General features: G+C 41.0%; 32 protein-coding genes, 4 long non-coding RNA genes, 2 other non-coding genes and 1 pseudogene across 44 annotated transcripts; 20 read left to right on the top strand and 19 right to left on the bottom strand.

Moving 5' to 3' along the window:
- Nucleotides 1-2,454: 2,454 nt before the first annotated feature.
- Nucleotides 2,455-5,841, bottom strand: LOC119734701 (monocarboxylate transporter 12-like). Its single transcript, XM_038208239.1, has 4 exons — nucleotides 5,362-5,841; nucleotides 4,703-4,846; nucleotides 3,203-4,042; nucleotides 2,455-2,843 (listed from the first exon to the last, which is right to left on the bottom strand). The coding sequence occupies exons 1-4, from the start codon at nucleotides 5,564-5,566 to the stop codon at nucleotides 2,614-2,616; spliced, it is 1,419 nt and encodes a 472-aa protein (XP_038064167.1). The 5' UTR covers nucleotides 5,567-5,841; the 3' UTR covers nucleotides 2,455-2,613.
- Nucleotides 5,842-6,727: 886 nt separating this feature from the next.
- Nucleotides 6,728-12,053, bottom strand: LOC119734682 (monocarboxylate transporter 12-like). Its single transcript, XM_038208210.1, has 4 exons — nucleotides 11,232-12,053; nucleotides 8,757-8,900; nucleotides 7,597-8,436; nucleotides 6,728-7,237 (listed from the first exon to the last, which is right to left on the bottom strand). The coding sequence occupies exons 1-4, from the start codon at nucleotides 11,431-11,433 to the stop codon at nucleotides 7,008-7,010; spliced, it is 1,416 nt and encodes a 471-aa protein (XP_038064138.1). The 5' UTR covers nucleotides 11,434-12,053; the 3' UTR covers nucleotides 6,728-7,007.
- A 1,135-nt stretch (nucleotides 12,054-13,188) lies between these two features.
- Nucleotides 13,189-40,018, top strand: LOC119734907. Its single transcript, XR_005272130.1, has 5 exons — nucleotides 13,189-13,886; nucleotides 31,567-31,687; nucleotides 37,312-37,366; nucleotides 38,010-38,161; nucleotides 39,257-40,018. It is a non-coding gene; the product is annotated as an uncharacterized LOC119734907 (long non-coding RNA).
- Nucleotides 15,234-36,522, bottom strand: LOC119734905 (ATP-binding cassette sub-family A member 10-like). Its single transcript, XM_038208536.1, has 33 exons — nucleotides 36,271-36,522; nucleotides 35,099-35,220; nucleotides 34,137-34,560; nucleotides 33,754-33,875; nucleotides 32,764-32,987; nucleotides 32,106-32,248; nucleotides 31,573-31,763; nucleotides 30,722-30,863; nucleotides 30,237-30,399; nucleotides 29,860-29,924; nucleotides 29,462-29,748; nucleotides 29,243-29,362; nucleotides 28,536-28,674; nucleotides 26,162-26,252; nucleotides 25,390-25,529; nucleotides 25,071-25,235; nucleotides 24,689-24,882; nucleotides 24,145-24,349; nucleotides 23,745-23,875; nucleotides 23,300-23,566; nucleotides 22,303-22,599; nucleotides 21,496-21,654; nucleotides 20,528-20,623; nucleotides 20,152-20,243; nucleotides 19,734-19,851; nucleotides 19,174-19,389; nucleotides 18,603-18,775; nucleotides 18,159-18,234; nucleotides 17,532-17,626; nucleotides 17,033-17,149; nucleotides 16,268-16,542; nucleotides 15,969-16,024; nucleotides 15,234-15,873 (listed from the first exon to the last, which is right to left on the bottom strand). The coding sequence occupies exons 2-33, from the start codon at nucleotides 35,180-35,182 to the stop codon at nucleotides 15,763-15,765; spliced, it is 5,178 nt and encodes a 1,725-aa protein (XP_038064464.1). The 5' UTR covers nucleotides 35,183-35,220; nucleotides 36,271-36,522; the 3' UTR covers nucleotides 15,234-15,762.
- A 6-nt stretch (nucleotides 40,019-40,024) lies between the features above and the next one.
- On the top strand, nucleotides 40,025-43,103 carry LOC119735073. The gene is made up of 4 exons (XM_038208765.1): nucleotides 40,025-40,336; nucleotides 41,324-41,533; nucleotides 42,072-42,314; nucleotides 42,979-43,103. The coding sequence occupies exons 1-4, from the start codon at nucleotides 40,264-40,266 to the stop codon at nucleotides 43,101-43,103; spliced, it is 651 nt and encodes a 216-aa protein (XP_038064693.1). The 5' UTR covers nucleotides 40,025-40,263.
- A 6,137-nt stretch (nucleotides 43,104-49,240) lies between these two features.
- LOC119734904 (neuropilin-1-like) lies at nucleotides 49,241-54,737 on the top strand. Of its 2 annotated transcripts, none has more exons than XM_038208535.1 (9): nucleotides 49,241-49,709; nucleotides 50,263-50,472; nucleotides 51,551-51,664; nucleotides 51,812-52,005; nucleotides 52,129-52,264; nucleotides 52,466-52,570; nucleotides 52,695-52,891; nucleotides 53,084-53,219; nucleotides 53,347-54,737. In XM_038208535.1, the coding sequence occupies exons 1-9, from the start codon at nucleotides 49,637-49,639 to the stop codon at nucleotides 53,352-53,354; spliced, it is 1,173 nt and encodes a 390-aa protein (XP_038064463.1). In that variant the 5' UTR covers nucleotides 49,241-49,636; the 3' UTR covers nucleotides 53,355-54,737. The 2 variants fall into 2 exon arrangements, with proteins under 2 accessions (XP_038064463.1, XP_038064462.1); XM_038208534.1 differs by having other exon boundaries at nucleotides 52,460-52,570.
- A 3,704-nt stretch (nucleotides 54,738-58,441) lies between these two features.
- Nucleotides 58,442-60,134, top strand: LOC119735072 (retinoschisin-like). The gene is made up of 5 exons (XM_038208764.1): nucleotides 58,442-58,702; nucleotides 58,929-59,042; nucleotides 59,188-59,381; nucleotides 59,500-59,635; nucleotides 60,103-60,134. The coding sequence occupies exons 1-5, from the start codon at nucleotides 58,489-58,491 to the stop codon at nucleotides 60,132-60,134; spliced, it is 690 nt and encodes a 229-aa protein (XP_038064692.1). The 5' UTR covers nucleotides 58,442-58,488.
- A 2,824-nt stretch (nucleotides 60,135-62,958) lies between these two features.
- Nucleotides 62,959-70,374, top strand: LOC119734913 (serine/threonine-protein phosphatase CPPED1-like). 2 transcript variants are annotated; one of them, XM_038208548.1, is made up of 6 exons: nucleotides 62,959-63,170; nucleotides 65,428-65,634; nucleotides 66,305-66,586; nucleotides 67,745-67,885; nucleotides 68,661-68,791; nucleotides 68,897-70,374. In XM_038208548.1, the coding sequence occupies exons 1-6, from the start codon at nucleotides 62,984-62,986 to the stop codon at nucleotides 68,954-68,956; spliced, it is 1,008 nt and encodes a 335-aa protein (XP_038064476.1). In that variant the 5' UTR covers nucleotides 62,959-62,983; the 3' UTR covers nucleotides 68,957-70,374. The 2 variants fall into 2 exon arrangements, with proteins under 2 accessions (XP_038064476.1, XP_038064475.1); XM_038208547.1 differs by having other exon boundaries at nucleotides 68,661-70,374.
- Nucleotides 70,375-71,815: 1,441 nt separating this feature from the next.
- On the top strand, nucleotides 71,816-88,136 carry LOC119734992 (enoyl-CoA delta isomerase 1, mitochondrial-like). The gene is made up of 8 exons (XM_038208661.1): nucleotides 71,816-71,955; nucleotides 72,467-72,607; nucleotides 74,620-74,747; nucleotides 84,069-84,215; nucleotides 84,748-84,846; nucleotides 86,129-86,210; nucleotides 86,931-87,047; nucleotides 87,961-88,136. The coding sequence occupies exons 1-8, from the start codon at nucleotides 71,922-71,924 to the stop codon at nucleotides 88,119-88,121; spliced, it is 909 nt and encodes a 302-aa protein (XP_038064589.1). The 5' UTR covers nucleotides 71,816-71,921; the 3' UTR covers nucleotides 88,122-88,136.
- Nucleotides 74,954-75,727, bottom strand: LOC119734993. The gene is made up of 2 exons (XR_005272137.1): nucleotides 75,400-75,727; nucleotides 74,954-75,148 (listed from the first exon to the last, which is right to left on the bottom strand). It is a non-coding gene; the product is annotated as an uncharacterized LOC119734993 (long non-coding RNA).
- Nucleotides 88,137-91,524: 3,388 nt separating the features above from the next.
- Nucleotides 91,525-100,366, top strand: LOC119734991 (enoyl-CoA delta isomerase 1, mitochondrial-like). Its single transcript, XM_038208659.1, has 8 exons — nucleotides 91,525-91,903; nucleotides 93,049-93,093; nucleotides 93,969-94,096; nucleotides 95,401-95,547; nucleotides 96,828-96,926; nucleotides 97,730-97,811; nucleotides 98,266-98,382; nucleotides 98,814-100,366. The coding sequence occupies exons 1-8, from the start codon at nucleotides 91,873-91,875 to the stop codon at nucleotides 98,969-98,971; spliced, it is 807 nt and encodes a 268-aa protein (XP_038064587.1). The 5' UTR covers nucleotides 91,525-91,872; the 3' UTR covers nucleotides 98,972-100,366.
- On the bottom strand, nucleotides 96,976-97,049 carry Trnaa-agc. The gene has a single exon. It is a non-coding gene; the product is annotated as a tRNA-Ala (tRNA).
- A 1,177-nt stretch (nucleotides 100,367-101,543) lies between the features above and the next one.
- LOC119735071 lies at nucleotides 101,544-118,165 on the top strand. Its single transcript, XM_038208763.1, has 16 exons — nucleotides 101,544-102,180; nucleotides 104,687-104,821; nucleotides 105,387-105,514; nucleotides 107,140-107,286; nucleotides 107,473-107,571; nucleotides 108,413-108,494; nucleotides 109,646-109,762; nucleotides 110,188-110,384; nucleotides 111,695-111,737; nucleotides 112,691-112,831; nucleotides 113,931-114,055; nucleotides 114,703-114,849; nucleotides 115,368-115,466; nucleotides 115,956-116,037; nucleotides 116,551-116,667; nucleotides 117,828-118,165. The coding sequence occupies exons 1-16, from the start codon at nucleotides 102,147-102,149 to the stop codon at nucleotides 118,001-118,003; spliced, it is 1,869 nt and encodes a 622-aa protein (XP_038064691.1). The 5' UTR covers nucleotides 101,544-102,146; the 3' UTR covers nucleotides 118,004-118,165.
- A 2,483-nt stretch (nucleotides 118,166-120,648) lies between these two features.
- Nucleotides 120,649-128,272, top strand: LOC119734990 (enoyl-CoA delta isomerase 1, mitochondrial-like). Its single transcript, XM_038208658.1, has 8 exons — nucleotides 120,649-121,362; nucleotides 122,285-122,353; nucleotides 123,310-123,437; nucleotides 124,062-124,208; nucleotides 126,014-126,112; nucleotides 126,638-126,719; nucleotides 126,937-127,053; nucleotides 127,825-128,272. The coding sequence occupies exons 1-8, from the start codon at nucleotides 121,350-121,352 to the stop codon at nucleotides 128,001-128,003; spliced, it is 834 nt and encodes a 277-aa protein (XP_038064586.1). The 5' UTR covers nucleotides 120,649-121,349; the 3' UTR covers nucleotides 128,004-128,272.
- Nucleotides 128,273-129,307: 1,035 nt separating this feature from the next.
- On the bottom strand, nucleotides 129,308-140,721 carry LOC119734822 (annexin A7-like). Its single transcript, XM_038208396.1, has 2 exons — nucleotides 140,328-140,721; nucleotides 129,308-131,143 (listed from the first exon to the last, which is right to left on the bottom strand). The coding sequence occupies exons 1-2, from the start codon at nucleotides 140,536-140,538 to the stop codon at nucleotides 130,863-130,865; spliced, it is 492 nt and encodes a 163-aa protein (XP_038064324.1). The 5' UTR covers nucleotides 140,539-140,721; the 3' UTR covers nucleotides 129,308-130,862.
- Nucleotides 140,722-145,986: 5,265 nt separating this feature from the next.
- LOC119734823 (WD repeat-containing protein 90-like) lies at nucleotides 145,987-175,252 on the top strand. Its single transcript, XM_038208398.1, has 37 exons — nucleotides 145,987-146,136; nucleotides 150,635-150,726; nucleotides 151,618-151,933; nucleotides 152,980-153,274; nucleotides 154,095-154,218; nucleotides 154,458-154,517; nucleotides 155,043-155,201; nucleotides 155,952-156,023; nucleotides 156,364-156,432; nucleotides 156,870-157,126; nucleotides 157,848-157,905; nucleotides 158,020-158,138; nucleotides 158,912-159,070; nucleotides 159,846-159,967; nucleotides 160,426-160,542; nucleotides 161,061-161,296; nucleotides 162,024-162,163; nucleotides 162,527-162,788; nucleotides 162,898-163,068; nucleotides 163,592-163,720; nucleotides 164,391-164,518; nucleotides 164,852-164,892; nucleotides 165,461-165,774; nucleotides 166,445-166,636; nucleotides 166,989-167,166; nucleotides 167,857-168,060; nucleotides 168,495-168,736; nucleotides 169,539-169,683; nucleotides 170,144-170,264; nucleotides 170,720-170,897; nucleotides 171,030-171,149; nucleotides 171,656-171,866; nucleotides 172,188-172,318; nucleotides 173,153-173,332; nucleotides 173,818-173,940; nucleotides 174,133-174,217; nucleotides 174,861-175,252. The coding sequence occupies exons 1-37, from the start codon at nucleotides 146,127-146,129 to the stop codon at nucleotides 175,013-175,015; spliced, it is 5,715 nt and encodes a 1,904-aa protein (XP_038064326.1). The 5' UTR covers nucleotides 145,987-146,126; the 3' UTR covers nucleotides 175,016-175,252.
- Nucleotides 150,020-150,212, top strand: LOC119735113. Its single transcript, XR_005272141.1, has one exon. It is a non-coding gene; the product is annotated as a U2 spliceosomal RNA (small nuclear RNA).
- A 5,511-nt stretch (nucleotides 175,253-180,763) lies between the features above and the next one.
- LOC119734878 (RNA polymerase I-specific transcription initiation factor RRN3-like) lies at nucleotides 180,764-199,928 on the bottom strand. Its single transcript, XM_038208486.1, has 17 exons — nucleotides 199,776-199,928; nucleotides 193,645-193,843; nucleotides 192,746-192,802; nucleotides 192,402-192,491; nucleotides 190,971-191,115; nucleotides 190,564-190,675; nucleotides 190,032-190,101; nucleotides 189,802-189,900; nucleotides 189,341-189,433; nucleotides 188,179-188,323; nucleotides 187,206-187,336; nucleotides 186,736-186,866; nucleotides 185,822-185,945; nucleotides 184,338-184,501; nucleotides 183,181-183,336; nucleotides 182,261-182,333; nucleotides 180,764-182,142 (listed from the first exon to the last, which is right to left on the bottom strand). The coding sequence occupies exons 2-17, from the start codon at nucleotides 193,780-193,782 to the stop codon at nucleotides 182,032-182,034; spliced, it is 1,839 nt and encodes a 612-aa protein (XP_038064414.1). The 5' UTR covers nucleotides 193,783-193,843; nucleotides 199,776-199,928; the 3' UTR covers nucleotides 180,764-182,031.
- Nucleotides 196,009-197,310, bottom strand: LOC119735070. The gene has a single exon (XM_038208762.1). The coding sequence runs from the start codon at nucleotides 197,308-197,310 to the stop codon at nucleotides 196,009-196,011; it is 1,302 nt and encodes a 433-aa protein (XP_038064690.1).
- Nucleotides 199,929-200,146: 218 nt separating the features above from the next.
- On the top strand, nucleotides 200,147-204,648 carry LOC119734938 (centromere protein M-like). Its single transcript, XM_038208579.1, has 5 exons — nucleotides 200,147-200,349; nucleotides 200,983-201,062; nucleotides 201,476-201,574; nucleotides 202,035-202,206; nucleotides 203,037-204,648. Exons 1-5 carry the CDS (start codon nucleotides 200,296-200,298, stop codon nucleotides 203,169-203,171), a joined length of 540 nt encoding a protein of 179 aa, XP_038064507.1. The 5' UTR covers nucleotides 200,147-200,295; the 3' UTR covers nucleotides 203,172-204,648.
- Nucleotides 204,649-204,674: 26 nt separating this feature from the next.
- Nucleotides 204,675-211,737, bottom strand: LOC119734939. Its single transcript, XM_038208580.1, has 11 exons — nucleotides 211,616-211,737; nucleotides 210,524-210,661; nucleotides 209,777-209,903; nucleotides 209,155-209,218; nucleotides 208,310-208,393; nucleotides 207,847-208,001; nucleotides 207,152-207,301; nucleotides 206,913-206,952; nucleotides 205,844-205,912; nucleotides 205,386-205,507; nucleotides 204,675-204,905 (listed from the first exon to the last, which is right to left on the bottom strand). The coding sequence occupies exons 1-11, from the start codon at nucleotides 211,713-211,715 to the stop codon at nucleotides 204,860-204,862; spliced, it is 1,095 nt and encodes a 364-aa protein (XP_038064508.1). The 5' UTR covers nucleotides 211,716-211,737; the 3' UTR covers nucleotides 204,675-204,859.
- A 222-nt stretch (nucleotides 211,738-211,959) lies between these two features.
- LOC119734700 (rRNA methyltransferase 2, mitochondrial-like) lies at nucleotides 211,960-214,024 on the top strand. The gene is made up of 3 exons (XM_038208238.1): nucleotides 211,960-212,341; nucleotides 212,949-213,102; nucleotides 213,300-214,024. The coding sequence occupies exons 1-3, from the start codon at nucleotides 212,186-212,188 to the stop codon at nucleotides 213,764-213,766; spliced, it is 777 nt and encodes a 258-aa protein (XP_038064166.1). The 5' UTR covers nucleotides 211,960-212,185; the 3' UTR covers nucleotides 213,767-214,024.
- A 1,806-nt stretch (nucleotides 214,025-215,830) lies between these two features.
- LOC119734844 (regulatory-associated protein of mTOR-like) lies at nucleotides 215,831-248,454 on the bottom strand. Its single transcript, XM_038208425.1, has 32 exons — nucleotides 248,124-248,454; nucleotides 244,710-244,812; nucleotides 244,414-244,496; nucleotides 243,977-244,135; nucleotides 238,135-238,281; nucleotides 237,110-237,288; nucleotides 236,594-236,653; nucleotides 235,757-235,857; nucleotides 234,867-235,011; nucleotides 233,703-233,877; nucleotides 232,963-233,046; nucleotides 232,254-232,364; nucleotides 231,563-231,637; nucleotides 231,200-231,265; nucleotides 230,413-230,604; nucleotides 229,692-229,832; nucleotides 228,830-229,001; nucleotides 226,308-226,445; nucleotides 223,553-223,827; nucleotides 222,711-222,823; nucleotides 221,991-222,171; nucleotides 221,388-221,492; nucleotides 221,093-221,201; nucleotides 220,555-220,669; nucleotides 219,905-220,029; nucleotides 219,356-219,463; nucleotides 218,874-218,980; nucleotides 218,340-218,470; nucleotides 217,643-217,732; nucleotides 217,205-217,324; nucleotides 216,603-216,732; nucleotides 215,831-216,158 (listed from the first exon to the last, which is right to left on the bottom strand). The coding sequence occupies exons 1-32, from the start codon at nucleotides 248,289-248,291 to the stop codon at nucleotides 216,090-216,092; spliced, it is 4,077 nt and encodes a 1,358-aa protein (XP_038064353.1). The 5' UTR covers nucleotides 248,292-248,454; the 3' UTR covers nucleotides 215,831-216,089.
- An 831-nt stretch (nucleotides 248,455-249,285) lies between these two features.
- Nucleotides 249,286-252,725, bottom strand: LOC119734747 (centromere protein X-like). Its single transcript, XM_038208291.1, has 5 exons — nucleotides 252,617-252,725; nucleotides 251,628-251,679; nucleotides 251,461-251,514; nucleotides 250,928-251,016; nucleotides 249,286-250,368 (listed from the first exon to the last, which is right to left on the bottom strand). Exons 1-5 carry the CDS (start codon nucleotides 252,650-252,652, stop codon nucleotides 250,354-250,356), a joined length of 246 nt encoding a protein of 81 aa, XP_038064219.1. The 5' UTR covers nucleotides 252,653-252,725; the 3' UTR covers nucleotides 249,286-250,353.
- A 145-nt stretch (nucleotides 252,726-252,870) lies between these two features.
- Nucleotides 252,871-266,195, top strand: LOC119734745 (ethanolamine-phosphate cytidylyltransferase-like). 3 transcript variants are annotated; one of them, XM_038208287.1, is made up of 14 exons: nucleotides 252,871-253,057; nucleotides 253,796-253,968; nucleotides 255,221-255,309; nucleotides 255,597-255,758; nucleotides 255,885-255,951; nucleotides 256,605-256,652; nucleotides 257,160-257,235; nucleotides 258,620-258,688; nucleotides 259,612-259,750; nucleotides 259,889-259,965; nucleotides 261,049-261,126; nucleotides 262,028-262,159; nucleotides 262,643-262,731; nucleotides 263,580-266,185. In XM_038208287.1, exons 2-14 carry the CDS (start codon nucleotides 253,856-253,858, stop codon nucleotides 263,755-263,757), a joined length of 1,317 nt encoding a protein of 438 aa, XP_038064215.1. In that variant the 5' UTR covers nucleotides 252,871-253,057; nucleotides 253,796-253,855; the 3' UTR covers nucleotides 263,758-266,185. The 3 variants fall into 3 exon arrangements, with proteins under 3 accessions (XP_038064215.1, XP_038064218.1, XP_038064216.1); XM_038208290.1 differs by lacking the exon at nucleotides 253,796-253,968 and having other exon boundaries at nucleotides 263,580-266,195; XM_038208288.1 differs by lacking the exon at nucleotides 258,620-258,688.
- Nucleotides 266,196-274,215: 8,020 nt separating this feature from the next.
- Nucleotides 274,216-288,860, bottom strand: LOC119734744 (adhesion G protein-coupled receptor L1-like). Its single transcript, XM_038208286.1, has 13 exons — nucleotides 287,680-288,860; nucleotides 285,428-285,616; nucleotides 284,077-284,308; nucleotides 283,697-283,813; nucleotides 281,897-282,036; nucleotides 280,715-280,861; nucleotides 279,562-279,934; nucleotides 278,432-278,610; nucleotides 277,501-277,668; nucleotides 276,790-276,905; nucleotides 276,252-276,505; nucleotides 275,574-275,643; nucleotides 274,216-275,298 (listed from the first exon to the last, which is right to left on the bottom strand). The coding sequence occupies exons 1-13, from the start codon at nucleotides 287,782-287,784 to the stop codon at nucleotides 274,566-274,568; spliced, it is 2,823 nt and encodes a 940-aa protein (XP_038064214.1). The 5' UTR covers nucleotides 287,785-288,860; the 3' UTR covers nucleotides 274,216-274,565.
- A 5,507-nt stretch (nucleotides 288,861-294,367) lies between these two features.
- Nucleotides 294,368-350,480, bottom strand: LOC119735031 (serine/threonine-protein kinase SMG1-like). The gene is made up of 72 exons (XM_038208720.1): nucleotides 350,082-350,480; nucleotides 349,549-349,682; nucleotides 348,750-348,808; nucleotides 348,517-348,594; nucleotides 347,520-347,601; nucleotides 347,121-347,214; nucleotides 346,925-347,001; nucleotides 344,046-344,118; nucleotides 343,202-343,299; nucleotides 342,604-342,719; nucleotides 342,001-342,085; nucleotides 341,081-341,326; nucleotides 340,808-340,909; nucleotides 340,131-340,207; nucleotides 339,413-339,611; nucleotides 338,824-338,954; nucleotides 338,024-338,167; nucleotides 337,221-337,336; nucleotides 336,557-336,650; nucleotides 335,990-336,091; nucleotides 335,091-335,294; nucleotides 334,442-334,532; nucleotides 333,713-333,833; nucleotides 333,556-333,624; nucleotides 333,036-333,163; nucleotides 331,376-331,540; nucleotides 330,577-330,731; nucleotides 329,470-329,704; nucleotides 328,162-328,298; nucleotides 327,365-327,619; nucleotides 326,279-326,435; nucleotides 325,708-325,837; nucleotides 324,940-325,575; nucleotides 324,007-324,160; nucleotides 323,101-323,266; nucleotides 322,684-322,872; nucleotides 321,872-322,097; nucleotides 321,198-321,365; nucleotides 320,438-320,762; nucleotides 319,655-319,766; nucleotides 319,216-319,386; nucleotides 318,810-318,944; nucleotides 317,691-317,884; nucleotides 316,516-316,669; nucleotides 316,266-316,352; nucleotides 315,594-315,694; nucleotides 314,777-314,930; nucleotides 313,935-314,054; nucleotides 313,535-313,809; nucleotides 312,693-312,866; nucleotides 311,535-311,707; nucleotides 311,015-311,082; nucleotides 310,407-310,511; nucleotides 309,755-309,840; nucleotides 308,868-309,085; nucleotides 308,666-308,764; nucleotides 307,910-308,028; nucleotides 307,223-307,486; nucleotides 306,375-306,632; nucleotides 305,349-305,466; nucleotides 304,532-304,632; nucleotides 303,863-304,113; nucleotides 303,046-303,189; nucleotides 302,426-302,633; nucleotides 301,360-301,484; nucleotides 300,416-300,620; nucleotides 299,601-299,826; nucleotides 297,961-298,045; nucleotides 297,326-297,396; nucleotides 296,434-296,571; nucleotides 295,456-295,622; nucleotides 294,368-294,676 (listed from the first exon to the last, which is right to left on the bottom strand). Exons 1-72 carry the CDS (start codon nucleotides 350,314-350,316, stop codon nucleotides 294,599-294,601), a joined length of 11,037 nt encoding a protein of 3,678 aa, XP_038064648.1. The 5' UTR covers nucleotides 350,317-350,480; the 3' UTR covers nucleotides 294,368-294,598.
- Nucleotides 350,481-350,704: 224 nt separating this feature from the next.
- Nucleotides 350,705-356,153, top strand: LOC119735030 (ATP synthase subunit f, mitochondrial-like). The gene is made up of 4 exons (XM_038208719.1): nucleotides 350,705-350,812; nucleotides 352,696-352,800; nucleotides 354,318-354,434; nucleotides 355,218-356,153. Exons 1-4 carry the CDS (start codon nucleotides 350,797-350,799, stop codon nucleotides 355,247-355,249), a joined length of 270 nt encoding a protein of 89 aa, XP_038064647.1. The 5' UTR covers nucleotides 350,705-350,796; the 3' UTR covers nucleotides 355,250-356,153.
- Nucleotides 356,154-357,142: 989 nt separating this feature from the next.
- LOC119734798 (AP-4 complex accessory subunit Tepsin-like) lies at nucleotides 357,143-366,465 on the bottom strand. The gene is made up of 12 exons (XM_038208359.1): nucleotides 366,327-366,465; nucleotides 365,496-365,568; nucleotides 364,505-364,596; nucleotides 364,030-364,123; nucleotides 363,698-363,765; nucleotides 362,990-363,143; nucleotides 361,913-362,218; nucleotides 361,340-361,454; nucleotides 361,013-361,132; nucleotides 360,505-360,583; nucleotides 359,514-359,651; nucleotides 357,143-358,341 (listed from the first exon to the last, which is right to left on the bottom strand). Exons 1-12 carry the CDS (start codon nucleotides 366,381-366,383, stop codon nucleotides 357,244-357,246), a joined length of 2,394 nt encoding a protein of 797 aa, XP_038064287.1. The 5' UTR covers nucleotides 366,384-366,465; the 3' UTR covers nucleotides 357,143-357,243.
- Nucleotides 366,466-366,515: 50 nt separating this feature from the next.
- LOC119734797 (N-sulphoglucosamine sulphohydrolase-like) lies at nucleotides 366,516-373,085 on the top strand. Of its 2 annotated transcripts, none has more exons than XM_038208358.1 (5): nucleotides 366,516-366,840; nucleotides 367,326-367,592; nucleotides 368,847-368,997; nucleotides 369,941-370,170; nucleotides 370,917-373,085. In XM_038208358.1, exons 1-5 carry the CDS (start codon nucleotides 366,618-366,620, stop codon nucleotides 371,705-371,707), a joined length of 1,662 nt encoding a protein of 553 aa, XP_038064286.1. In that variant the 5' UTR covers nucleotides 366,516-366,617; the 3' UTR covers nucleotides 371,708-373,085. The 2 variants fall into 2 exon arrangements, with proteins under 2 accessions (XP_038064286.1, XP_038064285.1); XM_038208357.1 differs by lacking the exon at nucleotides 369,941-370,170 and adding an exon at nucleotides 370,226-370,467 and having other exon boundaries at nucleotides 366,518-366,840.
- A 1,601-nt stretch (nucleotides 373,086-374,686) lies between these two features.
- Nucleotides 374,687-388,881, top strand: LOC119734796. 2 transcript variants are annotated; one of them, XM_038208356.1, is made up of 23 exons: nucleotides 374,687-375,031; nucleotides 375,701-375,758; nucleotides 375,899-376,123; nucleotides 376,801-376,980; nucleotides 377,401-377,570; nucleotides 377,912-377,963; nucleotides 378,116-378,292; nucleotides 378,759-378,932; nucleotides 379,131-379,328; nucleotides 379,698-379,847; nucleotides 380,314-380,484; nucleotides 381,032-381,223; nucleotides 381,693-381,863; nucleotides 382,369-382,619; nucleotides 383,006-383,195; nucleotides 383,716-383,841; nucleotides 384,246-384,490; nucleotides 384,745-385,045; nucleotides 385,493-385,641; nucleotides 385,870-386,011; nucleotides 386,362-386,479; nucleotides 386,991-387,848; nucleotides 387,903-388,881. In XM_038208356.1, the coding sequence occupies exons 1-23, from the start codon at nucleotides 375,029-375,031 to the stop codon at nucleotides 388,636-388,638; spliced, it is 5,037 nt and encodes a 1,678-aa protein (XP_038064284.1). In that variant the 5' UTR covers nucleotides 374,687-375,028; the 3' UTR covers nucleotides 388,639-388,881. The 2 variants fall into 2 exon arrangements, with proteins under 2 accessions (XP_038064284.1, XP_038064282.1); XM_038208354.1 differs by having other exon boundaries at nucleotides 386,991-388,881.
- A 3,223-nt stretch (nucleotides 388,882-392,104) lies between these two features.
- Nucleotides 392,105-400,030, top strand: LOC119734799 (forkhead box protein J1-B-like). The gene is made up of 3 exons (XM_038208360.1): nucleotides 392,105-392,482; nucleotides 393,281-393,872; nucleotides 397,362-400,030. Exons 2-3 carry the CDS (start codon nucleotides 393,318-393,320, stop codon nucleotides 398,178-398,180), a joined length of 1,374 nt encoding a protein of 457 aa, XP_038064288.1. The 5' UTR covers nucleotides 392,105-392,482; nucleotides 393,281-393,317; the 3' UTR covers nucleotides 398,181-400,030.
- A 7,458-nt stretch (nucleotides 400,031-407,488) lies between these two features.
- On the bottom strand, nucleotides 407,489-419,616 carry LOC119734891 (WW domain-binding protein 11-like). The gene is made up of 10 exons (XM_038208515.1): nucleotides 419,459-419,616; nucleotides 417,018-417,049; nucleotides 415,564-415,657; nucleotides 414,801-414,898; nucleotides 413,866-413,953; nucleotides 413,352-413,414; nucleotides 412,457-412,541; nucleotides 411,289-411,491; nucleotides 410,658-410,819; nucleotides 407,489-409,413 (listed from the first exon to the last, which is right to left on the bottom strand). The coding sequence occupies exons 1-10, from the start codon at nucleotides 419,520-419,522 to the stop codon at nucleotides 408,473-408,475; spliced, it is 1,830 nt and encodes a 609-aa protein (XP_038064443.1). The 5' UTR covers nucleotides 419,523-419,616; the 3' UTR covers nucleotides 407,489-408,472.
- An 11,783-nt stretch (nucleotides 419,617-431,399) lies between these two features.
- LOC119734735 lies at nucleotides 431,400-435,179 on the top strand. Its single transcript, XR_005272109.1, has 2 exons — nucleotides 431,400-431,467; nucleotides 432,690-435,179. It is a non-coding gene; the product is annotated as an uncharacterized LOC119734735 (long non-coding RNA).
- Nucleotides 435,180-435,868: 689 nt separating this feature from the next.
- Nucleotides 435,869-438,654, bottom strand: LOC119735069 (annotated as a pseudogene).
- A 1,452-nt stretch (nucleotides 438,655-440,106) lies between these two features.
- On the top strand, nucleotides 440,107-443,885 carry LOC119734736. Its single transcript, XR_005272110.1, has 2 exons — nucleotides 440,107-440,174; nucleotides 441,396-443,885. It is a non-coding gene; the product is annotated as an uncharacterized LOC119734736 (long non-coding RNA).
- A 689-nt stretch (nucleotides 443,886-444,574) lies between these two features.
- LOC119735068 lies at nucleotides 444,575-449,341 on the bottom strand. The gene is made up of 6 exons (XM_038208760.1): nucleotides 449,205-449,341; nucleotides 448,139-448,882; nucleotides 447,498-447,773; nucleotides 447,173-447,337; nucleotides 446,633-446,899; nucleotides 444,575-446,095 (listed from the first exon to the last, which is right to left on the bottom strand). Exons 1-6 carry the CDS (start codon nucleotides 449,339-449,341, stop codon nucleotides 445,735-445,737), a joined length of 1,950 nt encoding a protein of 649 aa, XP_038064688.1. The 3' UTR covers nucleotides 444,575-445,734.
- Nucleotides 449,342-455,294: 5,953 nt separating this feature from the next.
- Nucleotides 455,295-471,407, bottom strand: LOC119734871 (phosphatidylinositol phosphatase PTPRQ-like). The gene is made up of 15 exons (XM_038208477.1): nucleotides 471,257-471,407; nucleotides 468,914-469,237; nucleotides 468,403-468,470; nucleotides 466,827-467,061; nucleotides 465,080-465,397; nucleotides 464,262-464,558; nucleotides 462,087-462,398; nucleotides 460,554-460,853; nucleotides 459,626-459,732; nucleotides 459,048-459,261; nucleotides 458,619-458,715; nucleotides 457,664-457,913; nucleotides 456,786-456,825; nucleotides 456,412-456,598; nucleotides 455,295-455,940 (listed from the first exon to the last, which is right to left on the bottom strand). The coding sequence occupies exons 1-15, from the start codon at nucleotides 471,309-471,311 to the stop codon at nucleotides 455,871-455,873; spliced, it is 2,874 nt and encodes a 957-aa protein (XP_038064405.1). The 5' UTR covers nucleotides 471,312-471,407; the 3' UTR covers nucleotides 455,295-455,870.
- Nucleotides 471,408-484,117: 12,710 nt separating this feature from the next.
- Nucleotides 484,118-485,970, bottom strand: LOC119734919. The gene is made up of 2 exons (XM_038208555.1): nucleotides 485,334-485,970; nucleotides 484,118-484,545 (listed from the first exon to the last, which is right to left on the bottom strand). The coding sequence occupies exons 1-2, from the start codon at nucleotides 485,566-485,568 to the stop codon at nucleotides 484,223-484,225; spliced, it is 558 nt and encodes a 185-aa protein (XP_038064483.1). The 5' UTR covers nucleotides 485,569-485,970; the 3' UTR covers nucleotides 484,118-484,222.
- Nucleotides 485,971-486,708: the final 738 nt, after the last annotated feature.

Below are 486,708 nucleotides of genomic sequence, written 5' to 3'. Positions count from 1 at the left end.
AGTTGTCAATGCTCTACTTTTTATGAAACGTTTTGTCAATTCTCCGGTGTTGATTTTTTTTACCAAAAAAGGTATTTATGAATGGGAATAAATATGTGGTTTGTCGTTATTAAACACCATGTTTAAGATAATTATCAGCGTCCAGACTTCAACCCCATGGTTCAAAATAACGGCAAACCACATTAATAAAGGTATTTTTTCATGTCTGTTTTGACACAGCACATCACACTTATTAATATTATTTTAACCCTGCTCTACATAACCCTTCAAGTTTTGCAATACTACCTGTACCATAGAGTTAGCACCCACACTTCAAATTACGATTTGAAGTTTTATTTCCAGATAATGTATAGAGAATATTGTAACAACCAAAAAGCCAAACCTGTAGCTCTCGATTTTCACTGAAGAATTGGAGTTGTGCATTCTAAAAAAAATAAGTCCAGTTTGTTTATACACACATTCCTTTGTGTGATGATATAAATAAATGTATTTCGGTAGAAAGGGGTATTATATTATTCTATTATGTATATGACAGCATTGTACCTACCTCGGGACTCGAAGGGCGATTGTTCAACAACGAGATTATAAATCGTGTACAATAAATTCATGTCAGTTTATGTATCTTTTAGCTTACAAGTTTCTAATGTTGTAGTACCTATAGGTCAGTCCGAACCGCCGGTGTGAGACAGTCTTGTTAAAGGCCGTTTCATACATGGTATGATATTAGTTGCAGATGTAGGGGAACGCAAAACCGACTAAATTTATGATACTAGTAAATTGGGGCAAAATGAATGGAATGTTCCTGAATTTATCCTTAACTTGCCTTGGATGGAATGCACTACGAAAGCATCGTAGATTTCAAAATGTTTCGGGGAGCATGCCCCCAAACCCGTGATTTTAACAAAAAACGTTCACTCAACCTCAAACCCCCTCATCCCCTTCCCCATATCAACCCCACCCCGCCCCTACTGTTTCATGAGAGCTAGATCCACCACTGGATATGTGAGATAAGATATTGTGATAGCGCCAAGGGCGAATGGGGGGGGGGGGGACGGGGCCATGCCCCCCCCGCCCCCCCCCCCCCATTGATTTTTTTTTTGTGTGTTCTGGTTCCGCCCTTGGATGATTTTTTTTTGTAACATCGCGGTTCACTGCACTTATATTTTGACCACCACCACTGATCAAGGTTTACAATTTTTCTAACGTCAGGGTTTCCTTTTTTTTAATGCCGCAGTTCACTTTTTAGGCGTTTTGGAAATTATAATAATCACTACGGAAATGTGTCCTTTTTAGAACATCATTATGCGCGCTGTAAAAATACGCGTAGAACGTTCGTATTATACGCGGCCATCTTCGTGAGACCGGGGGCGAATTGGTCAATATGCAAAGTCTACTGTGTGAATGGTGTATGGACAGCCTCGACTCCATGGGCGCGTGCGCGTTCCTTCACTAACCCCTGGCCGTGATGTACACGTAAACGATGCTGACTGGCTATTCAGAGCGTACTGCGCGGGCACTTCGAAGATTGCACGCCGGGCGCGGCCATAATGCGCTCGATCGCGTGCTTTGCACGTCACGTCGCGTACGAATATTCACAATTGCGCGATGCCTGTACGATATGGATTATGGCAGCCGGCCTCGCTAAACACCCTGTATCTGCGGTTGTAAAGGGAAGAAAGGGGTACGTACCTTTAATACAAATCTTAAATAACGCAACGTCCAAACCTTATGTTTGAAAGAATTTGATTCTTCAAAAAACTGACAACTTTCAACATTTTAAAGATGGCGTCGGCGCGTAAAACAGATAAACTACAGCCTAATTATAATGTGCCACATTTAAATTACACAATTCCAGGGGTTGAGATTGCGCAAGGCATATGGGAAACAACATGGCGCAGCAGCCATGGGAACAAGGTTGGTGTATGGATATCCGCTATCCAGTCTTTATATAGAGATCAGTGGGCTGTATGGGCCTTTATTGAAAGTTACCAGTTCATACCATAAATAGTTCAAGAGAAAACCCGCGGAGAATTATCGTCAAGAAAAAAAATAAAGATTAATTTGTACAATTTCAAAACAGTGAAAAAAAAATGATGTTCTTGTAGGCTGGTTCCTTGATCCTACTTCAGACGAAACGGAGCGGGTATCGGGGAATTGTCAGGTCAGGGAACCAGACTAGCTGACTTGCACCCGTACAGTATGGATGTGTAATCGATTGCAAACAAAATGTGGACTAACTAAATTCCCACGATGCTTTAAACTATATACACTTATACTATAGCCAAGTACGGTTTTCCTTATACTTTACGGTAGTTCGGGTTCCGATATTTGCAAATGTTGCATACAGCCTTAAGACCAAAGAAATATTTGATATCAGTGTAAGAAGAAAACCAAGCCACCCTAAAACGGAAAATAGTAAACATTACAAGTTTTAATATATGGTAGCTTACAGGTTTTTTCTAAAGTAGGCTACAAATTTATGTTGTGTAACATCTGAACATTAGTGCATGCGTACATAAACATGAGTGTGCATTGTCCTGGTGTCATCCCAAAAGTTTAATTCTTTAACTCCAACTGGACTACAATTTAACTTTAAGGATTTAAACTATATAATCATTGTCTTGAATTTGTATTCAGTTGAATCGGCATTCTTTCGAAGCCTGTACTTGAGTCTCTCTTAAAGAGTGAAGGCATTAGAACCATAAGCCCACGTTTCTTGGAAGATCCGGTAGTGGCAATGATGCGAATGACATCTACAAGAAGACACAGTAATATCGCTGCCATGGCAGTACTGTAAAAGAAGAATGCTGCGTGCAAACTCCCAGTCGCATCAGAAAGCCAACCTGACAAGGAATAACACAAAACCGAAAATGTCATATCTTTAAGAAACTGCATCCAATCTTTCCATAATTCTTGTATTACTTGTACAAATGAAGGGTAGTCTACTCGTAATTGTGATAGAATACTCCAATTTGACTCCAGAGCTGATTTTCAAGATTGCGCCGCACGAAGAAGGTCTTTGATTACAGTCCAGACGTCTTGTAATTCATCTGGCTTTGGGATACACAGAATGAGTTGTCTATGTACATACCATTGATTTCAACGATGTGAGAAGGTAATGTGTTTGATGACAATTTGCGCAAAGTTTCAAGTGCATTTCATTGCATGGACGGACTTCACTCAAACGATTGAAATGACTTACCTGATAGAGTATCTCCAATGGAAGAAGCTACTCCACTCAGAAATGTTTGCCAGCCAAACACACTGAAAAGTTTGTCGTCACCAAAAGGTAGACACCTCGTCATGACAAGTATCCCCTCGATAGCGCCACCCATTCCAGCTCCCACGATGAACGTAGTGAGAATCTGACCCACGAATGGAGAGACGAAGGGTTCCAGGGCTAATCCTACTGCGGCTACGCCTGCAGCTATTCCTTCAGCGCTACGGACCGAAACCAATTTAACATGCAAAGCCAAAGCCGACAGAACCAGTCCAGCCAGGTTCCCAACCCCCCACGCTGTAGGCAGGAATGATGCCTCTCTGGTGCTCAGACCAAGCGCCAGGCCATTAGGTACTATGTAGACAACCATACCACCGTATGCAATACTGTACATCATTCGTACAGTTGCTACAATCATGAATTCAGCACTCACGAAGACATTGAGAAACAGCGCTGAGACAACTGAATTCCATAGGTTGGATATCTTGGACTTAGTTGGTTTGACTTCCTCCGTAGATTTACCAGGACAGTCAGTACTGTCTATTGCGAGTTGCTCCTCGCGGTCGGGGACTTCTTGATACAAAGCTGCCGGCCTACGTACCAACATGCCTCCTACAACAAGATGGAAACCAAACCCTCCTAGCAGAAGCATTGCCCCTCGCCATCCATACGTGTCCACGAGAACTTGGGTTATTGGGCCGAACAACATCATACCAACAGGAGCCCCGGTAAGCGCGATGAAACCTGCTAAAGGATACTTCTCACGGAAGTAAAAAGCAAGTTCGGCAAGGGTCATCTCCTCCGTAGTCGCTGCCCCTGCCCCTGTTGTGTATAAAAAAAAAACCCGATAAGGCCCAAAAAGTAATGTCGGTCTCTGGTCAGCGCGCGCGTCGATTTTAATCATGCGCGTCAATCTTTTTTTTCCAAAAATGTTCCGCAGTAGCTCCAACAGCGACCTCTATTGCCGCACCTCCTCAATTTTTTTTTTACCAAAGAGCACCAAGGAATGAGAAATTGCACCACGGCAAATGATCGAGAGCACCAAGGCAAATTATGAAGGCCACCAATGTACATATGGACACCAAAAAAGCAAAATAGTAACCCACCTTGTCTGTACAAACCAAGCTTGAAGGGGAAAAAAAGGGGGGGAAAAAGCCGCGTCGCCGCGTCAATTCCGGAACTTTGGTTTGACCAGAGACCAAATATTTTTTTTCGCCTAAATACAGTAATATGTTTTAAGACACCTTAAGCTACAGAAGGAGGGTAGGCTCAATTAAAGCCAATAGGCCAAACTTCCTTCTAGAAGAGCTTCGAAATCCCTCCCATGAAAAACGAATCTTGGCAAATTGTTTTGGGACTGACATGGCTACTGCAACGAACCTACTTTTCATCGCCATTTTCTGCTGTCGGACTTCTCATTCTTGATAGTTGATTGATATGCTTTTTAATATTGTTTAAGTGTTTTAATTGTACCAGTCTTACCAGCGATAACCACAAGTGCAAGAGCCATGATGGTGACACTGTGTGTCAAAGCAGACACCACCAGACCAACTCCGTAGAGTGCACCGCCAACAAGAATCAAGGAGCGAACGCTAAAGTGGCGTGCCAGAGCAGCAGCAAAAGGTGCTGGATGCAAAACAGGGAAACAAAAAGGAACATGATATTAATGTACGTCTACAAAATTATGCATCGGAAGATTAAACTGATACCTGCAATGATATGGTATCAAATTCACAAGCATAAAGGCATTTTTAATGAGTTCAATTTCTTTATAAGTACTCTTTTAAACGCATGTATAGTAAGATATTTACTATAGTCTTTACCAAACGTAATTATTACTGAAACAAATTTTTTTTTATCAACGTTCGATCATTGTTAGTCAGTGTTCATGTTTGTGCATGTATTTTTAATCTTCAACCGGTGACTGGCTGTTATGGCATAAACCCTCCGTACCACAGAAGTTTTTAAATTATCAATGTCATATCCCACATCAAAGCAGTCAAAGTGTGTCAATATAGACGGAAGAAGAATTTCCCTGTCAAATTATAAACCACGACATGTCTGACCTCCTTAAACTAATGCTCTAAATTCTGTAACAAAAAGTACTTTCAACAGAAGGAAATTATGCAAAGTTGCCTTACACAGGGTGTACTGTGCTGCATAATGTAGCGAGACTATGGAGCCGACGACCCACAACTCCGTACCGAAATCCTCCTTCATAGAAGTGATTAGAACTCCCAGAGCTTTCAAATTGGCGTAGACGATGAACTCAGTCACGAAGCAGGCCAGAACGACCGCCCAGCCCCAACCTCCTTCCCGGTAACCCGGACTAGCCGTCGCCATCATTTCCCACTCAGTGATGATACACAGGACGCAAACATTAGGGATGGCTGCTACGCCTATTGGAAAGATCGCTCAGTGTCACAGATCGCTCAGTGTCCCGCCTGGTCTCGCTGTCTTCATGTAGCCATGCGTAACAGTTATTTCTGGCTGTGTTCGAGCAGTCCGTAAAATCGCATTTTATTCCGTTTTGTAGCAGTATTTTTTCAACCATTATAACACAATACAGACCTTACTACACAACGGACGCAAAAAGACTGAAAGACATTCAAGGAAAGCCGGCTGTAGGCCTACTTGGATTAATTCGAGTTATTCATGAGCGAAATTTTTCATGAGCGCACAAACTCGTGTAAAACTCAAGTGTAAAACTTGCGGGTAACCTTAACCGGGTATGCACATTCAACAGGGTATTCGTAATGGCGAAACCGTTTCAGCGACAGTGCTGCCCCCATCTATACACTCAAAGTGACATTAAGCGTGTCACGCTCGAACGCACCCATTCTGCAGTTCCGAAAAGTTGTGAAATATGTTGAAAACTCGGTATTATTGTGGTACAATGCGTGCATTAAAATGAATCACCTTATGGATTTATTGTATACAGCTCGCGTCATTGTAGGCCTGACACGGGCTGTAGATCGTGGAGAAAGGAAATAAAACGCCTGGGATTATGTCCTATTTGGGTCTTCGTTCTTCTTTAGTGTTCGTGTTTGGTTTGGGTTTTTTTCTTCTGGACAATAATTCTGTGAGGCTTTTTTTTTCTCGAACGAAACAACGCATGAACTGCAGAATTGGTACGAACATCAACCCTGAGACAAAGGTGTGCATACAAGAGTGACGTCATAATGACGTCATCGGGTAGCAAATTACGAGCGATTTTAGTTCAAAAAGTGACCGTTTTGTTTCAATAGGGAGGTTTCGCAAGCGAACGGATACGCTTACACTTACGTTTAGCTATCCGTATCCGTTTTTTACTTACGTGTAGCGAGCGAGATATGCGTGTCGTCTGCACGTATGACGTCATACGCCACTCACTATCCGCTAAACGTGCAGACGACACGCATATCTCGCTCGCTACACGTAAGTAAAAAACGGATACGGATAGCTAAGCGTAAGTGTAAGCGTATCCGTTCGCTTGCGAAACCTCCCTAATAATAGCTCATGAACGAAACGTAGAATCATGTTCATATACTTGGTGATCTGATAGACTATGCCTTTAATAGACCCAATCACCCAACAAACCATGCACCCTAAAACAGATACAAAAATATAGTAACATCACAAGTTTTAAAAGATGGTAGCTAACAGTTTTTTAAATAGTTGATTAAATATTTGTATTGATGCAAACATCTAAAATTAGTGTGCATTTTCTATAGTGTATCCTCAAAAGTGTAATTGTGTAACGCTAACTGGACTATACAATTTAACTTTTAGGATTATAATTGTGTAATCATTGTGCTGAATTAGTATTCGGTTGAATCGGCATTCTTTCGAAGCCTCTACTTGAGTCTCTCTTAAAGAGTGAAGGCATTAGAACCATAAGCCCACGTTGCTTGGAAGATCCGGTAGTGGCAATGATGCGAATGACATCTACAAGAAGACACAGTAATATCGCTGCCATGGCAGTACTGTATAAGAAGAATGTTGCGTGGAAACTCCCAGTCGCATCAGAAAGCCAACCTGACAAGGAATCAGACAAAACCGAAAATGTCATATCTTTAAGAAACTGCATCCAATCTTTCCATAATTCTTGTATTACTTGTACAAATGAAGGGTAGTCTACTCGTAATTGTGATAGAATACTCCAATTTGACTCCAGAGCTAATTTGCAAGATTGCGCCGCACGAAGAATGTCTTTGATTACAGTCCAGACGTCTTGTAATTCATCTGGCTTTGGGGTACGCAGAATGAGTTGTCTATGTACATACCATTGATTTCAACGATGTGAGAAGGTAATGTGTTTGATGACAATTTGCGCAAAGTTTCAAGTGCATTTCATTGCATGGACGGACTTCACTCAAACGATTGAAATGGCTTACCTGATAGAGTATCTCCAATGGAAGAAGCTACTCCACTCAGAAATGTTTGCCAGCCAAACACACTGAAAAGTTTGTCGTCACCAAAAGGTAGACACCTCGTCATGACAAGTATCCCCTCGATAGCGCCACCCATTCCAGCTCCCACGATGAACGTAGTGAGAATCTGACCCACGAATGGAGAGACGAAGGGTTCCAGGGCTAATCCTACTGCGGCTACGCCTGCAGCTATTCCTTCAGCGCTACGGACCGAAACCAATTTAACATGCAAAGCCAAAGCCGACAGAACCAGTCCAGCCAGGTTCCCAACCCCCCACGCTGTAGGCAGGAATGATGCCTCTCTGGTGCTCAGACCAAGCGCCAGGCTATTAGGTACTATGTAGACAACTATACCACCGTATGCAATACTGTACATCATTCGTACAGTTGCTACAATCATGAATTCAGCACTCACGAAGACATTGAGAAACAGCGCTGAGACAACTGAATTCCATAGGTTGGATATCTTGGACTTAGTTGGTTTGACTTCCTCCGTAGATTTACCAGGACAGTCGGTGCCGTCAATTGCGAGTTGCTCGTCGCGGTCGGGGACTTCTTGGTACAAAGCTGCCGGCCTACGTACCAACATGCCTCCTACAACAAGATGGAAACCAAACCCTCCTAGCAGAAGCATTGCCCCTCGCCATCCATACGTGTCCACGAGAACTTGGGTTATTGGGCCGAACAACATCATACCGAATGGAGCCCCGGTAAGCGCGATGAAACATGCTAAAGGATACTTCTCACGGAAGTAAAAAGCAAGTTCGGCGAAGGTCGTCTCCTCCGCAGACGCTCCCCCTGCTCCTGTTGTGTATAAAAAAAAAACTCAGATAATACAGTAATACGTTTTAAGACACGCTGAGCTCCAGATGAAGGCTAGGCTAAAGCCTATAGGGACTACTGAACTTCCTTTCTAGAAAAGTTGCTGGATGGAATCCGAAGCTTCGAAATCCCTCCCATGAAAAACGAATCTTGGCGAGAGATATGTAATTCTTTTGGGACTGACATGCCTACTGCAACGAACCTACTCTTTATCGCTTCTGGTGTCGGACTTCTCATTCTGGATAGTTAATTGATATGCTTTTTTAATTTTGTTTTAAGTGTTTTAATTGTACCAGTCTTACCAGCGATAACCACAAGAGCAAGAGCCATGATGGTGACACTGTGCGTCAAAGCAGACACCACCAGACCAACTCCGTAGAGTGCACCGCCAACAAGAATCAAGGAGCGAACGCCAAATATGCGTGCCAGAGCAGCCGCAAGGGGTGCTGGATGCAAAACAGGGAAACAAAAGGGAACATGATATTAATGTACACGTCTAAATGATGGTACAACGGAAGATATTAAACTGATACCTGCAGTGATATGTATCAACGTCACAGGTTAGATACATATCGTTTTATCTACTTGTTTAAATACATGTATAATAAGATACCAACCAAAGTCTTTACCGAAGTTAATTATTACTCTAGACAGAAAGGCTAACCAACGTTTGATCCTTGTAAGTCAGCATTCAAGTATGTGCAGTTCTCTAATCTTCAACCGGTGATTGGCTGTGGCGTCGCCTACCAGAACTTGAAAGGCAGTGTTGTAGAACGTGTCACATGTTACAAATATCTGGGTGTCGTAATTGACAATGAATTGAGTTGGCATGAACATGTGGACTGATTTTATTGTGAAAAAAATTAATTATCGCATGTTTTGCCTCAGGAAACTAGATTCGTTCTATGTTGATCGTAGAATTCTGGCAACTTTTTACGGACACTGTGGTTGCTAGTGTTTGGGGCTACTGTCTGATATGTTGGGTGAAATGTTGGGAAATGTGAAAAAGACCGCATAGATAGAATTATAAAACAAGCAGGAAGGATTCTTGGGGAGTCGCGGCCGTTAGTGGACACAGCATATGAGGATCTGGTGATCGGCAAGCTCACTATGTTACTGAATGAAAAAAATCACCCACTTCACGGACAGGCTTCACGGTGAACAGCTGATCCCAAGGTCTGGTCGTATGCGGGTGCCATATGCTGCGACAAACCGACATCCATCCTCCTTCATTCCTCGTGCAATAAAACATCACAATCTTATGTTCCAGCGTTAATGATATTATATAAGGACATTTTTATCATTTGTTCGTTTTTATTGTTCGTGCAATTGTATATGTAACTGTGTTTTATAATGTGTCGATGTTGTTATTGTATGCGAGCATTTTAAATTACCCCAGTGGGATATAATAAAGATTATTTTGATTTGATTTTGAAACCCTCCGTACCACAGACGTTTGTAATATGCAAACGATATTGCCCAGGCGTGCTACGCGCCCCTTAGGGGTTATTATTAACGTCATATCCCACGCAGTCTCCGAATCCGGTCCATGCACCGGTGAAAAAATGGTTTTAGTCGCCAAACGAAAAAACATATAAACCGGGGTCGCCCGGCATTCCAATCTCTATATATTTTCCTACGAAATTCCAAAATTTCACTCGAATAGAGCATTCAATGTCGTTGGACCAGCTTTCTAAAAACGCTTTTACGAGAGACCAGAGCGCCCTTTTTCACTGTAATCACACGCAGTTTTACCCTCACGCATCAGCTGGGGCAAGCAGTAACTCGGCAAGCGGCAATGCATTACGCAATGACAGCGGTTTTTCTCTGCGTTAGTTACCTCCCTATATCATATGTAAAACTCGTTTTGATTGGCTAAGAAATGTCGTCGGAATGAAAGAAGACTTGAAGCCCATCGTTCTGCTATCCAATTGTATTCGTCGTGACCTAGCGCTGGGATTAGCATAACATTCGCGTGACGTCATGTCCACTGACTAGCTTCTAGCTAGCCGCGCGGTGGATGTGACTGGATTTGCTGTATTTTATGCTCTCTGAACGGAAAAAATATGTAATGTATGAAATGAAATTGGCACTTACTATGTTTTTGCCACATGCAGTGTTCATCCTACATGAACTTATACGGTTTTTCCACAGGAAATTGAAGGAATTCGTCGAAGAAGTTAAGTGCAGTGAAGGTGGTCCGTACCATTACTATATAGGGAATACCATTCGGCACGCGCGCAGCGTGGTCAATTCAAGTGCATGATTGCAAGCCCAGCAGTGTCCGTAATTTATTGGGGATTTTCGTATGGCTAAAATTCATGTGAGATCTTCTTTCAGGTTGCTTTATTTTCTTTGTTGTGTTTTTCACTATGTCCTGTATTTTGCCATAGAGAAAGATGATGTTTCCAATGTGTAGGCCTGTGTAAACACCTGTTGTTTATTGGAGTTACGCGTTGCGGTTTACCCATTTGTCACAATGGACTCTTCGGTACTGGCCACACGCATACTTGCTACACATAGGAGATATGCATGATTGGGCATTGACCCATTCAGTACACACGCGGCGTGTCCCGAAGGTCACATAAACACACAACTGATTTGTTGAGACTTTTAACCATGAAACTTTTCCATATGAGCATTCAACAGTTGTTATATAAATATAGACGGAAGAAGAATTACACCTGTCAGGCGCCACTGTACGACATATGTCTGACCTCCTTAAAATGCTCTAAATTCTAGTTTCAAGAGAAGAATATTATGAAAAGTTTCCTTACACAGGGTAAACTGTACTGCATAATGTAGCGAGACTATGGTGCCGACGACCCACAACTCCGTGCCGAAATCCTCCTTCATAGAAGTGATTAGAACTCCCAGAGCTTTCAAATTGGCGTAGACGATGAACTCAGTCACGAAGCAGGCCAGAACGACCGCCCAGCCCCAACCTCCTTCCCGGTAACCTGGACTAGCCGTCGCCATTATTTCCCACTCAGTGGTGATACACAGGACGCAAACATTTCAGGAAGGAAACTGCCTCTGGTGATGTTAAGACCTCATGCGTAGCGGCCATATTAGAGGGACCGTTTTGTATATTTTAATTGAGTAACAATCAATATACAAATGGTTCATTCAAACGTACCACAGCAAAACAAAGTCATTGCCCTCAAAAATGGTTGCTACGCATACTGGAGAGAATCTTCACAGATCGCCCGGTGTCCCGCCTCGGGTCGTTGATGTTCTCATGTGGCCATACGTAACAGTTGAACATTATTTCTGGCTGTGTTCGAGCAGTCCGTAAAATCGTATTTGAGTCCGTTTTTGCAGTATTTTTTAACCATTATAAGGTCAACTGTATAAGCTCGCGGGTAACCTCATTGACCTCCATAACTAACTCCATTCATAATGGCGAAACCGCTTCAGCTACAGTATATGTTACGCCCACACCTTTCTACCTTACGCCCACCGTCACCTTCCTACACTCAAAGTTACAAGCGTGTCCCGCTCGAACGCACCCATTCTGCCCAATCTGCAGGTCCAAAAAATTGCGAAATATATTGAAAACTCGGCATTATTGTGGTACAATGTGTGTATTAAAATGAATCAACTAATGGATTATTTTGAATATGTCGGGTCATTGTAGGCCTGAGTAGTATAGAATGTGGGGGTTCTGGACCAAAATGGAAAAAATCTGTTGCAAGCCTGGGCACGCCGCTCTCGTTTCTAAAAATAGTTAGGAAAAAATAAAGGGCAATACCCAGCGCCAAATTGCTAGAAAATCTGACGTCAACAACGCGACCTTGAAACACAATAGATATCTGGAGTCAAAAACGCGACCTTGAAACGCGGGGATAAAAAAAATAGCTTCTCTCACTCTGAAAAGGTAGAGAAGCTATTTTTATAACAAAATGGAGAGAAATATAATCAGACCGATGACTACTTGAAAAATATTAAAAACAATATCATTTTTTATTAAAAATACAAATGAATCCTTTACAGAGTAAATACCTCGAGGCATTCGGTCGCGGGGGGGGGGGGGGGGGGGCGGGGAAGGAAAAGGGTTAGCCGCGCATAATAATGATGTACACGCTCTTGTGCTGTCTGCACACAGTCCGCTTGCACGAGGTGCAAAGTATGCGGACGTGGTTGTAACAGGTGTTAACATCGATGTTTTTGTCCAGAATCTGGTATGCATGTCGAATTGATCGGCCCATTAACCTCAATTATTGTGTGATAAGATGCGGGCTTTTTATTGTTCGTAAGTTGTTTATTTTTTATGGCGAAGTGCTATTACAGTCGGGGATTAAATGCCATATTTTTTGAACCGGCCAGCCGATGAAGGATCATCGCTTAATCCTCGGGGCCCGAATCCTCTAAAATATTTCCTTTGTATTGTACGCATAGTGTGACTGACAGCTTACACTACCAACATGCATTGCGCGCGTTAGCGTCCATGTTGGAATTCAATTAGTTACACTCATGGGCATCGCCAGGATTTTTTCTAGAGGGGGGCAAAAAAAATTTTTGGCAAAAAAATGCTTGTATTTCTCAACACATTCTCAATTTATCAGTTTTAGAGGGGGGAAGGGACATTCCCCCCCCCCCCCACACATTAAATTTACACCACTTTGTCTTCGCGCCTCTTTTTTTTTTTTTTTTTTTCTTCCTTTTTTTTTTTTTTTTTTTTGCTTTTTCCGGGGGGGGGGGGCAAGTGCCCCCCTTGCCCCCCCCCCCTCGCGACGCCCATGGTTACACTCACACGTGTACAACAGCGATCTTCACAAATAACATGAAAAGTGGACGTCTGAGGGACTGCCTATGTGCTTTCATTGCAAGTATTTAAGAAGGTGAGTTTTCTCACAAAACGTAAATACACTAGCAGCAAATCCTGTCACTCCGGATCATGCCATTATGGTCGTTATTTACGGAGGTAGTCCAGTAAATTGGCCACATGGGGCGGTGTGGCCATTCTACCCACTATTTGGTTCTTCGCAAGGCATGTTCGTGCAAGCCTTGGACCGTTCAGCTCACCAACACCCCAGCATAAATTAAGTGCGGATACGACACAAAGGTGTGCGCGGATCATCCGGGATGTTTCGACATGTGGCTTACAGCTCCCACCAGACCTATGTTCTTGCAACTCAATGGTTCTTGAGTCTGGAGTGCTGAATGGTAACACATACCAACCGATGAAAACTGGTGTGCAAATGAATAGAAGTTTTCATCGGACGACGTCAGCTCGCCCCCACCTATCCGTGCAAACACCTCTTCGCGAACCCCTGCTGTTGCTCCAGTCAGCCAGCAACCTCCCTCGTTGGACCGGTCCTCGGGATCCCACGCTGCGGTGTATGTAGGACACGATGCCATAGGCTAGGGCTACGAGCAACCCGGGCTCCTCTCTCCTTAGTTCACCGGGCATTCATTCATGAAGTGAGGTAAGAATCGGCAGATTTCTTAATTTATCATTGTATACAATTCGTATTATATTCATTTACTTGCTTATTACTCTCAGTCTCGCTCTGATTTTGAAAGACTTGCTGTTTGGTCTCTCAATGTTATTTTGTTTTTGCCGTCTGTGACATTAAGTTTTTAGTTGGGTGTGTCCATACGTAACACGTATTTACTTCTTAGAACTAAACTGAAATTAGAACACTGAGTATTGTGTACAACTTCCCGTGCGCCGTCATAGCACAACTCGGCCCTGGGCTAGAATTTATTTCGGAGAAAAATCCATGAGGTGATTTCTCCCTTGTAAAGTGGTTGCAATAAGGTGCCAACAAATTCTGAGTTTCGACCGTTTGTGTCACTTTTACGCTTAAGATGTGAAACCACTGTTTCTACGTTCTCATACAATATTTTTTGAACATTTCTTCGACATTAATATACCGTGAATGAAGTACATAGCGATACAATAATTATGCAGCAGCTCCCAAATGGTTTAAAATGGCTGAAACGTACGTGAACAGTACCCTGAAAAAAAATATAGATTTAGGGTTTGCTTGTTCTCATTTTACCATCAGCTGCTTCAACGCGAAGTACCCCTACAAAACAGGGCTTCTGCATGCCTTTAACAAAGATTAAACCAATTCAATCTGCAATTTTATTACAGCTGAGCTGATCTTTATAAGCAAATCATGGATTTCGGGGACATGTATCTTAGAATTCGCTCGCAACAATGTTTTTACATTCCTATAGCTCAAGCTGTTTCGACTGATTAAATCGCAAATGTAAGGAATGTCAGAATGAGAATTTCCCAACAAACGTAATATTCAATTGCTGGATAGCTATAGAAACAACACGCAACAAATTACAAGTTTGGAGACCAAACAGTTTTACAGAAGGACATTTATATTTTATTAGCAAAACCATATACTACGTCATTTGCCGCGTCTCAATATTATGTTAGTAAAGGCGATCGCGTGCCTAATGTAAATACCAATACTGCATAATCATACCCAATAAAAAAACCCAATGAATTTCATTTTTTCCTCCAATGTTGCATGAAATACCCTCCCCGCCCCCTCCCAACCCCCCCCCCAAACAATAACAATGTAGTACATATTGTATTAATTTTTCCAAGCGCGTTATTATAGTCTTAAAAGGCCTTTGCCCGGCCAGATACAATATAAACACACGTCATGTATCAACAGTGTTTACAAGCCCATGGACAAACATGACTTGGTAGATCTAGATACCCTTGCTAAAGGCCCTTTAGACCATTATCATGTTGCAGTAATTTGATTTTTTCCCATTCAAATCAATGTAACCAAAGCGAGGCTGGAGGGAAAGATAGTCTGGTTCCTTTTTGCACAAAATATTATCATTCGGTACTGTTATTGGACACAGGGAACATGACTGCAATGATGGAAGCATGATATAGGTCTATTACATCCAGTATAACGAACATCGTAACCACAGTGTTTTAGTTTACATCTTTGAGCTTCAACACGAACTGCTTCTGCCGTTGCTGTGAAACTCTCATCAGTCTTGAGGTGTTTTTGTGTGGTTAATCTGCTTGAAAGTCATTTTATTTCCCGATCTATGAATTTGTTTTTAAATCAGACGATCAATGATACCTGCTGTACTGTTATTCATGTTTAATATGCATGATTAGTGCTGGGCAAGTAACCCAAGTACTTGCGAGTACTTGCTACTCGCTGTTCTACTCGTAACTTTTTACGCCATTGCTCCAACCCCACTCCTTATATAGTCGGATTCGAACGGAGAGCACATGAGTCGATTGAAAGATGGATCGGGAAGCCTTATCCAACACCTAATCCTGTGCGTAGCAGCAGTGACGTCATATTCAGCCTAGACCTCCTCGTTAATGACAGACAGGTTTACTCTGGAGGGGCAATGGTCGGAAGTCTTGCTAGATTCATCCTCTTCTTTACGCTGCATGCTGGCAAACTCCAGAAACACCTGAGGAAGAGACAAACCCATCTGAATGAAATTGGCGAACTCCGAAACTATCATTTCCAGTAAAAAATACAAGTAGTATGAGTGTGGTTTCATACCTGTTCTAGGGTGGGTTGACTGAAGCTGTATTCCTCAATGTGAAGAGTCTCTTTACCTGAAACAATAATATATTGCGTATAGCACAGATTGTGAAATCAAATATAAACTGAATCAATTCAACACTGATGCTTTGCAAAAGATCATACAGGAAAACACCGACAGCAAAGACTGTCGGCAAATACTTCATGAAAATAAAATTTCCAATTTCCAATTCTCATCTAAAACTATTCACTCCTGCATAATTATCTCTTGATCGATTTCGGTTTATGAGTACATAGCAGAAACAGCCCCTACAAACCTTCTTCAAGTGAAGCAAAGACTGTCGATAAAGACCTCACATCCTCGCTGGGAACCTTGTACACGACGCGCTCCCCAAACTTCTCTGCAACCTCTGCGCTAGGGAAGACCTCTTTGATTCTAGTATCTAAAGCAGCCATGAGTCCCTCCAGTAGCTGGACGGCCTGGCCGCTGGTGTGGTCCATGGAGTAGTAAGCTGGGCCCGGGTTGAGCTTGACTTCCAGGCTGTAGCCACGGCCGTACTTGCCCTTCAGATGTTGGGTCGTTCCAAGACACCTGGCGAGAGGACGAAGATGGTTGTAAGATGAGGCTTACGGTTGCGCCAGATAACTTTTCTCTTTTGAGGGTTTGTGAGGTTCTGTAAGGAACCTGGAAACTCTGATGGTTGCTGGGTCAAAATACTGCCACAATGTAGCGGAGGCACCATGAGGTTCCCGTCTGTATTCCAATGGCGTTTGACGACCACCATCTTTGCTGTTGTTTCATTGTTTTGTTTTTATACCTAATTTCACCCATGCACCTGTGTTTTCTTGGACAATTTAGAAATATAGACTAAATCTGTGTGGTAAATGAAGTTCAATCGTGGTGCGAATGCGACGTAATACTGCAGCCTAACCACACATCCTCACGCTATGATTTGATGTGGACGACGCCATCTTTATTAAGACACGTGATCAATCTTTATACACAAATATTACAGTCCCGCAATCCTCGCGCACAAAATGAACCCTGTATCCCTGTACGATCTCAAGAAAATGAGACTTACATCAACTTTCCCGACACCATGATTCCAACACGAGAGCACACCGCGTCTGCCTCCTCCATGGAATGCGTGGTCAAGACAGCTCCCCGGTCACCCCGGAAACTAGAGATGATTGTGTTCCTACAAAAGAAAACAAATCCAGTGACAACATCTTTCAGGACGTATCTTTAAATATGCTTTAATTGGGGAGTGTGCAAGCCCAGCTGCTGGCCATATATTGTGTCCTTGGGCAAGCCACTTCACTTCCTATCTCCACCCAGGAGTATATGGATACCGGCATAAGCTGGGAGTAGCCTGTGATGGACTGGCATCCCATCCGAGGGGAAATAGAAATACTCTCAGTCGTTTCATGCCAAAGAAACCAGAGATAAACGCCAGCCTGATTTGCCACCTTGGTTCGTGAAAGACTTTACTTACTTTCTACTCGAAATATGTTTTATTGCTTCATTGCGAGCGTAAAAATATGTGAAACAACTTCAGTGTTAAACTTTAAGTGACTTACCAGAGGAACCTCTTGGAGGTTGGATCCATACCAGTTGATGGTTCGTCCAAAAACACAATTTTGGGTTTTCCTATCATGCTTATAGCAAAGCAGAGCTGTTGAAGAGAAAGACAAAGAACAAGAGTATGCAACTACAACAATATGCTCACTAACACAACATGGAAAATATATAGGACAACATATCTCATGCGTAGCGGCCATTTTAGAGGGCACCTCCTATGATTTTAGTTGTAAACTTGTGAAGCAATATTTAATCGTATTCAGTTTTAAACATGGTCCCATGCGTAATCCTCTATGGGCAGCGTGCACCGATGAAAGAGGGCGCCCTTTTACCTAGCAACGACGTCCCATGGGCGGGACATTTCGCTGGTTGACGCGCACTGTTTCTTGTGTGTGACGCCAGTACACCAGGGGATTTGTACTATGTACACGCAGTGGCCGCGCTTCGCAGCAAATGAATTGCAGTCAGGGGCACGTTTTGGCGCAGTGACCGTAAACATGTTTCGAGTTCGCGGCCGTTTTGGCGCTTCGGTCACACTGCAGGCAAGATGGCGTCGGTCGGTCACCCCCAACTGTACTCTCTTTGCTGGTGAGGGGGTACGGAGCGGATAGTCTGACTATACGCACCTTTCTCTTAGTTCCTCCCGACAGTTGCTGTGCCTTTTTGTTGGCATGCTCACTGATGTTGAGGACACTCATGAAACTAAACCAGAATGTTTACCATTAAAACGAATGATCTATTGATACAGACTGATGTTTCATAATAGCCACAATTCCCTCAAGGAAGTCCAGTTAACAAAAATGAAAGATGTTAGGTAATCACACCAGTAATAATGTTATCTGTCTATTCTCTTCACCAAGAGTCGGATGATCTCACCCAAACATATATTGATACAAACCCCAAGCCCACTTCCAATGGAGTGTTTTTTCTTCCAATCGCAATATCAGCCGAATCGGTGCACAGAAACAAACGAATTACATGCACGCGTACACGGGCGTATTTAAAACCGTCAAGAAATTTACCAATAAAGTAGAGGCACAACAGTTCAGGAGAAACATCTGTATACTCACTGTTGGGCAATTGTCTTGGCGTCATCCGGGTGAACGCCGTTGATCTTCCCGTACGCCTCAAGATGCTCCCGCATCGTCAGGTTGGCATACAGTGGGTTGTTCTGAGGGCAGTAACCCATGACACAGAACGCGTCGCTCCGAGATGACGTGATGTTATAGCCAGCAACTTGTACCTGTGATCAATATAATGGCATGAGTACAGATTTAACACCCATGCCGAACATAAGACCGAACATGCCGAACATAAGACCTCCGGTGGTGACCTAATCTGAACTACGAAGCCTTCACTTTCCAACTGCACTATTTTGTTGTCAACTTTCCCTGTGTTGCGTTTTCATTCTCAGGATGCCATCTTCAAGGGCTTTACGACCTGTATAAGTCCATTGTCATTTTGGAAGCAACGCTAACGAACCTTGGAAATGACAAAGATAGCTTCAAGATAAATTACTGCGTTCATTTTTGTACAAACATCATGACCTAAGCCAAAACGATAGAGTTAGGTTACCATGCTCTCTAATGATAACATCACCAAGTCTTTTTTAAAAGGGGACTTTTGTTTTCTTATACCCACCTGTCCTCTGGCAGGCTTTGTCTCGGCCGTCATGACGTTCATGGAGGTCGTTTTGCCGGCTCCGTTGGGTCCGAGTAGGCCGAACACTTCCCCTTCATTCACGCTGAGCGACAGGTTGCGAACTGCTGCTTTGTACTTCTTCTTACGGCAACAGTAGCAACACCAACTCGTTTCATTGTATACTTTCCGTATGCCGGAGGCAGCCATGATACACTTCTTATTAGTGCACGGAAGATAAAGTTGAAATGAAAGTTAACTTTGGGATTGCCATTTCCACATGTCTCTTCGACATATCCCATACCGGTGACATTATAAGTAGTGTGTTGGGTTATAATCAGATAGTTTATGCAAATTTTATACGAGACTCTCAACTTAATTAGCATAGTGCCATTTCAAAACTCAAAACACGCCTACAGGCTTGAAATGGGCAACTTCAATGAAGAAAAAACAGCTCTGTTAAAAGCATGACTTATCAAACTGTGATTTGCAGGTCTCAAAGATTACACATGACGATAAAAGGACACGAAATCGCAAATTTCAGCTGGGTGAAATCTACAAACCTCATCATGGCGACTGCCTTTACGTAACACGGCTTCCACTTTCTGTCGCTCCAGACGCACGTCACTATCTTCATCCTCAATTATGTCATCGTTTGGGAGAGCTGGATTGGTCCTTTTCCTTTGAAATAAAGTCAAAATACTAATCTATCTCGTAACACGTTACTATTTGTCCACTGAGCTTCGGTAGGTCGCTTCCATAAAGATAATTGAAGCGGTAACTGAAATTGAAGAGTTTTGATAAATTCCTGGCGTCAAAAGTTTACAACTTCGAAGCTGTGCACGTCGTTAAACATTGATGCAGATCAAGCTAGGTTGCGGCCATCACCCGGCCATGGTTTTCAATCTGTAATCAGTGGGCTAAGTCGTTTTAAAGGTAGTTGGACTTGCCTAAGATTAAGTGAGCATTCTTTCGTGTTACCTCAACCTGAACACATCCCGCAGATTGCCTCCAGAAGAAAAGGTATCCAAGAAGTACAATAAGAACACCACCACCACAAGTGATAGTAGGACCTGTCGCATAAGTAAAACAAAACACACTTTAAACAAGAAAACAAAGACCAATATGGTGGAATATATGAAATAATGCGTCATGTATAATTAATTCTGTTTTATGCCTATATTTTCTCGAGATGGATACGTTATTCAAGTCAAAACAATTACAGCATATTGAGATGATTACATAAATTATTAATGACGTGTCACATTTGAAAGTGACTGTCTACAATATAAGAGTCTTGTATTCGATAACGACATGTAAATATCAGATACTTGTGTTGGTGGTCCTATATACTTACACATATGATGATTGGTAGCATTAATGCGTCGAACGTCATGTACGCTTGGAATGTAAGCGTGTCCAATTGTTCAAATCGGTATAATTGTTGATAGAACTGAAACGATACATAGAAAGATATATAACAAAGTAGGCCCGCGTTTAGAGCCTGATGTACTTACATGTTATTAGTAATCTGTATACCAAGCTTAGGGTATAAGTAGAGTTGTAGGGTAGGCAGGCGCGGTTCTACGAGGGGGCTAGGGGGGCTTTAGCCCCCCCAAAATTGTGTCCAGGCCCCCCCCCCCCAAAATCAATTCCGTAAAAAGAAATTGCATTAGCAAAAAGAAGGATTGTGATGTACATGTACTTGCGAACGGTCTCCCCCTAAAGAAATAGTCGTGACAAGGGTGCATTTGTATAGTTAATATAGTGTGAATGATTTTAGGATTTTATTGGCGCTCCGAAAATATGGCATGACCCCCCCCCCCCCCCCCCCCGCCCCACCTATTGATTTTCGGAGGCCTAAGTGTCTGGAGAAAATAACCGGTCTACATTTCAGCACGCCTCCCTGAAAAAAAATCTGGATGCACCCTGCTAGCGCCCCCCCCCCCCCCCCAATATTGGTTCTAGAACCGCGCCTGAGGGTAGGGTCAAGCCCATCATACCCGACGTGATATATGACTCGGATCCAGGACTCGGACCCGAGACCTCGAGTGGCAATTTCGGTGATTTGGACTCACATCGGCAAAACACTCGGACTCGGGTTCGGACTAGGACCAAAATGACTCAAGATTCGGACTCGACGCCAGAGTCAAGTGCCTCGAGACTCGGTCTCGACTCTACTGGACTACCAGCATTGCCATTTTCCCGGCGTCGCGTATGTGATTTGCAAAAGAAGCCTTTGGGTCTATGCAGCCTTTGGGTCTATGTTCTGGCTACATCGACCCCCCCCCCCCTCACCGTTCTCACCTCCAGATTGTGACTTACCGATTCGATATGGTACAGCATCATGAAGACAGAGAATGGAGGATAGAGAAAGCTAAAGACCAGACCAAGATCGCGGGTCAGTTCCAATAACATCGGCATTAATGCCCCGAGTACATAATGATGAAGAACAATGGTCATCACTGCAATGAAGACAGGCAGCTGCAATAGACACATTGGAGAAAAAAGAAGAAAAGGTTAACCTAGGGGTTACAAAACTCAATATATTCTTTCTAATTGACGGGGTGTAATACACCTCAGACCCATGAGTGTTCCTTCTCCTGTAGGGGGCGCGCTCACTGATCCACGTGACACTGCCTAAGGGGTTTTTCGAAACCTTTGCTTCGGCTTCGGCTTCGGCTTCGGCTTCGCCTCCTACTTCTGAATCACTGAGAGGCAAACTAAACGAAAGTATTCCAACTTTTGTCTTCATATCAACCGATTGAATGTTCCTGAAGCATAACAGGCACCAAAATGTGGCTGGAGTCCCCGAAGTCGGGGCCTAAAATGTCATTAAGCCGAAGACGAAGCCAAAGCCAGTCGTTTCGAAAGCGCTCTAAGTCTGGGTGCATGGGAATCAGTGTCGCCATTGTAGTAGGCAAAAAATCAGTAGCGCCAAGCACATTGGCATTAGGCTGTAGCCTTCAAAGCTGTGAATGATGGCAAAAAATGAGGGGAAAAAAGCACTGGGCCAACACTCAGTGCTGGGTCGGCATGATTATGACAACCATACACGGCACAGGTAGTGACCATTGATAAAACGTGATAAAGAAAGAAATCTGATTTGCTATTATCCCTATGGACACTCACATATATGTATAACAACTGAGCGACCCACAGACTCATCTTGTACTCTCTGAGGAGGAAACTCAGGCAGTAGGAGAACAAAACGGACAACGGTGTGAAGATGATCATAAAGACGGCAAAAACGAACATCCCTCCTGCCGTAGTCAGCGACGTCCCATGGATGGAGAATCCAGAAGCCAAGCTGAGGATGACAGCGACGATGACAATCAAGAACATCTGAGCGGCGTCTATCAGGAAATGCGACACCCAGTAATTGGCCATTGAGACCCCTGATACTCGCAGCTGGGCGAGCACTTGATCCTGTGATTGTCCGATTAAAGAAAAGATCAGTTATTATAGCAAATTTGTAATAGTGATTCTGAGTGATGGAGGGGACTAGTGGAAAGAACATCAACCAAATAAACCGATGACAGCCAGAAGAAGCCAATTTTCTTAGTTTTCTGTCACTTGTGTCAATGGGGAATCAGGTTGGCCTTATAGCGGTACTTTCCTCGCCTTCCACGGCTTTGACCCAGGTTCAAATCCCGATGTAGATTGGGTTTTAAACCTCTTCCTGATCCCATGGGTGCTCCCCAGAATATTCATCTAGGCTTTTCCTCCCACCTCTAAAACTGTAACTTCTTCTCACTGTCTTCTATCCACAGGTTTCCTCAGGCTTGCGAGCTACAGTGCCTAGGGCGCTTTTGAGCAATCCCTTGGATTCATTGCCAGAAAGACCAAATTAAATAATGAACATTGAAAATGATCCGATGCCTGTGATCGAATCTCATTATCTGTGTTAATGGACTGATCCAGTATAGTAAGCACCGCCCCATGGTATTCTGACCAATCACAGCCGTGATTTATGTCTGACGTGCGTGCACTAAAGTCCGACATGCGTGCACGTGCGTATGATGCGCGCGAAAGGAAAATGCACCGTGGCATTGGAGAGGAGCACGTGTTAATTTGACCACGTGCGCACTGGGCGGAGCTTTCTGGATCGGTCCATTGCTCGACCAACCTGTCGTTCCTTGACAACGTTGATCATGAAGCCCATGGGTGGGATGACCATAGCCAGTCCGATGCCAACCATCATGAAAATCCCAGGATTCGCCTCACGAAAGGTAGAGATTTGCACCTGGAACGGGTGGCTGGCGATGGTCATGTCCAAGACTCTCTTATCTCTGGTCTGAAGAGGCAGGAAGGCGTTGCTGAGAATGTTGAGTGTGATCGGAAGAGAGTGGACCGCCGAGCAGTTGTACATTGCCACGGCCTTCGGAGTCTCGTTCTAAAGGTATGGGAAGCAAACGTGAATGTGGTCGGTTCAACGGTGCACCAAAGTCCGTTTTTGTTTGAACACTTTATACCGCGTCACTGGTATTTTGACCTGAAAGTCCGCACAGTACAAGTAATTGTTACTTCCTTGTGGTCTCCCATATTGTCTGCTAATGATCTGATCGACTTACGGTTCCTTCACCCAAACTGTCGGCGACTATGGCCAGATTGTGTGGGGCAACTGACATCACTTGGCTCACGTCGTCAATGCCTCTGTTGACCAGCCCCATGCGATGAAACTGGTCGGTCAGCAACTTGATGTCTGCGGTAATTCACAATACACCAGCACCGAATGAGATGTGATAACCACTAACAACAAATTAATGGACTCAAAGTATGTACTGTCTCAAAGACTTTTTTGCCATTCATAATGCTCATATGCTCTAGATCAAGATACAACTGAATGGTCAAGTTTACATTAAATTCATTTGACATATAATAACGACATAAAAGCACCAGTGTGTTTGCTGCCACCAATTGCCCAAGAGTCTCCCACTCCGACTTCAGCGTGCCGATATCTCTAGTACTTACCCTGCTCACCCATTGTGAGGTTGTTTTCGTACAGGAGAGGCGTCTGTAGTCTCGAGCTATGAGAAGTGGTCTCCACGTACATCTTAGGGTCAAGGATCAGGGGACCTTCGTCAAGGCCATAAGTGGTGTCCAGTGTGACGGTTGCCGTCAAGATGGCGGCCAGAACCATGATCAAGCATGGGAATACGAGTCGGAAGAAATACGTCTATTGTGGAAAGACAAATAGTTGGTCATTCTTCAATTTGTACCCTTTTGACACCACTACAAAATGTGCTTCAATATGTTTATAAACCAAAGACATTTCTAGAATCATAAAAATGTCCGTTTGATTGTCAAATGGATTGTCCTTCCTCTCGCTAATGGATACCTGAAAACAAATATAGACAAACTTCAAAATGCCTAGCTGTGAGGGCTAGCTCTCAGCTGGCCCTGCGACGGTATTTAGACATTGGGATTTGGGAACAAGCTTCTTCTTTTCTGGATTTCATCACCTCGACGACTCAGTTCAGATTCTAAGTTTTATAATTAACTTTTGTCAAATCACCTTGGGACTGCGTAGGATCTGTTGCAGCTGGGCTTTGCAGAGCGTCCTTATCTGGTACTTGCCCGGCCGAAGAGGTTGTGTGATGTAATGCTCAACATCCAACGACATGGGATCAGCATCAACGAGAGTGTTCTCACGAGAATCTTCTCTCGCCTGAAGGAGTGGCGTTGTCTCAGAATCGTCTGTGGGGAGTACTATGCGGAAAAATTAATAAGACAACAAAGTGAACTTTCTTGGAGTTTTGAAATCATGATTTTACCATAAACATAATGTGACTGCATGGGTTCTCAGTGGCATTTTGTTTTCCATAATAAGTTTGTTATACACTTTAATTGTAGCCAACTTGAGCTCATCCATCCTAGCTTTGGTTGCAGTAAAATACCCGATGAATTCTTCTGCAAATCTTGCTCATCTGCTTCCTCTTCTTCGCTGAGTTTCAGGAAGACTTCCTCCAGCGTTGTCATGGAGACACCATACGACTGGATCCCAAGTTGCTTGGCAACCGTTTGACCGCTCTCAGTGGTTTCCTCCAAAGCTTGAAACAGACCTTTTAAGGTGCAAATATGTGATTTTTTTAAAATTAACATTTAACGAATACATTTTGATTACATTTTACATCGGTGCATGCCGAGAAAATACGTTCATTAAATTTAATCTTTTTTTTTAAATGAGGTCTACCAAACTGCAATGTAAAATTTTACCTGGGAATTTGTCCGATTCCTGAAGTGGTAGTGTATAAGACAATTCCATGCCGTGACTTCGAGAGACCTTACCCTCAGGAATATGTCTTGTCACCAGTTGGTTGATTTGTTGAACATTTACATCCTGCTCCACAACCATGCTAAAAAAATAAAAGACATGCCAACATTTCTGATTACAGAATTGAGCTTACATGTAGTTTATAAATTGAGAGTGATGACTGATGTTTATTATACAACACCTGAATGAATCCTGCCATCTGATTGGTGGGTCCTTGATAACATGTAATTGAATTATTCGTCCAGGCCACGGCCCGACTGCGCCGCAAAAATGGAAGTTCTACTCCACGGCAAATAGAATTTCCATTGCACGGTCACACTGGTGGCTCTGACCAATCAGATGACGAGGATTTAGTCAGGTGTTGTATACCATAAATAATGAGCTACATGCGTGCAATTGAAAAAAATAAAACAATTTCATTCGGTGACAGATGGAATTGCATGCTTCGCCTCATGGAATGGAACATCCATTTGTCTTCCCATGAAATTATTCTTACCATTGCACTCATAAACTTTCATTATTTGTATACTTAATGTATTAAGGATAGGCTTTACCAGTATTCCTTTCTCAGCATGTCCATGGTAAAACTTGGTTTTCTGAAGCAATATCAGGAATTTTATTTTAAATATAGCACAGTTCGGTAAGGCGCAATGCAGTTAGGCCTTCTTCATAAAACTATCCAATATTTTTATCTTAATAACACACTTTTCTTACCCAAGATGGTATCCAATGCCGAATCGATTCTTCAAAAAGAGGGAGGAACCATAGCAACGGAGACTTCCTCTTGACATCACAGCTTTACGATCTACAAATAAGTATATCACCCTTACTTTCAGTATTTAAGCTGTACATTAAAGGGCTTATGCGAAAGAAATCTCTATTGATTATGTTTCTTATGTGTCTAATGCAGAGTTAATTTTCATATTTGGTAGCGACTGCGTTATTATGTGAATACAAATTTCCATATTTATTAGCAAAAAAAGAGTAATGTCATCTGAACACAGCTTCAATGTAAAAGCTGGTTCAGCATCAAAAAAATACCAGAAATGTTGGGTTTTCTGCGGACAAAAATTTTGGTATTACTTTGTCTTGGTACAATAAAGTTCGTTCATTAGCTAACTCAGCTACGTGTACAGAAAATTCCGGAGCTGAAGAGCATGTGCCATAATAACACTCTAAGTTGACAACCATATAGGCATTGGCCACGTACATTGTATAAACTGTGAGAAAAAGTGCTAAGAATGCTTTTGTTCGTACACGTCCGCAGGTTGCGAACCACTGCACTGTGCGGTTAGATCACAACTAGCACTGAACAGCTGGATTTTTCGTGACCCCCGAAATTCGTCATGGTCCTCGCAAGAGTAAAACAAAACGCCCAGCCTTTAAGGGGATGGTTCTGTGGACGTTGATGTATAAAAGCTCTTTCTCTTAAATATCATATTTTGTTTAAAACGCGTTTTGCAGCCCCATTGGGCTCATTCCAAGCCGTAATGGACCGATCCAGTAAGCACCGCCCCATGGTGTTCTGACCAATCACAGCCGTGATTTATGTCCGACGTGCGTGCACAAAAGTCTGACATGTGCACGCGCGTATGATGCGCGCGGAAGAAAAAATGCAGCGTGGCATTGGAGAGGAGCACGTGTTAATTTGCCCACGTGCACACTGGGCGGAGCTTACTGGATCGGTCCATTCCCTTTAATTTCGCCTTTACTTTGTTGCGCAGCAACGAGAAGTTGGACAGGTTCACTTTCGTATGCCCGCACCTGTATGGAAAGTAGTTCTAGCCACTTTCACAATCATCATTTGATTGAGACACATTGAGTTGGGATTCCTGTCTAGCATTGCTTCGTAAATTATCGTGAATCTTTTGGATAGTGATTTATTAATGATACGAGCAATAATTGTATGATAATTGTATTTTTACCGCGCACCAATACCCAACCTAGTTTACCGTGTTATTTGGTTCCGAGGGGGCGCTATTATATCCATGGCTGCATCCCTCTCATGCGGAACTCACACACAATTCGGATGGGAAACACATCAGAAAACCTTGGGTTCTGTGGCTCAAGCGTGGTTCTGTTCACCACTAGGAGTGTCCACCCACCCCTTGGTGTCCGAGTGAGTATGTTTTTAGAGTGTTTGTTTTATCCTTGCAACGATATTCTGCATTTTTCGACGCTGAAGTTGTTTGTAAATTTTCTATGCACGTAACACTGTCTGTGTGCACGCTGTACGGTACACTTGGTACAGTGGCGCCTATAAAAGTAATAACCCTATATGATTGCGAGGATACTCGCTAAATACGCCCTCGCTGAACACTCGCACGTTCACTGGATATACACGTGCGATGCTGGCGCGTGGTTAATGAGGTTCTTATTACATAAAATTATGATTATTGCATAAAATGAAGTATGCATGTAAATAATTAGGATTCATGTTTTTATATGGATTTGTCAATTCAGTCCTTACTTACGGAGGCCCAGGCCCGCCCCACAGCCGGCGTGCAAGCACTTCCGCTACATTAATAGCAGCTTAGAGGTATTAAACCATGAGAAGAATTGACAGAGTTTCCATGGCTTCCATTTGCTAGCTTCCACAGGCTGGCATCTGATATTTGCGATCGCAAAATAATAATGTTTGGTGTTTATAGCAGTATCAAATCGCTTCGCAATAATTATCCCTGTTCGTCAGGCAATGAGACCATTTTCTGTAGCTGCTGCACATCTGCGCAATATGGCCTCTACCTATCTCTTCCCAGATACCAATTCATTATCCTTGGTGGAGTTGTTGTAAAGCGTCTTTTTCAAGAACACAAGCACCATGTTCCCTGTGGGGTTCGAACTCGTGTACCATGTATCACAGTACATGAGTCCAACAATTAAACCATTGGACCACAACACCTTTAACCCTAACAGTCCCGAATCCTCCAATTTCAGTATGATTTTACACACCCCGTAGGGAGTTAAGGCTACAAATACTTCCGAGACTCTCATAAATTCTATTCAGCGATAGGCTTTAATTGCTGGACAACATCTCTCATGAAATGTTGGCAATTGTGTGGGAACAAAATACCACATGACCTCTGACCTGCCAAGATGTCAGCTTCCTCCATGAAGTGAGTAGTGAGCACCATGATCCGTCCCTGTCGCTGGTTCTTCAGGAGTGACCACATCTGCCGGCGAGAGTACGGGTCCATGCCGCTACTCGGCTCATCGAGAAACAGAACCTGCGAGAGGGCAAACATCAGATGCTTCACATCTTGTGGAAACAATAGACAGGTCGATTAACCACAATTTTAGCAGGATGAACAAGTCAATGTCTACATGATTTAGCTGCAAGGTCTATAGTTTGAAAAGGGACACAAATGGTTACGAAGTTGACAATGCTGCAGCACCTGGCGATAAGAGGTGGTAAAATATAACGGTGGCCACCATTCAGCAAGTCGCAACAACTTATTGGTAGTTGACTGGTCACCGTAATTGACAGATGACCATCAATCACGACGGCCTCTACCGAGCTCTACGTCAGACCGCAGACCTTTCCTGTCCAGAAGGCAGGCCACAAGCTCCGATCGGTGTGCCACATCTACATCTTTCCTGAGGGTGTCAATAAAGGTGGAACGAACAGGGGTGGTCACGACCTCTATCGCCGTGTGTCGTCTCGCGATGTCTGAATCATGGCCAGCCACTACCAAACATATTGATGTCAAATGGAAACACAAGGAGGAATAACATGGGGGACAAGATGGACAAACAGTCACAGCATGGACTGGCGCTCGTAAGCTGAATTGTTACCTTTGGGTCTCCGATCAGAGCAATTCCGACGCACAGTTTGCGTTTCTGCCCACCACTAAGGTTCTTAGACTTGGTGTTGGCCGAATCTATTAGCTGGATTTGCCTCAACATCTTCTCCACCTGTCAGTAGGTGTAGAAAGATCAGAGGGACTTTAGTTACAGGGAGACGAAGAGGTTATTGATTACAGGAATTGAGACTTCGCAAAATGTGTCACCTACCTCTGAATTGGTTTCACTTGAAGGTACCCCTTTCAGTCCGGCGTACACCTTGAGGTGTTCCCGAGGCGACAGGGTGTCAAAGAGCGTGTCCTCCTGAGGACACACCCCCATCATGGACCGAATCTTCTGCATCTGTATGGGATCCCGGATGCTGTAGCCACATATGGTGGCCTGGCCGCTGTCGGCTGTTATCAGGCCAGTCAGGGTGTTGATCAGAGTGGTCTTACCGGCCCCGTTGTGACCCAGGAGGCAGGTGATCTGGCCCTCGTAGACGTCCAGTGTCATATCTTTTCAAGCAGAAACATGAAAGCAGGTCAGACAACAGATTTGAAAGCCTACGATTTTGACGCTGCTATGTTTGCGGTTAATTTTTTTTTGTTCCCACGTATTTGTCTTACCTTTCACAGCAAGAACATCTGGTTCACCCCAACCTCCCTTAAACGTCTTGGACAAATTACAAATCCTACGAGAAGAAAACGGTATTTTTCTTATTTAAATATTTAAGATTAGAGTTCGTTAAATAAAATGTTTTAGTCCGATCCTTATACCAACACCGAAAAGTTTGTTTATTTATGGTGCTTTGGGAAAGAATTTGAAGAGATATCTACACTGAACTAAAACCAAAAAAATGCAAAATCCTTCCAATACCTGAATTTTTGTAGTCAGATCCTTATACCAACACCGAAAAGTTTGTTTATTTATGGTGCTTTGGGGAAGAGTTTGAAGAGATATCTATACTGAACTTTAAAAAAAAAATGCAAAATCCTTCCAATACCTGATACCAGTAGTGGCTCTCATTTCCGGGGATACCTTCTCCACATCTTTCCTTGCATCAAATCTGTCAAAATCCAGAGGGCTGCTGACACCAGTGTTTGAACCTTTGCGCCAGTACGAAGGCATGAAGCAGAACCACGGCGGCTTGTGCTGACCGTAGTTCCCTGTATATGAACAGTTTTGGAAAAGCCAAAGTTGTATATCATGTTGTTTAACACACGTACACAACCGCGGTGTTTTTTTTTAATGGAAACCGTAAGAGGCATTGCAAATATCGTGCTTAATGACCTTTTAAAACAGGGGTAAGTAGCTCTTGGTAGCAGGTTGGAAAAGGCATTAATCTTAATATTAGCCAGTCAAGGAGCTAATTGCTCTTGCCAGGTGATCTAATGTTTCAAATTCTAGCATTATATTAAATATTCCCAAGTGCTGCGTACTTTCACACACTATAAACCATATTATCGGTATTATCTGTATAGGTCTCACCAGGTATGACGTTGTCAAAATATACGGCAAGTAGGAAGTACAGCGCGGTGTCGATAGCCAGCATGGCCACGTACGGCGGGTAACCATCCAGCCCGATGTTGTCAAAATGGATCCCAGGTCCAAGCGTCTCATACAGCAAGGCCTGAACCAATAGAGGACCACATTTTAAATTCAGGCAAAGCAAAGTCAGTTCGGCAAGGCTCAGGCTATAATTTAACTCACTAATTTGGTGTATTTCCTTTGTAGGCATATACGATCATTTGCATTCCCCCCCCCCCAAAGTTATCCAAGCGAATTATTAATAATATACAAATGCGGACTTGGACTAAAGATCGTACTTCTGTAATGCTCCGCTGATTTCCAGCGATCAGTCACTTAACATAATTTTGTAGAGAAAAATAACAGTGTTATAGATGAAATTGTGTTTCGTGATCAAAGGTTGTACACGGTGTGTTTTACAGTTTTCTCGAAAGTGTAGTATCCACTGAGCTGAAACTTCAACAGGTTAGGTTTGGAATATTCTACTATGGCTTCTGAGTGGTGTCATTATTGGAAACAAACAAAATACATGAAGAGCAACGGATCCAATGTCCCATCAATTTATCGAAATGAAACTTTAGGGCGACACGCACATCACGTCAAAAATATCGTGTTTCCAATATGTATTGTCTGTTCGCAAATTCTATGATCCCAACTGAACAATGTGTCATTCTTGGTGACAGACTGATATTCCACTAGTATCCTCCCCCTTTCGTGGACACGTACCATGTCAAGCAACAATGGCGACGTCCTCGTTTCAAATCAAGTCCACCCACATGTGTTTGTTTTGTCTTTGTATATGATAGGCATACCTGGTCCATGGCTAGACCGGCAGCTGTTGGTGAAAAGAAAGACAGCAGCCACTTGATGGAAATGTCGACGCCAGAACTTAAAGTGATGGCCACGTACACCACGGTCAGAATCAAGGTAAGCACCGTCGCAAACACCCCAGCGGCCACGGCCTTGTTGAAAAACGGCGTCAGCATAAACGCAAGACTGATAACTGAGAACAACAAGAAATAAAAGACGCATTCAGGAATCACACGATTTCTTAGTTTGCTGACCTGAACATTACCTATCTGCTGGACGCCGACGGTTCCTTCCCTGCGCAATGAACTCAAAGGTCGTCCTGGGGCTGCCCTTAGTTTTCAAATGACACCGAGCAAAATCACATATCAGGCATCTGTTGGTCGATAAACTGCATTTATTAGTCTACGGTCTTTTGTTCTTGTATATCAGAGTGATCGACTTCACTCAATTCTGCGGAATAGGCCCAACATGTGAAGTTTAGTGACATTCCAAACTACACTGTATTCAACTATAAAAAACAAAAACATTGACTTACGTGACATTCCGTAGAGGAAGAGAATTAGGAAGACAAGGAAGAAATCTCCCGTCGCTGTGGTATTGATGGCGTATTTACTCAGCAGTGTAATGATCAGAGAAACCACTATGAGCACGATCCCATAGACCATGAACCAGGCAAGCCTGCGTATTTCAAGGACCGAACAAAAAGTACTTGTTAAATTATCATATTGTCACTATAGTCTTATAACCAGACAAATAGGGTCCAATTTGCCCGATTTGCACAAGTGTTTGCGTCTATACTTTATACTGTAAGGCCGAGTCGTACTTCGCGCGAAGGCAAATACGAAGCGATTCAATGCAGCATTCGCTTCGACATTCGCCGGATTTGAAACAATACGCTCAATTTTTTTGGTGAATTCGCAGCTATAAACTTGCCGTGATGTCACAAACTAGCATAGAGATAAAGAAACTACGGTCCAAATACAATCGAATATCGCTGATCGCGGTATCCGCCGATGTGCCAAATAGCACCGGTCATGTATCCCAGTTATTTCTGTGGCCAAGGCTTTTAGCCCAGCCCAAGGAATTTTTTTATAGGTTATTTCTTACATGCTTTCAGGAAACACAAGGGCACAATATGCTCGCAAGCAATTCGCTTGTGAGGGACAAACCCTTATAGTTATGAATGTTCTCACCAGAAGGCTGCGTTGGACATTCCCATCATCAGCATGTTCTCCTTGATCTTCTTCTCTTTCTCATACACGAGATTGGTCAGCAGTATGCTGACGAAAAAGCCGTACATTAGAACGTAGGCCACAACACATAAGAGTAATGACTGCTGGTATGAACCGAAGTATTCTCCCAAAGGAAACATCCGAACCCACATGTCAGGCACTGGAATAGATTGTCCCGTTACTACCTGCAAGGAGCCAAAACATTATACAGGCAGAGTAAAAAAAAAAGAAACCAAACTGTCGTGACTATTGTTTTAGTAATTAAGTTCTACAAGTAGCACTTTCAAAATCTAGGATATGAAAGCCCAATTCATAAGCTTTCTTTTAACGCAAAAATAATTCAAATCTCTTTTGTACTTTTTAAGTTGGCGGAGTTAGAAACACAACCACTGTTTAAAAGTTCTGTCCACGGATTACAAAAAAAAAAGGTGTGTGTACTTTCAGCAAAACGAAAACAATTCACACACATCTCTATGTGATTTGTTTTCTGGCGTTTTGATGAAAGAACACTTACCTTCTCGTGATCCGGGGACAGAACTTTAAAACGGTGGTTGCGTTTTAAATTCCGTATCTTGAAAAGCACATGAGTGATTTAAATGATTCTTGTACTGAAAGAAAACTTATGAATTCGGCTTTCATATCCTAGATTTTGAGAGTGCTACATGCAGAACTCCACTAAAACAATGGTCCCGACACTTGGGTTTCGTTTACTTTGACTCACCCTGTACGTCACAACTTTACAGCGTGATACCACTGTGTCAATCCACATAACCAAGAAAAGCAGCAAATGGAATGGCCATTTTAATGCATCGATCGTTTTAATCGGGCGGATGAGCAGAAACCATTGTTGAATTAATGTTGAATCAATTAAAAATGATTCCGCAAGCAGCAAAATCTCCGTGCTACTTTAATGCAGTAGCCTTGGCCACAGGCCCTTTGAATGATACCAACCTTTGCAACAGCATTTTGCAAGACGACTTGAAGAGCGGCGAAACCAGAGTACAGATACGAGTTGGCATCAGAAGAGACAAGACCGGGCGAACCGTCGGACGAATCAAAACTGAAACAAAGTTCTGTTAACAAACAAGACATGAGAAAGTGAATGTTAACCGTCATAATTATGTTACAAGACTTCAATAGCCTACTTCACTTAAAAACCGAATGTACAGCGGATGGCAACAATAACTGGATTGCACGTCAGAATAATGATGTTCTCAAAGATAGGTTTTCAAGTTCGATCAATATAACCATTTGTAGGTAGGCAGAGCTTTTGGAAAGGAACGTTATACTTTGCGACACACAATCGACCTCAATCGTCTTAGCCAGTACGTTACCTGAGTCCGGGAATGGTCCTAGTGCTTTGCTGGCTACACTCCCGTACGGCATGCGTATGACAAGTGTCAGATCGTCCGGGAAGTTGTGGCTGAAGACAACCCCGATGTCGATCTCGCTGAAGTGCGAGCGGTTGAACGCCGCCACCATGTCGGCCTCGCTGCTGAAAGGGAGCATCTCCGGCGGTGCGTGGTCCCCGAAGGTCGCCTGGACCTCGCCCATGACACGGCTGGTGTCGGTGGTGTTGGGGGTGTAGGCCCAGGGTTTGCTGGCGTCGGGGAAGAACGAGCGGTGGGTCGTGGCATTAGATTCCAGCAGCTGGTAGTCGTGGAAGGTATCGTACTTTTCAGGATCGAATGTTAAAGTTGCTGTCATGCTCTGGATGACCGCAAGGGCGGCAATAAATAAGCAGGGGACCACCAATTCCTGCAAGGGAAGTTGCACAATTGTTGGAAACATACGGGGTGTGCCCCTCCCAAATAGGATAATGTGACCAAACTTTACTATGACCATTATTATAAAACAGTCTTTTTCATAAAGTCTGGTGTAGTGAGCATTCTTTTGTAATGAGTCTGGCCATGTATCACTACGCTCCATTGTCACGACAGATTATCCGAACGATGCTTTTTGACACGATAAATTGGCTGGAAGTTACTTTTGATGGGATACATTATCCTAACCACTATGGCAAAGTATATTTATGATAATTGTGGTATTAGCCAAATGCAAAAGATCAGGAGATTGTTCGTTCCATCAAAAAAGTTCAGAATGTTCATCGTTATACTACTGGTTAAAAAGTTAGTGATAAATGAAGAAAATGTCGGCAATCTTGACCCAAAAACTAAGCTCAAAAAACGGAAGGGTGTCCTCGATCTTCTTATTGTTAATGAAACAAGATATGCCGTTTTTCTATTGGTCTTCAGGTTTTCTATGAAAGAAAAGTGGGTGTCACTTGAATTCTTACCAACAGAAGTTGTTTGATGTTTCGTCTCTTCAGCAACAGGTTGCGGCGAAACAAACAATACGTCTGACGCCAGAATGACGTCATGATGACGGCTTGGTGAGACGGATGAAGAGTAAACTTTGCTGAGGAAAATGGATGAATATCGCATAAAATGTGGCTGAAACTATGCCGGGAATTATAGATGAAGTTAATATTAATGTGCCTCCAACTCACCGGCCTTCTAAAGAGTGAAACAAACAAGTTGTGACATTGACATTAACACTAGACCTAACAATGTTTAAGCCAAACACAAATAGTTCTGCTTCCGATTATATTTCATTCGAAAATAGGGTAGATAGGTAGGGATTCTTTGCCAATTTGTGTGTGTACGATTATAATGGAGGCTTCTGCGTTTAGTCAAGGGTAAAAGGTAAAACTTGATGGTTTTGGGTGTTGTTTTCTCATTTTTCCAATAAAAACAATTAGGGTAGGGGCTGTCAGAATAGGGTAGGTAGGGAAACCGGAAGCAGAACTATTTTATTTTGTGGCCTTAATATTTTTACTTTACTGCAATCAGACTCGAACCAGGCAGCCAGCTCCGGCAAGCTTGGCGGTCGAATGGTTAGTCGTCTGCAACTGGCAAAGCAGGAGGTCGCGGGTTCGAGTCCCACCTAGCTTGTGTGGAGTGGCCTAAATGGATCAGCGGTCTCGCCGCACTCCTCGTGGGTAGTACCCTAGCTATGTTATACTAATGATCTGCTAAGCTCCACACATTCACCTCCGGCTCTTCTTCCAAGATATTGCCCGTCTCTCTCCGAATCCTTCAACTCTGATGTTGAAGGCTTGTCCGTTCAACATTTGGGACGACAGCATTCGAGGAGAGAGACTAGACTTGTGAATTCTCGCGAGTCCTCTGACAACATTGAGTAAATAACATACGTCGTATCATAGGCTATGTCTAACAAAAGGATCATTTATGCCAAACAGTGTAGTAGCTTACAGAATGAAATGAAACAAAGATCTCTTAGTCTTAAAGTGAATGCGAAATAAAAGGGTGTTTTTTTAGTCAAGACCACGTAGAAGCATATTCCGAATATCACGGCTTACAGATATACGGAATGCTCTGTTGTCAGTTAATTTTGCTGACTGTTCGCTGATTGTTAAGTAAAATGGTACAACAGCCTAACACTCACCATCTACCGGACAGGATGAACTTAACCTCCCCCAGGCTCGTGAAATCTAAAATGTGCATTTGACAGCTCGCATCATCTTTATATAGGGCCTTGTATTTCACCGTGTTGTTAATGTAGCGGAAGAACCGGAGCATGTACCTTTTGTGTGTTGTGCGGTTCCCTGACGCATTTGAACTTCACTGCATGCACGCGACGGTTCAGTGTTTGTTTACAATGACATCAGTTTCACCAGGCCGCGAGACGACGCGCTGAGTTGACGACGTGACTATGAGACAACCAGTTACATTTATAGCAAATACGTCATCCCATTCAGGCGTTCCTAAACGTGTGATTGGCGGTTCCACAAAGCTTGATATGATATGAGCCTAAATTACCCCCTAAAAAAACCGGTTATATACGGGCATTGTATTTCGTTTATGAAACGTCCAGGCAATTTTCCGGGTTTTTTTTAACACACATTTTAAATAAATTCTAAAAAAATATACCACTGGAGATTAAAAAGTGTTTCTCTACCGTTGACAGGACTTTTGTTCTGTGTGATCTTGACCTTTTGTTTTACAAATTACGGCGAAACTTGAAAAGACTGTCAAAATCAGCTTGGGCCACTTTCTTACTGTTCGCAACACCTTCTTAGTTTGTGAATGTCTTTCATTTTTATAGATGCCTGATAATCTGCAAAGTAGCCCAACTTCAAGTGGAATTCAAGTCATTTCATTGAATTAGCTGCATCTGAGTCTAGACTGCGATGTCCAAGTAAGATTATACACCTTCAGACTGTATAAATACGTTAGCAGAATGAGAGTGCCAGCCTAGTATTTTTTTTCAATATTTATGGATGACTGCTACAATTTTATTGACACGCTGTTTTGGCTGAAGTTGCACACAATATAGGCCTATATTGTACGTGAATTGCATGGAGCGCCCTTTGTACCTAGCTCTGTTTACTCTCGAGGTCAAGGTTTATCCATTCGTAATTTCCACGTGCCGATGTCTCGCTAATAATAGTATAGTAAACCTAATCAATTGTGTTTATACTTTCAGGGTTCAATGTAAGTTCAACTTGATATCGAAGGCCATGCAAGAACGGATTGATTGTGTGAGTATATATATTTGCTGAATTCGATTATATTTTTTTATTTTTTTCTCTAGCTTATTGCACACCTTTTCAAGTTAGTGTACCTTGAGTGATATATGCTTAATATTCGCGTAGGCCTATACTCATGTTTTGTCCTTTTTTGATTGTGCATTTTAAAATGGTTACTATTTTTTTAACGTTGGTTCACATAGACTTGCCGGTAGAAGACGAATTCCTTGTTTTATTCGCACAGACAATAAAGATCATTGACGAATTCGGGAATATGGGCCTTTTCATGGGAATGTATGGAATTTGTTCTATTTCAAACTACACCATGTTTTTGGTATCAAAAGATGGGCAAGGCTCGAAGCTAAAAAGTCAGAACAGCTCGGGTCGCGGAAAAAAAATATTTTTCAAGGCTATCGCGGAAAAAGTTGAGGGGGGGGGAATCCCCCGGCCCCTTTAAGGTTTACTTATTTGAAAATATGTGTTATATTTTTTATAATTTAGATTAACATCTGGGTTTTCTTTCTTTTTTTCCGATGCACCCTGTATATAAGTTTAAATGTAAGATGTATAATATTCTCAACCGCTCTGAGGTACATTTCTGTGTTCAATTTTGGACGAATCTATCAATTATGTCTTCATGAACGTATCTTTACAGTCCAGCCCTGTTTCAATCTCCTGAGGATCCTTGCTTTGCAGAAAGGTGTCGTAATACTTCACGGTGAAGGGCGGCGAGACGTAAAGGATGTTCACTCCTCCAAGCTCAACTTTTGTACATCGGCAGGGATCCTCAATTGGGATCATCCAGCGGTAAGTGTCTTGTGATTCTGGGTCTGGTGCCTTACCACATTGGCAGACCATTGCTAAAGGAGAAATATGTCTTATATTTGTTCACAAGATATACCAATTCGATACCCCTTTCACGACGTGACACATCGCATAGCCCCGTGCTAATGTACTATCAGTTTGTTACGACAAAGACATTTCGAAATTAGCATATATGTTTTGTCATGTCGTAATAAGGGTGACGATTTTCCCCACGTTTTCCGTTTTTAAATTCGTTGATGGGACGGATGAAGATCACTGTGAAACACTCAAATACGGGGCGCAGATCGAGTGATATGAATTAAGGATGGCGTTTAGTGAAGGCTTCCGGAAAATGTTTGGACTGTACGATGGTTTCTCGTGCCTTCGAGGCAATTTGAAAAGAACTTCATAATGTTATGATCCTACAGTAAAACGTTGCCCTGGAAACGTTACCCAAATAGTCAAGCGTGTTTGCATTTTAATCAGTGTGTCTAAGGCATTGCCATAGTAACAGCTTCGATACACCGCTGCCGGTTTTATTAGTTCTTTTTATGGCCTTTGTTTCAAAGTGGTGAAATTGCAGCTATTTCTGGCAAATGCCAAATTGCATCTACATTTAGTGATGTCTGTTGTGCTGATTATGCAAAAACGACTACCAACAACCAACGTGGGATTCTCAAGGCTTTTGCAGCAAAATATCCAGTGTATAAACCTGTATAGGGTGTGTAAAAAAAACGAAACCCAAATGTCGGGACCATTGTTTTAGTGAAGTTCTGCATGTAGCACTTCCATAATCTAGGATATGAAATGTTGTATTATTCATTTATTTATTTTGTTTTATCTCGGCTGCGGCCTCCCAATGATGATGATAATGATGATGATGTTTGATTATAATGGTGTTATTCTTACTTCATTACTGTGAAAAAATCCCATTGGATATTATTTTAGTGCTTTGAAGTTAAGAACGGCTTATGCGAATGATGAATTTAGATCGCCAGGTTAATGCTGAAAAAAATGTGATGCTGGTAAAAAAAATCTTCAAAGACTCAACAGATTTTATTTTAGGCTTGAATTTTGAAATCAATATTCTGTATGCAGAAATGAAGAGATCGCAGAGTTTCACCATATCGACCATGCTGACGGATAATTGCTATTGCTGTTATGGACCGGAAAAGTCGCTCCAGTACGCATGGAAACGCGGTATTCAAAATAGCAACCAATACCATTGTACCAATATGCTATATTCTAACGGTGTATTTTCGGGCGAGACACCAAGCAGGCAGATTGAAGACCCACTCCACTCTGAAAGAGAGAGAAAAACTGAGAGAGGGTGAAATTTATAATCCAAGAAACCCATTTGCTAACGTTTTGATTGTGTTCCGTTTTATGTCATTGTTTTTGTTGATCTCCGAGGGTCAGCCTTTATAGTCCCCTGACTGAAGTTTGAACCTATCTCACTGACTCAGTGACTGACTGTCACTTTTCGAATTAGACTTGCTCAATCCTTATTTTGGCCAAAAATTAAGTTGACTTTACATAGACATCTAAGACCAAACTGGTTTGCGACCAGTTTTGCTAGGATTGTTTTACTTCAAGACTTTTCTAAGAGTGGGTTTAGAAAAAAAAAAGAAATACCAACAATTCTGATTTAAACCCCTTTTCTCGTACAATAAAAAAAAATGGAGTCTTCCATCCTGAAACGATTCCCATGACAACCAGGAAAAATACAGAACTACCAATATTGTAGGGGAGAAATTCTGAAGGTTACTGTTTGAAAGACGTGCTAACAAGCGCCGCAATTGGGCTACAGGCGTGAATTTCCAATCTCGAACTGTTTGTTACGGTTGGAAGAAGGCGCCAATTTGGGCAGCGGACGTTTAATGCGCATCGAGTTCGCGTCCTCCAATGCAGTTTTAGCATAGGCCAACTGTGATCCGAAGTCTGTATAGTTACAATCTTAACACGAAAAGGGAAAAAAACCACTTCGAAACACAAGTTTCAAGTTTTAGTCTTTGCACGTGCAAACTGCAGCTGGTCGTTAACGAAACTTGCAGTACATAACGCAGACTGTTCACGTTTGGCGTTGTTCTGAAAAACCAAGTACAATGTTCATGAGAAACATCAATGTCGGACTCCTGGTCGTATGCATTATGCTCGGAGCTACTGTAACAACCGCAGGTAAGATTTTTTTCTGTTTACTATATAAAAATAATAATGATAATATATTGAGTACGTAATAACTACTAAGTGGGCTATAAAAAAAAACAAGTGTTGAGACGTGAACATTGTATGATGTGCATTGCAATCCACGTGAATGTCATCTGGGTGGTTTTATAAACCGTATTTTTTTCTCGAGATATTGTGTGAATTGTTAAAATTCTTACTTGTTAGATATATTCCGAGATTATGAGAACCCTATTAAGAGCCCCACATAACACAGGGCGCATTTCCCTCCGCTGAGGGATTGTACTTAAAAATAAAGTCCGTTTTGCTTATTATTTTTTGTTGTTGAGTATTCCGACTTTTTTCTTTTAAAAAAGTTAATACATATTTCACAATGTGCTCCTTCAAACATAGCCAAATAACGTAGTGACTGCCTTTTTAGCCTGGGTTGAACTATTGACCCTGAAAAAACCACCCCCTCCGGACAAGAACCACATTTTGTGTTTGTAATAATCCCAGTGGGTCTATAGCCAGCTCGCCGCAGGGCTATACACTTACACTTAAGGTATGATGGGAATAGAATAGGCTTAAGCCTTTAAGACCCCATATCCTTTTTGGCTCGAGCCGGGAATCTAGCTTATTCTTGAATAGGTTGATTGACTTGGCATCCACTACATGTGCTGGGAGACTGTTCCACTCGTTGACTATTCGGAGAGAGAAAAAATTCTTCCTGCCGTTCAGTCCCTTCTTTAGTGCCGGCTTGAACAATTTGTGACTGTGACCCCTGAGCTGATTTGAATTCCTATGGAATAGCTTGCCTAGTCAACAAGCTCAAGTGACGGCTGCTTGCAGTCGTCTGACCAATAGGCCTATAACATCCCATATTAACAGAAAGCATACGGTAACGTAGATTGGGACCCTATTCAAATCACACCCTCCCCAAGCGAATGGATTTTAAGAGGCAACAATGAAGTACTGTGAATCCATTTCCCCTTTGTATAGCAATGGTCTGCTACTTTGGCCAGGCACCAGACCCGGAATCAAACGACGCTCTCCGCTGGATGATCCCAATTGAGGATCCCTGCCGATGTACGGAAGTCAAGCTCGGAGGAGTGAACACTCGCACATCTCGCCTCCCCTTCAAAGTGAAATATTACGACACCTTTCTGCGAAGCCGCAATTCGGATGAGATTCAAGCCTGGCTGAATTGTAGTAAGTGTATATGTTGTACCTTTTTTTAGACAAATTAACCATCATCAGTTCATTCGTTGAGATATTTTCTTCAAATAAAGGAATTATAAGACGGAATTTTTAAGACATCTGCACTAGAAAGCAGGAGGTCGTAGGTTCGAGTCTCACCCGAGTGATTTTTTTCCAACTTTCACTCGGGAGGTAACACACTTAGTATACAGTGTTTAAACGTCGGTGAAGGGCAGAACCAAATTTGATTCAAATAAAGTTGTAAAAGCAAAACCATTAACCTTTTAAAAAATACATTTTTTTAAATAGTGACTGATTTCTATACTTCGAGAAAACAGTGACAAACAAATCTAGTGGGTACGAATGCCAAAGCTGAGTTTCTTCTTGACTACATCCCATCTCACCGTAGATAGAAATTTTCATGACTTGAAAGATAGGAAATTACATCTTGTAAATTGTTTTTACTTCTTTCTAATTAAATTGTATTACTGTGAGTAATGCCAACGTTGGAACATATTCCCAATGATGGATTTTTCCACGGTCATTTCAGATGCAAGTTCTCCCAGGCCCGTGTTTTCAGACTGTCCTGCTGACGATATCAACGTTGCCGACCCATCCGTTACCTACACCACTCCGACTGCCAAGGACGCAGACACCGGTGTACCACTCACCGTGTCTTGCAGTCCGAGTCCAGCGATGAATGTCACTCAGAACCACACGATGGTCACTTGCCGGGCAAGCGATGCTGCTGGAAATGTGGCCACGCAAGAGTGTACTTTCAATGTAAAACTAGGTAAGAACATTCTCAACACGATTTGGAATATGTATTTCTTTAGCCAATCGAGAACTCATATAGGTGGATCACAAGACCATCACAAGTCATGCAATTTGGGTGAAGCTGAAGCTATTATAAATAATGAACTTTGACAGAAGCATTCCTTTGTCATTTTTCATCCACTCTTATAAGTGAGTGTGTTTACTTGATATTGAATAACCGGTTTTACGTTTTTATATGTGCTGGTGAGGAGTGTGGCCATGAGTGGTTAGAGTTCGTAGCTCATGATGAGAAGGTAACGGGTTCGAATCCAGCCCCTACCCATTATGTTGTGTTCTTGGGCAAGCCACTTCACCCCCACTTGCCTCTTGGCCCAGGAGTATAAATGGGTGCCGGCATTAGCTGAGGAGTAACCTGCGATGGACTAGCATCCCATCCAGGGGGAACAAAAATATTCCTAGTCGTATCTTGCTACTGGAAACGGAGATAAACGCCAGCTTGATGGGCCACATTGGCTCCGGGTGACAGATTTTACTTACTTTAAGTGTGCTGTGCTTTACCTGGGCTCATTATGAATGACACAACTTTGAATAGTGAAAATTGAATGCGGGAATCGTCAGTGGTGCGGGTATACATATTGTTAACATGCTCAAGCTTAGTCCTATTTTGTTAATCCCTTCAGCTTGCCGTGACCCGCTAGGGATGGAGAGCGGTGCCATACCAGATAGCAGTCTGTCGGTATCAGATGTTGGTCACGCTGGCTTTTCCGCCCGAAGATCTCGGCTCAATGTCAATGGTAACTTATAAAACGTTCGAAACTTAGAATTTTTTAAAAAGTTTGTTTGACATATTTGTGATATGTCTTCAATCACGGGCGTGCTATATACAATACAACATATTCATGATGATTTTTTTGCAGCGGCTTGGTGTCCGACCGTGCTTGACCAGAACCAATGGATTCGCGTCGATCTGCGTGCTCCGACTACGGTTACTGGCCTGATCACCCAAGGAAGACACGATAGTGACGTCTGGGTGACGTCATACAAAGTACAGTATAGCGACGATGCGACTAACTGGAGTGATGTGACTGGTACCAACGGGTCAGCAATTCTGGTTAGTGGACGTTTAGTTTAATGCATGTTATGTTATTCAAGTCTTATTTTCCGCTGGTAACAACTAACTTCCGTTTGCTTTAAAGAGGTTGTGGAATGCTCGACGACATTTACGTCATTTTTGGGGTATATGTAGCCTAAGGTGTGATGAAATGAAAACGACTATTGTGTCTGTCATGAAATGAGTACAAAAGGTACTTTTGAGAGCTGTTTTTCATGTCCTGTTTCGACCCGAACGTGCAATTTGTGTAAAAGTCGTCGTTGGGGGCAGCAAACAAAACATAGTAAATCGTGACGTAATTAACAGGACTCGTTTATACTACGCTGCATCGGGAGTCCGGTTTATTACGTCACGATTTACTATGTTTTGTTTGCTGCCCTCAACGACGACTTTTACACAAATTGCACGTTCGGGTCGAAACAGGACCTGAAAAACAGCTCTCAAAAGTACCTTTTGTACTCATTTCATGACAGACACAATAGTCGTTTTTATTTCATCACACCTTAGGCTACATATACCCGAAAAATGACGGAAATGTCTTCGAGCATTCCATTCCACAACCTCTTTAATGTACTCAGCAATGATTTCAAAGCTGTATCTATTTTTTACGCACTTATTTATTCTGCTATTTATGCTTTTAAACATTCAGTTCCAGGGTAACGTGGACAATGAAACCCCAGTGACCAACTACTTTCCCGCGGTCTTGAACACGCGTTTCATTGAAATACGACCTCTCACTTGGAAGAAACACGTCTGCCTGCGCTTTGAATTGCTGGGATGCAGAGGTAAATAAACGGAATTGACGGAGGCAAATAGGATCATTATTTGACTTTTCATGTATTTTGGTGTTTGCAATAATAACACCAGTAAACATCTAAAGAAGAATGTTCAAAACCTAGCATGCAAGCCCGACAGAATACATCAGGGAGGGGGTGTTTGGTACCAGACTAGAATATGATCTTGAATCCAAATAGGGTTTTGGGTAATAATTTCGTATGGGTTACTTTTAGGATCAAAGCAAAATGATTCCATATGCCTCTAAATATTTTGTTGGAAATAAATGCCAGCTGTAATTAGCATCTGATAAACACACTCTAAAAACTGTGTTTAGCAATTAAACACAATTTTGCTATCACTTTGTAAACATGTTTAGACGCTAAACATTACGTGTTCAAATTTCTAAACATTAATGTTCAATGGCTAAACACTATCCATCCTTACTCTAAACATGTTTAGTATTTAAACATGTTTACAAACTGATAGCAAGAAAGTGTTTAGAAAAGTGTTTAATTGCTAAACACAGTTTTTACAGTGCACCTTAAAGATATAGTTCATCATTTGTAGTTTGTGCATTTTGTTCGTTTGAAGCAACCAAAGTGTTCAAAATCTAATGAAGGATACTGAACAACTAACCTGATGAAGTGTCAGCTCAGCTTCAGCTGTATATTCCGAGAAAAACAGCATTCTAAGATCTCGATTTCAAATCAAAAGTTGCTGAATCATGTTTTGAATTGGAAAGGCCTTCTTTCGTTGATTACTTCAAAATGACAGCTTGCCAGAAAGAATAATTTCACAGGGAGTTTAGTCCACTTACTATCTTTCAACCAAGTATGTTTTTCAACAATAATTACGCCAGTACTTTTCGGATGGCTGCAAATGATTGACTATAGCTTTAAAGTAACCAATCTGTGTAGGGACTAAGCTGATCATTAAGTCAAATCTATTTTCCCTCTTATATCATAAACCGCTTGAGTTACTCACGTGAATTGTTGAAAACACTAATATATCGAAATATCCGGATAACCTTGAGCAACTATAACAAAAAGTACGAGTAATAACTGACGATAAAGAGAACAAATATGATAGGCCTATTAATATGTTTGCTGTAGATGGTATTGGTGATAGATAAACACTGTGTAATAATTATGCATACCGAGTTTAGATGCTTATAAAAGAAAAAGGAAACATATTCGAAAGGGTTTTATATTGATTAAGAAATTGCACATCATACTATGAAGTTTGGCACAAAATACCGATAACTTGTGTAGCTTCGAATTGTTGCACGCGAATTTGATATTTTGTCATTTTCGTATATGTTTGATTAGGCGAAGCGTTAACCTTTTCTATTCAATTTATGAAATATAAAGATTTTCTCTATTTGTCGTAGTTTAAAACTGTTATGAATATAAGGGGCATTGACTACTCCCGGTAGAGGGCGCTTTAGCCATCGCCTCTATTTTTGACTCGTTCCAAGGCACAAATAGTGATGTGCATTATATTCGTGATAAATTGAAGGATAAAAAGTATGACTATAGTGTTTTGACGCAATATGAACACATATATATGGGAATAGAAAAAAACGGTTTTAAAACAATTAAAGTGACTTAATACCTTTTGCTTTCGAGTGTACTCTCTTAATTCCAAAGAGTGCAATTAGGGACCAGACGTTTTAGAGTGAAAATCACTCTTATTTTCGATTGAAATAGTCTGAAAATAGAACCACCTCAGTTGAAGCTCGAGTGAAAACTCGATCTTTACGATTGAAGAAATTTTACTCCAAAACTTCCAGTGCCTGCTTTCCGACTGTGGGAGTGAATCTTCACTCGAATGGAGTGAATTTCAGAGAATTTAGAGAGTTGGCCTGTGGGTCCTAACATGTAACTTTTTTTTTAAATTCATCTTCCTAAAAAAAAGGTACTGATGAAAATTAGATACATGCACGTCACAAGAGGGCTGTTCGTTACACCGGCGTGAACGATGACAAGGACAAACAATATGACTCTTCGGTAGTTTTAGAATATGGTAATAAAATGATCTTGTTGAAGGAGACAGCAGGGAAAAAATGAAAAGAAAAAAATAGAAACCAAAAATAAAATACACTATTAAATTACATATTTAGGTACACTGTAAGCCGTTGCATGCACCATTATTTGTAAGAAAAGGTGAAAAACCACTAAAAACTGGAAAAATTTAACAGTAAAACGAATTGTGTGAATTCAATATTGAAAAAGTTTCAAGCTCGGTGTAAGATGGATTCAACAGACTATTCTACTACAAAACTAATGACATGTGAATGTTGAAGAAAGGTCATTGGACGGTTTAGGCCTAAGCATATAATATTTTCTTTAAATGAACGTCTGTAATTATCGGTTTTTATTAGCTGTTAGTGTAGTCGGTGAGTATAAACTGATATAATGGTGTTGTAATTGTTGTGAGAGAACGCTGTGTTATAGTAAGATGTTATTAGTGATTTTTCATACCAATTAGGCATTTATGATTCGGTATATTGGGCTTATTTATATTTTTTCCATTTTGTGGTTTAGTTAAAAAGTATGTATATTTAGTCAAAACTCGACCCTCATTCGCATGGACTTACTCTAAATGGACTTACTGTAAATAGGCCTACTCTAAATAGGTGTACATGTACTAGGTTTACCTAAATTATAAAAATTACTATTGTCAATATCTTATTCTGTAAATATTTATCGAACCATACAGAATAGAAACATTTCTCACGCTTAACAGCAAATGTTATTTTATGTATTTTGCAGTAGTTATATTTAATAAAACAGCGATGTTCTCGTCCTAAACAACACAGTGTGTGTGTGAAACTGGCTTTGCAGATTGATTGATTGATTTACGGCCGTAGCAAAACAATTCAATTTAAACCCTTTTCGCCAAACTGTGACAATCACAAGATGTGATTTACATTTTCCCTTAAAACTATTATGCATTACAATTTGGAAATGTATAAAATGCAAATTATGAAAAACCGCATCTCTGGACAAAATGAGCATTGGATGAGCATCATTCGGATGAATATTTATGATAATCTGCATGAATATTCATGATAATGTGCATGGAATTATTCTTGATAATGTGCATGAATATATTTGTGATAATGCGCGTAGCATTTTTTTTCGTAATTTCGGAAGTTGTATATGGGGAATCATTGTCGTTACCGTCCTCCTAAAATCGAGGAGAGGAACATGCTAAATAAAAAAAATATTATCTTTGTATATAATTTTTGTTGACAATGGCTTATATAGCGGTGAATGTAACAGTTGTTCTCATAATAATACAATGTTTGTATACACTACAGTTTGATATTGTTCATTTGCGGACATAACAAAAAGATGTATGGAGAAATTAATTACTGTAATTATTACTTTCGGCTAAAAAAAACACACCACTGTTTTTGTCAAAACTGAAAGAAGATATAGAAATTCATCTGTAACTTTTTTTATTTGGTATGATTGTGCAGAATTGGTATTAACATAAATCATCTGAATGCCTTTACTAAAATGATATTGAGACGCGGGCGACAGGAAATGTGGTTGACTGTCACTACGGCAACCAGATTTACAGATTATGGCGAAAATTAGTTTCCACGGTTACCAGAAAATAACAGCTATTGTCTACGCGATGGTTCCAAATGCAATTCGCTGCGTTGTCTGGTATTTTGTGTGCGCTTAGTGTGTGCGTTATTATACTTCATTATTTTGTAAATTTGTAAGTTTTTCCCCATTCAGATTAAACGACTCTCTTAGTTGTACTCAGTAGCCAGCACATGAGGGCGCTTTACTTTTCAAGCCATGCCCATGTAAAGAATTACCAAAAATTAGTTTGTGCACAAGTCTATAGTGTAGCACTTGTTTTGCTAGTTGCCACGCCCCCTTCCTTTTCGCCCCCTGAATCAAGCGTGTAGCATTAAATTTCGTTTGTGCACAAGTCTATAGTGTAGCACTTTTTTGCCCCTTTCCCTTTCGCCCTCTGAATCGGGTGTCGCATAATGTTGCACTTAGTTTGTGCACAAGTCAATGGCCTTCCTTTTCGCCCTCTGAATCAAGCGTGTATATAGCACTGTGTAGCATTTCGTTTGTAGTCTAGTACTTTTTCTGCTACTTAATTGCCACGCCTCCTTCATTTTCGCCCTCTGAATCGCATGGTTCATTGGCAACAAAGGGGTGCGCTTTCCCTGGTCTGGTTTTTTGACGTAACGACGGTCCTACCAATTCGTCAGCAATGCATGAACTTGGAGCCAGACTGCCGCCTTGCTGTTGGGTTTCGTGTATACCATCACTGTAGCGTGCTACTTGGCGCCAGTGATGAGTTCATTTGTCACATAATTGTTTACCAGAGCCATTACCAAATTCAGACATTTTAATATATTGCAAAAAAAAAAAACACTTAAACCGTACCGACGCCAATGCGTGGGCTATTGCTTCGGAGCAAGCGAGTATTTTGTGAAGTGGAGGAACTGCTCGAGTACGAGCGGAAACGCAGAAATTATCCAAAATATCGACCCGAGTAAACCACTGCGCTGTGTTCAAACGACGTGTTTTCAGAATGAGACACCATAGGCAGACCGAAGACCCACTCCACTCTGAAAAAAGGGAAATTAAATGAAAAAGGGTGAAATTTATGGAACCTTCTAAGAAGAAACAGTACTTTGCCTAAGTTTTGATTGTGTTCCGTTGCATGTCATTGTTTTTGCTGATCTCAAAGAGCCCACAGACCCCCGTTTGTACATATCTCACTGACTCATGACGCACTGACTGGCTGTCACTTCTGAATAAGACTTGCTTTATCCTCGTCTCGGCCATCAAGTTGACTCGGATGACTACATTGACACCTAATACCAAACTGGTTTGCGACCAGCTTTCCTCGGATGTTATTTTACTTCAAGAATCATCTAAGAGTGGTTTTATTTTTTTCTTTTCCTCTCTTAGACATACCAACAATTCGGAGTAAACCCCTTTCCTCCCACAATCAGAAAATGGAGTCGTCCATTATGAAACTATTCCCATGACAACCAGAAAATACAGAACGAGCGATATTGTGAGGGAGAAATTGTGAAGGTTACAAACTGAAAGACGTGATGTGCTACCATAACAAGCACCGCAATTAGGCGTGAATTTCTTATGTCCACCTATATTTTTTTTATTGGTTACGGTTGAAGCGAAGGCGCCCGCTTGGCAGCGAATCAGTATTAAGGCAGCCGCTGTTTATAGATTTTGCATCCTTGAGTTTTGGCATATTATGATTCGAAGAGTGTGTAGTTAAAAATATTACGAGAAAAGTGAAAATTCCCTTTGCAGCTCAGTTTTTGTCTGTGGTCTTTTGACGCGTTTGCGCTGCTGGTTTATTAACACAACTTGCACCGAGTTGCAGAACATATCGCTGACAAGGAGAAGTTTTGACGTTGTTCTGAAAAACCAAGCACAATGTTCATACGGAACATAAATGTCGGACTTGCTGTCGTATGCGTTGTGCTCGGAACTACTGTAACAACCGCAGGTAAGCATTTTCCTCTTTGTTTAAATTGTTTTTTTTGTAATGTGCGATGAGTGATTTCTGCATTAGGTGATCCATCTTGAAACCCAAAATCATATAGGATCATTGAGTTTTTCCCAAAAGTAACTAACCGAATTAAACTTTAAAAGTTTACTTGGATTAAAGATCGTACTGGTACTAAACGAACTGTGAAATTATTCCGTCTGGCTTGCTGTCATTTCGAAGAAATCAAGAAATGTACGTGATTTCCAATGATCAGTCAGCTGACTGATTTTTGGAAATAAAGAAAGCTATCGACGAAGTGGTGTTTCGTGACCAGAACGTTGTGCATGGTTTGTCACTGTTTTCTTGAAAAGTGTAATATCCACTGAGCTGAAACTTCAACAGGTTAGGATTTGAACAGTGTTCTTTGCATTTTGAGTGGCGTTATTATTTAGTAATATTATTTTAATAAACGAACAAAGTACATGAAAAGCAAATGTGATCCTGTATGCCTTTAACAGGTACCAATGATATGAAGTACTGTGAGTCCATTTCCGGTTTTTTTTCTTCGTAGAAACGGTCTGCTACTTCGGCCAGGCACCAGACCCGGAATCGAATGATTCCTACCGCTGGGTGATCCCAATTGAAGATCCCTGCCGATGTACGGAAGTCAAGCTCGGAGGAGTGAACACTTTCACATCTCGCCTCCCCTTCAAAGTGAAATATTACGACACCTTTCTGCAAAGCCGCAATTCGGATGAGATTCAAGCCTGGCTGAATTGTAGTAAGAGATATTGATTTTCTTATAGAAAGTAAAATCATAAAAAATAAACAGTTGTACTCGTCAAGACCTCACAAGTCGATCGATCATAAGACAATCGCGAGCAACAAGTACTTCATGTGCGGAACCGGGGGGGGGGAAGGGGGGGGGGCTGGGGGCACTTGCCCCCCACCCCCCACCCCCAATTCAGCACGGATGAGCCCCCCCCCCCCCCCCCCCCCAAAAAAATGCTAGATACGCTGCTGCACCGACGGAAGATGCCTTTTACTGGGCAAGTGCCCCTTTTTGGTAATGCCCCTTTTTGGTAATGCCCCCCTGTAAAATTGCTGGTCAAATTAAAGCCTAATAAAAATGGACTTCCACTGAAGCATTAATTCCTTTGTCATTGGTCATCCCCTCTCACACGTGACTTGACTGTATTTTACTTGATATTGATTAATGATCTGACTTGTGATTACGTGTCCTGGACTTTACCTAGGCGCTACACTACTAGTCAACCTGGGTAAACATTGACAGGTTCTTCTCCTCTAAAACTGAAAAGCTGCACATATTCCCTCTTCCCTTATTTGGCACCTAGACCCTAATCTGTAACCTATTTCGTTTCTTTGAAAAGGATTTATAGCCTCCTATAGTGTGCTGCCAAAAATTCCCTGTATATTGGGGGTAACACTTACTTTATTGGCAGGATATAGGAATCAAATGAAATTGATATTATTCACAAACCTGTACAAATATACCAATAATGATATGTATAACCTTTGAAGAACTGACATATTCTGTTTAGGAAAATAATGACTTTTATGTCATCAATTTTATCATAAAATCATTAAATCTGTAACCGTGCAGTATAGTGCAGTACGGGGTAAGGTTTCCGCCAAAGTAACCCCAGTTTACGGTACTTACGGTACTCGCTTCCAGTGTCGCTTCCCGTGAGTGTAAGCGCACATCGCGAATAACAAAACTTCCAAGACTAAACATTGAACGGGGGGAATCGTCTGTGTATGGAATATTCAGAGATTTATCCTATTGTAAATATTTATTTCTTAACAAACTGATTTGTGTATTCCTTTTGAAATTTCAGCTTGCCGTGACCCGCTAGGGATGGAGAGCGGTGCCATACCAGATAGCAGTCTGTCGGTATCAGATGTTGGTTACGCTGGCTTTTCCGCCGAAAAATCTCGGCTCAATGTCACAGGTAACTTTTAAAACGTTCCCAGCTTTGAGGTTTTTTTTTTTAATTTTGACATATTTTCAGGGTATGTATTGTGATGTCTTCAAACACAGTCGTGCTACAATATTATGTACGTCCACATATTCCAGATTTTTTTTTTCTATTTTGCAGCGGCTTGGTGTCCAGTCGCAGAAGATCAGAACCAATGGATTCGTGTCGACCTGCAATCTCCGACTACGGTTACTGGCCTGATCACCCAAGGAAGACACCGGAGTAACGTCTGGGTGACGTCATACAAAGTACAGCACAGCGACGATGGGACTAACTGGAGTGATGTTACTGGTACTGACGGGTTGCCAGTGAAGGTAATTTGACATACGCTTCAAAACGTTGACGGATTCGTTCAAATTCTTCTTTCGACTTCAAGTCTAATTCCCGTAAATTGATTCGTCCACTCAAATTTTCATTACCTAGTTTTTGCCTTTCAGTTTCAGGGAAACGTGGACAATGAAACCCCGGTAACCAACTACTTTCCCGCGGTGTTGAACACGCGTTTCATACAAATACGACCTCTCGCCTGGACGAGATACATCTGCCTGCGCTTTGAATTGCTGGGATGCAGACGTAAATAAATGCTAATATATTTGCCTATTATGTAAATGAACTTGATTTTAATTATTATTAACTTAAACTTAAGTTTTAACTATTATTGAATGAAATTATCACTTTCTTTTCTGCAAGAGCGATTTTTTTTTAGATTTAACCTTATTAAAGGATTTGTATTGAGAGTTTTGAATTGATGTTCTTTTTGCCTTTCAGTTTCAGCTTGCCGTGACCCGCTAGGGATGGAGAGTGGCATCATACCCGGTAGTAGTCTGTCAGCGTCATATGAAAACAATTCCCCCGGTAAATTTCGGCTCAATGCTCACGGTAAGTTTTACATGTTCCTACGGCAGATTTTTATTATAGTTTGTTGGTTTATATTTTCAGACATGTCTTCAGATACCGGCGTCCTAATTTGTTTAACATTATGATTTCATTGTTATTTCTGTAGAGGCATGGTGTGCGTTCGTCTATGACGAGGACCTATGGATTCGCGTAGATCTGGGAGCAGTGACTACCGTTACTGGTCTGATCACCCAGGGAGACATACAGAAATACGAGTGGTTATTCACGCCATTCAGGGTACAGTACAGCAACGATGAGACTAACTGGAGTGACGTCATCGGTGCCAACGGGTTAGCGATACAGGTAAAATGAACGTGTATAGGCCTGGATAGTTTAACTGAATATTGGAAAAATATTTCCAATCATATCAGTTTTCCCCATATGCTTGTAATGACTAACTCCCTTCCGATTTGTACTCACTACCAGCTTTTATTTACCCATCTTTACATGCTTGTGTTATTTGTATAACCTTATTATTCACGTTTTCTCGTTCAGTTTCAGGGCAACGTGGACGGCGTTACCCCAGTAACCAGCTACTTCCCCGCGGCTGTGAACACGCGTTTCATTCAAATACGACCTCTCGAGTCGTACATTTCCGTTTGCCTGCGCTTTGAATTGCTGGGATGCAGAGGTAAATAAAAGGAATCAAATAATGTGTTTGAAATCAATGTCACCTTTAAATTGCCTCTTTTAGACACCTCGAATTTAACCAATTGATGTAAAGTCAATCTACGTTTCCCCCTTTCTTATTTCCTAAGCTGCTTGAGTGGTTCGCGTGAATTGTTGAAATCTCTTGGAGCATCGGAACATCCCTGTGCATCTTTCTCAAGAAGTGCAAGATAATTAACAAATGAAGAAAAAAATCTGATATGCCTATGTTTACTGTTCGTGGTGTTGGTGATAGATAAGTACATAATGTTCAAAGTGGCGACGCTTTTGAAACTTTTTAGAAACGAATTAGAAATAGGGTTTATTAATAAAGACATTGCACACTGTAATAAGAAGTTTGGCTTAAAACACCTGTAACTTGTACCGTGCTTTATAGGCATGTGGGATCATGTGCATTTATGCTAATTTAAGTAACCTACCGAATTTTTATCAACTAGCATACTTGGATTACTAAACACCCTGTGAAATTATTCCGTCTGGCTTAAAGTGTCATTCAGAAGAAATTCAGTGATGATTTCCAACGATCAGTCCATTTACTGATTTTTAGAATAAAGAGCGCTATTGACGTAATCGTGTGCGGTGATCGAAAGGTTGTGCATGATTTCCACTGTTTTCTCGAAAAATGTAGTAACCACGAAGCTGAAACTTCAACGGTTAAGTTTTGAACATTCTTCTTTGGATTGTGAGTGTGGTCTTATGGAACCGAACAAAGTGCATGAAAGAAAAATGATCCAATATGCCTTTAATTTATGGCAATTTTGTGTGTTGCACCAGCTTCAACAGTTATGAATTTAAGAATTTTTGCCATCTCTGTACATATTTCGCTGTACAGTTTATGGGCCTTCGATAAAAATTGGTTTTCTCTTTGTAATGAATCAATTTTCGATGAAGTTAAGAGATGCGGAGTTCTCCCTCTAGAGGGCGCTCTAGCCATTTACCCGCTTTTTCAATTACACATAGACGTGTTGACAGGCAATAATAATAAACATATTCGCGTTTGATGGTGTTTGAACGTTTTTGAACACAAAGTGGGATAGAAATATGGTTTAAAATAATGAAAGTGCACTTAAAACCTTTTGCTTTCAAGTGAATGGTACATAACATGTATTGTTTTTCTATTCACCGTGTATTAGGACTTTGCTAGTGAATTATATTTACACAAACCACGCCACAAGATAGCTATTCAGTTGCACACCGACATGCTGGCAAAAAATAATGACTCTGTAGTTGATTTTAGTAGGTGGTAATAAAATGATCCGATTGAGAGAGACAGCATGAAAAAAAATATAAAACAACACAAATACAAAACAAATTGAAATACACTAAATTATCTTTTTTGATATGCTATAGCTAGTGCATAAAAAATATCTGTAAAAAAGCCTGGAAAATTGGAAGTTTAATATCAAAAAATATAAAAACGAAAAGTTTTAAGTTGGAGTAAGATAGATTAAACTATTCTGCGTAACCCTTATATGCTAAATTGAAGAAATCGAACAATTTCAGCATACATTTCTTGAAAGGTAATACTTCTATACTTTTATGTCTTTATTTACATTGTAGATTTAGTTGGTAAGTATGAACGGTGTTGGAATTGTTTTGAGAGAATGCTGTATCATAAGTCAGATGTTATTGGTAATTGCTCGTACTGCAGTCTAGAGATGTGTGCTTTTTATATTATGCCTAGTTATAGTTATTCCCTAAGTGGTTTAGGCCTATTTACAAATTATTTATAGTTTGGCCAAAACTCGACCCTCATTCGCATGGACGTACTCTAAATAGGCTTACTCTAAGTAGGTGTACCTGGCTGTAAATGGGTCACTGGTATAGACTATTATCAATATGTAGTTGATGTAAATACTTGTTATGGCAGAAAAATATATACAAAATAGAACATTTCTCACGCAAGTTAAAGATTATATTTCACATTATCTTTGTAATGTCTTGTATTTTGCATTAGTTATGGTTAATTAAACAGAGATGTTCTCGTTTTAAAAACCATAGTATGTGAAACTGACATTGCAGATTGATGTATCATTTTTTGTCAAAGCAAAACAATTGAGGAAATTAATGTCTATACATGAAATTTCTGATTTAGATCCCTTTTGCCAAACTGTCCGACGATTTAGAAACTCATCATGTTTTTATGATCTCAAACTATAGACCATTATCATGTTGCAGCCATCTTGATTTTTTTCCATTCAAATCAACGTAACCAAAGCGAAGCTGGAAGGAAAACTAGTCTGGTTCCTTTTTGCAGGAAAAACATTTTAATTCAGTACTGTTATTGGATACAGGGAATGTGACTGAAATGGTTGCAGCGTGATAAAGGTCTATTGTATTAACATAAAGCATGTGGCTGCAATATGCGCCGCAGCATCTTGTAAACCCCTTATAAAGATGCTACATAATGGGTCTCATATTTCTCATAAACTTCATTCACCTGTCTTTAAAAATAGACATAATTACCAGCACCTTGAGTAGTTGGTAGATACGTGCGCTAAGTCTCGGTATTATATTATATTATATGTGCATCAGCATTTCCTCTTATTTAGGCTAATAATATTGAGCTACGGCAGACAGGAAATGTGGTGGACAGTTACTACGGTAACCAGACGAACAACAAACTGCAGAAATCAATTTCTGTGGTAACCAGTAAATAACGACGTACTGAGTATAAGGCCAAACAAAAAAAGTCTCCGGTTTCTGGTATGCGCGCGCGTTGCCGAAGTCATGCACATCGGCAAAATGAAAAAGTGTTTTTTTTTTCAATGAAAGATGATGTCTCAAACCGCAAAACTCACTGGTTTGACTGGAATCCTGCTGCTGCACAATTTAAACGTGTTTTTAGATGGGGTTACGATCGAGAATAAGCTTTATGTGGCCTCTCTGGACTCCCATGTATTTGCAAGAAGTTTAGTCGGCACCATTTGCAGTCGTCAGCCGTAAAAAAAAAAAAGCCGCGTCGCCGCACCACTTTTTGAGCAAGCTCCATACCAGACACCGGAGAATTATTTTTTTGGCCTAAGGGATCCTATTTGAGATATGCTACGCTGACTGATAGAGCGTTATTAATTACAATAACGCTCTCGAAGAAATTAATATGTGACTTGTCACAACAAAGTGAGTGAAAAGTCGGATTTTTTTTTTTAAGAATTGAGATATTTATATACACGTAGGTCTATCTAAATTCTGCAGAACAAGAGCTTTCTAATGATATACAACATTTAGGGATACTGAGTTCAGTACAGGAAATACAGACCGGCAACTTACTTGAAGTGGTAAAACTGATTCGTTAGAAAAATTGCATTTTGAAATCCAGCAGTTGTGTTACAGTAAATGAACGACGATGTAATAACACGGGATGTGATAGGTTTTAAATATGTTCGACAGAACGATTAAAGTTGTGAAAAACTAATTAAAAACAGGACTTACAGAGAAACGTTCTCGTGACAGAAGGGAAAAAATTGGACCACCCCCATCAAATTTTGGGCTTTTCCCACTGTAATGCAAAATGGCAATTTGCATCATTATAAAAGCTCAATGTACTATTTATTTGCGGCTTTTCGTTTGTGTTTTTTTTTTTTGCCTGCAAAACTACACAAAAAAAATAAATAAATAAATAAAATTCATTGGCATTTTTTTCAAAATTGGGTATGATTGTGCGGTATTGGTATTTCCATAAAGCACGTGATCGCCTTTATTGAGACGCGGGCGGCAGGTAACGTGGTTGACTGTCACTACGGCAACCAGATTTACAGAAAATGGCGAAAATTTATTTCTATGGTAACCAGAAAACAACAGCTATTGTATACCACCGACGTAAGCTGCTGTGATCCAAAATGAAAGTCGCTGCGTTGTCTGATACTGGTGTTCGCTTATAGTGCGCGGTATTGAAAGCATATATATAGGCCCTACTTCATTATCTTGTACATTCGCAGCTTTTTTCCCTGGGCCATTCGAAGCAGAAAAACGACTCTCTCTCTAAAAAAAAAACCAACACCGCACCAAACAGCGCATCAAGTTTAGTACAACTCGGTATAGGATATTAGTTGTTCCCCCTATTAGTACGGCAGATAGGTGATGAAATTGCGCCTTTGATGATCCAAGCATGACATTTGGCACACAGTCAGGGTGTGCCATGAGAAAGATATTTGGCTATAGGGCCATCAAAGATTTGTCCTGAAGAAAAAAATATAGGTGGAATAACAAGCAATGGCAGCCATTTTGAACAATTTGAAAATTGCTTGTTAATCTACCTATTTTTTTTCAAAGGACAAATCTGCGATGGCCCTGTAGCCAAATATCTTTCTTAAGACATACTCTGTGTGCCAAATGCCAGGCTTGTATCATCAAAGGCACAATTCCCCCAAAATTATTATTTCCCCTATCTGCCCCACTATATCTCCAACGCTGAAGTTTGGCTTTATGTGGAATTTTACACTCTATACACTGGTGTTAGATCGCAAGAATCGGACATGCGTGACCGTATAGTAGGCGGGTGTGGTGTCTTGTGGATTGTGATTGGAATAGCTGCGGCAACCTCTGCTGGTAAGTTCGCTTTTTACCAAAAGTACAATAAGGGAAAGCTTTATTTTACAAAATAATTAAATAGAACGAATTCCTGTTCAATTAGGGCCTACAGCTACTTACTCACTGCATACAGAACATGGAGGATGCAGGCTCTAAATATATGTTGAACTGTAAGTTGACCAGTTTGCATTAGTGTTTGACCTAAAATCGTTCTCATAAAACGATTGTCTTGTCTCATCGTACACGACAGAATTAAAAGAATTGTGGTCCTGTTTTGCAAAGACAACACGATAGGATTTCAAGGTTTCAACGATGAAGAGTGCAATAAGATTATGTTGACGTCAGGAGACTCAACGACGGTCAGAGCACTGCATGCTTAGTGTGTGACCTCCCGAGTGAAAGTTGGAGAAAAAAATCACTCGGTCGGGACTTGAACCCACGACCTCCTGCTTTCTAGTGCAGACGCCTGCCACTCGACGATCGAGCTAACAGGCTGGTTCGAATATCTTTTGTGAGTTTGTGAGTCCCTGAAAAGAACTGGGGGAAACTACGATTCGGACTTTGTGTTTTTACGTGGGTGAAGGGAAAAACCTAATTTGATTTACATCACCCCGACGCAAAATTCCATGCGCAACTGTATAGACTTACCTTTATTAAACCAGGAATATACCTGTCATGTTCCCAAAACTTCTCCTTTAGCAATGGTTTGCTACATCGGCCAAGCACCAGACCCGGAATCGTATGATTCGTACCGCTGGGTGATCCCAATTGAGGATCCCTGCGGATGTACGGAGGTGAAGCTCGGAGGAGTTAACATCTTGACATCGCGCCGCCCGCCCATCAGAGTGAAGTATTACGACGTGTTTCTGCTGACCAAGGATCCAGAGGAGATTTGGACCTGGTTGAACTGTACCAGTAAGAACTGTTAATTTATTAGTAATACAAAAGACCTGTCTGTTCTCTTCTTGATTAAGCCAGTGTTGAAAAAGCGTGGTTTAAACGGAAGTGACGTCAGACTTACAAACCGGATATTCAGACGACTTTATCATATTAAATTTATAAACAGACTATTGAATAATGCTCCTATATGCTCTTTGGTATATTTTAGCAATTAAATCTGTTCTGTATTCATACCTTTCAGCTTGCCGTGACCCGCTAGGGATGGAGAGCGGTGCCATACCAGATAGCAGTCTGTCGGTATCAGATGTTGGTCACGCTGACTTTTCCGCCGGAAAATCTCGGCTCAATGTCGAAGGTAACTTTTAAAACGTTCCCAGCTTTGAGTTTTTTTTTTTAATTTTGACATATTTTCAGGGTATGTATTGTGATGTCTTCAAACACAGTCGTGCTACAATATTATGTACGTCCACATATTCATGATTTTTTTTTCTATTTTGCAGCGGCTTGGTGCCCAGTCGCAGAAGATCAGAACCAATGGATTCGTGTCGACCTGCAAGCTCCGACCACGGTAACTGGCCTGATCACCCAAGGAAGACACTATAGTGACGTCTGGGTGACGTCATACAAAGTACAGCACAGCGACGACGGGACTAACTGGAGTGATGTGACTGGTACTGACGGGATATCGATGCAGGTATTGAGCGATCGACCAAGGTTATAAAAAAAAGGTGGGGTGAATGGCTTTCAAAAGGATCGATGTCTTTAATACTAGAAACACACGTATAATATTCTTTTTGAAACTTGCCTTGCAGTTTCAGGGTAACGTGGACTATGATACACCAGTAACCAACTACTTTCCCGCGGTTTTGAACACGCGTTTCATACAAATACGACCTCTCGCCTGGACGAGATACATCTGCCTGCGCTTTGAATTGCTGGGATGTAGAGGTAAATACAAAAAATCAGGTGTTATTGAAAGTTGAAGTTTCATGTATTTTCTCGGCGGGCGTAATATCAAATGTTGTCAGTTAATGGTATAAACAGGATAAAACATGTAATTGATACGTGCATGAAGCTTTGGCATGTAAATGAAGCATGGGCATATTAATGTAACTGTAAGATTCGGTTATTGGTTTTTACAGTATAGGTACATGTATCATTGGCATTGAGCACAACATGCTCAAAATGTATATTCCTGATATAAATATGTGACTAATGAAACATGTGCACAAATTACAAGAATGTCCCTTTCTTGCATCAGCAATGGAAAACAATGGAGCTTTGAATTGTTTCAGCGAATATTTTTGAGATTTGTCGATTGCAAATTCTTTGCTTTGGCTAAACTGTGGTTCATTAATTTAAGGTTGAGTACTACTACTGAATGTGTATTTATTATTTTCTTTCTTTGTCTGCAGCTGGCTGGAGTCACCCTTTCGAATGGTTGTAGGCAATGAAGCATGGGGATATCCAGGGCATGTTTTCGCGGTCGTAACCAAAAACAGGCTCGATTGTTTCTCGGTGGTTTAGTAAATTCACTCGTTTTTACTTCACAACCAAGTTTTTAACCAACTATGTATCAACCAATACAACTGAACCAGTTTTTTATATGATCTCAAAAACATGCCCCTGGTACAACCTTAACTTGGAAGGACAATGGACCGATCCACTAAGCTCCGCCCCATGATGTTTAGACCAATCACAGCCTAGCCGTGTCCGACATGCGCGCATGTACATTATCATGACGAGCGCGTATAGAACATGCAAGGCATTGGATAGGTGCACCTGTTGTGTTGCCCACGTGTGTTGTGGGCGGGGCTTAATGGATGATCGGTCTGATATCATTGGATGAAGAAAACTTACCTTAATTTTAACTAATGTGGTCACGTCAACGTACGTGTTATATGGTAATGTATAAGTAAAGTTCGTGTTTCGTCGCTTTCGTCCATTTTGAATCGCTGAAAACAGTGAAACCTTTTTGGACATCCTTGTGCAACATTGTTTTAACCAGTTATGTGCGGCAATTAAAATTGAAAGTAGACAGCAGCTATATATCGCCTTAATTATTATAAATGTATAATTAATGATGTATTTGTGAAAATACAAATAATTAATACAACAGTACTCCAGTGTTTTGTCGCGTTTAAAAAAATTGTAATAATAACAGTTAGCTTAAAGTTATCAATTTTCGACTTTTTGAAATCTTGCACATTTGTGTTTTTAAAAATAGGTTCAATATGCACCAGGCTAGGCCCCTTGCCAGCATGGACTATTGTTTTCGCTTTTTAGTAACAGTTGAAGTTTGTTACGCAAAGTGTATGTTCAAATCAATCCACCTACCTTCTTGGTTTTGTTTATTCACGATTCAAGTATACATTTATTTCCATACTTTCAAGTTGTGATAATTACAACTTTTAATATTAAATTCAATTTATAAACAATTAGCAGTGAGCAAAAGTTATTTTTTATGCAAAAAAAAAACCCTCAAAATTAGAAAGCACGGGGGGCATCTTCAGGAAGCCGGAGTTTGTATAGAAATGCCTCAGTAAACATCGGGGAAACTACAAGGAAAGCCGATACTGGGTGAGAAACTTGCTGGTCAACACAAACATGACGGGAAAACAAACAGACGACAGCACAACAAAGAGACGGACACGAACGGACAGACAGTATAAGTATTGCGTAAAGAAAGAACAAAGTAAATTGTAATTTAATAAAAGATAATTAAATTATAGAAAGATCAGAGAAGCTCTATCACATAATGGGACATCAACGTTCTCTTATATAAAACGTGGTGGGGGGGTAATTTTTTTGGGGGGTCCCACGATTTGACCTTGGTGACATGTATGTGGCCTCTTTCCGAGTAGTATAAGAGGGGTGTAAGTGGCGCCACCAACGTCAAAATAGTCCGCCCCCCGAAAAAAAACACTTTTTTTTCTGCGGCCAAAAACTGTTTTTATATCAACCAAGCCCCATAGGAAAGCGCACAAAGTACCCCAGATAGTTGTGTAAAAAAAATATCGTAGCCCGTCCCGTTTTGAAAATACAGGATAATAGGATCCGCATTGTAGTTATTATGCTGAGTTTCTCCAAGTTTTCCGATTTTCATTTTTTTTGTTCCATTTTATTTTCAAAGGGAGACATACGAACATTTCCTCCCAAAAAAATCAGAGAATAGTCTCGCGAGGGGGAGCTGTTCTGTTTTTAGATCTCGCGCCGAAACGGTAAGACACACGAGGAAGGAAGGACTGGTGCTTGGTAATGTTGTGCCCATTCTTGAAAATCACGCATTCTCGAGAATGGGCAGGCACATTCTTGAGAATGTGCAACTGGATCCTTGCTCAATCTTGGCAAAAAAATAACTCTTCCAGATTGAGCGCACATTCTCGAGAATGCGCGACAAGATAACGGTCTTGTCGATGCCGAGCACCGGCTGCGCTTGGCAAGTCTAGCTGAATCCTCGTTCACGGATTCTCAATAATTATACTGTTGCAACGCAAGGCGCTGAAAAGTAGAGTGGATATGATAAGTAAAGGCGTATTAATATGGGGGGGGGGGACCGGGAAAATATAAGAGACATAATAATACTAGTGCAAAGAATTCTGATTTTTGGGACAATAAAAGCGGGGGGGGGGGGACGTAAGAATGAAGAATGTGAAGAATGAGAATGAATACTGCGACATCCCATAGTGCTAATGCTATTTCCCATTTAAATTGCCACCAATTTATTGTTCACATCCCACCATAACGTCGCAGAGCTGGATTCTATCTAGTCAAAAGAGCAATTTTGGCAGCTTCTGGACATCGTTTTTTTTCGTGGCACGCATATGATACATGCAGGGACTTGTAACTTGTCTAGCCTAAATAAAGCACTTCCCAGACAAGTTCACAGTCCTCCGTTATTACAAAACTTCCCATAGTGGGCAGAAAAAAAACAATAATAACAGGTTTAATTTGATTCAAATTATCGTAGTTATACGAGTACAGAAGCATAGCACATTTTCTTTCCTCTTTATATGAATTGTTTCCCTTTTAACCGCTATACAATTCATTTAACATAATTATGTCGTGCAATGTTTGTTAAGATTGGGCAAAATTCATAAATTGTGCACGTGATATTCCCACCCAATCTTAAGAATGAGCGCTCATTCTTAAGAACGCGTGCTCGTTCTTAAGAATGAGCGCTCATTCTTAAGAATGCGCGCCCATTCTCGAGAATGTGCATGCCCATTCTCGAGAATGCGTGATTTTCAAGAATGGGCACAACAGTAACAAGTCTAGTCTGGAAATAAATGGTCGATGACATCCTTCACAAAGCTAGTGCGGTTGAAATTTTGCATCAACTTTTCTACAAAATGGAGGTTTGCTAGCCGAGGTTCGCTGACTGAGGGAGTAGCCATCCGACAGTTAAGAATGGCGGGGAACAGTGGTGCTGAAAAGCTAAGAATTCGAGCCAGAAACCACCAGTATGAGGGTTTCGACAAAGGTAAGTTGTGTACGTCCGGTTTTCTGTTCGGAAACTCACTTGTGTTGCCTTTTTATCGCCTAGTTAACCTACTAAAAAGGATGCAGGGAAATAATGCTGCAACTTGACGCCACTTTTTTTCTTCATACATCATCTCAATAAAGGTCAGCCATTGAAAAAAAATATTGAAAAGACATGAATATAAAATCTGGGACTGAGAGTTTAGAAACATTTCCAGTTTTGTTAAAAATTGGGCAGTGGATATTTGGCCGGAGACGGCAAACCTAGTTTAGTAAACGTTAGTTTGCCGGATATGCACTGAACATGCGCAGTTACTGGGTTTTTTTTTTACTTAAACATTTTCCGGTGACAAATTTTAGTCTGGCTCCATGCAAATATAATCGTTGTAACTTCGTATTCACAACATGGGAATCAGACCATTTTATAATTTCGGACTTTATTTCCCTTTAAAAGAAAAACCCTCCAGAGATACAAATCTGAACAAAGAAATAGGGTCTACTCTGCAATAAAATGTTTGAGACAGGTTAAAATAATAAAAGAAGAATATTCTTATTTATTTGGGGATGGGAAAAAAACCTTTAGAAATGTGGCGGGGATCGGGATTGTTTACACATTTTTTTCGGCTTTAGTGAAACAAGAATAAGTTGATGTGGAATGAAATCATCATTGATGGTTCCCATTCAGTATTATACGCAATCATATTGGTCATGTGATCATGTCATGTGATGTGAGGCAAAGGTTGTCTTGAAACATCATCTGAAATATTTTCTAAATGATACCAGCATCAAAAACAAATTCCTCAATGTGGCAGTTTTAGGCCTATATTGTTTTATAGAGTGTGTTGGAATAGCAAGCATCGAAATCTAGCCAGATGTGACGACAGTTTGTTTTGTGTATAATTTAAAGGGGGCTATTTGCAGCTATCTCAAAAATAACCGACCAAATTATTGTTAAAAAGCGTACTTGATTTAAAGATTGCAATGACTCTAAATAAATGTCCTGTGAAATTATTCCTTCTGGCATGCTGTCATTTTGAAGAAAACAAGAAGGTCATTTCTAATTATGTGTCAAGTGACACATTTTTGGACATTTCTGTTTGTAGTTTGTTTGTAATTGGGCGAATCTGTGAATGGGTGCAAGTGTTGACAAGACGCACAGGCCAGGAGGCTGCTCTTATTCGTCGGTTCAGTGCGTGACATCACATAGACATCGGCAGAATGAGAACCATGTCCCCAATGCTGATTTCAGGATTGTGTCACAAGAGGGCGCAATTCACTCAGCAACTTTTGAACACATTGAATCGAGATCCAGATAATTGTGTTTTCTCAAAATATACAGCATTCACAGAGCTAAACCTCTTCAGGTTTAAGTTGTTAAGAACACGTCTGGAGATTTTGGGCACTTTTTTGTTCCTTAAAGAAAAATGCACAAATGACCATTAAGGTTCAAGGGTTAGCCCATTGTAAGTGCACACAGAAGTTGATGTGTTGAACAGTGTTCTGTGGAGAGATACATGTAGAGACACAACTCCTGTATGTATTCTGATAGGTTGATAACCTTTGCGTCAGTAATTTTGTTCAGTGCACAATGCATGGCTTGTGGAGTAAGCAAAAGTGTGGTGTTGGACGTACTCAATCCATCACTGACAGGCACTCACCAGTGCTGTCCCACCACATCTGTCAATGTCAGTCAAGGCATGGTACCCTCAGTTAACATACCTACCACAGCCTGTCAATTGTACCAATATGAGGCCAGTTTACAGAACTATTAAAACCTGTCACAGATTTTGACGTATAGGGTAACTCTCTCTAGATTGTCATTTAGAGAGGGAGGATTATAGGCATCATGTGCATTTATCCCAAATACCAAACTGTTAACAGAAAGCTTACTTGCAGTAAAGATCGTACCGGGACTAACCCCCACCTCCCCCCCCCCCCCCCCATTAAATTATTCCATATGGCTTGCTGTCATTTTGAAGAAATAAAAAAAGAAAATGTAGGCGCTTTCCAACGATCTGTCAGTCGACTGATTTTTGGAATACAGAGTGCTGTTGACAAAATGGTGTTTCGTGATCGATAGGTTGTGCATGGTTTGTCATCATTTTCTCGAAAAAGATCCACTGTGCTGAAAGTTCAACAGGTTAGGTTTTTGAACATTCTTCTTCGGATTTTGAGTGGTGTTATGAACAAAATGCATCAGAAGCAAACGATCCTGTATGCCGTAAAATAACAGTATTCTTCTGTTTGAATCCCTTCAGAGAACGAGGGCGCATGGCGCGGTCCGTTCACGTTCATCGCCTCGGCCGATACGCAGTACGGCATGTTTGCGTGCTGGGAAGACCCCTCTGCGCAGGACTGGCAAGAGGAGGTGGAGCTGACGCAGAGGGGGGTGGAGAGGATCAATAAGATGAAGCCACGCCCGAGATTTGTGGTCATCCTCGGGGATATGCTGGACGCCATGCCAGGTCGGTAGTGGGTAGTAGTGGATTATTTGTTGCCCTCCCTAATGCGACCGTCCCGACACCCTGCAAACCCAGTCAAATCACCCGTGCTTCAAATCAACTTTTGCAGCTCAACCCCATGCATTTCTCATACCTCGCTCGTGCTGTATTCAAGCTAATGGGTAGCCCTGAGGTATGTTCGGATGTTTCATGGCTCACTGTGCCAAAGTTCCCAAGATCTGATTTGATGCATCTGGTTGATATAGTGCCCTCTACCACTGCAGGGTCTACAGTATGTCTCTCCCCCCCCCCAAAAAAAATGTGTCTGTCTGACTGTTTTTGAAATAACTACAAAACCATGAGGTCAATTTTGAAAATGTTTGGTTCTGCAGATACTCCTAAGCCTTGGCCTCAACCCCTATGAGTTTCATTTAATTTCAGTCACGCATCACTACACAATTGTCCATTGATCACAATATTTTTGCTCTTCTTGTGGCACCTCCTATTGTGTGCTGGCTTGCAGTTGATCGAGCTGATGTCTTGATATATTTATTGATAGTTCAGCCCCCACCCCATCTGATTTCCGGATCCCAGAGTATACAGTGATATTTGGTTCAAATTTCCCTTGTCGCCCGGCTCAAACCTTCCAGTAAAAAGCTGTATTCCTTCATCGATTTGTTCTCTCATCTGACAGGCCGCCCGAGCCGTGAAGGCCAGAAGAATTCCTTCACGGAAGAATTCAACAAGCTGGACCCCGAAATCCCCCTTGTCTATTTACCGGGAAACCACGACATCGGGGACAGTCCGTCCATGGAGGACATCCAGCTGTACCACGATACTTTCGGTGATGATTTCTACTCGTTCTGGGTCGGAGGGGTGCGGTTCATCGTTCTCAACTCCCAGGTCTACGCCGATCCGAGTAAATGCCAGAAGGCAAGGGAGGAGCACGACGCATGGTTGAACAAGCAGCTAGAAGGTACATGGATTTCCCCTATAGCTATCTGTTAATGAAATCGCGGTAAAATCGCGTCAACGCAGCTTGTGAAATATTGTTCAATTACATGATATTCAAATTGGCGCAGAACGCGCAAAATCTGAGACAAACTAAAAACTGAACGTACAATATTCCATAGAGTTGTCTAAGGGTTGTCTGGTGTAACGCACTGGCAGGTACCAGACTATTCCTCATTTGCATACGTGTTCAGAATTTTTGCACATGCAAGTGATCCAATACCAGAGTGAGAGAGCAGGTAGTGGTGGGCACGTACTGCTGGACACCCTGGGCACAAGGTTGCCAAAAAGAGACGGCATACCACACAGACACAATAAGAAAAAAAACCGCACAGACACCCATGTTTACGTTACACACCTAGTGTGGACTTTCTTTTGTTTTCGTGTAGTTAAGAAAAACCTGTGAAAACTCTTTCAATCCAATTTGTTCCTATGATTCTCTTTATTTTTTTTTTAAATTTTGCCACTGATAAACCTTAAACCCAAAATGCCTCTAAACCTGTTTTCCAGAGAGGGGAAAACATTGTGTGGACGTGGCCCAAGTCCACACAACGTTGCTGCTACCTGGTTTATGTGGACATCTTTTGTTTGGAAGTCCACACAGTGAATGTAATGCTTGTGCAGGACAACATAATGCAGACACACACACACACAAATGCACCATAGGACACACGTGTATACTAAAATTGTATCCTTGTGGAGACATTTCTTTGTTCTCGTGTAGTAAAGTTTTCGAGTTTGAAAGCGAAGTTTCAAAAAGCTCTTATTTTAACCAGAATTAATTTCCTTGGCTGAAATTCGGACTTAATATTCCTTTTCTAAAACTCTTCCATTTGCGACGGATCAACCCACCTGGGAAATTCCTAGTTTTTGAGTAAAATCCATATATCTATTTTGTGAAAATCTTGTGGAGACGTATTCATCTATAGAAATTGCCCTGTGGAGACGTATACAATCTTTTGTTCCCTATTGTGTGCACGTCTCCAGAGAGGGCACGGTGTATCAGATCAACACTATGCAGAGCAGACACACAACAATAAAAAACACAGACAGAGCAAAACTAGGCAGACACCAATAAAAAATACCACTACTTAAATTTTATGATTTTCGTCTCTCTTGGCAGATGTCCAAGCTACAGAATGTAAACACGTCGTAGTTTTCCAGCACATACCGTGGTTCCTAAAAAGTCCCAATGAGGAGAATGATTATTTCAACACAGACATCAGGCTGAGGTTGCCAATGTTGGAGAAACTGCACAAAGCTGGTAATTATGCAAATATATACAACTTGAAATGGACTGTTCCATATTGTGTCATAAGCCCCGCCCACCTTTGGTTTGAGACCGAGCAAAAGTTGTGATCTTGTTGGTCAGCAATAAAGTTTTGATGGATTTAACGAAACTTGGCATAGCTGTGCAACATTTCAAATAATATAAATATCTTGGACGAGGATAATAACAGCATTTGCAACAGCTGTTTGTGTATGATTTTGTTCAATCACGAAACAGTCGTTAAATCAGCTCAGCCCGCTATTTTGATAATAATTGTGTCCAACTTTCTTCGGAATCATGCGGGAACTTGAACTCAAAAAGCGTCGTCACAAGTAAAATAGCAATTCCTTTACTTCCAACACAAAGCTGTGAGTGTCTTGTATCAACCTTGATAAGTTGTGCAATAACAGGCTCCACGACGATCACGATTTGCTGGTAAAATAAGTCATTTTCAGTCGCTATGCCAAATATGCCACCTAAAATGATTGCACAAGTTATGCCATTATTTGTTGCGCAAGTCGCAGACTTATGCACTATGCAACTTTCATGAAATTGTCATAACTGAAGTGTTGCGCAGCGTGAAGTGTTGCGCAACGTGTTGCGCAACTTGCGCAATAAATTGTGGCGCAGGTGGACTTATGCCATTGCGTAATTTTTTGTGACATTGGCTGCTGTAGTTTGAGATGAATTCAAAACTTAAACAAAGTTTGGAAAATGGCCCAGCTGTTGTTGCAATGAGTCATCTGGATTTAACCATTTCTCGCAACAGGGGTGCGCATCATTTTCTGCGGGCACTACCATCGCAATGCGGGGGGATTCTACAAGGGCATGGAGGAAGTGGTGACGTCAGCTTGGGGCAAGCCCCTAGGAGAGGACAAATCTGGCCTGCGCGTTGTCACGGTTACCGAGGATTCCATAACCCATCGTTTCTACAACGTCGACGACATACCTCTTGAATGATAATGGAGCATGCCAGAGGACAAATCTTGCCTGCGCGTTGTCAAGGTTACGGAGGATTCCATCACGCATTGGTTCTACAACGTCGACGACATACCTCTTGAATGATAATGGAACATGCCACACTCACTAATGGCACATGCCAGACGAACAACAGTGAAATTGTTTATCTGGGTTTCCCCAAAACACCTCATTTATGTATTTCATTAAATAATTTTCGTGCCAAATGTGACTTCAGTGGTTTTTTCTCTATCCTTTGAATCGAGGCTTTTATGTTGTAAATAAATACAAAGATTTAAAGCAATAATTATCTGTCATATATTATTGCAATTTGCAAAGTCTGGTTCTTTGCACAGTTCTCTTTGATGGCACCATCCACTGCGGATTTAGCCAGTTATTTTGTTGGGTGGCAGGATTGGTAGGATAAAATGAACATTTTACTTTCATTATAATTAGCTCAAGATGCGCGCCATCTTTAAACCATGTAGGATCATTTGCAATTGTCCCAAAAGTGACCTAGGGAATTATTTTCAAAAAGTTGGATCTTAAAATTAAAGATCGTACCAGTACTAAGAACCTTGTGAAATTATTCCGTCTGGGTTGCTGACATTTCAAAGAAATCAACCGATATAGGTGACTTCCAACGATCAGTCAATTGACAGATTTTTGGAAATAAAAGAGTGCTACTGACAAAATCGTGTTTCATGATCAAAAAGTGCATGGTTTTCTCGAGAAATCCCCGGATTTGAACATTCATCTTTGGATTTTGAGTGGTGTTTTTATTTGAAATGAACAAAATGCATACAATTTGAGCCAATGATTTATGTGCCTTTAAAAATTTTTTGTCTGGTACTCTCTCTATCACAGACAATTTATGGTGACTGACAGACTACTGACTTCCTCTTTTAAGTGAACACTCATTTTAAAACTGCCATTTATACTTGCTTGCTTGTATAGTTGCTTAGTGTATAATTCTCTATATAACCTGAAAGGTTGTATTTTTTTTTTTAATTTAATTTTTAGTGATTATTTGGTAATTTGAGCAGAATTTGAAGCGAATGAGAGAGGCTTTTAGCCGAAGTTTGTTTTTGAAAAGCACTTAACTGATACCACAGCCGGGTACATTAAGTTTGGTACGGATAATTTTATGCCTGTTTATTACCCAGAAAAAAAAGTGGATAACACTAATACATTTTATTTGTTTTGGTGAAGTTTAGTCAGTAAGCAAAATTATGAATCTGAAAATTCTGGAAAAAATTCAGAGGAAACATGTACATGTACTTCCTGGATAGGTTTAATTATTTAATTAATTCTTATCCATGGCCAAAAGATGTATTTATTTTTTTGAGAAAGCTGGTAAATAATAGTTTTTTGTAGAGCTTAAAAGTATAAATTTCAGTATGTCTAGTTTTGTAATCTTTGATTATGAATCGTTATTCTCACCGATAATGCCAACTACATTGAAGCAATGTCACTTCACAGAAACTGATAATTAAACTCTAAGCAAGATGAAAATTGAAAATCCATACCCTTTCTATTGACTGATTTATTTTTAGGTGCGTTGCGATGTATATTTCAGATAAAGTTCTTAATTCTTATATCATTTCCACTTTGGGAATTACAATAATGTAGTTTTATTTTCACCTTCATCAGATCGAACTTTGCGTCGGGATGATGTAAATGAATATTAGGTTTTGCCCTTCACCGACGTATAAACAATGTATACTCGGTGTGTTACCTCCCGAGTGAAAGTTGGAAAAAAATCACTCGGGTGAGACTCAAACCCACAACCTCCTGCTTTCTAGTGCAGATGTCTTTACCACTCGACCACCGAGCTAACGGGATCGGTTGTTTATTAGTTTTTGTGCCCACTGCCCGGTGCTGTATAGTTGTTTTGGTCATGCAGTCAAACAAAATTAATCTTTCTTCTGTGTTTTTTTTCGAGTTTCATCCCTTAAAAAAATTAACCTATGTTTGTTTAGCAATACAAAATTTGTGGAGTTTAATGTGACATCCAGCTTAATTCGCCAATAGTATAGTTCTTCAATAAATTATTTTCTCAGGAATTATCTGTGACCCGGCAATACCCTTATTTTTTAGGTGCAAAAAGAATACAATAGCCAACTTTTACAGGGGGTTACAGACACCTCCCCCCCCCCCCGAAAAAAACCGGATGACACAGTGATAATTTTATAGATATATCTTTTTGTTTAGTAAGACGGCCAGCACTGGGAGAAAGTTAAGGATGAAATTAATAAATGTATAAACATCGGCTTGAAACTAGTTCGTAATTGAAATGGGGAAGGGGGCATGGATTTCGAAAGTATTTTGCAAACATTAACAGTTTCTGCAAAATAACCCGAAAGGGGAACAATGATTACGAGTTGAATACAGTAGATGGTTTCTAGAAACTTGGTTTTTATTTTTATTTTGCCCAAAAAATTATAGAGGGCGTCCTAACTTTCGGCTTTCTGGCTCTAGCAGCTCTGGTCGACTTAGCCCCATAAATGTGGCCTATTTACTGGACTGCCTCCGTAAACATAGGCCACACATCCACATGTACAAAAATCGTGTCGACGGAGCGAAATTTTGATTTTCACATTTAGGCTTAGTTTGTAGGTTTTTTTTGCTTAAGAAGCATACTCACCCTCTTTACAGGCTAATCAGAAAGTGCTGCCTTTTTCAGATGTCTAATTTTTTGTGAAATTTCATGTTGAAATTTTGATACGCAAACGTGTAAAAATGAATCTGGAAATTTCACAAAAAAATATACATCTGAAAAAGGCAGCACTTTCTGATTAGCCTGTAAAGAGGGTGAGTATGCTTCTAAAGCAAAAAAACCCTACAAACTAAGCCTTAATGTGAAAATCAAAATTTGGCTCAGTCGACACGATTTTTGTACATGTGGATGTGTGGCCTATGTTTACGGAGGCAGTCCAGTAAATAGGCCACATTTATGGGGCTATGGTCGACTTTGCTCTGAGTTTGATCGGTGGGCTTAATAAAGTTTTATTTAGTGTTTGATTCGGCCTTTTTTTTACTCTGAATCTAGAGCTTCGCAGCAGGCACGACTATGGAAGTATTGCGGTTAATCGGAAAAAGTGGAGGTAAATCAGCCTTGATTGATGGCCCCTGTTCAAAGTTTGTTGTCCAGTTTCCGGACAGTGTTTGGTTTATTGCCATTGCCATTGCAACTTGCAAGGGCGGATCCAAAACACAATTTTTTTTGGGGGGGGGGATAAATCATTTTGGAAAAAATGTTGCAACCTGACGCCACTTTTTTTCTTCATATATCATCTCAATGAAGGTCATTCATTGCAAAAATGATGATAAATCATAAGACATGAATCATGGACTGAGAAACATTTCCAATTTTGTTACTTTTTTAAATGTTAGGAAATACTTTTCTTGACTCTCCTAAAGACTTAGTACACAATCACAGAAGTGGTGTCAGGTTGCGGGAAAAAAGTAGCATTCGGGGATCTGCCAAAGAGTGCACCAATCAGAGCTTAGACGTATAATTCCCTTTCTAATGCCTTAATAATGGAGAGTGCTCTAGGCACCAGTCTAACCTACATCAACAACAACATTAATATTGAAGTCTGTTCTGGCTTACAGCTTGCATTCTGTCACGAGCTCGCAGTGCATCAGCATGCAGAAGACAGACTGGTCCCACTCCACTGTCGCTATTGCAGCAGAAACGCCACTACGCCGAGTCAGGGAACCACATCATGGTGGAAAGAGACAGTAATAACGAAGGTATTAAAACCATTCTTTTGTTTTGCTAAGTAAAAGCTATACTTCTTCCTCAAGGTATTAACATTGGAGAGCACAATACACTTCTGTCATTCAAAGTTTCATTAAATGAACCATTTCCTTTAGAAAAGTTTTTTCATTTAATTTTTCCACTTTATGAGTGACAATTCATAAATACCTCAGACAGTTTAGCCATTCCTATTGGTCGAGAGCCCGTCACGTGGCCGGTCTTAAACGGATGATAAAGACATGGCTAGCTGGTCTTAAACACTTTTCCAGTGTCACATAAAAATGTGGACTCCTAAAAATCCAGTGCCTCTTACCGTTTCATTGGTTGAACGTTCACAATCCTCACGTAGGCATGCGCAACACTACCAGTGAGTCCGAATTTTATAGTTCTAAATTCAAAACGCAACGCCCCAGGTGCGTTCTGCGCGACATCGCGAAGAACGTGCTACGCGCGCGTCAATCTCCATAAAAGGGTTGTTTACATCTACCTCCCCAGCTGAACACTCCATTATTTTGCTAGAGGGATGTTTCAAAAAGCTGGAGTGAACTTGTTGATCAAAATCGGGATTTTTTGAACGAATTACTTGATTTTTTTTGTACCAAAAAGGTATTTATGAATGGGAATAAATGTGTGCTCGAGAGGTTTTAATCACTCTGTTTAAGACTGCTTAGAGTCTTGGTGCTGATAATTACCCGAGCCGGATTCCCTTAACCCTTACCCTACTTGACCCTCCAATGCATGCCAATTGTGCCTCAAGAAAATCTCCTATGTTTTTTGCATGGCCCTCCAATATCTGCCATGTCATTTCAAGGGTAACTGGACAGGCACTCCAATACATGCCACAGAGAACAATGAGAGTCCTCTGATAACAAAGTGAGTGCCCCCAGCTGGTCAGTATCAGGCACCCTCCAGGGCCTCCAACTCCTGCCAATTGGAGCCTTCACTGTTAAGACTTGTTATCTGCCAAATAACTGCAGCTGGAGGGCATTGGCATAACCAACTGACATGCAGTAAACTACCCTCAGAGAGTAAGGGTTAATAGATGATATTATTAAGATAGTGGATATTTTGCCGGAGGTAATGACGGCAAACTAACGATTACTAAAGGTTTGCCGGCGGCAATCCATATCAACAGAGGGCGCTGTACTCTTTAAAATAGGGCTGAATTATAAGATGTATTTAATTCCCACCAAAAGTTGTGTAGCACGTTTGGTGTAATGGTTAAGCAAAGGCTCTAGTAAGCGGGATGACTCGCGTTCGATTCCGACCGCACCACATTTTAAAGTTTTTTTTTTCTCATCCCCAAATAAATAAATAAGAATATTCTTCTTTTATTATTTTAACATGTCTCAAAAAAATTTTGCAGAGTATTACATTTTCTTTTTCAAATTTGTGGCTCTGGAGGATTTTTTTTAAAAGGGAAATAAAGTCCAACATTATAAGATGGTCTGAATCCCATCTTGTGAATACGAGGTAACAACGATAATTTTGGCATGGAGCCAGACTAAAACTTGTCACCGGAAAATGTTTAAGTACAAAAAAACAGTAACTGCGCATGTTCAGTGCATATCCGGCAAACTAACGTTTACTAAAGGTTTGCCGTCTCCGGCAAAATATACACTGCCTATTATTAAACGAAAAAAAAAAATTAATGCAAGATTTTGATTATTTAAATTTTTCTTAAAATCACTATGTTTTTTCATTTAAAATTTAAAGTTGACTAGAAATTGACTGGAGCAGGGCTTGAACCTGCGACCTCCGGATTGCCGTTCCGGCGCTCTCACAACTGAGCCGTCCAGCCCTATGTTGGTCAATGTCTTTGTTCAACTTCAAGGGGCGCTTGTCAGAAGCCCAAAACCGATGATGCCATGTAGCCAGGGAATATATTTAAGTATTGTTAGTTTTCCAAGTGAGTTGATGACACTGCAAACTGGCCATAATGTGGTTGTTTTTTGGTGATTTTAAAGGGAGTTTAACGGTGAATATTTTAATGTCCCATGTGTAGGCATTGCTGTTGTGAAGATGAACAAGAAGCCAGTCAATAGTCTGAGTAAAGACTTCATGATGGAGATGAACATCACGCTCGAAAAACTGGAGAATGACAGCAGCTGCCGGGGCGTTATCCTGACATCAGTACGTCAGCTTACATTTGTTCTATTCTGTTTTAACCCTATAACCGCCCTGAATCCTTCAAAATCCTCTTTGCCAAAGTGGAGGAATTTGGAGGATTGAGGTTACATGGCAAAAGTGCGTTAATGATTTCGTAGGATGCACTTTGTCAAGGTCTTGGGCTGGACCTTGTGTTGTTTTTGCTCAGCCAGGCATAAATGTAGGCCTGGTGTGGCTGCCTCGGGGCTCACTTGTGCCCAGAGGAGTTTCGGACTACTAGTTCTCAAACTTATGAGAAAAGGACTCCCAAGTGACTGGTATTCGCAATCAATCCAGGAACCACACACAAAACACAATGAAGCCACTTGACAACATGGTGGTGATTGCTGATTGTAGATTGAGTAGATTGAGATTGAGATAACAATCTGCAATTTAATAAAGCAGAAAAAACACTAATAAGAAAACTATAATAAATGTACATGGAAAAGTCTAATCTATTAAACATGGCAAGTTGAGTCCAAAAATGTGAAGTCTGATTTGTCAAATCTAAACACTATTTGCAGTTCAATCTGTTTTTGCTGAATGAATAATCAACTGTAAAATCTCAGAAAATCCACTGAATTCTGTCTCTAAACTTATTAAAAGTAACTCATAAATCAAGGAAAATGCTTCTTACCAAAATGGGGTCTTTCAAGGTCCACAAAGAGTGAATAAAGTGATGAAACTTGAAGAACTAAATCGCAATGAGTATGAAAACACTTGTCTCTGAAATCACATGGTCAGTAAATATGGCTGCCCATTGTTTATGTGGCAAGATTATGTGGTACTTGTACCCACACAGGGTCTCTGTATGCACATAGGAAGTGCACAAGGTCACTCTGGTGGTGGGAAGGAGGCTACTTAATGCAACACATAAGTAGGCTCTTTCACTTTTATGAGGTGAAAGTTAACTGTAGGCTCTTTCACTAAATATGAAGTAATACTCTAAAAATGGAATTCTAAATTTAAACTAAGAAAAACTTGTTAAGAAAATTAATAAACTTAAGACAAACTCACTGCACAGCTGCTGCAGTGACATGGCTCCTCTAACTGCATCTCGCAGTTAACAAACTAAAATCAAACCTGAACTTCAAAGATTAATGTCCATGAAAATGTTCCTTCATCTTGGTGGTCATCTTGTCTCGCACACCCTGCTCCTCAGATGCAGACTAGTGTTGGCTCGTTAAATTGGTATCTACCTACTAATGAGTAACAAGAACAGTTAAAATGTAAAGTTCATAAACTAAATAGATTGTCGTCAGCAGTGGGTCTCTTCTGGCAGGATCTTCAGTTTGGCTCTTCGGCGGGGACTTCTCTGGTCTCTTGAGCTTCAGGCTTCTCTGCGGGTACCAACAGGACAAGCTTGTGTACTGGTCTGTCAAGGAGTGATGGAGAGTGTTGCCGTCTGCCAAGGTTGTCTCGTGTGCCATCAGCCATCAAGAGCTTCACTGACCTGACTCTTCCGTCATTGCTCGGGTACGTCTCCACTACGCGTCCCAGTGGCCACTGGTTCCTGGTCTGCTCACCTTCCTTGGAGATCACGACATCACCTACTTGTAGATCTCTTACTGGATTGACCCACTTTTTGCGCTCTTGAAGACGGTGCAGAAACTCTTTTCTCCATCTCACCCAAAACTCATTGGTCAAGAACTGGACACGTCTCCACCATTTGCGGGCATAGACATCTTCCTTCTGGAACTTTCCAGGCGGAGGCAGAACCACATTGGGTTTCATGGTGAACAGATGATTGGGTGTCAATGGCTCTGGTGCGTCTGATGAGCAGAGATAGTCTGTCGTGAGAGGTCGTGAATTGATGATGCCTTCTACCTCAGTCATGAAGGTCCTGAAACATTCATCATCCAGTTGTGTCGTGGTTTTAAGAAGAAGACCCTCTAGTGCACGGCGTACTGTACCTATCTGTCTCTCCCACACGCCTCCCATGTGACTGGCATGCGGTGTGTTCAGCTTGAAGGGAATCCAGTCACAGTTGCTCTCTAACAGGTACTGGTGGACTCTGTCCTGCTCCATCTCAGCTAGCGCTTCTCTCAGCTCACTCCGAGCACCGATGAATGTTGTACCTTGGTCTGAACGCAGTTGACGTACAGGTCCTCTCCTGCTCTGGAATCTTGTAAGGGCATTGATGAAAGAACTTGCCGTTAGGGAATTTGCTGTCTCTAGATGAACACCTCTAGACGCCATACATGTGAACAGGACACCATAACGTTTCACTTGACTCCTACGCTCTTTCACCAAAAATGGACCGAAGTAGTCCACAGCGCAATAGGAAAATGGGGGCGCTGGCTCTAGTCGATCTACGGGTAGGTCAGACATCTTCTGTCGCTGCAGCGATCCACGCAGTTTGCGGCAGGTCACACATCTTGAGATGTAGTTGGACACAGCTGATGAACCACCAATTACCCAGTACCCTCTCTGACGTAGCTCGTTGTGTGTCATTCCTCTGCCCATGTGATTCACCTTCTCATGAATATGGCGAATCAACAACTGGGTGACATGACCTTTGTAAGGGAGAACGGCTGGATGTTTAGCTTCAATTGGAAGATCAGATCTGGCAATACGGCCACCCACTCGGATGATGCCATCGACATCTAGAAAGGGATCTAGCCGGTACAGACAACTCGTCTTCTTCAGGTAGTCATTTCTCACCCTTGCAGTCTTTCCATCGGTGACTTGCCCGATTACACCAAGTTCTTGTAGGGCCTGTAACTCGACACTGAAATGTTCATGCTGAACATTTTTGATGATTTCCATCTCTCCATTCTGTAGTTCTGCCACAGTGATTGCTTGCTTCGCAGGAGTGGAACAAACTTTCCCTTCACAAGGTTTCTTCACTACTCTGTTCCTCAACTTTGTCTTCAACCTCAGACAAAGAGCGACTGCCCTGCAAGCTCTATTCCAGGATGAAAAGCAATCAAGTCGGCTCACTTCGAAGTGATGATGTCGTGCGTTGTTCTCAGCTGTTGTCACGAAAGCTGAGACTCTTTTCACATCTGGGTCTGATTCACTCAGTGGTGCAACTACGGCTGGCTGGGGTTGAAAGGGGCCATCCTTCTGCAAGAAATCTGGACCGGATAACCAGCAGGACTTCTCTATAAGTTCCTTTACTGTCAGACCACGTGATGCTTCGTCAGCAGGATTTTCTTTGGTGTCTACGTACATCCATCTCTCTGGGTTAGTCAGACTTCTGATTTGCTGCACTCTGTTAGCAACATAGACATGGAATCGTCTTGCTTCATTGTTTATGTATCCCAAAACAATCTTGCTGTCTGTCCAGTAATATTCGTGGAGCATCTCGTAACATAGCTCTCGTCGCAGGAATTCACTCACAGTTGCTGAGACAGTTGCTGCTGCAAGTTCTAGCCGGGGGATGGTGACGAGCTTCAGAGGGGCCACTCTGGACTTACCGACTACAAAGGAACAATGTGCCTTATTGTTCTCATCGACTAGTCGCAGGTAGGAACACTGACCATAACCATCTTGGCTTGCATCGGAAAAATGATGCAATTCAACTGCTGTCACAGTTCCAAAATCCTTGGGCTTAAAACATCGCTGGATTTGGATCTTCTCTAAGCCGAGAACCTCTGAACGCCATTTCTCCCACTCAGGTTGTAGCATCTCTGGCACTGGACTGTCCCAATCAAGCTTGTCGCGACACATCTGCTGCAAAATTCTCTTCCCTCTGAGGGTTACTGGAGCCACATAGCCATTTGGATCATAGATCGAACTTACAGTTGAAAGTATGCCTCGTCTTGTGAATGGTCTATCTTTCAACTCAATATGGAACTGAAAGGTGTCACTCTCGACACACCAAGTGACGCCCAGGGCTCTTTCCATTGGTAGTACATCAACCTTCAGATCTAGTTCCCTTGTACCACTGGCTCGCTCTTCTGCTGGGAATTTTTCCAACAGCTCTCTTTTGTTGGAGATGATTTTGTGCAGTTTCAACCCAGCTTTTCCACACAGATTCTGACTGGCTTTGATCAGTAATGATGCTCTTTCCACTGTGGGTAGTGACTTCAGTCCATCGTCTACGTAGAAATCATTACGAATGAAGTTTGCTGCCTCTGCTCCAAACTCATCCTCTCCGTCATCTGCTGCTCTCTTCAGCCCGAAGTTGGCACAGCCTGGTGAGCTAGCGGCCCCAAACACGTGAACTTTCATTCTGTATTCGACCACTGGCTTCTCTGGATCACCATTTTCCCACCATAGGAATCGCAGCAGGTCACGGTACTTCTCTTCTACATAGAACTGATGGAACATGCTCTTCACGTCAACCATAAAGGCCACTTCCTCTTTCCTGAATCTACACAGAACACCGAGAAGACCATTAGTCAAGTCAGGACCTTGAAGGAGATGGTCGTTGAGTGAAACGCCTCCATATTTGGCTGAACAGTCGAACACCACTCTTATCTTGTCCGGCTTTTTGGGGTGATAGACTCCGGTGTGCGGCACATAGTTTACCTTTCCCTCATCAACTTCCAGTTGGTCTAGGGGGACTCTCTCTGCACACTTTGGGATAACATCTTTCATGAACTCCCTGTAGTCTTCACGAAACTTCACATTCTTTCGGAATCTGGCGGACAGCTGATTCCATCTCTTGACTGCAAGTTGGCGGTTGTTAGGCAGGGTCGCAGCGTCAGACTTCAGTGGTAGTGGCATTTCGTAGTGGCCATCGGATGCTTTCTTTATTCCTTTTTCCATCACACTCAGGAACTTCTCGTCTTCTACTGAGTATGGCTTCCTCTGATGATTCTCGACAAAGTCGGATTCCAACACCTTGAGAACTTTCTCTGGGTTTAAGACTTCTTTCACCCTCGTACCATAGACGAAGTGTTGGTAGCTTTGTGGTTCAGCAGCAACCACTTTGTTGCATACTGCAGGTTGGTCATCGGTTTGTCGTGCAGCCTTGCAAACGTTCCCAATTACTCCCCAGCCTAGTAGTGACCTCTGGCCGTAGGGGTCATCCTCTCCACCGGCGATGATTTCTCTGGGTCTAACCACTCTTGGGCAATTGCTTCCGATGAGAAGAGAGATGTGCAGGGTTGGATCATAGGGCATGAGTTTATCTGCCAGAGACTTCAGGTGGGGCCATTGATGCACAACCGCAGGTTTCGGTATCTGGGATTTCTTGGCTGGAACGCTGTCCCGCTTGAAGCAGACTGGAAGTTTAACAGTGTGCTCTCTATTGACATCAAGCACTTCAAGCCCGGATATGCGACTGCTGGTGATTTGCACATTTTGCTCTTGCATTGTACTGAGTAGTAACTGCGTCTCTGGTCCCTGCAGGTTCATCCTTTCACACAAACTCTTTGACACGAAGCAACTGTTAGATTGTTCGTCCAAGATGGCATATTCGAGGAACTCCCTCGCTGGATCACTCTCACTACGAACCAACACTGGTATAATCATGGAGTGGTCACCTTCTCCTTCTTGGTCTGGTTGGGAACACACTTGGATACAGTTGGACATTCCCTCATCTCGTTTTGGGTGCACAGCAATGACTTCTTTGGGTGGGGATGAATTGTTTGGGACTTTGTCAGCTGGTTGTTTACTTGCTGCTGCTGACTGGGGGTTACTTGAAGCAGTTTCTTCTGGCCGTCTCTGTTGGAAGTTGCGATGGAGACAGGTCAAATGGGCACCGGCGCAGATCCGACAAACTTTTTTGTCGTTACACTCTCTCACTTGATGATCACTAGAACGTGCACAGCCCATGCACAGTCTCTTCTTGAAGAAGAAATCCTTTCGCTCAGCGAAAGGCTTGCGCAGAAAGCGCTCACAGTCGTCCAGGAGATGACGCTTATTGCAGAAGAGACAACTCTTGTCACTGGACAACTGCACTCTGCTTGTTGGTTCACCTCGACTGGTACTAGTCGCAAAAACACTGGTGTTCTTTTTCGGAGCACTTCCTGCATTTGAACGTTGTTTGTCCTGACTTCGAACCACGCTCTGCAACTCAGGAATGTTTGCCCTGTCTGCTGCAATCTTCACGAGTTTGACAAACTCGCTGAATGGGGGGAAGGAATCCTGACCACGGATCTGTCTCCAATAGTCAATCTTGTCTCGCCACTTTGTCTCAAGGTTGAATGGCAGTTTCTCGACTAGACGAGCATTCTCACTGGCGTAGTCCAGCACTCCAAGGCTTGCTGTGGTTGCTCGTGCTGCCTCTACTTTCCCCAGAAAATCAGAGAAATCTCTCAAGCCTGCTGCATCCCTCGGCGTTAACCTCGGCCACTGACGGAGTTTGCTTATGAAAGCAGTGCTCACTACACTACTGTTTCCGTACCTCTCGTTCAATACTTTTCTTGCCTGCGTGTAGGCCTCTTCAGTGCCGATGAGCATGTAGTGCTCCACTAGGTGCTTTGGTTTTCCCGTCACATATTGATTGAGGTAGTTAAGCTTGGTGTCGGCGTCAAGGGGTTGGCTGTCGATAAGGGAATTGAAGGAGTTCCGCCACAGGGGGTACTGGAGTGGATCACCGTTGAAATGGGGGACGGCTATCTTTGGTAGCTGGCTAGATGCAACAAGGCGTTTGTTTACATCATGCTGTTGTCTACTGGACTCGGCCAACTGTGTAATGCACTTCTCAAGTGCCGACGACATCGTCATCCGTCCTCCTTCACTTTGGTGATGAGACTGATGTGCACTGGACTGTTCATCAGGTCTGTTCTGACTGGCTGATGTAACCATGGCAACTGGTTGGAGTGACCCATTGTCCACATATGCGCTTTCACTTTGGGGCACAGATGGACACAATGGAGGGGGGTGATCACTTTGATGCGAGTTGAGGAATCTCTGCATATGTTCATGTTTGTCGGCGGGGATGCCGGACAGCTCTGATGATATTGAACTGTTGTCATCCTGCTCCAGCGATGAGTACACCTCCATCACAGCTCGGGTTTCGGCCAATTTCCTCTCTATCTCAAGTTGTTCTAACTTTTTGTCTCTCTCGATCTTCATTTCCTCCACTTTCTTTGCCGCCTCCAACTCCAGGAGTTTCAGCTGTTTTTCTTTCTCTGCATAGTCTAGCTGGACCTGCAGAGCAGCCGCTGTTTTCGCTAGTTCCAGCTTTTCTTCCTGATGCCGTGCATATGATGATGTAACGGACACGGCATGACTGGCTCGACTGGAACTCTTACTTGACTTGTAAGACGACACATGACCAGCGTGACTTGCTGCTTGACCGGCGTTACTCTTCTTTGACTTGTCAAACTTATGACTAGAAGACGACTGGATTGGTAACGACATGACGTGGGTTTATTCACTCGGCATGCTCTGGAACGACTGGACTTTGGTTGTGACTTTGATTGTCCTTTGATTGTTATTGTGGCTGCCTCGGGGCTCACTTGTGCCCAGAGGAGTTTCGGACTACTAGTTCTCAAACTTATGAGAAAAGGACTCCCAAGTGACTGGTATTCGCAATCAATCCAGGAACCACACACAAAACACAATGAAGCCACTTGACAACATGGTGGTGATTGCTGATTGTAGATTGAGTAGATTGAGATTGAGATAACAATCTGCAATTTAATAAAGCAGAAAAAACACTAATAAGAAAACTATAATAAATGTACATGGAAAAGTCTAATCTATTAAACATGGCAAGTTGAGTCCAAAAATGTGAAGTCTGATTTGTCAAATCTAAACACTATTTGCAGTTCAATCTGTTTTTGCTGAATGAATAATCAACTGTAAAATCTCAGAAAATCCACTGAATTCTGTCTCTAAACTTATTAAAAGTAACTCATAAATCAAGGAAAATGCTTCTTACCAAAATGGGGTCTTTCAAGGTCCACAAAGAGTGAATAAAGTGATGAAACTTGAAGAACTAAATCGCAATGAGTATGAAAACACTTGTCTCTGAAATCACATGGTCAGTAAATATGGCTGCCCATTGTTTATGTGGCAAGATTATGTGGTACTTGTACCCACACAGGGTCTCTGTATGCACATAGGAAGTGCACAAGGTCACTCTGGTGGTGGGAAGGAGGCTACTTAATGCAACACATAAGTAGGCTCTTTCACTTTTATGAGGTGAAAGTTAACTGTAGGCTCTTTCACTAAATATGAAGTAATACTCTAAAAATGGAATTCTAAATTTAAACTAAGAAAAACTTGTTAAGAAAATTAATAAACTTAAGACAAACTCACTGCACAGCTGCTGCAGTGACACCTGGATTATGCTTGAAATCCTCCGTACTGCTCCAGGATGTCACTGGCCAAGCCTCAACATGTTGACAGTCACTGCTGCAGGATTTTGCTGGATTCAGGTCGTGGTCACCCCTCTGATTTTCAAGAAATATTGGAGGAATTTGCAGGATTGAGGCTATATGCTATTTTTCCATGAGGCCAATTTGAGGATTTTGCAGGATTGAGGCTATATGCTATTTTGCTATGAGGCCAATTGGAGGATTTTGCAGGATTGAGGCTACATCCTAGCAAAAAGGCCTAGGGAGTTAGGGTTATTCCAAATCTGAAATCGCATCTTCAGAGCATGGCAGCCCTGCGTAATGTGTTTTATTTCATGTAAAATACGCTCACTCTGGGCCTGACTTTTCAATCTACGATGGCAGTCCCACATTAAGGGCAAGACATGGGCGGCTGTAAAGTTTGCATGACAGAAGATTTGAAACTAAAGAGGGACTGACTAAAAACATCAATGCTAGGATTGGTGTTCGAAATGGAATTGTATAATGCAGACAACCGGTGAATAAACCCATATTTTGTAGCACTGACCCTGTTACGTGGAACATGGAACACATTGGGATGTCGGAGATTGGAACGAGGGAAAGATTTCCATATACGAAGTTCACTAATTTTCCTCTGTATTGACTAACAAGCCCCCAGATAGCAATTTCATGTCATCAAAGTCAATTTGAGCAGTGAGAAAATACAAGCATTTTCTTAGAAAACACTTAGAATTTTTCAGTCCAATCTCATAGGGTTTGTACACAGGGTGTTGAGTGAACTTCGTATATGGAAATCTTTCCGGAACGAGAAATCGTCAAAGAGAAACAAGAAATCATATTGCAAGTAAAATGCGAGTTGACACATTTATAGAGAAAAGTCAGGTCCTGAGTTTGCCTACGTTGCTTGAGCGAATCCAACGGTTTAAGTTAAGTTGAGGTCATTCTCAGAGCTTGGTTTCCTTTCCTGGCTTCCGTCACTTTCAGTGACTTGTTTATGAGAACTCTTTTGTGACCAAACTTGTGGTTTACTTACGCCTGGACTTTGTGATGGATTTGACTACAACACTGTTGTACACTCGCGTTTGCACATTTCTATTTTCAGGCCAATCCCGGGATTTTCTCGGCCGGGTTGGACATCACGGAGATGTACCAGAAATCGTCAGACTACACCAGTGCCTTCTGGAGGTCACTCCAAGATTTCTGGATGAGACTCTACGGCTCCAACTTGGCCACTGTGGCCGCCGTAAATGTAAGACTACCCATTTTTAATTACTCCAACGTTCGTTGGTCAAACAGTTCTTCTTTCAAACGTAGCAAAATAACGTGGCGAGGGCCCCTTTAACCAGTTTTGACCTATTGGCCATGAAATTCATAGCCAAACACCAGCCCTCTGACAAGAACCACATTTTTTGGTATTGAAAATCCTTATAGTGAGTCTAGCAGCCTTTGCTTAGGGCGTGGATAATTAATCATTCTATCAACAAGACTAGTCAGCTAGCTCAAGTGACGGCTGTTTGCAGTCGTCTGACTGCTATACACGCTAAATTTGATAGATAGCAAATAGTTATGTGCATTTGGTGACTATTGTAATATGTACTGCAAGATGCTGTATGGTCCTGGATCGTGCATGGATAATGCCACACTAACACCAGAGTTAAATTAATTAAATCATTTCCAATACTCTAGATCTGCTCAATTTAAGCATGAATCCTCAAAATAAACACAACTGGAAATGGAAGAGCCAATAAACCCAATTGTTTTGCAATGGTTTTCTTTCCCAGGGCCATTCTCCTGCCGGTGGGTGTCTGATGGCAATGAGTTGTGACTACAGGATCATGGCAGAGGGCAAATTCACTATGGGTCTGAATGAAGTTCACCTTGTAAGCAGTCTTGATTTTGTGTTGTTTTTGTTTAGTTTATTTGAAATAATTTCCTCAGTACAGATATTTCCCCAAATTGTGAAACCTGGTATTCTGAGAAATAGCTTAGTTAACTTCTGCAAGTTGACTATCCCAAGTTGAAGAATAACAGACAATTTTAGAAATTGAACAATAACGGCCCGATTTCATGGCATGTAGTAAAGAAAATAACCAGGCTGACTTAAGCACGAAAATTCTACCTGGGTATTTCAGGAATGATAGACTCTGTCACCTGTTCTATGTAATAGACCATGGCGTACACCATGGTCTATGATATGTGAGCAGATTCGCTGATTGATTAGGCAAGACCCCGCCTCTTGACCTCCTAGATTTTGACCAATCAGCAGGCGCTTTCTATATCGGGTCTTCGGTCATTCATCCGTTGCACGTTTTAGACAATGGATTAAAAAGCCCCGCGTCACGCGCTTACGCGATAACGCGCCCGGCTGTTGTTGCATTACAAACCACTGCATTCGAATTGACCAATCAAATGTTTAGTCCTGATTTGGGAATGAAATGAGGTCACGATTGAGTAAAGTCGACTCTGATTGGCTGAGGTGCGAGATGGCATAAATCTGCATGCTTTGATATATCAGACGTTAGACAGGAGTCTGGGCTCCTTGGATAACGGCCGGTGATACTTAGACTATCTGTCACTCGGCCGACTTGGAGATTTAGAAGAATCTACTTTGGAAGTCGTTGTGCTTAATATAAGCCTACACTGAGTAACTTAGGTTTTATGAGCAGAAAATTGCACGTTTTACCAGCACTACTAGGTACATGTAGGCAGTGCTATAAAATTGGGCCCAGGTTTTTGAAAAAGTCTTGCATGCATGTTTTAGTCACTGTTTACCTTGTATATCAGTTATGACATTTTGTCTTCAAGCAAACTTGCATCCTCGATCCTGATTGGTCGATCCATGGCAACAACAGTGTGGTTTTATCCCATACACCACGGTCCACACTGCACTCCGCGTATTCAGCTATTCAAAGATGCGCACGCCATTCGTGCTGCACGCACGTGTTATAGGATAACCGCTGAAAAGTTTGTGCATGGCGTGCATTTTTCATCCTTACTGTGCAATGATCAAAATTGCTGGAATATAATTTCGTTATCTCACTCGCATTCGTGGAATGCATGTCGTGCGTCTGTGTCCCATATTTCGGCCGAGTGGCGTGTGGGACACAGACGAACTCACGCTCATGGGATTACTAAATATGTACTTGTTTTGGTGTTTTTCAGGGTATAGTAGCCCCGTTTTGGTTCCAAGAGCTGATGGTGAAAACCTGCGGCGAGAGACAAGCGGAGATGGCATTACAACTAGGTACGGTGTATAAATTACACAAATTCTAGATTACCTGTGCCAGCCAGTGTCGTAGTCGAGTCGAGTACAGTGTTGTACACGGCAATGATCTGATACACCGTGCCCTCTGGAGACATGCACACAATAGGGAACAAAAGATTGTATACGTCTCCACAGGGCAATTTCTATAGATGAATACGTCTCCACAAGGTTTTCACGAAACAGATATGTGGATTTTACTCAAAAACTAGGAATTTCCAAGGTATGTTGATCAGTCGCAAATGGTAGAGTTTTAGAAAAGGGATATTAAGTCCGAATTTCAGCCAAGGAAATTAATTCTGGTTAAAATAAGAGCATTTTGAAATTGTACTTTCAAACTCGAAAACTTCAGTACACGAGAACAAAGAAATGTCTCCACAAGGATACAAATTTCCGTATGTGTGTCTCTGATGTGTGTGTGTGTCCACAAATAACGTTATATGTTGCACAATTTTTTCGTCCATCATTTACAACCAATCAGTTCAGTCAAAGGTTTCAGGTGAAATACGTATGCAAAATTTTTGTGTCGCGTGATAAAATCACCTCGCATTCGTTTTAAAAAAAAATCGCGTGGTAACTCACACACTTTGTCGCCTTAATGTAAACATGTTCATTGATTTGTGCATATTTGTAAAAACGCACGAAATTGGTGTGCGATAAAGTCGCATATGTGTTAATGGGCCTTAAACCTTATCTTGTCAGGCACGCTCTTCAAACCAGAGCAGGCTTTGAGGATCGGTATGGTGGATGAGATCGCACCATTGGACGATGTCATCAACAAGGCACGGGAACATCTGGCGAAATGGCTGAAAATACCAGGCAAGTAAAGTTACAGGGAGAGGGGGGTGTTACAGGTCTATTTGTTTAGCTTTGTGGGGGGGGGGGGTTGAAAATGGGGGGCATGGATGACGCAGTCAGTAAAGCACTCGCCTCTCGCCACTGTGGCCCGGGTTTGATTCCCGTCTCGGGTCGTATTTGAGTAGAACTGTTTGTTGTTTCTCTCCTGGGCCATGAGGGTTTTCTCAAGGTTCTCCGATTTTCCTCTGTGAGTAGAATTGTTTGTTGATTCTCTCCTGTGCCATGAGGGTTTTTCTCCGGGTTCTCCGATTTTCCTGCCTCTGCAAATATTACCACTTTCGATCTGGATGTGCTCCATGGTCGGACATGGGTCGTATGGTGGCAGTCTATAAGGCACCTTTACATGCCGTTGGCTCGACTATTTTGTAGCTGCGTCCTTCACAATTCATCTTCTGCTGCGAGTAAGGACGATTAGCCCCTAAATTTATTTAAATAGGGCACGTCCTCCTTTTCATCGACCATTTGAAGCCCTTACTGAGGCAATGGACTGTCCACATAAACTCTAGAAACCAGTATTCCCTTCCATGGTCTATCGTCAAGAACGAAGTTGAATCGATTTAGACACCGGAAACAATGATGAGATCTACACCTGGGCCCAATTTCGGGTCTCTGCTTACCGCAGCATTCTGCGCTTAGGATCACCATTCTGTGCTAACTGCGCTAAAAGAAAAATTCTGAGCTAACCTGTAAGCACAGAATGCTTAGTTACAGGATGTGGGCATGCACAAAATACAAAATTCCTCGCTATTAACCATGAAATAATAATAATACCAGAGTTTTACCTAAGCACAGAATTTTAGCTGACGGTAAACAGAGCCATGCAATTGGGCCCCGTTTTTGATCGCACATGTTGCTCTTTCTGTAAAATGCTCAGATCACGCGCGAGTCATCACCAAGGGCATGTGCCGGGGTCTGCTCCTGGAGAAACTACGGGCCAAGCAGGAGGAGGACATTGCTTTCTTCAGTGAGTTCATCAACAAGGATGCTATCCAGAAATCCTTAGGGAGGTACCTGGAGAGCTTGAAGAAGAAATAGATAAGACTGTAAAAACAGAAGTAGAAACATTTTTAACGCCAAAAAGCAACATTTGAAACCCATTTTGAACTCACCAATCGCCATTACTACTCCAAGAACGATACATTTGTAAAGAAAGATATATGTTCACTTTCTTTTTTACTCAACGTGTTGTTTTTTTGTATTCAACAAATTAAAAGAGGAACAATACGCATAAAACGTTTCGTATGCTTTAAGAATGGTTGTTTCAACAATGGGAGTGGTTGAGCAGAGTTGTAACAAGTCACTAAATTTTGTGACTCGAGTCGAGTTGAGCCATTTTAAGGCAGTGAATTGAAAACTGCCTCTAATTTAATGAAATTTAAAAATTTTCGCCACAATTTCCCCCCCCCCCTGCCATTTTTTTTTAGGTGAAGTTGACACCACCTCAACCTCCCCTCCCCCTCCTAACGTGTTTGCAGCATACATGTCTGCATGTATTGCCAATATTGCTAGCAACGTGACTTTGGGCGTGATCCCTGACTTTTTGACACATACGGGTTTATGGCTTCTGACTAGCGCCTCTTGAACAAAGACACTGACAAATTAGAGAACTGCCAACATCGGGCTGGATAGCTCAGTCGGTAGAGCACCGGAACGGCAATTTGGATGTTGCAGGTCAATTTCTTTATCCAGCTTCGCATTTGTTTTGTTTTTGTGGACATAATCATTCAATTGTGCCTCCTATTGCTTGTCTGATAATGTCTCGTTTCGTCCACTTTGAGCATTGATCAGATGGATTTGATTTTTGCAGCCGTTTACAGGGGAAAATGCCTGGCTATCTTCTAGCTTGGAGATCTTTTTCAGCATCTTTGTTGCCCCCCCCCCCTTCAAATTGGTCTGGTGATGCTTGCACTTATACATGATAATTCAGTGAAGATGCTAACCTTTTTCCGCCCTTCAAAATACTAACAAACAATTTTCACGTGCAGGTTTGAAAGTTGTTTAATATGCTTAGTGTGCTTAGTTATTACTATCGCTCAAATTCTTTTCATGAATAAATCCCCACTTTTGACCAACCCCCCCTCAAAAAAAAAAATATGATTTGGTACAGCTTTACTGATTTTTAAAAAACTCTCAGCAAACTCATCTCTGAGAAACAACTGTTGAGTTTGTATGTTGAATGAAAATCGATTTATTTTTGAAGAATGTTTTTGTTTTTGTAAATAACATCTTGTGAAGAGTTTTATAAATATGGCATTTGCATAATTCAGCCGAATGTTTCTTCAATATGTGTCATGAAAATGGCATTAAAGAAGTTGAATAGACAGAGTTTGTGAACTCAAGACATTGTGGTGATGGTGGTTAGTTTTCTATTTTAATTTTTTTTTGGGGGGGGGGAGGTTTCCTGGGAAATTTTTAACTTTTTGTACGTTTGGGGTAGCATGCAGTATCTGGAGTCTGGAAACTACTTTGTTTTTCGCCATAATCTTACGGCCGAAAGGCTAAATTGCAGATGAATTAACAATCAACAATTACATGAAAGGCATATATGATCACTTGCATTTCATGCATTTTGTTCAGTTCCAGTATTAAAACCACTCTAAATCGAAAGAAAAATGTTCAAAACCTAACCCGTTGAAGAACTTAGAAGTTTCAGCACTTTTCGAAAATTTGTGAAAAACTGCACACATTGAATCATGGAACACAATTTCGTCCGTAAAACTCTTTTATTTCCAAAAAGTAGTCACTTCCCTGACCGTTGGAAATCACCTACATTTCTTGATTTCTTCTAAATTGAGGCATGCAACTTTTCCTTGGATCCGCTGATTTCCTCTTTTGTAACTTCCCATGTGTGCCGTTAAAATAAAAAAACACTGTTCAAAGTCTGAAAAAGAGTTGAATTTCCTCTTTTTTTGCGACTTCCCAGTTGCATGCCTGTTAAATGACAGCAAGCCATGGATAATTTCACGGGTTGTGTATTAGTGCCAGTACGATCTTTATTCCAAGTCAGCTTTTTGATTATAATTCGACAGGTTACGTTTTGGAGAAATGCAAATGATCCTATAATGCCTTTAAAATGAATTACACCAAATGTAAAAATCCATTTAAATTTATAACCGCAAGTACAGAGATATCCCCAAACCCGGAAGAGACGGATTCAGAACACAATTTTTTTTTTGGGTGGGGAGGGCAGTAAAAAGTTGTTCCCCAAAAGTTTATTCAAAAAATTACGGCGTGGGGTTCGGGGCCCGCTTAGGGGCCCTGGAAAATATTTGGATTCTAGATGCTCTGTTAATGTTGTGCGATCTGAGGCAATTTCTGACCACTTTAACAATTTGTTTTAGCAAAATATGGTGGTTTACGCAGTGGCTGCCTTTTTTGCGATGTCACTTTAAACAAAAAATGGGTTCCGCCGTTGGAAAAGAGAACTAAAAACATTTCTAATGCAAACCTAGCAATCAGTTATTAAATATCAAAAAGGCGGGGGGAAAGGAATAGGCCTACCAACATCGCCAATAAATAGTAACATATCAGGGTTGATTGAAAAGTATAGGCCGCCTAGTACATGTTCATACGGAAGCGTATTGCTGCATGGCAAGGTAAAAAAAAACTATAACATAGCTATGTCGTTAACGACTTGAAATCATTATAAAAGAAAAACTTCCGTAACCTTTATGCTATGGAAGAACAAATTGCTGAAACTCAAGTTTTGAATGGAATGGGTTTTTTTGTCATTCAGTTTTGATCTTTTCAGACTTTTACCACCCTTTGTCAGTGTTTTGGTATCCCGTTTGTGCTTTTTAAATTATGACAATATTTTTGTTGTGCAATTTTCTTCGTGTGAAGGGGGGGGGGGGAGGTGTGGCTAGCTATAGGGTGTTTAAATCCAAGAACATTCAAGGGACATGGATGAAGCATTTACATATTGTAAGGTTTTGGGGAACATAGGTATTGGGGAACATCCGGCAGACCCCGGTTGGTTTATGAAATGGCACAATTGGAGGCAAGTACAGTAGATGTCCAACTAATTTCGTATTCAAATAGAAGTACACTTTAATTGAATTGGATTTTGATTAAATTAATCAGTTATCGCTTAAAATCAAGCAAGAATCCGTGGGAGAGGTGAATTGTAAAACAAATATTGACTGCTTGATATGTCACGTCGTGGTGTAGTAAAACTACCCTCCCTCGCATCCATGTGGCATTTTTTTCACCAGCGGCTTCGGCAGTTGGGAAAATGCTCCATGGATCACCGGGAGCTATAGGCCTGAGGCTAGACCCACTAACTGGGGCGCTAGAACTCCTTTTTTTGACAGTTGGGATTTTTGGAGTAAGTGGATCTAGCCTGAGGCTAGTTTTACTCCAGCTGACCAATCGAAGCAGCTAGGCCTAAATGGTTTATCAACTTTATCTAAATCAAACAGCGCCCTCCTAATCCTATTGTGTCTGCCATGAACAACGTTTTTTGAGTCTTGACCATTGATCTCCATATACCGGTACACAGAGATCAATGGTCTTGACCCACTACGATCGAGTTGGCCGGATGAGTCTTACACAAGTCCAAGTTGGTTTACTTTTAGTTGGTTGACCCATGGAGTTGGTTGACCCATGGTTGACCAGCCAAGGTCGGGTCGTTCCGATCCGATTCAACGCGCAGCCGGCCAGCCACGGTGTAATGATGTTTTGTACCAGCACAATGACCGGGGCGGTACCGCATGCATGCTATAGCTAGCTAGGCCTGTGCCTTTTTCTGCATCGTACCGCGCCGGTGATCACAACAGAATAAAATATGGCGACTCAGGAAATCGAAAAAAGGGGAGGTAAGTCAACTCCGATCTCCAAACTGGGCGCCAGAACTCCTTTTTTTGACATTTGGGATGTTGGTCTGTCCGACAGACCAACATCCCATGTTGGTCTGTCCAACAGACCAACATCCCAAAGGTCAAAAAAGGAGTTCTACTAGCGCCCAAGTTAGTGGGACTAGGGTGTGCTATAATTTCCTGTTCTACATTGTATTTCAACTACAAAGTTGCATGCTGGACGCCTGGAAAAGCCATTGAAAACTCCAAAGCAGGGAGAGCATTGACCTAAAAAATATCTGCTTCATTTGAAGCATTACTTTGTTCTTCAGTGTACTATAGGTATTGAATAGTCATGTCATTCAACATTTAAAAATCTTAATTTGGGGTGGGTGGTGGGTCAAAACAATATCGAAAAAATATATCTAAATTTTTATACATTGACTATTCTGAATGGCTGCAGTTTCCATAGAAAATATCAAGTGAAAAAAAAAAACAGTCTGGATTTCAAATTCTTTTCAGGATTTTGAGCATGCATCAATTGGTGTGTTAGCAGTATTTTGCTCATTTTGTTTCATGGGTTTTCTCACCTATTTTGGGGTCCTTGTAGTTGTACTCCATGACCCTTCCTTAGTTCCTATAGTACCTAATTTTTAAATTTTTTTGGCTCTACGCCAAGTTGATCAAAAGTTACATTGCCATTTTCAAGAAAAGCGGAATTACCTATCATGTCCTCGCAGTGGTTATAGGACCAAATCATCACGCTTTTTACAGAAACCTAAGGTTTATTGTCAAGAAATAATCGATGCCTTTTCACGGTTTTCTCAAAAAGTAGGATATCTACTGAGCTGACAGGTTGACAAGTTTGTTTGTTAATAACCTACTTCAAATTTATTGTGTTGTTGCTCCTTCAATCGGCAAAAATCCATTTTACCAACCATTCAACCTTTTTTTTAGGAAAGAATCAAGTATCCAGACACAAAATCTGTGGAGAGTCAAGAACATTTTTGAAGGTTCCCTTACAAAATTGGAAAAGTTTCTCAGTCCCAGATTCATATCTTTTCAACTTTTTGAAATGACTGACTTTCATTGAGCTGATAATTAATACAAGAAAAAACTGATGTCAGGTTGCAACATTCTTTTTCCTTTTGTATACCACTATGCAGAGACAGGCAACAATGTGGAGGTGGAACGCGACAGTGTTCACAAAGGTACATGTGATCGATGTTATTTACCGTTGTACGTACAGACTGCAACTAAAAGTGTGGACTATGTCTTGTGACTGTGTGACAACATTAAAGGGACTGTACAACATTTTGCTTTTGCTGCAATTTTCAGAAATAAATGGATTTGGAAGATTAGTATTTTATAGCAAATATTGTTACACTGACTTGTTTGACGTTTTGGGTTTGTAGATGCTGGATAAACCAAGAAAACCAATCATCTTTTCGTAGTCTGGTTCCCTGACCCACCTAAGATGAAACGGAGCATTTGATAGATTTTGAGGAATTGTAAGATCAGAGAATCAGTCTAGCAGGCTTGTAGTCTTCACAGGTGTGTAATCAATTGCAAAGAAAATAAAGACGAACTAAATATGAAAAATAAGGAGCACTTTTTGAAAAAAAGCCAGTTTTCTCCAACACTGGTCAGCCGAACAGCGTTGGAAAAATACAGTTTTCTTGAAAATGTCAGCACACCAGGAGCCACAACTTTACAGGATGCTTTAGACTGTCATTCCCTAACAATCCAGTGAGATATTTCGTGATAATTTGATCATTTCGTTTTTTGTTGTTTGCAAATGTTGTATCTTCCCTTTAAATGTTGTCAACCGAGTTTGAGTCAAGTCAGTCTCAAAGTCCTGCAGTCTTGAGTCATGCAAAGAGCAGTTATATTCAAATGAACTGTTACATGGCATTCCTTTGAGATTGTTCGCTCTTTGTTATTTTGTGACCTCACTTGGGATTTCGGAGCAACGATAGCATGGCAGCCCTGTTGAGCCAAAAGATGGTGTCGTGCCGAACTCAATTCGCCACACCAAATGGCTCTATGGGTTCATTTCAAATCTTTCAAATTTTGCTTTTTGTAGAAATTGCTATTGTGAAGATGAACAGGGCAACAGGGAACAAATTGAGCACAGACTTCATGACGGAGTTGAACACCACGTTGGAAAAATTGGAAAACGACGACAGTTGCCGCGGCATTATCCTGACATCAGTATGTATTCCTGAAATCATTATTTGTTTTTCAGTGGTGTCGTAGTCAAGGCTATCCCAAGTCCAGTCACAATAAGAAACAGGGGCATGGTTCATTTGAAAAGGTTGTGACTTAATTGATATGAGCATTCCTCCAAAATTCGAAACTGGATGACTTGTGATGGACTTCTGTGAGGACTTGTGTAGGATTTGGGAGGACTTTTGACGATTTGTGAGGACTTAATTGTGAGGACTTGTGAGGATTTTGTAGTATTTGTGAGGAGTTGTATATGAGTTGTGAGGACTTAGGAAGACCTGTGAGGATCTGTGATGACTTGTGAGGACTTGTAAGGACTTGTGATGACTTGTGAGGACTTGTGAGGACTTGTGAGGACTTGTGAGGACTTGTGAGGACTTGTAAGGACTTGTGAGGACTTGTAAGGACTTGTGAAGACTTGTGAGGACTTGGGAGGACTTGGGAGGACTTGTGAAGACTTGTGAAGAAGTACTTGTGAGGATTTGTGAGGACTTGGGAGGACTTGTGAGGACCTGTGAGGATTTGTGAGGACTTGTGAGGACTTGTGATGGAATTGCCAACAACACTGGTCTAGGACTGTGCATTTATCAGGCATGCAACTTTTCCTCGGATTTACTGATTTCCTCGTTTTTTAGTTCTCATGAATGCCATTACAAATTGAAACACTGTACAAAGTCTTATGTGCTTTGGAATGTCCTCGTTGTTTTCCTAAATTATTTCCCAGTTGCATTCCTGATCTCTGGTCGATGTGGGGGGGGGGGGTGCCCCCCCCCCCCCCTCTTAACACCTGGATCTGCTAGAGGCTTGGCAGAAAATGTTGCAGTCTGAAAGTGTATTCACGGGTAGACAAGGAATTCTGGTTATTGTGCATATGCAAAAAACCTATAAAGAGATTCGGTGCTTATATTGTTGAAGCAAGAAAAAAAAAATCTGCCGGTACACAATGTTGACTGTAAACCTTTGCCCAGGAATTGTCCATGTTTTTTAGGCATTTCCTTTTTTTTTTCCATTGCCAAATGAAAACGAATTCTGTGCATCTTTTTTCAGGCCATTGCAGGTATCTTTTCCGAGGGGCTGGACGTCACTGAGATGTACCAGAAGTTATTGGTTATTGTGCATATGCAAACAACCTATAAAGAGATTCTGTGCTCATACGGTTGGAGCGAAAAAAATAATTCTGCTGGTACACAGTGCTGACTGTAAACCTTTGCCCAGGAATTGTCCATGTTTTTTAGGCAATTTTTTTTTTTTATTGCCCAATAAAAACGAATTCTGTGCATCTTTTTCAGGCCATTGCAGGTATCTTTTCTTTGGGGCTGGACGGCACTGAGATGTACCAGAAGTCACTTGAATCCACCAGTGCCTTCTGGAGGTCTCTCCAGGATTTCTGGATGAGGCTGTACGGGTCCAAGCTAGCGACCGTGGCTGCCATCAATGTAAGACTGTGCATGCTGTATCCAAATGAACTCTCCAGCTGTCTGAACATTCACTGATTAATGCAGTCCAATGAGTGTAACCAAGATTGAGTGCGCTCAATTACTTCCCCCAGCTTACTCGCGCCTGCTCCTCGCGTGATGACAGACATGCGCAGTGGAGCTAAATAAACAAACGGTTTCGGGTAAAATTTTGTGCAAGAGCTGGAAAGTTGAACTTTGACATGACACTGAGGCTGCATCCGAAAATCAACGGTCTAGAGCTAGGTCTAGGTCCGCGCCCATTGAAAATACATGGGGACGGGCTGACAATAGACGTAGATGTAGCTCTGGAAGCACACGGCCTGAGGCGCCGGCCGGACATCACGTTGGCAGCCATGTTTATTGCACGGCCAGATGGGATAGTTACCCAACTAACCGGCTCGGCGAGTCGGTCACTTGGGCCAGGCTCGAGTAAGCGCGAGAAATCACGTAAGAGGTATAAATCGAACGCTGTCGCGCTTGCACGAGTAAGCATGGGGAAGTAATCGAACGCACTCATTCTTCTAAGAATTCTCACCGTGTATTTTTGTTATTAATTGTAACCACGCATTTACTAAGTTATTATACTAAAAACTTTTTTTCAACAACTCTGTAGAGACGTTTGATTAATATAAGAGGTCTTGTACAGAGTAGAAGGATGTATATTATAAACACCCCCCCCCCCCAAAAAAAAAGAAAGTTGCAAATTTAAAGAGTATGCGAGTAGAAATTGCTGCACGACAATGACTGCCCGAAACGAAGTGCAGGGCATATCGATCGCACAGTGCTTGTATGCAATTGTAAAATTGAAATACTGATGCTTTGTTTGGGCACTGTGCAGTTGATAGGGGCCAATCTCGGACATGTGTGTTTGCGCTTGGCAATTTCTCCTTGCGTAATCTTTCAATTTGAAACTTTTCAAACCGCATTATTTTTTATAAACCGTTGTCAATCTTGGACGATTAACAAGCTTTGGTAGCAAACGGGGTATCAAAATATAGCAAAATTCCCCAAAGGTCTATATAAATGACGTCATCATAAGACGATCAGATTCAAAATTATGAACTTTCTTTTTTTTGCAGTGTTTATATATCATGATGGACTCAATCATTTTCAAATAACCAAATCTCAATTCAATTTCACGTCTGTCTTTTGTTGTCACCAGAAAGCCCGACACAGACTGAGCCTGAGGCTGTATGAGAACTGGAAAGGGAACAGCCTTTATATAACACCAGTGTGTTTCAATGTATTTCGTTCCTCAGGGCCATTCTCCTGCCACAGGGTGCCAGATGGCAATGAGTTGTGATTACAGGGTTATGTCGGAGGGACCTTTCGGCATTGGCCTCCCTGAAGTCACTGTGGTAAGCCATCTTAAACGTTTTCCTTTTTTTCACATGTAAACAAAAAAATTGACCGGAGCGGGGTTTGAACCTGCAACCTCCAGATTGCTGGTCTGGTGCTCTACCAACTTGAGCTAACCAGCCCTATGTTGGCGGCTCCCCAATTTGTCAAAGCCTTTGTTCAAGGGCATTAGTCAGGAGCCGTATATGCCGTGTAGCCAGGGATCACGCCCAAAGTCACGATGCTAGCAACATTAGCAATGCTGCAAACCTGGGCAATAGCAAACGGGGATCACTCGGAGCGGATACGGCTTTTTATTTCAAATTTTCAAATATACCAAATATGGAAACCGACAAGGTAGGTGTATTTCATAATTTTTCCAAGTTGGACAAAGAAATTGACTAGAGCAGGGCTTGAACCTACAACCTCCAAATTGGCGTTCCAGGGCTCTACCAACTGAGCTATATCCAGCCCTATGTTGGCAGTTTCCCAATTTGTGGACGTCTTTTTGTGTGTGTAAATCTATTTCCATGCATCGTTGACATTCCCAAAATGGTGAAAGCTGGTCATTTGTTAAAAGTGTTTCAGTTTTCCCATCCAGATGAATTGGTAAAAGCTAACAAAATACAGACTTGGTGCTTATTGCTAACAGTCTCTGTAACCTGAACAAACTTTTCAATTGGCAGAAAATTATGTGTTTGGCAGTATCATAAAATTGGGCCAAAATCAGCGTCGTACAAATTTTGGCTGTTTGTTAAACTTCGTTTACCGATCCGATCTAATGTTATCAAAGATCACGTGTGTTTTCTCATCTTTTTCGCAGGGTTTAGTTGCCCCATTCTGGTTCCAAGAAGTGATGGTCAAAACTTGCGGTGAGCGACAAACGGAGATGGCAGTTGGACTCGGTATAACCTTCATCTTAGAAGTATTTGTACCACCTTTAATTAACAAATGAGTCATTTATTTCTGTCGTTGAATTTATATTCCTAACAGTTCTTTAGCTTTATCGTTCATCCTTAGATGTAATAGCCCCCCCCCCCCCCCCCGACCCCAAAAAGACCTACCAAATTGTTTTGGGAAGTTCACTTGGAGTAAATATATGGACTCAGTACACCAACGAAAGAGGGCGCCCTTTTACCTAGCAACGACGTCCCATGGGCGGGACATTTAGCTGGTTGACGCGCACCGTTCCTTGTGTCTGTCGCACGTACCCCAGGGGATTTGTACTATATGTACACGCAGTGGTACGGCCGCACGTTGTGGCAAAATTGCAGTCGGGCAAGATGGCGTCGGTCGGTCACCCCCAACTGTGAAACTTGGGATGGGCAAAGACTTTTACATTGAAACCTTGTCTTGCAGGCACGATGTTCACCCCAGAGGAAGCGCTGAAGATCGGCCTGGTGGATGAGGTCGTACGACCTGGCGATCTCATCAGCAAGGCTCGGGAACAACTGTTGAAATGGTTGAAAAATCCAGGCAAGTAAACCTGCATAACCTGAGTGGGTTAGAGGTCCATATGGGGGGGGGGGGGATAGGCCGCTAGGGAAATCCCCTTCATTGATACCCAGGCCCAGAGGGGGTCTACCCGATGTTCCCCAATACCTATGTTCCCCAATACTGATGTTCCCGAAATCCTTAGGGTAAGGGTTAGGGTTAGGTTTAGAGTTAGGTTTAGAGTTAGAGTAAGGATTTTGGGGAACATCGGTATTGGGGAACATAGGTATTGGGGAACATAAGTATTGGGGAACATAGGTATGCACCCGGCCCAGAGCTACCTCGAGCTTGATTCCACGTCCAGAAAGACTTCTTATTGGTTTGCCGAATGAGTCCATGCTTGTGCCAAGCAGCTCTAGGCCTCTGAGATTTTTTTTTAATGGTAATTTGTGGCCCTTTTCGAAATTGCACAGATCGTCCAAGAGCCATGACCAAAGACATGCGCCGGGGTCCGCTCCTGGAGAAACTACGAGCCCAGCAAGAGGAGGACATCGCCACCTTTAACGAGTACATCCATGAGAAGTCTGTCCAGGAATCCTTTGGGATGTCTCTGGAGAGCCGGAAGAAGTAGGAGATGGGGGAAACTTTAGAAGTTTAGACAAGCCAATTCATGACCTCTCAATTAAAAAACAAATGTACCTCAAGCTCCATCATGTGGGGTGCTGTGGTCCAATGGTTACGTTGTTCGTCTTGTGTGCCGTGCGTGGTACATGGGTTCGAATCCTGACCATGGGAACATATTACAAGTGCTCTTGAACAAGGCACTTTACCATTATTGCTCCGCCCTTCGGATGGGACGTAAAGCCGTATGTGTGGTATAATGCACGTTTAAGAAACCAGTATAAACACTTATCGCTAAGAGAAGGGGTTCGCCCCGGTGTTTCTGGCAGTGGCTGCAGTATGCGCCGCAGCACCTTGTAAACCTTGGGAAGATTGCGGGGAAGTTGTTCAGAATCCTGCAACTTATACCCGATGCAATGCCCGCAACTCGTCCCAGAACTCGTCCCGAAGGTGAATTGAGACGGGCCCTAATAATCCTAGATCACTGACATTTGACGTTTAGTTTATTAAATCTGTACCTGAATTATCACCAGTTCATAATCAAGTCTTTAGAACTTAGAGACCAAAATACGGTGTGGTTATTATAAGTATAAAGTAGGGGTAGATTAAGGAATATTTTTGTACTAACTTTCGGTCACTTTTCTAAAAGACAGTGGGCTTGACATGTCTTCCATATATGTTCTTATAGTTCTTTCCATGTTACTTCACTTTGTAATTTACTGCTAGGCACAATGTAAGGTTTCATGGGTTTAAATTATATATTCTTATATTTTTTTTAAAAATACATGTATTTTAAATACTTTCATAATGGAGTTTATTACTATCGCGGTAATCTCGCAATATATTGCTTTACTTTTAAAGAGGATTGTCTATGCTATTTTTGAGTATCACCTAGAGAAATTTTATTTAAAAGTTTTCCTGAAATGCTAAAAATATTTAGTTCTTTTTCAAACGGTTGCAGAAAACCAAAATGGACAAAGTAGCCTTTCTCTAGCAACACATAGGCCTTCAAATTAGAAAATCGATCGGGGAAAAAATCCACCGAAGGCAAATCATGCATACTATATAGTGAATCACCATTAAAAAGCCAACAAAAAAAACACCCACAAAATACAGGACGAGTAAAAAAAAAAACCAAACCCAAATGTAGGGACCATTGTTTCAGTGAAGTTCTGCATGTAGCACTTTCAAAATCTAGGATATGAAAGCCAAATTCATAAGCTTGTTTTTAGTACAAGAATCATTCAAACCACTCATGTACCTCTTCAACTTGCGGAGTTTTAAACACAACTGCCGTTTTAAGGTTCTGTCCACGGATCACAAAAAAATGTTCAGTGTTCCAGTTTCACAAAACGAAAATAAATCACATAAGGATATTGGTGGAGCGGGGTGCTTGATGTTACAGTGGATTTCATCCGTGCTGGCAAAGGTAAACAGGGTGTTTTTTTCACCGGACACCCGGCCTCCGTAAAATCAAATAGGGAGGGGGGGGGGGGACACCATCTTTCAATGGGGGCGCTGTTGAAATCCAAATTCAGGGTCATTGTCAGACAATATGCGATCCCCCCCCCCCCCCTCCCTATTTGATTTTACCACCCCACGTTTCCGCACTGCCAGTGCCGGATTCAGATGCTCTTGTACATCAATACTCCACAACCCAATTAAGAACAATTGCCGATCCGAAATGTTATTTTATGGGCATTTATTACAATGATTAATACACCTTTGCATACTCAACACCTGACCCGCTATTGCCAATTTGCGTTTGTAAACATCATTGAGCGCCATTTTAGGGCTGCCCATTTGCAATTTTCCGTCAGCCACGATATGGGCTAGCTTGAGTAATTTCAGCTGACAATGATGCTCATCAGGTATTCACATGAATTCCGGATTAGCATGTCAGTTACTCGTTTCACCAGTTACCGGTAGGCCTACTTATTATGTAAGAGTAATCTTTATTAAGGGAATAAATGTGTGCTCCAGAGGTTTTTATCACTCTGTTTAAGACCACTTAGAGTCTGGGTGCTGATAATTACCCGAGCCGGAGGCGAGGGTAATTATCAGCACCCAGACTCTAAGTGGTCTTAAACAGAGTGATAAATACCGACGGAGCACATATTTATTCCCATTCATAAATACCTTTTCGGTAAAAAAAAAATCATATAATTCGTTCAAAACATCCCGATTTTGTTCAACAAATTCACTTTATGCTTTTTGAAACACCCCTCTTGCAAAATAATGGAGTGTTCAGCTGGCGAGTAAGATGTAAACAACCCTTTTATGGAGATTGACGCGCGCACTATCATTTTCTGCGCGATGTCGCGCAGAACGCACCTGGCGCGTTGCATTTTGTATTTAGAACTATAAAATTCTGACTCCCTGGTAGTGTTGCGCATGCCTACGTGAGGATTGTGAACGTTCAACCAATTAAACGATAAGAGGCACTGGATTTTTAGGAGTCCACATTTTATTGTGACACTGGAAAAGTGTTTAAGACCAGCTAGGCATGTCTTTATCATCCGTTTAAGACCGGCCACGTGACGGGCTCTCGACCAATAGGAATGCGTAAACTTTCTTAGGTATTTATGAAGACTTATTCATAAATACCTAAGACAGTATTTATTCCCTTATTAAGTAGCGTTTCTTGGTTATTTTATATTTTTAGCAACACAGTGATAATGCTTGGAAACATCGATAACCGTTCTTTATTTTTGACAATAGTGTTTGGCAAAAACTGCCAACACACCCCGCGTGTTGGCAAGGAAAAGTCTTGTTTTGCTGATAGTGATTCGATTGATGATTATTAAGTATGAAGGGCGTCCCGCTTTCTAGATCTTTGCATTCTTTGGCGAAGATCCTATACTAGTGCGCTAGCGCCGCGTGCATGGTATGTCCCCATAACAAATACCGTGAAATACCGTCAAAAGCATTTTTGGGCAGCGCCTACGCGTTATACGGCGGATCTTTGTTGTTGAGTACGGTGTCTTTGCAAGCATGCCTTTGTGTCAATGAACAAGGTAGTGTTATGCCTAACACGAGGTCAAGGCCCACGTCATGAGGCTAGGCCAGGAATCTGGAATGTGTGGCCCTGATGCCATGGTTATACCATACATACTGTGCAAATAATAACCGGTACCTTGCACTTCCATTGCAGTTGCTAGTACTACTACTAGAGTAACACGATCATGGAAAAACTGCGCCTAATCGGAAAAAGTGGAGGTAGCTAGCCTAGGCCTCTTAAAAACAAGATGAATTTCATGTGTATCAAACGCTTTGCATGTGTGGACGTAAACTCTAGGCCTAGAGCGATTTTGGAGTAAATAACATCCAGGAAAGAATTAATGTAGTATCCAGACCGTCGCCTTTTGGTTGTGTACAATTAAGTCTATCTATGGAGAGTTCAGTGCATTTTCAAAGTATTTTTTAACAAATTTGAAAATGTTTTTCAGTTCAAGATTCATGTATTTTCAACATTTTTGCAATGACTGACCTTCACTGAGATAATAATGAATGATAAAAGTGGCGTCAGCATGGTCGTGGTGCACCTTTCTTTCTAGCTCTACTGAGTGGAGCATTGAATTACGGGTACCCCTCCATACCAACGCTCCACCGATTCGCCATACTTTGGCAGCACCATCACAGTAGCATAGTCACAAACCCACGCGAGGACAAAAAGACCCCCAAAAATCGGTAAAGAGATTACAAATGAGAGAGACAGTTATCGATATCCTGGATTGATCTTTACATTCTTGACATTCCATGAGACCCCTATATTGTTCCCAAACAGCGAAGAAAAACAAGTCGCGCTTTATCAACGACTGTTTCATGTAGTGATACGTGCTCCGATCCGCGCCGTACGACAGTATGGGCTTTGAAGACACCCGGGGTGGAGACGTCATTAATTTGTTTAGAACGTGTACGTTTCAGCCGTCTCCACCTTGGGTGTGTGCAAAGCCCATACTGTCGTACGGCGCGGATCGGAGCACGTATCATTACACGAAACAGTCGTTGATAAAGCGCGACTTGTTTTTCTTCGCGATCGAGCAACGACGGTGACGTCACGTCAGACGTCCTCGACCTCGTTGACAAGCTAATTCAAGAACTGAGCCTCCATGCAAACACATTGAACTGTAAGTTTTCAGACTATTTTGCTGTTTTTTTTCCAAAATGTTCGCTGTTTGGGAACAATATAAGGGGTCTCATGGAATGTCAAGAATGTATAGATCAATCCAGGATAACTGTCTCTCTCATTTGTAATCTCTTTACCGGTTTTTTTGGGTCTTTTTGTCCTCGCGTGGGTTTGTGACTATGCTACTGTGATGGTGCTACCAAAGTATGGCAAATCGGTGGAGCGTTGGTATGGAGGGGTACCCGTAATTCAACGTTCCACTCAGTAGAGCTACTTTCTTTCCTAATTATCATGCAACTGCTGTAGGACTAGTAAGTATTGGTTTTTGAAAAGAACGTGCATTTTGCATGTTTTGGGCATATTAATAGTTGTATTCTTGAAGTTTAAAGTAAAACCACCATTAGTGGCTATCTTATACGGCAGCTGTAATGTGATTTTCCACTGCTTTAGTTTACGGTAAGCAAAAAAAACCCATTTGTTTTGTGATCCGTGGCTTTGCAAGAGTTTTTTTTTTAGGAAAATAAAGTCTGAGAACCGTTCGGTTGATAGTTTGGTTCCAAGAGCCAAAGAACCTGAGGTTGAATATTGCCGAGTCCGGGAACCAGATGGTCGACTGCCATTATAACGATACAGCATGCGCAAGGGGTTTCTTCTAGTTCTAATCGGAGTGGGCCTAGCCCCATAAAGTGGCCGATTACTGGACTACCTCCGTAAATAAATGTTATTTTCGTGAAATTTCATGTTGAAATTTTGATACGCAAACGTGTGCAAACGAATTTTCACGAAAAAATAGACATGTGAAAAAGGCAGCACTTTCTGATTAGCCTATAAAGAGGGTGAGTATGCTTCTAAAGCAAAAATAAACTACAAACTAAGCCTAAATGTGAAAATCGAAATTTGACAAAGTTCGACCTGTTTTTGTACATGGTGGAAGTGTGGCCTTTATTTACGGAGGTAGTCCAGTAAATTGGCCACATTTATGGGGCTAGAGTGGGCCCAGTACTAGTTGATCTATCCTGAGACCTGACAACACTTTGTTGTTCTACAAAGATAATGCCAGCTGTGACCCGTGATTTCTTTTAAAATAAAGTATTTTCTTGCAATAGTGGAAATGTTTCCCAGTCGCAACTTCAGTATTTCTTTTTCAACAATGACTATTTGCAACAGTCACACCAGGATACTGCATTCTTACCCTTTATGGCCCGACCTTTCTAAGGCATACTAGGGACTTCGCCAACTAATGTGTACATGTACTTGCCGTGACATTTATCTGATTCACCATTACGCAGGGTTCTGCCTAAATGCAAAAATAATTTTAAAAAGTGCGTAGGCCTATTTTATAAAGCGCAAGTATCCAAAAGTATTGGTGCTCAAGGCGCTACACATCATTATTACCCTGCTCATTGGGCCAATGAAACATTCCAAATACCATCTCAGCTCCCTGGGGAGTATACAGCTCGTTGCTGCCACTTCGACGCAAATCAATCATAATAACCATCTCTGCCCTCGCAGATAGCGAATTTACTCCTGACTTCAGTCAATTCTTTGAAAACTTTAAACTCACCTTGTTTTCCTCCTTAAAATATATTCTTATAGCATGCCTACTGTCGAGATCTCTGACGCAACGATACAAGATGTCTAGTGCCACGCCTCTCTTGTTAACTCAGCAGAAACGCAACTACGCTGACCCTGGGAAATACATCCAAGTTGAGAGAGACACTGACCATGAAGGTGCATATTTACTGATGGAGAAAAGGGGGGGGGGGAGAAATCTGAGGCATTGACACTTCCACCGATTTATAAACCTCAATGCCAAAATTCTTCAAAAAAATTCAAATGCCACAAGCGAAACATGTATATCGTTTTGAAGCTTATTATATCTGTACTGTATTTTAAATGTAGTTTATTTCTAACAATGTTCAACAGTTCAGCTGTTACTTTTAACTGGAAAATATTTTAGATTGGGATCAAAATGGCACTTTTCCGGGTCAAAGTGACACTTTTCCGGGTAAGCCTCACAACTGCCATTTTGACCCGGAAAAGTGTCATTGTGACTTGGAAAGTGTCATTTTGACCCGGAAAAGTGTCATTTTGGACAGAAAAAATGTCATGTTTATCGGAAAAGTATCATTTTGACCCGGGCAAGTGTCATTTTGACCAGGAAAGTGTCATTTTGACCCGGAAAAGTGTCACTTTGACCTTGAAAATTGTCATTTTGACCAGAAAGTGTGATTTTGACCTGGAAAGTGACATTAGAGTGGTGTAGTTTTTCATTCATTATTAATTCTGTGTGTAGAAATTGCTGTTGTGACGATGATGAAGAATCCACGGAACAGCATGACTAAAGATTTCATGACGGAGATGAACACCACGTTGGAGAAACTGGAGAATGACAGCAGCTGCCGTGGCGTTATCCTGACATCAGTACGTCAACGAGTTAGGGTTGTGTTTATACGGGAATTGTGTTCAGTATAGGAATTTGTATTGATACAGGAATTTGAAGACCAGCTACCCGGTCTTACAAACCGGCGGATATTCGAATACCCCTTCAAGTTAAAAAAAAAAACATGACCAAGTCAAGTCTAGTTATAGTACACTTAAATTGGGGGAAATCCTGCCGAAGCTGGGATCACCTCAACATTAATGTGCCGTATTCCAGTAAAGGGGAAAATGGCTGCCCAAATTTCGTGCAGAAGCAAAAAGATCCTGTAACTAAGGATTCTGCAGTATTTACGGGTTATAGCATTATACAGGGTGTGTCAGAAAGTGACCTGGATTAATATTTTGTCCCTTGAACAGTCTTGCAGTTGCCAGGGATATGCATCGTGCTTTTTGAATGTTCTGTTTTTGAAAACATCATGCTTGGTATGATTTAAATGTTAAGTATAATAGTATCATATCCTAAACTTTGTGTCAGTCAAAACTAAATCCCCATAATTGATGCCAAAAATGTCAATACTGGTCACTGATAAAGCTTTCCTAAAAGTCTTGGGAAAAATCGTTCGAAAAGGTCCCCGAATCTTTCTCAATTTCAGGGAATCGATTTGAAAGATTCGAATCCTTCAACTTCTATTTCACGAGTAGTTGAACACTAATATCAACTAGGTATATTTCGAATTTCAGCGTCATCTGTTGTTGCAAACACTTGCACCTTCAGCTATTTCCAAGATAATTTTTTACTTGGAATTTTGCCGAGCAAAACAACACGTGGATTTCCGGTACGTTAATTACCATGGCCGATTTAGCGGAAATGATTTGGTAAAATTGGCCGTAACGGTGTCGTATACAGCGCGTTATATTCATTAGCGTGACTCGGCGTCACTTCGCATGGGTCTCGCCATCGACCAATGGAAGCCCGCCAAAGAGGTTGATGTTTATCAATGAATAACGCGTGAAGGAGGGGGTCGTACACATTTTTACTCCACACCATTATGGATAGGAACCTTATTACTTTACGTGAGGCTTGAAAAGATTGACAGATGTTGCAAACACCATTTGCAGCTTTGAAAAATGGACGTAGCAATAACCCAATTCTGTGTTTCCAATTTTAATAAAAAATACTGAACACATCGAAACGATTTTAGCGCATAGTTGGATAATTATAAGGGAAACAAATTCTAAAAGTGGCATGAATAATTATAAGGTCTTCAAAACGGGAGAAATTGATGTTCAAAGATTTTGCCCGTGAACATCAAAATGTCTGTGAACGGTAAGGTTGAGCTTGTTTCGTTCAAAACGAAGTATTACGTAAGAGGCCAAATCGGACGTAGCAACTGCGAGACTGTACCAAAAAAAGCAATTAAATTTGACTTCCATAAGTCACTGGGGTAGCCAAGTAGAAGGCAGGGCAAGACTATAAACTCTTGACATCATAAAGCATGTTGTTTTGACATTGGAAGCAGAAGATTTCAAACAAAATGTTATCAGTGATAAGTGCTAGTTATCATGATTATGAGAGGGTGCTGGTGGATTTTTTTTTTTATATGTGAATTGTTTTTGTTTTGCTGAAATATCAGTTGCTTGCATTTCTTTTCTTTCTTTTTTTTCAGTCCATTCACGGTTTTTTCTCGTCGGGTCTCGATGCCCCTGAGATGTACCAGAAGTCACCGGAGTACATCAGTGCCTTCTGGAGGTCTGTCCAGGATCTCTGGATGAGACTGTACGGATCTCGGTTGGTGACTGTAGCTGCCATCAATGTAAGAACAAACTACATTGCCAGTCGAACGGCTTGCGTTGCCTTAAACGTTCGTACTGGTCACAGAGGGCCAGCTTACCGTATTCTTTGCACTTGTCGCACTGACTGACCGACCGACCGACCGACCGACCGACCGAGCCGCTACCATGTGCATTAAATATGTTTTCAATATGTGTGACTTCCTCAGGGCTATTGCGCTGCCGGGGCGTTGATGATGGCATTGAGTTGTGACTACAGAGTCTTGGCTGCGGGCAACGTCAAAATAGGTCTCTATGCTGTAAACCTGGTAAGCAGCTCTGACTCGCTGACTTTTTAAAGCCATTTCTCTCTATCACTGATTTTGTTTGAAAACTGATTAGTTGCTGATTGCCTCGGCATCAAACTGGCTTAACATTACTGCACAATAAGTAAACCGTGAAAGTTGTAACCCGTATATAAGTATTTTTTATGACATAAATGTGCTGATTTTGATAAGTAAATCAGTGGCTTAGCCGGGGACCGATGTATAGAGTCTAACAGAAAACGGTGAAACGAGCTACGGAAGTGTAGTCTTTGTTGCAATTAGTTCTGCTATACAGGGTGAGTCAAAACAAACTAAATCCAAATGTCGGGACCATTGTTTTAGTCAAGTTCTGCATGTAGCACTTTCAATATCTAGGACTAGGGAAAGCCCAATTCATAAGCATAAGGTGTGCGTTCTTTCAGCAAAACGAAAACAATTCACACACATCTCTATGTGATTTGTTTTCGTTTTGCTGAAAGAAAACTATCCTTTTTGTGATCCGTGGACAGAACTATAAAACGGTGGTTGTGTTTAAAATTCTTGGAAATTACATGAGTGATATGACTGCGGATTCTTGTTCTAAAAGAAAGCTTATGAATTTGGGCTTTCAAATCCTATATTTTGACTTCACTAAAACAATGGTCCCGACATTTGGGTTTCCTTTTTTAACTCACCCCGTACTCTCTTTGAAAACGTCATGCGTGCTTAACGGTGCCTTGAAGCCTTAAGCACAATTTTTAAATTAACTCGTTTGTTTTTAGTCGCCAATTAAACAGTGACCCCTATCATAATTATCTTATGTAAGATTATCAACCTGTGTGTCCGTGTTCAATCTTTTGTGCAGGGTATAGTCTCTCCATTCTGGTTCAAAGAGTTGTTGGTTAAAACCTGCGGCGAGAGACAAGCGGAGATGATATTACAACTCGGTACGAATTGCAAATATAATAATTATAGAGTTTAAGATGCTTTTGCGGTTTGCCAAATGACTCGGAATTTTCTAGAAACTTGCCATTTGTTTTTTTCTTCTTCAAATCAGGGTAATGCAAAATATTCAACTGACTACATGTGGGGAAAGTCCCATATTGACGAATTTCAAATTGACACTGAAACCGAGGCTGTTAGTGTACGTTGTCTTTTGTTGAGATGATTAAAACAGGAAATGTCCTCAATCTCATACAATGGTGTAGTTCTAAGAGCCTCGGGTTTCAATGCAAATTTGAAAGGAAAACCATAGAATGATATTACAAGGAAAACCATGGAATTCAAACACGGGCCAAGGAAGCGTGAAACGGTGAAAAATGTGAAGCATCACTTCGTTCGATATACCGTCCAGGGCCCAATTTCATAGCACTGCTTAGCAGTAAACAGAAAAGTTGTGCTTACTATAGCAGAAAATCATGCTGCTGCTTAAGCACTATTTCATGCTAACGGTTGCCTGCGCATAGATATTCCTATTGTTACGTCACTGATTTAAGCAAAGTTTTCTTCTTGGGTTAAGCGTGCTTTTGCTGTGCTTACTGCTTAACAGTCCCTATGAAATAGATGGAGGCTCGGTAAGCACAAAGTTGGTTGTTAAGCAGCGCTATGAAATTGGGCCATGTCGTTCAGTGCCACCCAGCAGTGCTGTGACCACGTGACCTCTGGGCCGACGTCATAATGACAGGCAACCCATGCACGCACAGGCAAAAATAAACACCTGGGCTCCTTTCTTGTATAATGGACCGATCCAGTAAGCCCCGCCCACTGCGCACGTGGGCAAAATTAACACGTGCTCCTCTCCAATGCCACACTGCATTTTACTGCCGCGCGCACCATACGCGCGTGCACGCATGTCCGTGATTCGTCAGAATACCATGGGGCGGTGCTTACTGGATCGGTCCATTGTGTCCATATTAAACAGTAAAATCAGTGACATTTACTAGTGCAAAATGGAACAGTCTACTGAAAGTCGGTATTGTGTTACCACAATGGGTCAATACTTTTGTAAACTTCAGTGTCATCGCCTATATATTCGGTAACAATCTTTGTTTCGTCTTTGTCTCGTCTTTGTCTCGTCTTGTCTTGTCTTGTCTTGCAGCCAACCTCTTCACACCAGAGCAGGCGTTGAAGATCGGTATGGTGGATGAGGTCGTACCCGTGGAAGATGTCGTCAACAAGGCTCGGGAAGAACTGGTGAAATGGCTGATGGTACCAGGTCAGTCAAAAATGTGTTACCTCATTTCACGGAATATCAGGGACGGTCAAACACAATCTCTGCAAGTCCATCACAATTCCTCAAGTCCCAAACCAGCCCAAAGGGTAGCCATAATCTTTGACAGTTTTAAGGCATTCCTTAAGTTGTTGTCCATTGCTTCTTTTAGCCTTGGCCAGCCAAAGTAACTTCTTGGTCTCCAAAAGGTATACAGTGGAACACATTGATAACGAAGTCCGAGTTGGGACTTTACAAATTACCTTGTTATAACAGTTACCTTCTATTATAAGTAACGGAAACGAAGAAAAACAAAGACTTGGGACCTAAAATTGTCCTTGTTATAAGCAGGATGTTGTATTAACAGTTCCCTTTGTATCAGGGTCGACTGCATCTTCGTCAATTAATATAATCGTTCTGTCTATGTTCAGATGGTGCGAGAGTCATCACCAAGGGGATGTGCCGGGGTCCGCTCGTGGAGAAAGTACGGGCCAAGCAGGAGGAGGAGATTGCCACCTTCACCGAGTTTATCAACAAGGATGCTGTCCAGAACGCTATTGGGCGGCTTATGGCAACAATTAAAGACGGTGGGATCGCCAAGTTCATCGAGTCTGTCAAGTCCACCTATTGATAATTATGAATGGATTGGATTCCTTTCTATATACCTTCATGTTTCATTTACGTTTACATAATGGAACTATATATTTTAATTTAGAATTATGTTTATGTTTCGATTAGCGTAAGTTTACAAAATGCACCTATATATTTCATTTAAGTTTGTTTCAATGTTTTTCATTAGCCCTATAAAAGGGCCGGGCTATTTTGACCCTCTGTCAGCCCCCCCCCCCCCCCCCCGGGGCCCTTAGATCTCGGCCACTAACTCGTTCATGCATAGAACAACTTATCATAAACATAAGTCATGAAATTTTATGACTATAGGTCAAAGGGTTTTGGAATTATGGCTAATTAATTATTCATAATTATGCATGAATGGTAATTCTGGTCTGTGTATAAAATACGTATATGTGGAAATTCAGTTTTCACGGCGCGTAGCGGCGGAATATTTTTAGGGTTAATTAATTAATAACTAAACTTAATAAGGAGTCCGTGAAACTGCAACTTGTTTGGTTTATTGGGATTATCCACGAGGTCGAAAACTGATTAAAATTGCTTATATTTACTGAATTACAAAATTAGGGCACAAGATGTAGATTTTGTAACAAATAGCCAGCAACGTTTGTGAAAAGGACAGTCGAAGACGATAAGGCTAATATGTGTCAATAAATATAGCATGTAGCATAATTCTGAACATGACAGTGGCGGTGTCATTATTATGAAAATCGTACTCGTATGAAAATCAGACTCTTTTTCCCTTTTATTGGTTAAACCCTCTCACGTGACCGGTCCCGCTACTAATTATCTATGTATGAGCATGCGCAATAACACCGATGAGTCCGTATTTCATAAAACCTAAATTCATGCTACAGCCGCAAACCGTTTCTATTAAGTAATTAGTATTACCGTATTTAAGAAAGCGGCAATTTTATTATTAAGTCTGGGAATCTTGCGTTGGTTACATTGTATTTTTAGCAACACAGTGATTAGTATCATCGGTACTACTCCTATGCGCTAGTGCCATGAAAAAAACAGCGAGGAAAACTTTTTTTTCTGATAGTGTGATGATGATTTAGTGACTATGGAGGGCGTCCTGCTCTTTGGTATGTATGAAAATCTACAACAAAAGTAACAGCAGAAAGTACAAATATATCGATACTTGTAAATTTACTTGTTTGGCGGACGATTTGTGTCAGTGAACATGACATGTAGCTAGCCCAGGTATTGTCATACTAGTCTAGTACTAAAAGGGAACGGCCCTGATGCTGGACAGACGGTAAATCACCGGTAGTTCACGTCGTCTTGCCGTGCCCGGGCCCGTGACGTTGCAGGATGGAGAAACTGCGTGCAATCGGAAAAAGTGGAGGTAAGCCCTAGGCCTTTTCGAAAAGTGAATGTCTTTAGTCTTACAAATAACATGAATTTCATCATTGTTCATTTGTATCAAACGTTCGGAAAGAATCCCATATATCTGGCCATCACTTGTCACCCTGTGCACAAACCGTATGAGACTGGTCTGGAAATGTGTTTTCTCAGTAAATAATACTTCAATATTTTTCTTGCTAAATTTGACTTTTTAGGACATATCACTTGCTGATGGCTGATACACTAGTGATAATATACTAGGTCCCTGAAGGGAAAAATTAGTGATTGCCAGATATGGGACTCTTTCCAAAGTTCTTGCTTGTATTATGTGAACATAAATTTCAGTTGAGCGATTTTGGAATAAAATAAATAGTAGCGTCCAGTACATGCCACTACAGTTTGGTTGTGTACAAAGTCTGTATCCCATGATTGTATGGAGAGTTGAGTGCATTTTCCAAATATTTTCGGAATTTTCTAACAAAATTGGAAATGCTCCTCAGTCCAAGATAAATAATTCTTTTTAACATTTTTGCAATGACTGACCTTCATTGAATCTAAGATAATATGTGATAAAAAAACAAGTGGCGTCAAGATGCAACATTAATTCTTTCCCATTGACCTATAAATGCAGGGGGGGGGGGGGACAATTGACAACCAGGTACAAGTACAACTAATGCTCCTATATCGTATCCACCAGTATTGGTGCTCAAAGCGCTACACCATTATTAGTATTACCCTGTTCATTGGGCCAATGAAACATTCCGAAGACCATCTCAGCTCCCTGGGGAGTATATACAGCTCGATGCTGCCATTTCGGCACAAAGCAGCTAAAATCAACCACAATAACCATCTCTGCCCTCACAGATACCCAATTTACTCCTGAATTCATTTGACTCTTTGAAAACTAAACTTTGTTTCCGCCTTAAAATCTTTTATTTACATTTGTAATACAAGCATGCCTGCTGTCGAGATCTCGGAGTGCATCACAAGTATACAAGAGGTCTGGTGCCACGCCTCTCTTGTTAACTCAACAGAAACGCTACTACGCTGACCCTGGCAAATACATCCAGGTGGAGAGAGACACTGACCATGAAGGTACATGTTTACTGATGAAGAAAAGGGGGTATAGGGGGTGGGGTGGGGGGGGGGGGGAGAAATCACACTTCCACAAAGTTATAAACCCCATTGCCAAAATTCTTCAAAAATAGTCCAAGTGCCACAAGGAAACATGCATATCATTTTGAAGCTTATTATCTGTTTATTTTTTTATTGAAATGTAGTTTATTGCTAAAAATGTTCACTATTGTTGTTACATTTAATTCAAAAATTATTTTTCTTCAAATTAACAACAAAGGGAAACCTAAGTACGTGCATTGTAATCATTTTCAAAGTTGAACAAAGAAATTGATTGGAGCAGGCCGGGTTTGAACCTGCGACCTCCGGATTGCCGTTCTGGTGCTCTACCCTCTGAGCTATCCAGTCCTATGTTGGCGGAGCCCCATTTTTGTCAATATCTTTGGTTAGGCCAAAAAAAAAAGTCTCCGGTTTCTGGTATGCGCGCGCGTCGCCGTAGCCATGCGCGTCGGCAAAATGAAAAAGTTTTTTTTACAATGAACGATGATGTCTCAAAACCGCCAAACTCACTGGTTTGACTGGAATCCTGCTGCTGCACAATTTTAATGTGTTTTTAGATTGGGTTATGGTCGAGAATAAGCTTTATGTGGCCTCTCTGGACTCCCATATATTTGCACTAAGTTTAGTCGGGCACCATTTGCAGTCATCAGCCGACATTTGAAGCAAACAAATAAGGTAAAAAAAAAAAAAAAGCCGCGTCGCCGCACCACTTTTTGGGCAAGCTCCATACCAGAAACCGGAGACTTTTTGGGGGGGGCCTTAGGGGGCGCTAGTCAGAAGCCGTAAACCATGTGCCATGCAGCCAGGGATCACACCCAAAGTCACGATGCTAGCAACATTTGCAATGCTGCAAATCCAGGAAAAAGCAAACGGGGATCACTCGGAGAGGATACAGTCTTTTTATTACAAATTTTCCAATAAAACTGGAAAACTGGAAATCTGGATAGTTGCACTTGCCCAGTCCCTTTGTGGTTTATTTGGACTCGAGATGCGTCATTGTCATCAAGTCATAAGGGCTCTACTTTTGTAACCGGTTTCCCTCCTTTATTGTTTGTACCAGACATTGCCATTGTGAGGATGAACAAGAAAGCCAACAGTCTGTGCAGGGACTTCATGAGAGAGTTGATCATCACGCTGGAAAAACTTGAAAATAACCAGAGCTACCGAGGGGCCATTCTGACTTCTGTAAGTCGTAGCCTCAAATTATCTGCAATCAGGACCGAGCATTTTCAAATAATTAGTATTCATTGGAACGGAAACAAATGTTAGTCAATGGAAGGGAGAAATCTGCATATAAATTTCGAAGTAAAAATTTGGAACTGAGATCACTGTATTTTTGCTACTTTCCTCCTTGTTCAACCCATATCAAAATCTGTTCACAAATTTCCCAAAATCTTTAAAATGGACCCCAAATTGTACGTACATATAAGCTGGGGAGTGTGGCCGAGTGGTTAGGGTTTGTGACTCATGATTAGAGGGTCAGGGGTTCGAATCCAGCTGCTGGCCATACGTTGTGTCCTTGGGCAAGCCGCTTTAACTCCATTTGCCTCTCTCCACCCAGGAGTATAAATGGGTACCGGCATTAGCTGGGGAGTAACCTGCGATGGACTAGCATCCTGTCCAGGTGGTGTAGAAATATTCTCACTCGTTTCATGCTACTGAAGGGTTCGGTGATGAACGCCGACCTGATGGGCCACATTGGCTCGTGACAGACTTTACTACTGGTTACTTTTGTCCAGAAATGGGATGAATTTGTATTGAAATTTAAGTGAAATTTGAAAAAGCTGTCTTTCTTTTCCCTTTTTTTTGGGGGGGGGGGGTTTATATCTCAGGCCCAGCCAGGTATTTTCTCAGCCGGTCTTGACATCAATGAGTTGTACCAGAAGTCAGACGACTACACGCGAACCTTTTTTGATACAGTCCATGAACTCGTTCTGCGACTGTATGGGACAGATCTGGCAATGGTTGCAGCCATTAATGTAAGTTTCTGTTTGTTCCCCTGCTGTGTGATTGTGCTTTAAAATAAAGTCTGCTTTGCTTAATCCGCTCCGTTCACAAGTACCCCCTCACCGGCAAGGAAGTACAGTTGGGGGTGACCGACCGACGCCATCTTGCCTGACTGCAATTTTGCCGCAACGCGCGGCCACACCACTACGTGTACATTGTATCCCCTGGTGTACATTAAATCCCCTGGTGTACGTGCGTCACACACTAGGAACGGTGCGTGCAACCAGCTACATGTCCCACCCATGGGACGTCGTTGCTAGGTAAAAGGGCGCCCTCTTTCGTTGGCGCACAGAGCCCATAGTTTAATTACTTCCACACATTTATGTCAAAACATATATTTCACAAGTTCTTCATTCAAACATAGACAATTATCGTGGTGAACTAGTGACCCTGAAAGTCCTAGCCAAACACCAGCCCCTCTGACAAGAACCGCATGTTTGTGTAATACAAATGTTCAATGTTGATAGATCTGATTGTTGTCTGTTTCCAGGGCCATGCTCCCGCGGGTGGCTGTATGTTGGCGTGCTTTTGTGACTACAGGATCATGTCCCAGGGCGACTTCATCATAGGACTCAATGAAACAATGCTGGTGAGAGCAAGGCTTTTTTGTTACATGTACAGTCGAGTCTCGTTAATACAAACTCGTTCGGACCTAGCCAAATTGTGTGTTATATCAGAATTTTGTATTAAGAGGAACATCAGTCCCATTCATTGTGCACATAAATCGAGACAACATGTAGTATCACTTTTCATATTAATATAACACATTGGGAAGGAAATGAGTATTTTCGTGAAGGCATGGACGAATAATCACGAAAACACGTACTGCACTTTGTGAATAACAACACCAAGTACACGATATAAATCCATAACGGTATCGAATCAGGATACAGGAAGAAAGTTTCCTATCCAGGGCTTACTATTGGAAACGAGGTTGGAAATAAAGTTAGCAATGGGGACGAGGTTGACTCGGCAGTACTTTGTACTCGGATAAAAGTACTCTACTGCAACACTGTCTATGCCCTTTTTGAATCTCGATCATTCCAAATTGCTTCTGTTTTGTTGCGTACCCTTCCAGGGTGTCGTGGCGCCATACTGGCTGCAGGAGATGCTGGCTAACCTATGCGGAAAGAGACAAGCAGAGATGGATGTACAAAAAGGTAAAACCAAATTATTCTCATTGTCAAAAAATGACACAAATTGTAATATTAATAATAATAATAATTACCTTGGATTGGACATTTGGGAGACATCCCCACAGACTTGTGCACAAAATTTTTCAAACTTAAATTAGCTTTGTCCTTTTTCCACGAATTTCGGTATGTTTACTAATTAGACTACGAGCAACAAATAATTGCGACGGTAACATTTTGCCTCTAAAGGGGGGCTGTGACATTAGGGAGACATGAAGATGTCTCCCTAATGACCGATGTCTCCCACCGTTCAAAGAAATTACGATAACATGCCTCCTTAATGATACATTTAGTGGAATATTATTGAGCATTGAGGATCCAAGTGTGTGCAGAGGCTGACTTAGAATTTTGGGTTAGAATTTCCGACTCCGTCCCCCTCAATAAAACATGTAGCCTCCAGCCCTCAACATCATGAAAGTGGCCCAGTATATTGAACATTTCACAGACTCTTTCTAAAAATCGGAAATCCTCTCCTCCCAGGCACACTACATACGCCAGAGGAAGCGTTGAAACTCGGCATGGTGGATGAGGTCGTACCGCCAGAAGATGTCTTCAACAAAGCTCGGGAAGAACTGGTGAACTGGCTGAAAATACCAGGCAAGTTGAGTTATCAACTGGCCGGGATAGCCCGCAAAAGTTTTGAAACCGACTTATTTTCAGTTGGGTTCTGTGGTAGAAGTTGTAGAAGGAAATTACAGTTTTAGTGGTGGGAAGAAAACCCCAGAATGATTTTCTGGACAAAACCCATGGAATCAGGTAGTCACTGAAAACCCAATCCACATATTGGCCCGGGCGGGATTCGAACCCGGGTCACAGCGGTGGAAGGCGAGGAAAGTACCGCTACGCCAACCTGATGCCCTAAATTAAGAAAATATTAAATTTAGCAAGTGAGGACTGATTCGGTTTAGGGGGTACACATAGGGTCCTGTATCTTCCCTCTTTCAATCTTCGTCAGGTTGGTGTGGCGGTACTTCCCACCTTCCACCGCTGTGACCCAGGTTCGAGTCCCGTCCAGGCCAACATGAGGATCGGGTTTTCAGTCCCTGCCTGATTCCGTGGGTCTTGCCTACAATGTCATCCAGAGCTTTCTAACTTTCTTCGATGATGGCCATCCTCACTCTAACTAGTCTTGGCCCAAAACGCTAGTGATCGATAGTGAAATGTGCACAGTGCGCCCTCTATTGGCACAATAATTAGACCAGCGCGCCTACTAGCACTAGCGTCTTGGCCATTTCGTATCAGTGGTTTAACTTTTTCTTAATTGTCTCCCTAGGCTCTCCTAGGGAACCAATCAGCGATCGAGAAAAGGTTCAATGGCTGGCTCGAAGGTTGTAAACATTCGCGCTATACGTGCGGATGTCAAGCATCATCGCTAGTTATGAAACGCAGTGATACCCCTGCGTAAGGGCGCGACTACTGCAGCAAATTGGAACTGCCGTTTTGTTCGAATTTAAACAGACGGTCCAATTTACATAAAATGGCCACGCCCCCATTGCTGCAAAATGACCAAGACGTTAGTGAGAGAAAGTAAAAAAAATCAGTTTTGCAAGGGCGCTACAACAATGCAACTATTGCTCTTGAATTCTGACGTCTTGGGCCGAGACTACATACTAACAAGATCAGCAGTGATGTAAACATTGAAAAATAGCAGTCGATCTCAACATCTTGATCATGATCACATTTTGATAACGCTTCACAGCACAACAAAAAGATGAGAATCCTGTCAAATCTGGATGGTTTTATTATCCCACGTGCAGATCGTGCTAGGACCCTAACCAAGCAGATCCAAAGGGGCGCACTGTTGGATAAACTACGCGCTAGGCTCGAAGAACAAGCTGCCTTTGAAGCTGAGAATATCAACAACCCTATCACCCAAGAAGTCATAGGGGGGTACCTGTCTAAACTGAAGAGCAAAAAGCTGAAGCATAAATAAATTGGCGAATAGTATAGCTCAGCACCATCGATATCCGAATTTAAAATAATCCATATATCGGAAATCCAGTATCGAGAATATTCAATTTATCGATTATCCCATGCAAATGTTAAAGACCATAAAGATGACACTTTGATAAAAAAAAAAAAACCCAATCTTTCATCCCAATTTAGCATATTGCTCAAACTTTTTGAAACAAATCTCAGCTCTGAGAGTTTTTCCGGAACAGGCGGTTTATTGTGAGCTTTTTCATTGGGGGAGACCTTGAATTCCAGCGAACGCAGAGCGCAAAGCGACGCCGCTTGGCCTTTCAAGATGTTTTTATTTTGATTTTTGAAGCACAAGTTGCCGCCGAGTATTATTTCATTACACAGCAAACGTTAGACACAAAGTAAAGCACAAATGGGAGATTTATTTTGACGATAATCGACGCATTTGTGATATATTCGATATCATTCCTCAGTTTTGAAATTTGATATTTTGACATGATTAAAAAATGCTATCGATTTGACGATATCAAAATAACATCAAATAATCGAGTAATATCGATATATCGATGGTGCTTAAATATGGCTGTAATATAAAATGTAACAAGGCTGTTTTTGTTCGTGCTTTAAAAATTTGTGATCTGTTTTTCCTTTGTTCCTGCCCCTGCATCATCCCTCTCTTAAAGACCCTTTACCCCTCCTTTGATCTTCATCCACCACCACACTCCTTTGTTTCTTCCCCTGCCTCATTCGCTCTCTTAATTCCCTTTGATCTTTACCAGTTTGAAAAATCTGCTAAGCGTGCAACTGGTCAAATTTAAAGGAATGGGAAATTAGTCGCCAAGAGTCACTTGGCTAAACTTTTGTCAGATTTGGCTCTCCTGTTTTTCTGTTTTGAAGCTGGAAAATTTTGGCTTATCAGGAAAATGGGTGAAATTGAATGAATGTAATATAATTCTATCTTTATTGTATAATATTGGTGGTGGGATATATGTTTTGCTCAAAGGAAAAACCCACAAATGGCAGTAGTGGGGTTACAAAACTGTGACTATATATATATTTTTTAAGTGAGTTTTCGTTTTAACAGAGGGAGTTAAGACCCACCTGGAACGATGTGTATCTAATCCTGGTTACACACCTGTTCCGACACACGGTCCGACTGCTCATATTCCTATCCCTAACCCTAACCCTAAACGGGAGTTACCCCATCTTATGTTGGGGTTGTCAGAACATAGGGGTGTGGGAACATAGAGCAGTCACCCTTATCCCAACTTTTTTGGGGGATAATTTCTTGTTAAAAATTGGTCTTGACCCTTCGTTAAAAATGTTGCACCCATGCAGTTCCACAATCTTCAAAGATCAGTGCTTCCTGAGAGGATAATATGCAATAGATAACTCCGAGTGAAATATAAATTTATGGACTTATTAGAATTGTTTATCAAACAGAAAAACAACCACACAATCTCAAGTCACGTGAAGTGTGGCCAGTGCATTTTTCAGTGTTTAAAGAACTTGTTACACATGTGACTTGTCGACTGGAATCCAACTAGAACCATGTTTCATTAAATCTATAGACATTTAATTCTGCTTTGTATATTTGATTATATTTCTGAAGCTATGTATTAAAAGGAGAGGCGTTCCAATCATGAACAACTCAATTAAATGGGAGATAATATGATTATCTCATCGGTGACTAATATATGATTTTCTAAGTTGTATTCAACTGATTAAAGTGCTTGAAATTGTTTTTTTCTTTAATTTCAATTATTGCATGTTTGAGGTAGGGTATGGGTAGTCGGAGGAACAGACATTAACCCTAACTGCCCTGAATCCTTCAAAATCCTCTTTGCCAAAGTGGAGGAATTTGGTGGATTGAGGTTACATGGCAAAAGTGCATTACTGATTTCGTAGGATGCACTTTGTCAAAGTCTTGAGCCGGACCTTGTGTTGGTTTTTGCTCAGCCATGCATAAATATAGGCCTGGATTATGCTTGAAATCCTCCGTACTGCTCCAGGATGTCACTTGCCAAGCCTCAACATATTGACAGTCACTGCCGCAGGATTTTGCAGGATTCAGGCAGTGGTCACCCCTCCACAGACCACATTCATGAAATAATTGAGGAATTTGCAGGATTGAGGCTATATATTTTCCATGAGGCCAATTGGAGGATTTTGCAGGATTGAGGCTACATCCTAGCAAAAAGGATGGCCTGATAAACGGGGGAATTATTGTAAAGCGCTTTGTTTGAGATTGTTGATGCGTTGAAAAGTGCTATTATAAGCATAACAGTTTTTTAAAACTTGCCATCAAATATCTTCGGAATTAAAAGTGTGTTAGACAATTATGATTACTGAACATTTCCTGCTCATTACCTTTTAATGGTGGTTGAGGGGGTTTAAAAGTAACTTCATGTATTCATAAAATGGATTTTTTTGCGTCGGGGTGAAGTAAATCAATATTAGGTTTTGTCCTTCAACGACGTTTAAACACTGTATACTCAGTGTGTTACCTCCCGAGTGAAAGTTGGAAAAAATCACTCGGGTGGGACTGGAACCCACATTGAACCTCCTGCTTTCTAGTGCAGACGTAACCTTATTATGATGCATTTGATTTTCCCTTTCTCATGCTACCCTTGTTTATAATTTCATTATGTTAAATCTCGGGCCAAGCCCATTGTCGGCCCGTTGTTAGCATGAGTCCTGTTGGGTTTTTTTATTGATAAGTTGACCTTTTTACTTTCGCATTCAGTAAGTTGATCTGTATTTCATGTTGGCTTTTTTGCTTACATTGTGAAGCAGGTGCTTCATAGCGATCTCTCTCCGTTTATTCGCCATGCATCTGTGGAGAGAACCAATTGTGGTAAATTGCCCTCCTCAAGGACACAAACAGCCACTGTGGCATGTCATTGCGACTGCTACATGCAAACAAATCGGGTTGTCCCGTCCCTGACACTACACCCATTTCACCTACCCACTTTGACAAGTCTGTCTATGACCGTGAGCACACGCACAAAAAACCCCTTTATTATAATTACTCAAACCTCAGTACACGTAGTAGGTGTGTCACGGGTCACTGATTTGGTTCTAAAACCCAAACAGGAAAGGAGCGCAAACCATGCATGGAAATACCGAACTAAAAACACAATACCTTCAGTACTTGTCTGAATTAACGTGGGAAGATATTTATTTGCGAAGTGTAGGCCTAAATAGTATTAATAGAAACGCCTGTATTACTCACGACCCCTCCCATATTAGCTGAAAATAAGACAATCTCATTGGGGGACCTCCTATATCGGCAACTAAAGGTTTGGATCCTGTTAAGTAGCGGAATCTTGTGGAGATCGTCAGCACGTAAAATCATGGACAACACGAGTGAGTGACATTTTTATGACTACGTATTATTACTTTGATAAATGTTCACTTCCAAGTATAAATTCTGCAAGTTGACGTGTTACTTTTTGTTAAAAGCATATCATTTGCATTTATCCCAAAAGTAACCTACCTAATGGAAAGCTTACTTGGATTACAGATCGTACTGGTACAAAACACCCCGTGAAATTATTCTGTCTGGCTTGCTGTCATTTAGAAAAAATCAAGAAATGTATGTGATTTCCAATGATCAGTCAATTGACAGATTTTTGTGCTATGTGGAAATCGTGTTTCGTGAGCAAAAGGTTGCCGTGGTTTTAAACTTCATCAGGTTAGGTTTTGAACAATTGTTTTGATTTTTGAGCGGTAGGCCTACGTGTTATTATTGGAAACAAACACAAGTCATAACTTCTGTGTATGGCTTTATTAATGGCATGCGTGTAAAAAAAAGTCATGACAGTTCCATTTTACTTCCTTGATGTGTGTGCTTTCTTTACATAACAATGGCCTTGACATATTGAACACATTTTTGAGCTATTTCAAAATATTATAAACATGCACGTAGATCGTGTAGTTCAATAGAGGGTTGGCTGTGGATGAAGCATGTGGAAAATGGCCAGTGGTATTTTCAACTGTTCGGTTTGTTTTTGGAGTCGGGGGAGGGGCCAGTTTGGCAACAAAAAAAATCGATTCTTTTTTTCTCCTTGGTACCCCGCTGAGTAAACTTAAAGAACGGGGATCTGAATTTTGCTCTCAGTGCCGGTGTTAATTGAGATACCACATTTCACTAAAAAATATTTTTTTATTTTTAGGCCCACGTTCGAAAACATTCAGGTAGGCCTGAACATTAAGTTTTGTCAAATACCAAAACGGACATCATGATCACTGTTACTCATATAACTGTCGGTAACGTTTCTTATCGTAGGTGGACCGAGTGGAATTGCGAACGGATCGCAAAAATTCGTCACAGTTGAAAAGGACAAAGTTATGAAAGGTACGTACGCTGGTTTCAAAGAAAGCTATATTGGTCTTCCATTTTTGATGGATCTTTCAATATTTCTTGAAGAACATTTTATCTCTATGCTTGCGCACATCATGCATAATAAGTTAACGTGGCAACGAACTCTCACAACATGTTAAGTTGTATGACAGATCGTGACGTTGCATGGAAGCTATTAAAAGTAATGTGAAACCCCCTTTTTTTCTGACGCCTCCCAAAAATGATTTTACGGAGGCCAAGTGTCCAGAGAAAATACTGTCTACATTTCAGCATTGATTTTGATGAAACCGTCCCCTGCAAAAATTCCTGGATCCGCCCCAGCTAGCCTATTATTCGTATTGTTTTACCACCATTAGAGAATCTGCTTTTAAATGTATGTTTAAAAAGTTTCTCGCTATTCCGACGGTGTAAAAATAGATAGAAGAAGGGAAGTCGCTAAAAATGAACCGATGAAGTTCGAAGTTGATTAACAAGACTTAATTTTGCAAACTTTACTTTAACAAAGTTATGCCCTATGTTCGCGCTCAACCTGGGCATATAGGATTTTTTGCATTTATCCAAAAGCTTACCTTTCGAATTATTATCAAAAAGCTTACTTGTATTAAAGATCGTACTGGTACTAAGAAATCAAGAAATGAAGGCCCAAGTGATTTCCAAAAATCAGTCAATTGACTGACTGACTTTTGGAAATACACAGTGCTCCAGACGAAATTTTGTGATGGAAATGTTGTGCATGTTTTTTTGTGTTTTTTTTACTGTTTTCTCGAAAACTGTAATCCACTGAGATGAAACTTCCAGCTTAGGTTATAGGTTTTGAACATAATTCTTCTTTGGATTTGGAAAAGTGTTATTATTGGAAACGAAGAAAATGCACGAAAAGCAAATGTTCCGATATATACGTGTAATGTTTTGCTCTTCGACTGACTTTTTTGTCCTTATACAAAATGTAGATGTAGCAGTTGTCAGCCTGAACCGCGGTCCATCGAATCTCCTGAACAGAAAGCTGCTACGGGAGTTAATCGGGATCATGGATGACATCGAGGCGAATAAAAGCTACAGAGGCGTCATTCTAACATCAGTAAGTGAACGGGTTATCTTTGGTGACAACTATTGCATTTTCAGACAAATGTATAATTTTACCCGAGGTAATTTTCCTATCGGCAATTTTTGAGGAGACTGCTGCGAGCGAAAAGAACCACAGGACAAAACTGGTCTACATTTTACCGGCGGTTAAAGACATATAGGATCATTTGCTTTTCATGAATTTTGCTTGTTTTTAATAATAACACCACTCAAAATACAAAGAAGAATGTTCAAAACCTATTGTTGCAGTTTCAACTCGTTGGATAATACACGTTTCATGAAAATTGGGGGGAAAAACATGCACGACCTTTTTGATCAAGAAACACGATTTCGTCCATAGCTCTGTATTTCCAAAAAAATCAGTCAATTGACTGATCGTTTGGAATCACCTATATATAGGTGATAATTGCTGGTTCGAAAAAACTACACATCGGTGACAGGAAAATCCAAGCATTAAAACCATGTTTTGTATGACATCTGCACTAGAAAGCAGGAGGTCGTAGGTTCGAGTCCCACCCGGGAGGTAACATGTGTATACAGTGTTTATACGTCAGTGAAGGGCAAAACTTAATTTTATTTATTTATTTTTGTGCTCCCTCGCTTTATACAATCCTTGCAGTCAGTTGCCCATGTATTCTGTAGCGGCCTGGATGTGATGGAGATGTACAGAAAAAGCTTCGACCAGTTCCGGGATTTCTGGAAGTCTCTTCAGGACCTGTGGGTTCGGATATACCTCTCAAGACTCGTCATTATTGCTGCAATCAATGTAAGTATATGGTTGCAGACCAGTAAATAAAGTGCCATAGACCCCAATGATAAATGCCCCCACTTCAAAAATTCTGGAAAAATACTCACAACTCTCCAAGCTATTCCAGACACACGTCAAATTAAAGCTAATTTCATCATCTCTCATTTTCTTTTCAATTTTCGGGGGTTAACTGATGACTTTTAGGAGGCATTTCCATCCGAAGATGATCTTAAAATGGTCCTGAAGCCCATCGCCATTTTGCAAAACAACGCCTACACTCCATTGCAAAATAGAGCGCTTTTAGGGCTCCAATTTCATCCAAATTGCACAGAACTACAAGCTCACAGTCCTGTGCACGGCTTCCACCCATATTTTTTTTTTACTAACCCTCAAGTTCACGGCCCATAATATGATTAATTAAGGGAATAAATGTGTGCTCCGGAGGTTTTTATCACTCTGTTTAATACCACTTAGAGTCTGGGTGCTGATAATTACCCGAGCCGGAGGCGAGGGTAATTATCAGCACCCAGACTCTAAGTGGTCTTAAACAGAGTGATAAATACCGACGGAGCACATATTTATTCCCATTCATAAATACCTTTTCGGTAAAAAAAAATCATATAATTTGTTCAAAACATCCCGATTTTGTTCAACAAATTCACTTTATGCTTTTTGAAACATCCCTCCTGCAAAATAATGGAGTGTTCAGCTGGCGATTTAGATGTAGACAACCCTTTTATGGAGATTGACGTGCGCGTATCATGTTCTACGCGATGTCGCGCAGAACGCACCTGGCGCGTTGCGTTTTGAATTTAGAACTATAAAATTCTAACTCCCTGGTAGTGTTGCGCATGCCTACGTGAGGATTGTGAACGTTCAACCAATGAAACGATAAGAGGCACTGGATTTTTAGGAGTCCACATTTTATTGTGACACTGGAAAAGTGTTTAAGACCAGCTAGCCATGTCTTTATCATCCGTTTAAGACTGGCCACGTGATGGGCTCTCGACCAATAGGAATGCGTAAACTGTCTTAGGTATTTATGAATAAGGGAATAATGTCTGTTTCATGCATGCAGTGAACCATAGCCTTCCACTCTTCGATCTCTGACTGTAACAAAGTGGTAGTTAATCCTCAAGACTCGTAAAACTGTGTCCTTAATTGATAGAGTGTGCGTATATTTTTGGATTCTTCAGAATATTTTGTTCATTTTGTTTGGCTCTTGATGACGTTTTGACTGTACGTCATGCCCGCAATTTCAAAAGTTTATGATTTAGGCCTATAAAATGTTTAGTCCAGTCTGTAGCAGTTTTGGGCAGCTTTTTCCGTCATTAATGGTACCGTTGGCAAAGGTTATCATGAGCTTTAAATTGAAATTGATCATGATATTTCGAGAAATTAAAGGCACATATAGGATTATTTGTTTTTCATGCATTTTGTTCGTTTCCAATAATAGCACCACTCAAAATCAAAAGAAGAATGGAAGAAATTAACCTGTTGAAGTTTCAGCTCTGTGGATATTACACTTTTCGAGAAAATAGTGCAAAACCATGCACAACCTTTTGATCAAGAAACACGATGTCGTCCAAAAGCATTCTTTACTTTCCCAAAAGTCAGTCAATTGCCTGATCGTTGGAAATCATCATGGTTTCTTCTAAATGACAGCAAGCCAGACAATAATTTCACGAGGTGTTGAGTACCAGTACGATCTTTAATCCAAGTAAGCTTTTTGATAATAACTCGGTAGGTTACTGTTAGGATAAATGCAAATGATCCCATATATTCCTTTAAGTAATCACTGATACATTCGTATTTTAATCAAGGGTACCGCGGTGGCAGGAGGATGTCTGCTAGCCATCAGCTGTGACTATCGCATCATGGCCAAGGGACCTTACTCCATCGGTCTCCCCGAAAATGTCATTGTAAGTATTTCTTCAGTTCAGAACTATTCTCTTTTGATGTTCGAACTTTTTGATTAACATAGGCCTATTTGAACCTTTCCGATGCCCGATACTTCAACGGATGAACAATGCTAGGTTTCCTTGTGGAAGACAGTTGAAATCACTTATAAATAATCGGCCTATAATCTGTCACGCTGTTACTTCGTTTGAAATGTAAGTTTTGCATTTTTTGCACAAAACTTCTCGACATTGCAGCATTTTCGCATGAAGAAAGTAAAAACCGATTTTTACTATTTACATGGAAAGTTTAGTATCTACCGAGCTTTAGTTTCAGAAGAGTTCTGAATGCTGAGCATAAAGTAAGATATCATCGCATTTTAAAAATATTCTTGCGAAAAACGTGAAATTGCAAAAGGTCCTATGGCCCGTAAAATGTTTATAAACTATGCTTCGGAGTGTTACAATCTGTGATATCGATTTTGGAATGTGTCCCAATTCCGAATCTACTAAACCGGTTGGTGTGTTTTGGAATAATATCTTTTGCAGGGTCTGGTTAACTCAATCTGGGTTTACGAGACATTAGCGAGGTTGGTTGGGCCCAGACAGGCAGAACTGAGTCTTCAACTTGGTAAGAGACAACTTGCCTCCCCCCCCCAAAAAAAACCCCCCAAAACCCCACCAAAAACACCGAAATAGGTTATGATCAATCTAAGTTTAAACCTTGGTCTGACTGCTCCCAAAAACCACCGCGATGAAATTTTTGCCACAGTATTCCCCAGCTTATTCTCATTTTGAAGAATTCTTTAAATCTAGGTAATCTTAAAAACATCTCTGGTTGTGCACAGGCCTTGAGTACCAAGTGAAAGAGGCATCAGAGATCAGGCTGGTGGATGAAGTGGTTCACCCGAAGAAACTGATGGAAGCCTGCCGAGAGGAGATGACCAAATGGCTTCGAATACCGGGTAAAAAAAATGGTCAAAATGTCGTGGAACCGTGTGTGACTGACTGTGAAAAACTCAGTTGAAGCCAGTTCATCTGGAAATTGGTGACAGGTTTTTATCTGGTTTCATGGTTTTGGTCTGGTTTAACTAGTTTTGATCTGATGGCTTAACTGGTTTTGATCTGATGGTTTAACAGGTTCGAAACTAAAACCAGTTATAACAGTTCAAAACCAGTTAGACAAGTTCCAGTCGGCAATTTCTAGTTCAACTAGCACCATCGAGTTAAGTTTAACTGATTTCAACTGGAATTTTCAACTAATTGGCTTACTTTGATTTCAATTGAAAATCAAACTTAAACGGTCAAAACGAAAGCCAAAACCTACATCTCAACCCAAAGTTGAACCATATACTCAACCTTTAACTCGAACCAAATCCAACCAAAACCCAAACTCCTCCATAATCTGATGCAAAACTTTAACCCAAGCCGAGTTTAATAAATTTGGATGACTTGGTTAAATATTTGGATGACCCCCACTCCGTAATAAACAGATCCATTAAGCCCCGCCCTGCCCAGTGATGTTTTGACCAATCACAGCCGTGAATAATGTCCGACATGCGTGCACGCGCGCGTGACGCGCGCATGGCTGAAACACGCAGTGTGGCATTAGAGAGGAACGCGTATGTTAACTTTCCACGTGCGCAGTGGGCGAGGCTAGATTGGTCTCGTCTGGAAACACCTATTTGCCTCTGTCCTCAATAAGGATTCTTACCGCTTATAATTCCCTCGTTCAGATTTTTCCCGAGTTCGAACCAAGCAGTCACTCCGCGAGCCCGTGGTCATGATGCTGCAAGCCAACCCCGAGGGCGACACGCAGAGCATGTACAGCCACGTCAGCCAAGACGTGGTGCAGGAGACACTGACGAACGTTCTCAAGAAATTCAAGCTGCTGGAAGCGTCAGCTAAAAAGTAACCTAAAATGGTAGATGCAGGTTTCGGAAAATATGCGTAGGTATAGACAAGGGATTGGATACCTTTTGTAAAGATAGTGACCCGAGGATAAAGCGCATGAGCCGTGCGCACGAAATGCTGCAGTGGTATGAGAGTCCCAACATTTAAGGTATTGAAAACTTTTACATATGCAATACAAGAAGATAGACTGGCATCTGAAACAACCAGTCCAACACCCTTCACAGTACGTACTGCATCAATCAACTGTGCCAAAAGAAACATCTGCCATGTCTGGTACTCTATTTCAACACATTTCTCCATAATTAGCCACCAGACTAATGACAAACAGTTGGACCATGGTTGGACATGTACCAGTCTAGTCTTTTAGCCTCATTTTGAAATCACTTGACTTCCCTGTCATGTGCAAAATATTGATGAAAATTCTCCTTTAAAAATTGAACTGAGTCTTCAAACTTGGTTGGTGAAATACTGAGGACCTTGTCTTTGCCTCATGAACACTTTTGAAGAATGTTGTAGCCAATGAGTGAGTATAAAGTTGGCCTGATTTCGTTTTGCATGTTTTTCAGCACTTGAGGTCTAAGTCTGGATCTACATATACACAATATGGTACCTTTTTAGGTGTAAGTTGAACAGAAAAGCGACTGAGTTCCGTATTTTGCCAAATCTTTTAAATTATAACCAGCATACGGGCCCAGCTCCGATGTAATTAACAAGGAGTAACAACATGTAAAAGGAGTAAACACTTTCACGCGAAAGCTTCAGAAATATTATATTTTTAAGGTAGGTGTACGTACAAAGGTATAGATATAAAAGAGAAAAAAAATATGAAAATGTAAGTTAAAATCCAATACATTGTATATAAGAGACGCGGCTGAAAAGCTCTTGAGCCCAAAAATGCGACGCCGGTGGCACATATGGAACACCATACTTGAGATGTATATAGCGATTGGTGATAAATACCACGTGTCTATAACATAACTGCACTTATTTTGCCTCCATTTACAAACTTTTCATAAACATCTTTTCCCGATTGTTTGCAAAAAAAAATGTGTGAAGTAGGCCTATTTAATTTATTTTGTTTGGATTTTTTTTGAAATTTTGGTAGCTTTCCAACGAAAGTCGGCTGACCACGGCGTTGAAAATTGATACAAAAATTTTACTTTTCTTGAAAATGACAGCATACTATGTGCCGTGATTTCACAGGATGCTGGAGACTATTATTCACTTACAGTCAAGTATGAGATACCTCATGATAATTTGGTAGTTTTGTCTTTTTTTATATATCTGCACATGTGGACACTATTATGGAGTTAATCTCAGCAGATTTTATTCATTGATTTCATTCATTATACATCATAATTTTGGCATATGTTTTACGTACTTCACATCCCACTACATCTCTACAATATAAGTATAGATATTGAAAAAAATCTTCACAGCTAATACTTGATAACACGATGTACATCCACACTTAGTGGACAATAGAGCAACAACACCACAATCAAAATATTGTTGATGTCGACAATTTAGTCCACAAGTAACTGAAGAAATGTGTGTTAGGCTCATCATCAAGTTACTCCATTAATTAGAATCAATCTCAAAGCCACAAATTTACATATACTTTTGTTGAAATTTATTTCTATATAACGTTGAATAATCCTACCTTATTTTGAATATCCAACGTAACAATAAAAGCTAATTTCTTACATATTTATTTAACGTTTTCGACTTCATTAATAATTAATGTAATTTCCAGCCTAATTACTGTGTTTTTACAGGGTTTTTTTTATTTTACAAAGATTATGTTCAGTATAAACCATTCAGCCAAACCACCTTAAGCAATGTTTTGTTTTTGAAACTGTATAAATTCTAAGCTCTCTTTTAATTGCTAATTACTGAACTGTGCAAATAAACCCATTCTCTTAAACACACACTGAGTGCATGGTAATGTCCATTTATTGTCATGGACACCGAAGCTAATTTCATAGTGGCAGAATAATAAGTATATCGTAAAGCATATCATTTGGGAGACGCTTTGGCGTCAACGTTATGTATACCTTTGGCAGACGTGAAATTAGGGAGATATTTCAATGTCTCCCTAAAACCTCAGCTGCTATTCAGCGGCAAAATGTCACCGTCGCAAGTGGGCAAATCGATTGCTCGTCGTCCAATTAGTAAAAATATAAAAATTCGTCTGTGTAGGATAAGGTAAAATTGGAGTTAGGGGTCAGGAAAGTCGACAAAAATGTTGTGCACAAGTCTATAGGAATGTCTACCTAATGGTGTATATTTCGGTTATATTACTACATGTAATTATAAGTGCCGTAATGTGCACAAGCGTTGGCTTGTTCAGGTTTTTCGAATTATCTTTTGATCCTAGAAACTGGGCCAACTATAACAAAGATTTTCAAAAATAAACATAAAACAAGTTCAGCAATAAGAGCAGTACTTAAGAAAGTATTGTCTTGTCAAACACTTACAAAAAAGCGAAAGAATACCTATTACGTGTTCAGTAGCTCGTATACAAATAATGAGTGTTTGTGAGTGCAATGGTAAGAATAATTGTATTAGTTGACAGATGGAATGTTGAGGCGAATGGAACATTCCATCTGTCATAGAATATAATTATTCTTACAATTGCCGAAGGTCCAAGGCTCAATTTTTTTCCCACAGAAACAACAAATCTGCTGATACCACACCAAATGCTGAAGTCTTTCTTTTCGTTCGATTGAAACATCAGTTCGATTGAAACATTAATCCCCCACACGCAGAGTAAATTATGATTTCAGCCCCGACTGAAGCCGAGGTTTGAGAAATGTCCAAAGAAGTGTGTGTCAGCCTGCGCGGTTCCCCGACGTCTCTAGCCGAACGTAGCTCCGCAGTTGGTGCATTTCCTCTCCTTCATCATGAGGCAGCAGATGACGCCCAAGGGGAAAAAGCAGATGGCTAGGATGATTCCACAGGCGGTGTAGCTGTCCGTCATCATCCCCACGTGGCAGGTGGGGCAGCCCCCGGTGACCACCACCTGCGTGGCCGGTGCCGGCTGCTGGATCGCCACCACGGTCGGAGGCTGTTGCTGCTGGGGTGGGTAGCCCTGCTGCTGGGGCGGGTAGCCTTGCTGCTGCTGAGGTGGGTACCCGGCTGTAAAATGGGCCAAGCAAAACAACAAACAATGATAAGTAACATTGTATTTAGAAGGCCTACCAACTTACCCTGAGAAGATCAGATTGTTAGAAAGTAAGGAAGTTTGGTTGGCGCAGTGGTAATTTACTCGCCGCCTTCCACCTCGATGACTCGGGTTCGAATCCCTCGGGTCGCTAGGCCGTTTGGCTTTTCATTTCAGTCCTTTTTTAACTTCACTGTTTTTCCCTGGGAAATATTTCCAGAGTATATACCCCACCTCTAAAATCTTCATCGCATATTCTCTCTAAGTTTATTCAGGCTTCTGAGCTACTAGTGCCCGTGCATGCACCTTTGGATAATTTTTGGTTTCATTTGCATACAAAAATTAGAATATTGATATCGTACAAATTACCATCATCATCATTATTATTATCACATTCACCATCGTGACCATCACATTAATTCATATTCAATATTATGCAACACCTGAATAGATCCCCGTCATCTTATTGGTGAATCGTTGATCACGTGTTATTGAAGTATTCATCCCAACCCAAGGGCCGGTGTCATATGAAAATCGGACTTTCCCTTTTATTGGTTAAACCCTCTCACGTGACCGGTCCCTCTCCTAATTATCTATGCATGAGCATGCGCAATACCACAAATGAGTCCGTATTTCATAAAACCTAAATTCATGCTACACCGGCCGCACAGCCAAAGTAAAAATTCCATTCCACGGTAAATGGAGGTTCCATTTCACATTGCTTTGTAGAAATGGAACATTCCATCTGTCACCTCATAAATTTTTTTTCTTACCATTGCACTCACAAACATTGTTGTTGTTCTGCTAACCATCATCACCATCATTATAATCACGACCCACCTCATTTTGCAAACCTAACTCTATGTCACCCTCTCATAATCCAAGAGTTTCAATTGGAGGATCGTATAGGATTGAGGAAAATAGAGCCCTGCCACTTATGTATTCGATAGTATTTATACTCAAGTACCCTTGAAATAGAAACACTGTAAAGTGACATCAATGCAACGGCGCCCCCTGTTGTCGGGGGGAAATGGAACATTTTAATTTTTTAAAATAGCGCACTTTACAAAAGTTTTTACCAAAAAAAGAGAAATCACAAAACGGGAACAATGCCTCCCGTTTCCGAAAATGTCCGAAGTTTGCCGAATGCATTTCGTCGATACTCTCGGATAGCGCCCGGGTATTTCCACGTGTAAAATGGGTTTTATTTATCTGCCATGCTTAAAATGAGTTGATAATTAATATTGATTCCTTGCATTTAAAAAAAAAATGAAATTATCAGGTCAGGGAACCAGACTATCCCTCACAGTGGTATACTGTGAGGTTTAAGAGTGGTTACAATTGTAGAGTAATGTCTAGGAGCTATCGAGTTAGGAATTAGCAAACATAACAAACCTGCTCATGAAGGTCAATCTAATCTGAAGGTAAAGTTCCATTCCCAAAGCACAGATATTGATATCAGGGTCGTTAGCAAAAACAACCAGACGCCATGACGTCAGATTTATGACATCACTTCTCGAACATACAACAATAATTTACGGTGCAGTGAAAATAAATACCACCTATGTTGCACTGACATTTTTTTTTTGCAAACCTATCGCACTCGTCTGTAATTGCAACGAACTGAAAATAATTCATGTTCCTCCTGCGTCAGGGCCAGTATTTGCAGGGCGCGATTCAAGGACCGCGCGGTATACAGACAGAGATCGATAGACCATGTTTCCGGACGGCCTACATCTCATCCACTTATAACATCGCAGTATGTGTGCGTTGGCCGCGCATTGTAATGGCAAGTCAATACTGCATGTCTGGTTCGCCCGAAGCGGTTGTTTCTTGCTCCATGATTGTTTGTAGCGAGAGGGGAGCACTTATCTTTCAGGTATAGCAAGGGAAAGCCTAAGGGAACCACAGGTAGTTTAATTATGGATCTCTACTTGTTTTTGATTGTTTTTTTTAATGGACATCGAGACGCGCTCTCACCTTAAGCCGGATGATCTGGATTTTGTTCTTTCCTTATTTTTTTTTTTTCGGGGGGGGGGGTTGTTGCTGCCATTTCGCAAATTTTGATCGCTTCAGCTGGAATCGTATACCCATGCGCAACCGGCTAGTCAGCTTCACTCTGTGAACGTGCGTAAAGCTGTTGATGTTTTGGGAGACCATTTATAAACATACATTTTTAAAGAAGTTCTTCTCAGAAAGAATGTACGTGGTTGGGCTTTGGATCATCGCAACGCCTGGCCCTCGTATAATTTACAGTAATCCTTACGATGAAAACAATACAATAAATTTATTTATAAATGCAGAATCAAAATAAAGGGGGAGGGAATAACAGCATCCCTCCCTTCTCAACCCATGTGATCCTCACCCACCACCAAGCTCCTTGTTCCTTCCCCTACCCCCATCCCTTCCCTTCATTCCCTTTCATCGTTACCCACCAAAAAACTCTGCTTTGGTGCTTCCCCTGTTTAATCCCTCTTCTGTGTTTTCCTTCTTCCTTTGTGTGTCGATCCCCACATGTTTGTTTCTGTACCACTGTCATTGAGAAATTTAAGGTCATGCTTAAGATCGAAACAAAAGGCTAGCTAAGTATGTGTTGATTAATATTTGAGGTCAATCCAGTCAGTAAGCAGTTTGCAGCAGTTTTAAACACCTTTTCATAAATAGAATTTGACAGTTTTTGAGACCTCGAAAATACACGTACGCATGGATGCAAATTGAAAGATAATTCCCTGCGTCAGTCTATAGGCTGCATTACCTGCACTGACCCTTACTAGATGAGTTTATGGCTGCACTGCTCTCGCCTTAAATAATAGATGCCAGAGGGTCTATTTGTGTCTTAAGATGGTGAAACCGGGGAGAGTTTCTCCTGACTTCAATGGTGTGGAGACAATGTGATGAATCACCAACCGTTCTCGAGCTTGTATAATCGTTGAAACTTGTGCATCCATGCAGAAGGTTTCATACAGGGTGAGTAAAACAAAACTAAACCCAAATATTGAAACCTTTGTTTTAGAGAAGTTCTGCATGTAGAATTTTCAAAATCTAGCATATGAAAGCCCAATTCATAAGCTTTCTTTTAGTACAAGAATCATTCAAATCACTTATGTACTTTTCAAGTTACGGAATTTTAAACACAACCACCGTTTTAAGGTTCTGTCCACGGATCGCAAAAAAACTCCAAGTGTTCTGTCAGCAAAACGAAAACGTATCACTAGGGATGTGTGTGAATTGTTTTCATTTTGCTGAAAGAACGCACACCCTTTTTGTAATCCGTGGACAGAACCTTAAAACGGTGGTTGTGTTTAAAATTCCGTAACTTGAAAAGTACATGAGTGATTTGAATGATTCTTGTACTAAAAGAAAGCTTATGAATTGGGCTTTCATATTCTAGATTTTTAAAGTGCTGCATGCAGAACTTCAATAAAACAGTAGTCCCGAAATATGGGTTTCGTTTTTTTACTCACCCTGTATACAAGCCCAAAATTGCCTGCACAACGGACAGATTCACGATTTGCACGGCCAAAATTTCTCTCTAAATAGTGCAGAGGATTTTTTTGGGGGGGGGGGGCATTTGGCCCACGCACTTGAACGCTAAAATCTGTATCTCTCATTACAGATCTATGGTATTTGATTCCTCTGAGAAATCGGGGTGATATTAGACAAAATAAATCTCTTTGATTTACAGTTGATAAGAGGGATCAGTTTTTAAATCGGCCATTATGCCCCTGGACTGTTTTAAATGTCATTCCGCCATGCGATACCATAATGGCCTACAGGTTGTAGATATGCAAGAACAATTTATTTCACATAAATTGAAACATGGTAAATCAAGCTTTAAGTTGATTTATGTCTGTACACTTTCATTGGTTCTGATGTGTTTCCCTGGATTTCGTTTCAAGTGAAGGGATACAAAAAATTAAAGTGGGAAAAAACGCGCGTAGGTACGCGCTTGCACAGTCATGTAAGAAACACAGCAAATTAAGATAAGCATTGATTTAAATTAAACTAACGTTGACAATGAAAATTGATCGATTTTTGGAGCACGTCGCTACATTTTGTACCGGTTGATCGCGTTCACCTGCAGCAATATTGACGCGTTCTCAAAGGACTGATGAAAATATAGATCAGCTTAAATGCAGCCATTTTCCAAAAGATCGGCTTTTTTTTTCCAGGTTCGGCTCCATTATACTGAGCCAGAGTCCCAGGTCTAGGGGCATGAAAATCTCATTATTAGCTGAACCCGGAATGAAGCCGGGGCTTTGGAAAGCCCAATTACTGGTTGCATCAACTCATCCCGTGATGATGCGTCCCACACCCAGCATGTGTAAACGGCATGGGGCGCGTAGCAAATTGAGTTTGTTAGGACGAATTATAGCCCCCCAAAAAATGACCTTGGATGTCTGTGAATTTTAATTTTCATATTTGCATTCCAAAATATATTATTTTGGACAACGAGGACTGTTTAAGCTGCGCAGAGTCACTCATTGAAATCGTTTTAATCCGAAGGGCCAGTCTATAATGTTCACTGACGACAGAGTCACAGACAGACAGACAGACTGACTGAACGACTGACCGAGCTTAATAATTATAATTATCCTAATAATTAAAGTGGTGCCTTAGTGACACTTTCCCACAGACTATGTGCACCAAAATTCCTAACTTAACTGAGCCCTATAAACCCTAACTTAACCTCTACTACTCTCATCATCAGACTTTGTAAATTTGGGTTTTGCATCACGCGAGGAACGGATTTAGCCTATTTTCGATAAAAATTGAAACATTGGGGAGTCATTCAAAATGTCTCCCTAACCTGCACTGTCTCCCTAAGGCATACATTTTGATGACATCGCGTCTCTGTAAGGGTACATTTGGAGGAATTTAGCGTTTTCGTTTTGTCTTTCCATGTATATCTGTTTGTTGCATGACTTGTCCTTGTCAAACGAGACACATTTCAATTTCTGCAGTTTGTTTTCATTGAAAAAAATGTGTAACCCTTCTACACCCAAAGCCAAAATAACACTCTGTTTTTGTCATCCCGCTTGTTGCCTCTTCGGGCGTCATTCGCCCGAAGATAATGGTGATTTTGGTTTACGCCGATATCGCATCAACTAAACAAGACAGACGTCTCCTTGTCCCATCTTAATCATTCAACCAAACGACGGTAACGTCCCGGCTAGGCTCGCGGGTAAAACCCAATAGGCTCGGCTTATCTACCCAAACATCAAGATTGTTGAACAACATTGACTTGAAAAAAAGTCATCGTCACCGCGTCACCACGAAGTGACACTAACATCGAAAAATCGATATTTTACGATTTCGATTTTTTCCCCTGATTTGTGATGAATTACACATAATCTATCATCTTAAGAAGTTTCTAAACACATAGTTAATTAGTTTTGTCAAAACATTAATTAACATTAATGAACGTTTGCAACTTAATGGATCAAAATCGGAAAATGCGTTTTCACGAAGTGTACTATACCATTCTTTCGCGTGTAAAGTGCCTGCACACTACGCGTCAAAAACGAGTTTTGCGTTTTCACGAAGTGACACAAATGTCACGTGATACGCGCGACTCGCTTCTGGCGTTATCACGAAGTAGAGCTAACCCATTAGCTAATGCACATGGTTAGCGTCACTTCGTGAAAACTCGAACACAGCGTAATCTGAATTTTGAGTTTTCACGAAGTGACCTTATGGTTAATTAGTTTGATAACTCATTAATATAATTTGTTTTAAAAAAACCACACACATTAACGTTGCATTCAAGATCTCAGCTTTCAGACAATGTAAAAAAAAAAAGAATTTTGAGGCTTAAACGATGTTCAGATCACCGTTTCAAAACAACGCCAACTTAAATCGCTTGTATCTCGAAACACACAGTTTCCACTTCGCGGGGGTTAAGGTCACTCCGTGGTGTCGGTGACGAATTATAGTCCTGCCCATGTAAGCATAATAAGTAACGAGGAAAGGTTATATCATGGTTACGCCGCCGCGCCGCCGAGGTCACGCGTTGCCAGGGGTGACATATCCAAACACATGGCCTTATTGGCACGGTGCCCGCTTGTTCATCAATCGTTCATCCGTCGGAAAAGAAAATAACGGCATCCGTCACGTCGTGAGTCATGAACCTGAGCTACGATACGAAGCACCGTCCAATTTTCCAGTCTTATTTATTCCTAATATCTTGAGAAATTTCAACTAGAAAATGTTTCATGTGACCTCATACCAAGGGGCAACCGATGGGCAACCCAAAGCTTATTTTGCATGTTCTTTTGCCCACGTTATACAATTACAGTCGCCATTTTTTACACCGATCACATTGCAAGAGATATAGGCTACACATGCAGTGAAGAAGACAAAAAGGTTGCTGAAAATTGGCATCGCGTGACCACAACACAATTTGTAAACAAAATGTAACATGGTCTATTATGACTATCACCCTTACATTACTCCTGAGTAATGAGCATAATGAGTATTACAGAAAGTGTATGAAATGAGCACTCTTATGTTTAGCTGATGCCCAATTTGCCCATTGTTCTTGGTGTAGACTGTAGAACAAAATGTTCCACCAATAATGTTTGAATTAAAAATCACAAACTGATATTTTGGCACCTTTTTTTTCTTCATGTAATTATTTCTTTATAATTATAGCCTACCGCACGTTCGTTTGATGAAAATTAAGGAAACTCGTTGCTATGATATTAGAGCATCACTGGCGAGTATCTGACAACTACTTGGAAGCATGCAGCTACCCTAATTGATGAATTAAGTTAAAGCTATAACTTGTCATAAAACAAAGCTACAGAAATGTTCTCTTTATTGGCCTTAAATTGACTCTATCGAAGCAGTTCTTTAATTAATAGCGTCGTGGTGTGGTATACTCACGACTGTTTCAAATGTGCTGTAAATTAACATGCAAGGGATTTTCAGTCAATGGATGACGACTTATTACAAACATAAATGGTGGTTTCATTATTTTTTTTACCCTTTGCATATTATGCATCATATTTCTTGACAGGTTTATACGCTTCTTGAAGCCGGTGTGCATTCAGTGATACCTTCGCGTAATGTCGCAAAATTCCGAGTTAACGACCTGTCATTCAAATTACTTTACTGATATGGAGCCGTTTTATTTTCAGGTAAGCAACTTCTTACTCTATAAACATCAGGTATAAGTCATTTAGTAAACGACATAACGACTTTCGCAGGAAATGGACGTCATTATGTTGTATCGGAACAAACACGTGGTTCTACTAGCTGGAAAGGCTGAATATCGTGATTCTTTTTTTCTGTTGACATAAAAATATTCACAACTTAACTGGCCAATTAAATAAATTATTGTAACTCCACAAACGCTGTAGCACTAGTTATTTGCAGTGTTATTAGTTTGATACAGGGAATGGCAAATATAGAAGACTAAAGGACCAAATTCATCTTTATGATTGGTAGTTGACAAGTTTGGGGCGAGTTACAATGAGGTTGGTTTTTTCAGTCTAGTTTTTAGAGGAAAATTTTTGCAGAGGGTAAAGCATGACTAATTTTTTAATTAAAAAAAATCACAGGAATTGGCGTGAAGCATGGCCTAGTTTATAAATGAAAGCAGGTCCCAATCCCACTAGGTTAGGAATGTGTGTAATCGGAGGATGAACCCTGCTATTTGTTAAGGTTGAGTATAAAATGCTAGCCTATAGCGAAGGACATATATTTACGTCAATAAAGCTTTCATTAAAATGAAAAAAGGACACTCTTGGGGGGAAAGTATTAACAATTGCCTTTATCGAAATATCCAAAGTGTCCGCAACTCCTGGCAACTACAAGCATAAACAACTTTTGTCATCATTGTCATGGCCGACCTTTGCAGAAGGACATATAATTACGTTAATAAAGCTTTCATTAAAACGAAAAAAAGGACACTCTTGGGGGGAAGGTATTAACAATTGCCTTTTATTGAAATATCCAAAGTGCCCACAACTCCTGGCAACTACAAGCATAAACAACTTTTGTCATCATTGTCATGGCCGAACGGTTGGGTCAAGCATCCTTCATTGACTAACTCCACTGGGGCCAAAATGTATATTTCGCACGTTGCTGATATCATGCAGGACTTGTCAGTGATACTATTATACACAGTATATCTGCACAGCGTGAAGATTTTAGAAAATACCTTTTCTGTTTTTAAAAGTGTTTGTGAATTATTCCCTTCCACTCACTTGTACAAACTTACAACCACAATCGACAGTACAAATTAGCAACACTATTAAAAGCACCCAGCAACGCATTGGCGTATTAAATATCTTCCATTTGAAGGACCATCAAAACACTACCAAGCGCTTCCCCTTTTATAGGATTTTAGCCTTTGCATGAGCCGTTAAAGATTTGCCGCCAACTTTCCAATATGTCCGTACGCGTGTTTATCGAGGACACACACGTGCAACACCATCGATAAATCGAGGACAGAACCCGAATCGAGAACTCCTCGGTTTGAAAACGTGTACAAAACCAATGAGAGCTGTTGCGAAAAAGTTAAGAGTGAAAAAGGGAGGAGGAACTAAAGAAAACCCTCGATTTACACCATAAACAAGCGTGGGTGTCCGTGTACATGCATGTGTGGCTTTACGATAGAGGATAGACACAAAGGGAGAGCAAAAGATCCTTTCAGTCCTCGAGCGTTAATTTAATTGGTCTTTTGTTGAAAACGGCCCTCGATGGTACGGTTATGTGCTTAGTCCATGGGTGAGCGTTATATTACAGGGACAAAGGGAAACACAAAGCATTGTCCTAGGGCGTATAGAAATTCACGACTGTGTGTCACCGTGTTTTCCATTTCGGTTGGGTTACTGCGGATTAATGCTGTCATATGAAAAGCCAGACTTCAATCTCAACCAAACTTGATGACAATAATCTTTGGCTATGGGGACTTCAGATGACTTGAGACATTTGAGGTCAAAGGTCATCTAGGGGTCAAATGAGGCCATTGTTGATTTTGGTTAGCTGAACTTCAAAGTGTGCTTTTTACTAACTGACTGGATAAATACCGCCAATGCATGCCAGGGGTATCAAGCAAGTTTAACTGCAGTACTTGGGTTTTTTTTTTTAATTAAAGTGCTGAAGAAACTGAACATGTTCGTCATATTTTGCTCTGACATGTGAACTCACGTTGCCCCGATGGTGGTGGATAACCCTGCTGTGGTGGTGGATAGCCCTGCTGTGGATAGCCACCCTGCTGCGGTGGATACCCACCCGCGCCGGCCTGTGGATAGCCGGCTGGTGCTGGCGCGGGCGGACCCACCTCCGTGCTGTACGGGGGAGCCTGCTGACTGTCCATCGGTGGCTTAACCGCGTCTCCTCCTGAATCCCCGCCTTCCATTTGGACACCCGGAATAAAACCCTCCAAATCTCGTATGCGAATCGGAAAACGATCTCCGGATATCGCGGACTCCGGTCAATATTAAAGTAACTGCCCGCGTAAGCTAGCTACGATATAGCGCGGCATGTCATATTTTACTGCGCCTCAATGAGGTGGAGTATAAAAATGGGAGAAATGTATAAACACGCCTACGCATTCAACCTCGTGCCCGAGACATTGCAGCTTTGATATAGCCACGTTCATCAACACAAACTGCCGGCTGGATTCAATGGGATTATTAATGTCGCCTGGGGATGAGGTGGTTGGCCTTCAAAACAAAATCTTCATAATTTATTTTGGACTAGACAGTATACTAATCAGAATTTGTTGCATGGCATTTCAATGCGTATGCTTACATAATGATCACTGAGGCGTGTCTAATAATATTACGCACGCTTTAAAGGAGTTTACTTAGACAGCAAAATTGTCTCTCGCCGAGCCAACATGATCTTTAATGTAACTGATACTTGGAAGATTTGTAAGCCATTCGCAGCACACAGCACACGTACACTCTCAAATCATGCATAATCAATCTGGGTGGTTAAGTTTAACCAACAATATTATATGAACATCCAATTTGACCAATGTTGAATACATGTTACCCATCGTTGGGTAAAATTGGTTCATGTTTTTAACCATTTTTTTTTAACCAACTATTGTGTGGTTTACCTGGTAACCAACGGTTGGTAAACATTAGTCATTTTACCCAATTAAATTTAACCAAATTCAACCAACGTCGGGTAAATTTACTCATAAGAATTAACCGTTGGTTGCCAGGTAAACCACACAACAGTTGGTTAAAAACATTGGTTAAAAAAGAACCAATTTTACCCAACAATGGGTTAAATGTACCCAACATTGGTCTGGAGAAATTGTTGGTTAAAATTGTAACATGCAACCTTTTTTAACCAACCAAATTTGTATACACGTTTTGAGAGTGCAGCGCAACCAAGCTGATGCATTATATGTAAATACATTACTCACAATGACAATGATTAATTATTTATAGTTATAAAGCTGATAGCCTTTCATCAGCTTTTGAGAAGAAGAATAAAACCAGCAACGAAACTAGACATTTGTATTTCTGGAACAGAACGGAGCTAGCCCGGAACATGTTTATTACGTCTCGAATGTTTCTGCAATGCTTTCGGTTTCTATAAATAGAGGGTTATATGGGGACAAAAAAGTAAGTGCCTCTCAGCAAAACAAAAACCATTCACATTGGGATTGTTTTCGTTTTTCTGAAAAAAACCATGCTCTGTGATCCGTGGATCGGACATAAGTTTAAAACGGTGTTTGTGTTTAAAATTCCATAACTTAAAAAGTACATGAGCGATTTGAATGTTTCTTGTACTAAACGAAAGCTTATTCATTGGGCTTTCATATCCTAGATTTTGAAAGTGCTGCATGCAGAACTTCATTAAATAATTGGTCCTGCCATTTGGGTTTCCTTTTTTGACTCACCCTGTATACGCCAGTAGCACTTCCATTATACATAATTGTTTTAGACTGACATAAATCTTCACTGATTTAGTTGATAAAACACCAACATAAAGGTGGCACGATACAGCAATATTTATCGTTTTACCAACACCGGTGCACCATACACCACATTGTAAAAACATGACCCGCATATCTGAGGACATATAAAACTGCATGCTTACGCACGTATACACGCAGAGTGAACAATAAAACAGCAAATGTCATGTTTACATTTTGAATATTGAATTTTTATCCAGAGGTAAATAAAACTCTCGAGAAGGATCCAGTTTTTTTTACCGGTGTGAAGGGTCAACAATTTGAAAATATTGGGTTTGTTGGTTTGAAGTGGTGTGCCTCATGTTTGACAAGCAATATAGACGCGTTATAAAAACCGTGACCACGTCAGTACACGGGGCGTTTCCTAGCACAGATGGCTAAGTAAGAACTTTTTATGGGGACGGTAGAACGGACTGTTAAACTTCCCCCACACCTTCCAAAAAAGAACTAGGCTACAGCAGTTGTCATTTTAAACACTGGTTCCTTTGGGGGACTGTAAACATTAGATGGGGCCCTTAGCGTTTCCTAGCACAGATGGCCACGTAAGAACTTTTTATGGGGACGCTAGAACGGACTGTTAAACTTCCCCCACACCTTCCAAAAAAAGGACTACAGCAGTTGTCATTTTAAACACTGGTTCCATTGGGGGACAGTAAACATTAGATGGGGCCCTTAGAATTTCCCGGCCCTCCTTGGCCCCCTGATGTGACCCTAGCTCCGAATCCAAAAGTAGCCTATACAAAGAGCGTGGTGTCTGTATCATGGTACGAACTAAAAGTAAAAAAGACCTTATATTTACACTGTAAAAAATTGTATGTGATAAAAACAGAAGGGATGCATGACGACCACTTTGTCTACATTTTAGAATATCAGAAACTTTGCTGCCCCCGCATGTTTTCCATGAGTAACAAAAAAAGCAACAGCATGTTATTTTACCTTCAAAGGTGTTAGACAAACAAAAAGTTGGGGGTGAATGCTAAAATACAGAACCTTTTTACAGTATGTTTGAGAGCGCTTGTAATGGAAAGGCTACTGATAAAAAAAATACTGAGAACATTATCGGGATAAATTACGGAACTACGCCAATAGACGGAATATTGCCATTAATTCCTGGAGAGAAAAAAATAATTCGTATTGTGTACATTCCTTGTTTTTAAGCAACGAAACTCAGATACTCACTGAATTTGCGGCACTCTTTCAAAAATCTCAATGAATACCAACCATGGGGAGATTTTAATACAAAAGGTGTTGAACTTCCAACGGGGAAAATCTTGTTAAAAAAACCAATATTTTTGAGGATTCGGCGCGGCAAAGATTTGAGTTAGCGAAAGGCACTTTAAATTCAATTTCAATGTTCCAGACATCTTCACATACAGCACGTTCAGTGTAAAGATGATTGCTCGCAAAAATCCATTCCAATCCACACCTTATAATTACAATCTCAGTCACATTTAAAACACTCGACTCTCCACTCACTCACCCCAAGAAACTTAAGTTGGACCCACCCCTTCTAACCCACCTCTGTACACACATGTTTGTTTTACATACCTAGTGCGGACATTCCTTTGTTTTCGTGTAGTTATGAAAAACCAGTGAAAAAACCCTCATTTTTCGCAAAAACCCATTTTTTCCCCTATGATCCCCTTTAGTGTTTCTCTTCATTTTGCCACATATAAACCTAACCCCAAAATGCCTCTAAACCTGTTTTTCCAGAGACGGGGAAACCTTGTGTGGACGTGGGCAAGTCCACACAACGTCGCTGCTACCTGGTTTATGTGGACCTATTTTGTTCGGAAGTCCACACAGTGAATGTAATGCTTGTCCACTGGCCCATAATTTCCGCACTGAGCTAGAGCTGCGCTCTAAGCATATAATATTTGCTGAACGCAGGAAAGTTTTACAAAGCAAAAACAATTTATGGATTATAGTAAAAAATAAATAAATAAGGTCCTTCAAACTGTATTACTGCATGAGACTGGTTCCCGCCTGACCTTTTTGAATGTAGGCCCTGCATCAATTTCGCTGGTCACAGAGGGCTTGTCACACTGACTGACTGACTGCAGACTGACTGCACTCTAAAAAGTCCGGGTCAAATTGGACCCGGAATCATGGGATATTTGACCTGACACTTTCCCGGGTCATAATGACCAGGAAAGGATCCAGAGAAATGTCATTTTGACTCGAAAATTGTCATTTTCACCCGGAAAAGTGTTATTTTGTCCCGAAAAAAATATGTAAAGTTGACCCGGAAAAAAAATAAAGTTGACCCGGAAAAGTGTCATTTTGACCCAGAAAAGTGTCAGGTCAATTATGACCCGGATTCTGGGTCCAATCTGACCGGGAATTTTGAAAGTGTGACTGACTGACTGACTGACCGACTGTCGAGCCGGGTAGTACTATTGTATAGGATTACCCCATAAGGCCAATTTAAAAAAAAGGCTATAAATACGGCCAATTGTGTACGTAGAAAAGTTGCAAAGTAAGACTTCCTGTGAATAGCCATTGTGAATCAAGGAAATAGAAATTTTGTTCAATCTGTGATTTGCTTTACCAGACTAGCTTGTCTTTTTTGCTAAGCACTCCGTGGATAGAGGCCTGTACTGAAAAATTACTTACCCATTTCTTTCTCGGACATCATGACTTTGGAACTTCAACTCTAGCCGAAAATGTCACTCTGCAGTATATATAAAAGACCAATTACCAAACGGTAAAAATTGATGGTCCCGAGTTCATACTACCACATCACTCATATTCTATAGCCGGTTTCCCATTCATGAAGTAGGCGCATTGACCACACACACAAAAAATGTGGACTGAGCAGCGTTTACACATTCTTGGCGTGTGGTGTCGACTCGGTTTATTTATATAAAGTTATTAATATTCCTCAAACTAAGGGTTCTGTAGCTGCTAGTTTTAGGCTTTTGGATCGTGCTCAAAGTGTGCTGAGGGATTTCTGGGTCGTCCATACTTGAATGAGTGTTATTCAGTTTTACTCGGAAAAATATATTAATATTTCGTCTCAAGTTTGGACTAGCATTTCGACTGTATTCCAACACTTTTTTGTGAGCAAAAAAGAGGGGGGAAATCAAGAAGCTAACCTGTTAGCTAAGTATTGATTGTTTAACTTGCCTTAACCGATTTTGCCGCGCAAATTTCTACCGTGTTGTGATGTCAATATTTCTCCAAACGATTCTCCAAATACTTGTCAGAATTTCATTTCTGTCCATAAATAATGCATCTCTCCGACTAAGAAGTTATTTCACGAAACTCACCACGTCCGATCTGATTGTCCGATTCCAGCTGCGGTGATAATATTCCCGCGGAAGCGACTGTCACAAACGGTGGAACCAGTGTAGTAGCAAACTATTAATGCAACACAGTTGGTCAAATTGAGGCCTTAACATTGGACAATTATTTTGCTTGCCATTCATTTACAATTTAATGACATATTATTTCTCCCAATCAGTATTACATGTATCCAATTACTACTTATGGGCGGGGCGAGCGTGTCCGTGACCAGCAAGACTTTTCCATTCCCCTAAATGGGGGGTTAAATTTGATCTGATAAACGCCCTCTCTTGAATCCTGTCGGAAAAGTGACAGGCGTAATTAAACAGAAGTTCAGATTTGAGACATTTCTCGGGTTTTTAGATTCATCAATTTTTCCTTTGGATTGTTTTCGGATAGGTGGTTCCATGAAGGAGGTTGGGGTATGGCGTTTAGTTTATTTCCACAATTGTCAGTATTAGTAATGAATTTTTTAAAAAAATTATAAATATTCGGAAGTGCGCTAAAAACAGCGCCCTCTTGTGGAGCACAATGTACGACTTCATTTTTCGCAGGCGCTTGTCTAGTATCCGACCACTGATATTCAGCTTGCAAGGTAAAATTCACAGGCACCAGTCCAGTGTGAATATTGTCATGGCGGTGTTTTTCGAAAGTGACATCCAAAACTTTGGGGGAAATACACGATTTTGAAGAAAAAATCGGTCTAGGACACGAAGAACACTATGTCGAGACGTGAGTATTTATATTTGGATATGAATATGCTCAATTTTTGGGTGGAAGGTGCTTTGTATTTGTGTGCAAAATACCGAAAAAGTGGTTGTCATTTTGCTTGTCAAATTTTGGGCGATCGTGAAGTGTAGGGCCCCTGTTAATGTTTTGTTTTGATATAAATAAACATTAGGGTCAAAAATGTTTTTTATTGTTCAAAAATCACCTTTACAATCAAAAACCAGACTTTTCTTAATTCTATTAACACCTGTTTTGCAATTTTGAACAGATTATTGGGGTAGAAATCACGATTTTCCTGCGAGGTTTCACTTTTTGCCTGTGGGTCGCGTGTTGTCGCCGCACTGTCATCGTCATTTTACCCCCAAATTTTCCTCAAAAAAGTCAAAACCCTGCCCTCTGTCTATGACATACCTGTTTATTGAGAATGTCGCCAACTAGTTTGGTAGGTCCAATAATTTTAAAGTGGATTTTGTTCCCTTATACTAGGAACCGGGCCGGCCCTACCGGCCCTACACTTCACGATCGCCAAATTTTGTCAAATTTTGTCATGATGTCATGATGTTGTTATTTATGTTAATCATTTAATTTTGTCGGCTTGTGTTTGTTGATTGTCGAAGGGGAAATAATTTTATACCTGGACATCACTTGACATGCTTGACAACCTGTGTACAAACCCTATGACACTGGTCTGAAAAGTTCTAAGTGTTTCTCAGTAAATGTTTCATTATATTCCCTGCTAAATTTGACTTTTAGGACATCATGGACACTTTATTGTTAATCATGTTTATGTTATCGCTTTCTGAAGGCTGATCTTGTGATATATCCTCGAGTCACCATATTTGACGCAGGTAACGCTTGCAACACGCACGCGTTGTCCAACGCAAATGGATTGCTAGTGCGTCAAAACATATCCTCGACGTATTATCAAAAAATACCAAATGTATTTGAAATCATTTCATTGTATTTCTACTGAAGTAAACTGTTCAAAACATCGCATGATGCATTTGTACTAAATTGTGTTTAATTACTGCAAACACTGAGTTGTTTACACGGCAAAACAGAAAGTTGATCTTTCGCTAATCTTAAGCAGCATATTTTTGCTAATCTTAGGGAAAAAAAAACAATCCCACATTGCAAAGTTTATTTGAACTTAACAATGTATATAGTCATTCATTAACAATATTTGCCATAAAATACTAACCCCGAAATCCATCCATTTCTGACAATTATAGCAAAAGCAAATGTTGTACATAATGGTGTATATTAGAAAGACTTTTGTTACTTCATATGTGCTGTAGTGACACGTTTGCTTTTGGTATTAGATTGAACAGGACAGTTTTAGAATATGCAATTTTAGAATCTGTATGAAAAAAAACAAAAAAAAAACTATATGCCGTGTGTATCTAAAACACTGCCTATTGGATGACTCTAAATTTACTTTAGATCAAAAAAGTACTGGTATCACTTTCCAATGTACAATTTGCACCTTATAAATAATTATTGGCATAAGGTTAATTTTGTTTTGCTTTTTTTTTAATACAGCAAATCATATTCAAACATCAAAATTGAAAAAGAAAAAAAATAGCATGACTGCAGAAAAATTAAATGAATAATGTGTTTTGAGGGAACTTTTCTGAAATGCAATTCAATTAATTATGTCAAGCGTTTCAGAATGCATGTCATTTCTGTACTTTTTGAAGGAATCGGTTTGGGACAAAATGACATCGCATTTATTTATTTGGTTTTTTTTGGCTATCACATTGAAAGCCATTCGAAACTTGAAAGCAAAATTAGAGATTGAATGTACATATGTATGTTTGTGTTTTTCCATCAATAACATTCACTTTCGATATTAATATATTGCTATTCAAAGATGTTATTAAACCAATTGCAACCAAAATTTGGACTGAATAAATTTGGTAAATTTGGTAAATTGGGGGCAGAAGTTGAAAATTTTCCGATTTTTCCAATGCTGGTCGGCCGACCAGCATTGGAAGTTGATACAAAAATACCACTTTTCTTGAAAATGTCAGCACACCAGGTGTCATGATTTTACAGGATGCTTTAGACTGTCATTCACTAACAGTCCAGTAAGGTATTTCATAATAATTTGGTAGTTTTGTTTTTTGATGTTCGCAAATGTTGTATATTCCCTTTAATTAACCCTAACTCCCTAGCATGTCGAGTAGGAACCATACCCATCCTGGCAAATTCCAACACCATATGGGAAACTGCACACACATATTTCTGACTTTGATTCTGGAGGTGTGCCAACCCAATGTAAAAGACTGACAGTTTAGGGGTACTGTACCCATCCAGACAGATTCCAACAAAACATGCTGTTGGGGTTTGATGGGTTGAGTTCTGTTAGGGTTTAAAGGGTTGTCTCCTGTCAACTCTGCGCTGATATTCTATAAAGTCAAAGCATTAATTGAAGATTGTATTTTTCTCACAGAAGATCCCTTGAAGTGAAGTGACTAAGCTACCAAAAGGGGTCAACAAAATCAATTTCTTTTGGTTTGGCAATACGTTTTTGTATGATCAAAAACTTGTGTTGTAAACAACAAAACTGGACATGGCAAAAAAATTACAAACATTGTATTTGAAAGTTTCCTCAAACTGTGCACTGTTGTAAGAATATTTCAGTGCCCTTCCATCATTAGTGTGTAAGTCATATGCTTCCGTAAAATTCTTTTAAAAATAATTTAAATGAATCATACTCATGTCCCAGTTTTGTCCACCCATCTTTAGTACAAGTTAAAATATATTTTTAAAAATTACCCTAGATTATGAAGCAAAAAATGCCTTTTTGGCATAGAATATGAGCCTTTCTCTCTTAATAAAAAAACCTCACAGTGAGTAAAACTTCCAGGGGTGTGAAATCTCAGCTTTATTAAAGCTAATTTCAGGGTTTTTTGTTTTGGATTTCTGCTTTTTTCCCCTCATTTGCTGTGTACAAAAGTATAGGAGATTTCCAAAGTTCAGTTTTTTTACACCTTTTCCAGCTGTTTTCAGTTATTTTGGTTGTGAAGACAACAGGCTGAACATGCATGTATGACTATCTTAAATCCATATTTTTTTTGCAAAAAAAACACAACTAGCGGTAAACAAAAAACAACAACAATTTTTTGATAATAAAAAATACATTTGACCATATTCCATCTCATTGGCAAACCACTCAACTAAAAGGTCTTGTTGTCCCCTTTAATTTCATACCACATTTGAGGTTATGATACTGTGTGTGGACTTTTGGTACATAATTGCCCCTATCTCTCACACATGTACATGTACATGTACAAGGTGTTGAACATACATTACAATAACATGTACATGTACTGGTACTATAATCTGCATCTTCATTGCAAAGGGTTTGCATGTATTTACATGTGTGTGTGCCACTGTGTTGTGTTCACACTGTGTTATACATACATGTACATGTACATGTACAGTACATGTACATGTACATGTATGTATAGTACTGTACATGTACATGTACGTAATATAGCCAGGCTTTATGTCCACACGTGCAGTGCACACGTATTGTGCACTGCCTGTGGCATTGTTGTTAACGCTTCAAGTGACCTTTGTTCGGGAAGTCAATACTTACCGCACTGCTGCGCAAGTGCCGTGACCTGTAAATCCTCCCACTTACTGAATATTCAGTTTTGCTGAATTTTAACCAAAAATCATCCAAGACTTGGGAAAAGGGTAATATTCTTGAAAAGTGAACATTGAGAGCTGTGTGATTTTTAATCATGTGTCTAATGATGGTAAATATTTCAGAGCTTTTTTTAGTCAAAAGTGACGGGATAAAAAGTGAATTTGATGAACAGTCATAATCGGGGGTACACAGGAGTATAAGTACTCTGCGAAATCGTTGTTGGTTATCGCTTCTCGGCCTTTTGGCTAAGATCATGTGTAGTATCTGTTCTTTTCAGCTTAATATCTGAAACGCTGCTCATCGAGCAGCCAGTATATTAAACTGATTTTTGGATCTGGGCCGTGGAATAGGGGCTTGCCTCGTCCCGGCCACGGGTTGGCCCGGTATAGCACTACATCCGGGATTCGGCCCACTCCCTTCGGGAAAATAATTAAACCAAAGATAGAAACATCATCCCCTGAACACTCTCCTGGCAATGAGAATTTTATTTCTTGATATTTGGATAAAATCCTAAGGGCCAATTTCACGAAACTCTATTAAGATACGTCTTCGTCTTTCTCACGACTTGTCCTAGGATCGATTTCACCAAACTTAAGACGCGTTCAAGACGTGCTGGCTTCCTTAGACACATTGGTATAGTTTTAATACAAAATAACGTATTAACAAAATATGATTATTTGCTAACACCTGTTGTTGACTTTTTGAAATAAATACTTTCGAAGTGGACGAAAGTTTTGACTGTCTGTGACTGATCAAACAATAGCAGGGTTAAACTCTTTCAGTGTTCAATGTCTGCCCAAATTTTTAATTTTTTTTTCCTTCCTGTTTTTTCATTCACAGTTTGGCAACACCCCTATGTCAACATCTTCAAGCATCTGAACGTTTCAGAATGGAAGAAGTCTACAAAAGAAGGGGAGGTGGTCTCCATCATGGCAAGTTTATATTAGCTAATAAGTAACCCTGCTGAATCCAACAGGATCCCACTATATCATTTACCCGATGGAGCCTGTTGGATTGAGCAGTAAACCCCTGGTGTACATCCTGAGGCAATATGTTGGATTCAGCAGGCAACTGAACTACATTATAACGCCAAGTTGGACTCCGTTGGATCTAGCAGACAACTGAAAATAAGGCACAGTTGAATACGCAGGAAACTACGGTTGGAAAAATTATTTTTTGGCAGCCAATAATTTTTAAAGTTGAACAAAGAAATTGACTGGAGTGGGTTTGAACCTGCGACCTCCGGATTGCCGTTCCGGTGCTCTACCAACTGAGCTATCAGAGCCCCATGTTTTGTCAATGTCTTTGTTCAAGGGGTACAAGTCAGATGCTGTACACCCATTCCTCCATCACGCCTAAAGTCACGATGCTAGCAACATCAGCAATGCTGCACACCCAGAGAGGGTACAGCTTTTTATTACAAATTTTCGAAATCCAGTACTTCAAAGTTTCACCAATATCCCCCTTTTAATTGCATGGGTGGCTTGTGCGTAAAGCGCTCACCTCTCACCAAGGTGACCACGGTTCGAATCCTGGCCGCGGATCACATGTGAGTAGAGTTGTGCGTTGGTTCTCTCCTGTGCCACGAGGGTTTTTCTCCGGGCCCTCCGGTTTTCCTCCCTCAGGAACACTTTCGATCTCAGGCTGTGCTCCGTGGTCATATATGGGTTGATGTGGCCGGCAGCCATAGGCGCCTTTACGTGCCAGCGGCCCGACCACGTTGTAGCCGCGTCCTTCGCAATTCAGCATACCAGCTGCGAGTAAGGATGATTAGCCTTCCAAATTATTATTATTATTATTATTATTTATATTGTTCCTCACAGGACAAAACCCTCAAGGGCACAGTCTTCCGCATCACAGGCGCCATCCCTGCCGGCAACTACATCCAGCTCCCCCGTACCTCCACGCAGTCCCTGGGCCTGACGGGCCGCTACCTGTACCTCCTCATCAAGCCCGTCCCCACCAAGTACTTCGTGGTGCACCTGGACGTGGCCACGGAGGAAGGCCTGGTGGTCCGCATCTCCTTCTCCAACCTCTTCAAGGAGTTCAAGTCCACGTCCACGTGGTTGCAGTTCCCGTTCATCTGTCATCCGGGGAAGGGCTCGGTGGAAGGAGTGACCAGGAGGACTGCCAGACAAGGTGAATCATATTGACCCAGATTGGAGGAACATTTTAATATTTGAGTCAAAATTTTGTTCAGAGGCAAATAAGTTTTTCAGTTTGCATTATTGTCATCCAGTCTGATGTCTGTACGTGGCACCATGGTCCCTCCTGGTAGTATATGTTCACTTTGTAAATTCTGGTTTCACCAAAATTGATTCACACCGATGAAACACAAGGGGAATTTTGCCTAGTGGTTAGGTTCGTAACTCGTGATCAGAGGGTCAGGAGTTCGAATCCAGCTGCTGGCCATATGTTGTGTTTTTGGGCAAGCCACTTCACCCCCACTTGCCTCTCTCCACCTAGGAGTGTTAATGGGTGCCGGTATTAGCTGGGGAGTAACCTTTGATGGACTGGCATCCCATCCAGGGGGGAATAGAAATATTCTCAGTCGTTTTGTGCCAAGGAAACCGGAGATAAACGTCTGCCTGATGGGCCATATTGGCCCGTGACAGACTTGACTTTATCTAGTCTCTGCCTCTGAGAATGCCTCCTCGTTGTGACGGATTCATAAATGCAATAATATCTCCAGTTCGGCACTCGACCATAACACTTAAACAAAGCAGCCAACAAATTCAGACATTGTCAGAGGAGAGTTTAAAAAATTGATACACTGATTACTAGCATGCTCTAGGTCCTCTTTAGGTCCGGATCACGTGTATGTCAGAAGAACTGCTCTTTGTACAAATTTCACTTTAAATGCTTATAAATCGGGCAAATTTAATATATCAAAACGTTCACACATGATGAAGCTCAGATCAAGTCCTGTTCATTGAATTGATTTTAAACTTCTCAAGTGGTTCTTGTAATATTTTTAATCTTCTTAATGGTTTTAATATGTGAATGTCTTTTTTCAAATTATGGTTTAAATTTTTGTTTTGAGTGTATTTTTTTCTTATGTCCTTTTTAATATATTTTTGTTATTTTTTTGTTAGTCACTGTGCAGTTCAGGCTCTGGGCTGATAAATGGCTAAAATCAACCAAAATAAATTTAAAAAAATTACTAAACGCTTTGTGTTTGCCAGATGTCCAAGGCCCAGCCCCAGCCACCACCCGTTGGACCGTCCTCCTCCTGGACTTCCAGTACATCCTCTCCATGTACCTCAACCGGAGGTACTCACACCTCAAGTCGGTCCGCCTCTGCGCCAACCTCCTGGTCAAGAACCTCTTCACCAGCGACACCCAGTACGAGGCGGGGCTCAGCCTGCGGCAGGCTCGGGAGGCGGGGCTGATCGCCAAGGGCGTGGCCCCGTTTCCCAGAGAGATGGCCTACCCTGTACCCAAGGGCGGCCACTGGCACGACCTGTATGATTTTATCAGGTGAGTTGAGATGCTGAGTTGGGGTTGAGCCCATCTCAAGTTAACTCTTAACCCTTCTAGTGGGAAGTCAATATTCAGAGCAAAATGTAAAACCCTTAAATACTGCAGGTCAGTTTCAGGTGAAGGGATATGAAGTGTTCAACTGTGTCACTCAGAGAGTCACTGCACAAAAACAGCACTGTGGAGAGCAGTGAAGCGTGACTGAATCTGCCTGCTTGCCCTGAGCTTAACCCCACTTAAAAGAATTGTGCAGGGATTTGAAGTGTTCTCCATACTGCAAAATAACTAAAGTAGAATAAGTGAACAAAAGTAGAGGTCACTTTTTTCTTCTTTTTAATAAATACATGGCAATAATATCAAAGGGAGTCAGGTTGGCATAGCAGTACTTTCCTTGCCTTCCACCGCTTGGGCACGATTTCTAATCGCGCCCGGGCCAATATGTGGATTGGGTTTTCAGTCCCTGTCTAATTCCGTGGGTTTCCCCCAGAATATTCTTCTAGGTTTTTCCTCCCACCTCTAAAACTGTAATTTCTTTTCATTGTCTTCTCTCCACAGGTTTCTTCAGGCTTGCGAGCTACAGTGCCTTGGGCGCTTTTGAGGAATCCTTGGTTTCATTGCCCGAAAAAAAAAAAAAAAAAAAAAAAATAGATAAAGGTTGATCAAATACCAATAAGACATGTTTTGTTCAGTAGAGTTCAACAATATAAGGATGAGTGAACATATACACACGTACCGATGTCTTCAAAAGTGTTTGATGAAAAGAAGCGAATGTTGTACATATTTGTGATCGAAAAGAATGTCAATTGTTGGTTTTCCCCAGATTTCCTGCAGCAGCTAGCCGGGTTCCCTTTGACTCAATCCAGATGCACAGTCCCACGCCAAGCAAGGGAGGCCAGGAACTAGGCAAGATGAGTCCGGAGCGGGTCGCCCCCAAAACAATCCATGTAGGTGGCAGAGATCAAGCTTTTCTGATTTTGATCGGAATTCTGACTTTTTTCAAAAGTCAAGAAACATTCAGAGTAGATTTCTCTAAAGTTTAAATGAAACTTTTGTGAATTTGCGCTGCAACATTTTTCCGTGGTGTTACAATTTTGTGTTTGCGTTTGTTTAGGGCTGAGTGGGATTTCACTTTAAAATTCAAGAAACTAAGAAAGTGATCAGAATTTTTTTTCTTTTTTTTCAGGCTGGCAAAGATGTGAACTCCAAGTTCTCTGATATCAACAAGTTGACAAATCCAAAGAAGGTAAATTAAGAATTGAGTTTTAGAATATGTAATCAAATTAAAAGACTTACAGCCTTGCTAATGTCTAGAAGAAGAAAAAGTTTGCCAATAATTTAGGCAAAAAATGCTTTCCAAAGTTCAATGTACAAAACAGGCAGCTGTGCGCTTAAAATCATTAGAAGAAATGTTAAGCTGTCTTTTAAGGCCTTTGTAAGTGCCAAACTTCAGCAGTGTCCAATGTCCGAGTCACTGTCAACAAGTACAAAATAAATGCCATTTTGCTATTGACTTTTTATGTTGCCAGTATCACAGAGGTCTTCTTTATTATTATTACAATTGTTTAAATTTAGTTACAATAAATTACAATTTAGTTTCAACTCATGCCTATCCAAGCAATACAAATCATTGCCCTCCGACCACACCTTAAGGTACATGTCCTGGGGTGGATAGTGACTTTTTTCCATGACGCATGCAATGCAATAACTGGCCGCGCTGTTTTAACCTCTTGGTTGAGCACTTTGTGATGATTTGCTCCTAATCCAACAGCATGGTAAGAAGCGGACCAAACCCCCCACCAAGGAGCTACCCCAGGTAGGCTTGGACCACGACGTGTCTGTCCTGCAGGGAGCTCTTGGTGAGGTACATGTCTTTGCCCGCAATGACGACGACGTGACTGTCCATCGGCATGACAGCCGCACTGGAATGGTAAGCTCTAGCAAAAATGCGGCTTGAGACTTTTGCGAGTTTGAGAGCACAGCATGGAAAATTTGGCGGATGTACCATGTGAAGAGGGTGGGAGGTGTGGTTAGTCCTTATTGTTCCTGACTCATTGTCAGAGGGTCAGGGTTCAAATCCAGCTGCTGGTCATATATTGTGTCCTTGGGCAATCCACTTCATCCCCACTTGCCTCCCTCCACCCAGGAGTGTAAATGGGTACCGGCATTAGCTGGGGAGTAACCTGCGATGGACTAGCATCACATCCAGGGGGAGTAGAAATATTCTCTGTCGTTTCATGCCACTGAAACCAGAGATAAACTCCGGCCTGATGGGCCACATTGGCTTGTGACAGACTTGACTTTAACATGTGAAAAGGCTTTCTCTTAAAAAAATAAATAAATAAATGTGGATCTGAGCATTGGACCCCAAAAATGTAAGAGTGAAATGTATTTGTCTGTATTAAGGTTTAACAAAGAAACTGACAGGGGTGGGATTTCAGCCTACAATTTCAGGAACACCTCACCATATAGCGTTCTACCGGATGAGCTATGTGGCATGTTGATAGGGATCAAGCCCAAATTTATAATTCCCACAAACTCTGAGCATTGCTCCAAATCCTGGAAGTGACACTCAGGATTAGATAGGATATATTACAGTTATGGCAACCCTCCAAATGTAAAACCTTGACCAAAGTGGTTGAAGCTTTCATCTACCCGTCAATCTATTTTTTTTAAACAGACAATGTCGAGTAAAGTCGGTACTGCAAGGACGTCTTCAGCACTGCCTACCAGCCAAGAACCGAAATACAAGGTGAGAAACAGTTATCAAATATGAACAATAAAAAGGGAGAAAGTATGGGCAGACTGGATATTTTCCAAGAATTTACAATATTTATCAGAAACACAATGGATGTGCTGAGCCAAATTTGGGGAGAATGCGAAATTAAACAGGCGGTAAGTTCAAACTTGAGGGTTACCTCGAGGTTTTATGAGGTTTTACAGGGTATCTCATCAGGGTTAATGAATAGTAATAATGTCTGGGTTCTGCTTTTCCACTTTCTCCACAATCTACTAAAACTTACTGGCGGATTTGAACGGATCTGTGAGGGTTTGGGCTGTAAAACCTTGTCCCTCTTTCTGTTTTCCTCCAGAGTTTGCAGCCAGACCCTATCCTGTCCCTCCGCAAGATCATCGGCTTCGGTGGATGCACCACAAAAGAGGTTGGACTTTCTTTTCATTTTCCTACCTTCCATTAACCCTAGCCCTGCCAGGCGCAACACAGTGCATCAGGTGGAAAAGTCTGGTGCACTTTGATGCATTCAGCTACCAACACCAGTGCATACATGGCCGGTACTGAGACAACGAGAGCTAGTCCCATTGACCAATGCCACATTTGTATCATGCTGCGTAGTTGGTGACCACAGACTCTGAGGCAGTTTAGCATTGAGAATTTTGGCCTGATGGATCTTGCTACACTGGGCAGGCTTGTCATTTTGACAGGTGCTTTTGCTATGTATATTCAGAGCCAAATATTGCAATACAGATATCCGTATTTAGATTACTTCACCCCTGCAAGGACGATACAAGTTTTGATTTTTAAATAAACAAGGAGAAGAGACATGTAAACCTTTCGTTGTTTCATTATAAATTGTCACAGGCGCTCTGGACAGCCAACGGCACCCATATCGTCTACCCCTGCCACGCGGTCATCGTGTCCATGGACATCAAGTCCGGCCACCAGCGCTTCTTCATCGGACACACCGACAAGGTGTCTAGTCTGAGCTTCAACCGGACCACCACGTTGCTGGCCTCAGCCCAGACCGGCCAGCAGTCCGTGGTCCGAGTCTGGAGGTACCAGAAGGGAGAGTGCCTGGCCATGTTCAGGACCCACGTGCAGTCTGTCTACTGCTTGAGGTGAGTCTTATCATAAACCTCCTCAATCACACCAAACCTAACACTTGAATTCAATAGATTTTGATAGACTTAGCCTGCTTGAGGTGAGTCTAATCCTGAACCTCCTAAATCACACCAAACCAAATATTTATCATTGATAGATTTTGATGGACTCAGGCTTGCCAAATCTCTCCACACCACACATTTGATTTGATAGATTGTGATAGATGCAGGACAAGTTGTTTCCAATAATATCACCACAAAAAATTGAAAGAAGACTGTTAAAAACCTAACCTGTTGAATTTCACCTCCTTGGATATAACACTTTTTGGAGAAAAAGTGATAAACCATATACAACCTTTTGATCACGAAACATGATTTCGTCTGTAGCTCTTAGTATTTTCAAAAGTAGTCAATTGACTGATCGTTGGAAATCACCTACATTTCTTGATTTCTCCTAAATGACAGCAAGCCAGACGGAAAAATTTCACGGAGTGTTTCAGTACAATCTTTAATCCAAGCAAGCTTGTTGAAAATAATTCAGAAGGTTTCTTTTGGGATAAATGCAAATGATCCTATATGCCTTTAACCCGAAACCCAAAACTTGACTTCGGGAATGACGTGGGTCTGGGGCTCATTTTTATGGCAGTGCGAAAACCACTTCTTTCCTTTTTTTTGCAAATAGTAAGACAAATATTTTCTCAAATGTTTAACTTCTGTTTTACTTTGTTTGCATTCTCAGTTTCTCCCAAAATGGATCTGTGCTGTGTGGAGTGGGAAAGGATGGCCACGGAAAGAATGTAAGTTAAAAGAAAAAAAGTGATATTTTTATGCACCTTATTACAAATATATCTTGGCAAACAGCAAAAAAGAAAGTCCATCAGAAATGTTAAGATGGTTGTTTTGTTTTCTAGATGGTAGTTGCTTGGGATACCTCTCGAGTTGGCAAGGGAGGAGATATCTCCATCCTAGCCAAGGCTCACACGGACGTAGACATTGTGCAGATGAGAGTAGCACCATTTGACGAAACAAAGTAAGTTTAATACTACAGATCAAGTGATGAGTGTGAGATTTCTGGCCTATTTCAGACTTGGTTTCCTAGGCAACCTCATCCTTGTTGTCCTCAGAACAGTTTTTCCCCACGTTCTCAATCTTTCAAGATGACCCAGACTCAAAGGTCAGTTTCTTTTGCCTCCCCACAACCAAAAGCAAGTCCAAGACCTTTAAATTTTAAAGTTACAGGTTTTCAGTAAAACTGTGAATACGTCTTAAGAATGCCAAGCTGCAGAAATTGATGGGGAAAAAATTTAACCACGACTAATTTAATTTAACCACCTTGTTACCTTATAAGTTCCTAATTCCATCAAAAAAATTGTTTGTCAATAGAAAAAAAAATGGGGAAAAAATCTGTCCATAGCTTTGGCCCGATTTTTTTCTCAGACTCTGTGACTAAAAATAGGCCCTCTCAAACTCTATATCTCACAACATTCTGGTTTTTGAGTTCACCAGTTTCTCAAAGTAACTGTGACTGCATTTAAGCTCGGCAAAAAAAGCTGCTTGTATTCCCCATGCAGATACGCGTGAAATATTTTCGTCATCAATTTTTACAACTTTTCTGATAATGTGTGTTGCATTTCGTTGTTGACTCTTTAGTATCGACCCTTTAGTATGAATCTCTTTATCAAAGATCTTTGAAAGAGACAATTTATCTTTACTTTTTTTCTCCTCAGTTGTGTGCTGATAAAAGGAAAAAACAAAAAGATCAAGTGTTAGTTTAAAAATCTTAAAATTGATTTCATTTTACAGGATGGTATCATGTGGTCGAGACAATGTCCGCATATGGCGTGTGAGGAACAACTCCCTGCGCTCGGCCCCCGTCAACCTAGGTGACTTCCACGTCGCTGAATTCACCGATATCTGCTTCGAGGCCACCCAGCCGGGCTTAGAGCCCGCCGACAAATTTGTGTAAGTAACAAATCATCAAGTAAACCACTGAGAGAAACTAACTAGATTTCATGCATGCCAACTCAGAGGAGCTTGTTCCGGTTGTCAACACCTTTAGACTATCGCTCGTTTCCACAAGGCACGTTCCACGTTGCTTTTGAAGCTTTAAGGGCTCTTGAAGTGAATATTTCTGAGGAACATATCTTGTGCTACTTTCTAATCCTCTTAAGTGTATGAAAACTAATTGATATTCCTTTTTGGTTAATTTTGTTGAAAAGTGCACTTCTTTCAACATTTTACATTTTCTATGCTTTTCCGGACAACTGAGGGGGCTGTTGTCGTGATGTCATTTTAGGGAGACACTGTTCATATTCTGTTGAAATAGTGAGCCCAAAAAAATGCTCATTGAAAACATTTGTGAGAAAAATTTTCTCATTGGCTTACTGACACAACAACAAATCACTAATGAAAAGAAAGTTTACGACAGCGAAATATCCAAAAAAAATTGCAACTTTTTGTGCATAAACTAATTGCAACATTGAGGTTTCTGCCTGATATGATATCACACTTTTGCTCATGAATATGGAAATTCACATTAGCATAAAAACCAAAAAGGCACCAAAATACCCTTGAAAATGGCAAAATGAAAAGTGAAAATTAGGTTGAAGGGACACAAAGGTGCATTTTCAAGGGTGGCATTAAAAGATGGCCCTTTAAGTAAGAAGCAGCAACTTTCCAAGTTGAGAGGTTTTATTTATTTGCCTTTCCCGTTTTCTTTTCTCCATGGTGATTATAGATATGCTTGTACACGTTCTGGCCACATCTTTGAGATCGACTACAACCGTGTGTCCGTCGTACACATCCGGCGGTTACTACCGACGGGAAAGGAAGTCAGAGAGAAGGACACAATGCAATCAGGTCAGCACCTTTCTTTTCAAATGCAGTCTTTTTAATCACTTACTACATTAACCGGCTGGTTTTTTTTAAGAAAAAGTTTGTTTTTTGGCATTCTTACAGCTGAAGGGATGGGGTGGGGGCGTGGGAGTGGGGGAAATGGATCTTGGCTGTCCCGTGATAGATGTTATTTGGTATTCATTCTGAGTTTATCTAGTTTTATTTACCTGAAAAGGTGCAGTCCAGTTGAATGAAAGCTTTCATAATTGTCGTCATTTGATATTTATACTATGGTGCAAGAATGAGCACTTTTCAGTTGAGAAAAATCATGGCGGAAATATTAAAAAAAAAATTGGAGGGGGGTATTCTGCAGTGCCTCCAGATCTGAATCTTTAAGGGTGAAAAGTACAGTTTTTTTTAAGCATATATGTCATATTTACTCTGTAGCTATATTTTTGTTTTTCCCTTGTCCACAAATGTAGGGGCCGGCATTGCCATCAATGCCATGTGCGTCAATGAATCGTTCTGCGTGACTGGCTCAGATGATGGATTCCTACGTCTCTGGCCGCTGGATTTCAAAAACGTCTTTCTAGAAGCTGGTAAGACCCTTGACTTCCAATTTAAATATCTGTGCAATCTGGTCTCTACCCTCACAGGTACCCATTTATACTCATGGGTGGGGAGAGCTAATTGTAGTAAAGTGTCTTGCCCAAGAACACAAGCACCATGTTCCTCGTCAGGGTTTGAAACCCACGTACTGGGTTAAAAACCCACGTGTGGTCTAGCGGTAGAGCACAGGATTCATGATCGTGAGATTGTGGGTTCGAGCCCCGCCGTGGCCATGCGTGTTGTGCCCTTGAGTAAGGCGCTTTACCTCAATTACTCCTCTCAACCCAGGTGTTAAATGGGTACCGGCATTATTCAATGCTGGGAAGGTAACAGACTTGCTGTGGAGGAGGTGTTTCGATCCCCCCACAGCAGCATTTCATGGACTCGAGTCTGGCCCAATCGCTTTGAAAGAGAGTCGAACACCCACCTACATGAGTCGAACACCGTAACCATTGGACCACGGAGCTCCATACACCTCTCATGTTTATATCTCTGATTCGTCGCGCAGAGCACGAGGGCCCAGTCACGGCCGTGGGCATCACGGCAGATGGCCTGCGCATCCTGGCCGGTACGACCACGGGCAATCTAGGCATGCTGGACATCTCCACCAGGAACTACGCCACGTTGATGCGATCCCACACCGGCACCGTCCTGTCAGCAAGCCTGGACCCTGCCAGGCGACAGCTGGCCACAGTGTCTGCCGACCACTCCATCAGGATCTGGAACATGGATACCTTGCAACAGGTCAGTTTATAACTTGATAACTCTGTTTGTTTGTTTTTTTCTCCAAAGTAGAAGTGTTTCCACCTTAAGTAAGATTGTACAGGGAGTGTTGCCTTGTGGTATATGTGACTTGAGGATAAGGGACTCGATTTCAGCTGCTAGTGCAAATTTGAAATTGAAATTAATAATTAAGCCAAACGATGTTGGGGAATAAAATTAAAGTATCTTTCCATAGAATGTACATGATTCAAGTGTTGAATATAAATTATGTTCAATTCAGCCTTTGAATGGGAGTCGTGATTTTTGATATAAACCAATTTGAAATTAATAGGTCTCATTCAAATGACATCATTTCCTACAGACCATTCACGTGCATCGGCATTTTGAGCGTCAACTTGCATAACGCGCATCGGCTGCGTCGTTTTTCGAACAATTTTGAGCAACAAGCGCACGTGTTTGGAACATTTTCAACACTGCGCAATGCGAGCTTGATTGCATAAAATACGCATTTGCAGTTCTCCTACGAGATGGCCGTCATTGAACAAGCCCTATTGAATTGAAAAACCGGAAAAACATAAATTAGACGTCAAGAAACAAAAGATCAGATTAAACATTCTTATCCACAGATATTGAAATTGTTGTATGCTAGTCTCTTGGAATGGTAATCTATGTGCAGTTTTTAAATGAAAAAAAAGAATTTTTTTTTGGTTATTTTTATTTAAAATTATTTTGTTTGTGTGGCCCTCAGACGTATGACTTCAGCTCCCCCCAGGAGTGTCCCTGTGTGGTCACCTTCCACCCTTCCCTCCAGTGCTTCGCTTGCGGCTTTGACAACGGATGTGTACGTGTCTTCAGTATCGCCAACACAAGTCTAGTATCTGAGATGAGGTAGGCGAAGCTTAGGTGTAGGAATTAATCCGGTCGCGAGTAAATCACAGGTCTGTTCACAAGTCCCTTCACATGTAACAGGATGAAAGGAATGCATTTTTTTTTCGTAGTTCGTTTGGGTAGTTGTGACTTGATTTGGGACAAGATGACATGTGAAGGCTTTGTTATGGACTCAACTTCACAACTTTATACTTAAGTATTCAAATTGCCAAATCTTTTGCAATTTACATTTTATTGCAAATTACATATTATGTCTCGGCAACAGCGGACTTTTTATCAGGTCACATCACAAGTCCCAAATGACCTTATGATGTGACTTGTAATTGGACGTGTGATGAAGTAAATTACTACTCTTGTCAACAGGCAGCACCGAGGCAAGATCACCGGCCTGGCCTACACCCCCAACGGCCACTACCTCCTGTCTGCTGCCTCCCTGGGCTCCTTGGCCCTCTACGATGCCTCTCAGGAAGCCTACCCGCTGATGCGGTTGCTGGGCAATATGGTTGCCAGGGGAGAGAGGTACGGACCCAGCGCCCTGGCCCTGAGCGAGGACGGGAAGCATGTTGCGTTCGTCGGTCCGTCAGAATTCACTGTCATGGTTGTGGATGCCAGATCTTTGGATGAGGCAAGTTTCTTATCCTTTTTTTTTGTTGCCTTTTTTTGGTCGTTCTTCAAATCAGAGGGTTGCTGGAGTTTTTGCCAACACCGTTTTCCATGTCATATTTTTTTCGCAGGTGATGCGTATCGACATTGCATCCATCGTATCAGCAGACACTGAGTCTCCCATGATAGATACAGCAGCGATGGTCTGCTATGCCCCTCAAAGAGCCAAGCAGCTCCTAGTGACTACCTCCAACTCTCATCTGCTCAGGCTGGATTCACGGACCGGAAGGCTCATCAACAAGGTTGGTCCATTCCCCCATTACCCCCTTCCCAAACACAATGCCAAGCAGCTTCTAGTTCCCCATGATAGATACAGCAGCGATGGTCTGCTACGCACCACACAGAGCCAAGCAGCTACTAGTCACTACCTCCAACTCTCATCTGCTCAGGCTGGATTCACGGACCAGAAGGCTCATCAACAAGGTTGGTTGGAACCTACTTCCTCACCTCCACACCTGGCTAGGCAGCTCCTGACCAGTATGTCAAACTGCCATTTTTGTGGCAGAATTCAAGGACTGGAAGGCTCATCAACTAGGTTGATAGATCCCCTTCTTCCTCCCCATCCCTCCAACAAAGAGTCCTCCAACACTCCATCTTCAGTATGTCAAACTGCCATTTTTGTGGCAGAATTCAAGGACTGGAAGGCTCATCAACTAGGTTGATAGATCCCTTTTTTTTCCCCATCCCTCCAACAAAGAGTCCTCCAACACTCCATCTCCGGTTGAATTATCACATGGCAGTAACATTGTCCATTCCTTTTTCCAGGTGTCCAATCTTCATCGGTCCGGAGTGACCAGCATGGAGGTCTGTTCAGACTGTCGCCATCTGGCCACGGCAGGGGACAAAGTCATCAAGATATGGGACTTCCACATGAGACTTGACATCAACTTCCAGGTCAGTAGAAGACATTTCGTACAGTTAAAGACATAGTCCATCATTTGTAATTTGTGCGTTTAGTTCGTTTGAAGCAACAAAAGTGCTCAAAATCTAATGAAGGATACTGAACAACTAACCTGATGAAGTTTCAGCTCAGCTTCAGCTGTATATTCCGAGAAAAACAGCATTCTAGGATCTCAATTTCAAATCAAAAGTTACTGAATCATGTTTTGAATTGTTTTGAATTGCAGCTATACGTGATGTCGCGCACTGATCCGACGAATTATAGCCACCGCGCACGCGTGTGCGTCGTGCCAATGCTTGCGCAGTAGTTTGTTTTGCCGAATAACAAAACAAACTACTAATTTAAATTTCCTACAGTGCATCTTAAGATGCACCGTTAAAAAGGCCTTCTTTTGTTGAATACTTCAATATGACAGCTGCCAGAAAGATTAATTTCACAGGGAGTTTAGTCCACTTACTATCTTTCAACCAAGTTTGTTTTTCAACAATAATTGCGTCAGTTACTTTTCGGATAGCTGCAAATGATGGACTATAACTCTAAATGGTGTGATATCATTCCTACTGGTACTAATTGCTTTCAGTACCTTACATGCATTCTGTATGGGAACTGTAATACACAAAGTTCATTCTGTGATTTGTCATTGGTCTACTCGTTTCTCAACAGGTGTTCATTGGCCACTCAGAGAAGATCCAGCAGGTGGCGTTCACCCCAGACAGCCTGGGTCTACTCAGCGTAGGGGAAGCCATCTTCATGTGGGACTTCTATGGGACAAACCGAGACCATCCTGCACTGTAAGCATTTAGGCATCATATCCATGTCTCTCGTATCTCAATTATTTTATTTTTCAAATTGCACATATTGGCACTCAAGTTGCTACATCATTATTATCCCTGCTCATCGGACTCATGAAACTTTCCAAAGGCTATCTCAGCTCCCTAGGGAGTAAACAGCTCGATGCTGCCATTTCTGCACAAAGCAGCTAAAATTAACCACAATAATCATCTCTGCCCTCACAAGTAGCCATTTACTCCTGGGTGGGGAGAAGCAATGACTGACGAAGTGTCACAGATACTTACGGAATATTTTTTGGTTTCAATCTTTTTTCTCCCATTATTTTTCAACAGAGGAACTACTTTAGAGACTGAACATTTCCTGAGTAAACCAGGTAAGTTTATTTTGTGAAGCAGAATTTCCAAGCATTTCCTGAGATGTCTTGGAAATCTTTTAAGCCTAACCCCCTTGGGTATTTTGGCTAGGAACCTTGCCAAAGGCAGCAGCATGCCACACTTGTCAAAATGACAAGCCTGCCCAGTGTAGCAAGATCTATTAGGTCAAAAGTTTCAAGGCCAAAGTGCCTTAGAGTCTGCGGTCACCAGCTGCAGCAGGATACTGCTCTGGCATTGTTCAATGGGACTGGCTCTCATTGTTTCAGAAGTGGCCGGTTTCTGCACTGGTGATGATAGCTCAATGCAGCAAGGTCCCTCAGACTTTTACACCTGATGCACTGTGTTGCATCTGGTAGGGTAAGAGTTAAGTTAGTTGGCTGACTCTATTACAAAACTTTCCTGTAAAATTCATCCGTCCCACAAACGTCTACTCGGTTTTTCAGACAGCATCTATTCTGACAATCTGTATATCATAAATATATCACTCTTTATTCTATTTCTTAAGAAATTTGCTTCTCGAATTCCTGAAACAAAAATTGTCCTGTTAAAAAAAATTTAAAAATACAGAATCTAGATCAGAGCCACCACGCAAAAGCCCCGTCCGTAGAAGCCTCGACTTGACTGGAAGTCTACGTCCGCGGGACAAAGCCCCCATTCCAAGCTCTCCAACCAGACTCCTGGATGCCAGTGAGGTATCGACAGAAGACAGAGAAGAAGGAGAGGAAGAGGAAGGCTTCTCGTTGCTAGGCGGGGTGGAAGGCATCTCGTTGCTAGGCGGGGTGGAGAGAGCAAACAAGGATGCAGAGGAGACGGAGGAGGTCCTGGTGGGGCCGGAGCTGGAGTGTCGGTCCAGCACGGAGGAGTTGAGCGTTACGGAAATGGTGAGTGCTGCTTAGGATAGTATAAATGTGTCATCACAGAACTTACAGTAGAGAAGTTACAGTAGTTTTGCAAGCGAAGGGATATGGTTAGCATGGATGGCGTGGGTGGCACAGTGCGTAAAGCGCTCACCTCTCACCTCTGTGGCCTGGGTTCGATTCCGGGCTTGGGTCATAAGTGAGTAGAGTTGTGCGTTGATTCTCTCCTGTGCCATGAGGGTTTTACTCCGGTGTCTCTAGTTTTCCTCCCTCAGCAAAAATCAACACTTTTCATCTGGCTGTGCTCTGTGGTCAGACATGGGTAGTATGGCGGCAGCCTAAGGCGCCTTTACATGCCTTCAGCTCGAACATGTCGTAGCTGCGTCCTTCGCACTTCAGCTTCTGCTGCGAGCAGGCATAATTCATGCCCACAATTTTAGTCGGCGGTTGGGTCATCAGTTTGTATGGTCTGGTGACTAAGCATACACATACGCGGACAACAACAGAATATTCGATAACTGTTGCAGATAGCTAACTGTGTACTTGCAGTTATCCGTTGGCCATTTTACATTCAAGCAATCTTCAAGCTTTCATAACTGCCGCAGAATTGTTTAACATGATAATTGTTGCCACTTCATTTAATGATAAACGTTTCACAATAAAGTGACTTTGGGTATTGTTTTCCCTTTTCAAGGATGAAGTCCCACCAGCGGAAACCCTTGGGACAAGTCCACGCACCCAGAGACACCGCAGAGCAGACCCAGAGACAGACCCCACAGCCCCACCCCTGCCTGTCCTCAAACCTGCCACGGACAAAGCCAAGCAGATCAGACCAAGCTGCTACAGTCATTTTGTCGCCAGGGAGAACCACACACAGATGGCCCAAGTGAGATTTTTTTTTCTTTAATATTTCAAAATTTCCACAGATTTTGTCTTCATGTAAAGTGGCCTAGTGATTAGAATTTGTGACTCATGATCAGAGGGTCAGGGGTTCGAATCCAGCATCCTGGCAATATGTCGTGTCCTTGGGCAAGCCACTTCACCCCCACTTGCCTCCCTCCATCCAGTATGAATGGGTACCGGCATTAGCTGGGGAGTAACTTGCGATGGACTAAGTCCTTTTTTGAAGAAGAGATATAATTTTAGCAGTTTTATGCCGTAGGAAAATTTAATCAATTTTTAATCAATTTTTAATCAATAAAAACAAAATATGTTGACTAACTTGTTGATCCTTCCAGCGGCGGTACATAGCCCCTCCCAACCAGGCCGGTCTAAAACTGAAGTCGGTCCTTGGCTTCAACGGCAACGGTAGGAGTAACCTGGTCTGGCACCCTGACACCGGACTGTTTGCCTACACTAGCGGGTGTATTATCATCATCGAGGACCTGCACACCGGGAACCAGAAGCATCTTATGGGTAAAGAATTGAAATATTTGCCTTCGTGTTGTTGCCATAGATTGACCAAATCAGGATCGAGGATTCAAAGTTTGCTTTTGAAAACAATGCTGCAAATCCTGCCAATACTGTAAAGCTGCACATTTCCCAAAAACGCGAAATATGTACAAACATCTAAATATTTTAACAGAGATTTTTGTACAAGTTGTAACAAAGTCAGATTTTTGAAAAACTGTACTAAAAATATAATTTAAGAATTTAGTTTCAGGTTCTCTAGTCCTTCAAACCAAAACATACAAATCCGTTTGCAGTTTTCCTCAAACTGAAAGCCCAGACTTTCTCAGAAAAATTGTCTCTGCAGATCTCCTCGGGGAAGTCCTAGCTCTACTAGAGCTCTCAATTCATATCCGGAACGAGTTCCGGACAGAAGTTGCGGGTAGAATCATTCACTTTGTCCGGAATAAGCTCTGCATTTGTCCTGGACATGTTCTGGGGAAAATTTTATTAGAAACTGCCTGACGCACCAATACTGTCAACTTCATTGCGGGAAGATTGCGGGAAGATTGTAAACTTATACCCGATACAATGTCTGCAACTTGTCTGGAACTCATCCCGGATATGAATGAGACAGGCCCTTAACAAAATATTTAATTTTAGGCCCATGTGATGATGTTCCTATTCAGTAAAAAGAAACTTGTCTTCCCTGTGTAGGCCATGTTGAGGAGATCTCTACCCTGACCCTCCAGCATGACTGCCAGGTCCTAGCCTCTGCCTCTGGCTCCAACGGCCTGACAGCTAGCCAGATCTGCCTGTGGGATGTCCAGGGGGCGCTGTGTAAGAAAATCCTGTCCTACCACGAGCATGATATCGTCTGTCTGGCATACTCTAGGGACGACCGGTTCCTGGTCTCCATTGGTAAGAGAAAAGGGGCCACAACCCAAACTCTCTGTGAAAGTAATTTAAGATAATTCAATTGATGGACATTTATTCAACGCTGTTTGTTACATAGTACAAAAAGTTAATTTTATAAGTACATGTAGATAAGACAAGAAATGAATCTACTTACCGGTAGTACAAATCAGCTTAAATACATAATTGAACAATGTTGAGTATTTAGTGTTTTTGCAACTATAGATTAAGTTGAGTATGTTTGAACCTGGGCACTCAGACTATTCCAGAAGTTAATTTCCCGCTGAACAAGGCTATTTTTCAACATTGGTGTTCTATTAGAACAAATGTGAAGATTTTTCTTAAAATAAAGAAACAGTACTTCAATGGACTCGGTCCAGCTCTCCAGTGGGTATTTGGAACCCTAATTTCACAGGTGTTTACCCACTGTCCCTCCCCAGGTGATTTCCGTGACTGCACCATTGTCGTCTGGAGCACCCATGACTACAGCCTCCTAGCAGCCTCCAAGACAGCCCAGCCCGTCCACTCCCTAACCTGGGACCCCTACACCACCAATGAGTTCTCCTCAGTAGGAGAGACGGGCACCTTACTCTTCTGGCTTCTGGATGAGACCCAGGGGCGGTTCAGCCTCAACGTCCACGAGGCTGACGTGCCGCAGGACCTGATGGACTCCAAGCACATGGTACAGTCACTCTTCTCTAGTATCAACACGGAAACCTGTTACTAAACATTTCAACATCCGCTCCGTTCACAAGTACCCCCTCACTGGCAAAGAAAGTACAGTTGGGGGTGACCAACCGACGCCATCTTGCCTGACTGCAATTCGTTTGCTGCGAAGCGCAGCCACTGCGTGTACATAGTACAAATCCCCTGGTGTACGTGCGTCACACACAAGGAACGGTGCGCGTCAACCAGCGAAATGTCCCGCCAATGGGATGTCATTGCTAGGTAAAAGGGCGCCCTCTTTCGTCAGCGCACGGAGCCCATACCAGGGACTAATTTCATGGCTCTGCTAACCACAGCCTTCTGCGCTTTCTGTCACCATTCTGTGCTAACCGCGCTAGCAGGAAAATTCTGTGCTAAGCCTGTAAGCACAGAATCTTAAGTTATGAGATGTACATGTATGCATGCGCAGAAGCCAACTTCCTCAGTAACGCATCACTTGAGTTTACCGTAAGCACAGAATTTTCTGCTACAGTAAGCAGGGATTTTCAGGTTACGGTAAGCAGATCTATAAGATTGGGCCCAGGCCTTACACTAAGCCAATTTAGAGCAGCTGTATTACAACAGAAGGAATTCAAATCAAAGACGGAGAGGAAAGCAGTGGAACATAGGATCATTCTTAAACTGGACTGCGTTTGAAATATAAGGAGGTACATCAGGATTTAACCTGAGAGACAAGATGATGTGGTCTAAGTATTTGAGCTTTTGGTAGGGTAGGAATTTACAATTGGATTGAAATGTGCTGTTTTGCTTGCATGCAGATCCTGGGTGATGTTGCCTTCACCAGCCTACAGTACGGGGGTGACAGCGTGCTGTACATCGGCACCAACACTGGAGTGCTGTCAGCGTGGGACACTAGACATAACTCTTGCTTCATGCATTGGGACGCAGACTCGGCAGAAATAGGTACCAAGCCCTGTGACACGTAAAAAATACCGGTGTCAAATGAAAATCGGACTCTATGAAAATCTTTTTCCCTTTTATTGGTTAAACCCTCTCACATGACCGGTCCCTCTCCTAATTATCTATGCATGAGCATGAGCAATGCCACCAATGAGTCCGTATTTCATAAAACCTAAATTCATGCTACACCGGCTCAATCTGACAAAATCCTTTTAAACTTTGTAGTGGATTTTATAAAAGGACAAGGAACTTCACCTCTCTTTAAGTAAATTGTGGCCTTCATACTTTGGTTAATAATATAAAGAGTATTAACAGTGAGTGATTTTCCTTCGTTGTTAACTTTAGGTTTAACTCAACCCTGCAAGTGATCCTGCAAAATCTTTCAAAATTTATCCTGCAAAATCTTTCAAAACCTCCTGGTACATGTAGATAAATCATGAATCTTTCCGTCTGTTCCCTGTAGGGTTGATAGTGAGTCGGTTTGGCAGCAGTCGTCTGATCACCGGCGGTGCCTCACGTCTCCTACGTCTGTGGTCCATCTACGGTGTGGGGGAACTCAGGCTGGCTGCAGGAGTATCAAACGGGTAAAGACAAATCTGCCTTATCCCTAGCATCCACCCCACCCCCCGAACAAACAAAAGTTGTTAGAATGTTTGGTTTATAGTGCAAAGCCAGCAACTTCTTAACCACTAACCCTTATTCAGAGTGTTGCTATTTGCACTGAATCAGAATGACTGACTCGGATTTTGTTTTCAGGGAGCAAACTTTATTTATGAATTTTTCCATTGATGGGACTCTGATTTCATTCCGTAGGACTACAACAGTCAATCTTTTGACAAAGTCATTCCTAGCTGTTTCAGATGTCCACTTTTTTCATGTAACAAAATTAAAGGGCTAACATTTCAATCCTTAGCAGGACCTTTCTCAAAGACAAAAGAACAATTTGGTTTGGCAGAAACCAGTCTGAACTGGGTGTAAAGTGTTCTTCTATTGTGAAGTATATTTCCACTAGTTGCCCTACCACTCGTTTTTTTGGCAGGCATGCTGGCCAGGGCCTGGTCATGGAGGACGAGATGTCACTAGATGGCGCCATCACGGCGGCCGAGTTTGACGACACCATGGACATCGGCGTGGTGGGCACTACGTCTGGAACCCTGTGGTACATCAACTGGGTGGAGAGGAGTAGCATCAGGATAGTCAGTTCCCACGTCAGTAAGGTACATAAACCAATCACCGTACACTCATGATGGCCCCCAGTAATGGCGGAAGCATCATCTTAATTGGTCCGTTTTGAAAATGCCATTTTTATAGTCCAGTCTTAGAGTTATATTCTTTTCTTTTTTCTGTAGGTGAACTCGGTTGTTTTCAGCGACAGCGATTACTTTGCGTCCTGTGATCACGACGGCAGCCTGCGTCTCTTCTCGTTGCCTGACATGGAACAGACTCTGCAATTCCAAGTTCTGGATCAGGTATTTCATTGACCACAATCAGCCTAACCCGGACTTGAAGTTCTAACAGCATTTTGTTTGTTTTCAATTATAACACCGCTTAAAATCTATAGGAGAATGTTCAAAACCTAACCTGTTTCAGCTCAGTAGATGTTACACTTTTTTAGAAAAAAAAAAGTGAAAAACCACGCACAACCTTTTGATCACGAAACATGATTTCTCTTTATTCCAAAAATCAGTCAATTTACTGATCGTTTATCATCACCTACATTTCTTGATTTCTTCCAAATGACAACAAGCCAGACGGAATAATTTCACGGGGTGTTTAGTACCAGTACAATCTTTAATCCAAGTCAGCTTTTTTATAATAATTTGGTAGGTCCCTTTTAGGATAACAGCAAATGATCCTATATGCCTTTAAATTATGGAGTAGCAGATATCGGATCAGAGAGCATATGTATGCGTGTAAATGCATGAAACTTTCTTTAACTCTTTCTCATTTTCATTCATTCTCTGACACTGTGCAGAGCTGTCACTGCATGGCATTCAGCCCCAATCCGGTCCCATCCGGTTCCAGCCAGCTGGTACCAGCCGAGAAGGAAGGCCAGCCGTTGCAGCGAGTGGTAGCAGGCTACAGCGACGGGACAGTGCGTGTCTTTGACCTGGGTCTGGTGGAGATGGTCCTCAAGATGCAGCCCCACGGCGTGGCTGTCACTGCCATCAGCTTCTCCTCAGATGGTCAGTCATACTTCTGTATATGATTTTCAAAGTTGACTGGAGCGGGGTTTGAACCTGTGACCTCCGGATTGCCGTTCCGGTGCTCTACCAACTGAGCTATCCAGCCCTATGTTGGCGGTTCCCCATTTTGTCAATGTCTTTGTTCAAGGGGCGCTAGTCAAATTATTATAATGAACTTTAAGTCAGCTTCCTCTTGTAGTTCATTTGCATCTTTGTATCATAATTTTTATATCTTGCAAGAAGTGTTAATTGTCATTAAACCCAAGTTGAGAACCATGTCTAACTTTGCAGTTCCACTTTGTTTATTTTTCCTGTTTTCAGGTCATGTTGTTTTGTCTGGCGGCACGGATGGAATCATAGCGGTCAGTTCTCCGACCACCGGCATGACCATGAGAGTCATCAGTGACCACAAGGGGGCGCCAATCACTGACTTGCACGTCACTACCAACCAGGTAAGTTGATCTATGAATTCATCTCAAAAATTAATTTGATTTGATATTTATTAAATTCCTCTGTTGATAAAGGAAAGGTTAATTATTATTCATAAACTATTAGTAAGATGGAATTTTCGTCGGGGTGATGTCAGTTCAATTTTCAGTGTTGCCCTTCACGGACATATTTTAACGTAGGTTAAATATTTAAATTTTTTGTTTAACCAATATTTATTTCAGAAGACTATCTTTGGTGACGTTAAAAATTTACAGAGGAGGAAAAGTTTTCAAAAATCTGTACCATGGAGACTCCAAGTGCAAATTTTTTCTCTTTTTCTTTGAAGTTATCAAGTTGTACAAAGTCAAATGTGGAACAACAAGTTCTTTTTCAACATTGATTAACATTTTAAAGATTCCGTCCCCATGTTTTTTTCCAGTTTAATCCAGAAATATTTGTAGATATCTTTTCTTAATTGCAATTTTTTTTAGCAGTGCAAAAGCTATTCACTTTTGAAGTAGATATTGTCCAGAAAAATTGGTTTCGAATTATTGGCTGGCAGACAATAATTCACAGTCTTGCAGGCTAGGCTGGTTTCCGCCCCACAATGACTATCAATGATGTTTAGTTATTTAGGTAGCGGATCTGTTTGTGCCCAGAACAAAAACCTTTGTTTCTAGAGGTTTGCAGATGTCCAAATAACCGGAAACCGGGGTTTTATTTGGTTTGAAAATTTGTTAATGGCAAAATGATGTTGAGGGCACAGGGAACGCAACATTAATTTTCTCATACAGTGGATCTAAAAATCCAAGAAACGTCTCGAAGGTGCACTGTAAAGCCTATATTTTTTTGACCAGGGTGCAGAGCTGGGTCTGGGCCTGAAGTCCCCCCACCTGTGGCTGGCCGCTAGTGCTGACCGGCGGGTCAGTGTCTGGTCATCTGATTGGCCCAAGGACCTGTGTGAGATGGTGGACTGGCTCAGCTTCCCCGCTCCGGCCTTCGCCCCGGACGGAACGGTCATCAGAAAGGGGGATATCGTAAGTCAAACTAAACAATGTCCCAACAAATTTTTGGCTGCGTTTGTTTTTGTATAAATACACAGTTTCAAGGCTGGATTATACTTGGCTCAATAAAAAAGGAACTCAAAGTACTTAGTCCTACACCCCCCCCCTCCCCACACCCTCCCCCAACAAAACAAAAACAAATCCACATTTCATCCGTCTGAGATTGTGACAAAGCAATGGTAAGTGGGCAAAGTGCCTGTTGCAATTGCTCTGGAACAAATTTTATTGTAAATTATTCCTAAGATTTCATGATCTAACTTTGCAGAATTTAAATAATTCTGCATATTTAGAACATGAAACACTAGTAAAATTGTACTCCAAAATTTGCTTTGAAAAGAGGTCTTTTTTATTCAAGGCTATCACTGTGCTAAGAATCTTTGTCAGAGAGTTATTGGATTGATAGTAACTTACATTTCAGGCTTTAAGTTTTATTCGTTCATTTTGTTTACTTTTGACAGGGTCAGTACCAGCTGCTCCCCCCTAGCCTGGCCCGTTTCTCCCCCACTGATCATGACGTCATCATCTATGCCGGCTATGGCATGCAGAAGCAGATCCAGTTCTACAGCATTGCACAGAAAAAGGTAATGTCATCTCCAACACAACCCAAGCCCACTCATCCCACCACATCCCACCCTAACCCAAATCATCCTACCCCAGCCCACCCTACCCCACCCTATCCCACACCATCCCACCCAAAACCACCCTAATCCTACCCATCTCACAAAGACCAGAATTTTCACTGAGGTACTCTTTTTCTGTTGTTTTGCTGATAGGTTGTTCGCACCACAGCACTCACTCACTGGGCGACCACACTGGATATCAGCCCAGGAGGACATCTTATTGCAGTAGGCACAGCAGGTAAGCTCATTCGGTTTCCCTGAACATCTTCCCAAAAATAGATCTGACATATTGAGAATCTTAGGTAAGACTTGAGACTTTGCATGGTGGAGATACTAAATAACGAAAGGTTTGCAGAAACACCATGTGTGCATAATTTCTCAACTAAGAGAATGGTTCTGAAAAGAACCAGAGGTATAAACTCCTAGAATCTTACCAGAATTTGAAAAAAAAATAGAATTTGTTGTTCATTCATTGGTTACAGGCACATAGGATCATCTGCTTATCAGGCAATTTGTTCCTTCCCAATCATAACACCACTCAAATGGTGAAGTTTCAGCTCAGTGGATATAACACTTTTCGAGAAAACAGTGAAAAACCATGCACAACCTTTCGATCAAGAGACACAATTTTGACAATAGAACTCTTTATGTCCAAAAATCAGTACATTGTCTGATCGTTGCAAATCAACTACTACATCTCTTGATTTCTTCTGAATGACAGCAAGCTAGAATAATTTCACGGGTTGTTTAGTACCAGTACAATCTTTAATCCAAGTAAGCTTTATGATGATAATTCAGAAGGTTTACTTTTAGGATACGTGCAAATGATTGTCACTCTCTTTATAATTCAACCGGTTATATGGTTTGATATTGTTTTGTAGAACGATTGATCAAACTGGTCGATTACCACGAGAGCAGCTTCCAGGATTTTGTGGCCCATAACGACGCCGTTCAGCTCATTCGTTTCAACCCCTCTGGCAAGCTGGTCTTCACTGTGGCACACAACCAGATCTTGGTGTGGGAGGTAGCCGTATAAACGGAACAGCCTCAGAGATGTAATCATCATGTGTTTTGTACGGTATATCATTTTTTTCATTGTACTGTGCATTCACTCATGTTTCCAACACTTAACTGAAATTATTTGAAATAATTCAGTTCAGTATATCTCAGGAACACCAGTGTGAAATGGCCGTTTGTAACTTGAGTTTTTTTGCCTTTGATGTAATTTTCAGACATGGATGGATTAGGCCCCCCCCCAAAAAAAGTCTCCGGTTTCTGGTATGGAGCTTGCCCAAAAAGTGGTGCGGCGACGCGTTTTTTTTTTTTACCTGATTTTTTTTGCTTCAAATGTCGGCTGATGACTGCAAATTGTGCCCGACTAAACTTAGTGCAAATATATGGGAGTCCAGAGAGGCCACATAAAGCTTATTCTCGACCATAACCCAATCTAAAAACACGTTAAAATTGTGCAGCAGCAGGATTCCAGTCAAACCAGTGAGTTTGGCGGTTTTGAGACGTCATCTTTCATTGAAAAAAAACTTTTTCATTTTGCCGACGCGCATGGCTACGGCGACGCGCGCGCATACCAGAAACCGGAGACTTTTTTTTTTTGGCCTTAGGGGGCTAGTATATTGTTACACTGACCTGTTTCAAGTCTTGCATTCGTAGAGATGCTGAAAAAAAACTTAGGCAAATAAATGTTGTTCTTGCATTCTTCTTGCAGGTCAGGTTATCAGACAAGCTGGATTGTAAGTGATTGCAAACAAAAGGCGGACTCACTAAATTTGGTAAAATGGAGGCAGTATTTGAAAAAAAAAGTCAGTTGTTTATATACAAATTATTACATAAATTTGGTAATTCTCTCTTTTCACGCTCCGCCATTGGGCATGCAGAGCATCGATCTGGCAACTTTACACAATAAAAATAACCGGTTCAGTGCTCTGAACCCCGACACGGGAATCACTGAACCGGCTTTATTTATTGTATAAAAGTTGCCAGATCGAGGCTGTGCATGCCCATGGCGGAAGTGTGAAAAGAGCGAATTGTTATAAATATTCTACTTTTCTTTTAGTCTAGTGAGGTATTTCATAATAATTTGGAAGGTTTGTTTTTGATGTTTGCAAATATTGAATGCTACCTTTAAAGTTGTATGTATATAAATGAATGCTTGTAAAAACTGTACATATGTAAATTAGCTGCCACCTTGGCCATGTGTGTCTTCCAAATCCCGTGTGAAATGTCCCTTTATTTTCACCAAAGAAGTTTAAATGAAATTTCCTGAGCGATATTCTTCCCCATAAAATTTAAATTTGGGCCTGTTAATGTTGTTAAAATTGCAGTGTAATTCAAGACAATCCAAATTGTAGATGTTTTCAAGCATTTCCTGTGAGGAATACCGTTTGGAATAAATATTTAAAAACTTATTTCGAAAAGATAAAATCAGTCAAGATGTCATTTTTGTTGTCTGTCCAAATATAAATGATTTTGTCCCCCAAATCTTCAAAATGTTGGATTTTTGCTTATTGATTGATGCTCCTCTTGCGACAACTAGCGATCGCCCCTAGAGGAAGTACCTTTAGGGGTGACCGCTAGCAGTCGCCCCTAGAGGTACTTCCTCTATTGGGCATTTGAATGTTGACTGATGCTCCTCTTGCCTTAAGAAGAATTTCTGCATATTTTGAAGAAAAGTCATTTTTGGCCAAATTTCATCAAAAAAGTAAGGCTTACCCCTTGTGTTTTTTTTTCAATTTTGGTCAAAAAATGAAATCGCTTCAAACTTGCTGGAAAGATGTCCAAAGGACCATAGAACACATTCCAATTCGATTTATGGACAGATGTGCTTTTCAAAATGAAATTTCAACGAAAATTTAAAGTAGAATCAGTCAAAAATAATAATTTTTTTTCTCTAAAAATCGAATATTTTTGGCCAAATCTTCAATATATTGGGTGTTTAAATGTTGTTTCATGCTCCTCTTGCCTTGAAAAAAATTCCTGCACAGTTTGAAGAAAAGTCATTTTTTTGACCAATTTTCATCAAAAAAGTAAGGCTTACCCCTTTTTTTTTTTTTCAATTTTGGCCAAAATGTGAAATCGCTTCAAACTTGCTGGAAAGATGTCCAAAGGACCATAGAACACATTCCAATTCGATTCATGAACAGTTGTCCTTTTCAAAATGAAATTTGGACGAATATTTGGGGTGAAATCAGTCAAAAATAATGATTTTTTCCTCAAAAAATCGACCATTTTTGCCCAAATCTTCAATATATTAGGTATTTGAATGTTGATTGATGCTCCTCTTACCTTAAGAAGAATTTCTGCATATTGTGAAGAAAAGTCATTTTTGGCCAAATTTCATCAAAAAGGTAGGGCTTACCCCTTGTGTTTTTTTCAATTTTTGTCAAAAAATGAAATCGCTTCAAACTTACATGAAAGATGCCTAAAGGACCCTAGAACACATTCCAATTCGATTCATGGACAGATGTGCTTTTCAAAATGAAATTTTGACGAAAATTTGGGGTAGAATCAGTCAAAAATAACGATTCCCCTAGGGGCGACAGCTATACATGGTCGCCACTAGCAGTACTACCTTTAGGGGCGACCGCTAGCCGTCGCCCCTAGAGGTAGTAATTCCTCTAGGGGCGACCGCTGGCAGTCGCCCGTAGAGGTAGTAACCTCTAGGGGCGACGTCGCCCCTAGCGGTACGTACCGCTAGGGGCGACGTACCGCTAGAGGCGACGTCGCCCCTAGCGGTATACGGTACCGGTAGGGGCGACATACCGCTAGAGGCGACGTACCGCTGGAGGCGACTTACCGCTAGAGGCGACGTCGCCCCTAGCGGTATACGGTACCGCTAGAGGCGACGTACCGCTAGAGGCGACTTACCGCTAGGGGCGACGTCGCCCCTAGCGGTATACGGTACCGCTAGGGGCGACATACCGCTAGAGGCGACGTACCGCTAGAGGCGACTTACCGCTAGAGGCGACTTACCGCTAGAGGCGACGTCGCCCCTAGCGGTATACGGTACCGCTAGAGGCGACGTACCGCTAGAGGCGACTTACCGCTAGGGGCGACGTACCGCTAGAGGCGACGTACCGCTAGAGGCGACTTACCACTAGAGGCGACGTCGCCCCTAGCGGTATACGGTACCGCTAGAGGCGACGTACCGCTAGGGGCGACGTCGCCCCTAGCGGTATACGGTACCGCTTGGGGCGACATACCGCTAGAGGCGACTTACCGCTAGAGGCGACGTCGCCCCTAGCGGTATACGGTACCGCTAGAGGCGACGTACCGCTAGAGGCGACGTACCGCTAGAGGCGACGTCGCCCCTAGCGGTAAACGGTACCGCTAGAGGCGAAGTACCGCTAGAGGCGACGTACCGCTAGGGGCGACGTCGCCCCTAGCGGTATACGGTACCGCTAGGGGCGACATACCGCTAGAGGCGACGTACCGCTAGGGGCGACTTACCGCTAGAGGCGACGTCGCCCCTAGCGGTATACGGTACCGCTAGGGGCGACATACCGCTAGAGGCGACTTACCGCTAGAGGCGACGTCGCCCCTAGCGGTTTACGGTACCGCTAGAGGCGACGTACCGCTAGAGGCGACGTACCGCTAGGGGCGACGTCGCCCCTAGCGGTATACGGTACCGCTAGAGGCGACGTCGCCCCTAGCGGTATACGGTACCGCTAGAGGCGACGTACCGCTAGAGGCGACGTACCGCTAGAGGCGACTTACCGCTAGAGGCGACGTCGCCCCTAGCGGTATACGGTACCACTAGGGGCGACATACCGCTAGAGGCGACGTACCGCTAGAGGCGACTTACCGCTAGAGGCGACGTCGCCCCTAGCGGTATACGGTACCGCTAGAGGCGACGTACCGCTAGAGGCGGTAAGACGAAAGAGTTATGCAACTTAATTCGTCCTTATTATTCCCCATTGTCTTTATTATTTTCACACAGTCATTAATTATTGCGTTCACGTTAGTTAATACTATATGATAAGAATCCAAGTATCTTTCCACCCTGGCCGTCCACACTTTCTCATCTTTTTTTTTTGACAAAAAATCCGAGTATAATCTTTATATATTACTTCCGAACGTAAATGTTAAGAAAATCGTGTTGGCCGAGTGGTAGAACTTTTGATCTCGAAAGTTGGGGGTTCCGGGTTCGAATCCTAGTGGCGTCATTTTTGACCAAAATTGTGACGAATTTTACTCTTTTGACACCCTTTGTTGAGACGATAACTCTAGAACAACATATCGAATGGGATTGAAATTGCGTCCGATTATTGACCATAAAATGTGACACAACCCGTTTGAAAATTGACGGGAACCGAGGAAGAATACATTTATAATGATTTAAAGAAAATAGGCCTAAGCGTTTTGATCACGAACAGTTCATTCGTAATTTTAGTCTCTTTTGACACTCTTTGTGGAGACGATAACTCAAGAACAACACATTGCATTGGTTTGAAATTGCGTCCGATTAATGAATCATATTAAATGTATTCTTCCACGGTTCACGCCAATTTTTAAACGGGTTGTGTCAAATGTTATGGTTAATAACCGTTCGCAATTTCAAACCAATGCAATATGTTGTCTTTGAGTTATCGTCTGAACAACGAGTGTCAAAAGAGACTTAAACATTCGGAATGAAGTGTTCGTGATTCAAATTAAGCGCTAAGGCCTATTTTCCTTAAATCATATTAAATGTATTCTTCCACGGTTCACGCCAATTTTCAAACGGGTTGTGTCAAATGTTATGGTTAATAATCCCTCGCAATTTCAATCCAATGCAATATGTTGTTCTTGAGTTATAGTCTCCACAAAGAGTGTTGTATTTTTGCTTAATGGGCAGATTGTGAGTGCTGACCAGTGGTTGTGTAGGGCGCCCTCTTAAGGAAAACAATCATAGAGGGTAGCAAAATGTACGGAGCGTCCTGGCACATGCGCTGTTGGCCGTTGGTTATTGTCGTTGTGTGTATTTTTTTCTTCTTCCACAGTTGCAATCGATTTCCACTTTTTCTGTCATTACATCACGACTTATTATCGAACGAAGTTTCGTTTCAGTACAAATTGATTTTCTGGAGTTAGGCCTACTGTCTCCAAAAGAGTGCTTAATTTTTTTTTCAATTAAAATAGACGTAGATTCAGATTCGGAATGATTTTTCCCCCGTAATTCTAAGCGCTTCTTTCCTTTAATCATATTAAATGTATTCTTCCACGGTTCACGCCAATTTTAAAACGGGTTGTGTCAAATGTTATGGTTAATAATCTTACGCAATTTCAAACCAATGCAATATGTTGTTCTTGAGTTATCGTCTAAACAAAGAGTGTCAAAAGAGGCTAAAATTCGGAATGAAGTTTTCGTGATTGAATTAAACGCTTAGGCCTATTTTCTTTAAATCATATTAAATGTATTCTTCCTCGGTTCACGTCAATTTTCAAACGGGTTGTGTCACATTTTATGGTCAATAATCGGACGCAATTTCAATCCCATGCGATATGTTGTTCTTGAGTTCTCGTCTCAACAATGAAATTGTTTTAACACTTGTGGGGAAGATGCCTAGGAGGTCTGAGAACACATTCTTGCTTGATTTATGGACAGATGCTTAGTTTCATAAGGAAAAATTGTATTGCAAATGTGAGGTGAAATCAGTTCATTTTGTTTTAAGCAACTGTTTTTGCCCAAATCTTCAAAATGTTGATGTTTTAAATATTGATTGAGGCTTCACCTGCCTCCAAGGAAATGCCCGTGCTGTTTAGAGAAAAGTCAATTTGTAACCAAGAATGGACGTCAATGTGTTTTATTATGAAATGCACTTGTAATTACATATACATTGTATATATATGTACATATGCCTGCATATTACAGATGCTAATAAATACAATTAACATTTGTACAAATACTATGATAAACTGTTACATTATTAATGTCAACTGACATTTCTAAAGCCAAAAATACAATATTGAAATTCTGTTTCAGCTATGCAATTGTTATTTATGCCATGTTTCAACATAAGTTTGGCTCATGGTACATAAGCCCTTACATTTCTCACAATGTAGTATATCAGAAAACTTATTAATTTGTGAAACAGCAAGGCATTTAACTTGCTAATTTAGAATTAAAATGGCCATTTTGATTCTTCAAATTAAAACACACTGATGTAATAAAAAACATTTGAATTTCCAATGGTTACCTTTTTTTTTAAACAACAGTAATTCCTTTTTCAGAAATCAGGCTAAAAATAAAGACAAAACTTTGGAGTTTTGACTGAAACTGTTCTTGGGACAAATGCTGTTAACATTTCTTTTGCTGCTTTACAGTAAGCTGTAATTTTTGCATTTGTTCCTTTTTTCCTTATGGTAGTTTTTCAGGTTTTTTTGTTTGTAAATTGAACAAAGTAATTGACTGGGACAGGGTTTGAACCTGCGACCTCTTAACTACAGTTCCGGTGCTCTACCAACTCAGCTATCACATCCTATGTTTGCAGTTCCCCGTTATGTCGATTTCGTTGTTCAAGGGGCGCTAGTCAGAAGCCATTAACCTGTATATGCTATCTAGCAAGGAATCACGCCTACGGTAATTTTCCAGTATTTTCTGGTGTTTTCAAAAGACTAGTTGTGTAGTTTTACTCCTTTCCAAACTCACATAAGTACATAAAAGAAAGTAGGGGGTGGGGTACTTGGTTGTAAACATAAAATATACTGAAACCCATCATCAGAGTTATGTTGTTATGTCTGTGCCCTTCAAAACATGTTTTGTTCTTATGTTACCCTGCTAATAACTGGAGATAACTGACTCTGTGGACTGAAGGTACATATTTAGCAATTCCATTCAGAAATTAATTTTTCAGGGTACGACATCCAAGAAACACAGACATGGAAACTTGAGGTTCTTTACAAGAAACATTGAAAATAAAAAGAAAAAAGTTCAAACATAAAAATAACCGACGAGACAATACCATCAGTTATCTTCCCCATTAGATTGGTACAAATTCTTGAGTAGTCCAATCGAACCCTGCATCTTACATGATTGTGCCGAAACGAGTTTGGAGCTTAGCTCCTGAATCCAGGGGAGATGCAGGCTGCATTTGTAGGTGTAATTCCCAGGGGGAGGTCCCTATCCCACTCTTCATATTGCACAAATTCATCCTCTTCCTCCTCCCTCTGCAAAAAGAATGGCAAAAAACACGAAACAAAATATACGTTTTTCTTTCTGCATTGTAAAAAACCCTACAGCAACATCTATTATACACCTATATTTATTATTGAAGTCATGTCTTACCGTGTTTGAAGTGTCTTCGTCAGGTTTACATCCCTCCCACTGTCTGTACAAAGACTGGACAAACTTCCCTGACCTAAAAATATTCAAAACAAAGATCAATAAACAAATGTGGAATTCAAGACAGAGACTTATTTTGTCGAATTCTGGGTCAAGGCTTATTTTTTATACTTTACTTTCCTTGCAAAATACTGGTACATTTTAATAAACTAATTTGGCATTGAAATAAAAATGAAATTAATTGACCTATGTAGATTGGCCCGTAATATATAAATATTGACTGCTTCGAGTGGTGTAGTAAAACTAGCCTCCTGAGGTGATCCATGAAGCATTCTATTTGTCCCGAGGCGAAGCCAAGGGAAAATAGAATGCTCCATGGATCACCGAGGGAGGCTAGTTTTACTACACCACATGACAAAGCAGTCAATATTTGATTTATAACACCTCTCCCACAGATTCTGCTTGTTTATAGAACTAAAATGGACTTCTATTTGAATAAGAAATTAGTTGAATATTTACTTGCACTATTGCAAACTACCCCTTGACGAAATGTTTGAACCCAGCTCTGTAGCGTTAGTGCTTACGCGCACAGCAGTATGCATAGTGCTTTGGTTGCTATGGGTATAGTACTTTGGTTGCTATGGTATAGTACTTTCGTTGCTACAGGTATAGTACTTTTGTTGCTACGGGTACTGTACTTTGGTTGCTACAAGGTATAGTATTCTTGGCTGTGCACAGAAAGATAGCAAAAATAGCGAATGCCATGTGACTCGCTCTCGGCCAATCAAGATACAGAATCTGTGGGTGAGGTGTTATAACAGACAACTATATACCAACTGTGTTTGAATGGCAAGAGTTGAAGCAAGATAATCTATTAACCATACTCCAACTGGCTCAATGCTGTAGTTTGGTTTCTAGCTCACCTTGGCAGCAAGTAAGGGTCGAATGGGAAGAAGGAATCCAGTAAGTTTGTCGCTGCGAGTTTAGATGTGGAGTCACTGGAGTGTAGCTTGGCCACCTGATGCAGCGACCGGTTGTTGCGCTCGATGACGGTGTAACAGTATGCTATCTGGTATTTCCTGAAAATGCACAAATATATATATACCTTATAAATTCATACTGCTGGAGGCTTTTTTTTAATCAAACTTGTCAATGTTAGATGGTATACTTTTAGGAGGAATCATGAGAAAGCTGCATGTCGACATGGTCTATGTAGAGTAGAACGCCACTATAATGAACATGATTGGGTCCATCAAAAATGTTCGTTATAGTGGTTGTTTGTTACAGTAATTGTGCATTATAATAAAATTTAATATGTTCCTTATAACGGTGTTCGTTACAGCAGCGTCTTACTGTACTTCTTTACCCTTTCAGTGTCAAAAACTCCACATTCAGTGGGCCTCCAAAACATACATGTACATGTCATCTGTACATATTTACAGTGGATTCAATCAGACACCAAAAACTGTCTGACTAAAGTGAAGTTTGTGAGCTGGCTAGAATGCTTTTTCAGTACAAAGTTTGTTCGGAAACACATGTCCAACCAAAATTTCAATAGATCTATATTTACACTGTTTGAAACATTCTGGGTGCATGATGTGAGGCTGCTAGATATGACCTACAATATTGCAGTAAGGGAACTAAAGTGAAAAAAAAAAATTGTTGGAAGAGAAAGACAGCCCAACCACTGAAAGGTGTTGTGTGGCTATGGTGTCTTTCGCTCCTGTTTACTGTCTGTGCCGTACACATAACCAAGATATGTGGGTGATGCACATCTTGACCAAATTCAAGCACAAGTAACGAAACAAATTGCAAAATGTATCAGATTTACCGAGAAGGATATAACTGGCTTACTCGAGAATATGCGGCAGATGAAAAACCCAAGGCCTTTTCTGATAATGCTTGAGATGGAAGAGGTTGGGGTGGGGGGGGGGGGGGGTTGTAGATGGGGGTTTGTGGGTGGGGGGGGGGGGGAGTGGAGGGGGAGGGGAGGGAGTTGGGGAGGGAGTTGGAGAGATACTTTGCATGATGGAGGTAGGTAGAGTCGTAAGATAGGAATTCCCTGCCTCCTGAATCTTACCTGGTCAATGTGGCAAACATGTTGACGATGGACGGCAGGCAAAGCCTCAATGGGTTTAATCTACAGGTGACCACACGCTCCAGGTTCAGCCCCATCAGGTAGTGCAGACCCTTGTTGTCTGCTAGGAGCTGACGATGGCGGAAGATGAAAATGTAAAACACAGCCTGGAAGATAAAAAGTGTAGAATATATGGACTAAATCTATAAGGGAAGTTTTTATTATAATTATTTCATTTCCTGTAATGAAACCTAGGATTCCTCAAAAGCCCCCTAGGCATTGTAGCTCGCAAGCATGCATGTTGAGTTGCAGAGGTGGAAAGAAAACCCCAGACACATTCTGGGGAACCCTCTGAATCAAGCAGGAATTACAAACTCCATCCATATGTGGACTTGGTTTGGAATTGAACCTGGGCCATAGAGGTGGAAGGCGAGGAAAGAACCACTGCACCAACCTAATTCCTAATATTGCAATAATATCATGTGACAACAAATTTCTTTAGTGACTCGTTTGTGGTTCTGAGAAGAAACTGAGTAAACACAACAGTGAGTTATATGTAAACCAGAGCAGTAAGTAATGAAGCGTAGAGGTGTGAACACTGAAATCAGGCTTGCAACTGAGAAGTAACAAAAAGAGGTAATTCCAGCTTAAAAGACTGTATCACTGTCTTGTATTTTTACTGGCATAAGTGAGGAGTGAAAAACAAGGAAATCAGCTGATCCGAGGAAAAGATGCACAGCTGTGAAATTTTGGAGTCCTGCCTTGGAGTGGGCAAGGAAGGTATGCACTAATTCGGCAAACAAAATTACAAGTTATTTTTGAGGCGGAACCAGGCTGACGCTCAGATAGTACATGCACACTACGAGCTCCTTCAATCAATAGGGGAACGAAATTGCCAAAATCTGTTGGGGAAAAAAAAGACATAGCCAACCACTGACAGGCATTGTGTGGCTATCAACACTTTCGCTCCCGTTTACTATCTGTGCCGTACACATAACCAAGACATGTGGGTGATGCACATCTTGACCAAATTCAAGCACAAGTCAAAATAATTCAAATTAAGGCTGTCCAGTTTTGATAGGGTTACCAGGGCTGTTCATTTTGATAGGGTTTACCAAAATGCGCACACACCTCAGCTTCATGAAAGCATGCAGCACGCACACGAACATGGTTCCATGTCAAAAAAAATGCTTCTCATTTTGTTCGTCCTATATTCTATACTATTACACTGCCTTCATATAAGTGAGAAGACACCAACCTGACAAAATCTCTAGTGACTTGTGTGTGCGGTTCTGAGAAAAAACTGAGTAAAGTCAACAAATAGTGAACCGGAGCAGTGAGTATTGATGCGTAGAGGTGGGAATGCTGAAATTCTGGAGTCCTAGCTTGGAATGCGGTGGCAGTTATGAACCCCGAACCCCAAAACAGTGGAAGGCAAGCAAAGTTTACCACTACATCCCCTGCCAATAAAGTGAGAAGACACTGACCTGACAGAGTGAGTAGAACGGCCCATGGACACACACGTCTTGCCGCAGTCTGTTGTTGACCTCTTGGTTGTCAATGTAGGAATGAAGCCAGGCAGCTAACAGGTCCAAACATGCTGTGACAGTACTGCAAAAGGAAACAGGAAAAGCAAAAATTAAGAATCAAAGGACGTGCGATATGGTAACATTACGTGTTACGTTTTAGACTGGTGACCTGAGTCGTGCCTTGCCAAATAGTATTGGGGTGATTTTGGATCCAGACGGGCAAACTTCATGAATTAATTTTCCATTAATTATAGTCCGGAGTCTTTCCCAACTACAGCAGTCAAACTTTTGCATAAAAAGTTGCATCAGGTTACACACTGTGTGAGCACACATGCTGACATTACACACCTAGTGTGGACATTCCTTTGTCTTCATGTTGTTACAAAACAACTTAGGTTACTCGCACTGTGAGCACTCTTTCAACTCAAATTTCTTATCATGATTCCTAGAGTGTTCCTCTTCATTTTGCGACTGATAGACCTAACCAAAAGATGCCTCTAAACCTGTTTTTCAGAGAGGGGGAACCTTGTGTGGACGTGGGCAAGTCCACACAACGTCGCTGCTACCTGCACTGTGAGGACAGGCTTTGTTCGGAGGTCCACACAGTGACTGCAATGCCTGTACACTGGTCTGCAAGTACACGGCCTGATGTATGCATACTGCACAATATTCAGAATGTGCGCAGCTCTGTATCATCTTCGTGTGAGCGTCCAGCGTATGGCAACAATTAAATCAAGTCCAATCTTAAAATATTGACGGGGTATATTGTGCATTCTGTCTAAACTACACATCCATAATGAGCCTTGAACCCCTATTTTAGCATAAACCCCATAAAACAGTTCACATTTTTTCTTAATTCAGACGTAAATTACCTGACAGGGAGGAAGTTTGCTCTGGAGACAAAGCTTGCGATGTAGGACGCCGTGGCCTGGCGGAGCACGGCAGGTGTGTTGGGATTGGTGAAGCGTTTCCATAGGTATTCTAGAAAGGCATCGATGATGGCCTGAAAGAGCAAAAAACCCAAAGATCAAAATCAGCTACAAATGTTAAGAGTACATTTAGAAAGAAAAAAATAATAATTTCAATAAATAAATGAACAACGAAATAAACATGCAAACAATTTTTTTTCTGGACAATTTCTGAAAAGGCAAAAACCAAAATCTGGAAAGAAATCTTTCAAGTCCTTCCTGGGAGAGTCTTACATCAGATTTGTTTAGTAGGTCACTAGTCAGTCACAAGTAATTCAGTCTAAAGTCGAGTCACAATTTCAACATTTCATGAAAAAAAAAATATAATCAGTCAGCAGAGAAAATCCACAGACATTTCTGAATGGCCTGAATACCTGTCTGAAGCTGCAGAAGTAGAAGAGTAAGAACTGGACATGGCTGGAGGCATGGGTGGGGAGGATGACCTTATCAAAGACTTGAAGGAGATGTCTGTGAAGGAGACGGGCTTCCTCTAGCTGGAACTCATCTGATGGAGAAAGATAACTTGAATATTACTGAGAGTAAGGGAAAACAAATTATGAGGATGGAAAATTGGATAAGTGTTTGGAAGAGTTGGGATCAAGTTAAGCACAAGTCATCACAAGTCAATCACAAGTCATCACAGGTCAATCACAAGTCAATCACAAGATCATCACAAGATCACCACAAGATCACCACAAGATCACCACAAGATCATCACAAGATCACCACAAGATCATCACAAGATCATCATAAGTCAATCACAAGATCATCACTAGATCATTACAAGATCATCACAAGTCCATCACAAGTCAATCACAAGTCAATCACAAGTCAATCACAAGTCAATCACAAATCCTCCAGTTTCAAGTCAAATCACAAGCTAGTCACATGAACCATGACAAAGACATTCATTTGTTCTTTGTCATCTCCTGTTACTTGTGATTGACTTGTGATTGACTTGTGATTTATTCAATCACAAGTCTGGTATTTAAGAGTTAGTTATGACATTATATTAGTGTCTACCTGAAAAACAGAAATCTACATACAGATTTGCAATGTGAATGATGAAGCTTCTTTAAAAATCTGTTTTGACAAAACCCCATGACTTTTCACAGACAAATTGTAACAAATGTTCATAACAAACGAACAAGGTTTTCCAACTTTGTGATTAACCATAAACAGGGGATAGCCTTATGCATTTCTCAGCTAAACTCTGGGTACATGTAAAGGCGTTGGTGTATCGTGCCTTGCATCCAAACTGTTTATGATGATAATCCTGTATTTGTGCCCGAGCTGGCTTTTACGTAACTGACAAAAAAAATGATCACATTTTGTGTTTCTTCTCACCATTCTTGTAGCACGCATCCCTGATGTATGTCATCATAGTGGTCATGAGTATGTCTAGCTTGTCAGCCATCTCATGTTGGACTGCATCTTTCTTCTCATCGCCTGCATCCTTGAGACAGTCTGTGTCTCCTTCCTCCACACCATCCTGCACCACAAACAATCAACATCACTGATTAAAGACTAGGATCATTTGCATTTATCCCAAATGTAACCTACCAAATTATTATCACTTGGAGTAAAGATCGTATACTGGTACTTAACACCCCGTGAAATTATTCCATCTGGCTTGCTGTCATTTAGAAGAAATCAAGAAAAGTAAGAGATTTCCAACAATCAGTAAATTGACTAAAAGGATTTAAAGAGTGTTATTGACAAAATTGTGTTTCATGATCAAAAGGTCGTGCATGGTTTTGCAGTGTTTTCTCAAAAAGTGTAATAACTGCTGACGTTTAACTTCAACAGGTTAAAGGGACTAAACAACATTTGCAAACATCAAAAAATAAAACTACCAAGATTTTACGAAATACCTTACTAGGATGTTGATAAATGACAGTCTAAAGCATCCTGTAAAATTATGGTACCTGGTGTCAAGTTATTATCAAGAAAATGGTATTTTTGTATACATTTCCAACGGTGGTCGGCCGACCACCGTTGGAAAAACCTAGCTATTTTTCAACTACTGCTCCAAATTTACAATTTTTTCAGTCCACATTTTGTTTGCTATTGGTTACATGTTCATGAACGGGTGCAGGTCAGCTAGACTGGTTCCCTTACCTTACAATTTTCCGACATCTATAAATTGATCCATTTTATCTTTAGTGGAGTCAGGGAACCAGACTACTTAAACATTTTTGTTTTTCTTGGTTTTTCAAGCATTTTCGAACACGAAACTTCAAACATGTCAGTTAAACAATATTTGATCTATTATACTAACCCCTCAAATAGTTCATTTCTGAAAATTACAACAAAAGCCAATGATGTACATTCCCTTTAAGTATTGAATATTCTATCATTATTGAATTCATCACTGGTTAACGACACACAGGAACTGGTTAACTATTCAGGAAGCGTTCTTTGAGTAAAAAAAAACAAAAAACCAAGAGTTCAATTCAGCATTTCGAGGTACAGTTTTTGACAAAACATAAAATCTTTCTCAACTTACCATCTTGAATTGCATGTCTTCTGCATCGTTGGGCTTGTCTGGGCTCTCCGCAGTACTCTCAGCTTCCCATATGTCTTCCTTTGGAGAATTCACCTGGAGAAAAAAACAAAAAAAACAATGGACTTGATGTACTGTATCAAGGGCACTTTGGCAGCTGATGACGGCCATTTTGGAAAATGGTGGCCATTTTGGAAAATGGATGCCATTTTGGAAACTGGGGGCCATTTTTGGAAAATGGCGGCCATAATTTTGAAAATGGCGGCATTTTTGGAAAATGGCGGCCATTTGTGAAAATGAAAGCCATTTGTGTCACAAGACAAATCTGAGGTAACTCTATAGCCAAAAATCCAAATAATGGTATATTTCAGCAAAATGCCAAATTTCACTTATCTGCAGTATTTTGACGCTCTTCCTCGAGCATATAAAAAATTAGTGTCATACAAATATCAACGTATACTAACATCAAGTTCCGTCATGCGATGAAGAATGAGTTCAAGAACTTTGACTCTCAACTCTGGTAGGTACGCTGTGATGTTAAGCAGGTTCTCCACATAACCATTCTGGCAAAAAAAAAAATCGAAAATAAAATTTACATCCGAAATACAATTTCTTGTTTTGCCACACTTTTGTATTTGCTACGTAGAACTTTAACAGGATGCAAAGGACTTTCGTAAATATTCTGAGGACTTACCATGATATATGAGGATCTCTTGATCCACGGAAAACAGTCGGCAAGAACTGGTAGAAGGAACTTGGGAGTTCTAATAAAACAAAAGAGAGACAAACACGAGCTAAACACATTTGCTTCCTGTAGTTTACCCCGTTTCATTATTTCAAAATCCGACAAAAACAATTTGGTGGTTATGTAGCACTTTATACCAAAGCGCTTCACAATTATTACCCCTTTTCATCAGGCCGTGAGACCATTTTTCTGCAGCAGCCAAGATCAGTGCAATTTGGTCTCTACCCTCACAGGTACCCATTCACATTCCTGGTTGGAGAAAGAGTCAATTGTAGTAAAGTGTCTTGCCCAAGAACACAAACAACATTTTCCGTGTGGTTGAGTAGTCCAGAGACACCTCCTCTACAGTTTTTCTCCCATTCTGTTTCTTCTTGAAGACCTAACGAGCTTTCCTAGCACTCTGTTGCACTTTGCATCAGTTTCATACACTGATGAACAATGTTCATGTCTTAAAGTCTTGGTTTGATGTTAGCAGACTTACGCTGGTGCAACAGTGAGTAGCAGGCCTATCGTCTCATGGACCCAGGTGAACTTTGACCTGTCAACGGCTTCGTGTTCTTTTATCAATGCAGCTGGGTTTGGGTGTGCGAGTGCTGAAGAAACAAGGAAAAAAAACCACTGTGCTGACAAGATTTTCATTTTGTAAAAGTCCAAAGTTAACAAATGTAGTCCTGATTAAAGATCACTGATATCGTGACTCAAACTTAATAATTTAAAGGCATATAGGATCATTTGCATTTATCCCAAAAGTAACCTAGCGAATTATTACAAAAACCTAATTTGGATTAAAGATCGTACTGTTACTAAACACCCCCTGTTATTATAAGGTTTTCTTTGTCTTGAGAAATAAAGTCTGTAGTGTATATTGTTAGGGGCTCAGCTTCTTACCAACTGGGGGGTCAGACGGAACCAGGTTCTTGGCCAGCATGGCAAGGACCGAGGCAAGGTACACTGAGTGGGCCGTGATAAGCCGTGTCACAAAGCGACGGTACTCCTTCAGCATCTTGGGCCCTCTATCCCACCAATTCACTTGCTATTTTGAAGGGAAAAAAACAAACAAATACAAAAACAAGGATAAGAGCTACATCTAACGGGTGACCACTGCCTCAATCCTGCAAAATCCTTCGGCAATCACTGTCAATATGTTTGAGGGCAGAGCTACCGGTAGCGACATCCTGGAGCAGTGCGGAGGATTTCAGCATAATATAGGCATAAATTTATGCACGGTTGAGCATAAACAACACAAGGTCTGGCCCAAGACCTTGACACAGTCCATCCTCTGAAATCAGCAACACATTTTTGCTATGCAGCCTCAATCCTGCAAGTTCCTCCAATTTGCAAAGAGGATTTTGGATGGTTAGGGTTAAGTCAATATTCACAGCAACATGTAAAACCCTTTAAAACCCTGCAGGTCAGTTTCAGGTGAAGGGATATGAAGTGTTAAAGTAACTGTGTCACACAGAGAGTCACTGCGCACAAAAAAACAGTAGTGAAGCATCACCGAAACTGCCTGCTTGCCCTGAGCTCTACCACACAAAAGAATTGTGCAGGGATTTGAAGTGTTATCCATACTCCACAGAAGATTACCTCAAAGGAATTTGAAGTATAGGTGTTAACTCTATGGGCAAAAGCGGTTTTGCAAAAACTTGAAGGGTTGTAAAGTGCAGGAGGACTAGGACAGTTAAATTATAAAATATAAACCCTTTTGTTTATGGTTTGTTCTTGTTGGGTGTTTTTACTAGGGAACAATGAAGGCACCAGAATTCTAGTCATGCGTATCCTTGTGAAAAAATAACAAATTCAAACATGGCTGCAATGTAAAGGGTCTATGAAATTGAAGTGATTTTACTCTACTTTCCTAAATCCTACAAATCCAGCAGTAAATAGGTGTTTTATTTAACAATTGTTGACTACTGTGATGTGGGATATGACGTTTTTAAAACCCGCGGGGCGCATAGCTATGCACCCCGAGGGGGTTAAAAAACAGCATTTCCCACATCACAGTAGTCAACAATTGGTTTGTTATATCGTGCCAACAATTCAAAAAGATACATGGTTGTAACTTACTGTGTGAGAAATAAATTGAATCACTGCGGTGTAACCTTTGATAACTGAAAGTTTTGATGTCCTGCCGGACATGAGACTGAGCGTTTGACGTTGCAGTTCTCATTGCGCAAAGCTAGCGCACTGGTAGGTTCCACACATGCATGGAACGCGAAATAAATGCAGTGCAATATCACCATTGTCCAGACATGTGGCCGTCCTAGACCAATGAAATTTCAGTATCCAAGCACACGATATAACAATTACAGTTCTTACCAGGAGAGCTTTGACTAATGGCTCAAACTCCTGCCCAAGATATGAAGCACATTTCTGGAACTCTTTGATCCATGAGAGTAGAGTGGCAGGCTAAACAGAAGAAAAAAAAATATGCAATTATTTTTATGCTTTTTAAGCTAACTTATATGACAAGAATATTAAGCCCCGTTATCATCAAGCAGTATGTGTTATTAAAACAGGACTACCACAGCAGAATTTTGAAATCATATTTGTCACAGCAAAATCGTAAAAATCTCAGAAAACCCTTTATTCCAAGATATCAGTCATCAAGTATAACCTACGCAAATTAAGTAACGTGATTCAAAATTTCAGGTCATACTTACATCAAGATTGGGGTTGCAAACACTGTGAAGTAACTGGGCATATTCAACACGCGAGCCCTGTGAAATACACAAAAATCAGAAGAAAAAACAAACAAACGTTGAAATGAAATACACATAAAAAGTCCTACTGTTCACTGTAGAATGCAGATGCATGCTGTACAACTGTGTAGGGGATTGTGAGTGCCAAAAAATTGAAGTGGGCAACGTTAAATGTGACAAAACTTTGGCAGGGATGTCAAATCTCATCAAGGCAGCATGAAAATTAATTGTACTTATAAAGCCACATATCCACCAACATTGATACTCAAGGAGCTACATCATTATTACCCTGCTTTACTGGGCCAACAAAACATTCCAAAGATAATTTTCTCGATGTAGCCATTTCTGCACAAAGCGGCACAAATCGAGCACAAATGCTATCTCTGCCCTCACTGGTACCCATTTACTCCTGGGTGGAGAGAAGCAATGAGTGACAAAGTGCCTTGCCCAAGGGCACACGCACCACAGCCGCAGGCTGGACTCGAACCCACAACCTGCAGTATTACCCATAGACCACGAATTCAACACTCAGACCATGAAGCCACAGTACTGCGTATTCAGGGCATTTTGCTCTCCAAAACCCTTCCATGAACACTATACCTCCTAAGTGAAAGTTGACAAAAATTCCTTAGTGGGACTCTAACCAACGGCCTCCTGCTTTCTAGTGCTGACGTCTTACCACTTGACCACCGAGCTTGAGGCATCGGTTGGCTGGTTCGAATCTGATGTACATTTCTACATACGCAGCAGCAGGTACTGCAATTAGACTATTCATAATGTAAATTTGCGTTGGGATGATGTACATGTACATATAAACCTGATTAGCTGAAGATTGGAAGTTCACACATTTTCAACTTTACCTGCCTGTAATCCTGCAGGATGTGTTTGATGCTTTTCAGCTGCTTGTCAGAGCTGAGCGGTGGGTTGCTAACGTTGGGTTCTGTTGCCATGACAATGACGGGGTTGACTGGCTCGTCTTTTACATTTCTCGCTGGCATTGCAGTTGGGAGTGGCACTCTTCTTTGTCCAATGCCTTTACACCACAAATAAAATAAACATCAATGATAAAAGAGAACACCAACAAAATAATTCAATTTTATTAAATGAAAAAATTAATTGAACTACACATAAACTCCTTGGCATGTTAACTTGTTATAGTAAATTTGAAATTCACGAAAATATGCACTGGATCGCACGGCCAGTACATCTTAAAATGTACTGGACTGGAGCACATTTCACACACAAGAACCAACACAACAACATCAGGAATTATAGCTACGGTCGCGGTCTGGCCACGTAACGTTCTCTGCCTGGCGCACATGTAGAATAGCGCAGAATTCTATAGGCTTGCTGTACACATAGACATGTCTTGCCCGTGAATGAAAAGAAATTGACCAATCGTGGTAGAATTGCGTTAGAATCGCGTCAACCCAGCTTGTGAAATATTGTCCAATTACATGATCTGCAAATGGACGTGAACGCGCAAAATCTGACACAAACAAATTTAGTGCTTTTGCGATTGTCGATAATGATAATATTCGCACACAAGATATTTGAATTTTATGAAACGTGATTTCAAGAAATATAAACATCCAACGTTTTATTTATGATTTGTATGACACTGACTGGAATTTTATTCACTCATTCAATGATGTAAATAGTTCATACTCTGTGTTTCTAGATCATGTTCTGAAATTATATGTGATTTCTAATTCCCTCAGGTTCAGACAAAATGTTGTTTTCATAAAACTAAATCACCTTGGTTAACTGAGGGCCTTTACAATTCCATTTAAAGGAAAAATCACTTGTATCATAAATACTTGAAGAATTCCACTGTACGCAACAAAAGTGTGTATGCCAAATATAGAAATACTCTTACTGTTTTAATCAAATCTGCCAAGCAATATTTTTTGAATACCAAATTTTGTCAGCAAAAAACAACAACATTAAAGGTACTTGGAATGTTATTAACTCTTTGTCGACTAAAACAAAGTCTAATACCATACCAGTCAGCTTTACTTTGTACATAATGGGCATAATGACAGAGTTATTGCTAATACTTTTAACAATTACATTGTGAATATTGGTAACAAAGTACAATGTAGCACATATGGTATAACATAAAGAAAGGGCTTGAAAAACTCTTTTCAAATGAAATTTTATTCTCATATTTGTATTATTCAACAGCCATTGCCAACATGTGAACAATTCAAATATCTAAACAACATTGGCTCAAAATTCTCTGAAAAAATAAACAACACAAAGCTTAGCACTAGCAGTCCTATCCACATATCACTTTGTTCACATAAAGCTATGAACTGTCTTCCGTTCGTTTTTATTTTGCTTTGTTTGTTTTCCATCAAATCGGCAAACCTACAAAAAAATAATCCCTGAAAGATTCGGTGCAATTTTTCAAGCCGACCCTATTCTTAAAACTCTAACCATGCATGGCCTACGTCTTAAAAAAGAAAACCCTAAAATCAAAACAAGAAGCAATTGGATTTATTTTTGTTTTGTCCCAAAATACCCGCTACATTTTTTTGCGAGGCTCTAGTGTTGCCGCGAAAACACGGACTGCCACCATTTTTATATCATTTTAAAGCTTGGAATCTACCTTTAGCCCTGGTAAATATTGGTTTGATATTCAAAAGGGTGTTGAAATTACTCGTTTTAAAATAAAGGCACGTCAAAAACAAACTCAACCGACGGCGATTTCTAGGAAAATTATTCATGGGCTTTTTTGTCTAATGTGGAATGGTTCATCATGTTTATGATGTGACGATCTCATTGCGTTTTACTTTCCATGTTTCCTATTCTTTTCGATCCACGTAGAGCAACCCCTTAAATAAATTCACAAGGTCGTTCTTCGTTTCAAGTTTATTCTGAGTCTCTTTTGAAATATCAAATTTCACGTACATGTACATGTCTGCATGCACCTATTCAAAAAGTGCTCAAAGTGTGACTCAAGTTTGCATGTACTGTATTATCAATTTTCCTTGAAAAATCGGTTGCGTCTGTTTTCAACATACCTTTTTTTGAACACAAATAATTTGAAAACTCTTTTAAATATCACACAAAACTCGCCAGGGATAAAGTTCAGATTCCACGCTTTAAAATGGTGTCAGAAATAATGGTGGTACTTGTTTCCGCGTCAATGTTATAACCTCACAAAAAACGTTGTGGGCATTTTGGGATGCGCTGTATGGTACTGCAGAGCAAATTGCCTAAAGACACATGTTACACAACCACTCAAGCTTGCAGATGTCGTCATCACTCATGTCTTGCACTCCTTCAAGTCCAGAGCATCGTTGGGATCTGTGGTACCACCGTTTGCAGTTCCCGCAACCGATCCAGTTCTCTGGATTGTCGTCGTACTGACAATGGCACGAGCCGCATTGGTTCTCCTCAACCATTTCGATGTCTCCATCGGAATCTCCGGTTGTGTGTTTAGGATGAGCGGTTGTGCGTTTAGACTTGCCTTTGGACTTGCTTGCTTTCCGCTTCTTGGCTTCGGCCTCCATCTTTTTCCTCTCTCGCTCCTCTTGACGTTTCTGTCGGCGCTCTTCTTCATTCTTCTTCTTTTGCTCCTTTTCTATGAGATGTGATGTGAATGTTTCTCCGGAGTCTTTTCGGTTTGTCTTTTCTTTTGACTTTCCGACTCTGGATGCCTCTGGATATTGAAGGCGTTTGTCAGAGACCCAGGAGGGAGACAAAGCCTTTGAAGTTGCTGGCTTGGGCCCAGAAGGGCCTGGTCTGTCGGCGTCAGTCGGCTGTGCTGACTTTGTGCTTCTGGCTGGCTTGTAGCCAGAAGGGCCCGGTCTGTTGGAATCCTCCGCGTGATGAGCTGACTTCTCAGTCGTGGTTCTGTCCCCAGACGACCCCGGCATATATTCTCTCTCGTCGAGCTGTGTCAATGCTGCCTTTCGTTTGAGCGCAGACCACGCCTGGTACAGGTCATCCCTGCCCATATCATATTCCTCCTGCCGCCACCTTTGAAACAACTGCAACTTCTCGGAGGAAATCACAGATTCGAGAGCTTCCAGCGCATTCTTGGCACCACTTTGAGAGGGGCTTACTGCGGGGGGTTCTTGTCCCTGGCGTCCCTGCTTGCCTCTTGGTGCTACCGGCTGCGGCACTCTTGTCGAAATCTCCGGATGTCGCCTCAAGAAACCCCTCATCCAACATCTTCCCGGAGTATTCTTCTTGAATGGATTCGGCCTGCCATTCTCGTCAAGGATTTTCTTGACCATCAAAGCCAGCTCCTGCTTCATGCGACCGTAGCTCATCTTGGGCTTTTGGGCGATCCACGTCACAAGCCCCAACTCCTCCTCGTCTGTCAGAATGGGATTTGGGCCTTGACGTGTTTGAAGGGGGGTGCGGCCGTGCATCTTGTCAAGGAGCGTAGTCTTGGGGATTCCATAGGCAAGGCTGGCTTTTCCAACAGAAATCTCTCCTAACTTTATTTTCTCCACGGCTTTTTCTAAGTTTTCTTGGATGTACGTCTTATAATGGCCTCTTCGACTCATTGTGAATGTATATATCTGAAAAATACAATCGATATTTGAGTATAAGCAGATGACAGATAAATGAAATGGACAGCATGAACAGAAATCCATTCTTAACAAATAATTGTATGCATAAACACTGGCTGTTTTAAAGGAAACGCATGTTATTGGCATCGCTTAAAAGAAAGGACTGTTGTAGGCTTAGCAATTTAGTTGTATTTTGTTCATTATGAAATATTTCTTTTAAACATTTTACACGTTAAATATTTTTTTAAACATAAAATCGCCATTGCCATTTTTAAAAATTCATGTAAAATATGTAATGTAAACTAAAGCCATGTATGCTGCTGGTAGACTTGGTTGCCATAATAATAAGGAGCTGGATGGGAATTTCCAGTGTTTTCTCTCAAAAGGGTTTATTGCGGGTTTTTCGCCCCTCTCGTAATCAGCAATCATACAGCAATATTTCTTTCTCAATATCATAAAAATGGTAATAGTTGTAATAGTTGCAAAATATCTATAATAGTTATCTGAGTAATAATGTATTAATCCTTGTGCTTATATATTTTATTACATTCCAGTGTTTTGTATTGTATTTGTAATGAATTACACGTGTGTGTACAGTGTAGTCATTTGTATTGAATGTAGGGCCCCAATGGAAACCAGTTTTAAACTGTTTGACGTACCCCGAGTAAAGAAGTGTAATATAAATAAAATACTTAAAAACGAAAAAAAAATTAATGCCTACCGGTAGCTAGGCCTAGGGCGAGTTATAGGTCTATTGGTTGGTTTTTAACAAAAAGTTCTTCGTTTTCACCACTTTGTACATTGTACCTCTTTTACATCTTAAAAATAAATATTTTCAGGAAAAATAAGAATTAAACCTCTAAATTACACAATCAGCCCTTACTGAAATGTACTCACATTGCCACAGCCTCTTGGATTTGTCTTCAATGAAATCACAAGGTGAGGTGAAAATTCATGTGTATGGCGACAGATAAGTTGGATCTGTGTATGGAATTCAACCCGATACGATAGTTCTTGCTTGATCCCATAACGTGACCTCTGCAACACCTTCAAAATTGGAATCAATTACGACAATTTCACGGAGCTGTTCTGACATCTCAACAAACAACAATCAAGGCCGGAACTGAAGATCATCGCACGGATTTTATGGAGCGGTTAGTAACAGGCGGTCGAATTTGCTCCCCGATCGAAAACTCCTGTGCTTACCTAGCCCCCAAAATGTGGCCAATTTACTAGGCTACCTCCGTAAATAAACGGATGTTGTCCAATAAATGGGCCACATTTATGGGGCCAATTATAGAAATGTTGCTCAGTCTCAGATTCATGTCTAATCATCATGTTTGCAATGAATGACATTCAAATATCAACCATCTCAATGAAGGTCAGTCATTGCAAAAATGATGACATGAGTCATGAATAATCTGGGACTGAGAAACTTTTCCAATTTTGTTAGGAAATACTTGACTCTCCTTAGACTTTGTAATTGTAAACAACCGCTGAAGTGGCGACAGGTTGTGACATTTTTTCCAAAAGTGGCGTCAGGTTGCAACAGTTTTTCCTGATAAATAATAATATAGTCGTGTTCCCTAACGTGGCGCACTTCGAAGCTTACCCAAATTTCCTCGTGTAGTGTTGCCAAACCTCTTTGTTGACAAACCTCAAATTTATGCAGTGAAATACTGGTACTTTTACCTTATTAATGCTTGCTGTTTAACCTTTGTGAACAATTTTGGTTTCATAAAATTTAAGCCGAAATTAAAAAACGGTGGCGTCCGGAAATTGGGCACAATTTGGCGGAGTGTTCCCTAACGTGGCGCACTTAAATAAATCTCGGAAAATTCCAAATTAACATTTAAGAATTTCTGAAAACTTGATAAATTCTGATAAATCATTCTTATCTCTACTTACATACCCAGCCAGATGTTTGTCACAAAATTATTTTCTTATTTTTCGGGGCATTTTCAAAGGGTTCACTTTGCACTTGAAAATAAAATCGGAAAATCACGCCAAAATAAGTTTTTCTTTTAACTTTGTAGCGGGTAAATAAATTCGCGATTTATGAACGGGAGTGTTTATAACTTGATGAAATTTCACTTTCTGTGAAATTTCAGTTAAAACTTTTGCTCTAGCTAGGCGCTACAGGCAAAAAATCAAAGTGCGCCACGTTAGGGGCCGCGCCACGTTAGGGTACATCAACAATATACAATTTACAAAGAAAAAAAATGCTTCAGCTTGCAACATTCTTTTTGTGTGCAAAACTACCAAAGCAATTTATAATTATACAGACAGGCACATTTTCCCAACACATACAAAAACAACACGAAAAGATCTTTATTTTGAAGCACGCCCTCTACCGGTAGGCCCTAACTTGCGCAACATGTGCAACACACCACGAAAAACTTTTAGGCCAACAAAAGACATGAAACTGAACGACATATTTTGTTTTGAGGATCACTTACCACAAAAAATGTCCGCTGTTTTACGCTTTTAACTCCTGTGTGTTTTCTCTCAACATGCTCAATTTACAAAGGCATGAAATGTACAAGGTGTTTCGCCACATCGAGAAACAATCACGCTTTGAAGTTTTCACCGTATGACCCATGCTAGAACTTAGCGCTACCCAATTAAAAATAATACGATACATATTCGGAAAACTTTCCAAATGCTCTTTTGTTTACAACAAATAAATGAGGAAATATTTTTATTTCAAGATAAGACTCGTATTATTGTATTTTCTTGAGGAAATCATAACATTTCAAATGATTTTCAAAACAGTTTATTCGCAATCGGTCCGTATCGGCAGATGGTACAGCGTTTCTCTCACAGACTGGCACCTTTTATGGCTGTGCGTAAATACCACGTAAGAAATAAGGGACAAGACTCGCACAGAAAAGGCGTACATTTCGAATGGAAACAGCCGGTGCAGTTTGTCGTCTGCTCGATTTTTATGAGTTTTATTTGTCCGTTCATCGATAAATCATGGCATTTACTTCGCACAGCAAGCTACCAGAATTGAACACAGCAACAATTCTTGTAATATTTCTTTTTGTGCTCCGTGATTAATAACGTGTCTAGCACAAAATTTAGACTCTTTGAACATAAACACACTTTGCAAGAATTTACATAACATTGCCGGCATTGGACATGTTGGACTTGAGAATGTTTTTTTCAGTGGAGATGGTTTTTCTTTTGGCTATATTGATCATGATAGATTTACATTTTGGTAAGAATGTTGCATCCTGACGCCACTTTTTTATCATATATTATCTCAATGAAGGCCAGTCATTGCAAAAATGTTGAAAAGACATGAAACTGGGACTGTGTGAGAAACATTTCCAATTTTGTTAGAAATTATTTTGAAAATGCAATTGACTCTCCATAGACTTTGTACACAACCAAAGAAGTGGCATGTGGATATTCTTTCCAAAATGTTGAAAGAAAAATCATGAAATTAATTAATATATATTTTTTTTGGTTTCAAATTCCTCCACTATGGCACTAATATTTGTCATGTTTTTACTTGCAGTAATGTACCTGCTTTATTACTATGTCAACTGTTATTTTGATTATTTTGTAGTAAAACAATGAATATTAAAACCTATTGAGATTTTACTTGGACTTTTTAAAATAAAATCTGTTTACATTATCTTCTTGTTCCCATTTAAGCTGGTGGGAATGCAGGGCATAGGTAAACACAGACTGGCTGGGGCACTCCTAGAACTCAACACGTCATACTCACTGCAAGTGTAAGTACTAGTGTGCTTTTATTTGAACAATCACGCAAAACACAATGGTCACATGATAATAAGAGGTCAACCTAGTAATGCCACTCGCAAATTAGGGAAGTCATAAAACACCGGGAAACACTCAGAAACTACTGAAAATCTGCTGGAAAACACTCCCACAATACTTTTTTTTTCTTGATAGGAGTTTTTGTATGTTTTGTTTTTGAGGAAGGTTTCGGAAAGTTTTCACAGTTGTGTGACGTTTGGATTCCGGATAAAATTTGTGTGGTTTCTAGTGGTGTTAAAATGACGTCACACTTCGGTACTTTAGCTGCAAAGACAACAAACACCAGTTAAAAAGTTATATGATTTTTTTAAAACTAATGTATTACATTTGGAATCAAGTTATAAAGTTTTTGTTTTTGGCTCTGTAGCCGGACTGCCACCCATCTGCCGCTGCCCGCTGAAAACAGCGAGAGCCGGCCACGGATTGACTTTGTGGTCTTCCTGCTGGATGCTAACAACAACATGAGGTATGTATGACATTTTTGTGCACTGTGCCATGTCCAGAAATGTTCAAGTGGAGCTAGAATAATTGTACAGAAATGGCCGAGTTGCCTAATTCTCCAAAATTGAAAAGTAATCTGCACAATCAATATAATTATGGTTCTGCCTTGCACTGACATTTTTTATAAACACCGAGTTGCCCAAAGTGATGGCGAGAAATAAAATCACAAACTACTCGGGTGGGATTCGAACCCACAACTTTCTGTTTACTAGCGCTAATGTCATACTGCTCGACAACGGAGTCCCCTTTTCAACTGAGCTATCAAGCCCAGTGTAAACAGTCCATGTCTATGTTCACTTCATTGGCCCTATTAAAAAAACTGTATTTAACACGAAATATGTACATGTAGCTACCACACTGATAAGAACAAATGTTGAACAATTTCTATTTAGCATTTGAATTTCTACATGTTTTTTTTTTTTCAGCATCAGTAAAACGGTTGCCTCAGCCAAGGAGCTAGATGTGAGCTACTTCCTGGGCAGGGCTTGCTTCGTGGTCCTGAATGCAACCAGCGAGAGCTTACACTGTACCGATATGAGTAACATCACAGGGCTGTGCGATGCTCATGACTCGCCCATGCTGTGTGGAAGTCTGCAGGTACTTTGAGGGGCCACAGACCTGGTCCGGGTTCATCACAAGTCCCTGCAAGTCCATCACAAGTCCTCCAGTCCCAATTCAACTCACAAACTATTCAAATGAGCTTTGACACAGGCATTCCTTTGTTATTGTTCATCAACTTTTGCTTGTGACTGGACTTGTGATGGACTTACAATGGACTTGTGATGACTTGTGGCTGGACTTGTGACTGGACTTGTGACTGGACTTGTATCTGGACTTGTAACTGGACTTGTGACTGGACTTGTGACTGGACTTGTGACTGGAATTGTGACTGGACTTGTGACTGGACTTGTGACTGGACTTGTGACTGGAATTGTGACTGGATTTGTGATTTACTTGTGACTGGACTTGTGACTGGACTTGTGACTGGACTTGTCGCTGGACTTGTGACTGGACTTGTAACTGGACTTTTGATTTACTTGTTACTTACTTATGACTGGACTTGTGATTTACTTGTGACTGGACTTGTGACTAGATTTGTGACTGGACTAGTAATTTTCTTGTGACTGGACTTGCAATGGACCCTACTGTTTGCATGAAGTACAGAACAAACATTTTTCATATGTTATCACAAGTCCAATAGACCACATCACCTTTGATGTAGCTCCTTGGTGTATTTTTCATGCCTTTTTCCTCCTATCCTCCATGTGTATTTGTTCAACAGCACTTAATACAGCTGATGTAGTGTAGAAGAGTGGTTCACTTGTTTGTTGGAAAGTTGGTTCCATGAGACTTCAATGTGCAACTTATTAAACATGCATGATATGGTCTATTGAGTAGGAGTTTTTTATACTGTTTTACAATTTCAGGACGAGAATCAAAGAAAATGTTTAGCTCGGAAGCTGCTGTGCCAGACAGAGGTGAGCAGTGGCTTCAAGCATGCTGTATCCCCCATGCTCATCCAGGCAACAAAGCACACCTACGAGTTCATGGAACCGTTATGATGGCAATACTCTGCACCGAAGACAAGATATTTTGGTACTGTTTAGAAAACCGGATAGTTGGCTCCGTGGTGCTGAAAGTTCTTTTTGGTAGTTTGCTTCTAGTTTGGGAAGTATGTGTGTGAATGCCTTTAGATGTCAAGTTTGACTGTGCCAAGTAGTTTTGGAAAGTTATGGTTGAGCTGGCATCAAACAGCAAAGCTTTAGCCCACGTTGGCAGAAGACACCATTGGTGTGATGCCTTTTAAAGGAAACCTAGATGTGTGACTGGTAAGATTATCTCACATGCCAATATTGCGTGTGATTCCTGAACAGTAACATTGGAAAAGACTCCAGCCATAGCACACCTTTTATAAGGGAGATTGGTTGCGTACAAGGTACATGTATGACTTCTTGGGAATTGCAGAAGTACAATTCCATTTCAACCGTGCTAGTCAACACAACTTTGTAAGACCATAAATGGCTTCTTAAATACACTTTATTTCAGTTTAAAATACAACACACATATTACATTTAAAATTAATCAGAAATTTGGTCGTCTTGTACTTTAGGTTAAGAAGCGGTTGTGTACAACAGACACAAATTGTGCGATCTTTCACATAATCAAAATGTGTACACTAATATTCAATTTTGGTTAAACGTCTTACCAAAATTGATCAAAACGTATGTATTTCTTCATGGCATTTGTAGAATTCTATAATGGCTGTTAACATAAACAGGCTACATTTTGCAAAGAAAGTGCTTTTTGTTTTTAATTTCAGCAAAGCAAACTTAGCAAAGCTTTATACATGTAATGTGTTATAAGTTATCGGAAACAGTTAACGAGAACCTGCGGTTGCAATGTCTTAATACTGTCATACCCTGTCTTAATTTGTTATATATTTTATATGAATAATCTCATTACTGGATCAAATACAAAAAGTATTGTATTTTTTCCTACATTTTTCACATAACATTGTATGTTTAATAGCAGTATCCATTAGCACATTCGCGTACAATGCATGAACACAAGTAAGGCCAATTTACATATCCGAGATGTACCTTTTTATAAATACGCAAAAGGCAATAAGTAATAAGTCGCACAACTTTGCGTTTATTTATAAAAACCTAAAATCACGTATGTGTAAATTGTAGGCAGTGTCATTGTAAGCATTTAATTTTTTTTAATACATTTTTGATCTATACAGCACATTATGTCCCACTCACATCATGGGACAAAGCTAAACAGATTGGTACTATAATTGATATTCAGCTTGCTAAACTTTCAAGCGCTGCATCCTTGAGACAAAGTTCTCTAAACATGTCTTTAAATTGCAATTCTGAACAGCACTTGACACATAGACAGTGTTCACACTTTTCCTATTGAAACCTCTGCTTTTGGGCCGAGCACCATGAGCTGTTCTCATTACATTTATGCCAACAAGTATGGATGAAAGTACCAACTACAAGTGTATACATTAAATTTCAATGATGTATTAAATTCAACTGGCCAGAGTTTTCATTTCGTTTTTCAACTTCATTAACTTGCTTTGACCACTGGGAAATTCATTTGGTCCTCTGTAAGGTACATACCCTTTTTGACAAATAACATTGGGAAGGAATTTACATTGCACCTTGTCAAGAAATATCTAATTTGTACCTTGACTTTTCACATTTTTTACGGGATGGGGAGGTACATTGTACGTTCGGGGTCATCTGCTGAATCCTGGTAGGTCCTGAAGATCTGGAGGCTCAAACCTGGTAAAGAAAATCAAATTCACAGATGTAGTACTAAAGCTTCCAAGTTAAGAGTGCAACTGCTTCACAACATTACTACACATAGGCAGGTAGTATCGAAAATGAAGCCCCTAAAACGAAGACCTAAGACCAATTCCAAAACAAAGACCCACTCAAAAACGAAGACCCGTTTTCGAGTGGGTCTTAGTTTTGGAATGGGTCTCCGGTCTTCGTTTTAGGGGTCTTCGTTTTTGATACTACCCAAGTAGGTTTGGACCCACTATAAAACAAACAGTGGAGCACTAAACGTAAAATTAGAAAACGGATCAGATAACGATTTATGAACATTTACCTGTCCTTGATCACTGGTTCACATAGGACCACAAAGTGACACATACATGCCTGCACTGACACACTATGCATTGTGACAAAATGGTGTGAAAATAGCAAACTCCAAATAGTTTTCTCTTGAGCTGCACTGAGTAACCAGCTTGTACTGACCTGAGTCTTGCTGCTGGTGAGCTGATGAGTTGCTTTGAGTAGTACTGAGAGATGAGATTGGAGTCCGTCAGATGGCTGTTCTGACTCAAAAACTCCTCAAACGTCATGTCTACATTCTCACACTAATACAAGAAAGAGACAAAACACTAACGCAAATCCATTGAAGTCTTCATGGTATTAACGAAAATTCAGAACGTTTGAAAGTGCCACCCAGTCATAACTTGGGTGTATAAATTTTGCACCCTTACGGGCAAGCAAGTTGAGGGGTTGACTAATAATGGGTTAAAGAATTAAACAAATTGGTAACACAAACCGAGTCAACCAGATGCGACATCACCTAAAACTTTTCATGACCAGAATTTGAGGTACAGGAAAAGAATTGTCCAGGAAATTAACTTTGAACTCCTGCAAATTTAAAAGTGCATCGAGCCCCAAAAATGCATGTGAAAATCTCGTACCTGATTTATGGCATCGGCTATGACATGGGTAAAGAACATGGTCACCGTTTCATGGTAGCCTCGTTTCACCTACAAAATGACAAAACGAGGTACAAAAAAATCAAGAAAACCTCAAAGGCATATAGGATCATTTATCCAAAAAGTAACCTACCAAATTATTATCAAAAAATTTACTTGGATTAAAGACAGGCATGCAACTTGGAAGAAACAACAAATGAGGAAACTCGCATCTTTAAAATACTAATTGCAATGGTACTAAAACCCCGTGAAATTACTCCGTCTGACTTGCTGTCTTTAAGAAATCAAGAAATGTAGGTGATTTCCTACCATCAGTCCATGGATTGTTTTTTGGAAATAGTGCTACCAAGTTTCATGATCAAAACGGTTGTGCGTTGTTTTTCATTGTTTTCTCGACAAGTGTAATATCCACTGAGCTGAAGCTTTAACAAGTTAGGTTTTGAACATTCTTCTTCAGATTTGGTGTAATTATTGGAAACAAAGAAAATACATGAAAAGCAAATGATCCTATATGCCTTTAAATCTTGAATTTTAATAATTTGTAATTTTCTTATTCTTTGTTGCATTGAAAATATGAAAGCACAGCAACCCAAGTGAATTTGAAGGATGACCAATAAATGAAGAAATTGGAACCTGCTATTTACTCATTTTAGAAACAATTAATGAAATATAGACACAATATGTTGTAACTCAACAACCAAATCAAGGTTCTGGTTGAGTTTGATGCATATGGAAGTGTGGAGCTAAAATTACTTCTTGATAACTGAATGGTATTTTATCTCAACATCAAAGAGTCTGCCATTAAACAACACAATATTTTTGTGAATTTGTCCCCCCTATTTGCTCTTTTCACACTTCCGCCATAGGCATGCAGAGCCTTGATCTGGCAACTTTACACAATAAATATAGCCGGTTCAGTGATTCCCGTGTCGGGGTTCAGATCACTAAGCACGCTATTTTTATTGTGTAAAGTTGCCAGATCAAGGCTCTGCATGCCTATGGCGGAGCGTGAAAAGGGCAAATTTCCCAGAAAGAGGTTATTAGCGCAAACCTTGTCTTTGTGTTGTGTGTTGTACTTCTTGATGCCATTCCTGGGAAGAAAATAAAAATATTATCATAATGTGAAAATTTAAATATGTTTAGAAATCTTTTTTCGATATGCAGGATATTTGTAACAAATATATCTGTGTAATAGGATCAGATCCACATTGGCAGTCGCAGTGATGCTCTGCTCACGATAATCTGATCAATGACATTGGGTATTGGCAAAGAATTGAACCAATTCTGTACCTTATTACAGGTATAGCGTTCTCTTTGCCATGTATCCTGATGTAATTCCAGGCCATGCGTAGGTGCGCCTCGTGCGACCAGTCATCAAAGAGTAACGTGGTGTCTTCAAATGCTTGCATGAAAGCTTCGTCGCCAACCGACCGGAACGAGCTGTAACAAAAAATTTATAAAATGAAACAGTAAAAAAATCGTCTAAGGCCAGTGGTTTATCCCTGGTTTCCTTGACATGATGTCATGGTGAATATTTCCATCTCCCCTGAAGGGGATTCTCGTCCATTTGTGTCTCAATCTCACAAAATGAGAATGGAGGAATTTTTCTTTCAGGCATTGAAAGTTTTAATTTTTGTTATGCATAATGCATTAAAAAATACTAAGCTCCATACAGTGTGCATATTTTAAAAAAATATTCAGAATTTTGACAGGGGCACTTTAAAATCCTGTATTAATTGAATGTAATTTTGTATTAAATGGCTACGTTTTTGGAACAAAATGGTATCAAAAAATATATAAAACTGCGAAAACAACTTTCGAGTAATTAAGAAAACATATACTGATCAATGCTTCTGTCATGAGACATATAAAAAAAACTTGTCAGTCAACCGGCTAGATTGGCCTTATATTTACAGATTGTGCCCTATTTTACGATCCCAGCAAGATCTTGCTAAAACGGCACCAACAATGATCACGCAACTTACCTGGCAAAGTATAGCAGCGGCTGTCGTCCATCGGTACCCGTGTCCATACTGGTTTCCAGCACCTCCCCGTACCACACATGATGATCACCTATCAGGTGGGTATCGTGGGCCTGGCACTGCAGCACGGCTGCTGTACCCTCAATGAGCGGTACGCCCTAACAAACAAAGGAAACCATTCAAAAGTCAGACAGTAATGCCCTCAAAAAGATGTAAGTTGATTTTGAAAAAATATATAAAAATACTGCTGGTCTTAAACATCGCTGACCAGTGTACAAACAGCAGTTTAAGACCACCCACGTGACAGGCTCTCTGATATTATTATATGAATGAGATATCTAGCCCCAAATAATGTAATAGTAGTGAAGCTGTACATTCCTGGATTCATCAAATAAAACACTTGGGTACAGATTTTGATGGTTTCAGCACAATACTGACATTAAAGAGATACAACTTGAGTACTCACTGAGAAGCCCAGTTTGTGAGGCACCGCACTGAACTGGTCTTCACCATTCCTGGCTGGCTTGGAGAAATGGACCCCATAATGAACCTATCAACAAAACATCACAAACGAAAAAAAAAATGGTTTACCTCTTTGTGTAAATTGTCTGCATGGAGTGCTGTGATTTGTACTAAAGATCTCGTCGGTAATATAAGAAAATTTCTAGATAATGTTGTATCACCAAGGAACCGTATTTACTGTCTTTCACTTAATCCTAAAAGGGTTGGGGGGGGGGGCAGATTCCTAATTTTTTAGCAATATTTTTCGCCAGACGTGCATTTCTGGCCGTGAGCTTTCATGCCTTTCTAGTTTCAAGTCTGGCGTACGTTTTGATACCAAATTTTAATATGGAAACTGACCTCCGGGGTCACCGCGCTGCGAAACAATATTTGAGGGTGTGCACCATGGAAATTGCATTTACCCATAAACAATACATTGATACTACAGATTGCTGTGGTCACAGTGTGCTATTACTTGCAATTAAAAAACACTTGGTCTTATGAAAATCAAATTCTTTGAATCAGTTCAGATCTATATGCACAAGTATGCGTGCCAAATATAATTTCATTACATCTCTCTATGACCAAGTTCTGAAGGGGGGGGGGGCATAATCCCCCTCCCAACCGGCTGTGAGATGGTCCTAAAAACCGGGCGCTGTATATTTTTTATGTTCAGTTTTACACAAACACATTTATGCATCTGGAACTGCGCAAAAGTAACTGTACATGTTCTTCCTCTGATAAGATGCAAATGTCATTAGCAACATTTATGGCAGAAATTGAAATTTGCAGAGAATTCTACACACACACCTGATCTCCAGCGAGTACATTGACAGCAAAGTGCCTCGTGTCCTTTAGGAGGGAATGCATTCGACTGGGGGAAAAAAGCAAAATAAAAACAATTTCTTAAAATAAATCCCAACCAGACGCATGGAGTAAAGACCGTAAATTTAACTCTCTTAGGCTTTATTTGGGGTTTGTGTCCCTTTTTTCAGCCATGTGGTGCAAATGGTTGCAGAGGATTAAAGATGGGCTACCAGCTTCATGGCCTAAATTATTTTCATTACCACTAATTTTGCTAGATGTAATACAAAAGTTTAGTCCTTAATAAACTGAAATTCATTCGTTTATGTGGTCTACTGCTTCGTTAATCTAACAACTGGCAAAACAAAAGGTACATCTCTCTGCCCCCAACCCCATTCCCCCCGAAAAATCAAGTGGAAGGGGGAAAGAGGACACTTAAAACATGCAAAAAGATTGAATAATTATAACAACCCCACATATATGTTGCAAGGATAAGGTAGCGTCCGTAAGTTACGGCTGCGGACAGAATTAATAAGGCTAGCGATTGCAGCCACTTCCCATAGAAGTGTATGTTAATGCTGGCCGCAGCCAATAGGTTTGGACGCGGGGTAAGAATGTCTTAGCTCACCTTGGTCTGGTGATGCAGAATGATATAACAGGTGGCTGCATGGAGACACTGGCGAAGGAGCTACAGGTAACGCCACGCTTGATGCAACACTCTGAGTCAACATACTGGGCTGCCGTTACTACAACCACTGAGAAAAGAAAAAAAAACAAAATTGTACAAACTTAGTTCAATCATTAAAACAGGGTTTAGGGCGGGTTGCAAAGCCATCCTTTTCTTGCCTTCCACTGCAGTAGGCCGATTCAAACATAGTTTCTTCATGTTCTTGTCAATGCTTCTTGAAACAAGGTGGTTCTCGAACCACGCGTCTCGCCTGTTTTCTCTTTGATTTTTTTGACAGAGTGACTAATTAGGGCCAGACTGCTTGGTGTACATTGTAGGGTGGCAATGGCAAGGGGTAGTATAATGAGGATGAGAGGGCTCTGATTAGTGTAGAAATAATTGTGGGTAGTAATGAGGGTGAATTATATGAACTGAAAATAAGTATAGAAATATTACACTGAATTGCAGCATGAAGCGAAGACTCAACGCATTATTTTACCATCGTTGAAAATTGATACAAAAATACCACTTCTCTTGAAAGTGTCAGCACACCAGGTGCCATGATTTTACAGGATGTGTTAGACTATCATTTTACAAACAGTCTAGTACTACTTTGTGATATTTTGGTAGTTTTGTTTTTTAATGTTTGCAAATGTTGTATAGTCCCTTAAATTTTAGGGGTATTAATATTATTGCAAACCAAGCCACCTGGAGATGGAACAGTCCTCATGACATTCCTGAAACCACTGATGAGCTCTGCCTGCTTCTGCTCAGCCAGTTCTGCTGTTGAGATGCCAGTGGGGCTACTTGGCTTCCCTGCGCTGACTTCATCTGGATTATAGCTTGCTGGATTGGAGGGCAGGACACATACATGTAGAGAGAGAAAATATTATAAACTTGAAAAAACACCAACAGCTTTAATTAAAATTAGAAAGGAGTAGGCCTAGTTTTGAAATTGGCATTCTTTGTTTATGTTGTTGCTCTCCTTACACTATGTTCAAGTCTCACCCCAAAAACAATTGATTGTTTTGAAATTGCTCTTTTCCTAGCAATGCAAAGGTTATTCACTTTTGAATGAGACATGATACAAAAAAACTTGGCCCACATGGGCCCCTAATTAATGGCATAATTTCCATACAAATTTAGAATTATTTGCAGCCAGATAATTATTTCGGCAATTAAGGCATAAAACTTATCTTTTTTGTGGTGCAATATTAGTGCAAAAACCACTCAAAACATTTAAATTTTCAGAGGGTTGAAAACTTCTAGTCTGAGTAACTTGGAGTTGGACCCTACTTATTTAGCCTTCTTTTTAACATTCGGACACATGTCGAATGTTAAACATGTTAAAAAAAGGCAATAAGTAGGGTCCAATTTACCGGCAGACCACATTTGAATGAAAAAAAAAGGCAATACAGAAGGGTCCAAGTTGCACAGACTAGAAAACTTCCAAAATAGAAAATACTATTTCTCCAGTTAACACAGCAACAGCGTAAATTTTGCCTTCAAAAAAATATTGGCTTCAAAACAAAATATTAAGAATAAGCCTAGAACAAAAATGAACGACACTGGCAGCCCCATATTACGTAAGAAAGTAACTCAAGAAAACTTTAATCCAATCGCCTCTTGCAAAAAGCGCCCTCACGTGACCAAGAAATAAATGTCGGAAATACACGCTAACGTATTCACCGTGCACTGTCGATGGAAACAGCATCATCAAAGTCACACATTTTTAATGCACAAAGAAATAAGTAACTGCACAATAATAATTGGCACAGAAAAATGCATTCGTCAACTCACCTGAAGAACAAAAGCGTCGGCAGTGAGCATTTTTCGTAAGTTGTTTTTGGGAGACATTTAGAAATCTCAATAGAGAACGGACGGACGTTCGTCCAAACATTGTGATTTATTTATGTGGACTGGTATCTGGTATCCCCTACGACAAATGCTTGATTCGCCTGTTCGAACGTTGAGGAGCCAGACTAATCATTACGTCATTCTGTCGGTCAGGTAGCTGGTTCCCGAACTTTCAGTGAAAATTATACATAATTACTGGTTACCAATCAATAGCGGATTTTCTGTAAATAAACGCACGTGTTACACATGAAACGTTTGCTGCTACAGTGCAAGTGTAGTTCGTGTGTCATGAAAAATCAAATGTAAATTTCGTCCTTTCAAAGGAATTTTCTGAAAGCTTACAAAATTGTAAAAACCTAACGAAGGCTTTCTGGTTGAGCAATAACACGTACCCTCCATATTTGGAATGTGTTTTATGAAAAATATTTAAACTTCAAGAAACCCACATGGTAACCCATGATCAAACATAGATCAGTCCAATTACGACTTTAAACCAATCAACGTTCTCCTGAGATGAATCCATTCTTGGTATGGGGGAGGAAGTGCTTCCACACATCAGGAGTTCTGTGGAGGAACAAGAAGCCAAGTAATAAATTGAAAGGAAAGAGTCCAAGTTCTCAGCAGTGGCTCAGTCGACAGTTCAATGATCCTTACGTGAAACAAGCGAAGGTAAGGCCAACCTGGGCCCAATTCCAGGAATGCTGCAGCAGTGTACTCATCCCCATGCACCCACCCCTTGAGACCCCCACCCCCAACCCACTCCACCCCACCCCACCCCAACTCCCAAGTTGTAGTTGTGTCCCCAACTCATACTTTGGAAGAAGACAAAACTAGACTTTTCAGGCTAAATTTTGAAGAAAAAAAATAATACTTTCTTGGATCGTCCTGGCCTTTCGACAAAAATGAAGGAGGCAGATTTTCCAAGATGTTGGATGGATTCTTCAATTTTCTTGAGTTTTTGCCGTTACAAAGTTGTGTCCAAAGGATGGTAACCCATTCTACAAAGCTATTTATCGGAAACAAATGAAACGACAATATGTTTACAATATATTTGCAACATATATTGCAAAATTATGAATTAAACGAAGAAAAAAAAGGAAAGCGGAGGCAGGCGGGAGAAAGGAAGTGGGCGACGTCGAGAATTTTTGTTTTTTAATTTGGCCTGAAGTCTTGTAAAATATACCTGCCTTCGCCAGGAAAATATATTTCTTTGTAAACTACTGATCTCAACAGAGCATGTTATAACTTTAATCTTTCAATTTCCATCTGTTTGCAGGTTGAAAACTATCGGGCTCGCAGCGCCTTCAAACTCCTGGAAATCGATGCCAGGTTTCGGCTGCTGAGACCAGGGCATGTAGTGGTGGATTGTGGGGCTGCTCCAGGGTCATGGTCTCAGGTTGCCGTGGAAAAGGTCAATGCACAAGGAACAGGTTGGTGTCAGTCAGGCCAAGTTAAAAAAAAAATCTTGTCTGTATTTTTTTTAAAAAGGAGCTGTTCAAAATGGTGGATTTTTCCAAAATGGCGGATGGATTCTTCCTTTTCTCTTGTGTGAGAATATTAACGTATTTGCACAGTAGTTGCAACTCAAATGTATTAACTCGTTTACCGCTCAATTTCCCCATCCCAGACCCAAACAAGCCCATGGGAAAGGTCATCAGTGTTGACCTCCTACACTTTGAACCAATAGAGGGTGCCGTCCTGCTCACCGAATCGGACTTCACTCACCCCGCGACGCAGTCACGAATCCTGTTACTTCTCAACGGGCAACTTGTGAACAGCGTGCTCAGCGACATGGCGCCCAACTCTACCGGCATGCACGAGATGGATCACGAGAACATCATCGGGCTGTGCAAGTCCGCGCTCGGGTTTGCGCGGGACATCTTGCGCGAGGACGGTCATTTCCTCTGCAAGTTGTGGGACGGCCACGAGACCGGACGACTGAAGGAGAAACTGGCGGCGGAATTTCGCGGTGTAAAAGTGGTGAGGCCGGACGCCAGTCGCAAAGAATCGTCAGAGATCTTCCTTCTGGGACGAGGATTCAAGAGATATTTAGTCCATCCGCTAGGTGGCAGTCTTCCAAATGGCAGAACTTGAGCACCCCTAAAACTAGTTGGAGAACAAGGTTTGCGATTCAACATCCATGGAAATATGTAATGGGGGCTTAGAGACAGCAACATGATCTCCCATTAGCAAAGGATGCAGGTGCCAAAGTTACAAAGAGAATAGACTCCATATAAGCCCCTACCAGTGCGCAAGTGGGGCATTGGAAACAATACGTGCGCCTCTTCGATCCCACAAGTGCATGTTCCAGCTGCGCGCGTCATATGCGTGTGTGCTCACGTCATATGGGTGTGCACGCATGTCAGACTTTTGAGTGAGCATGTCGGACATCAATATAGGCTGTGATTGGTCGAGCGTCAATGGGCGTGGCTTGAGGGATGCAATTGCCAATGTGAAAAGGAATAAGCACACCTCAACAAAATGCCAAACTACATTTTTATATTAAAACAATAATTTATTAAATTTTCAGGAAACTGATTCAGTTTATTAAGTTGCATATATTCATAATTTTCTCGAATATATAAACTTGGATATAATTATCAACTCCCTTTTCTTATAAAGCGGTCTTTAAGTTAAAACAATCCTTGGATATCGGAAGTACATGTACAAGAGTCCCGCCATTTTCTGAGTTTTTCAAAAAAGTTTTTCTGCTTTTGTTTATTTTTTGGGTACATTTTAATAAGTTGGCAATAAAGATTTATCTATGGACATGTTTTATACTATGTTTCATGTACAGTGTCCTATTTACATAATATTTATGTTCACTTTACAAAAAAAGACAGTATTGTGGTTTTGAAACTTAGCAAAATAATAATCATTTACTGGGTTCAAATGCGCATCTTAAATGGTCATTGAAAAGAATATGAAGCATTCGATCACATCTTCGTTTGATTGGTTGATTTAACCAAAAATCGATATATTTTTTTAACAAAATTACAAATTTCAAAGTGTCCCTTCAATCTGTCGTGTCTCAAAGAGTATGAAATATCATCTAAAATCCTTTACTGGCTTAAAAAAAAGTTGCGCTTAACTGTCCAAAGCAGACAATTACAATTTGTCTGCCTTTTCAAGGCATCACTACAACCTAATAAAAGTGACCAAAATTCAGAACTTGTCGGTGCATTTAAAAGTGTTTGAATACACCGATGTAAACTGGCTAGGTGCATTATATATTTTTTTTTTCAAAAGATGAACAAAGAAATTGAGCGGAGCAGGGGCTTGAACCTGTAACCACCGGATTGCCGTTCCAGTGGTCTACTTTATTGTGCTATTTAGCCCCATGTTGGTAGTTCCCCAATGTCTAGTGCCTGTTAAACAAAAATATTGAAAAAATGGGGAACTGCCAACATAGAGCTGGATAGCTCAGTGGGCAGAGCACTGGAACGGCAATCCGGAGGTTGCAGGTTCAAGCCCCGCTCCAGTCAAATGTTCAACTTAAAAAAAAAAAAATTCATTCATTTGTCGAATTTGTTTTCCAATTCCTGTGCAATACTTTTGGCAAGGGTCATGCCAAAACAGGAGAAAAAAATGGCAAATTTGGTTGGGTTTTTTGTATGAGCCAGGGGCCTGGGTCGATTATGATACATATTTCATTTCTTCATTTTTCCATAACACTTTGGAAGCAGTGTCATAAACCTGAAATCAATGGAGGTCAATCAACTTTCTTCCTCTTCTAAAAATGGTATAATGGATAACAAGTTACGTACATTTGGAATAATGCACACATTCAAATAGTCAATCACTCTGTATGCAGGCATGCAACTTGTCCTCGGATCTGCTGATTTCCTCGTTTTTTACTTCTCGTGAATGCCATTACAAATGGAAAATACTGTTCAAGGTCTTGTGTGGTTTGGAGTTTTCTCATTTTTTCTAAATTCCCAGTTGCATGCCTGTGTATGGCATCGCAGTGGAATCAAAATCCTCAAGTCAATCACAAGTCAGATCCCAAGAAATAGGGGACGAACACTGACAAAGGAATGCCTCATCACCAGGGCCGGATTAAGCGTTCCGTAGGCCCTAGACACCAGTGTTTATAGGCCCTACTCTGCACTAGCACCAAATTCATGTTAATGCTAAGCTTTAGTAAGCAACACCAGCCAAACTGGTAGCTCTATAAGCCTGTTGGCACACTGCGGTATTTTCGTAGGCCCTCACATTTTTTGTTGGCCCCAGAATTTTCGTCGGCCCTTGGCACAGTGCCTACTGTGCCTATTGGGTCATCTGGCCTGCTTGTCATAGTTCATTGGAAGAGCTCTTCAGTTGTCACTTGATTTTAGACCGTATGTCTTTTAAAGTAAAAATCCTGAAATGGTGGTGTACGAAGTAAAATGCTTGAATAGCTGTTTATTACGGACTATCATCTGGTTTTCTTCTCCGTGGAGTAGATGGAGAGGAAGGAATCCCTGCTTCCTGATGCTAAATAAACCTGTAAAGAGAACAATCTCAAAATTTAGTAACGATTACAAAGAATTTGGGCGATTCACAATCAGTACGCCACCAAGAGTTTGCCATGCAGAGTCCACTTTCCAAGTTTACGGTCGACAAAACATTGCCCGTTTGAATGAGTGTCGGTAGACAGCTTGAGCTAATTGGTTATAGACTACTGGGGCATAGTGTTCTGCCGCCTTACAACACCATAATGTTGATAAAACGAAAAGAAGAGGGCAGATACTTGAATCAAACAGATACTTGAATCATATGCTGACGAAACAACTGACCGTAAAAACGAACAATTTCAAATGTGCCGCGCTGCGAATTTGTCAACCATCTCCCACAATGCACTTGGAAAATGAACTCTCCTTGGCAAACTCTTGGTGGCGCACTAAATATCATAAACACAATACTGGACTTTAAGATAACGTTGACTAACCTTGAGTGGATGGAACGCAAGGCAGCTGACCGGACCAATCCGTTGACCTATGAACCCTTCGTAGTACTTGATGTTACTGAGCGTGTCCCCGGACATGTTGAAGACACTGATGAGCTGATTGGCTGAACCGCTGTCAAAATGAAAATTGAGAATATGAATATGAGAATAAGACAATATGAGGGAATCTGTCAGTTCAGTGTAACGGACAATAATATTTTAGAGTGATCAGCTACTGCAAAGAAAAACCTCATCTCCTCCATAGCTCATGAAAGTCGAACACCAAAATTTTAATAAAGGCTGTTTTATTGCCTTATCAAGTTATCCATCTTGACTCAAAATTGAGACATTTTCTTTAAAACGGTTGGAACAAAGACCACGATACAATCTTTACATATTTCACTGTAGGGGAAACTATAATTCTGAGGACATAACTGATGTGATAATATTTTTTTCAAGTTAGGTTTTGCCCTTCACCGACGTATAAACACTGAATACTCAACACTCGGGTGGGACTCGAACCCACGACCTCCCTTATAATTTTTTTTGGTTGACATTTACGTACAATTTTCTTAAAGCTAACTTAAACTTTTCTTCAAACTTACCATGCAAATATATTAGCCTGCTGGTGGACGGCCATGGTAGTTAGCGTGTTGAAATTGGTCTGGATGAGTTTGACCGATTCCGTGAAGCGTGGATCCCAGAAACGTACGTCCCCATTCACACTGTTTTAAAAAATTTAAACTTAAAGACTTAAATTGCTTACTAATAAAAAAAATTCAACCGCATCTGTACAAAAAAATCAGAGGTTGTGCAACATTTTAATAAATGATGATTTTTACGGAGGGAGAAAAACCGGAGAGCCTGGAGAAAAACCTTCATGGCACAGGAGAGAATCAATGGACAACTCTACGCACATATGACCCAAGCCGGGAATCGAACCCGGGCCACAGCAGTGAGAGGCGAGTGCTTTACGCACCACGCCACCCAATGTTTGCAAATGCAGAATGCACACTAGAAATAAAACCATCATGGTCAATTACCTTGCACTGATGATCTTGCCATCTCCGGCCCCTTTCTGAAGATGGACGTTGACCACCCAACTGTTGTGCTCTCTTAACGTCATCACTCGGCTGAAAAAAACAAATCATAAAAAATATGAATCTGTTATTTATGATCTTTTCAGGAATTGTCAAACAAAAGCCACTCTTCTTTTTATATAAATTCCGATGCTTATACTGTGTATGCGATATATTTTAAATCATTGGTCAAACATTTCAAACTAATCTACTTGTGGAGTATTTGAACAATGAAACATTTGCGTGATTCCTCTGTAAATTTTAGCCAAGATTTTCACCAAAAGAACAGTGAAAACTGGAACACAAAATTAATTAAGAGCCAAATGCTGAATGTGTATGAACAGAGCACAAATTGCAAAATCATGCAGATATAGACAAAGATGTCTACACAGATAAACATGTATACATAGAAACACAATTCACATTTTTAGTTCTCAATGTAATGTTGGCGGTTATTATTTTGCTTATGAATATGCATCCCTGAGCCAAATACATGAATAAACGATTGTCATGAGCCAATGTGGCCCATCAGGCCACAACCTAGGACACAACCTATGGCCAGCGGCTGGATTCGAACCCCTGACACTCATGATTATGAGTCTCAAACCTAACCACTAGGCCACACTCCCCAAAATGCATCGGTATATACTTCAGATCCTACCTTTCTGTTGGAGCCAGCCTCCTGTCATATAGCCTGACACTGCCATCCCCACAACCAGCTATCAATAGCGACCTGCCTACTGAGTCACAGGCCAGGCTAGTTACGCAGCTATCTGCTCCGGTTGGTATATCCTATCAAATCAAATACATAACCAGGGTAAATAACACTGATATGAATTGACAAGCTTTTGTATAATTTCAAGAGAAGTTTTGTTTTTTTGTTTTTCAATTTGAAATCCAGTCCTCAAAACGAGTATCAAACATACTCTGTACTTTTAAATTGACTGGAGCGGATTTTGAACTTGTGACCTCCAGATTTTCCGTTCCGGTGCTCTACCAACTGAGCTATCCAGACCTATGTTGGTAGAGCACCGGAACGGCAATCCGGAGGTCGCAGGTTCAAACCTTGCTCCAATCAACTTCCTTTTTTTTTCAACTTTTATAAAACATGTTTTACAAATACATCTGGTCACTTGGCTAGGTTTAAAAAATAAAAAGCTGAGGAATATTTTCCGTAGTGTTCCAGACGAGTTACCTGTAGTTTAAGTTCCCTCTGAGTGTCCCAGACTCTGATGGTTCGTACGTCCCCCGACGCTAGCAGCATCCCTGATTCCTGCTCCCAATCTAGGACCAGACCAGCTCCTGAAAAATACACAAATGGTGTTGTAGAATAGGGCTCTCTCATGACCTGACCTATATCAGGGTACCGGTAAGTCAGCGTCGCCATTTTAGTTGGCAAATATCGTACAGCGCAATGCACTAGTACATTGTGAGCTGGGTCGGCACGATTAACAGCACACAGCACAATTTATATAAATTTATTTACTTATATACTGGTTTGAGAAGAAAGTGGGGTGAAGTGGCTTGCCCAAGGACACAACATATGGTCAGCAGCTGGACTTGAATCCCTGACCCTCTGAACACGAGTCACTACCTCTAACCGATAGGCCACATTCCCTCTCATTGTGTGAGAGTACAATAATCATTTTTACAAATGAAACTGATGGCTCTGCCTACCTTTGACCGAGGGCAGCATGTCGGAGAGAGCATGCCATGAGGTAACAAGCTCTACAGGTGCGTTGGAGTCTGGTAAGTAATTACGCCATATCTGAACAGCTCCGTCGTCTGAGAGAACAAATAAATATACTAGTGTTAGCAATACATGTATTATAAACCTGAGAGCAAGAGTATTGCATGTGAGTTGACGAGTATTAATATCTACCTCAGCAGGATTATAGTCTAGCATCAGATGAATCTTGATTTAAATGATAAGCAGAAGGTTTAAGGGCCGCCGAGGGCCCAAGAGTAATGTAAAGTCTATGGTATTTATGTAAATTTGCCTGAGGTCACCCCTAAAATACCCATTCCTGTTGTTTTATATAAACTTTTATAGCTAAAAGTGCTTTTGATGTAAGGAAATCCAGAATTCGAAAGGGATTCCTTAAACATCCTGAAACCAGGAAAAATCCTGACCAAAAATCCTGAAATCACTGAAATCAGGAAAGAAATCCTGATGAATCTCTCCCCTTCATGATTTTGTTTTTTCATTTTTTGACGTGAACTCACCGCATCCAGTCATTAGTAGGGATATGTCATGTGCGTTCATGATGTCCATTGACGTGATCTTGGTGTCTTTGTGGTTCAGATGCGAGAAGTAGTTCAGCTTTTCTCCGTTCTCCCAGTTCCACACACTGAAAAGATTCAGGAAAACATGTTTTGAATCTCTTCTTTCATGTTTTTTTCACACAGCATAAATTATTATCCAATAGAGCGTGCAAGTTGACTTCAAAAACCTGCAAGATTTTATGAGAATACTGCACATCCGGGCACCATGTATAGGATAGACCTACAACGTGTGTAACATCCTATTTTTGCATTATTTTGTGTCCTTACATGGCCCATCCAATCAAGGGCAATAAATGGGTATTTTAAACGAAAAAAAGTATTACAATTTACAACACATTTAAAATATTGCAAATTGACGACTATTTTCAAAATTAAAATTGATGACCTCAACTTCCCTTCAATAGATCATGCAGATCACAATTGGGTAAATTCAAATGTGGGAGTCTGTGACTAGACAGTGTTTGGTACCAAGACGTTCACATAAAAAGTGGACATGGACTCACGAGATTTGCACTCTCTATACTTGGTTTAAAAAAAAGACAATTAAAATGACTGAATTCAAAAAAATTGAACACAGGGAAAAGTCTTACCATACACCTTCTTTGTCGGCCACAACGATGTGAGGACTGAAATGCTGGAAGCGCAGGGCTACGGGGATACCTTGATTCCTATTGATGAAGATCTGGTCGTCTAGGCGACTCGTCGCTAGAAAATTGATATAAAAAAAAATAACCATTACTTTCAGATCATTCAACAAAAAGTATGAAAAACAATGTCAGCTTTTTGAGAAGTAAAGTAGAACGTTGATGTACCAAGCATAATGAGACCAAACAGGTTTTTCAGATTTGCCAGGTTATTTTAAACTTGACTCCCTCTCCAAAACAGGGTCATTCACCACAAAAAAAATATTCAGGATGAGTTCCAACTGAGTCTTTAGGAAGTCATATTCACCCCAAATTAGAGAAAAATTCTAACTTCAATTTTGAAAATCGATCGTTACTTTATTTTGAAGTATTCCAAGAATCAAATCTCAACACAGTCAATTCCACACAAAAAAGTAAAGTTCTAATTTTGATTACGAAGCCATAATCGATTCTTTTGGTCTGGAGTTGTCCAAAGCCGACATACCAGCTCGTTGTAGCTGTTCCCTCGCTTCTTTCCGTGATACTGCGTTGCGTAGGAACCTCCACTCTCTCTCCTGATGTAGTGTGCTGTACGGATCCATCTCCTCAGGTGCCTATAAATATTTCACGAGCAAAGAAAAGAATAAATTAATGGCATATGGACTACGTGCACGGACAGTAGATGGCGATTTCAATAACTTTCGCGAGCCTTGAAATTGTTAATTTTTTTGGCGGGATTGCAATGCAAGTTCTTTCAAGCTGAAAACGAACCTGCCTGAACTTCATTTAAGTTGGCTTACCCTCATGACGGACTGGGCGAAGTACTTGCAGCACCAGTTGGTGAAGTTAGTGGAGAGGTTCAGGTCTTTTGTGTTCACCGTAACAGCCTCCAACTCTTCATACGTCTGCAAATTGATTAAAAAATGTTGGTTAATTCTCAAGTCGTTAAAGTTGCCTTCCCACCCATTATTTAAATACTACAGCTCGGGAGTGTATTTTGTAAAGGCCCAGTCGAGTCACTGAATCCTGCAAGCTATACCAAATCAACGCGGACGGCATTCCGTGCCAGTGTTGTAGTCGAGACCCTGCAAGACCATCACAAGTCCAACACAAGACCTCCAGTCTCAATTCAAGTCACAAGCTATTCAAATGAACTGCAACAAAGGCATTCCTCTGTCATTGTTCGTGCCCTGTTACTTGTGTCTGGTCTTGTCTGGTCTTGTGATGGTCTCGACAACACTGCTCAGGTGAAATCGGATAACCAGTGAAATCGGTTTGAAAAAAAATAGAATAACTGGATTTCAAAATCTCTGATTTCTCCCACCACTAGCTATGCAGTATTTGCTTCTTAGCAGCAACGCAAATTTGGCCCCCTCCCCCTCCCCATGACGACAACTACTCACAATGCTGGGTCCCTTGTCGAACAGCTTGCGCACCCGCGTGAACTGCTGAGAGTGGGGGAACTGCGAGCCGATGGGGGCGGGGTTGGGCGGCCTCGCTGGGGGCGGCTGCTCACCGGCCCGGATGGGCACCGGTTTGAAGATCTCGTTGGGGATGTTGAGCGTGGAGGGAGGTGGCGAATCACTGAGAAAACAAGAGGATTTTTTCGAATAATTTAACATTCAAATTTTTCCAATTTGGACTTGATCGAATATTCGAAATGCGCTGATCAAGTTTTACATTCGGGCTATTGATCTGGATTTGCATATGCCTGCACTTGTCAAAAATTGGCAAAACAAGTTGTTAAAATAATAGACCTTTATCGAGCTGCCACCATTTTAGTCATGTTCCCCGTATCCAATAACAGTACTGAATGATGTTTTTTGTATAAAAAGGAACCAGACTATTTTTCCTTCCAGCCTTGCTTTAGTTACGTTGATTTGAATGGGAAAAAAAAAAATCAAGATGGCCGCAACATGATAATGGTCTATATGAAGAACATTATATACCTAACAACATATTTTTTTCCATGTAGCAGAATGGCTGATATTAGACAGATTTTAAAGAAGAAATATGAGCTAGTTTTCCTCACAGCAGCTCTCAAATTACGCATGTAAAGTGGCTTTCAACAAAACTGTGGCATTCGTCAAACAGTGATTTGCAGGGATTTGAAGATGGCGTACCTTAGGTTTTGTGGAGAGGCGCTGTGGTTTCTGGTAGAGGGGCTGTTGGGTGCCGAGGATGAGGCCCTTCTGTTGTCATGTAGCACATGCTGGGGCTTGGCCATGACTGTCGCCTGTAATAAGCAAGGTATACATGCATGATTCATCAAAAGCTGGTAATTCCATCCTCTCCTCAATTCTCCTTGGAATTATACTTCAGCCACATCCAAATCTCTTGTCAGGTAAACCCTGAGGAATTTAAGATTTCAAAAGAGATTCTCTAAAAATTCTCAAACCAGGAAAAATCCACACAAAAAATCCTGAAATCAGGAAAAATCCTGACAAATCTCACCCCTGGTGCAATCCAGACTGGTGCAGTGCAGTTAACTAGTAAGTATAGTAAACTATGCAATACAACCTAATACAATGTAACACAACGCAATACAATGCAATACAATGTAATACAATGCAATACAATGTAATACAATGCAATACAATGCAATACAATGCAATACAATGTGGTCTAGCGGTGGAGCACAGGATTCATGATCATGAGATTGTGGGTTCGAGCCCCGCCGTGGCCATGCGTGTTGCGCCCTTGAGTAAGGCGCTTTGCCTCAATGACCCCTCTCAACCCAGGTGTTAAATGGGTACTGGCATTATTCAATGCTGGGAAGGTAACAGACTCGCTGTGGAGGTGATGTGGCGATCCCCCAACAGCAGCATGAGTCTGGCCCAATCGCTAACGAAAGAGAGATGGACACTCCGTTCCTGTTAACACAGATTTGTTCCCTTTTTTTTTTATGCAGCCCAGGAACTTGACATAATAGTTCAAACAGTTAAAAAACTCAAGTTTCCGTTACCTTGAGATTGATCTGGTTGACCAGCTGTTGTGCCAGCCTTTTGACTGCAGGTAGGGAGTCCGACGCCAAGACCAACATGGTCTTCCAGATCTGAGCATACACGTTGTTGTAGCTGGATGAGAAGATGTTGTTGACGCCCGGGGACAGACGACGGACTTTGTCAAACAGGACCGGCCCGTTGACGGCGTAGGCGTCCCCACTCCCCGACGACGTTGTAGCGCCGTTGGTGACTGCGTTGGTACTGCCCGTGCTCGGTGACCTCGACATCTGTTGACCTAATTTGGCACATTTCAAAATGTACATTTTAATATTGTCTCAAGTTTGTCGCATTTTTGTCCATTCGTGCAAAATCCGTGCAGCACCATATTTTTTTTCTTTCATAAAAATGAACAAAATATGTTTTGAAAAACTATCTGGTTTTTATGATGTATCATTGATATGACTGTTGATATAAATTATTTTTAACTGGAATGTTTATTTCTACTTTAAGTCTATTCCATTCAACAGTAAGGTGCTGTACTGATTTTGCTGAGTAACTGTATGGTGAGACTGGAAACTAGTTCAAGATGGCGTACGCAACCAGTATTAAATAGGCGCAAAGAATGTTAAGATAATTGCCAAAGGTTAATACATGCGGCACTAAACTCAAGTTCTGGACCGCTGCCAGGTTTAGGTCTAAAACCTTACTCCAATGTACAAACCTGTCAAAATGTTAGTAATTACTGGAAGATGTTACGAAATTCCACAAATACCAATGATAGTTAAGATTAATACACATGTAGGAAGCAAGAATTGGTTAGTTTAATGCATACAAGATCAAAATGTGTTCAAAATACTAAGATCATGCAACAACCATGCAGTAAACAGTGTGAAGACACTGACCTTCACAAGAAAGAAGAAATCACAAAGACATAAAAAAAGAAGACAATGTTAACAAAGGATAAGGTCAGAATAGGCAAGAATCTTTTTAAGAAAATTTGTGTGAACCAGTTAACACTGTCAATAAGACAGTGAACATCTTTCCAATTTAAAATTTTAAAATTTTAAAATTTGCAGACATCGTTATTGACATCCTGGTCATGGATTCGTTCAATTACAAACCAACTACAAATGGAAATTTCCAAAAATGTGCTACTTGACACATCTTTGGAAATGACCTTTTATTGTTTTCTTCATCATGACAGCATGCCAGAAGGAATAATCTCACAGGGAGTTTAGCTTCATTACTATCTTTAAACCAAGTATGCTTTTGAAAAATAATTTGGTCAGTTTTTGGACAGCTGCAAATGGTCCACTCTGCCTTTAACAGTCGTCGACCAAAATCTCAGTAACCTTAAAATTGTTGGCCTCTACCTCCATTTATGTACAACATGCCAAACAGCAGAAGTAAAATCTACCCAGGAAAAGAACGGACGAAAAAAATAGATGTTGCAAAAGTGCTGAAAGCATAAAGCGAATTATGCAAGAGTCTCAAGCAAGCGAAAGCAATGAAACTGATAGAAAGATGGCCGAATGACGCAAAATCCCTCTGCAAAATGTACGGGCAAGTTTGGACAAGGACTAACTTCGCTCGAACGCAGAATGGTTAGACTACTCTAGTCGACTAGTTAAAACCAGACCCCAGGGCAATGTTGCATCACTGGTAACCAATAGCTTGATGCATCATAATGCACAGCAGGGAGCCAGGACCAAGGAGTTTTGTGATGATGTTTTGACCATCGTTTGACTGGAGGCGTTCGCACGTTGCTGTAAGTGCATAGGCGCAAGTTACGCCACGAATCAACCACTAGTCGACTAATGGTCCTCACGCGAACTTGCTCTATAATGTGGTTGCAAGATGGCAAACCAGCTTAATACGTTGCTATGGAAACTACTGTTTAGACGTCGTGCCAGTTTCTCACATTTTGGACCACCACATGCTTTTTCATAAAAACTGTGGGAAACATGGTCTATATTATTAAAATGAGCAGTTTCTTATTGTAACGGCTTGAAGACAACTGCTTGATGTTTGAAGATCGCACTAAGACAAGTCTTAAAAAACACTGGAAAGCACGGCAAGAGAGCAAAATTATCAAAAGGGAATTGAAACCGAAAAACCAAGGATAAGAATAAAGGTCAACAGACTTTCAGCAGAAAAACCAAGAAAAAAACGGTTCTTTAAAAATGCATGCCGAAAGAAACAGCAGGCCCTAGACATCTTTTGTATTAATCGCTGGTATGCAGTCAGCGTGTACATAAAAAGGCAATGTGCAATCCTGAAGCTCAGATATGGGAACCAGTTAACAGATGACTTTATATTCATTTCCATTTATAGTAACACTACTCAAAATCCAAAGAAGAATATTCAAAACCTAACTTGTTGAGTTTCAGCTCAGTGTATATTACACTTTTTGAGAGAAAAAAAAACAGTGAAAAACCATTCGCAACCTTTTGATGATGAAACACGATTTCGATCATTGCACGCCTCATTTCCAAAAATCAGTCAATTGACTGATCATTGGAAATCATCTACATTTCTTGATTTCTTCTAAATGACAGCAAGCCAGACGGAATAATTTCACTAGGCGTTTAGTACCAGTACAATCTTTAATACAAGTAAGCTTTTTGATAATAATTCGATAGGTTACTTTTGGGATAAAACAATATGCCTTAAAATGCCCCTGGTTTTGCACAAAGCCTTTTTTCCCCCTATCACAGCATGAGATTGCCGGAGCCAGACTAGAGTGAAGATTGAAGGCAGTGTGTGTATATCTACCATACGACAGAAGGTTGCCAGCACTAGTGGAGTGAGGTAGATGCTGATTGGTCCGTCGCAAGGAGGCGGAGTTGGAGGCGGAGGAGGGGGCCTGTTGTAAGGACATTCTCCGATTCGTTGAACCCTGACCCTGTGGGACTACATGGTGTGTAACAATAGGGGAATGAGTCTGGGTGCAAGACTTACGACACTGCAATTACTATTAACACCAACACCAAAGTGAACACGTTGCACCACATGAAATCAACACGTGAATCACTTTTTGTTTTGAGTTGTTTTTGCAGATGAAATTTCATGATTTGGACATGCGCTTGACAACAACAAGAGCATTGAGCGATTCTTTATGAAAGGCTATATGCTGAAGATATTTGGGAAAGAATATTCACGATTCTGAAAAAAAAAAAAATTATAAAAAAAAATTAAAATAATTTTTTTTTTTTTAATTCATTCACGGAACCAATTACATTATTGGCTTTTCGATAAAAATAAGCGAGTGATGATTTGCATGCTTGCTGAAAAAAAAACACAACTTAAAATAAACAAATTACAGAAACAGAAACTCTCACCAATAATTATCGCACGCATGAATAATATGAATATTCAGTAGATTAATCCATACATGTGTTTAGAAATGATCACAGCAAATCAAGAGTGATGTTTTATGAGGTTTTTTTTTAAATCATACACAAATTTTCATTTTTGTAAAACATTTTTTTCTGTGAAACTGCATGTTTAAAATAAAAAACAATGTGCCCCTTAAAAGCGTTTTTTTTTTAATGGGAGGGGGAAAGGCAGGCAAAAACATATTTGAGCCAACAGTAGGTCCCAACAACAAAATGACGAGGATGCAACATGACACACATGAAACTAGCAGGGTTCCCAGCACTTTATGAAAATGAAAATCCCTGAGGTTTCCCTGATATTTCCCTGAGAAATTTCCAAAAATTCCATGAGAAATATTTTCACTTTAACGAGGTTGCTGGGAAGTCAAGAGGCGGTGTGGCACAGCCAGTTGTTATTGTCCGGAGAGGTGTGTAATATTCACACTGCATAAATACTGAGAAGCCACCATAGCCAGTCCGTCAGTGGACACAACGTGGACACATGGCACAAGACGCACATACGCCAAACTGGCAAAAACCTTTCCCTTCTGGGTCACTGTCATATTGCCCGAGATGTCATATTTTCCTGATTTCTGGAGTTTTTCCCCAATTCCCTGCATTTTCCCCGACTGGAAATAAAAATATTGAAACTCGTTTTCAAGGTTATCCCTGATTTCCAGAGTAGCTGGGAACCCTGCTAAGGAATACAGAATTTGGAAAATTGAAGGGAAGGGGGAGGGGCAGGACAAGGGTAGGTGGGGGAGGGGGGCTGGGGTTGTGCAACAGCATTTGGATGGAGGCACAGACAAATACACAAAAGCAACAACACAAGACTTTACAAAAACATACTGTAGCCACGACAACGCTGAGCCCAATTTCATAGAAAAAGCAACAACACAAGACTTTACAAAAACATATACTGTAGCCATGACAACGCTGAGCCCAATTTCATAGAAATGCTTGCACACAACTACAGAAATAAGATACACCAGCTATATCTTGTTCTTAAATGTTTTGGTTTCTCTAACTTCTGCGCCGCGACGAAACATGTTCCTGACAGGTGGGAACCAATCGCAGTTGACCTGTGTGGAGTAACGACGTTGTGCGGACATCCGGATCAAATGATTCATCAATCGACTTGCGGCAAAAATGGCGGAAAGAACCGACGTGGCCGTTGAAGATCGTTTGATAGTTATTAACACGCACACCGCCATTTTGAAGACGTCGCATGATTACGTCTATGCCGGGGAATCGCCATTGCATTGTGGGTGACGTGAGCATGGTTGCGATTATTTTGTGTCGAGATGTCATTTGTTCCACCAAAATCACATGACTTCTCAGTTTTGTGACCTGAGCATGAATTTTCTGTTTGATGGCGACACTTCTGTCACGGCGCAAGCAAATGGCAGATCAACCTGAGGCCGCCCTTATAGCGCAACATTCTGATTTCTCAAACAAAAACACACTGCTTTAAACAATGTGGACACAACACTAAAACATGAATGCGCAATGCTCACACAAAAAAGCACACTAAACCGCATTTTGCTTGATACCCGAGGCAAACCACCAGAGTGCAATCGAAAGTCATGACCAGAGTCAGGGAGCAAGACCAAATTTTTTCACTGCTGCCACTACTGCCTAAATACACATTAATAACTACAGAAACGAGTCAGGGAACAAGACATGAACATTTCCTCTCTGAAGAAAACAGTACAAGTGCGTAAGGAGCAATTTTAATTACAAAAAAAACTACATCAAACAACACAATATGCAACTCCACAACAAATTTCAACAAACAGAACACAACTCTAGAAATGAAAACTCTAAAAAACTGACAGTCTGACAACAACTTCAAACACACATACACAAACAGTGCACGATATTCAACAAAGACAAATGCAAGGTGTGACGGGACAATACCATTGGCTCCCAGGGGGTCGTGCACAAGCAGCCACCCACCAGTGGTTACACCGGCGCCCACCGGCGTCTGGTTCTCATCGCTCCGCTGGTCCTCTTCAAGGATCTGCCGGGCGATGGAGGCAAACTGCGACTCAAACTGCTTGATGAGCTGGAAGAGTGCCACCACCAGTTGCTGCGGGGATGGGAAATAATGAAGTGTTTTTATTCGGCCAAATAGAAATTTACCAGTTTCTTGTCCTTGCCCACATTCTTTTTTCCTGGCGCATCCATTTTAATCGCAAAATCTGCCATATTTTCTAATAATTTCACCATCAGAAATATCTTGTTTCTTAATACTTTTTTTCTTAATAATTTTTTTTCTTCATGTTTCCAACATGAATGAGTAGCCATTTTTAGGTTAAAAGCTAGTCTTAGAATTTTTTTTTGAGAAAAACAGCATCCGCCGTCTTGCGAAAAAAAAAAACCCTGAAAACAAACATAGTCTACAAGGCCCATAATCTTACATGTGGTAGTTGATACCATGGTGAACTCTTGTAAATCATAAATACTCATGCAGACAAGTTGAAGTGAGAATACTCATACCTAAAAGTAGGACTACAGTGATGCACCACATGAACATCATCCCCACATCATCACAATTTAATAATACATGGGGGGGGGGGAAAGCACAATGAATATTCATACCTCTCTTACTATAGGGTTTCTGTTATTCACCATTTTGAGGAGGATCATCAGATCATAAATATTCATTTGAGGAGTCATCAGATCATAAATATTCACGTCTATCTTGCACCAAGAGTGTCATCCAAACTTCATCCAATAAATATTCATATAAACAAAAGTATAGGATGAATATTCATACCTCTCTGACAATGGGACTTCCGTCCTGCACCACGTTGATGAGCGTCATGCCCACGTTGTGATCAATGTTGATGGCATGGTCTGTCCTCTCTGTCCCGTTCCCGATGAACGTTCCCAGCGCTATCACTGCCGATGCTCGGACCTGGTAGAACGGACAAATGTCATGCAAAGAATGGATATTGCTTTGACATAAATCTGCCATTATTCTCCGAACACGGATCACTGAATCATAATGGAGGAGGGTAATCACAACACTTTTGAATACCAGCTCAAGTCACAATGACCTTGTCAAAAGTTTTAACCTGAATGCAAAGCAAATTTCATAACAGCACTGCAAATTGTTTTTATTCATAAATGTTTTCAAGACGTCAGATTTGCTCTGTACTCCGACTGGGCTAATTATTGGTTGACGTTTTATATTTTGTGCTTAAGTTATCTCATATTACACAGGATTCATCATTTCAATGCAGATATATTTTGGATTTATGGATAAAGATGTTTATAGAAATTTAACATGATAAACATGTCCTGAAAAAAATATTAGGAATGATCATATTTTTCCCGTGATAATCAGCAAAGCATCCTGCAAATGTCATGTTCTCAATATCCTTTATGTCACATTTCGCCTCAAGATGACAACTTTCATTCCATTCTCACTCACTTTGTTTTTGAGAAATAAATAAAAATTGGTTTGACAAAGAAATCCACATGCATGTCAATACCTCTGGTAGTGGATCACTGAGTAGCCTGTACAGCTTCTCGTGGGCGCTGTCCCTGACGCCGCACCACCGGGCCGCTTCAAACATCGTCCAGACCCTGGCTAGGCACAGGGCCAGCCACTGGCGCAGCAAGGCGTGGGTGTCGTTCAGCTGTTCTAGACAGATGGCGATGACGTTGCCTTGCAACGCCGCTTCCTGGGATTGAACAAGATTAGATTTATATCCATTCGCCGGTTTGCTGCTATCATCACTGCAAGGTTTTTGGGCTGTCTCTTACGTGAGTTATTAGACCAGTGTTTGCAAATATTCTGGCACAAATTTCATCAAAATCAGTATGGATAACACTTCAAATCCCTGCACAATTCTTTGGAGTGGTTAAGCTCAGGGCAAGCAGGCAGATTCGGTCACGCTTCACTGCTCTCCACAGTGCTGTTTTTGTTCAGTGACTCTCTGTATGACATCATTAGTTAACACTCCATATCCCTTCACCTGAAACTGATCTGCAGGGTTTTTAAAGAGTTTGTTTCTGCATTCAATAAGGCACGTTGAACAATAGAGGACAATCGGGTCCCTGATTCCGAGAGGTCCCAAATTTGGATTCGCGTACAAAACATATTGGAGGTCGTCCTAAAAAGTTCAAGTACAAAAACAGAGGGGCAATAGGGGTCCCTGACTACAGGCAAATACACACTTGTTTGGGTTTTACATATTACTGAATATTGACTTCCCACAAAGAGGTTTAATTGCAGGATCCCTCTTATTTCTATTGTTATTCAAAAATCCAACTCACTTGTCCGTTGGCGTAGTCCTCGACAATCATAGCCAACACAAAGGCAGCCATTGTTCTGTGCTCGGCCTACACATAATAAAGAAAATAATAAGACCAACAAATTACAGAGACTAGCTTTTGTTATTTTTTTGCCATTTTAATTCACTAGTTTCCACGGAAATGAATTCCATGATTTTTGCACGACAAAATTTGTCTGCATTTTTAGCAAAAAAAACTTTCCAGAAATGTTCTCTAACTTCCTCAAGATTTCCAAACAGTTTCTAAAACAAGATCCTCAGAATTTAAAAAAAAAAATAACTAAAAAAAATAGTTTTAATCTCTTCCCTAACTTTCCTATGTTTTGAAGCCTTTGTCCAAACTCACCGGCATATATGGATCTGCAAGCACAGACAGAAAATACTTATGACCGTTGTCTTTCACCAAGTCTGCTTTGCAGGACTGAAAAAAAAACATTCACATTAAATTTGCAATTTCTACACTGTAAAAACCTGCCATACTTTTCACAACATCAGTCAACTGTTGACAAGAAAAGCAGGGTCTTTTTATAGATTTTACTTGCATCACTGTGCATGTGTGTTAGCATATGGGCAAATCTAACAACCCTGTAATTTGTAATAATTATAATGTGGTGCTTATATAGTGCTTCATATCAAAGGTCTCAAAGCGCTTCACAATTATTACCCCTGTTCATCAGGCCATGAGACCATTTTTTTTGTCGGCAGCAGTTCGAGATCAGCGCATTCTGGTCTCTACCTTCACATGCACCCATTTATACTCCTGGGTGGAGAGAGGCAATTGTAGTAAAGTGTCTTGCCCAAGAACACAAGCACCATTTTCTCCGTCAGGGTTCGAACCCACGTACCACGACGCATGAGTCGAACAACGTAACCGTTGGACCACAGTAATCCACAATCACTCATTTAAAAAGCACCCTTCACTCAAAAAGCATCATCAAGCCAAGGAATGTTCCAATTTTGAATTTGTTGTCTTTCAAATGAAACAGCACTACCGCAGCCGCAACCGCGGCCACAGCTAATGGCCACATCCCTCTCACCCTGTCGACAGCAAGTATCTTGGCCCATATGAAGACAAGAAGTGGTCTGAGCTCCCTGGCCGAACTCTGAAGAAGTTTGAGGACATAGGGGAAGATTCCGACCGACAAGGCCTGCGGGCAGACAAAAAAAGGATACAAATATGATTAAAAAAGAAGTAATAAATAAATTTTAAAAAAGCATAGCAAATAAACTTTCAAAACTTTATTTCCAAAATTATCAATTACAACACAAACATATCAGTACCGCAATTTGTGCTTCTTTGTCCTGACATGAATTTAGCAATAACATATATTTATAAAGTTTCAAGTGTTTAAAACAAACAAAAAACGCTTTCAGCTTAAAAAAACAAAACATGAGATTAAACTGGAGCAGCACAAAGGGATCTTTGCTTGAAACCTTTTAAATCCATCTTGCTTGCTGTCATTTAGAAGCAATCAAGAAATGTAGGTGATATCCAACAATCACCCAATTGACTGATTTTTTAAATAAAGAAATCGTGTTTCGTGATGAAAAGGTATTCATGGTTAAAGGTATTCATGGTTTTTCACCGTTTTCTCAAAAAGTGTAATATCCACTGAGCTGAGACTTCAACAGGTTAGGTTTAGAACATTCTTCTTTGGAGTTTTGAACGGTGGTATTACTGGAAGCAAACAAAATGCATAAAAAGCAAATGATCCTATATGTCTTGAAGGTTAAACACCGACTAACCAAGCTGACAGCCCAGGGACCCAAGTCCAGGAATCGTCCTAGGAGGTCGAGTGCTCGTAACCTGTGGACTTGACTTAGGAGAACCTGTAATGGTGAAACGACAAGAAATTCACTTACTACACACAAAAAACACACATTTTTTTTCCTGAAAGATATTTTTCGGTAAAGAATTTATCTCATTTTGATTTCTGGTCAGTTCCGCGGTGTCAGACATACATTTTGGACAATTCGAACAGTGTGCATAATAACATTATAAATGTAAAGTGGATTTAATTCTGGTAAAGCATATCAGTTAATTACAACAATGTTTTAAAACAGAAATATTCATCTAATGTTCTTTCCGTAGTACAAATCGGCTCAACACACTATGTTGTCGGACGTACTCAGACAAATTGATTTTTTTAGTGTACTTTTGGTATTTTTTTTCAGTTACAGCTGAACTGTTGAACAGTGTTAGAAATAAACTATATTAAAATCAAATACAGATAATAAGCTTCAAAATGATATTCATGCTTCATTTGTGGCATTTGGATTTTTTGAGTTTTGGCACTGAGGTATTTGAATAGACATATTACAACTTAGCACTGAAACCAATGCTCTCAGTGCTAAGCCATTGTATGAACTGAGGATTTTTTTAAAAATAAATCCTCTTAACAAAATACAGCACTGAGACCCTCAGCTTCAGTGAAAATTGAAAAAAAATGCCCTTCGATGAAACCTTTGAGAATATTAAACCTGACCTGCAGTACGATAGGGAGTTGTTCAGGTGGGTTCCTCCTCTCCGAACCCATGGTCAGCCAGACCTGAAAAGCTGTGAGTTGCTCAGCAAAGAAGGGACTGTGAACGTACTCCTCCCCCTGTAAGAGGCCCGGCAGCTGGGCTAGGCAGACGTCTAAGGCTAGGTCCCAGGCTTGCCTGCAGTGACAACACAGTGAATATATACTGGAAATCAAGCCGTGTCCAAAATGGGCACTCATGGCTGCGGCTAAGTGTGTTGGCAGCATTTCCCTAGATATTTCTCATATGTGATGCCATCAAGCTAAATGAGTCGTTTGTCGGGAACTTTCATTTGGAGTCCAGGCCAAAATAGGGCCACTTCATCACATCACTACATCACATCTCTTAGTGTTCTGACTTCCATAATTTTTTAACTAAAGATGGCATCAGCATGCAGTTTTCACATCAGTAATGCTGAGAATGTGCTCTTTTCACAACTGTAATAAAAAAAAAGGTAACCAGGGTCGACAAATGACTCATTTAGCTTGATTGCATCACATATATTGAAGCCTAAGGCTACAAACCATTATCATGTTGCGGCCATCTTGATTTTTCCCATTCAAATCAACGTTACCAAAGCGAGGCTGGAAAAAAAAATAGTCTGGTTCCTTTTTGCACAAAAAACATTATCAATCAGTACTGTTATTGGATACAGGGAACATGACTGAAATGGTTGCAGCATGATAAGGGTCTATAGGTCTCTCTCACTGACCAACGTGACCTGGCCTACATCTGGGTACCGGAAAGTCAGCGTCGCCATTGTAGTAGGCAAAGTTTGTATAGCACTGCACACAGTAGGTAGTAGGCAAGCCTTTCAAAGCTGTGACTGATGGCAAAAGTTTTGAGAAAAAACACAGAGCCAACACCAAGTGATGGGTCGACACAATTATGACAACCGTACAACGCACAGGTTGTGACCATTTTTCCTTCTGATAGAGAATTCATGGTTATATTTTATAGCCACAGAATTTAAAAGTGACATTTGCATTCTTGACAAATCCTTCACTTTTTTACCAAGAACAACCTTAAATAAAAAGAATTAACAGACATATTATCAAGTCATTTTAATTTTTTTAGTTTGTTAACAAGTCATATTTCTGTAAAATAAAATATTCAATGTTCCTCACCACATAGTGTGTTGGTAGGTGGGCGGTAGCCTAGGACTAGACATGGGCGTGCAGTTGAACGACCTCATGATCCTCTCTGCTAGAAGGAAATTCCTGTAAAGACTCGCGACTAGAAGATCCTGTCTGAATAACCTCTGGAATAACTCTGAAGTCAAAGACAAAGTAAAAAAGCTAAACACTGTGTTCACGTTGGGCCGCTGCAGTGCTTGTGAAATGCGTACTATGACCGCACCAAGTTCACCTCCGAGTATTAAACACGACAACTTCGGCCACATATCACAAGTCACATAACAAGTAAGACCACAAGTAACAGAGGAGGAATTATCATAATAATAATGGGTATAAATATATGAAGCGCACGTATCCACCATTAGTGGTGCTCAAGGCGCTACGTAATTATTACCCTGCTCATTGGGCCAATGAAACATTCCAAAGACAATCTCAGCTCCCTGGGAGTATACAGCTCGATGCTGCCATTTCGGCGCAAAGCAGCTGAAATCAACTACAATAACCACCTTTGCCCTCACAGGTACCCATTTACTCCTGGGTGGAGAGAAGCAATGAGTGGCAAAGTGCCTTGCCCAAGGGCACACGTACCACAACCCCAGGCTGGACTCGAACCCACAACCCACAAAACTACTCACAGACCACAAATTAAATGCCCCAGACAACTAGGCCGTGGCACTCCCCCCACTAGGCCATGGCACTCCACGATAAAGGAAAGCCTTTGCCACAGTCACTTGAAAAGCCTGTTACTTGTCTTCACGCTGGAGGACTTGTGACTGATTTGCGATGACTTGAGAGAACTCGTCTGAATTTCTGGTGAGAGCTATACATACATGCAGCTCACATATCAAAGAAAACTCCTTCTTCCAATGGGCAAACCTCACCTCTAGGTAGCACATTCCATGCTATGGTATCCGTGACAGCAGTGAAGATCCAGTTCAGCTCTCCTAAGGGCGTCCTCCTGTCATTCAATCTACCCGGTAGTCTACAACACGAGGACAAACAAAACATTGGTCTCTGCCGTTGACATTGCAATGTTCTGTTGCAGACTTTAAAGTAAGATTTCAAAGTTGAACAAAGAAAAAGACTGGAGTGGGTTTGAACCTGAGACCTCCGGATTGCCGTTCCAGTGCTCCACCAACTGAGCTATCCAGCCCTTTGTTGGCAGTTCCCCAATCTGTCAATATCTTTATGGGTTTATGGCTTCTGACTACCACCCTCTGAACAAAGACTAAAACATTTTTAGCTAATACTCATTAATTAGTGTTTTCAACGAGAGGTTTTAAGAGAGTTGTCTAGCCAGTTATAATTTTGTGGCGGCCATCTATCCGCTCCATTCACAAGCACCCCCTCACCGGCAAAGGAAGTACAGTTGGGGGTGACCAACCGACGCCATCTTGCCTGACTGCAATTCATTTGCCGCGAAGCGCGGCCACTGCGTGTACATAGAACAAATCCCCTGGTGTACGTGCGTCACACACAAGGAACGGTGCGCGTCAACCAGCGAAATGTCCCGCCCATGGGACGTTGTTGTTAGGTAAAAGGGCGCCCTCTTTTGGTAGCGCACGGAGCTCATAGGAGCTCAATTCTTGACGGAATTTGGAGGAGGGATAATGTATCAGGCTATTAATTTACTCCAGCAGCTGAAATTTGCCAGTGTGCCAATTCTCATAAACGCAATTGTGGAAGGCAACATAAAAGAATTGTGTGGAATGACTTACTTGTCTACAAGTTCTGCTGTAACGCCCGGCACCAATTCACTGCTCTTCTGTAAACAAAACCTATAAATGAAAATGACAACAAATTAAACTGACGTCAACTTGTGGCACCCGAATATATAACAATTTTCAAACTTGGAAATTTACCGAATCTTTAAATAAAGTCGACCAATGTTTTAACACAATGTCTCACTGGAAAGCTCATAACTTGAAAATATAGTTTTCATGGTGCAAAACCCCAAAGAAAAGACATGCTCATTTTTATAAGTTACCAGAAATGAGGAGATGATAAGGAAACAATTTGCAGAAAAAAATCGCCATATTTTCTAAATCTTCCATGTCATTATAGAGCCTTTTCATCCGGCGGCCATCTTTATGGAGTTGCTTCTTGTTTAAATTCAGTAACAATCAATGCACAAGAGGTCTACTTATGTACATCTCTATAAAACAGAAGCAGGAACCCCAAAGGAAACGCAACAGCTCTATCTTGAAGAGAAGCAAAAAGAAAGTAAGAGTTACCATCTGAGAGCTATTTTAATCGGCGTAGACAAACAGGCCGTGAAGAGGTCCGCTGGAAGCTCCGGATTCATGGGCAGCTGCTCGTTGGGACCGCAAGATGCTAGCTGGATGCAGTTCTTGGCTGGTGCGGGGACAGGGGCCTGGGAGTTGGACAGGGAGTGGCTGTTGATGCTGGCCAGCTGAAATGACATATTCAAAAAGGAGACTTTAAAAGCAGGATCATATGCTTTTCAAGCATTTTGTTCATTGGCAATAATGACACCACTCAAAATCCAACAAAGAATGTTCATAACATAACCTGTTGAAGTTTCAACTCAGTGGATATTACACATTTCAAGAAGGTTTTTGATAATAATTCGGAAGGTTACTTTTGGGATAAATGCAAATGATCCTAAATGCCTTTAAAAGGTAATATACAACATTTGGTTTTGCTGTAATTTTCAGAAATGGATGGATTTGGGAGTTAGCCTTTTATAGCAAATATTGTTGCACTGGCCTGTTCAAAGTTTTATGTTCATCGAAGCTAGGGGAAAAAAATCCCTCAGAAAAAAAACCCCTAACCCTAACCCTAACCCTATTTTTGTAGTCTGGTTCCATGACCCTACTTCAGACGAAACGGAGCAATTTATAGACTTCAGGAAATTGTCAGGTCAGGGAACCAGACTAGCTGGCTTGCACCTGTTCACATATGTATAACAGATTGCAAACCAAATATGGACTAACTAAATTTGGTAAATTGGGGGCAGTATTTGAGAAAAAAATTTTTTTCCCAATGATGGTCAGCCGACCATCGTTTGCAATTGTCACAAAAAATCCTCTTTTCTTGAAAATGACAGCACACCAGGTGCCATGATTTCACAGGATGCTTGAGACTATTATTCACTTACAGTCAAGTAAGGTATTTCATGATAATTTGGTAGTCTTGTTTTTTGATGTTTGCAAATGTTGTATATTACCTTTAACAAAGTTCTACAAAAAATATAACAATAAATAAAAAAAATAATAAAGATGGCTTTTACCTTTACCTCTCTCTCTTGCTCCTTCTGAACGGCAAACTGCTCGAAGGACTCCAGGATGAGGCCAGCATTGGAGCAATCGTAGACAAATATGGAAGGGCTGCCCATCCAGGACTGAAGGTCGTAGACTGACAAGGGGATGTATTGTGTGTAGGTCTGAAAAGCGAAACAAGGTCTCCACAGATTAGCCAAATAGACTTCTACTCATACTCATACGCATGCTTGTACTCATGCTTTAACTCGCAAGAAAAAAAAATTACTGTACTCGTACTTGTACACATGACAAAGTACTCATCCTCATTCTTCTGCTACAATTTAAAAAAGATTCAGAGGAACATGCAGGAAAAGAACCAGTTTTCTTCTGTTCGGGAGGTTACTGCAATTGTTTAATGCCTATTGTGACAGCAAAAAGCCCTTGAGAACACGTGTACCCATTTAAAGCTACAGTCCATCATTTGTAATTTGTGCATTTTGTTCGTTTGAAGCAATAAAAGAGTTCAAAATCTAATGAAGGATACTGAGCAACTAACCTGATGAAGTTTCAGCTAAGCTTCAGCTGTACATTCCAAGAAAAACAGCATTCTAAGATCTCAATTTCAAATCAAAAGTTACCGAATCATGTTTTGAATTGTTTTGAATTGTAGCTATACGCGACGTCGCGCACTGATCCGACGAATTACAACAACCGCGCACGCGTGTGCGTCGTTCCAATACTTGTGCGCGCTGCGCTGAATAACAAAACGAACAACTAATTTAAATTTTGCTACGGTGCTTCTTAAGAATCACCGTTGGAAAGGCCTTCTTTCCTTGATTACTTCAAAATGACAGCTTCCCAGAAAGAATAATTTCACAGGGAGTTTAGTTCCCTTACTATCTTTCAACCAAGTTTGTTTTTCAACAATAATTATGCCAGTTACTTTTCGGATAGCTGCAAATGATGAACTCTAGCTTTAAATTGGCTCCTGCTTGTGGAAAATACTCGTACTTAGTACTTGTACCCGTACTTGAGTAAACTTTGTTAGTACTTGTACCGTACTTGTACTCATGGGGAAAAAAATGGCCTTGTACTCAAACTCGTACTCATGAGAAAGTACTCGTACTCATGGCAAAGTACTCATACTCACACTCATGGAAATTCGTGTACTGGAACACACATTGAGACAATAAAATGAAACAAGTGAGTAATCCTAGACTTCCTAAAATTGCCACGTACGGTACTTGAGGTCAAGGCAAATGCCATATATTGAAATATTTTAATACTCCAAAATTTGCCGGAGTTGAAACGTGTTCAACAGTGCAAAAACTTGACATTCGTCACAAATTTGTGTATTTTTTTGCTTTCCCACTGAGCATTATCTGGATTTTAGGAAGGAACAAACTGAAAAGTGAAAATTTCATGTGAATGTACAAGACATGTATATGTACATCTCACTAACTCAAATACAGAAATCCAGTCTATTGTACACCATGTACAAATGTACACGTACGTGCACATATTCTTTGAACATCCTTGACAGGTTAACTTTTTGATTGTCATGCTGCCACGATACATGTACATGTAGGTGTATTTATACAAAACAACATATAGAGCACAACAAAAAGGAATGTTTAGATGTATTTAATGCACTACATACATGTAATTTTATTTGAGGAAGGAAACCATTCTGATATTTCTGCCGATGTTGCATCACTGTTTCCTGTTGGGTAACTTCTTTTTTTAGAAGAGAATAAATTAGTATGCAATCATTCGAAACTGCATTATTTAAAACTTGCTGATCAAGTTTTACATAATTTACCAGCTGCAACAGCGTGTCGCTCTGGGCAAAAGCTGTATGCATAGTGTGCCACTTAAAATTTGTGCAGTGCGTCAATATTTCGGGTCGCTGGAGTGTTTCGCAGAAGGCCTAAGTATGTTTTATCTGTCAAGGGATTTAACCTGGTAAGGATGGAGCAACAAACTGTCGTTATCAATAAAGTTACCGTTGACAAAAATAAAGTGGCATCTGACAATAAAGCACCAAACTATACAATAAAATAACATCACAGTCACATGTGTGTATGTACGTACCTTTTTATAGTTCAAATACTCGAACTGGCCAAAAGCTATTCGAATATTTGGTAATTGATCGAATTTTCGAATATTTGGTAGGCCTATATTCAGAACAGCCCCAATTCAGAGTGCAAAGGTTTGTCGATTATTTCCTGTTTGGCCCAAAGCAACCAGCAGCACTATTGAAGGCTACCCAACAGATCCGAGATAAATTAACCCTTATTTACCCAATAGTGATCACATCTGCAATCTGAAATTTTTATATTGCCGTTTCACTTTGAAAACCCAATAGTGATCACATCTGCAATCTTAAATTTGTTTAATATTGCTGTTTCACTTTGAAAATTTGTTCCACTTTATTCAAAGAAAAAACCTTGATACACTGGACTTTGTGCTGAGTATTATAAAATATTTACCATTTGAAATGTTGACAACAGAAACGACTAACAAATTTACGACCAAAAATAAGCTATTTGTAACTGGCATGACTGACTTTAAAGCCACCATATATTTTTATTGCCAGCTGTCATGCGATTGTGTATCGCGTCCTTTGTGACGAACTGAACTTTGGTTCGGTTTGATACATGTACACTATATGCAAATGTGGACATGGCTAAAAAGTGGGAAAATGTGGCATCAAATTAAAGGGAACTATGAGCCCTTTCAGTTCAATGGCGTGTGCCAGTAAGATGGAATATGGTTAAAAACTAGCATGTCATAAAAACCATGCAAAAATTTACAAGCATTTCTAAAAGTGTTGGGCAAGTGAAAAAAAAAAACATTATGCTATTTTCACATTCATATATAGGTTTTTTGTTAGAAAAACAATTACTGTTTATTTTTATTTTTATTTATTCCTTTATTAAAAAAGTAGCATTGGTAAAGTTTCATATAAAACAATGAAAACCATGAGCAACCTTTTGCTCAAGAAACACAATTCTGTCGATATACAGTACATGTATCATGTGTATAGCAAAAAATCCTAAAGTCTGTCAATTTACTGATTGTTGGACAGCAAGCCAGACGGAATAATTTCACGGGGTGTTTAGTACCAGTACAATCTTTGATCCAAGTAAGCTTGTTGAGAATAATTTGGCATGTAACCTTTAGGGTAAATGCAAATGATCCTATATTATGCATTTAGAGTAAATTAACATAGATTCTGAACAATATCATATTTGCCTCTGCTACATAATTTTCAGTAATCTTTTATTACTTGTTATGTATAAAATTTTGGATCTTAGCAACATACATACATAACAACACTCGAAGCAAGTTAATTTGCAGACAAATTTCAAAAGGAAGCGCAGCCCCAGAATCATTGTTTTCTTTTCAAACTCTTTCAAGATCAACAGGTACCACACAAAGGCTGGTACTGCCATGCGCTAGTTGAGGTAAAAGGTGTTATCTCTACTTTAGAGAGAAGTTTCATTTCTTTCTTTTTTCCTGGTGAGATAAAAAAAAATCAAAGCTATTTCCACTTCCTCTTTCAGTTCAACTCCTGAAATTGCTAACTGCAAGATGGAACTCAGTGTTTCTTTTTTAATGTTTTACTTTTGTTTTTGGATAATGACTATTAAGAAAAATCTGACGTGGTGATAAAACCTTTTGTCTCTACTCTTTTTCCCAATTTAAAGGTACCCACGATCATTTATCCCAAAAGTAACCAGCCAAATTGTTATCTAAAACCTTACTTGGATTATTGTACTGTTACTTAACACCCTGTGAAATTATTCCCACTGGCTTGCTGTCATTTAGAAGAAATCAAGAAATGCAGGTGATTTCCAATGATCAGTCAAATGACTGATTTTTGGAATGAAGAGTGCTATTGACAAAACAGGTTAGGTTTTGGACATTCTTCTTTGGAATTTGAGTTGTGTTATTTATGGAAACGAACAAAAAGCAAATGATGTTTTACATGTATGCCATTTATAAAATCATGCAGTTATTTTGGTCCTGTAAAATGATTTTTCTCTAGTGTGAAAATGACACAGCATTCATTCTGTCGTTTGTTGCATATCATGAATATACCTCACAATATTGTCAGGATTTTTTTGAAGGCCACATGAAAGTTTGTGTCTTTAAGATTTTTATTTTCTTTTTAACAGTCATAGACAAAAAAACAGACAGAAATGTGTGTATGGCAACATTGAAAAACTTTGTGGGTTTTTGGTGCCTAAACTTTTTCATTATAAAGCTCAACTTTTTGTCTCACATTACACATACATGTATGAAAGTTGTAACGCTGTGCAAATATGTATTGATTGGGTTTTTTTCAATACACAAAACTCCACATAATTTTTTTTTTTAGAGCCAATGAATATGTACAATAAATGTACTTAATTGTGCAAGCCTAAACATGTACAATACTTGGACAAGCCTGAACTTGTTCTATGACAACGATTCATTGTACAACACCATACATGTAAGTACAAAATCCCCCATTTATTGATTAGGAACATGCAAGTCTGTTTCAAGGAAAGACCTGCTTGTACATTGTATTCCTATCAAACAGGAAATATGGCTGGTTTTTGTGTGTGTGCAATGAAGGACATCTATCAATGTCATTCTGTTCTCATAACCACAGACCTTGTCTTTTGTTTACAAACATCGAGCGCCATTTTGCACAGGAAGCCATGAGTGCATTAAAGTACAGTGAAATCTCGATAAGTCAAACCTCAAGGGAACAGGTTAAAAATGTGACTTTTAAAGCAGAGTTTTGAGTTAATTTTGGCATCATTCCCACTGCACTTGGCATTTAAGAGAGATGTTTGTGGTCTTTTGAATATTATCAACTGCATGACTGGTATAAATACAAATCCCCAACCAATGTCGTAGTACTTGTACTCATAATTGTACTCAAAGTCGATTGCTGGTATTTGTACGCTTCGTATTCATGAAAATGTACTTATACTTGTCCTGTTCTGGAGGTTTCTGCGTTTGTTTAATGCCTACTTTGACAGAAAAAAAGGCCTTGAGAACACGTTTACCCGTTGAAATTTGATCGTACTTGGAAAAAGTACTAGTACTTGTACTTGCAATAGTGCTTGAATACATTTTTCTGTAATTTAGAACCTCGTAGAATGAAAAGACTGTGCTCTCACCCGCACATCTCTTACTGCTAAAACAGGTAAGAAAGTTGCAATTTCTTCCAAAGTACTGATCAAAATTGTAAAAACCGAGAGTTAAATCTAAATAAAAAACACTGCTTGAGGCTACAAAAGTCATTTTTGGAATTGAAAGTCACTTGCAAAAGTCATTTTTGAATGGAACTTGTAAAAAAATAGCGGTGTCCTAAACTACACTTTACCCAATTTTTTTGGTATAAAAAATTGCCTACATGTAGTACTTGTACTCGTACTCATGACAAAGTACTCGCACTCCACTTGTTCTTATGACAAAGTACTCGTACTCATGACAAAGTACTCATACTAACACTTGTACTCATGACCAAAGTACTCATACTCATAATTATACTCATGACAAAGTACTCATACTAACACTTGTACTCATGACCAAAGTACTCATACTCATAATCATACTCATGACAAAGTACTCATACTAACACTTGTACTCATGACCAAAGTACTCATACTCATAATCATACTCATGACAAAGTACTCATACTAACACTTGTACTTATGACAAAGTACTCATACTCACAGTTGTACTCTTGACAAAGTACTCGTACTCACAGTTGTACTCATGACAAGTACTCGTACTCATGACAAAGTACTCATACTCACACTTGTACTCATGGAAATGTACTCAACTACAACACTGTCTCAAGCTAGCACTTACCTTGTTAAAGACCCATATTTCTCCGTTGGTGGTAGGCCTGGGCACCCCATGGCCGTTGTAGTGGAAGAGAACCCGCTCTTCTTTGGCGTTGCGTCGGAGGGACGTACACAGTTTCTTGACTTCCTCCACGGTGGGATCCAGGCAGAGTTTGTATCGGGCCTGGAAGGGAACAATCACAGGAAATATTTGGCACTGTCAGACTTCAGCCGCTCTTAGGTCGATCTTGTGGCGACCAGAAAAGTCAGATTTTACTTTTCAGGATCAAGCTGCACCTGAGCTACGACCGTTGGAACATATCGTAGTCGCTAATTTTTGCAACCTGAGTGTAACTGCGACGATATTACAACAATTGACATCAGTCAGCACTCAAAAATATCATCAGTACAGTAACAATTTTCTGCTTCACAGCTTGAGCTTTTAAAAAGAATCTTGCTTACCCGTGGTTGCCAGCGTTCGTACTGTTTCTGCAGGTTATTGCCGATGGCTTCAAGAGCCTTCTGTGGGCTTGTAGACAGCGGATCTGAAAGTCAAATTGATCAATGAAATGTTTCATACATCATTTTTTTTGCCTTTACAAAAAAGGTTAAAAGTTTGTGAGCCTTTTGTGTATTCATTCATTGTTACTGATTTAACATAACCAAATTTCTGAGATGGCCCTTAGATCTATTGCCCTTAGCAAAATTCTGTTCTTAGAAGCCCCATGACAGTTAGACGTGCATGTTTCTCTGCTTACCTATCCAGCATTCCATCTTCGCACACGGTGATGTCTTGACTACATCTGGTGGATCTACGCCGACATTGAGACACATTACCAGGGCAACGCTGACAGTTTTCATCTGTGCACAGATACGAGTGGAATAACAAAGAAAGCAAACATTGAGTGAAGAAACATGCATACCAAAGATAGTTAGCCTGCCATTAAAGGTGCGTTCCAGATACTATTTTTGAACTATTTTTGAGTTTCATCCCCAAAAATATACTCCTTTGCTAATGGCTATTTTTCTAGCAATACAAAAGATGAGGCATCAGCCAAGAAAAATGGGCCCATGTTTTGTTATTGAATTATTACCTTACAATTTCGAATTATTGGCTGTCAGACAATAAATCAGTTCTTGTGGGGTAGGCTGGTTCCTGCCTCAATTTAATATCAATTATAGTATTTGTTAATTATAAGTGATTTTTCCAAGTTTTGATATAGGTCTTTGAAATCTTAGAAGAATGCAATACAAAAATTACATGCATGAGATATCGTGTCTTTTTCAAATATGAAAAAAAAGTTAAAAGTAAACAGTGCAAACAAAGTGCAAGAACACTTCAATAATTGAAAATAAAAATCAGGCGAATGGGAATTCTTATCCATTTATACATTTTCATGTATTATGGAGCATTTGATATGTTTAGTAATGACCAGATGTGGGAGTGTGGCCTAGTGGTTAGGGTTCTCGACTCAGGTTCAGAGGGTCAGGGGTTCGAATCCATGTGTTGTGTCCTTGAGCAAGCCACTTTACCCCCACTTGCCTTCCTCCACCCAGGAGTATAAATGGATACCGGCATTAGCTGGGGAGTAACCTGCGATGGACTGGCATCCCATCCAGGGGGGAATATTCTCAATCATTTCATGCCAAGGAAAATGGTGATAAATGCTGGCCTGATGTGGCTTACTGGCTTGTGACAGACTTTACAGATGTGTGAAAAAAACTGTTGTTGACAAGGACTAGACTAGTTGGTACATGTATTTCCAGCCTTACACGCACTCATCAATTTCAAGGCGAATACAACACTCTGAACTGACAGTCAAGCCAGGAAGGATGTTGTTACTGCAGCTACAAATATATCCCTACCAACTGCACATCAACGGTTGACATCAACAGTCTGCGTGAACGGTTGACATCAACAGTCTGCGTGGGTTGAAGGTACATGTACCGTAGGAGGAAATGACAAGGTCTGCATCACTGACAGCGTCTGTCGTCTGGGCCAGTGTTTCATGTATGACAAGTACTATACTGCACATGGATTTTCTGACGCTGCATGATCTAGCTAATCATGAATATTGGACACTGTTTATTGACAATGGCGCAAGTTCTGTGCTGTATGATTGGCAGATGGTGCAGACTCTGCCCTGACAATAAACCTTTTTAATCTTCGCAATGCATCTTGGGTCTGGACGACTAACAAACCAGGCAATTTGTGCACACACCTATGGCGCCAAGTACCACATTACAACTTTCATCTGATTCCTTCTCATTACAATTTACATATCAAGAATTTAGTGATTATTTTTTCATATATTGTTGCATTATTAATTTAAAATGTACTAAGTTTAATAAAGATTATTTAAAGCCTAGGTCTATTACTTTAGAATGAAGAAAAGGTTGGGGAATCCTTTTTAATTAATTAATATCGTGACCCTGCTAATAGTAATATTGACCACTCAGAAACATGATGTCAAGCTCACACCTCCAACACTGACCAATCAGAATTGTTCCACTGAGCCTGATGACTGGTACCCGGTGAAAAAAACCAATTTTGAAAAATTATTCTTATTTTTATTTCTAAAGTATAAAAACTTAATTTTATTTTCAAATAAGTTTATTATATTCTATTTCTATGCATTTAAAAGTTAATTGATGATCACTTACACACTGTACATATTATCCTGGAAAAATAATCAAGACAAAAATACTTTATTTTGACTGGTTCCTATCCCATAGGTTTGTGCATAAACTGCATTGCCTCTTTGTCATCCATACCCTGGATGCATTGCAAAGTCCAAAGGTTTATACTTATACTTTATAGGAGGACGCAACTTGCGCGTCACTTCCGGCTAGCGCAGTGAAAACATTCCGAGATGGACGCACTATCATTGAGAAAAGCGATGCATTCAAGCATTTGTTTTCACCTCGCATTCACCCAAGATCACGCAAAGTTGCATCCACCTATACTTACTAAGACCTTAGTTTATATGGTTATCATGGTTATGCATTAGCAGCCATATTAGAGGGCAATGAACCTTTTGTGTATCCTATCATTGTTACTGATTTATATTTAATTTAAAATGACAACAGATGCCCTCTAAGACATGTAAGATGGTGGCTACACATTAGCCCCACTAGTGTGGCCGTCGGTATGCTGCGCTGAACCCAAGGCCACACACCGTGGTCTGCGCACTACTGAGGACGTTTTCATAATTTCAACAGCGAATTTCTTACATATGGTTGTATTCTACGATGTCCCAACTTTCACTTCTGGGATGCTTGGGTGTAATGATGTTCAATTTTCCAAGATATTCTTGAATCTTTCTGGAGCCCATATGCACTCGTGAAACGTCTGGTGATGGCAGCCATTTTGAATGTGACAAGAGATGACCTCAAGCTGTGACGTCGCGTTTATGCAAATTGCTTGTCGAGCGAGGGCGCGAGTTGCAAATGCGACGGCTGTTTCCTGTGCCGTAGATCCTGAATAGAGATCAGTGCACGTGGCCCCCAGACGATAAATGCATGGTACAGGAAACAGCCGTCGCATTTGCAACTCGCGCCCTCGCTCGACAAGCAATTTGCATAAACGCGACGTCACAGCTTGAGGTCATCTCTTGTCACATTCAAAATGGCTGCCATCACCAGACGTTTCACGAGTGCATATGGGCTCCAGAAAGATTCAAGAATATCTTGGAAAATTGAACATCATTACACCCAAGCATCCCAGAAGTGAAAGTTGGGACATCGTAGAATACAACCATATGTAAGAAATTCGCTGTTGAAATTATGAAAACGTCCTCAGTAGTGCGCAGACCACGGTGTGTGGCCTTGGGTTCAGCGCAGCATACCGACGGCCACACTAGTGGGGCTAGCTACACATAAGCTCTATTGATTAGCCAAAAACTCCTTTACTCATCAGGCCAGAGTCAAGATGATGTTTTTATTCCTCCATAACAATACTATTTGATAGGTCATCAGTACAGTAGCACACTACAACTTACAACAATTTGTTTTGGTGCATTCTTGCTCAATCATTGTCAATCGCGCTGATCCACGGATCATCACAAAAAAGCCTACTCTCATAAATTACTTTAGTAATGAACACACCTCCCCCCCCCCGAATAAAAGTTTAATTACAGACTAAATATAGTTTATACTGCCAGGATACCAACCCGTTCCTTCATGCGCCATGTCTGTGTTTCAGTCTTGCTGCCTTCAATGCGTTCAGTATGGCGTTTCTTCATGTACGCCAGCGGCAACTGCCAATCGCACAGATCGCTGTCTTCAACGTCTGTTACATCACTCAAAACGTCCATCATACTGGCTGGATTTCGATCCATAGCTCGGGAACTGATATGCGTCACTTACAGCCTAATTTGTGGTGCTCGATTCGACGGGATTTTTCAGGAAACTTGGGGGAGTTCCTGATCAAAAACTTGCGTTTTCCGTTGATCGCCACACGATGTTTTGGTGTGTAGTTTCGGAGCTGGTAACCATTACTAGCGTCGTTATAATGCCACTTCCCGGCTGATGGGAACCAGTCCGGTGTGTGCACGAGTGTCAACCTCGTATGTTGGGTAATCGCAGGGTACACGATTTAATGCTGTAGGGGAAATAAGTACTGGGGTCGTCCAGGTGTGCGGGTAAGCTCTAATTTCAGTAATTTCTCATTGGATAGATTTGACCAGGTGTAAAAATTCTGCGTGTGCAATGCATGGCTTGTGCTGCCCACAATACTTTGTAAAATCTGCATTTCCTTCTCAAAAATTTTGCGAAAGAGACCGGCGGTTTTTAGGTCGGATACTGTAGTGGGGACGAGCGAGTAGAGTAGCGCTGCACATAAACTGCACGAACTTTGCTTTTGTTGAATTGTTTACAAAAATACAAAACTGTTTTATTAGTTCTGTGATGCAAAGTTCATGAAAGCTGAACATTTTTCTTCATAAATTGTTCATAAATGGGTTGAGAGCCTGATTGTTCGTTTTTTCCCAGGTAAGTGCAGATAAAGTGCCCCAGTTCTTATTGACTTCCCACTGTTGCCAAACAAAAAAGGCAACACAAATAAAAATGAAGGTTCACTTTTCAAGCAAGACTGAGTGTACAAACCAGCACATAATTATTTCAACCATAATCACGGAGAAAGGAAAACCTCCATGTTTTCACAAAACTAACAGTAGGGGCAGATATAGGATTTTTTTTTTTTTGGGGGGGGGCCATGCAACTTATCCCCCCCCCCCCCTTCCTGGATCCGCGCCTGAGTAAATACAAGTTGACAACTCAAAAATGACACAAATACATGCATTTTTAACAAACAAACGATGACAGAAACATAGCTCAGTTTGAGTTTTTTTTATTCATAAATGTTCCACATAGCATATACATGGACACACTCCAGTTTGGAAATAACTTTTCAGCAAACAAAAGAATTTACTAAATTATTTTGACATTAAACTGGTTGATTGGAGAAAAATACTCCGGGTTCACTAAATGCACAAATACATTTCTGGACAATACTAACATTTCAAATAGGTAATGAGTAACAAAGACGAAATAAAGTCCATCATTCAAGTTAAATCACAAATTACATCTACAAATAAAATCACAAGAAAGTAACAAGTGAAAGGGGAGGATTTGCATATGAAACATTTTTTTTTCGAAGTACATTTGAATAGCTTGTGACTGGACTTGCGAATGAACGGCATATCAAGAAAGGCTACAAATGTCTTCAAAAGATGACTAACTGTTTAACTTTTATTTTGCATATTATCACATATTTTAAAGCATGTAGGATAATTTGTTTTCATGCATTTTGTTCCTTCTCAATAATAACACCACTCAAAATCCAAACAAGAATGTTCCAAACCTAATCTGTTAAAGTTTCAGCTCAGTGGATGTTATAACTTTTGAGAAAGCAGTATAAAACGGACACACACTTTTGATCATGAAACACAATTTTGTCCATAGCACTCTTTTGTTTCAAAAAATCAGTCAATTGACTACTATTTGGAAATCACCTACATTTCTTGATTTCTTCTTCTAAATGACAGCAAGCTAGACGTAATATTTCACAGGGTGTTTAGGACCAGTACAATCTTTAGTCCAAGTAAGCTTTTTTCGAAAAATAATTTGGTGGGCTACTTTTGGGATAAATGCAAATGTTCCTATATGTCTTTAAGGCCTAGCTCAAAACCATCCTCGGATCTATTGTAGCTTTTAAAAAAAATAGCTATAGGTATGATTACATAATCCAACTGCAAATTCTGAACCATCTAACGACTTTCAAATGTCAAAGGTAAAACTCTGGTTGGAAAATTAATTGTATCATACACACAGACATTTTTTATTGCCAAGGTTTCAGTGCAGTCCGTGGAGAATCCTCTGGTTAAGAGTGGAGATCATTGCTCAAAAATCCAGAAGCTAAAAGGAAAAGGAGGAAAAAAAAGAAAAAAATGTTGAGTCTCCAAACTTCCAGATAGGACTTTTTTTCACTAAAAATACACAATTCAGAGATGCAACTGGGAGAAAAATGAACCATGTAAAAAAGTGTGTCAGCAGGTACACTTTTTTAAAACCACCTTCAATTCTGGGACGACATTGTCAATTTAAAAAAGTCTGCAAATTAAAGAAATCTGAAAGATGCTACCTTTCTATACTAATACATGTAGTGTCTTTCTCTCAGAAAAATCTCATGCCTGTCAGCAATTCTTTGTTTTCTTCTGAACGACACCATTTCAGGCGGAATAACTCCGCAGGGTATTTGGTGCCATCCCCATCTTCAATTTTCTCAATCGGAAGGTCCATTTTTTGGGTAATAACCAACGTTCCTATGTCCCTTTAAAAGTTAATTTACTGGACTAGTTTGAGAAATCTGATGGATATCGTGAGCCTTGAGCTGTATAACTTGTCTATCTTATTTCTGAACAAAAAAAGTAAAACTGTGATCACGAATAATGATGAAATAATACAAAGTACTTACCAACTGGGGCAACACCTTTTCAAAATGTCTTGGTTCCACCACAGTGCCAGACTCTGACTTGGCCTGCTGGGCTGCCCTTGCAGCTCCCTCTGAAAAGAATTACAAATATTGTTTTAATTTTTATTTCCTATGAACAAGGCTTTAAATTGTAAAAGGTCCTACACAAGTCAACGGTAAAGTCAAGATCAATCTGCTTTAATATCTGTCAGAATTTATCATTTGAATCAGATTCAAATCTACAAGATTCTCTCAGAGGTTGGGGGGGGGTGAGTGGGGGACAGTGGGGGGTAGGGGGTGACACCCACACTATTCATTTTGTCAGCAAACTCATCTTGCTGTCGGCAAAATCGTGTGTCTTTCATTCGTCAGCAAATGCTCCAGGATGAAGAGCGCTACCTATAGTCTAATAGTGCCCACGATCGTCCGCTTTGAACAGCGCCCCCTATCGGGAGACAGTGTCCAGAGAGGCTCGGAACCCTGTATCAGTCTGCAGTCAGCTCAGGTGAACAGATGTTGGAGAATTTTTTTTTTACCTGCTGCGAAGACTCTCAGCATCTCAACCATCAACCGTACCGCATCTTTGCTGACTGTTTAAAGAAGATAAAAAAGGCAGTTACTTAATAAATGCTACCATGTCGGAACTGATGATCTAATTGGGATGTAACAGAACTGTGGTTCTAGGCTTAAGTTCTGTACTTACTTTTTGTCTTGTCGTCTTGAAAGGTACTCTGCAGCAACTTTTGGACTGTTTCCTATTACAGACAGTAATGGGGGAAATTGGATTAAAGACAAATCTTGACCAAAGCAATGAATATCCTTCAGTTAGACTGTTCTCCATTTGAGAGGGCACAAGAATATCATTATTGACTGCAATTCAAGTATTCTGGTTAAGTTCAGGGCTTAGTATTAGTAAGGTTAACAAAATATTGCTATATTTGGCCGGTGTAAGTTTCCTTTGGAAGTGCAGGGGCGTAGCAAGGTCAAAACTTCCTGCAAAGAGCACTTGAACATCTGTGCTGAAATGTAGACACTTTTTCTGCGGACACTATGCCTCTGCAAAATCAAATGGTGGTGGTGGGTGGGGGGGGGGGGGGGGGGGTTGACTACCCCCCCCCCCTCCATAGCTGGCTACGCCTATGAAGTAGGCCCAAATATTGTTTTCATGGAGGCTTTCTCTGAATGGCTGATTTAAGTTGCGGTGTTGCACTGGCTTTCCTTAAGTTTTATTAAACGCTAGTTGACATCAACAAAATTAATTTTGGCTTAAAGGGAAGATGCAACATTTGCAAACATTACAAAATGAAATTATCAAATTATCACGAAATACCTTTAATAGTTACTGGCCCACTTCTTAAAAAACATGATTGGTGAATTGCAATGCATGTCACATGTCAGAAGCAAGCGACAGTACTTCCGACACCAAATTTTACAGGGCATTCTTCATATTCAAAACTTTTCAGGCCCCCCCCCCCCACTCCACCCCTCCCATTTTCACGTATAAATTGACCGCCAGCAGAGGGCGTCATTGATTGAATGTTGTTGATAAAATTATTCCACCTAAAAATAAATCATTTATAAAGAAAGAATGGTGAGGATGCCCAAAGATTAAACCGGAACGCTACATCGAATGACACTAGAGCACGTCTAATACATCACATAAAACTAATCTTGGATTGCAACATTTCTTACCACTTTAAAAGATGCGCCACTCCGGTCGTCTGCCATTTTTTACCGTGTGAGACCGTCAATGGAGGGCGCCTTTCCTCTTTAATGGATAGTCGGGATGCTGGACAGCTTGCAAGTGCCAGCTTATGAGTCGGGGGTTTCAGGCACCAGACAAGTATCGTACGATGCATGAATGCAACCTCGTGCCCCGTGGGTACGATCTTGCAGCGCCATGTTGTTTCCCATCATGTTAGTGTAAGGAACGAGCACGCGCCCCTGGAGTCGAGGCTGGCATGAATGATGGGCGTGATCGGTCAATGATTGCTCATTATTTTTGTTTACACGACGACCGCAAACGTAAACGGAGAAGTTTGCAAATTGCATAGTGTTTTTGATACATTTCCAGTGTTTTGGAAATACCTAGTGCTGGTACATACATGCAGTTGCATCCATCGATCTTTCGCAGTAAGTATTGGTGGGCGGGGTACTCCAGCTGGCATGGCAATGCTTGAATACGTCAATGTTCATCACGCATTGCGATGAGCTGTGATGGGATGGAGCTGGCTGGGGGGGGGGGGGGGGTATTCTGCTAATCTGACATTGTGACAGAGTCAGTAACTGTGACACAATGTCAGTAATGTAATGTCTAAAACACTTTCCTTTACACTTAGTTACAGGAAAGAATTCCATTACTGGCACTGACATGTCTTCAACTTAGGTCTTAGTCAAACTTTACGCAGTGGCTATCGTTACGGCAGCCGTAACGCATTTCCCATTTTCTATCATGACGGTAGTACTGCAACTGTTATAAAAACATGAGACAAAATTGAGAGGAAAATGTAAAATTAGACAGAAAAAAAGTGAATTTGAACGTTATGAAATTCGGACTTTATTTCCCTTTTAAAAAAATCCTCCAAAGCCTCAGGTTAGAAAAGGAAAAACATTCGAGTGCTAAACTGAGATGCGAACCCGCAACCTCGCGGTGCAAAATCCTACCCTCTATCGACTGAGCTGTCGCACTGCTCGCTAAAACGTGGGCAAACAAATAATTATATACCTGCGTGCGTATCAAAAAAGTATCGTAGAGGGCGCTAAACAACGGCTGCCGTAACGATAGCCACTTCGCAAACTTTAACTTTAAAGTAGGAACTAAAATGTCTATGCCATACTGATGAGTTGGATCTGTGCTTCGCTTCATTTCAGAGTTAATACCAAAAATAAAAAAAAGTAATTTTGTGGTGACTTGGTAAGACAACTGCTACCATGGCAGACAACGGCAATGTCCCAATGATGAAGCGTTCAACCTACGATGAAGATGATCAAACGTCAGCCGGTAAACGACAACGGAAGATCGTGAGGGTCTGGTGTGATGGATGGTAGGTTAACTGAATGTTTGAGTATGAGTATAACCCCCCCCCCCAATAAAAAAATTGAAATGACTATTTTTACAGGAGGTGTAACATTTTTTTCAACGGCTTTATTTATTCACAGAATTGCAAAATATTAACATCGTGAATTAACATTGTTAGCCTAATAGGATAAACATGCATTTTGACTGCCAAAGATGCAGAGTTTGGATCCCGAAAACATCTTATATTTTTTTAATTTCCCAAAATATGTGTTTTCTTACTTTCATTGTTTTAAATGAAATCTTTTTTTTTTCTTTGGAAGTAGAAGTAATATTTCTTTTCTGATTTATGGCTCTGGAGGATTTGTTAATTAAAGGAAAGTAAAGTCTGAGAACCATTATTACCATTTGGTTAACAAGTGACGCATACTCTATAGATAGCAACAGCCTTACCAAAAAAAGTTGCATATGTTGGAACATTGCCAACAATTTTTATTTTTATTCTTTTTGGATGCTTCATATACAGCACATTGCATGCTGAAAATATCAGTGTTTATGAAAATAAATACTGCAGACTTCATCTTTGTATTGAAGGTCTTTTTTCATCAGACGAGAAAACAACTGAAATTACAAATAAAACATTTTACAAAACGAAAAAAACTTTTTAACTAACTACGCATAGCCAAACGTTGACAAATGGTTTGGTTAAACGAACCACAGCATCAGTATTTTTTTTTTTAGGGGGGGGGGGGTTCCAACGAACAAAATACCTTATTGTTAGATTCTCTGGCATCGAGCAGGTTTTAGAATTCGCCAGATTCAGCCCAGTGCGCCATAAAAAAGGGTATGGTTATGGAGGACAAATTTACATTGATATCACAAAGGGGCCCTCACAGTGGGAATTCACTATTCAGAGCAATATGTAAAACCTGCAGGGCAGTTTCAGGTGAAAGGATATGAAGTATGTGTCGCACAGACAGTCATGTCCTGAACAAATAACAGCACTGTGGCGAGCAGTGAAGCATGACCGAATCTGCCTGCGCTTGCCCTGAGCTTAACCACACAAAAGAATTGTGCAGGGATTTGACGTATTATCCATGTTCCACAAAAGATTACCTCAAAAGGAATTTGAAATGTGGTCGCTAACTCTAATAGCAAACAAAATGGTTTTGCAAAACTTGCACGGTTGTGAAGTGCAAAAATCTAGGAGTTTAAAAAATATTCTTTACTTGTTTTCCTAACCAGTACCCATAATTTTCCTTTTTTTGGTTCTTTTCCAGCTATGATCTTGTTCATTTCGGGCACGCCAACTCCCTCCGCCAGGCCAAACAAATGGGAGACTATCTTATCGTCGGTGTTCACTCAGACGGTACGAATAAAGTTATACTTAAATAACTTCGCAACTTTGTTTGCATATCTTGCAGCCTGTATAGACCAATTCGGGAATAATATCAATTCTATTACGTTTTACAATTTTTAAATTTAGTCCAAAGTTTTGATTTGCATGCTCTTTTTGATTAAGTTTTGAGTTGTGCTGTTGGGTCAAAATTGCTCATACCAGAATAACTTGTAGACAGTGAAATTATTTTTTATTAACATGGATTAATACTAGATGACATTGCTAAAAAACTGGGTTTTTTCACTTTTTGTTATTAGCTGAAATTATGGAGCATAAAGGTCCACCGGTCATCAACGAGAAGGAACGCTACGCCATGGTGCGCGCAATCAAATGGGTGGACGAGGTCATAGAGGGCGCCCCCTATGTTACTGAAATCGAAACGCTGGACAAGTACAACTGCGACTTCTGCGTTCATGGAAGTAAGTAACGTTTAGCAATCGCTGACTGCTGATATGTGTGACGTGGCTTGTTTTTTTTTACACTGAAGTGGGCAAGAATTTTAGATTTTGAGTAATTGGACAACTTTTTGAACGTCTTTGTTGCAGATGACATTACGCTAGATGTAGATGGAAACGACACGTATCGCAAAGTGAAAGCCGCAGGAAGATACAAGTACGTACATTGTGCAGTGATATCACCACCAGCAATGTTGAATGGAGTTTTATGAATGAGGCCAAGTAAAACAAAAAACTACTTTCTCGTCCCCGCCTGCTTCCTTTTCCGTCCACCTTCTTTCTTTTTTGTTAATCATACATTTGCACAGTATTTCTTGCAAAATTGTAGCAATGTTTGCAAGTTCAAAATCTGATAGAAAGTTAAGCAAAAGAGTTCACAAAATGGAAGACTTATCCGCCATCTTGCAAAATGTCATCTTGAAAACAAAAAAGGCCGCCTCCTTCCTTAAAGAAAAAAAGTCTGGGCGAAAAACTTTTTTTTTTAATTGGCCTTATGGAAAATAACTGGAACTCATTAGCATTCACAAAAATTTCTTTTGTAAACAGTTGCGTATGTCTCAAATAAGCTTGCTCCACCCCGAGTTCCGTCAAAAAAAATGTTTGTGTCAGTGTCTTTGTTCAAGGGGCGCTAGTCAAAAGCCATTAACCTGTATATGCCATGTAGCCAGGGATCACGCCCGAAGTCACGATGCTAGCAACACTAGCTGCAAAAATAGCAAATGGGTATCACTCAGAGAGGACACAGCTTTTTTAACAAATGAATGATTTTTTTAAGACAAATTAATTATTACATTATTTTTTTGTCTCCAGGGAATGTCAAAGAACAGCTGGAGTCTCAACCACAGACCTTGTTGGCAGGTAAGTGATTTTATTTTTAATTATTAACTAATGTTTGTTTACTAATTTGCACAGCGTTGGATACTTACTAGAAGGGGTTATTACCAAGATCAGCACTGCTTGGAAATATTTTGGAATTTCATGAAATTATGAAATTGTTAATTGTTTTGATGTACACTCTTAAAATAATGAATTCCCAGGATTGATTAATTATGCAAACTTGTTGATCTTAAACGTATGTAGGATCTTTGCATTTTGTGATTTTGTTGTTTGAAGCAAAATTGTTCTTGCAACAGGTCAATGCTCGTCAAAAAATTTGCCCGTAGGCAGCCTATTTCGAAACCACCTTCATTGTCAGTTCATATAATGAACATTTCGACTTTTCAATTTTTATATATTTTTTTTTTAACTTTGCTTGTTTTTATTGTTTAAAATCCTTCTGTTAGAATATTCTTTTTTGTATCCCAAGAAAAGGCTAAGCTTGTTATCTTTTATTTACCAAGAAAAATAACTGTTTTTTCCCCCCAGAATGCTGCTTATGACGAAAACACATCATATGATAGGTCATGACGTTCCGTCACGTAGTAGTGGCGATAATCCTAGCGTAAGTTGTGCTAAAAAAAAATTATAAATAAATCAATCAATCCAAATCAAAATTATTCAAAGCATTCCTTAGGCCAAAAAAAATTAAAAATCTCCGGTTTCTGGTATGGAGCTTGCCCCAAAAGTGGTGCAGCAACGCGGCTTTTTTTTGTGTGACTTTTTTTCCCTCAAATGTCGGCTGATGACTGCAAATGGTGCCCGACTAAATTTAGTGCAAAATGTATGGGAGCCCAGAGAGGCCACATAAAGCTTATACTCGATCGTAACCCCATCTAAAAACACGTTAAAATTGTGCAGCAGCAGGATTCCAGTCAAACCAGTGAGTTTGGCGGTTTTCTCTTGGAATTTTGAGAAATTTCTCAGGGAAATATCAGGGAAAACTTGGGGAATTTTGTTTTCATAAAGTGCCTGGAAACCTTGTAAAGGTTCACAAAATGTGAAGTAAGAAAAATAGTTTGAAACAAATATTAAATACATAAAACATTTAGGGTTTGAAGTATGTTTGTATTTTCATAACTTTTTTAAACTGAGGACTTTTTTCGCTACCCACAAAAAATGCCCTCTTCTGGATTTGACTTCATTGCTAGAATAATACATCACTTTAACCCATACGATCTTAATATCTGTTTACAAAAGTCACTGCATTTGTATTTTTTTAGAACCTTTACAACCCTTAATCTATTTTAGTTTCTGTAAACATGCAACTTGGACTATGAACTTTTAAAAAAAATGAGATGACAGAATTTATCAGCCATCTGTACCTTCATCAAACGTGGGAAATGTTTGCATATAATAACTAACTAGTAAATACCCAATAAATCTTCATGTTGACTTAATTGCCTTCAAAATAGTCGTCAAGAAGATATGTACAAGTGTCATCAAAAAGATCCTTTTAACCCCATAGATTTCAAAACAACCATATTAATATTGTTGCGCTCCAAAAAGGGGCAGAAAGTTACATTTTGATTTTTTGGCCATTTTGTTTTCTTGGGGGACATTTCTTGGGGGAAAAGGGCAGCTTTTTTTTTTTACAAAGTTTACAAAGTTTGTTTAACTTCAGGTTGAATGATACGAGGTGATAACATAAACTTTACATTAGAGAAGAAGAGATATGATACGTTAGATAACTACTAGTACTTTGGAAATCAAAACAATGACATGCAGATATTTTTCTCTAAGCCCACAGAAACTTATTTCCAGTGCCACCTAACAGTTCTGCATTGAAAGAATTTTGTTCAGTTCAGCTAGATTTTCAGATTTTCTGCAAAGAAAAATGCTCTTCATGTTATATGCTTAGTGATCCTATTTTTACTCCAGATACACCAGTACACAAATTTGATAGTTCATAATTTTTACTCATTTTTTTGTAAACGGTACAATTGTAGATCAACATCTTGCAGTGCTCTGTAGCTCTAGGGAGTGAAATTTCTTTGGGAAAACTAAAGCAAAAAAGTGTAAGTTGTGTTTTTTTTGTTTTTCGTTGTGGTGGTGGGGGATGAAAGTTAAGCATCATAGTTTGTTCATACTTTGTATCAATGCTACAGTTACGTTGACTGGCCCCTCACACTCGGCTTGAATGTGTGAACAAGGTACTCAAGTGTTTGAACAAACTTCTATTGGTTTGGTAGTGTGTTGTTATCTGTAACTTGTGTTACAAAAATAGGACACAGAAAAAATGTAAATACCTTGCATTTGAATGTATCCTCATACCGTGCACTGTTGGAAGAATCTTTTCAGTGCCCTTACATCATTAAGGTCACGTGTGTACAGGGTGTAGGTCGCATATGCTACCGTAACAACTATTGAAAATTACTAAATCATGAAATCTCTGGAGCGATGTATCGTGTAACTCGTGTTACGGTTACTTGTATTTATCCGCCCATGTTTAGTACAAGTTATAACATATAAGTCACTAATGATCAAACCAATAAATTCTTTGGGCATAGAATATGAACCTTTTTCTCTGCCTTAAAAAAACTCCCAAAATTCACAATAACATTCGTATTTTGCATGAGAAAACAAGATGCCAAAATGACCACCTAAAATCCAGAATTTTAGCCAGGCCCCCCCCCCCTTTTGACACAAAAAAGATACAATTGATCATATTCCATCACATGCAGTGGCTTGAACACTACTCAAATAACAGGTCTTGTTCACCCTTGTATTTGATACCACATTTGAGATAGTGATGCTTGTAGTTTCGAAGATTTAACAAACTTTCCACTTTTCAGCTATGTCCACTTTTGTGTGAAGTCGCCCAGCTGTTAATACAGAGAAGAGACCTGGACATTAAAAATATGACAAGTGTTATTTTTTATCTTTGTATCACAGTTCAACTTGACATTGAATATTTCAAACTTTTTTGTTTTCGTTCTAGTGTTCGAGCATGAGCAGTCCCTACACGGGCGTGTCTCAATTCCTCCCCACCACGCGTAAGATCATCCAGTTTGCCGGGGGTAAGGAGCCCGCCCCAGGAGACACCATTGTCTACTGTCCTGGTGCCTTCGACCTCTTCCGTATCCTTTGACTCGAGAATCACGTGAAACAGGCTAAATAAATACATTTGTGGGCAATTCAAATTTTGCTGTAAGTAAAGATGAGAAGCCCTCAATATTTGTTAACTTTGATAAATTCCTTGACCTTGGACTGTTCAGACGCGGGCCATGCGGCGTTCTTGCGGGAGGCTAGGAAAATGGGAGACTTCCTGATAGTCGGCCTGCATACAGACAAGGTGAGAGATAGACTTGAGAGCAAGTTGGTAATTAGCCGGTTTTAGTCGCCCGCCGGACTAAAAATCGGAATAACTCAATTTTTTTGTTAAAACAAAACATAAAATTAAAAAGTCGTTCGGAGAAAAATATCCAATTTGTGAAGAGCGTGGAGTCTGCATCTTTAATAAATTTTTTTCTGAAATGCGATAAATGCCTTTTGTTACCTTTTGGAATCCCAAAGTCAGTTTACAGCTATTATACAGTTGAACACAATATAAGAATACAATCAAGTGAAAAATGAAATTAGAAACAGCTGTTAGACTGTGCATGCTCTATAATGTTTGATAACCGTGCAACTTTTTCACTTTTGTTTAAATGGATATTTCGCATATTTGAAATAAAGTCTGTGTGATCCTAGCTACCAGTATGGAGGAATCCGGTCACGTGATCACTGTACACTCACGAGGCCCCCTTCAATGGAGAAATGATTGTACACACTATAGTACAAAGCTACATGCCCTGTGACAGATTATCTGAACAATAGCTAGCACAATGCTTGCGCCATTGAAGGGGGGCCTTCGTGATAGAATTAATATCGTGACCGGATTGGTGCAGAGCTGAAAATGCTTCACTTGACATAAGCAGAGCAAAGAAATGGTGCATATAGTGTGATCAAAGTATCCTTAACCCTAACCACACCAACTCCATCAAAATTCATCCTCCATTTTGGGGGACTTGGTTCAGAAGGCCTGGTGTGACTAAATATTGATGGAGTATGATGGACTTGGGCCTAATGGCCTGAAGCAGTGCTAGGGGTATCCGATTGATTTTGCCTAGCTTCCTGTACTGCTATTGTCATATAAAACCATGTTTATTAAGTATTAAGTCCATGAATGTCAACCAGTGCGTCAGTAATGGATTCCATAATGTCATGTGCATATTTGTATTGGAAGCACAGTGATTGATGGATTTTGATGGACTCGGTCAATTTTTTAGTAAAAGACACTAGGGAGTTAGGGTTAATTGGCTCTTATGAGTAGGTATGTAACTTGATGACTCTCAGGTTCTTTGAAACTTGTTTTTGTTTCTGTGTGTGTCTGCAGGAGGTGAATCGATATGATGGAGGCAACTACCCTATCATGAACCTACATGAGAGAACGCTCAGTGTACTAGCATGCAGGGTAACTTTTCTAAAAAATTTCATTATCTTTAAAGGAAAAAGGATCATTTGCATTGTCATAATTTCATGAAATCGACCGATTTAAGGGCTGTTTATTTATGGCAGACATCATTCCACTGAGCTGTTCAATGTTTTGTGTCCATTGATGCTGGCAAAATGCACACGAAAATGATGTTCATTTTCAACCGTCGAAGTACAGCTCTAGGAATGTGTCCTGCATAGAACCCATAGGTCAGAGGGTGTGGCCAAGTGCCGGCTCTATCATGGGAAAATAATAGATACATATAGCGTACCCATAGAGCTATATTAAATTACTAGAGCGCTAACTCCTCATTCTTGCGCGTGGTGACGCTTTGAAGCCGCTCTGGGCGCAGAAATTTTGAATTAATGTGCGTGTTTGTAAAACACAATCAAGATGGATTGAATTTTAAAAGTGTACTCTAAATGCAACGCACAAGTAGAAGATACGCAAACAACTTAAGCGCGTCATGACGGCCGTAAAAAAACGTCACGGCGAAAAGCATCTGCAGCGGAGGGACACGCACACGTTGCGCTGTTTGCGTAGAGCAAAATGAAACGCTCATTTGCTGATCGTGCGTTTCGGTTTTGGGCGTATCGGCTTCGATGACGCACCGGTATGGAATACAAACACAGATATGCAAATAGCCATACAAAAGCCGTACAAATTTCGAGTTTTCCCGTAGGTTTGTGCACAAACATGGATGCGCCCAGCAGGCATTACTTTGTACATCAAGTTAGTGCTCTAGTAATTTAATATAGCTGTATGAGCTTACCCAACCGTACGCATTTGACTGAACGTGTGAAATGCTGGAACTAACCTATTGCAGTGAGAATAAGTGTTTTGATAAATACTTTACGATTTTCAAAATTTGTTTTCACAGTATGTTGATGAGGTTGTCATCGGTGCCCCGCCAGAGATTACCGGTGATCTCCTGGATCATTTCAAGGTCAACGTGGTCGTTCAGGGCATGACGCACATACAACCCGTGGCTGATGGCGTTGATCCATATGAGGTAAAATTAAAGATGTTTTCCACTGAGTTTCACCGCAAAACACAGATTTGGTTTTTTATTTGCTGTTTTCTCGGTAAAACTAAAGTTAATTATTCACTTGTAAATAAGAAATCGAACGAATAAATCCATCGACGTTTTGTTATTGAATTATTTCTTCACAAAATTTGAATTATTGGCTGTCAGACAATGGTTCCACTCTCGCAGGGCGGGTTCATTTGTGCACAAAATGAAAATCATTTTTCAGAGAGTTGCAGACGGCAAAAACCAAAATGAAGTATTTTTTTTATTAAAATTGAAAGTTGGTTGGGAGAATAAAATCCAGTGTTAGAAAAACACTGGGTATCTAACTGCAGGGAAAAATTGATGTTTAACGTGAATATTTGACAAGACGTGACATTTAACGTCAACATTTTAGTGAAATTACGAATTAAATATCTGTTAATTGAAACTTATCTGACAACCAAATGTTTGCCTTCTTTATAGGAGCCAAAGAAACGTGGAACACTGAAGTTAATAGACTCCAAAAGTGACTTGTCAACAGCTAAAATTGTTGCTCGCATCATCGAAAACAGGTTGGTTTGTCTTTCGTTATTCAGGCATGCAACTGGGAATTTAGAAAAAAACGAGGAAACTCCAAATCACACAAGTCTTTGTACAGTATTTTTCAATTTGTCACAGCATTCATGAGAAGTAAAACATGAGGAAATCAGCGGATCAGAGGAAAAGATGTGTGCCTGGTTATTAATATGCTAAGTGTGCAAAATTCTCATTTGTTGTTCCTGTCAATAATATGTTGTGGAACATAAGGTCCCCCTCCCCCTAAAACATAGTCGGTCTCTGGTCAGACCGGAGTTCCGGAATTGATGCAGCGACGCGCTATTTTTTTTTTTCTAGCTTGAATTGTACAGACAAGGTTGGTGCTATTTTGCTTTATTGTGTCCTCATATACATTGGTGTCTTCCGTAATTTGCCTTGGTGCCCTCCATTATTTGCCTTTGTGCAATTTCCCAATTCCTAGGTGCTCCTTGGTACAAACATTTGAGGAGGTGCGGCAATAGAGGGCGCTGTTAAAGCTTCCGTGGTAAATTTGAAGGAAAAAAAAAGGTTGACGCGCATGATTAAAATCGACGCGCGCGTTGACCAGAGACCGACTATTTTTTTTTTTTTTTGGCCTAATGGGTGTTACCATGAAATTGAAGTCAAAAATCGTCATTTTGTGGTGCCAATGTCAACATTTGAAGGGGTGGTTGATTTTTTGGTTTCAGGCGACCTTAATCTGTAAGTCCTGTTCAGCCTTTCTCCAACGTTTTTGTTCTACCAAACATATTTAAAAACTGTTTTTCATCCCGTTTTATTGTTTGAATATTAATTCACTATAACACAACATTTTTTTTTATCCCTAAATTTTACCAAAAATCAGGATTCGCTTCCAACAGCGCAATAAGAAGAAGCAGGAGAAAGAACTGCGCATGATCCAACTGCTGGAGAGGCGCCGATCGGAAGACGTAGAGAGGAGGAAATCGGAGGAACTACAGAGGCACAAGACAGAGGCGAGAGAGCAGGGCAGACAGGATACAGTGGAGGAGGTCTTTGAATAGAGGGGGGGTTGACAAAATTATGCCAGAGATTTAAACCAGTTCGCGTTGGATGACGTGTTAACACGATCTGGCTGTGTCTATACACAGGCACGGCTGACGGTTTAAAACTTCAAGCATACCTTGATTCGTCTCCGGATGACATCTTAACATGCTAATCCCCAAGTTGTTTTTCAAACACACAAAGTCCGAGAAGCCTGTGGATGCGGACCGTGTGTTGTACTTGAACTTGGCCGCTGTGCACTGCCTGTTGTACAACGTACGGTCCATGGGAACACCCTGGAGTGTTGAAAAAAATATGAGGTTGCGGTAAGAAATACAGTACAATTTATACCATTGAAATGATTTTGAATCAGTGTTTGTGGAGTTTAGCTGTATATATCGAACGTTGGCTGCTGTGTGTCTTGCCTTTTTCCAAAATCAAAATTTTCGGCAAAAATAATCCTGGCGCGAACTGGTTAATGAAGTGCATGTCAATATAAATGTTTTAACACATCAGCACCTGTATGTACAATGTATTATAATGTGTTTATTCACTAAAAAATATTTAAAAAATAGAGTGCTCAAGCTTTTTGGGACACTACAGTGACTAAAGGGTCAAGTGGTATAAGCAACAACATTGTCAAAATTTGGATTGCTGCAGTTGTTATCAACCATGCAACTCTGCCTCGGATCCGCTGATTTCCTCGTTTTAATCCCATTTCTGCCACTCAAAATTGAAAAAACACCGTACAAAGTCTTCTGATTTTTGCAATTTCCTTTTGTGAATTTGCAGTTGACTGCCTGTCGTTTGGATTGAATCAAGAGTCTAGTGAATCAAATTATCTAAATATTTCAATACTAAACACCCGAGACTGTTCACTGGCTGTGCATTTAATATAAATCCTTACTAAATAGCGCCACGTTGAAATGTCATCATGCTCATGTAAGGATTGATTCTAAAAAAAAGAATTCAAAAATGTAAGCTAAGTGTTAAATAATTACTTATAATATTCGTGCTGACTTCCTATTTATCTGTGTCAAGTTGGAAAGCATTTGAACTTCAAACGTAAAAGTTATAGCAAAAATACTATTTTTGACCAAAACTGGGCAAAATAATTTGAAAAAAATGTTGTCATAAGATTAATGTGCAATTTGAGCCAGTGTGAACAACCAGTTTCAGATTCAGCGCTATCGAATTAGTAAAGTTGACCTTATTCCAAGTTGACACCAAAAGTTAAGACGAACCGCAACTTCCAGACCTGATACAGATTTTGGCCAAAAAAAACTGAGGGAAAACCCAAGATACTATGGGAAACTTACTATGGGAAACTTACTATGGGAAACCTACAACATCAGGTATGGAGTGCAAGACTTTGTCCACGTGTTGGCCCGGTTTAGAGTAGAACCTTCATCACAGAAGTGGCTGTATGATAGCTTTTTAATCAGTTTTAAACGGTAAATATGGTGAAATGTTAAGGTTTTGTTTTAGTTGAAGCAAATTGTGTTCCGATAAATTATTACATTTAAGCGAAGTGTTCAATTTGATAGTGAACAATAGCAGCTGAAAGAACTAGTCTGGTAACTTGATGAGTATCTGCATTTATGCTAAGGCCATGAGCAGGTCTACCAGACTTAACTAATCATCATGTGCAATTTTATGCTCATGTGTTTATTTACTTTTTATCGCAAGGTGTTGGGGTTGAATATAAAATTTGTTATCAAGTAATCACAAAAGTTAATCAGTCTAAAGACAAGCAATTATAATACTAATACATTGTATTAATACTTATTAGAGCCTGCCTTAATTCATATCGGAACGAGTTCCGGACAAGTTGCGGGTAGTATCATTCACCTTGTCCAGAAAAAGCTCTGCATTTGGCCCGGACATGTTCTGATGAAATTTTCTTCAGCAACTGCTTGACTCACCAATACTGATAACTTCATTGCGGGAAGATTGCGGGAAGTTGTTCCGAATCCTGCAACTTATACCCGATACAATGTCCGCAACATGCCCAGGATTCGTGCCAGATATTAATTGAGACAGGCCTTATGTGTGCTTCAATTTTTGGGAGATCTTTATAAGAAAATTTGGTTGACGGTAACTTAAACTTTTTATTAAATTCTTCCGAGATACTATCCATCAGAATTATATGTTTGAATGGCCAACACTTTGTCTTTCTGAAAGATAAAATAATACTTGCTTTTATAAAGCCCTAGGTTATCAGCAGTGTATCATTGCTTTAAAACCTGAATCAATTTAAGAATTGTAGCGCAATGTTGTTTATAGTTAATATTTTTATTACACATTAGAGGTGGCAGTGTATTGCATATAGGTGTTCTCAGTTGTCAGTCTTAAAATGCAACCCTTTATCATGCAATTTTAATGGTTTTTGTAAATTGTGCATAGCTCTTTGAATAAAAGAAGATTAAATCATCAAATAGATAATAATTGAACAATATTCCTGTTTGTTAATGTTTTGTTTGTTTTTGTTTGTTGGGGGTGTGGGGTGTTTTTTTTTTTGGGGGGGGGTGTCCTGCAGTATAGGTTCTATTTATTATAGAGATTTATTCAAAATAAAGACCAAGAGTCAGGATAACTCAACCGCCCTATGAGAATATATACGATTTAATCCCAGAAGCACTCCTTCATCAATAGCCACAGTCCCACTATTAATTGGCCTCCGCTGGTAGTGATGCCGAGATTTGAAAAACACCCCAGGCGTCGGCATGCAGTTCGAAACGTAGCCTTGTCTACAAGCAGCTAGAGCGTTGTACTTCTGTGGTGTACCACGTATAAGCATGGCAGCTGTGAACGAACACGTGTTGAACGGATGCAAGTGAGTCTATTTTCTTTGTTAATTTCCTTTGTTGAATCTGGCGTTAACAATAAAATGTTTCCATTGAGGCGAAAGGATTAAACGCCGCGATCTTTTTTCACGCTTGAGTGCCTCTGAATGGGGAATATTGAAGCGGAAAATCACGAAATACAGCACTTAGGCAGCGTTTTATCCCACATAATGATACTTTTTGAAGAGGAAATTACATACTGAAAACAACTGTAGTTTCAAAATGCAAAAATTCGCCGTATTTAAAAAGTCGAGGTAAATTTTTTGGAAAAATTTGGCCCAAACTTTCCTCTTTCCAACGTTGGTGGCGCTATTTCATTCTCACGTGCTGTTGGTTAGCGCCATGGCGCTATATATGATTTTATTTCTCAGTGCGTGCTAGCCGCCCGATCTTATCCGAGCATCATATTTTATAAAGAAATCTTAAGAATAAGTTGAATCGACAACTGAAACTAAAGAGTAAAGTCGGCGACAAAAATGCAATTCGAATAAAAGTCAACTTTAACGGAACAAAACAGGCGTGTAAACAAAGGCTTATACATAATAATGGCGTAAGCATGAAGCAAGAGGCAGCTAGGGGGAGGCGGGGATTTTTTTTCAGGGGTGGGAATAGAAAGGAAAACATCATGTTATTGTAACAAAATAGGTATGAGGCTTACTGCATTAATGAAAAAGATTTGAACTGAATTAATTTATTTTATAAAGACAGCCCGTGGGCCGCGTCGCGAGTGCCGGCTCGGATGCGGGAGGGAAACACGCAAAATTTATTGGGAGTCCTAGGGGAAATATGTTTGAACAGGGGCTTTAAATAAGCGATTTGTATACATTTATGATTTAAAATCATAAATGTATACAAAAATCAAGCCAGCCCCACCACCAACACGACCACTCCCCTCCCATGATTGCCGAACGCACACGCTATAGCTAATGCGCTAACCAACTTAGCGCACTGGATACAGTGCGAGAATGAATTGTACATAGCGCCACCTACGTTGGAAAGAGGAAAGTTTGGGCCAAATTTTTCAGAAAAATTTACCTCGACTTTTTAAATACGGCGAATTTTTGAATTTTGAAACTATAGTTGTTTTCAGTATGCAATTTCCTCTTCAAAAAGTATCATTATGTGGGATAAAATGTTGCCTAAGTGCTGTATTTCGTGATTTTCCGCTTCAATATTCCCCATTCAGAGGCACTCAAGGGTGAAAAAAGATCGCGGCGTTTAATCCTTTCGCCTCAATGGAAACATTTTATTGTTAACGCCAGATTCAACAAAGGAAATTAACAAAAGAAATGGCCTTCCCTGCATCCGTTGAACACGTGTGTTCTGTACTGAAACCACGGATTGTGTCTGCTTTATTTCATGGAATTTCACGATTTAAGTTCAGTTTACATCCTTTTACCCTTTTCCAATCAAATTAAGATAAACTCAAACAGCTTTACCCAAAATCAAACGAGTGATTTGCATCATCAGACTGTGTGTTACGTCTAAGCGTGCATGGGCGTCAACGTGAAAAGCCACGATAAGCCTATCTTACAGTTATAATTAAACACAACAGCCTAAAAAAAAATGAACACATGCGTGCTTTTGTGGTCCGGCGTAGGATTACCAATCAGACGACCCGGGTTCGATTCCCACCCTTATCATTTTATTTTCTTCAATTTGTTTACCTTTCTAAAAGTAAAACATAAACTTACTGAAATTATCTTTTAACAAAATAGAAGTTTTGTTCTCGGAATCAATATCTTTAAAATATAAACACCAACAAACTATTCAGGTATAGGCCTAATTTATATCCTTTTTAAAATATGATTTATTCCTCAATGGTAGGATCAAGAAATTGAAAACTATAGGAGAGACAAGTTTGGCAAAGAACGATAAAACACAGTGTTTCCTGCAAAACATTTGAATTTTTTAATTCTTTCAACCTCACCAGCTTATATGAAACTGAACACAGAGTTATCACTGACGGTGCTTATACATGTACATTGTTACGATCATATTATTTTTGTTGTTGCACTGGTTCTCATGATATTCAATACACCTCTGATGCACATTGTGGAAAATCAGTGCACGGAATTTCAGTTTAATACATCTTGTATTTCTTGAGTTATTCATCGGAAAACGAGTCGTTAATTTTGTTCAATACTGCAGCATCGGCTGGTCTCACACTTTAATATTCTTTCAGTAGAGGGCGCGCCACATCAATAGTGGTCTCGATAATTATCTACCATCAAACCCGATTAGGGGGGCAACAACTCCAGAAATACAAGATGTATTAAATTGAATTTTCGAGTAGTGATTTGTCATTATGTTTAACATTAGGAGATTTAATTTCATAAGAAACCGTCAAACAATGAAGCTATATGGACCGTAACAATACAGTGTTTTAAGCGCGACAAATGCAATCCGAATGAAAGTCAATGTGGATTTTTCGCGTGTAAAACATTACATTGTTACGATCATATTATTTTTGTTGTTGCACTGGTTCTCATGATATTCAATACACCTCTGACATACATTGTGGAAAATCAGTGCACCAAATTTCACTTTAATTCATGTTGTATTTCTTGAGTTGTTCATCGGAAAACGAGTTGTTAATTTTGTTCAATAGTGCAGCATCGGCTGGTCTCACACTTTAATATTCTTTCAGTAGAGGGCGCGCCACATAAATAGTGGTCTCGATAATTATCTACCACCAAACTCGTTTGGGGGGCAACAACTCCAGAAATACAAGATGTATTAAATTGAATTTTCGAGTAGTAATTTGTCATTATGTTTAACATTAGGAGATTTAATTTCATAAGAAACCGTCAAACAATGAAGCTATATTGATCGTAACAATACAGTGTTTTAAGCGCGACAAATGCAATCCGAATGAAAGTCAATGTGGATTTTTCGCGTGTAAAACATTACATTGTTACGATCATATTATTTTTGTTATTGCACTGGTTCTCATGATATTCAATACACCTCTGACACACATTGTGGAAAATCAGTGCACGAAATTTCAGTTTAATACAGCTTGTATTTCTTGAGTTATTCATCGGAAAACGAGTCGTTAATTTTGTTCAATAAGGCAGCATCGGCTGGTCTCGCACTCTAATATTCTTTCAGCAGAGGGCGCGCCACATAAATAGTGGTCTCGATAATTATCTACCACCAAACTCGTTTGGGGGGCAACAACTCCAGAAATACAAGATGTATTAAAATTAAATTTTCGTCTTGTAGTTTGTCATTATGTTTAACATTAGGAGATTTAATTTCATAAGAAACCGTCAAACAATGAAGCTATATCGACCGTAACAATACAGTGTTACGGTCAACTCAATAACTCAAGAACAACATATTGCATTGGTTTGAAATTGCGAACGATTATTAACCATAACATTTGACACAACCCGTTAGAAAATTGACGTGAACCGTGGAAGAATACATTTAATATGATTAAAGGAAAGAAGTGTTTTAATTACGAAAAATTCATTCCGAATCTGAGTCTATTTTAATTGAAAAAAAATGAAGCACCCTTTTAGAGACAGTAACTCCAGAAAAACAACTTGTACTGAAACGAAACTTCGTTCGATAATAAGTCGTGATGTAACGACAGAAAAAGTGGAAATCGACTGGAACCGTGGAAGAAAATAAATACACACAACGACAATAACCAACGGCCAACAGCGCATGTGCCAGGACGCTCCGTACTTTTTGCTATCCTCTATGATTTTTTTCCTTAAGAGGGCGCCCTACACCACCCCTGGTCAGCACCGTAAAGACTTGCGGATCACAATCTGCCCATTAAACAAAAATACAACACTCTTTGTGGAGACGATAACTCAAGAACAACATATTGCATTGGATTGAAATTGCCAAGGATTATTAACCATAAGATTTGACACAACCCGTTTGAAAATTGGCGTGAACCGTGGAAGAATACATTTAATATGATTTAAAGAAAATAGGCTTAAAAGCGTTTTTATCACGAAAAGTTCATGCCGAATTTTAGTCTCTTTTGACACTCTTTGTGGAGACGATAACTCAAGAACAAAATATTGGATTGGATTGAAATTGCGTCCAGTAATTACCCATGATATTTTCCACAAGAATCTTGAAAATTGACGTGAGCCGTGGAAAAATAAATTTAATATGATTTGAAGGGAATAAGCGTTTTAATCACGAAAAATTCATTCCGAATCTTATTCTATTTTAATTGAACCAAAATGAAGCACTCTTTTTGGTGACAATAAGGCAATAAGGAAGTTGTTTTTGTTCCATTAAAGTTTACTTACGCGCCGACCACGTGACACTCTATATTTGGGGGTGTATACAATCAATGTATTTATATTTCCTGATAAAGGAACCGCAGCCAAACCGCAAAGTTTCTTTTCAACACAACTGATATTGCTTGTGTTATTATGTCCGCCACAAGTGTAATTATTTTGAGCAATAAAAGTTGACTTCAATTGGGATTGCATTTTTCGCACTTGATACACTTGCTGGAATTATTGATATTGTTTGACAATTTTTTCTACACATTCGACAGGCTTGTGTTATATATCATGTCAAATTACCAGATGGAATTTCATTTCGATGTGGTATTTCTAGAGTAATTGTCTGGGAAACGAGTATTTGTTTTCGTTCCATTATTTAAAGTTGACTTTAATTCGGATCGCATTATTCGCGCTGACCACGCTCTATTTTAGGGGGTTATATTAAATTAATCCGTTTATATTTCCTGATAAAAATATGTAGGTTTGTTTAAGACATCAGGACCAACCAAACATCAACGTTTTACTTCAACGCAACAGGTATTTCTGGAGTTATTGTTTCCACAACGAGTTTAATTATTTTGATCAATTAAAGTTGCCTTCGAATTGATACCAATCTATTATTAGTAAGATTCCATATCAGATTCTGGCCATCACTTGTCATCCTGTGCACAAACCCTATGCCAGACTGGTCTGAACATAAGTGTTTCTCAGTAAATACTTCGAAATTTTCCTAGCTAATTTTGCGTTTTTATGACATATTATCACTTTCTGATGGCTGATAGGGCCTAGGTCACTGAAAAGGGAAATTAGTGATGGCCAGATATGGGAATCTTTCCTTCAAAGCTATCTTAAAAATACGTTTGAAATTATTACACTTACCATTGTGATCCTCAAACTGCCGAAATTCGTTCCTCGGTGTGGTTTCTTGAGCACCGAATGCTCTTTACAAATCAGGCACTGATTGAATGTACTTGCGTGAAAATTTCTCGATGAGGCTTTTTATCAGAAGGTTCGCTGTAGAAAGGCCTGCTGTAGTTTTACTACGCTCGTGGCTGAGGTTCATCCGATCACAGACCCAAATATACACCGCACCAAAAACACGCACATTTGTCTTCCACCAGACTTTCAAATGGCTCTGGGCATCGACACCATCAACATCCAAGACTTAGCTTCAAAAATCAAGAGTTAAGTCGCTGATGGGCACCCGACCCTGACCATGGAGGTAGAATTTACGTTGACAACCTTCAAGGTGTTTGTACGTCTTGCAACAAATTCAGCAACAGATACCAAGATCTGATCTGGTCCGTCTCCAACTCCATCTTTCCTTCCGTCTGGCGCAACTCCTTACCAATAACTTTTGTGTATAAACACCTGAATTTCTATTCACCAAATGTGTTGCCGACACCTAATTGAGAAACAACTATGGCTATGCAAATGCTATCGACAAAGCTGCCTGCTGCTTGCTGAGAAGACGATTACATAACGCGTGCGGAGTGACAAAGGACCGCTTCCGGAATGATGCAGCTCCTGCTATTGGAAGAAACTTTTGAGACTTCAACAAAAACTTCTGACACTATTACATTTTAAAAGAAAATGTAAAAAAAAAGAAGAATTTAATTTGACCAAACTAAAGTGTGATCGGCGCAAAAACTACAATCCGAATTAAAGTCAACTTTAACGGAACAAAACCGACGTACTCGTTGTCTAGATAACTCAAGAAATAATCTTTGCGTTGATTTGAATACTCAATATATCTTGCTATGCTTCCTTTAATATTTCCTGTCACCTCAGCAACACACCAGAATACAAGAAGAAACAAGCAAATGTGTTGATTTCAAGTAAATGTATTTCAGGAAAATAAAACGACTGTTTTAATTATGAGATGTATACTTTCAAGTGACTGTTAAGGCCAAAAACAAAAATAAGTCGGTCTCTGGTCAGCGCGCGCGTCGATTTTAATCATGCACGTCGATTTTTTTTTCTCCAAAATGTTCCGCGGTAGCTCCAACAGCGCCCTCTATTTCCGCACCTCCTCATTTTTTTTTTTACCAAAGAGCACCAAGGAATGGGAAATTGCACCAAGGCAAATGATCGAAAGCACCAAGGCAAATTATGGAGGACACCAATGAACATGACACCAAAAAAGCAAAATAGTACCCCACTTTGTCTGTACAATCCAAGCTTGAAGAAAAGAAAAAAAAAGCCGCATGGCCGCGTCAATTCCGGAACTTTGGTCTGACCAGAGACCGAATATTTTTTTTGGCCTAAATAATGCAATTTAATTTACGGCAAAACATTTTCTACTGCTTTTGGTAAATTTACATATGTATATCCTTTCCAAAAACAACCGTACTACTGATGCTACATTAAGTCTGATATAATTTTTATATACAGGAAATGTACATGTAGGCCTTCACATTTTCTTCTTTGTCGTGCCTCAAAACATGACTTTTTAATACTTTTTTAAAGTGAAATTCATGTCATTCTTTCTTATTGCATACTGTTTTAAGCCGCTACCTCAAGTGGGCCTTTGCCTTGTGGCAAAATTCATAATAAAATACATATAGCTACTTATATCATTATAAGAATATAACCCCACCACTAAAACAGAATATAGACCACCGAATAAATATTGGTTTTTCCTTTAGTTTTACAAAAGTATTAAGTATAATTTACAGTACACTTTGCCAGCTTACCATTCAAAATACACGGATGTGTAGTTTCTGCTAAATTTAGAGTCAAGATGAATGCTATAAATCATAAAATCCACCAAGCATTTAAACTTTTGGTGGAAGTTATTTTCTTTAAAAAATCAATGTTGTCATTACCCCTAATTTAAAGGCATATAGGGTCGTTTGCTTTTGACACATTTTGTTCATTTCAAATAGTAACACCACTCAGAATCCACAGAAGAATATTCAAATCTTAACCTGTGAAGTTTCAGTTCGGTGGATGTTACGCTTTTCAAGAAAACAGTGAACAACCATGCACATACGTATGATCACCAAACACAATTCTAGCCCGACTGACCTTTGACCTGGACTACTTTATTGAGATACCCAACTGGCTTATTAAAAAAACAATTGTTTGCAGACAGTTCGTATATTTCAGTTGTTACACAAGACATCATTTAACATGCTTTCATCTTTAAAAAAAAAAATCATAATAATAATAGGTATACAACAATTTAACTAGTAACATTTATGTGTCTTTTACTGAATCAATGATATTGCTTTCTCTCAAACAGAGTAAACGCAATGCAGAAGGGTCTGTATTAATTGTCGCTGAAAATGTTGCCTCAATGGACTCTGTGCAAGCACAGTTGAGGGCGCTCCACAGTCACCACATTGAGAACCCCAGCGGAAGAGACACATCACATGCGCGAACGTTTTGTGTACATATGGCGCGAAGTACATACGATTAATTTTAATCTGAATGTACACAAACCGTAGAATCTTCATGGGAGAGTCAGGCACGATGAGCAATGCATTTGAATGTTCCTCCTGTCTCCCCCCCCCCAACTCTTGAGGGCGTACTTATGCATATGAAGGCAATCAAGAGGATCAAGAGAGAGTCCATATGAGGTGAAATTTTGCAACAGGACATCAAACTGTAAACACATGAAGTCCAAGTAACCTGATCTGTGTACTGAGCGGCTTATGGTTCTCGGTCTAGAAACGAATCTCCAGCCAAATGAAGTCTGGCCTTCAGAGACGTTTAGAGCTCATCTTCTGCCATGTCAGGTGGCCCGTGGTAGTCCGCTTCCACGACGATTCCATTGCTGGCATGACTGTTCACCCCGTTCTGCCCCATCCTCTGCATCTCGATGGTCGACAACGGCACGGTGGTCGGGTCAAACCCCTGGTTGGTTTGGGCGCCGGACCCCTGCGTGTTGTCCAGGTACAGTTTCTTCCCCTTGTCCCCCTCCGCTTTCCCCACCCCGTTCCCCACCGCCTCCGGCAGCACGCTGCGTTGGTTCTTCTTCTGCCAATTGGACGTGGACCAGTACGGCTGGAACTTCTTGCTCTCCGGACCGTTGACGTAACCGAGCTTGATCAGCATGGTCTCCCGGACGTCGCGGTGGTAGACGCAAAACGCCGCGATGATCAGGACGCCCTCGAAGATCGCCAACACACCGAAGATGTACTGCGCGCCACCCTGGGTGCTGTTCGCCATTAGTACAGCGAAAACGAAAATTAGGATGCTCAGCACAGTCAAGGCTAAGTACAGGACGTACTTGTGCCAAAGCTTCCAGATTTTGGAGCCTTTTAAAGAGGGGTCGTCCTGGTTGACGATACCCTCTGGGTCCTCCTCCAGTTTGGTCTCAGTGTCCAGGATGACGTTGCGGGCGGTGAAACTGAAGGCCAAGAAGATGAGGACTACGATGAGGATTGTGGGAAGGATGAGGGCCACGATGATGTTGTAGATGGGATCCGATGACAGAAAACATCTGGCAATAAAAAAAGAAAGGAATATTCAACAGGTTTTATTAAAATACTAGTGCAGACAAGGTTGTTTCTCCCAGGCTTTCAACCAGTACTTGTAATACATGAACATTAAAATTTCTCCACAGTTCCCAAAAATGTGATGGTGAATGACAAATTTTCTTTTTGGTGTCATATTTTACAAACGTTTTTATCAGGCTTAGTATTTTACGGTGTCCAACATGTCTAAAAATCAACATTTTAAAAGTTGCTGACAAATGCAGATTAGATCTTTCCTAACCTTTGAGTTGGTGTGATGTAATGATTTGGGTCCACGACGACAGTGATGATCACAAACAAAAAGGGAATCCCTGAAAAAAAAAACAGAAAAAAAAAAAAAATTAGAAAAGTTTCCTGCTCATGTTTTTAGAAAAAGGGGGGTGGGGAGGGGGGGGGGGGTAGTATTCAAAATCGTGGCTAATGTACTGCAGAGTAGAATAATTGGTCTTCCAGATGCTTTTTAGTTGGTTTCATTGGGATGTTTTGTTCAAAAATACATCAATCACAATGCGGGACTTGAAAAACCACTTGAGCCAATTTTATAATTTATATCCTCTGATCTTCCAAAAAAAACCTTTGTCCAAATGATAAACTGACAAGCTGCACTAACACTTTTGACCCATCCTTTGTGTGTTTCTCTAACTGCGCTTTTTCACTTTCAAGGAAAGCGGCCCAAGATGATTTTCATCCCTTGAGTTCGATGAAGCATAGCGTTTGTTCCAATGCATCGATTTGAATGAAATAAAGTGTGTATGGTAGATTGGTTATCTGACTTTAAGAGGTAATTTGAAAATATTCCAAAACTCACAAGCAATATATATTTATTAATTGGTTTTTGACTGTTCTTTGTCAGACAAGTTGTACTGAATAGAGCTAGTGCATGTCCAAAACAAACATCCTTTATCAGAGCCTAACTTACCCCAAACCGGCCCCGAAACTTTGACCATGAACCACGTCACCGACCACGGTCTCCGTCGTGACAGATCGTACAGGTGGACCCAGGCCACGCCCATCCAGCCAATGGCAGCCAAGACACAGTAATGGAGGAGCGCTCCGACTACGATACAGCCGAGCCCTGATTGGTCGATGCCAGCAGTCAGGATGAGATGGAACGCAGCGAGGGTGAAGAAGAAATAGCAGAGGATCTGAAACTCCCGCCGGGTACGAAGCTCCCTGTGAAAGGATGACGCAAGATAATATTAATGGTGCAATATTATTTTCTCTTTAATTTTTTTTTCTAGCAAAACTGTAGCTATGTATTCAAGTTCGAAATCTCGCAGAAAGGGTGATGGCTCCTTTCGACATGAAAGTTTCAGCGATAGACTTGAGAAAGTGGAAGAATCCATCTGCCTTCTTGGAAAATCTGCCATTTTAGAAGAAAAAAAAAACGGCCTCAATTCCTTTTTTCAAAAAGCCTGGCCTAATACGAAACGTACAATATTTTTATTCAGACTTACTTGACAACAAGGTAGAGGATTACAGCAGCTAGTAGGCACAGCATGCACAGGACGGCAGCCACACGCACAAATGCACTGACGCCGGTAACGTCATCTGGGTTGCCGACACTAGGCTTCTACAAAATCCAAACAAAAATAAAATACTCTTGGACATTAGTGCAGGTCAAAAAGAATAAATATCTCTTGGACATTAGAACTGTTTTGTTCAAGTGGCTCTTTGCTAAAATAAAAAGAACGGCAAAGGAGATTTAAGGATAGAGATTCACAAAAAACAATATGTGATGCGATCAAGCTAAACGAGTTGTTTGTCGGGAATTTTCATGTGGAGATACAGGCCAAAATAGGGCCACTTCATCACATCACTTCATCACATCTCTTGGTGTTCCGACTTCCATAATTGTTTAACTAAAGATCATATCTGCATGTGGTTTTCACAGCAGTAATGCTGAGATTGTGCTCTTTTGAAATATGTAATAAAACATTTTTGGACCAGGGTGGACAAACGACTCGTGTACCTTGATCGCATCTGACTTTGCCCCATACATCACATTGACGTAGGAATTAAGTCGGGGTCAAAGTTGCACAGCCTCTTTGAGACAAATCTAATTGGCTTCGCACTAGCTGTATTGTATAAAGATTATCACTTTAACAACTTTGTTTACTACAGGACAGAGATTACTTGGGAAAATGAGGGGGAAAAAAATGACTCACGGCAAAAATGGTGAATGCAGCCAGTTGGTCGCACTGGCATTTGACCCTGCCGCTAGTGTCATCTGTGCCGTCATCCCGTGTACAGGCTGGCGTGGACCAATCACCGTGCCCGTTATTCAGACTCGGGTCCCAGGAACGGCACTCGGCATTGGTTACTCCAGATTCCAACTGCGGCCAATAAAAAAAAAAAATAAAATATAATGGCTAAAGATGGAATACATGGCACAGACTCTGAAGAAGAAATAAATTACTGACTTACAGAGTTTAAAAAAATTACAGTGCATGTGGCTACAGCGCTAGGAAATGTTTCTTTCCGACCTTAGCATAACAAAAGCAAAATTGTCAATTTTTGTGGGCGGGGGCATATTAAAGAATAATTCAATTTCTGTCCTAGGTCTTGAGAATTAGGTACTAAAACACACTTATACTTCAAAATCATTTATGTTTTAATGGCTTAGATCAATTTATCATGTCTATAACAAAAAAAACATTTTTTTAAAACAGTTCCCATAAAAGCTGTGTTCACATTGGACTCATTTTGGTTAAACTACCGGAGGCTGTTGTTAACTTTACCAAGACTGTTGTCTACTTAGCCAAGTTAAGTTCAGTGGGGACATCCGATTAACCCGCCCAAATTGTCCAGAGTCGACCGTCGATTGTAACTTTTACGGTCCGCAGTGGTAAGTTTTACAGGGAAAAACTGGGTCGCGGAAGAATTAGATTGTTAGTTTTACATCACTGAAAAGTCCCGTGCAGATGTCCACTGCTATGTAAAGCTCACGTTATGATCATGTGTCTTCAGTAACGCAATGATGCGCAGGCCCAGAATACGTAGTGTGGCATTGGACAGACGCATGTCTAATTGCCGCCCATGTGAATAGTGGGCGGAGCCTAAATGGATCAGTCCATTCTACCAATGGGTAACTCTTACCGGTTTGAATCTTGTAATGATTGACAGCTCTGGGTTTTGTGTGGCTCCGATGTCAGCTGACACTACACGACCCGCAATCGATGATGTCATCGATGATGTCATCGATGATGGCTGATTGAGAGACTGGAAGAGCTTTGCATTGTGGTACACCACAAACATCGTCCGGACCATCAGTGTTCCTGAAATATGAAGAAAAAAGAGAAGCATTTAAGTACTTCGTACTGGATGACATCAAGCACTAAGAAGTTAATCCTCTGACAAGATAAAAAAAAGTAAGTCTGTCACGAGCCAAATACGGCCCATCAGGCCGGCATTTCTCTGGTTTACTTGGCATGAAACGACTGAGAATACTTCTATTCCCCCTGGATGGGATGCTAGTCCATCGCAGGTTACTCCCCAGCTAATGCCGGTACCCATTTATACTCCTGGGTGGTGAGAGGCAAGTGGGGGTAAAGTGGCTTGCCCAAGGACACAACATATGGCCAGCAGCTGGATTCGAACCCCTGACCCTCTGATCATGAGTCACAAACCCTAACCACTACGCCACACATCCTGACAAATCGAAACTCTCATTAAAAAATGACACATGGTGGACAAAAACCAAACTTACAGCATGAAAATTTACATTTTTAGTTCTTTTTAAAGATGAGTATCATTGTTCTGAGGCTAGGTTTTACATGTACCTTCTTTAAAACAACAAACATGTCAAACATTGTAAGTTGATAATTGCTTTGATCACTCCGTTCCAAACACAATATTTAATGGTCATATGTAAATTACGTCTAAGTATCTCTCGACAAAAGACAAATGAGACAACTCTCTCACATCTGGCCCTTTTTTTTACCAAAACTTCTTCACACTCTTGGTCGCTTGGGTTGCGTTCGAGCGTGTTACTCTTGCAACTCCCGAGTGCAGGAAAATGTTGGTGGCATTACTCTCGGTGCATGAGTGTACTCCCTGTATGACAGAGAGCATACTCTTGCAAACCCGTGGGGCGTACTCCTGCCGTTCGGGCGCTCAGGAGTATACTCGTGTTAACACGAGTAGCACGCTCGAACGCACTCTTGATGTGATCCCCAAATCACATTCTAGTAACAATTAGTAACACCAAGAAAAAACCGAGCATTTACCTGTAGACACCGGTCCGTCAACTTTGACGTGCACGTACGCCTCGGTGTTAGGCAGCAGGGTCAACGTCTGACCTGTAAATATCCCAACACTGCCCTCGGACAGCGGTGAGTCCGACGTCGCACTGACGGCCGAGCCGAAACTTATCCATTCGTTCTGGATGCGGGAATGGGGCACGTCAAGCAGAGCCGCCGCAACGTTGGAATGCACGGATATGTACTCGTACACGGAGCTCGGCATTGTCGTGATCTCCATGATTGTTGCTAGTGATTGGACCGCGCGAGTAGAGCTACGGGAATTCTGCTCGGCGAGAAGGAAGGTTTGCGTGTCTTGCCTCAGGAGGTTGCTCAGTAGTTGGATTACGGCATCTAGAAGCTGAGAAAACAAAGGAATTTGCAAAACAGAAATGAATCAATACATACTACAACGGTCCAAATTATACAACGTCTTAAATGCAAAGGATAGTTTGCTTTTCATGCATTTTGTTTGTTTCCAATAATAACACAACTCAAAATCCACAGAAGAATGATCAACAGCCTATCTGTTGAAGTCTCAGCTCAGTGGATATTACACTTGTCAAAAAAAAACCAGTGAAAAACAATGCACAATATTTTCATTACTTAACGCAATTTTGTCTAAAGCACTCTTTATTTCCAAAAATCAGTCAATTGACTGATCGTTGGAAATCACCTACAATTCTTGATTTCTTCTAAATGACAGCAAGCCAGATGGAATGATTTGATGGGTTGTTTAGTAGCAGTAAACAATCTTTAATCCAAGTAAGTTTTTGATAATAATTTGGTAGGTTACTTTCGGGAATAAATGCAAATGTGCTCCGTGTACAAGCACTCCTCCAACGGCCAGAAAAGGAGAGTTGGGGGAGACCTAGACTGGTTCCCAGTCCATCCACTGCGCATTTCGAATGATCCAAAGTTATTGGGGTCAGGGATTGGTCTGGGGAAACCATCGCAAGTTAAATTCGAACGTATTCGCGTGCCGACCACGCCTGACACTCACGTGAGGACGCTTAGTCGTGGGTACTTCGCACGCGCACCAGTATGGTAAAGTACGCACACGCTGTGAGTTCCGTCCACGGGACTCTCAACAGTAGTAAAAATGCGCCCTCTTTTGTTGGCGCACGAAGGCCTGACTCACCTCTGTGCTGATGGGGTTCAGACCGGCCACAAACTCCAGGATCAATGCCACCCAGTTGAAGCCTATCTCCGTGATACCTGTCACCTCGTTCAGCAGCGCAGCAGCCCGCCTCACACCGTCCATAACAACTGAACTATTCTGTCTGATCTGTTCAAATGGAGAGGACAAAACAACTACATTTTTGTATGATAAACGATAACTCAGTGATGGGTAAGTTAATGATGTTCATGTTGAATTCTTGAAGAGCATTGGAGCTGGAGTTACTCAACAAAGGTTGATGAGAAGGCAAGAACACAATTCTGGGGGAATTTCTGCCGCCTGTATTTTCTATGTGCTTGCATCGGCTTCTGAAACTCTGACCAAAAGAAAGTAGCATTGTATCACACACACTGACAACTATTTGTATCTGTATCTGTAAGTTACTGTACAAACGCCTGGTGTGGCTATCCCGTACAACTGTCGGGTCTATATCTGTTAAATACTGTTTTTTTATGGTAGTTTTATTAATTTATATTTCCGTTTGTTCATAAAACTCTTGAAAGACTGTGGGTTGTCAGATGGTGGGAAGCATAATTGTGGCAGAGAGTTTCACAATTTGAGATGTGCGATTTCCAATTTTAAATAATGGAAGAAAATGTAATGTTGTGACAGAGCAAGTTAACCATATCTAATTAATGATTCAGAGAAATGATCCAAAACTCCTAGCCTGTAATCTCCCTGACTATTACTAGGTGATGGATGTATACGATTAGGAAAATACATTTTCAGGTTTAATCACTGAGCTCTTAAAGTACAACAAAAATGTCTGATATGTAGTGTCCGTGAAGCTGGAATTGTAAGTTTGCGATCCTGCGTGGTCACATATAAAGTTTTTTTCAGAACATCTTTTAAAACAACTCTTACTTGTTTAGTCTCACAAAGTTATAAAGTTGCATAAATTATGTCAACTTTTTAATATGTACCCACACCGTTTTGGCCATCGCTTCCACTGTAGTAAACGTATGGGAGCAGCGAAGACCAAGTTTTCTTGTCAAGATCACCATGGTCTTGCCGAGTGAAGCGGAGGTACAACACACATTGTAGCAAAACAACTTACGACCATGATGTGGGACGTACGTGGCATTTTTAATACTTGCTCAATTTGCTTATCATGAAAAATAAATTTCAATTTGAGACGCCCACCTCGTTATATATGGCTTCCAGGGCGTCATCTACATTGATGATCTGGCCGCAGTCGATGCAGACGTACGGCTCCCATGTAGCGTGGCCGGCTGATTCAGGGGACCAGCCGCATGACCGGTGACCGAGGGACCTCTCACCGACTGTTACAAAAAAACAAACAACACCCCAAATTGTTGATCTTCATGTTCACAGAGGCAAACTGAAAAGTACCAGCTACATGTACATGTATCATGTCCCTCAAAGGGGCCATGAGAATAACAAAGATGTACTCCTTTGTGATCAGTCTTGTGGCCGCTGAAGGGATCACATGGTATAGTGATCACATCAGTCTTATTACTCTTGTCCTTTGAAAGACTAATTATTTGGAGTAAGAAGTTTGGGGAGTGTGGCCTAGTGGTTATGGTTCGTGACTCATGATCAGAGGGTCAGGGGTTCGAATCCAGCTGCTGGTCATATGTTGTGTCCTTGGGCAAGCCACTTCACCCCACTTCTCCTCTCCAGCCAGGAGAATAATTGGGTAGCGGCATTAGCTGGGGAGTAACCTAGCATCCCATCCAGGGGTAACAGAAATATTCTCAGTCATCACACGCATGTGCAAGTTCATTCCATGAAACTGACAAATATGTCAGCCGGACAGTGGAAAAGATCAAGTGGACCCAACAATCAACTATATATGAAGCCTAAACATAATTGTTTTTGATCTCGTTAGAGGCTATAATCCTAGCCTGACGTTGTAACTTTTTGCAACTGACTGAAAGGCAGAAAAATCTGAAAGTAAGACTCAATCCGATTCGGGCGTTTTGTCAATGCCTACGGCCATGGCAACGGACATCATGTGAGGATATGATGGCCCGTGGTTGAGCGTTCCATTAGCCGGGCTGTCGTGAAACCTGTCTGCCTTTACCCGGGTCAATCCAGGTGAGCTATTCGAATGCACCTAGTGTACCATACAAAATCTCACCGGTAGCTTGTTAACAATAGCTCAGTGTAGTTCTTAACGTGGGGGAGTAACAGGGACTTCCCCAATGCATTGCAACATATGCTCTACCAAAGATGTAAAAGGGCCACGGTTCTTTAGCTACAGTGATATGTAATAAATGCCAGCCTCGACCCCATTGGTTTGAAGAATGTAAATGCAAGAGACTTTATGCTTACATCACAAAAACCAAACTCATGTTTTGACATAAAATCGATACCTGATTATTGTGATCTAAATTGTAACACCCAAATAATGAGTATTGCGGGAACATAAAAAGACCTGTTGAATATAGAAAACGGGTTTATGTTTCCACGGTCTTTGCATGTGCGTGACTTCACATATTAAGACAACAAATATTGTCAGAAATTATAAAATAGTGCCCAAATATTGAATTCAAATGAAGAACAAGAATGCACACTTCTTGTACTGTTAATTGGGTACTAGGTATTCAAACAGTCTGGGACAGGAGCAGTTTATGTCTGAAAACTTTGATATTAGGTTTTTGAAAGTAAAATTATTTTCTCAGGCAAAAAGCTAAAATGATTTATCTGAAAAAAAGAATGGAATTATTGTCTGGCAGCGAAGAATTCAAAATTGTAAAGTCATAATTCGACAGCTAAACACTGGCTGACTTTCTTGGTCTTTTGCCTCAATCAAAAGTGATGAACTTTTGTAAAGCTAGAAAAATAGCAATTTAGAAAAGGAATTGATTTTTCATTATTGAACTCGAATATAGCACGAGGAACGCAACTGGATCATTTCTGATATTACATTTTTGGATCTTACGGGAGTGAATGGGTCGAGGACGGTTGATATCTTACCGTATCTCGTGCCGACGGGGCATAATTCCTCAGTTCCCGTTCCTTGGCCCACCCGCGTGACGGGCCACGTTAGGGCTCCCTCTTGAGTCTGGATCACCTGTCGCAAACAGTAGGTCACTGTGTGGGACACAAAAATCAGAAAGAAAAAAAAAGGCATATCAGGGTTGGGAGATATCTACGTGATGTATGAAACTGTCCTGCAATTGTAACCCCCCCCCCTCAAAACGACACCTGATATACAGTATGTATTCAACTTTTAATTAACTATATTTGAATTTCATTTAATCGACCAAATCACTCTTCAGAAACTTCGGTTTGGTGACACTGCGGATGATGATTTCATGCACAAAGTGAATTATGGTCATTATTTATTTTTTCACCTGAGGCTGAGACACTAGAGACAAAGTTGGGATAGTTGACGGAGCGGCTTGCGACCGTCCGAAGCTGCGTTTGGAGGAACGCGGCAGTCTTCTGGTCCGTGTCCAGGCTGAGCACGCACTCCAGGGTCAGCCCGTTGGTCCGTTCCTGGAAGAGAATCACGTCAACGTCCAGGGCAACTGGGACCGTTGAAGGTGGGGGGTTCTGGATGAGGGGCCTCAGCAAGCTTTTTATCTGTAAGGATTGAGGTGAAAAATAAAAGTTGTTTTCATTAAAGACATAATAGGATAATTTACATTTTATCCCAAAAGAAACTTATGTCTAAAAGCTTACTTGGCTTAAAGATCATACTGGTACTAAACACCCTGTGAATTTATTCCGTCTGGCTTGCTGTCATTTGAAGGAAATCAAGAAATGTGGGTGATTTGACCAACGATTAGTCAAATGACTGATTTTTGGAAATACAGAGTTGATTTTTGTATCAATTTCAAATGATGGTCAACTCCATCGTTGGAAAAAAGGACTTTTTTCATATACTGCCCCCAATTTACCAAATTTGGTTAGTTCACATTTTGTTTGCAATCAGTTACACATCTGTGAAGAAGTGCAAGCCAGCTAGTCTGGTTCCCTGACCTGACAATTCCCCAAAGTCTATAAATGTTTTCTTGGTTTTTCCAGCATCTATCAACACAAAACTTTTAACAGGTCAGTGTAACAATGATTGCTATAAAATACTAACCCCCAAATCCATCCATTTCTGAAAATCATAGCAAAAGCAAATGTTGTATATACATGTAACCTTTAAAAAGGTGCCGGGTCCTGAACAAATTGTTTTTTACTCAAAATTTTAATTTTTGTTTACATAAAAACCAACAAAACTAAAAAAAAAAAGGCCCGGTACTATGCCAATCCAGTACTTGTATAAGTTAATCATCTCATAGAACTGTTAATAAAAATCAACGCAAAAAGTTCCAATTTATCAGACACATTTTCTCAGTTCATAAGAATTAGCGAAAGTACATGTAAAGCCAACGTTCACTTCCGGTTTCCTTGGCATGAAACGACTGAGAATATTTCTAATCCCCTGGATGGGATGCTAGTCCATCAAAGATTACTCCCCAGCTAATGCCGGTACCCATTTATACTCCTGGGTGGAGAGAGGCAAGTGGAGGTGAAGTGGCTTGCCCAAGACACAACATATGGCCAGCAATTGGATTCGAACCCCTGACCCTCTGATCATGAGTCACAAACCCTAACCACAAGGCCACATCCCCCTTGAAGAACATGTTGTTAAAGTCACAGCATTCAAAGCAGAGAACACTCAACAATAATAGAAAAATTAACAAATTTTACCTCAGTTTCAAAAGCCGAGGCTGTGCTCTTGAACAATGCACTGTCTGGGTCGGCGAGTCTTGCATCAAACTGGACGTTGCTGAGCGACGCTGTCAGAAGAAATCTGTTCTTGTACTTGACGTCCGTCTTTTGGATTGTCGTGGACTGCTCGTTGCTGGCGGCACATGCACTCTTGACGACTGTGTTTCCCTGTTAAAGAACACAAATTCCCTAGTCAACATCTTTTTTATCTTGAGTTGTCAAGTTCATTACATAAAATACAGTGAAATCTTGATAACTCAAACCCTGATAACTCAAAACAATAAAGTCAAACAAAGAATCCATTGCCTTCAGTGGTATAACAATGATATACAACCCTGCTTAACTCAAAACTCTGCTTAAGTCAAATTTTGAACCTGTTCTTTTGAGGTTTGACTTACCGAGATTTCACTGTACAACACTTTTTAAAGAGGGTCAGTATTATATACCCCAATGTTAATGGATACTATTTTCAATTATTTGAAAAAGGCCAAAAATTGTCCTACAGATGAGTCAGCATGCATGCTACAACTGAATTGAAAACAATTTTTTTGCCTCAAAATGTACAAAAACTTTATTTCCTGAAAATGTGGATAGGAACAGCAAATAAAATAATTTAAAACAAAACCTGCACTATGGCTTCACTCCAATTCCCAAGTTTTTGATCGAATTTTTTCATCAGTGACAACACTAAGCAAACTACAGCAAAACTAGAATTATTTCTCTATTATATTCCACCATTTGTCCACAGATTCCACTAAATTTAAAAGCACATGACTTTGAAAGGTAAAATACTGGGGTTTTTTTCCTCCACAAAACCATTTTTTTTTTAAAGAAACGATCTCTTACATCAATATACATTTGCACACACCATGAACACACAACAAATATAGGTGGGTGGGCTCAGTAAAGTATGGGCGTACAATATATGATCGACCTTGATTGAAAAGAAAAAAACTGCGGTTTTGTGTGTGACGTACTTCCTCAAACAAAATACTGTGACGCATTTGTCATTCATGCAGAACAGTTATTAAGGTATGGGAAAGTTATTTTCATTTGGCGATTATGGTATGAAACCCACAGAAGGCCAAGGTTACAAGATTTACACATTTTTTTCACTTGAAATATATAGAAAACACCACAACCCTAAACATGTTGAAGATTTTTTGATAAATAAGATTTGTTTTATAAAATTATATTATACATTTCTTTAACTCATGAAATGAAAGTCTGAAGTTAAATGTGGAATTTAGAAATGATTGATAAGTACAACAATTCATACGCAAAGAAAAAAAATGAGTGAATCTTTTGACAGAAAAAAAAAATAAAATGACTGTATTGCTTTTTTGACAGAATTAAAAAAAAAAAAAGACTGTATTGCTGACAGTTTCTGAAGACAGTAATGTGCTAGCTAGGAATGGTTAGTTTGTGTTCAGTACAAATTGTTCTGATTTTAAACTTTTTCTGATCGCTCATAAAAAATGTTGTTTTACACAATATCCTAATTCCATAGCAATTCATCAGTAGATTTTTTTTGCACAACTGTTCACGTTGAAATCATAAATACAGATTATTTCAAAAAATTCAATTAGGGAAGAAATTGGCATCCTGATGTCACTTTTTTTCAACATATATCATCCAAATGAAGGTCGGTCATTGCAAAAATGTTGAAAAGACATGAATCTGGGACTGAGAAACATTTCCAATTTTGTTAGAAAATACTATGAAAATGCACTGAACTCTCCATAGGTTTTTACAACCAAAGAAGTGATGTCAGGACACATTCTTTTCACTCAATCCATTGCCAAAGAACAGGGCACAAAACACATCGGGAAAGATTCCCATTTCTGGCCGTCACTAATTTTTCCATTCAGTGACCTATCAGCCATCAGAAAGTGATATGTCTTTAAAATTCAAAATTAACAGGGAAAATATTGAACTATGTACTGAGAAAACACTTCAGTCTTAAAGGGTTTGTGCACAGGGTGACAAGTGACACCAGATATGGGAATCTTTACTGTGTCAGCAAAAAGAGAAAACATTTTGCTGAAGTTTCCAAAACTTTGACAATAACGGAAAGTTCACTCTTTTGCTTTCAAAAGTTTCAAAAATTGCTTTCCAAAATTTGCTCAATTAACACATTTTTCAAAATCCACAAAAAGAAAAATGATGAAAATTAATTACCACCCAATACAGGGCAGATTCGCAATATAAAATAAGAAAGCAAAACTTACCGATGTCGTGGAGTTTTGCCCGTGTGAACTAACCGCAAGAAGTAAGAATGCAATAACTGTTGTCTGTACCAACTGAACACAATCAATATTCCACAGACTTGACATGTTGCCAAAACTTGTCCACAATGAACTTTTCCAGACTTGCAGACGAAGCTATAATTCCAAACTCGACACAACACCAGGGTAGACTTTCTTCCTCAGCTGAACTTTCGATGTCCTTTCCTTTTAAACTCCTCTCCTGTGCTGAAAAGTTTTCAGACTTGAAGATGAAGCTAAATTCCAAACTCGACGCAACACCAGGGTAGACTTTCTTCCTCAGCTGAACTTTCGATGTCCTTTGCTGTTAAACTCCTCTCCTGTGCTGAAAAGTCCTCTTCGTGATCCCTCTTTAACAGTAGAATCTCAACAGTTGTACATTTTTCTTCACTTTTTACTTTAACACCGGAAACATGCACACTGGTGCGTTCCAAACATGACTCACAAAAGCCTGCCAGTACTCAGTAGTCAAACAAGTTACATGTACATGTAAAACCTCCACACTGTAAATTTCATCCGTTGACTTCAAAAGTTGAACTTGTATCAACTTGATTTCTTCACAATGACAAATTTTTGATGACAACTTTTCTACACTGATGTTTCACAGAACATAACACAAACAGTTATGTTATAGACACTATGCTTCATATTAATTGACAACACTTGTACACCTGTGAATGGAGCGGTATACCCTAAAAAATGGTTAGCCAACATGGAGGGGTACATGATGACAACACCCTTTTAATACTCAGGCCACCCATTGTGTACCCGTTTGGGAGGGGTATTATGCGGGTGCACTGGGGTGTAGCGAGTGACCCCATCAGAGGTGTACAGTACACATGGGTGGCATCAAAAGAGGAAAAGGAATTATAGGATGTTGTGTTTGGCATGGGAGGCGCAAAAAAGTTTACCCAAATTGTCAATTGATTGTAATGCATGGTAGGTGTGTACAGGGATTTTCATGGTTAGGGCTAGATGATTTCTGCTAAAGACATGCCCCCAGAAAAAGCTCCTATATACTTACACATGGGGGAAAAAATGGGGAAAATTTAAGCACATATACACAATAATTTCAATATGATATAAAAGAAAAAGGAAATCCCATTACAGATACAATAAAGCCAATTTGTAATAACAGAACATTGTACAGGGACACAAAAAGTCAATATGAAACGAAAACAAAAGAAAAGAAACAAAAAACAAACTCATAAAGACACAATAAAGCAAAAAAAAGGAGACAAAAAAAGAAGGAAAAAAAAAACAATTTTAACAATAAAAGATAACAGTTTCGAAAGAAATGGCTTGACAGAGCAAGCAACAATGATTTATAGAGAAAAAGTGTAGAATATAAGAATATAAAAGAATAACAAACCGAAAATTTGAATCAAGGATTAACCAACATTGTAAACAAACTGTGATAGAACTTGAATATGCATTTATTAAACTTATTTCTTTTTTACTAGTGCAGAACAGACTGTGTTACACATTACAAACTACTAAATAACAATCAGACAAAATTAATTACTACCTAGACAATAAGATGATTGAAATGCAAATCTTTGAAAACTAGTTTTTTCCCTTGTATTTTCCCTGTACAATGTGTATCCCCTTTCTTCCAGAAAAACACATGAGCCACTGGCTGATGGTGTTGTTCGTTAAACCAGGATTATACAGAGTATATTGACCAAATAAGTCCCTACCAAGATAGAACCATTGCTCACATACAGGCTGTATTCACACACTAAAGGGTGCAGACCAGTAAGTCCAAAGTAGGTCTCTCTCAAAGACGGCAATCGCTGTAGGAGAACTGCAACTGCGCATTTTACACAATCAAGCACGCCTTGCGCAGTGTTGAAATGTTCCAAACGCACGCGTTTGTTGCTCGAAATGTGTTCGAAATACGATGCAGCCGATGGGCGTTATGCAAGTTGACGCTCAAAATGCCAATTCACGTGGCTGGTCTGTAGGAAATGACGTCATTTGAGAGAAACCTTTGCCTACGCTTGCCAAAAAATGATTTGTAATCTGTAAATTTTTCTGTAAATGGTGAGTTTTGGGCTGCACTTGAGGGTTTGTGGCAATAGAGGGTCCCAGCTATGTACAAGGATGAAATTGTCAATTGAAAAAAACATCTGAAAATTGACAAAATGTCTGAAAAATGCACATCTTTCTATACTACTACTGTCTTTCTCTCAGATTCAAAAAGTCTGATTTCAGACAAAAGTCTGAAGAATGTCATGCCTGTCTGTACGGATCTTCAAACTTGTATTTCTGTGAAATTTGGAACAAAATTGGACCCAAAAGTCGCTCTATTTTGCAATGGAGTTGAGGGGTCATTTTTAAAAATGGCGATGGGTTTCAAGACTGCTTTTTTAGGGGTGGTCATCTTTGGAGGGAAAAATCACCCAGAAAGTGAAAGAGGTCAAATCAAGCTTTAATTTGATGTGTGTCTTGTTCACCGGTGAGAGTTCTAAATATTTTTCCCCAAGTTTTTTTGGGTATTTATGATGTTGCCTATGGGAATTTATTTACTGGTCTGCATGCACACTCAATGAAGTATTGACAACTTGCTAAAATGCAAAAGGCCTCACATTCAAGAAGGCATGCTACATGAACGTGTTCCTGGTTAAACCCCAGTAATGGTGTTTACTTGAATTGTGGCCTCCAAGTTAGTATATATCACGCATACAATGTAACCACAGTAATGATGTCCACTTGTGATCTTCAAGTCAGTCTATAACATGCATACAATGTTTGAACTTGTACAATTGAAATTTTAACAATAAAACTAACGACATTCACAAGCTTACAAGAATGATATTTAATCAAACTAATGTGACCTACAAAAAAACTGAATTGAAAAAAAAAACCCCAAAATAACGAGAACAACATAGTAATCTCAGTGTGTTTATTATCAGTGTTGATAATTTCGCCTGGGTACTGAGTCTGAAAATGGAAATTTACAAATGTAATGAGATTGTATTCACAAAATGTTTTGAAGTGTAATCTGTTATGGTGCTGGTTAATTTATGTGCAAAGAAAGCTCACCGATAACGACCCCTTATTAAAGCTACTATCCCGTAAGAAGCAACAATAGTAACAATTCTAAAGGCATGTCTAGTTGGAACAAGCATCCGAAACAAATTTCTCCAGAAGAAATTTAGATGTAGTGGGAAACTGCAGCCATCTTCCCAATGTTTACGGGTGTGTGGGGGGGGGGGGGGAGGGGGTTGTAGACAACTCCTCATTATTTTGTCACCGTTCGTCCTCTATGACCTGTGACCTGTGACCTGGCATGTGATAAGACTCGCAACTTGTGATTGGTTGACTACAATCTGCCGAGTATTTGTGATCTTCCCTTGAATAAGTAGGCTTTTTTTCTTATTTTGAATGACATTTTCTGGGAACTTTGTAACTTTGGCAAAACTAACCCTAAATTCTTCCAAATCTTTCAAAGGCCAAGTCCACGCAAGGACTATAGTTGACCAATGGTTAACCATAGTTCGACTAACGCTTGCCCGAACTCTGTCTAGTCGACGGTGGTTGACTATGCTAGTTGACTATTTGGAACCAACCTAATGGGGCTGGTTGCATAGCTGGTAACCAATAGCCGTGCGCATTCATAACGCTAGCAGAGAGCCAGGATCCAGAAATTTTGCGATGACATTTTGACCAGCGTTTGACTAGAGACGTTCGCACGTTGCTATTAGTGCGCAGGCGTAAGGTACGTCACAAATCAACCACTAGTCGACTAATGGTCCTTGCCCGAACTTGGCCAAAGATGTCCAAAAAATGGATCTTTTTGCTTTGCCTTGCCAAAGTTGTAACCACAGTTACCACCACATGAATCTGGCTTTGGGAGTTATGCTCTTCGATGCTGTCAATTTTAACCGTCAGCGAAGAATGTTATGCTACAGTTAGCAGACAGTACACGCAGCCTGTAGCGAGTGAGAATGATTATTCCAACAATTAGAACAGGCCTTTTTATATTAAACATATACAGCTGTGCATCACTAATTAACAACAAATTGTGTTTGGTGCTATACTAACAACATTCTACGCATGCAATAATTACATTTACTATGGGTATAATCACATGAAATATATCGTGCGGGTTATAACAAAAATACTCTTAGCTGAGTACATCTTCAAAGTTTCTGCATTTGAGAGCTGATGTTCTGCATCTATTGCTGTTGCAATACTTTGTATCAAGTCTGTGCACACTGAGCATCTAGTAGGCAAATTGAATGCAGTTTTAACATATGCTGCCATTACATTGTGTACGCCAAAAAAAACCCATTTACCTTCCCTGGTATCCATTTGTTCTTGTATGTAAATGGATGGGACGACATGTGGACCAGTCATATAAATGCCACAATGACTGGGAGTGTCACTGATAGGGTTGTGACTAAATGGCAACTCATACTTGGACACAACATGGCTCCATAGAGAATCAGAACATCCAGACATGATTTCAAAAATGGCCGCCATGACAATTACCATAGCAACAGCCGCAGCCTGTAAATTCAAACATGGCCTATGGCTCTGTTGTCGGTCTAAAACTGCAGCGCCCCCAACAGCCATGCACAGTGCATATAAGTGTGAAAACAAAATTGCTCGTTTTGACCTTAAAAGAAATTCCTGTCATTGAGAAACAGTTTTTAACTTAGCTTATCTGATTCATCCGAGTATAACATGTAGTCACGGTGTAATCTACAATCTACAAAAAGAACAATAACTGTGCAGTGCTTTGTAACATGCAGTAAGTCTATTTATAAACAAAAAACACTTTTGAAAAAAAAACATTCGGCCTCTTTTCACTCCTCTGATGATTGTTGGAGGTTTAAGATTCACAAAGTCAAGCATTCTTCACCAGAACTAGTTTGTTAAGGGCAGGCTAAAGTTGCAGAAAGTGTAGAATTCCACAGGCAGTCTGCGGACTGTCCGAGAAGTCTGGGTGAAGAAATTCTGGATTGTGACCAGGCTGCGATATCGACTGTCTGCGAAACACTTCAGCTAGCATTATATAACGGGCATATAGATCCTTGTCATTTGATTGGTGGAACTCACATCACGTGACATTCATTATTGCTCCCATTCACGCCGGGGCTCAAAAAAGTCCCATACACCCATGGTGATTGGTTTTTTTTTTCAACAGGTAGGATCATCCTTGTTCCATTGCGCGGTATTTGTGAGCAAATATGCATGCTGTGTGCGCGTTGAGCATTGCGCGTAGTGCGTATTGTTCCTATGAGCCAGCGCTACAGAGTTGGGTTCAAACATTTCATGAAGGGGTGGTTTGGAAGAGAGAAATATATTTCCCACCAATTTTGTATTGAAATAGAAGTTCGTTTGAACTGTTTTTAGATTTAAATAATTTTTAAGAATAATAAAACCAAGCAGAATCTGCGAATGAGGTGTACGTTATAAAACAATTATTGAATGCTTTATATCGTGGTGTAGTACAAAATTTAAAATTTATTTAAAAATAAATCAAATGACAAGGATCTACATATCAGTTATATAAAACACAAATATTGAGTGGCTTTAAATTGTGAAATTGGACGAACATTATCGCTCAGTAAAATTTGGACTTTGCCAGTTCACGCGGCTTTGCCTCGTGAAATGGAAAAGTCTAGATTTTACCTTGCGATAATATTCCTCCCATTCCACTCTGAGCCACTCAATATTTGTATACTATTGTACCTATTCTACTAAGATGAGTTGGTGATCAGACTGGCAATTCCTATCAGTGTCTGAAGATTTCCACATATTGTCTCTTTTTAGTGAAGTTTACCCTGACTTGGCCAGATGCCTCTTAACATCAATGTGCTGCGCACAAAACGCTGATGGTCTTTTCTTCGTCACTAGTCAGGCAGATATCGCTAGAGAAACTGGGAACTAGTTTAACTAATCTGTTGAATCTAGGTTTACAGTTATGGTTCTATCTTTGGTACTGAATTTTTTCATTGACTGATCTGATCGCAGGAAATTCGAAAATGGAAACAATTGAAAACACTCCAAAATAGTTCTGTCCACATTCAACCTAGTTGACTGAACTAAAAACCAAGTTGAAGAGGACTCAATTGCGATGTAGAGTGCAAGTTGATGGCAATTTCTTAACCGAAAACCTTTGCAAATGAGCTTCCATTTCATTAACTGGTATATTATTATCATCGGTTGCATTAAACTGATTTAACGAAGACGGTAATCTGGATAAGCTTCACATAAACTGATTACCCTGCATGTTAACCTGGATTAAAACTGGTGAAACGCTTAACTTGTGAATCTTGCAAAACTCTAAACAGACTATCGGTATGTCTGCTGCTTTCCAAAAAAAAAAGACTTTCAACTTTCAAAAGTGTAAACATCCGTCTTCCATTTCTACACCCTTCGGACTAGATATAATGCCGACGCTTTCCCCCCGCGGCCCTGTGCTGATGACACTGTATACACAGTTGGGCCTAAACGCTGCCCCATTTTTGTTTATCGGTAAAACAAAAATATAGCAGCCGGGTTTTTGTGCGACAAAAACGTGGATGGTATCATCGCTCACCCTTTAAAGTGGCTATCTGGGTTGCGTTTCATGCAAATCGATTGATTCGATAGCCAAAAATGGACCTTTAAAAGGGGGACTCCACAATTTGTTTGATATCTCAAGGTCTAGGTGTTGAACACTTAACACCGGCCTGTGCGGTTACAAGCTAGCCAGGTGTGGTCTTGCTTGCTTGAGATAATGAGGCTTGAACCAGCTGGAACCGGTTGGAACTAGTTTGGACCAGTCCGGAACACCTGGTTTCTTTGCTCTGGGAAGACTCTACTGTCTCCAGTTATACTTGTTTTTTTTTCATTCCCTGCGTCTGGTTCCTGCGTTGTTCTGCGTTCAGACCCAGGCCGTCCAGCCCTCGTAGAGAGTCGCCAGGTTGTCCAGGCTGGTCGCCTCTTTGATCACAAAGTCAACCTGCGGAGAATCGGGGTAACGTTTACTACGAGCATTTGGACATGGACTAAGGATCATGTATCACAAAAGGATGCATGGCATCTTCAACATGCACGGGGAGAGTCAGGTTGGCGCAGTGGTTCTTTCCTCGCCTTCTGTCTCTATGGCCAGGGTTCGATTCCTGCCCTGGTCCACATGTGGATTGGGTTTTCAGTACCTACCTGATTGCATGGGTTTTCACCCAGAAAATTCTTCTGAGGTTTTCCTCCCACCTCTAAAAGTGTAATTTCTTCTCATTGTCTCCACTCTACAGGTTTCTTTAGGCTTGCGAGCTACAGTGTAGTGCTGTGGCCTCGTGGTTAAGGGCACTGATTCGTGGTCTGTGGGTAAAGCTGCAGGTTGTGGGTTCAAGTCCAGCCGGGGTCATGGTGCGTGTGCCGTTGTCCAAGGCACTTTGTCATGCATTGCTTCTCTCCACCCAGGAGTGAATTGGTACCTGCGAAGGTACAGGCCACTAACGATGATATTGAGCTGCTGCAGAAGTGGTCTCGTGGCCTTATGAACAGGGGTAATAATTGTAAAGCGCTTCGACACCTTTGGTATCAAGCGCTATAAAAGCACCACATTATTAATATTATTATTATTATTATTACAGTGCCTAGGGCGCTTTTGAGGAATCCTTGGTTTCATTACCAGAAATAAATAATAACAATGATTAACTTGGTACTACCCCTCACAAGTGTGAAATAACGCCATGTCCCACCTCAAGGCAGAGTACCGTATTTGATCCAAGCACCCACCTGTTCTGGTATGCTGAGTCTCTTGGAGGGTTCAGGGTCTCGACCGTCCAGCTTGCCCTTGACGCGACGCCAGACGTTGATGGCGTGGGTGTTGCGCACCTGGATGACCTTACCGGTGCGGGGATCGCGCATGACGGCCGGGGAGCCTTTCGGTTGCTGAGCGGCGACTACGAAAAGGAGTTAAAAGAAAGTTAAAAATGTATTTAATGTACCATTTTATCACATGGTTCTGCACAGGGTATGCCCAAATGCTAAAAAACTGGTCTCCATTGATGAGGCCTTGCATACAATAAACAGTGCATGAAAATTGGACAAATGCATGATAAAACAATTAAATACTACAGTTTCTCTGCCTCCCCAGTTTGGCAGGGAATAAATAATTGAATTAAGCTTTGGTTTTCAATTTGAATTGATCTAACTTTGACCTTTAAAGGTCAAGTAACTTCACTCCATGCCAAATCAGAAAAGATAACCATAAGAATCAAATTGGTTACATAAAAGAGTAAATATGGTTAATTAATTTCCTTAAGCTGCTTGAGATCGGGGTCGATGTATGTTTCAAGTTTCAAGTTCATCCAATGTGTCATTTAGAAGAAACAGAGCATCTATTGAAAGGCCAGTTTGTACTCAGCACGAAAGCAAATGGGAACGGATATTTCCGAGGTCATGCCAAGTTTTTTGCGCAGCAAATTTGTAAACGGTGAACACATTATTTTTACAGTGGGGTACTGCTAACATAGGGCTGGATAGCTCAGTCAGTAGAGCATCAGACCAGTCATCCGGAGGTCACAGGTTCAAGCTCCGCTCCAGTCAACTTTCAAAAATTACATTTCTATTCCGCAGTGAATTTTTCGTGACTTCAAATTTGCTTTGCACTGGCATTTGCATAAAGCATGATCAATTACAAAACAAATCTAGCTGTAGCCTCCCGTGTGTCCCCTGAGAAGGGGTGTTGGTGCAGTATTTATCAAGACTTACAGGCAGCCTTTGTTGATGTCGGAGGTGTCGCTGGAGTCCCCTCGGCTGCCCTGCCCAGCAGACCAGACACCCTGACGGGGGAACCAGCCTTGCTGCCCTTCATCTGCTGAAGGTCATCCTCAACGTCTTCGCTGGCTGCTATGACATTAAAAAAACCCCAAGAAAATCTGTTGAGTTTAAAGTCTTGTTTTATCCGACAGTTGGAGCATACACGCGATCAGTGTGACACCGCAGTTTTTGGAAAGACAGTGTGGTGGTTGTTTTTTTTAAATTGTTGCAGGGCATGGTACTACAGAGAAAAGCTGTGTTGTTCCAAAACAAGAAGTATTGTTGAGTTTATCAAGGTTTTTATTCTTCATATAAAATAGGTATAAAAATAAGCAGGTGCTAAATTTGGACACCTTCACTCTAACACCCGACACCCTGCTAAACGCAGCGGCATGCAACACTTATCAAAATGACAAGCCCGCTCAGTGCAGCAAGATCCATCAGGTTAAAAGTCTCGAGGCCAAACTGCCTCAGAGTCTGTGGTTAATGAATGCAGCAGGATACAACTGTGGCATTGTTCAACGGGACTACAATCCTGGCCAAATCTCGCTGGGCCCCCAACCCCCCGTTCAATGTTGTCTCTCATTGCGCGGTGTGTGCTCCATCAGCTGGAGAGCACAACATTGACCAGGGAAGCAGGGGAGTGTGTCCCAACCGTTTTGGCCGGGATTGTAGCTCTCATCATTTTAGAACTGGCCGTTTATGCACTGCTAAACACATCAAAATGCACCAGACTTTTTACACCTGATGCATTGTGTTGCGTCTGGCAGGGTTAGGGTTAATCCATTTGCTGTGACAATGTAGCGGTTATTTTTTTTCAAACAACATATTCCACAAAGCTCACCTTGGCTGTTGTCCGGTGGCACAGGCTTGGGTACCAGTGGAGCAGCTAAACCGACCAGTTGATTGCACAACCTATCCGATAGGAACAAACAACGACACAATCAAAGCTGAATTTTTGATGAATTTATTAATGAGCTTTCATTATCAAAAACAAACCAATTTTGACCAACAGGTAAAAATCCACTGGACTATAGAGCAAGTACTTCACAAATTTTACAAGACATGGAGTAAATTTTACAAAGTGCCAAAAAAAAAAAAATTAAATTATCACCTGAAGTGGAAAAGAGTTTCAAGTCAACTAAAATACATGAACATTCATGCGTAACTTTTGAGGTCTGATAAAAGATTACCAATTATATTGGTGCAACAAAACTTGAATTAAGGATTTGAAGTTTGTTTAAAATGATGGGCCCTGCAAAACACAAAGAAACAAACACCCAAAAAACAAACAAACAAACAAGCAAACACAAGAGAGAAGTCTTGTTCATTCACAGAAACATTAATTAGTCCACCGGTTCAGTCTGAAAAAAATGGCAAAAATCCAGTTTCACTGTGTGAATTCTACCGACTTTTATTGATCACATTACATTGAATAATTTTACTACTAAAGACCCATGTCTGGCATGGAGCGGTTACCGTTTGGTTTGGTCTGCCAGGGCAGCCATCTTGGGAATGACCTCCGACAGCTTCAAGATACTGTCGTTGTCATCTTCCGAGGAACCTGAGATAAGAAACAATAAAAAGTGATCAGTTTATTAACAAAAAAGAAGAAACTAGACCACCAGTCACTTGACTTGGTCCAGCAGTCCAGTGAGAATTTACAGCCCTAAGCATTTTAAGGTATTTCAAAGACAAGCTCCAAACATTGAAAAATACCCAAGTGGGTCCAACCAATCAAGTAATTACAGTGGAACGCCGTTATAATGAAAATCAAGCGATCCACAGAATCTTTTTGTAATAGCGATCAGTCGGTATAGCGATTTTAAGCTGCCGGTGCTCCGGTAACTCACTTTTCAATAAATAGCGCCCTTCATAACTTCACCCTGCACGCCCTGGTAGTTACTGAAAGATGACTTTGACCACGTGCCGACTATTGAATTATGTAATTACACAGTTTTTGAGCTTACTACCTACAGCAATGGGTGGCCTTCTCCTTCTATTCCTTGGGGGAATAATAGCCACTTGTCGCTCTTCTGTTTACAGTTTTTAACAACAATGTTCGGTTGGTTTTGTACACCAAAAACGGGAGCCAAGGATGATGTTCGGTATAGCCGAATGTTCGGTATAGCAGTGTTCGGTATAGCGACGTTCCACTGTATTCAAAGCTGGTTATATCAGAAATACAGATTGGATGGTTTGGGCTGATCTTCCCTACAAATATTTCCGCACTGAGTTCATTGGAAACGTTGATATTCATACTGAATGTGCAGTTTGATCGCATATGGTCCAACAATTTCATCTTTCACATGTTTCTCAATAAAAAAAAGCCAAACAATGTGATGAGTGCCCCTTTAACCTGGGTTGAACTATTGAACTAACCAAACTCTAGCCCATCTAAAGCCCGGTTCATACTTCACGCAAAAGCGAAAGCGAAGCGAAATTCGTGACGTCAACAATACATTCGAAGCGCGTCTACCATTGTTGACGACATGAATTTCGCTTCGCACATGCTTTCGCGTGAAGTATGAACCGGGCTTAAGGCCACAAAAAAAAAAACTATTCGGTCTCTGGTCAGACCAAAGTTCCGGAATTGACGCGGCCACGTGGCTTTTTTTTTTTTTCTTCAAGCTTGGATTGTACAGACAAGGTGGGTACTATTTTGCTTTTTTGGTGTCCTCATGCACATTGGTGTCCTCCATATTTTGCCTTGGTGCTTTCGATCATTTGCCTTGGTGCAATTTCCAATTCCTTGGTGCTCTTTGGTAAAAAAAATTGAGGAGGTGCGGAAATAGAGGGCGCTGTTGGAGCTACCGCGGAACATTTTGGAAAAAAAAAAGATCGACGCGCATGATTAAAATCGACGCGCGCGCTGACCAGAGACCGACTTATTTTTTTTTTGGCCTAACAAGAACCACATGTTGGTGTTGTAAAATCTTATTGAGTCTACCCGGCCTCGCGCAGGGCATGTATTATCATGTATTATGTATTATGGCGGCTTGCAGTCTGTCTGACCACTACAACGTCCAAAACTGTCAGAAAGCCAAGTACGACCATGGAACCATGTGTATAGAATGCCCCCCCCCCCCTCTCTACTGTGCAACATTCCCAAAACTGACCAACTAGCAGAGTCTTGAGCATGGAGGTGAACTCCTCCGAGTAGCTCTTGTACTCCATCATGAACGTCTTGACCACTCCCCCCTCGCCACTGATGATGATGCCGTCCTCTGCTTCGTCCTCCTCTCCTCTGGCCAGCGTCTTGAGATGGGTCTTGACCTCCGACATCAGCTTGTAGTGGGTGGCAAGAGTGTTCTTGACCACGTTGATCTGGCCATGCAGGGCGTCCTAAAATGGGGTCGAGAAATGTGCTGTCATTACCTCATTGTTTTGCGGAGAAAGTATTAAAGTGGAGTGTGCCAAGAAAGTCAGGTCACGAATCCATCATAACTTTTGATGGACTTGTGATGGACTCGACAGTTAAGAACTAGGTCTGGTTTCCCGACTCACCATCCTACTGTGCATCATACCCTGATCTGGTTCCCTGACTCATCATCTGCCATACTAGGATGACCCTGTTTAAAACCAGGTCTGGTTTCCCGACTCATCCACCCACTGCGCACCATGATCCTGTTAAGAACTGGGTCTGGTGCCCTGACTCATCACCCACTGTGCACCATGACCCTTCTAAGAACGAGATCTGGTTCCCTGACTCACCCTCCCACTGCGCACCATGATCCTATTAAGAACTGGGTCTGGTGCCCTGACTCATCACCCACTGTGCACCATGACCCTTCTAAGAACGAGGTCTGGTTCCCTGACTCACCCTGCCACTGCGCACCATGACTTCCTGTTAAAGACTGGGTCTGGTGCCCTGACTCATCACCCACTGTGCACCATGACCCTTCTAAGAACGAGGTCTGGTTCCCTGACTCACCCTGCCACTGCGCACCATGACTTCCTGTTCATCCATCGCGCTCTCCTTCTCCTCATTCCGCTGCACCAGTAGATCCATCAGACTGCGGATCCACTTGCGTCCGATGGGCTGGTCTGGCGCCGGGGGCTGGAGGTCAATCAGGTCCTGCTCCATGTCCGTGATGGAGGCCGTGCACTGCTCGACCTTCTTGCAGCTCTCCTGGCACCTGGATGACGATAAGACAATCACGTAGGAATATTTGCAATTACCCAGAAATGTACCTACCGATTTAACAAGAAAATCCACGCTCACAGTGAAGATAGGACTGGTACCAAAGACCCTGTGAAATTATTCCAGCTGAAATGGTATCCTTCTTTAAAAATAATCATTGGAGGTAGTTTAAGAAAATGTGCCTGCAGACATACGTTTTTACATACTTTAGCACCAGAATCTAGTTACGGGACCCCAAAAATTGAGCATTCACTTTCTCGGCATTCTCAAAATGTATAGTATCCACCGAGCTAAATGTCAAACATGTTTAGTTGTTTGACACCCTTATTAAGATTCTGATCAAGTTTGTTGCTTCAAATAAAAAAAAAATGCACATAAAGCAAATGATCCTATGCACCTTTAACGTCACAAGACAATCTCAAGGGAAATTTCAACTAAAGTCACAAGTCTTGTTTCAAGTCCAATCACAAGTCAATCATGAAACTCATCTCAACGGAAATCTATGCTTCGCGCTGAGAAAAAAGAAGATGCACTTTCAAAGTTTTCTCAAAAAGTATATCTAATGGGCTGAAATTTTGACAGTATTTTTCTTAAATAACCTGCTTCAAATTTATTGTGTTGTTCCTTGAATTGGCAAAAATACATTTTTTTTGCTTGCATTTTTGTAAATGGTGTACAAGCACTTAAGAAGGGGGAAAACAAGTTGAATCTAAAACCTGGAAACTAATAGTTACCTTGTGAGTAGAGCTAGGAAGCTAGACTCCGCATTGATAGCTTCGCTGGTCCTGGTGCGCAGTGCTTCAAAGTGTAGGATGGCATTACTCAGGGCCGACACCTCTGCCGATCGCTTGTTTTCCATCTTTGAACAGAATTTAAAAGGACATCGAAACTCATTAAGAATATTGAAATGGTTATGAGCTGATCCTCCTGTTCAAGAACAGTTTACAAGCAAACTAAATGGACAAACATGTCAACTTTTACCTAAAGGGAAAATAAAAAATCCATCAAATAATCAGCAGAGGGTTTAAGGGTCGTCGAGGGCCCCAGAGCAACATAGGGTCTGTGAATATTTGTATTTGCTTAAAGGCAACCCGAAAATAAGCCTTTTTGGTAAAAAAACCCACCTTTACGGTAAAATCCCAGGTATTCCAGATTCCAAATGGGATTCCTAAAAAAAATCCTGAAATCAGGAAAAATCCCGAAAAAAAAATCCTCACAAAAAAATTCTGAAACCAGGAAAAATCCTGGAAAAAATCCTGAATTCAGGAAAAATCCTCACAAAAAAATCCTTAATTCAAAAAAATTCCTCACATAAAAATCCTTAATTCAGGAAAAGTCCTCACAAAAAATTCTGAATTTAGGAAAAATCCTGACAGATGTCACCCCTGCAAATTATAAAATAAATTTAAACAAATCTTTGTGGTAAAATATCAGGAATTCCAGATTTCAAAAAGGATTCTACAAAAAATCCTCTTGACATCAGGAAAAAATCCTGACAACAAATCGGGCATATTAGAACATTTGATGTTACTGACTTAAAAGGACATGAACACAATTTGAGCCTGTGGCCCTCAAGTCAGGATGTAAAATCACCTTACGTTGAAACTGGACACAAAGCGAAGCGTTTCAAAACAATCCTACGGCTAACCGGATGGAAATACTGTATGGTTTGACTTTTATTATAGGCCTTCAAGTTCCTGAATACTGAGTCAGTGCCCCCCCCCCCAAATCCCTAAATCCCTAAAGTCATAGCCAGAGCCAAGGCCAAAAAAACCTATGACTATGACTATGAACCCTTACAGCATAGCCGGCAGCTCTGTCTCTCACAGCCTTCTCAAACTCATGCAAGACATTGTGGAGGCCGGTAGGGTTGGCACCCGCCGCCCACTTCAAACGCTGGCCGACGCTGTTCTGCTGAGCGGTGGCGCGCTCCTGGAGGGCTGTAATAGCCCCCTCTAGGGACAGCAGGTGCTGAGTCCGCTTACGCAGGTCGGACATGACGCTTGACCTTCAATGAAATAAAAAAGGAGAAATTTTCATTTCTGGGCAAATATTTTCAGTTCTGGGCAAATGTGTTCAGTACTAAGCAAATATTTATTGTGTTAAGCAAATATTTTCTGTGCTAAGCAAATATTTTCTGTGCTTAGCAAATATTTTCTATGCTAAGAAAATATTTTTCTGTGCTAAGCAAATGTTTCAATGGCTGGTAAATATTTTCTGTGCTAGGCAAATATTTTCTGTGCAAGGCAAATATTTTCTGTGCTAGGCAAATATTTTCTGTGCTAGGCCAATATTTTCTGTGCTAGGCCAATATTTTCTGTGCTAGGTAAATATTTTCTGTGCTAGGCAAATATTTCTATGCAAATTTCTACAAAACTATAGAAATAATTTTGGATTTGAGATAATCCTGGAGTTTGTACCTTGATGGGGGAAGGAATGGCACGTTCTGGCGTTGCACCCCGGCTTCTTGTAAGATATCCTCATGCAGCCACTGGAAGCGCACCAGCTGCAGCTGGGCATGCTGGGTACTCTCCTGGCTTGCCGTCACTGCATTGACTTGCTGCCTGTAGCACAGAATAGACGACACAAACAAGATTATTGCTCATATACAGATACAGGCACAGGCACAGTGGAGTCAATCGCAAGTCCATCACAAATTACAAGCTATTCAATGAAATTCTTATTTCTCTTAATAGCTGTTTCAGCAACTCAGCCGAAACAGCTCTTGTTTTCGCTAAGATTTTTTCCCTTTTTTTTCAGACTCTCTCCATAGGATTTATACAAAGGTTTATTCTACCCATACACTTTAGTGCTATCGTTAAGTTTGATCGACTTTAAACTTGGCACATACGTAAACAACCACTCGAAGATGGTCCAAAAGATTTTCTTCATGATGACGTCCTCACATGTCATGTTACATCATATAAAAGTTGCATAATTTGAAACCTTATATCTCTAGAACTACAGGTCCAATTGGGTTGAAACTTTGTATGTACATAGACAGGAACATGCTGTAGGTGAACATGGAAATGATGTCATGATGACATCGTCATGTCACATGAGTTTTCATAAAACCGTACAGAGTAGTGTGAGACTGCATAGGGAGTACTAAGCAGGATGTTGGGGGGGGGGGAGGGGCCTGGAGGGGGTGGGGAGGGGAAGGGGGGGGGCGAGGGGGTACAGGAACTGATTGGTTAAAGTAGATGTGTTTGTACACTCGTTATATTTCACACTTACTGAGCTTGGGCTAGGGCTCTCCATCCCGCGTCATACGTCTTGGTGTAGTTGTTGACCACGCGGTACAGGTGAGACTGGACCAAGCCGCTCGTTACGGCTAGGTCTAGGGCTTTCTTGCACATGTCCTCCAAGGAGGCCTTGGAGTTGGCTCCGACGTCTAGCACGTTGATCTCCGCGAGGGTGTCCAGGCCCAGCTGGTGGGCTAGAGTGCAGGTACAGATGCCGATGGTCTTGGATAGGATGCCGATGGTCTGTAGTATGGGTGAAAAAAATGATTAGTGAATAAAATTTTTGTTTTGCATATATCAGTACTAGGTTTTGACAAATTTATTACTCATTTTTTGAAAAGGGAGAAATAATGTGTTGGGTGCAAAAACAAAACACAAAAACAAACAAAATATTGTAAACTGGAATCTTGTGGGTTCAAAATCTGACGGGAACATTTTGCTTGTGTTCTTGGGCAAGACACTTTACAACAATTGCCTCTTTCCAACCAGGAGTGTAAATGGGTACCTGTGAAGGCTAAGACCAGATTGCGCTGATCTCGAGCTGCTGCAGAAAAAAATATGGTCTCATGGACTGATCAACAGGGTAATAATTGTAAAGCGCTTTGAGACCTTTGATGTAAAATGTTGTACAAGCACAACATAACTTTTATTATTATCTCACCTGCTTCCTGATCAAACCGGCCATGAACTTCTTGATGGGTTTGATGAACTGAGCCTCTGACACCAGGGCTGCCTGTAACTCCGAGACATTCTCTAGACAACCTGAAGCAAGGAAATACATAATCGTACACACTATGACAGACTTCTATGCACACCAATGATTCTAGCATCCCTGTTGTTTGATAGGCCTGGTTCTCAACACAAACTTGCAACCGCAGTGCCTTTCTGGCAGCGTTGTGAATTATTTTTGTAATTAAATCAGGAAAGGAAAACCGAGAAGGTTTTTGAAGTTTAAGTAAGAGAAAGATTTACGGTAGCACCGTGTGACCAATTTTTTTTGTGAGTTTGTGAGGTTCTGAAAAGAACCAGGGAAAACTCAACGTTTGGGACAGTATGCTCTGCCCATCACAGCCAGCGCATACTGTCCGAAACATTGAGTTTCTTTATGTTATTGCTACCTTCACCATGCAAACCTTCAAATCTTATCTGTTTTGAACTTTATTTGCAAATTTTGAAAAAAAAAAGCTTTCCCAGATTTGCAGCATTGTTAATGTTGCTAGCGTTGTGTCTTTGGGCGTGGTCTCTGGCTACATGGCATATATGGGTTTATGGCTTATAACTAGCGCCCCTTGAACAAAGACATTGACAAATTGGGGAACTGCCAACATAGGGCTGGATAGCTCAGTTGGTAGAGCACCGGAACGGCAATCTGGAGGTCGCAGGTTCAAACCCCGCTCCACTTCATTACTTTCGTTCAACTTTAAAATAAAATATAATTTCTGTCAGATTTTGGAATTGGATTGAGTGAGTGTACATACCGTTGGTGACCTTTGCGTATTGCTGGCAGAGCGTGATGAATTCCTGCAGTGCTTCCAGTTGTTTGATGAATGCCCAGTCCCTCAGTAGCTGATGGGTGTTGTTGTTTAGCACGGTGGACTGCAAACCAAAACAGAGGCACAGCATAACGGGGGTTCCCCGACAAATCTTAAAACTAAAATCCATAATTTTTCCAGGGCAAAATGAGAGCTTTCCATGACCGATTCCCACGCTGTATATTGACATCTTAGGAGTCTATTGATATTATGGAGGCAAGGGAAACTACTCCCTTTCAGCCTTCCAGACCACAAAAGCATCACAATGGCGCACTGAACCAGCAACAAGCACAGAGCATACATGCATAAAGAGGAAGCATCGGGTTTGTTCGTGTGACGTCATCTCAATTCAACCACATGGTGTAGCGTAGCACAAATGGAACTGTAAGTTAACGCACCTCGAGCGTTTATCCAACGGGAGCTCGTAATCAGTGTTGCACGCGCACGTATGATGTTTTTACTAACGAAACGGATAGTAAACTGGAATGCAAACTGGAAGAATGCCACAGCCAAATATTACACATCATCACGTATGAGTTGTGCAGGATTCCATGACCATTCCATGAATTTTTTCTTGGAATATCACCTTTTCCTGGCTCCTTGTAAAATAATTCCATGACTTTTCCATCTTTCCATGATAGCTATAAATTCCAGGAATTGAACGAATAGAGCCAATATATCTATTTGCTGTCTCTAGGGGCGGAATTGCACAGCAATATGGAGTACCGAAGTGTGACGTCATTTAGAACCAGAAAATGTAGTGCAAACGAATGGAGTACGCGCTCGTGTTGGTTCTCGGGCTGAATCACTAATGTCTTTTACACATTTTGTGCCCGTAACGTATTCTCTTCGGTACTCCATATAATCTTCCAATCTGTAAGAGTTCAGCCCCCAAAACCAATTTAGTGCAATCTTATAATCTTCACTTCTTTGAGTCTAAATTTTACAAGTTTCCTAAACGTCTGCCTTTACCTGCATGCTTTTAGCCTCCTGTATAACGTCCACCTTCCGCCACTGGGCCGGGACCGATAACTGCTCCATCTTGCTGACAAACTCCCCGATGCTTGCCTCCACCTTGGCGAAGGGGGCGCTGAGCAGGGCCAGGAGGATCTGCCCCTGGGTGGGGGGAAGCTGGGCCGTGCTGGGAGGGTCAGACGCGCTGCTGACTTGCAGGAGGGAGTTGAATTTGGTGCGCATGACTTCCACGACACTGGTAGAGATCAGATCGCCCTGAAAGATGGAAAATACCACAGAATCTTGAGGAAAAATTTTGTGCCTCCCTCAATGGGCTCCTGTGATAGTAACACAGAGCCAGATATGACAGATGCTTGAATGCTGTGTTTGGAACCAATGGCATATGCACTGTGTCTCCCACCAATTATCTCTGGTGAGTAGGCCAGACAATACCATGTACTGTTCCTTAAACGGTTCAAGAAATGATTTTTAAACTGGAGCATATTTGTAGCATATATCCATTCCTCTGAAATGTATAAAAACTATAAGACATCCCTTTTAAGTAAAAATTATTGCGAAGTGCACTTTGCGCCAGGATAAAGCACTTTCGTGATGATGTTTTGACCATCGTTTCGCTGGAGGCGTTAACTGGTTACCAATAGCCATGCATGTCATAAATCATAGCAGGGAGCCAGGACTGAGAAGTTCTGTGATGACGTTTTGACCATCGTTTGACTAGAGGCGTTCTCAAGTTGCTATTAGTGCGCATGCTTAAGGTACGTCAAAATACGACCAATAACTGACTTACGGTCCTCGCCCCAACTCAAAATATGAATACTTAGGCTCAAGCCAGTCTTCACGCTAACCTTCATTCCCAGAGTCACGCTGGTCAGGTCCTGCTCAATCTGTTGCAGCACCCTGGGCAGCAGCGACGGCCCGTCACACATCCTGTTGAGCTCGGTGATCACCCCGTCCACCGAGGCGTCGCCGGACTGCAAAGCGGCCAGAGTTTGGGGCAGGACGGTCTTGCGGAACTGGCCGTGCATGTCCTGTAGGGCCTCGTAGACCAAGCGGATCAGCTTGAAGCACTCGAGGGAGGCCAGGATAGGGCCGGCGTCAAATCCCTGAGGCTAAAACGAAAGTGTCAAGGTTGTGAAAATTTAACCTTTTAAAACTGACTTAGGTAAGGATTTTACATTTTCTAGTAATAAAATAATTAAGTGGCATTTATTTTCCGATGTGCACATATTTCTTGAAGCACTTCACAATTATTGCCCCTGTTCACTTGACCACAGTCGCTGGTAATACTGATAATACACAGGCAACTTGTTGACAAGAGATGGCCTCCCTTCTCCCCTTATAGCCATCCTTTCAGTCAGTCAATTGACACAACATGGACAGATTGGCACAAGACGCACTTACGCCAAACTGGCATAAAACCTTTCTCTTCTGTGTCACTCTCAAATTCCCTGAGTTTCCCCTGACTGGAAAATGGAAACTCATTATCAAGGTTTCCCCTGATTTCCAGAGCGGTTTGGGAACCCTGTACTTACCCACTGGCAGCCGCTGACTAGGTCCACAATGATGTCCAGGTTGGCTATCATGCTGCACAGCTCCTCCAGGAACCAGTTGCCGTTACGGGAAGCAAAGTCCACCAACAGGTCCCCTGCACCTGTTGACCGATGCATAACATGTCAGAGAAATCAGGGACCAATTTCACGCAAAAAGTGTAAATTTGCAATATTTAAGGTCTATTAAAGCTAAAACCAAAAGAACCTGTCACATGCAAATGTGCATTGAATAACATTTTTGCCACTTATTGACTTTTTTGGTTATTGCCGGAACAGCCTTTGTTTTTGTTAAGTTTGCTTTTTCGTCTTCTTCTTCTTCAGACTTTTCCCATACGATTTGTACAGGTTTTCCTTTTTACCTAAACACTATTACACTGTTATAAATCCGATCTACAGATGTGTGCAAAACATTGTCGTCATGATGACATCATCAGGTGTCATGTTACGTCACATTAAAGGTGCATTGTTTTTGCCCTGTATCTACGGAACTACAGGTCTAATCGGGTTGATACTTGGCATGTGCATAGACAGGGAAGTGTTAAGATGAAAAATAAGATTATGATATCATCATTTTTTTTTAATGGATTTTTGAAGTTTTGACAATTAATATCTTCATAAAATATATAATATATAATTTGAATATTTTTATCTGTATATTTACATTCGAATATTTCAATTTCTAATAAATCAAAGTCAAAACAAAAAAAAGGTACATTTTCATAAACGTGAAGTCAATACCTGCAACAGCTCCTTCCATGATGCGGGACCTCTGACTGAAGGAGCACAGAGCATTCATCAGGACTGCAGCTAACGTCAGCATGCCTGCATCCCCGTTCTCTGCGGGTTGCAAATTAAATTTTGGAAGACATTCAACACAGTTCAAAAAAGATTCTCAATGGAAAGTCGGCCATGTAGCCTAATAAATCGGTTGCAGCCTTACCCGTCACGAAGCTGTGTATCTGTGAGTGCGTCTGCTGCAGAGCCCCCTCAGCCTGCGCCAGGTCGGTCTGCGGCATGGCCTCCATGGTCTTGACTAGTTTAGTGTTGGCTTCAGTCATCAGGCCGTTCAGGGCTTGCTCCGTGGCCAGGACTTGCTGGAAGCGGGCTGGCGTTGGGGAGCTGTACTTGGCCTTGAAGCGGGCTTGGAGGGCTTTGCACCTGGGAAAAATGAGAGGGAATACCTGTTTAAGACTGGCCTTCCAGTGTTGTGCCAACCCAAATTATTCTGAAGATTTGAAACGAGTATAATAGTTTGATATTTGAAACAAAAAAGAGCGATTACGTAGAAAGATCAGCTGTTGCAGTTGTTCGGAATGATTCCAGAGTCTTAAATTTGGGGGTCCACTGTTTTGTTCTGTCCCTGTTACATCTGACATCTATGATTGTATAATTCTGATGCACTCCTTAATGCAGTCGTCCTCCAAGAGTGATTATGAATAGCAAACTACCTACCCAACAAAGACAAAACTGTTTGAAGTCATTCTTAATTATACTTGAATGGCACATTAGAAAGTAAAAATGACAGGAAAAAATGACATGCTTTGACCCTGAATTTATAGAATTACCCCAATGGAAAATGAATGCATAAAGTTTGCCTGTCTTTTGGCGTCAACTACAGGAGCTCTGTGAACTTGAGTTTCCTGTACAGACCAATCCAGGCATGCTATTAATTCTATCACGAAGGCCCCCTTCGATGGCGCAAGCATTGTGCTAGCTATTGTTCATATAAGCCGTCAGGGGCAGTTGCTTTGTACAATAGCGTGCACAATGGTTTCTCCATTGAAGGGGGCCCCGTGAGTGTACAGTGATTCGTCTGTATGTACTTACTTGGTCGATGTGAGATCACACACCAGCTCCTGAAGCCAAGTCTGCCACACGTAGGCCCGATTCATCTCGGCAAAGTTGGCTGGGAACTGAAAACGCCATTAACAAAAAAGAAATCATTAATGCCTCCAATTTTGAAATGGTTGAAGCAATACCCTAACCAAAACAACAAAATGGTTGAATGAATCAACAAGGCACATGAACAAATGCACCAAAATCAAGATTAAAAACAAATAATGAACCAATGTACTCCAGAAAGACTTGGGATTGCCCTCAGATTGACTTGCACCTGAGATTGGCAATTGACTTGTAACGGACATGTGATTGACATGTGGTGGGCATGTGACGTTGTGTTAAATGTGTGGCAGACTTGTGATGGACATGAGATTGGCTTGTAATAGATATGTGATTAACTTGAATTTAACATGAGACGTACTTGTGATAGACGTGGCAAAATTGTGATGGGCATGTGATTGCCATGTGATGGACATGTGATGTGCTTGTTATAGGCGTATAGCAAATTGTGATGGACATGTGACTGACCTATGATGGGCATGTGATTGACATGTGATGAACATGATTGACATGTGATGAACATGATTGACTTGAGACAGATATATGATGAACTTTGCGAGTTTGTACAACTACTGCTTACCTGTCTAGCCATGTTGCAGTATGTCTGCAGGACCTCCACACACCCACGCAGCATGATGCGTCGCTGCTGCAGCAGGCCTGTCAGTTCAGTCTCGAGGTGCTCACACTGTAGGTACACAGTCAAAACAAACATAGGGGCAATTACAGTGCTGATGGATAAATGACTTTGCATTGGGCAAAATATTTCCAAAAAATGCCTTTGGCTCAGAAACTACATAGGCAAGTAACAATAAATTATTTTGATGACAAAACTATTTATTTCAAAGATGTAATAATAATGAGATTCTATATTATTTGAGTATTGAGGCTACAATAGTTCATATGTCACTGTCAATGAGGCTATATTAATTTATATGTCACGGCCAATGAGGCTATATTAGCATTATGTCACTGCCAATGAGGCTATATTAGATTATATGTCACGGCCAATGAGGCTATATTAGCACTTTGTCACTGCCAATGAGGCTATATTAGCATTATATTACTGCCAATGAGGCTATATTAGTTTATATGTCACGGCCAATGAGGCTATATTAGCATTATATCACTGCCAATGAGGCTATATAACAGCTGATAAAATTATATCATTGCCAACGTTGCAGTGCTTACCTGTCCAATAATCTGCGTCTGTCCAGCTGTGGTCAGGAACTTCACACAAGGTGCATAGGGGGCTGGGCCTGGCAAATAAAAGAACTCTAATCATTCAGTCAAGGCTCGTCAAAATCAAGGAAGAAGGTGGCCCAACTCGGGCAGTTTTAAGTAGTCAATCAAGCGAAGTCTTCATAATGCAGATTTTTATTCAAAGTATCGTATCTTATCAATGTGAGAGCTAGGCATGGCAACAATGCATGCATAGGAGTTCCTCCTGCCGATATTTTACCAAGTGAAGGAGTACTTTGAGCACTTGTGTGCAGACCGTTTCATGGATACCGCCATCTCAGCGATCACGTGGTAATCTTTGGGGCATTTCACTGAAAATACGTCCCATCACACTCTGTATCCTCAGCATGAAAGGAGGCATATTCAACTTAAACGCCCCACAGATTAGCACAAGAGGGCGGTATTCGTGAAACTGTCCATGGAGTCCATGGCCCCTGCAAGTGCTGAGTCCAGAAATTCTCCTGCTTACCAAGTTCCAGATCTTTGTCGGTCTCCTGGCTGATGGCCGTCAGGTGGTTCCCTCTAGCGGTCTCCAGGGCCAGCTTGTGTTGGATGTGCCAATGATCTAGCTCCCTTAGCTTGTCCTGTATAGCCTGCTGGCTGGCGGTCCGGGTGGTGTCCCCCTGGTGGCACTCCCCATACCTGCAAACCAAGAATAACAAGAAACGCAACATTTTTGAGCATTCGCAAAAAGTTGTTTGCTTATACAACTTTCCAGCTACATCTTATATCTCGTTTGCAATGTGTCCTGAATAATGCAGCTTGGGTCATTGTCGGATGTGGAAAATTGACCACATTTCATCTGTTCTTAGAGAACTACATTGGCATCCGGTATCCAAGAGGATCAGTTTCAAGATCTGCTTCTTTGTGTTTCAGATCCTGCATGGTCGTGCTCCTCAGTACCTCCGTGAGCTTATCTCCCTCAAACAAACAGGTCGGGTTTTCAGATCATCCGGCTCGTACTTACTCGCTGAACCAAGAACTAGGACTATCCGCTATGGTCAGCGTGCCTGCACCAATGCAGCACCTGCCATTGGGAATAAACTCCCTGCCACACTCCGTCAAACAACATCCCTGGACATCTTCAAAAGAGAACTGAAATCTCATCTACTTCGATAGTTATTTCACTAAGACTGGAGCATGACTATTTTTGTGTGTAGGCGCCTTGATCGGATTTCCGGATAAGTGAGTTATATAAATCTACATTATTATTATTACCATCTTTCACTGGTCGCACTCCCGTACCTTAAAAACAGTGACAAATGAATTCGTTGATGTTTGTTCAAAATCTCAAACAGCTTCTTCTTACTTTACATGATAACATTTTTGTGCCAATCTGCCAATATTAGGTTTTATCCCTTCACCGACATGATTTCATTAACACTGACAGTGCCGAGTTAAGACAAGAGTTAAGACAAAATGTCCAACATCTTATCGATTGCAATAAAAAAAACCCCAAAGATATCGACTAATTGGGGAACCACCAACATAGGGCTGGATAGCTCAGTTGGTAAGAGCACCGGAACGGTTATCCGGAGGTCGCGGGTTCAATCCCTACTCCAGTCAATTTCTTTGTTCAACTTTACAAATGTACCACAGCAAAAGAGATGTATTTATTTGTTCTCACCTCGTGTGCAGTGTATGCAGTGTGTGGTTCTTATCATTCAGTGCAGCCTGCAGGACTCGGGTGTGCTGGGTGTACTGATCGGTACTGCCCTCCAACAGTTTGCTCTCTTGCACGGCGTCCAGGTAGGTGGTCAACTGGTCCTCCAGATTGGACAGGGCGTCTAGCATGTCATCCCTGGGGGAGTAGGATACAATGACACACCATTATGCAAGACGGATACAATTATGCATAATTATTACTTGGGTTATTGTCACAAAACTTCACAATGAGGACATAATCTTTACGGCAAAACCTCAGGAATTCAAGATTTCCAAAGGATTCTTTAAAAATCTTGAAACCAGGAAAACTCCAGGCCAAAAAATTCTGAAGTCTGGAAACATCCTGACAAATCTCACCCCTGCTCTATAAGGCCAAAAAAAAAAAGTCTCCGGTTTCTGGTATGCGCGCGCGTCGCCGTAGCCATGCGCGTCGGCAAAATGAAAAAGTTTTTTTTTAATGAAAGATGATGTCTCAAAACCGCCAAACTCACTGGTTTGACTGGAATCCTGCTGCTGCACAATTTTAACGTGTTTTTAGATTGGGTTATGGTCGAGAATAAGCTTTATGTGGCCTTTCTGGACTCTCATATATTTGCACTAAGTTTAGTCGGGCACCATTTGCAGTCATCAGCCGACATTTGAAGCAAAAAAATCAGGTAAAAAAAAAAAAAAGCACCATTTTTGGGCAAGCTCCATACCAGAAACCGGAGACTTTTTTTTTTGGGCCTAAAGTGATTTTTTATTCAAAGCCTCTTGGGATGCCAGTTTGGGAACGGGGGTCAGTTGACTAAACTGCTACCTCACCTGTTCTTGAACCAGGGTCCTTTCATCTCGGCCACGCGGGAGGAGAACAAGCTCCGCGTGATGTCGCGCTCCATCTCCCGCTTGCTCTGGCCGCCGTCGGCCACCACGGGGTTCATCTGACCCCCGCCGTAGACTGCGCTGGCAAAGCCGCCCTCGTTGGCCGTGGTCCAGTCCACTAGAGGGTCGTAGACGAAAGCCTCTAGGAGCGTCAGGAGGGTCTCCCGTCCCTTGCGCATTATCTTCAAAACCTCCTCAGCTGATTGCCGGAAAGTTCCCTGTTTCCAAGTGAAAATAATAATAACTCAACCAACTGAATACAGGCAAATTGGTAGGGATTTAAAGATGGACCATAACTGGATTTTTTTGTCTAGGTAGGTTCAAAATCTGATGATTATCTTACCTCCACCCCGGTCACGCCGAGAGCCGACTGTATGTTCTGTGTCATCCTGAACGGTACTCTCTCTGGCACACGAAGGTTCTTGCCTTTCTCAAAGCACACGTTGTAGTCGATGTGCACCACCTGGTCAGAAAGTCACAATTCAGCAAGACAAATTTATTAACCAAATTGCTCATTGCTCTTGTAGCTGGGACAAGTTCGAGACAAGTTCCAGACATTGCATCAGGTTTAAGTTACCGGATTCTGAACAACTTCCCCGCAATCTTCCCGCAATGAAGTTATCAGTATTGGTGAGTCAAGCAGTTGCTGATGAACATTTCCCCGGAACATGTTTGAGACAAAATGCAGACAAAGTGAATGATTCTACCCGCAACTTGTCAGGAACTTGACCCGGATATGAATTGAGACGGACCCTCAGCAGAAAAAACATTGATCAGCAAGCTCATCTGCTTAGCAAAAAAAGTTGCTGGGAACCAGTCAAATGCTATACATATGGCACAATATTTTTTGAAAAAACCCCAAATATTTTCCATGCTTGGTAGATTCCTGTGCTAAGCAAAACTTGACTGAGTGCCAGTCACAGGTAGCACACATTGCATGATTTTTTTTTTCTGCTGGTAACTTTTCTCTGTTCTGTTCACACAAAGGCATCAACATGAATTTTAAATCTTGAAAGAGCATGCTGTGTGTTCATGTAAGAGTACTTCCTGTGAAGTTTTGCCTTCAGCGTAATGCCACTTTACTATTTATCAATACTCCATGGACACTGACAGTGCGTGTGCATCATTGAGGAACCCTTGATCTCATTTAACAGAAAGAAATGAATGAAAACATAAATCTCTTACATCGCCAGTGAGGAAGTTCACCAGGACGTTGTCAAGGTGACGGTCGCCGAGGCCGATGATGTAACCGATGACCGACATGACGGCGGTGGAGCGGGAGTAAGCCTGGGTGATGTGCCACCACTCAGAGGAACTGCCGCTTGAACACCACAGCTCCCTGATAGAGGACAAGGGAGGGGGATAAAATAATAGGTAACTTTCTACTTTTGAAAAGTTTGGTTGCGGTACCCACTGTTACTTGACACTCGAACCGGCCAGCCGACCACGGCAAGGATCTTTACCCCTAACTCCCTAGGCCTTTTTGCTAGGATGAAGCCTCAATCCTGCAAAATCCTCCAATTGGCCTCATGGAAAAATAGCGTATAGCCTCAATCCTGCAAATTCATCCATTATTTCTTGAATATGGTCCATGGAGGGGTGACCACTGCCCGAATCCTGCAAAATCCTGCGGCAATGACTGTCAATATGTTGAGGCTTGGCCAGTGGCATCCTGGAGTAGTAGAGGATTTCAAGCATAATCCAGGCCTATATTTATGCATGGCTCAGCAAGAATAACACAAGGTCCGGCCCAAGACCTTGACAAAACGAAATCAGTAACACACTTTTGCCATGTAACCTCAATCCTCCAAATTTCTTCCGTTTTGGCAAAAAGGATTTTGAAGGATTCAGGGCGGTTAGGGTTAATCCAAGTAATGCTTGTTGATAATAATTCGGTCGTCTACATTTGGGATAATGCCAATGATCCTTGTGAGCAAAATTTAACCTCAACAGTAAAGCACAGAATTATACTCAAGCAACAAGATTTTTGTTTTGAACTTACTTTGCCAGGAGATCACTGGGCGTGTCTTTGATGAGTTCCTGCATGACACTATACATGATGCTGATTGGCCAGTCTTTGCGAGCGGTCTGATCCGATAGACCCTGAGATAAGTGAGGAACGGAGAAAAACATGATTCCTTGGTCAGCTGTAAGATATTAGAGCAAATAATTTTTTTTTCAGGGTAGCTCAGTTGGCAGAGCACCGGAACGGTAACCCGGAGGTGGCAGGTTCTAACCCGATCCAGTCAATTTCTTAGCTCAACTTTAAAACAAATACTATCTTGTCACCATGAATTCAACTGGTTCAGAATCATGAATTTAAATTTTTTTTTAAGTTGCTAGAATCAAAAGCTTTTCATGATTTCGGGGAGTCAGGTTGGCGTAGCGGTACTTTCCTCGCCTCCCACTGCTGTGACCCGGGTTCGAATCCCGCCTGGGCCAATACCTGGATTGGGTTTTCAGTCCCTGCCTGATTCCGTGGGTTTTCCCCAGAATATTCTTCTGGGGTTTTCCTCCCACCTCTAAAACTGTAATTTCTTCTCATTGGCTTCTCTACAGGTTTCTTCAGGCTTGCGAGCTACAGTGCCTAGGTGCTTTTGAGGAATCCTTGGTTTCATTACCGGCAATAAATAATAATAATAATAATGATTTGATATTAGAAACTTCTTTTTACCATTTCCTCAAGGGCTGGTTTCATCTTCTTGTAGTAAACCTCGCTGGGTCTTGGTACTTGAGGCTGGCCAGTGGAGGAGTTGCCACTCTGTTGCACGGAAACAAAAATTTAACGAACTAAATATGGGAATAACACTGTGAAAGAACAGTTATAAACGTTTGGTATAAACTGGTCAGGGGCTTTGACACTGATAATAATCCAAGCCAAAGATATGAATTGAGACGGCCCTAAATCAACGATGAAATGTTACCTTAGCTGCTGCAGCAGCGATAGCTTCACGTTGCTGCCAGCGTTTGTAGAGTCCAAACAGCGCAGTGGCTCCATCAACCCACTGGATCAGACCCGAGCGCGGGCCAAGGGGTGTCACGGAATAGTGACAGGCGTGGTATAGGGATGCCTCTTGCCTATCAAGCAAAAAAAATGTACAAAATATACATTTGACGAACTAAAAGTGCGTTAAGGCATTTGGTTTATTCGCAGGATGAATGTGAAGGTGCATTTGAACAGTAAGTAATCATTCAGCAAATTAGCAAAAGTTGGGCACAGCTAAACAAAATTTTGCAACACATATTTTGCGGTATCCAATTTTCTACGCATTCATACATCCCTGTGAAGTTCAAATTGACAAAAAATCCACAATTTACACAAAATATATTGACTTTTTTGGTATTTACTACAAAGGTGAGATTGGGAGAAAATGAAAAATCCACGAAATAATAGGCAGAGGTTACTGAGGGCCTATGGTAGATGTTTGCATAAACTTGCCCGAAGGCGTCCCTTAAATATAAAGTTCTTGTGTTCTATATAAATGTTTAAAGATAAAAACACCTTCAGGATCAAACTTCTGGATTCCAGCTTTCAAAGGTATTCTTTAAAAAATCCTGAAGTCATAAAAAATTGTGACAAAAATCCTGACAAATCTCGCCCCTGTTTATGGCGAAGGAAAGCCGGAAGAGACCGCAAAAATTCCCGCAATTTGGCGATTCACAATGCAGTGCGCCACCAAGAGTTTGCAACAGAGAGTTCATTTTTCCCAGTGCATTGTGGGAGACGGTCGACAAATTCGCAGCGCGGGACATTTGAAATTGTTCGCTTTTACGGTCAGCAGTTTCATAAGCATATGATTTGAGTATATGTTCGCCCTCTTCTTTTCTTTGTATCAATAGGGTAATTGTTGATAAGACGGCAGAACGCTATGCCCAAATCTATAACAAATTAGCTCAAATTGTCTACTGACACTCATTCAAATGGGCAATGCTTTGTTGACCGTTAGCTAGAAAAGTTGACTCTCCATGGCAAACTCTTGGTGGCCCACTGCATTGTGAATCGCCCGAATTGTATGGGCATGGCAATACTGATACAATGCTTACAGAATTACAACAGTGAGATGTGAAACCCAACGATCGTTAGAACGTGTAAACTCACCTCTTGTTGCGAGCAAACATGGTGTTGACAATGGACAAGAACTGCATGATCCTCTCATCAAGGTGCAAGTCCTCCAGGCCCTTGAAGAGATAGGTGTACCTCTTGCCGTCAGCTCCATGGAAGACGAGCTTCTTGGGTTTTGTCTTGGTCGGCAGGATGTTGACGGAGTTGTCGAAGGAGGAGATTGTTACAACCTTTTGGAAAAATGGAGAGATTTTTTTCAATTTTTTTTTTTAACTCTTGGCATATGGTAAACCTGGGCTGAGGGCTTTCATGTAAAAGACTCTGGGTGACGGATGGGTGGACAAACACCCAGATACACACCCAGGCACATGCTTACCTGGCTGTCATGGAAGCCTAGCTGCCATTATTGGTTGGCGGTATTCTCCAGTCTGGGACTGATATCTGTCACATAGCAGTATATAGGTGACATATGGGTGGACAAACACCCAGATACACACCCAGGCATATGCTCACGGCTGTGAAGGCTGATCAGCTCAAGTGATAGGTTTGTGGTATTCTCCAGTCTGGGATAGATATCTCTCACATAATACAGGGGGAGTCATAAAAAGCGAAACCCAAATGTCGGGACTATTGTTTTATTGAAATTGTGCATCTGGCACTTTCAAAATCTAGGATAGAAAAGCCCCATTAATAAGCTTTCTTTTAGTACAAGAATCATTCAAATCACTCATGTACTTTTCAAGTTACTGAATTTTAATCACAACAACCATTTTAAAGTTCTGTCCACGGATCACAAAAACGGTGTGCGTTCTTTCAGCAAAACGTAAACAATTCACACACATCCGTATGTGAATTGTTTTCGTTTTGCTGAAAGAACACTTACCTTTTTGTGATCCGTGGACAGAACTTCAAAACGGTTGTTGTGTTTAAAATTCCGTAACTTGAAAAGTACATGAGTGATTTGAATGATTCTTGTACTAAAAGAAAGCTTATTAATGGGGCTTTCATATCCTAGATTTTGAAAGTGCTACATGCAGAACTTCACTAAAACAATAGTCCCGACATTTGGGTTTCGCTTTTTTGGACTCACCCTGTAGTATATGGGTGACAGACAGGTGGACAAACACCCAGATACACACCCAGACCAATGCTTACCTGGCTGTGATGGCAGACCAGCCCCGGGAGTGGGATGGTGGTGTTCTCCATTGCAGACAGCTTGGGGCTGATGTCCCTCATCTGTAGCATGAAGGTGGCTTTCCTGGTAGCTCTCTGCTGCAGCGCTGAATGAAGCTGAAAAAAGCAAAATCCAAAATGAAGTTCAGAAAGAAAAACATGCAATCATAGAAGATGATCTGTCAAGCCCCATCCCCTATCACAGTACAACCAAGCGTCAGAAAAAAAAGTCCAACATCTGTGCTGGAATATAGAGTCTAGCATCGGAGATGCTTGTTCTGTTGCCCACGAGCAATGGGCAGGGCTTATGGACAAATATGAAACGGTTTTCATAGAGTTTTTTAATATCAGAGTAGCATTAGAGAGGTCAAACTAGTGCTATGTTTACCTGTTTAAAAAGTGTCCAGCTGGACTGGGGTTTGTTGGGTGTCTCTGGATTCTTGAGTGAGTTGAGGGCCTTCTCAATGGTTTCCTGGTAGGCTTCCTGGAAGGCTCTCTCATTGGGCGTCTCTGCTGCTTGGCTGGTGATAGAGTGCACCTGATCCAGAGAGTAGACAACCTAAGGGAAGAAAAACTCTGGTTAACGCACCGTTGCCTTTTAGTTGAATATCCCATAAGTTAAGTGAATTGGTGACCTTCTTTATGGCTTTCTGACTGGCCTCCCAGAAGACTCTCTCATTCATTGTATCTGCTGCCTGGCCTGACTCAACAAGTACATTTTTGCAGAGTATTCTCTTATCCTTATTATAGCTGTTAAAACACTATGACAATTCTAATATTTTGCATGAGAACGTAGAACAAATGTTAAAATACACTTAATGACTGACCGGTTTCATGATGGCGTTGTGCTTCTCAGCTATGATGAGTTTCTTCTCAGCCGCCGACAGTCCGTCATTCCGCTGGACTCTCTTCACTTCCTCTTCCAACTGGTGCAGCCGCCTGCAGAAAGAAAACAGAAGTTTGGTACTTCCAACTTTCTACTTAAACAAATTCAAGTTTCTTAAGTTAGTTGATGGCCTTCTCCAAAGCCACTGTGTAGTCTTCCTGGAAGGCTCTCTCTTTGATGACATGGATGGTAAAGCAGAGTTTAAATTCTTGAGCATCATCAATTTGAAGACAAAGCTAAAGAGCCATGACATCAAACTCAAGGTAAAACAACCTCTGCAGAAGACCAAAACCATCCAGCTTCACACCAAAACCTCCATCTTAAGAACAAGAACCTCACCTCAAGACCAAAACCCCATAGCTCATGATCAAGAGCTTCCAGCTCACTACCTAGACCTCCAGCTCAAGACCAACAAGCTCCAGCTCAAGGCAAAGAACCTCTATCTCAAAGCCAAGAACCTCCAGCTTAACACCAAGAACCTCTGGCTTAAGACCTTGAACCTTCAGGTCAAGACAAAAAACCTGCAGCTCAAACCCTAGAACCTCCTACTCAAGACTATCACCTCCAGCTACAGACCTCCAGCTTGAGATCAGGACCATAGACCTACAGACCAAGAACCTCACCTTCAAGAGCAAAAACCTCCAACTTAATACTAAGAGCAAGAACAAGATCCTCTTGCTCAAGAAAGGGAATCTCCTGATCCTTTGACTGTACCCACACTCACCTAGTGACATCCACGTGTAGTTGATTCAGCGTGCCCAGCCACAGCTCCTCCCACAGCACAGTAATCCGCCGCAGCTCCTGCACCAGCACCTCCACCTGGCCCACCAGCTCAGGGCTGTGCTTGCTCAGCGTGGCCACGATGGCCGTCAGGCAGTCCTCCAGGAGGCTCAGGGAGCGGTTATGCTCCTCATCCTCTGGGTTGTCCTCCTGGGTGGAGTCTTGGTCTGCATCCTTTAGGTTAGCATCCTCTTGGGAATCTTCATCTTCCGCGGTGACATCCTTGTTGGGGCTCTTGAGGAGCTTGGAGATTACTCCTTGTTGAACAACTACGACGGAGAAAAAAGGGAAAAGATAATGGAGAAAATTGGCACCAGCCTAGTTTAAATAATCTTAAAACTTGGTTCAAAAAACTTAAAATAAGGATTTGGACTCTTTAAGGAACTTGAAGATCATTCCTCATTGGAGGATCGGTGCGGGGGGAAAAGAGAAAACTAGGATTAAAATGGTAAATTTGTTGTGTTCAAAGTAACCCCAAAACAGTCTTTTTACCCTTAAAAAGAGGTTTTACAGCTCTTATAAGCCAGGTACTCCAAACTGGCTCAAGATTTGATGGTCTTTACGTTGGGATAAACACAGCAGCAAAATGTACACATGTCTATGGAGCTATGGTAATCTGAAATCATCTACACGCAATTTACAATCAAAGCAAGCAATAAAGCAAGCAATCCAGCAATCTACAAGGAATATTTTGCCCAACCTACCATCTTTACTCTTCTTGTCTTCGGCGGTGGTGGAGGGGCAGCCCACTATGGCCTGGTAGACAATCAGATGCGGAGAGTCCTGGGCGACACGGCACAGGAGATCCGAAATGGACTGACGAACGTAGGCCTCGGGATGGCTCAGACGGGAGAACAATTGTGGAATAATACCTGTGAAAATAAGTCAAGGTAATGAATTTTTCATTGCTATTTTGTACAGCTTTCCCATATTCAGATAAGTTTGTATTTGGTGTGAAATTTAAAGGGGAGGGCCTCATTTGCGATAGTTTTAAAATTTTTTTGCTATTTATTCTTGTCAATTTCTAAAAAAATATATAATAATTTCAGTCACTTTCCGCATCTAAAATAATGAATAAGTAGATTAGGTGCATTGGTCTTTTTATTCATTGTACGTAGGCATTATGAATCGGATATTTGGAAAACAAGCTTTTCTACAAAATGTCTGAGAAGTTCTTCTGCAAATACTTGTACATTTCTTTCATGTCTGTGTGAGCTGTGCATCCATATACTCATATTCTCACTCACTGAAAGAAGTCAAGTACTCTGTCATAACAGCCATAGTGCTTGGGCTACATTCCTACTTCACCATTTTATATTCAGTATATTTGCAGACTCTACTACGACACTGCTGCAGGATAAAGAAAGGAATCCCTTACTCTTCCAGGGCCCGGTGGGCGTGTGGGCCAGCCCGTCCTCCAGCACGTCCCTCAGCTCCCCAGCATACTTGACCAGCAGCCTCAGCAGACGCAGGGTGGCGGTGATGTTACCGTCCTCGTGGGTGGCTTGGGCCTCGGCCGAGTCGGCTTCAGTCTCCCCGAAGTCTCTCAGGCTGTCCAGGGCGGTGCTGTCGATGTGGTGGCTGACCAATAACTTCTTGGACGGCTAGGTTATGGTCAAATCGGGAAAATTGTTCAACTTGTAGCCAATGTACTACAAAATCACTTGTGGGTCAAAGTGATTTTAAAATGTTGATTTTAAGTGATTTTAGCTGCGGTATAACCGCTCAACAAATCATCATGTCTCTCTATTAGTTAGTTAGTTAGTTAGTAACAAACGTTGACATTGTCTATTGCTCCTACATATTTTGACCGATTGCAACCAAACTTTGTCAAAAGTATCAGTAGCCCAGCCCCAACATGTCACATGACCAAACTAGGGTCAAAGGTCATCATGGGGTCACTGGGGTCAAAAATCTGATTTCTTTTTCACTCAAAACGCTACTCCTTCCAGAAATTACATGGCACAATCACGTGACTCAAGCATGAAGATGAATTTGTTGGCCCACAGCTTCCAAGATCCGATCGAGCTTGTTGAAATGTATGGCAGGATAAAAAACATTGTCTTTTATAGTTTATATTGGCTATTTTAATAATAAAATGGGCTCAGGTCATTAGGTTTTAAAGGTTTTGCTGTGAGGCGTGCCATGCTTTCTTATAGTTACGTTATCTTTTCAGTGCCTCGACCTCACCTCTCCAGCAATTTTGAGGAATGTGAAGTAGCTCCTGGCCGCCAGTCGGTAGTGGCTGAAGATCCGTCGACAGACACCATTCCACACCTCCAGAAGATTGCTCATCACGTTAGGGTCAGCAGCATGGAGGGAGGGGCAGGCGCTCAGGAGCTGCCGTCGGGTGGTCTCGGTACCGTCGTGGTAAGCAGACTGCAAGGAAAGTCAAATTACGTTTAAAGAGTTTAATCTTCCTGCAATGAAGTCATCAGTATTGGCGAGTCAAGCACTTGCTAATGAAAACTTCACCGGAACATGTCCAGGGCAAATGCAGAGCCTCTTCCAGACAAAGTGAATGATTCTACTCGCAACTTGCCCGGAACTCGTCCCAGATATGAATCGAGGCGGGCCCTTAGGGAAACTGACTGAATGATATCCTACCTGCATGTGCTCCAGGATATCTTCTTCCTGTACGCTGGTGGCGCTACAGTGAGCCTGGCTCAGGATGGACAGGATGCTATCCGTCTCGCTGTTGGTGATCTCCGCTGACAACGAGGTCAAGACCTCCGCCTTCTCCTCGGAAGTCAACTGGACTCCGCCCTCAGAACTACAATGAAGAGCATCAAATCGGGGTGTGAGACCCTTGGTTAAAGGCATTTAGGATCATTTGCTTTATCGTGCATTTTGTTTGTTTCCAATAATAACATCACTCAAAATCCAAAGAAGAATGTTCAAAGCCTAACCTGTTGAAGTTTCAGCTAAGTGGATATAACACTTTTCAAGAACAAAAGTAAAAAACCTTGACTAACAAAACACAATTTCTTCAATAGCACCCTTTATTCCCAAAAATCAGTATATTGACTGATCGTTGGAAATCATCTACATTTCTCAAATTCTTCTAAATGTCGTGTATGATGGAAGTTAGCATCAGGGAGACATAAGTTTTAATATTTGGTTTTGCCATTCACTGATATTAGCTGGGGTGTGGTTGGGGGGAAAATGAAAAATCCATCAAATAACCAGCAGAGGGTCTGAGGGTTACCGAGGTCCCCAGAGCAACATAGGATGTATGGTATACATTTGTATTTGCATAGAGGAACCCTTTAAAATATCCATTTACTTTGTTCTATATAAACATTTTATAGGTAAAAAACCCACCTTTAATGCAGTAAAGCCTTGTGATTTCAAACGGATCTTTAAAAGTCCTGACATCACGAAAAAACTTGACCAAAAATGCTGAAATCAGGAAAAATCCTGAAAATCAGGAAACTTCTTGACAAATCTCACCCTGTATTAGTGAGGGGAAAACCTAATTTGAAATTGAAGATGAATTTAATTTTTGTTTACCTGGCGACATCGACAGCTTTACGTCCCCAGCGGTAGCACCAGGAGGCCAGAGCTGACCAGGCCTTGCTGAGCGAGGGCGCTAGCATGGTGCCCAGGTGCAGCAGACGACCGCAGACGGCGTCTGTTTCACTGATGGCTGGACTGCTGCCTACAACTACAAGCGACCAAGAAAAAAAATAATAAAAATCAGAGTCTAATATATTTATTTATTTTTGATTATTTGTCAATTGACCGGGATAGCCTAAGAAAGTCTTATTTCTTATTTCGTAGACTTAATTTCAGTGGGGTCCCTTGGTAGAAGATGTTGAAGGAGGAAAACCCCAGAATGATATTCTAGGGAAAACCCACGGAATCAGGCAGGGACCGAAAACCCAATCCACATATTGGCCCAGGCGGGATTCGAACCCGGGTCACAGCGGTGGAAGGCGAGGAAAGTACCGCTACGTCAACCTGATCCCCTTAGGGTTGATGCAGCATTTTTTTTCTTGCTTACCCCCTTTTTTAACATGATTTCCACCTGATTTTTGTGGGTTTTCCTGAGAAAAAGTTTCTGATTATCCCACCACCTCTTCAATTTCTTTTTTTCACCGACAGTTCTTCTCTACACAGGACCTTTGAAGGCTTGCAAGGTAGACATGTAGTGGGCAATATGAGGAATCCTTGGTTTGTTACCAGAAACAAAACGGTAATAATAAATAATCTTACAAATGAATTTATTCAACAAATTTGTTCCAGTTTTTGGTTTAAAGAATTGAAAGTGCCACTTCAGAACTGGTACGGACACCTTTCAACCAATTAAAAAAAAAAAATTAATAAAGGCAAAAAGTTTGCGATAAATTTTTCAGAAAATTTTCCATTTTGCAGTTCGTATTCCCTCCCCACTCATCAAGGGTAATCCAAATACCTGTTTATTCCAAACAACATCCAATATACCTTCCTGTCTGGATGTATCTGTATTGTCTCCTGCTCCCAGTCCGAGACCTTCCCCAGCCCCCGCGTGTTCGGTTTCCAGCAGTACCGAGACATTCTTGGCGAGCGTGGACAAAGTCTCGGCAGTCATCCCGCCCGACCCCACGGCCATCTTCAGATGAGGAACAGCGTTGCGGTAGTCCGCGGTGAACCACTTGACCAGGCTGAGCAGGGATCGGGCGTTGAGGGCTTGCGCGGCCGGGTCTTGGACGGACACGGCGCTGACCATCCCCGTGGAGTGTTGGACGCTGCTGCGAGACAGGCACTCCCAGGCTTCCAAGTGGTAGCCCATGGCCTGCAGGAGCTTGGAGCTCTCCCGGACGACGCGGAGCATCTCTAACGATGATGATCCAGTGTCACCACCACTGTTCAGCGCGGCTAGCGCCGTCAGGAGAGGCTGGGCCGACTTCTTGCTGCTGTTGTGGATCTCTAGGTTTAAGGAGGACGTTTGCGTGGCATCATCATCCTTGGCTGGGGAGAGTAGGTCCAGGTGTTGCAGGAGGTGGTGCTGGGCGTGCTTGTGGTTGCCTTGCTTGCGGGCAAGGTGGGCCGTGGCTAGCTGGACTTTCGTCAAGTGGGCAGCGAGATCAGCAACCATGCCTGGCATATGGGAATCGAGATAATTGTTGAAGTTGAAATCAAACTATTCTTAAGATGGATTTGGCTAATTATTAAAAATAACAGCATTGAGGAAATCAATATCAATGAAATAAGATCAATTTCACCACGTACCAGCGCAGCTGGGGTTTTCCAGGCAGAGGTCATGCTGGTAGGTCGTGACCTTTGACACTTGACCCACAGTGCTGATGTCATGCTGGGCCGGCTCAAATCTCAGCACCTCGGAGACTGGTATCAGGCAATCCTACAGAAAGGAAACACATACACATTTCACTAATAACCTTGCTTTTGCTAAACAAATATCAAATGTGCTTAGTCAATAGCAAATTTCGAAAAATTCCATGAGAAATGTTTTCACTTTAATGAGGTTGCTGAAGTCAAGAGGTGGTGTAGCACAGCCAATTTTTGCTGCCTGGAGAGGTGTGTAATATTCACACTACATAAACACTTTATAAAAAGCCACCATAGCGAGTCAGTCAATGGACACAACGTGGACACATGGCACAAGACGCACGTACGCCAAAACTGGCAAAAACCTTTCCTTTCTGGGTCACTGTCAAATTCCCTCAGTTTTTCCTGACTGGAAAAATCGAAACTCATTTTCACAGTTTCCCCTGACTTCCAGAATGGCTGGGAACTCCTGACTTGCTGCTCGTTAGGAATCTGTATCCTGCCCGTATTTTACCTGCGTGTATCCCTGTATGGTGTTCATGACGGCCCCAGCTTGCTGCATGAGCATGGCAAACTTGGCAGGTGGGTGGGAGGGCCAGTCCTGCCAGGCAAGAGCCAGGCTGCTCCGGGAGATCTCGTGGGTGTGCTCTAGCATCTTGCACACCACGGCCCTGGAAAACCAAAGAAGAAAACATTGTCTGAGTAATTCCAATCAAAAGAAAGTAAAGTCTGTCACGAGCCAATATGGTCATCAGGCTGGCGTTAATCTCTCCGGTTTTCTTGGCAAGAAACGACTGAGAATATTTCCCCCTGGATGGGATGCCAGTCCATCGCAGGTTACTCCCCAGCTAATGGCGGTACCCATTTATACTCCTGGGTGGAGGGAGGCAAGTGGGGGCAAAGTGGCTTGCCCATGAGCAAAACATATGACCATCAGCTGGATTCGAACCCCTGAACCTCTGATCACGAGTCACGAACCCTAACCACTAAGCCACACTCCCCCTTCAAAAGCAGTCTTGAATTGACCAGTATGATGTAAGAATTTTGGGAAAGAAATGTAAATTTTGATAAAGAGATGTCATTTTTGTTCTTCACTATAATTTTACAACCACAAGTTAACACAGAAAAATACAGTTAGTGTTCCCAATCATGAAACCTCTCTACACTAGATTCGGATGATGAAAGTGCTCATATTTATTAGGCACATTTCAATTTTGGGTTTTTGATTCTCGCAGATGCAATTTTACAAGCACTTTACTTTACTAAAAAGGAATTTTAGAAATTTTGGGAAATTTTTGAAATTTGCTCTGGTGGGACCTGAACCCATGACCTCCTAGCGTAGAAGTCTCAATCTGAAGTAGCAACAGGTACCAAATAATGATTTTTGTTTAAACTGAAAGATGTAAATTTCAATATTTGGTGGTTTTAATTTCACTGATGAGCGATAAGGCCAGCGGCATACCCTTTATACTTAAAAATGTTAAGTCTCAGGAAAATCAACAGTGGCAAAATGAGGCAAAATCTTTCAAATGCAAGAGTGAATTTTGATGTGTTTTTTTTTAAAAATTAGTGAGCAGATGTAACTTGTAAATTCTCTTACAGTTCTGGGTGCAGACAAGTCATGTCCTTGCTCATTACAGAGACCGGCGCACGGACGCATCCAGTGGTGTGATAGCAAGTCAGGGCCCGGACCAGTTCCAGCCCGGCTCTCAGTAGCACGGCTTCCGGGCTCTGGATGCTATCCGGAGCCATGAGGAAGTCATCGGAGGCCTTTGGGTCCGGGGACAGACCGGGGACGAGGTCCAGGTGGTTCGTGACAGCGGGGAAGTCCCTGTCGTCAAAATGGCTGAGTGCTCTAGGAGGATGAAAAGAATTACAATAATTGTGAATAAATTTCCATATACTTATATTCTTAAAAAAAATTCTATTTTGGTATTGAAACAAATTGTGTGGATATCAACGACCATAAGTTTACTCATCTAGTTGATATCACAAGCCAATATGGCCCTTCAGGCTGGAGTTGATCTCCAGTTTCAGTAGCATGAAATGCCTGAGAATATTTCTATTCCCCCTGGATGGGATGCCAGTCCATCGCAGGTTACTCCCCAGCTAATGCTGGTACCCATTTATACTCCTGGGTGGAGGGAGGCAAGTGGGGGTGAAGTGGCTTGCCAAAGGACACAACATATGGCCAGGATGCTGGATTCGAACCCCTGACCCTCTGATCATGAGTCACGAACCCTAACCACTAGGCCACAATCCCCGACCTGTTTGAAACTGAAATCTATTTGGTTTGACCTAAGTTACTCCATATGTTAATCAGTTCAACATGACAACCACAACAGTTGTTATTTTCTTCTCTTGTTTGAGTTGGTCTTTAAAGGAGCACTCTCTTACTTGATGACATTGATGTCACACCCAAGGACCACATGCTTCTGCAATGCCTCAGGCACCATGGAGCGCAGTTCGATCAGGCTCTCCTGCCACTTTAAGGCTGAGCTCCAGTTGGACACTGCCACGTAGGACTTGGTGACCTGAAAGTGTATGAAAGGTCAAATTGTAATTGCGCCGTATACAATTGAGTACTGTGCTGGATTAGGGGTGTAGTGATAGACTGTGATATGCAATAATCCCAGGAATGCCGTGGTGTAGCATCACGATATGAAAATCTGTACCATGATGCTTGGCTAGCAATTCACATTAAGAAGAGAGGCTATTTCAGGCAACACAAGTCTAACTTTGTGGATACCACTTCTGGAAGTCATAAAAGAAACTGATCGGCCATTAAGCAATAATGAATATCTCCTGCAAGTATAAAGACCAATTAAAAAATATTACATGATTTTTATGTAGTACTTATTCAAATTTCTAAAAATCATAGTTTTTTAAATCTGTTCATCAGGCCGAGTGATAATTCCTATACAGCTCACAGGCACCCATTAATACTCATGGGTCGAGAGAGGCGATTGTAGTAAAGTGCCTTGCCCAAGAACACAAACACCAAGAACCTGTCAGAGCTCAACCTCACATACTACATTAGGCAGACTCTGTAACCACTGGACAAACGTGTACAGACCACTCGCCTTTTTTGAGAAAGGTGGACACAGGCAGAGGGCGCTATTTGGTTTGGGTACATATACATTTGGAGCAAGTTCGGTTGGGTAACTAGAGTCGACTAGACTTAACTATAGTTGATATGGATGTCACTCAAACGCTGCGTGGTTTGACTAGCTAGTCCCACTGGGTCAACCTAGCCCTGAAACACTGTTTCTCTAGTCAATTTGCGATTTACGTCACAATTTCAGATGGTGGAAAGGTAAACTGGGGAAAATTTTGCAAACTTTTGATATCACAGTTAACATTAACAAAAATTGTAGGTTTTGTTCAACAGTGTTCAATAATAATACATCTTTGCAATAAGATAATTAGTTACATATTGCACTAAAGTAAAGAAGAGAAAATAATAGAAAATAGGCATGACGAGCCAAAGTTTGTTTCGTTAGCAATGTGAAGGCCTGCTGTTACTACGCACTAACTAGATTTGACTAGTCAATTACTAGACAAGTTGGAGTGCAATTTAAATCGCAAATTGACTAGTCTACTTTAAAAGGTCAGCATCTGAACTTGCTCTTGGCTAAATACAACGCACTCCCATTGTGTCTTCCACATCTCAAAAAGGCTAAGGGTGCTTCAGCTCCTGCCTACCTGGTTCAGAAGGAACTCCAGCACCCGAGGGCTCTGGATCACTGCTTGCTGTACCGTCTCCGAGTTCCGGGTCAGGACCTTTGTCGGAGGCGGCTGACCTTCGCTGACCTTTGCTGCCCTTTGGCCTAGCTCGGCCGAGGATGCCGACTTGGGGAGGCTTGGATAGCCAGGGATGCTGTCCAGTTGGAGGTACTTCTTGATGGCCAGGAGAGTTTCAGTGGTGCACGCCTCGTACCTGTAAAACAACAGTAAGAAAAATTGGTGTATTGCAGGCTTCCAAGCAGACCCAGGTGAAAAAGTAGAACAGTAGGGGAAAAAAAGGACTTTAGAGGACAAAATTAGGAAAAGTAGGACTTTTGCAGGCTTTCAGGAGTAGTTTTCGTCGATACTCGCCCATGTCCACAGCATCATAAGCCTCATTTGGCATGTTCTGTACTCACACCACTTGTGCTCCATCCTCAACTAAGCTCTTGGAAGTACAGGTGCAGTACTCCTGCACCCAAGCCCTTCATTGTGTGATTTACATATAGGTATGACAGTGTGTTAAACTGTTATGAAAAATATTCCATGAGATTTAATTTTCAGAGTTGTGGAACAAAAAAGTATGAAAAGGTAGAAATTTCAAGAAAAAGTTGGAGCAAGGTAAAAAACAATAGGAAAAAAGAAGGAATAGTTGTAAGCCTGAGCAATGTGATAAGTGGAGGGCCAGATTCAAAGTTATTTTCCCATGCATTATCCAATTTTCACACTAACAGATCGTTCTAGGCCATTTATTCACCGATTTTCAGTTCAAAATATAAAACAAGTCAACATTTCAGGTAAATCATTATGATAATACTTTTGTCGGTGGACAGATTGAATTTAGCAACAAAGTATTATGCTTGATATCTCCCAGGCAGAGTGACCTTTGCTCCTTTATGGAACAAATTATAGGATCAGTGCCCATAAATATCTTAATCCCCCAGGGCAGGCTTCCCAAAATGGTGTTTCCTAACCCGAATGGCCTATATGGTTGGTCGGGTTGGTCTTAAGAGGAGTGTTCATGTCATGGTATGTTGAGCTTCTTGCCCACACAATCATGGATGACGTCTTTGCAGTAACTCCTACCTAGCATCGGCAGCGGGCAGGCAGGCCGTCATCCACCCTAGAGATCTGCCTGATTGCTCCAGGATCCAGCCACAGAGCCCCGTGATGGCGTGGGGGCTTCGGAGCTGGATCAGGCAGGTGACCACACGCAGGGAAGCATCCTCAAACAAATGACCCTGCAAATAGAAAGAGGAAAATGATTCCAAATAAGCACAAAGTGAACACCTCTTTTTGAGTTGCAATTTTTTTTGGGACATTCGACAAAACATTTCAGTATCGTTTTTTCCGCTGCATTGTTGCAATTCCTTCAAGCAGTGTTTTCTGCACTAGTTGTCTGCGCTAGTAAGCAGGAGGTCATGGGTTCGAGTCCTACTTGCGCTAACTATAAGGTGCATTAGGTGCTTATGAAATTATGTTGGTGCAAGGCAAAACTCAATATTAAATTTACGGCGTCCCAAAATTAAAACAGCTTGTCACTGTCTCAAAGGGGGGGGGGGGGGGAGGGTGTTTAGATAGAACCACCGTCAAATAAACCCTAACGGGAACTTGGCTAAATGTACTTTTAATACTTTTTCATTGTACAAAAAAAATTAACTGAGGTGAGATTCAAACCTGTGACCTCTAGAATACGACTCCAGTGTTTTACCAACATTTCAATATCTTTGCTGCAAAGGTGCCAGTGAGACACCAAAACCTTCTCTTTTAAATATTCTGAAAACGTGAACTTTGTTTCAATTTTCTTGTGTTCTATTGGTGAATTCCCTGATAAATAAAAAAATAAATAAATAAAATAAATTTGGTTTAACTGCTAGATACTCACGGTGGTGTTGTTCTTGGCAATCAGGTCGTTGAGCATGATCAGTCCGTGCCGGAGCGCGACGGCATGCTGGCCGCAGTTGACTGCAGCGGCTACAGCCAGGCAGCGGATGTTGCGTAGCCAGTCCTGGCAGGTGGCGCGGTTGGTGCGGAAAAAAGTCCTCACAGCCTGGAAGGGGAAAAAAATCACGTGTAAAACAAAGAAAATAAAACTAATCTCCTGTCAAATAAGTAAACATAAGACAGAGGGATTGCTCGCAAGAGAATAGTTCATTTAAAAACCAAGTCCAAAATTGGAATGGAAGATTTGACACCTTTAATAATGATTACTCACTACTACTCATTAACCCTAACCGAACTCAACCCATCAAAGCCCAACAGCAGGTGTTGTTGAAATCTGTTGGGATAGGTACAGTACCCCTAAACTGATGGTCTTTTACACTGGGTTTGGCATACCACCAGAAACTGAGTTCAACAGTGTGTGTGTACAATTTCCCATGTGGGTGTTGGAATTTGCCTGGATGGGTATGGTTCCTAGTAAGTTATGCTAGGGAGTTGGGGTTAATAATTCCAGAAAATGTGCAGAAAAAAAATGTTCCCTGATTGTGTTCATGTTGTCTTTATATAGAAATGCTGAAGTACTTCAGCGATTATTACAGGAAAACTTCATCAGCCACTGCTTGGCTGAGCAGGGCTGTTCATTCAAGCGAATGACCATATATCACTGACTGAGATGCAATCATCTTATATGGGGAATTTTACCTTAAACTTTTCCAAGATAATCATTTATATGACTCATCTGGTAAATTGAGTAATTCAATTTTTGTAAGGTGATATTAGAACTATATGTGACAATTAACTCTGATTTTCTGTACAACTTGGCATTGGCAGCGCTTTAGGAATTTGACATATTACAGCTAATGTACAAAATCTGCAAACATCACATAACGAAACTACCAAATTATTATGAAATACCTTACTTGACTGTAAGTGAATAATAGTCTCAAGCATCCTGTGAAATCATGGCACCTGGTGTGCTGTCACTTTCAAGAAAAGTGGATTTTTTGTATCAATTTCCAACGATGGCCGGCTTACCATCGTAGGAAAAACCTGACTTGTTTTTCCAAATACTGCTCTCAATTCATCAAATTTAGTTTGTTTGCAATCGGTTACACATCCATGAACGTGTGCAAGCCAGGTAGTCTGGTTCCCTTACCTGACAATTTCCTGACGTCTACGAATTGCTCTGTTTTGTCTGAAGTTGGGTCAGGGAACCAGACTACAAGAACAACATTTTTTCCCCGTGATTTTTCCAGTATCCATGACCACAAAACTTTAAACAGGTCAGTGTTGCTCTAAAAAACTAACCCCAAAAGACATGTCCAAAAAAAATACGGCAAACACAAATGCTGTACATTACATTTAATGGCCCAAGGCTGGAAAATGATAGTGTACTTCTTAAAGGAATTGCCGCAAGCATTCCACAGAAGATTTCTTCACATAATGATACCACTACCTGTTTGAATTACAAGTACACATCTAACTTAAAAATTGCAAAGTATCCAATACATTGTATAACAAATACAACAAAATTTGCCTCAGGTGTCGTGCACCCCTCAGGTGTTCAAAAACTCATGGCATATTCCCCCAGCAGTGTAACATACCTTTGGTGTCGAGGGCATGGCAATGGCGCATCCTTCATACGCGTTGTACATCAGTTTCTCCAGGTGCTCCAAGAACTGCAGCAGCAGGACTGGCCTGAGCTGGTGCAGGTGGTAGGCGGGGCTCAAGACTTGAAGTAAGTAAAGAAGATATTGGAGAAAAGTATAGTAAACAAAAAAAACACAATAGAGTCCACAAAGCAATGACAGTTATGAAGAAATGATATAGATGTATTAATGAGTTAAAAAAACTTCACATATTGTGTGTTTGTTCCTTTTGAAATTCCATTAAAATGTACTGGTTGGTGACTGGGAATTCATGTGAATATACAAAACACTATTACATAAAGTTGTCGACAGTCCCCCCCCCCCCCCCCCCCCCCCCCCCCCCCCCCCCCCCCCCACACACACACACACACAAACACATAAAATATAAAATTACCTTTTGCTTCCCAAAATCAATAAATAAATAAATAAATAAAATAGAATCATCTGACCAAAAACACAAACATGCTTCTCTTACCTTTGCAATCTGATTTTGAATTCCCTTCTGCTGGGGATTTTAACTCTCGACCAAATTCCAGTAAGGTAGCTGTGAAATAAAAAAAACCCAATTAGGTTCTAATCTTATCCTGACAAATCACAACCATGAACAATTGTACAATTTCAGTTCTGCCTACCTTCGATGGCTCTGAAGGTTTCCTGTGGTTTACCCAGGGGAGTTCTCAGCTTGGCCAGGACACAGTATTGGGCTGCCTCCCAGCTAGCCCAGAACCACTGCAGGGCGATGTTACCATCAATCTGAAAAGACCAAAAACACAACATGGGTCAACATTAGATGGGCTAGCCCTTGCTTTACTGGATCCTGCAAAAACAACTCCAGGCTTTCAAGCAGACCCAGGTGAAAAAGTAGGAGAACAGTAGGATCACAATTAAAACCCCCAAAACAGGACAAAAGTAGGACCATGGAAGACAAAATCAGGATAACAGTAGGACTTTTGCGGGCTTTCAGGAGTAGTTTTCGTTAATCCTCGCCCATGTCCACAGCATCATAAGCCTCATTTGGCATGTTCTGTACTCACAACACTTGTGCTCCATCCTCAACTAAGCTCTTGGAAGTACAGTTGCAGTACTCCTGCGCCCAAGCCCTTCATTGTGTGATTTACATATGACAGTGTGTAACACTGTTATGAAAAAATATTCAATGAGATTTCATTTTTCGGATTTGTGGGAATTTCAAGATAAAAGTTGGAAAAGTAGGAACAGGATAAACAAAAATTAGGAAAAAGTAGGAAAAGTAGGAATAATTGAAAACCTGCAACTCAAAGTTTGATTTACAGAAATTGATCTCACAGATTCATTGTTTCCCAAGATTTGATTTTCTATTTTAATTTGTGTACAGTACTTACAAATTCAGGCAGCCTGATCTCCGTGTGGCTGCTACTACCCTTGTCAGGCCTCTGGCAGCTGTGATATAGTTTCTCCAACCAATCAGGATCGCTGAATGACACGGGAAATAGTCACAGGACAACAAATTTTATACTGGCATTCCAGACTCGTGCCAAACCAAATAGCAGAAGTGTCTTTTAGGATTAAATTCGAGTCACTGATTTAAGCAACTTTCTCCTCTGAGGTAAGCGTGCCTTTTGCCAAGCTTACGGTCTCCATGAAATAGACATAGCAGAAAACATGTGCTTTGCAGTGCCATGAAATCCGGCCCAGCTGGTAAGCTCAAAAATCTCAATATGTTTGTTTTGTTTTACGAAAAAGTATATTATTACGATTTTCGGCGTCTGCAACCCTCTGAAAAAGGGCTTTCATTTTGCGTACAAATGAACCCGCCCTGCAAGAATTCTAGTCTGGCAGCTAATAAGTTGAATTTTGTGCAGAAATACCCCCGGTAATTCAATAACTAAGCTTCGGTGGACTTTTTCCATTGATATCTCATTCAGAAGTGAATAACTTTAATATTTGCTAGGAAAACAGCAATTGAAAAAACAAATCTATTTTTTGAGGTGAAACTCGGAAAAAAAGCACAGGGAACACATCTTTAATTACCTTGGTGTCTCTCCCAGCAGTATGAAGGCCATGACAACCCTGAAATCCTGGGAATGAAACGTGCCCATGGGAGTCCTGCCGATGTGGCTTCGCCTGGCCAGACGGAAGGCCTGCAGACCCTGGGGATCCTCCTCAGAGAAGGTGACTGTTGCCTGCTTGCGCTCACCAAGACGCTTGGCTTGCGTCAGAGGGGAGGTCTCACTCCTGGACAAAAGAAGGTATATTTTGGAGAGTTCACTTCACAAAAGACTAACAAGCTGACTTGGTAGGCTTTCAGCTTGTTTTGTTTAAAGGTAATGGGAACATTTGTTTTTTGGGGCATTTGTTTCGTTTGAAGCAACAAAATCGCTCAAAATCTTACTTGTTTAACTTGCAGCTTAGTGGATACTCTTTTGGGGCAAGCATTTCAGGAATGCGCATGCTCACAAAACAGTCCGTATCTCAGGAGTGAAATTGGTGCGAATAGTTTGATCGCACTGAAAGTTCCCATTACCCCAGATGCATTAAGGTTTGAACTCAAGTAAATTAACAAGTTCACGTCAGATGACGTGTATACACGAAAAGGTGTTGCGGTATTCGGAACGGATGACGGATAAACACGCAATGAGCGAGGCCAGAAATATGTGTCAGCGATCTGCACACAGCGAGCGAGGCCGGAAATATCAGGGTGTGCTACCCACAGATGACGGCCTGAACCCATCTGGCATCGAGGTAAGTGAAAACAATCCTGCGCGTGGGTTATGTCAAAATGTCAAAATAATACTGGCATGAACTGCTTAAGTTTGGCACAGCAGTAGCAATGTGTCTCAAACAGGCCTAAGGTTTTTGATAATAATTTTCTAGGCTACCTTGGATAATACAATTGATCCTATATGCCTTTAACTGATTTTTCTACCCACCTGAGTAGGATGTCAGCAGGTAGCATGGCCAGCAGGGATGTGTAGGCCTTCTTGACTATCTCACTGGTGCTCAATAACTTCACTTTGCACATCTCAAGACACCTGCCATGAAATATAAGTATACTAAAATATAAGGTTGTTTTCGTAAAGTTGGAAGTCAGAAGCCATTAACCCGTATATGCCATGCTGCCAGGGATCGCGCCCAAAGTCACGATGCTAGCAACATTAGCAATGCTGCAAACCTGGGAAATAGCAAACGGGGAGCGCTCGGAGAGGAAACAGCTTTGTTAGCGGTGTAACTTTGGGAGTGATCCCTGGTTACATGGCATACCTGGGCTTTTGGCTTCATATAGCCCCCTTTAAACAAAGACATTGACAAAATGGGGAACTGTCAACTGGATAGCTCAGTTGGTAGAGCACAGGAAAGGCAAAGTGGAGGTCGCAGGTTCAAACCCTGCTCAAGGCAATTTCCTTTGTTCAACATTTCAATTATGATAACACACCAAGTTAAGTTTCCTTATGATTCACTTGACTACATTTCAATCATTCTGAAAGTATGTTTCTTACCCTAGCAGAAAGTCTGTGCCCGGTTCCCCGCAGCTGAGCACCAGCTGAAGACACTGGCACGCTCCCAAGCAGACGTTCAGCTCTTTACTGTGGGCTGTCAAAAGTCCAATGGAAAAAAATTATCAGGTAAAAAGTTTACTCAGTTGAATTGAGATGTTGCCGTCAGTGTCATAAAAAGGGTGTTGCAATGAATTTTGCACCTTCTTGTTCAAGTTTTCAGCACAAACATCTACAATATACATTATTTCAACTTTGGTGGCATTTGGTTCTTTTGGCAGAGTTGTACTAAGTCATCACAAGTCAATCACAAGTCCATCACAAGTCCATCACAAGTCAAACACAAGTCAAACACAAGTCAATCACATGTCCATCACAAGTCCATCACAAGTCAATCACAAGTCAATCACAAGTCAATCACAAGTCAATCACAAGTCAATCACAAGTCCATTACAAGTCAATCACAAGTCCATCACAAGTCCATCACAAGTCAATCACAAGTCAATCACAAGTCAATCACAAGTCAATCACAAGTCAAATCACAAGTTAAAAGCTCTGAAATCCAGGAAATAAACTTTAAATGAATGTTGGCAAAAGAGACTCAGCTAAAACCTTAGCATTTTGGAAGACTTCTTGTAGAGTTTGCATGGAATAGCTCCATACTTACCCAGTGGCAGGAGTGCTTGTATAGCCAGGTTGAATGGGGCGGTGACATACAGGATCTTATAGTCTCCTTGCTGCAGATGCTGCAGAATGCTGTAGAACCACTGCAGACATAGGCGTCTGTGGGTTGTGACAAACACATAGATATCTCTCAAGTTAACCATCCGTCTAAATTATTGGACAAGTTGTGGAAAGGATGTATTATCATATGCTTTGCTGTATTAACCCTAACTCCCAAAAATCCTCTTTGCAGGGAAAAATCTGACAGTTGATTTTGGAGGATGCCATTGTGTGAAGGTGAAGGTGCAGGCTGCACCTTGTGTTGTTTATGCTTTGCCGTGCATAACTTTAGGCCTAGATTATACTTGAAATCATCCGTCCTGCCTTAACGTATCAACAGTGATTGTTGGAGGATTTTGCAGGATTGAGGCAGTGGTCACCCCTCTGAACAATTTCAGGATATAATGGATGATTTTGGAGGATTGAGGCTGAATCCAAATTTTTACGTGGAGGCTGAGAATGATTTTGAAGGACTGAGGATGCATCCGAGCAAAAAGGCCCAGGGGTTAGGGTTAAACCACTTTCATTGTATAGGCCTATAGCCCCCCCCCCCCCAATTTTTTGTTACGCCTACAAACATGAAATGAAACCAGGCTAAAATTACATGCCCCCAAAAATTTCAGAAGCCCAGGGGAGATTTAGACTGTAGTCATATTCGTGTATGAATTCAGGTCTCTGGTGACTAGCTTACGAAACGGTAGTAGTAGTGGATCAAAATTTTGTTTAAGTTTATGAACAGTCATTTACCTGCTATCGTTGGCCACAGCCGGATGGGGCAGCACGGTGCCGAGTAGGTTCAGGATGGTACGGAAGTAGCTGCTTGTCTTAGATGAGCCTGAGCCGAGGTTGGTGGAGGATAGACCGAAGCTGCTGGAGATGAAATGTGCATTGCTGAAGAAGGGGACCAATCAAAAAAGGGAGTCAGATAAATACAAAAAACATAAAACATGTATTGACTCATAAATGTCTTTATTCCAAGTGATGTTTGAGCATAGTTGCAGCAAATTAATTTACCAAAATCTTCTTTGCCAAAGTGGAAGAATTTGGAGGATTGAGGTTACATGGCAAAAGTGCGTTACTGATTTCGTAGGATGCACTTTGTCAAGGTTTTGGGCCGGACCTTGTGTTGTTTTTGCTTAGCTATGCATAAATATAGGCCTGGATTATGCTTGAAATCGTCCGTACTGCTCCAGGATGTCACTGGCCAAGCCGCAACATATTGACAGTCACTGCCGCAGGATTTTGCAGGATTCAGGCAGTGGTCACCCCTCCACGGACCATATTCAAGAAACAATGGCGGAATTTGCAGGATTGAGGCTATATGCTATTTTTCCATGAGGCCAATTAGAGGATTTTGCAGGATTGAGGCTATATGCTTTTTTTCCATGAGGCCAATTGGAGGATTTTGCAGGATTGAGGCTACATCCAAGCAAAAAGACCTAGGGAGTTAGGGTTAAAAGTCAGCAGGATTTGATGTTTCGCCCCCAGTGGAATCTTTCCCAAAGGCATTGAGTACACGATAAATTTATCGTTTATTCTTCACTGACCTCTCACTGTGAGCACACAGCGTGTTGAGCAGAGCGTAGTGAGTAGCTGGGAAGCACTCAGCGATCAGCCAGTGAGCGGCGCTCAGGTGCTTGGTGAGAAGCTCAAACAGGCTGGGTGACAAAGCCCACATCTGAAAAATCATTTCAATAAACCCCAAAAAAGATATATGAGGCAAAATGTGTTAAAGGCATTAGCATCATATGCTTGTCATATATATTGTTTGTTTCCAAAAAGAAAACTACTCAAATTTAAAGAAGAAAGTTCAAAACATCACCTGTTGAAGTTTCAGCTCAGTGGATATTACACTTTTTGAGAAAAGACCGTGAAAAACTATGCACAGCCTTTTCATCACAAAACACGATTTCATCCACAGCACTCAGTATTTCCAAAACTCTGTCAATTGACTGATCGTTGGAAATCACCTACATTTCTTGATTTCTTCTAAATGACAGCAAGCCAGACGGAATAATTTCATGGGGTGTTTAGTGCCAGAACGATCTTTAATCCAAGTAAGCTTTTTTTGATAATAATTCGGTTGGTTTCTTACGGGATAAATGCAAATGATCCTATATGAATTTAGATACCTACCACAATGATAGAGCTCTTGGTGCTTCCTATTTCAGACAGTGTGCTCAGGTCAAAGACCACCATGACCTCAGCCTCCTGCACCGTGGGGGGCTGCTGGTCCCCCTTGATGGGGTTGTCTGGGACGAGTTGGAACTGGGTGTCTGAGCCGGTGAAGGCCAGGAGGGTTTGGTAGGCAATCTCTAGATCAGCGAGGAGAAGACTGGGCAAAAATATAACAAACAAAATTAGCAGAATGAAAGTTCTCAGAGTGTTTGTCTTAGGCCCATAGCCATTAATCATTGGCTGGAGTGCCGTGGCCTCGTGATCTGGAGCATTGAATTCGTGGTCTGCGGGTAATTCTGGAGGTTGTGGGTTCGAGTCCAGCCTGGGGTTGTGGTGCGTGTGCCCTTGGGCAAGGCACTTTGTCACTCATTGCTTCTCCCAACCCAGGAGTAAATGGGTATGTGTGAGGGCACACAACCTTTCGATCACAAAACATGGTTTCGTTTATAGAGGAAATAAAAAAAACCAGTCAATTGACTGATCGTTGGAAATCACCTACATTTCTTGATTTCTTCTAAATGACAGCAAGCCAGACGGAATAATTTCACGGGGTGTGAAATACCAGTACGATCTTTAATCCAAGTAAGCTTTTTGATAACAATTCGGTAGGTTACTTTTGGGAGAAATGCAAATATTCCTGTACGCTTTTAAAATGATGCTGTTTAAAAATCTTTACCTGTAAATGGCTTCCAGCATGGGAACGTCTTTGATGCACAAAAGCTTCTGGTACACTTTCAGTAGCAGGGCTAATACCTATAGAAATACAGGAAAAACTTCAGAAACATACTTTTAAGCAGCACTTGGGTCGACCTTGTGATGACACAGAACAGGTGGCAACTGACTTAGGATCAAGCTACGCCTGAGCCACGGCCGTCGGAACATTTCAGTTGCCGAGTTTTTCAGCGACCTGAGTGTAACTGCGATAATAGTAAGACAATCAGCCTCAGTTGCTGCTCAAAAAAAAAAATCAACAGTCGCAGAGTAGAAACTTCTGCACCATGACAGAACATCTTCCTGACAGGCAAATCAATCGCAGACAACCTGTGGAAGTCACTTAATTTTTATTTTTGTACTATGTTAGCCAGTTTACAAACCTAGGCTTCATTTTTTTAGCTGTGGCTCTGAACGGGAGACATTTTGGCACCTGACTTGCAGAACTTTGGCTTAGTACTGGTCAAGTGTTCTTCTTCGGGAACTTCAAATCCTGACGCCAAAGCTAATAAGTTTTCCATTTTGGTGTGAATATTCAAGTCTTTCAGATGATTTTGGCACCAGAGATGAAGCCGAGCCCAGAGAGATAACCGTGGTTTCGCAAATGCCAAATGACGACTGAGGAACTATTGCTTTAAATACCTCTTGGTTGTTATGGAAGCGTAGTTTCTTGAACTTTGACCCTGGTCCGAAGAGCTTCTCTGCCGTGTCTGAGGGCAAGCCAGTGTTCTGGTACTTCAACACCTATCGGAGAGACAAAACCTTTTTTCAATTTTGAAACAAAGACTTGGATAACAGTGTAGATTCTCAGGTTTAATTCTTTCCTTCTGCATCAGTATATCTGTCAGACTCTGAAAAGGGCTCGACCGCGACACTGGTGCTGGTTTTTAAAAAAAAAAATCAATTTTGACTTACCCTGTACAGCAAGCAGAGAGGGGACAGGACGACTGGGGTACGGGGGAAGTCCACCTGCAGGGCTATGTCAAGCTGAGCTAGGGCAAACGTGACCATCTCATGCTGGCATTGGACCAGGGAGGAACGGATGCTGTCACACAGCACCGACAGGCACTCATTAGCTGCTAGGATGATGGTCTCATCGGTGCCGTCGCCACGGCTCTCTTTCTGGACTGTGTGGACGCACTTGGTGATGCCTTTGAAAACCTGGGAGTACAAAAATTATTGTAAATACAAGAAAAATGAAAAACTAGAGGTCTATGCCTGTTCGATGAACAGAACGTAGGGCTTTCCCGCATTTTGATTTTTCATGAGTCTATGTGCAGTCTGAATCAATTTCATGTACAACCAAAGTTCTATGACTTCTTAGCTGTTTATGGCAAGTCTTGTAGTTCTATATAAGACTTTATTTATCACCTTAAAGATGGCGTCACATGACCCGTGATGAAGTCATTATGACGTCACCTCCATTTTTGCCTATAACACGTCTCTGTCTACATACATACAAAGTTACAACCCAATCGGACTTGTAGTTCTCTAAATATAGGACTTTTAAATATGCACCTATAAGATGACGTCACGTGACCTATGATGACGTCATCATGACATAATGTTTCGCGGATGGTCTTTCGGTGATGGTCTTCCCTTATTGCAAGTTTGGATACAAGGCTTACAAATGACAAAAGTGGTCTCCAGAAAAATCGTGGACAAAGTCCATGGGATTTGGGATAAAGGAATCGGTACATTTGGGTCTGAATAAAAAAGGGCCTTTAACAAGTCCTGTTACAAGTAACAGGGGACGAAACATTACTGTCACTGATAAGGCTACTACAATTCATACAGGATTTCCGAAGGTTGTAACGGCAGAGTTCCTATCTTACCTCGGAGAGATAACCAGTCGTGATTGGTGAGCCAGGCCTGGGGCTGAAACCGTCCCCAAGACACTTTACAACCGTGGCAAAGACACTAGAAACAAAACAGGAAATGTTGACTTTAGGTGTGGATCGTTTCGTACAAAATAAAACATTGATGAAAATATAGGGGGTTGTTTTGGAGATCTACATCTTAAAAAAGGGAAGATGGTGGAAAATTTTGACGTCAAAATCTTACAACGTGAATGCTACTTATTTTTGTATATAATTTTCAAGAGAAGAATTTTAATGCTTTTTGAGATATAGTTGTTGGAAATTAAAAACACTTCATAGGTACAGATGAGAATGGGAAAAAGAAGGCAGGGCAAGTCCATGAAAAAGTGGACACAACTGAAAAGTGGACAATTTATGAAATCTTCCAAACTACAAGCATCACAACCTTAAACGTGGTATCAAATGAAAGGGACAACAAAACCTTTCATTTGAGTGATATAGTAGTAAGATGGAATATGGTCATTGTTTTTTTTTCCCCAGCCCACTCGATTCTCCACATGTTCTTAGATGCAAGAGCCTCATATGATTCACATCCAGCCAATACGCTGACTGACTTACTTGATGAGTGCGAGGATCTTACTTCTGCAGACCTCAGGCGTCTGTGGCTCCTCACTGTCCGCCTTGTTGCCGTCACCAGAAGCCCCCGATGCCCCACTACAGCAGTGGCTCAGGTCCTGGTCAACGCAAGACAGGGATTCCATAACAGTGGGGAATATTTAGGGGAATGAAGACTTCGGAGCTGGTTGGTTGAAAACTTTGGCAAGCCCTAACCCTCCTTGTCTTCTGCACTTCACAACCCTTCAAGTTTTGCAAAACCACTTTTGCTCATAGCATTATCATCCACACTTCAAATTCCTTTGAGGTAATCTTCTGTGGAGTATGGATAACACTTCAAATCCCTGCGCAGTTCTTTGTGTGTTTAAGGTCAGGGCAAGCAGGTATATTCAGTCATGCTTCACAGCTATCCACAGTGCTGTGTGACACAGTTACTTTAACCATGTATATCCCTTCACCTTAAACTGACCTGAGTGATGTAATGATGTCAAATTCATTTCAACAATTTTTATTTGTTTACAAATTAGACGTATGACCGTTCAGGACCAATGTAGTAACCATATCCAAGACACAAGAAAAACAACATCTATTTTGTTCTCACCTCTGAGTAAGCTTCCATGTCTTCAAGGAATTGTCCGAGTAGGGTGACGGAGAAGTTGATATCAGCCAGCCAGTAGCTGTGGAAACTAATCAGGGTATCTGTACAAAAAATTTAAAAAAAAACTTTCAGTACATTCACTTACAGTATTAAGGCCAAAATAGTATCCTGGAGAAAAAAAATCAATCTGGTTATTGTGGGGCTTTCCATGATGCTGATAAAGTAGGAAAAAAAAACACTGGCCCTATTTTTTATTTTAGAAACTAGCCACCACTTCTAATATTCTTACACCAATTGAACTCAGCCGTCAAGCCTGAAACACGAGTGTCTCCAAAACCAAGTCTGTTGCTTCAGTCTGGGTCCTGATACTGACAAAATGTTGATGCAACTTTTTTGATAAAATTTGCTCTTGGGTCAGGGTCAGTATGAATGCAAAATAAAGTTAAAGCCAAAATGCTTCTAAACAATAAGGCACTGACAAAGTCAGCTTAACCCTAACTAAACATTTCAAAGCCTGCTCAACGCAGCAACGTACAAGACTTGTCAAAATGACAAGCCTGCCCATTGTAGCAAGGTCCTTCATCCATCCATCCATCAAGAAAGTCTCAAGGCCAAACTGCCTCATCGGAGTGGTCACCAACTACGAAGCATGATACAACTGTGGCATTCAATGGGACTAGCTCTCATTGTTTCAGGATTGGCCATTTATGCACTGGTGTTGATGGCTCAATGCAGCAAGGTCCCACAGACTTCTACACCTGATGCACTGTGTTGCGTTTGGCAGGGTTTGGGCTAATGCGATTTGTACTTGCACAAAAAGGTAAAGAGAAGATACTAATTTGCTTACCGGAGCAGTATTTGATGAGAGCAGGCTTCTGTGATGTGTCGATGTACCAACCAACCAGAATATCTACTGTGTCCTGCAACATAATTCCAGAAATCACCAGTTTGTAATATGTAACTAACTACAGTCTCCACAGACTCAAAAGCATCATGTACAAATGCGGGGTTCTGTGGTCCAATGGTTACGGTGTTTGACTCGTGTGCCATGGTGCATGGGTTCGAATCCTGACTGTGGGAACATGGTGCTTGCGCTCTTGAGCAAGGCACTTTACCATTATTGCTTCGTCCTTCGGATGGGACGTAAAGCCGTAGGTCCCGTGTGTTATGTAATACACGTTAAAGAACCCAGTAACACTTATCGCTAAGAGAAGGGGTTTGCCCCGGTGTTTCTGGCAGTGGCTGCAATATGCGCCGCAGCACCTTGTATACCCTTTATAAAAGGTGCTACATAATGGGTCTCATATTTCTCATAAACTTCATTTACCTGCAAGTAAACATAATTTCCAGCACCTTGAGTTCCTAATTGTTGGTAGATAAGTGCACTATATAAGACTCCAGCATTATTATTAAATACTCAAAAATAAACTGCAAAATTATTATGAAATAGCCCACTTGACTGTAAGTAAATAATAGTATGAAACATCCTGTGAAATTTTTGAGCCTGGTATGCTGTCATTCTCAAGGAAAGAGTACTTTTGTATCAGAACTGACGTGAGCATAAACAGTTTTCTCAAATGTTTATACTACATCCGTTAAATGGCTGCAAGCCAGCTGATGACTTCATGCGTATGCTCGGGTATACTAGATTTATGTATGAATTTGTATTACTTTCCCACAACAGAGCCAGCACTTGGGAAACTCCCTATGATCTATGGGTTCTATGCGAGACAGATTCTGCGAGCTGCATTTTGACAGCGGAAAATAAACAGCATTTTTTTTTCACGTTTTTCCAGCACCAAAGGACACAAAACATTGAACAGCTATAAATTAATACTTGTCCGCTGTAAATTAATAGCTCTTAAATCTGTCCATTTCATGAAACGACAACAAATACAAAACGATCTGACGTAAAATGTACATACTTTGTGCAATTGAAAGTGAAAAGTGAAAGTGAAAATAACTTGTGTGTAACTAAACGCTCTTGTGCAAACAGTGTGCGCCTGACCATATCCTACACACCTGGTCTCATGGGTAGACCATCGACTGTTACTGCACAAAGTCCGTAGCTTTTTGTACAGATTTGTGCATGATTCAGTCACTTAAAGGGAATGTACAACATTTGCTTTTGCTGTAATTTTCAAAAATAAATGGATTTGGAGGAATAGTATGCTATAGCAAATATTGTTACACTGACTTGTTTCACGTTTTGGGTTCGTAGATGCTGGAAAAACCAAGAAAACCAATCATGTTCTTGTAGTCTGGTTCCCCGATCCCACTTAAGATGAAACAAAGCAATTTATAGATGTTGCAGAATTGTAAGGTCACAGAATCAGTCTAGCAGGCTTGTACCCCTTCACAGGTGTGTAATCAAATGCAAAGCAGATGAGAAATAACTAAATATGAAAAACCAGGAGCAGTTTTTGAAGGAAAACAAGTCAGGTGTGTTTACAAACACAAATGCCCCGCAACCGTGACTGTTCCCATGACATAACACCACTCTTTTAACATCAACTTACATGTACCTTGGTCACATGGAACATTCATTGACAGCATTAGTGTCTTCTGTAGGTTTTATATGAATTAATCCCTAATCCCTATAATCTCAGAATAAAAAAAAAGATTTCTATTGTTTTAGCCACTGTGAACTTGACCCTTGACCTTTTGGCCCCAAATTCAATAGGCTTCTTAGGATTACCAAGAACAATCCACAAACCAAATTTGAAGTTCATATGTTAAGTATTTCTCAAGTAATCGCGCTGACAAGATTTCTATTGTTTTAGCCACTGTGAACTTGACACTTGACCTTTTGACCCCAAATGCAATAGGCTTCTTAGGATTGCCAAGAACAATCCACAAACCAAATTTGAAGTTCACATGTAAAGTATTTCTCAAGTTATTGCGCTGACAAGATTTCTATTGTTTTAGCCACTGTGAACTTGACCTTTGGCCTTTTGGCCCCAAATGCAAAAGGCTTCTTAGGATTGCCAAAAACAATCCACAAACCAAATTTGAAGTTCACATGTAAAGTATTTCTCAAGTTATCGCGCTGACAAGATTTCTATTGTTTTAGCCACTGTGAACTTGACCTTTGGCCTTTTGGCCCCAAATGCGAAAGGCTTCTTAGGATTGTCAAAAACAATCCACAAACCAAATTTGAAGTTCACATGTAAAGTATTTCTCAAGTTATCGCGCTGACAAGATTTCTATTGTTTTAGCCACTGTGAACTTGACCTTTGGCCTTTTGGCCCCAAATGCGAAAGGCTTCTTAGGATTACCAAGAACAATCCACAAACCAAATTTGAAGTTCATATGTTAAGTATTTCTCAAGTTATCGCGCTGACAAGATTTGTCCGGACACACACACCCACACACCCACCCACCCACACACACACCCACCCACCCACCCACCCACCCACCCACCCACCCACCCACGGAAGGACAAGGCGGAAACAGTATGCCCCTTCGGCTTCGCCGCGGGGCATAAAAAGCCAGTTTTCCCCAACGCTGGTTGGCCGACCAGAGTTGGAAATTGATACGAAATACCACTTAACTTTAAAATGTCAGCACACCAGAAGCCATGATGTTACAGGATGCTTTAGACTGTCATTCCCTAACAGTCCAGTAAAGAATTTCGTGATAATTTGATCCTTTTGGTTTTTGATGTTTACAAATGTTGTTTCTTCCCTTTAAAAAAAAAACCAGTTTGAAACCATTTCTCCTTACCTTGAAGTGATCGTTGAATGAACCTGGATTGCGCTGGCATATATAATGAATGGCATTCACGGATGAAACCAACAGCTCTGGGTATAAAACAAATATAGATGGGAGACATTTTACTTCACGAAATAGACATGATAAATTTACAAGAATGCTTCTATTCTGAATAAGGAGGGTAAAAATATTTGAATTTATTTGTTACCTGGGGTATCTGCATTCTCTAGTGTTGTCTGTATGTTGGTCATGATGAATGGTATGAGGTTCTTGCATTGCTGTTTCTCGTCGTTCTTCAAAACCTTTGAGAAAGATAAGTCAAAGATGATCACATTATTTGGACAACTCACGCCAGCAATTAGTGCGCCTAATTTTTGTTTTTAGGTTTTGTTTAGAAATCACCTTACCCAATTCATTGCACCTGACCCGTAGGGGGAAGGAATTAATGGATGGCTGATAGACTATAAATCAAGGTTCAAGTATACTGACAGTTTTCAAGTACATAATTTTTAAAATATCAACGAGCAATTTATGATTTCTAGTTTTAACAATGTGAAAAGATTAATAAACGTTAAATTATTCTTAATGACATCGTCTGAAAATGTACCTGTACTATCGCCAACAAGAGAAGGGATTTGATCTCATCAGATGATGCAGCTTGAATCTTACCACAGAGCCATTGAAAAAACCTGAATATAATCAAAACAAACATTTGTACAAAACAACATACCACTTAATGAACATTAAAAAGTCCACGAAATGATTTTTGAAAACTTGACACCTCATAGAAAAACCAGGATGTTCCTGATATTTGGTAAAGACACTGAAATGGCACAATTTTTATATTACTCGGGCACTGTGTAATTTTTTTATATCGTTTCTTGGATACTGTCATTTCATTGGTCCAAAATGGCCACGTGTCTAGTCTACAAAAAATATACATGGCATTGTATAAAAATTATCTCATATACACTGCTTTGCATAAATTTGTAGCAAAAAGCCCTTTCCTCTCTGAGTGATCCCCGTTTGCAGCATTGCTAATGTTGCTAGCATCGTGACTTTGGGCGTGATCCCTGGCTACACGGCATATACTGGTTTGTGGCGTCTGACTAGCGCCCCTTAAACAAAGACATGATAGAAATGGGGAACCGTCAACATAGGGCTGGACAGCTCAGTTGGTGCAGCAATCCAGAGTTCGCAGGTTCAAACCCTGCTCCAATCAATTCCTTTGGTACTTGGTTACTTGGTTGGTTCTTCTCCTAAGGACTTCCACAAGGGAGTATAACTAGGAGGCCAGAAACACCGGGGCAAACATCTTCTCTTAGTGATAAGTATTACTGGGTTCTTTTATGTGCGTTAGTCCTTATACAACACACGGGACCTCCGGCTTAACGTCCCATCCGGAAGATGAAGCAATAATGGTTAAGTGCCTTGCTTAAGGGCACAAGTGTCCGGGCCCGGGCTCGAACCCACGCCACTGTTGCCTCTGAAACACCAGAGCATGAGTTCGGTGCTCTTAACCGCTAGGCCATGACACTCCTTTGTTCCATTTTTAAATTAAAAAGAATTAGAACACAATCTAAGAACAATTAATGACAGTCTACCTTCTTAGGTCTAGTCCCATTTGAGTGCCCACTGAAGCAATGCAGAATACAATCTCCAAGCGGATGTCGTTGTTGATCCTTGAGAGAACAAAAAAGACAATTATTCAAGAAAATATATTCAACAAATGAGGCATCAGAATACAGATGTGATTTATAATCTTATAAACAATGGCAACAAAATGACAAGAATTTGATGACGAAATCAAAAGCAAAAACTTCATGACGTGACGCACCTTTCGTTGATGGCATCATAAAGAACCAGTAAAAGGTTGTCTGCTTGTCTTTGCACCTCCTGTACATGAGCAATGAATACCACAGAATAACCCACTCAATACATACATGTCAAAGAAACAAATGGGGACATGTTACAACAGAATTTATGTAATTTGATGGGTAAGCTAGACAGGCATGACATATTTCTGTGCAAATTCAAATTCTGTCAATCACTTAAATTTAACAACAGGTCTCTTTCAAATGACGTCACTTCCTACAGATTGTCACGTGCATCGGCATTTTGGGCGTTCAAAGTTTTGTGACATGCGCCGCATTTCAAAGAAATTTTGCACACTGCATGCACACTGCGCGCACATACATGTTTGCTTTACATATCTAGTGTGGACATTCCTTTGTTTTCGTGTAGTTAAGAAAAACCAGTGAAAAAAACTCATTTTTCTTAAACTGTGAAAACTCTTTCAACCCAAATTTTTTTCTATGATCCCCTTTAGTGTTTTTCACTTCATTTTGCCATGCACAAACCTAAACCAAAAATGCCTCTAAACCTGTTTTCCAGAGAGGGGAAAACCTTGTGTGGACGTGGGCAAGTCCGCACAACGTCGCTGCTACCTGGTTTATGTGGACATCTTTTGTTCGGAAGTCCACACAATGAATGTAATGCTTGTCCATTGCCTGCACACACACCTGAGGGCAATGATTACGCAGTACTAATTTTCCTACGAAGAAATTGTCCTATGAGAGACATCTACTGAACATTTTCTCTTTAGTGATTTTAAACTGACAAGGCTCTGTGCTGACCTTAGCATGATCGTTTCTCAGTATGTATTCTTTGAGGTTCCTCAGCGCAGTGATCCGTCGGTCTCGGTCATCATCATGCAGTGCCCTGCTGACCAAACTTGAAAGCTGTGAGTTGTCGGAAAATAGCCTCCTGCCTATAAATAAGGAAAGTAAAGATTTCAAATGGGAACAGAACAAACGTGTGTTGTTAGTTACTGCATGCTCGTTTCTCAGAATGTATGACTTCCTTCAGTTATCATCAAGGTTCTACATACTCCTAGGTGAATAAAAGTAGCATTAAAATACTGCATTCAAACATCTGAAACCCTAGTCTCTATTTCAAACATCTGGAAGCTGTAGTACTTTAAGTCCACAAATGTTAGACTCTCACTACAGTGTTTGAGAATGCCAAAACTTAATTGAAAACATAACAGAATTGGTGTTGTAATTATAATTTTCATTTTAACAAAAATATGAAAATCATAACAATTTATATAGGCTACAAACCAACAAATTACAATTAAAATAACCCGAATTTAAGCATAAATAATTACCAGAGTTACTCTTTGAGTTGGTCTGTTTGCCATCGGTTTTTTGTGAGTGCTTCCCGGGTCGTCCATCCTCATAATCCCGCCTGCGAGTACGAGCGGGCGGACGGCCATTTTGGGAGCCGTCGACCGCGCTCGAACCACGGTCGGACCTCCCTGCTGTTTTGTTGTCAGAGCCGCTGGAACCTTGACCTCTTTTGTCCAGACGTCCTAGGTTACGGCTGGACGACCGTTGGCTCATTTACAGAAATTCTTGCATCGGACAATAATGCAGAAACTTTGCAGGAAACATGATATTTTCTGTCCTGTTTTGCGAAAGGGGATTTCTCACTTTTGTTGCAGACGTCTACTACTTGTAGATTGTCAACGTGTAGTTGAACCGCATAATACGTCATTCTCGTAGCACAGACCATTCTACACGTTAATAAATGAACAAGTCACATTCACACACGTACGTACACCAACAGAGGGCGCAATAACTGCGTGAAGAAATTAATAGATGGCGCTGTTTGATTTTTTTCCCGCAGAGTATTCGTGTGCTAAAAAAAATAGTACACATTTAATTCATATTAAATGATAATTCTATGGAACTTTTACTTTAAAAAATATTGAAATTCAATAATTTGCAAATAACACATGTGATTAATACTCCGTTAATCGCAAAAGAATATTTTATTTGATTGTTAAGTAGAACTTAATATTCATACGCTTCGATTCCATCATGGCGGACAAGACCGGTAAGTTTCACAGTTGTAGGTGTGAAAAACCCTCCCAAAACCTGTCTTTTAGTAGATAATCGCATATGAAACTAAATTTAAATGATACTTAACACTGAATTAATTGAAGTGATGGAAGACAATTGATTTTGTTAATTGTATTAGTGCGATTTAATACCCTTTGAAACTTGAGATTTTTCCGAGGGCCATCGCAAATTAGCCAGATACCCCCAAATGAGATGTAATATTTGCTATGGTGAATTAATGGAGACGTCGGGGTGTTGGTCACATCTAAAGTGTACATGGTCAACTCGGTCCCAAATCAATTCTGTTGATTTTGAGTAAACTCAAATTCACCCTGTCTTGGCCTAACTCAGAACGAGACCAACCATGCACAAAACAGAATTGAACATGTTTTGAAATTTACATTGACTTTGCCTAGTCTTTGGCTCATCAGCCCACAATCAATGTCAATGAATTGAATGTGAGTGCGACTCAACTCTCATTCTCAAGTCGAGTCATGCAAGTGGATATTTTCTGATTTAGTTTGACATTAACTTTAGGCCGAGTAAAAAATAAACCAGTTTCTAATTTCCAACAAAGAGGCAAGATAATGGAATAATCTAGCCCGACTGCGTCTGGCCGTACAGTACTATCGCAAGCTCTGTAGTACGGCCAGACGCTGAATGCTTCCAAAAAGACTGAATTTTTTTGGCCGCTGATGTAGCGATTTTGCTACATCTTTTGATCGAGATTATCTTTTCATCCAGGACAAAAATTTCCACAGTTAAGGTTCTTAGTCGTAGAGCAACTCATACCTTTTCGAAAAAACGTTCTTTGGTCTCAATATTTTCATCCATCTGGCCAAAAGACGACTTTCAGTAATCATCTTCCACAAATATCGTCCCGAAAATGCTCCCCCATGCGATTTCAAAATGGCGGCCGCGCCGTAACTCATGAATATGCATGAAAGTCTGTGACGTATGACCTCGTGTTTTTTGGACGTGCGTGCGGCGGCGCCGTACGTACATATGTACATGTACATTACTTGTAGGCAACAGCCCAGTACGTGCATGCACACCGCCGCGCGGACGTACGTGTGCATATACACGCATACTGGGCTGTTTTCTACAAGTAATGTACATGTACGTACATGTACGTACGGCGCCGCCGCACGCACGTCCAAAAACTCGAGGTCATACGTCACAGACTTTTCATGCATATTCATGAGTTATAGCGCGGCCGCCATTTTGAAATCGCATGGGGGAGCATTTTCGGGACGATATTTGTGGAAGATGATGACTGAAAGTCGTCTTTTGGCCAGATGGATGAAAATATTGAGACCAAAGAACGTTTTTTTCGAAAAGGTATGAGTTGCTCTACGACTAAGAACCTTAACTGTGGAAATTTTTGTCCTGGATGAAAAGATAAACTCGATCAAAAGATGTAGCAAAATCGCTACATCAGCGGCCAAAAAAATTCAGTCTTTTGGGAAGCATTCAGCGTCTGGCCGTACTACAGAGCTTGCGATAGTACTGTACGGCCAGACGCAGTCGGGCTAGGAATAATCCATCTGCGAAAATTAGCCATCTTGAAAAAAAGAGGGCCACCTCGTTCGTTTTTTCAAAAAGCCGGGACAAGAAACTTTTTTTTTTTACTCAGCCTTATATACGTTTTTTTTCATGGCAGGCTATCTCTGATTGGCTCATATACATGTATAATTTAAAATCTAGTATAGACATTCAACTTTCACTTTCAGCAGAAAAATTGGAAAACACTGTACAAAGTCTCCTGAAGTCTTGGAATGTCCTATTTTTTTATGGCTAGTTTTATACAGTTGCATGCACATGATGAATACGTCAAAGATGACATCACATTTTCTTTCTGAATTGTTTTCATTACAGCTGTAGCTGAGTTGAGACTGAGTGATGTTAAAGTTGGCCAGCTGCCACGCTGGCTGGCTTCATGTAACTTCTCTCCAGCCTCCATTGGACGCGCCATAATCCGAGGTATACATGTATACTCAATCACTCCTCTTTAACCCTCACCGCCCTGAATCCTTCAAAATCCTCTTTGCCAAAGTGGAGGAATTTGGAGGGTTGAGGTTACATGGCAAAAGTGCGTTGCTAATTTTGTAGGGTGCACTTTGTCAAGGTCTTGGGCCGAACCTTGTGTTGTTTTTGCTCAGCCATGCATAAATATAGGCCTGGATTATGCTTGAAATTCTCCGCACTGCTCCAGGATGTCACTGGCCAAGCCTCAACATATTGACAGTCACTGCCGCAGGATTTTGCAGGATTCAGGCGGTGGTCACCCTTCCACGGACCATATTCAAGAAATAATGGAGGAATTTGCAGGATTGAGGCTATATGCTATTTTTCCATGAGGCCAATTTGAGGATTTTGCAGGATTGAGGCTACATCCTAGCAAAAAGGCCTAGGGAGTTAGGGTTAAACATACTTCATCCTTCTGCTAGAGTTTAGACTGAAGTCAGCTTGTTAGGCACTGGTGAAAAACAGTGGAATTACATGTGATTTTGTGAAAACTTGTCAATTTTTTTGGCATTCTTATCAAAGATTTTGTTTTTGAAAAAAAGTAGTTTTGTTAAATTCCAAACAGTGCAAAAAATCCTGCTGTTGAATTTATTTGTCAGGGCGACATTGCACATTACTTCATCAACTTTTGCATTCAATGGAACCCATGCATTTTCATAACTGTGGCAAAATAAGATAAAGGGTTAGGCAGTTTTGAAAGACTGATAACAACTGGTGATGTAATGTGTTCTAATTTACGCACTATTTTTGAACCTGTGCTGACTATTTTGTGAAGTCCAGGCCAAGCAGTAGTGCAACAGAAAATATTCCTTTGTATGAACAGAGGCGACTTTTGTGAAAAAGTAGTTGCTTGTATTGTATGAGGAAGAACAGAGATCACACCAATGGGGAGAAGTTCCAGTCTAGTCCAGCCAAGGTTTAATGGGCTGGACCTTTATAGTTCATTTTCATAGAGCATATCCCTACATGTCTATAGTATAAGCAAGAATAAGCTGGCAACAACCAGTCAGTAGCAAATCACTTAACATTGTGGCTTGTAACTTTGTAACCTGTGATATCTTTTTTAGTAGGGTGGGATTCGTCCCCATGACAGAAAGATGAAAAACAAGAGAAAAAACTAGAGCTTACGTTTGTTAAATGCCCAAAGTGGTGGGAAGAACAAAATGTGTACAAAGTGTATGGGATTCGGGATAGAAGACCTAGAAGAAAAAGAAAGAAAAAGTATAACAAATATAAAGGCTTTTCCGCAATTTTGCAGAAAAGCAAAAAAAAAAAAAAAAAAATCAGAACAAAAACAAAGGCTTTTCCTGCAACTAAGTTGCGGAGAAAGCCAGTGATGAAAAAACTCCACCAGATTGGTCATGTTTTATTCTACATCTCTACTTGCAGAGCTGTGCAAATGGTTGGACATATTGTGAAATAAAGAAGCTCACAGTTTTTTCCCCCTCTGACTACCACCCTTTTATTTACAGGCAAAGACCGGTACTTCAACAAGTATGTCAACGTGAGGAAGACGGGCGTGGCCCCAGTTAGCCACTTTGTGTTCGCTTGCATCTTTGTCAGCTACATTTGGCGATTCAAAGGCGAGAGTAAGTATGGAGATGCACTGGTCCTTCCTCCGCGGCATTCAGATTAGGCAAACTGCTCAGACAAAATGAAATACATGTACCTGAACCATGATTCTACCTCACCTTGAACTACATCACTCCGTGACCACGCGAGGCAGTGAGCCTTCAGATTTTTAAGTGTGGTGTCTCGTGAACACATTTCCTATGAATATATGTAGGTGGGAACCCTACTGGAATGATATTTCTTCAGGGTGGGTGTCACCTTTGACGGCAGGGAGGGCACGTAATCCCTCCGTGCCGTAACACGGCTGGGTAGAATTCTAATCAAACTTCACTTCTGTGAAGCTTGTTTCATTTTTAGGATCTTGACAAAATAAATGCAACAAAAATGGGACATTTGCACACATACATGTAGATCCAATACATGGTGCTCCGATACATATTCCCGTAAAATCGTGCAGGTTTTTCAGGTCAACTTGCACGCTCCATTGCTATCGTAGTTGCACATGCTGTGTTTACGAAGAGATCAGAATGATACAGCTTGCACACTGTTTGCGTCTTGACCACTGTGTACAGCCTGTTGCCCGTTTCAGTCATTCCTAGCATTGAAATTTCAGATTGTCGTATCACGAAACAATGACTCAATTTTCTAAAAGCAAACTAACAATGTCTTCAAATTGCCTCCGAGTTTGCAAGAATGGCAGATCAACTTTGTTTTTGAATGGATGTGATAGTAATTGCTTTGTAATTCTTGATGTTACAGATTTTTAAATGTTTTTTAATTTTTAATTTTTTTTTTATCAGAGCACCATCGTCTCAGGAAGCATCACTGGTAGCCGATTCACCGGTGACCTCTATGCAGTGTGTGAATGAAGTGCTGTGGATCAACATGTGCGTCTTCTGAACACATCTTGAAGCAAAGATCTAAAGATTTGAGAATTCTGAAAAAAATTATCTTTAAGTTTGGTTTGCATTAGTGTTCATACAGATTCTGTTTGAAATTCTGATTTTTTTTTTAATTCTTAGAGAGCACCGAGGTTTGTTACTAGTTCCAGGAAAGTTCAGCTTTGAAAGAAATTATCACAGAAACATTTTAGCAATTTTGGCCTAGATTTTGTGATGGTCAGCGATCTGCATGAAAAATTGAAAATTATAAACGAACAGAAACAAAATTGTAGACAGTGGAAAATTTACAGTTTTGTGTTAAATTTCTATCAATTATCATCACATTTCTAGATTGACACTCACTCCATTCATCTGGAAATAAAACGATCCATTATATTCAATAAACAGTTTCACAACTTATTAAAAGTTTCTCATGTCATCTTGTCAGACACAGGGTAGTCTCCCTCATAGGAATTAATGCACGTGATGAACAAAAAAATAACAACCACAACAGGTATTTTCATCAACTTTGGTTAGCTGTAAACTTTGTATTAGATAAAACTGGGTACAAATTAATATTTCAGGTTATTCATGTCATTGAATATACATTGTTTAGCTTCTGTTTGGTACAATGAAGTCTTTGAAGTTAACCGCATTTTGAGCACACACAACGCCACTATGACAGGATCTTATTCAAGCCTATGATAACCATTTTGTTTGCCAAGTTTGCAATATCTTGGTAAAACTATGTTCAATGTCCATACCAAGTTTTTGTTTGACAAATACGATGTTTCCAACAATGTTCAGACAAGCATGAAAGAATTGTAATAAATTATTTTGTTTGGAATTGAAGAATTTGTTTGCATGCTGGCTTTCATTTCGAGCAGCGTCTTCCTATGTTGGGTTAAAAATATACATGTACATCTATCTGGATTGAAACATTAAATGCAAACTTTGAATGTACATATCAATAATTGAATGCACATATAAAAACATATTTCTATGTACATATAAATGCATTTTAACTTTGTATCCATTGGAAAATGCCTACAAATGGTCGTGGACAATATCCCACGACACTGCTTGAAAGCAGGTTTTGTGTCGCCAACAACTGCAACACCATCAACGAAAGACTTGGTTTAAAAAAAAAAATCAAAATTTTTTTTTCCATGCAATCAAAAACAAAATGAGGATTTTAAAAGAACAGGCTTTGAAGCAGACCCAGGTGAAAAGGTAGGAGAACAGTAGGATCAAATAATAATAATAATTGGCATTTAAGAACGCCCTTATTAGTAAACTAAATTACAGCGCTTACAGTATTATTATTACCCCTGATCATTGGGCCAATTAAGCATTCCAAATACCATCTCAGCTCCCTGGGGAGTATACAGCTCGATGCTGCCTGTTAGGCGCAAGCAAACTAAATCAATCACATAACCATCTCTGCCCTCACAGGTACCCATTTACTCCTGGGTGGAGAGAAGCAAAGAGTGACAAAGTGCCTTGCCCAAGGGATAACCCAAAAAAACGGTCAAAAGTAGGACTTTGGTGGACAAAATAGGATAAAAGCAGGACTTTTGCATGCTTTCAGGAGTAGTTTTCGTTGATACTCTACCCATGCACAGCATCATAAGTCTCATTTGGCATGTTCTGTACTCACAACACGTGTGCTCCATCCTCAATTAAGCTCTTGGACGTACAGTTGCAGTACTCCTGCGCCCAAGCCCTTCATTGTGTGATTTACATATGACTGTGTAACACTTATGAAAAATATTCAATGAAATTTCATTTTTCGGAGTTGTGAGACAAAAAAGTAGGAAGTTCAAGAAAAAAAACTAGGAAAAGAATGAGCAAGGTGAAAAAAAACTAGGAAAAAGTAGGAAAAGAAGAAATACTTGAAAGCCTGAAATTAATTGGCAAGACTGACGTGTACACTAATACCACATCACTTCTTGCTGGCCAACATAGCATCCTTGACAAAATCAAAGCTGCCGGGTCTGTGAGAGTTCTCCTTCCCTTCCTCCCTCGGAGAAACGAAAGCAAAGTTTCCCTCCGGCGGCCTCTGGCTGAGTTTCAGAGGCACGGCCGACGAGCCGCTGAGTGCCACCCCGGCCAGCTGGGGGTACAAGGTGGAAATCTGGTCCCGGTTCAGATTCGGAGCGGCCGTCTGTGTTTGCACAATGCTGGTTTGGGTGGGCTCATTGGCGGACGATTTCCCAACAGGACCGGGCCCGGCTTTCTTGGCGTTTCCTCCGTTCACGGCAATTCCTGTTGTGGCAATGAGATCCTGGAAGTTGGCACTACGCGACATGATGGCGTCTGGTTTGCTCGGCTTTGTCGACGACTGTGTGCCTTCAAGCTTAGGACTCAACACCCTTGTTTCAATCGTGACATGTCTGCTTTCTGTTATCAAAGCTCTACCGTTACTGGAATGATCTGCTTCTTCCGTATTGGGACTTTTCAGCTTTTGAGTCTCGGTATCATCAAATTGAAGGAGAGAATCGGAGCTCTCCTTAGAAAGAGAAGAAGAGTTCTTGTTGAAGTACCTCTGTGTGTTGGCATCCAAGTCAGGAGCCAGGGTGGGCTGGTCTGTGGACGACAAGTCTAGCAAGCCATCAAAAAGTTGGGCATCTCCTTTGCCTATGACCCCACTCTTGTTATTTCTAACTTCATGTGTTTCATGTTTTGATATCCTGTCCAGTTGATAGATGGGTTGCGATTCAGGCTCTTCCAGTTTTGGCGCTGACCCCACCTCCATGCCAGCAAACAGTGACCCTGAACTTTTGGAAACACTGGGGGTGGTATCCACTGAATTAAACAGCAACACATCATCTTTGTGAGATGGCACATGTCCAGAATCCTTGGTATTTGAAATGGAACTTTGTGGACCTTTCGTTCCTGTCGTCTGTGGGTTATTTGAGTTGTCCGTTTGTAGTATACCGAAAATGGGATCTTTATTCTTATTGCTTGTTGAGTCATCTGCAGCCTTGGAAATCTTGGATGCGGTGGCCTCTTCATGTGTTCTCTCCAACTGCCTTAAAATCTACGAATAGAAATAAAGGGAACTGACTCGTCAGTTGATCTGAATATACAAAAGAACTTGTTCCCACTAAGAAAAAGTAATGTGATGTATCACAAGCTGTTAAAAGTTCTCCTGAGTCTTTTATTTCCTAGCATTAGCAGATCGTTAAACTCCTGATAGCGAAAGACTCTCTTCTTAAATGTTGGGCACCGCCTGTAATTAACTTTTAGGAAACTTGGATTAAGTATAACAGAGGGTTTGAAAAAAGGAAAAGATTCATGATTCCTACTTCCATGGAGTCAATCCAAAGATTTTGATTCTGGCGCAGAGTAATTCAAGTCATTCACTAGTCATTCACAAGTCCAGTCACAAGTAACGATGAAATATAACAAAGAAATGTCTTTGGACTGGTCATGAACTTGTGATGGACCTGTGGGGACTTGTGATGGACTTGTGAGGACTTTTGATGGAACTGTGATGGACTTGTGATCGAATTGCGAGGACTTGTGATGGACTTGTGAGGATCTTGTGAGGACTTGTGATGGACCTGTAAGGACTAGTGATGGACTTGTGATGGACTAGCTTGTGAAGACTTATGATGGACTTGTGAGGACTTGCGGTGGACCTGGGATGGACTTATGATGGACTTGCGAGGACTTGTGAGGACTTGTGATGGACCTGTAAGGACTAGTGATGGACTTGTGATGGACTAGCTTGGGAGGACTTATGGTGGACTTGTGAGGACTTGCGATGGACCTGGGATGGACTTGTGATTGACTTGTGATTAACTTGTGAGGACATGTGATGGACTTGTGATGAACTTGTGAAGTCATGTGATGGACTTGTGATGGAATTGCGAGGACTTGTGATGAACTTGTGAGGATCTTGTGAGGACATGTGAGGACTTGTGATGGACTTTTGATGGAACAGTGATGGGCTTGTGATGGAATTGCGAGGACTTGTGATGAACTTGTGAGGATCTTGTGAGGACTTGTGAGGACTTGTGATGGACCTGTAAGGACTAGTGATGGACTTGTGATGGACTAGCTTGTGAGGACTTATGATGGACTTGTGATTGACTTGTGATTAACTTGTTAGGACCTGTGATGGACTTGCGATGGACATGTGATGGACTTGTGAGGACTTGTGACGAAGTTGTGATGACACGTGACAGACCCAGACGCATAACCTACCTTCGATGCTTTGGCCTGTAGCAACCTGTCTGTGGTTTCAACCTGCAATTTCTTCAGAGCATTTGGGATGAAACCAAGCAGATGCTCAGGTGAGGCTATGTCTTCTCGCATCATGGCTTCCAGGGCACACAAGCATCTCTGCAAAAAAAATATTCAAAAAGGAAGGAAACTGGATCTGATTACTGGCAAACTTTTATGATCTTAGTTTTATTTGAATGGATTTTGATTCTTTCGAGCAATCAGAATTACTTTAAACAGTCAGCATTTTGAAAAATAATTGTTAGCAATCGCATTACAATTAAAAACGTTTGAGGTATTTCTTGGCATTTCCTGATAAAAAATTGGTGTTGGCTAACATGCCAGTCTTATAGCAAATTTATACTTCAGTCTTAGGGTGAGTCGGCCGACCATCGTTAGAAATTGATACAAAATTCCACTTTCCTTGAAAATGACAGCACACCAGGTTTTATTTGAATGGATTTTGATTCTTTCGAGCAATCAGAATTACTTTAAACAGTCAGCATTTTGAAAAATAATTGTTAGCAATCGCATTACAATTAAAAACGTTTGAGGTATTTCTTGGCATTTCCTGATAAAAAATTGGTGTTGGCTAACATGCCAGTCTTATAGCAAATTTATACTTCAGTCTTAGGGTGAGTCGGCCGACCATCGTTAGAAATTGATACAAAAATTCCACTTTCCTTGAAAATGACAGCACACCAGGTGCAATGATTTCACATGCTTGAAACTGTTATTCACTTGCAATCAAGTAAGGTATTTCATAATAATTTGGCAGCATTTTTTTTTGATGTTTGCAAAAGTGGTATATTACATTTAATTGACTAAAAATTGGTTTTCTGTCATCATTTTCGGTGATCTTCCCACACACAATATTTCCCCTTGGCAGGCCACTCTACCATCATACAAATGGGACACACAATGGTCGATGGATGGAGAATATGAACCAAAAAAAAGGAGATGCAAAACATACCATCTGAACAGGAACCGAAGAAGACTGTAGCTCCAAACCTAATAATTCTGTCACCTTCTCACAATTAAGAGTTGAACAACTGCAACAGCGAATACAGAAAATCAAAGTTCACGTTGCATTCTTATGTCAACAAAAAATAGATGGAACTTGATTATGCGTTAAGGTGTAGGCCACCAAATGCAAACTGCAATGCTACAATGCAAACTGGGGCCCGTCTCAATTCATATCTGGGACGAATTCCGTACAAGTTGCGGACACTGTATCGCGGCAGGATTCTGAACAACTTCCCTGCAATCTTCCCGCGATGAAGTGATCAGTATTGGTGAGTCAAGCAGTTGCTGATGAAATTTCCCCTGAACATGTCCGGGACAAATGCAGAGCTTCTTCCGGACAAAGTGAATGATTCTACCCGCGACTTGTCCGGAACTTGTCCTGGATATGAATTGAGAAGGGCCCTTACAAAAGTTATTTTTCTTTCCAAAAACTCATCTTTCGACACTAAGCTCACCGTTTGACAAACTGAGCCAGTGCGTCCCTTGACGGAGTCGGTTTGCAATCGGAGGCGGTCGCAAAGTCCTCCACCAACTTGGTTTCCATGGAGACATCCTCCACGGACACTGATTCCAATCTACAATTAAAAAAATACAAAAACATACTCCAATAATCATTTTTAGGGTGAGTTTTCCCTTAAGCAAATTTCTCCATGACCTAAAATATAAAAAAAAAATTCACATCTAAATAATGGGTACCTTCAATTCAAACAAATGTTTTTAAACCCATCTGAAAACTGTTATATTATCATACGTTTTAGATACACATGTATTTTAAGTTTAACCTCTCTGAGAGATCGGTGCTGCCACCACTGTGCTGTCCATCGCTGTTGGATGCATTGCTGCCACGCCCTCCGGAACTGTCTTCCCAGCCCCCTCCTGGCTTGCCTTGCTTGTGCGCTATAAGAAGGCAGGGGTGAAATATAATTAACTGTATTAATCACAACAATGGGAGGTACTTGGAGGAGAGCACCTTTGTTAACCCTAAAAGGGCTGGGGGGCGAAATCCGCCCCCCCCCCTCAACTTTCTCCGCGATAGCCTTAAAAAAATTTTTTCGCGACCCGAGCTGTTATGACTTTTTAGCCTCGAGCCTTGTGCATCTTTTGATACCAAAAACATAAAAATTGGACCAGGGGTTGCCGCGTAGCGAACATTTTTCCGACGTTATGCACCGTGAAGACTGAATTTTCCCATATACATCTTGTACACAGAGCAGAATTACCATTTGTAAACATGAATAATTAATTAGCCATAATTCCAAAACCCTTTATGCTATTTTTAAAAACGTTGAGCTTTTGTCCCAAAAATGCAAAAATATTGTTCAACTTTGAAAATGTCAGATTTTGGGTTTTTTTACCGGAAGTGACCCTCCTGACATCTCGATTGCTGGGCTGGCAGCTTTGGACCCTCGGCGATTCCCCTTCACGATCATCAACAACCACGGGTTTGTACTCCCCCTGTCTAGCCGCAGACTCCGCCCCCGAGGAGGTCCTTTGCCTTCTGGACAGGAACGAGAACGAAGACGATGAACCGCGGTCGGACTCTAAGTCTCCTAGAGGGCGGTAGTCACTCTGCGGACCGCTTTGCGTCGACGTTGCCGGCGATTCCCGGAAGGAGTCCGTGAGCTGGCGGAAACCCTCTTTAATGGTGTCCCCCAAAGATTCTGTGGTTGAAAGTCATGAGGATTTTTCTAATCAGTTTTGTGGGGTCAACATTTTCGACACATGCAAGCAACTATTCTGATTGAACAGTTGTGTAATAATCACGTTTATAAGTACGAGTGAACACTAACTTTCAGTTTCATTCTGGAGCTATCTTATACGCTCATCCTCCATTCTGGTCAGCACTTGCAGGCAATGATAATAATAGGGCAAAACGCTCAGGCAAGTGAGAGAAGAATGAGAAAAGATGACAAAATATTCAGTTGTTGTAATACTTATGAATTTCTTTACAATTTCAGACAATATAACTGTTGTTACTGTTTTATTGAAATTTTAAAAAAATGTGTGGCTTTTAAAACTTTTTGCTTGAAAAAATTGTCGGATAATTTTTTTTCCTACACAAAAATACAAAAAGCGTAGCAAATTTCAAAACAAAATTTTTTTTTAAAGAATTTGTTCACTGTGATCAAATTTTCTAACCAGTTAGTGATTCTCTCCAGGGATGTAGTCAATTCCGTCACAAGTCCCTGCATGTCTATCACAAGTCCTCCAGTCTCAATTCAACTCACAAGCTATTCAAATAAGCTTTGACAAAGGCATTCCTATTTTTTCTGCTAATCCACTGTTATTTGTGAGTGGACTTGTGATTTACTTTCGACCGGACTTGTGACGGACTCGACTACATCCAAGCTGAAAATATCCAAAAGAACCCTTGAAAAAAACAAACACTCTCCTAAATCAGCTGGCAAAAATGACAATGCTTCTGGACTTACTCTGTTTATGTACGGGTACCCCGGTGTTGCCAAATCCTTCCATGCTGCCTCCGCTTCGACTTGTCCCCAGTCCTCTGCCCACTGTCGCCTCTTTGTTGTGGCTCGGCTCTTTGTTCTTGGATCTCTCCGTGTCAAATAATACTTCAGAGAGCTCCTGATAAGGAAGAGAGAGTACTGAGCTGAGGATGATTCACTGAGTTGTAGGGGGATGCAATGGAAAATGCTTCCACGTTGTTGGGGAGTGTGGCCTAGTGGTTAGGGTTCGTGACTCATGATCAGAGGGTCAGGGGTTCGAATCCAACTGCTGGTCATATGTTGTGTCCTTGGGCAAACCACTTCGCCCCACTTGCCTCTCTCCACCCAGGAGGACAAATCGGAACCGGCATTTGGCAACCTGCCGTGGTCTGGCCTTCCATCCAGGGGGAATAGAAATATTCTCAGTCTTTTCATGCCAAGGAAACTAGAGATAAATGCCGGCCTAATGGGCCTCATCGGCGCGTGATCTTTCTTCTCTCCACAATTTGCTTTAGGCTTCCGATCTCCAGTGCCATGGGCACTCCTCGAGGATTCCTTAATTCCATTATCAGCAATAAATAGTGACGTATTCTGCACATTCCGTTTTCCTTATTATTCAGGGATTGTTGTTCAAGGAATTTATGGGGAAAAAAGGAGAAACCAACGATACAGTCATACACTTTTTGTTCTCACCTTTGCTGCGGTTCTGACTGCAACGTATGGAGCATTGCCATGCAGGGGGTCTGGTGGTCCGCTAAATTCTGTTGGGGTGAAAAAAAACGAAAAAAAACAAGAAGTAGGAACATTATGCAGCAGTTCTTTGAGTGTTCACTTTAAAAAGTTCAAAACAGAGAAAACTTAAAAAAAAAAAAAAAAAAAAAAAACGATCACAGTTTGGGAAACTGGTCCAATGTCTGATCAGTGAACCACTGTCATTTATGTGAGACATACTTTTTAATGAATGACAACTTAAATACTGAAAGATTCTGTTGAAAAAATGATTCTAGCAATAGTAGTACACTCACTAGTAGCAAGTTGAATTCCCGTGGACCGCCTCAACAGACTATGGTGAAACTCCTCACTGCCATTCTCCACAACAAATTTCATCACTCGTAACACCTGTAAGCATAAAACAAAAGAGGGTTAGCATGTTAGGAATATCTGTCATTTTATACAAATAATGAATGCTTATGAGTGCAATGGTAAGAATAATTACATGAGGTCACAGAAGGGGTTTTACAAACATTTTAGCCTAAAGCCTGGTTCATACTTCACGCGAATGCGAATGCGAAGCGAATACGACGTCACGAAGCATTCGCTGCGAAATTCGCTTGAGTTGAAATATGTTCAACTTTTACGAATTCGCAGCGCGAATACTTGCCATGACGTCACAAATTCGCGTTCGCTTTCGCGCCGAGTATGAACCGGGCTTTCAGTGGTTTTCAGTATAATGGCATCCAATGAATAAGCTGGTGTTATATTCCTGCTGTGAATATTTACCTTGAACTTAATGTGGTGAGATGACTTGTCCAGTCTGTCCACAAGAACGTCCAGTAACGACTTGCAGTAACTGCTGGAGACATAGGTAAGATCTGTTTGCAATGGACAACCAAAACAAAACGCTCAATTTAGTAGAATGTTTCAACCCTGTTAAGGCTGTTACGTCCCAACTGAGGCAATGGTCCCAACTACAGTTGAGACAGTCCGGACTATTGTTGGGATTGCCTCAACTATAGCTGGGATGATCCTAACTGTAGTTGGGCATTTTCCCAACTATATTTGGGATGACGCCATAGTTGGGCGGAACAGCTGGATTCTGATAGAGGTACCATAGACTATTCTAGACCCAACCTATGCAAGATCAGCAATGGAAGCGGTACTTTCCTAGCCTTCCTTTTCTGTGACCTAGGTTCGAAACCCACTCAGGCCGCAATACGGATTAGTTTTTCAGTCCCTGCCAGCCTGCCTGATTCTGTCGGCTTTTTCTAAATATTTTTTTGGTTTTTTGGTCACACAAATATGAAAAAATGGCAGACGCGGATCCGGGGGGGGGGGGGGGGCAAATTCCCCCCAACTCTGTCAAAAAAAAATATTTCCATAGAAATTCATGAAAGAAAATGCAAAACCCCTCCCCCCCCCCTGCTCTGACACTTTATACTGGTAATAATGTGCACATTATTGATTTTCGTAGGCCAAGTGTCTGGAGAAAAAAACCCTGTGTACATTTCAAATTTTTGCCAATGAACCCCCCCCCCTGCAAAAAGTCCTGGATCCGCCCTGGTATGGTCACTGATTTCTCCCAAAACAGGTTTCTTCAGGCTTGTGAACTACATTGTGGACTTTCAGGAATTCTTTCCACTGCCAGGAAAAATTATAATAAATAAGATAACATGCTAATGACAAATGTTTGGCATTTTTTTACTGGGTTTCGATGTACGAACAAAGCCAACAGCTACGGGTGATGTTCAACAGTCTGAACTTAAAAAATCACCTGCTATTTCTTGATAAAGGTAGCCAGGCGTAGGTGTGTCGTCATCTGATGTTGCCTTTATTATCGTGGGAAACTGCAACAAAGAAGTACATATCATTAACAAGCTTTGAAAGGCTCACAGTAATTCCCTCATTTTTAAAACTTCAATAATCAAAGGGAAAAGGATGAAGTCTGTGGGAGTCATGGAAAAAATTAAGTAGGGGCCTCCAGGCCACCTAGTGATCCCTTAGTAATATAATCATCAACTTGAAAATTTCTATCTTTCATAGTTCAAACAAACGGTTTTAAAAAAAATCATTTAGTTTCTGTTTCCCTCATGTATTGATTATCATGTTATCCACTCGAAAACCCATGACACCAAGCTATACTACATTCTTTACAAAATATGATTGAAAATTTCTAAAAAGTAAAAGCAGGAAAACTCAAATTTCCTCAAAATCTGTGTCTTTAAGTTTAATATTCATGCTTATTTTAAATAAATAGCCTAGGCCTAGTATAGCCAACACAGACAGCAATCATGATTTAAAAAAAAACCCGATATTGGAATATAAACAGTATGAAACTATGAATGTGCAAAAAAATTCAAAAGTTTATAAATAAATCACACACAAATTTCTATTCAGAAAAAAGGGTCACCGCATGAACAGCGCCCTCACATTATTTTCTAATGTCCCAAATACAGTTAGTTTTATTTTAACGTTACTTTTTAAAGTAGTTTTTGGCAATGAATCTTGAGTTGTCAAGATTGCCACTGTGTACACTGAGAGAAAAAAGGCTATTTTCATTCTCTCTGTTTTTATTACGGAAATAATGAACCGAATGGGCCAGTACCTTATGCAGAAAAGTGACTTTTCCCATCACATCAGACACGACCGTGGACGCCGCCATGTTTTTGAAGATTCCTAAACTTGTTTCAGTCCCGCTCGGGTCCTTAATCGGCACTCATACATTTAACTTGCGAAACCTCAGTTTATTTCCCTCAGCTGCTTAAATCGATATGGACATTTCTGTTAATTTAAGTCCCTCAATCCATGGCAGTGCTTTCATGTATTCTGAAAAGTTTTAAATCACTTTGTTGACAAAGTACATATTTTTTGGCTCTTTGTCGACTAGTGCAGGTCAATGTTTTGGAAAGCTCATTATATATTTTGTGAAGAAGGTCGCGTGATAAAACCGGACAAAGCTCAAACTCAAAGTGGCCTTGACCTGACATGCACAGGTACAGGTTTGGGCAAAAAGCATAGCAGAAGAAGCAAAATGGCAATGTTAGTACTTGGTGTAGTTTGTCTGTTACTTGCGCACGTATCGGCAAGTCCCCCTAAGAAGAATGCTCTGGTTATCATAGGTGAGTGACTGAGTGTACAGCAGGTTTGATTCTTTTTTGAGGAGTTCTTTTCCTACCTCCAATGAAAATACACAGACTGTCACGGACACTCCATGATACAGCGAAGTGTTTCAAGGGCTTGACCTGTGATTGACTTGAATAAGGCCAAATAAAAAATAGTAACAAAATAGTTCCTTGTCCAGGCTTTTTTTTTTAAAGGGAGGAGGTGGGCCCTTTTTTTCCCAAGATCACGGATTTTCCAAGATGGATTCTTCCAATTTTCTCGATTCTTTTGCTGATACTTTTGTGTTCAAAGCGGGAGCTGTCACTTTTTCTGCCATATTTTGAACTTCCAGTTCCGTAGTAAAAATGTAGTAAAAATGTATTTTTTTTTATAAAAGGGAAGTGGGCTGAAAAAAAAGGAAGCAGGCGGGGACGAGAAACTTGTTCATTTTTTTACTTGGCCTAAAACCAACCTGTTAACTTGGGTTAATGCTTTTTTGTAGCTGATGATGCAGGCTTCGAGACCCAAGTCTACAACAACAGCGTCTGCAAGACGCCCAACATCGACCAGTTGGCGCAGAGCAGCGTCGTCATCCGCCACGCCTACACCTCGGTCAGTAGCTGCTCGCCTAGCCGGTCGGCCATCCTGACGGGCCTGCCCCAGCACCAGAATGGCATGTACGGCCTGGAGCACACGGTCCATCACTTCCGCTCTTTTGACGCTGTTCAGACCCTGCCGGTCATACTGAAACCGGCAGGAATAAAGACAGGTTTGTATGGGGTTGGCTGGCATGATTCATTTTTTTTTATTTGCTGGTCAGAAGTGTGAAACTACATTTAATAATTGGCATGAATCCAAGTAATTAGAGGGGCCTCGTAGCCGAGCAGTTAGAGCGTGGAGCTACGGAGTGGAAGGTTGGCGGTTCGAATCCCATTCGGACCAAAAACTGGAAAACACTCTGTGACGGCCCAACAGTAAAATGGGTACCTGATTCGTTCAGGGAAGGTAAGATGGGGAGAGGAGAGGACTGGGCCCCGCCACTCATATGCCGCGCCAGACTGGGACCGTGAGTGCATAAAAACGTGCAAAATTACTACTGACGTTTTTTTACTCACCATTAGGCTAATTAATGCCCACAGAACACATACATGAAAATGATAAAGTTGCAAGCATGTCATCTGCGAAATTTGAGACCTTAAATCCAATTTTAAGGCAAGTTTTTGGCAGTTCAAAAACCATCCATGTCAATCTCCATGCTCTGGAAATGGGTGTGTGATTCCCAATGTATTCTGGGTAGGTGTAGGAAGTGCCCTGCAGCTTACTTGTTTTTTAATTGATAGCCAAATGAACACAGCGCCCTCTGTTAAAAAATGAAATATTCTACATTCACTCAGATCAACAAGAGGGCGCTGCTTTATCTACAAGATGAAAATGTTCTAGCTAGGGAGTTTTTTTGCACAATGCATTGCAGTACACATCAATGTGATGTCTCACGTTTGGATTTCGCTAACTCTCTGCAAAATTAGAATTAAAAGCTGAATTTTTGGTGATGCAATGCTCACAACAGCAACTTTGCGAGGCAGAAGTTTTGGGGATTATTGAGGAAACTGTAGTGAGTAAGAAGCTTGCAAATTTGATTCACACTGGTTTTATTATGCAGCACAAACTTTTGCATGATATGGATACCTTAAGTTTTGGGACTCTCATACACAGTATTGAGAGTCCCAAATTTTCGGACTAATGCCGCGCCCAAGACACAGTGGACCTCTAACATCCCACTGCCCCTACGGCCAGTAATGGCTATGGGATCTTTACCCTTTTTTTTTACCAAGTAATTCAATTTCCATGAATGCCCAAAGTGGCAAGAGATTACATTTCTGAAATTGAGCACTTTGTTTGTGTTTTGGTACAATGAAATTAAGGTTGAAGACATACCGCAAGCAGATGAATATAGTACCTACATGCATGTAGGAGCAATTGCCATTATGTCGAAATCTTTCCACTGTCTTCTGTTTTTTTACAGCGATCATAGGCAAGAAGCATGTGGCTCCTGCCGAAGTCTACAAGTTTGACTACGAAGAGACAGAGTTCAACAACCCCATGCTGCAGTGTGCCCGCAACATCACTCGTATGAAGGAGTTTGTGCAGACCTTTTTGAGCACAAACACAACCAAGTAAATGGCCCGTCTCGATTCACATACGGGACGAGTTCCAGACAAGTTGCGGCTAGAATCATTCACTTTGTCCCGAAGAACATCTTTGTCCCAGAAATGTGCTGGGGAAATTATAATCAGCAACTGCTTGACTCACCAATACTGATAACTTCATTGCGGGAAGATTGCGGGGAAGTTGTTCAGAATCCTGCAACTTATACCCGATACAATGTCTTGAACTTGTTCGGAACTTGTCCCTGATGTGAATAGAGACAGGCCCTAAGGAACTGTTGTAATCTGGAGTCATCTCAGTGATAATTCAAAAAAAATTGGAAGGAAAATATCCCAATAGGCCAGTTGCATTTCGGTCAGCAATTTTCTGGGTGCTCTGTTGTGTGAGCAGTAGGGCTAATTCTAGCAGTGGCTTCCATGGATTATCATCGAGAGGACTCCTAACGTGAGGGCTTGGTGAAGTCTGCTTTTATATCTGCTTGTAGTCTTTAATATTTTGCATTTACTGTAAAAGTACAATCGCTTCCTACCATGTGCTATTTTGACCACAGTTTTAATTTAATTTAATTTCTGGCAATGAAACCAAGGATTCTTCAAAAGTGTCCCAGACACTGTTGCACGAAATCCTGAAGAATCTGGTATAGAGAGAAGACAGTGAGAAGAAATTACAGTTTTAGAGGTGGGGGGAAAACCCCAGGAGAATATTCTGGGGGACACCCACGGAACCAGGAAGGGACTGAAAACCCAATCCACCGAACCCGGTGGAAGGCGAGGAAAGTAACCACGCAGTCAACATGACCTGTGCAAAAATTCTGCTCCTATAGATATCTGCTTTGACAACTTAGAGCAGAACAGCGAGTCGTGGGGCAGGGCTAAGTGGATCAGTCTGTTAACTCCAGAGTCTGAGCCTGCAAAGCACCACTGGTTAAAATGTGTCCCATTCCTCCACCAGGCCCTTCATGCTCTATGTAGGCTTCAATGACCCCCACCGCTGTGGCGGGAAGCTGGGACTGTTCTGTGACAAATGGGGCACCGGTGCTCCAGGCATGGGTGTCATCCCTGACTGGCATCCTTTGTTCTATAAACCAGAGGAGGTCGTTGTGCCTCCGTACCTACCTGACACACCAGCGACACGCATGGATATCGCCGCACAGTACACTTCCATCAGTCGCATGGACCAAGGTATCTAGCCCTTCTCTTATACTTACGATTCCCTCTAAATGCTTTTTTTTATCAGGCCTTTTCTGCTCTACATTGGGTTTAAAGACCCTCATCGGGCAGGCCCGACTGACATACCAAAATATGGGCAATTTGCGGAACGCTTTGGCAACGGCCAGCCGGGGATGGGGGACATCACGGATTGGAAGCCGGCTCAATATGAACCATCTGATGTGATTGTGCCTCCGTATCTGCCAGATACCCTGGCGACAAGAACGGATATTGCGGCACAGTATACCTCAATCAGCAGGATGGATGCAGGTATTGCATTTGTTCTGACTTTGTTCCTCCCAAACAACATCCACAAATGCATCCGTCACTGCTTGGTATACATCCATTTAACTGTAATTGTGGAGCACTGAGTTTTCTAAAACTGGCTCAAAAACTCCACAAATTCATCCATCAAGCCATCTTCGTGGCCCATTTTCCGTGTTCCTGGTCCATTTTCGTAACGTTTAGTAACCCAAATGTCATGCAGCTTAGCTGCATGGTATTTGCTTTTAATGTCAGATCTTCAAATTATTGATGCATACAGTCAACATTCCATGGAATTACTTTGAAGTTTGAATTGGGTGCGTGTCGGAATTTAAACTCACATTTTACCCTTTGGCAAGCCTTTCTTCCAAGCCATTGTTAATGCATGTAAAGGTAGTTTCTGCTTTATTTCTAACCAGTGTTTGTGACTCTCTATATTATCTTTGAATGCACAGGTGTCGGCATGCTTTTGAAGGAGTTGCAAGCTTTCGGCCACCTCAACGACACCCTCATCATCTACACGGCCGATAACGGCATCCCCTTCCCCAACGCCAAGACCAACCTGTACGAGCCAGGCATGGGGGAGCCCATGATGGTCTCCAACCCTTACGTCAAGCAACGCTGGGGCCAATACAGCGAGGCCATAACCAGCACTACTGACATTGTGCCCACAGTTCTGGACTGGTTCGGGGTATCCTACCCGGACTATGTCCTCGAGGGCAAGAAAGTCACCCTAACGGGCAAGTCCATGCTTCCCATCACTTCAGCCGAGCCAACTGGCTGGGATCACATCTTCTCGAGCCACAACTTCCACGAGGTGACCATGTACTACCCCATGCGGGTCATGCGGGACCGGCAGTACCGACTGATCCACAATATGAACTACCGGGCCCCGTACCCCATCGCGCAAGACCTGGCCGCGTGCCCGACTTTCATCGACATCCTGAACAACACGGCAGCTGGCAAGCCCACCAAGTGGTATAAGACCCTGGACCAGTACTACTATCGACCTGAATGGGAGCTGTACGACGTTACCAATGACCCCTTGGAGAAGGTCAACCTGGCGTATGATGCTGCCCACAAGTCCACCTTGGAAGCCATGCAGACGGCAGTCTGTGACTGGCGCCACGCAACCAACGATCCCTGGCGATGCTTCCCCGAAGGTGTCATCCACGGACCCAAGTGCATCGATCTGCAAAATGAGCCCCCTAAAAATAAATACGCTAAAGAATACAATGGAAACTAGTGAGAACACACTGATACAGACCACTGATATGATTCTTTCTTACATTTTTTATATGGTATTGGAGAAAATGTAAAAGAATTGACTCTTGGAGTTAATGTTTGATTTTAATGGATATTAATGGAGTTATATTATTGGGGCTTAAAAAGTCATTTTTCATCCCACCTATACTCCTTTTTTTATGATTATGTACTCATTTTGGAAGTTAAAAAGGTGTAAATGGGAATGTGGCAAAGGAGTCATGTGTTTTCTTGTGACGATTTGTTGGTCATCACTTTGTCATTCCTAAGCGAAACATTTCATACTTTTTGTTCATTTGATACTTGATTTAGAGTGTTGTTCTTCTTGTATGTCCCCACCTTTAGCCAAACTTATTTGGGGTCATTTTTAAAATAAATTTCTATGAAAAGCATGATTGGATGTTCCAAAAGGCGTTTGTCAAATGTCACGCAACTTTCTGTGCTACTTCCCTATATTTTTGTACAAATGTTCTAGGTGTTTGGAGTTCGTCATATCATGACATTCTTTATGGGGGAAAATGGAGTGTTTTGTTGTTAAGGAGGTAGTACTTAGGTATAGGTAAACTTTTTGTTGGGAGTGTTCAGCCTTACTTTCTATGCTATGCACAACAGTTTCTTTTGATTCGGTTGTCAACAAATGACAAATCATGAAAGAAAATAAATCTTCAGCTTTTGGATTTTTAGTTTGATTCATCAGTTGTTTATACATTAATCTACTGATTTAAAGAGGCAACAATAAGTTGTCTCGTCTCACATTTTTTATATAACTATACAGATTTTTTTTTTATTCTTGTTATATTTTTCTTTATCCGCATAATAAAAAGTTTTCTTTTTGTATTTTCTGTATTCTGAAATAGGGTCACCATACAATCCAAAAAGTTGGATGGTAATGACAATTGGTAGACGCAATATGTCTATGACGTGCCATGTAATGGTTGGCAATATTCACGTTTTGTAGAAAGTGAAGTCAACCTTTTATAATACTGTATGTAATGCTGGGTTGTTTGCAGTAAGCCTATGTATACCGCACCTAAACAGAAGTACATGTAAATAGAAAACGGTTATCCGTAGCTAAAAGCAAGAAGACGTAATCATATAGCTTTTAATTAACGATTATTCCTTACTATTTCAAAAGTACTTTAAAACTACCTCATAGTCTTGTTCAAGTATAATGAACCATTGATCCAACATAAATGCATTGTTGTCCAAATTATTATTTTTTTTCGATTGCCAATAACATGACCTCTGTAAGGCTGTGAGCTACATTATCATTTTTGTGATGCGTTAAATTTTATTTTCATGTCGGTATATTTTGGTAAACTGTTGATACAATAAAACAGAACACAAATTGCAAATGAAAATTACTTGTTTTTTTTGTTTTGATATTCGTCGGCGTAATATGTTTAGGTAAGCTGGTTCGGCAGTTCGGATTATATTTTTTTTAAAACAAAAACCGTGTGACGATTAGGCCTATAAATCAAAACACGTTACCGAAACTTTTCTAGGCCATGGCGTCATTGTTCAGGGACATCTTCACCACGACTAGGCGGTACATGACTTATATAAGTTTTTAGAAAGCTCTCAAAAATGGCTTGTAGAAAAAAAGATCAACGAATATAACACATTTCGGCTGAATGTCGTAAAACTCCCCAAATCGAGGGTCCTTCCCTTAAGTTGACTGCCTTCCTGAAACGTATTAAGTTTTCAAAGACTTCTAGCGATATACAGACGTCACATACAATTACAAAGCCTAAATGGTCAAAGATAGAGCTGGCTATCGAGAGCTCTCCTCGTTGGGAGAACAGTTTCTCTGGTAGGTTCAATATAAAAGAAAATGCGTCTTTGTCAGTCGACCAGTGTACTCCAAGTGATCATGATCGCTGGATGGGTAGGCCTAATCTGTCGTAGTTGATGAAGTCTGTTTTTTTTTATTTTATTTTTTTACGTCTTTCGCCCTCGTCTCTTCAGGTAATTTGTTCATCACTTCCTTCGAGATGACCTTGTGGAATCGCAACTTTGCAAGGGCGTGTCGGGTTCAGACGAATGGATGTGCGCAATATGTCCATGACGTCTATACATTGTAAATACATGAGGGTTACCCTGGCTGAAATAAAAAAAAAAGACAATGCTATCTTCTCTATTTCGTGGCTTCACCATGGTATATATTTTTTGACCTTGAAAGTGACGGGTAATTCCTAACTACATCAAAGGTTTTTTTTTAGAAACTACCTCGCAGTCTTGTACGAAGAGTATAATGAGCCGATGAAGAGTATAATGATCCAACAATTGTTAAAAATAAAATTCCCTTTTTAATATGGCTGTAAGCTACATTGTAATTTTTTGTGATGTACAATTTTATATTTGTGCGTAAAGTTTGGTAAGTGGATACAATAAAACAGAAACTTATATTTGTTAATAAAACAGAAAGTTGCAATTAAAAATAAACTTTTTTGCTGGTTCAGGATTTTGGATTTTATTTTCAACAAAAGTATTTGACGGTTATTAATCAAAACACAATCCCATGCTACCGAAACCATTGCGCCATGACGTCATTATTTGGGGAACATCTTCACCACGGATCGATAGACGATACAAGTTTGAAGACGATTGGATTTAGCAAACTGCCCAAAGTTGGTTGTAGGAAAAAGTTTAAGAATACAGCAATTTCGGCAGATTGCCGTAAAGGCCCCCTGAAATTGAAGGTTCTTCCCTCCAACCCTCCGTTCGGACTGCCGCCCTGAAACGTATAAGTTTTCATACTTATACAGCGGTGGATGATACCGGACCAAAGACATGTACCGGACAACTTTGCGCCTTTTACATGTCGCGCGTAACTTACTGCGCGCGTTGTGTACGTTCGTACGTACGTACGCTTAGCAATGACGACGAAAGTGTCAGTGGTGATTTTGGAATCGTCCTTTAGACGCGCGCGTTTAAACGAAATAAACTGAATACGCGTCAACGCACAGGTAGACCCTTTTCAAAAACACGCAGGAACGATTCCCTTCAACTAAGCAGTGGAATTCATTATTTAAAGGTGGTTTCTTTGTATGTTTTCATTAAGTTCAAATGTAATCCGTTTAAAATCATCCAAACACGTTTTATCAATGTACGTGTGAGTTCGTATAGGCTTTTATTTGACCGGAATTCTCATGAAACAATGAAGCGATTTATAAACAGCGACCGTTGGTAATGCCAATGACACGGATAGTTTGGAGACAACAATCAATGTGATGTTGTGTTTTACGCCCAAAAGGCCTACCACCAAAAGTTGCCGGTTCGACTTCAACGTGACACCTTCAGAATGGTAAGCTTTTAAAACAAATGTCCACCGAGTTCCGTTTGTTTCTATTTTCGAAACTTTTGCTGTCGGGGCAATCGATTGGGAACAAATTGCTTTGGGGCCTCAACGTTTTTACTTTGGTGTGCTATTTTAATAAAGGTTAGGCCTAGGCCTTTTTCTGCTTGGAATGTGCCAAACGTAAATGCTCTTACTGGAGACAAGGGCGGATCCAGAACACAATTTTGGGAGGGGCCCAAAAAAATTTGGTCCCCCCAAAAAAGTGGGTCAAAAAAATTACGGCGTGGGGTTCGGGGCCCGCTTAAGGGCCCCGAAAATTTTTTGGATTCTAGATGCTCTGTGGTGCGATCTGAGGCAATTTCTGACCACTTTAACCAATTTTTTTTTGAGGAAAAGATGGTGGTGTACTCATTGCCTGCCTTTATTGCGATGTCACATAAAAAAAAAAAAAATTGGTTTCGTTTTGGGGGGGGCCATGGCCCCCTTTGGCCCCCCCTGGATCCGCCCTTGACTGGAGAGACGGAGGTAGGGGAGCCAATTGTTGGCGCTGTATTTATAAGTTAGGCCTACTTCTTAGTTCAAGCGTAGCCTATGCCTAATGTACGTTTAGTAGGCTAACAAGTGTTAAGAAACTATTGTAGCCTAACGGTCCTTTTTCCATTCAATTTCTGTCAGATACCGTCGGAACTACTTTCACCTATCATCATCTTATGCACTGTACGTCTCATCTTTGGTGAGTATCTGCCTAGGTTGATTGGCACTCAAAGATGGAAATCCATCGTTAAGTGAGAGAAACCATTCTTTACTTTACCCTAACCGTTCAAAACTTTTGACACAAACTGCCAATAGCTATTTTTTCTACGATCATGACAGGCACTCCCTCTACCCACCTCTCCCCCGAGATGTCGGCCGCCCTCCATCTCTTGAGGCCGGAGGCGAAGGTTTCGTTCGCCGGCGCCTGCCTGGGAGAGTACCGGTGTAGCGAGGCCGAGGTGGCCAGCTACGCCTGGCAGAGTTCCCACGCTGATACCGCTGTAAGGAAGCGGTTCTGGCACACGTACGACTGCACCTGGAACGAGGACCCGAGCCAATGTCCAGGTGGGAGTTAAGATTGATCCTAGAATCAAGCATCAGTGCATGATAAATCTAAGTCAATACAGCAATACTGTACGTCTCTGGCGTTGAAACATTCTCCTGATGAAGGTCAGGGCATACTGATAAAATGGTCGATTAATTACACGCACCTTGGGTTTTCTTAAAACCACTTCTCTCCTCAGAGATTGTCGTTCAAACCTACTATAAGCATTCCAAATGTTGGGCTTTACTTTTTGTTATTTAAGTTAATGTCGAAAGCAGTTGCTGGTGCTAAAAGTGACATTCAATCAAGACTTGTCAGCTCATGATACACAGCTCAAGAGGACCTTTGGTGCTAAATTATGGAACTGAGACAGCACGGTCAAAAAGTATACCCAGCACGATATGTGACAGAGGGGTACCCCCAAATCTCCTATACCATAGACTATTGTTACCTAACACATCCCCCAGATATCTCAAAATAATTCCTGAGATTCTGGTAACACAATGATAAACACACAAAAGATGGGGGTGGTTCCCTCTGTCACATACATGTATCGTGCTACAAAAAAGAGTAACACGGGGTGCTGTACCAGACATAAATTTGCATATTGAAATGCAAAAACTTGCAAGTGCGCCATCTACTGGTATTTAGGCTATAATGCCCCTGTTAATGTTGTATTTATGGCATCATACTATAGTCGACGGTGGCTGGAGTTCGTGGAGTGAGTGGGGAGACTGCGACACGACCTGCGGGGACGGAACCAAGCTGAGATATCGGGCCTGCGACTGGCCCCAGCCTAAAAACGGCGGCAACGAATGCCACGGACAGAACTCTAGCGTGACAAGTTGTAGGGTCAAAATGGCCTGCCCTCCGCCTGGTAATAAAATTGAAAAGATTTTTATGTGCTCTTTTTAAGGTGAAACAGCCATTGCTTTTGTTAGTTTTCTAGTTTTAGAAACAAAAAGTGCCGATTTTGAGTTTTTCTTGTAACTTTCCAATGGTCAAAGTTTATGAAACCGGGAACAAACAGTACACAAACTTTTAATTATGAATATAAGGACCCATCCGCTCCGTATTTCCTCACTGTATGATGACACCGTTCAACCTTTGCTCGTTGAAAATAATACAATTAATTTTAGACCATATTTTGAGCAAATCAAAATATGGAGTGCACAGTGTTCTAAGGTTTTTCTTTTCTTTTCAATAAGCAGTTTCTTCCACACGGGGAGAGATTCATTTAATTTCGGCAAAGCATGAGTAGGCCTAATAAACTTTAATCCCTCATTTTTTTTCTAAGACAATGATTCGACTGTTACAAAAGGATCTCCCGGGGAATCTGTCCAGCATAAAGCTCTGCTGGCGATGGAGCCGTTTAACAAGGGTAACGCAGAGCTGCAATCAGCATGTATGGACGGGCGCTGCAGCTATCAGCAAGTGACGGAGATGGTCACCCCGCGAAATCTCGCTGTACGTATGGCAATCTCTTGTCGGCATGATGGATTTTAAATCCCGATTGCTTTAAACACACAAAATGTATTACAATCACATCCTCTGTAGGGTGTTGACTTTATTAAGCAAATTTCGAGGGAGCCAAAGCTTTAAGGCTTTCCTTTTGTTGTTTGTGTCTTTGTGAAAGTCAAATTTTACACAACAAAAAGCTCTATTTGTGACAGAAACAGTGCTTAGTTAAAGTTGGGCCTACTTTCTTATGTAGATGCAAAAGCATTTTTTTTGTCGGTTTGATCCTTGAATTATTACCAAATTAAATTTCACATCTTAACAACTATACCACGTTTTCCTCTCCTTAGGATGTCTACTGGACTAATTTGATTTGCTACAAACACTTTGAAGGATGCCCCGGTAAGATATTTATTTACACTTTCAAATAAATGTGCTTCGTCACACACTTGTTTCCGTAAAGACAATGACCCTATTTGAAATATTTTTGCATGGTTAGGTGTATTGAGTAATAATCTGGGGGATTATAATCCTCATGTGTTGGAAATATACAGTGGACGGTGGTTGGTCGGAGTGGAGCATGTGGAGTAGCTGCTCCTCGCGCTGCGGGACCGGCAAGGCCTACCGGTCCCGGCGGTGCGCCAGCCCGCAGCCCCGGCACGGCGGCCGGTACTGTGACGGGACGGAGTATGAGGAAGGCATGTGCTTTGACGATTCTTGCGTTGAGGCGGGTGAGTCGAAAAATCTTCTTCGATGTTGAGTTTTAATGGGAGTGGCGACCATGAAAATGTGTATACGATACAGTCAACTACTCTTTAGTCTGTTTTTAAGCATGTCTCGAAATCCCCTATGATTTCAGCGCCAATTTTGCTTTTTTTATGACCAAAATTAGACAATTGGTCATTACATTTAATACTCATCATTATTAAAATGTTAACTTCTCATTTGAATAAGTCAAAGTTTCATCTTTGTCTACAATCTATAGAGCTTGTTTTTCATTTTGCATGTTAAGTTAAGTATTTTGTTTATTTCTATGAACTACATTAAAACCAGAGTTTCACTTTTTATTGGGGTTTCAGAAGCGGTTTTTTTTTTTTTGCAAAACGCGTTAAGCTTTTTCTGAAATTTAATTTAAAAAAAGTCTCACAAGCATTGATTTTGATTCTATGGCCGTTTGTATGTTGTTTTTTGATGCAGTTGGTGTTTTGCTGACTCCGTGGTCCATGTGGTCAGCGTGTTCAACCACCTGCAACGATGGGGTGAAAACCTCCACCAGACGGTGCCACGGCAGCGACGTGTGCGACGTCGGCAAAGGGCAAGTCGCCGCGCTGCTCACCAGGGAGATACCTTGCTCGGGTGGACTCTGTCCCGGTAAGGTTGCTAGGCCCTATGTCGGTGGCCTTACAGCGGTACAGTCGTAGGTTCTAATCCCGATTCAATCACTTACTTTGTTTAACTGTTGAAGATTCAAATTGAATCTAGATTCAAAGTGAAGCTAGTCAGTTTCCGTATTTCTTTTATTTGATGATAAAAGTAGATCTGTTCAATCTTTTTGAAAACAATATGCAGAAGTGGGAGGTTGGAGCGAGTGGAGTGCTTGGACAGTGTGCTCGGCCATCTGCAGCAAGGGGCGGCGGGTCAAGGAGCGGGCATGCAACAAGCCACGCCCCCAGGGGGAGGGAAACGACTGCGAAGGGGAGTCGTTTACGGAGGAGGAGTGCAGCCAGCACGCACCGTATTGCGAAGGAATACCCGAAGATGTAACAAGTGAGTAAACAACTCGGGCAAGTTATTTACGTACAAGGTTGGGGCGACATTCGGGGTCCAGGCTGCACTATAGTCTCGGGCGACATTAAGGTACCACACAAAAGCAATGAACTATATCTCACAGAAAATATTTGTCAAGTTGACATCGAAGTTTTTAACTGAAACGCATAGACCAATTCATGCACACTACAAATTCTATCACGAAGGCCCCCTCTCAATGGCGAAAGCACTGTGCCAGCTATTGTCAGGGGGTAGAGTTGTTTTGTAGAAAATATCCTACATAATGAATTCTCCATGGAGATGGCCTCGTGAGTGTACTTTAATCACGTGCCCGGATTCGTGACTCGTCTCACCCTCGTATTGTTTTAGTGTACGAGGAGTGGTCTCACTGGTCGGAGTGCAGCGCCCCTTGCGACAGTGGTATGACAATCCGCCATCGGACGTGCTTGGAGCAGGGTCACCCGTGCCGAGGCGAACTCTACGATCTGCAGCTATGCAATGATGACTTGCCCTGCAAAGGTAAAATGGAGCGGGTTTTGAACCTGCAACCTCCAAATTGCCGTTCCCGTGCTCTATCAACTGAGCTATCCAGCCCTCTGTTGGTGGTTTCCACTTTGTCGTTTAAGTATAACGGCTTTAATTTTTGGAATCGGACAAGTGCTCCAATATGGAAGTGCAATTTGTAGTTTTTTATCGCAAAAATAGAATGCCATTAAATCATATCTTCCGAAAATATTCTTGAATAATGCTAATTTGGCTGCTAATTTCATATCGTATGTCAATACAGCATATCAAACAATATAATGATGGGGTAGGGAAGTTAATAAGTAAAAGCCTGTATGTTAGCCTCCTTCTCACAATGAAGTACATAAACTAAGACCAAAAGACTACTGTATCACCTTGTCTCTATTATCCATACACCTTCGTTCTGATGATTTGGAATTATATCATCTGCATATTATTATCATGTATGACAAACGTACAGCTGATGGTGATTGGACTCCGTGGACTGAGTGGTCGGTGTGCACGGTCACATGCGGTGAGGGAGATACGGAGCGGTACCGCCAGTGCAGCAACCCGAGGCCCGAATTTGGTGGCCTGAGTTGCGAAGGAGACGCCGACGAGAAGAAGAAATGCCTCCTCTCTGAATGCCCGGGTAAGACCACGCAGGGTTTCCACTCTTTCTCTATCTGACGGTGAAATTGATCCAGTTCTTTTGCTTCGCGGATGTATCCCCTTTAAACACGTATACACGAACGGCGCCAAAATCTCTGTTTATAGTACTGGTAGCTTGTAACATCTTTTCAGTGTCAAAAGATCTCGAAACCAATCAAGTAAATCAGCAAAAGATGGGGTAGGGCCTACAGCGCCCTCCAGCGGAGAATGCGTACATCTGATACCAATCTCAGACATTTTGCTGGTCATACGTCATCAAGCGTTATTTGAAAGCTTCTTTTCTGGCATGTTAACACCATTGCTGATTCGAAACAAATGTGAACAGGGCCAACGTGACACAACCAATGCGCTGAGTTTTTCCTCAGAATCTACTCTGTATACGATAGTAGTCAAATTGAACATACATTTTCTGAAGCAAAACAGAAGATGACTTAATAATCTGTCGGTAAAATACAAACTCATCCTTGTATCCATTTTGATCAACAACACGTGGAAATGCATAATGCTGATTATCCCTCATTGCACAGCGGACACCCCCACTTGGGAGTCGTGGGGTGAGTGGTCCCAATGCACTGTAACGTGCGCGGGAGGAACTTCCACTCGGACACGGGGGTGCTTGGTGAGCTACGGGAACGGGCAGGAGCCCCGGCAAGTGCCGTTTTCGAGATGCGCTGGAGAATATCAACAGATCAACGTGTGCAATTATCTGCCTTGTCCAGGTATAAGTTGGTTCCACTTAAACGCAGGCTTCAATCGAAAAGAATGGAAGATGCTGTTGATTACGAGATGTTTATCATTGCAATGAAACCACGTCTAGGCTGAAGAAAGGATCCGTGTTTTTTTTTAGACCTTCACCTTCAACTATTGTCAAAGTTCAAATCATAACTTTCCCGCACATGAATTTGTTTCCAACCATAAGCGCAAACAAGTCATTTCTGGCAAATATAGTTACTACCCGATAAAGGTGTCCTACAAGTTTAATTAGAGCACAAGTGTGCAAATTGTGTTTCAGAGTGCTTTATCACAAACGTCAAGGAAACATTCTAACCATCGGTTCTTCCAGAACCATCGTTTCCTCTAAGAAGCACTTTATGTCTACATTCATGTTATCGTCAAACCTCATTCTAGTAGCAATTCGTCCATGCAAGGTTTTAAATCCTATACTTGCTTTGCATTTGCCTTGTTTAGTCGATGGTAATTGGGCGAGTTGGGGCGACTGGGCCAGTTGCAGCCGGAGCTGCGGCGACGGCGTGGTGAAGCGAGACCGGACATGCACGGACCCAGCCCCGGCAGGCGAAGGGGAGGTGTGCGGTGGGTATGGCACAGAGATTGTGCCCTGCTACCAACAACCATGCCCAGGTATGAAGAGTCCACTTTTTAAAACTCGCTTTGTGTCTCCAAATGCGGTTCATCTCCCGCTCCAGACTGAGTTGAGAACTTGTAATTCTCGAACCAAATTAACATTCTCTAACATTTGGCATCATATTATTCTTTAAATTGTGAATGGGTCCACCGCCCCTAAACCTGTTTGTACCATGTCAGGTGCCTGAAATTATTTTCGAAAAAGTAAGGAACCTGAAGACGAGGCCGAGATGAATCCGAGATGTTGAAACCCTATAGACGCTTTCATTTACTGTTCCTACCATAGTTACTGAATATCAGACGTTCGATCTGAGTTCAGCTGCTGCACAGTAGATATCAGATGGCAGCCGGTTCCAATTTCAGGTGCTAGGAATGCGAAAGAAAGAACAAGATGAAAGAGTCAAGAGCAGTTAGACTGGGAGGTTGCACGGGTTGTAATCAAACGAGAAAAATACAAATTAGCTGAAACGAACAATTAAACGTTTCATCTTCACACTCGCAGTCCCTGACGAAATTCTCCGGACGTTCGACGGCAGTGCCTTCATGATGTACCACCGCGCCGCCGCGCCCTCCAAACTCCTCCTCTTCTACATGCGCTTTATGCCCAGCAACCCCAGCAGCCTGCTGGCCTTACGTCACGATGACGTCGTCCACTCAGAGCAGATGGTTACGGTGGGCGTGGCCAACGGTCACGTCCGAGTCTACGCTAAGCTAGGACAGGCCGAGAGTGTAGTTGTGAGCTCTAATGGAATAGTAAGTAATGCTCTTAAGAAGACAGATGACTAGCTGCTCGTCAAAGCACATCATTAACACGATGATCCAGTGACAGAAAAAAAATCACTTTCAATTCGACATCCATTGGCAAAGAAAAGTTTTCCAAACAAAACCTAGCTCTATCATTCGCACAAAAGAACAACGATTGCTCATACAATAACAATAACCGAAAGTACCCTTTGCCGATTTTAGGAGTTCACCAACGCTATAGGGAGTGGTCCTCGCACAAAAGCAATACGCTGCAAATCACAAGGGGCTTATCACGGAATATCTGACCGGAAATTTATCAACAGGTAAAGATGAGAATAAACAATCTATGTATTTATCAACATTCCAACTGATTCATTGTCCTTCCCATTATTCAGCATCTGAATAAGTGGAACAGAGTCGAAGTGACCATCAGTGGAGGGCACACCAGCGTGAGGTTGAATGACGGTGCTCCGGTCTTTAGCAACTTCACCCTCCCGCTCCCAGCTCACTTGGACTGGGATCAGTCCATGTACATTGGCGGTGCTCTGCCTTATCTCTTCCCCGGACCTGCACGCGAGTATGTCGGTGAGTGGGTTAACGTCTCTACTATGTTTGTTCCATTTTTTTTCTGGAAATGGAATCAAAGGTTCAGGAAGAAGCCCGGAGAAGACATTGAAGAAATATCCATTTCTAGAAGTGGGAAGAACCGATAGTAAACTCCCGGAAAATCAAAAGATTCACGGTAGGTATTGTAAAAGGCAATCCCCATGTATGTATATGGATGGGACTTCAACCTGTGTCACACTCACAGAGGTAAAGACGAGCACAGTGAGGTCTTCCACTAAGCCACTACTAAACAAAAGGTAATAGGAATATACATTCAGGAGGCCGAAGTCTGTGGTCTGTTACTTCAAAAAAAAATGCCTCCTAAAAGTTACACCCAACAGTTGGCTCTTCCATAGAATGCATACAGGAACATGCAAACTGACTCTCGAAAGTAAGACTAGTCTAACATTTTTCTTCGTCACCACATATTGATTTCCCATATAATTTATATTGTTTATATTGGAGTTCTTAACTTTTTGTTGTTTGTCGGCTTGTTCAGGTTTTGTTGGCGCTATATCCGCTCTACGAGTGAACTACAAGGAGTACACGCTCCATGATATCAGGCCGGAGTGGACAGGGGTGGGCCTACCTTTCGTCAGCTTCGACGTTGGAACTCGACTGGCAGGTGGGAATGTTCTTGCGTTCAATCGCGGAAAAAAGTTTATGAAGCGATTACATTTTCCTGTGAGACACTAGTCAGTGTGTCGATAACGTCGTTTCAAAAGTGTAGTTCCATTTATATCATAACGGCAATGCAAATTGAAATAGATGTACCTAATTTCTCTTCAGGAGTTTTACTTTTTCGTAATTTGAACTCCTACGGCATGCTTTGACAACTCTTTGAAGTTGAAGGGCTTGGCACTCGATCCCATAGCAGGCTGAACCACTGACGCCTTTGAAAAAAATTCTGCCAGCCTCGGAACACCAGGCCATCAAACATGTACCATTCGTATTTCATGTCACTCAATTCAGTAAGCAGTTTACAGCAGATTTTCGTATCTATTTCCCCTCTCATTTCAAATACTACAGACATCAATGCGCAAGTTACGGTATTCACCGGCCGCGAGTACACCTTTCTACCGTGTCCGAACACAACCGACGAGCAGTTCTCCCTCAAACTCACCTTACGACCCGACGGTCCCGACGGCATCGTCTCGTACGTCATGGGTCTGGTTCCGGGCTCGTTCGTGGCGCTGACGATGATGGACTCTCGCGTCGCTCTGTTCGTCAGTTTCGGGGACAGCATCGCGACCGCCAAGAGTGTTGATATAGCCGTAAGTTCTTATCGTCCCTTCTGTAAATGTAGTCATGAACTAAGTCGCGATGGCACGATTTTGAACTGAGGTCAACTTGAGAGGATCGGACAGCAGAGCAACCTAGTCCTGATTAAGAAAACAAAGCTGCATTCGCTGAAAAAAGTTTGCTCATAAGAAATAAAAAGATGAAAAACTGCTACTCACACAAGGGATGTATACCGATCTTCGCCACTCTTGTCTCTTTTATGCAATCTTTTTTAATATCATACCAGTTATCAAAATGGGCTATAGTCGAGTTGACGCTCCGAGGTCGCGAGGCCGAGATGCGCGTGAACGGCGGTCCGGCCATCCAACTCGCCGTCGAGGGAACCGATTTCGCGCCTGCTCCTCGAGTCCACATCGGTGGAGTGCCCGGCCCGGATAGGACGGTGGCCCGCATGACGACGGGCTGGGACCGGGGCCTGGTTGGTGCGGTCTACGAGGTGACCGTCAACCGGTACCAGTACCTGCTGACGGAGACGGCACTCAATATGGAGGACATGTACCTGGACTCTGCATCCACCACGATTTCAGGTATCCGACATATAGCAAGTATACCAAACTATGATTATTGGTTGTTCCGATCCGTTGGCCTACTCTTGCCCCAGGGCCTACTTTCGTTACCCAGGACAGGCATATATTAAAAAAAAATTAAGAAAGACACGAAGAAAAGAAACGAAAGTGTTCGTTCACAGGCCAGAAATGTCATCCAAGGGTTGTATAAGCTGAAGAACAGAGCTTGCTTGGTAACAAGAGAGAGGCACATTCGTTTGCGTTGAGTCTAAGAGTGCCCACTTATAGAAAAATCAGAACCCCAAATGCCCCCAGCATAAAAGCGATCTATAGAATACCCCTCTGAAATCTGAATGACCCCATAGGCCTAAACATCAACAATCAGTGTTTAATTGGCATTGGAAAAAAATAGCAACTGGAAAATTCATCGAAATTGTTTGTGCCGTTTTATTAATATTATTATGACAGCTCACTACCGGGAAGTCAGGAGACCACTCCACAGCAGTGTGGCGCTTCATTGTAACTATGCCAACATTCGCAAGGAGAAGCCCATGGTGACGTGGCTCTATGGCGACAAAATATTGGAGGAATCCACCCACGTTAGCATATTCAAACCGGTACATAAAAAAACAAGAAAGAGAATTGTACCAAAAAATCCCCCTTAAGTGGACAAACACTTTTAGTTTTGTTCCAATACGAACCCCAAACGGGTGACTTTGAAAATACGTTATGTTCAAAGCTTTTGAAGTTTGGGGAATCGCAGTGTTTACATGTATTGTAAATGAAGCTAGAAAACGGTAAGACATACAGTTTTTTTAACGACGAATATTTGTGTCTGCTTGCAGAGTGTCTTTTCCCCGCATAAGTCAATCTTGAATCTGCACATTCTGCAGTCGGACAACGAGGGGCCGTACGCATGCATGGTCTGGTACCGCGGCAAGGCCGTCATCACGCATGCATTTGGTGTCTCGATTTATGAACCTAAAGGTGAGTAGTAATAAGCATCCAACAGAAAGGCACCAGACTATAGTATAATTCATACAGATGTAGCACGCGCATACAAAACTCTTCAAACAATCACCATTCAGAAGAATATTATTAACCTAGGTTGCGAGCCATATGCCAAGCCAGCATAGCTACGGCTGCTTCGAACTGCTTACTGACTGAAGTGACCTAGAATATACAAATTTTGAAGTAAAGGGCCCGGTGCTTTGGTCCCAGCAGGTTGTCTGTCAATGAGCGAAAACCATCGTTCAAAGATGTGAGTAAAACTGACTTCGCATCAACATTTGTTGTTTTGTTTTGTATCCATTGCTTGTTACTTTGTGCACTTGCAGAGTTTGAATTTCATCTCGAGTCCAACGTCGAGCTTATGGTGATAGGAAATGTCGCCCTCATCGTTGGATTTATCATTGGCATCATTGCTCTGTCGTGCTTCAGAGTATGCAGGCGGAGGTCAGCATTTTACACAAGTTTTATTCCTTTTTAATCAATTACGGAATAAGACAGAACCCGGTTTTTGGCTTAATTTGGAAAGACTTTATATGGAAAGAAAGATACTGAGTAGTTCATATACCTCGCGTGAACCGAATGGAGAATAAGAGATATATAGTCGCCAATGAAAACAGGTGCCAATTGTTTTGACTTTTTGACCACATTAGATTTTTTAATCAGTAAACCTGACTAGATGTATACTGGTATTTAAGAAGATTATTAGTTACAACCAACTAGCCCTTAGTGATTTGTCTACATTTTTATAAAGGACAAAAACTCTTAAAACTTATCGTTAATAATAATAATAGTGTTAGAGAATGAGACTATACGGCACCTGCTAAAGCACTCCACGGCCGTCTACAAGCAGGGGATACAGCTATCAATAATACGACAAACCCATGGTACAAAACTCTCACACAATTTGTAAAAAGTATTCTCGTAACTTGTTTCCATCTTTTCTTGGTCAATGCAGGTTTTTCTTCTTGGACATGATGCACCAGTCTACGGTCTTCTACTTCGGCCTGGACGAGTGGGCGTGGCTGCGGGACCCCGACGTGCCAGATCGCGCCACCATGCTCCAGGTCAACGCCACCTTCGACAAGGACTTCTCGGCCCGCGAAGAGAAGATCAAATTCGACCAGGCGCTCAAGAAGAAGAAAACACTGGAGCAGCTGAAGACGAAGGCCAAAGAGGTCAAGGGCAAAATGAAACGGAAGAAGACAAAGAAAAACAAGGGTGACGTAGAAAGTGGCTTGGATAGCCGTGAGAATGCAGAAAATGCAACTGAGAAGCCTGGTAAAAGCCCAGAGAAATTAAAGAAAATTAAACGAAAGGAGACAAAGAACAACGACGACGAAGAAAGTACCTTGGATAGTAAGAAGGTAGAAAATGCAACAGAGAAGCCTGAAAACGCAGCACAACACAAGACGGGTAAAACCCCAGAGAAGGTTACATTGCTGGAGCAGCTGAAGACGAAGGCCAAAGAGGCCAAAGGCAAAATGAAATGGAAGAAGAAAACGAAAACCAAGGGTAACGTAGAAGTTGACTTGGACAGCCGTGAGAATGCAGACAATGCAACTAATAAAAAACAAGAGAAGGGTACAACAGTGATTACGGTGACGCCAAATGAAGCACTCGAGATGACCGCGGAATCCAGCACCAAACATTCCGAACGGTCAGAGGAGGGTCCTGAGGTATCTTTGAAATCGTCCCAGATACACAACAATGTGAACCAATCTGCAGGGACGTACGGAAGTCTTCTGCAGCGGAAACCCAGCGAGTCGCTTAGCGACAGAGAGATCAACCTGAGGCGCCTGTCCCACGAGATCGTTACGGGAAAACCAGAGTCCTCAACCTCGAGCTCCTCACACGGGGGAGAATCACCGGAACCGCGGCCGGTGAACGGGGACTCGGTGAGTTCCCTGGTGATTCCGGAAGATAAAAGACAGGTGGACCTAATAGAATTAGATGACCAGGAAAGACGAGGGGATTGGGAAAAAGAAGAACCGTTATACGTAAACATAGATACCATCAGGGACCGAAGGAGGCAAAGCAAATCGTCTTTGGGGAGCCTCAGGTTATCACAGCGAGGGTCTTCCTCAACATCGAATGACTCGGAACCTCCGCCAGCTCCCCCGAGACTGCTTCCGTCAGAAGAAACAGTGGAAGTCGACATGGACGCGGTCCGGGAAAACTGGCGACAGAGCATTTCCCGGGAAATTTTGAGTGACTATGGTGCTTCCAAGAGTTCAGCGACCGAGGTTCTCTCAACACAAGACCGGAGGCGCCAAAGCATGGCGCAAGCAGGCCACGACGCTGGTCGCTTGTTCAACCACCGCGGGTCGATAGGTGGCGCTGTGACCAAACTCTCCGAGGCAGTTGCCGAGGATGCCATTGCTGGTTTCGGTGAAATGAATGATGAGGGGTCTGAAGAGGACGAAATGCAGGATGAAGACAATGCGAGAAGGCAACTCAGTCTCGTGTTGGAGGAGGAGGATGGAGAAGACCAACCATTGCTGGATCAAGCATCCTCGGCGTCAGCGAGTGATGAAGATGAGGACGAGTCCCCAGATGACAATGAGAAAAACTTTTTGATTGCTGAGAGAGACAGTAGCGAATGATGCTTACACAGAATGCCGGTACTATTTGAAGTCAACATGTGTATATAGAGGAGTATACTTTAGGAAGAGTATACTCTTCCTTAATGAAGTTATAGCCACAAATGATAGTTACCACGAAACTTGCAGTGCTGCTACATAAATATGATATAACAATATAACATAATAGCGTTTAGGCCAAAAAAAAAGTCTCCGGTTTCTGGTATGCGCGCGCGTCGCCGTAGCCATGCGCGTCGGCAAAATGAAAAAGTTTTTTTTCAATACAAGATGATGTTTCAAAACCGCCAAACTTACTGGTTTGACTGGAATTCTGCTGCTGCACAATTTTAACGTGTTTTTAGATGGGGTTATGATCGAGAATAAGATTTATGTGGCCTCTCTGGACTCCCATATATTTGCACTAAGTTTAGTCGGGCACCATTTGCAGTCATCAGCCGACATTTGAAGCCCCCCCCCCAAAAAAAAAAAACCAGGTAAAAAAAAAAAAAGCCGCGTCGCCGCACCACTTTTGGGGCAAGCTCCATACCAGAAACCGGAGACTTTTTTTTTTGGCCTTAGGTAAAATTAACGGGATTGCAATTGTTAACTTCCTACTTTATTATTTGAAAGTTCGCCTCAAAAAAAAAAGAAGCTTCCCAGCCCGAATAATAAGGGATGCATAGTGTATGGAGACCGTTGATCTTTTATGGTGGTGTTGTCATTTGTGAATATTTTTTTCTGAATAATAAACAAAACTTTTCAAATTTACTATAATTCTGAACATCAAATCTGTCGTACGCGTTACACTGGTTTGATTTATATTCCCGGCGCCCTGGAGTTGACATTATTGTTTGAATTTTTTTGGTTTTCTTCTTTTCTATGAATCAGCCAGACCACTTCTATCGTCTGTACACACTGATGAAGACTTTGATAATAATAATATAATTAAATAAATAGATGTTTGGTTTAAAAGTAACCCCAGCTTTTATCACCATCAAGACCTCAATAAGCCTCTGTACTAATGACGTCACACTTGTTTACATGTGCACTTTCCTATGGAGCCACATAGGAGAGCACACAAAGTGTGTCGTCAGTAGTACAGAGGATTATTGGCCCAATCAAGTTGTTACAAGATGGACTTCGTACTTTGACCTCTGTTGTAAAGCCCATACAAAGATGAACTTCGTACTTTGACCTCTGTTGTAAAGCGGCCGGACCTTTTCAGGAATCCCGCATTGGATTAGATTATTGAGATCTTAATCCTCTCAAAGGATTATTGAGTGGCTTTTGTGTAGCGTTTGATTGGATGAGGAGGGAGGGTCTTCAATTCTCAACTAACTTTCCGGGACAAAAGCAAATGCGGTTTTTTAAGTATGAAAAAGACTCCCGTCGATGCATGTGCGTCATCAGTGGTGACTGATGTTCCCATAGCCCTGTCTGAAGTGTGTACAGATTCATAATGCAAGTCTGTGAGACTGACAACTGCTTATACCTGAATTAATAACGAAGGCGAAGAAACTTTTCTGATAATTGGGACACAGTACGTAAATGTACATTTTAAGGATACTGTGCCCCCACTTTCTGAACTTAAAATTCTGTGTTGCGGGGATCCAATATTGGAGGTTAAAAGGTGGGTCAAAACATTGTCTAAAAGTGACAGGTGTGTGTTGGGGGGGGGGGGCTGATATACTCATACCTGTCCACTTTGAGCAAGATAACAGACATCAGTAGCTAGCTGAGATGTTATTATAGGCCCGTATCCAAGTGCTCTATGCAGCTAAATAATTTAATGTCCAACTACTCCCGTATGTACATACGCACCGTTGATTCGGTTATTGCTTGTGATTGTGCAACTAGTTTCTCGGTAAGAAGGAAATGGGTTAATAGGGGGAAAGCATCAAATTTCAAGCAATATACAATTATGAACAACTGTTATTATTTCTATACAGTCTACTGAACCGTTAATTTAAGGAATTTGCGCTCGGGAGGGGGGGATCCTTGCGGACGTGTAAACAAATGGTGCTTTTGAAAACGTGCAGTCACTGTGTTCCTCCAAATTCCACGAAACACACAATGTCCACGCTTGAATCATGGTCACTGAATCTGAGTAAAAGTGCATAAATTGGCTCGGGCGCCCCCCGGTGGGTTAACTCACAATTGGTCTCTAGTCTTGTTACGGTTTGATGAACTCATTTAATGGACGGCACACAAAAAGGCTTTTGGCGCAGTTACGCACGTAGTACATTCAGTCTCGAGATAATATTATGCCGGTATAAACCACGTGTGTTCAAAACGCTAGCTTCTTCAATGTTTGTAACAAGTGTTTGAAAAGTATTTGGGGAAAAATTGAAAGCCCAGCATTTTGACGGTTTAAATTAAATGTTCAATTCCAATTCAATTTCACAATTTTAAATGGCATAAACGTTATTGAAAATTGGGAAATTTCATGCAAACTCATACGTATCTGCAAAGTATTATGCAGAAAGAATAATTTACATCACCACAGACAAAAACCGTTGGGCTGTCCAAGTGAGAAAAAGTTTGAGAATTTAAATTCAGAATTTAAGTCGTGGATGGAAGGGGTCACTAAGACACTTCACTAATCCATGATCAACACCGAATGGAAATCTGATAAAAGAAGAAAATGTGTTGTATGTTTTTCCGTTGTTAATATTCAATCTCTTGTATAATCTCACCGCACTCAAAATGTGACATTTATTTTATGATGTCACTCATGCACATTTGTCATCCGCAATATTCTCAACTGATCTTTGAAACAAGGATATTGCGGGCGAGGGGCGAGACGTACCTTTGCCCTCGTCAAATTACGCCATAATTTTTGGGAAAAGTAAACAGCGGTGGCATGTTTATTAGTCACGGCAACAAACAGTTTTGTTGCACTTTTGAGTATGAAAAAGACAAAGCATAAATTCGGTCGAAAGAAATAACCAAAAAAAAAAGAAGGTATAAATGCAAACTTATGCAAAATTCCGTCAGATAAGCATAGACATGTACATCACCAAAGTTTAATTTCAATTCTTTCAAAATGGCGTATTAAAATTAGCAAACCTTCAATTTATAAAAATGTTCTATATTATTTAATAAGTTCCGTTTAATAAATGTTTCTATACAAGTGTATTTCATTGAATCATCAAATTACTTATTTCTGAGGAAGCACGTAAGAAATCTTTTGTAGATCAATCGGAAAAAGAAACACCTGTGTCAAAACGTAGCATCGCACCACATGCACCTGCGCCAGAGTGTACTGATTATTATGCAAGATATTATTCCCAACTATGTTAATTATTCATGATACATTGTTATTATTCACGAATTGTGTTATTATTCATTAGCTGGCGCAGCGCGCGTGCAGCCATTGGCCACAGTGGCCAAAGGTCATCGATCGGATAGCGACGAGCAACCCAATGGCAGCGCGTTCACCGTTGTTGATGTCGGTTTCCTTGTTGCTATGTCGGGCCATCCCCATTCATGCTGCAGTATATTCAGCACGCACATGTGTTATGGTTTAGAATCACGGCTGACAGCTGTAGGAGAAAGATCTCGCGTACCCACGCTCAGTTTCCTAAGGCAGCTATCGGATTAAAAAGATATTAGGGAAGTAATCGTGCATCAAATCACGGGGGTTGGATTTCTAAATTCTGTATTATGGGTGCATGTTGTTGAAGATCTTGTTTCACGAAGTCCAGACGGAAAAAGGTCAGCGCATCCACAGCAGGTTGGCTGCCGGTGTGTCCCGGGTCATTTCACCGGTCCGTCTGGTGAAGACTGCACCACGCGCCGGACTAGTTAGATACATTATCTTGTGTTTGAAAAGCTGACCATCACATTGGTTGTTTTCAATCAACAGGTAGGAATGCAGTTTTACATTACAGTTTAACCAACTAAGATCTACATGTACATTTTATTGCAAAAACTTGGACTATGTGGTAATTACAATGATCTCAACATGAAATTGTCAACTTTGAATAGAATACGTGAACACGTGCACAAAAGTTTTTTGTGTGCTCTGTTTGATAATTAATTTTAGCTAATTTAGCTGTCAAGTGTCAATGTGAAGTACTAGTCCGAGTCGAACATTTTGAAGCTGTTCTGTTATAGCATGAAGGAATAAGAACACACTTTGTATCAGGCCGCTTTGTACATGCGAGAAACAGGTTCGTCTGGAAGTTTCTGCATAATAGTTGTGGGTGTACCGGTATGTTTGCTGAATGGCTTACAACCGGTTCGTTTTGTTTACATGCAGCGAGATAAGTGCCCTTGTGCGTCCTACCGTTAAGTTTGCATATGCGATTACAACTTCAGGGGTATTCTTCCTGTTCCCCCGGGGCAGATTCTCGACTATTTTTGGATACATGAGACAGGAGTAGGCCTACATTTAACAGGACTCATTAACATTTAGCAGTACTACCTTTTTTTCCCTCAACAGTCATGGCAGTTCACAAGTATCAAGTCACTGATTTCAACTTTATATATTCACTACATCAAAAACTATAATTGACCCTTCTTAGTTCTACATTGAGCAGAAGATAGAACTGATGTCAGAAATTGCGTGAAAAATTAAGTGCATGTGTTTTAGATTAAAACTTAAATATTTCACATGTTATTCCATTAATCATGCTGAACTTTCCAATTTTTTTTTTTACAGAAACCTGTCTATTGGAGTACACATTGTGCCTAAAAAAATGGCCACTAAAGTGATAACAGTGCCCATCATGAGCACCAACGATGCGGCCACCCGTTTCCGGCAGAACTGGCTGTCCCGCAACCCGCCTTCACCCCAGCTGCACAGCGACACTTCAAGCAATGGCTCCACAGAATGTAACCTGGACGACAGCCTGACCAGCCTGAATTGGCTGCAGAACCTGCGGATCATGCGCATCCAGCAGCCCACCCCGCCCAGCAGCCCCTCCCCGCTGGGCTCGGCCTGCCAGCGCCTCAACACCACCATCACCATCCAGGCTAAGGGTCCCAACGGCGGAATCCCCCGACTTAAGACCACGCAAGAAGAAGCCAAGGCAATATCCCGCATCGGACACCACCACCCAATGACCACCACCACCAGCATAGATCAGATTGACTACAAGACGAACCAGTACGTCAAGCCGCCCTACTCCTATGCCACTCTGATTTGGATGGCCATGAAGGCTTCCAAGAAGAACAAGATCACACTGTCGGCCATCTACAAGTGGATCACGGAAAACTTCAAGTACTACCAGACGGCGGATCCAAGTTGGCAGGTAAATATTGATACCACTTTATTTGTCATGTTTAGGAAATCTGTAACTCAACATTTAGTTGGCAACACATCAGCCACAGTACTTTCAAACAAGCATAACTAACCAACTTAAAAAGCATGTAGACCCACCCCCCTCCCTGGCCCTTTTCACATCAAACTCAATTAAGCTCCATGGTCATGTACTTAAAGTGTATACTAACTACATTGTTTTGACATGTTGGGACAAGTGCACCTTAATCAACTGGCCACAAAATGGTCAGACATTTTCGTCGAATGTCCTGCATTTTATAGAAAATTTACAGACATTATTTCAATTAAGAATCAGTTTCCTGTCTGTTGGAGACCTTGGCATTTTGATTTTTGTAATCAGATGGGAAATCTAATGTCAACACAGCTGACCAGCTAAGCGCCCTACCCTCATACAATCATATTAGATTTTTGCCTAATCATTGATAACAGACTGATAATCATCCCCACGCAATTTGTTGCCAAATGTAGTGGTTTTTTTCTGATACATATTAAAAAGAAAAACGTTATGAGAAGTTTACTCATTTTTCTATTAGTTCTACACGTACATGGTGAAAGTTTTTCCAATAGTGTCCTATTAAAACCAGTCTTTAAATTGGAAACTGGTTTAATAAATATTGGTTGACAATTTTATGAGGCAATCTAGTTAAAGGTTTGGCTATTTTTAAGCTTTTTAACTTTACTTTTTCAATATGGAGCAAGAAAATATGTCTGATGGCACTCCCAGTTTAATATTAACAACTTTTTACCATGCCCTTAATTTAGAGACAGTGAGCGAATTCAACTTGATAAAATACCCAATTTAGTGAAATATCATCAGTTCAAAATCTAATTTCCAGTGCTGGTTATTTGTCAAAAGGAAAATGGGACTCATTTGAATATCAAATACCGAGTGTGGACTATTGGACCTTAACACACAAATTAGGATGGAAATGGCAAAGGGAGAAACAAAATATAACGCAGATACTCTGGGGAGACAAATTGCTTGGTAATTGGCATTTTTTCAATATTTCATAAAGCAGAGGCTGTTTGATTTTGCACTTAGCCTAATCCATTTATCACTGGCATTACTAGTACATGGGGTTTTAGAAACCTGTGGAAGATTTATGAAGCAAAATTGAAGCAGGGACTGCGGTGGTTTTTAAAAGTGCTCTTGTCAAAGCAAATGCCCATAAAGCAAATGCAGTGCTGCGATATTTTTGTGTGTATTCAGCTCTTCTTGTGATTAAATTCCCTTGGCAATTGCATACAGTTTGATCATTTCTTATAGGCAGGTTTTTGCTCGTGACTTGTAAAAATCTCCAATTTTTTTTTAAAAAGTGATGGGATTTTATAATCAAATTGGCGAATCAGTTTAAAGTTTCAGTTTAAACTATCAATTTGCACAATTTGCAGTTGCTATATTTAAAGTGCTTCAAAATCACTTCATTCGAAATGCAAAGTCGCGAACTGTCAATGGTATTTCTCCATTTGTTTTTCATCTGCACTTTGCATTATTTATTCCAGGTAATTGATGCTTCCTATTTTTCACGCTGTCTCTGAAGGGAATTCAATTTATTTGCAATTTCCTTTTCACCTGACCCAAACAGCACTGGCCAATTCATCTGCTGAAAGTATATTTTTTTAATCTGAGCATCCTAGGACCCTACTTTCCTGCCTGATATAATTAATCCATGGCTTGTGTACAGTACTGAATTATGAATGGACGTTCAGTGTATCGGTGGCATCAGGGTTGTGTAGAGACACTCGCGGCCCACAATACCTTGCACCTTGGACCCATTGAAATCAGCTGGTGGTATTGATCTGTGGGCTGTTTGCATGTTTGGCCTGTCCACTGGGGGATCCTGGCTCTGTTCACATGCAAATTACGCAGGTAGGGGATTTAAATCCCCTACTGACTGAATAGCGTTCTTTCTGTATACATGTGTTACTGTACATGTTTTCATGTATGAACATGTTTGTCAATACCAAAAAGTGCTGACTAACTTGGGAAGTTATGACGCAGAAAAATCTGTTTGAAAGTTTGAAACTCGAGTTTTATCCTTAATTTTTTTATAAGAGTGTTAGAATTCCAATATTTTCCTTTCAATATACCTTTACAGGATTTCTAAAGCAGCATATTGTCGTTACTTCATTTAGTGAAGTAATAGAAGAATATAGTATGTCAAGCACTTGCAGCTGTTGAAAACTGCAAAACATAATTGTATCAGGTGTGAAATCTATCCATAGAAGATCTCTTTTCAATGTCTAGTTGATTACCAAATGAATACGATGTACTTGTTCATTCGTTAAATTTGTTATGGAAAAGTGATAGAGCTCCATCACTTTTGAGTCTTGAGTCATGAATTTATATTGCAGTTCTGAAGAAAGAAATCTGAAACTCTGCCCAAAACTTGATTACAATGTACTTGTTTACCTCCACTTGAACGTTTGATAGATCTCTGCGGGGTTCAAATTGCAACCATCCATGAAATTATACATAACCTGGATGATGTTGTCATACAATACAATGCGCGTATGCCTGTCAGCGGTAAAAACCATTAAGCCGTGAACATCTTTGAAGTATTAAAAATCCAGGCAAGAATGAATCACTCTCCCAGATCTTTGGCCGAAATTGTTCCCATTATCCCATTCTCTATAGGGTCAAAACAGGTGTTTTGTATAGTTTGGCAGAGGGGCAGCCCATTATGGTATTAGACGCCCTAGGGGGTAGGGGTAGAGCTTTGGGTGTTTTGTCACGTAGACAGGGCCCTGTCAAGCATGTAGGGGAGCAGAGGTTAGGCATAGCTGCTGAGGTTTTGCGGTGTGACCTGGACGACCCCACAACCTTGTTTTATAACTCAAGCCTGTCACTGGCTCTTTAACTGTTGCCATAGCGACATAATAAACACTCTGAATGCATTGAACCTGCAATTAAGAAGGGGACAATTTTTTTTTTCCAAAGTCAAAAAGGATACTTACATTTTTAATAACGGATATTTATGAAGAAAAGTGCAGACAAAATTTGTCTTTACTTTCATCAAGTTTATTTTCAGTCCTTAATGAGAGTGTATTTTTTTTTCTAAATTTGCCATTTAATCAGCTGTACACAGTTTCGTTATGTAAAGATCTACATTGACACATCCCATACACACCTGCAACTCCAAACAAACAATTCAGCTGTCGTGTATTGGAGTTTTGTTAGGAATCTACATGCACTCATGAAAACTACATGTACATGTAGCTGATATACAGAGCAAGGTGAACAAATATAATTTATCTCACTGTTGACATACATATGTAAACCGTAATAGCTTAACAAACAAAAAGTGATATTGAATTGACGTACATTTACCAATGTTAGTTGGGCATGGTTTGTACACCTGAAAACTGAACGAAATAATGAAAAAACCTGCTTTTAAAATAAGCTAAACAGACCTTAAATTAAAAAAGTTTTTTTGGTTTTTTCCCCCATTTGCTGCAGAATTCCATCCGCCACAATCTCTCTCTCAACAAGTGCTTCATGAAGGTTCCACGGAGGAAGGATGAGCCAGGCAAGGGGGGATTCTGGCAGATTGACCCCGCCCACGCCGATCTCCTGGAGAATGGCATCTTCAAGAAGCGACGGTGCAGCTCGACCAGAGACTTCTTCCCTGAGAACATCAAACGGATCAAGATTGAGCCGATCGACGATGGGTATGAGTGTCATGACAAGCACCACAGTCGGAAACAGTCGGCGCCCAAGCGGAAAGCCCCAGACCACGACCAGCCGAAGTTCAGGCCGTTCCAGCTGAACAGTTTGGGCAGTGCTGACTTATCCGACTCGGATGACAATCTGCCCAGTGCTGTCCTCAGAGGCGACATTGGCTGGAATTCCATCTTTCAGTCGGAGATTGACGTTGAAGGCATCAAGGTCAAGACGGAAGACATCTTGGACGAAGCCGAGCAAGACAGGTGCTCGTCCCCGTTTCTACAAATCAGTCCGCCGCCGTCGAACGAGGCACCCCAGGACTTTGGGGACTTTTTGGACTTGTCCATCAGCGGAGTGCATATACCGCGACCGGCCTGGTTCGATGAGCACTTGCATGATCTAGACTTTACCTCCGAGGAGGCCGAGATGCTGTTGAGTGGGATTGACTTGCCTCCGTCACCGGTCAGCTCCATTAACGACCAGCAGTCGCACCCTTGGGCTGAAGCGGGTGGTCCTGCCTCGTTTGATGTGGAGGACTTGCTAGGCCTCCGGAGCGTTTCTGGAGATGATATGCCTTGGGACCTATCACTTCAACCTGTACCATCACCATGAACCATTACAGCCAATAATTATAAATATTCTATATTGTGTGCATACCAAAAGGGCACAATGTGCCATATTTAATCCTACACTTGGAAATATTTAATAAGATTAGCCATCACATGACAGAAGTAAGATCCAATGCAAAAACAAAATCTGCCCACCATTTGGTGTCATCTGGTAAGCAGCATTGTGCAAAATGGCCCAAATCATGAGTATTGTTCCATTAGAATTTTATATTGTGCAGTAAAAGACAATCATGGTATTCATATAACAATTGAATGCATGTGGCTCCCATAATGTGCCTTAGCAATGACTTTTGTCAAATCATGATAGAAAATTCATTTTAGATTTCGGAGTAAAATCTGCAATTGTGTCAGTCGGGTTTCAGCTTTAAATATATATTTTTTTGGTGTTCATACCTTGCTCATGAGCTGTGTTGAACTTCAGAACATGTAAGTTTCACAGAAAATCATTATCCTTAAAATGGACAGATACCTTGTTAATGCTACCAATTAAATTCAGACCAGTTTTTGAGCCCTTCTGATATCCAAACATTTTCCTAATAAAATGGAAACTTCACTGAATCGCGATGCCCAAATTGAAGAAAAATTAACAAATGCAAAAATGAAGGACTCCCCAAGGATCATGGATGGTTAAAATTGTAATTTAAATTAAATTCAAGAGCTGGCTCTTGCCGTTTGCGGTGTATTTTGCATTTCAAATAATTGTAAATAATTTGTCTTGCCTGGCGCAAGATAAAACAAATCACTTCAGAGAATCTATATAGTTATATTACAGTTTGCTTTTGGTGCAGCTTAGACCTAATCGTGTTCGCTATGTGTGATTTTAATTTTTGTATTCACCTACTTGTCATCTTCTGTGTGAAATAATGTGATAATGTTACTCGTGGTTCATAATGTATTTTTAATCTCACAGTCAGAGTCATTCATCATGTCCTAGGGGTGGGCGTCAGAACCGGGTACCCGAGTTACCCCGAGTACGGTTCCAGAATATGGAAACAAGTACCCGTAACCAACTTGACATGCTACTTAGTAACTTCTCTGACAATGAAAAGGAAACATTTCAAATGTCATTTGTGGAGAATTTTCAAAATGAATACCGAGCTAAACGGAAAAACAAAACAGATTCACGTTTAAGACGCTTGCGAAAATGCACATTAAAGATACATGCAGACCTATTGAGCTCACTGTACACACCTTTATCTTGCTGTATCACGCACCGATGTGGTGGTAGCGTGCCAAGCTTTATGGACAATCTGTACAGCAATTTCCAAGATTTTAATTTTAGCCTTGGTTTCTTTAACAGATACCTTTTATTTTTTTAAAATTGGGTACTCGATTCTCGTACTACCTGTTTATGCACACCCCTAGGATGTCCATGTCCATACTGTATTCAATGCAATTATGATTTGATTTTTCAAATTGCTGGTGTATCTGCTGTTAATGTGTTTCTTTTTACTTTGTCATGCAATAACATTTTCAAACCACTGGTTCGTTTGCTACGCTCGCCCAAACCAAAAAAAAACAGTCATTTTCTGTTGAAGGGGTACTTACAGACATTTAAATAAAATTTCAAACAATGCACTTAATTAATTAATATTTGAAACGTAATACACAATTTGGATATTTCAATATTTGTCCAAAACCTGCCCTATTTGATGTGTGACATTTAGAATCAACAGAACTCTGACTAGCACATGTGCACTGAATTAGCAATCACAATGATTCCGTCCAAGTATTTTTGTTCATATTGAATTTACAGATGTGAAGTCGCTCTATTTTATTTTTAATGCCTTCAGTTTGGCTTGTAAAGAAATAAAAAATGCAATAGAAATACTATTCTACCTTGTGGCCAGTTGTCAATTTATAATTGCCGTTATTTTGTTACTTCATTTACACCGGTGGGATTTTATCTATTATTATTTTTTTTGGGGGGGGGGGGGTGGGTGCGGAGGGTACAAGTCAAGAAGTGTATTTTTGTTACACCTGCTTAAGGTGGCGTAGACTGTCACTGTTGCAGCTATCCAAAAGGTAGCCGGCCAAATTATTGTGAAAAAGCTTACGTTGTTTAAAGATGACACTAAACTCCCTGTGAAACTATTCTTTCTGGCATGCTGTCATTTTGAAGAAAACAACAAAAGGAGGTCATTTCCAAAGATGGGTCAAGTGACACATTTTCGGAAATTTCCGTGAATCCGCCCTCATTCGTTCTAATTTTTAGTGGGTTTGTAATTTTGCGAATCCCTGAATGGGTGACAACCGACTGAATGAGATGATGTCCTAAATGCTGAATTTGGGATTTCAATTGTCATTCAAAATATGACCCAGCGAATTTGGAATTGATCTTGAGATCCAAAATATTGTGTTTGTTTTTTTCTGTTTTCTAGAAATATAAAGCATTTCCAGTTATGCACAAGTACAAACTTAAGGTAGCTTTTACTGATTAAACTGTACCTGTATTGTTTTTAAGCTGGGATATCGCATACCAAGGTAAATTTTAATTATTTTTCAAGGATTCTTGAACTTTTCTTGTTCAAACTGTCACGACATTAGGCCCTACCTACTTGAAAAGTGAAACAATCAGTAACAATATAGACAGCCATTTCAAACAATATACAACATGCCCTACCCATGTTTATCAGTTCCCAACCGTACAGTCTCAATCATTTGGGGTTCTCTGCGCACTGTTAATTAAAATCTCATTAACTATCTCAATTACCTGATTGGAATTTGGTTTAATTGCGCTTGGCCTTAGTGAGTACACAATTAGGCCTAAGAGCTAAATGAAAACACTGAACTCGCGCACAGCGCTTTTTGTTTTCACAGATAGTTCATGTCGTCGGCTCTCGAGGGGAGAATTCCCGAAGCAAACACTTCAGTGTTAATGCCATTTCGGTGAAAGAGTAAATAGCAGTACTTCCGGTTAATTTCCCCACTATTTATTATGACATTAATTAACACGTGAGGTGAAAAACGCGGAGGTGAAAAACGCGGGGGTGAAATCAAGGGTCAAGCATCAGCAGCATTTTCCACATGCGTTATTGCCAGCATCGTGGACTCTGTGTACATGTAGATCACTATGAATGATACCAAAGAAATACATTCTACGACTTTGAACTAGAAACGTTTTCGATTTTTTAGAACCTTGAAAGCCATTCTTATATGTTAGCCTTACATAACTTAACTACATTATTTGGATTTTATAAACTTACCTGTTTTGGCAGCTCTAGTCTTGTCTTTGGAGAACATGGGCTGACACTGACGAACACTAGCAAAACAACTCACACCACGGTTTGAATTGTATTCCCGCCAGGTCCAGCCAAAACGTCTGCTTTTTGAAACGCCTGTGTACGTGGGTCGTCTGTTCAATTCTTCCCATATATTCAATGCAAGAACGCCAGCGAGTTGATTCTGGGAACCAGACGAAAGCACATGCTGCCAAAAGTTGGGAAAGAAGAACTCCGTTCCTATTGGTCGAAAGTTCCGGTTTCGTTGCCAGGGTTTAGGTGACCATGTAGTGCATGCATAGCATCCAGCACGTGCTCATCTTTTGGTACGATATAAACCGCGTTCAATACATCGGTAATCACGGAGAATTAAATTTCTCGCCAGCAAGTTTCACATTTCAAAAAAGGGAAGCGTTGGGTCCGTTACAGCTTTATACAGAAATGCCGAAATTGTTATGGTAATAAAAGCAACAATTCGAAGGGAATGCACGTCAATTTACCTTTTGGTCCATATAGTCATATTCCTAACATTGCATGCTATTTGATGATTAATGTCACTTCTATAAACCCGAGGTCTCTTCAGATCCATAGACGCAGTGGACCACCACCGATACTACCGATTTTCCGAGATGAATGAATATAAATTTCCAGAGCCAAGCAATGTTGAACACAACTTGTCCAAAAATCATCCACGCTGTTTAACCAAGTAGGTTTACCTGTAGTGTATGGCTACCTACACATTGGCATTTTACAGTGTTAAAGGAATTGCCATTGGTGCTGCAATGTATCCATCAAACCTAAGCATCTAAATATCAATGAGCGCGTTCTGGATGCCTTTTAAAATATGCTCAAATTCACGGGACTGGAATTCCACAAAACAAAGCGTATGCGTTTTACGAATAACACGAAAGTTGCCTATAGAATGCAGTATACTGCGATTAACATAATCTGAGTGAGAGCTATAATACGAGATGTCTAGAAAAATTTTTTTTCACCTAAAGATGCTTAGTTTGAAAAAGCATATTGACGTGCCATTTTGACACTAAACTGTAGAGGGCCGAATCGTAGGTCCGACGCCTCGTAAGTCCGACGCCTCATCATAAGTCCGAACATTTCGGAATTATGAGGCGTCGGATTTTTGAGGCATTGGATTTTTGAGGCATTGGACTTAGGGATTCGGCGTCATAGCTCCGACGCCTCATAAGTCCGACGCCTCATAATTCCGACAACGGACAAACGATGTTTCGGACTTATGAGGCGTCGGAGTATGAGGCGTCGGCCCTATGAGGCGTCGGACTTATAAGGCGTTGGACCTATGGGGCATCGGACCTAAGAGGCTTCGGACTTATCGGCCTTTATTTGGTTGGTGGATGAGATTTTGTCGGACTTATGAGGCGTCGGACCTATGAGGCGTCGGACTTATGCGCGGACCCCAAATTTAGCATAAACTACATTTCCACTATAAAGTTTTCCCTAATATCAACAACAAAATGAATTCAGGTGAAGATTATTTTTTTTCTCCCTCCATTTCTTGACACCTGGTTAATGAGATTATAGGCACATCCAATGACCGACAACGCACAAGCATCTTAACAAGACTTAAAGCACAAACATTGTATCTTGCGAGTCAATAACAACGGCAGCTATGACAAATAAAGATGCCCAGCTTCTGAATTTATAAATAGAAAAAAAACCCTATTTATTCTACATTTTCATGCTCTCGTTGCGCACAAAAGAAGAAAGCTTAAATTCAAACAGATACTGGACCGGTAAGGGTTTGCTAATAAGGTGATGACGTGTTTTTGCCAGGGCGGGCAAACACAGGCACAATAGGAGTGGAGCCTGATCAAATATTTTACCCGGCCTGCAACTGAGGCTGGTCTTTGCTCAAGCCGTGTGGTGTGTTCACTGTACAAACTATGGCTGGAGCCACGAGCCTCATAATTAGACCGTATACATGCAGTGCTATGAGTGTAGCACCCGTTGCTTCAATATTAAGAATTACGGACGTTCAAAAGTAGCAACATCTTCGTGACCAATTTCCTTTTTTCCTTTCTATTCAGCGAAGCGTAAATATGCCTACTTGTGCATCAGAACACAAAAGAGGACTATCGATCGTAAAGGTATTGTACCGAGGCTAAAGGAGGGGATATGATGGTCACATGAACAACACAAGACCAGATGTACAATGTATACGAAAAAGGGAAACTAATATCGACTATCCACCCTCAAACCATGTTATATTTGCACAATATCACATAGCTGCTTCTATGGATTGACCAATCAGGATCGAGGATTCAAGTTTGTTGGAAGATAAAATGGTTATACATGTAACTGTACTAGCGGTTCTCATTCAAAAACAAATCGTCACTTGCTTTTCAGAAATCAAATTCCCCGAAACTATCTTTTACTTCCAAGGTAAAAGAAAGAGAAAATGGGACAGAAATTGAAACTGTGAAGTGTCATGTCATTTTTGGTTCAGGCAGGCCAGCCAAGTGACACGAACAAAAGAAGTTTACAAAGGGATTTCTGTTGTGCCTCGAGCAAGGACGTTCTTTGGTTCAAGAAAGTTTCGTACGCAGCAAAACAAACACGACTGGCCTGGTTTTTAACTATCGTACCTCAAAAGAGTACACGCAATGTATTGATAACATTTAACAAGCTCTGCTTTGAAAATGAAGATTTTTTGTTGATGAACAAGTATCTCTTAAATTAAGAGTTCTTGTGAAATGTGTACACCATCCACTATCTGTGTACATGTACTCGGATGAAAACACTATCTTGCAAACGTGCACTATACGCAACCTTCGCTTGATCCGATCCGCTAAATGCAAAAACCGGGTTTCATCTCCCGCTTAGCATTAATAATTCACAATCTGTTTGATGCATAGCCTCCAAGATGTGACGTTTGTATTGAATGTGGGTCTCTGACGCCTTTGAAATATTAAAGGGGGGTGTGGAGTGCGGGCATGTACTGACTCGAAACATAACTTTACCGCGGTCCGTATAGGCCAAAAAAAGCCCAAAAAGTGGTGCGGCGACGCGGCTTTTTTTTTTTTTTTTACCTGATTTTTTTTGCCTCAAATATCGGCTGATGACTGCAAATGGTGCCCGACTAGACTTAGTGCAATACATGGGAGTCCAGAGAAGCCACATAAAGCTTATTCTCGATCATAACCCCATCTAGAAACACGTTAAAATTGTGCAGCAGCAGGATTCCAGTCAAACCAGTGAATTTGGCGGTTTTGAGACATCATCTTTCATTGAAAAAAAACCTTTTCATTTTGCCGACGCGCGTGGCTACGGCGACGCGCGCGCATGCCAGAAACCGGAGACTTTTTTTTTTTGCCATACGTCAAGATGCTGGAAAACTTGAAGCGCCCACTTGTGACTCTAAACAACAAAAGGCAGGCAAGACATCACTCGATACTTTCTAAGCTTTTTTCTATGCTTTTTCTTGATCACGTTTCGGAAGAAAATTTCTCTTTGCAAAACTGTGTGCTTCCGCAAGAAAAGAAACTTAAGGTCTAAAAACTTATTTCCAGTTGGGTTTTGTTACAAATTTCAAGCGGTTGTTGTTCACAAAAACGCAGGACCTGTTTACAAGATTTGTTGGGACCAAAACAGTTTTGAATAGATGAAGAAGCGGTAAATAATCCAATTGCATGCATAGTAGGCATAAGCAGCAAATATGGTATCGCAAAAGAGAAAGTGTGTGCACAGCAAGTTCAGTAACAGCTCAGAACAAATCGCATAGTTTTGAATACATGCATGTACAGTAACCTGTTCTGATAAACCCGATTGAAATCAAGGTTTGTTTGCCAAGAAATACATGAAATTGCTCCAAATTGAGTTTATATTCAAGTTTCTTTATAATGTTTCTTATGTTTTTCCAACCATCGCCACGCATTCCCTTTAATGTTTAGGTAGAGTTGAATAGAAATCAACTTGCATTATTCCGCTTACAGCTGTTTGTGAAAATATTGATTGTGTGTCACTTTGCGTTTTTACTGTAACAGGGCTTTTGTCCTGTGAGAATGGGTACTGATGCCAAGGAATTTAGGAGATAAAGGGCGAGTGACGCAAGCCAACACTGCGCTTGACTTGCCATCCTCAAAGGAACATTACTGCCCAACTGTAAATGCATAGCAATCATATTAAACGTGATTACATCGTGTTTACACCCAGGCACCGTAATAACATCCGTTTTTACGAAGTTTGTGGGCACAAAAAAAATATTGTGGTTCACTGAATGACGTTTAAAAAGAAAGAGGGGAATTTTTCTTTTTTGAAACCACGGCTTCATCTTCAGATTTATCTGCAGCTTCACAGAATTTAAGAAGTTTTTAACCCCTAGGTTTTTTTGCTAGGATGCAACCTCAATCCTGCAAAATCCTCCAACTTAGCTCCACGAAAAACATGGATACAGCCTCAATCCTCCCAAATCATGTTATTTCTTGCACTTGTTCATTGGAGGGGTGACTACTGCCTTAATCCTGCAAAATCCTCCAACAATCCCTGAAAATTACATTGACTGCAGGGCGGATGATTTTCAGAAGCAGTCCGGATGATTTGAGTATATCCCTACTGGATTAAATTGACACATGGCCAAGCATAAACAACACAAGGTACAGCCTAGACCTTGACATAACGCATCCTCCAAAATCAACTGTCACATTATTGCCAAACAGCGTGATTTCTTTGAAATCTTCCACTTATGCAAAGAGGATTTTGGAAGGTTGGGATAGTGTATAAAACCAAATGGAAATACTTTAAACTTGGTAGAGTTGATGTTCCTGAGGTAGAGGTTTGACCAATGGACCGATCCAGTAAGCACCGCCCCATGGTGTTCTGACCAATCACAGCTGTTATTTATGTCCGACGTGCGTGCACAAAAGTCCGACATGCGTGCACGCGCGCATGATGCCCGCGGCAGGAAAATGCAGTGTGGCATTGGAGAGGAGCACGTGTTAATTTGCCCAGTGTGCAGTGGGCGGGGCTTACTGGATCGGTCCATTGAGCTGAAGTATATATTTGAAGCCGGTGTCATATAAAACTCGGATCCTACGAAATTTGGTCTCTTTATACGGACTCTAATCCTCACATGTGCCCTCGCACTTTCCTAATATGTCCACACATGCAAGCGCAATACAACCAATGAGTTTGTATTTCACTACAGTCCAAATTTCACAGTACACCAGAACGAAGCCAAGGTTTCAAAATTTCACTGAACTTTTTTATAAAAAAACCCCAATGCTGCATGGAATGCGGAGTGCACATAATGACCGTACAGTGACAATAACTCACCTTACAGAATATTGACAAATTGGCAACAAAATATGGACCTCTCCAAACAGAAAGCACTTTTAAGTATTGAACAGAATCAATTTATTCATTATGTACTACCAGGCAATTTATTGACAGTATCTAAAACCCTATGTACACTTTCCAAATAGTGGTAACATGTACATTACAACCAATTAGCAAAGAGGTGAATGGCCGTCATGGGAGAATAACAATTATCATTTCATTTTCCATTCCATGCTGGACATTGTCGAATAAAAAACACAGTTGGGAAAGGGTTCACTAACTGCCTCTCGATGTTTCTGACACAGAAAAAAAAAATGCAACAAAATTTGTCAATTTCAAGGGTTAACAAAAAAAGTTGTGAACAGTTTGTAAAATTATCTGACAAAAAAAGTGGTCAGTCGTTTTAAACAGATATTCACTCATGAGGGAAATATGAAACAGACTTGAACACTTCTACAGCTTAATTTTAGAAGTTGAACAAAGAAACTGCCTGGAGCTGGGTTAGAACCTGGGACCTCCGGATTGCCGTTCCGGTGCTCTACCATCTGAGCTATCCAGCCCTACAGTATGTTGTCGGTCCCTCATTTTGTCAATGTCTTTGTTCAAGCGGCGCTAGTCAGAAGCCATAAATCCAGACATGCCATGTAGCCAGGGATCACACCCAAAGTCACGATGCTAGCAACATTTATGCAGTGAACCCGGGAAATAGCAAACGGGGATCACTTCTAAAGGTTGTCACAACATTTAGGTTGATCCCAAATTGACTGGTATCTGATTTATTGGCACTGTAAATTACACCAAGACCAAACCTTCAAAGGAAAAAAATAATTATACTGGTAAGAAATTTGGAAAAATAATGCAAAACTTTCAATACTTCTAAATTTCTCATATAGACCAATCAGGCTGCAGCCATTTTCTAAGGTGGCACTAGGGTCGCGCAAACGGTAGTGCGCACATACTTTGGGCTCCTTCAACCAATCATCTTCAAGAACGCGTGCAGTATTCGTGTGAGAGTGAATCCACCGCAGAAAAAGTTTCTAATTCTGGTCGCCGGATTCAGTAAACAATGCACTTTATTGAATTGCTTTTGTTAACAGAAGCTTGACAGACACAGACAAGAATCAAAGCAATGACTTTTAAATCGGGGTCAAACCGTCGCGTCAGTGCAACAAGGTCGTAACTCCATTCTGCAACAAAGTCGTATCTCGCACGAATACGCTCCGTGCAACAAGGTCGTATCTCGACGTCCATTGACTTTCTGTAACATCCAGGTTATTTTAAGTGAGATACGACCTTTTGACATTCTGAAACTCCCGTTTCACGTATGGCCCATTTTAGGAGATATGACCTTGTTGCACGGACATGACGAAATAATGAATTTCAGTCACCAATTGTCTATATTCAGGTCGAGAATACACCGGTATGTGGAAGCAGTCCATCTTCTCTTTGTATGGAATGCAGACCTGATACAAATCTGAAGTATAAATTATAACTTGATTACTCTAAACAATGGCAGGCTATGCATATATGCAATAGTTGCAGGGAAGTGCTTGCGAAGAGGTCAGATTTCGTCAACACTTCAGGGTATTCGACATTGTTTCCCAAAGATATTTCTACTCCGACAAAAATTGACTTGTTGACATTCAGCAACAGTCAGTTTTCCCAAATCTAGCTGTCCAAGATTTTAATAAAAATGAAGTAAAAACTGACAGATGGAATTATACAAGAGTGATTACAGTATAACTCACGTCTCCTCACCCTGTGGGACTGACATCAATCCTGACATCTCTTTCATGAACTGATCGTAGGCATCGTCCTTGGTTGCCGTAGGAACGGTTGGCTGAGCCTTAGGCACTGGCACTGACTTGATCATGTCCTCTTCTGCACCTGGACCAGTTTTCAGTCCTTTAGCCCTACCCTTGTCACGCTTGACGCGCAGGGACGTGGGCATGAATCGCGTCACGTCCGCCTGAAGGTTGCGGATCTGGGGTTTGGCCTCGATGGTCGCTGAGGATTTCTTTTCGATCAGACGGTCGTCCGGTTTCACGGGGAGTTTGTGGATGCTGGGCGGGGCACTGAGGACATTAGGGTTCTCATGCTGCTGCGGTTGCGGCATTCCTGGCACAGGGGGACGCAGCCTGGGCGGCATCATCCGCAGAGGGGGCCCCATCCCTGGCGGTGGGGGGAGCCGGTGAGGGGGCAGACCCGCACGCATCAATGGGGGTACACCTGGAGGTGGCCCCGGAGGAGGGGCGCGTGGTCGACCGGGCGGCGGGCCTGGGGGAAGCATTCGAGGCGGCAGGCCCCGGGGTGGGGGCACCCGAGCAAAGTTGGGCATCGGGAACCCTGGCGGGGGCCCAGGTGGAGGGCGAGCTGGCGGGCCGGGAGGGGGGCCTGGGGGCGCACCTGGGGGGTTGACTGCTGGGGGGCCTTGAGGTTCACCTTGAGGGGCGCGGGGTGGCATCAAACCCATGGGTGCCATCATGCTCCTCGGCTTATCTTCCTCTTTCTCTAGTTTCTTATTCTCTTCCTCTTCATGATCTTCCTCTTCTTCTTCCTCTGCATCATCTTCTTCAACCATCGGAACCTCCTGGCCTGCCATTCTCAGCATAGCGGCTTGCAGTGCAGACATTCCGGGCGGCAGTCGGCCTTCTTTTTTCATCTTGGAGCGTCCCATGGCTAGTCCTGGAATGATTAAGCAAGGAAACCGAGTTGGACAAATTTGAAAAAAAATTGCAGGAGTTGGTGCTGCTCCTTTTCTTATTTTCTGACACACCTGACATTTGTCTATGCTGTCAGTATTTTCAATCATGAATGACTCGCCCAACTTATGGACCCTAGTCATGAGGACGCCATTTCGGTATTGTTCCCTGAATGTATTTTATAAATTGTGAACTGTTGAATGGGATGGTGCCAGACTATTTTGTGCATTCTAGCCTCACTGTCATTTTTTTAAAATGTGGCTTAAAACATCAGGGTGTGTTTAATCACAAATTTTAAATTATTCATCAGAGCAGACTGGTATTAATTTGTAATTAACCTTATGTCATTGCTTTCATTTCTCTTCACAAGTTCCAAAAAATGAGGATTTTACTTCGCTTTAAATTTAATATGGCCAACTCATGAATAAAGCCCATAGAAGTAGGGCAAGCTACTTTAATCGCATTTAAACTCCACTTTTAGAGCAAGTGCAATGCAATTGCTGACCTACTGCCATGCTCAAGGCAATTCAGTTACGCATCAGTGGCAGTTAGAATGGGCCTTGTTTGACTTAATTTAGTCTCCGAGTTTTTTAATAAATGATGACAAATGAAAGTTCTTGAAAAGTTTGTCGAATAAGATTTTCACGGGGTTTTCAGAGTCTCAATACCTAGGTCCCATACTGTATCTCACTCATCATCCTTCATTGTCCGCACATCCAAATTGTGGAACTCTCTACCACAATCGTGCTTCCCACCATTCTACAGACCACAGTCTTCCAAGAGCTTCATCAACAAGCTCGATCTCATATCACTTTCTTAGAATCACTTTACTAGTGAGTCTCACTTCCTTTGTCAAGTGTCCTATCTTCCTTCCTTGAAAGTCCAGCCTCATATGTATGAAGATAAATGCACGGTCAGAAACACAGGGGCGCGCCCCTTCTCTTAGCGATAGGTGTTGGGTTCTTGATGGGTTCTCTTACGTGCATTATACAACGCATGGGACCGACGTCCCATCCGAAGGACAAAGCAATAATGGTTAAGTGCCTTACTTAAGGACACAAGTGTCAAACACCGGGACTCGAACCCACACTCTGCTGATCAGAAACACCACAGCTTGAGTCCGGTGCTCTTAACCGCTTGGTCCATTTGGACCACAGGTGCTTCCTGCCTTTTCTTGGCATTTCTACTTAAGAAAAGGATTAGGGGTACAACAACAATGGCTCCCACCTTCTCTGTCTGTTTGCTCCAAGTTTTCAGCATCCATCTCCTGTTCGTCGTCATCGTCCTCTTTGTCTGTGTTGTCCTCGTCACCTTCGTCCTCGGTTTCCGATGACGATGAGGATGAAGACCCGTCGTCCATGTTCTCCTCGTCTTCCATGTCTGACACGTCTGTGGAAGTACAGAAAGAGGAGTGAGTGGGTCTCTTTTAAATAATAACAACAGGCATGTATATTGCGCTTTTAAAACGGTTATCAAAGCACTTTGAAATTCTTACTACCCCTGTTCAAGGGGCAAACACTCCTGAAACCTTGTCAACTCCCTAGAGAGCATACGCGGCCGGAAGGCAGCCGTTTCAGTGCTCTTGGCCGTAATAAACCTCTCACAGTAACCAACTCTGTTCTCACAGGTACCCATTTACTCCTGAGGAGAGAAAAGCAATGAGTGATAAAGTGCCTTGCTCAGGAGCACAGGCGCCAAAACCCAGAGCAGGACTCGAACCCGCAATCTGCAGAATTACCCGCAGACCACAAATTCAATGCTCCAGGCCACTAGGCCACGGCACTCCACCTAATTTCGAACACCTCATTTTCAAACGACTTTTATAATGTAAAGTAAAGACCAAGAACTTTCCCCTCACCCTCATCTGGATTGTAGGCTTCACCTTCCTCTTCCGGCGCCACACCCGTGAAGGAGACCCTTGGGGGAGATCTGGGTGCGTAGGGAGTGGTCGCATACGGTGGCAGACCTGGTGGGGGACCTGGGGGCTTCTTGCCCGGCGGAAGCCCCGGAAAGAGGCTGGGAGGGGGACCCGGTGGGGGACCGGGTGGGGGCAATGGCATGCTGAAAAGGAGTAGCCAACAAAAAAACAAATTCACCTGTTAATTGGTTTGACAGGTGCAGGAGTGAAATTATGGTTGAGCATCAGCTGTTTTCCAACCCTTTAAAAGGAATTAAAAAGTGGTGGGACTTTTATTCAGATTTTTAAAAATTTGGTTTGAATTATAATATATGGTTTCGATTTTGAAAACCAGATATTTGAAATAAACCTTAAAATAAAATTGAGCATTCCATTTCTTGTGACACATGCTAAAGAAAACAACTGGAACATCCCCTAATTTGCTTCATGGTCGCTGATTGTAACTTGATATACTTGCTAATAGTCTTCATGGTGTATGAACAGACTGCCCATCCAACTTATCAGAGCGTTCCGATCCATTTTGTTCAACATTACAGCTCTGGAGTGTTTTTGAAAAGGCCCAGTAGTCACTGAATCCTGCAAACTATACCCAGTCATTGGGAGGACATTTCATGTGGAATGAACAGCAACTGATCCTATTTGTGACCTGTTCTGTCAAAAGCAGACGCCTCTGGGCAGAGGTTGAAATTGAGATAGGGCAAAAAAACGCTGTGGGGGTGATTTTTTTCAAATTTTTGCATATTTGTAATCCTGAACATGTCTAAAATATACTATAAAAGTTTGAAACCCTAATTTGAACTCTAAATATAGTATTTTTGATGATTTGTTAAAATCAGTTAAAGAAATTACTGTTTTGTGACGTTCGTGGCCATTTTCTCCGTTTTCTACCTCTCGACACAATGAACTTCAAAATAGCATAACTCTGCCCAGGAATGACCAATTTCAAAAATTAAACCACCTATTAAAAGGAAAAAGAACATTTTTTAACAATATGCAAAAACCTCATTTTTGACCTTATGCCCAGAAAAGTCTGATTTTGACAGAACAGGTCACATATGTCTTGATAATATCCATGGAACATGCATGAGAGGTTTCAGTGTTTTCTTACCCATAGGATGACGTTCTTTTGAGTATGGAGGGGGGCTGGGCGCCTGGCAGAGGGATATCTTGAGGCAGTGGGATGAGCGATGGAACTGGAAAAAAAAGGAGTTGTAAACAATATTCTTGATTTGTTTCAACAGTCAATAATCAACGATCAACAAGGAATCGTTTGTGACACCGCAGAAATTAGGAACTGGGCAGGGGTCAGTGGTGGATACAGGGGGGGGGGGGGGGGTGGGGGGTGCGGAGGAGCGGGGTCACTGGTGGAAATACATCACACGCATACCTTGTTCATTACAAGAAACGGACAAATATGGCAGTCGGACAGCGGAAAATATCAAGTGGACCCCAAAACACCACAAATTTATTTGAAGTCTAAACCTAATTTAGTTATTGATCTCAGTGCGACTTTCGAGATTATATTTCCAGATCGACGTTGCTACTTTTTGCAATTTACGGAAAAGCCGTTGATCTCAAAAAGAAAACTCGGTCCAAAAAAGGGCATTTTTGTCAATGGCGGCTACAGCCGTTGCTAGGGACATCACGTGAGGATCATGATGGCCCATGTTTGAGCGTTTGATTAGCTCGGCTGTCATGGCTTTTGCCTGGCTGCCTTTACCCGAGTCGACCTGGGTGAGCTAATGAAACACATCCATAAAGTGTGGCCTCATTTGGTATGTATATGTAAGTGCTCTACATACCCCCAGGACCGACACACAAAGGGAAACAACAGATCCTTTCAGTCCTCGGGAGTTGGGTCTTTTGTTGGAAACGGTCCTCTGTAGTAAGTTTGCGTGCTTAGTCTATGGGAGAGTGTTATATTACAGGGACAAAGGGAACACAAAGCATTGTCCCCGAGAGTAAAGTAAAACAAGAGTGTGTTTTACAAAGTATTATCTTACCGTCTGGAGTTTCTGGGAGTGGGATGGACTCCACGTTGACTTGTCTGGCATCTCGAATGGCCTCTGTGCATACAAAAGACAAAAATATTGCTGAAATTGTCTAAAATAGTTTAAAAAAATTGTCTTAATCCACAACTACAGTATTAATCTTTGCATTAGTGTGGATTTTAGTTCTGATTAAACATAGCACTTACTTGCTACCATGAATAAAAAAAGAAATATTCATCCAAATTTTTGCTGTAGTAGAATCAACTCGAAATTCAATGGTGTCAAACGTACTCAGACGAATTTGATTTTTTATGCAATCAGTAATTAATTTTTAAGTTGAAAGTAACAACGGAACTGTTGAACATTGTTTGAAATAAACTATATCTCAATATAAAATACAGATAATAAGACTCAGAATAAGACACATTTCATTTTGTGGCATTTGGACCGTTTTGCAATTTTTGGCATTGAGGTTTCTAATTTTGTGGAACTGCCCTCTACTGATGAGCACTTATCGCCATCTCACCAAATTTCCTCAGTTTTTCGGCTCTCTTCTTTTCGTAGTCCACCTCCATGGCCTTGAACTCCACGTACATGTCAGGGTCCTCCCGCCTCTGTGGAAGGTATCAACAAACAAGTGTTGACAGCAGTTTCTTTAATTTAGGATCATGTAAATCATATCAGGATCATATATGGGAAACTGCCCGGGTCTACTTTAACCGTATTTCCCTAGGCCTTTTTGCAAAGATGTAGCCTCAATCCTGCAAAATCCTCCAATTGGCCTCATGGAAAAAAATAGCCTCAATCCTGCAAATTCCTCCATTGTTTCTTAAATATGGTCCAAGGAGGGGTGACCACTGCCTGAATCCTGCAAAATCCTGTGGCAGGGACTGTCAGTATGTTGAGGCTTGGCCAGTGACATCCTGGAGCAGTACAGAGGATTTCAAGCATAATCCAGGCCTATATTATTGTATGCATAGCTGAGCAAAACAACACAAGGTCCGGCCCAAGACCTTGACAAAGTGCATCCTACGAAATCAGTATTATGCACTTTTGCCATGTAACCTCAATCCTCCAAATTCCTCCACTTTGGCAAAAAGGATTTTGAAGGATTTGGGGCAGTTAGGATTAAATCAAAATGAAATTGTACATGAAAATTGACTCAGGGCAAGCAGGCACATTCGGTCATGCTTCACTGCTCTGCACAGTGCTGGTTTGTCTGCACCAACTCCCTGTGTGACTCAATTCTTGTACCCTTTATAAGCCATCGCTTGAAACTGACCTGCAGGGTTTTTGAAGGGTTTTACATACTGCTCTGAATATTGACCACCCACTAGGAGCCTTAATCTACTGGGGCGAGCATTATGTGTGGTTCGGGTGTCATAAACTCTCAAGGATAATTTTAAGTAAACTCGTACAAAAAGAAAAGAGACAAATTCTATTAATAAGAATAGTACTCACATAAAGCTTGAGAACCCTCTCCAAGGTCTCCTTGAGTTTCTTCCTTTTGTCTTTAATGACCTTCTCGTTTAATTCCGTCACTGTCTCCGGGTTCAGCTCTAAAAATGAATTTTTCAAAAAATGAAGGATTTTCAACAAAACTCATTTAAAAAAAAGTAACTCGACCAGAAGAGAAATGTAGACAACTATTTTTTAGCTTGATGCTAATTCCCTACACCCTGCAGATTTATAAAATATGAAAAATGACAAAAGTAAAGGAGGTCTTGTTCCTTCTTCCCCCCAACACTTTTTTAACCCGAACCCCCTAAAGCCCTTTTCACACTAGACAAATCTCAGGGTTGACGCAGGGTTGAAACATGCATCATTTCACACTTGAAGAATTTTAACCCTGCGTCAACCCAGAGATTGATTTCACCCAGGGTTTGAACTCAACCCTGCTCCAGACCAGGGTTGAGATTTTCAACCTATGTTGAAATTCTTGCCAGGGTTCAAAACAGTAGTAACTGAGCATGATCAGCTTGATTTGTATTAAACAAGTGTGAAACAATGCGGATTGAACGCAGAGTTGAAAATCAAAAACTCGACCCGGGGCGGCACAGGGTTCGCCCAGGGGTGAGTTCCACCCAGGTTGAGAGGCTCTAGTGAAACAAGGGCTTCAGGACTCTTTCGGGGTTCAAGATCCCTCCACCATAAAATGTTGATTCTCCCCCCTCCCCCAACCTCCTACTGAAAGCAAAAATCCTGCCAATGCCACTGTCCATACCAAGTTCGTCCAGAGCTTCCATATCATAGAAGATGCTCTTGGGGTCTTTGGTCTTCAGTACAGCACTGCGAACCATCATGCGCTGCTTCTTGTTCTGTTGATATAAAGCAAACCATCAAAGTTCAATTCAATACTGATTCCGTGCACAAACATTGCAGGGCGTTTGTTTTTACCACTTTCAAAAACTCTGGTGGTGGGACACACAGTATTCGTGCGCTGCTTCATGCGAACTTTGCATACGGTGCGAAGTACGCGTGAGCTTATGTGCACAAACCCATGGTGTCTATGTTGGTGAAGGAAAATGGTCCAGCTGGGGGGTGCCCACGTGGTGCTGATGATCCATGTTGTTTCGATGTAGTCGCACAGCTGGATCAAGGGTGGTGAGTTTGCTCCTTCCTGCAACTTGTAAAATGCCCCGGGATGTGTTCGTGAGGCAAGAACAGCAAGGCCATCAACGTACTGCCTGACGGAGACATCGGTGTTGAACGGGATGATGAGACCAATTTTTTGACAATGGCGCCAAACTGCTTGATTCCAATGGAACAGGCACCCTCTCACATGCTTCTCAGGAAAGACACGCCAGATGGCTGACCACATCCCAGATTCGAAGTGGACAACCATCTCTTCCATCTTAGAACCGCTGGATGGTAGCTTCTTCTTCAGGCGCTTCAAGACCTTCTTGTAGTCGCGTTTGGTGCGACTAGACATCATGACAAACGCTAAAATGAACTTGTTTCTGCTGTCCCCCTTAACAAATGCATGAACGCTTAACAACTGCTGGAAGGGACGCTTGATAATCTTGAAGGTGCCGGCCAAGTACCATGTCTTAGCTCCGTCCAAGACTGCAAGCTGGTTTTCGGTATAGATCAAGATGTGCCGAGAGTTTCCCATCCGGACGTCAGCCTGGAGGAAGCCATCCGGCACACTTGAGGAGACGATGTCAAAGCCCAGGTCGGTGGGTCTGGTGGACGCTGGCTTTGGCGAGCCCAGTTGTAAATGCGGACGAGGTTGCATGGCTTGGGACAAGTGGGGACATCAGCAGCCGCAACATCTGTGAGCACCCCCTCGACAATGGTACCAGCGGAACGGAAGATGTTGGCCCTTGCCATCATCTTCAGATCCCTCTTCACCTCGACTTGGACGTCTGCACCGGGATTACAAGGATGAAGATGTTCCTGATGACGTCCAAACCAGAAGGAGTCGCAGTGCTGCAAGATCAAAACTGGGCATCGGAAATGCTTGTTTCGTACACTGCACACCCACGAAGAAAACTCAGAAGCCGGGTCTATGGTTTAGGTGAAGCCGTTGGAGTCCGCAAGAACCTTCTTCTGTGCGTGAGAGTCAGGTGACCAGGTGATGTGTTCACCCCAGTAGTTTTCCCCAACTCTCTCTATGTAATCACCGAGTGTTGAGAAGGCTTGGACTATTTTTCCATAATAAAAATGGCAACGTACCTTTTTCAGCTCCCTTTTCCTTGCCTCTTTACCTAAGAAAAATAGCAAAGAAATAAATAATCTACTGAAATATCACCTCACAATTATACATAACAACAATAGGTTTCCCCCAAAATCTTTCTTGATGACACCTTTATAAATTGTGATTAAAAATGTAGCTTTTTACTTTTTTTACGGCTCATTTTATTGTTTGATTGTTATCTGCCATTTATATTAAAAAACGACATAGGCCCTAAAGCATGAATGAGGACAAAGAATTGGAGGTGTGAGTTTTTTGCATGCCAGTCATAATCAGCACTCCAAATTGTATGTAAAATAAAGAAAGTGGATATTTTGCCGGAGGTAATGACGGCAAACTAACGATTACTAAAGGTTTGCTGGTGGCAATCCATATCAACAGAGGGCGCTGTACTCTTTAAAATAGGGCTGAATTAAAAGATGTATTAGATTCCCACCAAAAGTTGTGTAGCACGTTTGGTGTAGTGGTTAAGCAAAGGCTCTAGTAAGCGGGATGACTCGCGTTCGATTCGGACTGCATCACATTTTAAAGTTTTTTTTTCTCATCCCCAAATAAATAAGAATATTCTTCTTTTATTATTTTAACATGTCTCAAACGTTTTTTGCAGAGTATTACATTTTCTTTTTCAGATTTGTGGCTCTGGAGGATTTTTTTTAAAAGGGAAATAAGGTCCGAAATTATAAAATGGTCTGAATCCCATCTTGTGAATACGAGGTAACAACGATAATTTTGGCATGGAGCCAGACTAAAACTTGTCACCGGAAAATGTTCAAGTACAAAAAAACAGTAACTGCGCATGTTCAGTGCATATCCGGCAAACTAACGTTTACTAAAGGTTTGCCGTCTCCGGCAAAATATACACTGCCTAAAATAAAACATTCTGCATGATCGATGAAACATACACATCTCACATGTTTCAGGTACAAAAACGTCTCTGCTTTGAATCATATTTTCTTAGCATTGCAGAATCTGACAGAATCCAAATTTGAATGAAAATATGGACAGAATGTAGCCACTTTATTTGGTTGTGTACAAAGTCAGTAGGGCCTCGGCCTATGGAGAGTTGTATGCATTTCAAAAATTGTATTTCTCTTTTCTAACAAAACTTGAAAATGTTTCCCAGTCCCAGATTCATGTTTTTTCCCCACATTTTTATGATGACTGACCTTTACTGAGATAATATAGAGTGAAAAAGTGGTCCTACTTAACTGCGTCAACAAGCGTCAACAAGCGTCAAGGGTCGTCAACAAGTATCAACAAATTTTGTATATGCTTTTGAACATTAAAAGTAGCTTTATATGGTAGAAAAAGCAATACAGAACATCTTCTACATATATCAGTTAAAGTTAAAATTATTTCAAAAGTTTTTTTTTTCAACGCACGACTCTGTCGAGTTTGTGTTGGCTGCCATTTTGTTTACGTGAAGCTAGCCGTACTACGCATGCGTGAAGTGTACGGAGCGATACTACACATGCGCGAAGTGAACAGCGCTATCCAAACAAGATGGCGGCCATCACTAATCAGAAAACTTGTCGTACATTTCACGTTCAAAAAACAAGTTTTTAAATAATTTCTACTAATTGATATTGTAGAAGATGTTCTTTTATGGCAGTGTATATTTTGCCGGAGACGGCAAACCTTTAGTAAACGTTAGTTTGCCAGATATGCACTGAACATGCGCAGTTACTGTTTTTTTTTACTTAAAACTTTTTCCGGTGACAAGTTTTAGTCTGGCTCCATGCCAAAATTATCGTTGTTACCTCGTATTCACAAGATGGGATTCAGACCATTTTATAATTTCGGACTTTATTTCCCTTTTTAAAAAAATCCTCCAGACCTACAAATCTGAAAAAGAAAATGTAATACTCTGCAAAAAATGTTTGAGACATGTTAACATAATAAAAGAAGAATATTCTTATTTATTTGGGGATGAGAAAAAAAAACTTAAAAATGTGGTGCGGTCGGATTCGAACGCGAGTCATCCCGCTTACTAGAGCATTTGCTTAACCACTACACCAAACGTGCTACACAACTTTTGGTGGGAATTTAATACATCTTATAATTCAGCTCTATTTCAAAGAGTACAGCGCCCTCTGTTGATATGGATTGCCGCCGGCAAACCTTTAGTAATCGTTAGTTTGCCGTCATTACCTCCGGCAAAATATCCACTATCTTCTTTTATTGCTTTTTCTCTATATAATTAAGCTACCTTTAAATTTAATGTTCAAAAGCATATACAAAATTGACGTTTGTTGAAGCTTGATGACGCAGTTTAGTAGGCCCCTGAAAAAGTGGCGTCAGAATGCACTTTTTTTTTCTCACGAAACTAGTGCAACGTCAATGAACATAATTGTCGTCGCAAATGAAGTGCCTGGCCTGCAGAGTATGTTTTTCAACAGTATAAAGTTATCATCACACTTACGTGCTTGATCAGTAGGATTCATATACTTTCCACTTTTTGTGGTATTTATTGACCGACGACCCATCTTTGCAAATAATGCCAACTGCTAGCTTCAGTTGAGCTTGAAGAAAATACAACTTCTTGATCGGCTGTTCTCGTGGAGTCGTGGATATGTCGTGACAAAGAAAACCAAAGAGGGCGCTGTTTATGTCTTCACGGGTCGCTCGCTCGGTGGCGCTCTACACTTTTTTTTTGCAAGCTATGGAAGACCAACGTAAATAATAACTGGGATACGTGTTTGTTTCCAAACCATAGAGCAATATTAAATTAATTTAATATAGCTCTATGATCCAAACAAATCAACGGGTCGTTAAACATACAACATAAACAATCACAGCTACCGAAGACTTAATAAAAATAACGCTTTCTGTTGTTGACCACGGCTTAAATTTATGCCAATTTAATTTCTACAATTTTGTGCAGTTTACCAAAAAAACAAAAAATCTGCAGTGATGATTGACTTAACAGTCAATCATTAAAAAACTGTATAAAACTCTTTTTTTTAAAACAAAACTGTATCCACTCGATAGGCCTAAAATCCAGTTTCCTGCTAGAGATGTATAAAAACTGCGTTGGCCCAGCAGGCTACTGCAAAAAAAACTGCTTGTGTATAACAACAGTATGTAAAGTTTCTAATTAAAAATATAATGATTATAACGATTAATTTCAAATAAACCTAACTGCTGGAGACTTTATCCATAGCTAGCTACATGTGACCGATAACTGTTTTGTGTGTGTCAAAATGCATGTTTCGTTGTATAAACATGTAGCCTACAGTCAGGTTCAGTAAGCATTCATTCAAAGAACATGAACAGCAACCAAGATTCTTATATCCGTTGGAATGAAGAATTGTCCAACGTTCAACCTTCAATATGCCTACCTGTTTTCTTCTCAGATGGAGCACCTTTCTACGGAGCCCCTAAAAGGGACGTTCAATTTTTTTTTTCTCGTGCGCACGAGACATAATATGGTGCGCTCGAGATAAAAAAATATTGAATGTCCCTTTAGGGACGCCGTACCTTTCCATGTCGATAAGTCTCTTAAAATTAAGGTAAAGTCAACTATATTATTTGCGCTGATATTCAAGCTCAATGAAATTGGAACCCGGCCAAGATGGAGAAAAAAGGGGATGTGTTTACAAGCCTATTCCATTGTATTTCGGCCCTAGACTGGATCCCGCATTATGAACAATTTCCAAAGCGACCAACGCACCCGACCAAAATAGACCATGTGCCCTGTTAGCAACGGCCTGGCAACCCAAACATTTCAGCTACTTTTCCCACGTTATTTGGCTCGCATCAAACAGTGCATGTCAACACTTATAAACCACTCATATTCCAGGAGATATCAAGCAGTATACAGAGGAGAACCGATTGCTGAAAGTTGGCATCACGCGGGAATGACAGTCTAAAGCATCCTGTAAAATTGTGGCTCCTGGTGTGCTGAAATTTTCAAGAAAAATTCTATTTTTCAACGCTGGTCGGCCGACCAGCGCTGGAGAAAACTGGCTATTTTCAAAAACTACTCCATATTTCTTATTCCACATTTTCTTTGCAATTGATTACACACCTGTGAACGGGTACAAGCCAGCTAAATTGATACTCTGGCCATACAATTCCCCAAAGTCTATAAATTGCTCCATTTCATCTTAAGTGGGGTCAGGGAACCAGACTACAAGAATATAATTGGTTTTCTTGGTTTTTCCAGCATCTACAAGCCAAAAACGTGAAACGAGTCAGTTTAACAGTATTTGCTAAAACATGTAAATCCTCCAAATGCACTTATTTCTGAAAATTGCAGGAAAAACCAATGTTGTACAATCCCTTTAAATGTTACATGCGAACGTCAATTTTAAATATGGACGTTTTGGGATGGGATGGCTATACACAGAAATTGGAACAGAACCAATGCACGGGTTAATTTATCCGTCACTGCGAGGACATTTGTTTGTTAGTTAGATTCGTTGACAATGAAACTACAAAGTTTGAACTCATCCGTACCTCAGAGGGACACAGACATGCGCTCAGAAGTTACATTAAATGCAAGGGTTTTAGACTTTTATTTCAAATAAGGCCATGTAGAAATTACTTGCAAAAGCATGAAAATACACACGCGCCTATGGAAGCGGCTACAGTCACTTTATAATTATACCCCCGTATTATGTCTAGCCGTAGCCAAGCTATTCGGTCGCGGCTTCTTACTTCGCCCGATCACTGCATTCGACAAAGTTGAGGATTCGATGCCGTGTGCAACACCATTTCTAAATTCGTGCAAACTGTGGGTGCCACTTACTTGCAAGTGGAAATGTGTTTGTATGATTAGGCCTACATAAATCAAATGGCGTCCCTTTTGAAAGTTCTTACCTGTCAAAATGAGTTTAAAAAAAGCTTTGAAATCCTTCAACTTTGAATTTGAAAGGGTAAGCTGGCAGAATCGGCGACTCCTCGGGGCATTTGAATTGTGGATGCTGGTTGCTATGGTTACAACCGTAAACTGTTTGGGTTAGGTGGGGAAATCCCTCAACTACGGGAATGGGGTTATATATTTGCATGATAATGACTATTATACAACTTTCAATATATTACCAGTGCCACCCCTCAGTTCCAAACGTTTTATCGCGCACAGGTACCTTTGAAATCATAAACCATAAAAAACATCACACAAAAAGGATTTATTTGGGACTTACCTGGGACTTCACATAACTAAACATAGCTATGTAATAGAAGGCGGCAGTGCCTTTTTTGCAGATGAAAACTTGAGTTGATGAGAAACTGTGGTCGTGATTTCTCGAGGAGCTGAGCAGATTACGGTAACCCATTTTTCAGTATCAAACATTTGATCAAGAAGCTAATCAAGAGGCACTGGAGAAATTACAGGACCAGGGACGGACCTGTCAATTTCAGGACATTCATCTCAATAAAACAGCCTACATTTTCAATCGGTTGGGCCTCACAGTATCCCTCTTGATTTAGCACTGACCACCAATACAACAAGTGCAAGTGCACAATAAGCTCTGGCCGTCTTGCATGAGAGTCTTGCATGAAATCGATATGGAATACCATACTTTTGGTCAATTTTTAGGGACAGACAGGCCAACCGACCGACCACCAAGTGACATGTAGAAAGCTTAAAAACCACGATTGACTTAGTGGCTAATATCTTAATCTATACTTTCTAACCCTATAAAGGAGCACGTTCACCACTGTACGATTTCAACAACGCCCGATATCAGGACGAAACCTTTCTACGGCTCTATAGTCTCAACACTTTGTAGTCCAGGTGAGAACATTTTAACTTCCCGCTGACCCAGAACATATTAATAACTTTGAGTTATGCATTTTATACAAATGTGCATCTTATTGCAAGGTCAGCTCACGCTTAAGCTTGCATAAGCAGGTTTGTTACTGTTACTTTTCCATTTTCAGCGCTCTTTAATACATTAACTTTGGGCTGTTGGAAAGTTACAAAAAAACTTAAAATCTCAAAAAGAAAGGGGGGGGGTATCTTTCCTCCCGGATTTACGCCCTTGGGCACGAGTGAACCGTTAAAAATATACATTTAAATAACAATTAACAACCTCTGAGATATCTGCGACGAATAAGGTCTAATGGTTTGGGTTTGTTTTGCATTAAGGCCAGCAATCTGATAATTCTCCTGTTTTGCATTTTGCAGCATGAAGCGTCCACTGGAGAGTCGTATTTCCTTGCTGGTCATTTCCATTGCACTTGTGTTTTCGACTGAGATCTTGGCGGTGTCAGGTGCACCTACAGAGGCCGGGTCCACCGATAATTCTAAGCTATCCGCAGGTGCAGTTGTTGCCATTGCTGTTTTTAATTTCTTAATTGCTTTGTTTGCCTTAATTGCCGATATTCTAAAATATTTAAACTATAAGCATAAAAGGTCTCTCGTAGGGCCAGCTCCACCTGAAAGTACCCGTACCCCCGTGCGGAGAACGGCATGGGAATAGATATAGGCACGTAAAATCCTAAAAGAACACATAACAGGACGTTGCAGAATGATTGGATCTGGGTTTGTAGCAGCTGGAACCAGTCTGCATGCTGCATATGCCGCCATGTTGTTTCACCACCGCAAAAAAAAAAAAAAAAAAAAAAAATGTTACTGACTTTTTGATGAAGGTCGTCAAAAAGCTGTTGGTGTCAAACAAAATTGACCATGTGATTGCGTTTTTACGATCTTAAAAAAAACCAAGAACGTTATAAAGGGTATAGCTCAGAAGTAAGCTAGGTTTGGCCAATTAATACGGCTTATTAAACGTTGAAGGTCAATTTAACATAGATAATTGAGTGTCCTGGAGTTCTGTTGTCTTTATTCAGAGCTTGCTTTTCCACAACTACAACCGATTCTTATCAAGAATGGTTCTTTCGATACTGGACTAATGTACATATTTGGTGTAGAAAAGTAGCTGGAATTACGTTTCTGGAAACGAGAAAGCGTTCAGAATTTGATTTTAAAAGAGATGTTGTTTTTGTCATAATTTTGCACACCCCTGTCTCAAGATTTGAAGGGCCACACAGATCATCGTTCGCACTCGGCTCATAGACCTCCCCCCCTCAAACCATATGTTTTTCTTTCAGCACAAAAGATGGGGGAGGGGGATATCAAGTGGCCCATCCCCTAAACAGGGCCGGGTGGATATAATCCCCTATCGCCCCGGGCCGTACGACCCTGTTTACAGCACGAATTTCTTGTATTATATCATCAAATTATTAAAGGCACACAAGTTCAAATTGCCCCATTTTACTAGTTTCACCAAAAAAAAAACAGCGAATAAATAAAACTGGGGGAAATCTTCCCCATTCGCTACTGAAAACAGCAACAAAAGCAGTTTAGTAATCGAAGTCTCATTAAGCAACGTTCATTCATGTAGCTATATTTTTACTGCAAGTTTAAGTCACAGCGGTGAATATTGCTCAGGGTAAAACAAAATATGTAACAGTATTGGCTCAAACATGTACCTAGGATTTAATATCTTAATCACAAAAAATGAAATTGCTTGAAAGAAGTGGTTAGTTTTCACTAAAGAGCTTAGAATTATTTTCAGGATTTTGTAAATCAAGGTAACGTTACATGATGCCTATTACTACCCTTAAGTCATCATTAACAGATCTGTACTGTTTTATTCTTGGGGTCGGCTATGTATACCCTTTAGATATGTTTGGCCACGAATGGTATTGTTTGCTCAAAGGATTCCAGAAATGAAAAACTGCCATGATCTGGATGAATGTCGAAAGTTCGAACGAAACATATAACAGTTCTGAGAATTACACTGCTCGATATAAATATAAGAACACTCATATTCAGGGACATTCAAACGTGATAATTTTTAGTATTAAGGAGTGTCTGCTATCACAGCTTCACTTCTTAAAATATTCTCAAACATAAACCAAAAGTTAAGTCCATTACATAATTATTATTGATCATACGTTTTTCATTCAATAATTGAGTTTAATGAGGGTTCGCCAAGATCACACGTTTTGAGTGAAAATAAATTAAGCAACATTGGTATATATTTTCTTCTATGGAATCTAAGTACGGTGTATGTTCTTTATTCTACAGTGACTTATCTTGTCTAAAATACTGCGAGATATTCTGAATATCGAGCAAATGAAATGAAATTAGAATTATAGCATAGATGAGTCCGCTTTAATATAGTATCACAACATCAGGTTTTTAAAAAACTTTTTTTTCTGATTTTTTTTTTATCAAGAGTAAAAAAAAAGTGATTCATAAGTAACATCAGCGGATTTCTGTTAACCAAGTGGAAAACAAATATTTAGCTTAAATACAAAACTGGCTAAATGTCAGAAATAGGACTTATACACAGAGAAGTTAATAAAGTGTTTGAATGTGATTATTTTTGTCAAAGGCTCGTTTGTATTGGGGATGGGGTGGCTCATGCTCTTAATAAGGTTAGGTGCAGTGTACCAATTACATCTCCATATTCGGGCAAATTGTGTGTGCCATTTAATTGCAAGTGTAAACATGGTTGTATTATTAGGACTACAACTCAAATGTCGTCCTTTTTAAAAATTATTGCTTTGACAATCCTGCAACTTTTAGTAAGCCGGCCGAATCTGCAACTCCTCGGGGCATTTCAATTGTGGCTGCTGGTTGCTATGGTTATAACAGTAAACTGTGTTGATAACGACCATTTCGTTGCCAACTTACAGACATTTATTGATGCTGCATGTCGATGCACTATAGCACAAAAGATCCCCAGTTTCTTTCTTTACGGTTGTACCTCATGAAAACTTGGTGCGACGCTTTCAAGTTCACTTTGAGTTGAGTTTAAGTGATGGAGATCCCTCAACTATACGGGAACAATAGGATATATACATGATAAATACTACAATACAACTTTCAATACATTTCCACCCCCTCAGTTCCAAACGCTTTAATATCGAAAATTAATCTCTCCCAGGTACCATTTGAAATGTAACCAAAAAAAAAAAAAATGCATTTGGGACCTACCTGGGACTTCCCACACATCGTTGCCATATCGACGCACAAAACATTACTTTATAAGGAGGCGGTAGTGCAGATTTTTGGCAGATGCAAACTTGAGTTGGGAGAGACTGGTCGTGATTTCTCGACTGAGGAGCGGAGCACATTATTACAAGGTAACTCCCTTTTTCTTCTTTTTCTTTCTAAATCAAACATCTTGGCAAGAAATTAACCACTTGGACTATGAAATTGTTTTTACAGCACCAAGGGGTGGATCCAGGAAGCAGGCTGGAGGAGGACTGATTTTTTTTTTTTTTAAATTTCAGGACATTCAACTTGATGAAGCATTTGCAATTTTAAATGGACAGCAGGTGGAACCGCAATTAGCACAGATGGCCGTGGGTGGGGGTGGGGGGGGGTGTGCTTTTTCCCTTTCAAAAGGGACGTTGAACAATAGAGGACAATAGGGTCCCCACTTCCTGAGAGGTTCCCAAATTGGACTTGTGTACATAAGGGAGGTCTTCCCTAGAAAGTTCGAAGTACAAACAAAAGAGGGATAATAGGGGCCCCAGATTGCGGGCAAATAATGTGTGTACTAGTGTGTGTATGTCTTCATCACATTCCCCCGACTCTAGCATTGACCTTATCTGAATCTTTGTATTTTCTCACCCTTGAGGAGCACGTTCACCATTTACGGCTTCTCAAACAACGCAAGGTTTCAGAACGAATCATTTTACGGTTCTATTATCAACACATCACTTCGTTGTCCAGGTGAGAACATTTTAATTTCCCGCTGAACCGGATCACATTGAGTTGTACATGTTGTTTGTTATACTCTAAGCCAGATTGTAAGCTCTATATTGTGTGATTTTCTATGACGGAAAACTTGAAGAATTATTTACAATTAAAATTGGCATCTTCGACTCTAGTCCTTTGGCCAATCAAGACTATTGGGGCCTATAAATGTCCCATGTTCATTATGAAACAACTACACAATAATTGTAGTATTTTCCAGTTACCCAGTAACTACTTAAAAGAGTGCGCGAGGGATATTTTCTTTGGCATTCAGTGAAGGCCAGGACTTTCAATCGAATAATCATCCTGTTTTGTATTTTGCAGCATGAAGCGATCACTGGAGAGTCGTATTTCCTTGCTGGTCATTACCATTGGACTTGTGTTTTCGACTGAGACCTTAGCGGTGTCAGGTGCACCCACCACAGGAGCCCCACAGGTCACCCCCGACTCACAGTACACTTTACAGCTAACTGCAGGTGGGGTAATCGCCCTTGCTGTTATTATGTTAATTTATGCTTTTATTACCGATGGTTTAAAATGTAAGAAGGCCTTTAAATCCGATCCGAATCAGGTGGGGAACCAAAATGGGCAACCTAACACAAATGTGCAAAACTAACACAAATCAGTAAGTGCATTAAGTGAGAGGAATTAAGCATGCAATATCCTGACACCACACTGAATGTGACAGTAAAATTGGATTTGGCTTTGTAGCGGCGGGGACCAGTCAATCATCTATATCCCCCACCCCCACCTCCGGATTACATCAGATATACTTTGCGTCTTTGATGATTATGCGCCTTTGATAATAACAAAATTGGCCGTGAATTAATGCATTTGTTTAACTGAATGTTGAAGGATTCGTCCACTTTGCTTTTGTCTTATATTTTTTTAATATAGTTTAAATTTATCCTCGATATTTAGGGGCCTGGAGTTTTCTTGTTTATCACAGCTTATTCTCCCACGACCACAACGAAATGTTTTGTTGAATACCAAAATGGGGAATGCTTTTCCACTGAGACAAAATAATGTGGACGCTGTTGCTGTGATGTCAATTTCAAGAAGACACTGTTCAATTAAGGGGCTTTTTGCCCTAATTGTGAACCCACAATTTGCTCATTGAAAACATTTGGGGGAAAACTTTGCTCATTGGCCTACTGTCATGTACTGAAGCCACAACGAATCACTAAAGAAAATAACATTTACGACAGTAAAATATCCAGAATTTTGGAAACTGTTGGTGCTGAAATGGCTGTAACATGGAGGCTGGTGCCAGAAATGACATCACACTTTTGCTCATGAATATGGAAATTGCATGAGCATAAAAACCAAAAAGGCATCAAAATTGCCTTAAAAATGGTAACATGAAAATTTAAATTAAGGTTTAATGCATTTTCAAGGATTGCATTAAAAACTTTACATTACACGGCCCTTCAATAGCTGAGCAAATTGAAATGAATTAGAATTTAGAATACATGAGTCCACTTTTATATCACGGGGTAGTAAACTCAGTATGTATCACTGAAAAATTACACGTTTGAGTTTGATTATATCTCCTAAATGATACGAAATTTGTATTAATATTGTAAATACAAGGAGGTGTACAAAATGTGTGAGTTTGTTCTTATTCTTAAGATGCAAACAAATGTTAAACAATTGTGTTACACAGAGAACTTAATAGAGCTTTGAGTTTGATTGTTCTGTAAAAGATACACAATCTGTATGTTTGTGTCAAGAAAAAAAATACATATTTACACAGAAAATTGAATAAACTGTTCAGGTTTGAGCATATTCTTAATATGCAAAATGTATATAATAAGGTTTTTGTCAGTAAATATAAACTGAGATGTAAATGAAGAGTTGTGTTTGAATGCACTGTAAATTGTAAAATACAGGGTGGGTCAAAAAGAAAGTGACCGTGCTTGATCCATTTCATAAAAATAACGTAAGAATAAAGTTCATGTTATTGACTAGTAATTGTGAAAATTTCACATAATATACATTCTCTATTCGCAAGTTCTCTATTTTTAAAATAGAAAAACCACAAAATCCAGCTGTCCATCATTGTCACCGACACGCAAAGATGAGTACTCTTTAAATACAATGAACCATGGGGGTTTCCCCACCTTCATGAATGAACGAACACTTGCATAGGAAAACGGCCAAAAGTCACCATCATCATATCAGAAGTTCTGATTTGATTTGTTCCTGAATATGCAAAACACAAAATCTGACAAAAATATAATGTTCAAGTCTCGACTGAAATGATTAAAATCTCATTAATATTTGAATTCCTGTAAAACCTCTGGTTGTCACTCAGCTGAGTATAGCCTCAAAACTGCACTCCATGGACAGCTGTAAAAATGGGTTCTTCAAGTAAAACATGCATAACTTCAGATAGCGCATGGATGAAATTCCAATTCCACATGAGTGGAACATAATCGTTTAAGATGTGCTTCATTTGTGTATCAATTTTAATTGCTTTTTAAAGGGAAAAATTAATCCCTGCAGGTCACTCTCTTTTTTATTCACCCGAGATATAAATATTAGTTTATGTTTGTGTCAGGAACATTATATACACAGAACTGTGTTTTACTTTGATTATATTCTAAAGATATGAATATTGGAAACAAATACTTGTATTGGCGAATGTACACAGAGAATGTTTGAGTTGATTGAAAATAAAATCATAAAATGAAAGAATTTCGAATTTTGATCGAATTTGTTCGAACAAAATCATCTGTCGTTTTCAAAAACAACCCCATACAAACTTGCTTATCAACCTCTTATCTTTATTTTTAAAAATATTTTTTGGGGTACTTTTTTTCCTGTTAACAGACAAACTTTCAATACCTTTTCAAATCGAGGCTCTTGGAACATTTGTTTTGTATCCTCATCACAACTAGCACCCTGGTCCTCGTTATCGATGCATAATTTGAAATCTCAGCAGAAATTTCGATTTTTGAATTAGAAAATCATCGCAATGATGTGAGGGATGAGTTCTTTTTTAACACCAAAATTAAGTGGATCCTTTCAATCAATAGTTTATGTTCAACACCGCATCTTCTAGAAAACTTCATATTTACGCAAGGTATGGATTTATACTACGAGCCAGTTAAAGTACTAAAAAAAAATTATTTGGAAAAAAAAAATCCGATAAAAGACTTGAAATGCCAAACTCAAGCTGGCTCATTCGACTACCCGCCCATGACTTTGGGCCAGCATTGTTTTGAAAACGTCCAAAAATAATAGTGATATTGTTTTTAATGGACAATGCAGTCCGTTTTTAAAGGGATCATGACATGAATTTCAATTGGGAAGATATTTTGTGCAACTTTCTATTCTTCTTAAATGTATGAACTTATTTGACATACCTTTTTAGTTACTTTTGCAAAAAAAGTGCCTTACTGGAAATATTAAAAAAAGTTCCTGCTTTTCCTGACAACTGAGGGCGCTGTTGCTGTTGTTTATTTTGAGGAACACACGCGGTGAAGAAGAGAACCAGTTGCCGAAAGTTGGCATCACGTGACTACAATGACATCCTATTAAAAAATGTCACATGCGAACTCAAATTTGAATATTTTTTTTTTGACAGAGGCGTTAGGGGACGGGATGGCTTATGCTCTAACACACAGACGTTGGAATAGACACCGCTCTCTAAATTTCAAAGAGTGAATATTCACTCCATTCAAAGGAAGATTCACTCCTACAGTCGGAAACTAGGGACTAGACGTTTTAGAGTGAAATTCCTTCCATCGTAAAGATCAAGTTTTCATTCGAGCTTCGACTGAAGTGTTTTTTTCCAGACTTTTTCAATCCAAAATGAGAGTGATTTTCACTCTAAAACGACTAGTCCCTAATTTCACTCTTTGGAATTTAGAGAGAGGTTGCACCGTCAATGAGGATATTTTAGATTCATTGACAATGAAACTACAAAGTTTGAACGAATCCGTACATCAGTGGTTATCCGTGGACAGAACTTTAAAACGGTGGTTGTGTTTAAAATCCCGTAACTTGAAAAGTACATGAGCGATGTGAATGATTCTTGTACGAAAAGAAAGCTTATGAATTGGGCTTTCATATTTTAAATTTTGACAGTGCTACATGCAGAACTTCACTAAAACAATGGTCCCGACATTTGGGTTTTGTTTCTTTTTTACTCATCCTGTACAATTATATCCAGCTGCAGCCAATCAATTTTAACGCGGCTGCTTCTAACTTTGCTCAGTGTATTCGATGACGTTGAGGACCATTTCCACTTTCTGGCAAACTTGGAGTGCCATTTAATTTAATTGCAACAGGACATGTGATCGTATTATTAGGCCTACATGAACCAAATAACGTCCTGCCAAAATGAGTTGAAAAAAAAAACAACTTTGAAATTCTTCAACTTTGAAATTGAAAGAGGAAGCTGGATAGGCCTGAGTACACCTCAAAAACTATTATTCGGGGCATTTCAGGTCGTAATGACCCTTTGATATCGCGAAATAATCTCTTTGAGGTACCTTTGAAAGAAAATATAACCCACACCACAAAAACAATTTATTGGGGACATACCTGGGACTTTCCCCAAAGCGTTGTCATATCGACGCACAAACACTGCTACATAAAGGAGGGGGCGGCAGGGCAGATTCTTTTTCGCAGATGCAAACTTGAGTTGATGAGAGACTGGTCGTGATTTCTCGACTGAGGAGCTAAGCTAATTATTGAAAGGTAAATCCTTTTTTTAATCAACCAAACCAGTAAATTAACCACATGGACTCTGAAATATATTACAGGATGAGGGGGGGGGGGGGGGGTGATCCAGGAAGCATGCTGGAGGATCAACTGACTTTTTAAAAGCTTGATGAGGCCATCGCAATTTTCAATCGACAACATGTGAAACCGCAATTACCACAGATGGGGCAAGAGTGTCCTCGTTTACACATTTAAATTGTGGATGTTGAAAAACAGAGGACAACAGGGTCCACAATTGACCCGAAGGTCCACGAATTGACGATCGTGTACAAAACATACTGGAGGAAAGTTAAAGTACACAAAAAATGAGGATTAGGGACTGGTCCACGATTGCTGGCGTTTACAAGTTCTATACGACCGAGGACTTGGGACAATGGGGTGTGTGCGATAACAATGGGCCCGACGCTGCCCAAGGACCTGGGCACTAGTCCTCGGGGGAATTTCGTGTAGGCCTACTAACCTTATGCAAGCTGTCGAGAAAAAAAAAGTACAAAAAAGGGAACAAAAGAAGGAAAGGGACAGGTCCTCAGGAGTATAGAAAAACACGACTGGGTGCGTGTTTATGGTGTAAATCGAGGACACACGTCGTGCCACATCATCAGTGAATAGAGGACAGGAAGCAAATCGAGGACTCCTCGGTTAGAGAACGTGTACAAAACCAATGAAAGATGTTGCAAACAAGAGCATTAACAATGGAAACGTGAAGAAGAACAATTGAAAATTATCGATCTACACCATAAACCAAAGTGATCTGATACAACGTGCCCTCTCGAGACATGCACACAATATAGGGAACAAAAGATTGTATACGTCTCCACAGGGCACTTTCTATAGATGAATACGTCTCCACAAGGTATCACGAAATAGATATATGGATTTTACTCAAAAACTAGGAATTTCGCAAATGGCAGAGTTTTAGAAAAGGGATGTTAAGTCCGAATTTCAGCCAAGGAAATTAATTCTGGTTAAAATAGGAGCATTTTGAAAGTACGTTTACACATTCGAAAATGTAAGTACATGAGAACAAAGAAATGTCTCCACAAGGATACAAATTCCAGTAGGTGTGAGTGTGTGTTTGTGTCACGTGCACGTGGCTGGGGGCTTCATAACACCCCTCCTGATTCTTGCATTGACCACAAATACAAAAAAATCCAATCCAAGGCCAATGGCTTAATATAATTTTTTTATTTTCACCCAGGAACACATTCCCTATACTATACGGATTCTCAAACAACGCCCGGCTTCAGGACGAATCATTAACGGCTCTAGTTTCAACACATCACTTTGTTGTTCAGCTGAGAACATTGAACTTCCCAATTTACGCATTCGCTGAAGACCAGGACTCCCAATCTGGTAATTATCCTGTTTTGCAGTTTGAAGAATGAAGCGTCCACTGGAAAGTTGTTTTTTCGTGGTGGTTATTTCCATTGCACTTGCCACCACAGAGGTCCAGACAGCGCTGATTGGGTTCAACTGCGATTTCCCATCAGCTAATGTAGAGAACGGGGTGGTGCATCATTATGGGACACAAGCTCTGTATCTCGTGGGTGAAACTCTGATAGTGACATGCGATGATGGCTATACCCTGGAAGGGTCTTCGGAAATAACCTGTCAGGCGGATGGTAGCTGGCACCCTGATCTACCTGCTTGTACTGGCAAGGGATTAACTACAGTTCAGAAAATTTTCATTGTACTTGGATCTCTTTTACTTTTACTAGGTTGTGGTGGTGGGAGTCGTGTGTTATATAATAATGATTGTTGCAATAACATTGTAGCTCCATTACTAGACCTATAGGAACCGTAAACGTCGAACAAAAACCTTTGAAGCTTTTTTGAAGAACTAACCCATAGTGGTTTTATATGCGTTATTATGGTTATCGAAACATTTTTTTAAATTAATCATGCCTAAAACAACAACAAGCGTATTCTTATTAAGCACTGTTTAATAGATTTGTATTTTAACAGCAAGCTTCACAATGACGATTATTGCTCACGAGAAAAAGTCACTTATGCAAATATACTGGGTCAACCTATCATTTATAATCTAAATGACAAAAAATAAAAATAAAACATAAAAAAAATGGATCACTCAGTATTCCACTAAAGACCTTTCAAAATACGTGTTATGTCGTGCAGTAGAGCTCTGAACCATGGGTGTTTCCCCACCTTCGTAGATAAACGAAAACATGCAAATGAATAAAGACAATTACAATCAACATCATCATTTCAAAAAGTGGGGCAGCCGTGTTAGTCGGTCAGAATCAAACAAAAAAGTAAGGTAGAAGACTTGAATTCTTCTTTATTACTAAACATGAAATAATGTTTCAGCAGTGACTCAAATTATTGAAATCTATTTTTGTATTTGAATGCCTGTGCGTTATCTCTGGTTCTCACTCAGCTAAATAGCTTCAAAGCATTAAGCATTCCATGGACAGCTGTAAAAATGGGTTCTTTTAGTAAAACATGCATAACGTCTGAGTATGGATCAATGTCAGTAATTCTTGTCCACATGAGTGGAAGAAAATGTTCGTTTAAAACGTACTTCATTGGTGTTTCAAATTTAAATGCATTTTTAATATTTAGTGGTAAAAAATGTATTTAATCTAGGCCACTTTCTGTTTGACATGCCCTGTATACAAATACTTGTTTATGTTTGTGTCAGAAACATGTGTTTTAGTTTGATTATATTCTAAAAAAGATAAATAGGAAAATTGGAAAATGCTTGTATATAGAATGTACACAGAGAATGAAATAAAGTGTTTGAGTTGTTGAATGAAAATTAAATCATGAAATGAATTTTTTTTTTTAAGTTTCTTGATCAAATTTGATGAAATTTGTTAAAAAAAGTCCTTTTCAAGAACCTTTATACGGCCTTGCTTATCAACCTGTCACCTATGTGTTTTTTTAAATAAATTGTTTACGCTTTTCCTGTCAACAGACAAAATTTGAAATTCTTATTCAAACCGCGGCTCTTATAGAGTAAGGTCATCTTGGAGCGTTCTAATTTTATATCATCTACAAAATATCACCTTGGATCTCGGTATCGATTCATAATTTGAAATTTCAGCACATATTTTGATTTTTTTAAATTGGAAAAGAAATCAGATGTGAGGGCTGGGTGTTTTTTTTTGAACAAAAGTTTAGTAGACCCTATTTCTTTTAATTAAGTTACTTTTAATTAAACTAAAAATGTATATTTTTGTTGTAAATCTGTGTCTGCAGATATGCCTAAAATCCAGTTTATTTGCTAGAGATGTACAAGGAGGCTGCTGCGAACATTTGAGTTCATGATACATCAATCCATGCAGGGAAACTCCCCCGCACCAAAATCAGGTCCGGACTTATAGTTGTGTATCACAACAGTATTTAAAACTTCAAATTATTGAAATAAAATAATTATCATAACGTTAAAATAAACCAAACTCCTGGAAATGTTATCCATAGCTGCATGTAACTCATTACTGTTAAATGTTAAAAATACGTTTCTGTGTTCTTCAAATCGATTAATTTCCATAAGTAAAAGTTGGTAAGTCTCTTCGACTGCTCGCCCTGCTATTCAAGCAGAATGAAATTGAACCCCGTCCAAGGTGGAAAGGTGGTCATGGCCAAAATGGACTTCAAAAATCTGTCAGATTGATCAAAAATCTGCCGAATTCACAAGAATTACTCGAAATACACTATAAACACTAAGAATCACAGGCAGAAGTTGTAGTATTGCCTTAATTAAGGTTCAAATTAAATAAACAATCTATAGTCACAAAAATATGTTATGAAATTTCGTAAATTTTAGACAAAAAATACGGTTGCGTCACGACGAAGTCTGGTTGCCAGTCCGGCACCTAGACCATGTCCCATTATGCAAGGGTTTGTTTGAAAAGATTGAAGCTTTTTAAATGTACCATTTTTTCCCTTCAAATTTGCTACGTTTATCTGTCAAATAACCATTTTTGCAGAATTCTACCAGAAATCTGCCAAACAATCCATTTTGTCAAGTTTTCTGTCAAACTCGTTTTTTACAACAACAAAAATCTGCCAAAGTTAGCCGAAAATCGGCTAAAACGGTCACCTTGAAGCCCATATATTGCGACAACTAAACGGGTATCCAGCCAGTCAACTCGACACGTTTGCCAACTCGACTGGAATCAACTCGACCGTTTGCCAACTCAACTTAAAAAAGTCAAGTCGTCCGTTGTCCAACTCATCCGTTTTAAAGGCGTGTTTTTTTCCGGGGAATGGGGGTGTTTAATGGTAAAAACGACGGTTAAGAAACACGTTTGATTCATGGCTATATGCCTTTTCACAACAATAAATTATTCTCGTTTTCTGAATGGACGTTTGAAAGGAGACTGTTCGGGTTAGGCAGTGAGATGGTTTGCATTGTGGACACGATCAATGAATGGGGTAAAGGATTTTTTTGCTACACTAAAGATCTATTAATTTTTTTAAAAGAATGACCTCGCATAATACTAGGCCTGTACGTAAGTAAATCGTCCCAGAGAAAAAACCGCGCCAGCCGCACTTCATGAACGTGTAGGCAAACGGTTGAGTTGGCAAAGAAAACGGTCGTCAAGTTTGCCCAACGGTCGAGTTTGCCCAACGGTCAACCGTAAATTATCTTGCCAACAGCTCATTTGGGGGCCAACTTTAATGCGCCTCAGTAACACAAAAGCTCCCCGGTTTCTTTCTTTATGGTTTTACCCCACGGAAAGTGAAACAGTGCGACTCTTTCAAGTTCACTTCGAGTTGGGCTAGTTGGGAAAATCCCTCAACCACGGTAACAATAGGGTTATATATGTACGTGATTTGACCCTCAAACGGAATACCACAATACACAAAAAAGTTTAAAAGTCTAAAATGCACCACTACCAAATTCAGCCTAGCTCATTCGACCATGGGACGATGACATGAATTTTAATGGGGAGGATATTTTGTGCAACTTTCTAATTTAAAAAAAAAATGTATGAACATTATTTGACACGCCTTTTTGGTTATTTGTGTCTGTGGAAAAATGCACATCTGTAAAGATTTAAAATGCTCCTGCTTTTCCTGACAACTGAGGGCGTTGTTGCTGTGATTTCATTTGCGGAACACACTCTTCGTTTAAGAGGTTTTCTGTTCAAAATGTGAACCAAAAAGTTTGCTTGTTGAAAAAAAACTTGTGAGAAAAGTTTGCTCATTGAATTACCGTCACATAGTGAAACAACAACAAATCAACCTACCTCCCGATCCCAAAAAGAAATTCTGACAGCAAAATATTCAAACTTCTAGCAACGTTTGGTGCTGAAATAGCTGTACATTGAGGTTTCTGCCCAGTCAGTGATATCACACTTTTGCTCATCAATATGACAAATCGTATTAACATACAATTCAAAAAAGCATCAAAATACCCTTGACAATGACAAAATGAAAACTGAAAATGAAATTAATTGCGAAACAAAGGTGTAATTTCAAGAATCGCATTAAAGAAATGATGCATGAGCCCTTTAACTCTCTTCTTCTTCAGTGACGTAGATAATCTCGTCTGATCCCAGCCTCTTTTACTTTATCTTCCGTACTTTCGTCCTGTGCCTCCTTGCGTCCACCACCCTCTGAAAATTCTTCAGGCGGGGTTTGCGTCTCTTCCGCGGATCTCTCAGTGTCTCGTAGGCCCAGACCAGGGGATTAGAGGGGGTCAAGTCAGGGTCAAAGTGCAGGGATTCTTGGCTGAAAATGCTGCCACTTGGAATGTGCAGATTTCCCCTCGAGTTGGAGTTCAGTGGCGGAGTTTTTCGGCAGAGCATGGAGTTGATGATGGTTGGCTGTATCTGCGCCCGGTACATGTAGTCAAGGTCGTCATCTGATTGATTGGGTGGAGAAAACGGCTTGACATACCCGAGAGCAACTGGCTCGCCAGAATCCCTAGAAGGAAACAGTAAAGTACAACACGGTTCTTAAGAATGTGTTCTGATTTGGTTTATGGTGGAAACAAGAAGATGACTGAATAAGTAACTCATGCCTAGGAAAGGCTGTTTTTATATCACAAGTCAAGAGATAGTTCAAAACGGTCAACTTCTCCGTTCGTAAAATTATCCCAAGACATTGTAAGTGTCACTGAATATCTACTATATAGCTCCCGATTTTTGTTCTTTCAATTTCTCAATGACCCTTAATGCTAAAAGCTAGCGTGGATGGATGCCAAGATTACCACATGCATGGGATGCATAAACGTAAACATAAGGCCAAGTGATGATCCTGCCAAATTTGTAGAGAGAAGTGACCCTGAGAACTGGCCATCCCTGGCCGGTTTTCGGTCTTTGAGCTAGAAAGAATCAAGCCGTTTGTGGCCTGGGATGTCGACAGAAACAAATTTAAGGATCCAAAATGACCAAGTCTGGCTTGTCACATGAGGAATTAAGGGTCGGTCAACAAGAATAGATTAAGAGATGGGCAACTTACTCCTTCTTTTTCGTCTTGCTGCGCGTCTTCGTAGATCTTTTTGCATCTGAGATATTCTCGCTTGGGTGGGGCCAGCATAGCTTGACGAGCCTTCCCCGGTACCAGACTACACCATCGAGTTCTGGTTGTGGCGCTGCAGTGATGTCACTTGGTTGACTAGGCATCATGACATCTCCCTTTTGCCTTTTGTGAGGCACTTTTTCTTCAAATGCATTTCTTCGACTTCCTTCTTTTTGGTCTTGTTTGTGTTTTGCAGCAAAGAACATTCTAAATTAAAAAGGAAAAGTTCCACTGGTCAAATAGTTGTTTCGTGCAGGCCTAATATATCGCAGTTTTAGTAAGATTTAACTTCCTCTTCTTAGTTTGTTTTAGGCCCTAAATTCAATCTCAAAGTAGAATTTTATATCAGAAACACCTGTACATTTTAATACTAGCGAATTTTTAATAGGGTTACATAATCGTCAGTGACCTTAATAATGACCTGTAACATCACTGTTACACCGCCCTCCGGCGTGTGTGCCAAAAGGGGTTCCTGCTTACCCCTTTCTTCGCTTGAGCTCCATCCAGGCATTGTGCCCAGCTATCATCTCATTCTGGATGTTCTCGCAGAATCTGTCATTTGCCTCCGCCACCCTCTCAGCGCAGGCAACGATATCCGACGGCTGTTGTGTGTTTACGACAGCTCCCTCAGACCATGGTTGCGGTCTGGGGGGGGGGGGGGGGCTCATTCGACTACCCGCCCATGACTTTGGGCCAGCATTGTTTTGAAAACGTCCAAAAATAATAGTGATATTGTTTTTAATGGACAATGCAGTCCGTTTTTAAAGGGATCATGACATGAATTTCAATTGGGAAGATATTTTGTGCAACTTTCTATTCTTCTTAAATGTATGAACTTATTTGACATACCTTTTTAGTTACTTTTGCAAAAAAAGTGCCTTACTGGAAATATTAAAAAAAGTTCCTGCTTTTCCTGACAACTGAGGGCGCTGTTGCTGTTGTTTATTTTGAGGAACACACGCGGTGAAGAAGAGAACCAGTTGCCGAAAGTTGGCATCACGTGACTACAATGACATCCTATTAAAAAATGTCACATGCGAACTCAAATTTGAATATTTTTTTTTTGACAGAGGCGTTAGGGGACGGGATGGCTTATGCTCTAACACACAGACGTTGGAATAGACACCGCTCTCTAAATTTCAAAGAGTGAATATTCACTCCATTCAAAGGAAGATTCACTCCTACAGTCGGAAACTAGGGACTAGACGTTTTAGAGTGAAATTCCTTCCATCGTAAAGATCAAGTTTTCATTCGAGCTTCGACTGAAGTGTTTTTTTCCAGACTTTTTCAATCCAAAATGAGAGTGATTTTCACTCTAAAACGACTAGTCCCTAATTTCACTCTTTGGAATTTAGAGAGAGGTTGCACCGTCAATGAGGATATTTTAGATTCATTGACAATGAAACTACAAAGTTTGAACGAATCCGTACATCAGTGGTTATCCGTGGACAGAACTTTAAAACGGTGGTTGTGTTTAAAATCCCGTAACTTGAAAAGTACATGAGCGATGTGAATGATTCTTGTACGAAAAGAAAGCTTATGAATTGGGCTTTCATATTTTAAATTTTGACAGTGCTACATGCAGAACTTCACTAAAACAATGGTCCCGACATTTGGGTTTTGTTTCTTTTTTACTCATCCTGTACAATTATATCCAGCTGCAGCCAATCAATTTTAACGCGGCTGCTTCTAACTTTGCTCAGTGTATTCGATGACGTTGAGGACCATTTCCACTTTCTGGCAAACTTGGAGTGCCATTTAATTTAATTGCAACAGGACATGTGATCGTATTATTAGGCCTACATGAACCAAATAACGTCCTGCCAAAATGAGTTGAAAAAAAAAACAACTTTGAAATTCTTCAACTTTGAAATTGAAAGAGGAAGCTGGATAGGCCTGAGTACACCTCAAAAACTATTATTCGGGGCATTTCAGGTCGTAATGACCCTTTGATATCGCGAAATAATCTCTTTGAGGTACCTTTGAAAGAAAATATAACCCACACCACAAAAACAATTTATTGGGGACATACCTGGGACTTTCCCCAAAGCGTTGTCATATCGACGCACAAACACTGCTACATAAAGGAGGGGGCGGCAGGGCAGATTCTTTTTCGCAGATGCAAACTTGAGTTGATGAGAGACTGGTCGTGATTTCTCGACTGAGGAGCTAAGCTAATTATTGAAAGGTAAATCCTTTTTTTAATCAACCAAACCAGTAAATTAACCACATGGACTCTGAAATATATTACAGGATGAGGGGGGGGGGGGGGGTGATCCAGGAAGCATGCTGGAGGATCAACTGACTTTTTAAAAGCTTGATGAGGCCATCGCAATTTTCAATCGACAACATGTGAAACCGCAATTACCACAGATGGGGCAAGAGTGTCCTCGTTTACACATTTAAATTGTGGATGTTGAAAAACAGAGGACAACAGGGTCCACAATTGACCCGAAGGTCCACGAATTGACGATCGTGTACAAAACATACTGGAGGAAAGTTAAAGTACACAAAAAATGAGGATTAGGGACTGGTCCACGATTGCTGGCGTTTACAAGTTCTATACGACCGAGGACTTGGGACAATGGGGTGTGTGCGATAACAATGGGCCCGACGCTGCCCAAGGACCTGGGCACTAGTCCTCGGGGGAATTTCGTGTAGGCCTACTAACCTTATGCAAGCTGTCGAGAAAAAAAAAGTACAAAAAAGGGAACAAAAGAAGGAAAGGGACAGGTCCTCAGGAGTATAGAAAAACACGACTGGGTGCGTGTTTATGGTGTAAATCGAGGACACACGTCGTGCCACATCATCAGTGAATAGAGGACAGGAAGCAAATCGAGGACTCCTCGGTTAGAGAACGTGTACAAAACCAATGAAAGATGTTGCAAACAAGAGCATTAACAATGGAAACGTGAAGAAGAACAATTGAAAATTATCGATCTACACCATAAACCAAAGTGATCTGATACAACGTGCCCTCTCGAGACATGCACACAATATAGGGAACAAAAGATTGTATACGTCTCCACAGGGCACTTTCTATAGATGAATACGTCTCCACAAGGTATCACGAAATAGATATATGGATTTTACTCAAAAACTAGGAATTTCGCAAATGGCAGAGTTTTAGAAAAGGGATGTTAAGTCCGAATTTCAGCCAAGGAAATTAATTCTGGTTAAAATAGGAGCATTTTGAAAGTACGTTTACACATTCGAAAATGTAAGTACATGAGAACAAAGAAATGTCTCCACAAGGATACAAATTCCAGTAGGTGTGAGTGTGTGTTTGTGTCACGTGCACGTGGCTGGGGGCTTCATAACACCCCTCCTGATTCTTGCATTGACCACAAATACAAAAAAATCCAATCCAAGGCCAATGGCTTAATATAATTTTTTTATTTTCACCCAGGAACACATTCCCTATACTATACGGATTCTCAAACAACGCCCGGCTTCAGGACGAATCATTAACGGCTCTAGTTTCAACACATCACTTTGTTGTTCAGCTGAGAACATTGAACTTCCCAATTTACGCATTCGCTGAAGACCAGGACTCCCAATCTGGTAATTATCCTGTTTTGCAGTTTGAAGAATGAAGCGTCCACTGGAAAGTTGTTTTTTCGTGGTGGTTATTTCCATTGCACTTGCCACCACAGAGGTCCAGACAGCGCTGATTGGGTTCAACTGCGATTTCCCATCAGCTAATGTAGAGAACGGGGTGGTGCATCATTATGGGACACAAGCTCTGTATCTCGTGGGTGAAACTCTGATAGTGACATGCGATGATGGCTATACCCTGGAAGGGTCTTCGGAAATAACCTGTCAGGCGGATGGTAGCTGGCACCCTGATCTACCTGCTTGTACTGGCAAGGGATTAACTACAGTTCAGAAAATTTTCATTGTACTTGGATCTCTTTTACTTTTACTAGGTTGTGGTGGTGGGAGTCGTGTGTTATATAATAATGATTGTTGCAATAACATTGTAGCTCCATTACTAGACCTATAGGAACCGTAAACGTCGAACAAAAACCTTTGAAGCTTTTTTGAAGAACTAACCCATAGTGGTTTTATATGCGTTATTATGGTTATCGAAACATTTTTTTAAATTAATCATGCCTAAAACAACAACAAGCGTATTCTTATTAAGCACTGTTTAATAGATTTGTATTTTAACAGCAAGCTTCACAATGACGATTATTGCTCACGAGAAAAAGTCACTTATGCAAATATACTGGGTCAACCTATCATTTATAATCTAAATGACAAAAAATAAAAATAAAACATAAAAAAAATGGATCACTCAGTATTCCACTAAAGACCTTTCAAAATACGTGTTATGTCGTGCAGTAGAGCTCTGAACCATGGGTGTTTCCCCACCTTCGTAGATAAACGAAAACATGCAAATGAATAAAGACAATTACAATCAACATCATCATTTCAAAAAGTGGGGCAGCCGTGTTAGTCGGTCAGAATCAAACAAAAAAGTAAGGTAGAAGACTTGAATTCTTCTTTATTACTAAACATGAAATAATGTTTCAGCAGTGACTCAAATTATTGAAATCTATTTTTGTATTTGAATGCCTGTGCGTTATCTCTGGTTCTCACTCAGCTAAATAGCTTCAAAGCATTAAGCATTCCATGGACAGCTGTAAAAATGGGTTCTTTTAGTAAAACATGCATAACGTCTGAGTATGGATCAATGTCAGTAATTCTTGTCCACATGAGTGGAAGAAAATGTTCGTTTAAAACGTACTTCATTGGTGTTTCAAATTTAAATGCATTTTTAATATTTAGTGGTAAAAAATGTATTTAATCTAGGCCACTTTCTGTTTGACATGCCCTGTATACAAATACTTGTTTATGTTTGTGTCAGAAACATGTGTTTTAGTTTGATTATATTCTAAAAAAGATAAATAGGAAAATTGGAAAATGCTTGTATATAGAATGTACACAGAGAATGAAATAAAGTGTTTGAGTTGTTGAATGAAAATTAAATCATGAAATGAATTTTTTTTTTTAAGTTTCTTGATCAAATTTGATGAAATTTGTTAAAAAAAGTCCTTTTCAAGAACCTTTATACGGCCTTGCTTATCAACCTGTCACCTATGTGTTTTTTTAAATAAATTGTTTACGCTTTTCCTGTCAACAGACAAAATTTGAAATTCTTATTCAAACCGCGGCTCTTATAGAGTAAGGTCATCTTGGAGCGTTCTAATTTTATATCATCTACAAAATATCACCTTGGATCTCGGTATCGATTCATAATTTGAAATTTCAGCACATATTTTGATTTTTTTAAATTGGAAAAGAAATCAGATGTGAGGGCTGGGTGTTTTTTTTTGAACAAAAGTTTAGTAGACCCTATTTCTTTTAATTAAGTTACTTTTAATTAAACTAAAAATGTATATTTTTGTTGTAAATCTGTGTCTGCAGATATGCCTAAAATCCAGTTTATTTGCTAGAGATGTACAAGGAGGCTGCTGCGAACATTTGAGTTCATGATACATCAATCCATGCAGGGAAACTCCCCCGCACCAAAATCAGGTCCGGACTTATAGTTGTGTATCACAACAGTATTTAAAACTTCAAATTATTGAAATAAAATAATTATCATAACGTTAAAATAAACCAAACTCCTGGAAATGTTATCCATAGCTGCATGTAACTCATTACTGTTAAATGTTAAAAATACGTTTCTGTGTTCTTCAAATCGATTAATTTCCATAAGTAAAAGTTGGTAAGTCTCTTCGACTGCTCGCCCTGCTATTCAAGCAGAATGAAATTGAACCCCGTCCAAGGTGGAAAGGTGGTCATGGCCAAAATGGACTTCAAAAATCTGTCAGATTGATCAAAAATCTGCCGAATTCACAAGAATTACTCGAAATACACTATAAACACTAAGAATCACAGGCAGAAGTTGTAGTATTGCCTTAATTAAGGTTCAAATTAAATAAACAATCTATAGTCACAAAAATATGTTATGAAATTTCGTAAATTTTAGACAAAAAATACGGTTGCGTCACGACGAAGTCTGGTTGCCAGTCCGGCACCTAGACCATGTCCCATTATGCAAGGGTTTGTTTGAAAAGATTGAAGCTTTTTAAATGTACCATTTTTTCCCTTCAAATTTGCTACGTTTATCTGTCAAATAACCATTTTTGCAGAATTCTACCAGAAATCTGCCAAACAATCCATTTTGTCAAGTTTTCTGTCAAACTCGTTTTTTACAACAACAAAAATCTGCCAAAGTTAGCCGAAAATCGGCTAAAACGGTCACCTTGAAGCCCATATATTGCGACAACTAAACGGGTATCCAGCCAGTCAACTCGACACGTTTGCCAACTCGACTGGAATCAACTCGACCGTTTGCCAACTCAACTTAAAAAAGTCAAGTCGTCCGTTGTCCAACTCATCCGTTTTAAAGGCGTGTTTTTTTCCGGGGAATGGGGGTGTTTAATGGTAAAAACGACGGTTAAGAAACACGTTTGATTCATGGCTATATGCCTTTTCACAACAATAAATTATTCTCGTTTTCTGAATGGACGTTTGAAAGGAGACTGTTCGGGTTAGGCAGTGAGATGGTTTGCATTGTGGACACGATCAATGAATGGGGTAAAGGATTTTTTTGCTACACTAAAGATCTATTAATTTTTTTAAAAGAATGACCTCGCATAATACTAGGCCTGTACGTAAGTAAATCGTCCCAGAGAAAAAACCGCGCCAGCCGCACTTCATGAACGTGTAGGCAAACGGTTGAGTTGGCAAAGAAAACGGTCGTCAAGTTTGCCCAACGGTCGAGTTTGCCCAACGGTCAACCGTAAATTATCTTGCCAACAGCTCATTTGGGGGCCAACTTTAATGCGCCTCAGTAACACAAAAGCTCCCCGGTTTCTTTCTTTATGGTTTTACCCCACGGAAAGTGAAACAGTGCGACTCTTTCAAGTTCACTTCGAGTTGGGCTAGTTGGGAAAATCCCTCAACCACGGTAACAATAGGGTTATATATGTACGTGATTTGACCCTCAAACGGAATACCACAATACACAAAAAAGTTTAAAAGTCTAAAATGCACCACTACCAAATTCAGCCTAGCTCATTCGACCATGGGACGATGACATGAATTTTAATGGGGAGGATATTTTGTGCAACTTTCTAATTTAAAAAAAAAATGTATGAACATTATTTGACACGCCTTTTTGGTTATTTGTGTCTGTGGAAAAATGCACATCTGTAAAGATTTAAAATGCTCCTGCTTTTCCTGACAACTGAGGGCGTTGTTGCTGTGATTTCATTTGCGGAACACACTCTTCGTTTAAGAGGTTTTCTGTTCAAAATGTGAACCAAAAAGTTTGCTTGTTGAAAAAAAACTTGTGAGAAAAGTTTGCTCATTGAATTACCGTCACATAGTGAAACAACAACAAATCAACCTACCTCCCGATCCCAAAAAGAAATTCTGACAGCAAAATATTCAAACTTCTAGCAACGTTTGGTGCTGAAATAGCTGTACATTGAGGTTTCTGCCCAGTCAGTGATATCACACTTTTGCTCATCAATATGACAAATCGTATTAACATACAATTCAAAAAAGCATCAAAATACCCTTGACAATGACAAAATGAAAACTGAAAATGAAATTAATTGCGAAACAAAGGTGTAATTTCAAGAATCGCATTAAAGAAATGATGCATGAGCCCTTTAACTCTCTTCTTCTTCAGTGACGTAGATAATCTCGTCTGATCCCAGCCTCTTTTACTTTATCTTCCGTACTTTCGTCCTGTGCCTCCTTGCGTCCACCACCCTCTGAAAATTCTTCAGGCGGGGTTTGCGTCTCTTCCGCGGATCTCTCAGTGTCTCGTAGGCCCAGACCAGGGGATTAGAGGGGGTCAAGTCAGGGTCAAAGTGCAGGGATTCTTGGCTGAAAATGCTGCCACTTGGAATGTGCAGATTTCCCCTCGAGTTGGAGTTCAGTGGCGGAGTTTTTCGGCAGAGCATGGAGTTGATGATGGTTGGCTGTATCTGCGCCCGGTACATGTAGTCAAGGTCGTCATCTGATTGATTGGGTGGAGAAAACGGCTTGACATACCCGAGAGCAACTGGCTCGCCAGAATCCCTAGAAGGAAACAGTAAAGTACAACACGGTTCTTAAGAATGTGTTCTGATTTGGTTTATGGTGGAAACAAGAAGATGACTGAATAAGTAACTCATGCCTAGGAAAGGCTGTTTTTATATCACAAGTCAAGAGATAGTTCAAAACGGTCAACTTCTCCGTTCGTAAAATTATCCCAAGACATTGTAAGTGTCACTGAATATCTACTATATAGCTCCCGATTTTTGTTCTTTCAATTTCTCAATGACCCTTAATGCTAAAAGCTAGCGTGGATGGATGCCAAGATTACCACATGCATGGGATGCATAAACGTAAACATAAGGCCAAGTGATGATCCTGCCAAATTTGTAGAGAGAAGTGACCCTGAGAACTGGCCATCCCTGGCCGGTTTTCGGTCTTTGAGCTAGAAAGAATCAAGCCGTTTGTGGCCTGGGATGTCGACAGAAACAAATTTAAGGATCCAAAATGACCAAGTCTGGCTTGTCACATGAGGAATTAAGGGTCGGTCAACAAGAATAGATTAAGAGATGGGCAACTTACTCCTTCTTTTTCGTCTTGCTGCGCGTCTTCGTAGATCTTTTTGCATCTGAGATATTCTCGCTTGGGTGGGGCCAGCATAGCTTGACGAGCCTTCCCCGGTACCAGACTACACCATCGAGTTCTGGTTGTGGCGCTGCAGTGATGTCACTTGGTTGACTAGGCATCATGACATCTCCCTTTTGCCTTTTGTGAGGCACTTTTTCTTCAAATGCATTTCTTCGACTTCCTTCTTTTTGGTCTTGTTTGTGTTTTGCAGCAAAGAACATTCTAAATTAAAAAGGAAAAGTTCCACTGGTCAAATAGTTGTTTCGTGCAGGCCTAATATATCGCAGTTTTAGTAAGATTTAACTTCCTCTTCTTAGTTTGTTTTAGGCCCTAAATTCAATCTCAAAGTAGAATTTTATATCAGAAACACCTGTACATTTTAATACTAGCGAATTTTTAATAGGGTTACATAATCGTCAGTGACCTTAATAATGACCTGTAACATCACTGTTACACCGCCCTCCGGCGTGTGTGCCAAAAGGGGTTCCTGCTTACCCCTTTCTTCGCTTGAGCTCCATCCAGGCATTGTGCCCAGCTATCATCTCATTCTGGATGTTCTCGCAGAATCTGTCATTTGCCTCCGCCACCCTCTCAGCGCAGGCAACGATATCCGACGGCTGTTGTGTGTTTACGACAGCTCCCTCAGACCATGGTTGCGGTCTGGGGGGGGGGGGGGGACAAGTATGCAAATTGTGGGCTCTTATTTAATTTGTATTACAAACAAGTATACAACAGGATGTGTCAAAGTTTAACAGGCGTTTTCCTAAAGTATACTGCAAAATTTTATTTAATTATGCAGACTAGTTAATTAGAATCTGACCTGGAATGATCTCCACGTCCATGGATACCCCGGAGTTCTCGATGTCTTACCAGACAATTCATCATCATCTGATTACACTGCCGGGTCTCTTCCAGCAACTGTCTCCCCCTCTCCTGGCCGAGGGAGAGAGCCTCTTTCACGGCCGGAGGCAGCGACATCGACTCGCTGGCTATGGTCCGATGCTGGCAGGGTGGCTGGTCTGGGACAGGCTGGTGGTGTCTCACTGTCCCCTTGTCGAGTTCTTGGTCATCGGTGCTGTGGTGTACCGCCGCATGGCTGCTTCCAAGATAGGCCCAAAGTCAAATTATAGACTTGATACATAAGTCTTTGATACTTTTGTAAGTGGATGTAGAAGTATTACTTTTCAAGGGTAATACAATGCATGTGGTTGACGAGATGTCTCTCGCTAAGCTGGATGAGGTACAACGAGGAATTTGTGAAATAATGCCTGTATCATACCTTTGTAAGGAACGGTCTTAGAATTTCGTTGCGTTGAAAAAAAAGCTATCATTCAGAATCTTTTTTTAAGGCGAGACATGTAAAGTAACAGGTTTATGGGGACAGTGTTCCACATAAAAGAAAGCCTGTCGGTCTCCATGGAATAAAGACAAATTGTCCACTACACTGAATGTTAGACTGACCTATCCATTCTACTGGATTTATCCTTGATCTTCGTGACAAAGGCAGCGTTCAGCTGCCTCTTTCGAGATTCTTCTTCCAACTCTGTTTCAGAAACTTCATGTTTCATTCTGGAGTTGATTTCTTTTCCCCAGTGACCCTCTTGAAGGGCTGGCTCCTCTTGTCTTTCAGGAAAGCTCATCTGAGGTTTGGGTGAGTTTTCTCCCCTCTCCAGGACTTGTGTGCCCAGGATGCCAAGACTCTGATGTATATGTTTCTCGAGGGTTGCCTCCGGTTGTGGAACGCCCCTCTGAGATTCCTCCTCTCCGAGGCTGGATGCCACCACGAGCGTCCCCTCAACCTGCCTCTCATGAGCCTCGTGGGCGCACCTCTCTGTTTTCTGAGCGGTTGCGGCGGTCCTAAGATAACTCCTCCCTGGGTTTGAAGATCTCAATCCCTGGAAGGCCGTTGTTGAGTTCCGATTAACCTGGTTAACAGGTTGGACTTGGATCAGGCGGGGCGCTTTCTCTGAAGCGGCCGAAGATCCACATCTCTGAAGGGTCCCTGCTGAGTTTACATTAAACTGTTTGGCAGGTTGAACTTGGATAACAAGGGAGCCTTCCCGTAGAGTTTCTGATGATCGCAATTCCTGGAAAGTCCTTTCCGAGTGGACATCAATCTCGGCAGGCTGAACTTGGATCCGAGGCCCTTCCCCTGGAGCTGATGAGTGTATCTTGTCAGTTTCACGGCAGCTCTCGACAGGTACCCTGCAAATGAAAGCAAAGTTGAACAAATTAACTATTTTTTTTGAATTAGCATTTTGCATCTCTTGTAAATCATCAGTATTACATTGTACTCAACTGAAAGGTTATATCGCCATGATTTTGCGACAGAAGAAAGCAGTTCTACTTCTTACCGGATGATATTGTTGCTATCTGCTTTTTCTCTTGTAATCTCTCCTCTGCTTTCATCCCTAAAACGGGATGCCCCGACGACATTCTCTGCACCTCCTTTTCTTGGGAAGCACCAATAAGGTTTTTTTCTTCTGTCCTTGCACATCGCATTTGGACCATGCGTTTTCACCCCCACCTTGCTCGGCAGATCAAAATCCTTTGCCCCATCTCCCTGTCCGCTTCTCGAGGAGAGATGGTTGATTTCTCTCCGTGCTGATTCTGTATCATCCTTGGCTGGTCTCCGTCCGTTATACTCAAGATCTCCGCAGGCATCTTTCGTCTCTCTACCGCGTCTAGAAGCCGCTTCTTTGCCGGCCTTGTCGAGTGGGATGCTCTCTTCCAAATCCTCGACTGTGACACTGTGGCCTGATGCTGACACATCTGTTGCTCTGCTCGATAGCTTTGCACTGTGGACAGTGGAAGAGGTGTAAAAAGTTATGTAAAAGTCTTCAAAGATTTTCTATTGACCACACCTCCCTGGTGATTTCAACAGCCAGATAACTTTTTCCATTAACAGCCCCGATCAAATCGTCTACACAACATTAAATGCCATGCAATGCTAGCTAATCTGAAAACTATATAGTACATGTAATCTTATAGAAACACCCCACCTCCTCCGATTTTGAATTGAGCAACTTACCATTTCTGCAACTGTTTGCAGGTCGTGAACCAGTCACTCACTTGTGGTGACCTTCCCACGTGGTTGCCTCCTTGAGGTGGAGAGTGGTCATGGCGTGGGACCCGAGGAGTTGTGGATAGTTCTCTCTTTGATCCCTCCTCGTCATCACTCCTAAGAATAAGATAACAGTTGATAGTTTGTTAGGGTCGATACGATGGAGGTAAATAGGGTAGGTTTGCAGAGTTAGTGGACAACTCACAATAAATACTTTTTTAGTTGTTTTTCGATCTAAGACAGAACTTGAGGTGGACCTCATGACTCTTTCTGTTGAGTTCTGCAATCTGAGCTTTAACTTTGATGTAGAAAAGTTGAATATTTTTGTGGCGTTGTTTGCGAATTTATAAGATGCCTGTACAGGTAGACCTGTGAAGTATTTTTCAGTTGTGCCGCGATCTTCAGATTTAAAGACCTATCAAGTGCTTCTGGTTACTTTTCTTTGATCTTGAGATGGATAACTGTCAAATAATTAAGTTCTCAGTGTGGTGAACCTATTGGATATTTATTTTGAGTTGGACTGCGATCGTAAAATGGATTTAAAGGTATCCCTGTATAATGAGTTAAGGTGGTTTATTTTGTCACAGACGAGTGACGACCAACTTGATATTTTTTTTTCAAACCGCATCGGAACATGTAGGACCACTGAAAATTTGAATTTGTATCTAATTTAAATTTTTAACATACTCTTCATGAGCGACTCTCTTACGTGTAGAAGAATCCACGAATATAATTCACCATAGTAAGTATCGAAAGTATACTCACCCTATCGGCAGGGAGTACACGGTATCCAATGGGGACGGTATCATTGGACGCACTCGACGCAGTTTCCTAGCCGCGGGACGACGGCTAGCGGTGCGCGAGGAGCTCACGCCCTGCTGTCCGGTATCTGCATCCACGATGGCCCGCGGACGCAGGAAGCAGCAGAGCCAGCTGAGCTTGGTCACGGGGCCGAGACGGCCGCGATGGTTTCGGCCGCTCGCTTCGGGGGAACCGACGGTTCGGTCATCGGGAAAAGCTGACAATTCCCTCCTGAACTCGGCTGTCAGCTTTGATTGACTAAGGGAAGTCATTTTTCTCAAGCTGGATGGTCAAATTTGTCGCAAAATTATCGCAAGAAGTCGCACTGAATCGCTGTAAATTACTCTCACAAAGAAGTCTGCAAGACTGAATGAAAACTGGTTGTTATAAACACCGCAAGTAACGCGCAAGAAGTGCGTAACATGTAAATATGATGACGTCACAAAACTTTAACAATGACGCGCGACGAAGTAGGTACGCGTATAACGCGCACTCAAAGTTTTTTGTTGTACGTGCTTTTTAAAGTTTAGTTTTAGGCTTGGCATCAATACTTAACCTAAAACTCTCATCTAATTATTTTCAGGACAATTTTCAGGGGTGTGAGTGACTGATAAAAATAGCTGAGAACAGCTGAAAAAGGTGTAAAAAAATCTTAATTTTGGAAATCTCCTATACTTTTGTACACAAGTGAGGGAAAAGAGCTGAAATCCAAAAAAAACCACAAAAAAACCCACTGAAATCAGCTTTAAAGCTGAGATTTCACAACCCTGATTTTACGACAGAATTGACGGGAACTCGTTTTCCCACTAATAACATGCATACAAATGGGAAGTCACCAAAAAAAGAAAAGAAAAGGAAATTCAATTCTTTCCAAGACTATGAACGGTGTTTCTCTATTTTTAATGTCACACACGGGAAGATAAAAAGAGGAAATTAGCTGCACCAAGGCTGCAAAATATTGCAAAGGCTTCCCCACATCACCATAAACCAATAGTGTCTTAAACGCTTCATACTTTCGGGCAAAATACAGTCGAACACCTTTATAACAAGGTCCTTAGGACTTTATAAATTACCTTGTTATAACAGGTACCTTGTATTAACAGTAATGGAAAACAAAGGAAAACAAAGACTTGGGACCTAAAATTGTGCTTGTTATAAGCAGGGCCTCGTATTAACAGTGCTCTTCTTATCAGGGATCGACTGTATCTGAAACCCCAACCCACCATGTCTGTAAATGAAACAGTCAAGTAATTGAAAACAAACATGTGAGAAGCACGGTTTGAAGTAGACCACCAAGTGATGTTGAATAACAACGCTGTATTCAATACTTAAAAAAAAAAACATTTTGTGCACAATGTTAACTTCTCCAATATATATAAAAAATACATCCGGTATTAACATAGATGAGGCAGTTAAAAGTATGATTATGTGTAAAAAATAATAGATATTAATAAACAAAATATGCTTTACTGCAAGATACATCAGGGACTATCTTGCTGGAGCCCCTGGTAAGAGTTCAAGTAGTCACAAACCTGATAACAATGTAATATCAGTTTTAATTCAGCCCGTTCGGCCAATAAGGTTTCGAAACTTTTGGAGAAAATACTGCGGACGTGTTTCAAATTTTTTAAAATATAAAAATAGCTGGCAGTATTATGATATGTTTTGTTACAGATATCAAAATACAAATAATGCACAGATAAAGAGTAGATATTTTCCAAATATCTTCCTATATTGAAAGACACAATACGTCAAAAACTAACATTCCATGTGCGGTTTCACTTTCCAGCATGCAAAATAGTTTACTGTGTGGAAAAGTTTGAAATATACAAATAATGCATCCATAAAGAGCATAAACACTCAACCAAAAAAGAAAGCCCCCCCCCCAAAAAAAACCCTTTTTTGTCGAACTCAAAAACTACTGCTCACGTACACTGCTCAAATTACGACTTATCAGTACAGAAATTCCCTAGCAATCCAGCCATTCTCTTTAATTTGGCCCAAAACAGAGATATTACGTATTATGCAATTTATGACAAATAGTACCGAAAGAAAAGTTGTACTTTTGTATACGTACAAGGTGAGGTGAAGCACAACTTGCACGCATACAAAAGTGCAACTGTTTTCGGGATCATTTGTCATAAATTGCATAATAATTTCGTACACATTATCACTGTTTTGTGCCAAATAAAGAGTATGGCTGGATTGCTAAATAATTTCTGTACTGATTAGTCGTTATTTGAGCGAGAGGTGCCCAGTAGTTTTTGAGTTACACAAAAAAGTATTGGAAGGGGGACTTTCTTTTTTGGTTGAATGTATTTTGCACTTTTTTTCCAATATCGAAAGACAAAATACAAACGTACGTAAACTACTAAAATTCCAAGTACGGTTTTACTTTCCAAAATGCAAACTAGTTGCTGATTGGAAGAGTTTGAAATTAATCTACCTGTGTTGCCGGCTGCAATGTTCTACTGCCGAGTCCAAATGTAGATGAGAAGCAAATTAAAATGTTTGACACAGCAAGCTGGACAGGACAAATACGGAAGCAGTCTGGAATGGACCGATCCAGTCAGCCCCGCCCAGTGCGCACGTGGGCAAATTAACACGTGCTCCTCTCCAATGCCACGCTGCATTTTCCTGCCGCGCGCATCATACGCGCGCGCACGCATGTCGGACTTTTGTGCACGCATGTCGGACATAAATCACGGCTGTGATTGGTCAGAATACCATGGGGCGGTGCTTACTGGATCGGTCCATTAGCTGGCAATACAAGTACTTCGTAAAAGGAAAACAACTTATACATTATGTACATGTGAGAAATGGATTTAAAAAAATCTGGAAAAAAGAAAATTTCTGAATATTTCATGAAAATAGCACATAGTTTCAGTTTGTCCTCTAAGGCAAGTGCAAAGTTACTTTCCTCCATACGTCACACACTCTGTAATCAATTTATTCTTAATTATTGTTACGTGATTTCCTACACTTTAACTGATAAACAAAGCACCATTGTAATTATTAATAAGTGGTTTTTACTCGCTAAAACTCTGGTGGTATAAACATTGTCCAAACTGAAAGGCTATTGAAAGTTAAGAAATTCTATATAAAAAGTAATTTAAAAATAAATTTCAAACACAAAATGTGACGTGGTATGTCAAAATCTGGCTCAATTGGGCAAAGCTACCGATAGAGAAACAGCTGCAAAATGGCATGGGAGTGATTTTCAGCGATTTGGAGATTTTTGAAATTGAATATGCTACTAATGCTTACAAAATTAGTAACGCTGTTGTTTTACAACAATGGCAACTATTTCAGAATATATTTTTTTCCACTAAATTCAAACTTTTAAAGTCTTATTCTCATTTTTGATAATTCCGACAGTCCGACTTCAGAATCTAATAACTTCGCTTTGTAATATCCAATAAAAAAGGCGTCATTTGAAAGAGCAATGTCTATATGTTACTAATATTAGGAATAGGAATATGTGCAGTCGGAACATAGGGGTGTCGGAACATAGGGGTGTCGGAACATAGGGGCGTCGGAACATAGGGGCGTCGGAACATAGGGGCGTCGGAACATAGGGGCGTCGGAACATAGGGGCGTCGGAACATAGGGGCGTCGGAACATAGGGGCGTCGGAACATAGGGGCGTCGGAACATAGGGGCGTCGGAACATAGGGGCGTCGGAACATAGGGGCGTCGGAACATAGGGGCGTCGGAACATAGGGGCGTCGGAACATAGGGGTGTCGGAACATAGGGGTGTCGGAACATAGAGGTGTCGGAACATAGGGGTGTCGGAACAAAGGGGTGTCGGAACATCGGGGTGTCGGAACATCGGGGTGTCGGAACATCGGGGTGTCGGAACATCGGGGTGTCGGAACATAGGGGTGTCGGAACATAGGGGTGTCGGAACATAGGGGTGTCGGAACATAGGGGTGTCGGAACATAGGGGTGTCGGAACATAGGGGTGTCGGAACATAGGGGTGTCGGAACATAGGGGTGTCGGAACATAGAGGTGTCGGAACATAGGGGTGTCGGAACAAAGGGGTGTCGGAACATCGGGGTGTCGGAACATCGGGGTGTCGGAACATCGGGGTGTCGGAACATCGGGGTGTCGGAACATAGGGGTGTCGGAACATAGGGGTGTCGGAACATAGGGGTGTCGGAACATAGGGGTGTCGGAACATAGGGGTGTCGGAACATAGGGGTGTCGGAACATAGGGGTGTCGGAACATAGGGGTGTCGGAACATAGGGGTGTCGGAACATAGAGGTGTAACCCCTAAAACGTGCCCTAGGCACTTTACCTTGCAAGCCTGACGAAACCTGTAGAGAGAAGACAATGAGAAGAAATTACAGTTCTGGAGGTGGGAGGAAAAGCCCAGAAGTACATTCTGGGGAAAAAAACCCATGGAATCAGGTACGGACTGAAAACCCAATCCACATATTGGCCCAGGTGGGATTCGAACCCGGGTCAAAGCGGTGGAAGGCGAGGAAAGTACCGCGTACTTCTTGCCCTAAAGTGCCTTGACAAACCACGTCACATACATCCCAAAACCAGGCTCAACACCAACACTTCGCAAATTTTAACAATAAAATCCCAAACTTATCAAGACATATACATCAACCCATGCACCAAATTAATCAAATATTAACGACCTAGTAAAACAACACAAATAAAAAACATACAAATAAAAAGTACTGTTTTCTGCTATACACCTCCCTGTTATTAACTGCATATTAGTAACACTGAACATTAATTGGTAAAAAAATATTTTAACAGCTTAAGATTTAGGTCATTTACCCTGTCTCTCTGAACAGTTTTGCTATGGTAGGAATGTAGGAACCCACCTGAATCTGTCAACATTCAGTGGCTAATTTCAGGAAGCCATGAGCACAGTCGTGGGCATTTTTTAAATTTTTTTATTTCATTGGTTCTTATTTCCCACTGATCCTATTTTTGGCTCCAGATTTGAGAAAAGATAAAACAAACCTTTTGTTATTATTCTTTAAAACCAACCGACGATTTTTCATCCCCCCCCCCATAGCTACGCTGCTGCCATCTATACTGCAACTGCAAGTTTGTCTTTCTTCAGATTTTGTTTTTGGACTTACTCACACTAGTTACACAAAATATAAGAACCATAGAAATAACAAGGGATGACCTAAGCACTAAAACAAAATTGCTTAGAAAGAAAACGAGGTTACCAGCCAAACCTGCTTGATATTTATATTGCTTGTGACTGGTTCCCCGCTGATGTTATCTCAGCAGTGTTTTCAGCTCGATGAAATCAGAGCAAGTACTGATCAAGAATTTCCGAGTCTCTTGCCTACTAAACCTTGACGCTGTCTTTCTTGCTTGTTTCTTCCATGGGAGTACCGGCAGTGCCGTCCTCAACCTCTCTACAGGGAAAAAAAACATTGGATCAACAAAACTGATGAAAAAAAACCCCCAGCAAATCACACTTAGTTTGTGTTAATTATTATTTTTTAATTTTTTTTTTGGTGCCAGAAAACAAAGGTATCTACAAAGGAATCTATTAGAGTTGCTTTGCATTTTTCAAATTTATTTTTCTTTGGGCATGTATTCCAAAAACAGTAAATCGTCGCGTCAGTGCAACAAGGTCGGAACTCGATGTCCATTGACGTTGTGTGTACATCCTGGTTATTTTGGGATACGAACCTTCATGCACGGACACGACGAAATGTTTAGATTCAAAATTGTTTCGAAGTATTTGCATGTGGACGTTTTACTACTGTACCATAAAGTCATTTCCTGCAAAAGCCAGGTGTACGATTTCAGGTTTTGTAATTTTCAGGATTTTTTTGGGGGGGGGGGTAGCTGGCACTTATCTGCGATAAGGTTTCACTCACCGTTTTCTGCGCAGTCTCATGTAATACACCACAAGGCCAATGATGATCAGAACCACCAAGACGGCGATAATCACCCCGGCGATAATCCCAACGGAGTCGCTGCCATCTTTTGGTGGCCCTGGGTTAGTTGGTGGCCGTGGGTCAGGCTTTTGGGTTGGGGAGGGTGATGTGGTCGGGACGCCAGTTGCTACACAGTTGATAAAATTACAAACAATTAGGGAGAGTTGGTCGTTCTGTGAAGTCGAGTCCATCGTAAGTCCGGTCACAAGTCCAGTCAAATGTAACGGAGGTGAAAAATAATAAAGGAAGGTCTTGGTCGCAGTTCTCATTAAATAAGAATAACCAGGTTTGATACTATCTCAATTGCCACTTACCATTTCGAACCAGTGGTTCACTCCAACTCACACTTGATGCCTTCAAGCAAAACATAGGAAATTACTTGGTATTAGTTTTGTTTGTTAATCAGGAACATACAATCCTGTCATGTGTAGGGGGTACCTGAGTACCCGACTGTTGATGTCACGATGCCGTTCTAGATTAGCGGATCGGGTACCTGTAAACAAACTTTACAAATTACTTAGTAACTTCTCAGACAATAAAACAGAAAGGTTTTGAATGCCATTTGTGGGGAATTTCAAAAATGAAAACCAGGCTACATGGAAAACTATAACAGATTTCAAATTTATGTGCATTTTAGCGCGACACAGTTGACGATCGCGAATGTTGCAGTTTACACCGTAAAGCTCTTAAGCCCTTCAGACAACTTCCAGGATTTGAATTTTGGGGCTGGGTTTCTTTTACAAGTACCCAGGTACCCATATTTTACGGGTGCTTGGTTCCTGTACTACCCGTAAATGCATGCAAAGTCATGTGTGCCCAAACTTTAACTCTGCAGAGAGCTAATAAAATATCAGCATGAGAACAACAGCATATTTGTCTTTTTCTGTCTATAAAAGGCAATTAATTCTGAACTACAAGAGTGAAGATAGTTGTACTTGATTTATACATCGTCGTGTCCGTGCAACACGGTTGCATCTCCTAAAAAGGGCAGTACATGAAACGCGAGTCTCAGAATGTCAAAAAGACGTATCTCAAAATAACCGGGATGTACACACAAAGTCAATGAGCGTATTCGCGCGAGACACGACTGTGCTGCAGAATGGAGTTACGACCTTGGTGCACTGACGCGACGACTTCGAAAGCTCCTCAATATCTCTGCGACCAAAATAGATAAAACCACCCCTGGACTCACATCCTCTGCTTTACTCGCAGCGCCGACCCTGACGCTATACGTCCCCTCCCCCAGGGGCGCGTTGAGGTAGCCCCCATACATCTTGCCGTCTCCCACCACAAACCCGACTGAATTAACGCCCTCCTTGGGAACCTCTGCGGCAATGTAGGCGTCCGGGTTTTCGTTGTACGTGCCGTACGATTCTCCGTCGATCACCACGCTGGTTCTCTTCTGTCTTGCAGACGTCTTCTTCACCGCAATGAGATAAGAGCTAAAAGACAAATTTCAATCATTTCACTCAAATTTCAGTGACTTGAACCCTCGCCTGTACATTTTCCATGCATGGTTACAGGACCGTACTACAGTTTGTACAGTTAAACGCTGCAATAATGAACACGGAACAAAGTGTTTGTTATAGTGGTTGGTTGTTATAGTGATTGTGCATTTTACTATTTTGGGAGCCTATTGGGACTTTCGTTATAGCCAAGTGTTAGTGACAGCGGTGTTCGTCATAGCGGCATTCATTGTAGAACACATTATAAAAGGGATCAAAATTCCCTCAATTATTTTGCTGTCAAAAGTTCAACACTGGTTGAAGGGGCTCTCGTGCAACACTGGTTAAAGGGGCTCTCGTGGCGTTTGATTGGCGACATGTTTGTATGAAGAACTTGTGAAATATGAAATTTGTTGACCAATAAATTCAAAGTAATGAACAAATTAGGTAATACGTACTGCAAACAACAGTACTGACGCTGCAGTAATAAAGGACCTACCTCCTGCATAAGGATTGGCCTTTTCAGCTGCAGCAGATGATGTATCTCCAACTACATGCAATGTGCATTGTCTCAAGACAGAGGAGGGCCAACCACTTTACAGTAAGCCAAGACATCCAAATAAAGCTTGTGTACAGTACAATGATTACGGCGCTCATCTGATGATGAAATATGATTACTGATAGCCTCTGCAATGCACTTACGTGACATAGGTAGGGTCTGAGCTGTAGATGTAGATGAATACACTAGTCCCTGAGGATCTGGACGGGTCAAAGGCCGGCTTCTCTGGCTCTTGGATATCTGTGACAACCAATCACACAACAAACTTCAACGGAAAAGTGTCACTTCTATCTTGTTTTGCTGGGCCCAAAGCCTTTTGTCCTCTTACTGAGTCACTGACTGAGTCACTGACCGAGTTTCTGACTGACCAAGTCACTGACTGAGTCAATGACTGGCAGACTGACAGACGAACTGACTGCTAGTATTAAAACTTGAGCTTACACAATTTCAGGATGCTTGATAAAATCCACAGACAACTTGGAGTACAAAACAGATTTAGAACGTCCGCTCATTTCCACAATTCTGTCCAATGCATAATCAGGCTCACAGCTGGGTTAAAACTGATGATGTACCTGTTTTGAGCTCAGTGAAAGCCTCGCGATAAATGTACTCCCCTGCTCCAGGCGCTGTCAGCGCGGCCACGCGAATGCTGTACTTTGTTCCAGGCTCTAGAGACTCCAGTTTGTAGGTGAAGACTGCCGGTCCGACCAACGCCGCCTCCACAAAATAAATTGATGAGGGTGCAAAGTAGGGGTCATAGGGCTTCTCAATGGCTTTATACTGAACCTAGAATAACAGACAGCAAAAAGAAAAGAAGCATGGATACTGATATTGGACTCTGTCATTTAAACATAGAAGTAATAGTTACCTTTCAGAGTCTGATTTTGTTAACCCCATGCGCTCGGGAAGCGGTCATGGCCGCGGCCGCTAATCCTCATTGGAATGCAGTTGCCAGCTGTGGTATGCCGTGGCACACGGCTAGTGGGTAGTTCCACAGCTGCTGCTTTTGTGCAGTCCCGCTACCACACAACCGTGTGGTAAAAATGGCACGTTAAAATCATCGGGAACGTTAAAATCGGAAAAGTTTCGACTCTGTTAAACAGAGGATTATTTCTGAAGCCAAAGTTTGCTACATCTGCACAATTTTTACCGTGTAGTTCAGGATGATCCCATTGGGCGCAGTTGGCGCGTCCCACGCAATGTCCACGGTTGACTCTGTTTTGTTCAGAATGGTCAAACTAGCCGGTGGTCCGGGCTCTGGAAACAGATAATAAATAATTCAGCAAGTTTTCAGTTTGACAAGACAAATTTACCACACAACTCCACTACTCCACTTGCATTCATATGTGGGGAAAAATCAGGCATTATCGTCTTTCTCTTCCAACAAATGCCAGTGAAATTTTTCGCTAATGCTCTCTTCGCTATCCGCGAGATAATCATCATGATTTTTAAAGCATTGCATTTTGTACAACTAAATCTAAAACCTCCGAAAATCGCACAACATAATGATTTTATCCACTGGATCGTTCACGAGGCTACCCGTTCCCGACCGGCCACGTGCTAGCGGACGGTGCGGTACATACGCTGGTACATTGCACACATTTTGTACATCTTTGTACATATGCACGTACATGCGACACAGTGTTTTCCATGTCACCTGTCAATGTCTAACCTTTTGTCCAGCCGGAAAAGGCTCCGATCAGTGTTATGGCCTGTGTTTCTACCGTTGAAACACTCCAATAACGACTGGTGGAAGAGATTAAAACTACGTTCCCGATGATTTTAACGTGCCATTTCCATCTACTTTTCTTCCAAATTATGATTGAAATAAAATGACATTTTGTGAAAAAATCGTAACAAAATTATATTCTGTGGGACACATTGTAAGAAAATCGGAAATTTCGTTGGAAAGTTCAAAAAGTCGGATTTCCAATTAAAATCGGAAAAGTTTCGACTCTGTTAAACAGAGGATTATTTCTGAAGCCAAAGTTTGCTACATCTGCACAAAGTTCTACCGAGGCACCACATCATTATCCGATCTTAAGTTCTGTCTCAAATACCAAGAATGAAGAACATACCGTCTTCATTTGTCCTCCCCTCGACAGGGTCGCTGTAGGGACCATCACCGGCCTCCGTGCGCATCTTCACGCGGAACGAGTACCGCGTGTACGGGATCAGGCCCTCAAACCTCAAGTAGTTTGCCGTGCTGTTTCCTGTCAGGGGCTGGCTGGTGTTGTCCAGGTTGTCCAGCTGGTAGACGTAGGCGATCAGACGGCTGGACCAGGAGCTCTCGGAGCAGTCTCGTCGCCGGAAGGAGAAATGAAGCCAGTCGTTGGTGTACGACGCCACGGTCACTTCAATTGGGGTGTCTGTGGGCACTGTTAGAAAGGAAGTATTGGAATTCTCATTAATACGTTGAATCCGAAAAACCATACAGTGTTATGGCACTGGGGAACATATACACCAGGCAAAAAAAATATATACAATGCACAGATTGAGTCAAAAAGAAAGTTACTGAATTAGAAAAAAATATTTTTAAAAATAGGTGGGTCGCTCCATTTCATAAAGAAATATAGAGTTTAAGTACATGTTAATGACTGGCAACTGTACAAATGTCACATGCCCTATTCCCACATTTTGTCTATTTTAATAAAAAGATTTTACAAAATTCAGCTGTCCATTGATCACTTACCGTTCTATGAAACATGAACATTTTCCCACCTCAATGAATGGGGGGAGAATTTGCAAAGGAAAACATACAAAGATCGACATCAATATCTCTCCACACAAAAAAGAGTTGATTTGTTCCTCATAATGAAAACACAAAATCTGATAGTAAAAATAATCTTTCAGTCTCGACTCAAATTATTTACTATGTGGTGTGCAACAGCTCTGACAATGTCAGTACATTTAAAATAATTTTCAATTACTAATTTTTTTGTCAAAAAAATTCATACTCCACAAGTTCCCTACTGCGACATAGCTAAAAAGCAATATGAGTGCCCCTTAAACCCTTGTTGAACTTTTGACCCAGAATTTCCGAGGCAAAGATCAGACCCAGGCCAACTCACATAGGATTTGTATTTGTACTATTGTAATTGTACTGTAAGCACAGCTGCTGTAACTGAAGCAAAGAGGGCCTGTAGGCCCATATATTTAGACACTATGAGAATTTCCGAGGCAAAGATCAGACCCAGGCCAACTCCCATAGGATTTGTATTTGTACTATTGTAATTGTATTGTAAGCACAGCTGCTGTAACTGAAGCAAAGAGGGCCTGTAGGCCCATATATTTAGACACTATGAGAGGGGGTTATGTTCACCGAAATGTCGACTGAAAGGATTGTGTTTAGCCGTTTAGACATGCACCATCTTGCTTTTTTACCACTTTCCAAAGCCCATGAACAAGACACACCGCGGCATAAAGTTTGAATGTCTCTCCCAGTGGTCTCTCCAAGCTCTCCCTTTTCAACTGTTGGGTGGGTACTTGTGCACGAAGCCCATGTCCAAAATTATATGGCTAAGGCTTTCCATTATACGCACCTTTTGCAGTGGCAGAAGCCAGTTCCTAACACGTGGGTTATTGGAAGTCATTTTTGACATGGCCCATACCTTTTTGAGCCGTCTGGAGTATCCCTGCTCTGCCATCATATCCAAAGCCGGCCTCGCTGTGCGCCCTCACATACACATCATACGTAGAGTAGGGCAGCAGTCCCGTGATCGTGTACGCCGTCTCGGTGGTGTTTGCGGCCCCAATGCGTTCCATGTTCCCGTCTTCGCATTGAAACTTGTACAGCAGCTTGTACGAGACTTCGTAGTAGTCGATCGGGCAGTAGACTTCATAAGGGACGTCCCAGGTGACGAGCAGTGCGTTCGGGTTGTCGTCAACTGCACTGGCGTCCGAGTTTCTGACACTTTGCGAAACTGAATATAAGTTGAAAGATGGATTTCATGAAGGAACCTCTGATGGTACTTCGAGGTCCACTTAGTTGCCCTATTCAAAAACTTGTGGACCAAGATGATACTTATAAGCAAGTCTAGTTTACAAGTGAAATTATCATTGAGTCAGTTAGTCAGTCACCATAGTCAGGTACAAAAAGGCCTCTATAACATATACAACATGTTAAGAAGATTTTAAATTGAGAATGAACAGACAAAGCAGGCAAGTCAAGCTCAGGACATTGTCCCAAGTATAAGTTGCAGGATTCTGAAAAATGTCCGCCACAATCTTCCCCAATGTAGTTATCAGTATTCGTGAGTTAGGCAGCGGCTAATGAAAGTTTTTCCCGAAATATGTCCGGGACGATTGCAGAGCTTCTTCCGGAAAAGTGAATGATTCTACCAGCACCTTGTCTGGAACTAGTCCTGGAAAAGTGAGAGGGGCCCCAACAAGGGGATGGCCAATAACAAAGGAATAACTTTGTCACAGTTGATTTGATTAGCTTGTGACTTGACTTGGGACTGAAGAAGATGTGATTCAATCAATTAATCAATCAATCAACTTTGACTTTATTTCCACATAAAAAAAGGACGATCGAAGCTATAGCTATAGCAGCGCCCTCTATTGCCGCACCTCCTCAAATTTGTGAACCAAGGAATGGGGAAATTGCACCAAGGCAAATGATGGAGGGCACCAAGACAAATTATGGAGGTCCCAAATGTATATGAGGACACAACAAAAGCAAAATAGTACCCGCCTTGTCTGTACAATCCAAGCTTAAAAAAAAAAAAAAAAGGCAAAAAAAAAAAAAACAACCTGCATCGCCGCATCAATTCCGGAACTTTGGTCTGACCAGAGACCGAATATTTTTTTTTTTTTTGGCCTAATGTATACAAAATGTGTGGTTGGGGATCCCTACAAAGCAAAGCTTGTCGAGTAGCGATCCCCAGTTGCAATCATACAAAATACATGAATACGAAAGAATGACACATACAAACAACACATAACATTAGTCATGAATATGGGTATGACATAATTAAGAATTGACTTATGACCGACTTGTGATTGGCTTATGATGGACTTGTGATGAGTTGTTATCCATCACAACCACTCGGACTACATCACTGCTAAATTCGAGCAGTGCACCACTTTAATACTTTGTTAAGTCCTAACACAAATCTTGTGTTATAATACATTTAGTAAAACTGATTTTGCAGCAACAAACTGCACCTTGTTTGCTTAGTCATGCGGAAAATGACTAGAGCGTGAAAAAAATGACCACAAGACGAAAACTCATTTTTTTCAACCCAGATTTTCACTGCCAAGGAGTGATTAAAATCATTGGTGTTGTGTGTAAAGTTTGTTCCTTGAACCTTACTCTTTTATGTGATGTAAAAATGAAGTCCATATGTGCAAATATAAGAAAGTTATGCCTGTTTGTTGATCTGGTCATCATGTATCAAACTGCAAGCCATTCCACCACTTGACCAAATGGCACTCCATACCTCAAATTGTGCGTGGATACTTCTGAAGCACTTTTCTGAAATTGTTGTAATGGTAACACTATAAATAAACTACACCATTAGAACGATCCGAAAACACTCTTTCAGCTCGTATATGGTTGATCTATGGGCGGTCAAACACATCAACATACTGCCTTTCAGAAAAGTAGTGAATATGTCTGTGTTGAGGGTGTTTTGTGTGTGGTTTCCTGGTCAACTATTAAAAGTCGCCCATGGGAACCAGCAGGGGTCACTTCCTTGTCGACAAAAGTCGCCCATGGTAAGGAGAGGGTTAAACAGGAGAATTGGCTCCATGGATAACGGGTGATACTCAGACACCTTTACCTTCTGGCGTGGTCCTGAATCGTTGTTTCTCACTCCATGGGCCATTGCCGGCTCCGGATACAGCTCTGATCTGTACGTTGTACGACATGCACGGCAGGACGGTCCTCTCCGACAGCTCAGTCACATCAATGTCTCCGCTCTGCCTGGAGAATGTCTCTCCAGTTTGATTATTGGTGAAGAGGAATGAGTACTGGTAGAAGGCCCCGTGCACGTCCTCGCAGGGTATGCGGGTCCAGGCTAACCGCACAGAGCGCGGGGATACCTCTGCCACCTGCACTGCTTGCATGACACTCGGCACTGGGAAATTAAAAAAAAAAGATTAAAAAGATGGACGAGTCCATGAAATGAATTTTTCTTAGGAACACATTTTGTGTGATTTTAAACACATTTCAAATCTATGAAAACCACTTGACATTGTGTTTTGGTTTAAGTTACTGAAGAGTGCACTTCTTGTGTCCATGCTTTTTCAGACAACTGAGGGCGCTTCTGCTGTGATGTCACTTCAGGAAGACTCTGTTCAGTTCAGGGATTTCTGTTCAAACTGTGAGACCAAATATGTGCTCATTCAGGTGCAGATCCAGAGGGGGGGGGGAGGGTTCAAATTTGGGGTCAAAACTCTGTCAAAAAAAAAAATCCTACAAATTCCTAAAAAAGAAATCGACCCCCCCCCCCCTGTGACACCCCCAAAAAATTATACTGGTATAATGTCCGCCTGTTCAAAATACGGTACACCATTCTGTAATCTAGTGTTAATAATCGTCGAATTTGAACAGCGCCCCCTATTGAAATATGGTACCAGCCTTTTTTTTCTAACTCACATGTTTCACTAGTGACACCAGTCTTGAACGTCACTTCGGATTTTCCAAGTTCGTTACTGGACGTAACTGTGGCATTGTACTCGGTATACGGCAATACGGCACCGAAGACGACCCCAGTCGAATTGGCCAGCACAACCTGTATTTGGGTTACCGGTGATACGATGTCTGTCTCGCAGGCAACCAGCCGGAGCGGTGTGAGGGTTACGTGGAATTCTTCAATACACATCCTGTTATAGTTAACCGGGTACGGCCAGGTGACTTCAAGCTCCATTGAGTCCTCTGCATATCTGGTGTTGACATAACTGACCGGTGGCGGTTCTGCAATGTCAGAAAAATACTGCAAGTGAAACTTGCTCGATCCCCTGGCATGCTGGCAGTTACATATTACAGCAAGAAAAGAAAACAGTATTGCTAACAGAACTAACTGTACTAAAGAAAAATGTACTTCTCATTGTACGGGTTTCCAGATTGCAGAGAAAGAAAATGGTGGGCAGCCATGTTTAGTCAGGCAGTGTTTTGACACATGTGTATTGCAGCAACATAGGGGCCTTAACCATAACTTGCACAACACTAGGGAAAAAAATGTACATAAACACAAGGCTTGTAAAATAAACCTGGAGGTCATGACCTGTTGCCTGAGTCTGTTGTCCAGATACCCTGAACACTACCCACAGATCAAGTTTAGTTGAGATTGATGGCTGAACTTACAGTGAACCTAACCAAAATGGTACACAGGCACACACAGTCGTGTTTTACTATACTCTCGAGGACAATGCTTTGTATTTTCCTTTGTCCCTGTAATATAACACTCTCCCATAGACTAAGCACACAAACGCACGACCGAGGACCGATTTCAACAAAAGATGAACTCTCGAGGACAACAAAGAATCTGTTGTTCTCCCTTTGTCTGTCTGTCCTTGGGGTGTATAATTCACGTACGTACATACATACAGACACACAGAAGGAATACGGGATCGCAACATTCCCCTGTCTGGCTTAATTGCCAGGGAATAAAAATGTGTCAATTGGTGTTTTCATAACAAAGGAAGCTTGCGGAATCCATGCATGAAGAGTTACTTGAAATTGCGACAAGTTTTTTATCTTTGTGCATAGATCTTTCGTCTACTGAGACGTTACAAAGTTTCAAGAGGCATTTCTCAATCAACAAGTTTTCCGGTCTTTCATTTAAGGTGCGCAGTGCAGCCTTTTAAAAGTGCCACAAATTTTAAAAAAAAGATTGAATAAAATTGTGTGCACTCTTGGACCGACTTTAACTTGGAAGGCCGTGGCTTCGTGGTCTGGAGCATTGAATTTGTAGTCTGCGGGTAATTCTGCAGGTTGTGGGTTCGAGTCCAGCCTGGGGTTATGGTGCGTGTGCCCTTGGGCAAGGCGCTTTGTCACTCATTGCTTCTCTCCACCCACGAGTGAATGGGTACCTGTGAGGGCAGTGTTGGTGACTGCGAGAGGTTGATTACGGCCAAGAGCGCCAAGGGCGTTGAGAACCTTTCAAGAGTGTTTGCCATTGAAATAGGGAAAATAGTAATTGTAAAACGCTTTGATACCCTGTTGCTGCTCAAAAGCACTACAAATGCCTGCTTTTATTATTATTATATTACTGTGCTTGTCTCGTCTTGTTTCTAAGCAACAGTACCAACATTTAACTGAAGATTTTGAACCTCGTCCACAAAAGATTAGACAACTACTTGCAGAAAGTTGAAGTTTATGAGGTCTTGAAACTCCACCCTACCTGTCTTGGCAGTAGTCGCACTGATCACTTCGCTCTCAGGGCTCAACAAAAAGGAGGGGCTCGAAAATTGCGCCTTCAGGTCGTACATAATGCAGGGGGTCAGCAACGACAGGTTGTAGGAACCTAGGGCACGATCCATATAGACCAAAGTAAAGGAGGTTGATAGCGATTGCTTCCACTGCAGGAAAACTTGGGAACCTAACTCGCTACAGCCCCAAGTTGACGGCGGTGGCAACTGCATGTACAAAAAACAAACACAACTTCAAAATAGAAATAGATAAAAAAAAGGATTAAAAATGGATTTACAAAAACTTATATAAGGCCAAAAGAAAAAATACTCGGTCTCTGGTCAGCGCGCGCGTCGATTTTAATCATGCGCGTCAACCTTTTTTCCCTTGAAATTAACACGGAAGCTACAACAGCGCCCTCTATTGCCGCACATCCTCAAATTTTTGAACCAAGGAGCACCAAGGAATGGGGAAACTTCACAAAGGCAAATGACAAGGGGCACCGTGGCAAATAATGGAGGACACCAATGTAAAATGAGGACACAAAAAAGCAAAATAGTACCCACCTTGTCTGTACAATTCCAGCTTGAAAAACAAAAAAAAACACCAATAAAACCAAAACAAAACCGCGGCGCCGCATCAATTCCGGAACATTCGGTCTGACCAGAGACCGATTTTTTTTTTTTTGCCTAACAGCTACAATGCAACCTATATTGGTGGTATCCATTTAAGATGAGTTATTTAATCATTAAAATATTGAGTGTATGCTTGGGCAGTTCTAAACACTCTGTTTAAGACAGGTTGGCTTCTGGATGCTGATAATCACCCGAGCCAAATTTATTCCTATTCATACATACCTTTTTGGGAAAAAAATCAAAACCAGTCAAACATTTTAAATTTCCAACGATTTTGTTCAATGAACTTTTCTTCTGGCTATATTATGGTATGTCTCTTTCCCAAGGAGTCGTAAAAAACCCTTCCTATATGGAGATTGGCGCACGCATCACGCATATTAAACATTGTGGCACAAAACGCAGCTGTGCCGGTGTATTGTGTATTTTGTGAAGTATGAAATACCTACATGTACACCCTGGTAGTATTGCGCATGCCTACGTGAGGATTGTGCACGTTCAACCAATAAAACAGTAAAAGGCACTGGATTTCATAGAAGTCCAAATTTCATGTGACAATGGAAATGTGTTTAAAATTGGCCGGCAGGTACTTATCAACTTTTGAAAACCGGTCACGTGACGGGCTCTCGACCAATCGGAATAAGTAAACAAAAGTAAAAGAATCCAGTCACAGGTCGATTAATAAAGTGTTAATTTCATTAATTTTGTCAAAATTTTTACCACTTTACAAAATATTGAATGTGTAAATTTGCAGACACCTTACTGAAACCTGTGCAGTCATCTTCAAAATCTTTGGATCTAACAAAAACCCCCAAAAAATCCCCCTGTACAAAACAGGCCTAATTCAGGGTATTAAGAGTAAATCTCTCTCTGCTTGAAATTCTGTCATACTATGTTTGTGGTGATCTGATAGAGCTTAAAACACAATATACCTACCTCCCATGTTATCTCAAGCTCATCTGTCTCAATTCTGCTGACGCTAAGCGTTAGTGGAGCCGACGGAGCTTAAAAAAAAAAAAAAAAAAAAAAAACCTGGTCAAAATTTGCAAGCAGAGTGTGTCAGTTAAAATGCGCATGCGGCAATCGAGATGAAATGTTTTGCAGTAACTATTGTGTAACTGACAAGGGTTTAATCTGCAAAAAGGATGAAAACACTGAACTGCCGTAAAGAATAAAGTTACCGTCAACATAACAGCAGCACCTCACACTAAATCGCTGTGACTTCGTGATAAAATAACACCACAGTTGTGGGTTTATGTGCATAATTTTGTGTTTTTGAATATTCAAAGCAGCAAGAAGCTACTGGAATATTCGGCTGATGATCAAATATTTGGTGTATTCGGGACAGCCCTATAACTGACAACTTTTAAGTAAACAACCCAAAGAAGACTCAGTCAGTACAAGCTTTTGTAAGTTTGTTTACGAGGGGTATCTTTAGGGTGAATACCTGCGCACAGAGTCTTGTAGGTCGTCTTATTGGAGGGCGATCCCGCCCCACCTTCTCCTACGACGACGATGGCAAAATCGTAATCCGTCTCCACGTCCAAACCCCCAATCACCACAGATGTGGTGACGTTGGAATCCACGGTCCGGCTGTAGTCGTAGCTGCTATCTCCCGATCCGTTCCTTGCATAACGATAGAGGACTTCGTAGCCTGTAATAGGGCCGTCACCTCCACCATCAGATTCCCAGGAACGCCAAGAGATTATTAAGTTTCTGGGTGCTAAGTAGTCGGGTGTGACAGTTGGTGGTGTCCGCAAATAAGGCAGCTCTGGAAAGAAAGTAATATATTGAGGCATCATCTGTGATTAGAAAAACAGCAGAATTTTTTTCAAGGCCATTTGCTGGTCATCTCTTCATTTTTATGGAAATATTTACATATGTTTCTAATTAAAAGTACATATACACTATTGTGACGCCACTGAACTTAGGTTCCCATGAGTATACAGGTTTTTTTTTTTCCGTGCATTTCTGACACACAATCTGTAAACAAAAAGAAATGTTGTTAAAACTAACCTTTTTATAAGGGAATAAATGTGTGCTTAAGACTACTTGAAGTCTGGGTGCTGATAATTACCCGAGCCGAAGGCGAGGGTACCGACCAATCACATATTTATTCCCATTCATAAACACCTTTTCGGCAAAAAAAACAAAGCTTTTCGATTGAAAAACCATCATTTTGTTCAACAAGTTCACTTCATGTTTTTGGAAACACCCCTCTAGCTAAATAATGGAGTGTTCAGCTGGCAAATAAGATGTCCAAATGTTAAAAAAGGCGATTCGTAGAGTCCTAGTTACTCGTACTATAAAGTAAAATTGAGAGAAGTCTAACTGATTTTGATAGAAAAAGGTCATTTTTGAGCAACATGTTCGACTCTAAATTGATCAAAATAAACGGGGGCTCTACACTTCACGAGCGCCCAATTGTGTGGCCTCTGTGTATAGTCGTGTTCCCTAACGTGGCGCACTTCGAAGCTTACCCGACTTTCCTCGTGTAGTGTTGCCAAACCTCTTTGTTGACAAACTTCAAATTCATGCATTAAAATACTGGTACTTTTACCTTATTAATGCTTGCTATTTAACCTCTGTGAACAATTTCGGTTTCATAAAATTTAATCCGAAATTCAAAAACGGTGGCGTCCGGAAATTGGGCACAAATTGGCGGAGTGTTCCCTAACGTGGCGCACTTGAATAAATCTTGGAAAATTCCAAATTAACACTTAAGAATTCCTGTAAACTTGATAAATTCTGATAAATAATTATTATCTCTACTTACATACCCAGCCAGATGTTTGTCAGAAAATTATTTTCTTATTTTTCAGGGCATTTTCAAAGGGTTCACTTTGCACTTGAAAATAAAATCGGAAAATCACGCCAAAATAACTTTTCCTTCTAACTTTGTTACGGGTAAATAAACTCGCGATTTATGAACAGGACTGTTTAGAACTTGATGCAATTTCACTTTCTGTGAAATTTCAGTTAAAACTTTTGCTCTAGGTAGGCGCTACAGGCGAAAAATCAAAGTGCGCCACGTTAGGGGCCGCGCCACGTTAGGGGCCGCGCCACGTTAGGGGCCGCGCCACGTTAGGGGCCGCGCCACGTTAGGGGCCGCGCCACGTTAGGGGCCGCGCCACGTTAGGGGCCGCGCCACGTTAGGGGCCGCGCCACGTTAGGGGCCGCGCCACGTTAGGGGCCGCGCCACGTTAGGGGCCGCGCCACGTTAGGGGCCGCGCCACGTTAGGGGCCGCGCCACGTTAGGGGCCGCGCCACGTTAGGGGCCGCGCCACGTTAGGGGCCGCGCCACGTTAGGGGCCGCGCCACGTTAGGGGCCGCGCCACGTTAGGGGCCGCGCCACGTTAGGGGCCGCGCCACGTTAGGGGCCGCGCCACGTTAGGGGCCGCGCCACGTTAGGGGCCGCGCCACGTTAGGGGCCGCGCCACGTTAGGGGCCGCGCCACGTTAGGGGCCGCGCCACGTTAGGGGCCGCGCCACGTTAGGGGCCGCGCCACGTTAGGGGCCGCGCCACGTTAGGGGCCGCGCCACGTTAGGGGCCGCGCCACGTTAGGGTACATCAACAATACAGACCATGCAGACAGTGCAGCAATATCGAGGTCACACAAATCACAGGTGGGGCTTTATTCCTTTATGCAGGCGCTGGCACGCAGGCGCGGCCCGGCCGCACAAACTGCATTCACGCGCATAATGCCATAGAAAACGGCGATTACTTTATTCGCTAGCCGAATGGCAGAACATTTGATAGTTTCTCCGAGTTAGTCCGTGCTTTGACTTACCAAACGCTTCGCTACTCATGCAAAGCAGGATTATTATTGCAAGAGGTATTTCCATGTTTGCTTTTTGAGCTGAACCATGGGGGAATCAGAGCGCGGACTGTTCGACCTTCCCGATTCATTTGTTTAGTACAACAATTAGACTGGTTTTCACAAACCCTCCCTTCATTGTTATGCCAGAACGTTAATTGAAGACAGGGTGCCAGACTACAAGGCCGTACTTTACATAAAACTTTTATTTTCAGGCGCCCTCATCGTTCACTACTACTCTTGTTTTGAATTGAGGCGGGGATGGAGCGGGGGGGGGGGGGGGGTGTCAAAGATAACATGTACGACACTTTGCCACTAATTTGTGTTTTAATCTCCCAGTTGATTTGGCACAATACATTTCTAAAATAATACTTCTCAACAATTAATAATTAAAAAGCTCAACAGATAAAGTAACATATGCACACCGACCACACAATCTCCATGACTGTTCTTTAAATTCCTTTATGTCAGGGATCATGTAGTCAAGTCCATCCTAGAGCACGCTATGCGCGCTCTAGGATCTTTGGTCAAGTCCGTCACAAGTCCAGTCTACGAGTACTGCCTATACAAGGATGAAAAAAAAAATTGTAAAAGGTAATTTGAATAATTGCTGAATTGGGAGTTGGGCCGGAGGATTGACTCATGCAGGGAATTGTGATGGACTCGACCGTGACCTCCATTGCAAAATGTGTTATACAATAAATAATTCTGTAAGCAAACATTTCAATTTTGTCACGAAAAGAGATCAGAAATAAAACACCGAGAACCACTGACACGTACCGACACTAGTGGTAACTTTCCACGCCACCGCGCGTAGGGGCGCTCGACGCTCGTGTCGTTGGTACCCACGCTTGTTTCCACCATGTTTTCACATATGAGTGGGAGCAGCGAATTAGCAGACGATCAGCTGTTTTGAGCTCGCCGACGCCACATGCACGTGAGTTGACGTTACGGTCATGATTGTTGTGTTTAATGTTGTTTGTTTTCGTGCTTTTTACATCACAATATAAGGATCAAAGACAGAGGTATAACAGAACAATTTTTGACTGCTGTGATGTGGGATATTACGTTTTTAACGCCCAGAGGGCGCATTGCACTCGGGCATTCGCCCGGGTACGCGTATACATACGGTATGCGCCACTCGGGCGTTCAAAACGTCATATTGTTGGTGTACCCTAACGTGGCGCAGCCCCTAACGTGGCGCACTTGACTTTTCGCCCATAGCGCCCTGCTAGAGCCAAAGTTTTATCTGACATTTCACAGTGTGAGCATTTTCATCAAGTTCTAAACATTCCTGATCATAAATCGTGAGTTTATCAACCCATTACAAAGTCAGAGACATTTATTGGGCGCGACTTTTTCGAGTTTAAGTGCACTGGCATTGAATACTTTGCAAATATGCGTCCAAAAATAAGAAAATAATTTTCTGACAAATTACTTGTTGGGGGTACGTAAGTAAAGATAATAATGGTTTATCAGAATTTATCAACCTTAAAGAAATAAACGGTTAACTTCGGATTTTCCGAGATTTATTCATTCGACAAGTGTTCCTCTTTACTAGGGAACATGTTGGGCAAATTTCGTGCCCAATTTCCGGACGCCACTGTTTTTTTGTACTTCAGACTAAAATTGTTCAGAAAGTTTCAACAGCATAGTACCAGTATTTACCTCAGTGAATTTGAAGTTTGTCAGCAAAGAAGTTTGGCAACACCTCATGAAGAAAATCGGGGGAAACGTCGAAGTGCGCCACTTTAGGGAACACCACCAAGGGAAACGGAAATTAGTCCTGTTCCCCAAAGTGGCGCACATTTCCCCTGACGTTCCTCAGGCAGTGTTGCCAAACCTCTTTGTTGAACAACGTCAAATTCATCTCTCAAATACCATTACCGTAAACGATGTTGCTGTTGTACCTTTGTGAAGAAATTGCTTAAGTCCACAATTCAAAAACGGTGGCGTCCGGAAATTGGGCACAAATCCGGCCGCGTTTTCCCTAATGTCGCGCACCTGAACAAATCTCGGAAAATCCCACAATAACATTTACAAATTTCTTTAAACTTGATAAATTCCGATAAATGTTTATTATCGCCACTCACACATCCAACTATTCGTTTGTGAGAAAATCATTTTTTGACGCATTTTAAAAGGGTTTCGACTGTGCACTTCAAAATATAATCGGAAAATCACGCCAAAATAGAATTTCTCTAGACGTTTGTAGAGCGGTTACGTAAACTCAAGATTTGTGAACGGGAATGTTTAGAGCTTGATGAAATTTCACTTGCTGTGTAATTGGAGGTAAACATTTTGCTCTAGCAAGGCACTAGAGGCGAAAAATCCACGTGCGCGACATTAGGGTACATCAAAAATAAAAATTGAATGCACGCTGTTAGTGTAACTAATAAGACTAACACTCGTAACTACACCTAATAATTTGCATATAATTTAAAGGACGCTGTTACCGATCCACGCTGTAAAATTGGCAGCATTAGCATTGTTTATGCAGCGAATCGAGTGTTTAAGGTAGAATCACTTACATTTGGTGTCGTTGAGATTGCCTTGTTTACCACGGCATTCGGTTCTGAAAGCCGCGAAAGCCTTGTCACGAAGCGTGGTCAGATCATCACCGGGTGTAGCATTGATCATGGCGCTACACATCTTCCCTCGTACGGGTAGCAAAGAGAGGGTACTAACAAACCCAAAAGCCAAAACGAACACCAACATTTTTACGCGCGTTTCCCATCTCCAGCCAGCAGTTCTTGACTTTGGTATCTGCGTCAAAACGGCGAGCGCACCACTCCCCATCGAGACTGGCATTTGTCAAGTCAACTTTTGTTTAAATTTGTTGTCACATAGTTTCCATAGTAACCGTAACAATGACTTTTGTGTGGAATTGGTTTCCATGCGGTCTGAGTTTAATAATGGTTCATCAACGTTGCTCCAGCCTAACTTCCTATGTTTAATTAAACAAAAATCAAGCTACTCAACCGATAGGCGTGTTTAATCGCCTCCAGCTAACACAAAGGGGGTCAAAATGTTCCCTTCATCACTCCGGTTACTCCATGCCCAAACGACTCTATTGCCTATTATCCTTTTTTTCCAATTAATAACAGTTGAACTTACAAACTTCTGTATAAGATCCCACACTACTCCGCATACAGCGTGTTATTTTTTTTTAGCGATTTTCATTCTTGATGTGCATGCAATAGAGCGACATATCAATGACACATTTTGTCTGTTACTGCATCTCCTCTTTGATCTAGTAACAAGCAAGACATACATCAAATCTCATTATTTACATGCTGTGGTACATTTTGTCGGGTGCATAGACATGCACTGGCGATCTTATCACCAGTCACTCAGTATATGTAAAATACACCTTAACACCACGGATAACTTAAATATATATCATTTTTTCTTAACTACGATATTGAGATAAAAAAGGAACCTTAATACATTCGCTTTATATGAATCACTCTCTATACACTTGCATTATTAATGCATTATTACTACCAAGCTGACAAAACTGCAAGGAACGTTTACTATTAAAGACTTGTTTACTTAAGATTATACGCATATCAATTACATAGTGAAAACAGCGAACACTTACAAACAGTCACTTCAATACAACTCCATCTGTGCGTTATTTCATACAATATGAAAACAACTTACGATCAGTAATCCTACATTCATTTCTACGATATAATACATCAATCGTTTATAGGAATCAGTATCATGTAGGGTGTTTGTGCCGAGTTGGCTTCCATAAGGACACGTGTGAATACACTGTGACTTAATTACTTGACAATATTGAATTAAAGTGCTTTAATTTTGAGAACTACCAAAGTGGCAAAAGTGAAACATTTGCAAGGACCAGTTTAGACTACAAGCAAATATAAAAAACCCAAAACATTAAATTTTATAGGAATCAGTATGTAGGGTGTCACCCTTGTGCCGAGTTGGCTTCCATAAGGACACGTGTACACTGTGACGTTTGCATGTCTCGGTCGTCTACTTGGCCATAATGTTGAGGGAACGGGGCGCCATTTTTAGGGTTGACCCACAAACACACGTGAGTATAAGTTTATTGCCGTGAGTATACGGGTTACTATTTTGGTAAAATGCCTCTATATACGTATTAATTCAACTGTCCGTACCTCGTCACACAACACCCTCAGTAGACCCATTGCTTTTGTATTCTTAGGCACAGAATTGGTAGAACACCCAGTCCGCGGATAAGCCTACAACACTCCAAGCACTTATACCAAGGTATACCGGCGTTGATATGATGCGCTGATGATACGCAGCGGCGTCCCACTCCAAGAAAGCCTCCTCCTGTCCTCCTTTGCCGACGGTCACCACGCCGTGTCTGAACTCCATCCAGAAGGGGCGACTTTCAGTAGCACTGACGATATCTACCTCGATGTACTCTGAGCGCCCACCGAACAACTGACGGCATTCCGGTTTGTCAGGCGAAAAACAGGCTCGGATGACCGACCGACTTGTCGCCCCCCAGCCGTCTATGGCTAAATAAAAACAAAGGTTTTCGGTGATGTCATTAAGATCTATGTGTTTTCAACCGGTTGATATATCTTATCAATTATATCGCTTTCACGAGAAAATGCGTTCGCCTACTGGTTTCACGAGATTGCTCTCCTGCGTTCAAACGAAATAAAGTTCGCATGCTCCCTTCAGAACTTCATGACATTACCACTAGGCCGTTGAGGCCATGTACCTGGATCCCACAGTGGATCTTGCGATACACTTAACAAAAAAGAAAATAAGTAACTAAACTATAGTTCAGTGGTACTCACTTATCCAGGCAAAGACAGATGCGGTTGTCTTTTCCTCCGCCAGGACGATAATGGCATCGCGTTCCGTCTTCACGTCGAAGTCCAACCGGAAAGGCGCCCTCAGCGGCTGCAGGATGAACTTGGCATCTGGAGGCGAGGACGCCTCCGATGTGAACGAGCAAGCTGTGCGATACCCCGATAATAAATTTACAAACTGACAAAACCAAAGCATATTCATCGGGCTATACGATACGTGTGTTTGATAAGAAGATATATACTACACATTAATATGACACCGGGTTACCACAAGGCCTTCTATTAGAAACATTATATGAGTACTATGGTGTTTTCTGAAACTTGAGGGCGCTGTTTGACGGAGTAACTGTACAGGTTTGAGAACACATATACTTGTGTCTGTTAGACTGACATTGAACCTTAAATCAAAATGTGTATCTAAATGAAAATGGACATAACATGTAAAAAAACATTACCCAAAATAAAAGCCTTTTTTTGAGCGAACGATTGCTTCACTGCTTGATATGAATATTGAATACCCCCCCCCCCCAATAAATGACGATACTAAAACTAAAATGGAAAAATAATTGCATTTCAAGAAATTTGAATCACGATAAAAACTCCATTGCACGGTCCTGTAAGGGTCTATTCGATTAGATGGAGCCCCATGTTAAATCTGATAAAGAGACTAAAACTGTTACGTCTCCTCCTAATTTGCATACCTATCACATAAACGCTAGCAAACAGATCATTTTAGAGGTAGTTTTGCCACGCTTACATTGATTCCTCTCATAAAAACCTCTTGCTTCTAATTTGGCAAAACCACCACAAGTCTGAGATTTTCCTGTAAGACAACATACTATAGTCGCGCTTTCAACAGGTTTTTATGGAGTAGCATCACTTACATTTGGTGTCGTTGAGATTGCCTTGTTTACCACGGCACTCAGTTCTGAAAGCCGCGAAAGCCTTGTCACGAAGCGTGGTCAGATCATCACCGGGTGCAGCCTTGATCATGGCGCTACACATCTTCCCTCGCACGGGTAGCAAAGAGAGGGTACTGATAAACCCAAAAGCCAAAACGAACAGCAACATTTTACGCGGGTTTTTCATTTCCAGCCAGCAGTTCCTCACTTTGGTATCTGAGTCAAAACGGGAACCGCACCACTCCCTGGTACGATGAGCCTTATGTCAGCAAAATGAACTGTTGTCGTCACACAGTTTCCACGGTAACCGTAACAATGGATATTGTGTAATTGGATCATCCGTGGTAAATCCGGCCTTATACCACGTTTTCTTAATTATAAAAAAGGCCATTTCTACTCGTCATCGATATTCTTACTTTGATTCGCCTCCAGCTAATAAACGGGGGATTTAGACTTAGAATTTAATTTTATTTCTTCTTCGCTTAATTGGCCACCACTCCATGCCCAATTGACTTCGAACGTTTTTCAAAATTAATAACAGTATTAAAGATCTTTTATAAAGAGTAGCTCTACATTTAATATATTCGACCCGCTTCGCGGTGAAGGCGGCTGTAGCCACGGCTTCGATGCCCGTCGCACGCTTCTCTGGCGATCAACTCGCAAAATTGTAACTCGTGAACACACGCATATTTACGTTAATACATACGTAGTATGGACATTCCTTTGTTTTCGTGTAGTTAAGAAAAACCTGTGAAAAGAACTCATTTTACTCACACTGTGAAAACTCTTTCAACACATTTTGGTTTGATTCCCTTTAGTGTTTCTCTTCATTTTGCCACAGATAAACCTAAACCAAAATGCCTATAAACCTGTTTTTCAGAGACGGGGGAACCTGGTGTGGACGTGGGCAAGTCCACACAATGTCGCTGCTACCCGGTTTATGTGGACCTCTTTTGTTAGGAAGTCCACACAGTGAATGTAGTGCTTGGACACATAATTGTATTGCATCGTTTACATAGGGCGTATATATTTTCAGCGGTATTCATCCTTGGTGTACATTTAATAGAAATGACAATTTGCTAAAATTGTTGAAAACAAAAATCGATTTCAATTACTGAGTAAATATCAGTCTCTATAACACCAACATTTTACGCAGATTTTTTTTATTTCCAACCAGCAGTTCCTCACTTTGGTGTCTGCGTCAAAACGGCGAGCGCATCACTCCTCACCGACACTAGCCTTTTCGTCTGCAAAATTACTCTTCTTTAATTGTCGTAATACAGGCCTTGTTTCCAGTAGTCGTAACAATGGTTATTGTGTGGAATTGGTTCCCATGGGATCTGAATCTAACAATGGTCCGTCCACGTGGCTCCAGCATATATCTTTTGTAATAATGAAATATCAAGCTACCCCATCGATAGCCGTCTTTGATTTGCCTGCAGCTAATAAACGCGCAAGTACTATTTTCTTCCCTCGTTGGTTAATTGGCAGTCACTCCTTGTCCAATAACATTCGACTACATTGCCTATTTTTATTAATAACAATTGAACTTCTTGCGTGCACACAAACAACCGTATTACATCCTGCAATATTCCACATACATGTACAGCGTTTTGTTTTGTACAACGATACTGATCCTTGGTGTTCATTTAATAGATCGACATCAATTACAAATTGATAGCTGTCTCCAACTCTTCTGTGGTGAAGTAACAAGCAAGATATGCATTAAATCACATTTATTATATACATGCTGCGATACATTGGTTGGGTGTATAGACGTGTACAGGTGACCTAATCGCTAGTCACCGAATACGTGTAAAATAAATCTTAACATTATGGAACAATTGATAAAATTTAATAGAAAAGATATTTTCTGTACTTTTTTAGAACGATATTAAAACGAATTGAAATCACAGAAAAACAAACTCAATACATTTTTCTTCGCTTATATGAATCACTTTCCTGTAAATTACACTTGCTTTACAATAGTTAAAAATGCTTTACACCTACCAAACTGAGAAAACTGCAACGTTTGCAAAGACTTGTTTACTTAGATTATAAGCATATCAATTAAAAAGAGAAAACAGCAAAAACTTACAATTTTGAATCACTTCAATAAAATTCCACCTGTACTTTTTTTCATAGGATATGAAATCAAATTAGGATCACAAAAACAACCCTACATTCATTTCTACGATATAATACATAAATTATATACAACGTTAGGCCCTATTGCACTTGCTTAACAATATCATGGTGAATAATGGTGTTGTTTTAGAACTACCAAAGTGACAACAGTGACAACAATTTGTAAAGACCAGTTGAGACTATAAAAGCAAATAAAACGAGAAAAAAACCCAAAACGTTTATGGGAATCGGGTAGGGTGTCAACCTCGTCCCCACTTGGCTCCCATGAGCGCACGTGTAAACACACTGTGCCGTTTTTATGTCTTAGTCGTCTACTTGGCCATAATGTTGAGGGAATGAGGGCGCCATTTTTAGGGTAGGCCTACAAACAGACGTGAATATCAGCATAAATATTTACGTGAGTTTACGGGTTGCTATTAAAACGTCCAAAATCACATCGTTTAAAAAGTCTGAAGATTATATATATTTTGTAAAATGCCTCGATATACGTATTATTCCAAAATGTAATACAGTGCCGTCATGCGGCCCATTGCTTTCGTTTTTTTAGCCACAGAATTGGTAGAACACCCAATCCACGGGTGCATGTTCCCAAGCACTTATACCAAGGTATACCGGAGTTGACATGTTGCGACGATGATACGCAGCGGCGTCCCACTCCAAGAAAGCCTCCTCCTGTCCTCCTTTGCCGACGGTCACCACGCCGTGTTTGTACTCCATCCAGAAGGGGCGACTTTCATTCGCATTGACGATACCTACCTCGATGTGCTCTGAACGCCCACCCAAACGCTGATTGCATTCCGGTAAGTCAAGGACGAAACAGGCTCGGATGGCCGACCGACTTGTCATCCCCCAGCTTCCTATTGCTATAGAAAAACAAAGGTTTTTGGTGTCATTAATCAGTTTGCGCTCTTCATTTTCGTTTCACTAGCCAGCTGAAGAGACTCTAGTTGAGAGACTAGTGAAGCAGACACTTAGGTCCGCGGGCCTTTTCAGTAGTCGGCAAAAGAATTTAATCACAGAGAATAAAATTAGACAAAAATTGATTAACGAAAAACACCTCAAAATCCGCATTTTTTTCTCGTCACGAAAAAGTGGGTGGATAATTATTCAATAGCCCACCCCCATGGTCAAAAAGTGTGTGTGGGGGATATATATCCCCATCCCCCAGAATTTACACCCCATGCTGGAGAATGCGTATGGAGTCTGTGTCCTGTAGTTTTCTATGCTGTAAAAACGCAGAGCCAGGCGATGTTCTTCCTAAAATAAAGTTTATACGCAAGCAATATCAGCGCAAGTTACCTTGGCGCAACGGCATGAGATAAGCCGAATGCGCGTCAGTCAGACTATTTTTTTTCTAAGACCGGCTTGCTTTAAAATGCGCAAATCCGTGGTTTCGCAGAAACCTTGCATGCCCTGTTACAATAATTTTGACTCGCCAGGTGGACTACTGAGAGAATGATTTCGACTATAGTCCTCCGCTGTTTTTACTCGCATTTGGCGAGTGGACTACCGGTACCGCTAAGGTCGAACCCAGGAAGGTTATTTTGATTTCCAAACCGGATTATCTCCTTTCAATATATAGCTTCCACGAGAAAACATGTTCCCTTCGATGGCATCCCGACATAGATCGCGTTCGAACGAAATAAAGTGGCTAGTCCCCTTTCGAACTTCATGACATTTCTCCCAGGCTGTTGATCCCACACCTTGAGTGGCTCTTGGCCTTGTGTTTTTACGATATGCACATAAAAAAGGAGGCAAAAAGAAATGAACCATTAGTCACCGACACTCACTTATCCAGGCAAAGACATCTGCTTCTGTCTTTTCCTCCGCCAAGAATATATTGGCACTGCGTTGGGCCTTCACGTCGAAGTCCAACCGGAGAGGCGCACTCAGCGGCTGCAAGATGAACTTGGCAGCTGGAGGCGAGGACGGCTCCGAAGTGAACGAGCAAGCTATGCGAACCCAAGGTAATGCAGACATATTTAAACGGGCAAAATAGAAATATATTCATCAGGCATTGGCAACAGGGTTTAACCACAAGGGCCTGTTTCTAGGCCTTTCATTCTTTGTAAGGACCGTCATGTCATGGTGTTTTGTTACATTTGAGGGCGCTGTTTGATAGGGTAATCCACTGTACAGTTTTGGATATGACTTGTGTCAAACTGACATTAAAGTTCATAACATTTCGCCGTGGACCTAAATAAAAAACGACATAACATGTAAAACAGAACATTAACCGTTGCCAAAACTAAATTCCCTTTTATCTTAAGCCTAAATTGAAATCGCTATTTTGCTTATGAATAATAATATTTAAAGAGATTGGAATAAGCGTAAAAACAAATGTGACTGATCTTTTTAGAAATCTGGTATTGCTAACAAATGCATTGATAGAGCAATTAAGTTACACATATTCTTTGTCATAAAACCCTGTGTTTAGTACACGGCAATGCTTCTCAATTTGTTATATAGTAACCACAACAATTCTGAATTTCCCCGTATTAAAAGACAACATACCGGTATAGTTATTATTATAAACGCACTTTTAACAGGTTTTTATGGAGTAGCATCACTTACATTTGGTGTCGTTGAGATTGCCTTGTTTACCACGGCACTCAGTTCTGAAAGCCGCGAAAGCCTTGTCACGAATCGTGGTCAGATCATCACCGGGTGCAGCCTTGATCGTGGCGCTACACATCTTCCCTCGTACGGGCAGCAAAGAGAGGAAACTAACAAAACCAAATGCCAAAACGAACGCCAACATTTTACGCGGGTTTTTCATTTCCAGCCAGCAGTTCCTCACTTTGGTAACTGCGTCAAAACGGGAACCGCACCACTCCCTGGTACGATGAGCCTTATGTCAGCAAACTCCGCATTTGTCGTCATACTGTTTCCACGGTAACTGTAACAACGGCTATTGTGTGTAACTGGTTCATTCAGATTGAACAAGCCTTACTACGTTTTCTTAATTATAAAACTGTCAAGCTACTCAATATAATCAGTTTATATTCTTACTTAGATTTGCCGCCACTGTTGTCTTCATACTGTTTCCACAGTAACCGTAACAATGGCTATTGTGTGTAACTGGTTCATCAAGATTGATCCAGCCTTACTACGTTTCTTAATTATAAAACTGTCAAGCTTCTCCATATATATTCTTTCTTAGATTTGCCGCCAGCTAATAAACGGGTGGATATTAGCTAAGAATTCAATTTCTTTCTCCTTCGCTTAATTGGCCATCACTGCCCATCCAACCGACTAAGTTGACTGTTTTTATTAATAACAATTGAAGATCTTGCTGGGAGTATCTCTACATTTAATACACAACAAGGCTTCGACTCCCCTCGCCCGCTTCGCGGAGAACTGGCGGAGAGTTCCATAGGGGTTAAAAGGGGAGTGGCTAACTGGCAAACGGCGATATACGTCAATCCCGCCAGTGATCAACTCGTAAACAACTTGTGAACACACACACATTATGACACCTGATACGTGTATTCTTGCACGCACAACATCTTTATATTTAACACAAACTACTGTATTACATCCTGCAATATTCCACATACAACAGGTTTTAAAATAACTAATAAACGGGCGGAGGTCAATTTCTTCCTTCGTCGCTTAATTGGCAATCACTCCATGTCCCATAACAATCGACTATATTGCCTATTAATAACAATTGAACTTCTTGCACGCACAGTATCTTTATAACTACTGTTACGGTACGACAACCTGCACTATTTCCATATAAAGCAGGTTTTCCTTTTTTACAACAATACTCATCATGGTGTTCATTGAATAGATTGACACCAATTACACATTGATAACTGTCTCTATAACTCTTTTGTGGTGTAGTAACAAGCAAGATATGCATTAAATCACATTTATTATATACATGCTGCGATACATTGGTTGGCTGTATAGACGTGCACAGGTGACCTAATCGCTAGTCACTAAATACATGTAAAATAAACCTCAACATTATGGATCAATTTAATAAAATTCAATATTAAAGATATTTTCTGTAATTCTTTTATACACGATATTAAAACGAATTGAAGTCACAGAAAAAAAAACTCAATTCATTTTTTCTCCGCTAATATGAATCAATCTCCTGTAAGTGACACTTGCTTTACAATAATTAAACATGCTTTACAACTATTCCAAACTGCCAAAAGTGCAACATTTGCAGAAACTAGTTTACTTACGACTATAAGCATATCAATTGAAACAAAGAGAACAGCGAACACTGAACATCATACAATATCAGCTGTGCGTTATTTTACACGATTATTAAAACGAATTGAAATCACACAAACAAACCTATATCAGGCCCCACAGGGATTCCTTTAAAACCTATCAAACCTATAAAAGCCTTTATTTTACTTTCGTTTTTTTTTTATAGTGGCATACATTTCAACAATATTATTTTTAAAAATCGATTTGACCCACGGTTTAGTTTTCGTAATTCCAAAGTCGCTACGTTGTTATATAGGCCCACCTCTCTCAAATCAATTTTGTTGTGCAAGTTTTTCAGAATTTGGCAGTTTGCATGAATTGGGAACTTGATCTAGTGTGGAGATCTTGAGTTGAGCAATGCGCTGTATTTCTGCTACCTCATGCTGAACAAATGCTCGGTTCTGCATCCTAAAAACATTCTGCATATATTCATTTCTAAGCTACTCTTCAAATGACACAATTGTTAATGAAAATCCTTTATAACTACCAACTTTACAAAAGGTGCACCATTTGCAAAGACTAGTTATGACTATAGGCATAAATATTTAAAAACGAAAAGAAAACAGGGCCACACTCACTACGACAATATACCCCTCGTCTGACCACTTTCACGACTATAAAATTATGTTTACCTGACTTAGAAAGGGTGTCAAAATTTACCCGTCTCAGTCGTCTACTTGGCCATTAACATAAAAACATAAAAACGACATTTAAAAAAAATCTGAAGATTAAAGTAGGCCCTGTAATTGCTCAAATGTCTCAATGTACGTATTATTTCAACTGTCTGTACCTCGAAATACATCACCCTTATTCGGCCCATTGCTTTTGTTTTCCTAGCCACAGAATTGGTAGAACACCCATTCTATGGATACCCCTCCATAACTCCAAGCACTTATACCAAGGTACACCGGCGTTGATATGTTGCGACGATGATACGCAGCGGCGTCCCACTCCAAGAAAGCCTCCTCCTGTCCTCCTTTGCCGACGGTCACCACGCCGTGTTTGTACTCCATCCAGAAGGGGCGACTTTCACTATCGACGATGATATCTACCTCGGTGTGCTCTGAACGCCCACCCAACAACTGAACGCATTCTTGTAAGTCATACAAAAAACAGGCTCGGATGGCCGACCTCTGTCTCTCCCAAGCGTTCATGGCTGTAGAATGATAGATTATTAAAAGTTGTAAGTGTCATTTCACAATCGTTGACTGCTGTGATGTGGAATATGACGTTTTGAACACCCGGGTGCTACGCGCCCGAGGGTGTTCAAAACGTCATATTCCACATCACAGCGGTCAACAATTGTTTTGTTATACTATACCTCTGGCTTGGATTCTTTGGAATTTGATATAAAAATCACGAAAACAAACAGCAGTAAACACAACAATCATGACAATCAAATGCCAACTCACATGCATGTCGCGTGCTCGAAACAGTTGATCGTCTGCTAGTTCGCTGCTCCCACTCATGTGTGAAAACATGATGAAAATAGTGTGGGTACCAACGATACGAGCGTTTCACACCGTACGTACCGTACGTACAAAGTCGTAGCACACTCCCTGTGGGATATCACGTACGTGATATCCCACAGGGAATGTGCCATGACATTTTTAAAACTTAACACGTGATCGTTTTAGGCAAATGAAAATAAAGTATTCAAGCTAGAGGTAATAACTTATGAACCCCAAAATGGTCGTGTTATTTTTCAAAGCGGATAATATTTTATTTCAATGAGTTTGTATATCACTTCCACAAGAACGTTCGATTGCCTACGATGGTTTCACGAGACATATCTCGTTCAAAAAAAAATAAATTGTGCATGTCTCCTTCCGAACACCATGAAATTCCCCAGGCCGTTGATCACACCCCTTGAGTGGATCTTGAGATACACTTAAACAAAATCAAACAAAAAAAGTAACTAAACAATAGTTTGGTGGCACTCACTTATCCAGGCAAAGACTGATGCGTTTGTCTTTTCCTCCGCCAGGACTATCATAGCATCGCGGTTGGCCTTCACATCAAAGTCCAACCGGAAAGGCGCCCTCAGCGGCTCCAAGATGAACGTGGCAACTGGAGGCCAGGTCTTCTCCAGAGTGAACGCGCAAGCTGTGTAATCATAAAGAGGTGAGCAGAAGAAAATACAATACGTGTATGTGGATAAGAAAATATGTACTAGCATTAATATGACAGGGCTACCACAATCATTTTAAAGGCCCATTGTTTTTTTAAGAGCCATTATAAATGTACGGGTATTATTGTGTTTTCTGACACTTGAGGGCGCTGACGGGGTAATCCACGAGCTTTCTTGGGATTACATGTATATCTGTGACTAACATTTAACCTTAAATCAGTCTGAGTGTGTACCTCTGTGTACCTAAATAAAAAATGACAGCCCGTAAAAGAGAACAGTGCCAAAAATATAAGCTCCTTTATCTTGAGCCTACAATTACCTCACTATTTGCTTATGAATATTGAATTGTAAACACCCACAGGGGCTTAAAACATCTCCAAAATGGCGATACATGTACCACAATTATAATAAGGGAAGTGAGAAAAATGATTTTATTTCAAAAACCTTTAACCACGGGAAAAAGTCAACTTTATGGCCCTCAGATGAAACCCCATGTTCAATTATGCCCCGTTACTTCGCCTCCTACTTTGCATAGGCCTTTGTATCGATTAACGCTAACAAAAGCTCGTTTTAGAAAATCTAATTTTGCTTATAGGCCTAGTGCACATTGATTCTTCTCATTAAAAAACACGCCTTTTTGTGCGCTTCGTGCTTATTATTGTATGTGGAAACCGCCATTTCTGAGTTTTCCCCGTAGGACAGCATAGGCCTACTATAGTGGCGCTGTCAACTACTTTTTTTAATCACTTACGTTTGGTGTTGTCGAGATTGTCTTGTGTACCACGGCACTCTGTTTTGAAAGCCGCGAAAGCCTTGTCACGAAGCGCGGTCAGATCATCACCGGGTGCAGTCTTGATCATGGCGCTACACATCTTCCCTCGCACGGGTAGCAAAGAGAGGAAACCAACAAACCCAAAAGCCAAAACGAACACCAACATTTTACGCGGGTTTTTATACCAGCCAGCAGTTCCTCACTTTGGTATTTGCTTCAAAACGGCGAGCGCACCACTATACAAGACTGGCCTTACGCCTACAAAATATTGTTGTCGTCGTACAGTTTCCACGGTAACCGTGATAAATCAACTTAACAATACAGGTTGCTCTTATTTAATTAAAAAAACTTGTCACCGGCTCCTTCATCGATTACTTGCGTTATTTTGCCCCCTGTTAATAACCGGGTGTTGATAC

The sequence above is a fragment of the Patiria miniata genome, unplaced genomic scaffold (assembly GCF_015706575.1).
Source record: "Patiria miniata isolate m_02_andy unplaced genomic scaffold, ASM1570657v1 HiC_scaffold_28, whole genome shotgun sequence".
Lineage (NCBI taxonomy): Eukaryota > Metazoa > Echinodermata > Asteroidea > Valvatida > Asterinidae > Patiria > Patiria miniata.
The sequence above is the reverse complement of the archived record's forward strand: the minus strand, read 5'-3'. Positions and strand labels throughout refer to the sequence as shown.

Excerpts from the sequence above, each read along its gene's own strand:
- LOC119734797 (XM_038208357.1), top strand. The coding sequence starts at position 366,618 with ATGTTTTGGAAAGCTCATTATATATTTTGTGAAGAAGGTCGCGTGATA. Across the intron at positions 366,841-367,325 it reads GAATGCTCTGGTTATCATAG|CTGATGATGCAGGCTTCGAG; the intron begins GTGAGTGACTGA and ends GCTTTTTTGTAG. Across the intron at positions 368,998-370,225 it reads TTGAGCACAAACACAACCAA|GCCTTTTCTGCTCTACATTG; the intron begins GTAAATGGCCCG and ends TTTTTTTATCAG.
- LOC119734905 (XM_038208536.1), bottom strand. The coding sequence starts at position 35,182 with ATGACGTCATTCTGGCGTCAGACGTATTGTTTGTTTCGCCGCAACCTG. Across the intron at positions 30,864-31,572 it reads CCGGTCTAGCCATGGACCAG|GCCTTGCTGTATGAGACGCT; the intron begins GTATGCCTATCA and ends CTATTGGTTCAG. Across the intron at positions 28,675-29,242 it reads CTCTGATCGGAGACCCAAAG|GTTCTGTTTCTCGATGAGCC; the intron begins GTAACAATTCAG and ends GCCCTCTCGCAG.
- LOC119734844 (XM_038208425.1), bottom strand. The coding sequence starts at position 248,291 with ATGGATCGAAATCCAGCCAGTATGATGGACGTTTTGAGTGATGTAACA. Across the intron at positions 222,824-223,552 it reads TCAACCAGATCAATCTCAAG|GCGACAGTCATGGCCAAGCC; the intron begins GTAACGGAAACT and ends TGCTTATTACAG. Across the intron at positions 217,325-217,642 it reads GGCAAGATCATCAGTGCAAG|TGTGAATGGGGACGTACGTT; the intron begins GTAATTGACCAT and ends TTTTTAAAACAG.
- LOC119734938 (XM_038208579.1), top strand. The coding sequence starts at position 200,296 with ATGGCATTTACTTCGCACAGCAAGCTACCAGAATTGAACACAGCAACA. Across the intron at positions 201,575-202,034 it reads GATGCTAACAACAACATGAG|CATCAGTAAAACGGTTGCCT; the intron begins GTATGTATGACA and ends TTTTTTTTTCAG. Across the intron at positions 202,207-203,036 it reads TGCTGTGTGGAAGTCTGCAG|GACGAGAATCAAAGAAAATG; the intron begins GTACTTTGAGGG and ends TTACAATTTCAG.
- LOC119735031 (XM_038208720.1), bottom strand. The coding sequence starts at position 350,316 with ATGAGCCAACGGTCGTCCAGCCGTAACCTAGGACGTCTGGACAAAAGA. Across the intron at positions 329,705-330,576 it reads CTGCCCGCTGCCGATGCTAG|GTACGAGGCGTGCACCACTG; the intron begins GTAGGAGTTACT and ends GTTGTTTTACAG. Across the intron at positions 304,633-305,348 it reads ATACGCAAAGGTCACCAACG|GTTGTCTAGAGAATGTCTCG; the intron begins GTATGTACACTC and ends TCCTTGCTTCAG.
- LOC119734891 (XM_038208515.1), bottom strand. The coding sequence starts at position 419,522 with ATGGGTCGTCGGTCAATAAATACCACAAAAAGTGGAAAGTATATGAAT. Across the intron at positions 411,492-412,456 it reads AAAAGAACGTCATCCTATGG|CATGCCATTGCCCCCACCCG; the intron begins GTAAGAAAACAC and ends ACTCCTTTTCAG. Across the intron at positions 410,820-411,288 it reads AGCCTACAATCCAGATGAGG|ACGTGTCAGACATGGAAGAC; the intron begins GTGAGGGGAAAG and ends GTACTTCCACAG.
- LOC119734798 (XM_038208359.1), bottom strand. The coding sequence starts at position 366,383 with ATGGCGGCGTCCACGGTCGTGTCTGATGTGATGGGAAAAGTCACTTTT. Across the intron at positions 363,766-364,029 it reads GGGAATTCAACTTGCTACTA|AATTTAGCGGACCACCAGAC; the intron begins GTGAGTGTACTA and ends TCACCCCAACAG. Across the intron at positions 361,133-361,339 it reads AGCACCGATCTCTCAGAGAG|ATTGGAATCAGTGTCCGTGG; the intron begins GTTAAACTTAAA and ends TTTTAATTGTAG.
- LOC119734822 (XM_038208396.1), bottom strand. The coding sequence starts at position 140,538 with ATGGAAGGCGGGGATTCAGGAGGAGACGCGGTTAAGCCACCGATGGAC. Across the intron at positions 131,144-140,327 it reads TCCACCACCATCGGGGCAAC|CCGGGTACCCACCTCAGCAG; the intron begins GTGAGTTCACAT and ends CCCATTTTACAG.
- LOC119734747 (XM_038208291.1), bottom strand. The coding sequence starts at position 252,652 with ATGGCAGACGACCGGAGTGGCGCATCTTTTAAAGTG. Across the intron at positions 251,515-251,627 it reads TCAAGACGACAAGACAAAAA|TCAGCAAAGATGCGGTACGG; the intron begins GTAAGTACAGAA and ends TTCTTTAAACAG. Across the intron at positions 251,017-251,460 it reads GCTGAGAGTCTTCGCAGCAG|AGGGAGCTGCAAGGGCAGCC; the intron begins GTAAAAAAAAAA and ends AATTCTTTTCAG.
- LOC119735071 (XM_038208763.1), top strand. The coding sequence starts at position 102,147 with ATGGAAAAACTGCGCCTAATCGGAAAAAGTGGAG. Across the intron at positions 110,385-111,694 it reads AGTCTGTCAAGTCCACCTAT|CGTTGCAGGATGGAGAAACT; the intron begins TGATAATTATGA and ends CCGGGCCCGTGA. Across the intron at positions 116,668-117,827 it reads GAACTGGCTGAAAATACCAG|ATCGTGCTAGGACCCTAACC; the intron begins GCAAGTTGAGTT and ends TCCCACGTGCAG.
- LOC119734682 (XM_038208210.1), bottom strand. The coding sequence starts at position 11,433 with ATGGCGACGGCTAGTCCAGGTTACCGGGAAGGAGGTTGGGGCTGGGCG. Across the intron at positions 8,437-8,756 it reads TGCTCTTGTGGTTATCGCTG|GAGCAGGGGGAGCGTCTGCG; the intron begins GTAAGACTGGTA and ends TATACACAACAG. Across the intron at positions 7,238-7,596 it reads CATTGGAGATACTCTATCAG|GTTGGCTTTCTGATGCGACT; the intron begins GTAAGCCATTTC and ends ATTCCTTGTCAG.
- LOC119734939 (XM_038208580.1), bottom strand. The coding sequence starts at position 211,715 with ATGTTTGGACGAACGTCCGTCCGTTCTCTATTGAGATTTCTAAATGTC. Across the intron at positions 206,953-207,151 it reads AACGCTATACCTGTAATAAG|GAATGGCATCAAGAAGTACA; the intron begins GTACAGAATTGG and ends TTTTCTTCCCAG. Across the intron at positions 204,906-205,385 it reads TCACCAGCAGCAAGACTCAG|GTTTGAGCCTCCAGATCTTC; the intron begins GTCAGTACAAGC and ends TTTCTTTACCAG.
- LOC119734823 (XM_038208398.1), top strand. Across the intron at positions 151,934-152,979 it reads CAGGAGGACTGCCAGACAAG|ATGTCCAAGGCCCAGCCCCA; the intron begins GTGAATCATATT and ends TGTGTTTGCCAG. Across the intron at positions 156,024-156,363 it reads GCCAAGAACCGAAATACAAG|AGTTTGCAGCCAGACCCTAT; the intron begins GTGAGAAACAGT and ends GTTTTCCTCCAG.
- LOC119734744 (XM_038208286.1), bottom strand. The coding sequence starts at position 287,784 with ATGTCAAGTCTGTGGAATATTGATTGTGTTCAGTTGGTACAGACAACA. Across the intron at positions 283,814-284,076 it reads CTCTAGTGTCTCAGCCTCAG|TGACCTACTGTTTGCGACAG; the intron begins GTGAAAAAATAA and ends TGTCCCACACAG. Across the intron at positions 276,906-277,500 it reads CTGCATTCACCATTTTTGCC|AAGCCTAGTGTCGGCAACCC; the intron begins GTGAGTCATTTT and ends TGGATTTTGTAG.
- LOC119735073 (XM_038208765.1), top strand. The coding sequence starts at position 40,264 with ATGTTCATGAGAAACATCAATGTCGGACTCCTGGTCGTATGCATTATG. Across the intron at positions 41,534-42,071 it reads TCAAGCCTGGCTGAATTGTA|ATGCAAGTTCTCCCAGGCCC; the intron begins GTAAGTGTATAT and ends CGGTCATTTCAG. Across the intron at positions 42,315-42,978 it reads TACTTTCAATGTAAAACTAG|CTTGCCGTGACCCGCTAGGG; the intron begins GTAAGAACATTC and ends TAATCCCTTCAG.
- LOC119734745 (XM_038208287.1), top strand. The coding sequence starts at position 253,856 with ATGGCAGACAACGGCAATGTCCCAATGATGAAGCGTTCAACCTACGAT. Across the intron at positions 256,653-257,159 it reads ACCACAGACCTTGTTGGCAG|AATGCTGCTTATGACGAAAA; the intron begins GTAAGTGATTTT and ends TTTTCCCCCCAG. Across the intron at positions 258,689-259,611 it reads GAAAACTAAAGCAAAAAAGT|TGTTCGAGCATGAGCAGTCC; the intron begins GTAAGTTGTGTT and ends TTTTCGTTCTAG.
- LOC119734796 (XM_038208354.1), top strand. Across the intron at positions 379,329-379,697 it reads AATACCCGAAGATGTAACAA|TGTACGAGGAGTGGTCTCAC; the intron begins GTGAGTAAACAA and ends GTATTGTTTTAG. Across the intron at positions 379,848-380,313 it reads TGATGACTTGCCCTGCAAAG|CTGATGGTGATTGGACTCCG; the intron begins GTAAAATGGAGC and ends ACAAACGTACAG.
- LOC119734871 (XM_038208477.1), bottom strand. The coding sequence starts at position 471,311 with ATGGAAATACCTCTTGCAATAATAATCCTGCTTTGCATGAGTAGCGAA. Across the intron at positions 459,733-460,553 it reads GGGGAGGACAAATGAAGACG|AGCCCGGACCACCGGCTAGT; the intron begins GTATGTTCTTCA and ends ATCTGTTTCCAG. Across the intron at positions 455,941-456,411 it reads ATGAGACTGCGCAGAAAACG|AGAGGTTGAGGACGGCACTG; the intron begins GTGAGTGAAACC and ends TTTTCCCTGTAG.
- LOC119734799 (XM_038208360.1), top strand. The coding sequence starts at position 393,318 with ATGGCCACTAAAGTGATAACAGTGCCCATCATGAGCACCAACGATGCG. Across the intron at positions 393,873-397,361 it reads CGGCGGATCCAAGTTGGCAG|AATTCCATCCGCCACAATCT; the intron begins GTAAATATTGAT and ends CATTTGCTGCAG.
- LOC119734913 (XM_038208548.1), top strand. The coding sequence starts at position 62,984 with ATGACATCCTTCACAAAGCTAGTGCGGTTGAAATTTTGCATCAACTTT. Across the intron at positions 63,171-65,427 it reads GTATGAGGGTTTCGACAAAG|AGAACGAGGGCGCATGGCGC; the intron begins GTAAGTTGTGTA and ends GAATCCCTTCAG. Across the intron at positions 66,587-67,744 it reads GTTGAACAAGCAGCTAGAAG|ATGTCCAAGCTACAGAATGT; the intron begins GTACATGGATTT and ends CTCTCTTGGCAG.
- LOC119734878 (XM_038208486.1), bottom strand. The coding sequence starts at position 193,782 with ATGCCAGCGAGAAATGTAAAAGACGAGCCAGTCAACCCCGTCATTGTC. Across the intron at positions 186,867-187,205 it reads ACTTCTGCAGCTTCAGACAG|GCCATCATCGATGCCTTTCT; the intron begins GTATTCAGGCCA and ends TTGCTCTTTCAG. Across the intron at positions 183,337-184,337 it reads ATGTTTGCCACATTGACCAG|GAAATACCAGATAGCATACT; the intron begins GTAAGATTCAGG and ends GTGCATTTTCAG.
- LOC119734919 (XM_038208555.1), bottom strand. The coding sequence starts at position 485,568 with ATGCTAGTACATATTTTCTTATCCACATACACGTATTGTATTTTCTTC. Across the intron at positions 484,546-485,333 it reads ATCAGTCTTTGCCTGGATAA|CCATGAACGCTTGGGAGAGA; the intron begins GTGAGTGCCACC and ends ATCATTCTACAG.
- LOC119734991 (XM_038208659.1), top strand. The coding sequence starts at position 91,873 with ATGGCGACTCAGGAAATCGAAAAAAGGGGAG. Across the intron at positions 93,094-93,968 it reads ACGCGACAGTGTTCACAAAG|AAATTGCTATTGTGAAGATG; the intron begins GTACATGTGATC and ends TGCTTTTTGTAG. Across the intron at positions 94,097-95,400 it reads GCGGCATTATCCTGACATCA|GCCATTGCAGGTATCTTTTC; the intron begins GTATGTATTCCT and ends CATCTTTTTCAG.
- LOC119735070 (XM_038208762.1), bottom strand. The coding sequence starts at position 197,310 with ATGAGTCGAAGAGGCCATTATAAGACGTACATCCAAGAAAACTTAGAA.
- LOC119734990 (XM_038208658.1), top strand. Across the intron at positions 126,113-126,637 it reads GTCTCCCCGAAAATGTCATT|GGTCTGGTTAACTCAATCTG; the intron begins GTAAGTATTTCT and ends TATCTTTTGCAG. Across the intron at positions 127,054-127,824 it reads CAAATGGCTTCGAATACCGG|ATTTTTCCCGAGTTCGAACC; the intron begins GTAAAAAAAATG and ends TCCCTCGTTCAG.
- LOC119734904 (XM_038208534.1), top strand. The coding sequence starts at position 49,637 with ATGTTCATACGGAACATAAATGTCGGACTTGCTGTCGTATGCGTTGTG. Across the intron at positions 52,006-52,128 it reads CTGACGGGTTGCCAGTGAAG|TTTCAGGGAAACGTGGACAA; the intron begins GTAATTTGACAT and ends TTTGCCTTTCAG. Across the intron at positions 52,571-52,694 it reads ATTTCGGCTCAATGCTCACG|AGGCATGGTGTGCGTTCGTC; the intron begins GTAAGTTTTACA and ends TTATTTCTGTAG.
- LOC119735030 (XM_038208719.1), top strand. Across the intron at positions 352,801-354,317 it reads TGGACGCGCCATAATCCGAG|GCAAAGACCGGTACTTCAAC; the intron begins GTATACATGTAT and ends TTTTATTTACAG. Across the intron at positions 354,435-355,217 it reads TTGGCGATTCAAAGGCGAGA|AGCACCATCGTCTCAGGAAG; the intron begins GTAAGTATGGAG and ends TTTTTTTATCAG.
- LOC119734992 (XM_038208661.1), top strand. The coding sequence starts at position 71,922 with ATGGAAGTATTGCGGTTAATCGGAAAAAGTGGAG. Across the intron at positions 71,956-72,466 it reads GTTAATCGGAAAAAGTGGAG|CTTGCATTCTGTCACGAGCT; the intron begins GTAAATCAGCCT and ends TCTGGCTTACAG. Across the intron at positions 74,748-84,068 it reads GGGGCGTTATCCTGACATCA|GCCAATCCCGGGATTTTCTC; the intron begins GTACGTCAGCTT and ends TTCTATTTTCAG.
- LOC119734701 (XM_038208239.1), bottom strand. The coding sequence starts at position 5,566 with ATGATGGCGACGGCTAGTCCGGGTTACCGGGAAGGAGGTTGGGGCTGG. Across the intron at positions 4,043-4,702 it reads TGCACTTGTGGTTATCGCTG|GGGCAGGGGCAGCGACTACG; the intron begins GTAAGACTGGTA and ends TATACACAACAG. Across the intron at positions 2,844-3,202 it reads CATTGGAGATACTCTATCAG|GTTGGCTTTCTGATGCGACT; the intron begins GTAAGTCATTTC and ends ATTCCTTGTCAG.
- LOC119735072 (XM_038208764.1), top strand. The coding sequence starts at position 58,489 with ATGGTTTGCTACATCGGCCAAGCACCAGACCCGGAATCGTATGATTCG. Across the intron at positions 59,043-59,187 it reads ATCTCGGCTCAATGTCGAAG|CGGCTTGGTGCCCAGTCGCA; the intron begins GTAACTTTTAAA and ends TCTATTTTGCAG. Across the intron at positions 59,382-59,499 it reads CTGACGGGATATCGATGCAG|TTTCAGGGTAACGTGGACTA; the intron begins GTATTGAGCGAT and ends CTTGCCTTGCAG.
- LOC119734700 (XM_038208238.1), top strand. The coding sequence starts at position 212,186 with ATGAATCCATTCTTGGTATGGGGGAGGAAGTGCTTCCACACATCAGGA. Across the intron at positions 212,342-212,948 it reads CTTACGTGAAACAAGCGAAG|GTTGAAAACTATCGGGCTCG; the intron begins GTAAGGCCAACC and ends ATCTGTTTGCAG. Across the intron at positions 213,103-213,299 it reads GGTCAATGCACAAGGAACAG|ACCCAAACAAGCCCATGGGA; the intron begins GTTGGTGTCAGT and ends TCCCCATCCCAG.
- LOC119735068 (XM_038208760.1), bottom strand. The coding sequence starts at position 449,341 with ATGCCTGCGGAGATCTTGAGTATAACGGACGGAGACCAGCCAAGGATG. Across the intron at positions 448,883-449,204 it reads ATTTTGATCTGCCGAGCAAG|GGTACCTGTCGAGAGCTGCC; the intron begins GTGGGGGTGAAA and ends TTTCATTTGCAG. Across the intron at positions 447,338-447,497 it reads GGACGTGGAGATCATTCCAG|ACCGCAACCATGGTCTGAGG; the intron begins GTCAGATTCTAA and ends CCCCCCCCCCAG.